The 576,716-nt window shown below is 38.6% G+C and overlaps 4 protein-coding genes, 2 long non-coding RNA genes, 1 other non-coding gene and 1 pseudogene across 26 annotated transcripts; 3 read left to right on the top strand and 5 right to left on the bottom strand.

Moving 5' to 3' along the window:
* Positions 1-121,907: 121,907 nt before the first annotated feature.
* On the bottom strand, positions 121,908-249,226 carry HACE1 (HECT domain and ankyrin repeat containing E3 ubiquitin protein ligase 1). Of its 9 annotated transcripts, XM_005552264.5 has the most exons (24): positions 248,896-249,226; positions 241,006-241,060; positions 239,620-239,709; positions 237,848-237,952; positions 232,427-232,502; positions 221,223-221,354; positions 199,682-199,764; positions 191,554-191,650; positions 191,279-191,380; positions 190,222-190,328; positions 183,778-183,928; positions 177,468-177,802; positions 176,895-176,963; positions 176,566-176,653; positions 169,646-169,757; positions 169,453-169,550; positions 169,184-169,271; positions 164,765-164,914; positions 164,038-164,234; positions 138,211-138,342; positions 132,404-132,502; positions 132,050-132,120; positions 124,093-124,206; positions 121,908-123,554 (listed from the first exon to the last, which is right to left on the bottom strand). In XM_005552264.5, exons 1-24 carry the CDS (start codon positions 248,969-248,971, stop codon positions 123,452-123,454), a joined length of 2,730 nt encoding a protein of 909 aa, XP_005552321.1. In that variant the 5' UTR covers positions 248,972-249,226; the 3' UTR covers positions 121,908-123,451. The 9 variants fall into 9 exon arrangements, with proteins under 9 accessions (XP_005552321.1, XP_045247218.1, XP_005552324.1 ...); XM_045391283.3 differs by lacking the exon at positions 138,211-138,342; XM_005552267.5 differs by lacking the exon at positions 221,223-221,354.
* On the top strand, positions 159,642-159,712 carry LOC123573189 (U6 spliceosomal RNA; annotated as a pseudogene).
* Positions 249,227-321,024: 71,798 nt separating the features above from the next.
* On the bottom strand, positions 321,025-325,300 carry LOC135970568 (uncharacterized). 3 transcript variants are annotated; one of them, XR_012433588.1, is made up of 4 exons: positions 325,047-325,300; positions 324,203-324,438; positions 323,382-323,503; positions 321,025-321,563 (listed from the first exon to the last, which is right to left on the bottom strand). It is a non-coding gene; the product is annotated as an uncharacterized lncRNA (long non-coding RNA). The 3 variants fall into 3 exon arrangements; XR_010586305.1 differs by having other exon boundaries at positions 324,203-325,300; XR_012433587.1 differs by lacking the exon at positions 323,382-323,503 and having other exon boundaries at positions 324,252-325,300.
* Positions 321,891-461,027, top strand: LIN28B (lin-28 homolog B). Of its 7 annotated transcripts, none has more exons than XM_065543662.1 (5): positions 321,891-321,997; positions 335,332-335,380; positions 342,950-343,137; positions 409,239-409,423; positions 456,092-461,027. In XM_065543662.1, the coding sequence occupies exons 1-5, from the start codon at positions 321,980-321,982 to the stop codon at positions 456,453-456,455; spliced, it is 804 nt and encodes a 267-aa protein (XP_065399734.1). In that variant the 5' UTR covers positions 321,891-321,979; the 3' UTR covers positions 456,456-461,027. The 7 variants fall into 7 exon arrangements, with proteins under 7 accessions (XP_065399734.1, XP_015304514.1, XP_015304513.2 ...); XM_015449028.3 differs by lacking the exon at positions 321,891-321,997 and adding an exon at positions 325,518-325,876; XM_015449027.3 differs by lacking the exon at positions 321,891-321,997 and adding an exon at positions 326,179-326,735.
* Positions 429,082-429,190, bottom strand: LOC123573179 (U6 spliceosomal RNA). The gene has a single exon (XR_006697920.1). It is a non-coding gene; the product is annotated as a U6 spliceosomal RNA (small nuclear RNA).
* Positions 461,028-474,663: 13,636 nt separating the features above from the next.
* Positions 474,664-513,933, bottom strand: POPDC1 (popeye domain cAMP effector 1). The gene is made up of 8 exons (XM_005552257.5): positions 513,679-513,933; positions 510,062-510,298; positions 505,869-505,993; positions 502,522-502,709; positions 501,678-501,786; positions 494,057-494,224; positions 493,052-493,193; positions 474,664-478,653 (listed from the first exon to the last, which is right to left on the bottom strand). The coding sequence occupies exons 2-8, from the start codon at positions 510,285-510,287 to the stop codon at positions 478,529-478,531; spliced, it is 1,083 nt and encodes a 360-aa protein (XP_005552314.2). The 5' UTR covers positions 510,288-510,298; positions 513,679-513,933; the 3' UTR covers positions 474,664-478,528.
* Positions 513,934-513,954: 21 nt separating this feature from the next.
* On the top strand, positions 513,955-529,199 carry LOC102130344 (uncharacterized). Its single transcript, XR_010586304.2, has 4 exons — positions 513,955-514,049; positions 514,485-514,641; positions 515,285-515,458; positions 529,032-529,199. It is a non-coding gene; the product is annotated as an uncharacterized lncRNA (long non-coding RNA).
* On the bottom strand, positions 527,407-550,995 carry POPDC3 (popeye domain cAMP effector 3). Of its 4 annotated transcripts, XM_065543661.2 has the most exons (6): positions 550,814-550,995; positions 532,836-532,990; positions 532,428-532,545; positions 530,943-531,684; positions 529,236-529,344; positions 527,407-528,285 (listed from the first exon to the last, which is right to left on the bottom strand). In XM_065543661.2, exons 4-6 carry the CDS (start codon positions 531,425-531,427, stop codon positions 528,004-528,006), a joined length of 876 nt encoding a protein of 291 aa, XP_065399733.1. In that variant the 5' UTR covers positions 531,428-531,684; positions 532,428-532,545; positions 532,836-532,990; positions 550,814-550,995; the 3' UTR covers positions 527,407-528,003. The 4 variants fall into 4 exon arrangements, with proteins under 4 accessions (XP_065399733.1, XP_015304512.1, XP_045247223.1 ...); XM_015449026.4 differs by lacking the exon at positions 532,428-532,545; XM_045391288.3 differs by lacking the exon at positions 532,836-532,990.
* Between the last annotated feature and the right edge of the window lie 25,721 nt (positions 550,996-576,716).

The raw sequence follows: 576,716 nt of genomic DNA, 5'->3' as shown, positions 1-576,716 counted from the left end.
CAATAGCTACTATTACACGGTAGCTGTTCAAGAAATCTTAATAGTAAATTGAATGGAAATATAATACTGTAATGGATGTGGAAGTGTTCAATCGGCCATTTGTAATGAAATATGAAAGTGTTTAAGGAGAGTAAATACATTTGTAATGGCTTTTGATTAGCTATAACTGTATGTGATTCAACCATCCATTATGAACGGTGTACAGACATTATGTTGACTTATAATATTTATAATAAAATTGACAGCCTTGAAGAAGATTTTTAAGAATCCTTGCATGATGATGGATATGTTAATTGGTTTGATTGTGGTAATCATTTTACAATGTATATGCATACCCAAACATCTCGTTGTATACATTAAATATATACCATTTTTATTGGTCAGTTATATCTCAATAAAGCTGGGTAAAGAAGAATCTTTACTGGTATTATTAATTTGCAATAATTAAATCTGTATTATTGCTTTGGCAAAAAATCTCTTCCTCGTTATCAATCTTTCCTAAAAATTTAAACTTGTGTTTCTTTAATAATTAGTCCTTATTTATGATTAGTGGTACTATTCTTCATTTTTGATAAATCATAAATTTGACCTCTGTTTTTGCTCATATAAGACTTTCTGTTTATTGGAAGTAGGCCAAAAACAACAAAGTATCTATATAGATATAGATACGACATATATCTCCACTATGCTATGTATACACACATTATGTTCTACCAGGAAAAAAAATTCTCAAAAATTTAGACAATTGTATAGAATCATCAAAAGTTGCAGTCTCCCTGTGTTGCTTAATACAATTACCATATCTGTAACTCAAACAACCCCTACTCGCTAATTAATTCATTCCTTAACAAACACTTCACACCCCTGCATAACATCCTGCAAAGGCTTTCTTGTTGCCATAGGATACAGACAACAGTCCCTACTCGGTCCACAGAGCCTAACAAAGCTCCTGCCAGCCCTGCATCCTCACTCCTCACCCCTCCATTCCAGTTCTATGAACTCCAGCTGCACCTGCCTGCTTTCTGTGCCTCAAAGAAAGTATATCATGCTCTGTCTCTGGTGCTTTCTATATATTCCCTCTGCCTGAAACACATCTCTGGCCCAGCCATCTCCACTTTTTCTGCAGCAATTAATAATGTGTGTAATTGTCACATGTCTAACTCTTCCACTAGAATATCAGCTCCATGAAGGAAGGAACTGTGTACCTTCTATGCACTATCTCCAGCCTTAGGACAGTGCCTTGCACATAACAATGCTCAATGAATATTAATTGATTCAACAATAAATTAATGAATATATAAACAAAAGACCCATGCACAGACAGTGTCAGGTACCAAGAGGAGATAAACAGGGCAGATCTCCTGACCTGTCATTATCCAAAGGTACCCTAATATTACTTCATTAAATACGAATTTGGTTTGATGGGAACTAATAGTATTGTAATGGTATAATCAGAATAGTATTCACAAGTTCAGGTATTTGGTTTTTAGGTTTGTAGCATGTTCCTACTAGCGGATTGCAGCTCAGAACTGGTGACTTTTTCACCGAGTTTACTAACTACCTTGTTCTCCGCTCTGCTTTGATACCTAAGCCTAAGTCAGGAGCTGGCCTATTTTCTCTATCCTTGATTCTGTTAATACTAAAATTTCACTCTCTAAAGGTAAGTGATCCTAGTACAAGAGAAATATTATTGATTATACTTTGCTTCTGCTTTAAACTGGGCAAACAAACAAAAAAAAAAAGCACACCTAAACTTAAGAGAGTAACCATCAGGGTTCTCCAGAGAAATAGAACCCGAGCGGGGGGGGCGGGGTGGGGAGCTGGCCAGTCCAAAATCTGTAGGCAGGTTGGCAAGCTAGAAATTCAGGCAGGATTTCTATATCACAGTTTTGAGGCAGAATTCTTCTCCAAGAAACCTCAACTTTTGCTCTAAGACCTTCAGTTGATTGGATAAGACCCACCCACATTAACCAGAGCAATCTCCTTTACTTAAAGTCAAATGATTGTAAATATGAATCATACCTACAAAGTACCTTCGCAGCAACACCTACACTAATGTTTAACCAAACAACTGGGCAGCACAGCCTAGCCAGTTTGGAAGATGGTATTATTGAGTGCAAACATTTATTCCTTCCTACACCCAGTAAGATAAATAAACTTTCCTGCTCTGTGATTTGACAACATGACTTGCTTTGACAAATGGGACATGTGCTAATTCTGAGACAATTTTGTCAGTGTCCCCTTGTGGTTTGATTTGGCTCAGTCTGGCTGTTCTCCACTGTTATAAGAATGGGTTCTTATTCCAAACAGGGGCTTCTCCTTTATCTTGGTCCTAAAATTAATACAGTGTGTGGAGCAGATCAATCAAAATCTGACCACCAACCTGGATCAGAGCTGAAGCACAGAGCTAAGACATTGACATACAGCCACTGACATGTAACATGAGGAAAAATAAACCCTTATTTATTCCCAAAACCATTGAGTTTTGAAGAGTGTTTGATACACAGAAAGATTTCCAGCAAAAGCTAATTAATTCAAGACACTTTTGTGAAGCCTGCCACATTTTCATTGGTATATGGCATTGCATCCAATCTATTTATGCTGCCAATGATAAATTCACATTAGTTAAAGTGAGACTGATTCTTATCTGGATAGATACAGAGCATGGTCTCTGTCGTAGAGATCTTATGTTTCACAAAACACTATGTAAGTCGAACTACTTAACACTTATTTAGGACTTTTGGTGTTTCAGACAATCTTCTGCGCCAAGCAGATACAAAAGTAAAATGTGAGATAATTTTTCCCTTTGGAAGCCAACAGACTAGTGGAGAAAGTGTACATGTCAATGTGTAGAATAATAGGAGATTGTAGCTAAATTGTGCCTTGTAAATTCTGGCTATGCCTTTCTGCTATATAAAGCCTTCCTTGCATGCTTCAAGACTTGACTTGTTACTGCTTCCTTCAATTGATTCCTGAAAAAGATCCATTCTCTTAAAACTAACATCTATCTATCCATCTAGTCACCTAAACAGAAAAATAGCTTTGTTAAGAGAACCCAACTGAATGAGTAAAATACAATCACGACTCAGAATGCCACCTTTCTTACTAGTCTATAAGTCCCTCATGAAATCCAAGTCTAAATGGCTCTTTCCCAACATTCTAAATTGTCCACATCTGTCCCAGCCAAGCTCTACAGCCCTATCTCCCACCATGGCTGCACACGAGGCTCCCACCCCAGGCAAGCTCCTCACTGCTGCCCACTATGCTGACTGGGCTGATTATTGAAAACTTTGTCTCTAAGCCTCACCTTCATTCTTCTCAACTTGGCTTTGTAGCACCAGAATTGGGCTCTGCAAATCATATGTCTGCCTTGCCAGGTGGGCTCTACCAATAAAGGGAATTAAGGGAAGGACTGGGAGAGAAAAAGAACCTTGCTTGTTCTTTCCAATTTGCTCCCTATTTCTGCCAGCATTCAGAAGAGTACTTCAACCTGGAAGGGGCAATTCGTTGGTTCTAATTGCAGTAGTAGTTCTCGTTTGCTTTTTTCCCCCAGACTCCCAGAGCTGGCCTTATCGTGTCTAGCTCTGGGAGTGGACTGCAACCTGGAGGACCAGAAAGAGACCTTTACTAGGACTCAGAAAGTCTTGTTCAAGAATGAGCTCTGCTACTCACTAGCCTTGTGAATTTGGTCTTTCTCGGATTTAGATTTCTTAGCTATAAGAAGAGGTATTTGGGTTAACTAATCTCCAACCCCCTTATAATTCCACTCTTCCAGAACACTGAATTCTGAGTTTCCCAATGGTAAATTTTAATCTATCCAAGAATATTTTAACTCCATTAAGGTCAAAACCTTTGACTAAAACTTCCTCTAACCTCTGGTCAGCCTGGCAGTTTTGTGGGCCAAGCATAGAGTGAGTGCTCCCAATCCTTTCTAACTAAAATTTCAGATTTATATTGAAAATCTATGTGAGCCAGAGGTTTCAAATTGGTGGTCTGGAAACCAAATTCTGCCCACAGCATGATTTGTTTAGCCCATGGTGACTTTTTAGTACTTGCCATGATTTTAATACTGAGAGATTTTATATCAAATCCAAAATGCATCCTTCAGATTTCACAGACGAGAAAATTTGTGTCAAGGAGGTAAAGGAAATTGTCCAACATCAAGGACTCAATCAAGGGAAAAATAGCCACTCAAATCTAAAGGCCTCTCTGATTTTGGGGTTCCTGAGCCTCTCTTGCTTCTGTAAAAATGACACCAGGAAGTGCGGATTGGAGGATAGGAAAGTTTAAATCTTAAACTACACTCTCTTTTGTCATTTGCCAAAGCCCCGCATTTGTCATCAGTGTACAGTATGTTTTAATGTTCTAAATGATAAGGTGTCTTAAAACTTTTTCAATGCAATGTTATTTTCAAGTAATTATAAATGATCGACATTTCATTTCATTTGTATTGGCATTCATAATTCATAGAATTCACTGTGATTGATTTTGAAGAAAACTGATACGAGGGATATTTGTTCTCTGTAATGTAAAATTAATAGCAGATGCATGACTGAGGGAAACATTTTCCTGCTGTTTTCATAGTTATTAAAACTACTGGACTCTGTTCTTTTTCTTTCTAACACATATGCTATACTGTCCCCCGTGCCCACCTACTTTCTTGCAGCATTTGAAAGTGGTGGCTACTCTCTTCCTCTTAAAACTCTCTCTTTTGTTGTTTTCTGCTTTGAAGTAATAACAGCAGCCACCATTTACTGAACACTTCCTGTGAGATATAGAACATATTGATAAATGATATCTGTATTAATACTTCAGAGAAGTTTTTAAAATAATATTATCCCCAGTTGCCAGAGGCTGGGAAGAGTAATGGGGAGGTAGAGGGAAGTAAGGATGATTAATTGGTACAAAAAAATATAGTTAGAAAGAATAAGACCTAACATTTGATAGCACAACATGTGTCGATAATAATTTAATTGCACATTTTAAAATAACTAAATGAGTACAATTGGATTGTTGGTAATGCAAAGGATAAATGGTTGAGGGGATGGATACCCAATTTTTCATGATGTGATTATTACACATTGCATGCCTGTATCAAAACATCTCGTGTATCCCATAAAATATACACCCACTATTTAAAACAGGAAAAAAGTAATATTATCCCCATTTTAGAAGGAAAAACACAGAAGGCTCAGACACAATAAACAGATTGCCATCAATGACATAGCTAGTATCTGGTGACAACAGTGTCCCTGAGCACTACATGATACTGTCTCTCTTAGTTTTCTTTCTTCCTATATCTCCTCTATTTCTTAACCTCATTCACAGCCCCCTCTTACTCCAGTGGGTTCCAATATGTTGGTGATTCCTGGGTGTATTAGTCCATTCTCACACTGCTATAAAGATACTACCTGGCTGGGTGCGGTGGCTCATGCTTGTAATCCCGGCATCTTGGGAGGCTAAGGCAGGCAGATCAACTGAGGTTGGGAATTCGAGACCATCCTGGCCAACACAGCGAAACCCCGTCTATACTAAAAATACTAAAAATTAGCCGGGCATGGTGGTATGCATCTGTAGTACCAGCTACACAGGAGGCTGAGACACAAGAATCACTTGAACCCAGGAGGCGGAGGTTGCAATGAGCCGAGATTGTGCCACTGCACTCCAGCCTGGAAGACAGAATGAGACTCCATCTCAAAAAAAAAAAAAAAAAAATACTACCTGAGACTGGGTAATTTATAAAGAAAGGAGGTTTAATTGACTCACGATTCCACATGGCTGGGGAGGCCTCAGGAAACGTACAATCATGTAGAAAGGCAAAGAGGAAGCAAGGCACATCTTACATGACAGCAGGAGAGAGAGAAAGTCCACAGGAAACCGCTATTTTAAAACCGTCAGATCTTGTGAGAATTTCCTCACTATCATGAGAAGAGCATGGGAAAACTACCCCAGTGATCCAATCACTCCCACCAGGTCTCTCCCTCAACATGTGGGGATTGCAATTCGAGATGAGATTTGGGTGGGGACACTGAGTCAAACCATATCACCAGGCTTCCATCTTCATTCATGTCATCAACCAATATAATAGGCCAAATGCACATGTCCATCCCAGACCTCTCTCCTAAACTCAAATCAGTACATGCTTGTAGTTAAAAGTAAGATATAGAGATGATTATGCTGGCTCCACCCTTTGCCAGTTATATGGCCTTGGACAAGGTACTTAAACTTTCCAGCTTCAGTTTTCTTATCTGTAAATGGAATAATAAAGCTAATGCAAGGATTAAATAAGACCATACCTATAAGGCAACTGGCACTTAATATATATTCAATAAATATTAGCTACTATTATTATTATTATTGTTATATTTCAAATTACCTGAGTTAGCCCAACATAAGTAACCTTACAGCCCTTCAAACCTCTAGAATCTATCATCTATACTCATATAAGAGGGTGTCTTGCTAAATTTCAAATCTGCCCACCTCTCCTCACCTCATATAAAATTCTCTGGCGGATCACCATAATCTTTAGAGTGAGATCCAAATATCTCAGCGGAGACAACCCTTCAACATCCAGTCTCTACTGACTCTACAGTCTTATCTCCCACCATCTCCAATCTCTAAAGGAACAAAATTTCTACTTCTGCCATCAATATAAACTAGTTGTTCATATCTCAGCATGCTGGAAAATGCCGTTTCCAGGAGCCAAAAATGTCTTCCTAACTCCTTCCTGCCCTTCTAAATGCTACTCATGTCTCCATCTTCCCATGTCTTCCCTAACTCCTGAAGTCTGAGTTTGGTCCCTCCTTTGGGTGGCCCTTAAAGCCTGCCCTTGCTTTAGTCTTTATCACTGGGAAGCCTCACTGCTGGTTTGCTGCTCAGTCTTACTTAGGAGGGTCAGATTCCTGAATTGAGTCTCTTAACTCTGCAACCCAGCATCAGGCACCCAACAACTAAAACTCCACTAAGAAGGCAACTAGGTTCTAAGATGAAAAGTAGGCATGTTGATGGCACAATTACAAATCTGCTGTACAAACACAAAATGTTAATGCCGAGGACAACACTACAAGTCTAATCAAGCAAATACTTTCCATTTGCACACGAAACCCCTAATACTTAGGGAGGTCAAGTGACTTGTTCAACTTGATACAGTTATTCATGCAGTCCAGGCCCACCCCAGAACAGCAGTTTGGGAAGGGTAAGTAATGTGAACCCAGGCCTCCAACTTGAACACATCCCACTCCAAGTTCATATAAGTCATCTATTTACTTATACCCTATTTTGTTACAGAAAGGGTTTAGGACAGTTTGAATAAATACTTAAAATAAGACATCAGTTTTCTTAAAGCCAATAAAGGAATCATACAATGTTGGAAGATGGAGATTGTGAAGTGGGGCAAAAATAGGAAAGTCAGAAAAAGACAGGCCAAAACCCCCGTGAAGTTAGTATGATAAGCTCCGTAATGAGATCTGGTGTGTTTTCTAGGAGCAGGTTACAAATTTGCTTTTAAACTCACAGAAAACAGGTATAATTTATTCTTGAATTACAGTGTAATATTAAAACAAATGAGTGGTTCAGGAGAAACATTCCTGATGCTGAAATCTGAAAGAAATTTCTCCCATGTCTTTGTGAAGAAAAAAATGAAATAAACAGTATCTTTTAAATAATCCTGAGTTGCATAATGTCATTCTGTATAATATTGTTCAGTGAAGTCCCAAAGCATTAACAAAGTGCAATTCAAGAAAATTGGGGGAATTGAGTGGAGGACAAAATAATACGGACAACATGCATAGTTCTCTACACTGAAGAGGCTATGCACTCCATGAGGGCAAGAAGCCCCTCTCTTGTTCATTGCTGTGTGCCTTAGCACACGGTCTGCCACAGTAGGGAAGCTCAAGAGTTCAAATGTTCAACAGAGAACTACACGAATCTACATAAACAGTTCACTCAGTCAGTCAAGTGAGAAAAGTAAAATGTGAGAAGTTACAGCTTTTCAAGACAGAACCAGGTTATTGACTGGGATCCCTGCAGACATCAGTTCCAGGCGCTACATTGGTATGCAAAGAATTTGAACAACAGTTTCAGAAGAAACATTTCAAGTTTGCAGTTAATACTAAATTGGAAGAGACAGCAAATAATGAGAAACAAAGCAGGCAGATAAAAGGGTTTTAGATATTTCAAGTACCTACCCAGCTAATAAATGCAAATGAAGTTCAGTGCAGATAAGCACAGAATTATGAGTCTGGAAGCAAAGAAGAGAAAGGAGGACTATCTGCTTAATGGAAATGAGCTGCACGGTGCTGACCAGGAATGAGATCTGGGGAATTAATGCAGAAGAAATCCCTCAAGCTTTCAGCCCACTTTGCTGCTATGGAAAAGAAGCATGATGATGAGCTGTATTAAACCACAATACACAACAATCAAGTCACGCTCCACATTGGGTGAAAATGAAACCAAAGCAAGAAAATAATAAGTTGTTGGTTTTTTTTTTTTAAATTGCCATTCTGTTCAGGGCAGGACCATCCTCACTTATTTTTTTTTTAATCTCAATCTTAAGCAATTGTCTTCCACAGATTTATTGAAATGTGTTTTTTTATGATTTGCTTGTATTCTCTGTCATTTTCCATGTTGTCTCACAATTATTCAAGGGTCCCCAGAATACTGTCGTCACACCTGAGAGCCAGAGCCATCACCATACAAACAGAAGACACTTAGATGGCAAAGGTTAAGTGGTTCCTTCTGCCAAAGCTATACATTGCCTTTTTTCCTTTTATTTTCTTTTTGATTGTCCTTTTGTTGTTGGTGATGGTGGTAGTGGCGGCGGTGGTGGTGATGATGGTGGTGGCAGCAGTGGTGGTGGTGGTGGTGGTGATGGTGGTGGTGGTGGTGGTGGTAAAAAAAAAAAAAAATCATAGATTCATAGCCTTTAAAACTGAAAGGTGTTCTAAGTATACCTTTATGAGCCTCCTGATTACAAAGAGAGTAGCTATTATTAGCACCAGGTTGCAGATGACCTTGCCAGACCCAAGGGTCCAGTGATATCAGCCAACTACCTTATTGTCCACTCTTGAACTATTTGAGTCAAACAAACCCAGTACAAGGTTGAAAGAGACAGATGTGATAAGAGTACCTAAAGGCTTTCCTAGCCAAAAATGGTTCTCCCTATTCCTGCTTCAGTTCTTGAAATTCCATATTTATTCACATAACAAATATTTCTTGACTCTCTACTATGGGCTTGGCACTGTTCTAAGCACTGATGATATAATAGAAACAAAAGAGACTATATCCTTACTTTTGTGGAGCTTAAATTATACTGAGCAGAGATAGACAATAGATAAACAGAAATGAACTAGACAATCTCAAATAATAGGAAGCACTAGGAAGTTAATAAACTGAATGATGCAGAGAGAAATGGGAGAGGGATAGGGGAACCACTTGAGGAGGATGGTTAAAAAACACCACTCTGAGGAGGTGACACTGAAGTAATTAAAACTTGAACAATCAGGTACTCATAAGGAAAGTTCATCCCAAATTATAATTATGACCTGGGGAGTGAAGGCATTTTTAAAAATTGTAATTTGCTAAAATCTCATTCCAAATTAATTTCTCAGATTTTTTTCCCAATACCTTATAGAACTGTGTAAAACAAAGAAAAAGAAGAGAAAATAGATTATAAGGGGGAAGGAAGAATACAATGGGTTGGAGACCCAGAATTCAGACTAAAGATCAGGCCCTAGACCTTGGGGAAGGAGAAAACAGGGAAAACTGCTTACTGAAAGGGATAGAAATAGTTCAAGCACAATTATAAGCACATACTCCACTAGAGTTAGCCATATTTTCCCCCAATAACCTTATTTCAGACATGATACTTTCTTAATTAGTGACTTTTACATAACTTATGTAAACTAATAGTTCCATTTTCTTTTGAAATAGGACAAGCTGTAGATTACCTGGGGGTCAGCCTAAGATGACCCCCAGGGATCCCCTCCTCCTGGTATTCCCTTATGTAATTGTCTTTCCTAAGTGTGGGTTAGACCTAGAGACAGATTCAATAAATAAAAGACAGAAAATGTGGCTTCTCTCAGAGAAGTCAGATGCCATGCTATGAGCTGCCATCCAGAGAGGCCCATGTGGCAAGAAATTGAGGAATGACTGTGTATTAGTCTGTTCTCACGCTACTAATAAAGACATACCCAAGACTGGGTAATTTATAAAGGAAAGAGGTTGAACAGACTCACAGTTCCACATGGCTGGGGAGGCCTCACAATCATGGTGAAAGCCAAAGGAGAAGAAAAGACATATCTTACATGGCAGGAGGCAAGAGAGCTTGTGCAAGGGAACTCCCATCTATAAAACCATCAGATCTCGTGAGATTTATTCACTATCACAAGAACAGTATGAGGGAAACCGCCCCCAGGATTCAATTATCTCCACCTGGCCCCGCCCTTGACACACAGGAATTATTACAATTCAAGGTGAGATATGGGTGAGGACACAGCCAAACCACATCAGACTGAATCCCATTAAACAACCACTTAAGTGAGTTTGGAAGTGGATCTTCTCCCAGTTTAACTTTAGACGGCACTGCATTTCCAGTCAGTACTTTGATGGCAGCCTCATGACAGAAACTGAGGCAGGTGTACCTCACTAAGCCACATCTGGATTCCTGACCCATACAGTGAAATAACAGATGTTTGTTGCTTTAAGCTGCTAAGTTTTGGAGTAACATGTTACAGTGCAACAGACAACGAATATATACTTGAAAGTACTTTCAGGTTGTGGTTTCATCCTTTTGGTGTTTTATGCTTTCCCCCAGGTCCTGCTGATAGGGTAAAATTCTGTCTCTCCCATTCTTCCTTGAGGATCTGCTGAAGGTTGGGACCAAGGTGGGACTGGGAACAAGGGTGGCAAGTTACAGAATAATAACAATAGTTGGTCATTAAATTCTATTTCATTCCTAATATAATCCCATAACAATATCACATGGTAAAACCCTAGCAAACTGACTATTGTCTATAATTTTAATTATTTGCTTAACCAGTCAGATCTTGATGATCTTCTTTTCTGGGGTTAGTTTGGGCATCGCTAAGCTCAAGCAACCAAGGGATACCACACCCTCTCCACCTAAAGAAGGGAACCAAATCCCCATCCTGCCACTGCCCCAGAGTGTTACAGCCAATCTCTCCAGCAGCAGCTCTTTCTTGGTGGTCCCCTGAAGTTCCCAACTTGACTTTACCACTCATAGAAGCAAATAAAATATGATAAGCTCCCAACTAATACCAGGAAAGAGAATGAAACCAATTACTATCATTAAGAGTTTGTAATTCAAACTGAATTACTTTTGGATTAAACACCATCATGCTTGTAATATAAATTTAAGTTCAGGTGAACCAAAAAGGAGCTATTCTTGTAAGCACATAAATGAATAACATGCTTGCTGTGGTTTGAACGCCCCCTCTAAAATCCACCTTGAAACTTAATCCCCAGTGTGGCAGTATTGACAGGTTGAGAGGTGGGCCTTTAAGAGGTGAATAGAGCCCTCAAGAATGGATTAGTCCATTCATGGGTTAATGCATTAATGGATTAATGGGTAATTGTGGGAGTGGGACTCGTGGCTTTATAAGAACAGGAAGAGAGACATGAAGAGCACACTCAGCCCCCTCTCCATGCGATGCCCTGCACTGGCTCAGGACTCTGCAGAGAGTCCCCACCAGCAAGAAGGCCCTCACCACACGTACCCACCTCGATCTTGCACTTAGCCACCATATCTGCAAGAAATACATTCCTTCTCTTTATAAATTACCCTGTTTCAGGTATTCTATTATAAGCAACAGAAAATTGACTAAGACAACCCTCCTTGCTTATTGTTGAAAAGCTAAGGAATTTCTCCAGCACCTGTACAAGGTTGCTCCTATCATCCCCAAATAAATACAATACTAATCAAAAGAGACAGCCCCTATATAGCACCTGTCACTGGCTATCAGCAACAAGGCATTACACAGTAGGTCTTCCTGACCACAGCACCACCAGTGATATCAGCCTTTGTAAATTCAAACAGGCAGTTCTGTACTATGGAGAACTTCCAAATATAAAAACGAAAAGTACATTTAAAAGACCTTGGAAAGCATTCCTCCCTTGCCCCGTGGCCTCACTGTGAGGGGAACCAGTCCAACAGAGCCAACCCAAAGGAGAGAAGCCTTGGAGAACTCCCCTGCTTCCAGCTCTTTGTTTAAATCTTTCCACAACACTGGCCTACATAAAAATCAATATATAAGCCAACCTTTCATAATCAACAGTTCTTGTAAATAGGCTTCCATTCCGGGAACAGCTATAGATTTAAGGCCAAACTCTCTGCTGTGAAATCACTGAATGCCAAGTAAGAATACCTAAATTAGAATTTGGCTCTAACAACACCGATCATCCTTGCCATCGTTTAAAATTTACCTTCACAAATGAAACTTTGTGGGAAGCAATGGAAAAACATGCTTTTCCTGTAAACCTCTCCTTGATATATTTCATCTACAAAAGAAGAAATCTAATTTCAATTTTAAAGTTTCCTTTGCCAGATTCAATAAAAGTTCAGGCATTTACTTTTTAATCTATGCTCATTAGATTTGCACTGATAACCCTCACTTTTACCTTGCTGAAAATCCTTTTGAGCATTTACATTTTAAATTTCTCTCTTATTGAAAATCACCATGTTTCTCCTAGGGTTAAAGTTTGGGAAGTATTTTAAATATATGTATATACACACACATATATATATAAATTTCACTTTAGTATCAACATTGCTATATAGCATTTGCTTTGTAGTTAAAAGGTGAGAGCAAAGCCTCAAATTTTACCAGAAGCCCCAAACACTAAACCTCCAACTCCCTCATATATTGAGTCATTAGGAGATTTTTAAAGTTAGAAATTCATTTTTCTTTTTTTTTTTTTTTAAAGCTTCACATAGTTGCTTTATGTTCTACTGAGCCTAGTGCTCAGGTATTTATGAAAACAGAACATTTGAAAAGTCAGTGATCTCAAGGTATCATGCCTGTACCAAGCACAAAGGAGCACCAAAGCGCAAAGTGAGGCAGAGATGGTGATCTTTTTATATGTAATAATGCTACTAAGCAATCAAGTACAATTTTTAAAAAGATGGGTTCCAGGGCTCATATGATGACTTTTTATGAAGAAAATGAAATTAAATAATACATTATTTCCTCCCAGACCTTTGGTTTTTTGGAAGGTTTTTTTGTTTTGTTTTGTTTGAGACAGAGTTTTGCTCTTGTTGCCCAGGCTGGAGTGCAGTGGTGCAATCTTGGTTCACTGCAACCTCTGCTTCCTGGGTTCAAGCGATTCCTAGCCTCCCAAGTAGCTGGGATTACAGGTGCCCACCATGCCCGGCTAAGTTTTTTGTATTTTTAGTACAGATGGGGGTTTCGCCACGTCGGCCAGGCTGGTCTCGAACTCCTGACCTCAGGTGATCTGCCCACCTCAGCCTCCAAAGTGCTGGGATTACAAGTGTGAGCCACCACGCTTGGCCCTCCCAACTACTGAATTTATCTTTTTTTATTCATCAGATTGTTGGTTGTTCCTTTTATGTACTCTTAAAAATAAAAATTATTTCAGCTTTTCTCAAAACTGGCAGTATTTTCCACAATGTGCAAAATTTATTAAGTTTACAAGAAAAAGCTTGTGAGAGTCACTGAATTTAAAGACTGCAGAATGAAAGGAGAAATTGCTATAGAAATTTCCTTGTATCCTCACTGCCAAATTTTTAAGAAAAGCAAAACTGCATTCATTCGAAAAAATATTCATATAAATGATACTGTATTCATTACACTGGTTAGAATAATCAATTCTGTACATCAAAATTAAGATGTCAATATTTTTATATATTTCATCTTATAAAATTATTTAAATGCATCATTAACATTCTCTGAGAAGCTCCTCAAAATTTATGTACATTAGACTGTCCAATCTCTTAAAGGTACAATTTTATTGAATTTTTTAATAAAATGATTCTTTCTATATTCTATCAGTAAAAATGATTTTAAAGCCTGTCCTTTACAGAAGGAAAAACTTGTAAAATCCAAATAAAGTCTGTCATTTAATTAACAGCATTGTACCAATGTTAATTTCTTTGTTTGATAAATACACCGTCGTTATGTAAGATGCTACCATTGGGTGAAGCTGGGTGAAGGGAATACAAAAATTTTGTACTGTATTTGCAAGGCTTCTGTAAATCTAAAATTATTTCAAAATAAAAGTTTTTTAAAAAACTGCTCTTTGAATTTCAATTTAAGATGGGCAATTGGAGGAAAAAATCTAACATTTAATTTAGAGTCTATTCATAAACATGCAATTAACAGAACATGTGTTCTCGATTGACTTCTGACATTAAGCCTATTTTATAGTTCTAGAGACCACATTAAAGCAAAAGAGTCAGGATTCTAACACGAGCACAACATATTTGTATTCTCATTTAGACCACGGCCTTTCAAAGTCTCTGTATATCAACATCTATTTTTGATCACAGAAAGGCAGCAAAAGCAGTTATTTCTTGAACAAAATTCTCCAAAATAGTAAAGCATTTTAAAAACCACACATTGTGAAAAATCTATATTCACGGACAAAGCAAAATATTGAACTTACCTATGTTCACTATTTCCATGGAAATATTATATACAGAATGAATATATGTATCTTGACTCATGAGATTTTTGAAGCTTTTGTGACTGGCAGACATGTTATATAACCCCTTAATAAACAGTGAAACATAATTATGCCAAAGTGTAATGGTATCTATATGTCTGCCCAATGAAGAAACCCATTGTCAGCTCAAACCCAGTGTAGAAATTACCCTTCCTACCAAAACGTCTAAGAATTCATAAACCCCTCTCCACTTTAGCACAAAGGTAAACAAGGGAATGACTCAAATGGAAGTGGAGAAAATGAAGAATTGGGAAAATAGTTAGAAAAGTTATATTAAAATAATAATGGGTACAAACACTTTGTAGTATGTTAGAGGAAGTAACCCATGGAAGCAATACAGATGACGAAGTCACAAGAGATCAAATCTAGACTTAGGGTAACTGCTGATACAGACGATGAAAATTCTTTGCAAATAGTGAAAAGATTTCTAATAACAAGACAATTCTGATTCCAGCACAAATGAATGGAAAAAGAACAGAATGCCACAGAGAGAAGAGAATGCAGAGAAGCTGAACTACCAAACAGGAGAAACTGGAACCAGACCAGAACAGAAACAATTTGCATCATCATTAGAGATACAAAATTATGAGGCATCAATTTCTTATCAGGAAGAATCAGGAATGAATAGCTAAGTGCACTGGTATACCATTTGTTATTTTTGTTTAATATGATTGCACATAAGCCAACAGTAAAATAAAGTCTACGCAACTCATATTCCACATTATACATTCAATCATTCTCAATCAATGGCTTTATTGGCTTAAACCTGAGTTAAAGAAACTCTCCTGGTCTTCAAATCCTTCCTGGTCTCTGGGTGGAATGACCACACTAACAGTGGGGTTCACCCTGTGCCTGGAGGGGCCCAGGTTATTAGCCAACCCATTAACCATCCTTCAACGCAGAATGTTACCCTACCAAGCCTTGTTTCTGGGTGCTACAAGGGAGGTGTCATTCATTTGGCTACATTTAACATTTGCAATAAAGTGGCAAAGTATCATGTCTTTTTCACTCTATAGCCCTTCAAACAGGCAGCTAAAAAGTGTTACATATTATCTGAGTTTTATATATCCAAATATAAAACTCACAAGGCTCTCCGCAGTATCACACAGTCAGTGAAACACAGAATAAAGAACAGCTTTCAAAACATTACAGCAGTTCCACAGTTCATAAAAGTTGTATACTTTATTAAGATTTCAACATAATCGCATATTAGTGAAAACAATTACTTTTTAAATCCATCAAATCATAAATGTCCTACACTTATAGACCACAGTCTATTACACAGGTCCCCAGAAGTTCTAAGCTTGCACAGAAATTAAATGAACATTTCTATCACTTTCTTCTCACATTCATGACTTGAGGTTAATTGTAACCTTCAAAAATAATCTAGGCTTCACTTGAACTAGCTTCAGATGAGAAGTCAGCAAGGAAACAAGCGTTTTTAGCCAGAGGTCTAGTTTCAATGAACAAGTATAAAAACACTCAATTATTTAATTCCTTGAAGCATTTTTAAAAATCACATGATTTACTACAGACATTTGGCCTGCTTTCCTGAAAGGAAAGTAGGTGCTAAGAAAATCAAACCATAGTGGAACTAGGGAATATTTTGGTGAAATGTAAAATCATTAGGCTATTTCAGACAATATCTCAAACTTGCCCAAAATATCTGTACATCTTCCCAGTCCCTTACTGTAGTAAAGGTAAGGCAGCCTTTACAGGAAAGGGAAAGTGGAGGAACAAAACAGAAGGCATCCTGACACCCAGCAGGTAGATTCACGAACTTTCTGAGTTCACTCCACAAATACTTGCTGAATGCCTAGCACGTGCTGGCATTGGGCTGCAAGAAAACAGTTCTGCTAAACAAAATGATGCTGTGCTTCACCTCCTGTAGTTCACACCTAGCAGGCGGGACAGGCAACAAACCACATATTTTATTTATCCTTCTGATACCTGCTAGAAAGAAGAATTTCAGAATGCAGAGCCAGCCTACACAAGAGGTTCACATATATTCAGGGGGGTAAGTAAGGAGAGGAACATTCATTTCCTCAAATAACAGCAAAAATAACTCAAAAAATGCTATTCGATGAGATCATTCTGTGACAGAAGGTATTTCTCGTGCATTGTCCCACATGCTTTTAATTTTCACAATAACCTTTGGGTGATAAGTGGGTTAATATTTAATATCCAAATTATTTAGTCAAGGAAACTAAGGCTCAGAGAGTAAAGGGACTTAACTAAGGTCCCAGCATCTAGGCAATTCATCCCTCTTTGCACAGCCCCACTGAAGGGGGCCCAATGTAGTCATACACCCTCACCCAGGTGACAAGGGTTTGCTGGGCTGCCTAGGTGACGTGGGTGCAGGAGACGCCAATCCAGGGAAACTTCCCCATGACCAGGATAAGCCTCTCCTCCTTCAATAGCCTGGAAAATGTGAGATTAGGCTTCCCTCTGGGGTCCAGATGGAGAAACAGCCCACCCCACAATCCTGACAACCCAAGCAGAGTGGAAGAATATCTTACTAATGCACATTGTCAAAAACAGACCAGGTAAAAAATAAAAATTAAATTTTGAGAGGAAGAAAGGGAGCAGAATAGCTAACACATTCTCTTTTATTAAATATTTTCTTCAAGAAAAATTACCAAATCAATCAGGCCAAAACAGCTTCTCGTATCTACCATCACACATTGAAATGAGAACTTTTCTTTGTCCCACTACCTCTTCCAAAATGCAGCATTGAAAGAGACTGGTAGGTAACTGAATAACCTTTGGGTTTTTCTTTTCTTTTTATAAAACTGTCATGCTGCACACATCTCAGCAATGTGTCTGTATTCTCTTTATCGAAAGCGGCTCTATAAAATCGAAATACAATGTAAAAGATGACCTCCAGCGAGAATCTGTGGTTTGCCTATAAAAGAGGCGGCTGGGCTCGTCGTGCAGTTCCACCCACAGCCTGTGGTTCCGGCTCCCTGAGAGCTCTGCAGGACTGCAATGCAGTAAAGAGTCGCTTTCAAACGAAAGAGGGCGGGGAGGGAGAGAGCGAGGTTGCAATTTCCTTGTGTGCATTGAGCCTGAGCATTTTCTATTTCCACTGAATATGAAGAATCATGGTCTTGTTTTAAGGATTTAAGAAAAAGAAGACAGTTTAAAACCAAATGCCTGCTCTCCGCTATGGCAGTTCTATTGGCAGGCTGTAATTTGTCGAGGGTAGGTAATGGAAATGCAGTGACGTTTGTATAATCCATGAGCTGTTTATCAGCTAGGTGAAGCCCAAAGATACAGATGGCAGCAAATCTCTCTGGGGAAAAAAAAAAAAATTTCACCTCTGAAAAAGAAGGAAAGAAATTCCCACCATTTTCATATAAAATTCAGTTCTATTTCATTTCTTTGTAAATCTGAAACAAAAAGTTGAAGAGGTTAATGGAGGAAAATTAAGAACCTATGGGGCAAATAGGCATGTTTCAAATCACACATGGAACATGAATATGTGTTTCTCAGGAAGAGAATATTTCTATTCATGTCCTGACATATCTTTAGCCCATAATTTAGAGGCAAATTCCACAAATGACAGCTCTGAACAAATCACTCCTTTGATACTAGGTTTGCAACAACCAGAAACCTTCTTTTGAGGAAAAAAGCTATTTGCAATCAATACAGGCAGTCATTTGATGCATTTGTTTGTTTGAGTTTTTTTCTTATTATTCTTTGCTTTTCTGGAAGAATCAAGTCCTCACTAAAACTGCACCTTTATCTGAAGGTATTAAACAAGCATTCACGAGTTTTGTAGTGATAAATAACATACACAGATATAAACATGATACAATCCTTAAGAATCATGTAAAGCAAACTGAAAATTGCTTCTTTATTCACAGATATCAGTATTTACTTCTGAGTTTCCATTTTCTTCCCTGCATGTTTTTACTCTGAGATACAATCTTGCTTCATCTTTTCAATGTCAATATCAGTCTTAGATTGAACCAACAATGATGAATATACAGCTTATTTGGTAATAAGCAGAAGGTACATGCAGAGACTACAAAAATACCATGTAAATGCATCTCAGGATACAGTAGCATTAAATTTCCATTTCAGCATATCTTGCAACCACACTGTATAACACTAAAGAGAATGAAGTAAAATGACATTTCGGACCAGAGTTTGCTTGTGTGGTTTTTATCCTGATCAGCATCTGCCCTTTTTAAATGAAAAGAGGAAAACACATAAATCATAAGATTTTTCTCCTGCTTAAATGTCCCTTACTGCTACATTGCTTTCTAAACCTCAAGTGAGCTTCGAGAGTGTACTCTGCCATCAGCATCCAGCTGTACAAAGAGTAGGCCATTCTAGATTGTTTTTTAATTAATTAATTTTGGGTTTGGGGTTTTTTTGTTGTTGTTGTTGTTTTGGTTTTGTTTTTGTTTTTTTGAGACAGAGTCTCACTCTGTGGCCCAGGCTGGACTGCAGTGGTGCAATTATGGCTCACTGCAACCTCTGCCTCCAGGTTCAAGTGATTCTCGTCCTTCAGCCTCCCAAGTAGCTGGGATTACAGGTATGTGCTACCACACCATGCTAATTTTTGTATTTTTAGTAGAGACAGGGTTTCACCTTGATGGCCAGCTGGTCTCAAACTCCTAGCCTCAAGTGATCCACCCGCCTCAGCCTCCCAAAGTGCTGGGATTACAGGCATAAGCCACCACGCCCAGCCTAATTTTTTATTCTTTGATAGAACACTTGCTCTCTGGACTCATAATGACCAATTTTGCCATGATCCTAGAGGTATAGATGGGGTCCTTCTCCTCCACAAGGTCCCTGTCTGGATTCAATGCAGCAATCTCCATCAAGAACATCACACAGCAGCTAAGCACGTAGCAAGCACCATTAACATATGGGTGATGGTGGATGAGACTAGAGCTGGTGGTAAAGATGGAAATGGTGGACAGAATTTGAGTGAATCTCAGTTTGAGTCTGTTAGAGCATGCTATAATGATTAGTTCCCTTTCCTTTGCCTATCATTGCCTGCAACAGGTTTTCTATACCTACCCCCAGGGCACAACTGTAGGCAGGACATGTATTCTCACGCCATGCAGCAGGGCAGGACCCAAAGACTGTCTGAGTCAGAGAGTATGTGTGGAATGACAGGAACGACCTGTGGCAGGAACTCCTGGGGGAGCATTTTCATGTGGGCTTCCCAGACCAACTCCAGTCCAGCGACAGCAGAGTGCTACCCTGTATTTAGTAGTTCTAGGGACCCCAGGAATTCTGGACATGGGACAAAGCTGCAGCCAATTTCTACTCCAACTGCTGCCTCTTTGCTGTCTTGTGAAGGAACTCAGTCAGTCTCCATGGGAAGAGCAGTCCTGATCCACTCCTAAGCCTGTGTCAGCCTCTTATGTCATTTATACATACTTTTCACCAAAATGCCGCATGACATAATTTGTGGATGTAACCCAGTAGATCTACTTCTTAGTCACAGAGAATAGATCACATGTCAGTTTCAGCCCCCCTCACTGCTGACCATGCCCCTGTGGAATACTCAGTTTCTAAAGCAGACTCTCTGTAATGAGGACTGTTTTCTTTTAAGCTGCTGCCACTACTGACTGGTGGCAAACATCTATTATTTTATATCAACTTTCATAAGTACAGATTCTCAATCAGCAAGAATCAGGCATTTTAGCACTTACTATGTGCCATTCTTATGTCAGGTGCTGGGGACCACAAAATAAGTGGTCCATCTCCAAGGTAAAGGATCAGCAATCTAGTGGGGAAGACAGATATAACTTGATTGACATGATACGAAATTATAACATGATGTGGAAGGGCTAAAAAGAGGGCATGAACAAATTGTGAAAATACAGAGCTGGATATAATTAATTTCTGCCATTTTCTGTCTGAAGTGGTTTATAAAATCTCTACAGAATTTGTTGTAAACATAATAAAAATTAGATAGCCTTTTGATTAACTACATCCTTCTGGCATTTTGTCCTTATCCTTTAACCTCATTTCAGTTGCCTCCCAGTTCCCACACTATATTATTAATGCAAATGTTTCCCGTCATTATCCAGCAAGATTGTCATATGAACATGTCTGTTCTGGAAGATTCTTGAGAACTTCTTTAGCTGATAAAATATTTAACCTTTTAGACTACTATGGCCACTTACTGCTAGGCACAACTCTCAGGGATTCTGACGACAGTACTTAGAAAATACAGAGCATCTGTTTTGCATGTGTATGTAGTATGTATAGCCTAGCAAATAACTACTCATAAAAATAACATTTTCTATAGTTAAAGGATTGAATAATGATCATCTACATAATCATGCATCTGTAACAGTCAAATCTCAATTTTGGGGGCTCCTAAAGAACAGAAATTTTACAAAAAATCATTGGGGGCCAAGGCCAACACTACAGGAACAAAAGAGGCCACCATCTGTATATGATGACTTCAGGACTGTGGAAGAACTATCTGCCCCCCACATTTTTTCCTCAATGACCAGGCCACTTGGTTATTAGCGGAAATGTGAAAACAATGCCCTCCGACATACTGCAACTGAGAAAGAAATGAATCAAATTTAAAAATGCAAGAATCAGGAGACTTGTGAGTATAAACAGATTGGACTCAGACTCTGGGTCCTACGGAAAGATGCCCCTCTTTTCCTTTATTTTTCTCCATACTGTAAAGAACAGAATCCAATGGCTTTGCCCATGCAGTGTCAAGGTCCTCTATCATCTAGTCGCAATCCATATCCCACCTTCCCCATAACAAAGCCTTTACCCCAACCAGACTAGCATAAGCATTGTCCTTAGTTCACGCTTTCCCCTTTCCCCCCAGGTGGAGATAGGGCCCAGCAGAAGTTTTGCTGGAGAATCAGTTCTGCTAGAGAATCAGCTCCATTACTCAAGGGATGTCTCTGCACCATTACAGTGAGTCCCAGAAGCTAAAATCATATTGTAGATAATCAAATTAGCAACTCAGCCTAAGAGTAATCTCAGAAAGAAACATCTAGAAATAGACACCCAACACCAGGTACTGAGCTAAACAATGAATAGCCCATCTGAGGGATATAAATTCTGTGCCCTCAAAGGCATTACAGACTGGCTCAGGCTTTAATCTGAAAATGGTGTGTTTTAACCAAAGATCAGCATAACAAAATTTTCATTACCAAACGAAAGATAAGGGCATCATACAATAATAATAGTTGATATTTATTGTGCACTTACGGAATACCAGGTGCTATTTAAAATCCTTTCCATGTATTAACCTATTTAATCCTCACAGGATCCCTCAGAGGTAGCTAATGGTTGTTATACTTACATTACAGCAAGGAGATAAGGTCAGAGTTTGAGTAACTTGCTCAAATTCACACAATGCCTAGGTGGTAGAACCAGGCTGTCTTATTCTAGAATCCAAGCTTTTACTCAGTAGCCAGTTAAGGAAATGTCAGACTATAGGTAGAACTATATATATGAAATGGATCTTAATGCTTCAGGTATTCCTGGATAAAATATTTGCTGATTATAAGTCAAGAAAATGATACGCTTCTTATTTTCTGTTAATATAATCGCTGAATTATTTGCTTTATGGAAGCAAAAAGCAAAAAATAAAAAGCATTGCTTCCCAATATATCTTAAGAAGCAGAAAAAAATGAGCAATGCCTTGTCCCAAATCACAGTAAAGTTTAAAGAATTGAAAGTCATGGCCAGGCGCAGTGGCTCATACCTGTAATCCCAGCACTTTGGGAGGCCGAGGCAGTTGGATCATGAGGTCAGGAGATCAAGACCATCCTGGCTAACACGGTGAAACCCCGTCTCTACTAAATAATACAAAAAAAATTATCCGGGCGTGGTGGCAGTCACCTGTAGTCCCAGCTACTCGGGAGGCTGAGGCAGGAGAATGGCGTGAACCCGGAAGGCAGAGCATGCAGTGAGCCAAGACCAAGCCACTGCACTCCAGCCTGGGTGACAGAGCGAGACTCCGTTCAAAAAAAAAAAGAATTGAAAGTCAAAATTTTCTCTAAAAACATGGATGAAAGATACACAGCCTGACTGAGGAGGTTTGCTGCAAATTCAACCCATTTGGCAAATGACCTAATCTGAAACAAGTTAATTATTTTTAGAAGCGTTTCACTCAAAGAAAATATTAAATCTAATTATACTTTATATTTCCCTTAATAGTTCTAAACATAAGTCATAAGAATTGATTTATAAAGTATTTCCCATATTTCTAAGTTATACAATGAAACAATATGCACAAATTAAAAGTTATATTTATAAACAGTTTCTGGCAATAGATAAAAAGTCTTATGGTAGTAAGTGAAAGATAATACAAAATTTTACATTTAGTCTCTAATACATCTTTAGAAATATGTATTCAAAGGAAATAGGATAGGATAAAATGTTATCACTTTTTTTAATGGTTATCTTTGACATGTTGAGGTTTTCTTTGTGCACTTGTGTATTTCTAATTTTCTAGAATAAACATTTATAATTGTAATGAAAATAATTTAAGAGGAAATATGAACAAAAAGTCATTAGCAATGTTTCTATGCTCAGCCCTTTGAAGGAACATTTTACCGTCTAGTTAAGAAAATTCTCTTTGAACCACACACCAGATGTAAGTTTACCTTTATGAGACCTTCCAGAATTTTATAGACAGCCACTAATCCCCAAATAATAAAGAAAATCAGGCAGTCTTTCTCCAGGGGGAAAAAATTTTTTTCTTTAATTTAGAAGATATAAAATGGGCTTTGGACTGCATTTGAATTCTAGCTCAAATGTTCAGCAAATTAGTTAATCTCCCTGACCTTTGGTTTTCCCACATGTAAAAAAATGAAGTTGCCATTATAATTAAGTTCAATAACATAAGTAAAGTAGTTAGCTCAGATGACTGCAGCTCCAGCTGACATTTGACTGCAACTACAATACTATTTTCCTTTTCTCTCTCTTGGCCCTTAAACCAGGTAAAGCATCCATAATTGAGAGGCAACACAAGTGAATTTTACATAGGAACTGTATTTTGGATTCACCTAAAGGGTTAGTAGCTACAAAGTGAGGGATAGAGAAAATTATACATTATTTTCCAGTTAACATATGTTTATTGTTCTTGTCAATGTAAAATGATTCCAGTTCTTAATGAGTATTTAACTTTCAGTGGGAGAATTAAAAATGATGTTACTTGATTTAAAACACATTTGTCATAAAATGTTAAATCTACCCATCTTGTTTATTTCTTTCCTTCTGTCTGACTTTCCTTTGTATCTGACTTTCCTTCTTTCTGTTTTTCTTTCTTATATTATTTTAGACATACAGAGAATGCAATAGTTACATTATTAAACACCCAAAATGCTATGTATTTTGTTATAGTGGGATAATATATTAGGTTCAATTTGATCTATAGTGCTAAATTATATTATAATCCACATATGTCAACAAATATATCCAAAAAAATTCATTTGTTTAGTGTAAATAATTGTTTGGAATGGGTTAGAACCCTCACGGGATATCTATAACAGGAAGTTTTTTCTTACAAACATTTATAATCTCTGCCTCATCTCCTGACCTTCAAAGTTTCCTTAACACCACTCTTGTTCTTCATAATTTATTCTAACCAGGTTAAACAGATTTTACAGATCATAAGTCCTTCTCACTTAGTATCAGTGACAGAACAAATATAGGATTAGATAAGCATAACTGAGATTTTATCATAACAATGTAGGTTTTCTAAGCATTCGTTATTCTCACATTTGTGGAGCTGCTAACTCCTCTCTCCGCCTTGCTGTTTCCTACTTATTTTTCAACCCCTAGAGTAAATAATACCCATTCTGGGAAGCTGTTCTGAACACTTCCCACTCTCACTCCTCCCTGCAACTCACCATCTCCAATGAGGTTGGGGCTTCTTATTATATTTTCTCATTATGCACTGGATTTTTAACTTCATACCACTATCACAAGAGTAACTAAATTATTACTAGTATAATCCCCTGCTTCATGTCTATGTGGATAAACTATAACTTCCTTGGGACAAAGATGTACCTATCTAGTTCATCTTTGCCTCATAGGTCCTCCCATGGTATCTGACCAAGAAAAGACACCCCACAAATAAATATTGAATAAATTAATGAATGATATCTTCAGTTGCTGTCAGGTAAAGTATCAGGGTATATGCTTTCAGCTCTGCATTAACCAGCCTGAATCTCAAGGGTCCATGTAGAATCAAACTGTGGTCATTTTGTAGTTTAGCAAACAGGCAACATATGTCAAGAAACCGCTTTTCTGCTTCCAGTAAATATGCACACCAAGGTAAGGAAAGTCTGGCTGCCATTCACAGGAGGTATGTGTATAACAGAAGAATACTTAGAACTACAAAGTTGACGGCAAAAGATGCCCTCTAAACCCAGGTATGTGTAGGCTACTGCTTTCCCAAGTGTTGTTTTTTTTTTTTTTTTCTTATGCAATTTACTGTGAGAATTGATGGAATGTCTGCTTTCAAATATACCCGGGGCTATTTCTGATACTTATCAGAAAGATCAAATCCAATGAAGACAGAGTACAAGGCATGAACAAAATTAAAATCAGAAGAATTTAAGTTAGTGTACTTGGAAAGAATATAAAACAGAAATTTCTCTAGTGAATCAAAGTCAGATCTTCAAAGCTGCCTTAAATCCCATAACAGTAAACAAGCCCAGATAGCCAACAAGATCAGTTTTATGGAGCACAGTGGGTTTTTTGAGCTAATGGAATGTTCATTGTGGAGTAGCCTCTAGGTTTATCTATTACTTTAATAACAGGATAATTTAGGTTACTCTCTGTACCTTCTGAAGTCATGATAAACAGCATCATTCCGGGACAGCAACCAGGCAAAGAGTCAAGTGGGCAGCTTCAACTCCTGCCGGGTGCTAAAAAGGAAATAACAACGACACAAGAGTGGAAAGAAAAGCTTCAAACTCTCATTATGGCAGGCACCACAAAATTAACAAAAAGCAACCCCAAAGATTTTGAAACAATAATACAGGCTTTTTCCTAACTTAGTTCAACAAATAATTATAGACCGTTCTAGTGAATAAGACAGGGATAGTGCATGCCTTTGCTGAATTTATAAAATGCTTTTTGAAATACAAAATAGAATCACTCATTTCTAAAGAGTACTGATAAACGTTCTTTACTCCTTTATAATTAATGATATGCTAGAAATGATATACTGTGTGTATGTCACTTAGAAGCCTTCCCAAGGTTGAACTAAAACTCATGATCACGAATTTCTACAATATAATGACAAGTGAGTGACCCAAAGGATAAAGGTTAGGGAAATCCAAAAATAATGACATGCAGGTTGGCAGGGTGGCAAGGTTATCATTTCAGAGGTCGGACTTGAGTGGGTCTTGAAAAATGGATGAGACTAGAGAAGACGGAAGATGATGTTGAGGATGTGAGGAAAGGCATGAAGAAGACTTTCTGAAAGCAGGAGGGCAGATGGCATCCAAAAAAAAGTCAACAAGTGGATTTCCCTGAAGCAGAGGGCCCCAGTAATGAAGCAACGAGAGATGGCATTAGAAGGGTAGGCAGAACTCCTCAAATACCCCATCCCTTATAGCATAGTAAAGTCCTGAGCATTCAGAAGAGAATATTGGAGGAACCTTGCATTGAAAAAACTAATCTGGTAGTGACTGGCTCCTAAAATCTGGTTTGAAAAATAAAGCCGGCCAGGCACGGTGGCTCACACTTGTAATTCCAGCCCTTTGGGAGGCTGAGGTGGGCAAATCACGAGGTCAGGAGATTGAGACCATCCTGGCTAACATGGTGAAACTCCGTCTCTACTAAAAACACACAAAAAAATTAGCTGGGCATGGTAGTACATGCCTATAGTCCCAGCTACTTGGGAGGCTGAGGCAGGAGAACTGCTTGAACCTGGGAGAGGGAAGTTTCAGTGAGCCAAGATTGTGCCACTATACTCCAGCCTGGTGACACAGCAAGACTCCATCTCAAAAAAAAAGAAAAGAAAAAAGAAAGCCAGCTGGATTAATCAGAATCACCTGGAGCACTGTGGCTAATACAGATCCCAGGTCCCTCTTTCCTAGAAATTCCAATTCACATGCCTAAACAATTAATAATATGCATATTATTTAAATATATAACACATATATATTTATAATACATATTTTTAAAACTGGTACGTTAAGTGACTTTATATGTAATTCTGAGGCATAGCCAAGTTTGGGAAGCACTGATACAGAACAGGAAACAAAGCTTCTGACCATATTGACTTAGGGAAAGTGATGAAGGCCAGACCTAGGGAATTTGGACTGGCCTGACCTGAAAGGTAGGCAGGGAGGCTGCTCAGTTTAAGTCAAAACTATAAGGTACAACCGACATCTGGAAATGTTTGTAGGGACTTTGACCCCTAAAACTACATTACTTTTACATTGCTATGTTCAATGTTTGGGTGGGGTGGCAGGTATGGTTTATTGTGTAAGGACTCTAAATGAATCTAAAAACTACCTTTGCACATCTTGGCTCCATCTGTTTTTTGCTATACCCATCCCATAAGGAGAAGGCAAGTTCCTCAAAGGCAGAGAACTTGCTCCCTGTTGTATTGCAGCCCCTACAGTGGTGTTGGCACAAACTAAGCAAGCAATTTCCTTTTTAATGAGTGAATAAACATCAGTCTTTTCAATCACTGAAAAAAAAGCAGCCACCATTCATGGATCCTTGGGAACCATGTCTAAAGCTTCCATTCCCCAGGTGAAAACTAGAAAGATTCAGTGATGTCCACCATGGATTCTGAATACATTTGTATACTCTGGAGGGTTCCAAAATAGAGAAGTGATCTGGGAGAAACTTAAAGAAAGCAACCCGGCAAAATACGGAGGCAGCAAGAGTAGCAAAATCTTTATGGTGGCCCAATTTCAGCCTGATTATAATGCATCTGCCACCTGCCAACAACATGCCTTTCTGAGGGATTTTACCTCCTAAAGTCTACAAGAGAATTTCTGGGTCATAAAGGAATTCCTTCTCTCCCTGTATTAGTCCCTTCTCATACTGCTAATAAAGACATGCCTGAGACTGGGTAATTTATAAAGGAAAGAGGTTTAATTGACTCACAGTTCAGCATGGCTGGGGAGGCCTCAGGAAACTTACAATCATGGCAGAAGGGGAAGCCAACATGTATTTCTTCGCATGGCCACAGGAAGGTGAAGTGCCAAGCAAAAGGGGGAAAGCCACTTATAACACTATCAGATCTCATGAGAATTAACTCGCTATCATGAGAACAGCATGAGGGTAACTGCCCCCATGATTAAATTACCTCACACCAGGTCCCTCCCATAACAGGTGAGGATTATGGGAAATACAATTCAAAATGAGATTTGGGTGGAGACACAGCCAAACCATATCACTTCCCATTTAAGAGTTTAAGAAATCTGACAGACCATCTTCAAATGCCAAGAGTTTAGTATTCGAGAATTGGTAGGCCTTACATATTTATATTTCTGAAAATGGACAAGGCGGTAATGGCTATATAATCAATTATTCCTTCAATCCAGATATTTAAAAATTACCTTAATTTGGCATAATCAGTTGGATTGACCATGTTGTTAAAGAATCTGGCTATTTCCTTCACTAATGACCTTTAAGTACATCAGCCTAACTTTAAAAGAGGGAAACTAAGACCCAGAGATCTAATGCCATCCCCTGGATCAGTAAGGTCTTTGCATTCAAGAGTAAATCCTACTATATAATGCTGCCTCTTTTATTTTATTTATTTATTTAATTTATATGAGATAGGGTTTCACTCTGTCACCCAGCTGGAGTGCAATGGCACAATCACAACTCCCTGCAGCCTCGAACTCCCAGGCTCAAATGATCCTCCCACTTCAGCCTCCCAAGCAGCTGGGACTACAGGTTCACACCACCACACCCAGCTAATTTTTTTTATTTTTAATTTTTTAACTTTTTGTAGAGAGAGTATTGCCGTGGTACCCAGGCTGGTCTCGAACTCCTGGCTCAAGCAATCCTCCTACCTCAGCCTCCCAAAGTGTTGGGATTACAGAGCTAAGCCACTGTGCCAGCCCTGCCTCTTTGAAAGAAAAAAAAAGCCTAGGATTTAATGAATTTCAAGCCTAGTTTTTTTTTATTACATCAGTTCTTTTTCCTTCAGAAAAGTAATCAAGGAGAGACACAACATGACGACGAACTGGGTTTAGATTTGCGTGGCTAAGATTCCTAATTTTAAATAATTCCATTTTTACCAAGTAAGATAAACTAAATTGTCCTTGACATAGGTAAAGGGAAAGCATAAAATATAAATTATGCTTAATTTCTCCAACACAAGTTTCTAATAGAGAGCCATTTGCGGGGAGGGGGCATCTGCCCCTGCAGGTAGGAATATTTTTATACTGGCATTGTTTAGAATCACTGGAGCATTATGACAATAAAAAGCAGACCAACCTGGTTTCATTATTGTTTTTAAATTTTCTGCAGACAATGCACCCGCTAACTGACTGTACCGGAGGCCAACAGCTCCCACCACTGCCCTTGGTGGGCCACTTTTAGGGGCCAATGTGGGAGATGTACTAAGAAATAATCCTATGACACAAATCACTGCCACAAATAGTGTCACTGGAGGTAGAAATAATACTGGAGAAACATAGGAAAACATTTGAGATCTTAACAAGGGATACAAAAATGGGTAGCAATGAATGAAAAGCAGTTCAAAGTATTTCTGAGTGATATGGTTGGCCGAGGGAGCCCTGAGTAGATGGTCCATGGAAGTCCCACAGAATGAAGAGAAGACTGTTCTGGGGGCAGCTCTTCAACCTCCTCAGACCAAAGAATTGGCCATCAGCTTGTCCATTAGGATCAGGCCCTGGTTTGTGCTCACCATTCTTTCTTTTATGTATTAATCATCATTGATAGATAAATATAAAGAATTGATACAATGTAAATACTACAGAATAAATTGTATGAAACTGAAAGGACAGCTCAAACTGTAACATGGAGGAAGGGTCTCCTTCCACCTCACCCAGCCTCTTCTATTCCTGACTTCGCGCTGTTCGGAATACCCATCTGTATCATCCATGTGTATCATCCTATGTGTAAGGAAAACACTTCGGAGTCCAGCCTAGGGGTGCTGGCTTAATAGGCAGGTGTCCCTTTCCTCACTCACAATTCAGGTTTTACCCTCCTCTGAGGGAGACAAATAGGAAAATTGGTTTTGGGTAATACGTTCCTCCATCCTGCAGTCAAGGATTCCACTGTGCAGAGTTTCATGTTCAAAACACTTAGGGCAATGCTAAGTACCATATCTCCTTCTCAGAGAGTCAAAATGTGCCCCATTCATACTATAGGCTCTAAGAAGTGATATGTTAGAGAAACATGTTTATCTTACCTTAGTTTTTACCAGGTATTTTTGCAAAATCAGTACAGCACAGAACCCTTTTTCCTGTTAGTATCAATATACCTGGGAACCAGAATTCTACATTCAGAATCAAGTGGAATTAGGTAATTCATCCTCCTCTGAAACGTATTTTCTAGAAAAAGAATAGTCTTATACACAGCAGGGTCTCACATTTTATTGTATTAATGAAGGAATTACTTGAAATATAGAATTCCAAAACATAAAGACCAGGCTAAATGATGGCCAAACTTGAAAGTAAAAAATGTTTACTCATGCCTGGTGTTCATGTATATGCTAAATGTAATCACAGTAGGACAATGTCATAATATTTACTTGATTGTATGTACTCAACATTCACATGGATACACAAAGCCTTTGAGTGTTCAGTGGTTCAACTCAACTTTTTATCACCCAAGAATTCTTTTTATTGTCATAAAGTATCAAAAGGTTAAAAAGTGAGTTTTACTTTAATTATCAACTTAAGAATACAGATAAGAATTCTGAACAGCATAAAATCAGGAATGGAGAATTTTTTATTGTATTTGAATTTAGGGTGTCTCCATTTTACAAAAAAGAAAAAAAAAAAAAGGCCAGGCACAGTGGCTCATGCCTGTAATCCCAACACTTTGGAAGGCTGAGGAAGGCAGATCACTTGAGGTCGGGAGTTCAATACCAGCCTAACCAATATGGAGAAGCCCCATCTCTACTATATCAAAATTAGTCGGGCATGGTGGCACATGCCTGTAGTCCCAGCTGCTTAGGAGACTGAGGCAGGAGAATTGCTTGAACCCAAGAGGCAGAGGTTGCAGTGAACCGAGATCACGCCACTGCACTTCAGCCTGGGCGACAGAGCAAAACTCCGTCTCAAAAAAAAAAAAAAAAAAAAAGCCACGCATTTCTTCAAATGTATGCAATCATTCATTTCATAGTAAGTTTTAAATTTTTGAAAATGAATGGGCATCAATTGAAATAGTGTGCTATTTAACACATTTCTAACCACCTGTTATTCTGACACTACATTTAGTGGAAATTACCTCCAAGGCCAATTAGGCTTTTCATCTGAGAAGGGTCTGGGAGGTGATAGATTATTGTTGCCAAGTAAGAGGAAAACTTTACATTCATTACTATCAATTTACAGCCTATTTTTTTTTTGACACCTCTAAATTTTTTTTTGTCATATTCATTCCTTTCCCTTTAAAACAACATCCTTTAGTGGACTTTCTCTCCTTGGGGCTGTTATTTACAAGATGCCCTGAATCAGATTTCATTAGCTGATACAACATTCATCTTCTTTCAGGACTAGAAAAATCACCAAATAATGATTAGAGGCAGCGGTTTTTAAAATATCCTAACCATATATCTCAATTCGATATTGATTTAAGTGATTAATTTTTCTATGAGGGTACAGTATCCTGACCAATCAAATGGAATGTTTACAGGGTGCATTAATCATGGTTTACAGTTTTCTTATAGGTATGATGGATAGTGAACTGTTTATGAATCAATAAACTGGCAAAAAAAAAAAAAAAAGGTATTCAGGACTAGAGATATGGGAGCAGAGACAAGACCAGCTTGATTTTAATGTTTTTAAAATTCCGGCAATCTTTTAATTATGAACTCCATGGTTTAGTTTATATTTAAGGGTTTCTTTTATCAGCTTGTTTTTACCATTATTATGCACTGAAAAATAAGTTCAAAATGTGGAGCTTTTTCTGCACTTTAATGTGATGTTAAACTGCAAACAATAACTAGTAGTGTGATTTATCCAGAGAAAACAGTATTTTAAGTAGAACTGTATAAAATGATCTGTATGTTTCATTTCCTCAGAAAACAGTCAAGATTTAAAGATTAAACCTAAAGTACAGTAGAAAGAAATAGATCAAGATTTTGCTAAGCAGAACAGATACTGTGACAATAAAAATTTTTTCTTCCTTTCCACAATTCTGAATTGTCATATTTCTTTTTGTTGTTTTCACTCTTCAGCCTAATTCACACATATACCATTATCTTATGGCTAATCAATTCATATTTCTTATGTCATTCTGTTTTTTGCCTCTTTCTTCTTGCACACCTTAGATCCATGTTTTAATCCTTTCTATTAGAACCCAGGAATTATACAGTCAGTTTCAGAAGATCTTCCAGACTCCCAGCTTAACCCCGTTTCTCACATAAGAAAATTGCTCCCATAGTTCCAATGGCTGCTCCTTCCCTAAAGAATATTTTCCAAAGGCAGAATTTTGAGGAGCAGTTCTTTCATGTTGGCACGTGCTGGACTGGAGCTTCTAACTATACAGTGTCTGGAAAGAGGGTCTCAAGGTAAACACAAGTTCATGTGTGTTTTCTCACACCCCCTAGATGGCACTGATACAAAAAAAAAAAAAGCATATTATGTGAGAATGAACATCAAGACAAAAAGCGATATATGGCAGGTCTCATATTCATGACAGTGTAGCTGCTGAGTTCCCGAAAGCCCAGGCTGATCTGCTCAGTGGGCAAGGTGGGAAACAACCTCGTCTGCCTGTCTGCAGAGAGTACACATCCTGACGTCTCATCCAGTATCCAAGGACCAACCCTTAGACAGTGTGCTTCATCTTAGGAAACAGACTCTTGGAGATTTATTTGAATTCAAAATATTACTTCTCTGAGTTGTACATTTAATTGGTTTCCTTTCAGTGTTTTAACCAAGAAATACTTCCGTTTAATCAGAAGACAGTCCAGTGTTTGAGAAAGAAGAATCTGAAAATTCTCTGATGCTCCCAGTGATATTCTAAATGTGCAATTCATCTAGGGTACGGGATTAATGTTAGAGACAGTAACTTGAAAACACTATTTGATGACATTCTTTCATTTCTTTATTCAACAGACATGTACCTGTCATGCAACAGGCATTTGCTTTACCCTGGGCATTGATTTTTAAAAAGGATAAGACACAGTTCCTGCTCTCAAGGAGCCCAGAGACCAGTGGTGGTGGGAGTGGGGAGTGATCCAGGTGTAGACAAGAAAACAGATACTTTGAAATAGAAGCAATAAATGCTGTAACTCAAAAAAATTTTTTTTAACTGTAAGTATTTAAGGTCTGAGTAACTATTATGCCTGAGGAAGTCAGAGGAGACCCCAGAAAGGAACTGAATTTGAACTGAGTGCCAGAGAATTGTTAATCTTCCAGGAGATGAGGAAATACGTTCCAAGAAGGAACAGCATGTACAACAGCACAGTCATACAAGAACCCGGTTGTCTTAGGAACAATCAAGAAAGAGTCCCTGAAACAATCATGTGAAATGTTTGAGGATTAAAATACTGGCAGGAAATGAAAGTGAAGGGCAGGAAGGGGTAGATGTAAGGCTCCTTACAGTAAACATATGTTGTCTGCCCATTGTTAACTTTTTTGAGGAAGCACTCCCCTACTCCTCCTAGTTAGGAGGCTGATAACACCCTGCTTTCAGCTCCAGCTGTGGGCAAGTGAGCCAGGCCTGGCCAATCTGAGTGCTCCATATACACTTAGATCAAGTAATAGGATCACGCATAGACGCATGACCCAAACTGGGACAATCAGAATCCCTATCAGTGTTATCAGCAGGTCCAGTTTCATGCATGTGACCTGTTAGTTGCAAAGCCCCCGTGCTTAGAAGAGTCTTCCGCTTGGTTTACTGCTCTGCTGTTGCCATTTTGAAATTCTCAATAATTTCAGCTTTGATCTTATGTTTTGTAAGTGATGTCCAATGGGACAATAGGGAATGCACATGAGCAAGGAAATACACACTTCCCTTGCAATATAGCATTTATGACACCCTGTGAGCACAGCAGAGCAGTAGACTCGCTTTGCATGGAAGTACCACAAGACGCTGAGTGAGTGCAAATAAGTATGTTATATTTAAAACTGAATAAATGGTGGTACAGACAGCCCCAAGAGGGTCATGTCTTCCATTCAAACCAGAACTTGCTTCCAATGCAGAAGACAAGCAATGGTGTTTTAAGAAACAACTACAAATAACTTTATCATATCCTTTTCTCACTTGTGTTAGTTCTCTTTATTAGACAAGCTCACTGAAAATGATGGCATAGAAGAAGAGAGAAAGATAGGGCCACCCATAGTTCCTTTCCCTTTCAGTCCTTCCTTACTCATCAGTAAGCTGAAGAGAACAGGTAGATGTAAGTGCATCGGGAACTGAAATATAAACAGTTAAGTTAGTTTTGCAATCATTTCCACTGTTCTAGTAAGAACAAAATACATATGCCAAATATAAATTGTGTAATTTCAGTGATTCCATATATGAATTAAAGGCTCTTATATTTGCATTGGAAACTGGCACTGCACAATATAAATGGTAAGATTCATGTTCATAATTTAAATTTCTAATTTTTCTTTACATAGACATTCAATGGGAAATTTTTAAAACACCGTGACAAACTAAAAGAACACAGAACAAAAGAAACAACTTTCCAGTTGAGTATATTTAGCACACTTTTTTCCTGCTTTTTGAACATGGGACCCCACAACTTATGTTGCTAAGGCTCTGGCTATCAGGAAAGATCCTTTATTTACTTCTAGGACCCCGAGTTACAAGGACAATGTGAGCTGGAGTTGCATGTGACTATCTTGCCCAGCCAGATGGATTAAGTCATCTATAGTAAGAGAAATCAAAGCCAACATGCAAAGAGAAACATAGCTGAGAGAAAGAAAGAGAGAACTAACATTGTTGTTGAGCTCCTAAGTGCGGCAAGATCCAACATTAACCACACACCTGTCCTTCTTTGTTACGTAAGTCAACAATTTCTCCTTTTTTTCTTTTTCTCTTTGAGTTGGCGGAGAGCTTAAATAATTTGAGTTGGATTTCTGTCACTTGCAACCAGAGTACTGAATGGTACAGCCTCATATGCTAGGCATATGTGGATTAATAAGGAAGTTTTTAAATTCATACTTCCAGAGGCTGGTGAACAGAGGCTTCAGAGAGCCAAGAAGAAAAGCAATCTGGATTATTTCTAAAATCATTTTCATAATTTTAAATTATAAATTTTTTATTTTAAAATATGTATAAAAGATATAAATAATACTTGTGAAATGTAGAAAAGTATCAGTAGAATGAATGTATATACTTAACTATCTAATATAGTTTAGACGTTTGTCCCCTCCAGATCTCATACTGAATTTTAATCTCCAATGTTGGAGGTGGGGCCTGGTGGGAGGGATTTGGATCATGGGAACAGATTCCTCATGAATGGTTTGGGCCATCCCCTTAGTGCAAGTAAAGTTCTCCCTCTGAGTTCACACAAGATCTGGTCATTTAAAGGTATGTGGCACCTCCCCCCACCATCTCTTGCTCCTGATTTTGCCATGTGACATAGAAGCTCCCACCTCACCTTCTGCCACGAGTAAAAGCTTCCTGAAGCCTCACCAGAAGCCATGTTTCCTAGACAGCCTGCAGAACCATGAGTCAATTAAGCGTCTTTTCTTTATAAATTACCCAGTCTCATGTATTTCTTTATAGCAGCCCAAGAACGGCCTAATACACCACCCAATTTTTTAAAAAATCTACCAGTGCCTCTGATGTCCCCATAAGACTTCCCCAAATTCTACAAATGCCCACACTCACTCACCTACCCCAAAGTAACCACTATTCTGAACTTTATGATTGCTTTCCCATATCATTTGGTAGCTTTTCCTGGTGGATTGTGGAAGAAGATTTGAAGGGGGCCAGGGGACCAGCTAGGAAACACAGGATAAGTCTGAGTTTGGCTGATTATCATTAATAAGTGCTTTGTGTAGCCACCAGATCGTGTTTCATTAAATAAAATGTTGGCAACAGATAAGTTGATAAAATGACTTTTTCATCACAGTTTTGTTTTGTTTGTTTTTTCCAGTGTCTTCGCCTCTTTGTTTTATAAAATCATGGGCAACTGTTCAATCAGGGCAAGAATCAAAAGCCTCACCATAACAAGACCCAATAACCAGGTCACAGAAATGAGCTTTGAATTAGGGCTAGGGGACCCAGAAGGTAGTGGATTTGCACCTGCCTCAGCAATACAGCCAGAGGAGCAGTAGAAGAGTGGGAAATAGGAAGGAAAGAAAAGAGCAAACAACCCATATCTCCTGCTACATTATCTTCTCTCAACATGTGAAAAAGCTACCAAACACACAGTATGGTGATTCTCACTCTTATCTGTGACTGCCCTTCTCTCCATTAATTCATGTTAAATGAATCACAGGGATAAAAATGGTAATATTTAGCCCAAAGGTATTCATGTCTAAATGGAAAACTTTGTGCAGTGTGGCACTTAGTTTGGAGGTAAGTAGATGAGTTTCCTAGAATGTAAGGTGAAACTTCCTTTCACATCCTCACATTGCTGCTGCTCAGAAGCTAAGAACTTCTGCTCTAACAGAAAGATTACATGGACACTGCGACTACCTGGGTCCTCCTCACAGGAGGAGCAATTTTTCTGTGTTGTGCTGAGAATCTGACATCCATTGTTTGACTTTTCTCTGTTGGGTGAATTGGGGGCTCATGATGGTTATCCATGAATGGCCTCTCACTTACGTTCTCTGAGCACAATGGGTGTGAGTCAGGCCATAGTCCTTCAAGAAGATGGCTAGAGGAATATCACTCTGCAGATCCAACCCATCTCCCATGAGGATCCCACCAACTAACCTTATGGGGAAGGGGAATAGGAAGCCCATTTTGGCCCCATATCAAAGCCACATTCTTCAGTTTTAGTCATCATAAAATTCCTCTGTCTATTTCTGTGTTCTAGTCTCAGTGTCGATTTCCTACATCTATTTCCTGTGTCAACTGGTTCAGAACTCAGAGGAAAGATGGAATGGACTAATTGGCCCCCCAAAATCCCCAAACCCAACATCCCTTAAATTACTTAATTTAGCTAACTATTTATGAGACTGCCTTATAAATCATAGAAAAATCTCTCTCCTTATGAAGCAAGTTAAATAGTACACTTTGTAACACCATTCTGAGGGGAAGAAAAACGTGGATATGTAAACTTGTACTATGAAAGTCAGTTTTCTCCCTAACTTATAAAGTCTTCGATAAAACAATATAATTTTTGACCATCCTGTTTTTCTATAAACGATAGCCTCCTTGACTACAGACTTAGCATTTGTAATGCTCTCCAGACTCCATGTAACAATCTCCAAATACTTAAATCAGCAAAACAAATTTACCCAGGAGCAACCCAGGCGCTGCCAGCATCAATTAAAAATAAGTGATGTAAAACAAATTGATGAAGGATAATTTTAATGCAACACCATTTCAACTATATATAATGCCTTCCATCTCTAAAAATAAGCAAACCTGAATAACAACAAAAAAAATTCTCTAAGAAACAAACAAACATTTGTTCCATTCAATAAAAACAAATTGCTTTTCTGTTATCTGAAAGGGGTCAGTCAAACATAAATACTGGCATTGAACCACAACACTTGAATACTTTGGCACAAGTGTTTTTAAACCATTCCTTTGCATGATTTAATAAAAATTGTACTACCATTGGAAAAATAATGAAACAGAAAACTTTGCAACATACAATTGAGTGATAATTAAGCTTCATTATACTATGAATGATTTATACAGGATTTATTCCTTAGTGCTCTTGAAATTATATATTTGAAAAAGATTGGTTTTAAAAATAACATAACTCCAAAAGCTAGAAAATTTTCTACTTTAAAATTGTTTTCTCCAAATAAATAAGAAAAATCTGCTTCTAAATAAGTCATCTGAAATCTTTATGTACTCAGTTCTCTTCAGTACTCAGTTCCTTCCACCCCACCAACTGCCCCCAAGTTTTTCTTTTCATTAGTTCCTATTCTGATTGTTCCAAATATTTTTCAGATTGCTCAGACCTCAGTGCTATCTCCCACCTAAATTGCAGTGATTCACTCATTTTACTGCCACTAACAGGCTTTCATTTCCATTCTCTCCTCCCCAAAATCTCTTTATGTCTTCATGCATTCTCTACTTCTTCCCCAGTTGTGGGTCCTTCCTGTTCCAGACTAACCTTGAGAAGCTTTTCCTTTATTCCATCTTCCCTTCTGCCTATTCCCCCCATCATACAAAGGTGATCAGGACTTCTCTTTTCCTTTCTCACAAACCACCTAACAGCTATTTGGATCAAGTCCAAGTCCCAATTTCACTTGCCTACCGAAGCCATGGAGGTCATACAAGTGAGATACGTGAACTGGGTTTAAAGGATAACTTCCGGGCATGGAGATTGTGTGATGAGTGGGGAGAAAGGATGTCATTCCTAAGGTGGACAACCAATTCCTTGGTGCCAAGGAACCAAGTTCTAGTGCCAAGGAATTGGTTGGTGCCAAGACAGAACAAAGTCCTAGTGTTGTCAGATCTCCCAGTTTTTCAAGAGAAATCGGAAGTTGTGGTTTATATAAAACCTCCCAATTTGTAAATGTTGATAACTAATTTTTTAAAAATCTTTGAACACTCTGTGGACCTCAATCAAAGCACATCTGTGAGGCCCGTGGTCACCCAGTCTGTTGCCTCTGCCTAGCCCTGCTACCTTCCTGTCCTCAGAGTCCTACTCCTTACTTGCTTTGCAGTCCAGCTTCCAGTCACACCACCATGCTGAAACTCACTGCAACCATCTCTGGCTCCTTCTCAGTCCTTACCATCCCCAAATTGCCATAGCATTTCACATCAGTGACTGACACTCCTAGAAGTCCCCTCTCTTGGTTTCCATGACATGGTGTTTTCCTGTTTCTCTTCTTCCCTCCTTGACTATTCCTTCACCAGTTCCTCTTCCTCTTCTTTACTTCCTGCACCTTTCTACACTACCTTGGTGATGCAGTCAGCCACACGTGTGGGAGGTTCATATGGAGAGAAGGCCTGGAAAATGAACTCCACGGGGGCACCTTTTCAGAGGACAATGTTGTTTAAGATAAGCACCAACAGTACTTTGCATGCAAAGGAAGAGATGTGGCAGTGTTTCTGATCCTTGAATGCACAAAAAAATCATCTGGGAAAAGGGTCGGATTTTAATTGGTCTGAGCTATATCCTAGCCTCAGGATTATTTAAGAGCCCCTCAGGTGACTTTTTTTTTTTTTTTTTTTTTTTTTTTGAGGTGGAGTCTCACTCTGTCACCCAGGCTGGAGTGCAGTGGCGCCATCTCGGCTCACTGCAAGCTCCGCCTCCCGGGTTCACGCCATTCTCCTGCCTCAGCCTCCCGAGTAGCTGGGACTACAGGCACTCACCACCACGCCTGGCTAATTTTTTTGTATTTTTTTAGTAGAGACGGGGTTTCACCGTGTTAGCCAGGATGGTCTCGATCTCCTGACCTCGTGATCCACCCGCCTCTGCCTCCCAAAGTGCCGGGATTACAGGCGTGAGCCACCGCGCCCGGCTTTAGGTGACTCTTAACATGCAGCAAAGATGAGCACCACTGGTATAGACGGTGGCTAAGTGACTACTCAAAATTGATGGGTTCCACCTAACGCGAATTGCTACTTTCTAGGTCTGCCAGCCAGGGCAGCTCCACTGACTCGTTCAACGAGTATTGTTGAGTGCTCTGATGCAGCCTTGCAGTGGGACTACAGGAAGGAAAGGGAACTGGCTGAGCCAGCACAGGTTGCTGAAGTTGCTCTCTCAGATTGTATCTTGGATCATTTAAATAAACTTTTCCATGAAAGTAAAATGTTTATTTCACTGTAGTATAACGTGAAGAACTTCCTACCACCAAGACTTTTCTTATGGCTTCTAAATGGAAACCTTGCAAATCTGTTTCCTATCTCCCTAACTCTGTATACCCTACGAACTTTACTTCTGTGTGTCCAACTGCCCTCAATTTTCCATTACTGTATAATAATGTTTTCATTCTCCCACCCATTAAAGTGGAAAATCCTGACACAATCCTTGACTCCTCCCTCTAGTTTCTCCTTTATAGATAATAGTGGGTCTTCGTGCTCACACTGTTTCTGCCATCTGCCTGTGTCTTCCTATGTCCACTACCACCTTCCAACTTAAGACATTGCTGCTTCATGCTTGGCCCATGGCAGTGGTTCTCAGCAATCTCCCTGCTCCCAGCCTCCTCCTCAATCAGTGCATTGTGCTCTGGGATTGTGTGTTTTCCTTCTTACAAACTTTCTCGCACCCTACAGGAATAGACTTAGAGACCTACAGCCTGAGTCTGCTGAGGTACCTCACTCTACCACCCAGTGTCTCCATTAAAGAATCAGGGATGTGCTGAGATTGTTTGGCAATAGTTTCTTGCGCCTGCTGAGCAGGTGGGGCTAGAGCCAGAGTCTTCTGAACAGTCAGGCAGGTGGCCAGGAGGCTATAAAATCCCCTGAGAATGCAAGGGTAAGCTTCTATCTCCTGGCCGAATTCTCACCCACAGAAGTGGCTCTGCTGCCGCTGAATCTATTTCTGTGAGTGAGAATTCAGCCAGGAGAATCCAAAGTGTCTTTTGTATGAACTTTGGGAGACCCATGTCTCCACCTGGGGAACACACCAAACAGTCTCCTGCTTTCATAGCTATCATCAGCCCTCTGTACCTAGGATGCAGAACCTACAGATCCAACCAACCATGGATCAAACATAATAATTTTTAAAAATTAAAAAAATACCAATTTTAAACTACAGTATAACAGCTATGTACATAGTATTTACATTGTATTAGGTATTATAAGTAATTTAGAGATGATTTACAGTATATGAAAGAATGTTTGTAGGTTATATGCAAATATTATGCCATTTTATACAAGGGACTTGTACATCTGTGGATTTTGGAGTCTGCAGGGGTCCTAGAACCAATTCTCCATGGATACTGAGGAGAACTATACTTCCAGATGGATATGTTTGTGGATTCTTTGCCTCTGAAGGACTTTTTATCATCTCACCACATCTGCTGTCATCTTTCTATATGCTACAACACTCTCCCAAAGTGACAGCCCCATAGATCTGCAGTACCCAACAATTAAGACCCACACTCCTTTGGGTTGGCATTCCAGACCTTTCTAGTTTGGCTTCATAAGTCCTTCTGGCCTTGTCTCCCTCTATACCTGTACACCTACCTGATATGGTTTGGCTGTGTCCCCACCTAAATCTTATTTTGAATTCTAGCTCCTATAATTCCCACGTGTCATGGGAGGGACCTGGTGGGAGGTAACTGAATCATGGGGACAGGTCTTTCTCATGCTGCTCTCATGATAGTGATTAAGTCTCACAAGATCTGATGGTTTTACAGAGGGAAGTTCCCCTACACAAGCTCTCATGCCTGCTGCCATGTAAGATGTGCCTTAGCTTCTCCTTTGCTTTCCACCATGATTGTGAGACCTCCCCAGCCATGTGGAACTGTGAGTCCATTAAACCTCTTTCCTTTATAAATTGCCCAATCTCCAGTATGTCTTTATAAGCAGTGTGAGAACAGACCAATACATTACCCTATGCTCTAATCCCAATGGGCAGCTTGCAACATTTATTAAGACCAAGAAGAATCTGAATCACTGAGATGCCCCATCCAGAAAAAAAGAGTACGGCCTTTCTTATTCTCCACTTATTGGGTTATAAAAACACAACATTTCTGAAGCTGCAACTCCAGTATGATGTGCAATGTTGGAAGCTTTAACGAAAATTATTCCTGTTGAGTTGAATAAGCCTGCCCATTTCTCACTTTAACATTATGATTATAATATTACATAACACTTCATAGCACTTGACAAAGTACTTTGCTTATATTATCTCTTTAATCCATATAACAATCCTGTGAACATTTGCAAATTAGGAAATCGAAGCCCAAGGATATTATTTTGACTTTCCCAAGGTCACACATATCATACCATAAAAACTAAATCTCTTTCAACTACTTTACACAAATACAGATGGTTTTCACTCCCAGATCTTCTGATTTTAAAATCCCAATAACATTTTACTACCCAGTCATGCTTTATTTACTAATGTAAACCTCCACATTGTTCACCAAAACTCACAATGGAAATTAATAAAATAAACTACCCGTCTTTGAGGATTTCAGCGCAAAAGCTATGCTTCCTTGGTGATATCATTCTCTTTTAGAGCTATAATAAGGAGCATATGCCTCTCTGTAGATCAGTGTTATTATAAACTTGATATACCAAGACTATTTGAAGACGGAGAAATGAAAGCTTGTAAAAGGCACTGGAACTGAACAAAAATGATAGTAATGAAAAGGTAGGAAGACAAACAGCTTTCAGCAATTACAATGTTCTGCACAGAAAGCTGCCCAATATCAAACATTGGCCTCTTTATATTGTCATGCAAAAACCTAACTGCACTATTTACCTTCTATAATGCTGAAGAGAGGACCAAAGAAGCCAAGCGTCATTTCTTTATTATTGTCATGTGCCATGGATTCCAACACTAGAAGGAAGAAGTAGAGATTATAAAATCATAAGTATCTGCTCTGTTCTGATACTGGTAAGGATAAAGTGTGTTCCTGGAAAAATCCTTGGCATACAGATAGAATGTGGGGCTCGGTCAGCTGCAGTGAAGGAAGGAGGCATAGGAGGAACTCTCAGGACCCATCTCATGGCACACTCTTGGGAGGGCTCAAACAGCTCAATTTAAAAGTAGTCAAATTTGAAAACCCTTCACAGAAAATATGTACTCACTTTTAAAAAGGAACACCTCCCAAGGCTTTCGCTCAGCTATAAGAATTTAACCCAAAAAGGAAATACACAGACATAGACACACACACACACCCCCCCACACACACAGACTCACACACATAATAACAATAGTTGAGACTGAGAAGAGCAGCAGAGGGGGCAAATAGTCAAAGAAGGGTTAAAAAGGATATTTAATTTTTACTATATTCTTTTGTACATTCAGGGTTTTTGTCCAATAAATGTGCATTACATATTCAAGAAGTTAAATATAATATGAATTGCAGGTTTTTTAACCTATTCTTCAAATATGCATACCCTGTGACCCAGATATTTCTCTTTCAAATATATGTACAAATAAATGCCAACAAGTCTGTATAAGGATATTTGGTGCAGTAACGTCTGTAATACAAAAGATTAGATGGGATCTAATTTCTCTCCAATAGGAGAATGGTTCAATAAATTCTAGCACATCCACTCAGTGTAAAACTCTGCAACCATGATAAAGAATAATATAGCCACAAACAAAATGCTCTGCAAGATAAACTGTTTTACAAAAAAATTAAAATATATATACAGCATGTTACCACTTTTAGCAAAATGTGTATGTACTTAGATGGATGGATAGATAGATAGATAGATAGATAGATAGATAGATAGATAGATAGCTATAGATAGATAGGCAGGCAGACAGACAAGAAAATGTATATTTCTCTATTTACTTAGAGATATTCTAGAAGACAAAGGAAACTAGTAACAGTGGTTTAGTTGGATTTCTGAGAAATTGGTAATTTTGGGTAAGACAAAAATTTACTTTTTATTATATATCCTTTTTACTTTTAGTTTTCTTATCTTGGTTCACATTAATTTTTTAATTACAGAACGATTTTTTTGGCCAGGTGTGGTGGCTCATATATGTAATCTCAACATTTTGGGAGGTTGAGGCAGGAGGATAACTGGAGGCCAGGCATCTGAGACCAGCCTGGGCAATATAGCAAGACCCCATCTCCACAATAAAGTAAAATAAAAATTAGTCAGACATGGTGGCACATGTCTGTAGCCCCAACTACTTGGAAGGCTGAAACAAGAGGATGCTTGAGCCCAGGAGTCTGAAGTTACAGTGAGCTATGATTGCACCACTGCACTCCAGCCTTGGCAACAGAGCAAATCCTTGTCTCTAAAAAAAAAAATTTTAATTTAAGATTTTTTTAAAATCAGTGTCTCATCACAGTGATAAAGAAAACTCACATCGGCTACCTATACTGATCAACTTTGCTCTTTATCCACAAATCTGAACGATCAAGCATTAACAGTGCCTGTGGAGCCTCAACAATCCAAAAGAGAAGGACCAACGTGAGCAAGGAAAACAATCAACCCAATATGAAAGAAGACTACTTAATATTCCCAGTGATATTTGAGATGATAGATGATAGCACCCCTCCAAAACACTAAGGAAATAGAAAACAAAGTGCTCTTGGAAAGTAAAAATATGTTTAATAAATATATACATATTGCAGAATCAAAACAAAAAGATACCAAAAATATGAAAGAAAAGTTGAAACATAGGAGATAAATCTTCAATAACACACTTTCATCAAATAAAAGTTCTGAGAAGAAAGACCAGAAAAAGAAATGGAGATTAAATAATCAAATAAATAACTGAAGAATATCTCCCAGAACTGAAGAAAGACCTGGGCCCTCATACTGAGAGTCCCAGAGAGAACCACACAGAAGACATGAACAAATCCTTGGGAAATTAAAAATCCCAAAGACAAAGCAAAAGTTCCAAAAGTCCTTCCTCGGGATAAAACGAACCAACAAAAAACAGGTTTCTTACACAGGAATGAGAACCACAATGGCATCAGATCCATTATCTATTGCACTCAACACTCTAAGATAGCCAGCAATAGCCTCAAATTCAGAGGAATTAATTTTAAATCTGAAATCCAATACTAAGGCATCCTACAAAATGTTGGGGGAAGACAGATATTTTCAGACATAAAATAACTGACAAACTTATTTCCCCTGTGCCCTAATATGTACCTAATATGGTTAGCGTACATTAAAGAAATATTGTGATTAAGCAGCTAAACACCCTTAAGATATGATGCCTTTCTCATGTTTAAAAAAAAAAAAAAGAAAAGAAAAAGAATTAGAAATAACAGGAAAAACAAACAAATGTAGAAAAGTTTGTTGACCAAAGAAACAGTGGCATGATTTTGAAAAATTGATAAGATTTTTAAATATTAAAATCAATTTGGGTTTTATACTTAGAATGGTTTCTTTGAACAACACAAGCTTTGCCACATTAAGATTTTGTCTTCTCTATAGGTTCGATCATACAATTTGGTACTGCAGAGAATATTTATATAATCATAACATTATAAAAATTATTTATTGATTTTCCATTTTCAGCATCAACCCACAAAAGAGAGAAGATATAAATAGAATTACCAGACAGAATATAAATCTGACATATCTTGACAATAGAAAAGTAATAACATAGCTGACGATAGTTGGGAGTTGGGTGTAGGGGAAGGGGAATCGGAAAGAAGAACAGAAGTGCTAATTTCCTCTTAGTATAGTGGAGATAGAGGATTTTGCCTAATGTTTGACAGACAAATAAATAGGACTTATGTAAATAATTTAAAGCTACAAAAGTAATCAATTGAAAAGCTAAAATATAATAGCCCTAATGGGTATGGGTGAGGGTAAAGAAGAGTATGTATAAGCAGGTGACATTCACCAATTTTTATGGCATGAAGTCAACTGACAGTAGCCATAAAAACACTTGATGCTTAAAGTTGATAAATCATCTCAATGAATGTTGGCACATACTTTGCATAAAAATTAATCTTAAAACAAGTTTTAGTGGCTTCCTCTGGTTAAGTTTGTAGGGCAACAAAGTCTTTTCATTTTTATTTTATTCACATTCATACTGCCTGAATTTTTACTTCAATGTTCATATGCATTTTTAGAATTTAAAAAGAAATGTGCTCTTTGTATAGGTGGGCTGCTTCATAAATTCTAATCAAGATATTTATGTAAGTATTCTTATTATTAATTATAACAGTAACAACGAATAATGGCTACATTTTACTGCGAGTTTTTTATGTGCTAAAGGCTTATTGAGCACTCCCATTGAATTGTCACAACGATTATGATATAGATACTATTATCTCCTACATTTTATGCATGAGGACATTGAGACTTACAGATTAAGTAATTTCCTAAGGTAACAGAGTTAGCAAGAAGTAGGGACACTAAGGCCCAAAGCTAGGTCTGTCTAACTCCAAAGGTCATGTTCACAACCACTAAACTCTACTGCCTGTTCTATCCTGTGATTTTGAACTTGCATTATGAAGACTCTTGTCTCCATCGACTATGTCAGCTCTGACAGATCTTTATTTGAATTCACAGGTAGCTCCTTTGACCAAAGACAATTTCGAAGACAGACCATATATATTTATATACATATCAGTTGCACTAAATGCTAGAAGATAGCAAAACAATGACCTCAAATTCAGAGAGAAGGCCAGGTGTGGTGGCTCATGTCTGTAATCCCAGCCCTTTGGGAGGCCAAGGTGGGTAGATAACCTGAGCTTAGGAGTTTGAGAACAGCCCGGCCAACATGGTGAAACCCCGTCTCTACTCAAAATACAAAAATGAGCCAGGCATGGTAACATGCACCTGTAATCCAAGCTACTCGGGAGGCTGAGGCAGGAGAATCGCTTGAACTTGGTAGGCTGAGGTTTCAGTGAGCAGAGATCATGCCACTGCACTCCAGCCTGGGCAACAAAGCAAGACTCCATCTCAAAAAAAAATAAAAATAAAAAAATCAGAGAGGAAATTGATTCAAAAAAAAAACAAAACAACAACAACAACAACAAACTGCATGAAGCTTACGCCAGAAAGGGGGGAAATGGGACTGTCTACACAATTGAGTCTCTCAAGTTGAAAAAAAAATCTGTCATTCCTCTTTTAGGAAGTTTACAATTAGGAAAACAAAGATTAGCACTCACTTCTTCATGTAGCAAGTTACTAAGTGTCTACTTTTGGCAAATATGAATGGATTCTGGTAATTCTGTCCTTTGGCAACTGTTTAGAGAATACAGCTGAATCACACTGCTTGGCACTGGGGATAACAAGGCTGACATAGACCCTGCCTTTCAGGAGCTCACCATAAGCTAAGGTGTAGTTTGAGGGGTACTTTAAACCCCAATCTCAGCTAACCCCATACCTACCCTCTCTACCATTATTTTGATTTTTCATAATTATTTTAGCATGGGAAAACAAAACTTCAAGCCTGTACACACCCCTCCCCTTCAAATGGATTGCTGTCCCCAAGCCCATCTATATAAAAATTCAGAAACTATCATTAGAGCTTAGAGTCTAGTAGGGATGGAAAAGCAATTAAGCAAAATTATGTGATTCATTATACATGAATGGGCAGTGAAGTCAAGAGTCCTATCAGATTATTTATGTTACTGTTACATTAAGTGGAAGAACAAGAAGTATGGGCCAAGCCATGCAATATAGTTTCAAATTAAAGGGTAAAAAGCATCAGTCAAATTTCTTGTCTTCAATATGCTTTGATAAGTAATGAGCTATATTTTTACACTTCAGAAGTATTTAAAATTTCCACATTTCTCATATAGGTATATATACCAAAATCTCTTTTGGAAATACATATTTCTATTTACCAACTTCAAACGAGCCTCAGGATAGTATGTATTATTAAGATAAGACCAAACACATCATTTTTTCTGAGTCCTTTTCATAAACTCCATGGCCAGATATTTTGCAGAAGGCTTTGCAGCTTAAAATAGAAAATGTCTTCTAGAGATAACTAAAGAAAGATTTTGAGATGAACAAGGTTAACCACTCTTTTGTGGGTCATAGCACTGATGTGCTTCAGCCTCAGAGCACAGCTGAACTTTTAAAAATCACTGACTGAATCAGTTCCCATTTCTTTCTTTCCATCAATGTCTTTAAGCTGAGTTCATTTGAGAACATTAACCTGTAGGCCCATATATGGCCAATTCATTTGATAGTTCTTCCTAATTCCTTCATATCAAATATTCGTTTTGTTAGAGATGGGAAAAATGAAGTTACCAATAATAGAAGAGACACTAATAACCCAAAAAGTTCTCTCTTCCCTCTTGCTAAGAGTGCCCGTGCTGTTTGGCTGTCCCCACTCTTCCATATATCCTGGTGCTCAGGGATGGGGGGCACACTTCCCATGCCCTGATTTCCTGTTCCTACTGCCAAGGATTTGTTCGGATGTGGGCATGTGATTTAATTCTGGATACTGTATAGGAGATATAGGAAAGGCTCTTCTTATTAACAGAAAAAAAGGGATAATTGAAGATCAATATCCTCTGCTGCTGATGTCATTGTGCCCATATGATTCCCAGAGCTGTGGCAGCCATCTTGCAACCACGTGGGGAAACTAAGTCAACAGGTCTAGCATGGCAAAACAGAAAGATGCAAAGAATTTAGGGGTCTGCTAGTAATGAGCAACTGAATCAATCTGGGGCTGTTCCACATTCAGACTTCCTGTTGTGTTAGATAATAAATCTTCCTCATTGCTGAAGTTATTTTGAGTCAGGGTTTTCTGTCACTAAGCTAAACTCATTCAAACTGGTACATATAGATTAGTTCTCTCTGTTACCCCTTTCTTCTTCCACCCAGCCAACATTTTAAATATTCTTAACATAATTTCATTGTTACTGACTTTTTTTTTATAGGTAGAGGTTAGTTTTCCTCAGTGGTAGATGTAAATTTATCTTCATGTTTTATATTTTACCTTGGGAATCTACTATAAGAAAGTGTCCTTATCAAAGATATGTGATTACTATACCTATAGGGAACAAATTATATTTTTAAGGCCATAGAAAAATCAGTGGTGTTTTTTGATAGCCAAACACATTCATTTTAACCAAAGATCCTTTTCCCCTATTTAAAATAAAGAGAAAGAAAAAAAATGAGTTATAGGTAGAAGCTTTCTAATTCTTATCTCAATTTTTTTTTCATAAACTTTCATTACAGCAACTCCTCGAAGCCTGACTGTTTAGCTTTCACAGTTTAATTTCTTAGCTTTGAGTTAACATTATTCCCTAAATCTCACTAATCCCCTAAGGAAGATGAACCATAATGGTGACCTTCATGTAAAAATATTCTATTAAATTTTGAAATGATTAAATTGTATACATAAAAATAAAAAGGAATGACATTGAATTTATATAACTTCCTACCAAAATTTCTACATTTTCTGCCATCTTTTCATCAATACCACTTCCAAATGTCTCTCTGTGTGAACTTTATCAAGACAAGTGTCAGAATTCATAAAATCAACTAGAGTAATTGAAAGGCCTGTGTTAATTACAAATCATAACACAAGTCAAGGTTAATTGCAATTAGACTTTAAATGTTTTGCTTGAGGACGTTAGACTTATTTAGTCTGGATCATATTAAAATAAAAATGAAATGCTTATGTATGAAATATATAACAGTATAGTATAGTTGCAGGGAGTTTAGGGGACACCACTACCCAACACTATTTAAACATTACATATTCCTGTCAAAAGTAACAAAAATAAGCAGTTTGAATATAAATTATTCTAAGGACTTTTTAGCTCCTAAATGAAAAAGTAAAGGCCATAATCTCTTAAGCATCCCTGGGCAATAGCTATTTTTAAAAATTCGAACTGTGAAAAAACTGAGATGTCAACATTCATTTCTGAAGTTTAGAGCCAATTTTGTCACACAAGTGCCTTACTAATTTTTTTGTCCCTGTGTTATGCTCTAAGGGGAGTTCTCCAGAACAAAACCTTAAGCTTAATCCAAAAGCAAATTATTCAGAACCCACCCTCTCATGTTTTTAGTGTCTTTCTAGCTCCTTGTAATGAAGAATTTGGGAGATGAGATTAGAACTTTTAGAGATAACTATGAAGATATGATAAAGAACAGTCTTACACAGGCTAGAAAGTGGGCATGAGATCTCTAAAGTACAAGATTAGCAGACAGCCTAATATGAAACTGAATGGAGCTATTCCTTAAGTTAAAAAAGAAACTATTTTCTTTAAGGACAATTTGAATGACTTTTGATAAATGTACTTTAGCTATGCAAAATATAAACATCTGGAGGGTCCAGGTGGAGGGTACATAAGCAGTCATAAAAACCAGAAAAAGCCCAGGATCAGATAGATTCACAGCCAAATTCTACCAGTTGTATAAGGAAGAGCTGGTATCATTCCTACTGAAACTATTTCAAAAAACCGAGGAGGAGGCACTCCTTCCTAACTCATGATATGAGGCCAGCATCATCCTGATACCAAAATCTGGCAGAGACACAACAAAACAAGAAAACTTCAGGCCAATATCCTTGATGAACATCAGCGCAAAAATTCTCAACAAAATAGCAAACTGACTAGGCACAGTGGCTCATGCCTATAATCCCAGCCCTTTGGGAGGCCAAGGCAGGAGGATTGCTTGAGCCCAGGATTTTGAGATCAGCCTGGGCAACGTGGCTAAACCCCGTCTCTACAAAAAATAGAAAAATTAGCTGGGTATGATGGTGTGTGCCTGTAGTCCCAGCTACTCAGGAGGCTGAGAGAAAAAGGTTGCCTGAGCCTGGAGTGAGTCATGATCACACCACTGCACTCTAGCCTGGGTGACAGAGTGAGACCCTGTCCCCAAAAAACAAAACAACGACAACAAAAAATATGAGCAAACCAAGTTCAGCAGAACCACTACTTTGCCAGAACATGACCAGACTGCTTCTTTAAGTGGGACCCGGGTTCATTTCTCCTCACTGGGCAGGACCTCCCAGCCCTGACCTCCAGCCACCGCCCCACCAGTATTCTATTGTCAGAGCTCTGATCTCTCCCTGGGACAGAGTGCAGGAGGAGGAGCAGGCTGCCACCTTGGTTGTTTGGAGGACTCAGGCTTTCCAGTCTGCAGGCTTTGGAGAGTCCAAGCCAACAGAGGCAGAGGCAGTTCCCCAGCATGACAGCTGAGGCAGTTCCCCAGCTGTTTTGTTAAGGTGTGGCCAGACTGCTTCTTTGAGTGGGACTCTGATCCACTCCTCCTCACAGGGCAGGTCCTCCCAGTTGGGACCTCCAGCCACCTCCACCCATGTTCTATGGCCAACAGAGGTCTAATTTCTCCCTGGGATGGAATGCCCAGAAAGCAGGGCAGGCCACCACCTTAGCTGTTTGAGCATCTTAGCCAGTCCACCCTGTGGGCCTTGGAGAGCCCAAACTAATCAGGGTCTGAATGGACCCCGAAAACAGCACAGTTGCTCTATAAAAAAGCAGCCAGACTGCATCTTCGGGCAGGTCCCTAATCCAGTTCCTCCTGACTGGGTGAGACCTCCCAACCAGGGTCTCCAGATACCTCCTACAGGTGTGTGTGGGCCAGCAACAGGTCAGTACCCCCCTGGGACAGAGCTTCCAGAGGAAGTGGCAGGCTGCCATATTTGCAGTTTCACAACCTTCGCTGGTGATACCTCCAGGTGTGGGAAAAACCAAAGTGACTACAGTCTGGAACGGACTCCCAGCAAACCACAGCAGCCCTACAGAAGAGTGGCCAGACTGTTAAAAGAAAAGCAAACAAACAGAAAAAAACAACAACAAAACACACACACACACACACACACACACACACCCAAAATAAAAAAAAAAAACTCCATCCAAAGGTCAGCAACTTCAAAGATCAAAGCTAGATGATAAGGCCACAAAAGAATCAACTCAAAAATCTGAAAATTCAAAAAGCCAGACTGCTCCCTTTCCCCTAAATGACTGCAATACCTCTCCAGCAAGGGCTCAGAACTAGGCTGAAATGACAGAAGTAGGCTTCGGAATGTGGATAAAAATGAACTTTCCTGAGCTAAAGGAACACGATGTAACCCAATGCAAAGAAGCTAAGAATTAAGATAAACAATGCAGGAGCTGACAGTCAAATGCCAGTTTAGACAGGAAAAGAACTGACCTGATAGAGCTGAAAAACATACTACAAGAACTTTTCAATGCAATCACAAGTATTAATAGCAGAATAGACCAAGCAGAGGAAAGAACCTCAGAGCTTGAAGACTATCTTTCTGAAATAAGACAGGCAGACAACAATAGGCAAAAAAAGAATGAAAAGAGGCTAGGAGTTGTGGATCATGCCTGTAATCGCAGCACTTTGGGAGGCTGAGGTGGGTGGATCACAAGATCAGGAGATCGAGAGCAAACTGGCTAACATGGTGAAACCCCATCTCTACTAAAAATACGAAAAAAATTAGCCGGGCGTGGTGGCAGGCACCTGTAGTCCCAGCTACTCAGGAGGCTGAGGCAGGAGAATGGTGGGAACCCAGGAGGTGGAGCTTGCAGTGAGCCGAGATCACGCCACTGCATTCCAGCCTGGGTGACAGAGCGAGACTCAAGCTCAGGCGACAGAGCGAGACTCTGTCTCAAAAAAAAAAAAAAAAAGAATGAAAAGAAATGAACAAAACCTGCAAGAAATGTGGGATCACGTAAAGAGACTGAAACTATGACTGATTGGAGTACCTAAAAGAGACAGGGAGAACAGAACCAAGTTGTAAAACATACTTCAGGATATCATCCAGGATAACTTCCCCAACCTAGCAAAACAGGCCAACATTCAAATTTAGGAAATGCAGAGAACCCCAGTAAGATGCACCACAATATCATTCCCAAGACACATAATCATGACATTCTCCAAGGTCAAAATGAAAGAATAACTGTTAAGGGCAGCCACAGAGAAAGGCCAGGTCACCCACAAAGGGGAGTCCATCAGACTAACAGTGGACCTCTTAGCAGAAACCCTACAAGCCAGAAGAGATTGAGGGCCAATATTCAACATTCTTAAAGAAAAGATTTTCCAACCTAGAATTTCATATCTGGCCAAACTAAGCTTCATAAGTGAAGGAGAAATAAGATCCTTTTCAGACAAGCAAATGCTGAGGGAATTCATTACCACTAGACCTGCCTTACAAGAGCTCCTGAAGGAAGCACTAAATATGGAAAGGAAACACCATTCCCAACCACTACAAAAAGACAATGAAGTACACAGACCAGTGATACTATGAAGCAACCACATAAAAAAGTTTGCAAAATAACCAATTAGAATCGTGATGACAGGATCAAATCCACACATAACAATTATAATCTTAAATCTAAATGGGTTTAATCTCCCAATAAAAAGACACAGAATGGAAGAAATCACAGCCAGAAAAATGGCAGATAGGAGACAGGACTAACCTGCAGCTCCCACTTGGACAGATAGAACTGTGGAGGGTCATGTGGAGACGCGCACTGTGAACTTTTGCTCCAAGAAACACTGCAGGAACATACCAGGGGAACGGAAAAAATTCACGGCCCCTTTGAAAGCAGTGACTTGCTGCCGCAAACTCCGTTACGCAAAAAACTGTGAGTTCCCAAAGTATGAGAGGGAAAACGTTTGCTTCCAAACACAGTCCCCACTGGGGAACCTAAAAATCCAGACCACAAGAGAAGAATTTAACCTTACCTAGAGCTGACATGGATTTAGGGAGCCAAGCAAAATATAAAAGTAGAAGAAGCAGTGGCAAGAGCCCTGCAGGCAGTCCTGGTCCCCAGCTCAAACCCAGCGAAGCCATCCCTTGCCTTATCTCACAGGGACCCTCAGGAAAGGCCACCAGTAGAACTGGGGAGGGGCCACAGGGTGAAGGAAGCTTCTAGCTGAACTTTATAATAACTTCAATTAAGCATGAATTTTTCTGAGCAGGACTCAGGAGGCAAACAGGAAGTGCAGATATGAGCACAGAAGCCACAGCCAAAGGTGCAGGCAGGTGGAGAGGGGTGAGGGCTGAGAGCTCTGCTTCCTTTCTCAGCCAGGAGGCTTATAACCTAGGGCAAGATCTCAGCTGTGCTGACCAGCTGCCTGGGTATGAACTTTGTGCTGTTCATAGGGCACAGTGGGACTGAGACGCCTTGCTGGCTTCATGGCAGCTGAGTGAGGCCTCTCACTGCCAGCTTTCCCTTACTTCCCTGGTGACCTGCATGACATAGCAGAGCCAGCCATAATCCCCTGGAAACATAACTCTACTGGCCCGAGAACCACCTCCTATCCCCCACAGTAGCCACAGCAAGCCCCACCCAAGGAGAGTCAGAGCTCAGACCTGCCTAACTCTGCCCCCACTATGGGTTTTTGCTACCAACCCTGGTAGCCAAAGACAAAAGACATAAACTCTTGGGAGCTCTATGGCCCCACCCATCACCTGAGAAACCCAAGTATTTAACCTGGTTAATGAAGGGCAAGAATATATCGCCCTTCAAGTACTGCAGCTGGTGTTGTCCTGAAAGCATCAACTCCTGGCTGGAGGTCAACAAACTCAGGCCATTACAGCAACTCATAACAGAACAATCCTGCTCCAAAGGAGAAAACAACAGCTAATTCCATCATCTGCAACATCCTGACTAACCAGAGGTCCTGAATCTGTCCATGTGACAACTTCACTGCTAGCACAACCAGCATTCAATAAAACCAGTGCACTAAACAAAACTACAACCGAGGACTTCCACAGATTCCACTTCACTCCCTTACAACCTCCACTGGAGCAGATGCTGGTATCCATGGCTGAACAACCTAAAGACAGATCATATCACAGGATTCTTTGCATACATGCCCTGGCACCAGCCTGGAGCCTGGTAGCCCCGATGAATGGCTAGACCCAGAAGGGCAATAGCAAACTCCCTCACTGCAGTCTGGCTCTCAGGAAGCCTTATCTCTGGGGTAAGGGGGAGAGCACCCCATCAAAGGATCACTCTGTAGGACAAAAGAATCTGAACAGCAGCCCTTGAGTTCCATATCTTTCTACTGAAACAGTCTACCCAAATGAGATGGAACCAGAAAAGTAATTCTGGTAATATGAGAAAACAAGATGCTGTAACTCTGCAAAAGATCATATTAGCTCTCCAGCAATGGATCCAAACCAAGAAAAAAATCTCTGAATTGCCAGATAAAAGATTCAGAAGGTTGACTATTAAGCTATTCAAGGAGGTACCAGAGAAAGATGAAAAACAACTTAAAGAAAATTTAAAAACAATACAAGATATGCATTAAAAAGTCTCCAGAGAAATAGATGTCATAAAGAAGACAACTGCAAGTTCTGGAAATGAAAGACAAACTTAGAGAAATGCAAAATACACTGGAAAGTTAATAGAATCAAACAAGAACTTCCTAGCTCAAAGACAAGGCTTTTGAATTAACCCAACCTGACAAAGACAAAGAAAAAAGAATTTTAAAAAATGAACAAAGCCTCCAAGAAATTTGGGATTATGTTAAGTTACCAAACACAAGAATAATTGGTGTTCCTGAGGAAGAAGAGAAATATAAAAGTTTGGAAAAAATATTTGAGGGAATATTCAAGGAAAAATTTTCTGATCTGGCTAGAGATCCAGACATCCAAATACAAAATGCTCAAAGAACACTCAGGAAATTCATTGCAAAAAGATCATCACCTAGGCACATAATCATCGGGTTATCTAAAGTCAAGATGAATAAAAGAATCTTAAGAACTGTGGGGCAAATGCAACAGGTAACCTATAAAGGAAAACCTATCAGATTAACAGCAGATTTCTCAGCAGAAACCCCACAAGCCAGAAGGGATTGGGGTCCTATTTTTAGCCTCCTGAAACAAAATAATTACCAGCCAAGAATTTTCTATCCAATGAAACTAAGCTTCATAAATGAAGGAGAGATAAAAATCTTTTTCAGACAAACGAATGCTGACAGAATTCGTTACTACCAAGCCAGCACTACAAGAAATGCTAAAAGGGGTTTTAAATATCGAAACAAAATCTTGAAATACACCAAATTCAAACCTACTCAAAGCATAAATCTCACAGGGCCTATAAAACAACAACACAAGATTAAAAAAAGACAACAACAACTAGCATGATGAATAGAACAGTACCTCACACCTCAATACTAATATTGAATGTAAATGACCTAAATGCTCCACTTAAAAGATACAGAATGGCAGAATGGATAAAAACCCACCAACCAAGTATCCACATTCTTCAAGAGACTCACCTAACACATAAGGACACACATAAATTTAAGATAAAGGGGTGAAAAAAGATAGAAAAGATAGTCTATGCAAATGTAAACCAAAAGTGAGCAGATGTAGCTATTCTTATGTCAGACTAAACAGTCTTCAAAGCAACAACAGTTTAAAAAGACAAAGAGGGATGTTATATAATGATAAAAGGAGCAGTCCAACAGGAAAATATCACAATCCTAAATATACATATAACTAGTACTGGAGCTCCCAAATTCATAAAACAATTATTATTAGAACTAAGAAATAAGATAGACAGCACAACGATAATAGTGGCGGACCTCAATACTTCACTGACAGCACTTGAGAGGTCATCAAAACAGAAAGTCAACAAAGAAACTATGAATTTAAACTATCCCCTAGAACAAATGGACTTAACAGATATCTATAGAACAATCTATCCAACAATTGCCGAATATACATTCTTTTCATCAGCACATGGGATACTCGCCAAGACAGACCATATGATAGGCCACAAAACAAGGCAATAAATTTTAAAAAATCAAAATTTTATCAAATACTCTCTCAAATCATAGTGGAATAAAATTGGAAATTAACTCCAAAAGGAATCCTAAAAACTATACAAATACACGGAAATTAAATAATCTGCTCCTGAATGAACTGTGGGTCAACAGTGAAATCAAGATGGAAATTTAAAAATTATTTGAGATGAATGCTAATAGTGACACAACCTACCAAAACCACTGGGATACAGTAAAAGCAATACTAAAAGGAAAGCTCATAGCATTAAATGCCTACATCAAAATGTCTTAAAGAGCACAAACAGACAATCTGAGCTCCAACCTCAAGGAACTAGAGAAATAAGAACAAATAAAATCCAAACCCAGCAGAAGAAAAGAAATAACCAAGGCCAGAGCACAACTAAATGAAATTGGAAAAAATACATAGAAGATAAATGAAACAAAAAGCTGATTCTTTGAAAAGATAAACATATCAGCAGACCATTAATAAGATTAACCAAAAAAAAAAAAAAGAAGAGAAAAGGTCCAATTAACCTCAATTAGAAATGAAACAGGAGATATTACAACCAATACCACAGAAATACAAAAGATCATTCAAAGCTACTACAAACACCTTTATGTACACAAACGAGAAAACCTAGAGGAGACAGATAAATTCATGGAAATATACAACCCTTCTAGATTAAACCAGGAAGCAACAGAAACCCTGAACAGACCAATGACAAGCAGCAAGATTGAAGCAGTAATTTTAAAATTGCCAACAAAAAAATATCCAGGACCAGGTGGATTCAAAGCTGAATTCTACCAGACATTCAAAGAAGCATTTGTTCCAATCCTACTGATACTATTCCAAAAGATAGAGAAATAGAGAATCCTCCCTAAATTATTCTATGAAGCCTGTATTACCGTAATACCAAAACGAAGAAAGGACATAACAAATAAAAGAAAATTATAGGCCAATTTCCCTGATGAACATAGACGCAAAAATCCTCAACAAAATACTAGCTAACCAAATCCAAAATCATATCAAAAAGGTAATTCACCATGGTCAAACAGGGACTCAGGGTTGGTTTAACATATCCAAGTCAATAAATGTGATACACCACATAAACAATTAAAAACAAAAATTACATTATCATCTTAATATATGCAGGAAAAGCATTTGACAAAATCCAGCATCTTTATGATTAAAACCCTCAGTTAAATTGGCATAGAAGGGACATACCTTGAAGTAATAAAAGCCATCTATGACAAACACACAGCCAACATTATACTGAAAGGGGAAAAGTTGAAAGCATTCCCCCTGAGAACTGAAACAAGCCAAGGATACCCACTTTCACCACTTCCATTCAACCTAGTACTGGAAGTCCTAGCCAGAGCAGTCAACAACAGAAAGAAACAAAGGCATTAAATCAGTAAAAAGGAAGTCAAACCGTCCTCTGCCACTGGTAATATGATTGTATACCTAGAAAACCCTAAAGACTCATCCAAAAAGCTCCTAGATCTGAAAAATAAATTCAGTAAAGTTTGAAGATACAAAATCAATGTACACAAACCAGTAGTATTGCTATACTCTAACAGTAACCAAGCTGAGAATCAAATCAAGAACTCAACCCCTTTTACAACAGCTGCAAAAAATAATAATAATAAAATACTTAGGAATACACCTAACCAAGGAGGTGAAAGACCTCTACAAGAACTACAAAACACTGCTGAAAGAAATCATAGAAGACACAAACAAATGGAAACACATCCCATGTTCTTGCTCATGGATGGGTAGAATCACTTGGGGAAATGACCACATTGCCAAAAGCAATCTATAATTTCAATGCAATTTTCATCAAAATAACATCATTGTTCTTCACAGAACTAGAAAAATCAACCCTAAAATTCATATAGAACAAAAAAAGAGCCCACATATCCAAAACAAGACTGAGAAAAAAGTACAAATCTGGAGGCATCACATTACCAGACTTCAAACTATACTACAAGGCTATATTTATCAAAACAGCATGGCACTGGTATGAAAACAGGCCCGTAGACCAATGGAATAGATTAGAGAACACAGAAATAGAGCCAAATACAGCCAACTGATCTTTAAGAAAGCAAACAAAAACCATAAAGTGGGAAAAGGGCACCCTACTCAACAAATGGTGCTGGGATAATTGGCAAGCACAGAGAAGAATGAAACTGGATTCTCATCTCTCATCTTATAAAAACATCAACTTGAGATGGATCAAAAACTTACATCTAAGACCTGAAACCATAACAATTCTAGAAGATAACATCAGGAAAACTCTTGTAGACACTGATTTAGGCAGAGTTTATGACCAAGAACCCAAAAGCAAATGCAACAGAAACAAAGATAAATATAATAGATGGGACTTAATTAATCTAAAAAGCTTCTACACAGCAAAAGAAATAATCAGTGGAGTAAACAGACAACCCAAAGAATGCGAGAAAATATTCACAAACTATGCATCCAAACAAGGACTAATATCTAGAATCTCAAGGAATTCAAACAAATCAGCAAGAATAAAAAACAGAAAATCCCATCAAAAAGTGGACTAAGACAAGAACAGACAATTCACAAAAGAAGATATACAAATGGCAAACAAACATATGAAAAAAATATGCAACATCACTAATTATCAGGGAAATGCAAATCAAAACCACAATGTAATACCACCTTACTCTTGCAAGAATGGCCATAATTAGAAAATCAAAAAATAACAACTGTTGGCATGAATGTGGTGAAAAGAGAACACTTTTACACTGCTGGTGGGGATGCAAACTAGTACAACCACTGTGGAAAAGAGTATGGAGGTTCCTTAAAGAATTAAAAGTAGGATCCAGCAATCCCATTTGATCCAGTCATTTGATCCAGCAATCCCACTACTGGGTATCTACCCAGAGGAAAATAAATCATTATATGAAAAAGAAACTTGTACATGCATATTTATAGCAGCACAATTTGCAATTGCAAAACTATGGAACCACCTTTAATGCCCGTCAACCAATGAGTGGATACAGAATGTGGCATATATTCATCATGGAATTCTACTCAGACATAAAAAGGAATTAAATAATGGCATTAACAGCAACCTGGATGGGGGTGGAGACCATTATTCTAACTGAAGTAACTCAAAAGTGGAAAACCAAACATCCTATGTTCTCACTTATAAGTGGAACCTAAGCTATGAGAAAGCAAAGGCATAAGAATAATATAATGGACTCTGGGGACTCAGGAGGAAGTGTGGGAGGGGGTCAGGGATAAAAGACTACACATTAAGTGCAGTGTACCATGCTCAAGTGATAAGAACACCAAAATCTCAAAAATCACCACTAAAAACTTATTCATGTAAAACAAACACCACCTCTTCCTGAGAAACTATTGAAATAATAAAATAAAATATAAAAAAAGACACAGGATGGCAAGCTGGATAAAGAGTCAAGGCCCATTGGTATGTTGTCTTCAAGCAACCCATCTCACATGCAAAGGCACACATGGGCTCAAAATAAAGAAAAGGAGGAAAGTTTACCAAGCAAACCAAAAACAAAAAAAGCAGGGGTTGCAATCCTAGTTTCTGACCAAACAGACTTTAAACCAACGAAGATCAAAAAAGACAAAGGGCATTACAAAGTGATAAAGGGCTCAATTCAATAAGAAGAGCTAACTATCATAAATATGTATTTACCCAACACAGGAGCACCCAGATTCATAAAACAAGGGCTTAGAGACCTACAAAGAGACTTAGACTCCCACACAATGATAGTGGGAGATTTTAACACCCCACTGACAATATTAGACAGATCATTGAGACGGAAAATTAACAAAGATAATCTGGACCTGAACTCAGTGCTGGATCAAGTGGACCTGATAGATATCTACAGAACTCTCTACCCAAATTCAACAGAATATATATTCTTCTCATCACTAAATGTCATTTATTCTAAAATTGATCACATAATCAGAAGTAAAACACACCTCAGCAAATGCAAAAGAACTGAAATCATAACTGTTCTCAGACCACAGCAAGCAAATTAGAACTCAAGATTAAGAAATTCACTCAAAACCATACAACCACATGGAAATTGAACAACCTGCTCCTGAATGACTTTTAGGTAAATAATAAAATTAAGGCAGAAATCAGTAAGTTATTTGAAACTAATGAGAACAAAGATACAATGTACCAGAATCTGGGACACAGCTAAAGCAACATTAAGAGGGAAATTTATAGTACTAAATGCCCACATCAAAAAGTTAGAAAGATCTCAAACGAACAACCTAACATCACAATTAAAGGAACTAGAGAACCAAGAGCAAACAAATGCCAAAGCTAACAGAAGACAAGAAATAGCCAAGATCAGAGCTGAATTGAAGGAGGTAAGGACATGAAAACCCCATCAAAAAGTTAACAAATCCAGGAGCTGGACTTTTGAAAAAAATAATAAAATAGATAGACTGCTAACTAGACCAACAGAAAAGAAAAAAGAAAAGATTCAAACAAACACAATCAAAAATGATAAGGGGGATATCACCACTGACCCCACAAAAATACAAACAACCATCAGAGAATACTATAAGCAACTCTATGCACATAAAGTAGAAAATCTAGAAGAAATTAATAAATTCCTGGACACATACACCCTCTCAAGACTGAAGCAGAAATAAATCATACCCCTCGATAGGCCAACAACAAGTTCTGAAATGAGGCAGCAATAAACAGCCTACCAGCCAAAAAAAAGCCCAGGACCAGATGAATTCACAACTGAATTCTACCAGAGGTACCAAGGAAAGCTGCTACCATTCCTACTGAAACTATTCCAAAAAATCAAGGAGAAGGGACTCCTCATTAACTCATTCTATGAGGCCAGCACCACCCTGATTCTGAAACCTGGCAAAGATACAACGAAAAAAAGAAAACTTCAGGCCAATATCCTTGATGTGCATTGATGCAAAAATCCTCAACAATATGCTGGCAAACCGAATCCAGCAGCACATAAAAAAGCTTATCCACCACGATCAAGTAGGCTTCATCCCTGGAATGCAGGTCTGATTCAACATATGCAAATCAATAAATATGATTCATCACATAAACAGAACTAAAGACAAAAACCACATGATTATCTCAATACATGCAGAAAAGGCCTTTGATAAAATTCAACATCGCTTCATGTTAACAACTCTCAATAAACTAGGTATTGAAGGAACATACCTCAAAATAATAAGAGCCATCTGTGACAACCCATAGCCAATATCATACTGAATGGGCAAAAGCTGGAAGTACTCCCCTTGAAAACCAGCACAAGACAAGGATCCCCTCTCCCACCACTCCTATCCAACATAGTATTGGAAGTTCCAGTCAGGACAATTAGACAAGAGAAAGAAATATGTATGAAATGGAGTTTCTTAAGGAATATTGACTCATATGATCAGAAGGTGAAGTTCCACAGTAAGCTGTCTGCAAGCTGAAGAGCAAGGAAGCCAGTTTGAGTCCAAAAATCTCAAAAGTAGGGAAGCCGACAGTGCAGTCTTCCACCTGTGGCTGAAGGCCTGAGACCCCTGGTGTAGGTCCAAGAGTCCAAAAGCTGAAGACCTGGAGTCCAATGTTCGAGAGCAGGTAGCATCCAATAATGCAGAAAGATGGAGGCCAGAAGACTTAGCCAGTCTAGTCCTTCCATATTCCTCTGAATGATGAGAACACATGGACACATGGCAGGGAAAAACACACACTGGGGACTATCAGAGGGTTGTGTGTGGGAGGAGGGAGAGCATCAGGAAGAATAGTTAATGAATGCTGGGCTTAATACCCGGGTGATGGGATGATCTGTGCAGCAAACCACCATGGCACACATTTACCTATATAACAAATCTGCACATCCTGCACAGGTACCCCTGAACTTAAAAGCTAGACTTTTAAGAAAAAAAGAGAGAGAGAGAGAGAAAATTTTTAGCTAAAAAAATATATATATATTATTATTTTAGCATGAGAAATCAATTCAATTGCCTAAAAAAAATTTTATTTTCTCAACAGGGTCATAATATAGTTAAAATGGTTAGTGTGCTGGAGAAAAAGCTTCCATAAGTGGTCGGTGGCCTCAATTCTCTTCTTGATTCTCTGTAGTCTTTAAAGACATCAATAAATAGATATATTTTTATTTTCATATAGCTGAGTTCCACCTAAAAGAAATATTTAAAAATCCCATGGAGATAAGCCTGAGTTTGGTTATTTGGAATCTTATTTAATACATTGCTCTTTTACTTGGTAGTTTATCAATTCCTGTCAAATTACTGCATAACATTTCAACATCTATGATTCCTTAAAAAATAAATCACAGGCTGGGAGCAGTGACTCTTGCCTGTAATTCTAATACTTCAGGAGGCCGAGGTGGGCAGATCACTTGAGCCTGGGAGTTTAAGACCAGCCTGGCAACATGGTGAGACCCCATCTCTGTGGAAAAAAAAAAAAGTTGCTAGACATGGTGGTATGACCTGTAGTCCCAGCTTCCCGGGAGGCCGAGGCAGGAGGATCACCATCTGAGCCTGAAAACTTGAGGCTGCAGTGAGCCATGATTGTGCCACTGCACTTCAGCCTGGGCAACAGAATGAGATTCTGTCTAAATAAATAAGTAAATAAATAAATCAGGGATTCCCGGGCAAGATGGCCAAATAGGAAGAGCTCCAGTCTGCAGCTCCCAAAGAGACCAATGCAGAAGGCAGGTGATTTCTGCATTTCCAACTGAGGTACCCAGCTCATCTCATTGGGACTGGTTAGACAGTGGGTGCAGCCCACAGAAGGCAAGCAGAAGCAGGGTGCGCATCGCCTCACCCAGGAAGTGCAAGGGGTTGGGGAACTCCCTCCCCAACCCAAGGGAAGCCATGAGGGACTGTGCCATGAGGAATGGTGCAACCCGGCCCAGTTACTATGCTTTTCCCACGATCTTTGAAACCCAAAGACCAGGAGATTCCCTCAGGTACCTACACCACCAGGGTCCTGGGTTTCAAGCACAAAACTGGGTGACAGTTTGGGCAGACACTGAGTTAGCTGCAGTTGTTGTTTTTTTTTTTTTTTTTTTTTTTTTTTTTACATATCCCAGTGGCACCTGGAACACCAGCGAGACAGAGCCATTCACTCCCCTGGAAAGGAGCCTGAAACCAGGGAGCCAAGTGGTCTGACTCAGCAGATCTGACCCCACGGAGCCCAGCAAGTTAAGATCCACTGGCTTGAAATTCTCACTGCCAGCACAGCAGTCTGAAGTCAACCTGGAACACTCAAGATTGGTGGGGAGAGGGAAATTCATCATTACTGAGGCTTGAATAGGCAGTTTTCCCCTCACAGTGTAAACAAAGCCACCAGGAAATTTGGACTGAGCCCACTGCAGCGCCACAAAGTTGCTGTAGCCAGACTGCCTCTCCAGATTCCACCTCTCTGGGCAGGACATCTCTGAAAGAAAGGCAGCAGCCCCAGCCAGGGGCTTATAGATAAAACTCCCATCTCCCTGGGACAGAGCACCTGGGGGAAGGGGTAACTGTGCGTGCAGCTTCAGCAGACTTAAACATTCCTGCCTGCTGGCTCTGAAGAGAGCAGCGAATCTCCCAGCACAGGGCTCGAGCTCTGCTAAGAGACAGACTGCCTCCTCAAGTGGGTCCCTGACCCCTGTGCCTCCTGATGGGGAGACACGTCCCATGGGGGGTCGACAGACATGTCATACAGGAGAGTTCCCACTGGCATCTGGCAGGACCAAGTTTCCAGACAAAGGAGCAGGCAGCAATCTTTGCTGTTCTGCAGGCTCTGCTGGTGATACCCAGGCAAATAGGGTCTGGAGTGGACCTCCAGCAAACTCCAGCAGACCTACAGAAGAGCGGCCTGACTGTTGGAAGGAAAACTAACAAACAGAAAGCAATAGCATCAACATCAACAAAAAGGACGACCACACAAAGACTCCATCCGAATGTCACCAACAGCAAAGACCAAAGGTAAATAAATCCATGAAGATGAGGAAAAACCAGTGCAAAAAGGCTGAAAATACCAAAAACCAGAATGCCTCTTCTCCTCCAAAGGATCACAACTCCTCGCCAGCAAGGGAACAAAACTGGATGGAGAATGAGTTTGATGAATTGATAGAAGTAGGCTTCAGAAGGTGGGTAATAACAAACTGCTCTAAGCTAAAGGAGTATGTTCTCATCCAATGCAAGGAAGCTAAGAACCTTGATAAAAGGCTAGAGTGGTTGCTAACTAGAATAAACAGTTTAGAGAAAAATATAAATGACCTGATGGAGCTGAAAAACACAGCACAAGAACTTCATGAAGCATACACAAGTATCAATAGTCAAATCAATCAAACAGAAGAAGGGATATCAGAGACTGAAGATCAACTTAATGAAATAAACCATGAAGACAAGATTAGAGAAAAAAGAATGAAAAGGAACAAACAAAGCCTCCAAGAAATATAGGACTATGTGAAAAGACTAAACCTATGTTTGACTGGTATACCTGAAAATGATGGGGAGAATGGAACCAAGCTGGAAAACACTCTTCAGGGTATTACCCAGGAGAACTTCCCCAACCTAGCAAGACAGGCCAACATTCAAATTCAGGAAATACAGAGAACACCACAAAGATACTCCTCAAGAGGAGCAACCCCAAGACACATAATTGTCAGATTCACCAAGGTTGAAATGAAGGAAAAAATGTTGAGGTCAACCAGAGAGGAAAATCAGGTTACCCACACAGGGAAGTCCATTAGACTAACAGCGGATCTCTCTGCAGGAACCCTGCAAGCCAGAAAAAAGTGGTGGCCAATATTCAAAATTCTTAAAGAAAAGAATTTTCAAATTTTCAACCCAGAATTTTATATCTAGCCAAATTAAGTTTCATAAGTGAAAGAGAAATAAAATTATTTACAGATAAGCAAATGCTGACTGATTTTGTCACTACCAGGCCTGCCTTACAAGAGCTCCTGAAGGAAGCTCTAAATACGAAAAGGAAAAAGTGGTACCAGCCACTGCAAAACAAACCAAAATGTAAAGACCATTGACACTATGAAAAAAACTGCATCAACTATTGGGCAAAGTCACCAGCTAGCATCATAATGACGGGATCAGATTCACACATAACAATATTAACCTTAAATGTAAATGGGCTAAATGCCCAATTTAAAAGGCACAGACTGGCAAATTGGATAGAGTCAAGACCCATCTGTGTGCTATATTCAGGAGACCCATCTCACGTGCAAAGACACTCATAGAATCAAAATAAAGAGACGGATGAAGATTTACCAAGCAAATGGAAAGCAGAAAAAAAGCAGGGGTTGCAATCCTGCTCTGATAAAACAGACTTTAGACCAACAAAGATCAAAACAGAAAAAGGGCATTACATAATAGTAAAGGGATCAATGCAACAAGAAGAACTAACTACCTTAAATATATATGCACCCAATACAGATTCATAAAACAGATTCATAAAACCACCCAGATTCATAAAACAAGTTCTTAGAGACCTACAAAGAGACATAGACTCCCACACAATAATAGTGGGAGACTTTAACACCCCACTGTCAATATTAGACAGAACAACAAAACAGAAAATTAACAAGGATATTCAGGACTTGAACTCAACTCAAGCCGACCTAATAGACATCTACATCTACAGAACTCTCCACCCCAAATCAACAGAATATACATTCTTCTCAGCACCACATAGCACTTATTCTAAAATCAACCACATAATTGGAAGTAAAACACTCCTCAGCAAATGCAAAAGAATGGAAATCATAACAGTCTCTCAGACTGCAGTGCAACCAAATTAAAACTCAAGATTAAGAAACTCACTCAGAACCACACAACTACATGGAAACTGAACAACGTGCTTCTGAATGACTAGTGGGTAAATAACAAAATTAAGGCAGAATTAAATAAGTTCTTTGAAACCAATAAGAACAAAGACACAGCGTACCAGGATCTCTGGGACACACCTAAGGCAGTGTTTAGAGGAAAATTTATAGCACTAAATGCCCACATCAGAGAGCTGGAAAGATCTAAAATAGACACCCTAACATCACAATTAAAAGAACTAGAGAAGCAAGAGCAAACAAAATCAAAAGCTAGCAGAAGACAAGAAATCAGAGCAGAATTGAAGAAGAGAGGGACATGAAAAACCCTTCAAAAAATCAATGAATCCAGGAGGTGATTTTTTGAAAAGGTTAACAAAATAGATAGACCGCTAGTCAGACTAATAAAGAAGAAAAGATAGAAGAATCAAATAGACATAATAAAAAATAATAGAGGGGATATCACCACTGATCCCACAGAAATACAAACTATCATCAGAGAATACTATAAACACCTCTATGCAAATAAACTAGAAAATCTAGAAGAAATGGATAAATTCCTGGACATATACACCCTCCCCCAAGACTAAACCGGGAAGAAGTCAAATCTCTGAATAGACCAATAATAAGTTCTGAAATTGAGGCAGTAGTTAATAGCCTACCAACCAAAAAACAAACCCCAGGACCAGATGGCTTCACAGCCAATTTCTACCAGAGGTATAAAGAGGAGCTGGTACCATTTCTTCTGAAATTACTACAAATGGTGGAAAAAGAAAGACCCCTCCCTAACTCATTTTATGAGGCCAGCATCATCCTGATACCAAAACCTGGCAAAGATACAACAACAACAACCTTTTAGGCCAATATCCCTGTGAACATCAACGTGAAAATCCTCAATTCAGTTACTGGCAAACTGAATTCAGCAGCCCATTAAAAAGTTTATCCACCATGATCAAATCGGCTTCATCCCTGGGATGCAAGACTAGTTCAACACATGCAAATCAATAAACGTAATCCATCATGTAAACAGAACCAATTAGAAAAACCACATGATTATCTCAATAGATGCAGAAAGGGCCTTTGATAAAATTCAATACCCCTTCATGCTAAAAAACACTCAATAAACTAGGTATTGATAGAACATATCTCAAAATAATAACAGCTATTTATCACAAACCCACAGCTGATATCATATCTAGCCAGGGGATCATATGTGCACCAATCAGCACTCTGTGTCTAGCTCAGGGTTTGTAAATACACCAATCAGCACTCTGTGTCTAGCCCAAGGTTTGTAAATACACCAATTGGTACTCTGTATCTAGCTAACTCTGTATCTAGCTAACTAGCACTCTGTGACTCTGTGTCTAGCTCAAGGATTGTAAATGCACCAATCAGCACTCTGTCAAAACGGACCAATCAGCTCTCTGTAAAATAGACCAATCAGCTCTCTGTAAAATGGACCAATCAGTAGGATGTGGGTGGGGTCAGATAAGGGAATAAAAGCAGGCTGCCCAAGCCAGCAGTGGCAACCCGCTCTGGTCCCTGTCCACACTGTGGAAGCTTTGTTCTTTTGCTCTTTGCAATAAATCTTGCTGCTGCTCACTCTTTGGGTCCACGCTGCCGTTATGAGCTGTAACACTCACCGCGAAGGTCTGCAGCTTCACTCCTGACAGCGAGACCACGAACCCACCAGAAGGAAGAAGCTCCAGACACATCTGAACATCTGAAGGAACAAACTCCGGACACACCATCTTTAAGAACTGTAACACTCACCGCGAGGGTCTGCAGCTTCATTCTTGAAGTCAGTGAGACCAAGAACCCACCAATTCCAGACACATTTTGGTGACCCAGATGGGACTATCGGCTATCGCCACACGGTAAGACTTTCGCCTATCGTCAAGCAGTGGGACATCGACTATCGCTGAGTGGTGAGCACCAATGGACCCCTTTCGCTTGCTATTCTGTCCTATTTTTCCTTAGTAATCGGGGGCTAAATACTGGGCACCTGTCAGCCAGTTAAAAGCGACTAGCGTAGCCACCGGACTTAAGACACGGGTGTCAGGCTTTCTGGGAAAGGGCTCTCTAACAACCCCCGACTCTTTGGAGTTGGGAGTGTTGGTTTGCCTAGAACCAGCTTCCACTTTTCCTGTACTTCTGGGCTGAGCTGAGGGTCGACTGAGAGGAAAGCCATGCAGCTCCAGGGTCCCGATAACAAGTTGGTTGACCCTGTGGCCATGAGCGGAACTCTCAAAGACATGTCGCCCAAACAAGACTCACCCATCTATTCTATCTACCCTGACCCTTGCCACCTGGGTCCTAATAGGCCTGCCAGACAAACTTCTTCTTGCCTCTCTTCTCCGAGGTTAGTCCTGCTTCTAAAAATCGCTCCCTGTCTCTGGTGCTTTTCTAGTTTCTCCTATAAGAATGACTTCTAGTATGAACTCCAGGACTCTGTTACCTTCTTTAGGCACCCAAGCTCACCAATCAGAAAAACATAATTTTTGCCCAAATCCCTGTTGTCGGTAGGACTATCTGGAATTTTAGGGTCCCTCCTCAGACTAACAGGCCTAACAAAAGCTATTCCTGAAGCTAGGATATGGGGAGCCTCAGCAATTGTATCCTTCCTATTCATATAAGTGAGGACAAAAGGTGTCACTCTTCCAACCCTGGAGATCCCTTCCCTCCCTCAGGGTATGGCCCTCCACTTCATTTTTGGGGCATAACATCTTTATAGGATGGGGATAAAGCCCCAATACTAACAGGAGAATGCTTAGGACTCTAACAGGTACAAGTTTTTGGGAATGCGTCAGTAAGGGCCACTAAATCCGATTTTTCTTGGTCCGGTCCACCATGTGGTCTGGGTGGACAGGCAAGGGTGCAGGCTTTCGAGAATGCGTCAGTAAGGGCCACTAAATCCGACCTTCCTCGGTCCTCCATGTGGTCTGGGGGAAAAGCTAGTGTTTCTGCTGCTGCATCGGTGAGCACAACTATTCTGATCAGCAGGGTCCAGGGACCATTGCGGGTTCTTGGCTGGGGGAGAAACAAAACAAACCAAAACCGGGCTTCATTCTTGAAGTCAGTGAGACCAAGAACCCACCAATTCCGGACACAGTACTAGTACCAAAACAGATATATAGACCAATGGAACAGAACAGAGGCATCAGAAATAACACCACACATCTACAACCATCTGATCTTTGACAAACATGAAAAAAACAAGCAATGGGGAAAAGATTCCCTATTTAATAAATGGTGTTGGGAAAACTGGTTAGCATATGCAGAAAACTGAAACTGGACCACTTCCTTACACCTTATACAAAAATTAGCTGAAGATGGATTAAAGATTTAAATGTAAGACCTAAAACCATAAAAAGAAAAACCCTAGAAAAAAACCTAGGCCATAGGCATGGGCAAAGACTTCACGAATAAACATCAAAAGCAATGGCAACAAAAGGCAAAATTGACAAATGGGATCTAATTAAACTAAAGATCTTCTGCACAGCAAAAGAAACTATCATCAGAGTGAACAGACAACCTACAGAATGGGAGAAGATTTTTGCAATCTATCCATCTGACAAAGGGCCAATATCCAGGATCCACAAGGAACTTAAACAAATTCACAAGAAAAAAAAACAAACAACTCAAAAAGTGGACAAAGGATATAAACAGATGTTTTTCAAAAGAAGACATTTATGCAGCCAACAAACATATGGAAAAAAACTCATCATCACTGGTCATTAGAGACATGCAAATCAAAACTACAATGAGATACCATCCCATACCAGTTAGAATGGCGATCATTAAAAAGTCAGGAAATAATAGATGCTGGAGAAGATGTGGAGAAATAGGAACGCTTTTACACTGTTGGTGGGAGTGTAAATTAGTTCAACCATTGTGGAACACAGTGTGGTGATTCCTCAGGGATCTAGAATTAGAAATGCCATTTGACCCAGCAATCCCATTACTGGGTATATACCCAAAGAATTATAAATCATTCTACTATAAAGACATATGCACACATATGTTTACTGCAGTACTATTAGCAGTAGCAAAGACTTGGAACCAACCCAAATGCTCATCAATGTTAGATTGGCTAAAGAAAATGTGGCATGTATACACCATGGAATACTATGCAGCCATGAAAAAGAATAGTTTATGTCCTTTGCAGGGACATGGATGAAGCTGGAAACCATCATTCTCAGCAAACTAACACAGGAACAGAAAATCAAACACTGCATGTTCTCACTTACATGTGGGAATTGAACAATGAGAACATATGGGCACAGGGAGGGGACTATCACACACGGGGGCCTGTCAGGGGTTGGGGGGCAAGGGGAAGGATAGCATTAGGAGAAATACCTAATGTAGATAACCATTTGATGGGTGCAGCAAACCACCATGGCACATGTATACCTATGTAACAAACCTGCACGTTCTACACATCTATCCCAGAACTTAAAGTATAATTTTTAAAAAAAGAAAAGAAAAATTAAAAAAAAAATAAAATAAATCACAAAAGCTGCCACAGTGGCTCCTGCCTGTAATCCCAACACTCTGGGAAGCTGAGGTGGGAGTTTTGCCAGGAGTTTGAGACCAGCCTAGGCAAATATAGCGAGACCTGTTCTCTACAAAACATTTTTTTATATTAACCAGGCATGGTGATCCATGCCGCCTGTAGTCCCAACTACTTGTGAGTCTAAGGCAGGAGGATTCCTTGAGCCCACAAGTTTGAGGTTGCAGTGAGCTCTTATCAAACCATTGCACTTCAGAGCAACGGAGCAAGTTCCTGTCTCTAATAAATAAATAAATAAAATCACAACATTATAGAACTAAAATGGCCTATAATTATAGACTCGCAGACTCTCAGAACTCAAAATAACACTAGAGATCATCTATACTACCAGGGATGTTAAGGGACTTAGGAAAGGTTACACAGCACAACCAACATATCATACCACCTAACACATCACACCACACAACACAACACACCTGCCAACTGCAATGTGGGAATTTAGGATGGATCACAAAAAAATATATTATTGTAACAACTGAAAAAAATTAAATATGGAATGTCTACTACATGATATTACATCATTATGATTAATTTCTTAAGTATAGTAAAGTATTTCCATCATATTTATTCTTAGATGATGCATTTTCAACGATATGGGACTTTACAACTCATTACTAATTTTCCCACGGCACAGCACATGTATATGTATGTATTAATATATTGCAAGGGAGACATGAAAATATGACAAGACATGAGCAATTTTTTTTAGATGGAAGACATATGGATATTCAAATTTTCTATATGTTTGAAGATACACACTAGCACTGTACTTCTCTAAAAGCCACAATAACTCTCACAAAGATTGTACAAGGGGCTTTGTTTTGAACCTAATTGACTCTTTTTAAACATACAGTTCTTAATGAAGTTTTTCTGTTTTTCTAGAGTACAACAGATTAGAAGCAGAAAAATAAGAAGAGATAAACGGATGTTGGAGACAATCACAATTCATTCAACGAACAAGTATAAAATGTCTACTGGACTGGGGAAGCATCAACAGCCAAAATATGATCCTAGCCTTGAAGGAGCCCACAGTGCAGCTGGTGGCAGAGACACCCAAACAACCACAATGATAACTAAACACCTAATTGAGAGACAGAAGAATAAGCAGTAGATACAACTGTATTAACATCTAATGCAATAAAGCTTACAGGGATGATCCTAAGTCATAAGGAAAAGGTCAAGTTTTGTTTCATAAACTTTTGGAAAGTTAAGGAAATAAACATATTTTATAAGTATTAGGTAAAATGTTGTGATATCTAAAAGTTTAAAGCTTACAGAGAAATGTTTTCACATATTAAAAAACGTATCTGGATAGGAATACTCAATATTGTTAAAATGTTAGTTCTTCCTAACATAAATTCAGCACAATCCCAATCAAAATCCCAACAACTGATTTTGTGTATCGACAAACATGTAAACTAAAGTTTAAATGAAAAGACAAAAGACTACAAAAGCCAATACTGAAAAAGAACAAAGTTGGAGGGCTGACATTACCTGACTCTGTGACTTACTGTAAAGCTACAATAATCAAAACAGTGTGGTATTTGTATAAGAACACACAAATAGATCATGGGAACAGAACAGAGACCCCAAAAATAGACCCACCCAAATATAGTCAACTGATATTAAACTAAATAGCAAAAGATAATTCAATGGAGAAAGGATAGTCTTTTCAATAAATGGTGCTGTAACAACTGGACATCCACATGTATAAAAAAAAAATGAAGCCAGACAAAGACCTTACACCCTCACAAAAATTAACTCAGAATGGATCATAGAGCTAAATGTAAAATGCAAAACTATAAAACTCCTAGAAATAAAAATTGGAGAAAATCTAGATGACATTTTGTATGGTAATAATTTTTTAGATACAACACCAAAAGCATAATCAATGAAATAAAAAATTGGTAAGTTGGGCTTCATGAAGATTAAAAACTCTGCTCTACAAAAGAAACTATTGAGAGAATGAAAAGCAAGCCACAGATTGAGAGAAAATATTTGCAAAACATATCCAATAAGAGACTTGTATTCAAAATCCACAAAGAACTCAATACTCAATAAGAAAACAAACAACTTAATTACAAAATGGTCAAAATATCTGAACAGACACCCCACTAAAAAAGACATACAGATGGTAAATAAATATATGCAAAGATATTCAACATATGTTACTAGGGAATTGTAAATTAAAATAATAGTGGGATAGGCCGGGCGCAGTGGCTCACTCCTGTAACCCCAGCACTTTGGGAGGCCGAGATGGGTAGATCATGAGGTCAGGAGTTCAAGAGCAGGCTGGCCAAGATGGTGAAACCCCGTCTCCACAAAAATTAGCTGGGCGCGGTGGCAGGCGCCTGTAATCCCAACTACTCGTGGGGCTGAGGCAGAAGAATCTAGAACTTGGGAGGCGGAGGTTGCAGTGAGCCAAGATCACACCACTGCACTCCAGCCTGGGTGACAAAGTAAGATTCTGTCTCAAAAAGAAAAATAAAAATGTAAAATAAAAAATAACAGTGGGATACTACCACATACCTATTAGAATGGTGAAAACCCAAAAAAAAACTAACAATATCAAATGCTGGCAAGGATGTGGAACAACATCTCATGCATTGATAGTGGGAATGCAAAATGGTACAGCCACTTCGGAAGATAGCTTCGCAGTTTCTTAACAAAGCTTAAACCTCATCTTATCAATACTATTCAGCAATTGCACAACTAGGTATTTACCCAAATAAGTTGAAAACTCAAGTCCACACAAAAACCTGCCCACAAATGTTTATAGTAGCTTTACTCATAATTGTAAAAAAACTGAAATCAACTAAGATGTCCTTCAAAAGGTAAATGGATAAACAAACTGTGGTATATCCATATAATGGAGTATTATTCAGCAGTAAAAGAAATGAGCTATCAAGCCACTTAAAAGACATAAAGCAATCTTAAACTCATGTTGCCTAGTGAAAAGAAACCACCTGAAAAGGCTACCATACTATACATATACTGTACTATATGATTCAACTATAGAAGATGTTGGGTTTCAATCAGGCTGGTGGGAAACATACTAAATATAGTTATAGTAATAGTCAAAAACTCTCAGGCCTTTAAAGATAGTTATAGTAATAGTCAAAAACTCTCAGGCCTTCCAAGAGAGTTTTTGACTATTACTATATCTTTAATATTTTTCCCACCAACCTGATGGAACCCCAACAAGAAGACACTCTGAAATAGCCAAAAGGATAGCGACAATGAAAAGACCAATAGTTGCCAAAAGTTTGGAACGGGGGAGTGAGTAAGAGATGAATAGGTGGAGCACAGGGGATTCTGAGGGCACTGGAACTATTCTGTAGGGCACTGTAATGGTGGATACAGAGCATTATACATTTGTCAAAACCCATAGAATATACAGCACAAAGAGTGAACCCTAAACTCTGAACTTCATTTAATAATAAGGTATCAGTATCAGTTCAAAACTAACAAGTGTTAGTGTACAACAGTAACAAGTGTACCCAGGGAAACTGAGATGTAGGTGAGAGGAAATATGTGGGAACTCTCTGTGCTATCTGCTCAAATTCCTGTAAACCTAAAACTGCTCTAAACAAATAACGTATTAATTTTAAAACATTATCTTATGTATAATGCTCATTTTCCCCCAATGCCAAACAACAAGGTTCTATTGGAATAAGCAGCTGTTGCTCACTGTTAAGTCTTTATCTACACTAAACTGGCATTTTATAAATTGTCAGTCACTTTCAGATACGCTCAAATAATGAGCACATAAATAATGGGTAGGCTCTGGGCAGGGTTTTTTAAAGTGTGGTCCTCAAACCACCTACACCAAAATCATTTGGATGCTTGTTAAAAATCATATCCCTACTAAATCAAAACCTCAAAAGGCGACCAATCTGCATTTTTAACAAGTTCCCTGGGGATCATGATGCACAATGCGTGTGAGAAGCACTGCATTAATAGCATATAAGGATACTTAAGGAATACTCCTTCTATTTTACTGCTTGTAAAAAGCAAACAATTAAAACATACCAGCTGCCCAGTAATTGAGAACAGGTTTTTCTTCATCTCTTTCACACAAAATGACAATCAGTGACTTATTTGGCAATTTCAGGAATCTCAGCCATAAGGACTAAATTCTCCAGAAGCCCTCTATTATCTCACACTATGTTAAAGAAATGCTGTTTTTTCAAGAAAGAAATAACTAGATGGTGAAGATGAGAATAATGCTTATGGGCCTTTTGTATCTTTTTTCATTGAAGTCTTATGAATCATACTTTTAATAAAAGATCAAAGAAGACATTTCTGATGCTTTATCATTTACTATTACCTAAATTGAATAAACATTTTTCAATAAAATTTTCACATGACATTGTCAATTCCTTTTTCCCCCTAAGAAAATTAATTTCTATGAAATCGTTTTGGTCTTGACCTTTTCAAGAAGATATAATTTTCCTGCATTTCTATCAAAGAAGGTCACAGTGTCAGAACACAGGGCAGCCTCACAGCAATGCCCTAGAACAATCACAGAATGGACCTGATCAATCCCAGTTATCATCATTTCTTTCAGACTCTCCACCTTGTCCTTTTGTGATCGTGGCAATTTAACTTTAAGCTATATGGTATTGTTATTAGCTCAATTTATCTCACGGTCAAACTTCAAGCAATCTTTACTATTCAGTACATAGCAGACATGTGTCTTTCAAATTGTTGCCTCATATTCCTGCCTCCTTTCCCTCCAACCATCACATTTATAGGCCTTCCATAGTGAAAATGATCTAGTATTCATCACTTATACTATAATCTAAGGCAGTGCTGTTCACATTTGAGTGTGCATCAGAATCGCCTGGAGGGCTTGTTAAACCGCAGATTGCTAGGCCCACCTCCAGAGTTTCTGATTCAATGGGTCTGGCATGGGGCCTAAGAATTTGCATTTCTAATGTGTTCCCAGATGATGATGATGGTGGTGGTCCAGGGACCACACTTTAAGAACCACTGATATAGGTAATTTGCCACCTTTCTTCTGATACTTGTTCCAGATAATGTTGTGTGTTGTAATTTACATAAATTGCTCCATGACTCATCAGAGTGAAAATCCTAATTATTAATAACAACCTCTAGACAGTATATTATAAACTATGCAAACTGACAACTGATGCAAATTGACAACTCCTTTTGACAGCAGCAGGGCCACCGCACAATTTATTTTCTATTTTCCCAGAGAAGACTATGGAACAAAAATTTCAAGTGAGCATGTGAGAACCCTAGCCTTTTACTAACCAAATCTTAACCAGTTGAGTCACTCATCTGTCTCTGGCTTAAGCACTTCGACTCAATTTCTACTTGCCTGACTTGTCATCTCAGCTGATCTGTTGGACTTGGCCCCAGTCCATGAAGACCTGCCTCTTTCCACCATGAGCCTGCCCTCACTACCACCCTGCAGAAGCTGACCTGCCTTTCTAGGGTCGAGTCATGGGTCGTCTCCATCTTGGCTCCCTGAGGATGAGGCGCTCCTGCCTAACTTCTTCCAGGGCTCCCAGACTTCTCTTCTTCTTGGCTGCCTCCTCTTGTGTGTTCTGGAGAAGAATGTACACTCTCTTTCAAAGGGAATTAAAAGAATGCCAGAGCTGAGGGGGGCAAGGGCCACATTGGGAACTGAGTACTAGAAAGTTCCCCCTCGGCGGATGGCAGGAAAAAGGGAGCGTTCACACACAGGGGTATACTGTCGAAGAAATGCCAAGTCCTGCTTTCTTTGATTGTCTCTGAGTGTTTCTTCAAGTAAGGTGTCCAGCAGAATGGCTTCTTACCTTCGTATAAGAACGGCACACTCTGCTGAAAGATGTTGCGCCAGGAAGATGAAGATAAAAATCCAGAGGAAACCAAGCAACAAGAAAGCCAGGCGGCTTCACCAGCAGAGGGCACCAGACCACCAGCGGCGCCTCACAGGAAGTCCGGGTCTGTTGTAACCACTGGTAACTCTGGGGACAATGAAGGGAAGGGATACTGGATTATTATTATTATTCCCGTGTTATTAAACTTCATGGCCAGAATACTAACAAGCATTATATAAGAAAAGAGCACAGGACTTGGAGTCTGAAAAGCCAGATTCTAGCATTTTGTAGCTTTTTGACTTGGCCAAACACCCAGAGCCTCCATTTATTTTCTTACCTATGAAATGGAAGGAAAAAATAATAATCACAGCAATGGTATGTGGCTTATCAACTTCAAGGTTTGCTATGGAGGCTGATAAATAAAAGGGAAAAAAAAGATCTATAAGCACAAACCTTAGTTATTTCTGGGGATGTGAACTCAAAAGAAAGTATATTAATCTTAAAGAGCAACTCACTCCTCATGCCACAGAATCCGGATGCCCAAGAATTATTTAACCTTATCACCTACTTCGGAAAGATACTTATGTTCCAGCCTGCACAGATAGTGGGGATTTATGGATTAGGGAGTCCATTCAGAGAAGCACCAAATCCCACTGGGTAATTAATGGTACATACCACTCCACCCCAATCTCCGGTACTTAGTGAGACTGGTAACAGAGAAGCCAGGACCCACAGTGTGGAGAATGCAGGGGGAAAGATCTAATAGTAAAACCAAATCCAGGCTGTCCTTCTAAAACAATTACTGGAAAATTGCAGAACCAGTCTGCCCCAGGGAACCTCAGGGAAAATATTACTTTGATTGTGTGATTGCATCTTTCACAGAGCATGCAAGAGCATTGCCAGACACTGCAAGGTAGAAGCTAAGAGCTCCAGTAGTTATATTATGCCTTTGTGGAATTGCTATGCTTAGCTTTTGTTGAAAGCAGCACAAAATTAAAATGCCAAAGTTAAAAATCACAAATTCTGAACTCAACTACAGGACAGAGTTCCAGGTGATTTCATTCTATTTTCATGTGATGGACTATTAATTGCAATCACTGCATAGAATTTTTATTTAGGACAGCTAAGGTTTCTCTTGCCTCCAAGCCCCAACCAACGTAGTCCTCTCTGCTGGGGAAATTTCTCTAACCAATCTTCCTGTCATTTGCCTCATGGGCTCGTTCAAATTGACGCCTGAGAGTTAATTTACACCTTCTTATTTTACAAAAACAACCTAGAAGAAGGTACCTAGCGATCTATCTCATTTGAATTAAAACACTAAATTCCAGTTTTCAGTCTTATATGGGTTATATAAATGGGAACCCTTGGGGAGAAGCCCAGATGAACTAGGAAAATTTTTGTCCTTTCAATTATTTTTGCAACACATCTGTGCTGGTTACTTTTAAATCTACCACTATCTCTTCCTTAAAATCCAGCTAACAAACAAATCGTTATAAATAGTGCCTTTTTAGAGAAGGAAAACATGTCACCTCTCAGTTCTGCTATAAGGAAGTCATTAATGTAGGTTACTGAATTAGAACAATCTCTGGAGCAGTCATGTCTTTTCTGGTCCTTAGGAATGGGTCTAGGGAACTCTTGAAATTGTAACCATTATGTATTGCAATTTTTTAAAGCTACCATGTATTTATTTTAAGATCAATATAGCTTTATTTTGGATATACATAGTAGTGTGCCATTCACTGACATTGCTTGTTCCCTCCCTTCTGGAGATACAGTAGTACCATGCCTGCCCCTGTGAAGTTAGGTGGGGCCAAGTGAAATGCTCTGGACAAGGACATGAGAGAGGAAGTCCATGTGTCACTTCCCGTCAGAAGCCTTGAAGAGCCCATGCCTGATTGACCCTGTTCCCTCACCCTGTCACAGGGTCCAGCAATGTACCATATGTTGGAGGCTCCAACAGCCTGATCCTAGGGAAATCCTGAATCAGAGACACTTCCAAGTTGGACATGTAGTTTGGACACGTGACAGGCAATAAGTCTCTGCTATCTCAAACCACTGAGATAGGAGGGTTGCTTATACCACAGCATAATCCAGCCTACCCTGACTGATATCACATCAGAAAGTCTTGCTCAACAATGCTCCATGACACAGACCTCTGTAACTCGTAGAGGTCAGGGAAGAGGTCAAGGGGCAGAGCTGTAAAGGGATATATGACCTAAATCATAGGTCAAAAGGGATATAGTTTTTGAAATATGATGGGAAATTGTAGAAGGAGACAGGCTTTCAGAGTCAACACAGCCCAGCATTCAAAATTTGGCTCTGAAACCACCCTTAATTACACAGACAAGTTCCTTAAACTCTCTCAATCTCAGTTTCCTTCACCATAGAATAGGAATAATAATACCTTTCTTAAATGAGCACCTACAAGCAAAATACCTTTCACATAATTTCTCAAACTGTAGCTGTTATTTTTATCATCCATTCTTATAGAAGAGAATCTGACAATGGGCAGCGCAAAGCAGAATAAACATTTTCACTCGTTCATCTTTGAAAAATGTTATGGTAAGCCTTGCCACTTATATTTTTTGATTAAACAACAAGCCCTGGCACAGGAAATACAAATTTTATTAATAGCAGTACTGGCATCTTACGAATGCAGAAAGTAATAAATATATAGATGTTAAGTACACAGAAAGTCAATGGTAGAGAGGGATTTATTTATTTACTCAATTTATGAAATCGTGACCTTGAAACTCTTATGCAAAAAAAAAGCCATTAATCCCAATTTGTAAACTACATGAAACTAGCAACAGGAGTGGTAATATAGATAAAAGACAACACAAGAAGAATTAGAATCGCTTTTAAAGCAACATTTGTCTGCTCCTTTCTCATTAAGCCTGTTTCAAAAGGTGAGGCATATTCCTGACCCTAAGAATTAAAATTCCTCACCCCAATCAATCTGGTTTTGCACATTGAGATATATTGCCTTTCTCTACAAGCTTTAAAAGATTGTATAAACCCTGAGGTAAGCAGAGATGAATTTCTTAATAAAAATTCAATTTGTAGGGTTTAGATATTATTTACTTCTTGATTGTAGAGTAATTTGTGAGCCTCACCCAGTGTGGCTACATAACTTCTTCCTCTGGCAATGGGAGTGAAATTGATTGGATCTTTTCACAAAATAACATGAGTTGACCCAAATTTTTTTCTCTCAAGTCACACATATTACCCTGCTATTTACTTTCTGTCAAAATAATCCTAGCATGCCAGCCACCAGGCAAAACATAGATATTTATCTGAGAATTTTCATCTTTGCTTAGTAAATGATTCTGTTGGGTGACAGATTCCTCTGCTCACCAAATCTATTTTTTTTAAAAAAAAAAAAAAAAAGTAACTCAGGCTTGTCCATTTGTTTCACCTTTGTCAAAAATTTCCTGAAACAAGTCCTTGCTTTTCGTTTATGCTAAAGACTCCTTTCTTATTTTGCGCTTCCAGAGCTATTAGTTTTCTGCAGTCATCACCCAGGCCTTAATTATACTCTCAAAGTCATAAAACTTCCATACACCAGCCACACCACGTGCCTGCCTCCTGGTACATGGGCCAGTTGGAGGCCCCAGTTCTTTGGACTCAGCCACATTTCATGGAGCACTGGCAAGGCAAGATGGTCCATATGGACACTGCAGTGCAGGACTTTCAGACCCCAGAGAAAAATAAATCCCATTATGTTCTCCCTGACTTGATCCGCTCAGATCATAAATATATGGACAGAGCCCCTCTTTCCAGGGAGGAAGTCGTTGCTGGAATGGGAAGCTGAACACGTGAGGATCTGCAGTGGAATTCCCAGTGAGTTGTGCCTCCTGAATGACCTCTCTAGCCAACTGTTAATCATTCAGCCGAACTTCAGTTGGGGAAAAAGTAGTAATAAAATTAAACCACTCAAATCACATAGCACATTTTAGGATAATTTCAAGCAGAACCCACAAGCCCAATAACATGCAGAGGATATTTCAAAGTCGAAAAGCATATTTAATTCTCTCTGGGGCCAAGGCAGGGACACAGTAAAGGAGACATCTAACTGAAACTGCACAGAAGCCTCCAGTGCTTCAGGCTGGAAGTCACCAAACACGATATGGAAGCTGGCCGGGGAGTCTGCATTTCCTGTGGGCTACATGCTGGGAGACTGGTTGCAATTATCATTATTATTGATCAGAACTGAACCTCGGTTGATGGTGTATGAAGTAGTATAATGATGTGAGCTTTTGGTGTGCAAACATACACAGTTCATTGACTTTACTCGCAAATCTCCACACGGTGCTCATCAAACAGGATAGAAGCTGCCCCAGAAAGGAGTATCCATCCAAAACAGTCAGTTACAAGATAAACCAAAAAGATTGTAGCCAGAGAAAGGAGTTCCAAAATGACAGATGTTTGTTACAAGTTCAGAAAAGCAGAGAAAATGAGAAACAGAAGCATAAAGCTGAGGTTCAAAAGGCTTCTCTCTCGAAGGCCTTTCCCACAAGGCAGCTGCTCAGAAAGAACAAATTGCCATGAAGGCAGCCTGTAAGAAGACAGCCAACAAGAAGGCTTTACTCAAAATGCTAAAGACCAGAGCCTCAGGCATTCTGGGTCCCAGCCTAGATTATAGGTCAGAGAGACCAGGCTGAGAAGCCTCTGGTAAGAAATAATAAAAGTTTTTGATAACATGCCATCCAGATAAAATCGTGCCTCCTCCTACTTTAGGACCAGCTGCACTCCAGAGCTATTTTTAAAAATAAACAAAAGCCTAACCCTGGATCGTTATTAAAGATTTCCATGAAGTGGGGGCTGGTTGGGCAGCAGCAGAGGTGTAAGTTACAATACACAACACCCAGGAAAACTTTCTGAAATCCTCCTGACTTCTCTCTGCTCCCCCGCCCCTCCCACCCCAGAGTCCTCCCTCTTGGCGCAGCTGCACCTATTCTCATTCTCTGTCTCTGAAAATATTCTAGCATCACTTGGCTGGACGTCTCACTAACCTGTCAGCATCTGCCTTCAGACCTCACGTAGTTTCAGGCTGTTTCTTAAGTGCAATCACCAGTCTTCCGTGGCTTCTTCAGTTTTTGTCTTCAACCATTTCCCTAACTGGATACAGGCATTCTGCGAGGAAGAATCCCCACTCCTGACAAGACGGAAGAAAGGAAAAGTTTATACCAATTGCCCTTTGAATATTACTTTTCCTTTGTACACACACACAGACACACACACACACACACGTGTACACCTACAGACACATACATCACAATAGGCTATATGAAGAAGACAAAGTCATTAAAGTATTCAGTTTGGACTGACACTCCTTGTGACAAGATTTATTCACTCCTGTGCTCTCATCAGAACTTTGGTTACTATTTGACAGTATTAGTTTCACATTGTTGCTGAGACAAATTAGACAAACTTAGTCAGTGGTTTAAGGACACACAAATTTATTCTCTTACAGTTCTGAAGGTCAGAAGTCTGGAAAGAATTCTAGGCCTAAGATGAAGGGATTGGCAGAGTTTGTTCTTTCTGAAAGTTCCAGGAGAAAATCTGTTCCTTGTTTCTTCTAACTTCTAGAGGCTGTGGGCTTTTCCTGGCTGATGGGAAATTCCAGCCTCTTCTGATCTCTCATTTCAATCTCTTGCTTTTATGAACACATCTCCTATTATTCATTCTGATCTCCTGTCCCCCTCTTCTAAGAACCTTTGTGTTACATCAGACCCACCTAGATAATCCAGGATAAGATCCTTAAGATCTCAAGATTATTAATTTAATCGTATCTGCAAAGTCCCCTTTGTCTATAAGGTAACATTCACCAGTTCCAGGAACTAGAACATGGACATGACTGGGGGACAATTATTTCAGTTTACTACACTGGCTCTCACATGCCACAAACTTCATTTTAAAAATCGGTACAAATTCATGCAACACAATTGCAATGTGAAATTGCCAAACTTGCAAAAGGTGAATGAATTCATAAAGTTGACCAAAGTTATGGGTGAGAGCCGCTGGAATTACGAGCAAAGCCATTGACAAATGAGCCTCCTGCAGAGACCGAACTCTTCAATCCAGCAAAGCCAGTGTTACTGAAATTCCTCCTGATGAAGAGAGACCCTTAGGAAAACTAATGAAGTGCTCAACTTTTTCCTTGTGATGCAAAAATGTGATATAAATATATATAATCATACAATTATCTTTGAAACATTTTATACCAAAAATGAATCAATCATGATTCATTCTCTGTTCACTCTAAACGTGTAATTATTGTGTTAATTTTATCCCAAAAAGAGAACTTTTTATAATTTTTAGTTTTATTTTCCAAGATAACCAATAACCAATTTAGACATTTTTCCCTATTTACTATAAAGTTTTGGTCCCTATTCTAAGTGGATTCATTTTAAATGGCTGTTTTCTATTAAAAATTATCCCTAGAGAAATGGTGGGGGAGCAGGGGAAAGCCTCCAATGAAGACCCCCAAAAAGGATCCCAAAGGGGTAGACAAGAGGCCTTAGCACAGCTGCATGGGGAAGCTGTGAAGAGCAAGGCCACGTGCCACCCTAAGCAGAGCCCCTTTCCCTATGTGGCCTAAAGATTATCCCCTTATTATGTAGCCTGAAACTTCATCCGTAAGGGAAAATCACCAGTCTGGTAAGCTTAACATTACAAAGGGATCACTAAGATCAGTGTCACATGGGAAAAGAATTTAACACCTTTCTGAAGGGGTCTGGGGAACATACCATTGATTGAGTGCCTCCAAGTGCCAAGTATTAGGTAGGGCGTAGTCTCCTAATCCTCTGCAAATCAAGTACTGTCTAAAAAAGAGTTTCTGCAAGGTCTCACAGATAGGAAATAACAAAGTCATGAAGGAAACTGGGATCTTGCTAGGCACAAAGCCCGTGCTATTTTGCCACCCCATGCTGGTTTGTCTGACTGCATGCCACAACAGATGTGTCATTGGTTTCCAGGAGCTGCCTCTCCCTGTCATAAGGGCTAGATGAGACTGAGTAGATGGAAGATCAAGCGTATAAGGGAGACCATCTGGGCCTAGGCCCTTTCCAAGGCTTGTCAGTTTTGTGAACTTGAGGAATAAGAAATGTTTTCAACCTCTCAGAAGATTTCTGCTGCCTCTGTAAAATGAGAATAGTATTAATGCTTGTCCTCATATAGTTGTTGACTTCAAGAAAACTCATCTTAAAATTCAGAGGAATAACTAGTAAGACTCAATATTAAATTAAACATGTCCATTCAAAGTTATCTCAATAAAGGCACCAACAGGAATATTTAGAATGAAACCAGCTGATTCTAAGGTTAACATGGAAAAATGAGCTCTAAGGTTAATATGGAAAAATGAACAGTCAAGAACATTCTGAGAAAAGTGAGTAATGAGAAGGTAAGTCCAAGTAGAGAACAAAAGATATTATAAAGCTATACTAATTAAAACAATATGATATTATGCCTGGAAGAACAGAACAATAGAGCACAACAGGGAGTCCTGGAATGGACTCAAATACATGCAGGAATTTAAGATATGATCAAAGTGTCATTTCAAATCAGTAGGTAAAAGATGGATTGTCCAATAACCGTCAGAACAACTGAATAGCCATCTGAGGGAAACACATTTTGACTTTTGACCTTTCACAAAAAATCAATTATTGATGGATAGATAGATTTCAACGTACAAAATGAAGCCATTAAAATTGCTAAAAGGAAACATGGGATAAATTTTTACAACCTCAAAATCAGGTGGTCTTGAAACTATGTAGAATCTGCTGTAATATTAAAAAAATGAATTTGACTATACAATATTTTTAATTTCTACATGTAAAGAAACCACAGCATGGAGAAAAATCACCCTGTGGTTATTTCTTTTCTTCTTGTATGCCTCAAGATATTTTCATTTGCTATTTCTTCTGCCTGAAAATGTTCTTTCTCCAGCTTACATATAACAAACAGCAAAAATTATTTGCAATGTATAAAAATATTCCAACAAATCAATAAGAAAATATCAACAATACAAAAGAAAAAATGGGTAAAGACAGTAACTCACAAAAATGAAATACAAATGGCTTTCCAGCACATTAGAAAGTAGTCAACCTTACTCAAAATAAGTGAAACTCAAAAAACACTATAAGATACCATTTTTAACTATCACATTGGTGAAAAACAAAAATGTGATTACATATTAGAAAAGTGAAACAAGGGCTCTTACACTATGTTGGTGAGAAGGTGATTAGAACAATCTTTATACAAGGAAATTTGGGAGTATCTGTCAAAAATATAAATGTACATATTTTTGACCCACAAATTCTACTTACATCAAAATTAAATATCTGTGAAACCTTTACATATACATATTCTGATCCTAGTATATCTAATAAAAATATTTTCACATGTATACAAAAAAGGGAAATTAATGCAATATTTTTTGATAATATAAAATAATACAAATCAAATATCCTTCAGTTGGAGACTGATTAAGTAAGTGATAGCACATACATGCAATGAAATAATCTTGGTCAGGCATGGTGGCCTGTAATCCCAGAACTTTGGGAGCCTGATGCGGCGTTCAAGACCAGCATGGGCAGAAAAATAAGACCCCATCTCTACAAAATATTTAAAGAGTAGCCAGGCGAGGTGGTGCATGCCTGTAGTCCCAGCACTTTAGGAGGCCAAGGCAGGAGGATCTCTTGAGCACAAGAATTTGAGGGGGCGGTGAGCTATGATCACACCAGTACACTCCATCCTGGGTGACAGAACAAGACCCTGTCTTAAAAGAAAAGAAAGGAAAAGAGAGGTAGGGGAGGGAGGAAGGGAAAGCTGAGGGGTCTATTTAATCTTCATTGTCATATGGCCTTCATTAAGATTTTCCAGATCATTTTCTTCCACTCAGGCCACTGAATTTGTAACTTCTTAAAAATTAGAGGAGGAAGAGGGGAAGGGGGAGAAGGAGGGGAAGGAAGGGAATGAAAGAAAGCAGGAAGCTAGGAAGGGAGGAAGAAAAGGAAGGAAGGAAGGGAGGGAGGGAGGAAAGGAGGTAGGGAAGAGGAAGGGAAAAAAGAAAGAAAAAGATTCTACAGTCATTAACAGGAGTGAGATAGCTCCAGGTGTGCTGAATGAACTCCAAGTTATACCATTATGTGAAACAAATCAAGGTGTAGAACAAAACATATAGTATTCTACAATTTGCATGTGTATTAGGCATATATGTATACAGCTATATATGTACATTTTAGGATCAAGGATGGAGGAAAACTTGTATTTTTTAAATTTTTTATCATGTTCACATATTATCAAAAAATTAAGAAAGAAAAAATGTTAAGCAAGGCCTTGAAATATTCGGGCAGACTATCCATTGTCAGCACCACTGAGCCTTGTTGACACAAATAATGAAGAAGTTTGCACTGAAATTCAGTAGCACTAGCATGATACAGTGTATATGCACAGTAGGTACTTGGAGTTAGAAGACATGCTTTAGTTCCCAGTTCCACATCTTAAAAGCTGTGTGATCTTGAAAAGGGCACTTACACTTTTGAACCTCGAGTTTCTCAACTATCAATAGGGACAAATAAGACAGGGGTTTCTTTTGAGGTTGCAATTGGGTAATATAGCTGAAAGTATTGTATAAACTTAAAGTGACATAAACGTGCTAGTTAACATCTAATTAATTTCTAAGAATTTAATGCCATGCAAACTTAAAGTGATATAAACAAGCTAGTTAATATCTAATTAATTTTTAAGAAGTTAGAAACTCAGTGACCTGGGTGGAAGAAAATAATCTGGAAAATCTTAATGAAGGCCATATGACAATGAAGATTAAATAGACCCCTCAGCTGCAGCAGACAAAGATGCTCAATGTGTCCAAGTGAGAGCACTGTTCACACATCTGTCCAAAGGGTGGTGTGTGTGTGTGGGTGTGGGTGTGTGTGTGTGTGTGTGTTTGCGCGCGCGCTGGGGTGGGGGCAGAACGCATACATTTTTTCTTTTCAGTTTGAACCCCAATAAAGAAGTTATTCTTTCTGTTTGAGTAATTCAATGAATTCAACCTCTCCCTCTATACTGGCAGATGTTAAACACAAAGGGACACAGCCCAGAGGCAGCTGGCCATGGAGCAGAGAGCTCAGTGAAAGGCAGAAAACTCTGACAAGCCTTTTCTAGGTAGGTGGGAAGCATTTTGTCAAGGAAATTAGAAAGTCATATTTCCATAAAGTTGTTAAAGGCTTGCTATTTAATGAATTGAATATGAAAACTGAAAAAAAAAAATGTGCAGATTAGTACTAAGGACGCTAATAAAGTCATCCCTCTGTCTTCTCGAGGGATTGGATCCAGGAACCGCCAAGGATATTGAAATCCACAGATGCTCAAATCCCTGGTATAAAATGGCATAGTGTTTGCATATAATCTATGCACGTTCTCTAAATTACTTATAATACCTGGAACAATGTAAAGGCCATGAAAATAGTTGTTACATTGTATTGTTTTTTATTTGTATTATTTTTATTGTTATATCGGTTTTTTTCTTTCCAAAATACTTTCCATCAGTAGTTGGTTGTTTCAGAGGATGTGGAATCTGAGGATATAGAACCTGCAGATATGGAGGGCCAACTGTATGAGGAAACGATGAGCCACAGGCAGCAAGAATTAATGTAAAACAGAGAATGATCAGCAAAAGACAGAAAAGTAAAAGAGAAGCGGCATCACAGGAAACTGGATGTGAAGATTGTAATACATCTCTGCAAATTATTCGATACTCCTCTCTGCAAAAGGCGAGTTCTCTACATACTCTGTTGGTGGAATTGTGAATTAGCACAAGCACTACAGAGAACAATTTGGAGGTTCCGCAAACTAAAGATAGGGCTACCATCTGATCCAGCAATCCCACTGCTAGCTATATACCCAAAAGAAAGGAAATCAGTATATCAAAGAGATTATCTGCACACCCATGTTTGTAGCAGCTCCGTTTACAATAGCCAAGATTTGGAAGTAACCTAAATGTCCATCAACAAATGAATGGATGGGGAGAAAGTGTTCCATATACACAATGGAGCACTATTCAGCCACAAAAAATGGATAAATAAATAAAAAGAGATTTTGTCATTTGCAACAACATGGATGGAACTGGAGGTCATTATGTTGAGTGGAGTAAGACAAACAGAGAGGCGGGGCGCCGTGGCTCAAGCCTGTAATCCCAGCACTTTGGGAGGCCAAGACGAGCGAATCACAAGGTCAGGAGATAGAGACCATCCTGGCTAACATGCTGAAACCCCGTCTCTACTAAAAAATACGAAAAACTAGCCTGGCGTGGTGGCGGGCGCCTGTAGTCCCAGCTACCCGGGAGGCTGAGGCAGGAGAATGATGTAAACCCGGGAGGCGGAGCTTGCAGTGAGCGAAGATCATGCCACTGCACTCCAGCCTGGGCGACAGAGCGAGACTCCATCTCAAAAAAAAAAAAAGAAAATCAAACAGAGAGAGATGAACTTCACATTTTCTCATTTATTTTTGGGAGCTAAAAAGTAAAATAATTCAATGCATGGAGATAGGGAGTAGAATGATGGTTACCAGAGGCTGGGAAGGGTAATAGGGTGGTGGGAAGAGGGGGAAGTGGGGATGGTTAATGGATTAAAAAAATAGAATAAAAAAGATCTAGTATTTAATAGCACATCAGGGTGACAATAGTAAAAAATAACTTAATTTCACACTTGAAATAAGTAAACAATTGAACTGTTTGTAATACAAAAGATAAATGCTTGAGGTAATGGATACCCCATTTACCCTGATGTGATTATTACACATTGTATATCTGTCTCAAAATATCTCATGTACCCTATAAATGTATATACCCACTATGTATCAACAAAAATTAATTTTTTTTTAATGTAGGTTCTACATCCCTTCCCCCTCGAATCTGACTTTAGTGACTGGCAAACCAATAAAGTATGTTTGGAGTGACACCATGTGACTTTCATAGGCATGAGACCTATGAAATCATAGAAGCCCCATGCTCAGAAGAGCCCCGCACTTGGTTTAATGCTCTGCTGTTACACTCGAGCTTCTTAAGAATTTTTGAACAAGGGGCCCACGTTTTCACCTTGCCTTAGGCCCACGAAGTATATAATCAGTCCTGCTTCTGAGGCTGTGTCATAAACAGCGATGCAGCTTCCTCCTGGGTCTCTGGAACACTCCTGCCGGAGAGCTAAAGCCCCCCTGCGAGCACTCGCATTCAAAGAGCCCAGATGGAGAAGTACTGAGACTCCAGCCACAGTTTGACTGCAAGCACGTGAGAAACCCAGAGCCAGACCTGCCCACCTGAACCCTTCCCAAGTCCTCATCAGCAGGATAATAAATCGGTTGTCAATGTTCTAAGCCTTAAAGTTTTAGGCTGATTTTTTACAAAACAATAGTGATTTGGAACACGGGATTATGTCAGACCAGATTTGATTTTTTAAACCATGAGTTCTTAATCTTTTATGTGCAGTAAACAAGACAGGCGCAAGTAGGGACAGGTGGAAACGCTTCTTTAGACCATTTTTCTCCAGCTATTAGCTATTAAGCAAGAACGCGAGATAGTTTAGGAGAGCACATAGCCCTGGGACCCAGGAAACAAGCACGTCTTGACAAGTCACTCCTGGGGTGGAGCCTGAACCTGAAGCCAGATGAACCAGTGGTGCATCAACGTGAGGAGCCTAATTGAATGAGGTAAAGAGTGAAGAGAGATGGAACTTTATTCACCTAATTCATCTTCATTCAGTTTGTGTGTGTCCTGGGATCAACCTTCAGACTGCTGAATCCTTTTGCATTTCTTTTTTTGAGATGGAGTCTCGCTCTGTTGCCCAGGCTGGACTGCAGTGGTGCAATCTTGGCTCCCTGCAACCTTGCCTCCCAAGTAGCTGGGATTACAGGTGCCCACCACCATGCCTGTCTAATTTTTGTATTTTTAGTAGAGACCGTGTTTCACCGTCTCTAACATAATCTCTAACTACTGACCTCAAGTGATCCACCCGCCTTGGCCTCCCAAAGTGCTGGGATTACAGGCATGCGCCATGGCACCCGGCTTCCTTTTGCATGTCTAATCTCTGATAGGGTTTACAGGGCCAAGGAATAACGACCACCATTCATCAAGGGCTGATTGTGAGCCAGACTCCCCACCTACACTAGCTTGAATCTCACATACAGCTCCATGGTCGGGGGCGGGGGGCTTGTATTATGCCCAGTTTAAAAGTTAGGAAGGGAAGCTTAGAATAATGACGTAGCTTTATAAAGGTAACATCTATTGAGCGCTGACTGTGTGCAGGCTCTGCTGTGTGTTCCATACGCATTACCCCACTGAATACTCACAGTCATGCTCTGAAGGAGGGGATCACATGATCCCCAGTGACAACAGATGATACTCTCCTTCAGAGAGGTTAGGTAATTTGCCCAAGGTCACAGAATAGCAGAGCAGGGATGCTGATCCAAAATTACACACAGAGTCTCTCTACTAAGCCCAGGCTCAGCCCAAGGGACACGCTATTGCCTCCTTGAAAAGCTCCCTCTGCAGAAGAGGAAAGGGAAGGATTTACCCCCACGTTGGGAGTTTGGTCTTTGGAGGGCATAGGGGGACATCTCCCTCAACTCCCATCACTCTGTAATTAGATGATTGCAGTACATTACAGTTCGGGGGATACATGAGGCCTATTTTATAAGAGATGTCATTATAAAAAACAACTTCAGTGCGTTTATTTTGTACCCCATAAGGCCTTCCATCAGAGGACTGTGCCATTCTGATTAGCTACTAGTCTAAGATTTGGCAGTGACATGGCAAAAGCTCTCTGGAAACATACAGGGTCTGCTTGCCCCCTACTCGCATAAAATGTCTTTATGTGTCTCTAGACCTGGATGTCATTTGGTTCCAAGTCTATCAGGCAAGAAAGGTAGACTCGCTTAAAACAAATGCAGTCAACTGCACGTTCCAGGCTGGGCCCTATCTTTTATAAGCGTGATGTGGATCAACACACACCCCAAATTTTTCCATTTCTGTGGCTTATATTCACAAAGTTTCGTGTGTGTTTGTCTTTCTGATAACTGTCAGAGCTGATTTTGCCGGCGGTTTCTAAGGTTAACAACATCACCCCATCAGACACTTCTTTTCCTTTTCCTAGATGGGATCTTACACCATCTAGTCCCAATCATGTTTTCTCGCTTATTGTGTAAATTGCATTCATCACTCTAAAAGGGCTTGAAACACCTTGACTGCTTTCTCTTATGTGGAACTTGAAATGCATTGATTTCTGTTGCTACAGCCCTAGCTATATGTTTATTATCTGTCAGTTCTAGTTTACTTAGAAGTTGCCTGTACAGAACCCAGCAGTCTGAAACTAGCTCACCAAAAAAGGGAATCAAAAGCCATAGTTCATCCACATGTTGACACTTGCCATCCACCCTTGTAGTTCGACTCAGTATCTTTCTCTACTGGGAAGTCCCCTGACATCTGAGGGCTCTGTCTCCTTCAGTGGCCATCAGAAAAGCCCTCTAAATGCCTCCAGCTGCTAGAAGAGAAGAGAACAAAGTTGTCACTTCTTGTGATCAAATTCAGAATATCCTGTTATTGCTGCCACCATCGTGAATGTATGTCACACAGCAAAGTTAAGTGAGCCTCAGTTCCCAGGAATCCGATAAAAGGAATATTCCTAAGTTAGGTCCTAGGGAACTACCTCAGAGGAATAAGGACTGGTCTGGAGGACAGAGAGTGAGCTTTATTTATTTATTTTATTTTTTATGTTTATTTTTTCTTTGAGACAGAGTTTCACTCATGTCGTACAGGCTGGAGCACAACGGCATGATCTCGGCTCGCTGCAACTTCCGTCTCCTGAGTTAAAGCGATTCTCCTGCCTCAGCCTCCAGAGTAGCTGGGATTACAAGCACCTGCCACCACACCCTAGGAGAGACAGGGTTCCACCATGTTGATCAGGCTGGTCTTGAACTCCTGATCTCAGGTGATCCCCCCACCCCCGTCCCTGTGCTTTGACCTCCCAAAGTGCTGAGATTACAGACATGAGCCACCGCACCTGGCCAGAGAGTGAGCTTTACAGCAAGATAGATGTAGTATTAGAAAAGTCATTTAATTTCTCTTAGGGGTAGTTTTTGTCTCTGTAAATGTTGATGATGATAATTCAATTCCAGGGTCATATAAAACTTACAAATAATGTCTCAAAAAAGTTTGTCTCCATGCCTAATAGACAGAAGGTCTTCAGTAAAGAGTAATTATTATTATGAAAAGCAAGCAACTATTAATAGCATTCTTTAAAATGATCTATTGTTAGTGAAGTTATACTGCATATAGTTTAAATGGTCAAATGAGGCTGTCGGTCTTGTTATGATAGCACTATTCCTTATGTTATGCCTACTTTCCACTCCACAGGCAATGAAAAACTGTTTTCCAGATTAGTTGGAGTCCCTTAACACTCCCATGGGTTCATGAGCTCTTGGATTCTGGAAATGCATAACCTTAAATTTAGGGTATTTAAATTTTATTTAAATTATTTTTGGTCTACATTCTGGCTGATTTCTTTAATTTTACCCTCCTTTCTTTGTTGAAACTAAACATGGATATTAATCATGTTATCAGCTAACATTAAACTTGGATTCTCCCCAAAGCTGGCAAAAGACTCATGAATTTGTATTGTATTCAGAGAAAATAATAAAAGGAAAAAATATATGTGAATGTCACAAACAAGTATCCTATGTAATGAAATCAGAATGACTGGATCAGATCAATGGCTTCCTCAGCTTAGAACTGCATCTGATGATGACATCAAGAACCGTGTTGTAGAAGGGAGCGGTTACGCCCTTGACGTCTGTTTCAAAGTTGGAAATGTAACATGCCTCAGTACTACTCTCCCATAGCCTATTACAGAAGAACAATTAATGGACTTATCTAACGTGTTTTTATTTGTTTGTTTTTGTAGAGATGGAGTCTTGCTATGTTGTCCAGGCTGGTCTTGAACTCCTGACCTCAAGCAATTCTCCCACCTTGGCCTCCCAAAGTACTAGGATTACAGGTGTGAGCCACTGCCCCCAGCCTTAACATATTTTTTAAATAATGTTATCTTTTCTCAGTAGATATGAACTCTTGGAAGATATAACCTCCAAAAGTTTGAATTTGAAGTGTATCTTATTTATTTGTCCATAACTACATGTCTTGAATATCAGGAAATGCCCCTAGCAGTATTATTTAGACTTAACTCAACAAACCTTTATCATTCATTTCCTAGACACATAATACTATGTTAATGTTCTTGGAGGGAATACAAAATTTATTTTAATATTTATGGCCTAGAATATAACAAAATACAGATAACTCTAAAGTCTTTTTTCAGTGATTTGGAGGGCACCCTAGGATCTTGCAATATCCCAGAGTTACCATTGTGGAGATCAGTTTCTATTCTATATGGACATGTTAAGGAAATGCTGAATAAAGTCTATAAGATACAAAATGCTGGCCAAAAAACGAGTTGCTTTCTTCTCTGTGCTCTCACAGCACTCTGTTTTGTATGGAACCTGGAGATTGGCAGTACAGTAACCCGCATGCAGAGAGGTTGCCCTGCTGATTATGAAGCATTCAGTGGTCAGGTCTGCATCCTGCCCATTTTTTCATCCTCAGTCCCTACACTCAGGTGAGGCATGTAACATACAGTCAGTAACTGGAGAGTTGAATGGTTGGATGAAGGGATAGATGAATGGATCTCTATCTCAGCCTTTTCCTTTCCATTTATTGCCCTAGAAAAGAGATAGCAATAAAGTTGATATTAAAGACATTCTACTAGCACATGGAAGCTAAGCATTAGCATTGTACATAGTGATGCTACCATTTCTACAGCAGTAGGCGTGAGTATAAATAAAGGGTTAACATCAGGCCTCGGCTAAGGCAGGCCTGCTTGAGAATGACCTCAGCTTGCATGGCCCTGTTTCCTTGGAAACAGTAGAGTTGGGATAAATGAGGGTCTCTCCCTCCTTATTGTGTGAAAAAAAAAAAAAAACCCAAGTCGAGGGATCTGCAAGCTGGCATGCAGACCTCAGGCTTGATGAAAACCATACACAACATTGGTGGGGCAAGGGGGCTGGCCTCTCTGTGACAAGGTTACCCCACACACCTTGGCTGTCACACCTTGGCCATGTGTGGGAGAAAAGACAGAAAAAAAAAAAAGAAAAGAAAGCTGTCACTAATGTAGCTGGTGCACCTCCCCATGATGACAATCCTGAATCTTTTTGCTGTGTCTCCTGCCTTGTTTCCTTCCAGAAAGCTGAATAAAAGTGGTGTTAGGTTAAAGCCTATTGTGTCTCCTGGGCCTGAGTTGCCAACCCAAACTCATAACCACTGCTGAGCTGTTGCAGTTGGTAATCTTCATACTTGGTTCTCTTGTTCCCAAATGTCACTCAGAACAGAGAAGAGGGAGTTAAAAAAGAAAAACAAAAGAGAAAGTAAAATCTTCCATACTGCATTCCCAAGGATGGAAAACACAATGTTTGTAAATATTTGGGGTTACTGTGAACCTCAGGCAAAACCCACACTGGCTCCCAAGAGGGCAGTGCCCTTGATGGTCAGGTCCCAGCCAAGTCAGAGTGGAGGATTAAAGTTAATCCAGGCGGCCATGTCTGAAGTAGGCGCTGCACAATTTAAACCATGCCACCAAAGAAAGGCCATTTGGGAAAGGAAGTGCAAAAGAGAAAAAGCAGGATGAGGGTAATTGCATGACTAGGAAAAGGTCAAAGGGGCATATTCGCTGAGGGTCCGTCTGGATCAGTGAAACAAGAGGAAAGAAAAGCATATGCATGTTCATTGAAATTAAAAACGTTTTTAGGTCGTCCTCTGCTGAATTCTAAGGCTTAGAAATGATTTTAAATTCCTGAAAGCAACTCCTTCCCCTCTGAGTGAATGTTTAGCCACTTTAATGTGCTTTACCTGGGAGTTTGGTATGTGCCTGCAAGCCAGGAAAATAGTTTTAACAGGGCCTAATGTTCCCTGCAGGCTTATGTGTTTTTTCAAGCACCAAACGAAGTGGACAAGCTATTGAAGCCTAAAGAGATCACACAGCTGACATCAGACAGGGCAGCACCCAAAGAATCTGGCCTGGAGTCCTTAGAACTCATGTCCACCAGGCTGGTCATTTTCAGTATTATTCAGTCATACCATTCCTGCTTTCCATGTACTGCGAGCTCACAGCGAGCAAATGAAATGGACGCCACATTTCTCTTATTTCAGTTATTCCACATACTTGGTTCCAAGGAGAAATGCACTACAGGTTATTCTCCAGGTATTTTTAAAAATGTAAGCAACCTTCAGTGGATCAATTCCAATAACTACTAATGGTCTCAGTCACATCAACATAAAATTAAGGTAGATGTCTGTGAAATTATGCATCTTCCCCTAAGAAAATCCCAAATGCAACATATTTAAAGTAGTTTATACATACTAATGATATTTTAGGTAACACTGTTTATATTGCTATAGCCCTTTCTATGTCTAAATATTTTGCAGAAATCATTTCATTTGATATTCTCAATAACTGTGTGATGTGGGAAGGTAAGTATTATTATTACCCTTCAGCTCTCTTAGAAATAGAAAGTGGTTTAAAAATGACCATAAGAACCCAGAAAGTTGTTAAGTGTCCTAGAACAAAATCTAGATATTCTGACTTCTGGCAAAATACTCCATTACAAAACTTAATAAAATTAATGAAAAACATTTTCCGTTCATTTCTACAAAATTTCAAAGTCAGTAAAACCAAGCAGAAGTTGTTAAACATTTCTCTTTCCCTCAGTAATAAGGTAACTAAGCTATGAATTTAAAACTTCTAGCTTAGCTATTAATTTAAAATTTCTAGCTTTTGAAAGACACACGGTCGTTATTGTGAAGCCACTGGGTGACGAACTCCTTCTACGTCTTTTTTATTTTCCAGACAAATATCAAGTTAAAAATTCACATAGCTCAAGTGCAAGTTTGAAAATTTAATTCCAGCAATATAAACGCTTTCATTTCCCGGGAATCAAACTCAAAATTTGGACCCACTTCCTTTAGCACTTATTTCTAACAGTTCTCTAAGCTCCAAATTTTGTTTCAGAACATATATAGTGAGCATTTCAATCTATTAAGGTAATCTTCAGATTTACTTGAGGTTCTTCCGGAAGATTCGTACTTTTCTAGTTGGGAAAGGAAATTAATGACTTCTGTCAAGGATAGAAAAAAAAAATATTTTTAATGGGACTTAGGGGCAGGAGCTTTGCAATTAAAAATACCATTTAAACATTTTACCTAAATCCAACCAAACTGAAGTGTCAGCGCAATTCTATTCGTTAATTTTGACATGATTTACTGAATATAATCCCCTTAAGTCAGAGGCTGACCTCCACAGCATCCAAGCTTCCTGTGGGATCAAAAGGAATAAGAAGAAACATGTTACTACTGTAAAATAAGCAAGACTGGTGTTGTGTGCAGGTTTGTTCCTATGTTGTCAAATGGACAAGCTTGCAGCAAATACTCGGCAATAACAAAATAGATGTCCAGGGACCTTTTTCCAGCCGACAGGCAGACAACTCAGCAACTTCAAAAAGATTTTTTTTTCTTTAGGAGCCAATTCACTTGCAGTGTAGGCTGATAAAGCAGTATTAATCTCCTGCTTTAAATCAAGTTTCTGTCACTGGGCTCCATTAATCTCCCCCCTGTTATCAAGTGTCTCCATGGCAGGAAATTATATTTCTAAATTGAATTTTGTTCTGTTTCGATGTAGTAAGAAATATTTTCCAGACTACTAATAGGACGCATAAAGATTGTGACTCTGACAATACTGTAAGATAAATAAAAGCTATAAATTAAAACCACCTTCATTCACTACCTAGTATAATAGCAAAATAGAAAGCATTGATTACCTGGAAAGAGTAATCAAATAAAAGATTTTAAATGAAAAGTGAGGTAGCAGATGGTTAACTTTTTAATTTACCTTTTTATAGCAATTGCCCATAAAGGTAAAAAGAAAAAAAAAATCAATCCAATGAGTCTCTTGGTGCTAATAAAACACATACTGATTCTTAGTGCATATGCTTACTCTACAAAATGGTCAAACTTGGGTCTACCACAGGTAATGGAGGCAGATACTGTTTACGAGCACTTCTGTGGAGGCAAATTTACAGGAAAGAAATGTCTTTGGGCTAGATTTATTATGAAAGAACAAAAACTTATAACCACAGTAAATACTCGTAAGTATTACTTACTTGTAAGTAAGGAAGAGATTTCATTTTAGGGGCAGAGATTCACTCACAGTGAGGCCAGGGCAATTCAGCCAAATGGCAGCTCAGTCTCTAGAAGAAGCCTTCAGAATACAGTCTACCTTTTTGTTGGTGAACAATACAGTGATTTCAATAAAGTTTAGATATTTTTTTCATTGATATAAATTGCTCTGTCCTCTCTTTTTTAACATAGGGTTGTCTTTGACAGTAGCAATTTGGGGAAAGTCTTTTCAAAGTATAATTGAAAGCACAGCCCCAAATGTCCATTTAAAACTTCCTATATTTAAAGAAACATTGCATGAAAGAAGCTTTTCATTGTGCCTCAAGTGTAAGGAGTTCTAGAATACATAATTAATGCTACCAGTGTATCAAGATGCTTGAAGGACAAGTAGGATTTGACAAACGTACAAAGGGAAAGGGTTAGAAGTTTTCCAGACAGAAGAGAGGTGAAAAAACACCACTACCCCTTTCCCATTCTAACTTCTAACCTACAGACCTTGGACTGAAGAGGTGAGATATATGGATCAAATCATTACATTCTACTTAACTTCACATTCAGAACATCTCAAAGTTAGAATGCATGGTAAACAAGCCATACTAGCTTCACCAATTTAAGTATTTTGATGCTCCAGTAAATTAAACACTTAAAAGATATTTATAATGGGCTGGGCGCAGTGGCTCATGCTTGTAGTCCCAGCACTTTGGGAGGCCCAGGCAGGCAGATCACTCATGGCCAGGAGATCGAGACCAGCCTAGCGAACATGGCAAAGCCCTGTCTCTACGAAAAATACAAAAATTACCTGGGCATGGTGGCGCACACCTGTAATCCCAGCTACTCGGGAGGCTGAGGCACAAGAATCACTTGAACCCGGGAGGCAGAGGTGGCAGTGAGCCAAGATTGCACCACTATCATCCAGCCTGGCGACAGAGCTAGACTGTCTTAAAAAAAAAAAAAAAAAAAAAAGATACTTATAATGGGTAAATGAATAATAATTTGAAGTCACAGATCTCAATGTTTACAAAAATAAAACTAAGACTTCAAAATAATAAATATTAACCAGAACTGGAAAGCAAAATGAAGCAGAGTAAGTGACTTTCAGCAAAGGAGGAAATACAACATGTTCTTTGACATAGATACAAGCAGGTAGTAAAAGAAAGTCAGCATTTGAAAAACATACATCCTCCTCCTTTACCCTTTCAGCAGATCTTACTTATATGTGTGAGAAAGAAAGAAACTGCAGCGTCCAAAAGTAGAGGTCGTAAGTCACATTCCTTAAGAGCAACCAACTGAGAAAGATAAGTTTGGAAAACTATGGAGCATATTTTTTATTTTTACTGTTTAACATAATTCTGACAGGAGAGCAGACAAAAACACAGTCCTGGGAGGAATGGTGGCAAAGAGAATGACAATTATCATTTTTCTATATGCTGCAATGTGACAAACTATTTTGCAAAAACAACCATACCAGATGTCTAGCCTCTGGACTCACTTTTTATTAGGATGGCCAGCCATCTCATCAAGTGCAATGTACACATCGAGGATTTACACCATGCTCCGTTTAATGCCTAAAGGTTTGGTGGCGTTCCACATGGAATTAACTGTTCACGGCAGTCCCAATTTTAAGCTGAGTTCATCTGCCAAAATGTTGCTTCAGATGTGAAATGTACTTGCTAGTGGCTAATTTTCAAAAGCATCTCATAGTCACTTACTGGTATGTAAAATGTACAGCTCAATTGCTATTCATTAAGAGGGAAAAAAATCAACATTGCCTAAATGAATTAAAAACAGAAGTCACAGACAAGGATGTAAAAGCACTTCGGTTTTTCAATAGAGAGATTTTTATACTACACTTAGTGGCGTGCTCCAGCATCAGTCATCTCCCAGGCTGAATGTTCAAGATTTTCATTTTCCCCGTTAAATGGGCCCTGTTTAAATGGATCTCCTTACTTGGCAAAACGTATTTACACGCACAGTTGTGCTGGCTCAAAGGCTTCTAGTTCTAAACGTCTATAGGGAAAAAAGAGAAGTGTTAGGAGGTGACTTCACCTTGCCTTTCCCTGAGATCTGAAAAAAAACTGCTCAGCCACAAGAACAGCAGGATGTGGTCAAAGGCGTCATTCCTCCTCTGTGAGACACAGTTTCCTCAGGAAGGAAATCTTAAGAAAGGTATCAGGAAACTATGGACTATGCCAGTCAGCTGTAAAGGGCTCAAAACTCTTAAGAGAGCAAAATGTTCAACCACGCTCTTTTTCTGAATAGAGAAACCAAATCCTGAGATCAGCCAGTGAGAAAAAGAAAAAGATCAAAAGGGATATTCTATCTCTATCTCCAAAACAAATAGCACTCATTTTCAGTTTTAAAAATGTGAGTGCCTTTAGTCACTTCCCAGGATGGCTTTAAACATGTTGACAGCTTTGCCTTGAATACTGGTGCTGGAATCCTCGTGGGCATGTTTTCCAGGCCATTTTCTTTGAATGTCAAATTGCCCAGGATGCTTCTTTATGGGCACCCCACTTCCAGAAGGCACCAGTCCTTAAAACTTGAGCTGAATAGGAGAACAGATGCTTAATTTTAAAGTATCACTTCAATTTCTAGCTAAGTAGAAGGGACTACTCCCAGGGCTAATATAAACTGTCTTTGAAGATCCAACTTCATAAATGACTGGCTAATCAAGTGTAAAAGTTTAAGGAGGGAAGACAGTTCACTCACATAGCTTCTTAATACCCATCTGGTTCCAAATAGTCTATATTTATATTAAAAGGCTGAAGATAATAACTTTTTTTTTTTGTTTATGTCATTCTTAAGATACAGCAAGACCTATAATCTCCTAGAGTTCCTTCAGCTAAACTCTTCAGGAACATCACCGCTCCACTGCATGCTGAAGACAAAGCAGGATGCAAATAAACTAAAAGAACAGGGTCCTTGACGTTAGCAAAGCAGGATACAAATAAACTAAAAAGAACAGGGTTCTTGACGTTAGCAGACAAAGCAGGATACAAATAAACTAAAAGAACAGGCTCCTTGACGTTAGCAGAGTTTTAAGAGTTTTTAATTCATTGCTTTCACTTAAAAATTTGGAGGTTTCCCACAAATACGCAGATTTATGTTTGTTTGTTTTAATGAGAAGATCTAGTCACAGTGGGTTCTCATTCCCATCTGGCAACAACTGACTGGTACTGAGTGGCTGCTGCTTAATCCTGGATAATCTCTAAAATCCTTCCAGGAACAAAATCCTGAGTGTCTAAATATGATGCAGCAAGTTTGTTGTAAAACTTTGAATTCAAATGGCATGAACAAAATCGACTTCCCAAGCATGAAACGTAGAATACTTCTATGAAGTAAAGTGAATTTCTGAATTGTGATAATTTAAAATAGAAAGACTGGAGTCAGTAGTGTTACACGAGATTCGGCAAAGACACCAAAGAAACACACACAGACAGTGAAATGTACTTCATTGGACCCCTTGGTTTGATTAGATGTTGGAATGTGGGATCAAAATTGTGTCTTGAAGGACAAAGAAAAGGATGGCCATAACTGGGGGATAAAAGGAAGGAGTAAGCAATCCTTATTAGCATGGTAGAGAGAAAAGGGGGAAGTTACATTCTGGGAAGACCAAGAAATCAGAAGAAATGCCTTCAGGAATTTTTGTTTAATTCCTGTATTAAAGCAAACTCTACACATAAAAGTCCTACAGATAAATTACTACTGTAACCTTTGTGTAGACTGACAAAGAAAACAAAGACTCAAATTACCAAAATCAGGAAAAAAAGAAAGATCACTATCAATCTTACAGAAATAAAAAGTTTTACAAAGGAATACTACGAAAAACCATATACCACTAAATTAGACAACTTAGATGAAATGGAAAAATTCCTAGAAAATGCAAACACAAAACAAGACTCAAGAAGAAATAGCAAATCTGAGTAAATCTATAACAGTAAAAAGCTTAAGTCACTAATTTTAATTTTTCCACGAAGAAAATCTCAGGACCAGATAGCTTCTCTTAGTGAATTCTACCATTCATTTAAACAATACCAATTCTTTGCAGTTTTCTAAAAAAATAGAACAAGAGGGAACACTTCCCAACTCATTATATGAGGCCAGTATTATTATGATACCAGAACCAGGCAAAAGCATCACAAAAAGGAAAACTATAAGCCAAGTTTCCTTGTAAATATAAGTTAGAAAATCTACAAAATACTAGCAAACTTACCCAGCAACATATAAAAAGGATCATACACCATGACCAAGTGGGATTTATCCAAGTAATGCAAGTTAACAGAGTTTGTTTGCAAACAAAAATCAGTGTAATAAACCATATAAATAGAATAAATGACAAAGACCTCATGATCATTTCAATAGACACAGTAAAAGTATTGTATCTAACAAAGTCCAACACCCCTTCTGGATAAAACCACTTAGCAAACTGGGAATAGAAGGTGTCTTAGTCCATTTGTGCTGCTATAATAAAGTACCACAGACTGGGCAATTTATAAACAATAAAAATTTATTTCTCACAGTTCTACAGGCTGGGAAGGCTGCATTCGGTGTCTGCTGAAGACCTCCTTGCTGCATCCTGGCATGGTAGAAGAGGTGAACGCTGTATCCTCAAATGGTAGAAGGTAGAAGGGCAAAAAGGTCTGCTGAGCTAGATCCCCTCTACCCTTTTATAAGGCACTAATCCATTGATGAGGGCAAGGGCCTCATGACTTAACCACTTTCCAAAAGGCTTCATCTCTTAATATCATTACAATGGAAATTAAGTTTAAACATGAATTTGGGAGAGGACACATTCAACCCATGGCGGGAGGTATCTCCCTCAACTTAAAAAACAGCATTTATGAAAACCTACAGTTAATATCACACTTAATGATGAAAGACTGAATGCTTTCCCCCTAAGAGCAAGAATCGATGAGGATTTCCATCCAAGAATAGGATGTCCACTCTCACCCCTTCTATTCAACATCATAGTGGAGGTTCTAGCCAGGGCAATTAGGCAAGAAAAATAAATAAGACATTCATATTGGAAAAGAAGAAGTAAACTATCTCTCTTCACAGATAATATGATCTTGTGTAGATAAAATCCTAAGGAATTCATAAAAAGTTATTGGAAATAACAAATGAGTTCAATAAGTTTGCAAGACTTGAGATCAACATACAAAAATCGGTTGTATTTATTTTTATATACTAGCAATAAGCATTCTGAAAGTAAAATTAAGGAAAAATTCCATTTAAAATAGCATCAAAAAGAATAAAGTACTTAAGAATAAACTTAACAAAAGAAATGCAACACTTGTACACTGAAAACCACAAAACATTGTTAAAATAAAGAAGATCTAAATAAATGGAAAGACATCCTGTATTTGTGGGTTTCTAGTTAACATGGCAATAGTCCTCAAATTTATCTACAAATTCAATGCAATCCGTGTCAAATCTCAAGTAGATTTTTGGCAAAAATTGACAAGATAATGCTAAAATTCATATAAAAATGCAAGGGACCTAGAATAGTCAAAACAAACTCCACAAAGAAAAGCAACTTTGATGAACTCACACTTCCTGATTTCAAAATTTTCCACAAGGCTACAGTAATCAAGACAGTACAAGACTGGAATCGGATAAGAATATAGATCAATGGAATAGAATTGAGAGTCCAGAAATAAACTCATACATCTATGGCCAATTGATTTTTCAACAAAGGTGTCAAGATGATTCTATGGGGAAAGAATAGTCTATTCAACAAATGGTCCTGGGACAAGTGGATATCCACATGAAAAGCAAAAGAAGTTGTACTCCTTCCTTAAACCACACACAAAAATTAACTTAAAGTCAATTATAGGCCTAGATGTAGGAGCTAAAACTATAAAATTCAGAAGAACACTTAGATATAAATCTCTGTCCTTGGTTAACAATGTTTTCTTAGATATAATACCAAAAGCATAAGCAACAGAAGAAAATATAGATAAATTGGACTACACCAAATTTTAAAGCTTTTATGCTAAAACCAATATCTTCAAGATAGTGAAAAGACAACCACAGAATGATAGAAAATACTTGCAAATCAGGTATCTGATAAAAGAACTGGTATTGAAGATATATAAAGAGCTCTTTCAACTCAATAATAAAAACGACTCAGCTTTAAAATGGACAAAGGATTTGAATAGAAATTTCTCCAAAAAAAAAGATGTAAAATGGCCACCAAGTATATGAAAAGATGTTCATCCAATGATATAGTTTGGATATTTGTCCCCTCCAAATCTCATGTTGAAATGTGATCCCCAGTGTTGGAGGTGGGGCCTGACGTGTGGTATTGGGTCTTGAGGGTGGATTTGTCATGAATGGCTTGGTATCCTCCTTGCAGTAATGAGTAGTGATGCGTTCACATGAGATCTGGTTGCTTACAAGAGCATGGCACCTTCCCACCCCAAACCCCAACCCCCTGCTTGCTCCGTCTCTTGCCATGTGACACACTGGCTCTCCTTTACCTTCTTCCATGATTGTAAGTTTCCTGAGGCCCTCACCAGAAGTAGATGCCGGCACTATGCTTCATGTACAGCCTGCAGAACCTTGAGCCAAATAAACCTCTTTTCTTTATAAATTATCCAGTCTCAGGTATTTCTTTATAGCAATGCAAATGGACTAACACAACCAACCTCATCAGCCACGAGAGAAATGCAAATCAAATCCACTGTGAGATAACATTTCATGCCCACTAGGATAGCTATAATCAAAAAGACAGATAATAATAAGTGCTGACAAAAATGTGAAGAAATTGGAACCCTCATACATGTAAAATGCTCTAGCCCTTTGGAAAACAGTTGGTCATGGCTCAAAAAAGTTAAATACAGAGTTACTACTAATATATGACCAACAGTTACATTCTTAGGTATATACCCAAGAGAAATGAAAACAAACTTCTACACAAAAACATGTATATGAGTGTTCATTGCACTATTATCCATAGTAGCCAAATAATACAAATTTTTATTAGCTGGTAAGTAGATAAATAAAATGTTCTGTAATTCATACAATTAATGTATAATTATTCAGCAACAGAAATGAAGTACTGCTACATTGCTAAACATGGATGAGTTATAAGAACATTATGCTAAGTAAAAGAGACTTGTATCAAAAGGGCACATCTTATGTTATTCCACTCAAATGAAATGTACACAATAAGCACATCTATGGAGGCAGAAAGTAGATTGGTTGTTGCCTAAGACTGGGGAAAGGGGGATGGGAGTGACTACTAATGGATACCTGGGTTTCTTCCTGATGATTAAAATGTTCTAGACTTAGATAATCATGATGGTTGCATAACTCCATGAATATACTAACAGATGGAAAGGGTAACAATGCTCTTTGTTGTGAGGGTAATGGACACCATATTTACTACAATTAAAATTCTGTATAACCAATGCTTTCTGTAGCCTTGGATGTAAGGATTACACTCTTGGGGGATCTAATACTAAGAGGAGAGGAGCCTAACAAACCCAGCTTCTCATCTTCTCCACTTTGAACATCCCAGTTAGCCTCCACAGTCAAAGAGATCAAGAAACATAAACATAAAAGAAGGCTGTGATGAAAGTGAGGCTATGTATGAAATCTTGCTCAACTAGTTTCAAAACTCTATTTATTTGCTGATCCACCACAGATAAGTTGGATGTCAGCTTAATGTCATCTCAGCTTCCATTTCATCTACAGCTCATGCAGGCTGGGAATGTAATTTCAGGCATTAGGCTTAAATTTCACTTAAACTGGATGTTCCACTCAGCTTTTTAAAAACAGGAATTGGATTTTAGCATACTGCTATTTCATTCCCCTTGATGCTATTGTTTCTTCTATCAACTTCCCGAGTCCATTCAGAAAGAGGAAAGAGGGAGATGGCTAGATTTATACCATCTCCTTTCATTGTTCTTCCCAGAAGACAAATACCTTTCATTGTTCTTCCCAGAAGACAAATCTTTTCTGTCCAGATTCTACTCCTGGTCAATGTTACATGAACGTAGAGCAGAGCGGTACCTCAAACATTGTTATTGATTTAGCAGTACATCGGCACAGATCAAGTTGCTATTAAAAGCAATGTACTCCTGCCTCCTTCACATATGCCTGGGGTCACTTGTGTTTGGCACTTACGCGTCCTTATGTTATTACAAAACCATACCCTGAAGTCTTGCTAACTCAGTTTTTTTCTTCACTACATTCGATGTAATTTTCACATTAAGGTGTTTCTATAGACTAGACAGAGTGAGAGTTCAGCTTCTTCCAGCCAAAGTGTTTAAATTTGACTAGACAGCAGCAATTGCTTTTTAATCTAAGCAAACTGATCTGTCAAAGACAATCAACTCAGGGAAGTTATTCCTGGAGGATCCTAATAATCCCAATGAGTCACGCTGCCCTATGTGAAACTCAGCCACTGAACTCTTGACATAGCGTGTCACAAGTACTTAGTGGAATAAGTACATACAGCTGAACTCTGTGTTGACACACACACTCTGGCCTCTTGCGCGTAAGTTAATGATCACTGCATTTAGTCTGGTGGAGGAGCACACTCTTGTGTGTGGTGATGTCAATTCATGTTTAATGATGTTACAGCAACTAGGCTTCATGTTGCATAACCCACTGTCCTCACAAGCACTGATCAACAGTATGCTTGATTCTTCTAGATGAAAATAAAGGGTTGTGGTGGTTTTTTTTTAATGACCTCCTAGCTTTTTATTTATGTATTCATCTTGAAGCAGGGTCTCACTGTGTTGCCCAGGCTGGAGTGCTGTGGTGCGAGCAGAGTTTACAGCAGCTTCAAACTCCTGGGTTCAAGCAATCCTCCTGAGGCTTCTTGCATAGATAAGATGATTGGCATGGGCCACCACCCCTGGCTAATTTACTTATTTTTTTTGTAGAGACTGGGGACTTGCTATGTTGCTGAGCCTGGTCTCAAACTCCTGACCTCAGGTGATCCTCCTGCCCCATCCTCCCAAAATGCTGAGATTACAGATGTGAACTACCATGCCCAGCCTCACCTCCTATCTTTTAAACATGGTCTCCAACCTCTTAATAATACCTGTATTAATGTAGGGCTTTGCAGTTACCAAGAACTTTAAGAACTTTACCTTGTTTAATTTTCACAGCAACACTGAGAGGTGGGTAGATGGTTACATCATTTACCTTATTAGTAAGTGACAGAATTAAGACTCAAACTTCGATCTGATGGTTTCAGGTTTCAAGGTCTTTCCAATGCTTTAAATCATATTATTAGAGTTTCTGTTCTATTGTTAGTGTTACTGGGTACTACAGTTTGAAGTTTGTCCCCTCTAAAACACGTATTGGAAACTTAATCAGCTATGCAACAGTGTTGAGGGTTGGAGGTCTAATGTTTAAGTCATGAGGGCTCTGCCTTCGTGAGTGAATTAATGCTGCAATAAAAGGGCTTTTGGCTGGGCGCAGTGGCTCACACCTGTAATCCTAGCACTTTGGGAGGCCAAGGCAGGTGGATCATGAGGTCAGGAGTTCAAAACCAGCCTGGCCAAGATGGTGAAATCCTGTCTGTACTAAAAATACAAAAATTAGCTAGGTGCCGTGGCGGGTGCCTGAAATCCCAGCTACTTGGGAGGCTGAGGAAGGAGAATTGCTTGAACCCGGGAGGCAGAGGTTGCAGTGAGCCGAGATCATGCCACTGCACCCTAGCCTGGGCAACACAGCAAGACTCAGTCTCAAGAAAAAAAAAAAAAAAAAAAGGCTTTTGAGGGTGAGTTCATCCCCTTCTGCTCTTCTGCCATGTAAGGAACAGCATTTCTCCACTGGTGGAGAACACAGCATTCAAGGTGTCACCTTGGAAGCTGAGACCAGGACCTTACCAGACATCAAACTTGCCAGCACCTTGATCTTGATCTCCCTGCCGCTGTAACTGTGAGAAATAAATTTATATTCTCTATAAATTATCCAGACTCGGCCGGGCGCGGTGGCTCAAGCCTGTAATCCCAGCACTTTGGGAGGCCGAGACGGGAGGATCACGAGGTCAGGAGATTGAGACCATCCTGGCTAACACAGTGAAACCCCGTCTCTACTAAAAATACAAAAAATTAGCTGGGCGTGGTGGTAGGCACCTGTAGTCCCAGCTATTTGGGAGGCTGAGGTGGGAGAATGGCGTGAACCTGGGAGGCAGAGCTTGAAGTGAGCCGAGATCGTGCCACTGCACTCCGGCCTGGGCGACAGAGCAAGACTGCGTCTCAAAAAAAAAAAAAAAAAAATTATCCAGACTCAGGTATTGTTATAGCAGCACAAAACAGGCTAGGACAATGAGGTGGGGAACGGGTAAAGGGATAGAGTGGGATAGCAGTGTTGAGAGTCCTGTTCCTGACTGGGGTCATGCTGCTGGGGTCCCTCTGCTCCCACAGACAACCCTATCAAACCATTAGATAAGGAAACCAAGACAGCAAATGGGGAAGCAGCTTGCTGAGTGGTGTCTGGTTGGGGGCAGGGTTGAAAATTCTCCCTAAGAGATGGGTTAGGTGTTATTTGAGAATGACCTCCTCTTACTAACACTTGGAGGATTGTTTTAAGAGAAATAATAATACCCACTTAATTCAATCAAAGAGCAATGAAAGAGTAGATTGGCTCAAAGGTAACCTTGAAAGAAGAAGAAGAATTACACTAGCTAATGGCCTGGCGCGGTGGCTCACGCCTGTAATCCCAGCACTTTGGGAGGCCAAGGCGGGTGGATCATGAGGTCAGGAGATCAAGACCATCCTTGCTAACATGGTGAAATCCCATCTCTACTAAAAATACAAAAAATTAGCCGGGCATGGTGGCGGGCGCCTGTAGTCCCAGCTACTCGGGAGGCTGAGGCAGGAGAATGGTGTGAACCTGGGAGGCGGAGCTTGCAGTGAGCTGAGATCCGGCCACTGCACTCCAGCCTGGGCGACAGAGCAAGACTCCATCTCAAAAAATAATAATGATTATTATTATTATAATTATTATTATACTACCTAATATATATTGAGCACTTAATATTTTCCATGAATCTGGGTGCTTTACATATATTAATGTATTAAATGTTCATCACAAGCCTATGAAGTAGGTACTATTTTTCTGCTGAGAAAACCAAGACAATGGGAGACTGATTAACTTACCTGTGACTGCACAGCTAGTAAATATTAGAGCCAAGTTTCCATCCTAGGCAAACTGATTAGCCAACCTGTGCTCTGACGATAGTGTGATGCTAATAATGAATTTGAGATGGCTTTCTGAATTATGAGGAATGTCATTAGTTTTCTGACAATACAATAATGAATATTTTCCTTTCAGGCAGTATTACAACCTACTTTGATTGACCCTTCCACTAAAAACACCCAAAATTGATGCATAAAATTAAAAGAAAAAAACTTTTTAAAATGTGCTGATAAGCTGGCAACAAGGTAAGGAACACTGAGATGCCTAAAATTACATGGAAATGTGGACCCAGAGAGGCATGCTGAACACCAAAGTCAGTTTTCACTCTAATGATATGCACTGATCCTTGATGACCCTGGCTTTTGTTTTTCATAAGGTCATAGGATATGGGGATACAAGGCAAAGTCTAGGGCCTGCCCAAGCCGGGGAGTCTAATAAGAGACCTCAATGTAAAGAATTCATAACAACAAAACAGACTTTCATTTGGGTTTCTAATCCAAACTCCCCCCAGAATTTCAGGTTAAGAATGTGGTTTACAATGGTTCTTTGCTGGAAATGCACTCAGATGTGTGAAAGTTGTCGACATCAAGATGGAATAGCTTGTGTCAAACCCAAATATAATAGGAGGTTAAGGAAAGAGAGGCTCATATACGCGAGCCTATGATACGACTGAGTGAGGGCTGTCATGCACATACGCCTGTGGATTTTCCAAGGACTTTTGCCAAGGACTTTCAAAATGGCAGCTTGCTACTTGTGTCACAAGGACAGATAGTGGGATGCAAAAGAACACTTACCTGACACACTGTCTCCACTAATGAACTGACTTCCACTCCTGAAATAAGCCCCAGTAACCAATGTTCTCTTTGTTTCAAAACAAAAACAAATTACGTGTATTTCTCTCTTCTACCTTTAAAACCTTCCCCTTGCCTTAACCACTTTGGATATGACTCTGGTCCCCATAGTCCACATACCCCAAATTTGGAAATCCTCTGTACATTCCCAAATAAACTCAATTGTCTTTGGAGAATCTCTCTCTGTCCATTATTAGGTTGACAGACACCTGGCAGAATCAAAAAGCAAATTTACTATAAAGGAGTCAAACTTAAAATCAATCATCAAACAATTCCCACAGATAAACTAGCAAAGAATAAAAGCTTAGAGCAGAATAAGCTCTAATAAAAAACACAAATAAACAAAGCACCAGAAGTGTAGAGCCAATAGGAATGATAATCATAAGAATCAAACCCCAAAAGACATCAAGTAGTGCAATTATACAATAGAGAATGACAGGCATAACCTGGTAGTGCTTTGCACTTATTTCTTGCTCTGTCCCTGCACTTCTCTGCTATCAGTTAGGAAGCCTTCAGAAATAATTTGGCACTCATACATGTATTATCTGGAAGCACAAGGACGTTGTCATACCTGGGGCAATCTTTGATTGATGGGATATGAAAGCTAATCCATAAGTCCCATCTTACATTCTTGGTGGACAATTCCGAGATGTCAGCTCTTCAAAAGGTCCTGATGAAATTAAGCTCCACTTGCTCATAGTGGACAACATCTAAGGCACTCTCATGTTGCCTTTCTCTTCTTCCTTGTTTCACTTTCTCCAGTCCCCTACTCCTGTTCCCTGGGATTACTTCAAGAAACTACCTGCTTGAGAATTTAAAATATGAATAAGGAACAAGAGACTATAAAACATGAAGAGAAGTATCTGGAAAAAATAACCAAATAGAACTTCTAGAAATAAAATATAATTTTCATTAAAAATTCAAAGGGTGGTTAAACAAAAGAATAGATACAATATAAGAAAGAATTAATGAACTGGAAGATAAATAAAAATATTTTGCATAATGCAGAACAGAGACATAAGCATATGTAAAATATGAAAAATGTGGTAGAGTGCAAATATCTACAAAAGTCAAATTGAAATTCCTGAAGGACAGAATAGGGAAATTTTGAGGAAACAATATTCAAAGAAGTAATGGATGAATTTTCCAGATTGAATGCCTCAAATCATCAGATTGACAAATCCTAAATTGCTAAAGAAAAAACATACAAAAGTAGAGCAAATTAAAAAACATAAATTAAGATGTGGAAATAAATATAAATGTACAATAAATAAATCCAAATGGGAAAAAAAACCTATTTAAAAGTTAAAATTATCAGATTGAATAAAAAATTTAAATCCACCATTGAGGTATGTTAAAAAGAAGCCTGTGACATAAGGATAACAAATGATTGAAACTAGAAGGATGAAAATAGATACATATTTTAGAGAGAATCAGAAGAAAATAACTATTGGGTACTAGGCTTAGCACCTGGGTAATGAAATAATCTGTACAACAGACCCCTATGCCATGAGTTTATCTATATAACAAACCCACACATGTATCCCTGAACCTAAATTAAAAGTTGTTTAAAAAAATATATATATATATAAAATATGAACAAAGTACAGCTGATATTACTATATTAATATCACACAAAATAGACTTTAAGGCAAAAGACAATGAAACTAAATAATGAAAAAAGTTAAATTCACCATCCAGATATAAAAATTCCAAACTAAGTTCTAAATAATATAGCTTGCAGCTATATAAAGTAAAACTTAAAAGAATTACAAGCAAAAATATATACATACCAGTAAAACTGAAGATTTTAACATGCCTCAGTGGTTCAAAGCTCTCTCAATAAAGCAGAAAAATATCAGTAAGGATATAGAAGATTTGAACAATACAGTTAACAAACTTTACCTGTTGACATATATAGAACATTTTACTCAAAGAGTAGAGAAGCATTTCAAGCTGAAATAGTAATTTATAAAAATTGAACACGTTTGGCTGGGCACAGTGACTTACGCCTGTAATCCCCACACTTTGGGAGGCCAAGGCAGACAGATCACAAGGTCAGGAGTTCGAGACCAGCCTGGCTAACATGGTGAGACCCTGTCTCTACTAAAAATACAAAAGTTAGCTGGTTGTGGTGGTGGCCATCTGTAATCCCAGCTACTCAGGAGGCTGAGACAGGAGAATTGCTGGAACCCGGGAGGCAGATGTTTCAGTGAGCGAAGATCATGCCACTGCACTCCAGCCTGGGCAACAGAGCAAGACTCTGCCTCGAGGGGAAAAAAAAAAAATTGAACACATTCGGGGCCATGAAACGAAATTCAACTAATTTTAAAGGATTGATTCATACAGGTTATATTTTTTGCCACAAAGCACACATAGAATGAAGCACAAATGGCCAGTAAATTATAAAAATGCTGCTTAACTTTTTAGTAATTGGGAAAATTAAAATTAAAATATACAGTGATGCCATTTGACACCAACTGTATTGGCAAGATTTTGTAAATTTGACAGTCTCAAGTGCTGGCAAGAATCTAGCAAAACCACATCTCTTAGACACTGCTAAAGAGTATCACCCCTTTGGAAAACAATTGGAATCAGCTATTAAAGTTAGAGATGTACATTAACTATGACTCAGCAATTCCACCAGAAAAACTCGGGCATGTATACAGATGTACAAGAATATTCAAAGCAATATTTGTGTGTGTGTGTGTGTGTTTGTGTGGTTTGTTTGTTTGTTTGTTTGTTGAGACAGAGTTTCGCTCTTGTTGCCCAGGCTGGAGTGCAATGGCGCGATCTCGGCTCACTGCAACATCCACCTCCCGGGTTCAAGCGATTCTACTGCCTCAGCCTCCCGAGTAGCTGAGACTACAGGCATGCGCCACTACACCTGGCTAATTTTGTATTTTTAGTAGAGATGGGGTTTCTCCATGTTGGTCAGGCTGGTCTTGAACTCCTGACCTCAGGTTATCCACCCACCTCGGCCTCCCAAAGTACTGGGATTACAGGCATGAGCCACTGCGCCCGGCCAGCAATATTGTCTTAATAGTAAAAACTGGAGGCAATCTAAATGTTAACCATAAATAAGGCCACAATAAACAAATAATAGTGTCCGCCTGTGAACATGTGTAAAATTTCTCTGGGAAATATGAAGCATGAGATGCTGGGTCATAGGTACATAGATATTGAATTTCACTAAACTTTTTCAGGATTCTTTTCCGAATGGCCCTACCAGTTAACACTCTAGAAAGCTGGTTCAAGAGTTCTCATTGTGCTATATCCTCACAAAAATTTAGTATTTTCTATTTTCTAATACTGTACGTGCTATTCTGATGTGGAATCTAATTTTTATTTTAAACTTGCCTTTTTTGAGTTGCATCTTTTCGTATACTTGTTAGCCAGTCAGACTTATCTTTCTATAAAATGCCTAGCCATATCCTTTGTCCATTTGCCTATCGAATTTCCTGTCTTATCCCTATGCAAGATTTGTGTATATGTTCTGTATGTTTGGACTTAGACATTATGGATACCTTTCCCAATCTGCCATCTTCTGTTAACTTTGTGATATCCTTCAAGTGAGAAAAAAAAAAAAAAAAACCTCATAATTTTGTAGTAATCAATTTTCACCCTAAGGTTTGTGCTTTTGGAGTCTTATTTATGTTTTTCCCCACTCTCATGTCATAATTCCTTTAAGTAGTTTCAAGGTTTTATCTGTATATATTCTTTTGCATTCTTTGAGAGGTTATTTCTTAGAAGCTTTACAGCTTTTGCCCTTATTTTAGGTAGTATCTAATTTCCAATTACATTTTCTGCTTGGTTACTGCTGATAAAGATGAAAGCTATCATTCTTATCTCCCAACAGTTCTAACTGTCTGCTCATTCCACATATTTCTTATATACATAAAATCATAACATCTGCAAAGAATTTCAATTTCATCCCTTCGTTACCAATCCTGATAACTCTTAATTCTTTTTCTCACATCATAGCATTGGTCAAGCCTTCAGTATTATGTCAATTAGTAACAATCTTAATGAGATCTTAATGAGAAGGGCAGTTTCCCCATTAACATGATATTTGATGAAGAATTTGTGATATATTGTCTTTATAAAATCAAGGAAATGCCTTTACATTTTGAATTTTATTATAGTTTTTATTAACAAGAGGGGCTGAAGTTTTATCAAGTGTTTATTTTTACAGCAACTGATGTAATCATAGGATTTTTCTCCCTATTCCAAAAATGTATTAATAACAGACTACACTGATTCTCCAATGCTGAACCATCATATACTTCTGAACTCAAACCTAATTCATCATTCTTGGATCCAATTAGCCAATATTTCACTAGAATTTTCATATGCATATCCATAAGTATAATAAGCGTGTAGTTTTAAAAAATTATCCTATTGAAATTTGAATCAGAATTGCCCTAGCCTCATAAAATGAGTCAGCACTTTTCTACATCTCCTCTTTTATAGAATACTTGAATTGGCTGTTTGTTAAATGTTTTGTAAGTCTCACTGTAAAAGAGGATCATTTGTAAAATTTTGCAAGCTGATTCTAAAATTTCTATAGAAACGCAAAAAGTCAAGAAGATCCCAAAAAGAAAAAGAAGACAAGAGTATCTGTACTACTAGATGTCTAGACTTACGTATGTAGCTATGGTAATTAAGAGACTGTGCAAGGACAATAGACCAATGCAGCACAATAGAAGCAGCCCCATGCACAGATGGACACTAAATAGATGACAGATCGATCAATCAATAGACAGGAAACATAATCCTACCTCACAAAAGATATAAAAATACCTATTCCAGGTGGATTATAGATCTAAATGGGAAAACCAAAAACGTTTTAGAAGATAATATTGGAAAACATCTTCATGACTAAATGTTTTTTTAAAAAGATTTCTGACATAGGACAAAAAAAGCACTAACACAGGGGTGAGGGGTAGGTGGAAATCATGGTCAAAAGGTACAAAGTTTCAGTTATGCAAGATAAATAAGTTCTGGAGATCTACCAGACAACGTAGTGTCTATAGCTAACAGTATCCTATGTATACTTACATTTGAATAGAGGGTAGAACTTAGGATAAGTGTTCTTACCACAAAAAATAAAAGTACTAATAAAGAGATGGCAGGAAACTTTGGGAGGTAATGAACATGTTTAAAATCAATTGATTATATGTGTGTAGGTCACATTTCTTAAAGAGATTGCTTTACTTAATAATTTCGTTAACAAGGTGTTAATATTTTATGCACAGAAATAACAAACTTTCTTTTCTAGCTTATGGCTCACGTTTTCCCTCTGTATACCTCTGAAACTTCCAGGCCTTTTCTGTGAATTGAGTAGATAGATTTTTCTTTTTCTTTCTTTTTTTTTTTTTTTTTACAGAGTCTCACTCTGTTGCCCAGGCTGGAGTGCAGTGGGGTGATCTGAGCTCACCGCAAGCCCTGCCTCCCTGGTTCACACCATTCTCCTGCCTCAGCCTCCCAAGTAGCTGGGACTACAGGCATGCGCCACCACACTCAGCTAATTTTTTGTATTTTTAGTAGAGACAGGGTTTCACCATGTTAGCCAGGATGGCTTTGATCTCCTGACCTCATGACCCGCCCGCCTCAGCCTCCCAAAGTGCTGAGATTACAGGCGTGAGCCACCGCACCCGGCCAGAAATAAACTTTATCTTTTTTTTTTTTTTTTTTTTGAGACAGAGTCTCACTCTGTCGCCCAGGCTGGAGTGCAATGCGCGATCTCGGCTCACTGCAAACTCCGCCTCCCTGGTTCACACCATTCTCCTGCCTCAGCCTCCCGAGTAGCTGGGACTACAGGCGCCCACCACGACGCCCGAATTTTTTGTATTTTTTTTTAGTAGAGACGGGGTTTCACCGTGTTAGCCCGGATGGTCTTGATCTCCTAACCTCGTGATCTGCCCGCCTCAGCCTCCCAGAGTGTTGGGATTACAGGCGTGAGCCACCGCGCCCGACCACCTTTACCTTTTTAGAGTTTAGTTTGATGTCTTTTTACAAATGCACACAGCCATGTGACCAGTACTACAATCCAGACACAGAACATTTTCATCATTCTAAAAAGTCCCCTGTGTCCTTTTGTAAAGTACTCCCATAATCTTGAGCCCCTGATGACAACTGATCTGGTTTTTGTTCCAGTAATTTGGCCTTTATAAAACGTCATACAGTATGTCGTCTTTTGTGTCTTGCTTTTGAGGTTCTTTTATGTTGTTGCCTGTATGTTTTTATTGCTGAATAGTATTCTGTTACACTCGGTATCTGTAGGGGATTGATTCCAGGACCCCCAAGGATACCAAAATCTGTGAATACTCAAGTTCTGCCGTGGGCCCTGTGGAACCTGCGGATATGGAATTGGTGCACAGCAAATACATTGCAGTCTTTGGAGGGAGCTGCAGTCAAACTCAGAAATTCCTGGGCAGCCACGCTCTTCTCCCCGCTCCCCCTCCCCCGGAGACGGAGTTTCACTCTTGTTGCCCAGGCTGGAGTGCAATGGCGAGATCTCGGCTCACTGCAACCTCCGCCTCCCGGGTTCAAACGATTCTCCTGCCTCAGCCTCCCGAGTAGCTGGGATTACAAGCGCGTGCCACCACGCCCAGCTAATTTTTTTTTTTAGTAGAAATGGGGTTTCACCATGTTAGCCAGACTCGTCTAGAACTCCTGACCTCAGGTGATCCGCCTGCCTCGGCCTCCCAAAGTGCTGGGATTACAGGCGTGAGCCACCGCACCAGGCCCAGCGATGCTCTTATACAAACATATTTGCATTACTAGCCCAGGCACCTTCATTCCTAAGTCTCTTTATCTGAGGCCTTGGGCAAAGATCTTCTCCGTCAAAGCCTTCTTAAGAAGGGGAAATCTTGGGCTGGGCGCGGTGGTTCACGCCTGTAATCCCAGCACTTTGGGAGGCCAATGAGGCAGATCACCGGAGGTCAGGAGTTTGAACCTCGTCTCTACTAAAAATAAAAAATTAGCCAAGTGTGGTGGCACACGCCTGTAATCCCAGCCACTGGAGATGCCAAGGCAGGAGAAACTCTTGAACCCGGGAGGCGGAGCTTTCAGTGAGCTGAGATCGCCCCAATGCACTCCAGCCTGGGCAACAGAGTGGGACTCCGTCTCAAACAAAAGGGGAGGGGAGGGGAGTGAGGGTGGGGGAGGCTTGAAAACACGTTTCCCCACTTTGACTCAGTCCACAGTAGTTTTCAACTCCCAGCTCTCCCCCTTCACCCTCCTACCCAACTTGTCATTCACTGTCCTCAACCCCAGAGTCCATAAAACTACAGGGGCTCCTTCAGCAATGAGATGAGCCCACGTCTGTACTTATCTACCTAACCCTCAACCAGTGCACAGCTCCTTGGGGGAAATGGAAAAGGAAGTCGGTGCCTTCTCCTGTTTTAGCCTCTTGCTTATCCCATCACAGTGATTTAAGACTTCTTTCTTTCATTTTTGGCTTGCCTTAATTGGCTACTGCAACACCTAACAGCTCCTCTCTCTCCCAGCTCAGCTGAGCCCTTGACAACAGCTAATAGTGTCAAAGCTGGAGTTCACATCCAGGGAGTCTAGCCCCTCAGTCTGTGCTCCTAGCGATGCTGCTCCACTGCCCTCTTTAGTGTTAGACTATTGCAGTCTGAGGAACTGAAGGTGGGTGGCCTGGACAAGGGTAATAAAGGTTGGCTAATTTAAAATATATACTAGACAGGTAAGTTCAATAAGACTTGGTGATGGGTTGGACGTACTAGATGAGAGGAAGAGAAGATGTCATGATCTCGGTTTTTGGCTAGAGCAATTAAGTGGTACCCATTTGCTGAGACGGGAAAGATTGGGATGGGGTGACAGACAGCTGACCACATGGAAACAAGAGCTCCTCTCTGGACATGTTTAAAGTTTGAGATTCCTAAAAAACATCCAAGTGAAGATGCAGAGGCCACTGTATATAGAACCTCGGAATTTGAATACCAATTTATTTTTTCTCTATTCCTAGATATTAGGAAAATGGAAATATTATATAAAGGAATACTGTACACACACCATCTTAATTACTCCTCCCCACTCCTACAATAAGCTTCTTTCAAAAAACAAGATTTTTCCCATCTTCTGAGAAAAATGTAGAGCCATCTCCAAATATGATTGCTAATATGAACACATAAGAGTCTCCAAATCATGAAAACCACTAGGATATCGAATTCTCAAGGAATGACCAGAAGCTAGAAGTGAGCAAGCTAATAATTCACCAATAAAAAATTTGAGAACAATTTTATGAATGACTGCCACGCATTAGCCTTATTTTACTATCGTTATCATTTTTTATCCTTTTCAGTTATTTGCTCAATCAACAGGCTGATCAACTTATTTCTCTCTAAAGAATAATGGAGTAATTCATTTAAGCCAGATATCTGAAGCTGCACTGGACACAGTTTACATCAAGCCGTTCTTCCCCTGCACCAATGTTTCTGTAGCTGGATTTTAAACACCTAAACATGTGCTATGCTGCACAGTTTTTAAAACTGTTTCAAATACACTTTTCACCTACCCAAGTGAATTTTATTTCCTTTAAGGGTAGAGACTGGGTCACAGTCCCTAAACCAGGGTTAAGGACATGCGAGGCACTAAATGGAATTTGTTGATTTGAAAAGTTTTCTGCACTAACTATATATCCAGCAACCACTCAGGACCACTTTCCTCCGTTTCAGTCAAACAGACTCGATTCACTCGCACAAGTACTACATATAGTAACAGTCATTAGATTCTCAGTTTATAGTTTAATGGTTTTGCAACATTAGATGCACAATATATTTTGAAGCACCAAGTATGCTTGAAATTGAATTTTTATAAAGATAATAAAAGTTAATGACTACCCATGATCTATGATCTGACAATACATCTGTTCTTTCTCATTTTGCGATGATAAAATACCCACCCTAGCTTGTTGTGGCACAGTGAGAGAGAAGAAATACAGTCCTATTAATCACTCTTAAGTATCAGCTTATTAAGTTATAGTTTTCTCAACAGCTTGTCATACATGACTATTAATAGGCTGCAGGTGTTTCTCTAAAAGTCTTTTTATAATGCAGTTATGTCATTAAAAGACAGCATGGAATAACAGAAACCCTACTGGACTAAGAATCAGAAAGTCTAAGTTTTAAATTCTCATTTGGTTAACAAGTATCCCGGAAACCTTGCACAAGTCACCACCTCTCCGGGTCTCCAATTTTCTCACCTGTAAAATGAAGGGACTAATTATAAATTGAAGAAATAAGAATGTGCCAATTTACACCAGACCAGTAAGCAGGTTACAAAAACTCAGTACCTAAGACTTTTACCAAGGACATTCTAACAGAAATCTGCTCACATTAAAATAGCTTAAAACAAATCATAACATTGGAATTTCTGTTGCTATTGTTAACCTTAAAAGTGAATTTTGTTGCCTAAGAACTGTGGAAGTGCAGGAGAACAGAGAAACATGTTTCACATGAAAAAATCTTGACTACTGATACACACTGATGTACCTTACATTGTGGTAAAAATAACCAAATTTTTATCTATATTTTTTATAGACGGGGGTCTATGTTGCCCAAGCTGGTCTCGAACTCCTGGCCTTCAGCAATCCTCCTCCTTTGGTCTCCCAAAATGCCAGGATTACAGGCGTGAGCCACTGCACCTGGCCTCGTATTTTCATTATTAGCTAAGCGCCTATTCATAAAGAAAGTTATTACACACTCTCCAATTGACAAAAGGGTTGCACCCCAAAAGCTTGTAAGTCTAAGTTTTGGAAACATTATAAGTGAAGCTAAGTTCCTAGTTCAGCTCACAAGAGCATAAATGATCCTTGACATCGCTGAACTATACAATATATTATAATAGCAAGGGCTCAAGTGCTGAGTCCTGTGAATGGGGCTTGTGTCATAAAGAAGATGAGTTTCCTCCCCTGTTCTTGGGTAGGAGACTGGAGGTAGGCAATGATTAAAATAATTTACGTTCATCACACAGCTTTGGCTCCCTTAATAACTTCTTACACTCTGGTAGGGCATTTAGCCCTAACTGTGCTGCTGTCCCACTACCAAAGGGTCCCTCCTTCCAACATCCCTTTCTTGAGCCTTCAAGTAGTAATTCTATGACCACAGAGCAATTGATGGACATTTCAACAAATAACCCAGACAATATTATCCCTCCTAGACTATAAGCAGTTTTTAGAGAGGCTACCTGTTATTTATAAAAGCAACAATATTAGAAATCTAAATGTTAATTTTAGAGACATGGTCAAGTAAATTACAATGCATCCATACAACAGAACATTATGCCACCATTCCACAAAATGTTTACAAACAAGCCAGGCACAGTAGCATGCAGCTGCAGTCCCAACCACTAGGAAGGCTGACGTGGGAGGATCGCTTGAGCCCAGGAGTTCGAGTCCAGTCTGGGCAACATATAGAGAGACCTCCATCTCTAGATAAAGCATTTTTTTAATTAAAAAAGTTTTAATGACATGAAAAATGTTGAAAACAAAATGCTAATAAAGAAGATACTAAGTGGTATATTCTTTATGAACTCAACTGTGTAAAAAATGAATTGCTATAGAAGAAAAATAACACAAGAATTTATTGCTTTTTACCAGTTAGTACACTAATCTGCGCTTTGCAGATGTTCCCGTATTAAGTACCCCTTTTGTTATTTAAAAAAGTTAAGGGAGAGAAATCATAAATCTCTAATTGGTAGAATTATAGAGAGCTAAAAACAGTGCTAATTATCAGGCAATGTGGAAACAACTTTGTGGGCAAGAGAGCATTCCTTTTTTTTTTTTTTTTTTTTTGACTGTTTACAAAGAGTTTTAAACTTGTTTTAAATTAAACACATTAAACAAAATTGTAAGTTTTGTGATTATGAAAATACTGTTTATCACTACATAAAATACTGTTTATGGCACTTTATAGATTCAAAAAACCTATTAATGATACTTCTTTTCTGGATTAAAGATAGTGAATGCTTATATATATATATAAAATACAGAAAATAACACAGGTATATGATTTAGAAAACAGGCGAAAAAAGTTATGAAGTGGGAAAAGTCCATCCCACTATACAACTCATTCCCAGATACAGCAAGCCTCTTATTCACCTCCTGAGAAATTTTTGTTGCCCATAATCCCATATATATTTTATTTCACGTCATTCTCCTATATACTTTATTTCACTCATACCTTAGAAACATTTACATATCAGTATGTATTGATCCATTTCATTCTTTGAACATACTAATTAGTATTCTACTCTATGATTGTGACACATTATTAGTCAGCCCCCTACCAATAGACACTGAAGTTATTCTGTTTTCCTCTATCATAAACAAGGCTTCAGTATTATTGGACAAATATCCTTATATACATGAACAAGTGGATCCCTAAGATATAAATTCTTAGAATTTCTGTGTCAAAGACTCTGCGTACATTGAAAAAATCTGGTGGTGCTACCAAATTGTCTTCCAAACAATCTGTAGCAATTTACAATCCAAGGGAACACTTCTGATAAAGATAGATTCTTTAAAGCAGACTCCAATGCTTTCAATGGCCAGGAAGATAACAGAGAGTTGTGAAGCATGCTGGGCTAAGTAAATGGCAAACTGGTCGGACGTGGTGGCATAATCCCAGCACTTTGGGAGGCTGAGGCGGCGGATCACTTGAGGTCCTTAGGGGTTCAAGACCAGCCGGACCAACAAGCTGAAACCCCGTCTTTACTAAAAAACAAAAATTAGTCGGGTGTGATGGTGCATGCCTAAAATCCCAGCTACTTGGGAGGCTGAGGAGCGAGAATCACTTGAACCTAGGAGGTGGAGGTTGCAGTGAGCCAAAAATCATGTCATTGCACTCCAGCCTGGGCAACAGAGTAAAACAAAACAACAAAACAAACAAACAAACAAACAAAACGGGAGAAAATAGAAGGGAGAGAGAAGAGGAAATGGCAAGCTGGATAGGGCATTTAGTTATTCAAAGTAGCAGCATTTACTCAATTCCAGAGTACTAAAAATGCTTTGTAGGAATACGCACCCATGCACCCAGTATTGTCAAATTGCCTCATTGCTCAAAAGGACCCAAAACTCCTGACTTCTGCATGAAATCTTCAGGTTTTGTAAAATGTTGATAACTCATTCAAAATTTTACAGACAGTATGACAAACAAAACATGCGAGTAGGAATCATCTACTGGGCCTCCAACTTGTGACCTACCCTTTAAAGCTTGCGTTTCCCCAATACGCAGAAGACCGCCTGAACAGTAGAGGCTGTGTTCAGCAGATTATTTCCAAGCTGGGATTTCCTTCTATTACATTTTGTTTTGGGGTTAACTCGAAAATGGATTAACTACGTGGTTAATAACTATCCCCTCAAACTATTTGGATAACTTAATCTACTCCGCCCAGATATTTTCATTAATCAGTTTCCTGTACATTCCCTATATTATGTTCTTTTTGAGTGTTTTATTTCTGTTTTCTTCCTTATATGAAACTACCATGTTTTAAGAATTGAGTCATTTTCCTATTAATATAATCTTGGTTTTCCCAAAGGTAAAAATGTAATCATTTTTCTATACTACCTTGCATTCAACATATCCATCTACATATATAGAAGAAATTGTGAGAATGGAGTAAATTAGAAAGATGCTACCTCCAAATAGTATTTTTAATCTTTGTAAAATCTCTTTATATTAAACTACACTCTCAAAAATGTGAAAAAATAAATCCTGAAATAACCAGATCTATATTTCAAACTATTCAAATTCATGGTTAAAATACTCTTATATATATGTGTGTGTATATATATACACATATATATATATATTTTTTTTTTTTGAGACGAAGTCTCACAGGCTGGAGTGCAGTCACACAATCAGGGCCCATCACAGCCTTGACCTCCTGGGCTCAAGCTATCTCGCACCTAGCCTTCCGACCACAGGCACATGCCACCATGTGCAGCTTATTTTTATTTTTCATAGAGATGGGCCTTCTTATGTTGTCTAGGCTGGTCTTGAACTCCTGGGTTTAAGCAATTCTCCCACCTCAGTCTCTCAAAACGCTGAGATTACAGACATAAGCCACCACACTCAGTTATTTAATATTTTATTATCTATCTCTTTTACATAACTACTTGCAAAAAAACTAATATGACAGAGCCAATGTATTGTATGGTTATAAACAGAAACATATCTGTAAACATTAGTATTATAAGCAATATAGTATTAAAAGTGGTTATCTATTGGAAAACTCAGAAGGCAGTGACTTCTACAATTAAATTTCAAAAAATCAAAACATAAAACATTATTAGCTTCAGTTACTATAAATAAAGCATCTGAATCTTAATTTTAGAGCTAATGGTAATTTTTAAATAATTCCTAAATTCATGTAATCTGTTAAGATATATTTTGTTAACATTTAGAAAAGACAAGAGAACCAAAACCAATGTATTAAAGGAGCTTCATAATTTAGCAAAACTTTCAATTTACATGTCTCTCAAACGTTACTGACAAACATAATGGCTGCTTATGAGAAAATTTGCATATGTCATTCTACAAACAGTAATGTCATTAATATACTATTTTTAGTTTCCAAGGGAAGATCCTAAACATTACAAATCCTTCCGTTAGCATTTCTTCGTGTATGCATGTTCCTACTTCCTGTTCAAACATATGCTGTAACTATTCAAGTCTGTCTTTTCAAAATAAAACTGATTACCCAAAAATTCAAAAACCCAACACCCAAGTGATATTAGGCACATATCACTTGAACTTGACAATTCAATGACGAAAAGCAAATTTAAGAAGTAAAAAAATTAACTATTTAAATTATAATTTGCACATCAGATTACTTTTTCAGATGTGTCAAAGCTCACAGATAAAAGTAATGAAAAGAAATGTAGTAAAATACATTTTAATTTTACCTTCATTATAAATTAAAATGAGGCATAAGAAAAACATTGAGACATAATATGTACATATGGAAAACTGGCCACTGAAAGATGCAAATAATTCATACAATATAGTGTAAGCTTTAATATATAAACTAGATGTCATTTCATCAACTGTTAGTCTAAATTTTACAATGTATATTAAAATATTAAAATGCTAAAAAAATCATTGTAATATAGAATACACTGTGGGAAAATACATATTTGTGGCTTTATAGACAATCTAAATTAATCCATTCTATACAATAGTTTTCTAAAATATAAATGGTACTTTACATGCAAAAGAACATACCAGCTGGATGACCTCATATAATGTATCAGAAATTAGGAGAAAACCTCCTTTTAACAAGACAGTTACACAGCAGAGGTGGAATGTAGAATCAGATTTTGCCTTAATACAATCTTGGATAAAATTAATTACGAAAAAGGACAGTCTCTACTACTTTCAATTAGCATTTTAAAAAATAAAATCTACTGTGATTTTATATTTTCTAATTGTATCACAAACAGAGAAAACATAAAAGGGAAAAGACAGAAACAGAAAACCTGATGATCTTTTATAAATTTGAAGCATCAGCCCTGCCTATGGGTTGCATTTAGGCTGCTTTTTTGTTGACATTTTCCCAAATTACTTCTGCCATTCTGAATTGTGCATCAGTAGTCAGATGAGTTTTCCAGACTTCATTATGCCATTGTGTAACCATAGCTGCCACAATGTAGTGCCACAAGAAGTCTGTCCTTGAGTATTTCCTTACTTGGGTATTCAGGTAACTTGAGCATGTTGATGCTTTAAAAGAAAAATACACCACCATTAAACAGGAAATCTATAAAATTTCTGATTGTTTTGTCTAGAAGTGAAAACACTACTCAAAATTAACATAAAACCATCCTCTCAAATTTGCATTCAAATTGAAAAACCCTAAAGTGGTATTTAAAAAGAAGAAAAAATCTGCTGCATTGCAGTTTCTCTCAGCATGCAAATGCAGTGGAAGAAAATAAGTTCTTTTCAGCTTAAAATAAATAAGCAATAGGGCAATTTAGTTTGAAGTGATGGTGTGTAACTCAGTGCTACTTATGATAGTGTAACTTTGGTGATACTTGAACTATAGTCAATTAAATTGTAGGGAATTAGGGTTTCCTCAAACATTTTCCCTCCCAAAAACAGGGGCACAAAAAACTACATAATTTGTTATCAATGATTCCAAAATCCTGGAGTGAGACCACAGCTGAGGTTTTCCTCTCAATGCAGCAACAGTTAGACCTCTGATCATTCAAAATTAATCAAAACAATTTGTAAAGCATTTAAATAAACCAATTCAACATACCATGTGCTTGAAGTTGGTAAAAGATTTGGAGTATATGGCACAGCAGCGATTGTAAAGTTTTGCAATCCACTTCCACCCATGATATTAGCAAACCCACCATGTGGGACCCTGGAACTAAGAGTTTATATCTTAATACATTGTAATCATGAAAGAAAGATATTTGTGACAGATAAATTTCAAGTTCTAAGTTAGGGTAGAAATATATCCAACTCTAGGACAATGACAACATGACATTTTTTAGTCTACAAAACCCCAACTCATTACTGTAAATTGCTTTGTGATTAGTTAGCAACCTTCCATGGAGACACCCCTCCACATTTCCATAGCTACACTATGCTTGCAACTGGCCACAGCACATACCTCAATATTGCATTTAGCATGCTACATTTACAATTATTTGCTTTCATGTGGCTCTCTATTGAAGTGGGGCTTATTTGAGAGCCCAAACAAGTCATATTTACATCTATATCCCTGGGGCTAGCAAAATGCCTGGAGTAGACATTCATTAAATTGTTAATAGATTAATATTTGATTAATTCAAGCAATAAATGCTCTGACATGTAATCCAAATGATTTCCTTGTTTGTGAAAAATATCTAGGCCCTAAAGGTGTTTTGTTTTGTTTTTCATAGTGGAAAAACTGAAAAATTCTTTATATTCCTCTTTGATTTGATATTCAGAATATCAAACATATTTTTCAAACATCACCAAACATCAAGAGACCACAGGAAGGTTAACATATAATGCATAACACATCAGTAGAAAATTTAATCTTGGGTACATGACTGTAGAGGATGTAATTACAACTTCTCAAGTTATATATACATCGAAAATAAAATTAATATTTCTTCTAAAGTTAGCCTGTGTATGTATCATGATTAAACCGACACTAAAAAACATTCTATTGCTTTTAAAATGAGGTGCTATAGTGCTTTTTGGATAAATAAGAATAATGACAAAGGAACACTTAGTGTATAGATTACTAAATACATACTTGCAAACATCTGAATAAAATTTAAAATACTTTCTTAAAAATATGATTTATAAAATAAAGCACAGTTTAGTTCACTTAAAAAAAAAGTTGAACCTCAAATAGCCTAAACAGTCTAGAAAAAAAACAACAAAGGTGGCAGACTCACATATCCTGATTTCAAAACTTCTTACAAAGCTGTGGTAATCAAAATAGTGTGATACTGCCAAGAAAAGAGACACATGAACCAGTAGAAGAGAATAGAGGCCAGAAATAACCCCTCACATACATAATGAAATGATTTTCAACTAGAGTGCCAACAACATTCAAAGGGGAAAAGAGTCTTTTCAACGAAGTGTGTTGGGAAAACTGAATATTCACTACAACGAAAATGAAGTTGGACCCTTACTTTACACTAAGTAACTTAAAAACTAACTCAAAATGGATTGAAGACCTCAATGTAAGAGCTAATACTACAAAACTCTTAGAAGAAAATATAAGGGAAAAGCTTCATAACACCGGATTTGGCAATGATTTATTGAATATGACACCAAATTGATATTGAGAACATATAAAGAATTCCCATAGCAAAAAAACAAAACAAACAAAAAAAAAAACAAAAAAACCCAAAACAGCCTGATTAAAAATGTGCAAAGAATTGAAATAGACATTTCTCCAAAAAAAGATAAACAAATGCCCAATAAGCACATGAAAAGATGCTCAACATCACTATTTACTAGGGCAACGCCAATCAAAACCACTTCACACTCATTAAGATGACTATCGGCAAAACATCAAAAAAACAAAATACAGAAAGTCACAAGTATTGGCAAGGATGTGGAGAAATTGCTGCTGGGAATGTAAAATGATCAGCCTCTGTGGAAAACAACATGTAGGTTCCTCAACAAAACTAACAGAATTACAATACAGAATTACCATACAATCAGGCAATTCCACTTCTGGGTATATATCCAAAAGAACTGAAAGCACGGACTCAAAGAAGTATCTGCGCATCCATGTTCATAGCAGCATTATTCACAACAGCCAAATGGTAGAAGCAACCCGAGTCTCCATCAACAGATGGCTGGATAAGCAAAGTGTGGTGTATATATACAAGGGGGTTATTTAGCCTTAAAAATGAAGGAAATTTTAACACGTGCTACAAAATAGATGAACCTTGAAGACTTTATGCTAAGTGAAATAAAGCAATCACAAAAAGACAAATATTGTATGATTCCACTTATATGAAGTTCTTAGAGTAGTCAAATTCATAGACATAAAATAGGTGGTTGTTAGAGGTGGGTAGGGAAGGAGGATGGGGAGTTAGTGTTTAATGAGTACAGAGTTTCAATTGGGAAAGATGAAAAAATTCAGGAGATGGACGGTGGTGATAGTCACACATTAATGTGAATACTTAATGCCACAAAAGTGCACACTTAAAAATTGTTTAAATGATTTTATGATATGCATTTACACACACACTCACACACACACACACACACACAAAGTTGAAAAAATGTACCAGGATTGTCTATTTGAAATCACTGATGATATGTATACATCCTCAGGGAAAAAAATGTTTAACAATCCAATATGAAAGAATCCCTAAAAACAGCAATTTTCTCTTCTATCTGGGAAGTCGTCTGGTTTGGTTTACTGATGAAATTCTTGAGCTTACCTTAGTAAACTAAGGCAATATTAAAAGTATGCCTGAATCTTGCTTATAAGACACTAATGCATAAACAATTCCTACTAATAGCAAGAGAATATATAAAGAACATCTGGCTATATCTCTTTGTAAGTTGAAATAAAATTCAACGTTAGTTAATTTATATATTTAACTTTTGCCCCAAAAATTAACAAGGTGACCAAACATAAAAAGGGATAAAAATCAAGCCGTTCTGAATATCCTGTGTTGTAGAATTTCAAATTAAATGTAACTATTTTATCAAGATGAGAAAATAAATGTTGACATTGATTTTTATACAAATTATAGCACAGTATTTCAATATAAGTATGATCAATCTAATGTCCTTCACACAAGTAAATTTTGAACAGTAAGCTAAAAATTCAGAAGATCCTCTAGTTTTAACATCTTAATTAAAATTATTCTACAAGCTGTTATTCATGAGCCATTCCTGACACCTTACTCCTCTTTTCCTACACTATGAATAAATATGGCTGGCCCCCTACTTATATAATTAGATCTGATCATGTTAAGATAATAATTCATCAGGCGTAAGTATGTATGAGAAAAATAAAGTCTTTGGTTGAATATTATGACACTTAGATTATACAGTATAAATTACAGTAAACAAAAATGGCATATTTCTATTTTATTTAAAAAGTAATTGGCCGGGCGCGGTGGCTCACGCCTGTAATCCCACCACTTTGGGAGGTTGAGGCTGGTGGATCACTTGAGATCAGTAGTTAGAGACCAGCCTGGCCTACATGGTGAAACCCTGTCACTACTAAAAATACAAAAATTAGCCAGGCAAAGTGGTGTGTGCACCTGTAATTGGAGGCTAAGGAATGAGAGTCACTTGAACCCAGAAGGTGGAAGTTGCAGTGAGCTGAGATCAAGCTACTACACTCCAGCCTGGGCAATAGAGCAAGACTTCATCTCAAAAAAAAAAAAAAAAAAAAAGAAAGAAAGAAAGAAAGAAAAAAAAGAAAAGAAAAGAAATCAGCCGGACACAGAGGCTCACAGCTGTAATCCCAGCACTTTGGGAGGCCGAGGCAGGTGGATCACTTGAGGTCTGGAGATCGAGACCAGCCTGGCCAACATGGTGAAACTCCATGTCTACTAAAAATACAAAACTAGCCAGGCGTGGTGGCAGGCGCCTATAATCCCAGCTACTCGGGAGGGCTGAGACAGGAGAATCACTTGAACCTGGGAGGCGGGGGTGGCACTGAGCTGAGATTGTGCCACAGCACTCCAGCCTAAGAAACAGAGCAAGACTCTTTCTCAAAAAAAAAAAAAAAAAAGAAATCATCAAGTCTGATTCTTAAGGGATTAAGGGATAATGAAACAGTAAAACATTAAAGATGGCCTTATAGAGCTATGAAATATTAATGTCAATACTATAAAAATATTTAAAAATCACTTTTTGTATTAATTCTTGGTTCAACAATTGGAACACATTTGATCTTTCAGTAAGGTTGCACTAAATTATACTACAGACCTGTAGAAAGATACGTCAGTATCTAAATAAAACTAATACAGAATCAGAATTTTCCAAAAATTAAAAAAGAAAAAAATTTGCACTTTTGGTTTTGAACGACAAGTACTATATCTATACTAACGACTGGGAGTTCGAGGTAAAATTTAAAATTTTAAAAAGCTTAAAACTTTCTCAGTTTGAACTCAAAATACAGAGCTCTAATTAGACTCAATGTTGAAAGGTGGATTCTTCCGTCCAAGGGGTGAAGCTAGCTCCGTGTTGTTTCCCCTCAGCTTCCTTGGCTTCTACTCTTCACCCACATCTTTCACCTCCATTCAAGTGTGGATTTGCCACACTTCATAACTAAATAATGAATAGCACACCTCTTTTCAGCATTGCTAGCAATGACTGTACTATTTAAAGTGGAGAAGCCTTGTATATTACTAATTCTAGTGTTTTACTCTACAGGAGCAGCCACCTAAGAGACAACTTAGTACTAAAAAACTTGAATAACTGATTTCTGCATCTTAAAGACTCATACTGACCAAATCATGGGGAAAATATAATAATTCACTAGATGGTGTTGAAGTATAAACCATTTAGAAAAATATACTTGACAACATAAACCAAAATAAGGTTCAGATGGCTTAAAAATTGGAATGTAAAAACAGAAATTATAAAACTTACATTAAAAATTTTATATAAACATATATATAAAATCTTAGAAGTAGGGAAGGATTTATAAAACCACAAAGGAAAGTAACGATAATCACCTTGGCAATACGGTAATTTAAAACTTACAAGTTCTAAATTTAAATTACATGGAAATCTGTATATTTAACTTTGATAAACCAAGAAAACTATTTGCAGAGTTAATACCCCTAATATATAAACAACACTTAAAACTGAATTTTTAAAGTGATTGTGGAATAACAAAGAATAAAGTCAGGTAATTCATACCACACACAAAAAAATTACATAAAAGAAATTATATGAAAGTAAAAATGGGCCGGGCACGGTGGCTCACACCTGTAATCCCAGCACTTCGAGAGGCCGAGGTGGGTGGACCACGAGGTCAGGAGATTGAGACTATCCTGGCTAACAAGGTGAAAGCCTATCTCTACTAAAAATACAAACATTAGCAGGTGTGGTGGCAGGCACCTGTAGTTCCAGCTACTCAGGAGGTTGAGGCAAGAGAATGGTGTGAACCCAGGAGGTGGAGCTTGCAGTGAGCCGAGATTGTGCCACTGCACTCCAGGCTGGGCGACAGAGCCAGACTCTGTCTTTAAAAAAAAAAAAAAAAAAAGAAAAGAGAGTAAAAATGACTATACCCTGTGCTGATAAAAGAAGTAAGCTCTCTCATTCTCTACTGACATCAATACCCTTCTAGAAGATAAATGAATATGTATCAAGATTATAAAAATTTATATATTCTCATACAAAAAAATTTCCCTTCTAAGAATTTATCTTCTATAATCAGACTGTCCCACTAGGACAGAAGCACAAAAATTCCTTATTTGTACAGCATTATTCCATAAATAGGAAAATTTAGCAATAAAGAATCAATTAAAGGAAGTCCCTAAAAAGAAAACTAGAAAGCCACTAAAAATTACATAGATCTATAAATTGAACAATTTAGTAACATATTGCTAAATTCAAAAAGTTATAAAATAACAATGGTTTTAAAAGTAAAAATTATATATGTGTTAAAAATTCTAGAAGAATAACAAAAATGTTATCAGTGATTATTTTTAGGAATAGATTGGAGGTGGGTTTTTTTCTCCTATCTGAATTGTCAAATTGTCAACTTTCTTACATAAAAAATATAATGATTTTTTCATCCTTAAGTTATTCAAGTCTCTGAGTACTTCTTGGCATTCAGAGGCAAAAAACAAAACCAAAAAAACAAGTTTTTCTTTTATATTTTTAGTCTATAACCTGTTAATTGTTATGTCTTATTTATTTCTTATTTATTTTTTATTATTTTTTTTGAGACAGGGTCTCACTCTGTCACCCTGGCTAGAGTGCAGTGGCGCAATCTCATCTCACTGCAATCTCCACCTCCCAGGCTCAAGTGATCCTCCCACCTCAGACTCCTGAGTAGCTGGGACTACAGGCATGTGCCACCATGCCTGGCTAATTTTTGTATTTTTGTAGAGACAGGGTTTCGCCATGTAGCCTAGGTTGGTCTCAAACGCCTGAGCTCAAGTGACCTGCCCGCCTCAGCCTCTCAAAGTGCTAGGATTACAGGCACTACTATAAATGTCTTATCTTTAATACCAAAATAAATCTTTAATACCTAAAACAGTGGAAAGGGTGGTAAGTTACTGACAATTCAGAGTAATAACTCCTCATTTTAGTTATCTCTAAGCCATAAAAACAGAATGTATCAAATTATTTCCATATTATCATAAAAATACTGCTTACTTGCCAGTAACAAACTAAACTGCAAGAGAAGTACCGTACCCAGACTATTCATTTATTCTTTAAAATTAGATCTATAGTGTGGCTCCAACTATTTTTCTAACTATACAGTTAAGAAGACTAAAAAAAAAAGCAAAATGTTAATTGTAGTTATCTCTGAATAGTGGGATCACTTAACATTAAGGATTTTAATTTTCTCCTATTTTCTCCATTGTCTAAATTTTCTACAATGATTAAACATTACTTTTAAAATAAAAAAATATATAGATTTTAAAAATTATAGGCCAGGCATGATGGCTCACGCCTGTAATCTCAGCACTTTGAGAGGCCAAGATAGGTGGATCATGAGGTCAGGAGTTTAAGACCAGCCTGGCCAAGATGGTGAAACCTCATCTCTACTAAAAATAAAAAAATACAAAAATTAGCCGTGCGTGTTGGCAGGCGCCTGTACTCCCAACTACTTGGGAGGCTGAGGCAGCAGAATCGCTTGAATCCAGGGGGTGGAAGTTGCAGTGAGCCAAGATCAAGCCACTGCACTCCAGCCTGAGGGACAGAGTGAGACTCTGTCTCAAAAAAAAAAAAAAATTACATATATATATTTTATATAGATATATATTCACAATTACGGTTTTTAAATATGCAGAAAAAACAAAGAAGTAAATATATCAAATTGTTTATAGTGGTTATGGCTGATGGACTGTGGTTTTTCTTATTCTAACTTTGTTTTGTAACTTTCCTAGGAGAAATATGTACATTTATAATGAAAAAAACTAAACTACATTTTCATAAATAGAAGATAAAATTCTGTTATCCAAAATGAAAATCAGACTTTTTTTTACATCTTTCAGAAATATAAGCTAAAAGATGGTTAAATCATCTAGTTTTCTAATATCTATTATATTTAACTGGTTTCAAAAGTGAACTTTTCATAGAAGTGTGGTACCACAAATTATTTTTTAGGCCATGAATCTTGACACTTTAAAGTTTACTTTGAATTACAGAAAAACTGTTGTGTATGGGTAACATAGAGTATGTGTATGAGTTACCCAGGATAAACTGAACTGCCGTACTATTAAACCAAACCAGCAATATACAAATATTAAACATTTGGCTACTATCCTTGACCGACCTGCAGAGCAAAAAGATTTCCAAATTATAAAGTGCAATATACTAATAGTCCTAATTGGCGATCCTTTTTAATATATCAAATAAACATGATTGATCACTACTATAAATGTCTTATCTTTAATACCAAAATAAATCTTTAATATCTAAAACAGTGGAAAGGGTGGTAAGTTACTGACAATTCAGAGTAATAACTCCTCATTTTAGTTATCTCTAAGCCATTAAAAGCAGAATACATTAAATTATTTCCATATTATCATAAAAATACTGCTTACCTGCCAGTAACAAACTGCAAGAGAAGAACTCTCTCCTCTTGAGTAATGTCTTCTACAACTTCCCAGAACCACTAACAACAACAACAACAAAAACTTAGCTCATATTTCAGAGCAACTGCAGACTTCTCAATACCAGAGAAATATGTAATATTCATAAAGCACATTTTATTCTATGAAAGTCATTTACCAAAAATGATTTCATGCAAAGCTTTCATATGCACTGTTCCCACAAGAATAATTTGGGGAAACACTTCACTTTGTTAATTAATGTAAGTTTTCATTCAATAGTGCTGAAAAGCTTACAAAATTAAACGGCAAAACTTAACTTCATTCTAAGCTCTAGAGAAATTTTACCTGAATAACTGGATCTTCTCTTTCATAGCCACTTGTGTATTCTGTATTTTTTATCCAATCACTCACATCAATTTCTGGCATGCCAGAAAGCAGCAGCTCCTTGGGGGAAGAAGAAAAATATTTCAATAATTTTCTTTAGGGAAAAAAGTTATTACATTTAAATGGTAAATTTGCCTTAATTAGAAACTAATCTCACATGAAACTGATACATTTTAGTGACAGTTCCTGCATGTCATCAATAACAAGCATTACATGAGATAAAATCCTTGACGCTGATAATCTCAAGTATTGTAAGATGTGGAGATGTTTCCACATTGACAAAACTTCATTAAAACATAAGAGATTATAGTTTATATGTTTATGTGTGAACATATGCAACAACAGTTTATGCGTGCAAAAGTTTTATGAACATTATCTTTGATTTACTTTATATTTTTACAATTCTTTGCAAATTTGTTAACTTCTGTAAGGGGACAGTATTCTCAACATGGAAGTGACAACAAAGACCTGAATAAATACTTGACTAAACAAGGGGAAAAGCATCAAGAAATCCTTATCATGAGGAAAAAGGAGGTAATATAAAAATAGTTATGATTTTTAAAAAATATTTAGGCCTTTTAGGAATTCTATTCTGGAATAATTTGGATCCTTTAAAGTCAATTTTCTCCAAAGTCAAAAAAAAATAAAAAATGCAATTTTCCTAATGACTTGATAAGTTTCTTTCATACAGGAAGATAATCAAAGACACAAAATCTCAATCATGTAAGTAAAAATGAAATTAAGAACAGCAAAGTATTTGCCTTTTTGTTTTCCAAGGAAAAGAGGACATGAAAAGAGCCTGTCCACTTCTCTGAATCAGTCCCTATTTCACAGTTAGATATGCTTACATAGACAGGGGAGGCAATGATTGGCCTACACTTTACACTGATGAGCCAGAACATCCATCAGGATTGCCTTTTTTCTTTTTTTTTTGAGACGGAGTCTTGCTCTGTCGCCCAGGATGGAGTGCAGTGGCACTGCGATCTCGGTTCACTGCTAGCTCCACCTCCCGGGTTCATGCCATTCTCCTGCCTCAGCCTCCCAAGTAGCTGGGACTACAGGTGCCCACCACCACACCCGGCTAATTTTTTTGTATATTTAGTAGAGAAGGGGTTTCACCATGTTAGCCAGGATGGTCTCAATCTCCTGACCTTGTGATCCGCCCACCTCAGCCTCCCAAAAGTGCTGGGACTACAGGTGTGAACCACTGCACCCAGCCAGGATTTCTTATTACAGGGATGTAGATACCGTGTGATTCAAAATCACGTCTCCTATAGTAACTACTCATAACATATAGCTGACCTTGTACCTTAAATAAGATAGATATAAGGCAACATCTGAGAACTCTTGAGGGTTTCCGAGATTTTTCTGTGGGTCCATGAGGTTCTCCCTTTTCCAACTTATCTGTATGAGGTTGGATTTTCTTCATATATTTCAACCAAACAACATATCAAAACAGATTATACACAAAAGCAGTTATAAGGGCCCATTTGTCTTCTATTAAGCTAGACATTAAAGAAATTTGCAAAACTGTAAAACAGTACCAGTCTTCCCATTATTTCTGTTTTGTTCTAGAAAATGCAATTTTAGTTTTTCGAATGTTCTCTATGTTAACATAATAATGGATTATTTTATGTGAATAAAATATTTTACATTTCTGTTTTAATTTCAAGTACAGTAAATATAGATTGACATAACCCACATAAACAAAAACTCTTTTGTTGCAAGGGGTCCTAAGACCGAAAAGTTTTAGAACTGCTAGTATAGGGTGTGTTTTAGTCCTCCTAGTAACAGTATTATAGAATCCTCTTCCTAGATGAAGACAGTCTAGTTAGTCTACATTGACCACCTCCAAATACATTCTCTAGCTTCCTTTGCACTGTAGACTGGCTGCTTTGCCTGCTGGTTCTCTTGCCAGCTGGCTTTGGATTGGGTTTGGAGCCCGGGAAACACAGGCAGTTAGTTTGGAGGTGAGGGTACTCTCTGCTCCCCCACTGTTGCAGCACCTCTTTGCAGTAGCTATGGCTCCTCAAGTATGGCTACCACCAGGTGGGCCCTCCTTGGTAGTTCAGGCTCCCACGGGGCTCTTCACCGTAATTCCTCTACCTGTCTCTTCAGTCCTAGGGATGATAAAGGCTTTCCCTGTTTCCAGTCTGTGTATGTCTCACTAGACCTTGTTTATCCTTAACACTGCCCATACCTCTGTAATAGTCCCTTTGTTAGAGTTTCAATATTTGAACCATCTGGAGAAATTCTGTTCCCTGGCAGGACTCTGATACAGGTTTGCTAAAAGGGAGTGGGATAGGCTTTACGCATGTCTTACAGTTCATGAGTTTAATCCTTTTCCCTTCTAGGCTGAAGATAAGCTTTTAATAATATTATGCTTTCATTATTCATAATTATGAATAAAAATATCACATTGTTACATTTTTTTTTTGAAGACGACAACGAAAGGATCTTTATTATTCCACCTAACAACTGGGCAAAAAAAGTTACTAAATTGACCAAAAACAAATAGATGAAATGAGAATTCCAGAATAAAAAGTACATATAATAAAAATTTTAAGTCCCAATCAATCTTCTTAATACAACAAAATAACTGAATTCATCTGTTGGAACTGTAAGTTATATAACTCATACTAATAGTTAGAAACTGAATCATGCAAGTATTCATAGCCATCAGCTTACCCAGCATCACATGACTCAACGTTTTTATATTCTGGTTCTTTCATGGATAAATTCACAAGCAGCACAGTATGGAAGAACAGCCCATACTCATCTCTTGACTTACAACTGCCTTCTATCTACAATGGATGACTATACCTCCAGTTCAGTACATTGGAGCTATTCGATACCTTCTCCTCACTAAAACTCTAGAATTTAACCTGAATCTTTTAACTCAGATGCACATCTAGCTTAGACGTTTGCACCAAATTTTTTTACAAGTTTCTGTTCTCAGTGTAGCATAGCGCTCCCCTATGAAAGACACAAAGTCACACAAAAGGTGTGAAGCCACCAAGAAGCAGACTGGCAACACTGATGAGATCTGAGGTCAGGGAACATGGGTTCATAGCCTACCACTAACACATGCTCTATGACCATGAACAATTTCCGTATCTTCTTTGGCCTAGTTTTCTCATATGTAAAATGGGGACAATCATACTCACCTCAAGAGATCTTTTGTGGGTTTCTTAAATTAATACATATAAAATACTTGGCAAATACTAAATGCTTAATAATAATTATTATCACTGCATAAATCAAGACCATGCCTACAATGTTGCTCTTCCCAAATGTGAATCAGCTCAACTTAGTAAAGTCAGAGTCCAAGACAAACTAGGAATCCTGATCTAAATTTTAATGTAAGAGCCACAATTAAAAACTTACCAGTAACAGACCTAAATGTGAAAGATAAAGGAATAAAGCTTTTAAAAGAAAACACAGAAAAATATCTTCACAGCCTTGGAGAAAGAAACAGTTTCTTAAACAAGACACAAAAAGTTTCTTCCATTAAAAAAAAAAAAAAAAAAAAACTGATAAACTGAATTATGTTAAACCCCAAAATTTTTATTCACTGAAAAGACCTGAGTAGAAAATATTCATAATACATATATCTGACAAAAGACTCTTATAAAAGAATACATAAAGAGTCCTACAAGTCAGTAAAAAGAAAAAATAAAACAGAAAACACAACAGAAAAATGGACAAATTACTTAAATAGACACTTTGAAAACAGAGTACACAAATGGCTGTAATCATAAAAGGTTTGTAACTTCATTAGCTATCACGTAAACACAAATTAAAATCTCAAGGAAAGACCACTACTGAATTACCAGTAAGGAAATGAAAAAGATGGAAAATTATCAAATGCTAGTGAGAATGCAGAACACCCAGAACTCTCACACCTACTAATGGGAGTGTAAATTGATGCATCACTTGGGAAACTATCTGCTCACATCTACTGAAATGGGATACATGCACAGCCTGTGTCCCAGCAATTCCACTCCAAGGCATATAACCTACAGAATGCATACTTAGGTTTTCCTAAAGGCATGTTTGTAGCAGCAGTACTTGAAAGAGCCTGAAACTGAAAAGTACCCACTAAATGTTCATCAAGAATAGAAAAGACTAAAGGAAACTGAAATGCTATTCAGCAATAAAAATGAACAAATTACCAACTGCATGCAACAATATGTATGATTCCCACACACAAAAAGTTGAGCTAAGAAAGCCAGATAAATTCTATCTACATAGTTCTAAAATAGGCAAATCTCATCTATGATTTCAGAAGTCAAGAGAATGGTTACTGTTAAAGTGGGAGAATGACCGGAGGGGGATGACAGAGTGACATATGGGGGTGCTAGGATTTCTGTTTCTTCATCTGGGTGTTAGTTTCATGGGTATGTTCAGTTTGTTAAAACTTATCAAGCTATACATTTATGATGTGTGTCCTTTTCTGCATGTATATTATAATTCAAAGTTTTATAAACTTACTGATTTCAGTAAATTATAAGGCAAAGTTTTCAACAATTATTTTTGTTGTTGCTATTTGTTTTTTACATACATAAAGGTCCAGCAAACAATTAATTCTCTGTTTTGAATTTCAAAAGGCTAATTTAATCCAAGCACAGTACAGGAAAAGTCAGATTTCAGTCAGGTCTAATAATATAATAGCTCAAATAGTCCTCCATTTTTAAATGCTGAAAATAACTTCTACTGTTACATAAAAACTAGATGAATCTACGCTAACTGAAGCCATTAACTGTACAGCTAAAAAACAATCAAAAAAACCTCAAAACTTACATTTAATGAAACTAAATCACAATGGACTTCAAAATTAATTAGCAAATTTTGTTCACTGTTAACATATACTATGAATGATAAATTTAAAATACTGATACATATGTAAAATTAAAGGTATATATCAGTATCTGTATCCATATACTAAAATGAAAGGTATAAGATAAAACTAATTTTCTGAGACAGAATAAAAACTAAATAAAATATTTCCACTGATCTGGGACTTACTATTCCAAATTATATTTTTTTAGATAAGAAAGCAGCTATATTCTATTTAAAATACTGTGCTTTATTTAGATTTAGACAACTCAAAGAGTTTAAAAATAATTCTCCAAATTACCAAAACTAAAGAGAAAAAGAAAATGGAGAAAAATGCAACATAAATCATATAAAATTAGAAATCCTGTTGGATCACAGTACAATAAAGGCAAATTAAAGTAGCAAAACAAAACATTCATTAGGGACTACAGGACAGCAAAGACGATGGACTCCATAGGTTTCAAATAAAGAATTATAAAATTATATATATGGCAATATAAGAAACTGGAGAAGAAAATACTATACAATAAGAAAAACCTTCTTAATTCTCTTTAGAAGTTTAAGAAGTTAGTGTCAGCGCCCTTTATGTCATGTGATCAAATAAAAAATTCAGAAATAATGTAGAATACTACACATATAGGAAGACTGGCCTTCAACATCTCCCATACAGAAGAAATAGCAATATATTCCATTTTAGTTTGTCACCACCTCACCTCACTTCACATTAAGGAGTTGCTTATCTGGTTATTAAGCTTAAGAGAAGGCACATCCATAAATTTTATATCAAATCTCTAAAAATGGACATTAAACCATTTTTTCTCATTTATACATTATTTCATTCATTATAGTACTCCACAATTATTTCTGAATTACATCACTAGAGTTTTGTGTTGTTATGTTACAACATAAGAACTGATGTTTTTCCTTACCAATTCATATTCATCAAAAAGCTGTATGAGGGAGGGTGGAATGAACATATGAAAGCCCTGTAAAAAGGCATTGATCTGAGGCTGAATGGCTCTTGTCATTCGAAGTTCAGTAACAAGCTGGACGTACTCCGCCTATTGAAAAAGAAGTTTTCATAATGACTTTTAAAAAATATTTTACATACTTAATACATTTCTTATTTAAGAGGTAAAGATTTAAAATAAAACTGACACCAACACTCATACACCTCAGCAAATCAGCAAGCCACCATTCACTAAGCTGTTCAGGCAAAAATTCTAGGGAATCAATCATCCATGACTTCTCTCACACCCTATTTCAGCTGATACTATCAGATTTACCTTTAAAAAACTATTTTCAATCTGACCTTGTCTCACTACCTTCATTTCAGTACCCTGGTCCAAGCTATCATTACTTCTCATCTGAATTACTGCAACATCTTGTGTCCCTGTTTCCATTTTTGCCCCTGTACTGATGCTTCTCCACATCTTAGCCAGAGTGATTTTAAAAATATATATATGTATATATACACACAGATATGTGTGTGTGTGTGTGTATGTATATGTAAATAACTCAGATCAGGCAACTCTCTTGCTTAAAACCCTATAATGACTTCTCATGACATCTGGAGTAACATCTAAATTCCTTTCCTAGTCTCTAAGGCCCTAAATGATCTGGCCTCTGCTTTGCTCTCTGATCTCACTTCTTTCATTCTACCCCTAGTTCATTCATTCACTTAATTCTAGTTTCACCGGCCTTCTGGCTATTTCCAAAACACAAACTTGTCCGGGCCCCAGTGTGTTTATACTTCTAGGTCATTCTCACTGAAATGTCTCATTAGAATGTAATCTCTCTGCACACAGGTGCTTTGTTTTACCCGGATATATACCAACTCCTAAAAAGTGGCTGCCACTTTGAAAGTATTCAAAAAGTATGTCATGAATGAATGCACACCATCATCAAATTCACTTAACACATACTTAGAACTTGATAAAATGGCTCTTTGTAGCATAGCCAATTTAATTCTGAGTTAAGGTAAGCTATGTATTCACTCATTTTATTTTAATACACATCATAACCATAGAAAATATTTTTACTTAAAATTTAACTGGTAATGAGCAGAGGGCATGGTGGCACATGCCTGTATTCCCAGTTACTAGGGGAGGCTGAGGTGGAAACATTGCTTGAGTCCAGGAGTTCAAGTATGCAGTGAACTATGACCGTGCCACCACACTCCAACCCAGGCAACAGGGCAAGATCCTGTCTCTTAAAGAAAAAAAATTAAAAAAATTAACTGGTAATTTAAAAACTGTATTTTGGCTTAGAACAAAATGAATTATATACAGAGAGAAAGAGTATGTGTGTGTATACATATACAAACTATAAGATGTTATCATTTATACAGTTTTTAAATCCGTATAAGTGAAACTTTGTGAGTTAAAAACAATATGCTGTAGCAGGTATATAGCTCCCACCTACCAGGAATTAAGACCCTAACAGGGAAGAAAGTCTGTTTTAGCCCTCTTCCTTTATTCTTTTTTTGGCACTCATCTGACGCTCTGTTCAAAAACAAACAAACAAACAAAAAACCCAATCAAACAAAAAACGGGGAAAAAAGACCAAAAAAAAGGCACTGAGCCAGCAAGTTCTGTATGACTGCTAGCTATGAACTCTCCACAGCCCTCAGAGCTACAAAAGTGTCACAGTAGACTCCTCACAGCTCTCCCGAAACCCTGTGTGGCTCCTTGTACAATTTAACACAAGGAAAGCTACCATCTCTGCTATTCAATCTAGTCTCACCCCAAATCCCACTTCCCACCAACCAAAGGTGCAAGTTTTTCTCTATTACATAGGAATTAATCAGCTACAAGTCACATACAGGCAGTTATTATAGAGAGGGAGATAGAAATGTGTACCCAACAGTCAAACAGAAACATACACTAAATTTCTAGAGTCCAACCCGAGAAATAACATATATAAAATATTTTATAGTGATTACAGCAGTGATATCTGCATTAGCACATGATTATATTTTAGTTTATGTCTACTCTCACTAACATTGTTCACTGGATGTACTAAAAGTTTTCTGCCCCATTCACATAATTAATTATGCATCTGTGTTTTTTAAGATGCCAGGAAAGACCCTACTCTTCCCTAAAAAGACTTTTTCCCAAGAGGTTCTGGCTTTACAATCTTACAGTGCGACTCAATAATCTCTGTGGAAGACCTTAACAAGTCATGAAGCATAAAAATAAAAGATTTATGAATTGCTCATGTGAACGTTACCTATTTTAATTGCATTCCATATCTATCAGAATAATATATATTCTTTTTTTTACCAATTAATTCCTATTATTTCCTTCTACAGTCTATTTTTAAATTAATTTTTACAAATATAATACTTTCATCACACTTTTCCATTTCTTTTAGTATTTGTTATTTTCCACATGTATTTCAGTAACCCAGTTCATAGCTATTGATATCAATTTGTGAAAATCAGTTCCTTCACATCCCAGTCTTCATGCTAATTAAGTAATTTAAATGTGAATGGCAGTTGAACTAAATTATTTTTCAATAAAATAATGAAATCCTAGCTATCATAAACCCTTAATTTTTCAGTAATATAAGAGTTTTTCAAATAGTTGAAAGATAGCTGTGTTTAATGGAAAAATCTAAGTCAAATTGCTTCTAAAATGTTGCCCTGCCTCGCTAAACAGTACATCTTCAAACGGAATAAAACAAATTAATATTATCTTGACAATACGAATATTACTATAAACACCCACTACTGTTACCCATTAACATTTCAAGTGTTCATGTCATATAGAAATACACTGGCTAAGGGTTCTAAGGGCAGAGCTTTGGCATCTCACTAGGACCGAGCTCCGGGGGCGAGGGGTGACCGCCATGTCTGGGGTTCAGTCAACTCAGCTGCTCCAGTCTGCCGGCTTTGGAGAATACAGGCGGTACAGAAAAGGTAGTGTCCCCTTTAATGCAGCACATACGCTCTACCAAAAAGCAGCCAGACTGCTTCTTTCGGCAAGTCCCTGATCCCATTCCTTGTGACTTGTGGAGATCTCCCAACAGGGGTCTCCAGCTACCTCTTATAGGTGCATGCAGGCCAACAACAGGTAAGTACCTACCCCCTGGGACAGAGCTTCCAGAGGAAGGACCTGCCTGCCATCTTTGCTGCTTCATGGCCTTCTCTGCTGATACCTTCAGGTATGGGAGAAACCAAGGCAACTGGGGTCTGGAGAGGACCCCCGGCAAACCACAGCAGCCCGACATACAGTAAAGTGGCCAGACTACTAAAAGAAAAACAAATGAACAGAAAACAACATCATCAACAAAAAGACTCCACAAAAACCTCAGTTAAAGGTCAGCAACCTCAAAGAACAAAGGTAGATTAAGGCCAAAAAGATTAGAAAGAATCAACACAAAAATGCTGAAAACTCAAAAAGCCAGAGTGCCTCTTCTCCTCCAAATGACCGCAACGCCTCTCCAGCAAAAGCACAGAACTGGTCTGAGGCTGAGATGGCTGAATTGACAGAAATAGGCTTCAGAAGGTGGGTAATAATAAACTACACTGAGCTAAAGGAGCATGTTTTAACCCAATGCAAAGAAGCTAAGAATCATGATAAAACAATACAGGAGCTGGTAGCCACAACAGTCAGTTTAGAGAGGAACATAACAGACCTGATGGAGCTGAAAAACACAACTTGAGAACTTCACAACAAAATCACAAGTATCAATAGCAGAACAGACCAAGCAAAGGAAAGAATCTCAGAGCTTGAAGACTATCTTTCCAAAATAAGACAGGCAGACAACAATAGAGAAAAAGGAACAAAAAGGAATGAATAAAACCTCCAAGAAATACGGGATTATGTAAAGAGACCAAACCTACAACTGATTGGGGTATCTGAAAGAGACAAGGAGAATGGAACCAAGTTGGAAAACATACTTCAGAATATCATATAGGAGAACTTCCCCAGATTATCAGGACAGGCCAATATTCAAATTCAGGAAATGCAGAGAACCCCAGTAAGATACTCCACAAAAAGATCAACCTCAAGACATATACTCAGATGTGTCTTCCCATCAGATTCCCCAAGGCCACCAGATCCCCAAGGTCCAAATGAAAGAAAAGCTGTTAAGGGCAGCCAGAGACAAAGGCCAGGTCACCTACAAAGGGAAATCCATCGGACTAACAGCAAACCTCTCAGCAAAAACCCTGCAAGCCAGAAGAGACTGGTGGCCAATATTCAATATTCTTAAAGAAAAGAATTTCCAACTGAGAATTTCATATCTGACCAAACTAAGCTTTATAAACAAAGGAGAAATAAGTTCCTTTTCAGACAAGTGAAAGGTGAGGGAATTTGTTACTACCAGTCCTGCCTTACAAGAGCTCCTGAAAAAAGAACTAAATATGGAAAGGAAAAATAGTTACCAGCCACTACAAAAACACACTGAAGTACACAGACCAGTGACACTATGAAGCAATCACATAAACCAAGCCTGCAAAATAACCAGCTAGCATCATCAAGACAGGATCAAATTCATACATAACAATACTAACGTTAAATGTAAATGGGTTAAATGCCCCAATTAAAAGACCAAGAATGGCAAGCTGGATGAAGAGCCAAGACCCATCAGTATGCTATCCTCAAGTGACACACACAAGCTCTAAACAAAGGGATGGAGGGAAATTTACCAAGCAAATGGAAAACAGAAAAAAGCAGGAGTTGCAACCCTAGATTCTGACAAAAGAGACTTTAAACCAACAAAGATTAAAAAAAAGACAAGGGCATTACATAATGGTAAAAGGTTCAATCAACAAGAAGAGCTATCATAAATATATACACACCCAACACAGAAGCACCCAAATTCATAAAACAAGTGCTTAGAGAACTGCAAAGAGACTTAGACTCCCACACAATAATAGTGAGAGACTTTAACACCCCACTAACAATATTAGATCATCAAAACAGAAATTTAACAAATATATTCTGGACCTGAACTCAGCTCCGTATCAACTGGACCTGATAGATATCTACAGAACTTCCCACCCAAATTCAACAGAATATACATTCTTCTCATCACCACATGACACTTATTCTGAAATCAATCACATAATCAGAAGTAAAACTTTCCTTGGCAAATGCAAAAGAAATGAAATCATAACAAACAGTCTCTCAGACCACAGCACAATCAAATTAGAACTCACGATTAAGAAATTCACTCAAAACCACACAACTACATAGAAATTGAACAACCTGCTCCTGAGTGACTCTTGGGTAAACAACAAAATTATGGGAGAAACCAAGAAGTTATCTGAAACTAATGAGAACAAAGAGACAATGTGCCAGAATCTCTGGGATGCAGCTAAAGCAGTGTTAAGAGGGAAATTTATAGCACTAAATGCCCATATCAAAAAGCTAGAAAGATCTCAAGTTAACTACCTGACATCTCAACTAAAGAACTAGAGAGCCAAGAGCAAACAGACCCCAATGCTGGCAGAAGACAATAACTAAGATCAGAGGTGAACTGACGAAGACAGAGACACAAAACAACCCTTCAAAAAATTCAATGAATCCAGGAGCTGATTTTTTGAAAACATTAATAAAATAAGATAGACCTCTAGCTAAACTAATGAAGAAAAGTGAAAAGAATGAGATAAACACAATTAGAAATTATAAGGTAGATATCACCACTGACCCCAAAGAAATATAAACAACTGGCCAGGCACGGTGGCTCACACCTGTAATCCCAGCACTTTGGGAGGCTAAGGCGGGTGGATCACAAAGTCAGGAGTTCTAGAACAGCCAGGCCAGCATGGTGAAACCTCTTCTTTACTAAAAGCACAAAAAAATTAGCCAGGCATGGTGGTGCATGCCTGTAGTCTCAGCTACTCGGGAGGCTGAGGCAGGAGAATTGTTTGAACCTGGCAGGCAGAGGTTGTCGTGAGCTGAGGTCACGCCACTGCATTCCAGACTGAGCAACAGAGCAAGACTCCATCTCAAAATAAATAAATAAATAAACAAACAACCATCAGAGAATACTGTAAATACCTGTATGCACATAAACCAGAAAATCTAGAAGAAATGGATAAACTCCTGGACACATACACCCTCCCAAGACTGAACCAAGAAGAAACTGAATCTCTGAATAGATCAAAAATAATGAGTTCTGAAATTGAGGCAGTAATAAATAGCCTACCAACTAAAAAAAAGCCCAGGACCAGCTGGATTCACAGCTGAATTCCACCAGATGTACAAAAAAGAGCTGGTACCATTTCTACTGAAATTATTCCAAAAAACTGGGGGAAAAAAAAGGGACTCCTCCCTAACTCATTTTATGAGGCCAGCATCATCCTGATACCAAAACCTGGCAGAGACACAACAAAAAAAGAAAACTTCAGGCCAATATCCCTGATGAACATCAATGCAAAAAATCCTCAATAAAGTACTGGCAAATCAAATCCAGCAGCACATCAAAAAGATTATCCACCATGATCAAGTCTGCTTCATCACCAGAATGCAAGGTTGGTTCAACATATGCAAATCAATAAATGTGATTCATCACATAAACAGAACTAAAGACAAAAATCACATGATTATCTCAATACACACAGAAAAGGCCTTCAATAAAATTCAACATCCTTTCATGTTAGAAACTCTCAATAAACTAGACATTGAAGGAACATACTTCAAAATAGTAAGAGACATCTATGACAAACCCATAATCAACATCATACTGAATGGGTAAAAGCTGAAAGGAGTCTCCTTGAAAACCAGCACTAGACAAGGATGCCCTCTCTCACCACTCCTATCCAACAAAGTATTAAAAATTCTGACCAGAGCAATCAAGCAAGAGAAAGAAATAAAGGTATTCAAATAGGAAGAGGGGAAGTTGAATTATCTTTATTTGCAGATGACATGATCCTATAGCTAGAAAACCTCATCACCTAGGCCAAAAAGCTTCTTAAGCGATAAGTAACTTCAGCAAAGTCTCAGGATATAAAATCAATGTGCAAAAATTGCTAGCATCCCTATACACCAACAACAGGCAAGCAGACAGCCAAATCATGAATGAACTCCCATTCACAACTGCTACCAAAAGAATAAAATACCTAGGAATACAGCTTAACAAGGAAAATGAGGACCTCTTCAAGGAGAACTATAAACCACTACTCAAAAGAAATCACAGAGGACACAAACAAATGGAGAAACATTCCATGTTCACAGATAGGAAGAATCAAGATTGTGAAAATGGCCATACTGCCCAAAGTAATTTACAGATTCAATGCTATTCCCATTAAATTACAATTGGCATTTTTCACAGAATTAGAAATTACTACATTAAAATTCATATGGAACCAAAAAAGAGCCCAAATAGCTAGGGCAATCCTAAGCAAAAAGAACAAAGTTGGAGGCATCACGCTACCAGATTTCAAACTATACAAGGATACAGTCACATAGATCAAGGAACAGAATAGAGAACTCAGAAATAAGATCACACACCTACAACCATGTGATCTTTGACAAACTCAACAAAAGCAATGAGAAAAGACTCCCTGTTTAACAAATGGTGCTGAGTGCTGGCTGAGTGCAGAAAATTGAAACCGAACCCCTTCCTTACACCATATATAAAAATTAACTCAAGATGGATTAAAGACTTAAATGTAAAACCCCAAACTATAAAAACCCTAGAAGTAAATCTAGGCAATTCCATTCAGGACATAGGCACAGGCAAAGATTTCATGATGAATACACTAAAAGCAATTGCAACAAAAGCAAAAATTGACAAATGGCATCTATTTCAACTAAAGAGCTTCTGTACAGCAAAAGTAACTATCAGAGTGAACAGACAACCTACAGAATGGCAGAACATTTTTGCAATCCATCTGACAAAGGTCTAATATCAGAGTCTACAAGGAACTGAAATTTACAAGAAAAAAAAACAACCCCATTAAAAAGTGAGCAGATGACATAAACAGACACTTCTCAAAAGAAGTGGCCATGTGGCCAACAAACATATGGAAAAAAGTTTAACATCATTGATCATTAGAGAAATACAAATCAAAACCACAATGATACCATCTCATGCCAGTCAGAATGGCTACTATTAAAAAGTCAAAAAACAACAGATGCTGGCAAGGTTGCAGAGAAAAGGGAACCCTTTTACACTGTTGGTGAGAATGTAAATTGATTAGTTCAATCACTATGGAAGACAGTATGGGGATTCCTCAAAGACCTAGAGGCAGAAATAGCATTTGACCTAACAATCCCATTACTGGGTATATACGCAAATGAATACAAATCATTCTACTGTGGAGATACATGTTCATGTATGTTCACTCCAGCACTATTCACAATAGCAAAGACATAGAATCAACTTAAAAGCCCATCAATGATAGACTGATTGGATAAAGAAAATGTAGTACATATACACCATGGAATACTACGCAGTCATAAAAAGGAACCAGATCATGTCCTCTGCAGGGACACAGAACTGGAAGCCATTATCCCCAGCAAACTTAATGCAGGAACAGAAAACCAAATACCACATGTTCTCACTTACAGAAGTGGGAGCTTAATGATGAGAACACATGGACACATGGGAGGGAACAACACACAGTGGGGCCTGTCAGAGTGGGAGAATGGGGGTCAGCAGAACATCCAGAAGAATAGCTAATGGATGCTGGGCTTAATACCTAGGTGATGGGTTGATCTGTGCAGCACACCACCATGGAACACGTTTAACTAGGTGACAAACCTGCACATCCTGCACATGTACCCCCTGAACTTAAAATAGAAGTTGAAGAAAATTAAAAAAAAAGAAATACATGAGCTACACTTCCACTGCTTATGAACGTACCCAAGCGACTTTAGGCCTTTGCATAACTATCCCAAGTACTGCATATATGCTTTTAAAAGGAAAGAGTGTGCACATGTAGATGACAATTAGTCCATAAAACACTGGCACAAAGAGTTGCATGATTAAACATTAAATATAAACCAAGCCTATCATCTCACTTCATTCTAAGATAATTAAAAGTTTATATATTCTCAACATCAAAAAACATGATTAATGTCAGCCCTCTGTATCCGTGGGTTCTGCATCTATGGATTCAACCAAATTCAAGACAGGAATATTCAGGGGAAAAAAATGGATGGTTACATTTGTACTGAACATGTACAGACCTTCTGCCTTGTCATTATTCCATAAACGATACATTATAACAACTATTTACACAGCATTTATATTGTATTAGGTATTAGAAGGATGTATGTAGATTACATGCAAATACCACACCACATTCTAAAAGGGACTTGAGCATCCGTGGATTTTGATAAACAGAATTCTGGAACCAAACTCCCAGGGATACCAAGGGTCCACTACAGTTGAGGTGATGAATATGTTAATTAGCTTGATTTAATTAATCCACACTGTACTCCTAAGACACAAAATCACTTTTGCCCCATAAATACAACTATAATTTGTCCATTTACAATTAAAACATTTTTAAAAAGATAAAGAGCTGATAACAGTTGGCGGTAGGGTATCTTTCATCTCTTAACAGATGGCATATCCTAGGAAAATCATATTTGCTCCCACCTGAGTTTTTGAAGGCATAAAATACTAGAATCAAGGCTGGATGTGGTGACTCATGCCTGTAATCGCAGCACTTTGGGAGGCCGAGGCAGGCAGATCACCTGAGGTCAGGAGTTTGAGACCAGCCTGGCCAACACGGTAAAACCCCGTGTCTACTAAAATACAAAAATTAGCTGGGTGTGGTGGCATGCGCCTATAATTCCAGCTACTCAGGAGGCTGAGGCAGGAGAATCACTTGAACCCAGGAGGTGGAGGTTGCAGTGAGCTGAGATCGTGCCACTGCACTCCAGCCTGGGTGACAGAGCGAGACTCCATCTCCAAAAAACAAAAACAAAAATTCCTCCAATGGGAACTCAAAATTATGTCATGTTTCTTTTACATGACATAATTGTACATAGATACAAGAAAAAGGAGAGGCACTTTTTAAAGATGTAGCATTTTTCAACAATTTATTCTTTATCAGTATACACTTATTATTGAAGTCACAAACTAGTTATAAGAATTGATCGTCTGATAAAAATCTGATCACTTCAGTTTCATTAGAACAAATTCAGTCACTGAAAATAGTGATCGAAGAGTCGCTTCCAAGATGGCCGAGTAGGAACAGCTCTGGTCTACAGCTCCCAGCGAGACTGACACAGAAGATGGGTGATGTCTGCATTTCCAATTGAGGTGACTGGTTCAATTCATTGGGACTGGTTGGACAGTGGGTGCAGCCCACGGAGGGCGAGACAAAGCAGGGCAGGGTGTCACCTCATCCAGGAAGCGCAAGGCGTCAGGGGATTTCCCTTTCCTAGCCAAGGGAACTTGTGACTAACTGTACCTGGAGGAATGGTACACTCCTGCCCAAATAATCCGTTTTCCCCACGGTCTTCGCAATCAGCAGACCAGGAGATTCCCTCCTGTGCCTGGCTCAGAGAGTCCCATGCCCATGGAGCCTTGCTTGCTGCCAGCACAGCAGTCTGAGATCGACCTGGGTCACTGGAGCTTGGTGGGGAAAGGGGTGTCCGCCATTGCTGAGGCTTGAGTAGGAGGTTCTATGCTCACAGTATAAACAAAGAGGCAGGGAAGCTCGAACTGGGCGGAGCCCATCACAGCTCAGCAAGGCCTACTGCCTCTCTAGATTCCACTTCTGGGGACAGGACATATCTGAACAAAAAGCAGCAGACAGCTACTCCAGACTTAAGCATCCCTGCCTGACAGCTCTGAAGAGAGCAGTGGTTCCCACAGCATGGCATCTGAGCTCTGCGAATGGACAGACTGCCTCCTCAAGTGGGTCCCTGACTCCTGTGTAGCCTGACTGGACACCTCACACAGGCGGGTGCCCCTCTGTGGCGAAGCTTCCAGAGGAAGGAACAGGCAGCGATATTTGCTGTTCTGCAGTCTCCGCGAGTGATACCCAGGAAAACAGGGTCTGCAGTAGACCTCCAGCAAACTCCGACAGACCTGCAGCTAAGGGGCCTGTCTGTTAGAATGAACACTAACAAACAAGAAGAGCATCAACATCAACAAAAAGGACATCCACACCAAAACCCCATCCATAGGTCACCAACATCAAGGACCAAAGGAAGATAAAACCACAAAGATGGGGAGAAACCAGAGCAGAAAGGCTGAAAATTCCAAAAACCAGAACACCTCCTTGCCTCCAAAGGAACACAACCCCTAGCCAGCAACGGAACAAAACTGGATAGAGAATGAGTTTGATGAACTGGTAGAAGTAGGCTTCAGAAGGTCGGTAATAACAAACTTCTCCAAGTTAAAGGAGCATGTTCTAACCTATTACAAGGAAGCTAAAAACCTTGAAAAAAAGGCTAAATGAATGGCTAACTAGAATAACCAGTGTAGAGAAGAGCTTAAATGACCTGATGGAGCTGAAAACCACAGTATGAGAACTTTGTAAAGCATACACAAGCTTCAATAGCCGATTCGATCAAGTCCAAGAAAAGATATCAGGGATTGAAGATCAAATTAATGAAATAAAGTGAAAAGACAAGATTAGAGAAAAAAAGAAAAGAAACTAACAAAGCCTACAAGAAATACGGGACTATGTGAAAAGACCAAGTATATGTTGGATTGGTGCGCCTGAAAGTGACCAGGAGAATGGAAACAAGTTAGAAAACACTCTTCGTGAACAGGCAACGTATAGAATGGGAGAAAATTTTTGCAATCTACTCATCTGACAAAAGGCTAATATCCAGAACCTACAAAGAACTCAAACAAATTTACAAGAAAAAAACAACCCCATCAAAAACTGGGCAAAGGATATGAACACACACTTCTCATAAGAAGACATTTATGCAGCCAACAGACACATGAAAAAATGCTCATCATCACTTGCTATCAGAGAAATGCAAATCAAAACCATAATGAGATACCATCTCACACCAGTTAGAGTGACAACCATTAAAAAGTCAGGAAACAACAGGTGCTGGAGAGGATATGGAGAAATAGGAACACTTTTATATTGTTGGTGGGACTGTAAACTAGTTCAACCATTGTGGAAGACAGTGTGGTGATTCCTCAAGGATATAGAACTAGAAATACCATTTGACCCAGCCATCCCATTACTGGGTATATACCCAAAGGATTATAAATCATGCTGCTGTAAAGACACATGGACACGTATGTTTATTGCAGTACTATTCACAATAGCAAAGACTTGGAACCAACCCAAATGTCCATCAATGACAGACTGGATTAAGAAAATGTGGCACATATACACCATGGAATACTATGCAGCCATAAAAAAGGATAAGTTTGTGTCCTTTGTAGGGACATGGATGCAGCTGGAAACCATCATTCTCAGCAAACTAAAACCATCATTCTCAGCAAACTATCCCAAGAACAGAAAACCAAACACCGCATGTTCTCACTCACAGGTGGGAACTGAACAATGAGAACACTTGGACACAGGAAGGGGAACATCACACACTGGGGCTTGTCATGGGGTGCAGGGAGAGGAGAGGGATAGCATTAGGAGATATACCTAATGTAAATAACGAGTTAATGGGTGCAGCACAAGTATACATATGTAAACAAACCTGCATGTTGCACACATGTACCCTAGAATTTAAAGTATAATTTAAAAAAAAAAGAAAACACTCTTCAGGATATTATCTAGGAGAACCCCAAGCTAGCAAGGCAGGCCAACATTCAAATTCAGGAAATACAAAGACCACCACAAAGATACTCCTCGAGAAGAGCAACCCCAAATATTAATTGTCAGATCCACCAAGGTTGAAATGAAGGAAAAAATGTTAAGGGCAGCCAGAGAGAAAGGTCAGGTTACCCACAAAGAGAAGCCCATTAGACTAACAGTGGATCTCTCTGCAGAAACCCTACAAACCAGAAGAGAGTGGGGTCCAATATTCAGTATTCTTAAAGAAAAGAATTTTCAACCCAGCATTTCATATCCAGCCAAACTAAGCTTCATAAGTGAAAGAGAAATAAAATCCTTTACAGACAAGCAAATGCTGAGAGACTCCGTCACCACCAGGCCTGACTTGCAAGAGCTCCTGAAGGAAGCACTAAACATGGAAAGTAACAACTGGTACCAGTCGCTGCAAATTGTGAAAACCATCGACGCTATGAAGAATCTGCATCAATTAACAGGTGAAATAACCAGCTAGCTTCATAATGATAGGATCAAATTCACACATAACAATACAACTTAAACGTAAATGGGCTAAATGCCCCAATTAAAAGACACAAACTGGCAAACTGGATAAAGAGTCAAGACACATCAGCGTGCTGTATTCAGGAGACCCATCTCACCTGCAAAGACACAAAGGCTCAAAAAAGAGGGATGGGGGAAGATATACCAAGCAAATAGAAAGCAAAAAAAAAAAAAAAAAAAAAAAAAAAAAGCAGGGGTTGTAATCCTGATCTCTGATAAAACAGACATTAGACCAAAGAAGATCAAAACAGACAAGGAAGGGCATTACATAATGGTAAAGGGATGAATGCAACAAGAAGAGCTAAATATCCTAAATATTTATGTACCCAATACAGGAGCACCCAGATTCATAAAGCAAGTCTTTAGAGACATACAAAGAGACTTAGATTCCCACACAATAATAATGGGAGACTTTAACACCCAACTGTCAATATTAGACAGATCGAGACAGAAGGTTAACAAGGTTATCCAGGACTTGAACTTAGCTCTGTACCAAGCAGACCTAATAGACATCTATAGAACTCTCTACCCTAAATCAACAGAATATACATTCTTCTCAGCACCACACTGCACTTTTTCTAAAACTGACCACATAATTGAAAGTAAAACACTCCTTAGGAAATGTAAAACAACAGAAATCACAATAAACTGTCTTTCAGAGCACCGTGCAATCAAATTAGAACACAGGATTAAGAAACTCACTCAAAACCGCACAAATACATGGAAACTGAACAACCTGCTCCTGAATGACTACGGGGTAAATAATGAAAGTAAGTTAGAAATAAAAATGTTCGTTGAAACCAATGAGAACAAAGACACAACGTCCCAGAATCTCTGGGACACATTTAAAGCAGTGTGTAGAGGGAAATTTATAGCACTAAACGCCCACAAGAGAAAGCAGGCGAGATCTAAAATCAACACCCTAACATCACAATTAAAAGAACTAGAGAAGCAAGAGCAAACAAATTCAAAAGCTAGCAGAATACAAAAAAAAAAACTAAAATCAGAGCAGGATTGAAGGAGATAGGAATACGAAAAACCCTTCAAAAAAATCAATAAATCCAGGAGCTGGTTTTTTGAAAAGATCGACAAAATAAACAGACCACTAGCAACACTAATAAAGAAGAAAAAGAGAAGAATAAAATACATGCAATAAAATTATAAAGGGGATATCACCACCAATCCTACACAAATACAAACTACCATCAGAGAATACTATAAACATCTCTATGCAAATAAACTAGAAAATCTAGAAGAAATGGATAAATTCCTAGACACATACACCCTCCCAAGACTAAACCAGGAAGAAGTTGAATCTCTGAATACATCAATAACAGGTTCTGAAATTGAGACAATAATTAATAGCCTACCAACCAAAAAAAGTCCAGGACCAGACGGATTCACAGCCGAATTCTACCAGAGGTACAAAGAGGAGCTGGTACCATTCCTTCTGAAACTATTCCAATCAATAGAAAAAGAGGGAATCCCCCCTAACTCATTTTATGAGGCCAGCATCATCCTGACACCAAACCTGGCAGAGACACAACAAAAGAGAATTTCAGACCAATATCCCTGATGAAAATCAATGCAAAAATACTCAATAAAATACTGGCAAACCAAATCCAGCAGCACATCAAAAAGTTTATCCACCACGATCAAGTCAGCTTCATCCCTGGGATGCAAGGCTGATTCAACACACGCAAATCAGTAAACGTAATCCACATAAACAGAACCAACGGCAAAAGCCACATGATTATCTCAATAGATGCGGAAAAGGCCTTCGACAAAATTCAACAGCCTTTCATGCTAAAAACTCTCAATAAACTAAGAATTGATGGAATGTATCTCAAAATAATAAGAGCTATTTATGACAAACCCACAGCCAATATCATACCGAATAGGGAAAAACAGGAAGCATTCCCTTTGAAAACTCACACAAGACAAGGATGCCATCAGTCACCACTCCAATTCAACATAGTATTGGAAATTCTGGCCAGGGCAATCAGGCAAGAGAAAGCAATAAAGGGTATTCAAATAGGAAGAGAGGAAATCAAATTGTCTCTGTTTGCAGATGACATGACTGTATATTTAGAAAACCCCATTGTCTCAGCCCAAAATCTCCTTAAGCTGATAAGCAACTTCAGCAAAGTCTCAGGATACAAAATCAATGTGTAAAAATCAGAAGCATTCCTATACACCAGTAACAGACAAACAGAGAGCCAAATCATGAGTGAACTCCCATTCACAATTGCTATTAAGAGAATAAAATACCTAGGAATACAACTTACAAGGGATGTGAAGAACTTCTTCAAGGAGAACTACAAACCGCTGCTTTAAGGAAGTAAGAGAGGACACAAACAAATGGAAAAACATTCCATGCTCATGGATAGGAAGAATCAATATTGTAAAAATGGCCTTACTGCCCAAAGTAATTTATAGATTCAATGCTATCTCCATCAAGCTACCATTCACTTTCTTCACGGAATTGGAAAAAACTACTTTAAACTTCACATGGAACCAAAAAAGAGCCCACATAGCCAAGACAATCCTGGGCAAGAAGAACAAAGCTGGAGGCATCACGCTACTAGACTTTAAATTATACTACAAGGCTACAGTAACCAAAACAGAAAGGTACTGGTACCAAAACACATATATAGACCAATGGAACAGAACAGATGCCTCAGAAGTAACACCACACATCTAATACCATCTGATCTTTGACAAACCTGACACACACAAGCAATGGAAAAGATTCCCTTTTTAATAAATGGTTTGGGGAAAACTGGCTAGCCATATGCAGACAACTGAAACTGGACCCGTTACTTACACCTTATACAAAAATCAACTCAAGATAGATCAAAGACTTAAACGTAAGACCTAGGACCATAAAATCCTACAAGAAAACCTAGTCAATACCATTCAGGACATAGGCATGGGCAAAGACTTCATGTCTAAAACACCAAAAGCAATGGCAACAAAAGCCAAAATTGACAAATGGGATCTAATTAAAGAACTTCTGCACTGCAAAAGAAACTACCATCAGAGTGAACAGGCAACCTACAGAATGGGAGAAAATTTTTGCAATCTTATCCATCTGACAAAGGGTTAATATTCAGACTCTACAAAGAACTTAAACAAATTTACAAGAAAAAAACCCCAATAAAAAATGGGCAAAGGATATGAACAGACACTTCTCAAAAGAAGACATTTACGCAGTCAACAGACATGAAAAAATGCTCATCATCACTGGTCATCAGAGAAATGCAAATCAAAACCACAATGAGATACCATCTCACACCAATTAGAATGGCAAACATTAAAAAGTCAGGAAACAACAGATGCTGGAGACGCTGTGGAGAAACAGGAACACTTTTACACTTTGGTGGGAGTATAAATTAGTTCAACCATTGTGGAAGACAGTGTGGCGATTCCTCAAGGATACAGAACTAGAAATACCATTTGACCCAGCAATCCCATTACTGGGCATACACCCAAAGGATTATAAATCATGCCACTATAAAGACACATACACACTTATGTTTACTGCGACACTGTTCACAATAGCAAATACTCGGAACCAACCCAAATGTCCATCAATGATAGACTGGATCAAGAAAATGTGGCACATATACACCATGGAATAGTATGCAGCCATAAAAAATGAGTTCATGTCCTTTGCAGGGACACGGATGAAGCTGGAAACCATCATTCTCAGCAAACTATCACAAGGACAGAAAATCAAATACCGCATGTTCTCACTCATAAGTGGGAGTTGAACAATGCGAACAAATGGACACAGGAAGGGGAACATCACACACCAAGGCCTGCTGGGGGTGGGGGGCTAGGGGAGAGATAACATTACGAGAAATACCTAAAGTAGGTGAGGGTCTGATGGGTGCAGCAAACCACCATGGCACGTGTATACCTATGTAACAAACCTGCACATTCTGCACCTGTAACCCAGAACTTAAAGTATAATTTTTTTAAAAAGGCCAGGCGTGGTGGCTCATGCCTGTCATCCCAGCACTTTGGGAGGCCGAGGCGGGCGGATCACGAGGTCAGGAGATCAAGACCATCCTGGCTAACACGGTGAAACCTCATCTCTACTAAAAATACAAAAAATTAGCTAGGCGTGGTGGCAGGCACCTGTAGTCCCAGCTACTCAGGAGCCTGAGGCAGGAGAATGGCATGAACCTGGGAGGCGGAGCTTGCAGTGAGCCGAGATCACACCAACGACAGATTCCAGCCTGGGCGACAGAGCAAGACTCCGTCAAAAAAAAAAAAAAAGAATCAGTCAAATAAGAAATAAAAAATTTCCCAGCAAATAAAAAAGAAAATACTGATCAGGTTACCATTTTATAGATTTGGTGATTTTTAAAGTGAATTTCTAGAATATACTATCTAAAATGCAAGGAAAATGTGTTTTCATTGTTGACCGGAGGATACCAAAAAATCATTCAAATCTACCTAATAACACACACGTATACTCAACATGAAAAACCGTAGACTTACACTATCTGTTTTAAAAGTTTTCAGAGTAGTAAAAAAACAAATCTCATAGTACAGATTGAGTATCCCTTATCCAAAATGCTTGGGACCATAAGCATTTCAGATTTCAAAGTGTTTTGGATTTTGGAATATCTGTATATACAAAATGAGTTATCTTGGGAACGACACCCAAGTCTAAATTACATGAATTTGTTTCACTGAACCATCAGAAAGTAAAGGCATCACTATCTCAGCCACCCATGTGGACACAATCTGTAGTTGTTTGACATTACCATCATTCCTGACCGAATTTACCTGCTACCAATAAGCAATCATTTTCTTATACTTACTCACACCTAACTACTTAATGGTTAAAAAAAAAAATAAAAAATAAAAAAGGCATACCATTAATACAGTGAAAAACCTCACATGTTCAGGGTAGCTAAAGCAGCACAGAGGCATCACCAGAATATCTGTGCCAGCTGTTAAACAGAAGCAACAAAAAACAGCAGGCTTTCCGTCTCCACTTGGAATGCTTTGTTTTGATTAGAAGGTACTGTAGGTCAGGCTCAGTGGCTCATGCCTGTAATCCCAGCACTTTGGGAGGCTGAGGTGGGAGGATCACTTGAGGTCAGGATATCGAGACCAGTCTGGCCTAGATGGTGAAAACTCATTCCTACTAAAAACACAAAAATTAGCCAGGTGTGTTGGTGGGCGCCTATAATCCTAGCTACTTGAGAGGCTGAGGCAGAACTGCTTGAACCCAGGAGGCAAAGGTTGCAGTGAGTAGAGATCACACCACCGCACTCCAGCCTGGGTGACACAGCAAGACTTTATCTTGGAGGAAAAAAAAAAGTACTGTACACCGCTTTTTATTTACTTTTTTTTTTTTTTGAGACAGAGTCTCACTGTGTTGCCCAGGCTGGAGTGCAGTGGCACTGTGATCTCGGTTCACTGCAACCTTTGCCTCCTGGGTTCAAGAAATTCTCCTGCCTCAGCCTTCCGAGTAGCTGGGATTACAAGCATGCATTACCATGCCCAGCTAATTTTTGTATTTTTAGTAGAGACGGAGATTCACCATGTTGGTCAGACTGGTCTCAAACTCGACCTCAGGTGATCCACTCACCTCGGCCTCCCAAAGTGCTGGGATTACAGGTGTGAGCCACTGTGCCCGGTCTGTACACTATTTTATGTTTTAAGGTGAGAAGAAGCAATTGAGAGAACAGCAAGTGGGTCTTCTAGGAATGAGGAGTCATTCTGCTGTATGAATTTTTAAATGTTTCCTCTAGGGTTATCTGCCTCATTAACAATGGTGTTTGCCTTAGAAACCTCTCTTTGATTTTATAAACTAACATGATTTCTTGTTGTTGTGAATGCCATATTTTCACCATGTCAACTATAGGCACTTCTTCAGTTTTAACATTATCTTCATCATCACTATTATCACCACCACCTTCATTCAGAACAATTTTGGTTATTTCATCATCAATGAATGAGCAATTGGAGCCTCACAACCAGTGTTACAAACTTGTTCAATATCCACTTCTTTCTGCTCACTAACAAACTCTGAAGGTATATTTTTTTGGATATGTAGGGCAGTCAGACATCGTTTCTTTCACTTGACATATAGAATCCTTCAAAGTCACACCTTTGCTCATCAACATCACTGAACATAGTTGCAGGCCAGAGATTATGCCAGGCATGCACAATTGTGTCTTTACTCACTGTGTTCCAAGCACTGGCAACAGCATATACAACATCCTTCATATTAAACTCCCTTTGAAAACCTTGCATAATTACAATTCTGTTCACTGATGCTAGCAGTCTATGCAATAAAGTGTTATATTTATTTTTCATTGATCTAATGAGACTGATTCAGTCACATGGCTGAATTAATGAAGTCACATTTGAGGGAAAGTACATGGCAAAAACATTATTTTTGATGAGAATTTCAGCTGGATGATGAGCAGAGCAGTTGTTTGGGAATAACAAAGTCTTGCAGTCACCATGCAGTCCAGCTTCCTTGCAGTAAACACAAGCCACTGGTATAAAGTATTTTCCCTGGTGATCCATGCCTTTTTGCTAGCATAATAATGGACTGGTAAGAAATTCATTCCTTGAAGAGATTGAGAACACAAGCTTTTTCCTATCACAGCAAATTTACACTTAAACATTTGCAGGTTGCACTAGCACATCCCTGCACATTTATTCTGTCCTTGGTAGCCTTAATCACCGTAGAGGCTGTCTCATTAGCTGTAGTCAGTGTCCTTCTGAGTCAACAACAACAAAACAGTGATGTTTTAACAGCAATATAGACTTGTTCTGGCATCAGATTTTCATCAGCAATGACCATGGCAAATTCCTCAATGAATTTCACCCGTTTTGTGATCAGCAGCAGCTCTATTGCCACAAATCTTTAAAAAATGAATATCATGTCTTTTCTTAAATTTCTGCAACCAGCCTGTTGAAAAGTCACAGTTCCCTTCAATTTGCACTTCATTATGATAGATCTTTGCTTGTTTTATGATCGGCATACCATTAACTGGCATGTGTTTACTGTTACGCTGACAAATCCACTCTTTAAATACATAATTGAGATCTTCAGTTTTAGCTTTATGCAGTGTTATTCTATTTTTCATTAACTTCTTTTCATCAAGTTTGGCACAAAACTTCAACAGTTTATTCTTTTGTTTCTTCAAGTCATATAGTGTGGTCATTCCAACACCATACTCTTCTGTAGGACATTTCACATTTATGTCGCTGTCCAGTTTCTCCAACAGCTTGACTTTCTGTGCTATGGATAAAGACAAATGCTCCCTCTTTTTCCTGTCACTGTTACCCACAGGGGTATCTGCAGGCCTTTTTGACATTCCCAACAATATCTCTGCACCACAGAACAGAATATAAGCAAAATAAAATAAAATATGTGAGTAATGCACAAATGCACACAGGACTTGGCCCCACATGGGGCACTGTGGGGAACCAGCGCTTGGCATATCCATCCTGCACGTGTGTCATTTTATTACCCTTGTGGGCATGCTTGCATGAGGGAATCTTGGTGTGTTGAAGGAAAAATATATATGCAGCACAAGGGGGCTGGGAGGGTCTTTTTCCCTTTGGGGATGCTGAAACAACTGTATGTTGTATGCTTGTGTTCTGAGTGTCCCCGGTCATATGAGATCAAGTATGGGATTTACCACTTATGGCTTCATGTCAGTACTCAAGAAGTTTCAGACTCTGGGGTACTCTGAATTATGGATGCTCAACCTGTATACTTTTCTAAAGATGCATATAAAGAATCCACTTTAAGTCAATAATCTATGGATAAAAGTCTGTATTTTGTGCTTGTATGTGCATTAAAAGTGTATGTTAAATAAATCATGCAAAGCTAGCATTAAAAATTTAATCATATAAGACTAGCAATAAAACCATATTAAAATGAAATCGACAAAACATACTAAATTTGTATTTGCTACTTTGCTCATATTCACTGCCTTAGTAAATGAGAAACCTAGCAGTTACACTGTCTTACAGACATCCATTTAAAATAAGAAAACATCAGTTACAAGTTTTGTGCCCTTGGGCAGTTATTTAATTTCTAAAGAAAAGCAGTGTTGTAGTTACAAGCAGGCTTGAGTGCTAGCCTCAGCAGCACATATGCTAATATTGGAACCATACAGAGAAGACTAGGATGGCCCCCGCACAAGCAGGCTTGAAATTTACAGACCGCATGGAGAAAGCTACTTAGCTCCTATACGCTTCTGTTTCCTCACATGTAGAAAGGGCTATCTCCACCTCACAGAGTTAAGTATAATACCCATAAGGCACATCAAACAGTCCCTAACACATTATAAAAACCTAATAAATGTCAAATGTTTTAATATTAAGGCTGTTTCCACACTAAATAGAGAGAAATAGCTATCTCAAGAGGCTGTTACAGGAAATGAGAAACACAAAGAACATGGTTCAGATATATGAAACACACAAAGTACTCAATAAGTAGTAATTATTATCACTAAAAAACAGAACTAATGATAATGAAGTTGATGAAGAGTAGGATGACAACACTATCAGACATTAGGTGGCCCAATCCACAACAGTGACAGTTATCCTTGAGTCCTTCCTCTTTCTCATCTTCCCGATTACCAAGTTCTATAAATTCTATTATCCTCAAAAGCTTAAAAGCTATCCCATTTTCTCCATCTTCACTGCCACTTGCCTTACATAATTCCTCATGCATGCTTCCCCAAACCAAAATGCCACAGCCTCCTCTCAGTTGTCCTGACTCCAGGACCACCCCATTTCAACCCATTCTTCACACTCAAAGCTGAGTTTGGTTGTTTCTTTTTTTTTTTTTTAACTGAAATTTGATCATGTCACTTCCCTCTTTAACATCTGCAATCATCTCCACAGACTTCAGAATAATTTTCAAAGTACTACTTGTGGATGCAAAGTCTTTCAGAATTTGGCCACTTTCTCCCTTCCCCACATCATCTTTTTCTACTTGCTTACTTTACAATCTAAGCTAAGCTCCACAGCTCTGATCTACTTGTGGTTTCCCAAACACAGCATGCTCTGTCACCTCTGTGCCTTCCTGTAAGCCCAGAGCATTTCCTTTTTCCCATCCTTACTCCTACTTGACCACTTAATGTTTCACCTCTGTAATTCAACTTCCATACCACTTCATCCATTCCCTGATATCCTGCCCCATTCCATCTTACTCCTATCTTCTTTTTTTTCCTCCCAGCCTGGAAGAACTTTATGACTAATATTATAAAAGTGAAGCTAACATTTAAACCCCTATAGCTTCAATTTTTTTAAACACTAGAATTGAAAATATGAGCAAAAGAGGCCATATTCTAACTAAGAGATTCTATTTCAAATGTGGAACTAATATATATATACATCTGCCTATATTACTTGTATTTATTTAACATACTGCTTTTTAAATTAAAGGTATTTTCATCTATTTAGTTTCACTTTATAATCACCAAAGTCTTTTAATAAAACTTGGGAATAAGTGCCTCCCCCACGTGGAGATCAGTTTACACAGGCCCTCTAACAAGTTTAGCAAGTCATTTAAGGTTCAATAGTTCAAAATTACAAAAGTTGAACTCTAAACATGACGAAAAAACTTTCTACCTATAAAGTAAAAAGCTGACTCTAAAGTAACAGAAAAGTTCATAACAGAATGTATAAGCAAAAAAAAAAAAAAAAAAGAACCAAAAATCAATAGTATTTCTAAGAAACAGGGTTTGAAAATTTTAAAGTAACATTTTGTAAATTGAATATCTTAACAATTTTAAGCAAGGTAAAATGTGATGTGTTTCTAAAGATTTTTAAGAGTTTTATATGAATCAGGTTGCTTATTAAATAAGCACTATATGTTGAAACCTCAATAATTTGATACACAATTACTATACTGGTAACATTAGAAAAAAGAGGCTCAATTTATTGCAAGAAATGTTTATACCAAAAAAAATGAAAGCTGAGAATGTATAACATTAATAATCAAGACCCTGCTATTAACACTCCTAATTATTTTAAAAAGTTAGCCTCTAATCACAAGCAATTAAACAAAATGTAAATATATAAAGTATTAAACTGAGAAACTAAAGTTTCAAGCTCTTTAATATTAAAATGGTATTCCCGCCTCTGGTGAGATGCACAATGAAGGGTATATTGAGGAATGTGAAGGCTCACATTGAGGAATGTGAGCATATTCTTATTCTTATTTAGTCAATATTTTCCTTCTTTCTAGATTTCATTAAAATACACAAATATAAAAAAATTAACAATATTTTAAAAATCTAAACAAAAATCATGTCACGGTAAGAGGGGGTGCTGCTAGGAGATGCAAGTATAAATTTAGATATACCTCATACAAACATTTTTTTTCTTTTTTAAGAGACAGGATCTTGCTCTGTTACTCAGGCTGGAGGGCAGTGGTGTCATCTTGGCTCATTGTAGCCTCGAGCTCCAGGGCTCAAGTGATCCTCCCACCTCAGCCTTCAGAATAGCTAGGACTGTAGTCACATAAAACTAAGCCTGGCTAATTTTTTTTATTTTTTGTAGAGACGAGGTCTCACTATGTTGCCCAGGCTTGTCTGGAACTCCTGGCCCCAAGCAATCCCTCTGCCTCCCAAAGCACTGGAATATCATTGTTACTGGATCTTTCTACTTTGTCATATAAAATATAACTGAAACGAGTGACAAATCTCACCCAGATATAGTATTCACAGATAAGAATCATGTTTATAGTTCTCTTATCAAAGACAATCATTTGCTTAATAAAGATTCTGTGACTTCATTACCCTTAACGGAGGGTAGGTCTCCAGTGTAAAATAAAAAAATAAACATGCTACAAGGTGAACAATCTAAAAAAAGATTCTAAAAATATTTTCATTCACTGGCAAATCATATAGGTTTAAAAATTAATTTAAGTGTTTTACTATTGTAACCTTCTACAGCTTAACATGATTTACATTAAAAATCAAGTAAATTCTTCCTCAACACAACTAATTTTGCATACAGTATGAAGAACATTAGACTTGAAATTAGGAGGCTTGGGTTTTGGCCCCAGTTTTGCCACTAATTCTTTAGGCCTAGTGTCATTTCGTGTAAAATGAGAGAGTAGAATTTAAAATTTCTAAGTATGAATGTGAAAGAACTCAGCTCCTGACTTTATTTCCAAGAATTCAATCTCATTTTTTTTGTATACTATAGTATCTTAAGTTTCAAAAGGTAAAATTACGTAGCTTGCTAATAAGTTTCTAATTCCCTTTATATATCTGAAACTAAGAACCTATTTTTATAGAAAACTACCCAATACAACTAATTTTTGTGCTGTGTTTTTCATTTTACAAAATGCTAATAACAATTCTGTATGGGAGGTACTATTATCCCAACTCTACAGAAAACTGAATTCGAAGAATTGTTAAACATAACCCTTTTTAAAATAATCCACATTTTACTAAATCTATAGTTTTAAAAATGGCTCAGTGAACATTGTTTCTTATAGCTAATTGATTCTGAAGATGTCTTGGAATTATAATTCAGCTTAAAAAAGGGGAGTTCAGCATTGTTTAACCAGAAGTTGCTACTTGTAAGCAACAGAACTAGAAATTATACGATATTTTCTAATTCCAAATATCCCATATAACATATTAAAACATCAAACCGTATTAAATCTTAAAGTCATATTATGACTTTGAACAGTGAAATTTAAAACACATGCAAAGATTTTTAAATAAAACGTATAGAGGAGATGTAATAATAAATAAAAAGAAGGCCAGGCGTGGTGGCTCATACCTGTAATCCCAGCACTTTGAGAGGCTGAGGCGGACAGATCACCTGGGGTCAGGAGTTTGAGACCAGCCTGGCCAACATGGTGAAACCCCGTCTATACTAAAAATACAAAAATTATCTGGGCATGGTGGTGCACCCCCATAATCCCAGCTACTGAGGAGGCCAAGGCAGGAGAATCGCTTGAACCCAGGAGGCAGAGGTTGCAGTGAGCCGAGATCACACCACTGCACTCCAGCCTGGGCGACAGAGTGAGACTTCATCTCAATAAATAAATAATCAAGTTATAAAGTCAAAAAAATATCAAAAGGTCGAACAAAATTACTGGATCCCAAAAGTATGTGGAAAGCTTAAACACTGGCATTTCTTTTCTCTATTAGAATTATTTAATATCACACTTTAAAAACATGAAAGAGCAATTTTTGCAAATATTATCTTCATTTAAGTTTACATTTCTAATCAAATTTCTCAAAATGCATATGCCCAATTTATATTATCAGCTGAAGTGCTCTAGACTTTTTTAGGAACCACCTCAGCACAGCTAGCACAATTATCAAAATAATCCTTTCTAATTCAAAATCTAACATTTGATGGTTTTATTAACTTAAATGTTTTATCTGTTATGATACTGTAGTTTTTCTACAAGCACCAGAAGAATTTAGAGTAAGTAGCAAACTATCAGAGCCAAGTTACAAACAATGGTTAAGGTAAAAACTGAAATACTCACTTTGTTATTTTGTGTCACAAGAATACTCCCACCCCCAGGTTTCAAAGGCACCTCTTCCATTGCTCCAAATACATCAGTCTCAACAGAAAAAGTTAGTTCTAGACCCAGATCACTTATATCATTATCTAAAATCCATTGCAAATTTTTGGCATATTCTGGATCAATGGATGCCACATCTTGGTAATTTACAGGAATACCTAAAAAATGCAAACATACAACAGTTATAGTCTGTTTCTGCCTTCCCTTATCTATTTAATGGTAAAATACTGCCCTCTACAGATATTCTGCGAAACTGCAAAATATAATATAATCCTATTCACAGCATATTTTAAATGGATTCCTGAATTTGAAAGTCTGTTAAATTAAGCCTGTGTTTCTTTCACATTGTTACAATGTAATATTTCTTTGAAATAGCTATTCAGGAAGTTATTATAAACTTCAAAAGTGCCAATTATCTTAAGTATATTCATATTGAAATGTATTCTTAGCATAAACATACACACACTAAAATTGAAAAAAAAAACCTAACTTAGCTGAAAGTGTTTGGAAAAAAAAAAGGTAGGTCATTTTTTTTCTCCTTCAAACCTCAAATGCCTTACATATACAGATGGTCTCCAATCAAAATAAAAATTATCTCATCCAAAATGCTACTGCTTATCTAGTTTTCCTCAAACTGAAAGGAAAACAATATAAATAAATGTCTACAGAAATAATAATAGAGCCATACCAAGAATGTGCTTGTAGAAGGATCGTGTGAAGTAAATATTGACCAGCTGCCTATGGTTCAATGCTAATCCCAAGATCTGCCCAGCAAACCGAAAATAGTTCAAGTGATCAGGATTTACGTAAGAGTTGCTATTAGGCTGAAAAGTTGTTCCTATTGAAATAAATACAAAATAATATATTATTAAGAATCTATATGCAGAAGAAAGATCACTTCAATGCAGATAAACTAATTCACATACAACTTCAGGAAAGCTAAGGTGACATTGTGTACAAACTTCCAGAGAAATGTTCTTTGTGGAATATATAACAGGTGGTAAGTAGAATTTTAAGTATAGATAACCATTAATTCACACATATTTATCACAGTAATCTACACCAGAGAGAAAATTTTAGAGTACTTTTGACTGAAATTAGTTGGATGATCATTAGAGACACTCCGGAAATAATACAGCAGAGGATTGCACACACACACACACACACACACACAAGCACATATACACAGTTTCCTAGGCAGTATGGCAATAGGCTGTTCGCTAGGACAGACATTATCCCATTCATCTGTATGTGCCAGTGCAGTAAGTATTTTTTGCTTCTTCAGGAGTAGAACGCTATGAGAATAACTAAAAATTGTAAATGTACAACTGTTAAGTGACAGGCCTAGTCAACGAACTTGATGCCTGTTAACAATGATTAGAAAATCACCTCAGTCCACAAGGTAACCAAGTCTTTCTAACAATTACCTCTGAGGTGAAAGTAAACATGCGGGGCAATAGTTACCAATTACAATGAAAATCCAATGCAATGGAATATGAATCCACTTTTATAAAACATCTAGAATAGGCAAATTTATAGATAGGTCAAGTAGATTAGTAGTTACCTCAGGCTGAGGAAAGGGGATATGGGAGAGACTGCTTGATGGGTACAGAATTTCTGCTTGGGGTGATGAAAAAGCTCTGAAAATAGATAGTGCCCGATGGTTGCACAACACTAAATGTACTTAAATGCCACTGAATTGTACACTTTCAAACAATATAAATGGTAAACTTTATGTGTATTTCACCACCATAAAAAAAGAAAAGTCTCAAAAAAAAATACTACTAGTTAAAAGTTAAAACCTAATGCCAAAACCTCAACTTTAAATAACTTTCTTTTCCTATTTTTCCGTGATGGCCACTAATTCATATTACAAATTCACTCATTCATTCAACAAAGACATAATGAGCTCATGCTACATACTACTATTGTAAATGCCTGGGCTAAAAGAAGTAACTGATAAACCTAATGAAATAGCATCAAAGAAAAATAAAAGGTAGAAATGTGCTGGAAAGTTAAATGTTTAGTCATTTTGACAATAATTCACTCTGTGTTTCATTGATCTTTGATTTCTCAGTGCTGACACCAGGTTAAACTGCTGACTAGTTTATTTAGATATTAAGGTACAAATTTGGAAGCCTATGGTATTAGTAAGTCATGTGAGTCTCATCATTCACTGTTAAGGACCTTTGGAGAATAATTCCCTGTCATGAAGCAAGACTTGATATTAAAAGCCAAAGCAAAGCTTTGTGAGATAAAGGCAGACTTCAAAGACAAATATAATCATAATCCCAAAAATATAATATTCTGAGAATAACCACAAATATTTTTTACCTGTTAAAACAATGAATGATTAGGGCTACAAAGATTTTTGATGACTCTATTTTCCTCCCCTAGCTCTGTGTTTAATTCCCTCTCTAATTACTTTCTGAGAAATCTAGATACTTAAAAAGGATAAGGAGACTTTTTTTTTAAAAAAAGGAAACATATAGGGAGAAAATCTTCAGAAAAGGAGTAAGAAAATTCTAAATAGAATTAAAAGTTTATGATAAATTTTAAGTTCAAAAAACATATATATAGCTGTTACTCCTCCAACTGTTTTCATGCTCTCAGAAAAATCCTAGTATACAATAATATCATTTTCATGTAATGATAATAATAGCATATAATATTTATACTTTCTATATGCCAGGCACCGACAAAGCATTTTCACATATTAGCTAACTGAATTCTTACCACATTACAAAACACAGGTTATCATCTTTTTTTTTTTTTTTTTTTTTGAGACGGAGTCTCGCCGCGTCACCAGGCTGGAATGCAGTGGCGCAACCTCGGCTCACTACAACCTCCGCCTCCTGGGTTCAAGCAATTCTCCTGCCTCACCCTACCAAGTAGCTGGGACTACAAGCACATGCCACTATGCACAGTTAATTTTTGTATTTTTAGTTAGAGACGGCGTTTTACCATGTTGACCAGGATGGTCTCAATCTCTTGACCTTGTCATCTGCCCACCTCGGCCTCTCAAAGTGCTCGGATTACAAGCGTGAGCCACCGTACCCAGCCAGGTATCACCATTTTTAAATGAGGACACGAAAGTGCAGAAAATTGAGTTTACTGGCCCCAAGATCATATCAAAAGAACAGCAGTCAAGATTCTCACCATGTATAAACCCAAATGACAAATTCATAACAACTATACTATTTCACTACTGTAAGCATCTTAATTTCATTAGAAAACAAGTTTTTAAAAAAATTATTATAGATATCAGGTCTACCCAAACATTTGCCACATTTAGAAATTCTTGATTCCTATATGTAATTCTCTTTGTCAACTAAACCTAAGAGTGTGAAAATATTTCAGCTTGATTTTAATTTATTAATACTATGACCCCAAAGAGGAGACCGATATGGCTTACAAAAGACATAAATCAAAATGTCTGGCCAGACATAGTGGCTTACACCTGTAATCCGAGGCGGGTAGACAGCATGAGCTCAGGAGTTTGAGGCCAGTCTGGGCAGCATCGTGAAACCTCGTCTCCACAAAAAGAATAGAGAAATTACAAAATACAAAAACTAGCTAGGCACCATGACTGGTCTCCCAGCTCAGGTGATCCTCCCACCTTAGCCATACCAGCTACTCGGGAGGCTGAGGTGAGACAGTTCCTTGAGCCCAGGAGGTCAAGGTTGCAGTGATCCAAGATTGCGCCACTGCCCTCCAGCCTGGGTGACAGAGTGAGATTCTGTCTCAAAGGAAAACAACAACAACAACAACAACTTTATGGGTCTATGTACTTCAACATTTGCTCTGCTACAAATCTATAACATTAAGGAAGTACCTCAACTAATGATTCCACACCAAATCTGTTTTTCAGATATTAAGCTAAGTAGACTTAGAATAAAGGATATAAAGAGAAGAAGTCAGTCTAAAATATAATGCTAGATCTAGCTTCAAAGATTAGGCCTAAATAATTAAACTCAGGGGTTCATTGAACTTGTCATTCACAAAGACACCAAATTCACCTCAGAGCAAAGAATCAAAGGTTACCAAGTTAAAGCAGGCAGTTCCATGTTCCTATGCAATTGCAAATACTCAAAGTGTATCCAAGAAGCCCATCACAGGGATGAATGCCTGCAGCAGCCTAGCTCTGTTGCAGCCCGCTCCCACATGCCTCCCTTAAAATCATCCTTCTTATCAAATAGGGATTTGCTGTTAGTTTGGTTGGAAGCAATCAGAAGCTACCATTAATGAAGTATTCTCTCCTGATAAAAGAATGTAAACATTTGGGGAAAGAAAAGATTTTCAGGAAAAACGAGCGACTGTGCAAAGCATTTGAAAACTGAAATCCCACCTTCACTTGGAATATGTCTTTATTAAGTTAGAGAGCTCTCAAATATGCCTCACACAAATGAGATAACTATTTCCATTTAGTCTACAATAGCAAATTAAACTCTATAGGTCACAAGCACCATTTCAACAAGGAGGGTTAATTATCTGTTGTATATGGTTAAATAAGAGCTTTATAGTAGCCAGGTCTTGATCTCTTAAAATGACTGAAAATAAAGTTAGTATATATAAATAGATTAAGAGTTGAAATTTTACATCATGATTTCTAGACTTTGGTTTTCCTAACCAATATATTTTAAAACTTGGAAACTCAAATAGAGTTAGCAAATTTTTATTTTTCCAAATAGGGACTTGTATTTGTTTAAGGCCATCTACAAGCACCATTAATTTTAATGAAATGAAAAATCTAACTCAAAAAAAGTAGACTAAAGGATAATCCTTAAATTGAGCAAATTTAGTTTTATTTTATAAAGGACTGATAAGAAACCTCCTTGGGGCCAACACTAGTCCTTGAGATAAGCATCTGGGAACCAGCTGTTAAGAGGAAAAAAGGTTAGACTGAGTCAGGTTCCACTTATGATTCTACTACTTATTAACTGTGTGAATGCAGATAAAAACTCTGAATTTCAGTTTTCTCATCTATAAAATAAGAATATCCCACCTAGCTCACAGGTCTGCTGTGGAAATCAAAAATAAAATGTACTGAAATAGTGTGAAAAATGTGACAAGTTGCAGAAAAAGTCAACTAGACCATACAACTTACCATCAGCTGACTGGGTAAACAATGCATAATCAGGATTGACTATCTCATTGGACAGAATATCAAACCATTCACGCACAACACCTTGACCCTGAATTCAAGAAATAAAATTAAGCATCAACAGAAATATGTTATACTGGGAAATTTTTTTCTAAATAAAATTTAAATATAAAGTTTCTTCCTTTATCAACTGAACATTAAACTTTATTCAAAAGGCATTTCAATCTTTCTTTACATACAGTGATTTCTACATCATCATCTTTTATACCCACCATGCCTTCTTCTCCATGGAACCGTACAGCAATCCCTTGCTTTAGCTTTGCACAATTTGCTTTTGACACAACTTCACAGCTACTCCTAAAAATAGAATCTAAATATGTAGCATTGGTTAATTTTACATATTAAAACTTACAATAACAAGCACTTTGTGGTTCACACATACATCAGCTTCTTTGTTAAGCATACCTCTGTGAACCAGCAGGATATCATTTTCATTCACTGGCCTATGTACCATGTCTGAATCTGGCTGTCCTGAATGCAGATGTTCATAGAACCATTCACAGCGATCTTTAAAAGGCTAGCTCAAAAAATAAGAGTAAAACATGTTAGCAGTATATCAGTTATCTAATTATCAGATTTACTAGTATGTTAAATGCCTTTTCTACAAATAACCATCCTTAGATCTTTATTTATAATAAGGAGTTACTGAATAATGTGTTTTAACATTAGTAACTATTCACAAAAAGGCAGAACTTAGCTGAAATAGCTTGGCTACCTAGAGAAATGTATTTTTTTTAATTCCTACATTTTCAACACAAAAGACTTGATAAATTTGGTTATGTCGCAGAACGTAATATCAGATATGTAATTGAACATATTTATTCACACCCAGAAAAATTATGTTGCATGTTCCATTTAATTTTTCATGAAAATAATCTCTTACACCTAATCTTATTTATTTATTTTGGTTTATTGCTGCTGTTGTTGTTGTTTTGAGACAAAGTCTCACTCTGTTGCCCAGGCTGGAGTGCAGTGGCGTGATCTCTGCTCACTGCAACCTCTGCCTCCTGAGTTCAAGTGATTCTCCTACCTAAGCCTCCCAAGTAGCTGGGATTACAGGCACTCACCACCATGCCTGGCTAATTTTTGTATTTTTAGTAGAGATGGGGTTTCACCATATTGGCCGGGCCGGTTTCGAACTCCTGACCTCAGGTGATCCACCCATCTCAGCCTCCCAAAGTGCTGGGATTACAGGCATGAGCCACCACTCCCAGTCTCTTACTCCTAACTTTATTCTTATTTCTATCCTTTAGAATATATGCAGAAACTGGAATGGAATTTGTTATCCCTTCCCATTCTCCACAATAAAAATTGAAGAACAAGATCTCTTGAATAGCAAAGAAAATCTCTCCTTTTTGTTCCTCTGCCAGGTAAGCAAACTGTAAGTGATCTATAATTTTTGATTAATCAGAAAGTATCGAGTACGTAGTATGTACCAACACTGCATGTAACATAAGAGCAGTAAAAACTCCATGAACTTGCTAAAAACTGTTTAATACAGTTAAAGAGATGAGACTAACATAGAGTAACACAATATAATATATATATATATAAAAATAAAATATCAAGTTCTAAACAATGAAGCATGAGCTATAGAAGCCCTGGTCGTGGTAGCAAAGAGGAACAATGAAGTCAATCTGAGAGATACTACTCCTTTGAATAAGCATTAAGAGAAGAGGCTGGGTATGCTGGCTCATGCCTGTAATCCCAGCACTTTGAGAGGCCGAGGCAGGAGGATCGCTTGAGCCCAGGAGTTTGAGACCAGCCTGGGCAACAGTGAGACCCTGTCTCTACCAAAAAAAAAAAAGTTTTAATTAGCCAAGCGTGGTGGTATGCGCCTACAGTCCTGGCTACTCAAAAGACTGAGGTGGGAGGATCCTTGAACCCAGGAGTTCAAGGCTGCAGTGAGCTATAATTGTAGTGTGCTCACCTTGTCACTCCAGCCTGAGTGACAAAGTGAGACCTTATCTCTACAAAAACAAACAAACAAACAAAAAAGTAAGGTAAGAGCTCTGCAAGATAGAACTTATTAATAGAAATAACTTAAAGCGGAAAAGCCCTTTCCCCATAACCTACCCCCACACTCCTAGAAGGTGCTGGTGGAAATATAATGAGTAAGATTTTACGTATCGTGAGTTTAAAGATATAGTGGGGTGTAACTATTAGGGATTTAGAAAGAGATACTGGACAGTGATGCAGCTGAGATACTGAAAATAAAGCCATGAACAAAGGTGAAGTTGGAGACAGTATAAGGTTCAAGAGATGAAAGACACAGAGAACAAACACCAAGAATAAAGAAGTTTATGATCACAAGTCACGACTGAGAATTTGCTTAGCAAATGATACAGACAGCGGGAAAAGTCAAAGGAGAACCAAGGTGGTGCAATACCATCACAAAAGCTAAGAGTTTCAAGAGATCAATATGATGAATACCATCCAACACCACAAAAAAGTTATCTTCCAGGTGGCTTTTAGGACACCAATAAATTTCTTCATCTGAGCTAAATTAAATAAGTTTTTTTTTAAAGATTCAAATATCACTTGTTATTAATTCTTAATAAAAACACAGTATGATTGATGAGAGAAGAACTTCTGCCTTTTAATATTTGCTTTCAGTAAGAAAAGGATAAATGCTACCTTTTTAAAGTTAAATGTGTAATTCTGTCCATACTTCTAACAGTCTTCCACATTCTTAATAAAGCACTGGTGTTACATGTTATATGCATTACTATACATATAAATTAAATATTTCATTTTCAGTTAACAAGTTGAAATATAAAGCACTTGAAATTCTAATGCTAACTATTTCTAAAAGTTTGGTTTAAGAGGAAATAAAAAACATTACACAGAAGCAATTATTTAAGTATGGGCTTTGAAGTCAGATAAACATGGTTTGAGAATCCCTCACTCTGTCATTTACTAGACTTATCTTAAGGAAATTATTAATCCTCACAGAACTTTAGTTTTCTCATCTGTAAAACACAGAAAAGAATACACCTACTTCAAGAGCTGTTAGGATTAAATTAAATAATTCAAATAAAGAAAATAATTATGATAATTATAATACTCATAATTATAATAATAAATTAGCAAACATTTATTAAGCACCTATAAGCCGGGTACTTTTTGAAGCACTTTACAATGCATTACCACATACAACCCTCACAACACTATGAGAAAAAGGGACTTTTGTCCCCATTTTACCAAAGATAAAAATAGACTAAAAGCATTTATACTAATGCTCTAATACTCAATACCTGGAATGCTCAATAAATAGATATTGTTCTTATTGTCATTCACAGCAATGTTAAAATTACTGCCAATAACTATTTAAAAGAAAACTTACTGCCCATTATAAAATATTAAACTATATCCTTTATCTATGAAATGTGAACCGAGAAATAAAAACAAATGGACCCTTTTCAAGTAATTCAAGTGTAACATTAAAAGGTACAAACTGCTACCTTCAAAACCTAACACAATATCTATAAGATCAAAACACACACACATATACAAACACCTACACAGCCAAAAGGCACATTTTTGTATGTAAACTTTCTAGAATACCTGCATTTCCATAAATAATTCACAAAACAGGACTGATTATAGAGGCTCCTCTTAATAGCATTTGTATAGCAAGACAAAATGTTTCTCCCTTTAAGTACTGGCCACCTGAAAACCACCAACAGAAGAAGAAGTCTATCCCTCAGCAGAGGTAGTTGCTGTTTTTAACTTTCTAGAGGAGGACAATCTCCAAGTTACAGAAAACTTCTAAGTACAGTAGAGTACAAAGTACTTTTTTTTTCCTCTGCTGTGAGAGAAAGTTGCCAATATAATGTCCAGTCCCCTATAAACACTTAGGTGTTTATTTCCTACAAACAAGGGAAGTTTCCTCTATAACTAGATAACAACCATCAAAACCAGAAATTAACTCATCTGATAACATCACTACGATCAGACCCCACTTCAAGTCTTGCCAATTTTCCAATAATGTCCTTTTATTGCAACATGATTCATGAACTGCCTTTAATTGTCCTGTCCTGTCTCCTTCACTCTGGTATATTTCTTCAATGTTTTCTTAATTTTCATAACCTTGATAGTTTTAAAGATTACAGGCCAGTTAATTCTGTAGAATGTCCCTCAACTGTATTTAGTCTGATGATTTCTCATGATTAGATTTTAGGTGTGTATTCTTGGCAGGAATATCACAGAAGTGATGCCATGTTGTCCTCAGAGCATCCTATCAGCCGGCACACTGCTATGTGTGTTTTGATCACTGTCAAGCTTCTCTCCTGTAAGGCATCCTTTTTCTCTTTGTAATTATTCTGTCAGGAGATAATTTGAGACTGTGTAATCATCCTACCCTTCATCAAACTTTCCATTTATTCATTAATTTTTTCAGTACAGACTCATAGGTTCCTATTTATGTTGCCATCATTCTTTATTTTGATGTTCAAATTCTTCCAAATTTGGTAGTGCGAGTCCATTCAAGCTGTCTTCTGAGTCATGTTAACATAACCCCATCAGTCTTTGAACACTTCCTTACTTTCTTACATAATAAGATGTTGCAGGCTTATTTTATACTTTCCCTGATCTAGCCCTGGAATTAGCCATTTCTCCAAGGAGCCCTGGTTCATTGAGAATGGCACTGAGAGACCAAGAGCTAGGTGCCAGGTTTGCTACATGTATCTATGCAGATTTAAAACTAAATTCAAACTGGTAACTCTAATTCGGCAGAAGGTTCCTTCTAGTTTCCTCCATTTTGTAACTCCTTTCTCCAACAACGAGAAGTTAAGACTCTCATACTTGCTTATTTGATCAACCTGCAACCCCACTCCCTTGGTCTGTTACCAATCTCCAATAGCTGGCATGGTCCCTCCACTGCATAGATGCCCTCTACCCCACTGGGGCTTCATCAGACAGCACTGATCAGCTGCAACCACTCCCATATGGAAATCCTCCTTATGCCACTCTAACCCGCATGACTCACACTGGGACCCTCTTCTACACGGACACCTTCTTAATCACATCCAAACTCCAAAACCCCACACTAGGCCATCACTACACATGTAGACACCCTCCTCACCCTAGTCAGGCAACAAACACCCCGCTCTCTGGGTCAACAGAGTGGATACCTAATACAGATGATTTCTGACTAAACTGTCCAGGAAGGGAAGAAGGAATAGAAAGTAAAATCAGAGACAGTATTAAGTTGGTGCAAAAGTAATTGTGGTTTTTGCCATTTTAATTAATTTGACAATTTTAACTTGGCAATTAAAAGTAATTGCCAAAAACCGCAATTACTTTTGCACCTACCTGTATTAAAAACAGAAGACTCTCTCTCAAAAATAGTGAGATTTTACCTGTTATCTCACCTTCTTTCACCTGTTATCTCATTTGCCCCAGAACAGTATCATACAGTGTAGGTCAAGAAACAACTTGGCCAGGAGTGGTGGCTCATGGCCATAATCCCAACACTTTGGGAGGCTAAGGCAGGTGGATCACTTGAGCTCAGGAGTTCAAGGCCAGCCTGGGCAGCATGGCAAAATCCTGTCTCTAGAAAAAAATACAAAAATTAGCCAGGTGTGTTGGTATGCACCTGTAGTCCCAGCTACTTGAAAGATTGAGCTGGGAGGATCACTTCAGTCCGGGGGGCAGAGGTTACAGTGAGCTGAGATCAACTACACTCCAGCCTAAGTGACAGGTGAAACCCTGTTGTCAAAAAAAAAAAAAGAAAAAAGAAAAGAAAGAAATTGAACTTGAGAACCAGACAGACTTTTAAATTGTGGTTCTCCCATTTAGTAGCAGAATGACTTAAACAAGTTACTTAACTACTTCAGCTTAGAAAAAAAGAGCAGCCATCTTACACAATGGTTAAGAAAACAAAATAATTCATGGAGGCAAATACACAGCACCTGACCTAAAATTAGCATTCAGTAAATGTAAGTTATTATTACTGCCTTCTCTTTCACATTATCATTATTAAACAGATGTCAAAAGATCCCTCTATACACTTGTGCATAATTGTATAAAAATTAGTTCATAGATTAACTTCTGAAAGGACAAGTGTCCCTAAAGATATTAAAAACCACTTATCGTATTTATTATCTTACAACTACTAACCAAACCATTGCCTACAGTCTGTCCTACATATCTGGCAAATTATCTTCTAAAACTTTGCCGGAATTATGCCATTCTCCTAAAGCAAGGGTATCAGTGGCTTCTAACAGCCTAGCAAACCAAGAAAATTATTTGATCTGGAAATCAAGGCTCATCACTGGATGACACCAATCTACCTTTCCAGAACTCTATCGTGCTCCTATCTACACAAAATTTCTGCTGCAATACTACAGTTTTATACACTTTTCTGTCTACATGCTCCAGCCCACAAGCTGGCTAGAAACTTCTCCCTCCTTGTTTACTCCCATCAAAATGTTGCATATTTTTTCAAGCTTTCTCAACGTAACTTAAAATCTGCCTCCTCTGAAATTTCCCTTGACTACAGATGCCAGAGCCAGCTCTTCCTCCCTTAAACTCCTAAAGATCCAGGTAATGTAGTCACTGTTTTATACGTATGTTTATTATCTCCCCAGCCAGACTGAATTAGAATCCTCTTAGAGAAAGGAAGTAAGTTTTCTATCTCCAAAACAACTACCATTTATTGAGCATATATCACAGTCATTCTTGACAATTTATTCTTGACAATAGTTATATGAGGCTGCTGTCATTATCTCTGTTTTGTAGATGAAGAAACCAAGGGCTCAAGGATGTTAGGAAATGTGCCCAAAGTTCACATAGCTGGTAAGCAGCAAAACAAGTTTTCCTCCAGCTAGCTTCATGTAACATGAGATATATGGAATGAACAGATACACATCTGGTAGGGGAAAGGTGGTCAGGTCAAATAAGTTTGGAGGATTAACAAAGCTAAATCACTATTTTTACTAAAGGGCTTCTCAAAGCCTTTTAACATGCTGCCAATGTGATTTATAAATTTTCAAAGGGCATATGTTATGTAATTTCCCAAGTGTATTTGGGGCTAAAATCCTTTTCAAAAGGACAATCAGCCTTATAGGACTAAAGAGTTTCATTAAGCTCCTTTCAGGAAATGTGGCAATGTGTTCTGTTGCTTTTGTACAGACCTCTGCAAATAATAGGCACTCTATACGTATTTCTTGAAGAAAACTTACTTCTCATATTAAAGTAACATGCAATCATTCCTCTTACAATAGAATGTCTGAAGTGTAATAATTATTCCACTAAACAATATTAGAATTTTAGAAATTAATTTCATTAGATAGAATAAAAAGATGAAGAAAAATTTCTACCTGTGCTTTTATGATATGCATGAATCTTGACATCAACTCAGGACATTCAAGGAGAAAGTGAAAGTGGTCAAATATAATTTTGGGATTTCTAAAAGAAAAATATTTTGTTTAAATGGACAAGAAGCATGAGTAGAATTAAGTGAAATGCAAATTCAGATACACTGATACTGAAACAGAAGAAAAATATAATAATCCACATCTATTAAACTTTCATTTGTTATTGAGCATATTTTGAATGGTAAGAGAAATAGTATTTTTTCTGTTTAGATGAAACTCTAAGTAAAGAGAGGAAAGGCTCCAGGGTAGTCCACAAACCCCAGAAAACTTACCTATTAACAAAGCATTTTAAAACTTCATCATGTTTGCAGACAAATTCAATGAAACGAGGTGAAGTCATTCTGTGGGGGGTAAATATCAATCAGAATACACAGGCAAAAGTTTGTGATAAAACAGAGTACTCTTGATAAATATATATTGAACTGGACTGGCTTCTAAACCAAAAAAAAAAAAGAATTTGGTTTTGGATCTTCTTTGTAAGTTTAGGAAACTGAAGTATGCCTAGCCAATTTGTAAAATGATTCTAATTTCTCATCAGCAGACAATATCAACAAGTGACTTTTTAAAAATCTTGAAATTTGGTGCATTTCTGCTCTACACATTTCAAATACATAATTAAGAGATCCTATACAAGGTGACATTCACCACTTTACAAAGTAATAATATATATTGCTTGTTTAAAATTTAAATATTCCCTACTAGATCTAGATTAGTATGAGCATCTTAAAACAAAAAGAAAACTTTAAATCAACAAATTATTATTTGTTGTTTTTGAAATTACAAAAATATCACTGCTTTACATCACATATCAGAGAAAAAATAATAATAAGCCAAACCTTTCTTACCCTGGAGGCATCTGACAAGAACAGCACATGTAAAAAGCTTGAATGACAGCACTTAGCCGGTTGGCTGTCATAGAAATAACATCCTGACAATCTGCACTGGCTTCCTGTCTCCCTGCAAGAGCATCTGGTTTAGATTCCCTTGTGCCACTGGACAGATTTTCATAGCTCCCAGGTCCTGGAGGTTCAAATGGAGGAATGGAAGCAGCATCTTGATCTTGGCCTTTTTGTTTCAGTAAAATAGAAGTGATCTCTGTTGAGTCTCTTTTGTTTTTCATCAATTCTGTGGCTATTAAAACTAGCCATTCATCTAATGAGTGCCAAAGCAATTCCAGAGGCTGAGAGAAAAACAAAAGTGTTTTTTAAACATCATTCTTAACTATAGGATCAAAAAAAAAAAAAAAAAAAAAAACCCACATACCTAGACAAATATTATAAAAGAGAAAATTTACTCTAGATATTTCTATCTTCCCAAGTTAATGTGATGGTAATGCCTAAAGATAAGTAACAAAATTATACAAATGCTATATAAATGACAATTGCTTCATTTATGGTAATAATTTAGTTTGTATGTATGTATTCCTTGGAATAAAAAGGAAAAACTAACAAAAAGTTCACAAGCAATCTTTCTTCTTTTAATTTTCAAATATTTAGTTTTAAAAGCACACATTATTATTATTTATAATCAGTCTTAACATTTTCTGTATTAATATGATCAATGTCAACCACTTTCAATTAAACAAATGTCTTTTCTCATTAAAAAATGAGAATCCCTAAAGAACCTAATGAACAGCTTTTTTACTGTGCTCTTTTTGTTACATATAATTCCTGGAATTTTGATAATTATTGACAAGAAATTATAAAATGTGACACATTTATGTATATATGTATATTTACAGACACAATCCATTTCTAATAATTAGTGTTTTTTAAAACAAGAAATACAATTACCAAACTTCTATTAAAATATTGAATAGCAGACCGAGGATGGTGGCTCGCACCTGTAATCCCAGCACTTTGGGAGGCTGAGGTGGGCAGATCACTTGAGGTCAGGAGTTTGAGACCAGCCTGGCCAACATAGTGAAATCCCATCTCTACTAAAAATACAAAAAATTAGCCAGGCATGGTGGCACACACCTATAATTCCAGCTACTCGTGAGGCTGAGGCAGGAGGATCACTTGAACCCAGGAGGCAGAGGATGCAGTGAGCTGAGATCACACCACTGCACCCCAGTCTGGGTGACAGGGTGAGACCCCATCTCAAAAAAAAAAAAAAACACTGAGCAGCAAATTATTAATTCCAAGTAAAGACTAACAGCTTTCTATTAAAGAAAAAAAAAGATAAGGAGAGAATAAACCATTTCCTATTATTATTCTAGCTGGGTACAAGGGCACGCACTGGTAGTCACAGTTACTTGGGAGGTTGAAATGGGAGGATTGCTTGAGTCTCGGAAGTCAGGGCTACAGTGAGCTGTGATCGTGTCACGGTACTCCAGCCTGGGTGAAAGAGCGAGATACTGTCTCCAATAGTTTACAAGTGCTACAGTGGTTAAACAATCCCTTCATCCTATACTATTTTAAATATTCTCATTGAGAATGACGAGCTATCTTTCTGCAAATAAATATACAAGTTAATCTCACTTTTTGAATCTGACATGATTACAGAATGCTACAAACTAGACCATGTGCTACAGGAAGACTCACCTTTAAAATATTTCAAGGAAAGAAATCATCTTTCTTTTAAAGACTGCTATGGAAGGAGATTATACAAACATATTTGGAACCTTAGAAAATGTTTGAATAACCTATTCTGTCAGGAAATTCTTCCCAATTATTATCTAACAAATACCTTCACTGCCATTTTCAGCCTTTCTTCAGATTTCTGTAACATCCTCCTTTTGAAAATATTTTACTAACTGAATTTGCAAATAATTCAATCACCTCAGGCCTTCATTTACACGTTCAACCAAAAAGCAGAAAAACACAGTAAAACAAACAAAACCACCACTACTACAATCAACAAAAACCTAGTTCACTCACTCAACCTGTACTATGCACTAGGTAGGTGGGTAAGTACAATGTTTCCTTTTTTAAGAGAAATTATACCCTCCTTTGAAGTTAAAGTAAGCACCCCTCTCACTCACAATGAGGGCTCTTCCATACTCACAACTGTTGACAGATTTGGGGTCCCTGAACTGCTTAAAGAAGGGCAAGAAGCACCCAACTGCCATAAATAGTGACAGATACCTTCACTGAAAATTCTAATCATGACCCAAGTTGAAACTATAGTTTCTCTTTATGAGCAAAACATTGAACCTGCTGTAGAAGATGAAAAGAACTTATGTCAGCACAGCTATTTAGCTTTATATCAGAAAATGAACTTCTGAAATGGAAAGAACAGGTGGTGATATAAAACTGCTAGAAACAGAAAGAAAAAAGAATAATTGGCCTCTAAATGAGAAAAGATAAAACCTAGAAAGTCAATACACTGAAAGGAGGTAAGGCCTAAGGCAAGAAATAACACAGGCTGATCATGCAGATGAGCACTGAGTCTAAACCAACAGCAACCCTATTTTCAAATACTGACAGTGTGTAAAAAATGAAAGGGTACAGAAATAACACCAAAGAAAAAAATGGATATGTGCAAAAATGACAATAAAGATACTGAAAAGCCAGAGTTTTAAATAAAGGAACACAGCAAATAATTAGAAGAATGAGAAAAAAAATAAGTAGTAAGCCACACTGGACTTTTCTTTACTTTTCTCTCTTTTCTTACCTTTTATTTCTTCAATCATACATATACTAAAACTAAATCCCAACCCTGAGGTGAGTTTACCTAGGAAGTTTCTCTTTGAAGATCTATTCAGAAAATTCATTCTTCAATCACAAAAAGAATACTATGAAAATAACTTTAATTTCTAACTATGGTAGCAGCCACCAATAAAAAGGATTCAAATAAATTTTAAAATTAAAAATAAACCACTGCATACTGTATCTATGATACTTTCTATATTCATAAATAATCAAATACATTAAATAAGATACACCATACATACCAATTGTTACTGAACAATGAGTCAATTACTACTGAAAATATTAGCAGGTTTCTTGGTACTGTGAAAATACTGCTTCACATTCATTATTATTGAGTGATCCTTACCGAAGAATTATATTCTATATATAGTAACAATGATACGACAATCATACATGATTTATAAGCATGTTAAGTTATATTTCAAAATATACAATCTCGAGCTTACTGAACGATTTTTTAAAATTTCAAGAAGTGCCGAAATGAGGAATAAATTTGGCAGAAAAGTATTATTAATTTAATGTTCATTCATAGTACCTTGATATCCTGTTAGTCTGACTATTCTTAACCTGATAATGTCAAATGCCACAACCCACAAGATAAGATCTTAAAGTTAAAAGTTTCACAATCTTTCTTGGTTACCAAATTTTCCAAATTGTAAGTCACAGCTTACTATTCACAAAAAAAGAACACAGCAAGACTCAGGAAGCCTAAATTGTCTTCCCCATGTTCACTGTGCTTCAAAAATAAAAATGACCTTATCCTTCAAATGCTCCAAAGTTCCCAAGGCACTAGATAAACATCTCTTAATGCTGAAAGAATGGCTATGTGTTAAGACTAACTTAAAGAACTTCTAAAATAAATCAGAAAACTAATAACAGGATGTTAAACAATTTCACCGACTAAAAACACATGGCCTATAAACCCACTCATTCTTAATGGAAAACCCATTAGTTAATTTGAACAATAAAGTAGCATTAGAGTACCTTGTTAATAAAATGGAAATTAGGGATCAATTGCTACCTCAGACAAAATGTGGTAAGAATTAAAATGGTATTTCCAGTCTAACATCACAGCAACTCAGTAACTAGCAAAGATTTTTACAACTTGAAATCACCCCACAATGAACAGGAGACCTCATTCACATGGATGACAATGTACAGTTTCTATTTTTATCCTTGTAAATGGAAGGCAGATCATTTTGTCAATCCCCAAAGATTCCATGTTTCATTCATAAAACTGGATGAAAAGAGACAAATAAATTCTTTAACAGTTAATACTCATTAATGTGTTTAAAAACTAGCTGAGTTTTGCAATTAAGTGTTTTACCAAAATGAAAGTTGAAAATTTAAGAGAAAATAAGTGATGAGAAGAAACAGTAGTTGTCAATGCTGTAGAAAGTATACCTTAAAAAAATGAAACAAAGATACTAACAAAATTCTTGAAATAAGAAAGTATTTATATATTATATACATCACAGATATATGACAAAACATGAAGTCTGGGTTCTATTTTTTAAACATAAGTTGAAAAGGAAAAACAGAGATATCCTTTGCTACTCTATTATTTCTGTATTGACTGATCAGGTAGAAAACTAACATTTAAATCAATATTTAAATCTTTTAAATCACCTATAGAGAGGCTACTTAACACATACTTTCTGATACTAGCTAATAGGTAGCAGATTGAAACTTTAACCAAAGAAATCAGACAAAATTAAATAAATCTAACTCAATTTGAATAATACTGACCACAGCCATACCTGATTTGATTTTATATTCATCATTACAGGTGAGTAGAAAGTATGAGTCAAAGTCAAATCAAGGGTAGATTCCGTCACTAACAAAGTGAGCCAAGTCAGAACACATTAAAAACAACTTTGTGTGATATGAATGTTTGAAGCAGTAAAGCTTGCTCAAAACAGCCCTGACAAAAAGACTAGGTCAATAATGTAGATCAAAATCTTACAAAGACAGTAAGTCGTCACTCCTAACTAGAGTTCAAGGAAGTGGTACATGAAAAGCCACATGAATTACAAAAATGCATAACTTCATTCTTCCAGGAGGTGGCACAATAAGGAAAAAAAAAAAAAAAAACCCAAAAATACACACTCAATGTACAAACATACATACATAGCTGAAAACTTCCCTTCCTAGACTGACTTTTTTTAAAGAGAGTAAAACAGATGGACATTTATACATAACCTTTCTAAAAGATTACCATATCTATTCTAAGTATTAATCTACTAGTGTCAAAGTTCTTGCAAACTTTATTTTTACCTTTCTGCAAAAATTTTCCATGTAAGAAAAGAATCATTTAGTATAGAACACTAATTTAGATTTGAATTTTACAAAGAGCAAAGCTGTCAATCCTAACTAGTTTTCAAGGAAGTGGCACATAAAAACATTTATATCACTTTTTTGATAAATAACCTATATTTTATACTCAAATGATTGTTTAACGAAACATAAGTTGGCTGGGTGCAGTGGCCCATGCCTGTAATCCCAACACTTTGGGAGGCAGAGGCAGACAGAGAGCTTGAGCCCAGGAGTTCGAGACCAGCCTGGGCAACACGGCAAAACCCCACCTCTACTAAAAAATACAAAAATTAGCCAGGTATGGTGGCATGCACCTCTAGTCCCAGTTACTGGGCAGGTTGAGGTGGGATCATCACCTGAGCCCAGGCAGGTCGAGGCTGCAGTCAACCATGATTGTGCCACTGCACTGCAGCCTAGGCAACAGAGTGAGGCTCCATTTCAAAAAATAAATACATGAATAAATAAAAAACATGAAGTTATTAAATTACATATTTTTCTAAAATCTGTTATTTTAAAATGTCACCCAAAAACAATTAACAAGAGCAATTATAGTCATATTTATTTTGTTTACTTCATAAAATTATAATTTAACATGAGTAACAACACTCCCTTGGGTTTTACACGAATCTTCCAAGGACTTCACCCGTATGTGCTCAGAAAGGCAGCTGAAGCAATACAAAATGTTTTAAGAAAATTATCTCAACAACTCTTCCTTGCAGTTATCTCAGGAATTAACTGTTAGCAAATCCAGTAAATGAAAGAACCTTACTATAAAAACACATACAGATACACCTAACACACATATCATATTAAAATCTAAATAAAAACTGTGCATTTTATTTCCTCACTAATAAGAAATAAATTTCTTTCAAAAGCATGCTGGCTGCATATTACATTAAAAACCTATAATTTAATGAAATTAATTTTAAACACTATTTCTACCCTTAGAATAAAACACCAATGGAATAAAACATTTTATTTGTAAGAAAAATACAGAAAGCTCACCAACTTGCTGTTGAGTAGACTAAGTTGAGAGGAGAAAGGTGTGCCTAATTTTAGAAGTGATATGGGTATAAACCAAACTTACAACCTGTTCATGAGGTTTCTGATTAATGAATGCATGCTTTGTCAAATTCATCTCTTCCACGTCTATCTTCCTAACAATGCCATATACTTTTCTCACCTTGAACACCTGGCTTCTTGGAGTTTTATTCCCATTGTAGCCCATATCAATTCCATTACTGGGGGAGGATGGACCAATTCGAAAGACGTGACAAAACATTCTCACGATCCTTAAAAGGCTCTTCATTTGAGCATCATAATTGCTAGATAGGCTGAAAATAAAAATTAAAATATGAGATTAGATGGAGTAAGACAAATTACATCTTAAAATACTTATTTTAAAACACTTTCATCCCACTGACCATCTGTTTCATATTATAATAACTGGAGTAAAATTCCTTTCCTATCATGATAGGAGGCAGAATGGTTTAACAGGAAGTTACATTATTTAAATTGCATATAAATAACTTACTATTTCTTAAGCACCCAGAATATAAGCAATAATCAAAGCATAAAATATGAAGAAAATCACTCCTTTAGAATAGTTTGGTTTCTTGTGGCAACAACTTCAAGGCAACCCCTAAACTTTTTACTTTCAAAAGTATATTTGTAAATTAAATTTATACTTTAGAAGTCTGACTGTATTTTCACAGAGAAGCAAAGGTATAAATCATCATATTCTTAGGCCAACCCACAACTGTTTTAACGAAGAAGCTAAACTGAACTCTCCGCCACTATATCCGTAATCCCATATCCCCTTCCCACCCCAGAATAGTAACCAATTATTCACATATAGAACATTCATAAATTGAATAATTTTAAAGTTGCTATTTGCATTAGGTTTGTTCTCTATATAATAGGCTGCCTTATGACTCTACATAAATATAGGAAATATTCGCCTACCATGAAAAAAGACTAAAATTCAATTAACACTAAATCATATTAAATTAACATAAACTCACTTTTACTAATCAGAAAGCCCTTCAGAATCCCACAGTATTGTGATTGCTCAACATTATGAATACCAATCATTACCTTTCCACAGAAAAACTGTAGGAGGTAGGCTAAATTTGTACTGAATCTAATAATATATCTTTAAACAAAATATTTTTGTTGGTTGATGGTGGTTTTATTTTGAAATCTCTAACATCAGTTATCTTGTATCACAAATGTTGGAGCAAAGCAAAGAGTTGCATGAACTTCCGGGCAGAACGGCAGGATTTATCTTTGTATGTTGGAGGCCGAAAGAGTGAGGATTGTGATCAACTCAGTATACCACTGGAGGCTATATGAGTAAGCAGCAAACTCTTCTCATAAATGCAGGATGTTGGCAAACCGACAAACTGCGTCTGCCACCCAGAAGGAATGCTGAGGGCAGTCACGACCTTCTTGTGATTAGGTACATCTGAAGCCTGTTAAGCAATAATATGAACCTGTGAATCAAGCAGCTGACCAATTATTAGCTCCTCCTCCCTGCTCTTTCTACCCAGTAAGTACCAAGGGCTGTAGAAGCTCAAGGTTGTTGCTGCCTTTGCTCACTAGAAGCAGGGAGCTCTCTTCTTCTTTCCCTGGCCCCTTCCTTTAAAATAGTTTCTTTTGGCTGGGCGCGGTGGCTCACACCTCTAATCCCAGCACTTTGGGAGGCCAAGGCGGACGGATCATGAGGTCAGGAGATTGAGACCATCCTGGCTAGCATGGTGAAACCCCATCTCTACTAAAAATACAGAAAATTAGCTGGGCTTGGTGGTGGGTGCCTGTAGCCCCAGCTACTCGGGAGGCTGAGGCAGGAGAATAGCGAGAACCCAGGAGGCAGAGCTTGCAGTGAGCCAAGATCGCACTACTACACTCCAGCCTGGGCAACAGAATGAGACACCTCTCAAAAAATTAAAATATATATATATTTTATATATGTTATATATATTATATATAATATATATATACAGTTTATTTTGTCTCAAGTTTTGATTTCTGTGTTCATCCTACTTTGTTCAGTCTCATAATGACGGTCTCAAGTAGTAACAGTAGTAACTGTCATAGTGATGGTCTCAAGTAGTAACCATGGCAGTAAGCCACATTTGTATAATTTAATTATCAAAAACTTACTCTCTCTTCCCTTATATATAGTTTACCCAGTTCATTGAAATCTTCATTTATGATATCTGTAGGTATTCTTCAATTTTTTTTTTAAATAGTATTAGTAAGATGGTAATGACAAATGTCCACTTTCAAGTATTTGTTTGATAAGTACCAAATTAGAGGGCATTTTCAACCATGGTTACATGAACCAAAATTTCTTGACATTTTCACTTCATTAGCCATGTTTTTTTCTCATTGTAAGACTCATTAAATTGTTTTAAAAGTCAATAAAAATTAACTTTCAGTTACCAGTGTTCGTAAAACATCAATAGCTATTGCTGTCACTAGAGCTATAGCACATTAGCACAGCCTTTTTTGCCTCAATAATTTTGAATCAAATGTGTATAGAGTGATTAATTTAGCTTGCACTGATTTTTAAATATTTGTCTTTATGAAATAGTGATTCTAATTGCATATCATAAGTCTGTTGACACTAATAAAATAGAAATGTAGTTTGGTTGTAACCATCTCCTTCTTTTACTGTATTCCAGCTCTAGCAAAAGTGTTCCAGACTCTCAAATTCTGTAAGAGAGGTGTGAATTCCATTTTCTCTTTTTTTTTTTTTGAGAGGGAGTCTCACTCTGCCACCCAGGCTGGAGTGCAGTGGCTCAGTCTTGGCTCACTACAAGCTCCACCTCCCGGGTTCACACCATTCTCCTGTCTCAGCCTCCCGAGTAGCTGGCACTACAGGCGCCCGCCACCACGCCCGGCTAATTTTTTGCATTTTTAGTAGAGACAGGGTTTCACCGTGTTACCCAAGATGGTCTCGATCTCCTGACCTCATGATCCGCCCGCCTCAGCCTCCCAAAGAGCTGGGACTATAGGCGTGAGCCACCGCACCCGGCCAAATTTAATTTTCTTCTGCAAAAGTACCACATACACAAATATTTGTTTTAAATATCTTAGGGAATACATCATGAGTTATCTTACTTTAAGGTAAAATATATTTTCTTAAACCATGGAATCTGGTTATTATTAATTATAAATACAGTCTAACAATTTTGTATTACTTTACTCAATTGAAACTTCTTCTAAGATGAATCACTGGTGTAAAAAATATCATTTTCTCACTTTCCCACCGGTGAAGTATCCCTAAACTTCATATACCCTTCTCCAGTTGATCATAAAATGGTCATTTGTTTCAAAGCTGCCATGCCTCAATTTTAAAGTTTAAAAATTAATTTCTGGCCAGAGGCAGTGGCTCATGCCTGTAATCCCAGCACTTCGAGAGGCCAAGGCGGACGGATCACAAGATCACGAGATCGAGACCATCCTGGCTAACACGGTGAAACTCCGTCTCTACTAAAAATACAAAAAATTAGCCAGGTGTGGTGGCAGGTGCATGTAGTCCCAGCTACTTGGGAGGCTGAGGCAGGAGGATGACATGAACCCGGGAGGCGGGGCTCGCAGTGAGCCGAGATCATGCCACTGCACTCCAGCCTGGATGACAGAGCGAGACTTCATCTCAAAAAAAAAAAAAAAAAAAGAAAGAAATTAATTTCCTAACTCAAACCCCTATCATTGTAAAATTCTTGCCTTTGGTTTATATGAGTATATTCTTATTCAGGGTCTTACTTAGCATATAGTTATGATTTTTCTGTTCATTTCCACATCGTTAACTACCTTTACTTTCAATCATAAATACACAGAAAGATAAAATTTCATTTCAATATAAACATAACATTATGTGCAAACGCCTCAGTAAATGTTTATTATCTTTAGCAAATATTCCTGAAATCAGTTAGATAACAGGCTACCAATTTTTCCAAAAGTGTGCTGGATAACACCTGAGTTGTCAATAATTAACATATATTTGAATCAGTTATTTTCTTAAAGAAAATTTCTATTAAAACAAGGGTCAACATTACTTCACATAACGGGTTAAGAAACATAAAATAATTCACAAATAAATGAACACAAATGATATACTCTACAAAAATACCATTAAACATAAATCAGCAGGGGGAAGCAATTTGTATTTGAAATCATCTTAAGAATTACCATTTAACAGTACAATAAATTCTAACTAATAACCAATACTCACTACCAATCCCAACAATGAGATATTTACAGGCCAAAAATGGCCATAAAAATAAGATTCTATAAAGCATTTGGAAGGCAGCACTGTAAAGTGGTGAGACAGCACAGTGTAGCAGAGTAATTTTTTAAAAACTACTATTGTTTTGGCCATGGATTCCTTTTTCCTACCCTGTTTCTCCTGTCCCACTAACCACCCCTGTCATTTTTAGAAGCTAGATTAGAACCTAGAATCTGCTACTTACTACTGAGGATATATATCCAGGTTTATTTATTAGCTTGGCAAATCATTTAACTTCAATTTTTTTACACGTAAAGTGGAGATAACATCTAAATTACAAAGTTACTGTAAGGTTTAAGTGAAATAATATATTTGAATGTTCCTTAGCTTCGTACCTGCTTAATAAGTGATGAAGGTAAACTTAAAAACATAGACACATAAAAACATAAATGCTTTCTAATTACTGTGGAAGTATATACAATCTGACAAATATTTAAGTAGAAAAAACAAGTTTTCTAATGTAGGAAAACAGGTTAAATGGTATTATAGGGGTACTTAAAATAATAACTATCATCACCTCTACTATATACTGGACCCCTTACTTTGCATTTTACAGAATTATCTTATTTCACTCTCACAACTCATTAAGATATTTATTACCAGTTTCCAACAAAATGGAATAAAATCCAGTAAAATCCTGACTAGACTGTAATTTCAACATAGAGATCTTGTCTGTTTTATTCATGATCACCTCACAGATGGCCTAATGGATGGTAGGCCCTCAAAAATACTGGGTGCATTATTTGGCTGGGTGCATTGGCTCACACCAGTAATCCCAGCACTCTGGGAGGCTGAGGCGAGCCAATTGCCTGAGCTCAGGAGTTCAAGACCAGCCTGGGCAACATGGTGAAACCCCATCTCTATTAAAAATACAAAAAATTAGCCGGGCGTGGTGGTGCGTGCCTGTAATCCCAGCTACTTGGGAGGCTGGGGCAGGAGAATTGCTTGAATCTGGGAGGCGGAGGTTGCAGTGAGCCAAGATTGTGCCACTGTACTTCAGCCTGGGCAACAGAGTGAGACTCTGTATAAAAAAATAATAATTATATATGTGTGTGTGTGTATATATACATATACATATATATATGTATATATATATTCGATGGATGGGTGGATGTTGAAGGGAAAAGTTAGTTGCTAAGGTAACACAGTAAATGATGATGTCTGGATGTAAGTCTGAGTCTGGCTGACTCCAAGCCCATGCTTTTAGTTAGTATATCTGAATCTTACAAGGGTTCCATGAAATACACGGATTACTGGGAATAACTAAATAAGAGCATTACGGAAAGCTAGAATTCAATGACTGTTATAGACAGAGTCTATGAGTAGTCTCAATGGTAGAAATAGAATAATTTTTAAAATGAATAAATGGTATATTGAGTAGAATTGCTGAAAAAAGACTAAATGGTTAAAAGAATATATAAGAAGGTGATCTTGGAATCACGAAGTATAAGGAACCTAGCAAAGGGCCTTTTAAGTAAACAGTACAGAATGTGATTCTGATCTGAAATACATGAAAAGTCCCAAAGAAGACTGAAACAAATGGCTAGAATAATAAATTTAATAATACAGCTGATTTAAAGAAGTAGCATGGTGTTGGGTGGAAAAAATTTCAGTTGCAACTACAGAGATGGGAGAAGATCTTGACCTGTCAATCTACTAGGAGTGGAAGTAATTAGTAAAACGAATAATATGAAGGGGAAAGCATCCAAATTAGAAAGGGGTCAAATCTGCAGGCTAAGAAATAATAAGGGAATAATCATTTCTCAGTGGCTGCTTATTCCTAATTGGGGTAGCCAGCCACATAGAAAGAAGTGTAGCTACAGAAAAACACTTCATATATAAATTCAAGTAATATAAGGCATTAACTCCATGAACTTAGTGATGAGCCATTAAAACCACAGGATCTTTTAGAAACAATAAAGAACTTAACTGAGGGGGACAGTTCAGAGAAAAAAACTTTATGAGGGGGTCATGAGAGTACACTGAAAGGTTAAACAGTAGCTTGTACCTACTTTTATTTTATTCATTAGTGGTCAAGATTCCTGAACTTTCTCGATTCTTCTTCATGTACATTTACTTACATGTCTAGGTAAGTAATCATTTCACAAAATTCTAGACACATATGCCCAAATTCACTCTCTTCAGAGAGATTAAAATCTCTTTAGCAATAGTTGATTACCCTGGTCCTTTCAAACAAAACAAACCAGAAGTCAGCAAATTTTTATAACATCGTTATCACTGACAAAAGGCGTCCCACAGAATAAACTACTTAGGAGGTGAAGCCAACAGACACTGCTACCTATTGATTTCCTCTTATTGCGAAACACTTACCTAAGCAGTTTATGACCATTTGTTGTAGCAACTTCAGCAAGGCTTGTTAGAATCTTTAGGTACTGACTTTCACTTTGCTGAGACAAATGCTCCAGAACTTGCCGTAACTAAATTTTTTATAAATAAAAAAAATATGATTACATGGCAATCCATTAAATCTTATTAAACAATTAAGTACTTATTAATTATCTTAAAGCCAATTAGTCTAAATCAAGTCCTTTAGTTATTCTGCCTTGCATACATTTAAAAGCTAATATAGAGATATAATGATACACAATAAAATCTTTGTTGAAAATCACCCAGTTACAAAACAATAGTAAATATAGATAGAATTTTAAAAACACCAAGTATAGTTTTGGAAATTTAATTCTAAACTTCTAAAATAAAAGAGAAATTTAGAGCAATTTTTCTGAGACTTAAACTATCACAAACACATAGCTGAGTAAACTAGTGATTACCAATCATAATGATATTCCTCCACAGTCTTTTCCTCTTGCCATGGGAACATTTTTTTTTTTTTTATTTAAAGACACAGCATCACTGTATCGCCCAGGCTAGAGTGTAGCGGGCAGGGACATGATCTCGGCTCACTGCAGGCTCAACCTCCTAGGCTCAATCCCTCCTCCCAGCTCAGCCTCCCAAGCAGCTCGGACTACAAACGCATGCCACTACATATAGCTAATTTTTGTAATTTTTTTTTAAGAGACTGTGTCTTTGTTGCACAAGCTAGTCTCAAACTCATGGACTCAAGCAATCCACCCACCTCAGCCTCCCAAAATGCTGGAATTACAGGCGTGATACCACACCCAGCCTATTCTAGTTATCTTAAGGAGAGACCAAAGACCCATAGGGCAGAAGATTTATATGGCCAAATATTAGCAAAAACTGTATTAATTATTATCTAACTCATACTTATCCTATAATGCAGATAAGCTAATTATTAAGATATTTGTGACAATAAGGAAAATTACTAAGCTAAGCACATTTGTAAAATGTCATATATGCTAAGCAGAAATAAAGTGTCTTCATTTACAAGCTACTAGCACAAATACATTACCATGTTTTCTCGGAGGTCTTCATTCTGTGTCATTTGAATAATAGTCTGAAAAAGCCTCGGGTGATACTGAATTAACACTTCACAAGTCTCTCCATATCCACCCTAAAAACAAGACTTCAAATTATCCAGGTTTAAAAACAGTTCCTTTTAAAGTTTATATTCTTCACACAATAAAAATCTTTGCACCTACCCTTTCATTGAAAAAAATTATAATTGTTACCACTCCAGTTTCTATTATAAAGATAAGGGGCTCAGAATATAAATTAAAAACATACCTGCACACATAAATCCAGAGGAGTTACTCCATTTTTATCTGGCAGATATTTGGCCCCTCGTAGTAGTAGAATCTGTGCTGTATCTCTCTGACCATGACTGTGTAGAAAGAGAAGCAAGTTAAAAAGACAATCTTTTTAAAAGTCTTTCTCTACGAATTATGGATAGTCATTTATTATGAGTCAATAAAAACTAACAATTTTAAAAATTAAGACAAGAGGATGTGAAACACATGCTCACAATCAGAAAAACTTCTCTCAAAGTTAAGCCATGCTTTCACTATGTAGACCAGAAAGTGGCCTACTAAATTTTAGAATTGAATTTGTGTCACATTTCCTAAAATAGGCATAATATTTTGGGGATAAGTAACTACTACTGAGCCTTCTGCTTTATTTTTTTCTTACATTCACTTCCTAATCTCTCTCTCCACCTTAACTTGACCATTTGCAACTTTAGCCTCACCTTCTTCCTACTACACAAATCCAAGTCTCTAAGCTTCTTAATCCAAAAGAACCTCAAGAGTCAAAACAAGAGTACATTTTATGGCACACTTGTAATACGTTGTCAAAAAAAAAATTAAAACAAAGGAAGGAGAAAAGTAAAACCAATGGAAGAGAATCTGGGGAAAAAGGGAACATGAAGTGGGGTTATTAGCCAAAAATACTATCTAGCTTTTGACCTTCATTTTACCAACCCACTCAGTTTGGCTTCTGCAGATGGGTATTCAATCTGTCCTAGAATGAACTCTCCTATCCACATGCCTCATTCCCTGATTGCTCTCTCTTGTAGAAATAGAATTGGTAACTATCACTCCAGGGAAATTAATGTTAACGGCTGATTCTTAAGAAATGCCCAGGGCCAGGCATGGTGACTCACGCCTGTAATCCCAGCACTTTGGGAGGTCAGGGTAGGTGGATCACCTGAGGTCAGGAGTTCAAGACCAGCCTGGCCAACATGGTGAAACCCCGTCTCTATTAAAAATTCAAAATTAGCTGGGCGTGGTGGCAGGTGCCTGTAATCCCAGCTACTTGGGAGGCTAAGGCAGGAGAATCACTTGAACCCAGGAGGCAGAGATTGCAGTGAGCCAAGAATGCCCCATTGTACTCCAGCCTGGGTAACAAGAGCGAAACCCTGTCAAGAAAAGAAAGAAAAAAAAAGAAAAGGGAAGGGAGGGAGGGGAGGGGGGGATGGGATGGAAGGGGAAGGGAAGGGAAAAGGAAAAGGAAAAGAGAAAGAAAGAAAGGTCCAAATAAGTTGTACAGTTTGGAAGAGCATGAATCCAAAAAGTACTCTGTATATGAGAAAAGCAAGTAATCAAAGCACAGGTGAAACTAGAACTCAGGCACCTGGGCTTCTAGACCAATAGTCTTTCCACAATAACATTACCTAGAGAGGCATGTGATTTCACGAAGAAAAACACTACACAGATTTCTCAGAAACTTAAAATTCTGTTTCACAAAATGGCACTGTATGAAAAATAATTTATAGCCAATTGGAATTAAAGTGTTTTTAAAAAAAACTTAATAGTATCCTACTATGAATCTAGTGCCAGAAAACCCTGCAACAGTTATTATAGGTCTATCACTCTCTTGATACTTTATTATTACACTGATTATCTTCCTTAATACCAATAAGCCAGAACTTAAGAATAATATCTAATTTATTCGAGAAAAATCAAAAAAGTAAATCAGCAATCCCTTTGAAAGGAACAATAATCAGCTTTACCAGCATCAAGCAAGAAGTCTTCATCAAGCATTACTTGTCATTCAGCTCAAAGTGTTGGTCAAGATGTTATAAACAATAGCTAACGGTGATTAATGTTTAATTTACACTGTTCCTTTCTTTCACATACCTAAAAATAGAGGCCAAGTGAAAAGCAACTAACTTGAGCTTAATTTATTTAGGGATATAGTGATACTTTTGCTAGTAGCCAAGGTTCTGAGGAATCCATCTTATAAAACTGCTGAGTTCAATTTTAATGATATCTCTTTTACAGTTCTTTAACATCCATGTGTCCAATTTTTTCCAATTAAATTGTAAACTTCTTGACAGTAGACCTGTTCCATACCACCAAGCATGGCAGTTGTCTTATAACATGTACTCGATACATTCAATGAATTGTATTATAGGCTTTAACTTCAGACACCGTTCATTTGACAAATAAGTATTAAAGACAACACCACACTATAGAAAATAACAAGAGACCTGAAACACAATTTATTTAGGATACACTAGGTAACAAGCATTATGCTCAGTCCTCTGTCCAAAGTCTGACTTAGTGCTGACACTGTTATAAGCCTCCTTAAATTAAGCGAACAGGAGGCCATTAGCCTGAGACAGTCACTATACTTCTGAGTTCCTCTGTAACAAACTTCAGCTTAACTTGGGAGTATGTATTTTGCAACAAAGAGCGGTTTCAAGAAATTAGACAGCCAATTCTTCACACCATGACCAAATTAGGCAAATACATACATAAGGGTAGCCAGTCACGTGATTTCTCTACTTTGCTTCCATATTCAGCCTATAAAAGCTCATTACTTAGAAACTGCTGGGAAGAGCTCTCTCACCCGCTTCTGATTCTGAGTGCTGCCTGATTCATGAATCGTTTTTCATTTAAATAAACTTAAAACTTATTTTTTCTAAGATTTTTATTTTAACAATATTCACCCAATTTTTCAGATGAGAAAACCATGGCTCAAGAATATAATGGAGTTGCTCAAGATGAACAGTTACATGGCAGACCAGAATTTGAATCTGTATCAGTCTGACTCCAAAATCTTTCATCGATATCATGCTGCTCTAGCAAGATAAACAGAGATTGTCCTTTATGTTTTGTGACCTGTAAAAGTAAACAATTTAGTCTCAAGACTCCCGTTCCAAGATGGCCGAATATGAACAGCTCCGGTCTGCAGCTCCCAGAGTGATCGACACAGAAGATAGGTGATTTCTGCATTTCCAAATGAGGTACCTGGTTGATCTCAATGGGACTGGTTGGACAGCAGGTGCAGCCCACGGAGGGTGAGCCGAAGTAGGGTGGGGCGTCGCCTCACCTGGGAAGCCCAAGGGGTCGGGGGATTTCCCTTTCCTAGCCAAGGGAAGCCGTGACAGACTACCTGGAAAAACGGGACACTCCTGCCAAAATACTGCACTTTTCCCAAGGTCTTAGCAAACAACACACCAGGAGATTCCGTCCCATGCCTGGCTCGGCGGGTCCCATGCCCACGGAGCCTTGCTCACTGCTAACGCAGCAGTCTGAGATTGACCTGCCAGGCTGCCAGGGGCATCTGCCATTACTGAGGCTTGAGTAGGTAAACAAAGCTACCAGGAAGCTCGAACTAGGTGGAGCCCACTGCAGCTCAGCAAGGCCTACTGCCTCTATAGACTCCACCTCTGTGGGCAGGGCATAGCTGAATAAAAGGCAGCAGACAACTTCTGCAGACTTAAATGTCGCTGTCTGACAGCTCGGAAGAGAGCAGTGGTTCTCCCAGCATGGCGTCTGAGTTCTGAGAATGGACAGACTGCCTCCTCAAGTGGGTCCCTGACCCCTGTGTAGCCTAACTGGGAGACACCTCCTAGTAGGGGCCGACAGACACCTCATACAGGCGGGTGCCCCTCTGCGACGAAGCTTCCAGAGGAAGGAACAGGCAGCAATATTTGCTATTCTGCAACCTCCGCTGGTGATACCCAGGCAAACAGGGTCTGGAATGGACCTCCAGCAAACTCCGACAGACCTGCAGCTGAGGGGTCTGACTGTCAGAAGGAAAACTAACAAACAGAAAGGAATAGTATCAACAACAACAAAAAGGACATCCACACCAACACTTCATCTGTAGGTCACCAACATCAAAGACCAAAGGTAGACAAAACCACAAAGATGGGGAGAAACCAGAGCAGAAAAGCTGAAAATTCTAAAAACCAGAGTGCCTCTTCTCCTCCAATGGATCGCAGCTCCTCACCAGCAACGGAACAAAGATGGATGGAGAATGACTTTGACGAGTTGACAGAAGTAGGCTTCAGAAGGTTGGTAATAACTACTTCTCCAAGCTAAAGAAAGATGTTCTAACCCATCACAAGGAAACTAAAAACCTTGAAAAAAGGTTACATTAATGGCTAACTAGAATAAACAGTGTAGAGAAGACGTTAAATGACCTGATGGAGCTGAAAACCATGGCTGGAGAACTCTGTAACGCATGCACAAGCTTCAATAGCCAATTTGATCAAGTGTAAGAAAGGATATCAGTGAATGAAGACCAAATTAATGAAATAAAGCGAGAACACAAGATTAGAGAAAAAAAGAGTAAAAAGAAATGAACAAAACCTCCAAGAAATATGGGACTATGTGAAAAGACCAAATCTATGTCTGATTGTTGTACCTGAAAGTGGCGGGGAGAATGAAGCCAAATTGGAAAACACTCTTCAGGATATTATCCAGGAGAACTTCCCCAATCTAGCAAGACAGGCCAACATTCAAATTCAGGAAACACAGAGAACACCACAAAGATACTCCTCGAGAAGAGCAACTCCAAGACACATAATTGTCAGATTCACCAAGGCTGAAATGAAGGAAAAAATATTAAGGGCAGCCAGAGAGAAAGGTCGGGTTACCCACAAAGGCAAGTCCATCAGACTAACAGAGGATCTCTCAGCAGAAACCCTACAAGTCAGAAGAGAGTGGGAGCTAATATTCAACATTCTTAAAGAAAATAATTTTCAACTCAGAATTTCATATCAAGCCAAATTAAGCTTCATAAGTGGAGAAATAAAATCCTTTACAGACATGCAAATGCTGAGAGATTTTGTCACCACCAGACGTGCCTTACAAGAGCTCCTCCTGAAGGAAGCACTAAACATGAAAAGCAACCAGTACCAGCCATGGCAAAAACATGCCAAACTGTAAAGACCATCAATGCTATGAAAAAACTGCATCAATTAATAAGCAAAATAATCAGCTAACATAATGACAGGATCAAATTCACACATAATAATATTAACCTTAAATGTAAATGGGCTAAATGCCCCAATTAAAAGACATACTGGCAAACTGGATAAAGGGTCAAGACACATCAGTGTGCTGTATTCAGGAGACCCATCTCACATGCAGAGACACACATAGGCTCAAAAAAGAGGGATGGAAGAAGATCTACTAAGCAAATGGAAAGCAAAAAAAAAAAAAAAAAAAAAAGCAGGGGTTGCAATCCTGGATAAAACAGACTTTAAACCAACAAAGATCAAAAGAGACAAGGCCATTACATAATGGTAAAGGGATCAATTCAACAAGAAGAGCTAACTATCCTAAATATATAAGCACCCAATACAGGAGCACCCAGATTCATAAACCAAGTCCTTAGAGACATACAAAGAGACTTAGACTCCCACACAATAATAATGGGAGACTTAAACACCTCACTGTAAATAATAGACAGATCAACACAACAGAAGGCTAACAAGGATATCCAGGACTTTAACTATGCACCAAGCACACCTAATAGACATCTACAGAACTTTCCATTCCAAATCAACAGAATATACATTATTCTCAGCACCACATTGCACTTATTCTAAAATTGATCACATAATTGGAAGTAAAGCACTCCTCAGCAAACGTAAAAGAACAGAAATCACACACTGTCTCTCAGAGCACAGTGCAATCAAATTAGAACTCAGGATTAAGAAACTCACTCAAAACCGTACAACTACATGGAAACTGAACAGCCTGTTCCTGAATGACTACTGGGTAAATAACGAAATTAAGGCAGAAATAAAGATGTTCTTTGAAACCAATGAGAACAAAGACACAATGTACCAGAATCTCTGGGACACATTTAAAGCAACATGCAGAGGGAAATTTATAGCACTAAATGCCCACAAGAGAAAGCAGAAAGATCAAAAATCAACACCCTAACATTACAATTAAAAGAACTAGAGAAGCAACAGCAAACAAATTCAAAAGTTAGCAGAGGGCAAGAAATAACTAAGATCAGAGCAGAACTGAAGGAGACAGAGACACAGAAAAACAATGAATCCAGGAGCTGTTTCGAACAGAGCAACAAAATAGCTAGACTGCTAGCAAGACTAATAAAGAAGAGAGAGAAGAATCAAATAGACACAGCAAAAAATGATAAAGGGGGTATCACCACCTATCCTACAGAAATACAAACTACCATCAGAGAATACTATAAACACCCCTACGCAAATAAACTAGAAAATCTAGAAGAAATGAATAAATTCCTGGACGCATATACCTTCCCAAGACTAAACCAGGAAGAAGTTGAATCTCTGAATACACCAATAACAGGCTCTGAAATTGAGGCAATAATTAATAGCCTACCAACCAAGAAAAGTCAGAATAGATGGATTCACAGCCGAATTCTACCAGAGGTACAAAGAGGAGCTGGTACCATTCCTCTGAATGGCTAGTACCATTCCTTCTGAAACTATTCCAATCAATAGACAAAGAGGGAATCCTCCCTAACTCATTTTATGAAGCCAGCATTTTTTTTAAGATCACTTTGCTGAGGAAACAAGAGACTGGAGGGAAACAACATAGGAATCAGGGAGACCAGTGTAGAGATTACTGAAGTACTCTAAGCAAAAGGTAACAACATTAAGGTGGTTTTGGTTGAGTTAGAAGTTGAGATTCCAAACATATTCTGAAGGTAGAATTTACAGAACTTACTAATAAATTCCAAGTTCACAAAGAGAGAGAGAGAAATAAAAAATAACCTAATTATTTCTAATTTAAACAACTGAGAGGATAAGGTTTCTATTGATTAAGATGAGGAAAAACTGGAGGAAAGGTTTGAGGAGGAAAATCTGAAGCTATATTTTGACATGTTAATATCTGAGATTCTGCGGTACTTCTAAGTGATGATGTTAATCAGGGAGATGGACATTCAAATCTGGAGCTTCAAAAAAAGGTCTGATCTAAAGATAACCCTTCAAGATAGGATATGATTACGGGGGATCAAATGATGGTATTATTCATAAATTCAGGACACTATGGAAGGAACTGGTTTTCTAGCCAAGCAACCAAATCATAAATATAATGTTAAGAAAGTGGCTGGAATCAGAAAGATCTGCAAGTCTAGAAACCCAAAAGCCCCTGAATTCTAATACAGGGTTGTTAAACAGATGATCTGAATCGGTCTCATCAAAGGAACATGAGAGACCCCAAAAAAGAAGCTAAACAAGAAAAAATGCAGGTCTTTCAACCTAAAACCAACTTCCAATAAAATGATATAAAACAGAAAAAAAGAAGAAGAGAGGAGCTTTCTGGAGAGCTCTATATCAGGATATAAAGGCCGAAATAAATATTACAATTCATACAATTTAAATCAAAAAGAAGAATCACTATAGTGTTCTGTGAACTGATGCTAACTGCAAACTACATTTACATAATACATAATAGATAGGTGTGTATATATTTTTATATATGTGTGTGGGTGTGACAGCATGTGTATAATTATACTATTAGCTCCTTAGGGACTAGAGTTTATTACTGTTTTACACACCTACAACAATGCATGACACAGTGAGTGCTAACTAAACATTTGATGAATACATGAATGAATAAGTGAACGAAATGCACACGTCAAGAAAATGAACCAATACAGAAATACGAAAATAACTTAATGTATAACAACATCTAACAAGACTGACTCAAGATATTTTTTTGGTTATAGATACAGAGAAATAAAGACATGGCTTTGGATCAAGATATATTCCAACAGCTTATCCCACTGGAAATGACCTGGTTACAGAATACAGTAAACTATGGGAATTACCAGGTTACCAATTTGTCTTTTGTTAATAAGTACTTAGTCTAAAATTGAAGTAATCAAGCAAATCAAAAGCTCCCACATATAACATAAAAGCAATGGCAATTAAATATAACAGAAAATACTTTTCCTCATGCAGTTAAGTAATAGAAACATAACACTTCATCTTAAAAGAGAGATTATACTTAATCTTAAAAGAGAGCACAATATTTGTGGGAAAACGAGAGCTTTAGAAAATACACAGAAATATGTGTGTCTAGAAATAGAGTATACATACATCTGGAAATATATTTCTTTATATACATATATATACACGAGTATACACAGCATCTGGAAATATAAAATATCATACCTGCAAGCAAAGTACAATGGAGTTGCTCCTGATACATTTGGCCTGTTAATATCAGCACCACTGTCTAGCAAGCATTGCACTGTCTGAAGGGGAAAAAAATAATTAAAAGTAAAGCCAGAGGAATGAAACAAAAGATACAATTACCACAATTTTAGTCCATATAAGGAAAGTTCTTTCCACAGCTTGAAGCTTTACATAGGAACTGACTGGACATGTGACAATTCCTAAGGCTGAGCAAATTCAACTTTTTGTAAGCTCTAAGTTTCTCAGGCACAACACAATACATGTGGAATTCTCAGTGTAACAGAAATTGTGCTAATCTGGAAGTCTTTAGAGCAGCACTGTATCAAAAGTAGTCAGTAGTCACATATGGCTACCAAGTACTTGAAATGTGGCTAGTACAGCTAAGAAACTAAAATTTTAATTGTATTTAATTATAGCTCATTTGAATCTAAATAGTCACATGTGGCTAGTGAATTGGACCCTACTGCTTTAGACATTTAAATTTAAATTGCTTTAAATACCAGAATTCTTCACCTCTAAAAAAATAAGTACCAAAGTAAAACTTTCCCAAAGTCAAGAGAATAATTATTAAAATACAAAATTTTAAAAAGCTAAGAAACCCTTTTGCTATTAACAGTAGCATATACAGGCTCAATTTCACTGATTGCCATTAATACATACTTAGTCCCCTAAGTTCTACTCCTCCAATCATTTGACTCATACTAAAAGAGTACGCTAATATAAAATCTTAAAAATACATATCTGTTGATTAAGGACAGGATAGGGCCCAGTTGAAAACCTTTTAAAAAAAAAACTTATATGGTTTTATTCCTAAAATTCTATTGAGTTTTTCCTGCAAAAAGGAAGAAAATGTAAAAACATAAAACATGAGGCAATAGGTGGCTTGAGGCCAGTAGTTTGAGACCAGTTTATTCTATATAGTGAGACCCCATTTTTACAAAAACATTAAAAAATGAGCTAGTCATGGTAGCACATCATAGTAGTAGGCCTAGCTACTCAGGAGGCTGAGGCGGGAGGATCGTTTGAGCCCAGGAGCTCAAGGCTACTATGAACTATATTACACCACTGCATTCCAGCCTGGACAACAGAGCAGGGCTCCTTAATAGTTTGAAATTAGACATTTATTACTTCTGGATTGAACATATCTGTTCATCTTTTTTGCTGCTTTTAAACAAAGCACAATGTCCGTAAAATAATAAAACTAAACACCTAAAGGAAGAAGAACAAGAAAGAAAACAACAGCATACTGGATGAGCCAGTAAGTTTTGGAAATACAGCAAGCAAATGGAGAAATAGTAACTCACTTAGCAGATCAAAGAAAGCTGAAGTCTAACTGCCCACAAACGGAGATTCCAACAATAAGCAACTAAATTCTTACTCCAGAACACACACATTAAGAAAAAAAAAAAAAGGAATAGAGGAAATTGGAAGTACCAGGTACCTTGGAACATAGGAGTGGTTATGTAGAGCTAAAAATAGGAGGAATAGTTGAAAGTCAATAAAAGAAACAGACTCTCCCTTAGGACCTTTCTTCACATCCCATCCAGTTAGTTACTATCCCTCTTTAAATTGTCTCAGAAGATGGGAAGTTTACTCTCTGCACAAAGTGAACAGAGAGTCTCTGGAATGGGAGCCAAGAAACACAGGTGGAGCAAAGATGAGGAGCCATCGTGAAAACAACAAATTAAGTGAAAACCTCCAGCCTCCACGTTCCAACTAGGCTCCCAGAAATCCAGCAGGCAGGCTTAAAAACCTCAGGTAGAAGGAATTAAAAGCTTCCTCTCAATACTGGCATCAGAAAAGAATCTTACAGATACTGGCATTAGACAGTCCCCAGAGAAACAGCTCAGTTCAGACAGACACAGTGGCTCATGCCTGTAATTCTAAGACTTTGGAAAACCAAGGTGGAAAGATCATTTGAGGCCAGGAGTTCAAGACCAGCCTGGGCAATTTAGAGAGATCCCATTTCCACAACAAAATTTTAAAATTAGCCAAGCATGGTGCTGCATGCAAGACACTATCTGTAAAGCAAGACCCTATGTCTAAAAAGAAATAAAAATTAAAAATAAAGAAACAGCCCAATTCGGAACAATGGGTCTATAGCAGTCGTCCCCAACCAAGGTTAAAATTTCCCTCTGAGAACATGAGGCAACTTTTTTATTTTTATGACCGCGGAAGGGAAACTGCTATTGGCAGCTAGTGGGTAGAGGTCAGGGATGCAGCTAAACATCCTAAAACGCAGATGACAGCCCCCACAACAAAGAATTATCAGATCCAAAATACCAATAGTGTTGAGACTGAGAAACCTTGGTATACAGTCAAACCAAGTAGTCAACAAACTCAACTCATGTACACGACGCTTCCAGTCAACATTTGAGTGCCTCACCATTATACACGAATGAACAGACAATATTTAAAATACAACTGAAGCAGGCCTCTAACCTGAAAAACAAAAATTACAACAAATCAAAAAATGGAACTCAGAATAACAAAGACAGTAAAGGGAACCAAAGAAAACAATAAAAATTAGAAAAGTAACTGACAACCTCAAACAGAAAAGAAATTATGCCATGGAATGAGAAAAGGAAGTTGGGTAGAAAATATTCAGGGAATGAGAAATCAAAAATACAATGCAATAAGTAAAAATTCAACAGAAGTTTAAAAAGAAAATGTTCAGGAATTCTACAAAGTAGAATAAAAAGACAAAATAGAAAATAGGAAAGATGAGAAAATTTGTGAATCAATCAAGGGAGACATACTGAAGAAAATGAGAATAAAGAAAAAAAAGGGGGTGAGGGATCAAAAGGGAATAACCAAGAAATAATACAAAAAAGGTTCCCAGAACTGAAAGACATCAGGTACCAGGTTTAAAAGGCTCAACAAATGTCTAGTCTATCAAATTAAAAGACCTTCAACAAGGCATGTCAAAGTGAAATTTCATGATAACATCAGGGATAGAAGATTCCAGAGATAAACAAAAATCATGTGGGCATTAAACTTCTCAACAGCAACACAGAAATCTAAAATGTAAAAGCCTTCAAAATTGTAAGATATATTACTCTATATGCAGAATTCTACAGCCAACTACACTATTATTCAAATAGATGCTTATAAATAAAAATGTTTAACTATTTTATTTTTTAAATTACCTTCAATGCACTTTTTCTCAAGAAGCTACTGAAGTATATCCTCCTCCAAAGAAAGAGAATAAACCAAAATAGAAGACATGGAATCTAGAATATGGAGATCAAACACGGGAGAGACACTAAGATTATTTCTAGGTTTAGAGGGTGATATGGTTTAGATTTGTGTCCCTGCCAAAATCTCCCGTTGAATTGGAGGAAGGGACCTGGTGAGAGGTGACTGGAGCATGGGGACAGATTTCCCCCTTGCTGCTCTCATGAGATCTCATGGTTTAAAAGTGTGTGGTACATCCCCCCTCACACTCTTTCTCTCTCTCTCCTGCCACCATGTGAAGAAGGTGCTTGCTTCCCCCTTTGCCTTCCACCATGATTGTAAGTTTCCTGAGGTCTCATAGTCATGCTTCCTGTTAAGCCAGCAGAACTCTGAGTCAATTAAATGTCTTTTCTTCACAAATTACTCAGTCTCTAGTAGTTCTTTATAGTAGTGTGAAAAACTGACTAATATAGAAAATTGGTACCAGGAGTGGGACACTCCTATAAAGACACTTGAAAATGTGGAATCGACTTTGGAACTGGGTAAGGGGCAGAGGTTGGAACAGTTTGGAGGGCTCTGAAGAAAACAGTAAGATGTGGGAAAGTTTGGAACTTCCTAGAGACTTGTTGAATGGTTTTGATCAAACTGCTGATAGTGATACGGACAATGACGTCCAGGCTGAGGTGATCTCAGACAGAGATAAGGAACTTATGGGCAACTGGAGTAAAGGTCACTCTTGCTATGCTTTAGCAAAAAGGGAGTGGAAGCATTTTGCCCCTGCCCTAGAGATCTGTGAAACTTTAAACTTGAGACAGATGAATTAGGGTATCTGGTGGAAGAAATTTCCCCCCCTTTTTTTTTGAAACGAAGTCTCACTCTGTCTCCCAGGCTGGAGTGTATTGGCATGATCTCGGCTCACTGCAACCTCTCAGGTTCCAGCAATTCTCCCGCCTGCCAAGTAGCTGGGATTATAGGTGTGCACCACCACGCCCCACTAATTTTTTCTGTTTTTAGTAGAGATGGGGTCTCACCCTGTTGGACAGGCTGGTCTTGAAGACCTCACCTCAAGTGATCCACCCACCTTGGCCTCCTAAAGTGCTGGGATTACAGGTGTGACCCAGCATGCCCAGACTCTGGTGGAAGAAATTTCTAACCAGCAAAGCATTCAAGATGTGACCTAGCTTATTCTAAAAGCATTCACTTATACGCATTCACAAAGAGATGGTTTGAAATTGGAATATGTTTAAAAGGGAAACAGAAGGCCAGGCACTGTGGCTCACGCCTGTAATCCCAGCACTTTGGGAGACCGAGGTGGGCGGATCACCTGAAGTCAGGATTTTGAGACCAGCTTGGCCAACATGGTGAAACCCCATCTCTACTCTAAATACAAAAATCAGCCAGGCATGGTGGCAGGTTCCTGTAATCCCAGCTACTCAGGAGGCTGAAGCAGGAGAAATGCTTGAACCCAGGAGGCAGAGACTGCAGTGAGCCAAGATCACCGCATTGCACTCCAGCCTGGGCAACAAGAGCAAAACACAACTCAAAAAAAAAAAAAGAGCATAAAGGTTTGGAAAATGTGCAGCCTGACCAGGCAGTAGAAAAGAAAAACCCATTTTCTGGGGAGAAATTCAAGCCAGGTGCAGAAGTGTACATAAGTAACAAGGAGTTGAAAGTTAATAACCAAGACAACAGGAAAAACATCTCCAGGGCATGTCACAGACCTTCACTGCAGCCCCACACATCAGAGGCCTGGAGGCCTAGGAGGGAAAAATGGCTTCACAGGCCAGACCCAGGGCCCCACTGCTCTGTGCAGCTTCGGGACTTAGTGCTCTGCATCCTAAATGCTCCAGTGCCAGCTCCAGCCATGGCTAAAGGGGGCCAAGGTACAGCTCAGGTCACTGCTTTAGAGGGTGCAAGCCCAAGCCTTAAAGCTTCCATGTGGTATTGGGCCTGCAGGTGTGCACAGAAGGCAAGAGACGATGTTTTGGAACCTCTGCCTAGATTTCACAGGATGTATGGAAATGCCGGGCTGTCCAGGCAAAAGTCTGCTACAGGAGTAGAGCCCTCATGGAGAACCTCTACTAGGGCAGTGCAGACGGGAAATGTGGAGTTAGAACCCCTCACACTGAGTCCCCACCGGAGCACTGCCTAGTAGAGCTGTGAGAAGAGGGCCACCACCCTCCAGACCCAAGAATAGGAGACCCACTGACAGCTTGCACTGTGCACCTGAAAAAGCCACAGGTACTCAACGTCAGCCTGTGAAAGAAATCTAGGGGGCTGTACCCTGCTGAGTCACAGGGGCGGAGCTACCCAAGGCCTCAGGATCCCAACCCATGCATCAGTGTGCCCTGGATATGAGACACGGAATCAAAGGAAATTATTTTGGAGCTTTAACAACAGCCCTGCTAGGTTTCACACTTGCATGGGGCCTATAGCCTCTGTGTTTTGGCCAATTTCTCCCACTTGGAGCATTCACTCAATGCCTCACTGTATCTTGGAAGCAACTAATTTGTTTTTGATTTTACAGGCTTATAGGCAGAAGGGACTTATCTGTCTCAGATGAGACTTTGAACTGTGGACTTCTGACTTAATGCTGAAATAAGTTAAGACTGGAGGACTGTTGAGAAGGGAAATTGTATTTTCCAACGTGAGAAGAACATGAGATTTGGGGTGGAATGATACGGTTTGGATTTGTGTCCCCGCTAAATCTCATGTCAAATTGGAAGAGGGGCCTGGTGGGAGGTGACTGGATCATGGAGGCGGATTTCTCCCTTGCTGCTCTTGTGATAGTGAATGAGTTCTCACAAGATCTGTAGGTTTAAAAGTGTGTGGCACGCCCCCCTCACACCCTCTCTCTCCTGCTGCCATGTCAAGAAGCTGCCTGATTCCCCTTCATCTTCCACCATGATTGTAAGTTTCCTGAGGCCTTCCAGTCATGCTTCCTGTTAAGCCTGCAGAACTGTGAGTCAATTAAAACTCTTTTCTTCTTCAATTACCCAGACTCAGGTACTTCTTTATATCAGGTGAAAATGAACTAATATATGGAGGAGAAAAAAAGATGTTACTGACAAACTATCTAATGAATCTGTCTTTGTAGAAGAGAGTATGAAGAGATATTTTATAGGAGCATATAGATGAAGAAATGCTGATCCATACAAAGAAAATTGAGCAAAGCCAATTGTTCAAGAAGAATAGTCATCCTCAAAAAAGAACGTTATTACAGTATTACTGACTGAGCAGTAAATAATACTTTAACTATATACAACCAATATTGTCTAACCAAAACTTATAAATCATTTACCATAACAAGAAATGATTAAATAATATCTAAAAGTCATAAACTAAGAAAGAGTCACAGAAGCTTATCATTTGGAAATACGTACTAAAGGAAAAGTTTAAAAAGTTGAAAATTGTTGCCTCTGGTGATCATGGCTTGACAAAGAGGAAGGGTGGTTCAAAGGACTAGCATCCTTATTAGAAGATTTTAATACTAATAAAATATTTTTAGGACGTAGTATTAACATGTCTATTTAAATTTACTTCTATCTCAACATTAATTCTATAATCTATGTAATAAAAACAGTTATATAAAACTACATTATTATCTATGTAATTCCTCTAAACTGAACGAGTAGTCAAGTATAGCTTATAAATATAAGAAAAACAAGTATTTCGGTCACTATTTTATAAGAGGACTATGTGGGCCTTCTTATCATGGCTTTCCTCTGATCATTGACCTAGAAGCAGTGTCTGTAAGGTCCCAAAATAGAAGTAAGATGGAGAGTAGCAACAGTGTTCCCTACTGTTATAGAAATTATAGAAAATAAGCCTGCCAACCAAAAAAAACCCCAGGACCAGAAGAATTCACAGCTGATTTCCACCAGATATACAAAGAAAAGCTGCTACCATTCCCATTCAAACTATTCCAAAAAATTGAGAAGGGACTACTCCCTAACTCACTCTATGAAGTCAGCATTATCCTGATACCAAAACCTGGCAGAGATACAACAAAAAAAAGAAAATGTCAGACCAATAGCCTTGATGAAACTGATGCAAAAATCCCTAACAAAAACACTGGCAAGCAGAATCCAGCAGCACATCAAAAAGCTTAAACACCATAATCAAGTAGGCTTCAACCCAAGGATGCAAGGTTGGTTCAACATACACAAATCAATAAATGTGATTCAGCACATAAGCAGAAATAAAGACAAAAACCACGTATCTCAACAGATGCAGAAAAGGCTTTTGATAAAATTGAACATCCATTTGTGTTTTTTTTTTTTAAAAAAAAAAAAAACTTTCAATAAACTAGGTATTTAAGGAACATAGCTCAAAATAACACGAACCATCTATGACAAACTCACAGCCAGTGTCATAATTAATGGGCAAAAGCTGGAAGCATTACCTTGAAAACCAACATAAGACAAGGATGCTGTCTCTCACCACTCCTATTCAATGTAGTATTGGAAGTTCTGGCCAGGGCAATCAGCAAGAGAAAAAAACAAAAGGCCAAACAAATAGGAAGAAAAGAAGTCAAACTATCCCTGTTTGCAGATGACATAACACTAGATTTAAAAAACCCCACAGTCTCAGCCCAAAAGCTACTTAGGCCAATTAACAACCTCAACAAAGCCTCAGAATACAAAATCAATGTGGAAAAATCACTAGCATTCCTATACACTAAGAGTCAAGCTGAGGGCAAGTCAGGAATGAACTCCCATTCACAACTGCCACAAAAAGAATAAAATAACTAGGAATACAACTGACTAGGGAGGTGAAAGATCTCTACAAGGAGAACTACAAACCACTGATCAGAGATGATACAAACAAATGGAAAAACATCCCAGGCTCACGGACAGGAAGAATCATTATCAGTAAAATGGCTGTACTGCCCAAAGCAATTTATATAGATTCAATGCTATTCCTATTAAACCACAATTGATTTACTTCACAGAACTAGAGAAAACTATTTTAAAATTCATATGAAACCAAAAAAGAGCCCAAATAGACAAGGCAATCCTAAGCAGAAAGAAAAGTTGGAGGCATCACACTACCCAACTTTAAACTATACTACAAGGATATATAGTGAGCAAAACAGCATGGTACTGGTACAAAAACAGACACATAAACCAATGAAACAGAACAGAAAACCCACAAATAAGACCGCACCCTGACAACTATCTGATCTTCCACTAAACCTGACAAAAACAAGCAATGGGGAAAGGAATTCCCTATTCAATAAATGGTGTTGGAATAACTGGTTAGCTATAGTTAAACAACTGAAACTGAACCCCTTCCTTACATCATACACAAAAATTAACTCAAGATGGATTAAAGACTTAAATGTAAAACCCAGGCCAGGTACAGTGGCTCACGCCTATAATCCCAGCACTTTGGAAAGCAGAGGCAGGTAGATCATGAAGTCAAAAGTTCGAGACCAGCCTGATCAACATGGTGAAACCCCGTCTCTACTAACACTACAAAAATCAGGCAGGCATGGTGGCACGCACCTGTAATCCCAGCTACTCAGGAGGCTGGGGCAGAAGAATCACTTGAATCCGGGAGGTGGAGGTTGCAGTGAGCCAAGATCGTGCCACTGCACTCCAGTCTGGGCAACAGAGCGAGACTCTGTCTCAAAAAAAAAAAAAAAAGCAAAACTCAAAACCATAAAACCCTGGAAAACAATGTAGGCAATACCATTCAGGACTTAGGCATGGGCAAAGATTTCCTGACAAAGATGCCAAAAGCAATTGGAACAAAAGCAAAAACTGAAAAGTTGGGATCTAATTAAACTAAAGAGTTTCTGCATAGCGAAGAAAACTATCATCAGAATAAACAGAAAACCTACAGAACAAGAGAAAATTTCTGCAAACTATGCATCTGACAAAAGTCTAATATCCAGCATCCACAAGGAATTTAAATTTACAAAAAACAACAACCCCATTAAAAAGTGGGCAAAGGACATGAACAAACACTTCTCAAAAGAAGACATATATGTGGCCAAAAATCACATGAAAGAAAAGCTCAACATCACGGATTAGAGAAATGCAAATCAAAACCACAATGAGATACCATCTCACACCAGTAAGGATGGGTATTATTAAAAAGTCAAAAAACGGCTGAGCGTGGTGGCTCACGCCTGTAATCCCAGCACTTTGGGAGGCCGAGGCTGGCGGATCACGAGGTCAGGAGATCGAGACCATCCCAGCTAACACGGTGAAACCCCATCTCTACCAAAACATACAAAGAAATTAGCCGGGCATGGTGGTGGGCGCCTGTAGTCCCAGCTAATTGGGAGGCTGAGACAGGAGAATGGCGTGAACCTGGGAGGCGGAGCTTGCAGTGAGCCAAGATGGCACCACTGCACTCCAGCCTGGGGGACAGAGCAAGACTCCATCTCAAAAAAAAAAAAAAAAAAAAAAGTCAAAAAACAACAGATGCTGGCAAGGTTGTAGAGAAAAAGGAAGGCTTATACACCGTTGGTGGGAGTAAATTACTTCAGCCATTGTAGAGGACAGTGTGGTGATTCCTCAAAGACCTAAGGACAGAAATACCATTTGACCCAGCAATCCCATTACTGGGTATAAACCCAAAAGAAATATAAATCATTCTTTTATAAAGACATATGCACACATTTGTTCACTGCTGCACTATTCACAATAGCAAAGACATGGAATCAACCTAAATGCCCACTGATGGTAGACTGGATCAAGAAAATGAGGTACACATATACCACAGAATACTATGCAGCCATAAAAAAAGAATGTGACAATGTCCTTTTCAGGGACATGAATGGAGCTGCAGGTCATTATCTTTCACAAACTAACACAGGAACAGAAAACCAAATATCGTATGTTCTCTCTAATAAGTGGGAGCTCAATGATGAGAACACATGGATATAGAGAGGAACAATATACACTGAGGCCTTTCAAAGGGGTAGAGGGTGGGAGGAGGGAAAGGATGAGGCAAAATAACTAATGTATACTAGGCTTAATACCTACGTGATGAAATAATCTCTACAACAAAGCCCCATGACACAACTTTGCCTATGTATCAAACCTGTACTTGTACCCCTGAACTTAAAAGTTAAAAAAAAAAAAAAAAAGAAATTATAGAAAATAAGTCTTCAACTCTCAACTGGCTCAGGAGAGATGAAAGCCAATACACTGAAAATATATATCAATACGCAATTAAAACCTAGCAATCCAGAAACTGTAATAAAGGAATTTTAACAAAATATACTATACATTTATATAAATTATAATGTTAAAAACTATGTAATGATATAATGTAAATAGCACTAATATGTACCCAGACAGTGTGCTAATAAGCATTTATCATTTCATTTAATGCATCTTGTGAGAAAGGTGATATTCTCTTCACTTTTATAAGCACAAAACTGAGTGTCAAAGAGGTCATGTAATCTGTACTCCAACACACAAACAGTGAAGCAGGGATTCAAACCCAAGTCCATGTTCATAATCACTACTCCACTGATCAAAACATAGGCATTATAATTCTTCCGAATTCAGATTACTAAATAGTATTATGCCTAATCTGACGTATCTTCATAAACTACATTAATCACAGATAATCTAGTAACTCCCTACTAAATAACTATTACAGAATAAAGCTTAAGTACCTAGACAGCTACTTGTGTATGGTTTTAAAGTAATGCTATTTTTATGCCTGTAATCACAAGGCTTTGGGAGGCCAAAGTGGGAGGACTGCTTGAGGCCAGGAGTTCAAGACCAATCTGGGCAACATAGTGAGACCACCATCTCTAAAAAAGAAAGTTATAAATTTTTTTAAAAATTATCCAGGCGTGGGCCACGCATGGTGGCTCACGCCTGTAATCCCAGCAGTTTGGGAGGCTGAGGCGGGCGGATCACAAGGTCAGGAGATCAATACCATCCTGGCTAACACGGTGAAACCCCGTCTCTACTAAAAAAAAATACAAAATTTATCCAGGTGTGGTGGCAGGCGCCTCTAGTCCCAGCTACTCGGGAGGCTGAGCCAGGAGAATGGCGTGAAAACAGGAGGCAGAGCTTGAAGTGAGCTGAGATCGCACCACTGCACTCCAGCCTGTCTCAAAAAAAAAAAAAAAAATTAGCCAGGTGTGGTGGTGTGTGCTTATAGCCCTAGCTACCTGGGAGGCTGAGGCAGAAGAATCACTTGAGCCCAGGAGCTCAAGGTTACAGTGAGCTATGATCGTACCACTACACTCCAGTTCAACAGAGTGAAACCCTATCTCTAAATAAATACAAAATAAAAAAGTAGGCCAACCGTGGTGGCTCACACCTGTAATCCTAGCACTTTGGGAAGCTGAGGCAGTCGGATCACTTGAGATCGGAAGTTCAAGACCAGCCTGGCCAACATGGTGAAACCTTGTCTCTACTAAAAACACAAAAATTAGCCTGGCGTGATGGTGCATATCTGTAATCCCAGCTACTTAGGAGGCTGAGGCAGAAGAATTGCTTGAACCCAGGAGGCAGAGGCTGCAATGAGCGGAGATCGCATCACTGCACTCCAGCCTGTACTCTGTCTCCAAAAAAAAAAAAAGTAATGGTATTTTTAACCATATATTTTTTATAGTGCTTCTGTATTTCTATTTATACTGTAGAGCTTACAGTATAAAAACAATTTAGCCATTAGACTAACATATTCCTCTACTGTTCTCAACAAACTGGTGAGATAAATTCGAAGCAAGTCTTAGAAAAAAAGCGTGATTTACAATATAAACCTTGTATGTGGTTGGTGAAAAAAGTAATTGTGGTTCTTGCCATGACTTTTAATACATCCTACAAAGACATTAATTTTTTTTAAGAGAGAGAAACACTTGATTAAAATATTGGAGGCTGGGCGCAATGATTCACACCTACAATCCTAGCACTTTGGGAGGCCAGGTGGATCACCTGAGGTCAGGAGTTCAAGACCAGCCTGGCCAACATAGTGAAACACCGTCGCTATCAAAAATACAAAAATTAGCTGGGCATGGTGGCGGGTGCCTGTGATCCCAGCTACTTCAGAGGCTGACGCAGGAGAATCGCTTGAACCCGGGAGGCAGAGGTTGCAGTGAGCCAAGATCATGCCATTGCTCCAGCCTAGGCAACAGAGAGAGACTCTGTCTCAAAAAAAAAAAATAAAACAAATTGGAAGTTACTTGCTCCAGTATTTTATTTTCCATTCATAAATCTTTCTACTTTTCTATTTTTTTAAAAAAAAAGCCCAATTAAGATCCTCAAAATATGCAACTATTAAAAGAAACATATTTTTAGTAAAGTTTTCAATAGCTGCACTTGCAGATAAAATGTTCCTCCAATCCCCCAATAAAAAATAAAAATCAAAAAACAGAAAAACCTACTTCCCTTAGAATAAGAATAAAAATGTATAAAGGAATTTGAAAGAATAAAAAATTGCCTTGCAGCACTGAAATGAGTGCAAAGTCATCTATCTTTGTGACTTAACAAAAAAAAGATGTTTGCTTGCTGTTTTCTTTTTGAAAAAGCTCTAAACAGGAAGGGAAAGGAAAATGCAAAATTCAGTCAATTATTGATTAAATGGCATAATAAGAAAAGCTGCTAGAAAGTCACAGACAATCTGAATCACAGTTTTAAAAAACTCTCCAGTCATTTATCTGAGGACAGCAAGTAAAGATAATTCAAGTACAGAAGGAACTTAAAATGTACTCACCTCAACAATTAGCAGACTGCACAGTGATGAGTAGTAAGGAGAATAAGGAAGGTCTAATTAGTGTTAGGCGAGGGGACAGAGGCTGTTAACACTTATCTAACCCATCCTATTATTATTCTGGCTGTTTCTACTGAGCCTTGTTCGGAGGGTGAGCCCTCCTGAGTCTCTTACTACTCCTTAATTGGACATACACTAGTGTGCAAAATGGATTCTCATTCTCAAATAATCCAGAGAAACAATATTTCAGTGGTAAAGCAAAAGGTCTAACCACAATAACAAATTATTTTCTTGTTGACAACACACACATACGATATTGAGATATCATGAATGACAAATAGGTATATAGAACTGTAATGAGGTATTTATTGCCTGGTCTTAACAACTGGAATTTAACAACGGAGTTTCAAGACTCCACATACACTCTTCCAAAGTGCTACAAGATAATCAATGTTTTCAACTATGTGAAAACTGTTCATGTGTGCCCAAAGGTTAAAACTTAGGTAGAAGAAAATGTACTCTGAGCATTTATTAAGTTAAAATAAATACATAAAAGTTCTTGAAGAAACAACACTACCTGAGAGTTTTAAATTGTATCAAAGCATAAGGCACAACATAATTCAAGAGAATAAATTCTAGATTAAACTTTTAAAATCCCTAAGGATTCTCAAAAGGAGATATTTAGCAATAGATACAAATGGATACAACCTCTTGTAAGAATCAGCACTATCAATATATACTCCACTTAAAGATATAAAAGGAAAAAAGTGACAAACATTTAGAAATGCAAAGAAAATGGCAGAATATATTGATCAAAATGATACTGCATTTGAGTGGTTTTGAGGCAGAAGAATAGGGTCTGGAGGCAGGGAACCTAAGGCCATTTCACCTTGACTTTCCAGAAATAAATTGAAAGGAAAACCCTAACTTTCCACGCCTAAGTAACAAAAGGACCAGAGACTACTCCCTTTTTCAAACCCCCACCTCTTTTGCGAGGCAGATGGGAAATTGAAAGTACCACTGATAGGTTGCAAAAAGCAACCAATCAGATGTTTGCATAGGAGTGTAACTCTGTAACTTCACTTCAGCCTCTGATTGGTTGCACATAGCAACCAACCTCTGATTGGCTGCACATAGCAACCAGTCAGACTAACTGAAGGTAGCTATGTGCAACCAATCAGACTGAGGGCCAAGTCTTCAATTGCACAGAAGTGCAACTTCCTAACTTCACTTTAGCCTCTGATGAGTTGCTTCCCACAACCAATCAGATGTTTGCATAGGGGTGTGACCTCTGATTGATTGCAGGCCACCATTTCATTTACATGAGGTGAATGCCAAGTGGCCAATGGGAAACGTATATAGGGTATTTAGACCCCAGAAGATTCTGTATCCAAACCCTTGAGCAGCTGCTCGGGCCAATTCCCACCCTGTGGAGTGTACTTGTTTTCAATAAATACCTGCTTTTGATGCTTCATTCTTTACTTGTTTGTGCACTTTGTCCAATTCTTTGTTCAAAATGCCAAGAACCTGGACACTGTCCACCAGTTTCTACCATCTTTCAACAAAAATCTATACCCATTATGTACTATGCCCTCCTCTAGATAGTGTGTTACACACTACTCTAAATCAGGGGTCCCCAATCCCCAGGCTGTTAGGAACCAGGCCACACAGCAGGAGGTGAGTGGCAGGCACGTGAACATCACTGTCTGAGCTCTGCCTCCTGTCTGATCAGCAGTAACATTTGATTCTCATAGGAGCATGAACTCTATTGTGAGCTGCCCATGAAAGATTTAGGTGTAAGTTCCATCTGAAGTAGAACAGTTTCATCCCGAAACCATCCCCCCGACTTCTAACTGTGGAAAACTTGTCTTCCACGAAACTGGTCCCTAGTGCCAAAAAGGTTAGGGACCACTGCTCTAAATTATGTGCTATGCCCTACTCTAGATACTCGAGTTCAAACAATGAACAAAATAGACAAAAAAACCTGCCTTCATGAAGTATATAGTGGAAAGGGAAGATAAAGTGACAAGATATAAATAAACAAAATTTGTAATGTACTAGATGGTGATCAGTGCTATCCAGAAAAATAAATCAGGATTTTCTATGATTTGGATTCAATTCATTTTAGCAAATTTCTTGCCCCTAAAATCCCACAAATACTTTTGTGAAAACTGCACTAATCTATAAGCCATGAAGTCCAAAAAACCTAACAATTGTGATTTACAATGATGGTCACAGCTTCTATTTTTAAAATTATATGGCTTCTCATTTACTTGCTAAAATTAAGTGCAGTAGCTTACAATTTACTAAATGTAAACATGTAAAAGCATGCCAACATAAATATGTGACTGATGGCTGATTACCTATGTATTTTTCAAATTAATATAATTTTAAGAGCTACACTACATTAATATACATAATTTTAAGAACTATATGCCCAAAATTGGATCGACAAAGCACACTTTTTAAAAAATTTAGAATTGCAAATTCCCGGCCCAATTCTGCCCCTTCTCTACCCACCAAAAAAACTATTCTAGTCATTGATTATCTAGAATGGGACTCCCTCCTCCTTACAGGATAAGAAACTATTGTGGAGGAACCGAAAAAGAAAAGCATAGGGGATTTTCATATGGCCTTCAAGAGAGCCTTAAGAAGAAATGACATATTTCAACAGACTTCATAACCTTTCAAGTGATAAAACAATATCCTGAGTAAAACGAACGTACAAACCTAATGTGTAGGTCAATCTCAAGTCATTTAATTGAAGGCAGTGACTAACCAAGACCACCTGTGCCCAATACACTGATAAATTACAAAGCAAGAAATCCAGGGCAGCCCTACTTTATCAATGTCAACTCTCAAAACACTGATCAAAGTAAAAAGGAATAGATATTCAATAATAAAACTCTAAGTAAAAATCAAAGTTGTGGTATTATCACTAGCTAAAAGGAGACCAAACAACAAAGTGTCCTTACTTAATTTTTTAATTAAAAATAATTCTGATGACATGAGTTATGGCAATGCACAAATAGCTTATACACTAAGTAAAACTCCCAACTCACTAATCAGTGACTGGTTTACACACATCTTTTCTAGAAACCTGTCCACTTTCACCTATTAAGAACTTTGAACTCTTACGATGTATCCAGTAAAAATCATTATCATCCAGTTGTGTTATAAAAGTAACAGTGGTAAGAGAACTTTCTACTATTTGCTTCAACTTCTTAGAAAGGATTAAAGGAGAATTCTAGCATTAGAATAAATACAATTACTCTGACCCTAGAAATATACTCTGAAATGTTAGGCTACCTACCTTTATGCCTCAAGGCTGAATCCAATTAATGTCTGGAAAATGTTTTCAATTAAGTTTGCACGGCTGTCCAGTAATGGATGAAAAACTTGGAAGCTGGCTAAAGACACCAAGAGAGCTGACTGAATGTAGGGTTGAGCACTGTTTCTTAACAAATCTATGATTTTAGTTAAAAAATGCAGTCAGTTCTATCTAATATAGTCTATTATACGAAGGGTTCAACTATCATTTTCTATTGTTTGTGAAGCTTTGTATTTAGTTACAAAAACTTAATAAGGTTTATTCTGATAAAAATGAAATTTATTTTTAAATAAATTACAAATTAGTCCCTAACTAATCCTGCCATGTAATCTAACTTACAGAATTTTAGACTGAACTATTTGACAGTTCTCTACGGTTTCTAAATCCACGTTATTCTGAAAAGACTGCAGTTAATCATTTTTGGCAATTCAACACATTTATAAATCTTAAAGAAAAAGTTACCAAAAACTAGGTTTAATTTATGGTCCAAAGAGTATTAATAAATTATACCTACAGGGAACAGTGTTAGGTTTTACTCAACTTTCTAAAACTGAAATTAAAAATCAACAAGGCCCAGCTTCTTGTATAAGCATAAATGAATAAAGGGTCTAGATACTGATCTGTGTACTTTTACAGAATCACATCATGCATATTAATAACAATCATAAGAGCAGTAGTTATTACTGCTGTTAAATGCCTTCCAAAGTGTTCACAACATTTTCCTTAATTATATCACCAGTAAAATTACATCATCTCCAGTTGAATAACCAAACTTTGAAATGATTTTTTGAAATTAGTATCCAAAGACATACCAGAATTCTGATATTATACAGCTAAGAATGGAGTTTAACAGTTGATCTAAGAAAAGTTACATAAAAATAAAATTATTAAGAAGTTGTTATGATTCCTTTCATCTGATCATTATTAAATAGGGATAGAAGTAGTTTAAAATCACGGTGCTATTATGCTACAATGACAAAAAACAGAGTGCACTCTCCAACCGCCCAAACCACTTCCTCCCAACAAGAGGAAAATGAGACCTTTATCATGTTTACCGCTAATGCAAAGCTGCATCTATATGAAATCATAATTAAGATTACTCAATTTCTTAGTTATGACAAAAATGAATCTTTCTTCCAAATCTTTTATTCTTAAAAAATGTAATATAAATTTGAAAAAGCACTTCTTGTCACCGAAGCAAGAATATAGCATTTAGCTATATAATCTACAAAGTTTAAGGGTGCTTAGCTAGTTGCTCAAAATGTTTTCATGCACTCCTCAGATTTACTCTAAAATGAGATGAGAAGGCGAATTTCAGAGGATTTATCACCCATGCCTCTGTGAAAAGAGCTGATGTGCTTTATTTCTTAATGGAGTTTCTTCCCCATTTAAAGTTTTCTATTTTATTCTATAAAATATATATAATCAGAATTATGTAAGCTCCTAAGCTTAAAAATAAAATATTGAAACTTACATGCACTGGTATAGGTCTACATGGACATCAGTTCTGAAGACTTTTTAAAGAATTTATGGAAGAAGTGGCTACTGAGACAACAAAAAGGCCATACTGACTTGCCACTGAGTCACTAGGATACCTGACAAAGAATTATACACTCAGTGTTCAACTTATGGAAAGATATACAAATGGTTTTTAATAAATCAGTAACCCTTATCCTATAATAACATCATATTTCATAGCCCAGTAAATCACATCAAACTCAAGATAAAACAATTAATGCTTATACACTGAGATGTGAATGTGTCCCAGAAATATATGAGTAATTCTGAAATAGGCAGTATTAGCACAACTATGAACACAGATTTGTAGAACTATAGTTCAGCCAGGAGGCAAAGAAATAGACTAATTTTTCAAGATTCCCTTTTGTCCTAATTGAAAAAGGAATAAAGATACATACAATGATTGAGAAAATAATCAGTGCTAAGCATTCCCTTTACATTTATATGATCATCGTAGATAACGATTCAGAAAATAATCAGTCCTAAGCATTCCCTTTACCTGTATATGATCATTGCGGGTAACTATAATTGACCAACTATTATGAATCCCGTTGGCCATTACAACCAACCACAAGTCAACATGACTTTTTCTACCCTTCCTCCTCTACTCTGTCTGCAAAATCTCATTCTGTGAAACTCATCACCACAATGAAGTCAGGCTCCCTATAAATCTTCTCAGAATATAATTGTTCAAAGGCATCTGACTATGAGGAATTCTCCATTACTTTACCACATTTGCTTTAGGTTGTAAACCATATGGAGTATATTATACTTATACCACCTAATTTTCAGTAACTTCAGAAGGCAATTCTAAATTTTTAATGCAGCCTGTAATGCACATGTTTTGAACAAGGTTTTCTTAGTAATTCTTGCTTCTGTACTGGTTCAAAGCAGCTAAAATTAGCTTTTACAGATCTTTTTCTAATCTGAATCCCAGTATTTTCCTATCCAAGTTCCTGGGCAACAGGTAGGGTATGCAAGTCTTAGTAAATGACACTCTGCTCATCCGTTATAGCAAAGGGTGTTTATATTAAAGTAGGTGCTCTTCTGTCCTGTGAGAGCTATTGGCTAGACTCATTCTCTAATACGCAATAGTGCCTTAAAAACCTGGGTCATTCAAGATTAGGACATTTCACGTCTTTTTTTTCCATATAGAATACTTTTTAAATTTAATAATGTTGACTCTAAGTAGTAAAAACTAATGAGAAGAATATACCTGAAAACACTGCATTGGTTTTCAGATGATAAAAGACAAAAAATACAAATGAACAATGCTGTTCAGAAAAAATTCCAGGAAACAGAAAAAGGATCCTATATCCCTCCACTTTTTCAACACCATATTAAACATAAGACCATAAGACAATGTCAACCTTTGTCTACTATCTTGAAGAAGTCCAATATTCTGTGAATTGTGATCATACATCCTGAAATCAGGTTAAGGAAAAAGTGTTTGAAGAGATGAAAGTCCAGATTCCACTAGGAATTCTCCCTTCTCCCAACAAGAGATAAGACTCGGAAAGTTTGCAATAAAAATAAATAAACAAACTTTGTATCCTTGTAGCTACTGGTACAGACTTTGCTTTGAGTTGATTTCATTGTTATTATGGTCAGCAAGAAAATAAATTACATGCTTTTTTTTTTTTTTTTTGAAGAGATGAGGTGCAGTGGCAATTCACTGACATGATCCCACAAACTGACCAGCATGGGGGTTTTGACTTGCTGTTTCTGACCTGGTCTGGTTCACCTCTCTGGCAATCTGGCATCCTGAGAGGTCACCATATTCATGCCAAACTTAGTGTGGACATCCAACCAGCATAGCGCACTATGACCCACAACTCCTGGGCTAAAGGGATCTCTCTACCTAATCTTGACCTCTCCACCTCAGCCTCCCAAGTAGCTGAGACTACTGGCACACACCTGTACATTCTATTACCAATAATGTTAAATGTTAAAAAAAAAAAAAAAAATTAAAAACATAAACAGGGTAGAAAATTATAGCAAAGCAGAAACTCAATCTAAAATCTTAACTTTCAATCTTTATATAAGGCAGTAAACTCTCTTAATGAGAGAGAAATAGCAATTTCAAAAGCCAAATGTCAGGACACAGGAATAACAGGCGAGCACCATCCTAAAACAAATGCATGATTTTAGAAACCTAGAGTAAGAAGGAAAATAGCCAGGCACGGTGGCTCACACCTGTAATCCCAGCATTTTGGGAGGCTGAGGCAGGCAGACCACTTGAGACCAGGAATTCAAGACCAGCCTGGCCACCACGGCAAAACCCCATCTCTACTAAAAATACAAAAAGTTGCTGGGTGTGGTGGCGCACACCTGTAATCCCAGCTACTTGGGAGGCACAAGAATCATTTAAACCTGGGAGGCAGAGGTTGCACTAAGCTGAGATCGTGCCACTGCACTCCAGCCTGGGTGACAGAGTGAGACTCTGTCTCAAAGAAAAAAAAAAAGAAAGAAAGAGGCCAGGCACGGTGGCTGACGCCTGTAATCCCAGCACTTTGGGAGGCCGAGGCAGGTGAATCACGAAGTCAGGAGATTGAGACCATCCTGGCTAACATGATGAAACCCCATCTCTACTAAAAATACAAAAAATTAGCGGGGCGTGGTGGCACATGCCTGTAGTCCCAGCCACTCAGGAGTCTGAAGCAAGAGAATGCCGTGAACCCGGGAGGTGGAGCTTGCAGTGAGCTGAGATCGCACCACTGCACTCCAGCCTGGGTGACAGAGCGAGACACCATCTCAAAAAATAAATAAATAAATAAATAATTTAAAAAAGTAAAAGAAAGAAAGAAAGAAAACAACTGTTACTTGGACCACACACAATCCAAGTAGAAAAATACGATAACCTGACTCATACTATTTAACCAGTGTCATTGCTCACTTTCCTCACTACCTAATCCTCAAAATTGAGGCTTAATGGCAAAAGATAAAATAAAATATGAAGTTTTATTTGCTAAAACTGAGAACAGAATGAACATTATAAATGTTAAAATTAAGTGTGAATACATGACATTAAAAAATTTAGTATATTCGGTTATTAAAACCTATGAATTGGAAATAAAATCAAAATGCAAATTACAAATATTTTGAGCACATATAAAAGCACTATTTTCATAAAAGCACTATTTTCCTGTTTTTGTTGTTGTTGTTGTTTGAGACAGGCTCTCACTCTGTCACCCAGGCTGGAGTATAGTGGCACAGTCTTGGCTCATTGCAACCGCTGACTCCTGCGCTCAAGCAATTCTCCCACTTCAGCCTCTGGAATAGCTGAGACTACTGGTGCATGCCACCATACCCAGCTAAATTTTTTTGTATTTTTAATAGAGATGGGGTTTCGCCACGTTGCCCAGGCTGAACTCCTGAGCTCAAGCGATCCACCCATCTCAGCCTTCCAAAGTGCTGGGATTACAGCTGTGAGCCACGGCTCCCAGCCCGAAAGCACTATTTTCTATTTCTTCTAACCATACACAATATATTTATCAGAAGTCCATATGGGCCAGGTGCAGTGGTTCACACATGTAATCCCAGCTACTCGGGAGGCTGAGGTGGGAGGATCACTTGAGCACAGGAGTTTAAGGCCGCGGTGACCTAGGATACCACCATTGCACTCCAGCCTGGGCAACAAAGTGAGACCCTGTCTCAAAAAAGAAAAAGTCCATAAGATGCAGAAAATAAGATTTTGCTATTATGCTTCATGTTCCCAAACATGCACAGTGAAAAACTTTTCATGAGTTCAATTTTAAAAAACAAACACATGCAGCTTAAAGTCCTCATGGCTGAACTTACCGTCTTGTGACCGTTCTGGCAGGCAACATGCAGTGCTGTCTGCCCCATGGCATCCTCAACATCAACATCACTGACATGCTGCACAAGGTCATGGAGTAGTTCTGTCCGCCCATTCACAGCCAGCCAGTGTATCTGTGAAGCCATTTAGTTACTTAACGTTTGTGTAGTAGTGTTTTATATAAAAACAGCAAAATAATGTTATTTCTTAGCTGAACGTGACTTGCTCATGCAAATCTAAAGGCATTTTAAGTCCATGTAATGGTTTAAAACTAAAGGTATTTTAAGTCCATGTAATTTTTTTCCTTTTTTTAATTTGTTTAAGTTTTATTTATGGGTTTGGGGTTCTTTTTAGAGTTGGGGTCTTGCTATGTTGTTCAGGTTGGACTCAAACTCCTGAGCTCAAGTGATCCTCCTGCCTCAGCCTCCTAAACAGCTGAAACTAGGTTTTATATGAGGAAAATTTCTGTATCAAGATGCAGATTACATTACCACAGATTTCAAAATCAAGAACCCAATGCAGCTGGAAGTGGTGACTCATGTTTGTAATCTCAGCATTTTGGGAAGTTGAGGCAGGAGGATTGCTTGAATAAAATGAGTTCAAGATCAGCTGGGCAACGTAGCAAGAACCTGCTTCTATAAAAAATTTAAAAATCAGCTGGGCAGCCAGGCGCGGTAGCTCACGCCTGTAATCCCGGCACTTTGGGAGGCCGAGGCAGGCAGATCACGAGGTCAGCAAATCACGACCATCTTGGCCAACATGGTGAAACCTTGTCTCTACTAAAATATAAAAAATTAGCTGGGCATGTTGGCGTATGCCTGTAATCCCAGCTATTTGGGAGGCTGAGGCAGGGGAATCGCTTGAACCCAGGAGGCGGCAGTTGCGGTGAGCTGAGATCGTGCCACTGCACTCCAGCCTGGCAACAGAGCAAGACTCCGTCTCAAAAAAAAAAAAAAAAAAATTAGCTGGGCATGGTGGCATATACCTATGGTCCTAGTTTCTCAGGATGCTAAGGTGGGAGGATCCCTTGAGCCCAGGAGTTTGAGGCTACAATGAGCTATGATTGTGCCACTGCACTCCTACCTAGGTAACAGAGTGAGAACCTGTCTCAAAAAAAAAAAAAAAATTGTTTTAAAATAACTCACAATGGTTCAAAATAGTAAGTATACTAAGCTTCCAATCATCAAATACTCTGCTTCTCAGATAATCCTGGACTCTATGCATAGCTTGTCTCTGGAGAAAAGGTATTAGATATTTTTCCTTTCCCAGAAGCAAACGTTAAGTTAAAAAGTAATTAACATTGCAATGCTATCTCCCTTACTTCCTATATTTTACAAGTAACACATGTATCTTGCATAAATAAAAAAAGGAGGATAAAAATATATATAAAACACCTATGAGTCTACCACTCAAAGATAATCAATGTTAAAACTTTGGACTATGCTATCCATTAATTTTTCACATGATTTTTTTTTTCATTAAAAAGAAAATCATGAAATCCCTGTTTTAAAATGGCAGGTTTAATCCATGCATCAGTCTCTACTTCTTCCCTAAACCCCACAGAAATGACAGTAAAGAGTATTTCCTTAAAGACTAGATCCATAAAGATACAGAGAGAACAGCAAGTTTTGGAAGCAAAGAAAATAGATGATGCTTTTTATCTTGTCAGATTATACTTGTTGACTTGTCAGAATGTTACACCAGTATTAGAGAAACCCCCCCAAAAAAATGTGATTCAGATTACAGGACTCCCAAAAGGCTCAAGAATCAATAGTAAGCACCATGCACCTTTTGAAAAGAGGTTGAAAGTTTATCTAACAAGATTTAGAGCCTCATCTCTCTAACCCTCCCCAACTGTGCAAGGCCAGTAATGGCCCCTCCTCAATCAGATAGAATGCAAGAGGCTTGAAAACAGTCTCTAGGTAAGAGACACCAGGCACACTGAACCAGGAATACCACATTAAGAAGGGGAGATTAAGTGCAAGTTTAAATACTGAATATTGATTTTACAAAGCATTCTTCTCTATCCAGCACACAGACTGTTAACATCTTCAGGGCAGTTGGAAGAGTCTTCTCTGAGGAGTATGACCAGCTCAAGAGTAAATGCCTAAAGAGATCGACACTGGAAAGGTCCAAGAGGCAAATGTCCAAGGAGATCATCCTACACTGAAGGCCCTAGTGAACAAACCTCACTCATGCTGACAGTCTTCAAATAGCTTTTTCCATTTCCACCAAACATTTGATAAACGCATCTAATTTGAAAGACAAAATACAAAAATTTTTTAAAGCAAAAAGTAGGGGGAAAAAGGAACCATGAATATTCAAGAAAAAACGATATTTAATACTGTCAGAGAGAGAACATACTGATTGCGTCCTTGAAATGAGAAAAGGATACTATTTTTTGAAAGAAACAAGGAAAAAAAAAACTCTTGGAAATTAATACTATGATAGAGACGTGCAAACTCAAAAGAAGCTTTAGAAGAAAATATTGAGGAAGTCTCCCTAAAAGTAAAAAGATAAAAGAAATGAAGAAATGAGAAAAAGTAGGAATATTAAAGGGCTAGTGTGAATAGGTCTAACGTTTAAATAACAGGAGTTGGGGAAAAAATAAAACTGAGAAAAGACAGAAAAAGAAATCATGAAAGTAATAATTTACGAATATTTCTCATAAGTTCCCATTACATGAGTTTCCAGGCTGACAGGGTCTCAATATTATCCAGCTAAATGGATAAAATAAAGCCAAACCAAGATATAATAATCACAGGATTTTAGAACACCATGGACAAAGTAGATTCTGTAAGTTTCTAGAGAGAAAAATCAAAACAGATTTCATATAAACAATCAAGAATCAAAATAGTACTAAACTTCAAAACAAAGTAAGAAGACAACAAAGCAATGCTTTCAAAATTCTAAGGAAAAATGATGTCTCGTCTAGATTGTCAGCTAAACTGTCAATCACATAATCAGACTCAAAGACTTGAGTCATATCAAACATGCAAGATGGCAACACATCTCCCATGCACACTTTTTCTCAGGAAACTGTCAGGGTTGTGCTCTATCAGAATGACAGAATACTTACCAGAAAAGATGGATATCAGACCCATATAACAGAGAACCCAAAGCAAGAAAAAAGCAAAAGGAATCCCCAGGATGATGATGAGACATTCCAAACAACTGTGCAGCAGACCTAGGTATCAACCAACCCAGCCAAGAGAGCACAGAAGTCTCCTTAAGAGACTCCTTCAAGACATAATCAAGGACATGAAAGGTACTGCATACTATTAAGAGGATATTTATAAAGCTGAGAGAGACTTTGGTAATGAATTAGTAATAAGTTATAAGAAAACTTTAATAAAGCAGTACGGCACAAAACAGATATCAAAGACATACAAACTGGAAAAGAAAGAAATAAAGGCCTGGCGCAGTGGCTCATGCTTGTAATCCCAATACTTTGGGAGGCCGAGGCAGGTGAATCACCTGAGGTCTGGAGATCAAGATCAGCCTGGCCAACATGGTGTAACCCCGTCTCTATTAAAAATACAAAAATCGGCCGGGCGCGGTGGCTCAAGCCTGTAATCCCAGCACTTTGGGAGGCCGAGACGGGTGGATCACAAGGTCAGGAGATCGAGACCATCCTGGCTAACCCGGCGAAACCCCGTCTCTACTAAAAAATACACAAAACTAGCCGGGCGAGGTGGCAGGCACCTGTAATCCCAGCTACTCGGAGGCTGAGGCAGGAGAATGGCGTAAACCCGGGAGGCGGAGCTTGCAGTGAGCTGAGATCCGGCCACTGCACTCCAGCCTGGGCAACAGAGCGAGACTCCGACTCAAAATAAAAAATTAAAAAATTAAAAAAATAAAAATACAAAAATCAGCTGGGCGTGGTGGCGCACACCTGTAATCCTAGCCACTTGGGTGGCTAAGGCAGGAGAACTGCTTGAATCCAGGAGGCAGAGGTTGCAGTGAGCCAAGATTGTGCCACTGGACTGTAGCCTGCGTGACAGAATGAGACTCTGTCTAAATGAATAAACAAACAAAAAACTGTCTCTACATGCCAACAACATGACTGTCTATGTAGAAAATCCCAAGCAATTTGCCCAAAATCGCCTAGAACTAATAAGCGAGTTCAGCAAGATTGCAAGACACATAATTAACACACAAAAACCAATTGCATTTCCATCTGAACATGCATAAACTCAAATTAAAAATACAATGCCATTTACAATTATGCCAAAGAAAATGAAATAGTTATATGCTTATGAAAACATGCACAAAATCCCCAGACTGTGCTGTACAAAATTCTAATGAAAAAAATCAAAGACCTAAGTAAGTGTGGAGACATACTGTGTTTATGGATTAAAAGACTCAATCAACATAGTAAAGATAACAATTCTCCCCAAATTGATCTATCAGTTTAAAGCAACTCCAATCAAAATTCCAGCAAGGTTTTTTTGTTGACGTAGACAAGTTTATTGTAAAATTTATATGGAAAGGCAAAGGAATCAGAATGGCTAACACAATCCTGACAAAGAAAAATAAAGTGAGAGGAATTATTCTACCTGTTATTAAGACTTACAGCTACAGGCTGGGACCAGTGGCTCAAGCCTGTAATCCCAGCACTTTGGGAGGCCGAGGCAGGTGGATCACGAAGTCAGGAGATTGAGACCATCCTGGCTAACACGGTGAAACCCCGTCTCTACTAAAAATACAAAAAATTAGCTGGGCAAGGTGGCGGGCGCCTGCAGTCCCAGCTACTCAGGAGGCTGAGGCAGGAGAATGGCGTGAACCCTGGAGGCAGAGCTTGCAGTGAGCCGATATCGTGCCACCGCACTCCAGCCTGGGCGAAAGAGCGAGACTCCATCTCAAAAAAAAAAAAAAAAAAAGACTTACAGCTACAGTAATCAAGACAGTGTGGTATTAGCAGAGAGATTAGTAGAGACACACAGATCAGTGGAACGAATAGAAAGTCCACAAGTGGATCCACACAAATATGCCCAACTGATTTTTGAGATAGATGCAAAACCACATTCATGCAGAAAGGACAGCCTTTTCAACAAACAGTGCTAGTACTGGACATTCACAGGCGGAAAAAAAAAAAGGAAGCCTTGACCTAAGCCTCATATCTTATGCAAACAGTAACTCGAAAGAGATCATAGACTTAAATGTGAAACACAGAAACATAAAACTTTTAGAAAAAAAGATAGGAGAAAATCTTTAGGATCGAGGGCTAGGCAAAGAGTTCTTGATACCAAAAGCATGACTCATAACGTGAAAAACTGATCAATTTGACTTCAAAATTTAAAACTTTTGCTCTTCAGAAGATTTAACTTTTGCTCTTAACACCATTACTAAAAACAGTACTGGAAGACCTAGCTAGAGCAATCAGGGAAAAGAAAGAAACAAAAGACATTCAAATTAGAAAGAAAGATGTCAAATTATTTTTGTCTGCAGATGATATGATCTTGTATTGGAAAAACTTAGACTCCACCAAAAAACTGTTAGCACTGGTAAACAGGTAAGCTGCAAAATAGGAAACCAACATACAAAAATCAGTAGCATTCCGATGTCAGCGGCAAACAACCTGAAAAAGAAGTAAAGAAAGTAATCCCATTTATGACAGCTACAAATAAAATAAAATATCTAGGAATCAGCTTAACCAAAGAAGTGAAAGACATCTAAAAGAAAACTATAAAAAAAAGATGCAAGAAACTGAAGAAGGCACACACAAAAATGAAAAAATATTCCTAAGGGTTGGAAGAATCAATACTGTCAAAATGTCCATACTACTCAAAGCAATCTATGGATTCAATGTATTCTCTATCAAAATACCAATGACATTCTTCACAGAAACAGAAAAGATAATTCCAAAATTTATATGGAATCACAAAAGATCTAGAACAAAAGCCATTGTGAGTAAAAAGATAAAGACTGGAGGAATATCATTACCTGACTTCAAATTATACTACAGAGCTATAGTAACCAAAACAGCATGGTACTGGTACAAAAACAGACACACAGACCAACGGAACAGAGCAGATAACCCAGAAACAAATCCATGCATCTACAGTGAACTCATTTTCTACAAGGTGCCAAGAACACACACTGGGAGTAGGGACCATCCCTTCAATAAATGGTGCTGGGAAAACTGGATATCCATAAACAAAAAATGAAACTAGCCCCTGTATCTCTTGCCATATACAAAAATCAAATAAAAATGAACTAAAAACTTAAATCTAAGACATGAAACTACTAAAATAAAACACTGGGGAAACTCTCCAGGACATTGGTTTGGGCAAAGCTTTCTTGAGTAATACCCCTTGAGCAAATTTCTGGAGTAAATCTGCTTTTGAGTAAAAGCAAAAGTAACCAAAGCAAAAATGGACAAACGGGATCACTTCAAGTTAAAATGCTTCTGCACAGGAAAGGAAACAACCAACAAAGTAAAGAAACAATCCACAAAATGGGAGAAAATAACTGCAAACTATCCATCTGACAAAGGATTAATAACCAGAATATATAACGAATTCAAACAACTCTATAGTAATAAAAAAAAAAAATTCGATTAAAAAAAGAATGAAAGATCTGAGTAGACACTTCTCAAAAGAAGACATACAAATGGAAAACAGGTATATAAAAAGGTGCTCAACATCACTGATCATCAAAGAAACTACAATAAGGTATCATCTCACTCCTGTTAAAATGGTTTATATCCAAAAGACAGGCAATAAGAAATGTTGGCGACGATGTCAAGAAACAGGAACTGTCATACACTGTTGGTGTGAATGTGAATTTGTATAGCCACTATGGAAAACAACTGCATTCCTGGACATTTATCCCAGAAAAACAAAAACTTATGTCCACACAAAAATGTGTACCCTAATGTTTTTAACAGCTTTACTCATAATAGCCCCAAACCAGAAGTGACCCAAATGTCTTTTAACAAGTAAATAGTCAAACAAATGGTGGTATATCCACTACTAGATGGAATACTATTCAGCATTATAAAGGAACAAACTATTGATAAGTATAACCTAGGTAAGTCTCCAGGGAACATGACAAAAAAAAAAAAAAACAATCCTCAAAGGTTCCACACAATATAATTCCATCTCTGTAACATTCCTGAAATGACTAATGGAAAACAAAGTAATGGTTGCTATAGGTTAGCCATGGGATATGAAGGACAAAGGGAAAGGTATGGTTACAAAAGGGCAACATGACATATCTCTGTGGTGTTAGAAATGTTCAGAATATTGACTATGGTGGTGAAAATATACCATGTACAGGTAATAAAACTACACAGGTAGCCTACACAGGTAATAAAAATGAATAGAACTTAAAATACATAAACATACACACACATACAATTAAAACTGAAGAAGGCCAAGCACGGAGGCTCACACCGGTCATCCCAGCATTTTGGAAGACCAAGGCAGGTAGATCACCTGAGGTCAGGAGCTCAAGACCAACTTGACCAACATGGTGAAACCCCATCTCTAGTAAAAGTGCAAAAATTAGCCGGGCATGGTGACACACGCCTGTGGTCCCAGCTACTTGGGAGACCGAGGCAGGAGAATTGTTTGAACGCAGGAGGCGGAGGTTGCAGCGAGCCGAGATTGCACCACTGCACTCCAGCCTGGGCAACAGAATGAGATTCTGTCTCAAAAAAATAAAATAAAATAAAACTGAGGAAATCTCAATAAGATGGATTGTATCAATGTCCATGTCCTTATTGTAATATTATACTATAATTTTGCAAAATGTTACCACTGGAGGAAACTAAGCAAAAAGTGCAGGGCATCTCTCTCTCTCTCTCTCTATTATTTCTTAGCACTGCATGTGAATCTACAATTATCTTAATTTTTTAAAAAAGACAATCATTAACTACAGGAAAATAAAATGTCATGCAAGAAAGGAAAGCAACTATAACCAACTATTTGGCTTAACTATGAATAGTTTTTGTGTAGTGAAAAATATAAAAACACACAAAAATGATCTAACTAAAATTACAATAATTTTATTGGAGGGATACAAGGGTAAAGTGCTTATACATGACAGGGTGGGAGGAGTGGCTGAAAAAGAGAACAATCGCCTCATCTTCCAGAAAATCAACAGGCGATGCCTAAAACCAAAAAACCAAGAAGTAGCATTTAGCATGCTATTTAAATATACAGAGACAACATTTTAAAATCCATTAAAATAGCTGAGAGAGGCTGGGCGCAGTGGCTCACACCTGTAATCCCAGCACTTCAGGTGGCCAAAAGGGGATGGATCACCTGTCGTTGGGAGTTCAACACTAGCCTGACCAACATGGAGAAAACCTGTCTCTACTAAAAATACAAAATTAGCTGGGCGTGGTGGCTCACACCTGTAATCCCAGCATTTTGGGAGGCTGAAGCAGGCGATCACCTGAGGTCAGGAGTTCAAGACCAGTCTGACCAACATGGAGAAACCCCATCTCTACTAAAAATACAAAATTAGCCAGGCATGGTGGCACATGCCTGTAATCCCAGCTACTCGGGAGGCTGAGGCAGGAGAATCTCTTGAACCTGGTAGGCGGAGGTTGTAGAGAGCCAAGATAGCACCATTGCACTCCAGCCTGGGCAACAAGAGTGAAACTCCGTCTCAAAAAAAAAAAAAAATTAGCTGGGCATGGTAGCGGTGCCTATAATCTCAGCTACTCGGGAGGCTGAGGCAGGAGAATCACTTGAACCCGTGAGGTGGAAGCTGCAGTGAGCCGGGATTGTGCCATTGCACTCCAGCCTGGGAGACAGCGAGACTCTGTTTCAAAAAAAAAAAATAGCTGAGAGAGGTTGTTTAGGGAGTGGGAAGTTTGGAGGTTGGGGAGGAAGGCCAAGAGACTGTTTTCTGCAAGCCATGTAGAATATTTGATTCTTTAAATACATACATGAATAATTTTGTTAAATAAAAATTTTATTTTTACAAATTTTCTATTCCACCTCCCTTAAAGTACAGGAAAGAAGGGAAGAAATTAACAGATAAAATCTTACGCAATTAAAACAGATTATATTAACACTGAACCATCATGCCTAAACTGGTTAGTGTCCTAAGGAAAGATACATGTTATTTCTAGGGTTTCATAACGCTCTGTTGTACCTACCATGTCACTAAGCATCCTACAGATATTCAGAATACAGTCTTTCCTTACAGAATAGGTTGTATTATATTATTAATATATAACAAAATCTGAATTTTTATAGGAATTGTAGACTCCATATAATAATCGTGATTGAGTTTATTCTATAATAAGCCATTCAAAATCTTAGGAAAGTTGTTTTTCTATACCTCATCCCCCAATTTTTAATCATAAAGGCCTTGAAAATCAGCAAGGTAAGTAAACATTCAATATTATTCTCTATTCACAAATTAAAAGATTCAAAATATAAATACTATCAAAGGAATGTATAATAAATAAAACTTAACATTTTCTGCCATGATTTCAAAACAACTGCTCAACAGCAACATAATTCTATGTTATCTCTACTTCTTACTTATTTATTTATTTTTTTGAGACAGAGTCTCGCTCTGTCGCTCAGGCTGGAGTGCAGTGGCACGATCTCGGCTCACTGCAAGCTCCGCCTCCCAGGTTCTCATCATTCTCCTGCCTCAGCTTCCTGAGTAGCTGGGACTACAGGCATGTGCCACCACACCTGGCTAATTTTTTGTATTTTTAGTAGAGACAGAGTTTCGCCGTGTTAGCCAGGATGGTCTGGATCTTCTGACCTCGTGATCCGCCTGCCTTGGCCTCCCAAAGTGCTGGGATTACAGGCACGAGCCACCGCGCCCAGCCTGTTATCTCTACTTCTAAAATTAATAATGCTCCATTAAATAATGACAATTTGGTTAAAACTTTGGGACTTCAACAATCTCTTCAGCAATATCCCATACCACCTCCATGTGATTCAAAAATATATAAACTTATTTTTCCAAAGAAAGTGGTATGGCAAAATGGCCAATACTACTTTATATAAAATATAAGTCTAATAATAGAACAAAATGTTAACAGTGACTTTATCATTGGGATGCAGAAGTGAAAGGATTGCTTGAGGCCAAGAGTTCAAGACCAGCCTGGGCATCAAAGCAGGACCCCAACTCTACAAAAAAATACAAAATATACTAGCCAAGGGCAGTGACACACACTTATAGTCCCAGCTACTTGGAAGGATAATGCTGGATGATTTCTTGAGCCCAAGAGTTTGAGGATGCAGTGAGCTATGATCATGCTGCTACAGTGCAGCCTGGGTGACAGTGAGACCCTGTCTCTAAAAAAAGGTTTTACTGGCTGGGCACAGTGGCTTACGCCTGTAATCCCAGCACTTTGGGAGGCCGGTGGGTGGATCACCTGAGGTCAGGAGTTCAAGACCAGCCTGGCCAACACGGTGAAACCCCGTCTCTACTAAAAATACAAAAGTTTTTTTTTTTTTTTTTTTTTTTAACCGTGATTATCTCAGAACGTAAGGAATATAGGAAGTGCTCATTCCCTCTGTTACCTTTTTTCTTCCTTTCTGACTAGCTATCTAATTCTACAATGACCATATTAAAAGTACTTAAAAGAACATAATGAAAAACAGCTCTCCAATAATGAATACATAACACACCTCAGCAGAGATGCTCCTAAGAAGTCCCTTAAAAGTCAGTAACAAAGGCTAGGGGAATAAACTTCAAAATAAATGAAAGTTATAAACTTAAAAAGGAGAAGAGAGAAATACAGTGAGCCATAACTTATCTTAATATTGCTAAAAACTTTATCTCAAATCATTCTACACCTTCTTAATCCCTATAAAGAAGTAACACAGTCCAGATGTGGTGGCTCACACCTATAATCCCAGCACTTTGGGAGGCCAAGACAGGTGAATCACTTGAGGCCAGAAGTAAGAAACTAGCCTGGCCAACATGGTGAAACCCCATCTCTACTAAAAATATAAAAATTATCTGGGCATGGTGGCGCACACCTGTAATCCCAGATACTTGGGTGGCTGAGGCACAAGAATCGCTTGAACCAGGAGGCGGAGATTGCAGTGAGCAGAGATTACACCACCGCACTCCAGCCTGAGTGACAGAGCAAGACTCTGTCTCAAAAAAAAGTAACTTGCAGAAACACTTGTGCTACACTTTGCCAAACTCTCACATTCAATATCATTTTCTAAAACGTACTTTTAAAGCATCAGATAAAATTGATAGCACTTACTGCTGTAAGGCCTTCATTATTACAAATGTTGACATCAGCACTATATTCTAATAATTTACTCATACATTTCTTCTGCCTGAAAAGGAAAAAGAGTCATGGATAACTGGTACTAAAAAACACATGCAAATGATAATTAATTTACTGAAATATTAACTATAATCAATAACAGCTGAGAACATCATAACATCTTTATCTGTAATATCAAGTGATATCTGCAATATTTAAACAAACACTACTTGAGGCAAAATACAAAACTGCTTCTATGATTCAAAGATTACAGGAGAAAACAATGACACAGTCAGGTTTTCATATCATTGGGACAAATCATCATTCAAACTGTAGAGAAATTTCTAGTATTGACTAAGTTCATAAAACAGTAATACTCATCAGAAACATAACAAAATACAAGTCTAATGGAAGGGGAATGAATAGAGAAAAATGATGTCTCAACATTGTATCCTACATTCTTGTCAGCAAAATATTTAAAAGATAACACTAAGATGTTATAAAATCATACTCAGAGTATCGATGAAATGCATGTCTATGTATCCCTCTACTCACCGGGGGATGAGGAGGGGGATGCAGAGACTCTTTATTTTTTTTTCAGTTATTTGTACTGTGGTAAAATACATATAAAATTTGCCATCATAACTTGTTTTTTTTGAGACAGTGTCTTGCTCTGTCACCAGGCTGAAGTGCAGCGGCGGATCTTGGCTCACCGCAACCTCCGCCTCCCGGCTTCAAGTGATTCTCCTGCCTCAGCCTTCCGAGCAGCTGGGATTTCAGGCATGCGCCACCATGCCCAGCTAATTTTGTATTTTTAGTAGAAACAGGGTTTCACCATGTTGGCCAGGATGGTCTTGATCTCTTGACCTCGTGATCCGCCCCTCTTGGCCTCCCAAAGTGCGGGGATTACAGACATGAGCCACTGTGACTGGCCCATCATAAACATTTTTTTTTTTTTGAGACAGAGTTTCGCTCTGTGTTGCCCAGGCTGGAGTGCAGTGACGCCATCTCGGCTCACTGCAACCTCCGCCTCCCGAGTTCAAGCAATTCTCCTGTCTCAGCTTCCTGAGTAGCTGGGATTACAGGTGCCTGCCACCAAGCCTGACTAATTTTTGTATCTTTTAGTAAAGCCGGGGTTTCACCATGTTGGCCAAGCTGGTCTCGAACTCCTGACATCAGGTGATCCACCCCCTCAGCCTCCCAAAGTGCGAATTACAGGCATGAGCCACTGCACCCAGCCTTCATCACAACCTTTTTTTTTTTTTTTTTTGAGACAGAGTTTCGCTTTTGTTGCCCAAGCTAGAGTGCAATGGCACAATTTCAGCTCACTGCAACCTCCGCCTCCTGGATTCAAGCAATTCTCCTGCCTTAGCCTCCTGAGTAGCTGGGATTACAGGCACCCGCCACCACGCCCAGCTAATTTTTCATATTTTTAGTAGAGACTGGGTTTCACCATGCTGGCCAGGCTGGTCTTGAACTCCTGACCTCAGACGATCCGCCTGCCTCGGCCTCCCAAAGTGCTGGGATTACAGGCGTGAGCCACCACGCCTGGCCCCTATCAAAACCATTTTTAAATGTACAGTTCACTGGTAAATAGTCCAGTGAGTCAACAGTAATATATGCACTATAGTGTGTATATATAACACATATGTATTGTATACATATTATATAATAAATATAGTAGTAACATAATATGAGGTTGGTGCAAAAGTAATGGTGGTTTTTGCCATTACTTTGAATGGCAGAGTATATAGTATATATGAACATATTACCATTTATTCAACTAGATCATAAACATCTTCATACCATGGATTGTATCATATTTCCTTAATCAACTCAGTACTAAGGATAGCCAGCCTCATAGTAGCTCTCAATAAAACTTTGATTATTAATATTCAATCTTGTAAATCAATAGTTAAAATTCTCATTGACTGAATAAAACTTTTAAGAAAAAAGAACTGACAAGTTACTTGCTTTGATTTTTGTACTTGTAATGAAGTTAAATGTCACTTAAAATTAGCATTATAATCAAAGAAACTGAAGAAAATAAAGCTCTGGGTAAACTTTTAAGATCAAACATTTACAAAGTTCCTTTATCTAACACACTGTTAGGAAAACCTTAAGAAATAAATATTCAATACTCATGAGACCACAGACCAGATAGTTCCATTAAAATAAATGCATTGTTTAAATGTGTGTTCGTGTGTCTATACCCATATGGGTAGATTTCTAAAACCTTTCAGAAGCCTATTATGGACCACTGGCCTAAGCCAATAATGCCAAAATAAATCAATAGGTAGGAATGGGCCAGGGAAATAGGCCCAAAAAAGGGTTTATTGTAGGGGTTGTTGAAGAAAAGCAGTAATCTATAACGCTTTTCCTCCCAAAAATGAATTGCAAAAGGTACAGGGAATATAGGAGAGAAATATATCCTATCTTTCTTATTGAACAATCATTATTACTATTTTCCAGGATCTGAATAAGTCAAATCAATCCAATAAATAAGTGCTATTTTGCTAACAGAACTAAAATATTGTGTAACAAATGGGCCCTACCCTTTATGAGCTCATAATCACCTAAAAAATAAAGTCTTCTTTCAAATCTGACTAAAACACAACCTAAGAATACATAATAATTTCAAAGCCTCTCCTTTTAACATTCTCACATAAGCATGAGCAATGCTGAATCCCCCTGTACAAAGAAGCAACTATATTCCTGCTCAGATATTGCACCAATTATAGGGAGCCTATGACAACCAAAATTACACAGGGACCAGTCACCCAAGTGCTCTGTGGAAGCTTAATGGGGCTTCTTTTGGAAAGGAGGACAATCCAATACAGCACTAATGGCAAAGAGAAAAATGCTAAAGCAGGTCAAGAGAAATACAGCAGCCATCTGATGACAGCTGAGGGAACAAAACAAAAAGCTGGCCCCAAAACGCAGATGGACCAACAAAATGGGAAGAACTCTACTACGACTTCTACTTCAGTATGGATAAATGTGAACTCATAAAGAAATTATAGTAAACAGCTATTTCTGAAAACATCAGCTACTACAGGAAGTACTCAAGTCACTTAGCAAACATTGAGCACCTCTAAGTTGTACAAGGCTTCCACTCAATAAATAATAAAAACCAAAATATTTAAGTATCGAATGTCAAGAGTCATCTTTATAGAAACAGAAAGGCATCCAAATTAAAGAGAGGGTCATCAATTCTTTTTATTCCTTTTCTTCTTGCTGAATGGCTGTGAATCATTTAATATCTGCCATATTCCTTCACTTTTAAAATGTAATGGTCTTCAATCACTGTTGACAGAGTGATCAAAACTATATTTTCTCTGTGCCACTTTGTTTCTGAAAAACGGTACGTGAAAATTCTTTTCAGCAGACCAAGAACATCCTGTCTTTCAAGTCTAAGACCTACTTCTTGCTCCTCACACTGAAGTCTTAAGACTCAGTTGCCTACTGAAATGACAGCAGAGTTTTTATCCCTGCTCTGCACTAATCTCTCCTTTCATTAACACGGTTGTTGAAACACAGTACTAAGATATTTTTCTACATGTAACCTTTTCAAGACCTTTATCAATACCCTATCAACACTTGGGATAATGTACCTAGACCTGAGATCAATTCAGCAAGGGAATGAATGATTTACTCTATGACCTTGGGTGCGACACACTACAAGATACCTAACATGGCTAATTATAAAAACAACTGTTTAATCAGCACATTGTTACCTATGAGAACAGTGGACAATTAAACTGGCTCACATGCTAAATCAGGAAATACGGCAGATCAGAAAGGGTCAACAGACTACGCCTTTCCCCTGTCCAACCTAGGCATCACTATAGCTGCCTTTTTTGTTCTATTTTAATCTTTATATGCAAAAATCTGGCCTCAGATTGATGTAATGGACAATTTTAGCTCCCATATCCATCTTATTAGGCAGTCAACTCAAATATCTAGAAGCACAGTTAAGAATAGGAAACAAAAATATCTTCAAGAGTAATTAAAAAAAGAAAAAAAAGACACCATATATTTGTACACCGTGTCCACAGAGAAGTTTTTTTGGGTTTTTTGTTGTTGTTTTGAGACAGAGTTTCCCTTTGTTGTCCAGGCTGGAATGCAATGGTACAATCTCCACTCACTGCAACCTAGTTCTCCCAGGCACTTAAGCGATTCTCATGCCTCAGCCTCCAGGCTCGAGCAATTTTCATGCCTCGGCCTCCTAAGTAGCTAAGATTACAGGCATGCGCCACCAAGCCTGGCTAATTTTGTATTTTTTAGTAGAGACAGGGTTTCACCACTGTCTCAACTCAAAAGTTGGTCAGACTGGTCTCAAACTCCTGACCTCAGATGATCTGCCCGCCCTGGCCTCCCAAAAGGCTGGGATTATACAGGCCTGGACTCCATAAAGAAGTTTTACAGTGTTTGAAAGGGTTTCAGCTGGATGCAGTGGCTCACGCCTGTAATCCCAGCACTTTGGGAGGCCGAAGTGGGCGGATCACCTGAGGTCAGGAGATCAAGACCATCCTGGCCAACATGGTGAAACCCCATCTCTACTAAAAATACAAAAATTAGCTGGGCGTGGTGGCACATGCCTGTAATCCCAGCTACTCAGGAGACTGAGGCAGGAGAATCGCTTGAACCTAGGAGATAGAGGTTGCAGTGAGCCGAGATTGCACCACTGCACTCCAGCCTGGCGACAGAGTGAGACTCCATCTCAAAAAAAAAAAAAAATAAGTAAGTTTATAAAATATAAGTTCTTCAAGTCCTGAATCAAAAACTACTTATTTTTGTTTTAAACATAATTCCAATCATTTTTGTCTGATTTCTCAGACCAAATAAAAACTAATGTTAACACTAAAAGGAGTAAACTACCCTAGTATCTAGGAAGATTACTCTGGTACAGCTTATCCAGAAACAATTACAAATAAACTGTGTACAATATATTAAGTCTGTGTACAATTCCATTAATAAAAGTAACTAAACAAGCAATTTGCAAAATGAGCCACAGAGTTAGGAGTGGCAAAAGATTAGCAGAAAAAAAGCACACTAAAATAGAGGTGAAAATTATGCTTTTCAGAAAATACAATGTCACTATAATACAAGTAATAATGAACTTCCACATATATTTCCAAGAAGAAAATCAGTGAGCAATCTAATGAATTACTAAATATGATAGCTATTTTAAAACTGAATATAATGACCCAAGATCCACTATCAAGAAGAACAGTATCATCAACAATATCTTCGAGAGACAAAAAAAATTATAGAAAATAAAATATACACATCATTATTGCAGTTTTTCCCAAGGTAAATATTGGGGGTGCGGGATGAATCATCAAACCAAGGTAAAGTGACTTGAATAACTGATAATACAACTTAAACCACTTAAGAAAACTAAATAGTTACCCATTTCTTGCTGCCAGATGAAGGGGTGTACAGCCTGAAATATCTTGATAGTTAGGATTTGCTCCTTTCTTTAACAGCAAAACCAAGCATTCCACCGATCCACAACTAAAACAATATTAAAAGACAGTTCAGATACATTCAACATACAGCCATACTTAATATACTTTAATTAAAAAACAAAATATTCTATTACACACAATTTTCTTTTTGTTTTTCAGACAGAGTCTCACTCTGTCGCCCATGCTGAAGTGCAGTGGCGCCATCACAGTTCACTGCAGCCTTGACCTCCTGGGCTCAAGCAATCCTCCCACCTCAGCCTCCCAAGTAACTGGGACTCACAAGCATGAGCCACCACAATTTGGTAATTTTTTTTTTTTCCTTAGAGAAGAGGCCTCATTATGTTGCCCAAGCTAATTTCAAACTGCTGAACTCAAGCAATCCTCCTACCTCGGCCTCCCAAAGTGCTGGGTTCACCGGTGTGAGCCACCATGCCCGGCCTTAAACACATTTTTTTTTCTTTCTTGATACAGAGTCTCGCTCTGTCACCCAGGCTGGAGTGCAGTGGCTCGATCTCGGCTCACTGCAAGCTCCACCTCCCAGGTCCACACCATTTTCCTGCCTCAGCCTCCCGAGTAACGGGGACTACAGGCTCCTAGCTAATTTTTTTTGTATTTTTAGTAGAGACGGGGTTTCACCATGTTAGCCAGGATGGTCTCGATCCCCTGACCTCAAGATCTGCCCGCCTCGGCCTCTCAAAGTGCTGGGATTACAGGCGTGAGCCACCGCGCCCGGCCATTTTTTTTCTTTTCTTTTTTTTTTTTTTGCGACAGAGTCTTGCTGTGTCACCCAGGCTGGAGAGCAATGGCACGATCTCGGCTCACTGCAACCTCAGCCTCCAGGGTTCAAGCAATTCTCTTGCCTCAGCCTCCCAAGTAGCTGGGATGACAGGTGCATGCCAGCACACCTGGCTATGTTTTATATTTTTAGTAGAGATGGGGTTTCACCACGTTGGCCAGGCTGGTCTGGAACTCCTGACCTAAACTGATCTACCCACCTCAGCCTCCCAAAAGTGTGGGATTACAGGTGTGAGCCCCTGTGCATGGCCTTTTAAACACATTATTTTTACCTGTAATTTGTAATTTGATTTAACTTCTGACACGAATAGTAAACATTCTCTATTTTCAAGATGGTCCATTCTACTATGAAAATTATAAAGTATTTGAGAAATTCAAATACTTCAAAGAAACCGTATGGTACTTTCAACTTTCTGGCCTTTCATAAGCCAAATTATTCATGAACAATTAATTTCAACATACCTACCTAAATCCTGAAAAGAGGATAGGTACCAGTTAGTTAACTGATTGATTACATACTAGGAGACTGTAGATAAAAATCATTCTCCCACCTATGTAAAAAATATAAAGCCAATTACTTCATCTGCAGACGCATATAAAATATCATATTGCTGCGATAAAAAGACAATTTTGGTGAACTGCACCATTAAGTATATCCAGGAAAGACAATCTCCATGTCTAACCTACTGTGATCTGGTATAAAACAAGCTAAGGCAAGAAGGACATGAGATTTACATACAATCCCAAAGTTAACAGTTTAGAGAGAGAACAGATAGCACACCACGCCCTCAAATAGGATAAACAACACTCAGCTGTCTGTTCTCATCTCTCTCCACAAATATCATGTGACAACGCTGTTCAAAGCTTACTGATCCTTGCTCTAGATCAGAGTTTAACTCAAAATATCTTTAGTCTTACTTTGCTGCAATGTGAAGCAAGCTTCTTTTCACACGTCCAAACGCATAATTGACATCAAATTTTGAATTTGATAGTAGTTCAGAAACAGACCTGTGCAAAAATAAAAAGAGGAATCAATGTGTAAAAACAGTTTTTAAAAACATAATAAATCAAGTTAACAGCTCTTTAGCTACTCTGTTTGCCTGTGTGTTTTTTGAGACAGAGTCTTGCTGTCACCAGGCTGGAGTACAGTGGCGAGATCTTGGCTCACTGCAACCTCTACCTCCCTGGTTCAACCAATTCTCCTGCCCCAGCCTCCTGAGTAGCCGGGACTACCGGCGCGTGCCACTACGCCTGGCTAATTTTTGTATTTTTAGTAGAGGGGGGGTTTCATCAAGTTGGCCAGGATGGTCTCTATCTCTTGAACTCGTGATCCGCCCGCCTCAGCCTCCCAAAGTGCTGGGATTACAGGCGTGAGCCACCCCGCCCAGCCTAGCTACTCTTACTGATTCTTCAGGTTTTGTCCCACACCTACCACAAAATACTGCACTATTCTCTTAGTATGTTAGCCAGCACAGTATCATCCAAAAACCAAATGCCTTGGCCAATAAGCTGGTGCTGAAGGTTTCCTCATCTGCCACTTGGATAGTCCTATGTTACCTGCTCTTAGGATACACAACAGAGTAAGTTGGCTTTAGCTTTCCTTAGATTCTTGAGAAACAAACGGTGTAGGCCTGGCTCCTCCCCTTGCCAAAAGTTGAGCCTAGCTATATTAATTTTGACCAAATAAAGAAAATCAGACAAAAAACATTTTTTAACTATACCAGGTAGGAAATTTTTAAAAAAATTTTTAACTTGTTTCAAAATAGTTTATCTTTACATTCTTACTATATCAAAAAATCCAGTGGCTAGCCATGGCAGAGCTGACTGGTGTAAGTCTAAAGACCCCCTCACAAACCCAAACAACTGTATTTCATATATAGCCCTGTAAGAGCGTGTCAACGCTACATCAATAAAAGGAACATAAAAGTAAGTAGCACATAAGGGAACTAAGTTGTCCCTCAGCCGTAATCTTTTGCTATAAACATCAGTAGTGACCTCCAAAAGAAATCATCACAATGTATTTTTCTATGTCAGTGACCAACCAAATACTTAATATCTCAATATTCATTAAGAAAATCTCTCACCATAAAATTTTACAGCTCATATAGATCTTGGAAAATCATATTCCTTATTTCACACACACAAAATTATAACAGAAAAGTTAAATAACTTGCCCCAGGATAACATCTATGCCCAAACTCTGTGTGTGTGTGTGTGCGTGCGCGCACGCGCGTGGGAATGCAGTACACATTTAGAACAATGTATGCTTCTTAAAAAGCAAAAATTTTTTAAACAAGCACTCACCTGTGTTGATCAGCCATAACCATTGGCATTAATGTATAAACAGCAGTTTCATTATCTGAGTAAAAAAACCAGAAAGAGTTCATTTATCCCCTACTTTGTCCAAGGTGATACTTAAGATTAGTTTAGAATTTTTCTAACTCTATACAAAAAGCAAAAAGGAGAGGAAGAAGGAGGAAAGAATAATGCAGAATACTACAGGTATTTCAGAATTTATGATAGTGCAGAATCTTTCATCCCCCCCCACTGCTTATCCCTTTTACGTCGTCACAGAAGACCTTAGCTTCTAAGGAAAATTAAAGACTGATTCTTCAGAAGGTTTTGTCCCATTATCCACCAAAACACAATTCTCTAAGTATAGTATGGTAGCCCGTGCATCATCATCCAAAAACCTTTCTGTAGCTTTAACAATTGAAATTTATTTTACTTCCAAAGAGGTATTTACAGGCATCATGTTTTATCATACTTACATGTACTTTGGGGGAAATTTAAATATATATGAATATTAAATATATATGCTAAAATAATTATAAAACCTTAAATATACACAATACTGGCTTCTTGTCAATATTATTACAAAAGAAATTAGTTTAGAAGCTTTTATGAAAGAGCACTGAAGTCTTCATTGTACTTATCACTTTACTTACAACATTTTTACTCGTACGTGCTATGGTTTGAATGCATCTGCCAAAAGTTCATGTGTTGGAAATGTGGTTGCTATTACGGCAGTGTGAAGAGGTGAGGTTTTGGTGAGGCAATTGAGCCATGAGGGCTCCTCTTTCATGAATGGATTAATTCTGTTTAATCCAGGAGTGGGTTAGTTATAGTGAAGTTCAGTCCCCTTCCCTCTAGCCCTTCCTCTCTCACCCTTCTGCCTTCCACCATGGGATGACTCTTACTTGATGCTGGTGCCACGCTGTTGGACTTCCCAGCTTCCAGAACTGTGAGAAATATATTTGTTTTCTTTACAAATTATCCAGTCTGTGGTATTGTTATATCAGCAGAAAACAGACTAAGAGAGACCCTTTACACAATAAGTTCGCAAAAACATGAAACAAAAGAAAAGGTTAAAAATCAACATCTATGATGCCATATTATACTTACGTACATTTTAGCTAGTGTTTTGAATTGATTTTTATATATTACTAAGGGTCATTTCTCAATTCAATGTATTTTGGAGGTTTATGTTTTTTAATAAATTATTTACAAAGACGAAACCCTGATAACCCCCACTCAGTCATTTAAAAGTTAATGCTGATGCTCAGTTAATAGGTTAAAGTTTAAGGAGAAACAGGATATGTACATAGTATCGAGTACCTCTTAAAAATATTGACTAATTACAAAGGAAAAAGAAAATTTATAGTGAAGAACCCAGCAGATACTATCTTAATCAACTGACAAAGGGTAACGTCACCAAAAATAATATGTATTCAATATCATATAGTTCCTGATAGGAGCCACTGAGGACACATCACTTTTGTAGTACAGCAGTCCTCCCTTATCCACAGCGGCTATATTCCAAGACCCGGAGTCAATGCCTAAAACCGTGGATAGTAACAAACCCTATGTATATGATTTTTTTCCTTACATGATAAAGTTTAATTTATAAAGTGGGCACAGTAAGAGATTAACAACAATAAATAATAAAATAGGACAATTATAACACTATACTGTAATGAAAGTTATGTGAATGTGGGCTCTCTCCCTCTCTCTCAAAATATTGTGCTGTGCCTCCCGCAACTGAAACCTCGGAAAGCAACGCTTGCAGATAAGGGTGGACTACTGTTCTTGCCAAAAATGCATAACTTCAATCTAATCATGAGAAAATGTCAGATAAGCCCAAATTAAAGGGAATTCCACAAAACACCTGATCGGTCCTCTTTAAAAGTCTCAGGACCATTAAACACAAAGAAAAACTAAAGTACTATCACAGTTTGGAGGACACTAAAGAAACATAACTAAAGGCAATGTGGTATCCTGAATTGGATCCTTAAACGACATTAGTGGGAAAGCTGGAGAAATTTTAATAAACTCTGTAGTATAGTTAATAGTATATACAAATGTTAATTTCTTATTTTTGACAACTGTACTATGGTTGTACAAGATGTTAACCTTAGGGAAAGGTGAGTGAAAGTTACATGGGAGGAACTCTGTGCTATTCATGCAAGTTTTCTGTAAGTTTAAAATTACTTTAAAAAACACTTTTTTAAAAAGGAGAAACTGTCATAGATTAAGAGCCTTAAGAGACACATCAACCATATGTAATATGTGGCCCTTATCTGGATAGTGATTTTAAAAAAAACAACTGTAAAAGGACATTTTTGAGACAATTTTTGAGACGAGGACAAACTGTATATGGACTTGGTATTTTATTTCAAGATAATACAAAATTACTGTTAATTGTATTGGCTCTAGTAATGGTATTATAATTGTGTTTGAAAAACATAATTCATATGTTTAGAAATATAAACTGAACTGTTTATAGGGGCAATGGAAAAAAGTTATCAATATTCCTTCACATATTTGTTCATTATTTTACTGTGAGTGTACACATGAAAAGCAATTTAGTCCTTGTCAACATTCACAAGTTCAGTATGCAGATGCAACAACTTTTTCACTATAAAAGTAAAATACTAAATCTTATTAATAACTAACATTTAAGAACCATTATCTTAAAGGCACTTTTCTAAACACTTTGCATATATCATTGCTTTTCTCCTCACAACCACCCTATGAAGTAGGTACTATTATCCTCATTTTACAAATAAGAAAACTGAAGTACTAGTTAAGTAACAAGTTGTGTAACAGTGGCATTAAATGGCTGACTCCAGAGCCTCTACAAATAATATGTCCTGGCCGGGCGCAGTGGCTCATGCCTCTAATCCCAGCACTTTGGGAGGCCGAGGTGGGCGGATCATGAGGTCAGGAGATCGAGACCATCCTGGCTAACACAGTGAAACCCCATCTCTAATAAAACTACAAAAATTAGCCAGGCATGGTGGTGGGCACCTGTAGTCCCAGCTACTCGAGAGGCTGAGCCAGGAAAATGGCGTGAACCCAGGAGGCAGAGCTTGGAATGAGCCAAGATCGTGCCACTGCACTCCAGCCTGAGCAACAGAGCAAGACTCCGTCTTGGAAAAAAAATAAAAAATAAAAATAAAAAATAAAAAGATAATATATCCTACAATGCACCCAGTATACACCACATAACCAGAAGGTCCACAATAGAATACTATTCTTTTTTTTTTTTGGAGATGGAGTCTTGCTCTGTCTCCAGGCTGGAGTGCAGTGACGCAATCTCAGCTCACTGCAACCTCCACCTCCTGGGTTCAAGGGATTCTCCTGCCTCAGCCTCCCAAGTAGCTGGAATTACAGGCTCATGCCACTACGCCCAGCTAATTTTTATTTTTATTTTTTATTTTTGTATTTTTAGTAGAGACAGCGTTTCACCACGTTGGCCAGGATTGTCTTGATCTCTTGACCTCATGATCTACCCATCTAGGCCTCCCAAAGTGCTGGGATTACAGGCGTGAGCCACTGCGCCTGGCTAGAATACTATTCTTAATATGTAAAATAGACTCTGTTTTATCATCTTATATTTCTTTTTTTAAATGCTGACTACAACCCACTAATTGCTCTCAGAAACTACCAATGAGTCACCACCAGGAGTTGAAAATACTACACTAAGCCTCCCTTGGCATGACAACATTCTTTATCGTTCATATAATAATACATGTCCCAATAAAAATCTGAATTTCTAAACCATGAGAATTTCCATTAAGTTACTCCATAATAAAGTCACAAAAAACACTGTTATTTGTGGGTTTAAACTTAAATCAAGATAAATTTTAAATCAAGATAGTGCCTAATTTTAAGTGAGCATTAGTGAGCATAATAAGGTTCACAATGGTTGTATTTGTAAGGTTTTTATTTTTTAGATAAAAATTAGATTTACATCTTATTTAAGTCACATCTAACCCAAAGAAAAAAATAGGTCACATACATTAACAGGTAAGTATGAAGAAATAAATCTAACCACAACTGTGGTGCTAGAAGGAGACTATCCAAGAAATACTATACTAAGAAAGGACAGAATAAAATTTGTTGCCAGATATTTCCTTCTCTATTCTTGAAGGCACCTTCAGGATTAGGTATATAATTAAAGTCTTCAGGGTGACAAGAAAACTTTAATCTTAGACATGTTTGCCATTTTTATCACTACAGTTTCAAAACCCAACTGTTACCAAAAAAAGTGCTCAGAGCAATTAATTATATACAATTTCTCTTCAAACCATCACATGGGAGTAATTTTTTTAAACACAATTATCCTAACCACATATGCTAAAATGGGCTCAAATTGTATTATTTTATTAAACAAACTGCATTCACTATATAGTAGTTTAAACTTTACATACACTAACAACATACACCTTCCTTTTATTTATTTTTATTTATTTATTTATTTTATTTTTATTTTTATTTTTTTTTTTTGAGGCTCAGTTTCACTCCTGATGTCTAGGCTGGAGTGCAGTGGTGCGATCTCAGCTCACTGCAACCTCCACCTCCCAGGTTCAAGCAATTCTGCCTCAGCCTCCCGAGTAGCTGGGATTACAGTCACCCGCCACCACGTCCAGCTAATTTTTTATATTTTTAGCAGAGCCGAGGTTTCACCATGTTAGCCATCTGGTCTCACACTCCTGACCTCAGGTGATCCACCCACCTCGGCCTCCCAAAGTGCTGGGATTACAGGTGTGAGCCACTGCACCCGGCCTCCACCTTTTAAACACTACTAAGAATCCATATCCCTAAAGTAATTTCTTACTCTTCACCTCTTTTTCTCTCAAGAATATTCCTGTGTTAGGCCTGCCTAGAGTGACTCAACTACCTGTACTCCATTACTTAGGGTAATACTCAGGTTTTTATCAAGGAAACATAGCATCCAACTCAGTTTATCAAACATCTATAGTTTCGACCTTTGCAACAAAGTTAATTTTAGAGTACAAGCTGACTAAAAAGTTTACAAGCTTAATAGTTTGTTATAGCCGGGCGCGGTGGCTCAAGCCTGTAATCCCAGCACTTTGGGAGGCCGAGACGGGCGGATCACGAGGTCAGGAGATCGAGACCATCCTGGCTAACACAGTGAAACCCCGTCTCTACTAAAAAATACAAAAACTTAGCCGGGCGAGGTGGCAGGCGCCTGTAGTCCCAGCTACTCGGGAGGCTGAGGCAGGAGAATGGCGTGAACCCGGGAGGCGGAGCTTGCAGTGAGCTGAGATCCGGCCACTGCACTCCAGCCTGGGTGACAGAGCGAGACTCCGTCTCAAAAAAAAAAAAAAAAAAGTTTGTTATAATTAGATGCTTATTGATTATTGAATTCTAACAAAACAAAACAAAACTGAAATTTTTTAAATTTAGAGACATCTCAGAGTTTCTTTTCCATTCAGTCCTTAAAATGTAAGCACAAAAATGTAAGCACAAATGTGGATTTGTATCAGTAGAAATGATATATATATCTCATATATATATTCCTATATGTATGATATACTTGAAAGAGCCAAGCTCAGAGAATTCAAATACTCATCAGAACTTAGAGACAAAGATAAATTAAATTCAAGTAACAAAATGAACAAATTCATTATAATCAAAGAAAAGCAAATGCAAACAAGATGCCATTTTTGCCTATATGTGGGGAAGTTTTACTTTTACTTATCAAACTCTAGTTTCTGGGCACTCTCAGACTGCTGGTGGAACTTTCCAAGAAGTAAGTTGAGAAAATAATACGTTGAGCTTTAGAAATGTATTGTAGACATTCTTCTTGAGAGAATTAACCCTAAGGAAGTATTTAGAGACAGACTATGTCTTAAATATAAAGCTGTTTCTCATAAAATCAGTTTAAAAACAGTATTTAGATTCAACATTTGTTACGTGCGTCTTAGGAAATTCCGAAGTCATTAAGCATATTGAAGAATATTAAAAAAAAAAAAAAAATTGGGGGCCAGTCACGGAGGCTTACGCCTGTAATCCCAGCACTTTGGGAGGCTGAGGCAGGCTGATCACGAGGTCAGGAGATGGAGACCATCCTAGCCAACACGCTGAAACCCCCGCCTCTACTAAAAATACAAAAAATTAGCCGCGCGTGGTGATGGGCGCCTGTAGTCCCAGCTACTCGGAAGGCTGAGGCGGAAGAATAGCGTGAACCCCGAAGGCGGAGCCTGTTGCAGTGAGTCGAGATTGGGCCACTGCACTCCAGCCTGGGCAACAGAGCGAGACTCTGTCTCAAAAAAAAAAAAAAAAAAAAAAAAAAACATTTGGGATGTTTTCTAAACACAAAATAAAAGGCTATATGCAATATGACGTTAACTTGTTAGGGAGAGAAAGAGAAAGAAGTAACAATGGTAACACTGCTTATAACTGGGTGGTGGAATGACATTTCTTTTTCTATTTTTATTTTCCAAATTTTCTACAATGAAACTACGTTACTTTTAAAACCAAGTAACATTATCAGAGTCTTCTAAATCACATTTATGTAAAAAATATCGAGATTCAAACTATACAATATAAATTATACATGTAGTCTTCATCAACCTATACCAATAATTTGACTACGAAAAATAAGCAAGAGTAGCACTGAAGAAATGGATTCAAATGTGGAATTTGGAAAGGAAATAAAGAAAAAATTGAAGCTTGAATCTAGTTATCAAAATCTGAATTCTAAATAGAAACTAGAGACCATTTTCTCAAGAAGATTATCCCCAGGCCAGGCGCGGTGGCTCACATCTGTAATCCCAACACTTTGTGGGGGGGCGGAGCAGGGTGCGGATTGCTCGAGCCCAGGAGTTCAAGACCAGCCTGGGGAACATAGTGAGGCCTCATCTCTATAAAAGAAAGAAACTTATCGCCGAAGTACCCAATCCCACATTTCTTTCATGACCGTTGCCAAGGTCCCCTTCCCTATCCTACAAATCACCCAGCAGCAATTCAAAGAGAGTTTTGAAAAAATAAGATAAACTACTACAATTAAGAAAAAAGCTATTCACCAGCTATAACCTCCTCCCAACCCTTCTCTCACTTGGGCATAAAGAGCCAAAAGCTTCTTAGAAGCAGCACTGCTATCTCCCATCACCATTAAAACGTCTGAATTCCTGACGCTGTAAACAAAACTGTTTATTTTCTCTCGTTATTAGTAGAGTTTTACCTGTTCTGAAGGAACCCTGGAATGCTGAACTAAAAGTCCTGAACTTCAGGCACCATGCCTTATCCCTATTTGCAGATGCGTCCTAGTTCCCAGCTAGCCCACTCAATACTAGTCTGATGAATAAATGAAGTCAGGCATGCATATTAAAGAAAAATGTATTGTGTTTACACACACAGTACTTTTAAGAGTACCTGTTTGATGGTTGACAACCCTTTGTCTTACTGTTATCAAAACAAGGCTGTGCCCCACATTTTTAAAAATAACAAAAATAAAAGCCCGCCTGGCCCCCCGATGCAGCTTAAACACTATCTTTGGATCATCTCTATCTCCGGCGACAGTGAAATGACCCGCAATTATGATGTTTTCTGACTCCGGGTCTCGGGTCTTTGGCTGGTATTCCTGCCTCTTTGCCAAGACCCCTAATCGACAGACGTTGAGAGACCTTTGTCTCGCTCCTCCCGGCAGCGGAACCCCCACCAACCCAGTTTCCTCCCGCAAACTCCCACCTGCCGGGGTGGGAGCGGCGGGCCAAGGGAGTCAAGGGCCCGGGGCCGCCTCTCAGCTCTGGAAAGTAAAAGTGGGCGTTTTCTCAGCTTTCGGTTAGTTTTTCCACCCAACCTTGACGCGTCCGGAGCTCCTGCCCCCTCCCCCGGCCGCCCCCAGCCCCGCGGACAGCCCGGCCCCACGACCCCGCTCACCCTCGGGCAACTCCACGGTGCGCGCGCGGCGCAGAGAGCGCGTAAGGCGGTTGAGTTGCTCCATCGCTCTCTCCATCCTCGGCGCGCCCTCCGCGATCCCCCGCCGCACCGGCGGCCTCCGCGCCCAGCGCCCTACATCTCGCCCGGGCCACTCCAGCAGGCGGAGGCGCGGGCTTGCCCTGGCTACAGCACTGAGCTGCAAGGGCTACCTGGGGCCACGTCCTGCGTCCGGGGGCCCGGCTGCTGCGGGGCCGACCACCTAGGGGACACCAGCCGCCGCCTCCGCTCGCGCCTTTCCTGCTGCCACCGCCGCCGCGTCCCTCCCGGGCTCGCGCGGCCTTCTGGGAACTGTAGTTTCCAGCTCGCGGAACCGAGCGCCCTGGGCGGAGTCACGCTGGGGGCGCCCCGGCCACGCCCACGCGGGCGCGCGGCTGAGTGTGCTGGAAGCCACGCAGCGACTGGGCGTATTCCTAAGTCCCTGGAAAGGCATTGTCACGCCCTGCTCCTCCTACCCTCCAAAGTTGTACAGGAGTAGCTTCCTCCAATTCTGTAACTTTACTGTAAAACAGATTGTAAATTGGCATAATTGTTCTTAAATCCGTCACCACCTCTCTAGTACTGTATTAGTGCCTTTGTTCCAGGTACATGAACTGTTTAAGTATGGTATTTTCGTATGTCAAATTTAAAGAGTAATAAAATCAAACAAATCCAAAAGCACAATATGCTTTTGTCGTCATTGTAAATAACTTGACAATAGCTTAATTAGTTGTTTTTCCTGCCTGGCGACTTTACGAGGGCAGGGACATTTAATTTGGAACTGTGTTGATCCCTGTACTTAACAAGGCACCTGGCACAAAGTTAAAGCTCTGGGGAAGATGTGGATGATGACAACCTGAAAAAATTTTTTCATTTATTTGGTACAATGCTAAAATGTCAATGTGATGACAGAGCCTAGTGGGAAATCCAAAGGATGTGACTTTGTAAGTTACAAAAAACTTGGATACCTACATTGTGTAAGAAATGAACTCAGTGGCGAAAAATCATATTCATAAGCTGTGCACAGAAGTTGAACACTTGATAATTGAAACAACAGAAGTTGGAACTTGAAAAAATATTAACCCAATCAAAGCGGTAAATATGAGCCTGGCTAACGCCACTGACTATGAATATCTTGGATATATTACCAGTGCCAAGATGATGCTGGAGTGAGGGAGAAGCAAAAGGCTTGTCTTTTTCAGCTCCTCTTTCCTCAAAGAGGCAAAGCTGTTCCTGTAATGAATGGGCACATGTACGTCGATGATGTATGTTGGCTGGCCAAGAGAAAGAGAGTCTCACCTGCCCCTTCAGGATATGAAGGGGCAGGTGGTGGTTGGCTTGTGTTTTCCTTGCCAGTGCCGTCCTAAATCAGTTCCAGCTAGTGACCATTTGTGCCAGTGGTGCCACAGGCTCGGGAAAGACCTCTGTAGTCTTCACCTAATCAGATGACACCTAAATCAGTCTGGCAACAAGGTGGTAGAGGTCAAAGTTTCAAAAGAATACCAGAGGCTGGACACGGTGGCTGATGCCTATAATCCCAGCACTTTGTGAGGCCAAGGCAGGCGGAACACTTGAGGTCAGGAATTTGAGACCAGCCTGGTCTTCATGGTGAAACCTCGTCTCTACTAAAATATATATATATATATAAAATTTAGCCAGGTGTGGTGGAGCACCTCTGTAATCCCAGCTACTCGGGAGGCTTAGGCAGGAGAATCGCTTGAACCCGAGAGGTGGAGGCTGCAGTGAGCTGAGATCCTGCCATTTTACTCCAGCCTGGCTGACAGAGCAAGACCCTGTTTCAAAAAAAAAAGGAAAGGAAGAAAGAAATACCAGTCTAGCCCAGGCTCAACCGTTTGCAACCTGGCTTCAACTAAAAATGTTCCAGTCTTGCTTGGCCTCTTACACTATTCAGAAAGTCAGGATTCCCACTGCTGTACAGAAGTCAGCCCCTCAGCTGCTGTTATCACCATTGCTGTCTAGGCTGTTGCTCTATATAAACCTCCACTGTCCTGTGAGGACCAAGCCTGGAGTTTGTGGGCAGGGGCAGGAGCCCCCAGCAGCCTCCATGGTGGGCATTGCACCTCATGCTGGTCACTCTTCACCACAGGAGCAGAAGATAATGGAAGAACATCACAGAATGCTGATGTAAATTGTCAGTTCCAAATTCTGTAATATGATGCAGTCTCCCAAATAGCTCTGCTTCAAAATGTATAAAGCTGCAGCACTACTATCAGCTTATCACCTCCTGTCCGATAGAACTTTCTACAATGATAGAAATACTCTGTAATCTACAATGTCCAAAATAGCATCCACTAACCAAATGGGGTTAGAGGGTGCTTGAAATGTGGCTGGTGCAACTGAATTTTAAATTTGTATTAAAGTACAATTAATGAAATTAATTAAGTTAAATAGCTGTATGTGCCTCGTGGTTACCGTGTTAGACAGGGCAACTTATCACATCAAGAAGAAAGCTGCCCAGAAGAACATCAAAACAGCTAAACAACTTCTTATAGATGATTATTAGCTAAAGAGTAGAAGATTTTGTCGCCTGTCACCAACACCAAAAACATCAAGCAGAGATTTCAAAAGGACACTTTGTATCGTAAGTTCCATTAACAAAAACGTAGAGTTTTTCACTAATGATAATACAGGTTATTCTGTGGTCCAGACAGTTTTAACTTTCTTTTTTGTATATCTGGTATTTTTTTCTTCCTGGAAATTGGTTTTATTGAAGATTCCCAAGCTTTAAGGGAAGGAGAAGAGAAAAACAATCTGTTCAACAAAAGGCAGGAAATGGGTGGGAAGCAAAGAAAAATAGTCATAAAAACAAAACATGAAGTAACGGTAGAAATAAATCTAAATATACCCATGGTCACAGAAAATATAAACAGAGTAAGCTCAACGTTTACTCTAAAACACAGAGGTCTTAGATAGTGTATTAAAGAAAAATAAAAATGGAGGCCACAGTTTAGATATACCCAAGTCCAACTGTGTATAACCACAAACCAAAACTCATCATCCTCATTTCCCCAAAATACCATCTGTAATGATAAACACAAAACACAAGGTTTACATCCTTGTGAGCATGAGTCAGTGAAACTAAGCCAATCAGCTATAGACAAATTAGCTTAAATAGTTGCCCCCAAAAAATTAATGTATAACAGCCAATCATGAAAAAAGATCAAAGTACTTCATCTTTATGCTTTATAAGCTGTACTGGAACTGCAGTAAGGCAAGCTTCTCACCACTGATTCAAAATCTCCTGGATCACAATTTGTACTTGATCTGATTTATTTCCTACATCTGAAAAGATCAAACAAAACAGCTGTTTGCTGTTTCTAAGGGACCACCATTTCCAAAAGGAAATGGAAAAAAGGATACCATAGAAAATATTAGCCAAATAAATGTGATATAACAATATATCAGGGTTCTCTAGAGAAACAGAACCAGTAGAATGTGTGTGTGTGTATATATATATATAGAGAGAGAGAGAGAGAAAAAGAGATCTGTTATCAGGAATTGACTCACATGATTATGGAAGCTAGCAAATCCAAAATCTACAGTTTGGACCAGCGGGCTCAATACCCAAGAGACCTGATGATGCAGTTCCAGTCAAAGGCCAGGGCAGCTAGTAAGGCAGATGAAGTCTGGAGGCAGTCTGCTAAAAAATTCCCTCTTGCTGTTTCTTCTATTCAGGCCTTCAGCTGATTGGATGAAGCCCACCCATATTATGGAGAGCAATCTGCTTTAACCAAAGTTTACCAATTTAAATGTACATCTCTTCCAAAAACACCCTCCAAGTTGATGCAGAAAGTTAACTATCATGAAAATATTAATATCAGCAAAATAAATTTTAAAGGTAAAAACATTATTAGAGTCAAAGAGATTCACCAGAAAGTTTATACTAGTCCTGAACCTATACCTAAAAACACAGACTAAAAAAAAGCTACACTTGACAGAATTACAAGCCTAAGTTCCACACCATGGTGCTAGATTTTTCACACCCTTCGCTCTGAAATGAATAAAGCTAGCAGGAAAAGATAAAGATACAGAAGATTCAAAAACTTCGACTACAAGTCTCATTAAAGGGCATGGGTGAACATTCATTTCACTACTAATGAAGGGGGAATACACATCCTTTTAAAGCACATATTTTACAGTTACAAAAATACAATGCATCCGAGTGCCCTTCTTCACAGTAGTGTTAATGAGGTGGCAACTAGGAAGACTATGGCCAAAGCCAGGGTAGGGTAGGATGAAAATCCCAAGAAATGGAGTGGACAAACGAAGCTATCAAAGAAAAACAAAGCAGACTGTAGGTCTGGAAGTAGAGGCAGGAAATGCAGGGGACACATAAGCCAGTAGAAGGGACTTTGGACTTAGCAATGAGAGGCAGCCACGGGTCTCACTAAACTACACTCTTGTCCAGTACTCATGCTACAGAATTTCTTAATCAAAGTGAAGGATCCTACATTTGTCCTGCTGGATTTCATCTTAATTAGGTTTTGTTGTTGTTGTTGTTGTTGTTGTTGTTGTTGTTGTTGTTGTTGTTGTTGTTTTGAGATTGAGTCTTGCTCTGTTGCCCAGGCTGGAGCACAGTGGTGTGATCTCCACTCACTACAACCCCCGCTGCGACCTCCACCTCCCAGGTTCAAGCAATTCTTGTGTCTCAGCCTCCAAGTAGCTGGGACTACAGGTGAGCACCACCATGCCCGGCTATTTTTTGTATTTTTAGTAGAGACGGGGTTTCACGGTGTTGGCCAGGCTGGTCTCAAACTCCTGGCCTCTGGTGATCCACCCACCTCAGCCTCCCAAAGTGCTGGGATTACAGGCGTGAGCCACCATACCCGGCCTGAGGTCACTAGTATAACCTGAAAAGATATTGTTGGGTCCTGCATCTATTAATCACTTGTCTGGTATCTTCTGTGCTGTATATCATGTGCAGACTTGACAAGCTCCTTCTCTATATAGAGATTCAAGTCACAGATCAAAATGCTGAAACAAAAGAAGGTGAAAAAAAAAAACTCCCTGAAATTACAACCTAAAACTTTCCCAGATTATCTTTGATTCATTAATGGGTTATTTAGGGGAGAACACATCATTGACTATCAACACATCTAACTGTCTATGTACTAAAAGCCATTAGAAATGTGTGCAGGCTGATTACGGTGGCTCATGCCCGTAATCCCAACATTTTGGGAGGCCAAGGCGGGTGGATCACGAGGTCAGGAGTTGGAGACCGGCCTGACCAACATGGTGAAACCCCATCTCTACCAAAAATTGGCCGGCACATGCCTGTAATCCCAGCTACTCAGGAGCCTGAGGCAGGAGAATTGCTTGAACTTGGGAGGTAGAGGTTGCAGTGAGCTGAGATCGCGCCACTGCACTCCAGTCTGGGGGACAGACCCAGACACTCTGTCTCAAAAAAAAATAATAATAATTGTTGTGTACCTTTTGATTCATTCATTTCACCTCTGGGCATATAGTCCAAAGAAACAACCTGAAAAAAACAAAGATGTATAGATAAATATAGTATTTATTTATACAGAACTATTATTAAATTCCTAGTACACAAAAAAACATACTGTCTGTAGGAGGGGAATAGAGATATTTTTTAAATAATGTTTTTCATATAATTATGCTCATGGATATATAATTATAAATAGAGATAAGTGTTCTGAAAGGCTGGAAAAAACATGCTGTGAAAGACTAAGAACATCTAGAAAGGATTTCAAAAAAACAGACACTTCACCTAAGAATCAAAAGATTAATAGAAGGTATCCAGGCAAAGGAGATAGGGTGATAAAGAATATTCTTGGTGGGGCGCAGTAGCTCACGTCTGTAACCCCAGCACTTTGGGAGGCTGAGGCAAGAGGATCGCTTGAGTCTGGAAGTTTAATACCAGCCTGAGCAACAGAGCGAGACCCTGTCTCCACAAAAAAATTTAAAAATTAGCCAGGCATAGTAGCATGCCCCTGTAGTCCCAGCTACTCCAGAGGCTGAGGCAGGAGGATCACTCAAGCCTAAGAGAATGAGATTGCAGTGAGCCATGTTTGTGCCACTGCACTCCAGCATGGGTGACAGAGTGAGACCCTGTCTTAAAAAAAAAAAAAGAAGCCAGGTGCAGTGGCTCGTGCCTATAATCCCAGCACGTTGGGAGCCTGAGGCAGGTGGATCACTTCAGATCAACAGTTCAAGACCAGCCTAGCTAACATAGTGAAATCCTGTCTCTACTAAAAATACAAAAATTCGCCGGACATGGTTGCACGTGCCTATAACTCCAGCTACTCAGGAGGCTGGGGCAGGAGAATTGCTTGAACCTAGGAGGCAGAGGTTGGAGTGAGCCAAGATTGCACCACTGCACTACAGCCTGGGTGACAGAGCGAGACTCTGTCTCAAAAAAAAAAAAAAAAGGTCAATGGAGAGAAGGGAATTTGCAAAGATTCTATGGTGCATGAAATGTTCAAGAAACGTAAAGAAAGTTGTATTTTGGTTACGTCATTGAAAGTCAAGGAGTAAAAGGGAGTACACTATGAAATGGTGAGAGAGGAAGCAGTCCAAGCAGGGCTTCGCTGGCCGTGATAGGGCCTTTAGCATAAGAACAGTGGAAAGGTATTAAAGGATCTTAAGCAAGTGGAAATAATATGATCAGATTTGTGTTGGGAAGGAAAACGTTTACTCCACCTGAAGGATGAAGAATGAATTAGATTGACAGTTGAATAGATAAGGAAAAAATAGTTTGTGGGCTACTTACTATTTAGTCCAAAAGATGATTGTCTTTTGGATAGCATAGTGGTTATGTCAGTAGAGAGAAATGTTTTCGTAATAACATTGAGAAATGTTTTTGTAATAAAATCAATAACACCTAATGATGGATTGCATATGGGAAATGGGAAACAGAAAATGGCTTATGCAATTGTATGTAGGACAGCACCATTCCTGGGAAAAGAGAACACTGAATAGAACGAGGTTTGGAAAAGGAGATTGTGTCATGGAGAGTTTGAGGTGCCTTTGAGGTACTGAAGTGGAGATATCAAGTAGATGACTTGACATACATGGCTATTCTGGGCTTACAATATACATTTGGAGCTATAACTCTACAGATAGTGATTGGAAACTAAAGAGAAAATATAAAGTAGAAAAGAAGCATCAACTTGTTCAAGACTAATCCCTGCAGGTTGACCTCCCAAAGGGAGTTCGCTTCCTGAACGACTCAATGATTCAGGTAGTCTGTCCTGCTAAAATATTGATATGTTGGACCAGGCTGTGGAGTAAAAAGAGCAATAGAAAGGTAGCTGGAGTGGGACTGGGGTTGAAAGTTTTGGGGTTTTTTTTTCAAGTTACCAAGTAATTGAGGAATTTTTTTTTTTTTTTTTTTTTTTGAGACAGAGTCTCGCCCTGTCGCCCAGGCTGGAGTGCAGTGGCGCAATCTCGGCTCACTGCAAGCTCTGCCTCCCAGGTTCACGCCATTCTCCTGCCGCAGCCTCCTGAGCAGCTGGGAGTACAAGCGTGTGCCACTACGCCCAGCTAATTTTGGTATGTTCAGTAGAGACGAGGTTTCACCATGTTGGCCCAGGGTCATCTCCAACTCCTGACCTCAGGTAATCTGCCCACCTTGGACTCCCAAAGTGCTAGGATTACAGGCGTGAGTCACCTCGCCCAGCCAAGGATATTTTAATCAATTGAATATTTCCGAGAAGGAGAAATTATTGATAGTGTAAGATCTAAAATACAGAAAGCTCTCTAAATAAGAACAACATAAAAGTTTAACAATAAGAAAATTGCTTAATAAGTTGTGGTATGTTTATATATGCAATATTTTGCAGCAACTAAAAATGGTGTATATGATAAAAGGATAGCACTGATTACAAGGGAAATGGAGAGCGCAGCTATGGGGACGGAAAATGAAGTAACAAGGGCCCAGCATGAGAGGGAGACTTCTTCTGTGTATCTTTTGAGATCTTTATAATTTTTACCTCTGTAAATTCATTGCTTATTTGAATATGTAAAAATAAATAAAATAATTTTAAATAATCAGAAACAGTGATATAAAAGGATTAATAGAGTGGGAATTGCTGTTGCCTCCAAAACATCGTCTCCCTATTTTTGGTGACAATCCCTATTTTTCATTTTTTTAAGTAGGGGCTTTTAAATCTTATTAAGGAATTTTCTAAGTAAAAGTAAACGAGGCCCGGCGCGGTGGCTCACACCTGTAATCCCAGCACTTTGGGAGGCTGAGGTGGGCGAACCACGAGGTCAGGAGATCGAGACCATCCTGGCTAACATGGTGAAACCCTGTCTCTACTAAAAATACAAAAAATTAGCTGGACGTGATAGTGGGCACCTGTAGTCCCAGCTACTCTGGAGGCTGAGGCAGGAGAATGGCATGAACCCGGGAGGCGGAGCTTGCAGTTAGCCAAGAACGTGCCACTGCACTCCAGCCTGGGCAACAGAGCAAGACTCCTTCTCAAAAAAAAAAAAGAAGTAAACAAAATAGCAAAAATGAAATCTGATATATTCATCACCCAACCAATCTTATTTTGCCCATATCCCAATACTCTCACACTGGGTTACTTTAATGTAATTCCCAAACATCATAGCATTTCATTTATTACCATTTCTTATGTATCTCTGTAAGATGAGTCCAAAAAATAACTATAATACTATCATTACACATAAAATACTTAAAAAGACATAATGATATTGTCAGATATCCAGAGAATGTTCAAATTTTCCCAATTGTCTTAGACATTTTTAACAACTGGTTTATTTGAATCAGAATCCAAATAACACTCACATATCACATTTTGTTGTTATGATTGTAAAGCCTCTTTTATTCTATAAAATAACTCTCCTCTTCCCTAACTCTCTTTACATATGTTTATAAGTCCTAGTTTCATTCAGGTGTCTACACTTCTGCACTGCCCATATGCTGACTCTAACCCTGACTGTAGGGGCACGTGGCTAAGATGTAATCTCATCCCAGGCCACTATAGTTCAGAATTCAGATCAATGAGAAATGGGGAGAAGTTGCTGAGAACCTTCTGGAAAAAAGCTTTCTTACTCTTCTGAGGACCAGAACCTCAATCTCCCTCTCTCTTTCTCTCTCTCTCTCTCTCTCTCAATCCCCTGTCTCTCTGTGCATTGTATTTATGGTAAAATATCGATTGCTTTCCTTCTAAAACCAGGAATAAGGCAACAATATCTGTTTTCATTACTTCTATACAACGTTGTACGGGAAGACCTACCGAGAGAAAATGATTCCAGAGTAGTCGTATATTCATTTGGGAGAAGAAAACACCTCAATTCCTACATCACATCACACACAAATTAATTCAAAAAGGATCATAAATCGGAACATAAGACCTAACTATAAAGCTTCTAGAATAAAGCATAGGATGCTATTTTCATGATCTGGGAGAAGTCAAAGACTTCTTACAGGACACAGAAAGTAAAAAAGCAAAAAAGCAAAAACTTTATATTCATCTTAAAAACTTCTTAGCAAAATATACCATTATGAAAATTAATAGGTAAATTCTCTAGGGGAGAAAATATTCAGAAAACACGTATCTCATAAAGAATTTGCAAAAAAAGGATTCCTGTCACTCAAAAACAACCTAGTAAATGGAAGATTTTCATGCTACAGTACTCAGTAAATATAGTCTCTGAACAGAAAGACATCTGAATACCTCTCATGACATGCAAAGTTAATAAGTGCATATTTTATCAATGCAAAAGTTTCTTCTCTGAGACCATGATGAAATAATATACAGGGATAGAATGGAAGATGTTCACCCTTGCAGAATTCACATATTGCTTAATATGTAGGAGAGATTTCATACTGGAGAAATCTCACTGCACTAAAATGTTCCGTTTTCTCGAGTCCTGAGAAAACATGCTACAAATACTGAGGACAAATAAATTGAAAATCCATATCTAACTCTATGTATTTAGAGCATGATAGATGTCAATCTTCTTCCCTGTATATCAACAATGGGAGCCGGGCGTGGTGGCTCACACCTGTAATCCCAGCACTTTGGGAGGCGGAGGCGGAAGGATCACGACATCAGGAAATCGAGACCATCTTGGATAACACAGTGAAACTCCATCTCTGCTAAAAAAATAAAAAGCAAGGCATGGTGGCAGGCGCCTGTAGTCCCAGCTACTCGAGAGGCTGAGGCAGGAGAATGGCGTGAACCGGGGAGGCGGAGCTTGCAGTGAGCTGAGACCATGCCACTGCACTCCAGCCTGGGCAATGGAGCGAGACTCCATCTCAAAAAACAGACAAACAAACAAACAAAAACAATGGGAAGACGGCAGCTGGTCCTCATGGCTATAAATTGCAAGCCACCAGAACTTTCTCAGGAGTAGATTATTGCAAGCCTACATGCATCTTATGTTAGGATTTAAAGTGTATTAGTTCTCGGGGGGGGGGGGGGGGAGGGGAGAGGGATTGCATTGGGAGTTATACCTGATGTAAATGACGAGTTGTTGGGTGCTGACGAGTTGATGGGTGCAGCACAGCAACATGGCACAAGTATACATATGTAACAAACCTGCACGTTATGCACATGTACCCTAGAACTTAAAGTATAATAATAATAAAAAAAGAAGAAAAAATAAATAAATAAATAAATAAATAAATAAATAAATAAATAAAGTGTATTAGTTCTCAGGAGAAATGTAAATTTTGGAATTTCCATGAATCAAAAGTCATAAATTGTGATTGCATAAAGTAGAAGCTTTTGGCTATGCCTAAATAAGTTTGATCTTTCAAATTTTCATATACCTATTGCAAAAGTTTCATGTTTTATGCTAATATTAAAAGTAGCCCTATGTTTCCCAAAGTGAGGCATTAGGGTATCAATAGACAGACAACATCCAAAATGCAACTCATACTGAGACGTTAAACATTTTAAACCATTAAAACATTTGTAGAAGTCTGTGACTTCATAATAAATGAAACGAAATCAGTAATTAGTCCTATGAAAGTGTTTTCTGAATTTTGTAGTAAGTTCAATGACCTTAGTAATCATTTCAGAGAACAGCGTGAAAGATCATGTTTCCTACAAAAACAGTAATAGTGTCAAGAAAAACAGTATGGGCAGGGCGCAGTGGCTCATGCCTGTAATCCTAGCACTTTGGGAGGCCATAGCGGGTGGATCACTTGAGGTCAGGAGTTTGAGACCAGCCTGGCCAACATGGTGAAACCCCGTCTCTACTAAAAATACAAAAATTAGCCAGGCATGTAGCATGCGCCTGTGATCCCAGCTCCTCAAGGGCTGAGGCAGGATAATCACTTGAACCCAGGAGGCAGAGATTGCAGCGAGCTGAGATTGTGCCACTGCACTCCGGCGTGGGGGACAAAGACAGACTCAGTTGAAAGAAAGAGAAAAATAAGGAAGGAAGGAAGGAAGGAAGGAAGGAAGGAAGGAAGGAAGGAAGGAAGGAAGGAAGGAAGGATGGATCATTTTAGCTTGTGTATTTAAAAATATTTTAATTTGTATCAAGTTTTTTTTTCATTTCAGTGAAATGCTGCCTTCTTTAAACATTCCGTTTAAATTAGATAAAAGGTGTTAGTGAGTTCATTCCATCATCAGTAACTTAGTTTCAAATTCAATACATACATTTATGTGCAAAATGCAAGGTAGAAGTACACTAAAGAATAAAAACCTGCACATGCACCCCCAGAATAAAGACTTTTTTTTTATGCTCAAGAAGTTCAACTTCTAAAACGAGAGTTAAGACATAGACAAATATGACAATAATACACAGCAAACTGTGCAGAGTCCTTCAAGTTGTACCAAAATCCCTGAGGAGGTGAGAAAGAGAATCATCACTTCAGTGTAGTGAGGGAGTAGAATCAGGGAGATTTCATGCCTGAAAGAGGTCACATTTATACATGGGGAATAGAAACAAGCAGGACAATCTGATTAACAACAAATAATAACAGAGGATACTTGTTGAGCATTAATAGCTGATTTAGCTGAGGCTTATGGGTAATTGGGGAATTAAGGCTAACATATTAGTCAGATTTCAGTTAGCCTTGAATGACATGCTTAGCAGCTTGAAGCCAGTTCTATAAGCAGTGAGGAGCAACATAATTAGGTGGCAGTGGGAGAGAGTGGCAACAGCTGGATGAGTTAAGAGGCTATTGCAATTATACAAGTGAGTGGATACAAGACACCGTATTAAGGTGAGGGTGAAAAAGAAAGACGTATATGAGGATACTGTAGATTGGCAGGATGCAGAATCTGGAATCCAGATGATCAATGGGATAAATGGGTTAGAGTGATTTAGGATGACTCCAAAGTCAGTAACAGAGTACAGTGGTTCTTTTGAGGGAGAAAGGTTAGTTCAAAAGTTGTTAAGACACTTTTTAACAGATTTTTATGGAGAAAGACAATTATTTTAACTTGAAGTCATCCATTTCTCATAAGCTAGGTTATAGGCATTGAAATTAGTATTATATATGTTTGATTCTGTCTTTCCTCTACTTTGGTGCAGTAGACTTATTCATGAACGTGTGTTACTGTGTATTTCACTATTTATGTGAACATGTTATGTTTCTTTTTTTTGAGATGGAGTCTTGCTCTGTCGCCCAGGCTGGAGTGCAGTGGTGCGATCTCGGCTCACTGCAAGCTCCGCCTCCCGAGTTCACACCATTCTCCTGCCTCAGCCTCCTGAGTAGCTGGGACTACAGGCGCCCACCACCACTTCCGGCTAATTTTTTGTATTTTCAGTAGAGACGGGGTTTCACCTTGTTAGCCAGGATGGTCTCGATCTCCTGACCTCGTGATCTGCCCGTCTCAGCCTCCCAAAGTCTTGGTATTATAGGCATGAGCCACCGCACCTGGCCAACATGCTAGGTTTCTAACTCCAAATCATTAGGTAGCAGAATTCTGAGGAGCCTTGTCAAGTCTGATCTGAAGCATGGGATGGTTCTATACTAGATTCATTTAATAAATGCATCTGTCATCTGAGTACTGGTTTTCCACATCTATTAGTATGGAATTAATTTACATAAAATCATCACTTTCAATTGCCCATGAAGAATTGATTTGTTCACTTTTTCTTCAAGACAAAGAGTGCAGTGAAAAAGTGAAAGGTCTGACTGCCCAGGGTACAGCGGTTTAGGGGAGTGGGGACATGGACAGTCTAGTGCTGACCTTGACACCAAAAAACTGAGTTTCATTTATACTCTCTGGTTTTAAGTTTCCTCCTCTGCAAACTGAGATTGATTAAGCAGGATTTTTTTCAGCTTTAACTGACAGGAATGCAATTTCAGCTAGCTCATGTTAAATAAGGAATTTATTACTATAGTAAGATGGCTCACGAATGCCAAGGGCAGGGGTAACCTTCACAACTCTCTGGTCTCTGTCAGAGTCATCTTCCTACAGAACAACTTGACACACTTCATTTCCCACCTCAGAATCTCTGCGGCTGTCCCCTTTTCTCCAACATTTAAAAATCTAAACTCCTGAGAATGCTCTTCAAAGTCTGGCATTGTCTATTTTCAACAAACCTTTTCAGTCTTATAATTGCCAATTAATCGAACCCTTCTGGTTTCAGAGGAAAACAACCTGGGTTAGAATTCCTGGTTCTGCCCCTACTAACCTTGTGCTATGGAAAAACTTCCTTAATACCTGGAAGCTTCCATTTTTGTCATTTGCTAAATGGGAATAATAACATAATCTGTCTTATTTCCCTTATTTCATTTTTTATTTCATGGTGACACACACAGTCTCTCATTGTAGATCTTTTCTTTTCCTTCCTTCCTTTCTTCCCCCCCCCCTCCCTGCTCTCTTTCTCTTTCTTTCTTTCTTTCTTTCTTTCTTTCTTTCCTTCTTTCCTTCTTTCCTTCTTTCCTTCTTTCCTTCCTTCCTTCCTTCCTTCCTTCCTTCCTTCCTTCCTTCCTTCCTTCCTTCCTTCCTCTCTCTCTCTTTCTCTCTTTCTTTCTTTCTTGACAGAGTCTTGCTCTGTTCCCCAGGGTGGAGTGCAGTGGCACGATCTCAGCTCACTGCAACCTCTGACTGTTGGGTTAAGTGATTCTCCTGCCTCAGCCTCCCAAGTAGCTGGGACTACATGCGCGCACCACCACGCTTGGCTAATTTTTTGTATTTTAGTACAGACAAGGTTTCACCATGTTGGCCAAGATGGTCTCGATCTCTTGACCTGGTGTTCTGCCTGCCTTGGCCTCCCAAAGTTCTGGGATTATAGGTATGAGACACTGTGCCCGGCCCAGAATAAATAATTATTTCACAATAGTTTTATTTTATTTTACCTGAGACAGGGTCTTCTCTGTAGCCCAGACTGGAGTGCAGTGTCATGATCTTGGCTCACAGCAACCTCAACCTCCCCGTGTTTAGGTGGTCCTACCTGTCCCTCCCAAGTACCTGAGACTACAGGGACGCACCACCATGCCTGGGTAATTTTTGTATTTTTTGTAGACACAGGGTTTCACCATGTTGCAGGCCGGTCTCGAACTCCTGGGCCCTAATAATCTGCCTGCTGTGGCCTCCCAAAGTGCTGGATTACAGGCATGAGCAACCGTGCCCAATCCAATTAGTTTTATTTTAAAAGGGACTAGAGAAATGGGGATAGCAGGTAGGCTCAGTGTGGGGAGGAGGCAGTGGCAGGTAGTTTTTTTTAAGTTGGATAATATTAAAACATGTTTGTATACTGATAGAAATAATAAATTTAGAGGAAAAAAAGTGGATAATACCAGAGAAAGGACAGTTACCCTTTGTGAATAGGGAAGTGAGGATGGAACCCAGTGCTTAAAAGAGGCCTCAGTTAGGAACATGAACATATACCATATGTAACAGGAGGGAGGGGGTGCAAAATTCATCAGTATAGGAGCAGACAGTTAGTAGATGTGATGTTGGGAACAGGCAGCTACTTTCTTCTTATTACTTCTATTATATCATTGAATAAATAGCAAGCTGAAAGTAGAACACAGTAAACAGCAGCTAGTAGATGTGATAATGGGAACATGCAGATATTCTCTTATTACTTCTATTATATCATTAAATAAATAGCAAGCTGAAATTGGAGCGCAGTAAACAGATGTTGGGGTTAGTAGAAAGAGAAGACAGTATGGAGATAGTTGCTTAGGAGAATAAGAGCAGGAATAAACTAAGGAAGTGTACTAGTTCTGTTAGGACATACATTTAATGTGAGACTAGTCAGCATAGGGTTGTATTTTTATCAAATTCAGCTGCTTGGGTATAATTTCAGAGCGGGTGGAAAGTTGTATTTAATCAAGCCTCAGGTATTGCTGGTGAGAATGGTGAGGGAGGAGAGGGGCAAAGAAGTTCAAAAATAGGTGCAAGGGAGTATCTACAGTGATGAATCAAAGAGTCAAAACCAAGTAAGGAGCTTGGCTGTCTAGCTCCCACCAAACCAACACTCCTACAGAAAATGCTGGAAAATATGTATAAAAAAAGAGCTACCTAAAGGCACTAGAAAGGGAATAAACCAGGAAGAAATTGAAAGGGAGTCAACATTTGGAAGAAGATATCAAAAAGTGAGTTTCCTGCTCTTGAAGGAACTGAAGCAGGTTCCAATCGGCAACGAGAGCTAAAATTAAAGTAGAAAATCACTGCCTTACCAGCTTGAAGAACCAGAAAACAGATTACAGACAAGCTCAGCTGCTAGAAAGTTAGTAGGGATACTCTGGAAAGGATGAGCCAGTGCAGGAGAGCCCCAATTTGTGTTTAAATTCTGCTCATATCTCTGGTTGGTCCATGAGCCACATACAAGGGTCAGAACCCAAGCAAGGCTAAGGTTAAAGGAGCTGAACTGAACTGGTCACTTGTGTTGCTTCACATTCTTTGGAAGCATGAGGCTCCTTCTGAAGTTGTTTGGTTGCTGAATGTTTGGACTGTCTTCAGTGGAAAGCATACTCGGTGAGAAACAGGACTTGGTGCAATTTTTAGTAGTCATATTGACCCAAACGGAATCACAAAATTCACGTGTCAGCCAGGCACAATGGCTCACACCTGTAATCCCAGCACTTTGGGAGGCCGAGGTGGGCGGATCATGAGGTCAGGAGTTCGAAACCAGCCTGGCCAACATAGTGAAACCCTGTCTCTACTAAAAATACAAAAATTAGCCAGGCATGGTAGCGCACACCTGTAGTCCCAGCTACTCGGGAGGCTGAGGCAGGAGAATCACTTGACCCCAGGAGGCAGAGGTTGCAGTGAGCTGAGATTGCCCCACTGCACTCCAGCTTGGGTGACAGAGCAAGACTTTGTCTCAAGAAAACAAAACAAAACAAAATACACGTGTCTGCTGGTTAACTTGGGTATTCCTTTCTGTTAATGGTGTAATCCTCTTCCTTTTTTCTCCACCATCTCCCCCATATTTACGCATACAACATTGAATGTAAGTATTGTGGCTCGTGTACTACAAAAAAAGCAGCCAACATATGTTAAATGTGTTCATTGTCCCCAGCACAAACAGCCCTGAGACTCCTGACTAGGAAACAAAATAAGATTAAGGTCAAAGATACATTAACTTTGCATTCTTCAAGGTGTCCTCTCAGCTCTCATATACCTGAGTTTACTGTTTGCCTTAGCAGCCCAGGCTACAAGAGCACATATGTGTGCTGAGTAAGAAAGAGAATCCCATCAGCAGCCAGCCTGGGTGATGAGCACAGATCCCAGAAAACAGACTCATTCTCTTCTCTTATCAGACTTTAAATGGCAGATAAGTTTCTTTTCTGTCCTGCACGCAGAGAGGATGTCTCCCAGCACAGACAAAAGAATGATGACATTGGAGGAACTCAAATCACACCCCTGATGTTTAATTGGAACAGAGGTATCAAAAAAGTTGTGAACAAGTGTTTTTTTTTTCATTTTTCTGAAGCTTTCAGTTGGGGTTCACTCTATGCTCCCAAACGGTGCTGAGAGCTACTATTATCCTGTCAATCTCTTCTTGCTTTGCCCCAGATGTTCATACAGCTTATTTTCTCACTTCCCTCAGGCTTCTGCTCAGATATCTCCTTATCAGAGAGATCTTTCTTTCTCTCTTTTTAAAAAATTGTGTCAAAATTTACATAACATAAAACTGACCACCTTAACCATTTTAAGTGTGCAGATAAGTGGTATTAAGCACATACACACTTGTTGTACAACCATCACCACCATTCATCTCCAGAGTTTCTTTCATCCTGCAAAATTGAAATTTACCTATTACGTACTAACTCCTTCACTTCCTCCTACCTCTAGCCCCTGGCAACTTCCATTCTACCTTTTTTTTTTTTTGAGATGGAGTCTCACTCTGTTGCCCAGGCTGGAGTGCAGAGGTGTAATCTCGGCTCACTGCAAGCTCCGCCTCCTAGGTTCATGCCATTCTCCTGCCTCAGCCTCTCGAGTAGCTGGGACGACAGGCGTCCACCACCATACCCAGCTAATTTTTTGTGTTTTTAGTGGAGACAGAGTTTCACCATGTTAGCCAGGATGATCTCGATCTCCTGACCTTGTGATACACCCGCCTTGGCCTCCCAAAGTGCTGTGATTACAGGCGTGAGCCACTGCACCCAGCCTTTTATTAATATTATTATTTTTTTGAGATGGAGACTCCCTCTGTTGCCCAGGCTGGAGTGCTGTGGCATAATCTCGGTTCACGGCAACCTCCCGCTCCTGGGTTCAAGCGACTCTCCTCCCTTGGTCTCCCAAGCTGGGATTACAGGCGCCCGCCATGATGCCTGGCTACGTTTTTTTCATATTTTTAGTAGAGACAGGGTTTCACCACGTTGGCCAGGCTGACCTTGAACTCCTGACCTCAAGTGATCCTCCTGCCTCAGCCTTCCAAAGTGCTGGGATTACAAGCGTGAGCTACCGCACCTGGGCTACTTTCTGTCTCAATGATAGATGTTTCTGGACCACTATCCTATATAAATTAATAGTACTCTTTCTTCCATCTGACTCCTCCTGTCATTTTCTGGACCTTTCATCCTGTTTTATTTTTTCCAATTATATTTATCTCTACTTGACACATATAGTTGTATATGTCACCTCCCACTGAAATGTATGATTTTTGAGAGCAGGACATTTGTTTATTTTTGTTCACGGCTATGTCTTCAAAATGTAACATAGTACCTGGCAACTGCAGGAACACAAGTATTTGTTGGTGTGAATGAGGTTCAAGAGGAAAAGTGTTCATTGTCTAATTTCCTGGTTACTGGATTAGAACCTGTCCTTAAGGATACGTATTCCCCAGCTGTTGAACTCTCAGTTCTTTGCTCCCGTTTCTCCCCAACTATCAGTCCTCAACCAGTACAACTTTTTTCTTAGCACAACTTTGATCTTATTTCTTCTAGTTTATTACCACCCCAAATTCTTAATCTCAGTTTTAGTCCATTTTGTGTTGCTATAACAGAATACTGCAGACTGGGTGATTTACAAAGAAAAGAAATGTATGGCCTGCACGAGGATGTCATCCGCACCAGCCAGGACTGCCCCATCTTCTACATGCGCAAGAAGGTGTGGAACGACCTGGAGGACCAGGAGCAGCTCCTGTGGCACTTCGGACCCTGGCCCCGAGGCCTGGTAACCTTGCTAGCATCCCATGGGGTGGGGGCGGGCCCAGGGAGAATTAATAAAATTCTGGACTTTTGCTAAAAAAAAAAAGAGAAAAGAAATGTATTTCTCACAGTTCTGAAGGCTGGAAAGTCCAACATCAAGATACTAGCATCCAGTGTCATTCTTACTGTGTCATCCCACGGAATTCTCTATTTAATTAGCCATAAATTACTTTTCAAGTTTGTTAGAACCAAGCTTCAGTGATATTTGCTGTGCCCTCATTGTGCAAAAACAAACATATTTTCTCTGCAGCCCCATATCATTTACTCTCCAAGTTTTCTAGTATCTGTTAACGACTTCATTGCATGCAATGGAAACTTACTCTGACTTAAGCTGAAGAAGAGTTACAGGGAAGCCTAGACAGCCAGGCAGGAGAACTAGGCATGTCCCAGGAAACTTGGACAGCAGCTAGGGTTACAATGAGGATTACTCCACAGCAAGTGTCTGATGGGACTGACAACGAATGCCAGCTACCAGAGCCACAAGGCAGCTATTAGCTATTACCTGCTGGCAGCAATCCTGGGTGCTATAGCAGAACTTCTACTACTGCTACTGCCACCACAAGAAGGGATTAGATAACCCATCCTTTATATCATTGGTTTTCAGTGTAAACTCTGAGACTAGAGCATTTGATTGGTTAGGCCTAGGACACATGCTTGTGCCCTACCTGCATAGGAGGCCAGGAGAGTGAGACTGTCTTTTTAGTTTCTACAGTGGGAAATGAATTCTGACTATAGCTAAGACTTATATATACTATGGAGAGCAGGCCAAAAACAAAAAGAAAAAAAAAAAAGGAGGGATTTAAGATGCCGAGTAGCCACAAAAATAACAAATATTCCTTTTGTTATTTTTGCTACTCTATCTGTATTCCTTATCTCAGTCTTTATCTACATCCATCCAAATGCATAAGCCAGAAATCATGGCATCAGCATTGCATTGTTCACCCCTACATACAATAGGTCTCACAGTTCTCTTGCTTCCATTGGCCCCCCTAAGCATTTATTTTATCTATTTTTTATCTCTGTCCCCATTACTATGACCACAATTGGCCTTTATCATTTTCTCCTTGGATAATTGCTATTGTATCCTACTTTGTTCCCCTGAGCCAGCCCTCATCCCCTGCAATCAATCTTCCACACTGCTCTCACACAGATGTCTTTCTAATATTTGATCTTATTGTTTTCCTACTTTGTTAGTAATTGTCTTCAGATCATATTGTTCTCCTACTTTGTGAGTAATGGTCTTCATCACATTAAGAACAGAATTCAGATGATTGGAATGGCACACAACATGATTTTGATCCACTCTTCTTTCAGCTTCATCTTCTTCCAATATTCTACTATATGAGCCCATCATTCTCATAGTGAAACAAATACTTGTTCTCTAAATTTATAATCCTCTCTCACACATCACATCTATGCATGTGCTGTTATTGCCTCTCCCTGGAATGTCCCTGCACCCTCACATATGTGCACAACTCCTACTCTTTTTTCAAGACTCAACTCATGCTACTCCCGGAGGATTTAGGGGGTGTAGCCTATTCTGATGGCAGCAGCGGCCCATTTGGAGTTGCTGCTGCAAAGACGCCGGCTACAGCGGGGAAGGCGTGCCCCGGGCTGCACACTTTATGGAGCTGCACGCTTTATGGAGCCGGCAGGAGCCGGGAACAGATGGGAGACCCTACCCATTCCGAGTTGGTGGGGCAGGAGCCCCATGCTCCTGGGCACAGTTGCAACCAACCAGCTGCAGCTGTGGACCCAAGTATCCCTGCTGCCCCCGCAGGTTCCACAGTGGCTGCTCCCGCTGCCTGGCCTAGCCCCACTCCCAGTGCCTGCTCCGATTTTGGAGCAAGGTTGTGGCTGAGCCCCGGTGCTGTCACGACCCGGCTGGGTGTGCTGCCTTCCGAGTGGCAGTGACACACCAGCCACCTGCTGCCTCAGAGCCCTTCAGATTTTGGGCACCTACACGCAGAAGAGGGAGGCCAAGGTGGGGCTGAGGGCAGCTCAACACAGGTCTGCAGGTGCCCGTCAGCACAAACAGCCTGGGACCATAAACGGCAGCAGGAGGCAGGTGCGAGTCCCGGTGAAACCCCACCTTCAAGCCAGGGATGGCCTGAGGCCTGGGGGCCAGGCTGCTAGTTCTGCAGACCAGAGTGGGAACTTAGGATGCTTTTACCAGGCCTGCCCATGGCCGCCCAGGGACCAATCAGCACGCACTTCCTCCCATCTGAAGACCGTAAAAACCCCTGAACTCAGCCAGACTCAGGCAGACGATGGAATGACCTGCCTGAGGAGAAGAGCTACCCCACTCTAGGTCTCCTATCCTCTGAGAGCTGTGCACTCGTTGGGACAACCTTCCTGCAGGTAGGAGCTCCCCACCTCAGGTCTTCTCTCCACTGAGGCTCTTAGTGGTAGAAGTCGACTCAGCTCCTCAGGAAAAATTGTCCAGGTTTTCTATTGATACACACAGGCTGGAAGCAGTGGCTCGCGCCTGTAGTCCCAGCACTTTGGGAGGCTGAGACAGGTGGATCACCTGAAGTCAGGAGTTTGAGACCACCCTGGCCAACATGAGGATACTCCATCTCTACTTAAAATGCAAAAAATTTAGCTGGATGTGGTGGCAGGTGCCTGTAATCCCAGCTACTCGGGAGGCTGAAGCAGGGGAATCGCTTGAACCTGGGAGGTGGAGGTTGCAGTAAGCTGAGATCGTGCCATTGCATTCCAGTCGGGGCCACAAGAATGAAACTCTGTCTCAAAAAAAAAAAGAAAGAAAGAAAGAAAGAAAAAGAGAGAAAAGAAGAAAATTCTCCTTCCATTAATAACGGGGTTATTTACCAGGCTTTTTCAATCATCTGTGGCAAACTTATTTAAAATCCAAGTCTCCTAAGATTTCCTCTGTCCCTGTAACAATGCAAAAATATAAAATTCCTGGGCAAAGAATTACAATGATAGTCATATATATAAAGCTGTCAGGGTGCATTGACAGATAGTTAAATAATTGAATAAAATAGATAGGATCAGAAAATAAAATTTGGAAAAAAGACTTAAAAGTTGTGTCCACACTTAAAATTTTTATTTGCGTTCTAAGCATCTTTTGGTGAAATGAAAATAACTCAAGTGGCAGGTGCAGGCCCAGTTCACTATTACAGTGTGTTCACATAGTATCTTCCTGAAGTGCTTTACAACTTAAAATAGTGTTCTTGCTCAGTGTGTGGCACAGTAGAACTCAGAGGCCAGGAACATGAACCAGCCTGAAAAACAAGATGATTGGAGTGTAGGCAGATCAGAAAAGCCAACACCACTGCAGTGTTATAGCAAATTCAGGACCATGGACAGTAATGCACGGCCCTCACCTCTCTTATCACTCCCCCGTGCGTAATTTGCTCAGAGTCTGTTACTGTGTATCTGGAGTGTCTGTGAAACTCATTCAATAGACACATTGAAAATTATTTATTTATTTCTTTATTTTTTTTGAGACAGAGTCTGGCGCTGCACGATCTCGGCTCACTGCAACCTGTCTCTCCCGGGTTCAAGTGATTCTCCTGCCTCAGCCTCCCGAGTGGCTGGGGCTACAGGCACGTGCCACCACACCCAGCTAATTTTTGTATTTTTAGTAGAGATGGGGTTTCACCATGTTGGCAAGATGAACTCTGGACCTGGTGATCCGCCGGACTTGGCCTCTCAAAGTACTGGAATTACAGGCATGCACCACCTCACTGGCCTAAAAATTATTTTAAAGAAACAGAACTTGACCCTTCTGATATTAAAGCTTGAAACTTACATTTGTTTATCTGAGTTGCTTCCTCAGAAAGGACCCCCAGACCTCTCAAAAAGTACTGGAGAACTGAAACTGACCAGATCACAGCAACTAGACAATGAGATGCCAGACTGCTCATTTTGTTTCCTTACCCCTCCCTAGTTCCTGTTTTCCAACACATTGTTACATTTCTTCCCTGCTACATAAACCCCTAATTTTAGTTGGTCAGGGAGATGGATTTGAGACTGATCTCCAATATCACTGGCTGCAGCACCCGATTAAAGCCTTCTTCCCTGGCAATACTTACTGTCTCAGTCATTGGTTCTCTGTGTGATAAGCAGCAGGACCCAGGCCGAACCCCTAGCATTCTGGTAACAACTTGAGCAAGACACAGGCAAGGTTCAGAGGCCAATTGTAGAGGCCAGTATTGCATCCACAAAACTCAGGCAGAGGCATGATAAAGCTCATAAAATCCAAAAATTGATATCCAGGGTCACACTCGAGGAAAAGAAAAATCAAATCTGAGAACAAAAGGAAGGACTGGGATAGAAGCTAAGGCTGAATAAAACAAAAAGGAAGGCAGTCAGACTTAAAGACTAGAAACAGCACTTTCAAGTGCAGCAGCAGGCAAGCAGGTCCACACAACAGTGCAACCAGAGTAAGGTCTTCCTGCCCTTTGATCTGAATTTAATTCCATTTAAAGTGATTCAAATCCACAAGCACTCAATGCATGTCAATAATAGGGAGATCATGATGTTAAGCAGTAATCCCGGTGTGGACAGATAAGAGCTAACAGATTTGCAGTGCTCACAGGCATAACAGGATTGAATAGATGCTATTGATTATACTTGTGGCCTATGTCCTCTGGAGCCCTCATGATATTGACATTTGGAAGCAGATATCTTAATTCACTACCAATTCTTTTGCACTAACCCAGAGACAATAAAGAAAACTGAATGAGAATAAGAGTGAGGTGGTTGGGAAAGGGAAAATTGATGAGTGCTGACATGATTATTGTCACCCTCATCTTAGTTCTTTCCCTTTAACATTTAAAAAAATCTCTCAAGACCAAAAAATGGCTTTATATGAACCTAGTTTAGGGAGAAAACTACAAATATGTATGTGTGTGTGCGTGTGTGTGTGTGTATACATGTGCATATATGTTGAGAGAAACTTTTGTCTTGATTTTATCCAAAATGGATAAAGGGGTGCCAACACAGTTGGAAGAAAGAACAAGTAAGCATGGTGTATAGAGAAAAGTTTTTCTATTCAAGAATAAAATTACTTAGGGTAAGAAGAGAATCTTTGCACCTTCTTTCTAAATATTTTACAGAAAGGACAGTCTTCTTAGTAGAAACAAACCAAAAGTACTGTAGATAAGATTCTTAACATCAGAGAATCCTTTCTCAGAGATTAACAATGCTGCCAATCTAGTGGGAAGAGATGGTAAACAGAAGTATAAGAGTCTGGCAAATTAGCAAGCAGAAGTAGCCAAGGACCATATACCCACTTCATTTTGCTGCATAACTGGCACAATTATCATGGATGCAAATATCTTCTGGTACTAGCATAAGTCTCTTTATCTACCTCTATGATGGAATTGGTATGACATAACTATGTGGATGTCCTCAAACTTCTTTGATGCTCCATGTGTTCCTCAAATTTGTGTTTTGTTGGTTATAGAATATCTTCCTGGATAAGAGTATCATTTGCTGGTTAGTGATATACTGAAAAATATACTTCTTCTAAAATCATATTCAGGTCTTGCCTAATTTCTAGGAATAATAGGAGGCAAGCCTAGACCATTTTTCTTCTGTAGATGCTATGATTAGGGGCTTTGAGTCAACTCCTAGAATAGAGATCAGCAAACTTTTCCTGTAAAGGGCCAGATACTAAATAGGCTTTGTGGGCTACATATTCTTCTCTGTCACATATTATCCTTTTAAAAATTCTTTTAAACAACTATTTTAAAATGTAAAAAAGCATTCTCAGTTTATGGTCTGTCGAAAAACAGACCACAAACCAGATTTGATCCACAGGGCATAGTTTGCCAGCCCTTGCAAGGAAAAAGATTAGGGGAAGATTAAAGTAGCTTGGCCCAAAGGAAGTACTGGGGTGAGGATACATCACTGAATTCAGGGAAATAGAAATAACCTTCTAAAGAAGATATGATACTCCTTTTCTCGAAGGAATGGTATGGCCACACCATCTGTATATTGGTTTATTTGACAACTAAAATTATTTTGTCCCTTAGAAGCGTATATGATTTGTCCTTTCCATATAGGCAATGATGTTTGTAGGGGTAAGCTAATAGACTGCTGACAAAATGGAGTATTCACCATCCTTCTTGATCTTATTTCCTGACATGAGAGCTATGTAAGCAACAATCCAAGAGAAGAAAACTTTCCTTCTATATTATGTTGTAAAATACACGAGTTTTTATATATGTGAAATATATAAAATATATGTGTTTGTATATGTTAATGATATAGAAAATATGTGTGTATATATAATCATATATAAACACATATATTTCCTGTAGATTATACAGCTACAGGCCTGTGTCACTATGCCTGGTTTTTTTTTTTTTTTTTTTTTTTTTTTGTAGAGACAGAGTTTCACCATGTTGTCCAAGCTGGTCTCAAACTCCTGGGCTCAAGTTATCCACACACCTCGGCCCCTCAAAGTGCTGGGATTATAGGCGCATGAGCCGCCATGCCTTGTCTCATATATAATTTCAAAAGATATATAAGGGTGCTAATATAGTATAATAGGTAAGTGGGAACAGCCATCTGGGTACACCTCCATAAAGTACTGGACATACCCGGTGATGTAACCAAAAGGTCACTTACAGAGCAGTACTCATGTCTGGAGTGAAAGGGGCTCTGCATTTGTCTGACCATCATCACCAAGGTATACCTTACCCGTTGCCTGTAATCAATCAGCTATTCCTTTTGGGGAAGGAAGTTTTTTTTTAATGAATGTATATATTTGGATTAAACTTATTGTCAAGGAAGTAACACTGCCTGCTATGAATGGATCCCATATGTGCTAATTACATTACAGAACACAGAAGCTATAGAGAGATTAGGGTAATGACTTGGATGGATGAACAAATAGGTCAGCTAGAGATGAGTGAACTGATTTGTCTAATATTAGAAGTGAGCCCTATAAAACCCCTGACTGGACTAAATTATTCAGTTGCTTCTGTAGCTTTAGAAATTCAAGTATGTTTTAAATCTTCAGCGTTTTAAATTTTCATATTTTTGCCAGTTTTCTGTCTCTAGAGAACTACAAGAGATGCAAAAACATACTCTTTCACAAAACTACATTTCTAGAAGTTTATGATTTGTCAAAAGATTCTCTATCATCTTGTAAGGCTTTCATAATTTCCCTAATAATACCTTTTGTAAAAAGGCTCCGAACATGAAAATCTCCATCAACTGCACGGACTGCAGTCATGAATAAATGCCAAAAGTAACATAAATATGTTCTTCCAGCTGTCTCAGTGCTGACGCCTGTAATCCCAGTACTTTGGGAGGCTAAGGTCGGAGGATCGCTTGAGCCCTGGAGGTCTAGACTGCAGTGAGCTGAGATTGTGTCACTGTACTCCAGCCTAGGCAACAGAATGAGACCCTGTCTCAAAAAAAAAAAAAAAAAAAAAAGAAAAAAGAAAAAAAAGTTCATCCATAACATTTATCAAGAGATTGGATTTTGTGATTCGAATGGATAATGCAAGGTCATAAATTAAGCAGTCAAGATAGAGGGTTTGTTGATCCAGGAATCGAAGGACACAGACTCAGTTCATTTTTGTCTTAAGGGGCTGTGTGAAGACATTTAACCCCTAAGCACCTCATTTTTCTCCTTTTATAAAATTGATTTCAGATGCTAGTATCTGTATCTTAGTTAACACTGAAGTTATCTAAAACAAGGAAAAGAGGGTTCTTCATGTTGCATTCTCCCTTCCTTTCTTTCTTTCCCTCCTTCCCTCACTCCCTCCCTTCCTTCCTTCCTCTCTCTCTTCCTCTCTCCCATCCTCCCTTTCTCTCTTTCTACTCTTATTCCCCAAACTGGAATGCAATGGCGCCATCTCAGCCCACTGCAACCTCCACCTCCCGGGTTCAAGCAATTCTCTGTTCTCAGCCTCTGGAGTAGAGGGATTAACAGGCATGCGCCACCAGGCCCAGCTAATTTTTTTGTCTTTTTAGTAGAGATGGGGTTTCACCATGTTGGTCAGGCTGGTCTTGAACTCCTGACTCCATATGCTCCGCCCCCCTCTGCCTCCCAAAGTGCTGGGATTACAGGCATGAGCCACCACGCCTGGCCTTCTCCCTGCCTTTCAAATGTACCATCTCAATCTTTTTTTTTTTTTTTTTTTGAGATGGAGTCTCACTCTGTTGCCCAGGCTGAAGTGTAGTGGTGCCATCTTGGCTCACTGCAAGCTCTGCCTCCTGGGATCACGCCACTCTCCTGCCTCAGCCTCCCCAGTAGCTGGGACTACAGGCGCCTGCCACCACGCCCAGCTAATTTTTTGTATTTTTTTTAGTAGAGATGGAGTTTCACCGTGTTAGCCAGGATAGTCTCGATCTCCTAACCTCGTGATTCTCTGACCTCGTGATCCTCCTGCCTCGGCCTCCCAAAGTGCTGGGATTACAGGACTGAGCCACTGCACCGGGCCTACCCATATCAATCTTTACCTGAGACCCACAAAAATAGAAATACTAGATTTAGTTCCATTATCAGAAAGAATATGAACTAAACACATTGGTATACTATTTAATAGTTTAATGGAATTTAAAACTTATATATAATTAATTTTATATTTTATCATTGGTCAAACAAATAAGATATATACCCATCTACACCCATGGAAATAATTTGATAATTTGTTTACCCATCCATCTATTGATAGATATTTGGGCTGTTACAATCCCAAAGTTCACCGATGTTCTTTCCATAAAAAAACAAAATCCAGGCCAGGCACAGTGGCTCACACCCTATAATCGCAGCTCTTTGGGAGGCCGAGGTGGGAGGATCGCTTAAGGCCAGGAATTTGAAACTAGCCTGGGCAACATAGCCAGACCCCTGTCTCTACAAAAATTTTAAAAATTATCCTGATGTGGTCGTGTGCACCTGCAATCCCAGCCATCTGGGAGGCTGAGGCAGGAGGATCACTTGAGTCCAGGAGTTTGAAGATGCAGCGAGCTGTGCTCACGCTGCCATACTCCAGCCTGTGTGACAAAGTGAGAACCTGTCACAAAAAAGAAAAAAAAAACTTCTTTTACTCTTTGGGTTTCATTGTCGATAGTTTCTATTGCTACATTGTCAAGTTCATCAGTCTTTTCTTCTTCAATGTCTAATTAATTATTAATCCAATCTAGTGTATTTTTTTCATCTCAGACACTGCAGTTCTCATATCTAGAAATTCTATTTGGGTATTTTTATACCTTCTATGTTGGTGCTTAACATGGGATATAGTTAAAATAACTGTTTTTGTTTGTTTGTTTTGGAGACAGAGCTTTGCTCTTATTGCCCAGGCTGGAGTGCAATGGTGCGGTATCAGCCCACCACAACCTCCGTCTCATGGGTTCAAGCATGAGGCAGGCGCGATATCAGCCTGCCTCAACCTCCTGAGTAGCTGGGGTTTCAGGCATGCACCACCATGCCCAACTAATTTTGTATTTTTAGTAGAGATGGGGTTTCTCCATGTTGGTCAGGCTGGTCTTGAACTCCCAACCTCAGGTGATGCGCCTGCCTCGGCCTCCCAAAGTGCTGGGATTACAGGCGTGAGCCACCACGCCTGGCCTAAAATAACTGTTTTCCTATCTTTTTCTGCTAGTTGTAAACTCTATATGTGTTCTGAGTTAGTTTTAATTGACTGATTTTTCTTATTTGTCTGCTTTATATTCCTCATAGTCTTAGACTGAATACTATATATTTTACCTTGTTGAATGTTGCGTTTGTTTTCATTCCTATAAACTTTCTTGAGCTTTTTCTGAGACATAGTTTACTTGAAAACAGTTTGTTCTTTTGGGTCTCCATTTTAAGATTTTTTAACGGTGGGGCCAAAGCAGCATTTAGTTTAGGGTTAATTATTCTCCACTACTGAGGCAAGACCCTTCTGAAAATTCTACCCAAATTATGAATTTTTTCCTGTCTGGCTGGTGATGACTGGCACTATTTCAGTCCCTGTGGGTATAGAATACTATTCCCTCTAATCCTTTCAGATAGTTATTTTGCCAGCCTCAAGTAATTTCTTTATATGTATATGCTGATCAGTGCCCTGCTAAATACTCCAGAGCAGCTTTTTGCAGAGCTTGGAGGTTCTTTCTCAGCGCAAATCTTTCCTCTGTGGTGCTTTGTCCTGAGAACTCTTGTGTTGGTCTTCATGGGCTCTCAGCTTTATCTCCTCAGTTCTCAGGGTTCTGGACTCTGTCTGGGTTCTCCCTCTTTGCTCCATGGCCTGAAACCCTTCTCAAGGCATTAAGCTTGGGCAGTTACCGGGCTTGTCTCATTTATTTCTCATCTCTTAGGGATCACTGTCTTTTGTTATCAGATATCCAGGGTCTAGAAAACTGTTCTTTCTTATGTTTTATCTGAGTTTCTGATTTTTTGGAGGTGGGCAAGTAAATCCATTTCTGTTATTGGAAGCAGAAGCAATTATTTTTAGTTTTAATAGAACTTATTTCATCATAAATTTATGTAACTGAATTTTTAATGATGGCTGTGCAAATCAACTGGCTCATAAGACTCCTGAAATTTAACAATTGGCACTCACAAGCCAATATGAGCCACCTCTAGCAGGCCTCTGCTAGAGCTTCACTTTTTACATTTGTAAGACAAAGAAATTGGTTTATGTGATTTAGGTTTATGTTTAGTTTATCAAGTCTAAATTTGTGGCCTTAGGAAGAACTGTTCTGATCAGATACATTCAATAATTTTAAAACACAAAGCAAATAAAATAAAACCAATAAATCCTTAAGGATTCAGACCCAAAACTTTATTGTATTGCTATCTCTTCTTTTTTATTTTTATTTTCATTTATTTATTTTTACGTTTTATTTTTTGAGATGGAGTTTCGCTCTTTCACACAGGCTGGAGTGAAGTGGCATGATCTCGGCTCACTGCAACCCCTGCCTTGTGGGTTCAAGTGATTCTCCTGCCTCAGCCTCCTGAGTAGCTGGGATTATGGACACTCACCACCATGCTCAGCTAATTTTTGTATTTTTAGTAGAGATGGGGTTTCATCATGTTGACCAGGCTGGTCTGGAATTCCTGACCTCAGGTGATCCACCCACCTCAGCCTCCCAAAATGCTAGGAGTACAGGCATAAGCCACCACGCCCAGGCCATCTCCTCTTTTTTTAATAGAGTCTCCTGCATCTATGCATATATGGTGGGCAGGGGACATTTCCAGTTCAGACTTTTGTCATCTATAGACTAATAAATTACTGCAACTGATCTTTTTGCTTCTAGTCTCTTTCCCTGTCAATTCTGCCTTTCATGGTATCAGGAGAACCAGCTTTCTAAAATCACAGATTTGGTCAGGTCTTTCCCCATTGCCTATGGAATGAAGTCCAAGCTCCTTAGGATGATACATAAAGCTGTTGTGATAAAAGACACATTACAAAATAAATCATTCCAAAATCTCATTCCCCTTGGTAGCACTGTATAAGTCTACACCATGTGATGGCTCTAGGGAGGCACAGAGCGCCTCCTGGCCCTTTGACTTTGAACTCAATCGATCATGTGGTTCCTTTGACCAATGGGATGTTAGGGATGTGACATGAGCGAAAACTTGAAAGGAACTTGCATGATTAGACCTTTTGCTTCTGCCATTACCATGAGAAAAACATACCCTGGTAGTCTCTGTCCCTATAGTCTGAGCCCAGAATGAGATAAGTGGGCTAGACCCACAACCTAAAGCAGAATCCTCTAGCCTAGCCAACCCTAGCCTAGCTCTGCAGTTGGCCTGCAAATCAATGAGCAAGAAAATCATACCACAAATATTTTTGTGGTTGTTTATCAAGTAGCAAAAGCTGATGGATACAACTAACATTTTAGTCTTCAATCCACACAAGGAACTTTAACATATATTAGCTCATTTAACTTTCACAATAACTTGTGAAACAGTCTTGCATTGTACAAATGGGGTAAACAATATTTTGTAAGCCTATGTTACTTTCTTAAGTTATATAGCAAGTAAGTGTGGTAGATACTAGATTTGATATCAGATTTGTCTTTCTCCACTGCATAGCTTCACTTCCTACTGCTCCCCCAATTTCTTCTATTTGCCGCTCTAGCGATAATATGCTCTAAAATATCATTTATATCTCTAGCCTTTGCACATTCTGTACCCCATTAGGCACATGGTAGGTGCTCAATACATACTTATTGAGTGGCTAATGAATAAGTGACTGTCTAGAATGCCTATCTTTTGTCACCTTGGTAATTCATGATCTTCAAGACCTGGTTTAGAGATCGCTCCTATGTGAAGTTTTTTCTTCATCCCTCTAATTTCTTCCTATATGTTTTACATTTCCTTACCATAGTTCACCTATTCTGCCTGTCATAATAAATTGCAATTATTTCATGACATTTGTTTTTCTTACCTTAAAATTGGTCAACAATAAGGTGTACACGAATTCATCTTGTGTCCCTAGGGCAAGGCTAGGAATGGCACATGCCTATAAGTATGTTTTCATTCTTTTTTGGGTTCTTGCTCTGTCACTCAGGCTGGAATGCAATGGCACAACCTTGGCTCATGGTTTACTGCAGCCTCAACCTCTTCAGATCAAGTGATACTCTTGACAGCCTCCCATGTAGCTGGGATCACAGGCACACACACCACCACACTTGGCTAATTCTTTTCTCTTTTCTTTTGTTTTTTTTTTCTTTTTTCTCAGAGACAGGGCTTCACTTCACTTTGTTGCCCAGGCTGGTCTCAAACTTCAGGGCTCAAGCAATCCTCCCTCGGCATCCCAAGGTATTGGGGTTACAGGTGTGAGGCACTATGCCCGGCCTGTATCTTTTCATTCTAAATGCTCTTTGTGATTATCAAATTGTACCAAAGCTAAGCTTCCAGGAAATCCCAATGAATTTAAGCATCATGACTATCCAGTGATTCTATCTGCCTTCCTAAGCAGACACAAAAGAAAAACTTAAAAATAGTAAGTTTCAAGGGGTTTGGAAAACTTCTTACTCATCTCTTAGGAATTCTCATCTCTCTTCCAGGCCCTTGTTGAAAACCATTGCATGCAGCAGGATGTGATCATGGAAAAGTACTGTACTTGTGAATGGCATACTTGCAGGGGAAAAAAGTTTGAAAACTGTGTTTAATTCCAGGGTTTCAGAATGATTCTTCTTAACCAAAGTATTTCAAATGCATCAGTTTTATAAAGAGAAATAGTATGACCTAAATTTTGAAGTAAATACTTTTAAATCAAGTATTATGATGTAGCCAGCATCATAATATGTACTACCTAAATAGTACTTTATCAAAGATAGTAACAACCAGTAGATGTCAGCACTTATGAATTGTAATCCAGCCAAATACTCCGATGGTTTAATTTTTTCCTTATTTTTAAGATTATGATTTATAATAAAAGATCATTAGAAAATAAGTACAAGGCCAGGCACAGTGGCTCATGTCTGTAATCCCAGCACTTTGGGAGGCCAAGGCGGGCAGATCACTAGGTCAAGAGATTGAGACCATCCTGACCAACATGGTGAAACCCCGTCTCTACTAAAAATACAAAAAATTAGCCAGGCGTGGTGGTGGGTGCCTGTAGACCCAGCTACTTGGGAGGCTGAGACAGGAGAATGGCGTGAACCCAGGAAGCAGAGGTTGCAGTAAGCCAAGATCGCGCCACTGCAGTCCAGCCTGGTGACAGAGCAAGACTCGGTCTCAAAATAATAATAATAATAAATAAAGAAATAATACAAAATGTTTGCTTGAAATACATAATATATTTAAAAAATAATAAACTCAGTTAAAATCTCATTTAAAATGACCATTTTGCAAGCCCTGGAGCTCCACAAATTGGTACTTTGACAACACAGGACCAAAGCAAAATTCTACATACAAGGATTTTCCATAGGTAATACCCTATCATCTCAAGAGCTGAATAAGTGGACTTGAATCTATGTATTCAGGATTTTCTTCAGGTCATGAGAGCAAGATACTCCTCTTCACAAAAGAGCCACATGTTATAGTTCCGAAGTATGCTCTCTAGGTACCTCCTTGCCACCTACCCAACAATTGACTTGAGTTTCTCCTTTTAAGTTTAAGCTATGGAATCACTAAATTCCCTGGCACTACTCTCTTGAACATATTCAACAAAACAAATCAAAATCAGTGCATGGACAAGGCTGCTTAAAATACTTTTTTTTTTTTCTAGGACACAAAAATCTCTCTTGAGCTGCCTCTGAATAGCAAAATGAAGTGAGATGCACCATGAGCAAGGATCATGCCAAAGGTGTGTCCATTGGGTGGGATCTGTGAGCCTGTGACTGAGAGTAATACAAGTCTAATTAGCTGCTTAATGAACCATTATGAAGCTGTCTGGGGCTGAGTGAGGAATGTATACACTTGGCTCAGCTGACTGGCATTATTTTGATCAGTCTGAAATGAAACAATAGAATGTGTTAATCCATTAAATATTTTCACAGATAGCCTCAGAGATTTCTTCCATAGCTGAGGTTCTGTAACACCCTGAAGCTAAGAAGCCCCACTTTCTAGTACCACCTGAACTTAGTTTTAGAAAATGAAAGTGGTTTTGTTCATATTTTACTCATATTTAAAAATAAAATTATAGTAAAATCACATCACTGAATTAGTATTTCTATTCTATTCTATTGTGTGTTTTATGACAGGGAATATGGCTCCCAGCTTTCCAACTTGCAATTTTTGTTTGCATGCTCTGAGAATTTTGTCCTAGATTATTACAGTTAAATGATTGTCATTATACACTAAGATTCTTCTTTAATAGTTACAGGATTTACATTCTTCTCTCTTACCATTTACCAGTTATGTAAGTTTAATTCTGTGTTTAAAAAGATTCAATATATATCACTAGTCCTTTCCTACATAGGATGAACGTTTATTTTTATTTATCCCTGAAAGATGATGAAAAAAATTATTAAAGTGCATTTTTTGTTCATTTGTTTTAGTAAAGGTTATGTGGATAATTAGAGATAGAGTTAGGGTTATTGGACATTTTTTTCCTGTTTTTGTAGAGCCCATGTGTTCTTTAATCTACTTGAGAATCAAAGCAATTATGTAAAATTTTCTTCTTCCCAAGAGTGCGCTTCACCTGCAAATTGCATCCTTTATTCCATTCTGGTTTTGTTTCAGCATTTCTGTATAAGTCCTATGTGGGTGTTTCTTGGTTTTTGTCAAAAAATATCAAGATATAATTATCTTTCTATTTTTATTTTTTATTTTTTAATTTTTTTATTTTTTTGAGATGGAGTCTCACTCTGTCGCCCAGGCTGGAGTGCAGTGGCATAATCTCGGCTCACTGCAACCTCCACCTCCCGGGTTCAAGCAATTATCCTGCCTCAGCCTCCTAAGTAGCTGGGATTACAGGCTCCCGCCACCACGCCTGGCTAATTTTTGTAGTTTTAGTAGAGATGGGGTTTCACTATCTTGGCCAGGCTAGTCTTGAACTCCTGACCTCGTGATCCACCCACCTTGGCCTCCCAGAGTGCTGGGATTACAGGCATGAACCACCGCACTCAGCCGTATCTCGCTATTTTTCCACAGAATCATCTTGACGGTTTTTTTTTTTTTTTTTTTTTGGGGGGGGGACCATTTTAATTCTTACCTTATAATATGAGCTAGAGGTTTCATTTTAATGCTTTTTATTCTTTAGTCCCCTCATTACCTAAGAGGATTAGGTAACATGTCTGGGGTTATAGGTAATCATGGTATTAGGACTTTATGTTAAAAACATCTACCACTGCCCAGTTATGCCAAATTATGAAAAGTATCATTTGTATCTTTCCTATTCAGTGGGATGTCCTTAGATGTTGGTTTATTCTTTAGCTTCAGAATGAGTTATACAGTTTTGTGAAAAATCAGGTTAGTGTGACATCCCATGATTTATTAGCCACTTTCTTTTTCTAAACCTTTAGCTTTCCCTTTTTTTTCTTTCTTTTTCATTGAGTGGGCCAACTTATCTTTTCTCCATCTAATCATTTTTGCTCCTTTGCAGCAAATGTGGATCCTAATATAGAATCCCTTGTCTTTTCCCCTCTAGAGCTCTCATTGTGATTAAGGAGTCAGATTAGAGAATGTTTAATACGGTAGCTAGTCATCACAAAGTCTATTACAACTGACCAGCTGCACTGGGGGCAATGGGCTCCAAGTGGCTTGTCTTTGCCTTTCTTGTTGCCTCTCCAGGCTTTCAGCCTTTCATCTTCAAAATAGGGGATCACAGAGGGTGCCTTATTACCTTGTAGTCCTACAACACTACAAAATGACTTCAGGTAGGGTAATGCTTTGGAAAAAGCACATACCAAAACAAACCCTTAACCCTGTGAATTCTACTTATTACTTTATATACTCCATCATGTTCTAATGTTTTTCGGTAAACTTATTTCATTTTAATAGTTTTAAGATCAAAGGTTAAAAATTTTTTTTTTTTAAGAAATGAGCTCTTGCTATATTGTCCAGGCTGGCTTTGAAATCCTGGATTCAAGGGATCCACCCACCTCAGCCTCTTCAGTAGTTGGGGCTACATGCACACATCACTGTACCTGGCTTAAGATTCAAGTTTTTAAAAAATCAACTTTAATATTACTGCAAATAAAAATTTAGTACACTGGAAATTTAAATGTAGAATAGCTATGGCAATACTTTGCAAAAAAAATTGGATAGAATTACGATTGAAGAAGTAGCAGTAATGAACATTATCCCAAATGAAGATAAATACACTACAGCAAGTACATAGAGGACAGGCACTAATTGTATTGAAATGTACTGAAAATTGGATTCAATATCAATATAAAATTGAAAAATACTGAAGGAAAGGGAGGCTAGAGGTTATTATTGAGTTAATTGATTTACTTTAGAAATTTTCAAACATTTGAGGATGCTGGAGGTATTTTTGCTTTATGAGCATGCTCTGATTTTCCCAATTATCAATGAAAACTATTTCAGCCCAGTAGATCACAGGCATCCATCATAAGCACTTGAAACAAACTGACAGGTATTTCAATGAAATGATGGTTACATTATTGACACTCACACACACGGATACTGTAATTTGAACCAGGCAGTTTCCTCATAATGCACTAATTATTATCTAAACCCCTTCCATGTCACAATTCAACTAAGTGTGGCTGTGTTTCAAGCCCTTAGGGAAACCTGCAGAAATCTGAGAGTAGGAAACTTGAGTGTCTCCACACCACTCTGAATAAACTATTTATCGTATGGCTAAGTGCCCCACAGGTTTACTTTGAAGACAGACTATCACTATAGCAGAGTGAATTGTTTAAAAAAAAATACTGTTCTGCTGGGCGCAGTGGCTCATGCCTGTGGTCCCAGCTACTTGGGAGGCTGAGGCAGGCAAATCACTTGAGTCAAGGAGATAGAAGCTTCACTGAGCCATGATTGCACCACTGCACTCCAGTCTGGGCAACAGAGATCCTGTCTCTAAAAAAAAGAAAAAAGAAAAAAAAAACCCCACTGTTCTATGAACCAATATCATAGATAATATATTTTTAAATTTCTTGCCATCTTTTTAAAAAATACTATTTTTAGAGCACTTTTGGTTTCACAACAAAATTAAGATGAAGGTATAGGCCCAGTGCGGTGGCTCACACCTGTAATCCCAGCACTTTGGGAGGCTGAGGTGGGTGGATCACCTGAGGTCAGGAGTTCAAGACCAGCCTGACCAACATAGTAAAACCTTGTCTCTATCAAAAATACAATGTTTTAATATGGGCATGATGGCAGGTGCCTGTAATCCCAGCTACTTGGGAGGCTGAGGCAGGAAAATCACTTGAATCCGAGAGGCAGAGGATGCAGTAACCAGAGACTGCGTCATTGCACTCCAGCCTGGGTAACTGAGGGAAACTCCATCTCAAAAAAAAAAAAAAAGAGAGAAAAATAAAAAAGATGAAGGTATAGAGATTTCCCATATATCCCCTCACCCTACAAATGCATAGACTCCTCCATTATCAATATCCACCACAGAGTGACATATTTGTCACAACTGATGAAACTGTGTTGACACATGATAATCAACCAAAGTCCATAGTTTACATCAGCTTAGCTCTTGTATTTTACATTCTATGCCTTGGAAAAATGCTTAATGTCATGTATCCATCATTTGTATCAAACACAGTATTTTCACGGTCCTAAAATTTTCTGTGCTCCACCTATTCAACCTTTCCTCCCTCATTAAACCCTGCCAACCACTGATCTTTTTAGTGTCTCGAGTTTTGCCTTTTCTAGAATGCCCTATAGTTGGAATCATCCATCCATTCATTCATCCATATAGACATACATACATCATACATTCTATGATGTATAGTTGGAATTATATATCAACATTTTCAGATTGACTTCTTTCACTTAGTAATATGCATTTAAAGACCCTCCATGTCTTTTCATGGCTTGGTAACTCGTTTAATTTTAGTGTTTAGTAATATTCCATTGTCTACAAAACTACAGTTTATTTATCCATTCACCTACTAAAGAATATGTTGGTTGCTTCCAAGTTTTGGCAATTATGAATAAAAAATGCGGTAAATGTGGGTGCATATAAGTTTTCAACTCCTTTAGGTAAATGCCAAGGAGCATGATTTCTGGACAATATGGTAAGAATATGTTTAGTTTTGTAAGAAACAGCCAAATAGTCTTCTAAAGTGACTGTACCATTTTGCATTCCCACCAGCAATGAATGAGAATTCCTGTTGCTCCACATCCTCACTAGCATTTGGTGGTGTCAGTGTTCCAGATTTTGGTCATTATAATAGGAGTATGGTAGTATCTCTTATTGTTGTTTTATTTTTCATTTCTCAGATGGCATGTGATGTGGAGCATCTTTTCATATGCTTATTTGCCGTCTATATGTATGTTTTGGTGAAGTCTCTCTTCAGGTCTTTGGCTTTTTTTTTTTTTTTTTTTTGAGACGGAGTCTCCCTCTGTCACCCAGGCTGGAGTGCAGTGGCGCGATCTTGGCTCATGGCAAGCTCTGCCTCCTGGGTTTATGCCATTCTCCTACAGGTGGTGGGTGCCTGTAGCTGGGCCTCCTGCCTCGGCCTCCCAAAGTGATGGGATTACAGGCATGAGCCACCGCGCCCAGCCCATTTTTTATTTTTTTATTTTTTATTTTTTTATTTTTTATTTTATTTTATTTATTTTTTTATTTTTTTATTATTATTATACTTTGAGATCTAGGGTACATGTGCATAACGTGCAGGTTTGTCTTACTCTGTTACCCAGGCTAGAGTGCAGTGGCGTAACCTCGGCTCACTGCAACCTCTGCCTCCTGGGTTCAAGCGATTCTCCTGCCTCAGCCTCCCAAGTAGCTGGGATTACAGGCATGCGCCACCATGCCTGGATAATTTTTCTGTTTTTAGTAGAGACGGGGTTTCACTATCTTGGCCAAGCTGATCTTGAACTCCTGACCTCAAGTGATCTGTCTGCCTCAGCCTCCCAACGTGCTGGGATTATAGGCATGAGCCACCACCCCCGGCCACCCAATTTTTAAAATTGGATTATTTTTTCTCTTACTGTTGAGTTTTAAGAAGTGTTTGTATATTTTGGATAGCAGCCCTTTGTCAGATGTGTCTATGCAAATATTTTCTCCCCATCTATGGCTTATCTTCTCAATCTCTTGACATTGTATTTTTGGGGCAGAAGTTTTGATTGTTAACTAAGTCCAGCTAATCAATTAGTTCTTTCATGGATCATGTCTTCAGTGTTGTCCCTAAAAAGTCATCGCCATATCCTAGTTCATCTAGATTTTCTCTTACGCTATCTTCTAGGAGTTTAAAAAATTTGCCTTTTATATTTAGGTCTATGATCCATTATGATCCTTTTTCTTTTTAGATGGAGTTTCTCTGTTGTCACCGTGGCTGGAGTGCAATGGCGTGATCACAGCTCACTGCAACCTCCACCTCCCAGGTTCAAGCAGTTCTCCTGCCTCAGCCCCCCAAGTAGCTGGAATTACAGGTGCCCACCACCATGCCCAGCTAGTTTTTATACTTTTAGTAGAGACAGGATTTCACCATATTGGTCAGGCTGGTCTCAAACTCTTGACCTCAGGTGATCCGCCCACCTCAGCCTCCCAAAGTGCTGGGATTACAGGCATGAGCCACTGTGTCTAGCCTCTGTGATCCATTTTTAGTTAAATTTTGTAGGCCGGGCGCGGTGGCTCAAGCCTGTAATCCCAGCACTTTGGGAGGCCGAGACGGGCGGATCACGAGGTCAGGAGATCGAGACCATCCTGGGTAACACAGTGAAACCCCGTCTCTACTAAAAATACAAAAACTTAGCCGGGCGAGGTGGCAGGCGCCTGTAGTCCCAGCTACTCGGGAGGCTGAGGCAGGAGAATGGCGTGAACCCGGGAGGCGGAGCTTGCAGTGAGCTGAGATCCGGCCACTGCACTCCAGCCTGGGTGACAGAGCGAGACTCCGTCTCAAAAAAAAAAAAAAAAAAAAAAAAAAAAAAAAAAATTTTGTAAAGGGTGGAAGATCTGTGTCTGGATTCATGTTTTTGCTCATGGATCATCTATTTCTCTATTTTTTTCACCAGTACCACACTGTCTTGATAACAGTGGCTTTATGGAAAGTCTTGAAGTCAGGTAGTTTCAATCCTCCAACTTTGTTCTTCTTTAATATTGTGTTGGTTATTCTGGTTCTTTTGCCTTTCTGTATAAAATTTAAAATCAACTGGGTATGGTGGCTAATGCCTGTAATCCCAGCACTTTGGGAGGCCAAGGTAGGCAGATTGCTTGAGTCTAGGAGTTCGAACCCAATCTGTGCAACACAGCTAAACCCTATCTCTACACAAAATAAAAAACTTAGCCAGGCATGGTTGCATGTGCCTGTAGACCCAGCTATGTGGGAGGGTGAGGTGGAGGGATCGCTTGAACCTGGGAGGTCAAGGCAGCAGTGAGCCATGATTGCACCACTTCACTCCAGCCTAGTGAGACCCTGTCTCAAATAAGCAAATAAACAAATAAATAAATAAAATTTAAAATAACTTTGTCAATATACACAAAATAACTTGCTATGATTTTGATTGGGATTGTATTGAATCTATAAATTTAGTTGGGGGAAACTGGGATATTGAAAATATTGTGTCTTCCTAACCATGGACATCGGATATTTCTCCATTTATTTAGTTCTTTGATTTCATTCTTCAGAATTTTGTAGTTTTCCTAATAAAGATCTTTTACATATTTTGTTAGATTTATACCTAAGTATTTAATTTCACCATGCTAATAATGTACATTAATGCTAATATAAACGGTATTTGTGTTTAATTTTGTATTCCACTTGTTCACTGTTGGCATGTAGAAAAGTGGTTGACTTTTGATATTAACTTTGAATCCTGCAAACTTGCTGTAATTGCTTGTTAGTTCAAGGAGATTTTTTGGTCTATTCTTTTGAATTTTCTACATAGATGATCATATCAACTGCAAACAAAGACAGTTTTACTTATTTCTTCCCGATCTGCATACCTTTTACTTAATTTTCTTGTTGTATTGAATTAACTAGTACTTCCAGTAAAATACTGCAAAATATTGAAAAGGAGTGGTGAGAGAGGACATCCTCATCTTGTTTATGATCTTAATGGGAAAGCTTTGAGTTTCTCGCTATTCGGTATGATGTTAGCTGTAGATTTTATAGATATTCTTTATCAAGTTAAGGACACTCACTTGTATTCCTATTTACTGAGACGTGTTTTTTTTTTTTTTTTTTTGAGACAGAGTTTCGTTCTTGTTGCCCAGGCTGGAATGTGCAATGACACCATCGCGGCTCACTGCAACCTCCGCCTCCTGGGTTCAAGTCATTCTCCTGCCTCAGCCTCCCGAGTAGCTGGGATTACAGGCGCCCACCACCATGCCCTGCTAATTTTTGTATTTTTAGTAGAGACAGGGTTTCATTATGTTGGCCAGGCTGATCTCGAACTCCTGACCTCAGTTGATCCACCCGCCTTGGTCTCCGAAAGTGCTGGGATTACAGGTGTGAGCCACTGTGCCCGGCCAAGAGTTTTTATTATCAGTGGTTGCTGAATTTGTCAAATGCTTTCTACATCTATTTATATAATCATATAATGTTTCTCTTTTTTTTTCCTTTTTTTTTTGAGATGGGGACTCGCTCTGTCACCGAGGCTGGAGTGCAATGGTGCAATCTCAGCTCACCGCAACCTACCCCTCCCGGGTTTAAGTGATTCTCCTGCCTCAGCCTCCCGAATAGCTGGGATTACAGGCACCTGCCACCATGCCCAGCTGACTTTTGTATTCTTAGTAGAGATGGGGTTTTACCAGGTTAGCCAGGCTGGTCTGGAACTCCTGACCTCAGGTGATCCACCCACCTTGGCCTCCCAAAGTGCTGGGATTACAGATGTGAACCTCCGTACCTGGTATAATTTTTCTTTTTAAAAGTCTTTTGATGTGATGTATTACATTAATGCATTCTGAAAATGTTGAATCAGCCTTAACACCTGGAATAAATCACAGTTGGTCATGTGTATAACTCTTATACATTGCTGGATTCCATTTGCTAATATTTTGTTAAGGGTTTTTGCATTTATACTTATGAGAGGATATTGGTCTGTAGTTTTCTTGTAATACCTTTGTCTGGTGCTTGTAATGGTTCTTTGTCTGGTTCTTGTAATACCTTTGTCTGGTATTACAAGAAAATCCTTGTGTAATCCTGGATTCACAGAATGAGTGAGACAGTATTCCCTCTGTTTCTATCCTCTGAAAGAGACTGAAGATAATTGGCATAATATCTTCCTTAAATGTTTGGTAAAATTCATAGGTGAACCCATCTGGGCCTAGTGCTTTCTGTTTTGAAAGGCTATTATTGATTCAATTTCTTTTTCTTGAGACAGAGTCTCGCTCTGTCACCCAGGCTGGAGTGCAGTGGCATGATCTCAGCTCACTGCAAGCTCCGCCTCCTGGGTTCATGCCATTCTCCTGACTCAGCCTCCCGAGTAGCTGGGACTACAGGCGCCCGCCACCACACCTGGCTAATTTTTTGTACTTTCAGTAGAGATGGGGTTTCACCATGTTAGCCAGGATGGTCTCGATCTCCTGACCTCATGATCCGCCTGCCTCGGCCTCCCAAAGTGCTGGGATTACAGGCGTGAGCCACCGTGCCTGGCCATTGATTCAATTTGTTTAACAGATATAGACTTATTCAAATTGTCCATTTTTTTCTTGTGTGAGTTTTGGCAGATTGTATCTTTCAAGGAATTGGTCTGTTTCATCTAAATTAGTGGCATAGAGTTGTTTATAATAATCCTTTATTATCTTTTAACATCCATGGGATCTGTGGTGATGCCCTTTTTTCATTTCTGACATTACTAATGTGTGTCCTCTTTCTTTTTTCCTCTTTCTCACTTTTTTTTTTTTTTTTTTTTTTTTAAGATTTGTTGACTTTATTGATCTTTTAAAAGAAAAATCCTGGCCAGGCACGGTGGCTCACACCTGTAATCCCAGCACTTTGGGAGGCCAAGGGAGGTGGATTACTTGAACCGGGGAGTCAGAGGTTGTAGAGAGCAGAGATCTTGGCACTGCACTCCAGCCTGGCGACAGAGTGAGACTCCATCTCAAAAAAAGTAAAATAAAAATTAAAAATAAATAAATAAATAAAAGAAACATATTTTGGTTTTGCTGATTTTCTCTGTTTCCTATTTTCAATTTCTGTGATTTCTGCTCTAAATTTTTTCACTGCTTACTTTGGATATCATTTGCTTTTATTTTTCTAGTGTCCTAAGATGGAAAGTTCGATGGTTAATTTTAATCTTCTTTTTAATATATATGCTATAAATTTTTCTGTAAGCACTGCTTTCACTGCATATCACCATAGATACTTTACTATCAACCTTATTTTTAAATTATTATTATTTTTAACAGGTAGATAATATATTTATAATTGAGCTGGGGGAGAAAAAAAAGAACATGAAGCTTTTAGTAATAGAAACATGGAAAGGCAGAGCAAGATGACTGAATAGAAGCCTCCACTGATTATCCTCCCTGCAGGAACACCAAATTAAACAACTATCCACACACACAAAAAAACCATATTCATAAGAACCAAAAATTAGATGAGCATTCACAGTACCTGGTTTAACTTTATATCACTGAAGGAGGCATTGAAGAGGGTAGGAAAGACAGTTTTAAACTGCTGACACCACCTCTCCCCCATTCTCCAGTAGCAGTTGCATGGCATGAAGAGAGAATCTGTGCATTTGGGAGAAGGAAAGCACAGTGATTGTGGGATTTTGCATTGAAACTTAGAGTTGCCCTGGCACAGCAGAAAGCAACACTGGGCAGAACTCAAGCAGTGCCCATGAAGGGAGCATTTAGACCAATTTTAACTAGAGGGGAACTGCCCATCCCAGCAATCAGAACCTGAGTTCTGGCAAGCCTCACCAATGTGGGCTAAAGTGCTCTAAGATCCTAAATAAACTTGAAAGGCAGTCTAGGCTACAAGGACTGCAATTTCTAAGCATGTCCTGGTGCTGTTGTGGGCTGGGAGCCATTGAACATGTGGGGTACATGGCTCAGTGAGATACTAGTCAGGGCAGCCAAACAAGTGCTTGAGCCATACCTCCCCAAACCTCAGGCAGGACAGCTCACAGCACTGGGAGAGACTCCTTCTTCTACTTGAGGAAAAAGAGGGAAGAGTAAAGAGGACTTTGTTTTGCAACTTGAATACCAGCTCAGCCACAGTAGGATAGGGACACTGGTAGGATAGGGACACCGGGTAGAATCCTGAGGCCCCCATCCAGGCCTTAGAGCCCAGGTGACATTTCTAAACCTATCCTGGGGCAGGAGGGAACCTGCTGGCTTTAATTTAGTACTGGCAGGATTCATCACCTGCTGACTACAGAGCCCTTAGGCCCTGAATAATATAGCCAGGCAGTACTTGCTGTGGGCATTGGGTGAGACTCAGAGACATGCTAGCTTCAAGTGTGACCCAGCAAATGCCTAGCTGGGGTGGTTAAAGGAAGAAGCTCTGTCTGCTTAAGAAAAGAAGAGGGAAGAGTAAAGGAGACTTTGTCTTGCAACCTAGGTACTAGCTCAGCCACAGTGGGGTAGACCACCAAGTAGGCTCTTGGGCTCCCTGCTTCCAGGCCTTGGTTCTTGAACAGCATTTCCGGACCTGTCTTGGGCCAGAGGGGAGTTCACAGTCCCTGGTCTGACAGCATTTACCACAAGCTGACTGAAGAGCCTTTGAGTGAACATTGACAATAATCAGGCAAATGGCCCTTGGGAGTGGTGGTCATAGGGAGGGACTTCTCTGCTTGTGGAAAGGGGAGAGAAGAGTGGGAAGGACTTTGTATTACGCATTAGATGCCAGCTAAGTCAGAGTAGTGGAGCATATGGTAGATTCCTAAAGTTTCTAACTCCAAGCCCTGGCTCCTCAATGGCATCTCTAGATCCTCCCAGGGCAGGGGGACCTCACTACCCTGAAGGGAAGGAAACAAGCCTAGCTGGTTTTGCCACCCACTAATTGTATGGCCCTAGGGTCTTCAGTGAACTCGGGTGGCAGATGAGAGTGGTTACTGTGGGCCTTGGGCAAGACTCTGTGCTGGCTTCAGGTCTGACCCAGCATAGTCCCAGTGGTGGCAGCCACAGGGGTGTTTGTCACCTCTCCTTGAGCTCTGGGCAGCTCAGGACAGAGAAAGAGACTCTGGGAGAAAGTAAGGGAAGAGCACAAAAGTCTATACCTGGTAATCCAGGGAATTCTACTGGATCGTATCAAAAACCAGCAAGGCAGTAGCTCTACAAGTGTGCAAGAGCCACAGTATTACTGAGATTGGGGTGCCCCATAATGCAGATATGACTGCAGTGAGCAAAAACTTAGATCACAAAACTCAAGTAACTTCAAATACCTGGAAAGCCTTCCCAAGGACAGGTACAAACAAGCCCAGACTGTGAAGACTAAAATGACTACCTAACTTGAACGAAATAAAGCAACAGTGACCAATCACAGAGTGACAGAAATATGTAACCTTTCAGACAGATAAGGCAAAATAGTTGTTTTGAGGAAACTCAGTGAAGTGCCGATAGAAATTCCGAAGATAACACAGAGAAGCAATTCAGAATTCTATCAGATAAATTTAACAAAGAAATTGAAACGACTACAAAGAAGCTGAATTTCTGGAGTTGAAAATGTAATTGATATACTGTAGAATGCAACGGAGTCTTTTAAAAACAGACAAAAGAAAAAAGAATAAAAAAGAATGAAGCACACCTACAAGACCTAGAAAATAGCCTCAAAAGGGCAAATCTGAGAGTTATTGGCCTTAAAGAGGAGGTGGAGAGATAGGGGTAGAAAGTTTACTCAAAGAAATAACAGGGAACTTCTCAAACCTAGAGAATGAGATCAGTATACAAATATTAGAAGAATATAGAACATCAAGCAGATTTAACCCAAAGAAGACTACCTCGAGGCATTTAATCAACAAATTCCCCAAGGTCAAGGATAAAGAAAGGATCTTAAAAACAGCAAGAGAAAAGAAACAAAGAACATACAATGGAGCTCCAATACATCTGGCAGCAAACTTTTCAGTGGAAACTTTACAGGCCAGGAGACAGTGTCATGCCGTATTTAAAGTGTTGAAGGAAAAACTTTTATCCTAGAATAGCATATCTGGTGAAAATATCCTTCAAACATAAAGGAGAAATAAAGACTTTCCCAGACAAACAAAAGCTGAGGGGTTACAACACCAGACCTATTCTTCTACAAATCTCTACAAGAAATGCTATAGGGAGTTCTTCAGTCTGAAAGGAAAGGATATTTAATGAGTAATAAGAAATCATCTGAAGGTACAGAATATTATAACACTGTAATTGTCGTGTGTAAACAACTCATATCTTAAGTAGAAAAGACTAAAAGATGTACTGACCAAAAATAATAAATATGACAACTTCTCAAGACATAGATAGTACAACAAGATATAAATAGAAACAACAAAAAGTTTAAAAGTGGGGAGACAAAGTTAAAGTGCAGAGTCTTTATTAGTTTTCTTTTTGCTTGTTAGTTTATGCGATTAGAATTGTCATCAGTTTAAAATAATGGTTTATATTATTTGCAAGTCTCATGGTAACCTCAAATCTAAAATCATATAATGAATGTATAAAAAATATAAAGCAAGAAATTAGTGTATATACATATATATGCTATATACACACACATATATGTACACACAATGGAATATTATTCAACCATAAAAAAGATGAAAATCCTGCCTTTTGCAACAACATGGATAAAACTGGAGGACATTATGCTAAGTGAAATAAACTAGACACAGCAAGACATATACTATATGATCTCACTTCCATGTGGAATCTTATAAAAGATGAATTCATAGAAGCACAGAACAGAACAGTAATTGCCAGGGGCTGGGGGGCAGGGAAATGAAGTGATGTTGGTCAAAGGGTACAAACTTTCAGTTATAAAATGAATAAGTTCTGGGGGTCTAACATATGGCATGGTGACTATAGTTACTAATAATGTATTGTATACTTGAATTTGCTAAGAGAGTAGATCTTAAGTGTCCTCATTGCTGCCTACCCGCCCCGAAAACATGGTAAGTATGATGATAGATGTGTTCACTTGACTGTGGCAATCATTTCACAATGTATATGTATATCAAATAATCATGTTGTACACCTTGAATATATACAATTTTTTTTTTTGAGATGGAGTTTCGGTCTTATCGCCCACGCTGGAGTGCAATGGCGTGATCTCAGCTCACTGTAACTTCCGCCTCCCAGGTTCAAGTGATTCTCCTACCTCAGCCTCCCAAGTAGCTGGGATTAGAGGCATGCACCACCACACCCAGCTAATTTTTGTATGTTTAGTAGAGACGGGGTTTCACCAAGTTGGCAAGGCTGGTCTCAACTCCGGACCTCAAGTGATCTGCCCACCTCAGCCTCCCAAAGTGCTGGGATTACAGCTGTGAGCCACCGTGCTCGGCCGAATATATACAATTTTTATTTGTCGAATATACCTCAATAAAACTGTAAAAAAAATAAGACATTAAAACATACAACCAGGCCGGGCGCAGTGGCTCACGCCTATAATCCTAGCACCTTGAGGTCAGGGGTTGGAGACCAGCCTGGCCAACATGGTGAAACTCAGTCTCTACTATAAATACACAAAAAAAGTAGCCAGGCAATGTGGTGCATGCCTGTGGTCCCAGCTACGTGGGAGACTGAGGCAGGAGAATTGCTTGAACTCAGGAGGCGGAGGTTGCAGTGAGCTGAGATTGTACCACTGCACTCCAGCCTGGGTGACACAGCGAGACTCTTTCTCAACAACAACAAAAACAAACAAACAAAACAACAAGAAAAAAACATATAACCAGAGAAAATCACCTTCACTAAAAGGAAAACAGGAAGGAAGGAAAGAAGGAAGAGGAGACCACAAAGCAGCCAGAAAACAAATCACAAAATGGCAGGAGTAAGTCCTTACTTATCAACAATAACATTGAATGTAAATGAGCTAAACTCTCCAATCAAAAGACACAGAGTGGCCAAATGGATGAAAAAACAAGACTCAATTATCTACTGCCTATAAGAAACACAGTTCCACCTATAAAGACACATATAGACTAAAAATTAAGGGATAGAAAAAGATATTCCATGCAAATGGAAACCTAAAAAGAGCAGGAGTAGCTACACTTACATCAGACAAAATAGATTTCAAGACAAAAACTATAAAAACAGACAAAGAGGGTCATTACATGATGATAAAGGGGTCAATTAAGCAATAATTTTAAATATATATGCACCCAAAACTGGAGCACTCAGATATATAAAGTAAATATTAGAGAGAAAGAATGAGCTAGACCCCAATACAATAATAGCTGGAGATTTCGACACCCCACTTTCAGCATTGGACAGATCATCCAGACAGAAAGTCAACACAGAATTATTGGATTTAATCTTCACTATAGACCAAATGGACCTAGTAGATATTTACAGAACATCTCATCCAGTGGCTGTAGAATACACATTCTTCTCCTGAACACACGGATCATTCTCAAGCTTAGACCACATGTTAGATCCAAAAACGGGTCTTAAAACATTGAAAAAAAAAATTGAAATAATATCAAACATCTTCTCTGACCGCAATGGAATAAAACTAGAAATTAAAAACAAGAGGAATTTTGGAAATGATACAAACACATGGAATTTAAATAATACGCTCCTGAATGAGCAGTGGGCCAATGAAGAGATTAAAAAGAAAATTGAAAACTTTCTCGAAACAAATGATAATGGAAACATAACATACAAAAACCTATGGGATACAGCAAAAGCAGTATTAAGAGAGAAGTTTATGGCTATAAGTGCCTACGTTAAAAAAGAAGAGGCCAGGTGTGGTGGCTCACGCCTGTAGTCCCAGCACTTTGGGAGACCGAGGTGGGTGGATCACTTGAGGTCAGAAGTTTGAGACCAGCCTGGCCTACATGGTGAAACCCCATCTCAATTAAAAATACAAAAAATAGGCTGGGTGCGGTGGCTCAAGCCTGTAATCCCAGCACTTTGGGAGGCCGAGACGGGCAGATCACGAGGTCGGGAGATCAAGACCATCCTGGCTAACATGGTGAAACCCCGTCTCTACTAAAAAAATACAAAAATCTAGCCGGGCGAGGTGGCGAGCGCCTGTAGTCCCAGCTACTCGGGAGGCTGAGGCAGGAGAATGGCATAAACCTGGGACGCAGAGCTTGCAGTGAGCAGAGATCCGGCCACCGTACTCCAGCCTGGGTGACAGAGCGAGACTCCGTCTCAAAAAAAAAAAAAGAAAAAAAATACAAAAAATAGCTGGGCATGGTGGCAGGTGCCTGTAATCCCTCCTACTCAGGAGGCTGAGGCAGGAGAATTGCTTAAACCCAGGAGGCGGAGGTTGCAGTGAGCCAATATTGCACAATTGCACTCCAGCCTGGGCGATAAGAGTGAAACTCTGTCTCAAAAAAAAAAAAAAAAAAAAAATCAAAAAAAAAAAAAAAAGAAGAGGAAGAAAAATTTCAAATAACCTAATGATGTATCTTAAAGGCCTAGAAAAGCAAGAGCAGACCAAACCCAAAGTTAGTAGAAGGAAACAAATAATAAAGATCAGAGCAGAAATAAATCAAAAAACACAGAAAAGAGTAATGAAATAAAAAGTTCATTTTTTGAAAAGATAAACAAAATTAGTGAGATTATGTAAGAAAAAGAGAGTAAAAACCCAAATAAATAAAACCAGAGATGAAAAAGACGTTATAACCAATACTGCAGAAATTCAAATGAACATTAGAGGCTATGATGAGCAACTATATGCCAATAAATTGGAAAACCTAGAGGAAATGGATACATTCCTAGACATATACCACCTACTAAGATTGAACTATGAAGAAATCCTAAACCTGAACAAACCTGTGACAAATAGTGAGATCAAAGCTGTAATAAAAGTCTCCCAGCAAAGAAAAGCCTGGGACCTGATGGCTTCCCTGCTGAATTTTACCAAACATTTAAAGAAGAACTAAGACCAATCCTTCGAATACTTTCAAACTCATTCTATGAGACCAATATCACCCTGATAGCAAACCAAAGATGCATCAATAAAAGAAAACTACAGGCCAATATCCCTGATGAACATTGATTCAAAAATCCTCAACAAAATACTAGCAAACCAAATTCAATAAGATCATTCATCATAATGAAGTGGGATTTATTCCAGGGATGCAAGGATGGTTCGACATATGCAAATCAATCAATGTGATACATTATATCAACAGACTGAAGGACAAAAACCATGTGATCATTTCAATTGATGCTGAAAAAGCATTTGATAAAATTAAACACCTTTAATATAAAAACCCTAAAAAAACTGGGGCCAGAAGGAACATACCTCAACATAATAAAAGCCATATATGACAGGCCTGCAGATAATATCATACTGAATGGGGAAAAACTGAGAGACTTTCCTCTAAGATCTGGAGCATGACAAGGATGCCCACTTTCACCACTGTTATTTAACATAGTACTGGAAGTCCTAGCTAGAGAAATCAGGCAAGAGACAGAAATAAAGGGCATCAAAACTGGAAAGGAAGAAGTCCACTTATCCTTGATTGCAAATGATATAATCTTATATTTGGAAAAACCTGAAGACTCCACCAAAAAAAAAAAAAAAAAAAAAAAACCAATATACAAATTTAGCAAAATTGCAGGATACAAAAGTCAACATACAAAAATCAGTAGCATTTCTATGTGCTAACAGCAAACAAATGGTAAAAAAAAAATTAAGAAAGTAATCCCATTTACAGTAGCTACAAATGAAATTAAATATCTACAAATTGGCCAGGCGCAGTGGCTCAAGCCTGTAATCCCAGCACTTTGGGAGGCCGAGACGAGCGGATCAAAAGGTCAGGAGATCGAGACCATCCTGGCTAACATGCTGAAACCCCGTCTCTACTAAAAAATACAAAAAACTAGCCGGGTGAGGTAGCGGACGCCTGTAGTCCCAGCTACCCGGGAGGCTGAGGCAGGAGAATGGCATAAACCCAGGAAGTGGAGCTTGCAGTGAGCCGAGAGCGCGCCACTGCACTCCAGCCTGGGTGACAGAGCGAGACTCCGTCTCTAAATAAATAAATAAATAAATATCTACAAATTAACCAAATATGTGAAAGATCTCTACAATGATAACTATACAACATTGATTTAAAAAAATTACAGAGGACATAAAAAATGGAAAAAATATTCCATGTTCATGGATTGGAAGAATCAATATTGTTAAAATGTCCATACTACCCAAAGCAATTTACAGATTCAATGTAATCCCTATCAAAATACCAATGACATTCTACACACACACACACACACACACACATACACACACACACCCTAAAATTTATATAGAACCACAAAAGACCCAGAATAGCCAAAGTTAATCTTAAGGAAAAAGAACAAAACTGGAGGAATAACATTAGCTAATTTTCTTTTCTTTCTTTTCTTTTCTTTTCTTTTTTTTTTTTTTTGTTTGTTTGTTTGAGACGGAATCTTGCTCTGTTGCCAGTCTGGAGTGCAGTGGCGCGATCTTGGCTCACTGCAACCTCTGCCTCCCGGGTTCAAGCAATTCTCCCGCCTCAGCCTCCCAAGTAGCTGGGACTACAGGTGTGCGCTACCACGGCCAGCTAATTTTTGTATGTTTAGTAGAGATGGGGTTTCACCATGTGGGCCAGGATGGTCTCTATCTCCTGACCTCGTGATCCATTCCCCTAGGCCTCCCAAAGTGCTGGGATTACAGGTGTGAGACACCGCGCCTGGCCCCTAATTTCAAATTATACTACAGAGCCATAGTAACCAAAACAGCCTGGTACTGGCATGAAAACAGATACATAGACCCATGGAACAGCAGAGAGAACCCAGAAATAAATCCATACATCTACAGTGAACTCATTTTCTACAAAAGTGCCAAAAACATACATTGGGGCAAGGATGATCTCTTAAATAAATGGTGCTGGTAAAACTGAATATCCATATACAGAAGAATGAAGTTAGACCCCTATCTCTTGCCACATACAAAATCAAATCAAAATGGATTAAATATTTAATTATAAGACTTCAAACTATGAAACTATTAAAATAAAACATTGGGGAAACCTCCAGGACACTAGATGTGGAACGTTTCTTGAGGAATATCCCACAAGCACAAGCTATCCAAGCAAAAAAGGACAGACAGGATCATATCAAGTTAAAAGCTTCTGCACAGCAAAGAAAACAATCAACAAAGTGAAGAGACAACCCACAGAATGGGAGAAAATATTTGCAAACTATCTATCTGACAAGGGATTTATAACCAGAATGCATAAGGAGCTCCAACAACTCTATAGGAAAAAAATCTAATAATCTGATTTAAAAATGGGCAAACGATCTGAGTAGACACTTCTCAAAAACAAGACATACACATGGAAAACAGGTATATGAAAAGGTGCTCAGTATCACTGATCAGAGAAATGCAAATCAAAACTACAATGAGCTATCATCTCACCCTTGTTAAAATGACTTATATCCAAAAAACAGGCAGCAATAAATGCTGACGAGGATGAGGAGAAAAGGAAACCCTTGCACATTGTTGGTGGGAATGTAAATTAGTATAACCACCATGGACAACAGTTTGGAGGTTCCTCAAAAAACTAAAAATAGAACTACCACATCATCCAGCAATTCCACTGCTAGGTATATATTCAAAAGAAAATAAATCAGTATATAGAAGAGACATCTGAACTCCCATGTTTATTGCAGCACTATTCACAATAGTCAAGATTTGGAAGCACCCCAAGTATCCATCAACAGATGAATGGATAAAGAATATGTGGTACATGTACACAATGGAGTACTATTCAGCCATAAAAAAGAATGAGGTCTTGTCATTGGCAACAATATGAAAAGAACTGCAGGTCATTATCTAACGTGAAATAAGCCAGGCAAAGAAAGACAAGCATCACATATTCTTACTCATTTGTGGGAGCTAAAAATTAAAAGAACTGAACTCATGGAAAGAGAGAGCAGAATGATGGTTACCAGAGGCTGGGAAGGGTAGTGGGGTGGGAGAAGTGGGGACAGTTAATGGGTACAAAAACATACATAGAATGAATGAGATCTAGTATTTGAAAACACAATGGGGTGACTGCAGTCAACAGTAATTTATTGTACATTTAAATATAACTAAGAGTATAATTGGATCGTCTCTAACACAAAGAAAGGATGTGATTGAGGTTATGGATACATCATTCACCCTGACATGATTACTATGCATTGTATTTATATCAAACTGTTTCCTGTACCCCATAAATACATATATTTACTATGTACCCATAAAAATTAAAAATTAAAAAATAATAGAAATGACCATGCATGCTTGTTCATTTATAAATAGATGAATGAGTTATCAATGAAAATACATCATCAGGTCTTTTGCACACTGATTATCATAAAACCATAAATATGAAACCATCATTGAATTTCATGCTAAGAGAACATCTATCTCTTACCTCTCATTGTCTGTTGAATGTCTGTTTCTTTTTAATTGTTTTTTTAATTTTAACTTTTATTTTTGATGCGGGGGGTACATGTGCAGGTTTGTTACATGGGTATATTGCATGATTCTGAGGTTTGGGGTATGAATGATCCCATCACCCAGGTAGTGGGCAAAGTACCCAAATAGGTAGTTTTTCAACCCTTGCACCCCTCCCTCTTTCCCTGCTTTAGTAGTCTCCAGTGTCTATTCCAATCTGTATGTCCATGAGTACTCAATGGTGAGCTCCTACTTATAAGTGAGAACATGTGGTATTTGGTTTTCTGTTCCTGTTAATTCACATAAGATAACGACCTCTAGCTGCATCCATGTTGTTTCAATGGACGTGATTTTGTTCTTTTTACGGCTGCATAGTATTCCATGGTTTATATGTATCACATTTTCTGTATGAGCACCTAGGTTGAGGCCACATCTTTCCTATTGTGAATAGCACTGCAATTAACATATGCGTGCATGTGTCTTTTTGGTAGAATGGCTTATTTTCCTTTGTGTATACACCCAGTAATGGGATTACTGGGGTGAATGGTCATTGTTTTAAGTTCTTTGAGAAATCTCCAAACTGCTTTCCACAATGGCTGAACTAATTTACATTCCCACCACCAGTATATAAGCATTACCTTTCCTTCAGCCTTGCCACATCTGTTATTTTAAAAAAATTTTAATAATAGCTAATCTGACTGGTGTGAGATGGTATCTCATTGTGGTTTTGATTTGTATTTTTCTGATGACTAGTGATGTTGAACATTTTTCCTATGGTTGGCAGCTTGTATATCTTCTTTCAAGAAGTGTCTGTTCATATCTTTTGCCTATTTCTTAATGGGGTTATTTATTATTTGCTTGTTGAATTGTTTTAGTTCCTTATAGATTCTGGATATTAGAACTTTGTTGGATGCATAGCTTGGGGAATATTTTCTTCCATTCTATAAGTTGTTTGTTTACTATGTTGACAGAGGGTAGGTTTTTCTTTTTTTTCTGTGCAGAAGCTCTTTAGTTTAATTAGGTCCCACTTGTCATTTTTTAAAAGATTGTTGTTGCTATTGCTTTAGAGGACTTATTCATAAATTCTTTCCCAAAGCTGATGTCCAGAATGTTATTTCCTAGGTTTTCTTAGCGGACTTTTATAGTTTGAGGTCTTACATTTAAATCTTTAATCTGTGCAGTGGCTCATGCCTGTAATCTCAGGGCTTTGGGAGGCCAAAACGGGAGGATCACTTGAACCCTGAGTTCAAGACCAGCCTGGGCAACAAAGTAAAACCCCATCTCTACAAAAAATTACAAAAATTCGAGAGGTGTGGTGGCGTGCATCTGTAGTCTCAGCTCCTCAAAAGGCTAAGGTAGGGGGTTGGCTCGAACCTGGGAGGCAAAGGTTGCAGTGAGCTGAGATTGCGCCACTGCACTCCAGCCTGGGTGACAGAGCAAGACCTGTCTCAAAAATAAAGTGAAATCTTTAATCCATCTTGAGTTAATTTTTGTATATGGTGAAAGCTAGGCATCCAATTTCGTTCTTTCACATATGGCTAACCAGCAATTCTAGCACCATTTGTTGAATAGGGAGTCCTTTCCCTATTGTTTATTTTTGTCGACTACGTCAAAGTTTTGTAGTGATGGCTGTAGGTGTGCAGCTTTACTTCTGGGTTCTCCATTCTGTTTCATTGGTCTATGTGTCTGTTTTTTGTACTTGCACCATGCTGTTTTGGTTACTGTAGCCTTATAGTATAGTTTGAGGTTGGGTAATGTGATGCCACCAGCTTTGTTCTTTTTAACCTTGGTTTTCATTAGTTGTGTGAAATGCAGCCCTAGTTATCTTGTGTTCATGTTTCCTATTATTGTCCAAATAATCCTTGTGATAGTCATACCATTTCCTACATCTCTGTTCAATGTGGTTCTGGGAGGCAATGACAATTGGCCTGAGCCTCTACCCACTATCAGTTCCCTTGACTGGTCAATGTGGCTCATGTTCTTCACTGGAACACATCACAGCATTCTATTTTTTAATAGTGCTTTCTGTTCTACTGCTTTCACTATCATCACGGTGTTGGCATATTTCTTTATATGTCCAGTCATAGTGTGCTTCTGGTCTCTGCTGTATTGCCACCACCGTGGAAGGCTGAGAAATGATAAGGTGTTCTTTTCTGTGATACCCTTTTGGCCTCCAAATATAATTCTTCCTACTAATAATAATTCCACATTCTACTGATCTCTCCGCCTGTCCCCCTCAAAATGAGGGCAGAAACCATATCCATCTTGTTTATTTCCATATCTCTGGCACACTATCTGCCACCTAGTAAGTGTTCAATAATATCTGTTCAATCATTTCAAGTCCCTCAAAGATTGGTTAGAGTGTATTTAAATGACAACACTGTATTACCTTTAAAAATATTCTTTCTGAGCTGTGCCAGTGGCTTGCATCTATAACCCCAGCTACTCAGGAGGCTGAGGCAGGTGGAATTGCTTAAGCCCAGGAGTTCAAGGTTGCAGTGAGCTATTATTATGCCAATGCACTCCAGCCTGGGCAACAGAGCAAAATCCCTTATGTGGCAAAAATAAATAAATAAAATAAAATAAAAATCCTTCTAGTAGTCTTCCTTTCCAGATAAGATGGCATAGACTTGTACCTCTTTGTTGCTGCCAAGTACAACTATAAACCCTGGAAATAATGCATGAGGCAACCACAGGAGCACTCCGAAGTTAAAAATGGAAGGCAGGATGGCTAGGAATATCAGAGTGGAGGAGCGGCACAGTGGCCAGGTATCTTATGATTCTCCCCACTCAGCAGCAGAAGACAGCCCAGTCTCTGTACTCTAATCTAGTAGCAGTAGATGGCCCAGGTAGGGTTATTCCTCCCCTGGATTTAAAAGGACTTCGATTGACAAGAGGAATAGAGTAGAAGCTCTTTTGACAAGTCACCCTGGGAAACTACTTTTCCTTCCAGGGTGCTGGAGACTTCCTTCTCCCATGTAGAGGCACAGGTGGCCTGGACTGGGGAAGTGCCTTTTGTCTCCACATGAGGTAACTGCAGGGATCAGTGGGAACCCTGGTGTCATCAGAGGAATGAAGCAGATCAAAATAGCACAGCAAAGGCCCTGAAAACTAAATTAAATTGTCATTGGAACTGCAGTCTGCAATTAGACCAGGACCTGCAAGCTGAACATGTGCAAAGTGACTGCTTGCTAAAATAGAAGATTTACATAGGACCCAGAATTTCCTAACACAACAGCCCAAATGTCCACGATACAATAGAAAGTTGCCTATCATACTAGTAGCCAGGACAATCATAACTTAGATGAGACAAGACAATTACATTACACCAACAGTGAAATGAATCAGATGTTGGAATTATCTGACATGGATTTTATAGCAGCCATTATAAAAATGCATCAACAAGCAATTATGATTTCACTTGAAATGAATAAAAGTATAGAAAATCTCAGCAAAGATTAGAAGTTAAAAAAATCAAACGGAAAATAGAAAACTGAAAACTACAATAACCAAAATTAAAAACCCACTGGAGGTGGGGTGCAGTGGCTCACGCCTGTAATCCCAGCACTTTGGGAGGCTCAGGTGGTTGGATCGCTCGAGCTCAGGAGTTCGAGACCAGTCTGGGCAACATGGTGAAACTCTGTTTCTACAAAAATTAGCTGGGTGTAGTGGCACATGCCACCAACTACTGGGGGCCGGTGGTGGCAGGTAGGGGTGGTGGTGGTTAAGGCAGGAGAATCGGTTGAGCCCAGCAGGTTGAGTCTGCAGTGAGATGTGACTGTACTGTGTCACTGCACTCCAGCCTGGGTGACAGAGCGAGACCTTGTCTCAAACAACACAACACAACACAAAACTAGATCAGCTCATAGAATCTCCAATCATAGAGTGGAGATGACAAGATAAAAGCAGTGAACTCGAGGACAGATAAGTATATTATTCATCCCATCTGAACAACTGAAAAAAATCCTTTCTCTGTTAACCAATAAGAATCTTTTACTACATGGTAAATTGTTTCCTTTCCTGATGTATTAACCCCCAGCCCCATCCTGCATAGAAGTTGGGTGGATTTTGTCTCCCCTCTTTGTCCCAGTTTCAATATCACTGTCAGTCCCAAAGCTTTCTCCAAGGGATCCTGGGACTCTAAGCAAAAAGGAAGTTTTGTAACCTGCTTTTGAGCTTTGAATTGGGTATATTAATAACCAATGCCATGCTCTCCATCCTTCCATCTTCCATCCATCAGATATTTCTTTTTTCTTTTTTTCTTTTGTTTTTGAGATGGAGTCTTGCTCTGTCACCCAGGCTGGAGTGCAGTGGCACCATCTTCGGCTCACTGCAACCTCCACCTCCCGAGTTCAAGTGATTCTGCTGCCTCAGCCTCCCGAGTAGCTGGGACTATAGGCACGCACCACCACGCCTGGCTAATTTTTGTATTTTTAGTAGAGACGGGGTTTCACCATGTTGACCAGGATGGTCTCGATCTTCTGACCTCATGATCTGGCCACCTTGGCCTCCTGAAGTGCTGGGATTACAGGCGTGAGCCACAATGCCTGGCCCCCTTCGTATACTTCTTATGGTTTCTTATATAAGACAACATTGAGCTGCCCTATCAGGACCCAGAAGCATAGCTTCCTAGCTTGAGTCTGTTTACGGCAGTCCTTGGAGCTCTATAAGTTAGCTCTGTTGAGAAGTAAATGGTTAAATCTAAATATGTAACCCTTTATTAAAATAATACTATAAATTATTCATTATACAAGTAAAAAATATACAAAAAGTGTTATAAAAGAAACTTATCTTTTAGGTACAAATCCCATTCCTGTCAGAATAAATCTTAACATTTATTAACAACTCTTTCATCTTTGGTTTTCTTTGCTACCTTTAAGAAAATTTGAAATCTTCCACTTCTGATATTTTAGACCTATTCAAAATTACATTTGCTGCCTCAATTTGTATGTTCTACTCTAGGAATAGTTTTGACACCTAAAACCTTACTTTAGCTGTTTCAGCTGCTTTGCAACTTTAGGTTTTCAGAGCTTAAACCAGAAGTCTGTTGTTAACTAATTAGCTCTGGCTGATTACTTGCATATTCTAATTGCCCCAGCTATCTATGCCCGAATCCACCATAATCTCTAGGACCTGAATTCTTGGCACGTCCCTCACTTGGCAGATTTGGCTTCCCTCTGTTCTTAAACCTGGCTGCTAAAGCCTCTCCCTCCTGTCTCTCTTCAAACCAAGAGAAAAATAGAGGAAAACATAGATTCCAACACAAAGTATGATTCTTGCCACTTCCTTCCCCTAAACACGTAAGTTCATTATGACTATTCACACACAAAAATGTTAAAAAGTACTTAACAGTATTTTAGGTAAGCTGCTAATCTATTTAGAAAATGGCCTTAACAGCAACTTCCCTTAGGCATCTCCCCAAGTCTTTCTTCTCACCTGACCTATGGGTTTTGTGTTCACAATGTCTTACACATTTTTCCCTGAGTTTAAAGTCTAACTTAAGGATCTACTTCCTGCACATTCATGAGCAAACTGCTTAATACCCACACTCCACCCAAGTCTCAGTTTCTCCATCTATAAAATAAGATTTTTTTTTTTTTTTTGAGCAAGACAGGGTCCTGTGCTGTCACTCAGGCTGGAGTGCAGGGGTGTGATAATGGCTCATTGCTGCCTTGACCTTCTGGGCTCAAGCAATCCTCCCACCTCAGCCTCCTGAGTAGCTGGCACTACAGGGGAGTGCCACCATGCCCACTAATCTTTAAATTTTTTGTAGAGATGGTGTCTCATCATGTTGTCCAGGCTTAAAATAATAATTATATTAATACCTATATCATGATTCTATAGCAAGGATCAACTGTGTAACACAGCGCCTGGAATATAATAGGGACTCAGTAAAGGTTAGCTGTTGTCACTCTTATTTATATTATTGAAATAAGTTTGTTTCTATCTTCTCTATCTGCCAAAGTATAAATTGTGTGAGGATAGGGCAATCTTATTCATCTGTGTATATCATTTTAGGAAGCTTCACCTGAAGCTAATTGACTCTGGGTCCTGGCTGCTATTGTCACCACTATCATCCCCATTGCTGTACACTTGTTATACTCCTCCAATTGGGTCTCCTTGCTACATGGTGTATTAAAATCAGTAACAATAGCCTTCTAACTTTGGGAAAACCCCATACTTGTCACAGAGAATTGACATTGGGGCCTGGTCATCTTCATTTCTACAGCCAACATGTAACTTACTGAACCATATCTTAATTCCCACCGGATGATTTCACATAATTAATTCACATAATTAGTCATGATCCTACAATTCTACATGATTTACTGAATCTGTTTAAGCAAGGTGAACTTGTAAGCAAGGTGGACATGATAGGGAATCTGCTATGGCATCATTTTATCTCTGTTCCTGTATATTATTGTTGGGAGGGAGGGCGTGGTCTTAAGGCAGTTGTCAGAGGCACATGCTTCTTCCACATTTACATATTCTGCCAGGCCAACACTCTGCCCCTGAAACTGAGATTGACTGATTTTAATTTAGGTTTGCATTTTGTAGAAATATTTACCTTTTCATATAATATTAATATATATGAATAAATGTATTCATTATACATATACAAATACATATGCATTAATATCAATGCCCAACTTAAAACTGTCTTCTAGAAACATGGCTGGAGGCTGCTTGTCCCTGTTACTACTCTCTGGGCTTGATAGGTTTGAAGCAGTGATTTCAGATAAGTGGGTCATCCTAAGGTCTACATTTAGTGAGAAGTATTAGGAAGCTTGATTAGTTGTTGATCTAAGCCCTAGTTTTCAATCTAGCTTTTTGGTTTTAATCTCCATCTGTCTTCATTTTCTGTATACAGGATATTAATTAGTTCAGAACTGGGAAAGGGGAGTATTATTTAACACCTCACCAAATATCACCAGAAACTAGTGACAAACCCAAGGCTAGCTAGTAAGGGAAGAAGAAAAATTGGTGTAGAATAAGAAAGTAGTAAAAAAAGAGAGACTGAAATAAGGATAACAAAATAAATAGAAAAGAAGGATATATATATTTTTTAAAACTACAAGTGATAAAAACAGTACTAACAATTGTTTTTGGTGCCATCTCAGACAAGATACTGAGGAAGAGACTGGATAGACACTAATGTCTAAAATGTTGATCTTTCTTCCTTATGCTGCTTTTATTTGCAGATAAAAATGATTGACCTTTTGTAACATAGAAATGTAATTATAGATATAGATCATTAAGAAACCGTCATGAACAGAGGTGGATTAACTAATGACTTTAACATCCACCCACCAAAACTAAAAACTTTCATGGATTTTATAACTTTTTTTTTTTTGTTTTGAGACAGAGTCTTGATCTTTCGCCCAGGCTGGGATGCAGTGGTACAGTCTTGGTTCACTGCAACCTTCTACCTCCAGGTTCAAATGATTCTCGTGCCTCAGCCTCCCGAGTAGTTGCGGCGGCACATGCTTGGCTAATTTTTTGTATTTTTAGTAGAGATAGGTTTTACCATGTTGGCCAGGCTCGTCTGGAACTCCTGGCCTCAAGGGATCTGCCTGCCTTGGCCTTCCAATGTGCTGAGATAACAGGCGTGAGCTACTGTGCCAGCTGTATTTTGTAAATTTTTGGTGTGTGTGTGTGTGTATATATATATATATATATATATATTTTTTTTTTTTTTTTTTTTTTTTTTTTTTTTGAGACAGTCTTGCTGTTTCGCCAGGTTGGAGTGCAGTGGCCCGATCTCAGCTCACTGCAACCTCCGCCTCCCGGGTTCAAGCGATTCTCCTGCTTCAGCCTCCTGAGTAGCTGTGGCTACAGGCGTGCGCCACGATGCCTGGTTAATTTTTGTATTTTTAGTAGAGACAGGGTTTCACCATGTTGGCCAGGATGGTCTCGATCTCTTGACCTCGTGATCTGCCCACCTCGGTCTCCCAAAGTGCTGGGATTACAGGCGTGAGCCACTGTGCCCAGCCGCGTTTGTATAATTTAATATATTGGTTTTCTTAAAAGTGCCCCTTAAAAGAGTCAGGGAAATCTGACTTGAGGACAAGAAAGATAAACTTCTATCAAGTTCCCTAGGTTATGTGGTGTGAGTGGTCTGTGGAATACACTTTGAGAAACATACAGTGAGTAGTCTTAGACTCCTCCTTTGTAAATGGAAATGACTGTGCTCAATTTATAGGTTTATTATGAGATATAAATGAGATCATGTACATAGATGCTAAGAATAGAATCTGCCACCTGGTAAGGATTCAACATATGTTAATTCTTCACCCTATACCTCTTCCTATTTTAGGAGATATTTTTTAGTATCCAAGAAAGAAAACTGCTGAATTACTTTTTATTTATTAATTTATTTTTAGAGCCAAAATCTAGTTCTGTTGCCCAGGCTGGATTGCAGTGGTGGGATTATGGCTCACTGCAGCCTTGAATTCCTGGGCTCAAGCTATTCTCTGCTTCAGTTACCCTACCCCCCAAGTAGCTGGGACTACAATACAGTCTGATATGCAGCTAGATTTACTTATGAAAAGCTTTGCCAACTGCTCAAAATTCATTTGCCACTTGCCCCAGGTCCATTATACTGTGTCCTAATACATGGAAATCAAGATTACTATCATATTTTAATTCTGTCCCATAATTTGAGCTAACTCATTCATGCCTTATGTATCATGTATCTAAAATACCAAACACCCTTTGTACTTCAACACTTACCTCCCATGACTTAATCTTTAGGTCTGAAAGCACAGCAATTTCAGTTAAGTACTAAGGGAGGACTAATGGAAGAAATGACCCTGGGCAGATAATCACTTAAGAATTCTTCACTAATTAACTGTACAATGATTTTTAAAAATCAAGAGTTTAATTTATGTTAATGCTAAAAATAAAGAAAAGCTGTGTGAATTTGGCAATGTTTTGAGGTCATCTTCCTTTTTCCTTGACATTTCAAAATATGGTACAATGAAGTACATCCAATGCCTTTCTTGAGCGATATATTCTTATGGGCAATCCTTGAAACTTCCATGCATTTTTGTTAGGGAGAATCTAGTATCTAAAACTTGAAAATGGGCTCTAAAAGCACAGACATCTTCATGTCCAACATCAGCTACAAACCTGAGGGGGGTTTCGATAGTTTAAAAAAACATTTTTGGTTGGGTGCGGTGGCTCACGCCTGTAATCCCAACACTTTGGGAGGACGAGGTGGGTAGATCACCCGAGGTTAGAGTTCAAGACCAGCCTGGCCAACATGGTGAAACCCTGGCTCTGCAAAAAATACAAAAATTAGCCAGGCATGGTGGCAGATGCCTATAATCCCAGCTACTCAGAAGGCTGAGGCAGGAGAATTGCTTGAACCTGGGAGGCGGAGGTTGCAGTGAGCTGAGATCTTGCCATTGTACTCCAGCCTGGGTGACAGAGTGAGACTCCATCTCAAAACCAAAACAAAACAAAACAAAATTTTTAAAAATGTTTTGAAATATGTTATCTCATATGTTGTGTTTATGACAAAAGTTAAAAGCAGATGACTCCAAGTGATTCTTTCCAGATTAAACATGATTATACAACAGAACCATCAACCATATTGCCTCTGTACCTCTTAAAATTTAAAACCTCAAACATTTATTATTTCACATACATCTTTCAGTTTGTCAGGTGATTCTTCTGGTCTGGACTGGCTCATCTTATAGCTGGATGCTCTTGGACGGCTTTATTCACTTTTGTGGCAGTTGGCAAGCTGATTGGTCTAGGGGAATCTCAGCTGGGATGCTTCATCTTTGCTGCACGTGTTCTCTCATCCTCTAGTACTTCGGACTTCTTCACGTGGTAGTCTCAGGTTCCACACAGCAGCCAGCAAGCAAGCCCCAGTGCCCATGTAATTCTCAAGCCTGCACTTATATCTCATTTGCTAATGTCCTATTGTCCAAAACAAGCCACAGAGAAACTCAGAGTTGGTGTGGGAAGAGGTTACCCAAGAGCCTGGAAACAAGCAGAGGAATTATCGCAACCAATTTTGCATAGAATCTACCCTAGACTCGGGAGATAAATTTACTTTCATTACACTTGTATCTAGGATTGGCTCTAGTTATCAGGTTTGTCATTTTCTTGTACACTGTTTCTTCAACTTTCAAATTGTATTAAAGTTGTAAGATTACTGAAAAGTTAAGTCTTCTCTTAGAGGTAAGTATTTTAATTTTTTATATTCCTGTTAATTTCAGGAACAGAGCATCTTGTTTGAATCTAAGAGCTATTAAGATACACTGCACATATTTCAGGTAGGAATCATTAATGAACATATTGGCATAATCAATTACCATATTCAACACTGTAGCAGTCACCAGTAAATGAGGTTGTGCTGTAGTAATAATATATAATAATAAATACATCAGTAGCATGAACAACAAATTTTAAATCTCATTTTTTTTTTTTTTGAGATGGAGTCTCACTCTGTCACCCAGGCTGGAGTGCAGTGGCGTAACCTCGGCTCACTGCAACCTCTGCCTCCCAGGTTCAAGCAATTCTCCTGCCTCAGCCTCCCGAGTAGCTGGGACTACAGGTGCACACTACTACACCTGGCTAATTTTTGTATTTTTAGTAGAGCCAGGATTTCACCATGTTAGCCAGGCTGGTCTTGAACTCCTGACCTCAGGTGATCTGCCCGCCTTGGCCTCTCAAAGTGTTGGGATTGCAGATATGAGCCACTGTGCCTGGCCAAATCTTGTTCTTATCACATGTCAATTTTATGTTGACCGGGGACTCTCTATAGTCCTCAAGACTCAGGCTGATGGAGGCCACCATCTGGAAAGTTGCTGGTCACTGCATCAGGGAAGATACTGAGGGTTCTTACACTGGAAATATGTTCTGGCCCACAAGAAGCATGTGCCACTTCCATCTATAACCCATTGCATAGAACTGGTACATGGCCCTGCCCAACTGCACATGAGATTTCTGTTTATCAGAAGAGATGTGGATGTGAGTATCAGAAGTATCTTCTATAGTCCACCATTCTTGTCACCACAAGCCCATGTCTCTTCTTCTCAGATGTAGAATCAATAACCACTTCCCCAAAAAAGATAATCTAAAAATCTCAACTAGCTATGGCATGCAGCTCAAAATTCTGGATTTCTTAGTGATTCACAGTGATCCTCTCATCAGGCCCAAATGTGAATTCCCTTGATTCCACTACGTATCGCCCAAAGGGATGAAATATCTGCTTCCCACTTCCTGAACCACATCCAATATATAACTGCAGAACTGGGACTGTAATCAACTCTCCCATTCTGAAAGGGAGAAAAATGGGAGACACACAGTAGTCACTGGTCTAAAGCAATTCTGGAATCCTGCTAGATAGATGTTGTGAGGCCCTCCTGACCAAGGTGTGGGAAATCTTCCATGATTAGGTCATGACTTTGCTCTTTAAGAGGAGCTCCTTTGTTTGTTGTTCTCCACAGCCTTTGCTCCTCCCCATTCCCAACTCAACCGCCCCAGATTCTTCCTTTTCTGTTACCTCTTTAGTGACGCCTGAAGTGGTTGTTGGAAAATATGCCTTCCTTGGAAGCTGCACATGTTTCTCAAGCCTTTTCCTGCCCAAAGACTCTTATGAGCCTAAGAGTAGTTCTAAGTCTAGAGCAGCTTCATACAATTTTAGACCAACTAGTAATTTCTCTGGCAGTATTAACTCTCCCCAAATATAGGTTTTGTTTTTTTTTTCCTATATGATAACAAACTAGTTACTGGCTTCATGTGCCATTAATAACATCCATAGTTTATTTTGGTTTTGATTAGTTCCCCTCCCCATAAATCTCCCTGGCTCCTAGCTCTGTCTTAGCTCTGCCTGGCCACCTCTCCAAATCCCTTAGTCTCTCCGTCAGAGAGAACATATTGGCATAATCAATTACCATATTCAACACTGTAGCAGTCACCAGTAAATGAGGTTGTGCTGTAGTAATAATATATAATAATAAATACATCAGTAGCATGAACAACAAATTTTAAATCTCATTTTTTTTTGAGATGGAGTCTCACTCTGTCACCCAGTCTCACTCTGTCACCCACCTCTATGTCAGACAGGTGCTGACATATGTATAGACTCCTAACCAATCAGTTATCACAGCCCTACTCGGAGAATTCTTAGACATTGACTCCAGAGTACTGACAGAAGTAGATGAGGAAAAGCATGGACATAAGAGAAATTGAACCTAGGAGAGACAGATAAATGAAATGCAGATAAGAGGGAATATCCTGTAACTGCAAAGCAGTATGACAGGTTTCTTAGGATGCAAAGGCAGCTCTGAAAGCTAGTCCAAAAAAGGAGTGTCAGAGATATTCAAAGCAGATAGTGCTGGAATAAATGTATTAAGAAGTAGATCACATTTATTCTGATCAACAAATTCAGGTATTTTGTGGAAAAGAGCCATCTGATTATCTGTAGCACTTTATATTAAAATGCTAAAATCTTAAGATGACTGGTCAGGCGTGGTGGCTCATGTCTGTAATCCCAGCACTTTGGGAGACTGAGGTGGGTGGATCACCTGAGGTCGGGAGTTTGAGACCAGTCTGACCAACATAGAGAAACCCCATCTCTACTAAAAATACAAAAATTAGTTGGGTGTGATAGAGCATGCCTGTAATCCCAGCTACTCGGGAGGCTGAGGCAGGAGAATCACTTGAACCCGGGAGGTGGAGGTTGCGGTGAGCCGAGATGGCACCATTGCACTCCAGCCTGGGCCACAAGTGCAAAACTCATCTCCAAAAACAAAAGAAAAAAAAAAAAGATGACTGGTAAAGGGAACACAGGAACACTAGCACAGGGCTGACTGCAAGCCACAATGATGATGCAGAACTTAAGTTTGACTCTTGGATTTAGAATCTGTCTGAGCACTATGTGCATTGCATGTCTTCACCCTGAAATAAAAACAGCAACCAATGTGTATTGAGAGCTTACTATTAATATATGCCAAGCATCTGCCCATTTTATACATGTGAATGTTGAGATTTGAAGAGGTAAAATGATTTGCTAAAGGTCACTGGCCATATTACATAAACAAGCCAAGACTCAAATATAAGTCTGTCTGTGAAATCAGGGATCTTTATACTATATTCTGCAGCATTTCAAAGTCTCTAAGGCTTTTTGACATAACCAGGCAATAATGTGGTGAAGAGCCAACATATCCAATTCAGTGCAAGTAACAATTGGTTAATGCACTGTTATGACCAGTCCAAGTCAGAGTTAAAAAAAAAAAAAAAATCTGTTATGTTATTGAGATGACAACTTGAGAAAGTGAAGAAACTTGGTGGCTTTTAAATACAGATACCAGTCACCTTATTTCTACATTTTAAGTTTAGCACAGGAACATTTACATTAAAATGCAGAGTGGCCAAATAGAGCCCTTGGGTCAGTTTCTAGAATAAACATTAGAATAGTGTGAAGGGCTGCTACAAAGTGTCTTTAAAGAGACCTACTGGTAGTAGGTTTGGTGGCTTAGGCCTGTAGACCCTGCTACTTGGGAGATGAAGGCAGGAGGATTGCTTGAGGCCAGGAGTTCCATACTAGCCCAACTCTAGAATAACTTTCATTGATTGTTGTGTTGCTGCTTTAAAGAAAGTTCTGAATATTTTTTCATAGCTATTGTCTTCTCCAGATTGCTCTACCCCTGATTTCTACAGCAATCAATCAATCTCAAGTAGGAAGGCCACGAAGGCCAAGCCATTCATAATCACACAATTCTCTCTGCCTCTTTTTTTAGAAGTACAGTTTACCATTGATGTGAGCACTGGCACTCCTAGAGGAGAGTTGTTACCTGATCTTCACACATTCTTTAAGTCAGTGGTTCTTAACCTCCTGTGGGTTATGGATATCTTTGAGAGTGTGATGAAGGTTGTGAACTCTCATCCCAGTAAAAGTGTACACTCAAACACACTTACAACATTTGGAGTAAGAAGTCCCTTGAAGACCATTTCTAAACTTGGTATCTTTGGATCTAGTTAAAAACTTTTGTGCATGTCATCTTCCCTTCATGGAATCTTAAAAGAGGAAGATCAGACAGAAGATATATTCAGAGACAGAAGGAAACCAAAATATGCCACCCCAAAATATACTTCTATGGCATATTTTAAGACGGCTATTCAGAGGGGCTACAGACCACAGAAATAGCTCCCTAAAAGCTGTCATTCTGTGGGGAAATCTACATTAGTGAAATAAACAGCAGCTACAGTCTTTCTCAGGGGTCCCCTTATCCAGACCTAGGAAAGACTGACTCCAGGAAAAGGAGACCAAATGTCCTAACACTTTTAAATGCCTAACAGAAATTTTTTTTTACCACAGATTACCATTTTTTTCTTTCTAAAGGCTGCTACCTTTGAGGCTTCATCTGCAAAACAAGACAGCCTTTGCTCACCATGCCTTTCCTCCCCTCTCCCTCCCATAAGCTGTTGCCATACTCCAAGCCTCTATTCCTTTCTGTATGCTACACAGACTTTAATCATCTGGCTCTTCTGTGAGTCTCAAACTTCATGTGGTTCCTGTGCCTATGCACGTAATACATTTAGATTGGTTTTTCTCCTGTTAATCTGTCTTTTGTCAATTCATTTCAGCAGACTTAGACCTGAATCTTCAGAGGGAAAGTCTCAACTTCCCTACCAGACCAAAAGCCAGCATTTGGTGCACTCTTAAATTTGTAATTCCTGGGAATCAAGCCTCAAGAATTTCAGCATTGAGTAGACGCAATAAATCAAGAAGTACAACCTGAGATCATGATCATCCCTTGCTGCTTTTCTGCCTCTTAACAGCTGCATAATTTGGAAAAGCCTCACCTGTAGAAGAGTTTAGCAGTCACACTAAGATGTTTGTTGTGATCATTAAATAAAAGAACACATGTGAAGCACTTGTATCAGACTTCAGATAGGAATTATATAAATGTTAGATATTATTAGTGACATTATTTAATTATTTTTGAGACAGAGTCTCACTCTGTTGCCAGGCTGGAGTGCAGTGGCATGATCTTGGCTCACTGCAACCTCTGCCTCCCAGGTTCAAGTGATTTTCCCGCCTCAGCCTCCCGAGTAGATGGGACTACAGGCATGTGCCACCACGCCCAGCTATTTGTTGTATTTTTAGTAGAGACAGGGTTTCACAATGTTGGCCAGGATGGTCTCACTCTCTTGACCTCGTGATCCACCCACCTTGGCCTCCCAAAGTGCTGGGATTACAGGCGTGAGCTACCATGCCTGGCCCGACATTATTATTTTAATTCTATTTCTATTGAATTATTGTTTATGGCAGCAGAATGCTTGTATCAATATAATTTTACCCTGTACTCTTTCTGTTCTTATTATGCTCATAAGCAATAGCAAAGGAGGATTAAGGCTGCTCACTGTCCCTGGCATCCAGTATGTCTGTGGCCATACTGATAGGAGGCTCAAAGCAAGAAGCCTCCAAGAAGTGGGATGAGTGCAGAAGACAATCCAATGAGAAAAGGGAAACATATAATTACAATTTTATTTTTAAAATCTCATTTTTTAATTGCATGTCAATGACTGATGATGGAATAAATTTTTTCTTTTTTTAAGAGAAAGAGTTTTGCTCTGTTGCTGAGGCTGGAGGGCAGTGGCACATGCCTAGCTCACTGCAGCCTTGAACTCCTGGGCTCAAGCAATCCTCCTGCCTCAGCCTCCCAAGTAACTAGGGATGTATGTGTGCACCACCTCACCCAGCTAATTAAATTTTTTTTGTTTTGTAAACATAGAGTCTCACTATGTTGCCCAGGCTGATCTCAATCTCCTGGCCTCAATTGATCTTCCTGCCTTGGCCTCCCAGAGTGCTGGGATTACATGTGTGAACCACTGCACCTGGCCAGGATGAAATGTTTTTAAAATAGAAAAGGGCCATGAGAGCACTAATTTAAATAAACCATTTAATAAGTGTTAGAATTATTTAATTATGAAATTAATGAAAAGTTTGAATAACAGTATACTTTTTTAAACTTCAAAATTTTAGCAAAATATAGGAATAAAGGAAGAGATATAAGCAAAGTTAAGATTAAAATCTGAGGATTTAAGAGATCTGTGGAATGGAGGAAGAATATGTAAGAGTAAGAATACATATACATATGAATATATATATAAGAACATATATGTATACTTTTATATATATATATATTTTTAGATGGAGTTTCCCCCTTGTCGCCCAGGCTGGAGTGCAATGGCATGATCTTGGCCCACTGCAACCTCTGTCTCCTGGGTTCAAGCAATTCTTCTGCCTCAGTCTCCAAGTAGCTGGGATTACAGGCACCAGCCACCATGCCCGGCTAATTTTATTTGTATTTATTTATTTTTTTTAGTAGAGACGGGGTTTCACCATGTTGGCCAGGCTGGTCTTGAACTCCGGACCCCAGGTGATCTACCCGCCTCAGCCTCCCAAAGTGCTAGGTATGAGCTGCTGCGCCCGGCTGTAAGAATATGTAAATTTTTTATAGGTATAAATGAAAAAATGGTTGTTGAGGTGTTCCCTTACTTGTGAATTAAAAACCTGAAACAAAAATATGTCAGACTGAAGAAGCCCTAGAGCACAGAGAATACTGCGTTGAGCATCAGGTGATTTGAATTTGAACACTAGTTCTTTTACTTAAAAGCCCACTTATCTCACTTAAGATTACCAGTTTTCACATCTATAAAATGGGGCTAATAAATCATTTTATGCCTTGAAGGCTTGAGATAATTTGATGAAAGCCATGCAAATATTTAATCTATTCTACAACTATTTATTGTTGCCAGAGAAAATAAGGAAAACAACTTATTATATTGTAATATACAAAAATGATACTAATGTACCTACATTAAGTCTTGGATCTTAATTGTCCAGAAGTGGGGATAAACATCCTATGAATTTGTACTTTTTCTGTTCTGATTATGCCTTAAGCAATAGCAGAGCAGGATTAGGGCTGCTCACTGTCCCTGACCTCCAGCCTATGTTTGTGGCCACAGTGATAGGATGGCCAAAGCCTCCAAATGGGATAAACATAGAAGATAATCCAATGAAGAATGGGAGACACATAATTACAATTTAAAAAATCTCATTCTTTTAAATTTCTACTTGTACATGTTTGTATACAATCTATAAATAAATATACATAATTGAAGGTGATGGGGTTCACAGCATTCTACCCTAAAGTATGGTGCGTTGGTGCAACTGAATATTTTAAGCTGAAGGAATTTGAGAAATGCAGATGTTAGAACTGTCTGACCTTGCCCTGCTTCCCTGAGGCGGGTCATAAGACCCTCACATGAGAGGTGCCCTTCCTATACACGGAGGAAGGGGGCATCTTTATCTCTGAAGATGGAGGCACCCTGAGGGGAATCCAAACAAACAGAACACACGAAATTTCTCCCAGTTTACCACTGTTAGCTCAGATCTTTTTGTCCTATCACATTTTCCCAAGACTCTCCACCCCTCAACAAACCTACTATAAAAATGCTTAGGTGGAATTATTTCTCCAGTTCTTCATTATCTTATAAAGGCTCCTGCATCATTTGTTAGTCTAATTTACAGGGCTCTGGCTAATGAACCTAAGAAGGATGGAAGGATAAGATATTTTATCTCCTCGACAGAAGTGTGGGCATAACACTTTTTAAAAAAAAAACTGATAGTGGTGTGAGATAAAAACCTTTACACCATGGCTCTAATAATTTAAAATACAGCTTTAAAAATTTTAAATAAAAATTAAAAAATTAAAATAAATAAAAAATAAATAAATAAAATAAATAAAAATTAAAAAATAAAATAAAAAAATTTTAAATAAAAATTAAAAAATTAAAAAATTAAAAAATGAACAATGATTTTTTTCAGAAGTTGGAGGTGGATAAAGAAGTTTGATTTTAAAAAGCTGGGTTTTGTAGATTCATGTATGACTGAACTGTAATAATAAATAGTCTTTCTGCCAAGGATTCTTTTTTTCCAGTCCACATACTTGGCAAGACCATCTATTCAAAGGAGGCTTTACTGACTGTTTCTAGCACCTACCTTAAAGCTCTGAATTACATAGATTCTCCCCAGAGCCTAGAATATTTAGTCATTAACAACTTAAAAATAACACTTTAAGGATACCTCTTATGAAATTTCATAAATTTTGATTATTGAGAGAACATTTAAATGTGAAAATGTGCAAACATAGATAAAACTAGAGAGACTAGTACAATGCCAGATATCCATTACCCAGATAACAGTTATCAAGATTTTGCCACATTTGCTTCATCTATCCATTTTTTTTGAGGTTATCTATTCTAGCAATTGAGTTTTCAAAATACAGGTTTTTAAAGGCACTGTTCCTAGAAGTAGCATCAATAGTTTTTCATAACCTTATTGTTCTTACTAAATTTTTAAAAATAAGTTGTACATTCACATGGCTGAAAAATCAGAACTATGTAACATACTGTTCCCACACCTACTTCCATCCATTCTGATCTCCCTATCTGCCCACAATAGGCAATCGTTTAGTTTCTTATATATCTTTCTGAATGTTTCTGTATATAAATATATTACATAATTATTATAAGTATATAAATAAGTATAACATATATTCTGATTATCCCCTTCCTTTCTCATACAAAAGCAGCATATGTGATGTTTGGCATGCAGCTTCCTGTACTTAACAATGTATTGTGGAGCTCTTCCCATATAAATACACAGAAAGATTTTACATCTCGATGTACCATTGTTTATTTATTCAGCCCTTGTAGGTGGACACGTAGGTTATTTCCATTCTTTTGCTATTATAAAAATCAATCCAGGTATACACATCATTTGCTATTATGTGTATAAGATGCGCTTATATCTGTAGGATAATTTCCCAGGAAAGGGATTGCTAAGTCGTAGAGTATATTTTAAATTCTGAGAGATTTCGACTTCACCAAATTTTCCTCTCTAAATGTTGTGCCCCCTTGGTACTCCCACCAGCAATGTATCCAAGTATGGGTTTACCTAGAGCCTCACCAAAAAATTATTTTAAAACTTTAAATCTGTATTTTAACACAGTGTGTCGTCAAACTTTAGGATTTTTGCCAGTTCAATAGGCAAACACAAGTGTGTCACAATTTTTATTATTATTTTTCTTGAGATGGAGTCTTGCTCTGTCACCGGGCTGGAATGCAGTGGCGCAATCTCAGCTCACTGCAGTCTCTGCCTCCCGGGTTCAAGCGATTTTCCCGCCTCAGCCCCTGGAGTAGCTGGGACTACAGAAGCCCGCCACCATGCCGGGCTAATGTTTGTATTTTTAGTAGACATGGGGTTTCACCGTGTTGGCCAGCTGGTATCGAACTCCTGACCTCAGGTCATCCACCCACCTTGGTCTCCCAAAGTGCTGGGATTACAGGAGTGAGCCACCGCACGTAGCCAACAATTTTTATGAATGTGAAACTTCCCGTTCATTTTTAATTTTCCTCTTCTGTACACAAGGGAATGCTCAATAGATATCATATAATTTGGGTGACAGTGCTTGCTTTATTAACTTTTAATGTTGAAAATAATTTATATTTGTGATAGGTATGTAGCAGTCTAAAACAAGCTTTCGTGACTGATTTCTTTTACTATGATAAATGCAAAAAATCTGTGCCATGCGCAGCAAGTCAGTTCTCTGCAGAATGATACTAATTTTTCAGTGAAGAAGCAAACTCATCCACTTCTAACAATGATTCTTGTTATGGGTTGAACTGCGTCCCTCCAAAAAGATGTCGAAGTCCTACCCCCCAGTCTCTGTAAATGTGGACTTACTTAAAAAATCATTAGGGTGGGTCCTAATCTGACTGGCGCCTGAAAAGGAAAAATTGGGGCATGGGGACAGATAAGTAGAGAGGGAAGACAATGTGATGACACAAGCAGCAGCCATTTACAAGCTAAGGAATGCCCGAGTCTACCAGAAGCCAGGAGAGACGCATGGCACAGATTCTCATCACAGTCCAGAATCGACACGGAAGCCTTCAGATCTGTGAGACGTTAATTTTTGTTGTTTCAGCTATCCTAGAAAGCAAATACAATGCTATTCACCGTGTTGCCCAGGCTGGTCTGGAACTTCTGTGCTCAAGCGATCTGCCCATCTCGGTCTCCTTAAGTGCTGGGATTACAGGCGTGCGTCACGGCACCCGGCCAACCTTTTTAAATCTCTCTTTTTCTTTCTTCCATTTTAGGACGGGATCGCACTGTTGCCCAGGCTGAAGTGCAGTGGCGCAATCTTGGCTCACTGCAACCTCCGCCCCCGTGCTGGAGCGATCCTCCCACCTCAGCCTCCCCAATAGCTGGGACCACAGGCGTGCGGACCACGCCCAGCGAATATTTTGTAGCGAGCCAGGTCGCCATTTTCCGCAGGCTGGTCTTGAACTCCTGGGCTCAAGCGATTCGCCACGTCAGCCTCTGAAGAAGGTGCTGGGATTACGAGCATGAGCCACCGCCGCCAGGTCAGTTTATTTTTAAACTCTCTATTTCTTTCTTACTTTACTTTTTTTTTAAGATAGGATCTCACTCTGTCGCCCAGGCTGGAGTTCAGAGGCGCGATCTTAGCTTTCTGGAACCTCTGCCTACGGGTCGGACGGGCGACCTCATCCTCTCCAATAGCCACAACCGCCGGCGCGCGCCACCACGCCCAGCTAATATTTTGTAGAGAAGCGGTGACCATTTTGCCCAGGCTGGGGTGCAGGGCCGCAGTGTCTGCTCGCTGCGGCCTCCGCCTCCCGGCTGTCTCCTGAGTACCAGCAGCTGGGACTACAGGCGCCCGCCACCAAGCCTGCCTGATTTTTTGTAGAGACAGTTTCACCATGCTGGTCAGTCTGGTCTCCAACTCCTGGGCTCAAGTGATCCGCTCGCCTCGACCTCCCAAAGTGCTGGGATTACAGGCGTGAGCCACCGCGCCCGGCCAACTCTATTTTTCAAATTGTTTTAACGTAGTATAATAAACATATAAGCCTAGTTTTTCAACATTATAACACTCAATAGTTGTAATTCATAAGTAAAATGACACGATGCCTGGGGCTTGCTTCCATATACTCCAGTTGTAAAAAAAAATAGAGGGTAAGAGAAATATGAAACACTGCATTTTATGTTTTCTAAAGGTCTTGCTAAGTATTTCCTTGAAACTATAATCAGGGTGCGTTCAGACACTACCATATTCTAGGAACCGTTGTAGGCATTGGAGATACTAAGAGTAAGAGCCTGTTCTCTTTGGGAATAATTATTAGATATATTCTAAAAGTAAAGCAGGCCAAGCACAGTGGTTCATGCCTGTAATCCCAGTGCTTTGGGAGGCCAAGGCCACAGGATATCTTGCCACCACAAGTTTGAGAATAGCCTGGGCAACAGAGCAAGAACCTGTCTCTACAAAAAAAAAAAAAAAAAAAAAATTAGGCATACAAAAACAAACAAAAAAAACCCCAAAAAACTTAGGCGCTCGTAGTCCCCGCCACTCAGGAGGTTGAAGACGATTCTCACTTGTGCCCAGGAGGTCGAAGCCGCAGTCAGCTAGGAAGGTGTTACTGTACACCAGCCTTCGCAACAGAGTGAGACCGGGTCTCTAAAAAAGGGGAGGTTGGAAATAAAGTAAAATAAATTATCACCATGGTCCCAGGTAGAAGGATTCACTTTTAGAAAGAAATTCCCAAGTTTCACTTTTAGAAGGAAATTGCCCCTGTCAGGCATGGTGGCTCACACCTGTAATCCCAGCACTTTGAAGGGCCAGGTGAGCAGACTGCTTGAGGCCAGAAGTTTCAGACCAGCGTGGGCAACATGGCGAAACTCCGTGTCTACTAAAAATATAAAAATTAGCTGGGCGTGGTAGCGCAGGCCTACCAGTAATTCCAGCTACTCAGGAGACTTAGGCATGAGAATCCCTTGAACCCAGAAGGTGGAGGCTGCAGTGAGCCAAGATTGCACTACTGCACTCAAGCCTGGGGGACATAGTGAGACCCTGTCTAAAGAAAAAAAAAAACACGCGAAAAGAAAAAGAAATCGCCAAGAGCCATACATAAACGATAAATTCCTTTGTTCTTATGGCTTTTCATTCATTTCTAATCATGCTAACATACTCCTTAATAAATGCTTAGCCTATCAATGTTCATCATCACCCCTTTCAGGTACCTTACATAAAGTAATACATTAAATATTATGATGTCCCATTTTTTTACTTGTGTCACAGCAGCATGATGGCATGATGGCAACTAGTTTGAAATCGAAAAGAAGGACGACCTCTTGAGTGCTGGGATACTAACCCTGGGTGGTGTTTTAATTTTTTATTTTCTGTTTACAATTCTTCTCAGGACTTTAAATAGGTACTGCATAAATATGCATCACACTTAAATGCTGAAAGGCTTACAAAATACCTAAAAACATAGCTATTAAAAAAAAACAGAGTTCATTCTGTAAGTGCATTTGTAAGCTCTACTCATAAGTAAAAAACTACTATAATGCTTTAAAGTCAAAGCATATCACATTTCAGATGGTGATAATTAATTGCTGTTTTTCATTTCCAGTAATCTATGTCCACATCTTTTTCCTCTAAATTATATTTGGAATCATAGTGTAAATTGATACAATGATTATAACTAAGGAATTGTATCTGAAAGAATCCTCTGTACTACTTAGCAAAGTAATGTAAGAGATACTTTACATACTTGCCAGTGAAAAAGCATCTTTAAAGTAAGTGGTATTCACTCCACTAACCCAATGGAAAGTTGAGCAGCCATCCAGGGAATTTGCTGAAGGTGGTAGCCAATGTGGAAAATTCTTAGGAGGGGTCACAACAGGATTTTGCTTCTGATCAGTCTGTCTGCATTGATCTCACTCCCAGGCCAGAGATGCTTTTTTCTAGACTGTGGTTACCCTTGATAGATAAATTGGTTTCTTAATCCTAATCCAGAAATTGGAAGGGAGAAATGCATCATCACACATCAACAGTTTGCAGATTTGCCTTTTAGTTATACAATAGTAGCCAGTGAACTGGCCTTTATTAGTTATTTTCAAATGAAAGTGTTTTCATTTGAAAAGTTTTCCACTTTTGTTTTTATGTTCTATATTTTAAATTTTTGAACACATTTTTAGTTTGCTGAAATATTTAATCCCTTTAATCAGTTCCACAGAACAGTCCACATTACAAGGCTATACTCGATTTTTGTAGCTGGTCAGATAATGATTGACTAGTACTGTTTAGTTCTGAAAGTCTGATGAGAAACTACCCAAAGTATAAAAGAGAACTATAAAATTATCAGGTGGAAAATTATAGGAGAGAAAGCAGATACTTTGTGAACATATACCAAAATATCAATACTGTGTGTATATCACAGTATTTTGGGCCCCAGATCTTGTGGCTCTTTGAGTGATGATTATTAAGTTTGTATCATCCAATTTGACGTTGAGTATCTTATTGTTTAGGAAAAGGAACAGCTGACAGTAGGTTCCCCAAACTTCTGGCATTGTCTACGATGCTCACTGGATTCTGAAATACATGACTATTATTACCTTGAATTGTGCTGTTCGGAATGATGTCCAGGGCATCTGTAGTAAAAGAAAAGACCTGGGCTTCAGATATGATTTTGTTACCTTCTTACAGTTTTACCGCACCAAGGTGTCAGGTTGGGGAGCAAGGAGTAGCACCGTCTCGCCTCCCTCCAGTCACACCCCAGGGACGGCCATGTGAGCTTCCCTCCGGGACCGACGCTGCGCGCGGAGAGCCGGGAGTCACAGGCCCAGGCACTCGCAGCCTCCACTAGAACAAACGGCGGCGCGGCCGTGCGCGCCCGAGCCTGCGCGGGAACGCGCCTCGGGGGTTCGGGGGAGCCCGCGGTAAAGCTCCACCACGGCCGCGCGCGCCCGCCCGGCCCTGGAATGAATGGAAGGTTCAATCTCGCGCGCTCGGCGCCGGCAGCCAATGACGCGGCCGGGAGCGGCGGCGGGCAGGTGTGCGCGTGCCGCCGGCTGACGCAGGGCTCCAGTCGAACCGCCTGGTGCCGCCGCCGCGCCCCGCGCTCCCCCACCCGGCTCAGCCCCCTCCTCCCCGCGCCCCGCCACTCGCCGGGCTGCGGCGGCGGAGCGGTGGCGACAGCGGATTCTCCGCCCGGTGGCCGCGCGCGGCCCGGCTGTTCCGCGTCCCCTTGCCGGCTCACAATGTGCTGACCCTCCCGGCCACGCCGCGCGCCTCACAGGTCTCTCGACCTCCGCGCTCCCTCAGGAAGTGACAGACTCCAGGCCCCTTCCTCCGCCCAGTCCTCCGGGACTGAACGCCACACACGTCCTCACACCCTCTCCCCCTTTCACACCCAGGCTAGCGACGCGACCATGAGGCCCCGGAGGTAAGCAGCCGGTCCCGCGGCCGCGCGAGTGCGAGCGTGGCCGGGTGTGCGTGCGGGTGCGGACGCCGCTCGCGGTCCCGAGTCTGGCACGTGAGCAACGTCGAGGGGAGCTCCGTGCTGAGGAGCAGGAAGAAAAGAGGAGGCGCGAGCGCCTGGGAGGGGCGAGGACTGGGCACCGCGGGGAAGTGACAGGTCTCGCAGCAAGTTGCGGTTCGGGAGCCGGCGCGCAGCGTCTTTCCTTCGCCGGCCCTGATTTATTGCCCCGGTGCTGCCACTAAGACGCGGGCAGTCGATGTACTTCCGGGTTCACACCTTTCTCTCCCCGCTCCGTGCTGCTGGGTCGGCGCCCGGTATGGGCACCGCGTTGCCAGAGCGGCCGCCCGGGCTCGCCGCTGCGGTTGCTGCCGGGCGGCCAAAGCCGGCTTGGAGCAGGAGGGCGGGGCGGGGCAGGGCAGGGCGGGGGCGCAGGCCACTCGGGCGCGAGGGTGCGGCGCAGGCTGGGGTCCCGGCGGCGGGTCCTCGCGGCCGGTGCGGGCTCCTCTGGGACGCACGGGGCCGTGCCGCCAGGGGGCGTGCGCACCTCCCTTTCGCGCTCCGCAAACCGAGCTGCTTTGTACCGGGCAGGCGTCGGGGATCGTTTTTGCTTCGGTATCGGTGATGTAAATTCATGAATTAAAATTAAGGATTTTGAAAAGAACGGGGAAGAACGCACTTGGATTTAGGTTGTTTTTGGAAAGGAAAAACCAAAGAAGAAATGATACGTTTGCAGGAGCATTAACTGACTACTGACTGGAACATTGGATGCGGGTGCTTTATGAGGATTTGTACTCCAAAAACTTTTTTTAAAAATTGCACGTTGGTAAATATTGAGTGTTTTTGAGTAAAATCTAACAGTATGTATTTAGTGCCCTTATTGCGGAAATTTCTTAAATGTAAGTAATAGTAAGTCCGCCATTTTGAATTGTTTCATGTAACACAGAATGAAATCTTAGGTGCCTGTGTTTTCTTGAGTTCCCTCCAGTTCTTTGTGGATTTGTTTTCATCCGTAGGTTTTTAAGATTGCCAAGTATTACTGTTCATGGACCTAAATTCTCCACTGAAGATTTTTATACGTATTATTGTTAATGCAAGGGAAAAATAAATTATGCTCCTATTCTATTGTAGTTTTTTATTTCTCTATCACAAGTACTATGGAAGTGAAAATTACACCTGACAACTAGTGTTAGAATGAATTTAAAACGTTCTACAACGTTGCTGGAAAAAATACGACGTAAAGTGATTTTTACTCTAATCAAGAAAATCTTAATGTTTCATTTTTTGGGTGCTAGTTATTACCATATTTACTTAGATGATAATGCAAAAGTGCTTTTTTAAAAAGCACATTTTTACGTCCAACAATAAGTACAAAACATCGCAGTTTTATGAAAGCTTTCAGGGAAATTTTAAAAGTAAGGGTGAATTCTTGGAAATATATGCCAATTCGTATGATTTTAAAAATATAAAATTTGCTATGAAATTTATGCCATTTTTTTCTTCTGCTGTGAATTTGCATAGATTTTATAGAGGAGTCATATGATAAATTAACAAAAGTGAATGTAATAATCAGTATTCCATTTTCAATAATAATTACACCCTTGTCCATCTTAGGGAAAGTTCTTGCTTCCCAAATTATTTGTCTTTGCAGTGTGCCTAATTTCCTACAGAGCTTTAGAAATGAAACTGATACAAGGCCTCTTCTAGCACTTAGTGGGAAAGGAGCTATACTATCAATGAATAAAAAAGTTTTATTTGACTTTTCCATCTTACAAGTAAGATCAGCTAATCTTTGCTTGACAATATGGGGTCATAAAAATTTAAGGAATTGGATCGGGTTGTAATGCATATTGGTTCTTGGTAACTTTATAGCTGCTTCTCAATTAATAGATCTGGAACCAAATGATTCAATAATTATATTCTCATTAATCCTTGTCAGACTGTATGGTGTCTTATTATTATATTCTCTGCTAGACTTCTTTCAGAAACAATAAAAAGTTTGTTGTGAAATTAGTCAGGATTTAAATTTAAAAATCGCTAGGTTGTGAGGCGAGATATGTCAATCTTATACTTTGTAAGGGAAACAAATCGATATTTAAAATAGTAGTGCTCAAAGTCAGTAGTGCTCACAGTCAGAATAATTTTTAAGTGTGTTGCACATGTAAATCCCAAAATACAGTGAATTTAAGTTTGGCTTTTTTTTTCTTTCCGGTTTACTCTGAAGAAAGAGAAGACTAAACAGATCTTAACTGCCTAAAAGTTTGATAATGCTTGGTATCTCATCTGGTAACATTATTAGGGATTTGTGACACACTGCTGTCATAATTTACAAATCATGATTAAAGGAAAAAAGTAAGTTATTAAATAAAACATGTATGAATAACAGTCTTCAGGTGTGAGACTGATGTCTCTTTAAAAATAATTGAAGCGCCAGGCACAGCTACTAAATTTGGGGACTAAATTAGCAAGTTCAGGTCAGGAAATGATCTATAAACATTTATCTTAATCCAAAGTTGAATTGATTTAAGAAATGAAACATGGGCATACAGAGATGAATCAATTTAGAAGTAATTAAATTATTGATTATGAAAGTGGCGTTAAAAATTTTTGGACAACTAAAGGGTTTTCTTATTAAGTATTTTTTAATAGAATTTAATTTTCTTTTAAAATTCTCAAATACTCAGTTTTCTTGTTTAAATGCTTTTGAATCTGTACCTTATTTTCTTGCCTTTTAAAGGGACTATATTTTCTTTACAAATAGCTACTGTTTTTGATGAACCACAAAGTAAGGAATTTCTAGCTTGCCAAGAACAATGGAAATTCTTTACATTCAAATACTTAAGGTTGATTTATATGAATAAGTCTTGGAATATATGAAATACAGAATCTTATTGTTTTGAGGAACTTTGCCCACCATGTACTTGTATACATGTACATTATTGTGTTGGATTTCTCTGACACAATGATGCTCGACAAAGTCGCTGGCCACAGTGCTGAATCAAGACAGCCATATTGGTCCCTGCTAAATCTGACTGAAAACTGTACAGTACACAGAAATTGTGTAGGGATTCAAGTAGCATCGTGACTACAGGAAATATATGCATATATAGTTCATAACTACTTTTATTTTTTGCTTTTCACCTAGTTGAATTGGAATCATCAGAAATTGTGATAGAGAAATGTTATCCCTGAAGTATATTAATTTACTGTGTAACATTGATTTTGAATAATGTCAGTAAAATCAATAGAATCAATGCTAGAGGTTTTCTCTTTCTTTGAAAGCTGCCACTTGGAGATGATGCCAAGATTTTTAAAACCTGTTTAAGCAACTAGTTATTTAACTCAAACACTGTACAGTTTTAATTGACACTACCCGTAAGGTAGAGTATGAACTTGATATTTGCAGTTTTTGATTTAGGTTCATATTCTGGCACTATCAAAACCAACATCAAAATATGTGATATCAAACTTAATCAAATTAGAAATCATTCATGAAAAAAATTCCACTTAAAAACATTAAATAATTTTTAAAATAAGAATATAAAATTTGAAATTATAGTGATATTGACCTGTCATTTGGGGGAAATTTTCTATTGTTTGAAACAGGACAAACACCAGGCTTTCACTGCTTACAATATTACTGTGTTCTACGTTATATAAAATGAGTACTAGTATGAAACCATTGTATAAATTACCTGAAAGGAATGTTGTAATACATTTAATATATCAGTAAAAAGTACTATTTTAAGCATAGAACATTGACATGATTCTTCTAAAAATAGAATGGGTTGATATGCAGGATCATCAAATTAAGGGTCAAAGGTGACAAATCAGGACAAAGGGCATGCAGCTCATTTTCAAGCAATCAGTTTCTAGTTTTTTCTTAGCAGAACAAAAGCTTAATTATATGGAGAAAAAGACTTGATGTTGAATGGCCAGTTCTAATGGTGGAAAAACATGTTTACAATTTTCTAGATATTTTCAAATCAGTATTTTACAGACTTGTTTGGAAAGGCAAGAGCTGAAATGCTACTTTTATGTTTTTCAGACATTTTTCTGTGTATCATTTGTTCAGACTTTACAAAAACATTTTAACTAAAATACTCTAGACTGTATAGGTTAAAAATAGATATTTTGTGGATTTAACATTTTAGAAAAAATCTGTAAATTATGTTTTATCTTTTGTATTAGTCTGTTATAATCTCCTCTGTTAGTTAAAATCCTTTTTTATTTGATATTACATTTATTACATCAGTAGGTCACCCAGTGTTGTAAGGATGAATACTTGTAAAGTGTCTCTTTATCTTTATTAAAATGTTTATTGAAAATATTAGAATACACTAAAAGTTCTCATTTAGTTGTTAATCTCTGGTGATGATATAAATTTTGAACCATTAATAATGTTGTATATTAAAACTTAAAATATATGTCAATAAAATTTTCTTATTATTTTAATTAAAAGAAGTGTTCAGTTTTACCTAAAATCATTTTTGTTTACTATATCAAAAAGCCACTTTAAAGTTTTGTCTTAAAGTTATGGTGGGCCTTTAAAGTATATGTGATTACCTTTTTTAAGGCAGGAATTTTGCCATTATTTTGATCTTTTTGATCTGAAACCACTAGAGCTTTCTTTTACTTTTCTTTAATGTGATCTAATAATGACTGGGCTGTGAGCTTGATTACATAAAGCTATTATTTCATATTGGGAAATACAAACACATTAGCAAAACTAACTGTGCTGTGGCTCAACTGTATTGTAGCTTATATTTAAGCTAAAGAATTGTGTTTACCAGCTGCTATCTGTGCCATAATATTGCCTTTAAACAATTTTGAAAATATGCCAGTCGTCTCAAATTATTATTCATTTGTTTTTATTTTCCAAAATAATTCTTTTTATTACAGTATTTGAAGAGAATGATAGAGCTGTCCATATCTTATATGAAACCAATAAAATTTATAATTGTAATATGGTTGAGAAAATTAAGTTTATCTCCATGATTCAGCAGTGCCAAAATACTACCCTACAATTTAAGGTTGAGTGTTTCATATGATATATTATAAATTAAGTCATATACTTTATAAATACAAGAAATAATGCAACTTTGAGCTTTTTTTCCTAATATAAAATTTTCTCTTCTCTTGGTAATTTTAAAAATATTTAACCGAATGTGAAGCTTGTTTTCAAACTCCAATAGACTAATATTTTTAAACTGTACAAAGTCATGTGTAACTATTTCTCTTACTTTTAAGTAGATTATTTTGTTTAGCTTTTCTGTTCCTGTGTATGATTGAGGGTACATTAGCAACATTTCCAGCTACATCTATGATTAAAGTAGGATGTTCAGTTAAATTGCAAAATAATTTATCCTGATTTTACTGAGGCAGCATTTGAATTTAGTCTGTTGACTAATTGCAAATAATTACAGTAAGGTTTTTAATAGATATTAAATGTTTGTTTAAAGGACAATGTAAGGAAACACTTTCATAAAGCACCGGCATTCACTTCAGTGTTGAACTTTCATGTTTAATATTTTATCTGATGTGTATGTTATATTTTAAGTTATAGTCAATTTAAATCAGTATTGTACTTTGGGTTTTATTCTGGTGTTACTGTAATATTAATATGTTTGCTATATGATTTTAAGTAGTGTTATTTTAAAACGTTTTCTCTTGCTAGGAAAGAAAAATCTATGTTGCCTTCTAAAGAATGTAGTTCAGTGATAGTTGAGACATACTGTAGATTAATTTTTCTTTGAACCATAAAGTGAATATTTATTATAGTAAGTTATAATCTAATTTACACTTATGTTATTTTAGAAAATACCATAACAGATACTAAAAATTATCTTAAGTATTTTTTAAAATGTTGAAAAATTCTGGGGATGAGAATAAGTAATGAAATAATTTTTCTTATTATGGTGAATACTATTCCTGATTGTTAAATCATTTTTGCAACTTTAACTTTTGCATTTGTTAGTATTAGAAGTAAAAGTTAGCGTGATGTGAATTGAAATAAAATTGTGAGTAATGTGAAATGTAGTAGTATTTTATTTTTATTCATCATTTCATTTCTCTGAACTTAACAGCTTGGCAATTTTTATTTTTATTTTTTGAGACAGAGTCTTGCTGTGTCACCCAGGCTGGAGTGGAGTGGCAGGATCTTGGCTCACTGCAACCCCCGTCTCCCGGGTTCAGGCAGTTCTCCTGCTTCAGCCTTCTGAGTAGCTAGGATTACAGGCATGCATGACCATGCCTGGCTAATTCATGTATTTTTAGTAGAGATGGGCTTCACCATGTTGGCCAGGCTGGTCTCGAACTCTGGACCTCAAGTGATCTACCTGCCTTGGCCTCCCAAAGTGCTGGGATTACAGGCATGAGCCACCGCACCAACTGGCAATTTTTGAATGAATTACAATATATAATTCATAATAGCAATCATTTTCCTTTATATTTAGTTACAACAGTGGATTTTAATAATGAACAATGTATAATTGTGAGGAATATTGTTATATATTTTAATAGGAAGAAGTGTGAAATCTAAGAATGTTTGTGATGGATACTCCTTATAAGTTAGGCACTCTTATAGCAGTAAGTCATATATTTAAAATAAAATAATTGGAATTATTTTGTATATATGTATTTTATATTTATAATATATGTATTTTATATTTATAAGAGATGAATTGCCTATCCAATTATTTTTTATGAAAAGATAGTTTAACAAAACATTTTGTGTACAAGTCCATATTTTTTTTTTTTGTAAAAGCCAACCTAGGAATAATCAACCCAGGTACAGGAATTCATTGTCATTGGTTCAAAAAATATAATGAACACAAAATAATGCCAGAATTATGATAACGAGCTAAATATACATAGTCTCTCTAATCACAGAGCATAGAGTTCAGTGGGGAGAGAGAACATTTTGATGGACTGTTAAAATAAACCACAGTACACTATTACATGGTGGAGACATTGTATTCAGTATGGAACAGTACGAAAAAGAGCTCTAAGTAGAGATCTAAATGATGAACGGAGATTATTCTAGTATAGGAGCAGAGAAGTGTATTTTGGGATTTCACAGGTTTAGGTTTTTGTTTTCTAAGAAAATGTAATTAACTCTATTAAATAAAATATTTTACCAAAATGTATTAAATACAAGGCCGGGCATGGTGGCTCATGCCTGTAATCCCAGCACTTTGGGAGGCCGAGGTGGGTGGATCACAAGGTCAGGAGTTTGAGGCCAGCCTGGCCAACATGGTGAAATCCCGTCTCAACTAAAAATACAAAAATTAGCCAGGCGTGGTGGCATATGCCTGTAATCCCACCTACTCGGGAGGCTGAGGCAGGAGAATCACTTAAATCTGGGAGGCAAAGGTTGCAGTGAGCGGAGATCACGTCATTGCACTCCAGCCTGGGCAACAGGAGCAAAACTCTGTCTAAAAAAAAAAAATTAAATATAAATACTCATGTATAAAATGTGAGTGGCTGTTTTTGGAGTATTCATGCATTTGAAGAGTTATTTTAACTCCTGATATTTCATTTCAAAAAACAGTCACCTAGAATAAGAATATGAACGTTTAAAATTATAAATATTTTACAGGTTATACCTGTCTCATTCCTGTCATAGTTGTTCAGTCAATATTGGATGGATACATAATAATATCTCTATTTAAACTTAATTCTGTTTTTTCTACTCTTGTTTTTGAACGATTTTAAACCATTAATAGTGAAAAACATTAACTGTGAAATAATTTCATGTTACTTTTCCTTTGAAGTGGACATTACTGTTAAAACTAGTATAACCAAGGACATCATATGTAAGTTTGAATAGTGAAAAATCTGAATGTTATTATCAGTCAAATTGGCTTTTTTAAGAAAACTCCAAAAGCTAATAGTTAGAGCTCTTGAATTAAACAGCATTATTTAGCCAACTTTCTTGCATTATTTGATTTTGACTTTATTAAACCTACTATGTGTGGTAATTTGTTCAAATTATTTGCAAAGATTTTATGTATTTTTTTTTTTACTAACCCTATCTATTGTATTTACACATCTTTAAAATATGTTGGCTTGAATTCTTCTCTAAATATAAGCAGATAGCATTAAGAATAGGCTGTGGACTATTAGAACAGAAAGGCATAAGCTACAGTTGTGCTGAAATATTTATGTACAATAATTAAATATACTCACATAAGCCAGATGTGCAAAATAAAACTTGATACAGGATCAATGTAAAGGAAAGCTCTATTTCATTAAGTGTCTGTAAAGAATTTTGTTAAAGTTAGGATCTGTCATTATCTTGTGTCTTTTGGTTGAAAACACAGGATAACTGAAGGATTTAATATACAGAGGTTCACGTGCCTTTTGTTCACATTCTTCCTCTATTCTTTTCAAATCTGACTCAGTGGGATTGTCATCCTTTGTAAAAAGAACCTTGGGTCAACATTCAGTAGAACCCTGCACTTGGAAAATTCTCCATTTCCTTTTGAGAAGAGAGATTGCAACTTAAAGAATTTTCACAGAATGGTTTTACTTTTTTTTTGTGAGTTGATATAGTAGGTATAGTGTGTAAAACTTAGTTAAGGAAAGACAACTCTTGGTGTATCAGGTGAGTGCATGCATGTTCACATCAATCTGTTTTGCAAACCTTAATAACTGACCCAAGGATAAAAACAATAATTTAGTAGTCACCAGGAGTTCCTCTTCCAATCACTATACTTCATTACTATGTGGCCTCTTTATCGCAAGTTTTATTGTGTTGTGGCATCTGCCACTGGATATATTAGAAACATCAGTATTTACTCATATTTAAAAAATGAGAACTGTTTGCTTTTTAAAAAATATTAACCCACTTAAAAATGAGTTAAAATGTGTATTAGATATTTTAAAATATACTTAATGATTAAATGTATTACCATTAATGTAATTTTTCATTCACTTGACTGCAACAGCCCCAATATCAATTTTATAGTATCATTAGATTCTCATGATTTATCTTCTAAAATATATCTGAAAAAAGTCAAATAAGTTAGTCCTTCAAGAAACATGATATTCTAGGTTAAGTAGATTTTAACTGTGCTTGGAAAAAAATACTAGTATTTTAAAATTACAGTGTAAAATTAAATATTAAAAATTTAAACTGCATTGTTCGTGAAATTGGGATCTTTTGACTGCATCTTAATGGTCTTAAATGTTTTAAATGTTCTTTAAATTAGTGTCCTCTACTAGATATAAAAGGCAAGTATATGCCAATTGGTTATCTCATTTTGCTAGGTGAGTCTTAAACTGTAAAAAGAAGTTTACAGGTCTCTTCACAGAGTCTAAACCTGGGCATTTTATTGCTTTCTAATGGCCATTAGGATGAAGAAGAGGCAATTAAATAGGCAATTAATGTAGTACTGACTTGAGCTCTCTGATTTTAGGTTCTTCAGAAGAGGATGAGGTCATTCAACCAGGTTTCATCAGCCCCAGGTTAGTCTTTTTTTTTTTTTTTTAAATATTTTGTTTAATTAATGTTTTAAAAGATCAAGATCACTAGAGGCATATGAGAACTTGACAGCCCTCAGGAATTCTCCATCCTTTCTACTTTGGCAAGATGGGTACCAAGTCCTCTTATACTCCAACTCCATCCTGATCACTCCATCTAAAAAACTGGTATTCCCATAAGAATTACGTGGACAACCTCTTCTAATTAACCACTTTCCCCCACCCCCACTTTTAGCAGTACTGTATTTTGTGATTCCTTTTGCTGTAACTCAAGCAACATAGATAATAGATATTTAAATGCTTATGGAGATGAATGAAAAGTATTCATGGCTTGGTCATTTTTGTAACTCCCAAAGTAAAATAGGCACTAACAAATATTTGCTGAATTAAATTAAAAATGGAGACATGGTGCTGTTTTAAAATAATTTATCATAACAGAAATAGCACAATATAATATATTAGACATTTTGAGGAAATTTTTCTTATCCAGGAAGCTCTATCTTGCTTTTCATGAACATATATCAGAATTTGCTCCTCGTTTTCATGCTGCAAAACTGAGTCATTTAAACTTTAATATTTTAAACCCAGACTTTTGACATGCTTTCTTATATTATTAAAATTAACTTAAAAGTTATAGCACCATTTTTTAGTAACAATCTTATTTTGATAATAATTTATTACTCTGGCTGGACCAGTACCACTTTGAAGGCATGCATAGGAGCTGTGATATTGCAAAGTATATGAATATTAATAATAACTACAAGTAAAATGTTATTCTGTTATTAAACTTTTCAAATATAGGATTGTGAGTAGCAAGAGGAAAGCAGTAAGGATCAAAAAGTTTAACGAGGAAACCATGATAGGATTTCCATTTGAGACACTGCTTTTTTTTAGAGTGAATCTTGACATAGAGATGATACTCCAGTGTCATGAAAAAGAAGATTCTCAAAAGTTGCTACAAATGTTTTAGTATACCAGCTAGTTTCCTCTTATTATTGTTTTCTTTTCATTTATTTATGTTTTATTTTTTTCCCCTTATTATCGACTGCGGGTTTTTCGCTGGGGCCAGTTCAGAGACCTTTTTCTTTTCTGTTGGGAAATAATGTTAACACCAATGTGTTAAGTGACTGCAATAAAGTTTCATGTCTGTATTTCCTTGTGATTAAAAAGGATTGGAGGGGAAAGGTACCACTTTCACCAGAAGAATGGTTATTTCTAGAGATTACATTTCAACTTAAGAGACTTTGAATATTCGCTGGTCCAGTTTACTCACTTTACAGATGAAGAAACTGAGTCCCAGAGAAGTTTAGTGATTAGCCCAAGGCCACAGATTAGTAAATAGGACCATAATTCTGGCCTCCATTTTCTAGCTGATGCTTTTTCTCCACAGATTTGCTTCTCACACATGCTGGTTTGCTTCAGGCATCTTTAAAGCCTGAAGATTTCTTTTAACTTGTCTCATCTTTTACCCTGCCACTCTTCTTTCCTTTTTCATTTTTGGTATACTTGCCGTCGCCCTCCAAATAAACCCAAAGGGTAAATATTGAAATAAATACCTGGGAGACAGTCCACATTCTTATTTCAGTTGATTATTTCTTTTGATGAAATAGAACTTTTTAAAAGAATATTTTTATTAATTGCTTGAGGGAGGAAGAAAGAATAGTACATTAACATTATTTAGTGTTTGCTCCACAGACTCATGGTATTTATTGCAAAAAGGACCTTTAAATTAGGAAACATACATGTTCAAGTAGTACAGTTGAAAAATACTTTCATTTTGCAGCTAAAACATGAAGCTTCCTTTTGTGCCATTCTGGGCAGAGTAATGTAAAACTTAGTACTAAATGCTTTTTCTAACCTGTTACTATTCTAATTAAAGTCATTTAAGAAAGTATTTGTTGAGCACAGTTTGGAAAATATTTTTCCTGCTTATTGGGAGAGAAGTATGTTAATGTAATAGGATTTTTGCTATTCCAAGTTTTTAAAAAGATACTTTCTACAGCTATTATGTATAATTTTTAAAAATAGAGTTAAAAATACTTTTTCTACAGAATGTCAGTCTTAAAATAATGCTCCTTTTCTGGATTTTGTTCTAAATATTTTGCTGAAACTAACTGACCAAAGAGAAGGAAGCATTTGCAAATTTTGAAATGTAAAGAGTAATTTTGAAATATAAAGGCAAATTTTGAAATATAAAGGCAATTTGTCTGGGAAACTTAAAATTTATGCTAATCCGTTTCTGTATTTCCATAATTTTACTTTATTATTCTGGGGAAAGTGTGTTAAGGTATTTAAGGAAAGTCTCAATTTCTAACATTGGACCAATAGTGTGAAGCCAGAGCATTTTGCCTCCAGACAAGGAAATTAAATGAGAATAGAATTTTGCATTTTGGAAACAAAAGCAAAGCGACCCAACTATATTCTGAAGTGCCTCTGCTGCAAGACCCACGCACCCAGTCAGGCGCGCCTTGCATTTGACTCCATGTCGTAGGAATGTCAAGAAAGTTACCGCCAAGTGGTTTACCGAAACGGGGTGGAAAGAATCAGGACAGTTTGCCCGACGGGCAGGTCGGCGGCTTTCAGGCAGGAGAGATCTTGCCAGGGGCAGAGAGAGATCCCGAAAATCGCCCCCAGCCGCGCGTCCAGCCCCTTCCCGCCGACGTTTTTTCTTGATCCTCCGAAGGCCCAGGGCGACGTTTGCCATCGCAGCTTCCCGAAAGGACGGTGCCGGGTTTGCTGGAAGACAGTTTTAGGCATGGCCCGGTGGGGGTGGGGCTGGTCATTTTCTTGGGTTCGGATTCCCTCTCTTTGACTGCAGTTATGTTAGCTTTAGGAGATTCTGGCATCTCATAGGAAAAGGGATCAAATTATAAATGATACACGTCTGGAAATTCAGTCAAAATAGTAGGCTGTGCATAGTGTTTTTGCCATAGTGGTGAAGGCAGGGGTTTCTTTTGTTTGGTGTTCTTGGGGACAAGATGACAAATGTAAAAGTCCCTTAGTGAGAAATCACCAGCCTTCTTTGGATCTACACCGCTTAGGGAGAGGAGATGGTAAAGTGAGGAATAAAGGGAAAAGTGACTGGGGAGAGAAAGGTGAGAGGAAGCTTCAGAAGGTGGAGGGAAAGCTTAGATCTGCTGGCGCGGGGTCTGGGGTCTCAGGTCTGGGCCGCCTGGGGAGCGACCTGCCTAGAGAGGCGGGTTGCGATGGCAGCGCTGGGCTACAGACCCCGCCTTATTTGCGGGGAGGAGAGGACGGGTGGAGTCACTTGCCGCATTGCCACAGCCCCTCCTCCTAGTTTTAAGAAGAACCGAAGCATTGTTTCTGCTTTAACAGAAGTCACTCATTCCTTATAGTTGAAAACAACGACGGTGGGCTCTGGCACCTCTTTCGGCTTCTTGTACTGTTGGGGGAAAAAAGTCTGGGAAAACGTGTACCTTGTTTTTTAAATGGGGAAGATTGTGATAGCCAACAGGCATGTGATAGGTTATTTCCTTGCTTTTTCCCCCCAGTACATTGACGATTCTTTGTGGCTACTTGAACTCATTTTAAAGACATTTTGAAAGAACTATAAGTCAAGCTATAAAGTATTTGGCTTTTGCAGGAATAAAACACGCCTTTTGAGTCAAACACAGGTCTTTCAGGGACTAAAAACAAGTAGGAAATGAGAAAAAAATTAAAACCAGAAGACTTCAGGAAAGTGACAAATTGGAAAGCATTCTAGGAGACTCATAGGACGACTTTATGTGAAAGAAGCACTCTAGGAGCTTTAAGAGCTTATGGGCAATTTATATTTTAAAAGGATCTTAGGCTCAAAAGTTTGGGGGGAAGGCGCAGAAAAGACAGTGCCATATTCTTAAATTGCTGAGTGATTATTTTGTGTTTCTCAATGTGTCTCCTTCCTTTACTTCTCTCCTTTTCCAACTTCTTTGCTTTCTTATTCCTTTTCCCCTCTACCCTTCCCTCGCCTCTTCTCTTCCCCTTTCTTTTACCCTCCCCCAAGGTATGTAAATGCATTTGTCTTAAATTCTTCATGAACGAATTTTAGAGGATTTTTCAGGGTTCCCAGTTGGAAAAAGCCTTCTACACAACTTGAAAGGCTGATGTCCCTCTCAGGAAATGAATGAGTCGATAACCTCTGACACCAGTGACCACTCCAGTGAACCTTACCTTAATTCCACTAATACTGGAGGCCCCCAATCAGGCAAGACTGTGAATCTCATAACTCTACTGTACAGTGTAGTTCAGTTGTGGTATTCCACACTTTGCATCCACATTCAAAATAAATTTGAATTTCATCAAATTTAACAATAAACAGATTCTGGATCTACCTACATATTATGATTCTGGTTTTATAATGACTAAACTGTTTTCTAATTAAAAGCAAACTTAAATGAATATTTTACAAAGCTAAACTATACTGGCCTGTGAATTTTGTGATCATTACTTTTATGTAAATAATAGCACTTCACCTCAATTTACATGAATACTTTCTGAGATTTTTTTTCCCCTGATACCGGATGTTGATTTTTTAAAGTGATTATTAAAATATGAAAGACATATAAATTACTTTCTCGATTTCATATTATGTCACAAGCTTAGCCTGTAATGCTATCATTGAGATTACTTTTTTGTCAGTGTAATCAGTATGATAGAAGTAATTTCTACCATCAAAATAATGCCTAGTAAATGTTTTGTTAGTAAATAATTTTTTCATAGCCTTGCGCTTTTGTTAAACTTTCAAAGTCATTGGATTTTTGCACCTTTTCTTTTCTCCCTAACAGCTGGCACACGGTTATTCCTTCCAAAATAAATAAAATGAGAAAGTAGCCCTGTTTCCTAAAGAGAAATAAAAGGAGTAACATACAAAAAAAATCTTTCCAAATTGATTAGTTTTGATTAAACCTTTTATCACAAACAGCTGAAAATAACTTCTATTTTTTATACATCCATTTTCCAATCTGAACCAATTAAATTTATATTTAGTTGTTTAATATGGGGAGGGAGTATAAAAGGTGGATACAGCTTTTTCCATAGCTCTTCGATTCATAATCCCTACATTTTAGCTTGTGTGAAACTGTGCTGGAGTGTGGACGTGTTTGAAGAGACTGGGAGGGGGATTGCTGGCATGATGGGGGAGGGTCAACTCAGTAGCTTTGTCGAAGGAAGTGGTATCTGAACAGTTAGTTTCTTGGTAAACTGCTTGTTTAAGAAAATGGGGGGTGGGGTAGGCAAGTCTGGTGGTGCGTTTTAAGGTTTTAAAACAGGTAATATTTTATTTTTTAAAATAAATAAAGCATTTTTAGTTAATCTATAATATTTATTGTTGTATTCAATAAGGGCGGTAATACTGTTGCCAGCATCTTGTAATCATCGTTTGAACCAGTTTGAAAGGTAAAGGGGTAGGCATTTTGAAGCTGGGGGTCAGTCGAGGAAGGACAGTAGGAGCTTCCTCCGTTATTACATTTTCGTTTATTCAACTCTTCTGGCCACTGGTAGTGGACTTTTAAAATGTCAGGGTACAAGTCAATATGATATGAATTTACCTTTTTTCTCCCACTTGTCCTTCTTTCTCCACCCCACCCCCTGCCTGTGCCGGCTTTTTTTCTCTCCCACCTCTTTCTCTGACTCTGCTGCCGCCTATCCTGGCGGCTCCTCTTCACCTCCCCTGCCTGGAGATCCCCTCCCCCTCCTGCCCTATGTCCTCCGGCTCTTGGGGAACAATCGCCACTGATTGAGGTTCACTCTATGTTAGGCTGGAAAACTGGGCTGTTATTTAGGAAGTCATTAATCACATCTCCTCCCCCGGAAAGAGATGGCAGAGAAACCTGTGAAGTACAATTCCTTACCAACCCCCTCTAAAATTTTCCAAAATGGTTTACTTAAACACAATTTGACTATATGAAGGTGATAACGATTTTTCTAGTAGGATTTTATTTTAAATTTGAAAATATTTCGGGCATAATCAGGTAACTTATGTGCCTCTGCCTTTTCCTAGGTGTATGTTTTCATAATCTAAAGTTTCATGGGGATGTAATTAGGTTTAATTAGATCTTTTATAAATTATATATTTTCCTCTAAGAATTGAATTAAATATGAAATTAGCGTTCCAAGCAGGTTTACTGCCATGGAATAGCTGAATTCTTAAGGGGGAAAAAAAGCGTTAACATCGGTTGTTTTATTTAAACGACCCCCTCCCATGATTTTATTTATTCGGGCTTGTGTGTAAGGCACGCGTGTGCACATATATGACTGTGCCTTTTTTCCTAAATCTATGATTCACAAGGACCCTCCATTGTGTTTAAGTAGAAGCACAAAATCAGCATTCTGATTTACCCTAAAGAAGCGTTCCAAATTGTCTTTAAGATAACATGTTTGAGTTTTTCGTGTTCATTCATAAATTATTTTGATGTCAGCATAGATGAAATGGCGATTGGTTATCTCTTCCTCTTGCCAGCCCCTTAAGGATACGAGGTGAAATTAGTAGCAAGAAAGCATGTAATTGACAAAGTCACGTGTGCTCAGGGGGCCAGAAACTGGAGAGAGGAGAGAAAAAAATCAAAAGAAGGAAAGCACATTAGACCATGCGAGCTAAATTTGTGATCGCACAAAATCAAGATGTTAGATTGATGCAGAAGATCACTCCGTTCCAAAGGGAAAGTTTTCATCTCACGAGTTTGGAGCTGAGGGCCCGTGGGGCAACATGGCCGAAGGTTAATTTTCTTTTCTATTGTTTTACTGTGAATTTCTTTCTTCTTTTCTCCTCCCCCTCCCCCTCTCCCACCCTTCTTTGACCGTCCCCCCTTCCCCTTTTACCCCAATACTGGGCATTACCTCCCAACCCCCCATCACGCAGTGGGGCTTTCTGCAAACCTATTGTTATAGATCTCCAAAAATGTTTTGTACCGCCCACACTGATTCACAACTTGAAAAGCTTTCAGGGGGCTATTGTTTGAATTGTGTGAGTGTGATTAAGCGCAGTTTCAGTTAGTGAGCCCAAGAAAACTTTTATACACCTGCCCCCTCCCCCATTCCACCCCAACTTTAATTGAAAGTTATGGGGGGGAGGGGAATGCACATTGCAAATAACGCTGGATTCACTGCTGCCCCATGTGCCTTAACTAGTAGCTCTAAACCATCTTCACGATTTCTCTTTCCTCCTCGTGCCCGCCGGAGAGAATAGTTTTGCTGAAAATTTCTCTTTGTCAATGGGATCAGTATTAAATCAGCAATATACAAGTAAAGTATCGCATGTTGTAATGTAAAATGTGGCTGAAAAATGGAGTTAAATGAAAAAGAACACGTATGTATAGAAACGTGGAAGTTGGTGTGATCGATAGAACAGTGTGGCTTCCCCCTCCCCCGCTTTCCTTTTAACCCTTTATATTTTAAATATTTTCTGTAGGAGAAAAGAAATCAAACCATTTTAAAAAAATGTTTTTTTGTTACCCTTCCCCTACACTCCCAGGCAGGCAACTTTTTTTTTTTTTCCAAATCTTTGAATGCACATTGAATGGGAATACAGACTGACTTTTTTGTCCTGTTCCTTCTCAGGCGGGGCGAGCAAAGGTGGTGGAGAAGAGCCCGGGAAGCTGCCGGAGCCGGCAGAGGAGGAATCCCAGGTTTTGCGCGGAACTGGCCACTGTAAGTGGTTCAATGTGCGCATGGGATTTGGATTCATCTCCATGATAAACCGAGAGGGAAGCCCCTTGGATATTCCAGTCGATGTATTTGTACACCAAGTAAGCCAAGCTTTTTTTTCCCCCTCTTCATCTTTTTCCATGTGGAGGAGCTGATCAGTAGTTATGCCAATAGACGTACAAGAAGATGCCCTTCGGTATATTGAAAGACAAAATTTTCCCTGAAATTACTAGGTAGTGCAGCGTTTAGGGTACGTGTATGGGCCTTTTCCTGGGTTTTCTGTCAAAAGAGAAAAGAAAATATTTGAAATTTCACTATATATCTTCAGGTTGATGTTATTAGCATTTCCCCCTGCTTCATTCTACAGCGAACTAGTGTTCATGTAGCTTCCGGTATTATCTATACAATATACTCTGTCGCCTGTATCTGGTGAATGGGTAGAAAAATGAAGAAACATGATCATTTTAAGGTTGAAAAAACAAAGTGAAACAGTTTGCTGTGGAAAGAAATGTATAGATTGCCTTATTTTAGACACCTCTAGTCACAGTAGCTCCCTTTATTATTTCATTGCTGCCTGTCCAGTAGTCATTTTGTAGACTCAGATAAAAATAATTTGACTTCATAGTAAAATAAAATAGAACACTGTTGACTTAGTATGACTATAAAGAAATGCGTGCAATAGAGGGATGCTTGACAAACATTTTAGAAATGTGCTCCGTGTAGTCAGTGGTCTAAGTATACTGTCTCTTTAAGAGACTGAACTCAAAAAAACATGTGGCCAGAGGCGGCTCTAGTTTGTGTTTTTAAAATGTGCTGGTCTGCTACTTGGGGTAAATTTCAACCTTTGCTTATATTGTGTTGTAATTTTTAAAGATGTTTTAATACCAAACAGAATTTCATTGCTTCCCATTTTCAAAATTTTATCCAGGAAATAATGAATTAATACTTCTGCCTTTACTCTACTGCTTAATCCCTTTATAATAAAAAAGATACTTTTATGGAAGCCTGATTGTTTCCTCAAAAAAAGGTAAATATAAATTTTCTGTAGCGAATTCATAGTTAGAAATAAAGAGGTTTAGGACTAAAGAGGTTTATTTTGGCATTATATCTTAAGTTAAAAAGAATTGAATGAATGACTGTTAATACTGCAGATTGACTGACAGATACATGCATGAAATACTTGGTATATTTGCTTGAAAAGTATGTATTTGGTACTGTGTTGCATGTTCCTAGTAATATTTATACCCCCTTCCCTAAGGAATATCATCTTCAAATTAAATATATAAACAATAGAAACATATGAAACCATTCTGTTTTGATCTGTTGTCCTTTGGTGCTTGGTAGCTTCCTGACCTTGCTGTGTGGTGTGTGTTTTCCTTTCCTGAAGGCCTGGCCATCATTATTGGCTGTTTATATGTGGAAGGATCAGCATAATCTGTGAATTGAAACAGGGTTTAAATACACAAATACGAGTCCACATACAGACTACTGGATTTTATGCTTCCTATTTTATAGTGCAAAATGAAGCTACATTTTCTGTTTTTTCCCTTCTAAGACTGGATGACAAAAATCATTGACAAATCCATTTTCTCTCAGGCTCTTTCTTCCCCCTTTGAACCTTCTTTAGGTTGTTAAATTGTTTTTTACGATCTCATAAATTTGTTTTATAGATGAATGAAAAAAATAGCCCTTTTCTTCTTTGTCTGGTCACACCTTTTTATAATTTGATTTTCTGTGTTTACCTTCTAAAATATTCAAATGTTAAGATATTTTATTAACCAACGTTAATGTTTAGATCCATGAGACATTTGTGTTTACACTATTTAATGATTATATATTGGTAAACATTCCTCTATTCACTGAATTAAAACATATAGCTGTTAAAGTTTTTTTAATATATAGCTGTTTCTAGACTATAAACATTGATTTTTAAATAGTTGACTTAATCTTCAGTTACATACAGTATATATGTACAGTTCATGTATATATTAAAAGGACAGTATTAAATGATGCCTAGTTAAAGAGGTTTCTTATATTGTAATTTACATACATTGTATATAAATTGTATGAATAATTGTTTTGAAGAAGGCAGGAATCCTACTGATGTTAGCCAAGCAACTACAAGTAACAGTTAGATGGTTGTAAATGATATAGGTATTATGTGTGCATCCCTTGTGGAATAAGGTTGCAATTCAAGACTATTTCATAGAATTAAAAAAAATTTTATTACTATTTGAGAGGCCATTTTAGTTCTATAAGCAGTTTTGAAAACATTCCAGGTTTTATATCTATGTACTATTTTGTTGTGAAAGGATATGTATCATAGACGATTAAGAATTTTAAATGTTCAACTGTACCTGTATCTACTCAAAATATTTTAAATATATGACATAGTTTTTTTTGGAGTGTTTGGAAGCACATGTGTCATTGGATTTTTTTTTTTTTTTAAGTATTCTGAAGCATTTTTAATATGTATTTGGGGAAATAAAAAACAAATTATTTGTGTCTTTAATAAATATATAAAAATTTATGCTAAGGCACCTGGGATACTTTTTCTCTTAAAAATAGTGATTGCAAGTAACCATATATCAAAACGTATTCAGTTGCTTCAAAATAGAGAATGTATACATGTGTGTTTTAAAATTGAGCTGTGTATTTGTAGTTATGTATATTTATAGTTACATAATTCTACTTAAAATTTATTGGCAGTAATACAGTCAAACTTTCTTGTAGTTCCTGTGATGTCACCAAATCCTCAAAAAGAAACAAATGCCTAGGTGCTGTACTTTATCTCTCTTTAGACATGTTGATAAATGCTGTGAGATTCTGCTGTTTGAGGATGGTATGTAACCATTGATGGTTTAAAATGACAGTATTCATTTGATTTTCTAATGTTAACTTGTAATTTAACTAGTTCCTATTTTTATTAATGTGAAAATATATATTCTGACCCATGTTAATTGTGAAACATTGATGCAGTTTAGTAATGAATATTTTATTTTTAAATATTTAACAAAATATATAAGTATTGTATTTGTGAATTTTGTCATATCTCACTGTTGAGGTTTTTAAAAAATATTTAATAAAATAGGAAATTTTTGATTATTTTATTTTTAAATATAAATTTTTAAGAATTTCTTAAGTATCCAATGCAAACACAGATTTGTTTCAAATGAAGTAAGGATATATGTGGTTAATACAGATTTGTTAAGTCTAGATTCTTTTTTTTTTTTTGAGATGGAGTCTTGCACTGTCACCCAGGCTGGAGTGCAGTGGTAAGATCTTGGCTCACTGCAACCCCTGCCTCGCGGGTTCAAGCAATTCTGCTGCCTCAGCTCCCGAGTAACTGGGATTACAGGTGCCCGCCACCACGCCTGGCTAATTTTTTGTATTTTTAGTAGAGATGGGGTTTCACTGTGTTGGCCAGGCTGGTCTCGAACTCCTAACCTCGTGATCCGCCTGCCTTCGCCTCCCAAAGTGCTGGGATTACAGGCGTGAGCCACTGTGCCCGGCTGTAAGTATAGGTTCTTACTAAGGTGATTTCATAAATTAGAATATGATTATTTAGTAAGTGCCAGTAATTAATACTCCTACCAGTTTCTTACATTTTTTAAAATCACGGTTAGATTTAGGATAACATTTACATTACCTGGAGAATGTTACTGGCAGTTTTTTGAAATGTTAAAAGTTCTTAGTAAGACTTAAATGTTTGATGGTACTTTAGAAGAATAGAATGGTAATTAAATATTAGATCTCTTTTGGAGAAGGGCAGTGTTAACTTAATAACTACCTATTGATGTTTGTTATATAGGTTTTTTTATAGATTTTAATATTTATTTCCAAAGTCGTTATCTTACCTAATAAGATAAAATGATCATTTGAATTTGATTTTGTTCTAGGGAGGTGTAGAATACATTCTCCTTATTGCTCTCTCCTCAGCTTATGTGCATAATAATACTTTCTTCACATATAGGGTTTATATATACTTGGAATTCCTTGCCATCAAATATGATACAATTGTTTACGTAAATGTATTTCATTTATTTCATAATGTATGCATAATGTTTGTATCTCTTTTTTTCTCAAAGAAAAAGTAATTTCAAAATGACTGCAATTTAGCTACCATTACTCAGTAGGCCTAAATATTAATAATTTATCTTTATTCATCTTCATTTACCTTACAGATATTGGTGTTTTCTTATGGTCTTTATTTTGGAATTAGATTTTGATGTTTATGGATAATTCAAATGCCCACATTAGAAAGGCTTTATATATTTTATGTTCCTTTGCTTCAAAAATATCTCAAGGAGTAAGGGAAATAGAAAAAATAAGAATTGTTATTGTTACTGAGTTAAAGCATTAACAGTAAGAGATATGAAAACATTTAGAGATGACTAATACTTAAATATATGAAAAATTTCTTACAGTTCAATTGATCTAATATAGAGTTCTTATACATTTAATTAATTATACAATGTAGGAAAACAAATTTATTTCTGTATGTTCATTAAGGTCTTTTCATAATATTTCATTGCTGATTAACTAGCCGTGTTTAGTTTTGTTATAGTTAAGCATAAAATCATTTTTCACATGAAGAATATGTGTGATTATTATTATTCTCTGGACTGCTTAATATACCAGTTTAAAAAAAGACATCTTGGAAACAAAAATGTGATCATAAACAGTTACAGCTCATTTGTATAGTGAGTTATACATTTTAATATTTTTAAAATAGTTTATAACCTACCAGATTTTTAAGATGATTTGCCCAGTTCACCAATTTCAGAGAATCCCAAGCTAAGTGCTTTAAGGTCGTTTAATCGTAATATCACGTTTAAAGGCATTTATTATAAAACAAAATTTTATAAGATTTATTAATGTAGCCCTAAAGATACTTTTGATTTTCAAGTGGTGGTGCATTTTTCATACTTTTTTCATGTATTTAAGTTCTACAGAGATACTCTGATTCAATTTAAATGTGAAATGTGAATTAGGTACATATTGAAAATGTAGTCCTTTCTCCTATTTTAAAGATTATTGGTGTACTTCTTAAATATTTTTCTCCTACCTTTTTATTTTTTATTTTTTTTATTTTTTTTTTTATTTTTATTTTATTTTTTTTTTTTTTTGAGACAGAGTCTTGCTCTGTCGCCCAGGCTGCGGTGCAGTGGCCGGATCTCAGCTCACTGCAAGCTCCGCCTCCCGGGTTTAGACCATTCTCCTGCCTCAGCCTCCCGAGTAGCTGGGACTACAGGCGCCCGCCACCTCGCCCGGCTAGTTTTTTGTATTTTTTAGTAGAGACGGGGTTTCACCGTGTTAGCCAGAATGGTCTCGATCTCCTGACCTCGTGATCCGCCCGTCTCGGCCTCCCAAAGTGCTGGGATTACAGGCTTGAGCCACCGCGCCCGGCCTCTCCTACCTTTTTAAAGAGCAGTTTTAGGTTCACAGCAAAATTAAGAGGAAAATACATAGATTTTTCCATGTACCCTTGCCCTTTCAAATGCATAGCATCCTCCATTATCAACATCCCCTACCAAGAGTGGCACATTTGTTTCAAATATGAATGTACATTGACACATCATAATCACACAGAGTCCATAGCTTACATTAGTGTTAGCCTTTGGTGTTGCATGTTCTCGCTAATTTTTGATTCCTCTTTTATTTTAAAAGACTATTCACAACAAATGAACGCAGTAAATCAAATAATTATTTTTTAAATAAAAATGTGAGTGTCAAATCACAAGTATTCAGTGTAACCTTTTAAAACATGTCTTTAACTTGTCTCAGAGTTCTTAGGTTTCATGAGAAATTAAAAGTTTATTTGTTACCTGCGTTCAACCTGGTAGATTAAAAATTGAGTCCTTCACTGTAATTTTTGTTGCTTTCAGGCAGCAACAAAATATTATTTGGATTTGGTTGAATTCTTCCTCTTCAGAGATAGTTAGAAATATTACAGATAGTTATGTCTACTTTAACTGACCAGCTCTTTTGGTGTTGTGATTAACTTAAAAGTTGCTAGTTAGAAATAAGATGCACTGTATTGTTTTTGTTTCTTTGAGACTTAAGTTGTCCAGGCTAACCTGGAACTCCTAGCTAGTCTCAAGAGATACTCGCTCCTCAGCCTCCGTAATAGCTGGGACTACAGGCATGCACCACCATGCCTAGCTTGATGTATTGTATTTTTACGCCTAAACTGAGAATAACCTAAACAAAGTGAAGATACTTCTGATGAATTAAACTGGAAAGTTATCTTAAATGTTATACTTGATTTGGAATGAAATATGGAATATTTTATCATTATCAAAGACTATCGTTCTTTATACCTTGAGATATTTCCCCTGAGTTTTGAGTAACAAGAGATTCAGCTTATTTAATATATAGTTACAATAGATGGCATTGTACCATTTACAGTGCATAAGAAACTTAACTGATTTATATTCCTCCCTAAAATAATTTGATTATAGCATCTTCTAATATCATAAAAGTTGATAACAGTAATGTGTTTAAGAAAGTACATTGCAGGTAAGTGGGGTACATTTAAAAATGATCTTTTAATGAGTAGCTTATCAAACAAGTAATGAAAGTACCATGTTGCATTTTGATACATCAGGATACATCTAATCGTTTATCTCAAATTGGAGGACAGTCTGATTATTGCTTCTTCCTTTTCAATATCTAAATATTTGACAATTTGGAAATATTTTCTAAATAAGATTTACAAATAATTGATAGATTTAGTCCTGTATTTTTTTCTATAATTTTCTGTTAGTTGGAGTAATAATATCTAACTTTTTAAGTTGTTTTGAAGAGTAGAGGTAATGTTATATAAACTGCCTACTAAGTATCTGTTGAGAAAATAAACTAATGTAAACTGGTCTTTGCCAAAAGAATCATGGTTAAGTTATTTTCAGTGGTGTATACTCATGGTGGATAATTAAGCTGGTCTTTTATGTGTTTTTTTAAAAATTGGGCAAAATGTGTTGTATATTAATAGTTTAATTTCCATTACAGTTGACGCTAAGGCTTTTTATTATAGTTTTCTGGTATAGAATATTGTTTTTGTTATTTAAAATAATTCTTTTGGCTGAACATGGTGGCTCATGCCTATAATCCCAGCTCTTTGGGAGGCTGAGGCTGGCAGATTGAGCCCAGGAGTTTTAGACCAGCCTGGGTAACATGGCAAAACTCCGTACCTACCAAAAAAATTAGCTAGGCGTGATGGCATGCACCTGTGGTCCCAGCTGTCATGGAGGCTGAGGTAAGAGGATCACTTCTTGAGCCCAGGAGGCAGAGGCCACAATGAGCTGAGATCGCTCCACTGCACTCCAGTCTGGATGACAGAGCAATACGGTCTCTAAAATTATTTTTTTTGAGATGGGGTCTCACTCGGTTGCCTAGGCTAGAGTGCAGTGGCGGGATCATAGCTCACTGAAGCCTTTACTTCCTGGGCTCAAGTGATCCTCCTGCCTTGGCCTTCTAACATCCTGGGATTACAGGCATGAGCAACTGCGCCAGGCCTAGAATATTGTTTAAAATATCAGGATATAAACTACAGCTTGGAAATATTTTTGTTATACAGATATTTTGGTTTTAATAATTGTTGTAACATAAGATTTTACCTGTGTAAGATTTTACCTGTGTACGTATGTATTTTGTGTATTCATTATAAGCTAAAGAAAAATACTGTTTTAAATAGGCCTGCTGTGATAATTTAATACCTTTTTTGATTAATAATTATTTAATCTTTGTAAGATAGTGTAGAATGATAAAGATTCTGCTCAAATCAGTATTCAAATCCCAGTTTATTAGATACCTGTGAGGGAAATAAGTTACCTTGTCAGTGTCTCAATGGCCTATAAATGGAAGGACAAAAATAGTACCCACTTTGTATAGGGCTGTTAGGAGGATTACATGTTATTACATATGTAAAGCACCTAACACAAACTTGGCAGATAGTAGGGATTCAATGTGTATTGTACATAATTATTATTATAAAGGAGAAGTAGTGTGGTATTGTGAGAGAAAAAACCATGGGAATGAGTATTTGACTTCGGCTCTGCCACTTGGTTGGTTTGTAACTTTTGGCTGGTCACTTCCTGGGAGCTTCAGTGTTCTCATGGGTAAAATGTGATAAATAATATTTTCCTATTAATTTTAGAGGGTTATGGCAAGGGTCAATTGAAATAATACACATGAAAATAATTTAAAAACCCTAACGATCTCAGGTTTTAGTTTTAATCTTTTTTTCAAGAGCTATGTTTTTATTAATCATTTTAATTATGAATTTTTCTGGTTTTTGTTTTGAGACAGTGTATTGCTCTTGCCCAGGCTGGAGTGCAGTGGTGGGATCATGGCTCACTGCAACCTCAAACTCCTGACTCAAGCAATTATCCCACCTGAGCCTTCTGAGATGCTGGGACTATAGGTGTGCATCACCATTCCTGGCTGATATTTTTTATTATATTTGTAGAGATGGGGTCTCCCTATGTTGCCCAGGCTGGTCTCTAACTCCTGGGCTTAAGGGATCCTCCCACCTCAGCCTGCCAAAGTTGCAGAGATTTACAGCGTGAGTCACCACGCCTGACCTCACTTTGGTTTTCTCTAGTTTTTTTCTGCCTGAAAATTAACCTTTATTCTAGGAGTTTCTGTGCTTGTGAATGAGATTAATTCATATGCATTTTACTGATCTTCAGTATAATATTAATTACATTTATCATTATGGTATTTTTTCATGTGCTGTAATCTTACTTAAAGTGCATAATTAGGCTTATTGATGTTCATGTTTCTTGTCAGAAATTTATTGAATTGGTCAGGTGTGGTGGCTCATGCCTGTAGTCCCAGCACTTTGGGAGGCTGAGGCGGGTGGATCACTTGAGGTCAGGAATTCGAGACCAGCCTGGCTAACATGGTAAAACCCTGTCTCTACTAAAAATACAAAAAATTAGGCCTGGTGGCACATGCTTGTAATCCCAGCTATTTGGAAAGCTGAGGCAGGAGAATCGCTTCAACCCTGGAGGTGGAGGTTGCAGTGAATCGAGATCATGCCATTGCACTCCAGGCAACGAGCAAAACTCCCTCTCAAAAAGAAAAGAAAAGAAATTTATTGAATTTCGATCCCGACTCGGTTTTTGTATAAACATTTTAAAAATTTTTATTTAATTAATTATTATTGTTATTATTATTATTATCATTTTTTAGAAACAGGATCTTCCTCAGTCACCCAGGCTGGCGTGCAGTGGTGGTATTATAGCCTACTGCCACTTCAAATTCCTGGCTCCAGCAGTTATCCAACCTGAGCCTTCTGAGTAGCTGGGACAACAGGCGTGCACCAGCATGCTGAGCTGATATTTTTTATTATATTTGTAGCGATGTGGTATCCGTGTTTCACAGCCTGGTCTCGAGCTTCTGGGCTCAAGGGATCCTCCCACCTCAGCCTTTAGAGTAGCTGGGACGACAGGTGTGCACCACCATGCCTGGCACATGCCACTGTGCCTGGCGAATTTGTAAAATTTTTTGTAGAGACAGGAGCTTGCCTTGTTGACCAGGCTGGTTTAGAACTCCTGGCTTCAGGTGATCCTGCTGCCTCTGCCTCCTTAAGTGCTGGGATTACAGATGTGAGCCACTTTGCTCAGCTTGTATAAACATTTTTAGAAATGTAAATCAACAAGATGGCTTAACGTCATAGAAAAGTATTAACTTTTAAAAAATGATTATAAAAATTGTGGTTCAGTAAAGTTAACTAATTTTTATTGATCACTTACTAAGTGAAACACTGTTGGTTTGGTATTTCCATTTTAGCAAACTAAGTTTTTTCCAGTTAATTCTCATTATTTGCATATAAGGCATAAAAGCAAAGGATCATTTTTCCTGTGTTCTATTCATTTCCTGTTATGAAGTCTAACTATACAGCCTCTACCAATTTAATTTTGGGATAGCTAAGATAAAAAGCAAATATTAGTTTTAAAATTTTCAGCTAAATGCAATGATTTTCCAATAGTATTAAAATAATGTTTTTCACATTTCATGTGGAGACACTGTTTTTGCCAGTGCTTAGAATCATTAATTTATTGTGCTATTAATAATACTTAATTTCTACCAGCTGCTTTAAATCTTTTGTCATAACAGCCCACTTTAAAAAATCAAAACCCACTTTAATTTATTACTTTTGTTAAAGTTAGACTATTTTTAAATCTTGTAAGTTTAATTTGGTAATAACTCTTAAGTTTGCTATTTCATTTTATGGTGTTATAGGATACAAAGACTCCATATAAATTTCAAATTACTTTTACTTTGGCCAAGATTTGTTAATGATCATTTTTTTTTAAGCTTTTGTAAACAATTTCCTAGGCTGTTAGATATAGTGACTAGAATGTTCCCAGATCCTATAATGCTTAAATTATTTTATCTTAGCTTTTTTTTTTTTCCCATTCAAATGAATTGTCTTTATCCTTAGTTCAGTCTGTAACAAAAGTCTGGCAACATAGGTTATAGCTATCACTTTAAATATTTAATAGAACATTAATATATTGTAAAGCTTGGAATGAATTATATCAACTTTTCTTCCTGTGTGATTTTAATAATACATGATTTTTTATGATATATAAGCACTGATCCTTCCAAATTTGTCACACTTTTCAACAGCTCCTTTAAATAGATTAAATGATACTAGAGACATATACATAACACAGCTCAGTGTAAGCCATAAATTTTTTTTTAAAGTGCATCTTTTTCAGTTTTCACAAGAAAAAAAGCTTCTCTTTTCAGGGATTGATTAAACTGAGCATTAGAAGTTTAGTCGCAGTATTGGCCTCATGTTTTAGCTCTCTAATTAAAAATTTTCGTTGAATACTCAATCTAAGAACACTTGGATTTGCATGTTTGCCCCTTTCACTGTTTCCTCCCCCATGCCATTGAAGAATTTTGAATGGTGAGGAATTTGTGCCCTTTGGCTCAGGTTGCAGGCCCACTTGATCAAGCCACAGAAGCCAGGGTCAGAACTATTCATTGCTTATCTTTTCCTTGGGCCACTTGTAAAGCCTGCTTTCTGCTCTGGGAAATAAAATAAAACAACAACAAAAAGCCCCACAAACAACTCTTTATATTGGACATATATAAAGCCTGCAGCATAAAAATGGGCATAATAGTTGATTCTTTATTGGGACTCTCCATGGGTTAATTTCATTATCTTAAGAAGTTTTTCATTGCATTGCAGCTTATTTGATGTATATACTTTAAATGCATGTTATTTTATATGGTATGGTATCCTGTTGGTAGTGAAAGTGCGGTCCTGTGATGTTTTTCTCTTAGGTTGAGATTTACCACTTTTGAAATGTAATGATTACTTTTAAGTAAATTGAATTAATTTGAATGAGAGCTATAAAAAGCCTTAAAGTATTTTATTTTGATATACTTAATTTCTAGCATTTATGCAGACATTTAAAGCTTCCCTGAATTAATAACAGCACAAGTTTATGAGCTGTTCCAATAATGGTGCAAAGACTACATCTAGACCCAGGTTTAAACAAACACAAAACACTTTGTTCTTATCTTAGCATCCCTTAAAAGTATACAGCTCTGGTTCAGGACCTCAGGACCACCCATCACCCTGGACATTGGATACTCCTATTTATTCAAGAGGCTTGTGAAGTATCTGTGTGCCAGTGGGGGATGGTGTGTGTATCTGATATAAGGAATCACAGTTAGGTGATTTTACCCCAATAAAAGCTTCAACATTGTTTGTAAACTGAATTTTGTCCCTGAAGAATTTTCTAGTTGTAAAACCTAATTTGTATTAAATGCTTGTTATTTTATTTAAGTGCTGGCTGCAATCTTCGCATTTTTGATGTTTTCAGAAGGTTAAAGTGGGCCTCTATTAAGATTAATCTTAATTCAGTATAATTTTTTGGTTTTCAGGCCCCACCCTTTGGCTTTGGATAGCTAATACCAAGGTTTTGTTTCTTCCTGTAGAAAGGAAAGGAAAGAAAACTTTCTCTTTCATTGCTTAAGTCATGTGACTTCCCTTTTAGTTGGTCACAGATAGGATTGAAGTGAATCTCAGAATGAAGCATAAAACTTCGAGAAAATATTTATTGATACGTGTCTTGTTTAATTTCATATGCTTTATCTTACATTACCTCCATGCTGTTGTTTTTTAGGAAGCTGAAAAAAATTACTACTACATAGATTTTTAAAATAATATGGACCTTCTAATCTATACCGTGGTAGTTTCTTAGTTACTTATTTTTCTGTCAGTTATCTTTTAGTATCATTTGAGATTTCTAAACTGTAGCTTGTTTCCCAGAACTCATAGTGTAGAGAAAGTAGAGGTGGTGGTTGGGAGACGTTAGCAGGAAATAATTGCTGGCAGAGCAAAAGAAAGAAATACATTATAGGACTGCATGTAAAATACAAGAGGGAATTAATTAGATGTATTTCTTCTTGCTCTTCTGACCCACCTCCGAACAGTTAGCATAGTGTAGCTAGCTGTTTGGAAGAAAATCCAATCCACCTCCTATGATATTTACATAATTTTTTATAAAGTTAAATGAGGATACATGTTTGATGCTTATTCCTAATTTGGTGACTTAGTCTTGATGTTCTAGTTTATTGTGAACCATTAAATATTCGATCTTTAAAGTTATTTTAATTTGTTGTTAAGCTACTTGTATTTAAATGTTTAAATTCTATTTTAGTAAACAGTATAGCTGTCTCCAAATAATAACTAAAATATTTGAAACAACAGTAGTTTCAAAAAAGTACCCTCTCTGCCATTGATTTTTAAAATATGTAATTTATTGGCATATTTTTATGCAAATAAGTATTTTTAAAAGACTTCTAAGAATACTGTATAGACCACCCTTGACATAAGTAATTATATTTTAAAATCTAATAGGCATTTTTGTTTAAAATATTTTATTTCAATGAGTATTTATTGTTTATGTAAAAAATTCTTCCTTAAATTTTCATGGTCTTGTAGATCTTAAAAGACAATGATATTTGGTCATATGATCTTCCTATCAATCCAAGATAACTTTTAAGTTAACCAGATTTATAAATACAATCTTTTGGTCCGCTTTTAGGATGAATAATGAGAGAAACAAAGTCATCTTTTAATTTTTAGTAGTGTTTTGTGGTAAGTTTATTTTACCTTTAAAAGTTAAATACAAGATTTGTTGAGGTACGTAGAAAGGCTACTTAAGTTTCTGTTGGTAACAGTGGGTTATCAGCCTTTCAAGAACTAGGATCAGGTATGAAGTCTGTAATTAATGTATTGGTCTGTGCTTTCATTGACATTAGAATTTACAGCAATTGATTTATTTTTTATGTCGTCTACAATTGAATGTGTCAACTTCTGTTTACTTAATTAAATTTAAATTTTTATTGATATTTTAATTAATGCTTAAGTTGTCACTTAAATTTTGCTTTTTGGAAAGGTTTAGAATACTAAATCTTTCAAATCCATGATCCTCCCTCATATGTTATTTTGATTAGCAAGGTATCCAGAAAACACTAACAACTATTATTAAGCATTTAAATCTAGTACTAACGTTTATTGTTGAAATTATTTGTATCCTAGAATTAGTGTTATTTATTTATTTGTTTGTTTGTGATAGGGTCTCGCTCTGTCTCCCAGTCTGTAGTGCAGTGGCGCAGTCTCTCACTGCAACCTCCGCCTCCCGGGTTCAAGTGATTCTCATGCTTCAACCTCCTGAGCATCTGGGACTACAGGCGTGCGCCCCCACACCTGGCTAATTTTTGTATTTTTTAATAGACAATGGGGTTTCGTTGGCCAGGCTGGTCTTGAACTCCTGACCTCAGGTAATCCACCTTGACCTCCCAAAGTGCCAGGATTATAGGTGTGAGCCACTATGCCTGGCCTACTGTGAGTTTTAAAATAAAAAGGTAAACAAAAGCCTGTTTTTAAAGAAACCTTGGTTTTTTTGTGTGACACAGGCTTTAAAAAAAAAAAAACTAACAAAATTTGGTACTAATTAATAACAAAACTTAGAACCAAAAGGTGAAAAGTTGAGGGTTTTCCCCTTTACACCTGTTTTCTTCCTTCCGAATTTTTGTTTAACTTCTGTGGAGAAAAGTAGTTTTTAAAATGAATGTATTTGGGTTTTAATTGTCTTCATGTTTTGTCAAAAATACAAGGTTAGTTTGCTAGGGGGGTAACACCATTAGATGTGTTGCTACTTGTTTTCATGTGGGTTACTGTAAGTTTAAGTTTAATGAATTATTTGATTTCTGGATTTTGTTTCTTCTAAAATAAAATTAATACTAAATAAATAAATTTTCAAATAGTTGAAATATGTGAACAGCCAAATAGATGCAGATATCCGTTTCAGTACATATTTTTTAGAGTTCAGTGTTTATTTTTTAAGGATATGATATTTAAAAATCTTAACAAATGAGGCCAGGTGTGGTGGCTCATGCCTGTAATCCCAGCACTTTAGGAGGCTGAGGTGAGCAGATCACGTGAGGTCAGGAGTTCGACACCTGCCTGGCCAACATGGCAAAACTCCGTCTCTACTAAAAATACAAAAATTAGCCAGGTGTAGTGGCAGGTGCCTGTAATCCCAGCTACTCAAGAGGCTGAGGTGTGAGAATCACTTGAACTCGGGAGTCAGAGGTTGCAGCGAGCCGTGATCATGCCACTGTACTCCAGCCTGGGGGATAGAGTGAGACTCTGTCTCAAAAAAAAAAAAAAAAAAAAAAAAGAGTCTTAACAAATGATGTTTGGGAAATTGTCTTGTTAGACAGTGACCACTTTTCCATCCTCTCTGTCTTTAGTTTTAAAAATGCCTGGTCACTGTTAAGCCATTAATATTCCTAATAGTAATTCAGAATTTCCTTTGATATTTAGTGTTGAATATATATTCCAAAATCTCTTAAAACATGGGATAATGTTTTCAGAGTGAGAATTTAATAGAATAGCGTTCATTATTTTGATTTATATTGTTCAATTTTCAGTGTAAATTGAAAAATGAAATTACCCAAATTATTGGTGCTTTATGCTGTCCCCAAATTATTCCCTGCCCTATCATTATAATTTGATCTGCCACCAGGAATTATTATAGCCCTAAGTGGTCTCTTTCTTTATAGTCTCCTTCTCCTCTCTTTTTTCCTCCTACCCCCACTCCCCTTTGGGAAGGAAGCCTGAGGCCCTGGCTTTGGAGATACCAGGGAAAAGCAATCACTCAGCAGAACGTGTCTGTCTATAGCAGAAGTGTCATTCCTTGACGAAGAGTGTAGTTTAGAAGAAGTTAATAACAGATAATAGAGTTTTAGAATTTATCCTAAATTACTTTAGAATTTATTTTTGATACAGCTGGCTATTGCTGTCATGAAAAAAGATGTCTGTTCTGTCTGTTCAGGTATTAGCAAGGTCAAATCCAGTTCTTTACCACATTTCTGTCTTTACTGAGGTTTGGTTAATTCTTTTATACCTTTTCTAAAGGCTAATGATTTTTCCAACATGGAAGAAGAGAGAGTTCTCAACAAGAGCATTGGATGATTAAGTATTTTTAACATTTCTACACACTTACTGATATTACCCGAATTTCCAAAGAAAGTATATATGAAATATTTTACCGTATATCATTTGTCATCTAAAGACAGTGTTTGTGTTTCTAGCATATTTTTACCTAGAAGAAAGCTTTTAAAACCACAGACTGACTTATAAAATAGGCTAATAATGAAAATAAATTGGTATCAATAGATCTAGAAATGTTTTAATTGCTTACTTCCTTAAAGAGACTGTGAAGTTGGTTGTTTTCCAAGATGAGTAAGAAAATGCAGATTCAGGCCAGGCGCAGTGCTCATGCCTGTAATCCCAGCACTTTGGGAGGCCAGGCGGGCAGATCACAAGGTCAGGAGTTCGAGACGAGCCTGGCCAATATGGTGAAACCCCGTCTCTGCTAAAAATACAAAATTTAGCCTGGTGTGGTGGCATGTGCCTATAGTCCCTGCTACTCTGGAGGCTGAGGCAGAAGAATCGCTTGAACCCGGGAGGCAGAGGTTGCAGTGAGCCCGGGAGGCAGAGGTTACAGTGAGCCAATATCGCGCCACTCCACTCCAGCCTGGGCGACAGAGCGAGACTCCATCTCAAAAAAACAAAGAAAAAGAAAATGCAGATTCAGTGGAATAAACACTATAAACTGTAGTGTAAGCTCCCTGACGGGCCCAAGTTTCTTCCATTGTGGTATAGGTATTGCTGTTGGCTTTTCTTCATCTTAAAGGGTAATCTCTTTACTTAGCTCCACATGGATTTAAGGCTCTTATACTTGTTGACTAGTTTGAAAACCTTACACAGTGTGGTTATAAATCTCACAATTAGCTCAAACAGGATTTTAGAAGTCACAATCTATATTTGAAATATAATAAAAATAAATATTGCATAAAACCTATGTTTTATGGAAAGAATCAAGGATATTTTGAAATTTTTTTTTTTTTTTTTTTTTTGAGATGGAGTCTCACTCTTGCCCAGGTTGGAGTGCACTGGCATGATCTCTGTTCACTGTAACCTCTGCCTCCCGAATTCAAGTGGTTCTCCTGCCTCAGCCTCCTAAGCTGGGATTACAGGCAACTGCCACCACACCCAGATAATTTTTGTATTTTTAGTAGACATGGGGTTTCACCATGTTGGCCAGGCTGGTCTTGAACTCCTGACCTCAGGTGATCTGCCCACTTTGGCCTCCCAAAGTACTGGGATTGCAGGAGTGAGCCACTGTGCCCAGCCCTGGATATTTTGAAATTTTTGAATATTGTTTGTTTCAAGGATAAATACAAACATGTAATAGCTAAGTAGATTCAAGGTAATATAAAAATAGGTTATTCTATCAAAAGATAGAGTAATGTCTTTGATTATTCTATCAAATAGATATAATAATATCTAATATTTAATATCTAAAAATACAGTTAGATTATAATCATTTGTTCCTCCCTATATTAATTCCTCTGCAGATTAACGTTTATAGTTATATAGTTTTATAGATTAACATTGATATTTTGTTTTAAATGCTTGCTAACAGTAAATCCCCACTGTTACCAATCCCTAGGCATAGACCCCGATTTGCCTCCATTTCTTCTTAACTGATTATCCAAAGCCACTGGTTTAACTTCTCTCTACCAAGCCTTCTGTTCTGCCACCTGAGAGAACTGTTAAACTGTAGACAGTATTATAGTAATTATGAAAATTATGATATAAATAGTGATAACACAGTGATGATAGTGTAAGTTTTACAGAGTGCTTGCATGTGCCAAGTACTGTGCTTTTTTTTTTTTTTTTTTGGACACAAGACCTTGCTCTGTCTCCCAGGCTAGAGTACAGTGGTGTGGTGTGATCACAGCTCATTGCAGCCTCATCCTCCCCAGGCTCAGGTGAACCTCCCACCTCAGCCTCTTTTGCATAGCTGGGACTACAGGTGTGTGCCACCATGCTCAGCTAATTGTTTCCTTCTTCTTCTTCTTTTTTTTTTTTTTTTTTTTTTGTAGATTCAGGGTTTCACCGCGTTGTCCGGGCTGGTCTCAAGTTCCTAAGCTCAAGCAATCCAATTACCCCACCTTGGCCTCCCAAAGTGCTGAGATTACAGGCATGAACCACTGTGCCTAGCCTATTGTGCTATGTCCTGATGAAGAAAATGATCATAAAATGGCTAATTGCCTAATTTCACACAGTTGAGCCAGCAGTATCACCCCAGAATAGAGCTGTCAAATCTCTGGGTTCTGCCACATGTAGCTGTTTTAATTTTATATTAATTACTTACTTTGTGCTAGGTGCTAGAGATTCAGGTATGAGCAAAAAGCAGAGGGTTTCTGACCTCGTGGAGCTTAAAGACCAGTTAAGGGATCAGACAATTTCATCACACAAATGAAAGTAAAATTAGTGTGATGAAGAAAAGGTACATGGTGCTTTGAGTGTAGAATGGTGAGGGGCCTGGCCTAGTCTCTGGGTAAGAAAGGCTGCTTTGGGGCAGTAGATTTGTGATGAGGAATGAAGAATGAGTAGACAAAAAAACAAGGAAAAGAGCATTTTAACAGAAGAAGGAGTTGTGTGCAGAGGATTTGTGGCAGGAAGGATGATGGAACTTTATTGAACATTAGCTTTACAAAGTGTTAAGATGACAAAGATCAGTAATATCCAGTCTCTCCCTTTAAGAGCTTATAGTCATGTGTATGCCCATGTGACCAACAGTTCCCACAGAGTGTTAAGTGCCAAGATAAGAGCATTATGGTAGCAATTGCCAGTGCTTTTAGTAGCAGGGAAGGCTTTTACAAAGGAAGAGTCCATTTGAGATGGGCCTTGAAAATACCTAGGAAATTGTCAGCCTGAGAAGGCATTTCATATTGTAAGTGAGCAAAGATGTGGAGAGGTTAAAGAGCCTCTTGGAAAGGCCCATGTCTGGTTAGAGCATGAGGACTCGATGGGTGAAGGGCAAAGGGGAAGGAGGTGGAAGATGAAGCTCAAGCCAAGGTTGGGACCAGCTTGTGATGGGCAGGCTTATACTTTTTATTAGCCCTTACGCTGAACATTGCTATTGGAAAATTTATTTAAAATATTCACTCTCCGTAAAGTTTCATTGCCTATTTGTTTTCTGAATAAAATTTAGACATCTTAGCCAGATATTTAAGCTCTTGATGATCTGATTGAATATACTTTTTATTCTTTTTTGAGGCAGGGTCTTTCTCTGTCTTTCAGGTTGAAGTACAGTGACATGATTGTAGCTCACTTTGTATAATCTTGTACTCCGAAACTCAAGTGATCCTCTGACCTCTGCCTCCTGAGTGAATCCACTTTTAAAATCTTTGTTCTCATATTTCTTATTTAAATTGTTTGCTTTGTCAAATAGGGCCTGCCATTTTGTAAACATACCCTTCACTTTGCCACTTTTCCTTTGCATAAACAGTATTTTCTCCCAAATTCCTTCCTACATTCACTTTTGGAAATCATTGCCATCCTTCAGAACCTCGCCCCAAAGTCAGAACCTTCTTTCTCCAAGGGCTTTCTAGCCAGAATTGCTTACTTCCTTCTTATAAACTTTAAAACCCTTTGTAAATAATGGGTCATTTGTCATAGACTGTCTTCTATTATTATTATTATTTTGTTTCCTTTTTTCTCCTGAATTGTAAACTCTACGTGGAAATTGTTTTATTAAATTTGGTATTCTAGCAGTACGTAGGTGTATGCCTTTCTTTTTGTTGTTGTTGTTGTTGTTGTTGAGACAGACTATCACTCTGTCAGCCAGGCTGGAGTGCAATGATGTGATCTTGGCTCACTGCAACCTCCACCTCCCAGGTTCAAGTGATTCTCCTGCCTCAGCCTCCTGAGTGGCTGGGAGTACAGGCATGTGCCACCATGCCTGGCTAATCTTTGTATTTTTAGTACAGATGGGGTTTTCCTATGTTAGCCAGGCTGATCTTGAACTCCTGACCTCGTGATCCCCCTGCCTTGGCCTCCCAAGGTGCTGGGATTACTGCAGAACATTTCTTGAACAATGAAAAAAAGCATAATACGTTAGGAATTTTTTTCCTATCTTCCATTGGGTAAAAAGATGGTGTTTCTAGAACATAAACTGGATTCAGTGTCCAAGAGTATATGTATTCTTCTTGTTTAAGAAAACGAAGTGTTTAACCTATATTCCATCCCCTTTTAATACCACTCTTACATGTTCATTATGCATTGAGTTATATATGGTAAACTCTAGAAATCCAAGATACTTTTAGGCTACTGCCCCCCACCTTCTTTTTTTAAGTGGAAAACATGGTGGCTTCTGTGTCCTATTCGTCACTATAGTTTACCGCTAAGTCTAAAGTATCTGCAGTTCGTTGGAGGGGAAGGAGCTATCTGTCTGATTCTCTTTTTAAGTCCAAAAAACATTGAACTGGATGTCCAATAAATATTTTGAAGTGGCAGTCTCATTGGGAAGATGAGATGATATAAAATGTAACTAGTAGAGGCCTTGAAATGGGAGAGATCTGTGTTTGAATCCCAACTCTCATGCTTATCAGCTGCTTGAATTTTGCCAAATTACTTTAACTCAGATTTCTTATTTATAGAAATCAGTAATACTAATTTTATAGGATTGTGAGAATTAGTGTTCATGTATTTTAAGTATCTGGTCCAGTATCTGAAAGGAGAATAAGGGTATCCTGTTTTTTTTTTTTTTTAATTAAAAAAATGTAGATATGCTACAATTGCTGTAATGCAGAGTGAATCTGATATAAGAGATGACAGAGCCAAATCTTAATCCCTGTAGCAGATAAGTGGGACTAACCACACAAGGTGAAATTTAATAGAATAAAAGAAATTGGCACCAAAGACTTTTGTAGTGAACACTGTTGGTTGCATATCCAACATCCATTTCTTCCCTTCCTCCTTCTGATCAAAACCCTGGGTTATTTTATTCATGTATTTACCTGTATCCCCATATGCCACTGGGAAAAGTGGCTCTACCCCCAGTATAAGGGGCATAGTCTTTTTAGTGTAAGCATGGCATTATTTTGGCAACTATTGTAAGTCTGGGAGAGTGAGACATAAGTTGGCCTATTCAGTCTGAAGGGAGCAGTTATTAGTTTTTAGTTACTAGTTTTTAGAGGGTCTAAACATTAGACATAAGAAACTACCAGTAAGCTATTTAAGATTTAAGTAATGATACGGACTAAACATGAAACATTTTAGCATTTTTATTTTTAGGGTGTTATATATTGTATTGTGCTGATTATAAGTGTAGTACATGTGATTATAGGATATTTGGAGAAAAAGAATATAAAGATGATTTTTATTTTTATTTTTAAATTTAATTTATTATTATTATTTTTTGATACAGAATCTCACTCTGTTGCCCAGGCTGGAATGCAGTGGTTCTATCTTGGCTCACTGCAACCTGCACCTCCCAGGCTCAAGCCTCCCAAGTAGCTGATGACAGGTGTGCGCCACCACGCCCAGCTAATTTTTCTGTTTTTAGTAGAGACGGGGTTGCACCGTGTTGGCCAGGCTAGTCTCGAACTCCTGACCTCAAGTCATCCACCTGCCTCGGCCTCCCAAAATGCTGGATTACAAGCATGAGACACCGTGCCCAGCCAAAAATGATTTTTAAAATCATGCGTTATTCTATCACTCAGAGATAACCACTGCTTACCCTTTGGTATATTTTCTTTTTCTTCTTAAAAAAAAAAAAAGCTGTTTCTGAATCAGGTATTTATGCTGTTAGCTTAAGACTTTTTATACAAATAGGGAAATTAACTTTCAATTTACTTTGTCATATTATAAATTATGAGTTTAAAATTAATCAGATTATATAGAAAAACAGATACATAAATTTGGAAATTGAAAAAAGAAAATGTAGAGAAACATACATTATGCATTTGAGTGACAGATTCTAAATTATATTTATTGATGAAGTATACATCTTTAAAAATGAGTAAACCTGATATTCTATATTATTTCTTACTTTGGTCCAGTTGTAATTTCATTAGTCTGAACATGTGAGCCATTTATTATTTTTAAAAATTTAAGTGCTTTGGGAAATTTTGTCACCTGGTTAGAGAAGAAAAACAACAAAATTATAGTAATATGTCTTTATCTTAACATGAGAAACATAGAAAGGATTGTGATGTGCTTTTGCATAAAAATTTATTAATAGGTCCTCTTTAATAGGCAAGTTAATATTTTTACTCCTAGCTAATATGGAATTCAATTCTGTTAACTATACTTAGAGATCAGTTTCACTCCTAAAATGTATTTAAAATTCCATAATGATGTTTTCCTAAATTTAATAAAATGCATGAAGTAATTACGTTATTAAAATATATAGCTTTATACAAGTTCTGATGAATCTGTGTGTGTAACTGTAATATATAAAGTACCTTTGGAGTGTCATTTGCAGTTGAGAGAGATGAGTTTTTATTTCTTTGAGAAAGGAAGATGTTTTGTCTGACCACAGAGCAATGAGGAAAAGCATTCTGGTAGCAAAAATGATGCAGGTGTTAAAACATAGGTGTTAACAGTCTTTTGATCTTGAAATTTTGTGTGATGTAGGGGAGTTCCCAGGAGCCTTTCTCAACTTTATCATCCCAGATTGGTTTCAGAGATGCACAAATGTATATATTCCTTTTATGATTAGAAGGTCATATGCTGACCTGAATTTAAATGGCAAATGTACTTCAGGTTCTGTCCTGCATCACAGATATTTAAAACTGATGTTAAAGGAAGAATTTTCATTCAATATGAAAGGAAACAGCCTTTATGCTTTTTGTAAATGTTCCTTTTTCTACAGTGTTGGATTCATTATCTGCTTATCCACATATTTATTGGAGGTCACTCGTGTATCTTCTCTACGCACTAGGATACTTCCTCTGCACACAAACTGAATTAACCTTTTCATATCATGTCCGTATAAATTGTTGGCTGTTCTTCTCATTTTATCAGCAGAGCCACTAGAAACAGCCCATTTCTAATCTGTTACTAATTTTATTCCTACTATATATTAAAATATATGCCAAATGTTATCATATTCTGCTGTATATTTCATGCTATATATTTTCTCTCTTGTCTTCTGGGTGTTTAGCCCATTCTTAAGATACTGCCAAGTAGAACTAAGGTTGGACACCACAACAGGTTCTGGAACATTTTATTTTAGCTGGTAAAAATACAGTGTCATAAAGGATGCAGGACATAGCTTTTCACATTATAATTCACCTTAGCCTTTTTTGTGTGTGTGCGCTATTATTTCCCATCCTTCTGAAAACACTGCTATTTTAAAATCATTCTACCCATATTTGCTCCTCTCACCACTTGGGTTTTTTTCCTCCCCTTTTTCCTCAACTTCTACCCCCATTTACTCTTTTCTGGTGTTAAAAGTTTCTGTAGGGAATTGATAATCCATGTCTTTCTGCTTCAAAGTCTTTAACACATGGAGCTGGCTGCTAACAGAAATTGACCAGGTTCCTGTGATCCTTGTCAGTTCTCTGATTAATCAATTGTTCTTTACAGGAGAAACTGCTCTTAACAAAAGAAAACTAACCGGAAATTTTACTCATTTGCCCATGGCTGCTTACATCTGCTCTTCTTCTGTTCCTTTCACTTTGCCCTTTTATTATAAACTTTTAATTCTTGGTTTTCAGTTATGTCATTTGTACTAGAGAGTAAAGAGCTAATTTCTTGTAATTCATATATCCTCAGCAATTCCAGATGATGTGTATGCTTGTACAGGGCGATTTATAAAGCCGCTTCCAATTCAAAAGACAGTGACTGCAAATCAAAATGAGTGTATCTATTTCCTAGCTCTTACTGACTTTCCAGCAAAAGGAAGAGAAAGCAATTTTAATATCAATCCCAAGATACCCAGAAAAACAAGGGACAGTTACTTGTTGCTCTTTTTATAGGTACATTTATTTAAACATGGCAGGCATCTTAGAATTAAACAGAGTTAAAAGAACTAGTCATTAGGTCATGAACAAGTTTGAGCAGCCAAGTTAGCCTACAAATAAGGTTATGTGATAAGACTATTTACAAACTGGTCAGATGGATTTATTTAGAATATCCTTTAGACTTTACATAAAGGTGTTTGTACATAGTGATAATGGATATAGTAGGATTATCATAAGAAGGAATTAGGGCCTGGGCGAAGTGGCTCATGCCTGTAATCCCAACACTTTGGGAGGCCGAGGTGGGCGGATCACGAAGTCAAGAGATAGAGACCATCCTGGCTAACAAGGCAAAACCCTGTCTCTACTAAAAATACGAAAAACTAGCTGGGTGTGATGGCACATGCCTGTAGTCCCAGCTACTCAGGAGGCTGAGACAGGAGAATCGCTTGAACCCGGGACGCTGGAGGTTGCGGTGAGCTGAGATTGCACCATTGCACTCCAGCTTGGGTGATACAGCAAGACTCTATCTCAAAAAAAAAAAAAAGAAGGAGGAATTAATTACTAATTTGAATGGCCTCCAGTTCAGTGATGAGACTGAATGACAGTTAATGCCCCAAAAGCATGTTTTACAAATAAATAGTTCTGTGGTACATTAGTTATTGTAAATTCCTGAAAGAAAAGCAAAAGTTGTTAAGTTTGAGAAATTCTTGGCAATACAAAATTCAATCCTTTTATTTAATATATGACATATCAGTGCTTTATCATACTATAGTATGCTGTCAGTCTCCATAACAGGAAGATAGGATGTAGTATTTTCCATACTTGTTGAACATTGACCACCCCTCTCATTTTGAAAAATCATCTCATGGGCCGTATGTGGTTGCATGGAGACAAGTACTGGGAAATTCTTGGCTGACAGTAATCTTTATATTAATCAATATTAACACCTTGACTGTTTATCTTATAATTAATTATTAAGTTAAAAAATTTAAAGGTCTTTAAAACATCTTCTAAACATTTTTATTTATTTATTTTAGAGACAGGGTCTCGCTCTGCTGTCCAGGTCGAAGTACAGTGTTGTGATCATAGCTTGCTGTAACTTCAAGCTTCTGAGCTCAAGTGATCTTCCCACCTTCAGCCTTTCATGTAGCTAGGACTACAGGTGTACACTACCATGCCTAGCTAATTTTTTTCTTTTCTTTTTTTTTTTTGTAGAGACAGGGTCTTATTATGTTTCCCAGGCTGGTTTTGAACTGCTGACCTCAAGTGATCATCCTTCTTTGACCTCCCAAAGTGCTGGCCATAACACCTGGTCTTTCTAAACATTTTCAATTATATGTTTTTATTTTACAAAGCCAGACACATAAGTAATATTCAAGGTATCCAGAAAAGCTGGCAAGGAGATGGTTCATCATATAAAAATAGCATAACAGATGAGCTAACATCAGGTGAATATTTAGAAAGCATCAACCATGCATCTGGGTATCTTAAAAGGGCAGTGAAGATAGCTCAAAATTGGTAGATGGTGGTAGTGGTGATGGTGTAGGGAAGCTGAAATTTGGTTGGGGTAGGTTCGGTGAGGAAAAAAAGAAAGAAAAACAAAGATAAATGATACACATTCCTCTTTCACTAGTAGCTTCTGGGAATGGCCTTTGCCCAGTAGCAGCTGGCTGCCTTTCCTTGAGTAGCAGCAAAATTTGCTTAAAGGCAGCTATCTTAGTTACTTAACAGATTATTGTCAGTTTTACTGTCAAATCTTGGACAAATCTTGGTGTGCTAGCACAGTGATTCTCCCAAGTTTTTTTTTTTTTTTTTCTTTCTTTTTTTGGAGATGGAGTTTTGCTCTTATTGCCCAGGCTGGAGTGCAATGGTGCTATCTCAGCTCACCGCAACCTCCACCTCCCAGTTTCAAGCAATTCCCCTGCCTCAGCCTCCCAAGTTGCTGGGATTATAGGCACGTACTACCACTGCCAGCTAATTTTGTATTTTTAGTAGAGATGGGGTTTCACCATGTTGGCCAGGCTGGTCTCAAACTCCTGACCTCAAGTGATCCACTCACCTTGGCCTCCCGAAGTGGTTGGATCACAGGTGTGAGCCACCATGCCTGGCCGATTCTCCAGGTGTTTTTAAAATTTTTTCTGATCGACTACACAGCAAATACTTGTATACAAATGCTTATTTTCAATTTATGTATTTATGGACCATGACAAGTAAATCACGAACAGCTTACTTGCTGGCACCAATCCTCATAACACACTACTGTTGTACTAGAGTATCCAGCTGCCAAATTGAAAATGTGACTATAGTAACAGCTGCCTAAAATTATTCCTACTGTAGACTACACCTTTCATTCTACAAGTAGAAAGAAAAGTGATTTAGATATGTAAGAACTTTCTCTGAATAAGTGATTTTAATTTTTCTTTGTAGCCGAGTATGCATTTAAAAAAAATAGGTGATTTGGTAAATGTTTAATAATTAGCTTTTTCTCCAGAGGAATAATTGTGTGTATGTGTTACACATTTTACTGGTTAAAAAATAGCACACAATTTGTAAATAATAAACATACAGTACCCATTATAAATCCTGTGTAGTCAATCGATTCTCTTGGAATGCTTTTGTTAGCTTTACCTCAACTCTTGTATCTCTAGCCAGACTATGCTTGCAGTTGATGAATGAGTATATTTCTTTCTTTTTTTTTTTTTCTTTTTGAAACAGGGTCTCACTCTGTCACCCAGGCCGAGGTGCAGTGGCTCACTGCGGTCTCCAACTCCTGGGCCCAAGCGATCCTCCCACCTGAGCCTCCCAAGTAGCTAGGACTCTGCCTGTGCACCACCATGCCCAGCTAATTATTTTTTAGTTTTTGTAGAGTCAGGGTCTCATGATGTTGACCAGGGTGGTCTTGAACACCTGGCCTCAAATAATCCTCCCACCTTGGCCTCCCAAAGTAGTATAATTTTTAAATGTATGTGAAATAATATTTTTTGATACTAGTTAGTAACACAAAAGTAAAACAACAAAGACAAAGATGTATGTCAGAACTTTATTCATTGAGAATGTTATGAGTGACTTCTTTGCTGAATTAGATAACAGTTTTTGAATACTGTAGGAATGTTTCCTAAATTTTTGTGCTATTTACAATGTAACTGCTATAGACATGACACACTGTTAAATTTTATCTGCATTATTAACATTTTCTCAATCACTTTCCTAAGTGTCTAGACAATTAAGAAAACAGATCAAGTCCTGATTTGTAGCATTTCCTAATTTCCATGGTATAAGTACTTCCACCATGGCCAATTTTAAGGTACCAGTGTGAAATCACTGAATGTGGATTTGAGAAATCCACATTTGAGAAAAAATGCACAGTGACAAACTGTAGGGGAGGGAAAAAAAGTATTTTTGTCTTACTCTTCTAGGTTCTCAGGCTAGAGCTTGTAAATTGGACTAACAAATGAGAGATTAACAAAGAAAAGCATATACATTTATTTAATATAAGCTTTATGTGACACAGAAGCATTCATAGTTAAATTTAAGACCTGAAGCAACTGTTAAGCCTGAGTGTTTTTAATACTAGGTTTGATGAGGAGTAGAAAGTCATTGAAAAACATGACAGGACAAAGGGATATGAGCTAAATATAGTAAACTGGAGGAACTTAAGGTGTGTTTGTTCGAATTCCTGTTTAAGTGTGTTTTGCCTATACTCTAATTGATTGTTCTTTTTTATTGATTTGTATGAGTTCTTTATATATTCTTGATAGTACATATCTTGATATGATACAGTTTTTTATATACTTGTTCAGCACATATCTTCTCAATATGTGGCTTGCCTTTTTTACCTTCTTGATAGTTTCTTTGGATGAATAGAATAGTTTTAAATTTTGATTAAGTCCAATTTGTTATATTTTATATTATATATCATATTATATATTTTCTTTTACAGATAGTGTTCTTATGTCCTGTTTAAGACATCTTTGTCTACCCCATGGTCATGAAGACATTTTCCTATGTTTTCTTCCACACATTTTACAGGTTTAGCTTTACATTTACATCTATGATCCATATACAGTTAATTTTTGAGCAGCTAGTCAAGTAGCTGTCAAGGCTTATTTGTTTTGTCTTATGAGTATTCAGTTGACCCAACACCCTAGATTTAAAATATGATCCTCTCTCCAGTGAATTACACTGGAACCTTTGTCATAAATCAGGTGATTGCATATGTGTGGGTGATATGGTTTGGATTTGTGTCCCTGCCCAAATCTCACGTTTGAATTGTAATCTGCAATGTTGGGGGAGGGGCCTAGTGGATAGGATTATGGGGGCAGATTTTCTACTTGCTGTTCTTGTGATAGTGGGTGAGTTCTCACGAGATCTGGTTGTTTAAAAGTGTGTAGCACTTCCCCCTTTGCTCTCTTCCCCCTACTTTGGCCATGTAAGATGTACCTGCTTCCCCTTTGCCTTCTGCCATGATTGTAAGTTTCCTGAGGCCTCCCCAGCTATGCTTCCTGTACAACTTGAGGAACCGTGAGCCAATTAAACCTCTTTTCTATATAAATTACCCAGTTTCAGGTTATTTCTTTATAGCAGTGCAAGAACAGGCTAATAGAGTGGGTCTGCTAATTCATTGGCCTTTTTATCTATCCTTGCTCTGGCATTATACTCCCAATTATTGTTACTTTATAGTAAGACAGCATCTGGTAGTTTTAAGTTCTCCAATCTCATTTTTCCCCATATTGTCTCTTTATTTTAGGTCTTTTTCTTCTTCTTACAAATTAGATAGTCAACTTGTTCATTTCTGCCCCCCCAAAAAAAAAAAAATCTCTGTGGGGGTTTTGACTGTGAATGCTTTACATCTGTGGTTTGTTTTAGGGGAGAAATGACATCTTCATATTGAGGTGCTCAAACTGTGAAAGGTAGTTATAAGAATTGGTCATTCTTGTCATACTCAACTGAAATAGAGTTGAGAAACCAGGGGAAAACGCTCTCAGAATACAAAACGTTGCTCCAAGAATGTAATTCTCTGCAAGCCTGACAGTTGAAACTGCTGGTTGCAATCCGAAACCAGTTTTACCTTTAGATTCTGAAATAATTTGCTGCAACTCTGGGACTAATTTGGCCCACTACCCTGGCTCACCACTCACCAATTCGAGCTTGCCAGCTCCCCACACACTTACTAGTGTCAACAAACTTTCTCAAAGAGCAATACCTAACTTTTCTTTTTTTAAAAATCATCTCACCTTCTCTTTGTTCTTCAGACAAAGAGATGTATACCCTGAATTGCAAAGCATGTATACACTGAATTGCAGTTCTTTTTTCCCAAGTGAAACATTAAATTTAGAGACTCATCATTTTTACATTTTTATTTTGACTTTAACAAATCCATGAACATGTTTGTCCTTTTATTTATTTAAAGCTTCATTAATTTCTCTGAGAGATGTTTTCGGTTTTTAGTACAGAAGTCTTGTAAGTCTTTAATTAGATTATTCCTGTATATTTGATTTTTTGATGCTCTTGTTAAATAGTTTTTTTTTCACATTTTATTTTCCACTTGTTTTTTACTCTACATAAGAATAATTGATTTTTTAATATCGCCCTTGCATCTTGCAACCTTGCTAAATTTTCTTATTGATTCATGTAGTTTTTACACTTGTTTTTGGTGGGGATGGGGAGACAGAGTCTTGCTCAATCACTCAGGCTGGAATGCAGTGGTGCAACCTCAAACTCTTGGGCTCAAGGGATCCTCCCGCCTCAGCCTCCTTAGTAGCTGGGACTACAGGCTCACACCACTATGCCAAGCCAAATTTTTTTTATTTCTCTTTGTTCCCAGGCTGGCATTGTTGAACTCCTGGGCTCAAGCAGTTCTCCTGCCTTGGCCTCGCAAAGTACTGGGATTATAGGTGTGAGCCACTGCACCCAATCATTTTATAAATTATTATAAATACTTTATATACCTCTTTTTCCTGTAGATTTAAAATTTATCTGTGTATACAGTCATGTCATTTTCAAATAATAATAATTTTATTTCTTGTTTTCCCATCTCAAGACTCATCTTTTTTTTTTTTTTTAAGATGGAGTCTTGCTCTGTTCCTCCGGGTGGAGTGCAGTGGTGCCATCTTGGCTCACTGCCACCTCCGCCTCCTGGTTCAAGTGATCTCCTGCTCCAGCCTTCTGAATAGCTGGGATTACAGGTGCCTACCACCATGTTTGGCTAACTTTTGTATTTTTAGTAGAGACAGGGTTTCACCATGTTGGCCAGGCTGGTCTCGATCTCCTGACCTCAAGTGATCCACCCACCTCGGCTTCCCAAAGTGCTGGGATTACAGGCATGAGCCACCATTCCTGGCCATTAATATTCTTCTGTTTTTTAAATTTTTTCATTCACTAGGTTATTAACTAGAAGTGATGATAGTGGGCATCTTTCTCTTGTTCACAACTCAGGGGGATATGTTTAATAACTCATCATTAAGCATGATATTAGCTATAGAGTTTTTATAAATATGTCAAATTATGGCCTTTCATTCCTAGTTTGCTGATAGTTTTTATTATGAACAAATGTTTTATCAGATGCCTTTTCTGCATCGATGGAGATGACCTTATGGTATTTGGCTTTATTCTGTTAATGTGGTAAATTGTTTTGATATCCAGATATAAAGCCTAATTTATAAGATTTGTTGAGAAGCCTTTCATCTTTTTTCTATTCCTTGGAAGAGTTTTCTTAAGACTTGTATTTTTTTTTTTACCTTGTATGTTTGGAAGAGTCTACCAGTGCAGCCACGTGGCCTTAGTTTTCTTTGTAGAAAGTTTAATTGATTTGATTTTTAAACTACATATGGGAGGACTACCTAGATTTTTTTTTTTTTTTTCTGAGACAGAGTCTACTCTGTTACCCAGGTTGAAGTACAACGGCAGGATCTCAACTCACTGCAACCTCCACCTCCCAGGTTCAAGGGATTCTCCTGCCTCAGCCTCGCGAGTAGCTGAGCTTACAGGTGCCTGCCACCATGCCCGGCTAACTTTTTTGTATTTTTAGTAGAGATGGGGTTTCCCCATGTTGGCCAGGCTGGTCTCAAACTTCTGACCTCAGGTGATCCAGTTGCCTTGGCCTCCCGAAGTGCTGGGATTATAGTCATGATCCACTGTGCCCAGCCACTACCTAGATTTTCTTTTCTTCCCATGTCAACCTTTGCAAGTTGTGTTTTTCAGGGAATTTGTGTATTTCATATAAATTTTCAAGTCTGTCACCATCAAAGAGTCCATAATGGCCTCACATTTTCTTCATACTTTCTATATGATCTGCAGTCATGTTCCTGCCTTCTTTCCTTATATTGGAAATTTGTGTTTTCTCTGTTTTGATTAATCTTGCTAGGGATATATTTATTTTATTTTTGACTTTGTTGATTTTTTTTTTTGTATTTTATTTCTGCTTTCTATTTCTTGATTTCTGCTCTTGAATATTTCCTTCCATCCAATTTCCTGGTGATTAATTTGTTCTTTTTTTATTTTTATTTTTGTGAGCCAGCATGTCTCTGTCGGAGTAGTGCAGTGGTACAGTCTCAGCTTACTGCAACCTCCACCTCTTGGTTTAAGTGATTCTCCTGCCTCAGCTTCCTGAGAAGCTGGGATTGATTACAGGTGTGCACCACCATGGCTGGCTAATTTTTGTAATTTTAGTAGAGCCAGGGTTGTGCCATGTTGACCAGGCTTGTCTCAATCTCTTGACCTCAAGCAATCCGCCTGCCTTGGCCTCCCAAAGTGCTGGGATTACAGGCCTGAGCCACCATGCCTAGTCCCACTACTTTGTGCTTTCTTAGCTGTCTGAAATTTTATTTTATTTTTATTTTACTTGTTTTTTTTTTTTTTTTTGAGACAGAGTCTCTTGCCCAGGGTAGAGTGCAGTGGCACGATCTAGGCTTGCTGCAGCCTCCGCCTCCCAGTCTCAGGCAGTTCTCATGCCTCAGCCTGAGTAGCTGGGATTACAGGCCCTGCGCCACCATGTCTGGCTAATTTTTGTATTTTTAGTAGAGATGGAATTTCACCATGTTGGCCCAGCTGGTCACGAATTCCTGGCTTCAAGTGATCCACCTGCCTCGGCCTCCCAAAGTGCTAGGATTACAGGCATGAGCCACCATGCCCAGCCAGTGAAATGAAATTTTAGGTTATTGATTTTAAACCCTTCTTTTCTGTAAATGTATTTGAAGCTATTCATTTCCATCTGAGACTACTTTAACCACATTTCTCATAGTTTGGTATGTTGTGTTTTCATTACCGTTCAGTGAAAAATACATTTTAATTTTCATTGTAATTTCTTCTTTGGCTCATGGGCCATTTTGAAAGTATGTTGCTGAGTTTCTAAATATTTGGAGTTTTGGTAGTCACTTTTCTGTAAATGAGCCACATTTAATTCCATAATGATTAGATAATATATTCTGTATTATTTTAATCCATTCAGGATTTGTTGAGATCTGGTATGTGGCTCAGAATGTGGTCATAGTATGTGCATTTGAAAATAATGTATATTCTGCAGTTTGCAGGCATAGCATTTTACATATATTTATTAGGTTAAGCTAATTAGTCATATTCAAATCTATATCCTTACTAATTTTTTTGTTTGCTTTTTCTGTCTATTTCTAAGAGAAATGTGTTTAAAATTCTCAACAATGATTATGTATCTTTAGTTCCATCAACATCCGCTTATCTGTTTTTAAGCTATGTTATTAGGTGCATCCATATTAGGATTGTTATATTTTCCTGTTTAATACTTCATTGTTAAATGTCCTATATTCTCTTAATATTCTTGCTTTAAGTCCATTTCATCTGATAATAATATGGTTATACTGGCTGTCTTTGGATGAGTGTTTCACCTGGTATAATTTTATTATCCTTTTGAATTTAACTTTTCTGTTACCTTATGTTTAGTGTGCCTCTTGTAAACGTTGTATATATGAGATTTCATTATTTATTTTGAAAATTTTAGTCTTTTAATTGGAGTCTTTAATTCGTTCACATCTTTTTTTTTTTTTTTTTTTTTTTTGAGACGGAGTTTCGCTCTTTTTTTTGAGATGGAGTTGCCCAGGCTGGAGTTCAGTGGTGCGATCTCAGCTCACTGTAACCTCTGCCTTCGGGTTCAAGTGATTCTCCTGCCTCAGCCTCCCGAGTAGCTGGGATTACAGGCATGCATCACCACACCCGGCTAATTTTGTATTTTTAATAGTGACAGGGTTTCTCCATGTTGGTCAGGCTGGTCTTGAACTCCTGACCTCAGGTGATCTGCCCCCATCGGCCTCCCAAAGTGCTGGGATTACAGGCGTGAGCCACTGTGCCTGACCTCGTTTACATCTTATATAACAATTAATATTACTTGGTTTAGGTCTGCAACCTTGCTATTTGTTTTCGAGTTGTTTTTTCTGTTCTTTGTCATTATTCCTTCTTGCTTGCTTTTGGATTAAGTTTTTGTTGTGTGTGTGTTTTTTTTTGTTTGTTTTTGTTTTTGTTTTTAACAGGGTCTCACTCTGTCACCCAGGCTGGAATGCAGTGGCATGATCATGGCTCATTTCAGCCTTAACTTCCCAGGCTCAAGTGATCCTTCCACCTCAGCCTCCTGAGTAGCTGTGATCACAGGCATGCACCACCACATCTGGATAATTAAAAAAAATTTTGTTGGTAGAGACGGGATCTCCCTATGGTGCCTAGGCTGGTTTTGAACTCCTTTGCTCAAGTGGTCCTCCCACCTTGGCCTCCCAAAGTTGTGGGATTATAGGCACAAGCCATTGTGTCTGGCCTGATCAAGTATTTTTTACTACTATGTTTTTCTTCTCTATTAGTTTTATACTTTTACTTTTTTCAAATTTTTTTTTAGTGGTGACACTGGAGGTTACACTGTGCGTCCTCAATTTATTTCAGACAACTTTGAATTATTACTTTTTTATTCTCCCAAGAATCTCATGGTGTCTCTTGAGTTGTTTATTTTAATATAGTTGAATTTATCAGCCTTCGCACATGATTTTTGCCTTTTGTATTTTGTTTTAGCATTATTTTCTTATTCTGAGATTATTAAACTGTTTTCTTTCATCTTATTTTTAAAGCTTTAAAATATTTTCTTTAACTTTTAAAAGTCCCTGAAATGATGTGTTTTTATTAGTATTATTAAGATTAGTTTTACTGTTGGGGCCTGGCATGGTGACTCATGTAATCCCAGCACTTAGGGAGATTGAGGTGGGAAGATCACATGAGGCGAGTTCAGGACCAGCCTGTGCAACATAGCAAGACCCTGTTTCTACCAAAATAAAAAATAAAAATTAGCTGGACATGGTGGAGTGGACCTGTAGTCTGAGCTACTTGGGAGGCTGAGGCAGGAGATCACTTTAGCTCAGGAGTTCAAGACTGCAGTGAGCTATGATCGCACCACTGCATTCCAGCCTTGGTGGCAGAACAAGACCCTTTCTCAAAAAAACAAAACAAAATTTTATTGTTGAATAAAAGGCCACTGTTTAATTTGTTTGTTTCAGGATTTTAAAGTTAAGAGCTTTGGCTGGGGGCAGTGGCTCAAGCCTTTAATCCCAACACTTTGGGAGGCCGAGGTGAGTGAATTGCTTGAGGCCAGGAGTTCAAGACCAGCCTGGCCAAGATGGTGAAACCCTGTCTCTACAAAAATACAAAAACTAGCCAGGTGTGGTGGCATGCACCTGTAGTCCCAGCTACTCGGGAGGCTGAGGCACAAGAATCCCTTTAACCTGGGAGGCGGAGGTTGCGGTGAGCTGAGATTGTATCATTGCACTCCATCCTGGAAGACAGAGTGAGACTGTCTCCAAAAAAAAAAAAAAAAGTTAAGAGCCTTAATTTTGTGAGCGTCAGTACAAATAATAATTCCAAAAGCCATAAACCGATCATCTTGAAAAGTTACTTTTTCTTTTTTTTTTTCTTTTTTCTTTGAGACGGAGTCTCGCTGTGTCACCCAGGCTGGAGTGCAGTGGCGCGATCTCGGCTCACTGCAAGCTCCGCCTCCCGGGTTTACGCCATTCTCCTGCCTCAGCCTGCGAGTAGCTGGGACTACAGGCACCCGCCACCGCGCCCGGCTAGTTTTTTGTATTTTTAGTAGAGACGGGGTTTCATGGTGTTAGCCAGGATGGTCTCGATGTCCTGACCTCTTGATCCACCCGCCTCGGCCTCCCAAAGTGCTGGGATTACAGGCTTGAGCCACCGCGCCCGGCCTACTTTTTCTTATAGCATTGAGCAGAGAATATTTATCTCTAAAGGTATCATTAAACTATACCAGTTCTTGATAAAAACTTTCTTTTTTTTTTTTTTTTTTTGAGACAGAGTCTCGCTCTGTCACCCAAGCTGGAGTGCAGTGGCCGCAATCTTGGCTCACTGTAAGCTCCGCCTCCTGGGTTCACGCCATTCTCCTGCCTCTCAGCCTCCCAAGTAGCTGGGACTACAGGCGCCCGCCACCATGCCCGGCTATTTTTTTGTATTTTTAGTAGAGACAGGGATTTCACTGTGTTAGCCAAAATGGTCTCAATCTCCTGACCTTGTGATCTGCCCACCTCGGCCTCCCAAAGTGCTGGGATTATAGGCGTGAGCCACTGCGCCCAGCCGATAAAAACATTTTTTAACTTTTAACCGTACTCTTAAGTGAAGATTTGTGGCAAAATAAAATTGTTTTACTAAGAATTAGCAAATCAGTTATTTAACTTACCCGTTCCATTTTGTTTTGTGTCAGGCATTGTGTTAGAAATTTAGGATATAAAAATGAATTCAGTCATGGTCTCTGTCTTCAAGGACCTTGTGGTTTGGAATAGGAGAGAAAGCTACAAATCGTTCATAAAAGTGACGTAGATCCTGTTGGGAAAATTTGTATATTGGAATCCCAAAAGGGAAGGTTTTTCATTCATCAGGGTGTTAAAAATTTTATATAAGAGATGATTATTAAGTTGAGCCTTGTAAGAGAAGGGTCTTTGTCAGGCAGTAACTCTCAACAGAGACAGCATTACATTCAGAGCCTGGCATTTTTAGAACATTTTAAATAGTTGAGTATGGGCAAAGGATGAGAGGACGGTGTGAAACAGTTGGTTGAAGAGGTAAGAGGGATGGAAAGGTTGGCCTTTAACTTATTGAAAGGTTGGGTTTAAACTGATTGACACTAGGAGCCTTTGAAGGATTTTAAGCGGGCAACTAGTTTGAACAGATTCTCACTATAAGTGGTTCTTGCTGTATTGCAGACTGAGTTATCCCTAACTGGAAAATCTCAAATCCAAAATCTTCCAAGACCCAAAAGTGTTTGAGCACCAACTTAGTGTCCAAAGGAAATACTCACTGGAGCATTTTGGATTTTGGGGATTAGGGATGCTCAACTGGTAAGTATAATGCAAATATTTCAAAATCCCAGAAATATCCAAAAGCTGAAACACTTCTGGTTCCAAGCATTTTGGATAAGGGATACTCAGCCTGTATATTGAGGATGCATTGAAGGAAGGTAAGAGAACTGCATTTCTAGGAAAAGGGTGAAGGAGACCTTAACCAAAGCAGTAACACTGGACACAAACAGGAACATTAGAGATTTAAGGAGAAAATACTTAGGATTTGGTAAACTATTGGTTGTAGAGGGTGAGAGAGGAGGCAAGCATATGAATGACTTATTACATTTCTAGCTTGAGTTGACTGAGTGGAATGGAGAGACAGAAGCATGAAAATTATAGTGAAGGAGAGGGATCCTCAGATTTGAGGGGGCCAGATATGAAATCTGTTTTAGAAATGTAAGTATGCAGGCCCTGTGGCCATCCAGTTGGATATATTCATGTGGGTCTGAGAAGTCAAGATCTGGGTTCTAGTTATAGATATGGGAATCATCAGATTTAAGTGGTAGTGAAATAGAAAATTTAGAGAAAAGGATCCAAAGGATCCTTTTCTTCCCACTCTAAACTTTGCAGAACAGAACTTTGCAAAGTACCAGTAAATAAGAGGGATTAGTGACATACTTTCTTCATAGTGATAGAAAGATATAAATGTTTGGATCCACAAAAAGCTTATCTTCTGTTTTGGAAGTAGAGGGCAAATATATATGTGCATTTAATGGAAACATTTTTCTCAACAGCATATAAATAAATACATGTAATAAGAACTGTAAAAACATGAAAAACTAAAGATGAACTAAACTAAAAATAAAAAATAGCTAAAGCCAAACTAAAAATAGCTTGGGCTTATATAATGAAGGGAAGCTTCTTTGATACCATGTCTTTTGAGTAAGGTTTAAAAAATATTTAAAAATTATTATATATTATATCTATACACACACACACACGCATACCCCACTAGAAACACATGTGAATCAAACAAAATCAGGTTTGTAACTTGCAGCAATGAGAGACATGGCACATCATGTGGAATCTTATAGCATCTCAATAGGAGGTTGTTAGAAAGGACTTATGGGACTTGAGTTTATGTTAGGGGATTTGCAGAGGGTTAAGGAAGCAGGGATTTGCTTTGGATTGGATGTTCATCAGAAAGCAGGAGTCATTCTGTGGTTGGGTATCTTAATAATTCTTATCTAGAAAGAGGAATATAGCAGGGCCAAAACTAGAAATTGTTGAACAACTTTATTAGCCAGGAGAGGGGAGCGTTTGATCACTTCTGGTTTGGACAGTGTTCTTGTTTTTTGTCTCTGTTCAGATAAGGTCACAGAATGTTCTTGTCTGATGTTAGTGTTCTCTGAAATTGTTTATGTTCAACAGAACACTCTTGGCCTAACAGATAGTGCCAAGACAGCTCCTGACTGTGAAGGGCTGCTTTTATCTTTCTCAGTATATAACAGTGATAAGTGAAGAGAAGAATTTAGCAAAGGCTTGGCGGCAGAGACAAATATTTGGTGTTGTTAGGAAGTGCTCTAGTAAGTCTCTATTGGGAATACACTAAGGACAGTGATTAAGAAGGTGTAGAGGGGTAGTAAAGTAAGGAAAAACCAGGTAGTATATGATTTTAATTGATAAACTTTGGAATATCCTTCATGTAGATTCCTTAACCAGGTATGACGAAAATAGTGTTTGTGGACAAAACTCCCCCTTAATCGTTTAATGAGCATTTTACCTTGCCTGTAATTCTATTTCAGATAACTTGCTTTTTCTTTTTCTTTTTTTTTTTTAAGACGGTGTCTCGCTCTGTCGCCCAGGCTGGAGTGCAGTGGTGTGATCTCGGCTCACTACAAGCTCCGTCGCCCGGGTTCACACTATTCTGCCTCAGCCTCCCGAGTAGCTGGGACTACAGGCGCCCGCCACCACGACCCGGCTAATTTTTTGTATTTTAAGTAGAGACAGGGTTTCACCATATTAGCAAGGATGGTCTCGATCTCCTGACCTCGTGATCCGCCCGCCTCAGCCTCTCAAAGTGCTGGGATTACAGGCGTGAGTCACCGCGCCCGGCCAACTTTATTTTTCTTAAAAATGTTTGTCCAAGCCAGGTAAGGGGGCATGCACCTGCGGTCCCAGCTACCTGAGGGAAGCTAAGGTAGGAAGTTCACTTCACCCCAGGAGTTTGAGGCTGCATGAGCTACAAATGAGCCACTGCACTCCAACCTGGGTGACAGAGTGAAACTTTGTTTCTTAAAAAGAAAAGAAAGACCGGGCGCAGTGGTTCATGCCTGTAATCCCAGCACTTTGGGAGGCCGAGGTGGGTGGATCATAAGGTCAGGAGATTGAGACCATCCTGGCTAACACCGTGAAACCCCGTCTCTATTAAAAATACAAAAAATTAGCCAGGCGTGGTGGCAGGCGCCTGTAGTCCCAGCTACTTGGGAGGCTGAGGCAGGAGAATGGCGTGAACCTGGGAGGCAGAGCTTGCAGTGAGCCGAGATCGCGCCACTGCACTCCAGCCTGGGCAACAGAACCAGACTCCGTCTCAAAAAAAAAAAAGGAAAAAGTTTGTCCATAGAACATTTTTACATGGTTATAATTTTAATTTTATTGTTCTGATATATAAATATTGTGATTTATATATATTGTATTTTATATATATAGATAAAATGGAGTGAAAGGAAGAATAAAAAAAATTGAACCTTGATGATGACAAAATTGAACTGTATCTATATGTATAGTTTCTCGGTTGACCAATATAATACAGTACCAACAAAAATATGTAACACCTCCGCACTTCCACACGTTATTTCTATGAGATAGCCTGAAAGTTGAAATATAGACCGGACTTCTAAAATGATAAAATGTTTTTAGGTTGAGAGGTTTGACATTTGGTGATGATGATAGAGAATAATGATGGTAGAATTTCTAATGGTAAGAAGCTCATACTTGTACTGAAATCAGAATTGATAATCTGCACATGGCCGGGTTCATATCCCGCAAAAATTAGTCTTAGCACATTAGCTAAGGCTGACCCTTCTGGGTTTATATGCCTAGCATCCCCATTAGTGTTGGTGGCATTCATCGGAAGCAGCAGTAGTCTTTTGTCCTTAATTTATTCCCTTGTGCCTTTTTGATGAGCTTGTCTTCTTTTACACGCTTTTGAAAAGACTGTCTTATTTATATACAATAATAAACTGAGGAAAAAAAGGTTTTATTATTGGAAAAGCCTTATTGTTGAAATATTGTTTTAAACTCTTTTATGCTGTAAAATTAAGTCCTTTTGTTATCCATTTAACTTGTTTTAGTTATAATTAGAATAGTTTTAGCTAAAATGTATAATACTGATCAAACCATATAATAACAGAATATTAAAATAAACACCTAATTCAAGACCCATGTTTTTAAGATGTGTTTCATGTTATAAGACCCCACAATGTTAAAACCCAGAAATAATTGAAGTTCATTGCAGTAAAATTTAACCTATTATGTAATTGAAGTCCTGTGACTACATTTTATTCATAAAGCATGAAGTTCAACTAAAAGAGGGATGTAAATCTGTTAACATTTTATTATCATTTTGTTTAGATTTTTCAGTGTTAAATAGAACATACTTAACAATGAGCATATTCCAAAATAATTTAGGATTAGCTGGTTCAATTTTATTATTTATATAATAGTTTATTATTAAAATATAGATAATAATAATTATTTGTGATTTTAAAATTTGTTTACCTTCACTATTTATTTTTAACTACTTTTTCTCTCCATACTTGCCAGCTGTGTCGTGTTACAACTGCCTGTATAAAAAATTAATTTCTTCTTGCCATTCATTTCCTCTTAGAATCCAATATCATTTATCATTCACTGATGTTGACATTTAAAGTCATTTTTATATTTAGATAACCTATTATTTATAAAAGTAATGATGGCCATTTAATGAGTGAAATATTTTATTCAAAATATATTTTAATGTCATAAAGACAGATTACTTACACGTTGGGATCTAAAATATTTAACTAAAGTGAGTAAATTATGTATAAATTAAATGTGTGTATGGTAAACCAGGTAATTTTTTGGATACTGTGCATGACTAAGGATCTTTGTCATTTTAACTGTATTTTTATTATTAGACTTAAATAGCTTGTAGAAACTTCTTAGGTAATTGAAAGGCCAATTGCAAAGTAAGAAAATGATTTATAATGCACAGACAAAAGAGTAAAATCCTTGCAGTGTACAGAACTCTTGAGAATTAGTAAGAAAAAACAGGCATCCTTATCGAAAATGGGCAAAGGACAGGAATATGGACATTCATGAAGATATAAATATAGAAATTAAAGAATTGAAATTTGAAAATGACATTTAGTAGATGAAAGTTTGGCAATGTTATTATCTGATTTATTTATTTATTTTTTGAGGTGGGGGCTAGAGTTCAGTGGCATACTCATAGCTCATTGCAGCCTTGGACTCTGGGACTCAAGAGATCCTCCTGCCTCACCCTCCAGAGCAGCTGGGGCTACAGGCCTGTGACACCACTTCCAACTGATTTTGTGTTTTTTGTAGAGATGGGATCTTGCTGTGATTCCCAGTCTGGTCTTGAACTCCTGGCCTCAGGCAGTCATCCCACCTCAGCCTCCTAAGATGTTGCATAACCCACGTAACCCGGCCTGTTTTAATGATAATACCTAATACTAGCAAGGTTGAAGAGAAATGGACAGAAATTTATATACTGATACAAATTTCTAGGTAATAATTTGTAATCTATATCAAAAGCATGTAAATTAGAATGGATATGCACAAATATATTTATTATAGCACTTACAGAATTAGAAAGAAATGTTCATCATTAGGTGATTAGATTATGAACATCAGTGTAATGGCGTGTATACTGTGTAGCAAATTTAAGCAAAGGAAGTTTTTTATTGTTTGTTTTACCCTGTCTTATGGTGCTGAACAAAGGAAGTTCTTTTTTTTTTTTTTTTGAGACAGAGTTTGTTCTTTTTGCCCAGGCTGGAGTGCATTGGCACGATCTTGGGTCAATGCAACTTCCGCCTCCTGGGTTCAAGCGATTCTCCTGTCTCAGCCCCCAAGTAGCTGGGATTGCAGGCATGCACCACCATACCTGGCTAATTTTGTATTTTTAGTAGAGACGGAGTTTCTCCATGTTGGTCAAGCAGGTCTCGAACTCTTAACCTTAGGTGATCCGCCCGCCTCAGCCTCCCAAAGTGCTGGGATTACATTGTTAACTGTATTCAGAAGTTCCTTTGATTTCCTTGGCACTCCTTTTGAGGACCACCAGGGAAGGGGAAAGCTGAGCACATTCTTCAACCAGAATGTTTTGTCTCTATTCTTTTAATACAGAAGTTTCAAATAAGAGTTTATGTGCAAAAACGGTGGGGGGAGGGGGTACATTTGACTGCTAAAACCATGGTCTTAAAATGTTCAATTCCATGCATGTTACCTTCCTAAATGAAAAAAGTATAGTATGAAGCATTGGGTATAGAAGGAGCCGTGTTTAAAAAAACAGTTATATCTCCATCTCTCTGTGTGTATGAAAAAATGCAAGTTTGGGGTATATAGTGGTAACAGAGTGTTAAAAAATAAAATGGTCACAGTAGTGTGGTGAGATTTCAAGGTGTGTTTTACTTTCTGTTTTTCTTATCTATATTTTCTAAAATGAATGGGTAGTATTTGTGATGATTAGAAAACAAAGCAATAGCAGTCACTTATAAATACCTTTAAAATGTTAGCACATTTGCATGCAAAATTCTATTTTAATGCTGGTCTGGTCAGAACTAGTTTTGCCCTTCAAGGCTAATTGTTCAAGAGACCTTTTATATATAAAAGAGCTATGTTTTATGTTTTAACTGGATTTCTGTTGCCCTAGTGTTTTAATTTAATAGGTAAAATAATTTAAATAATAGAGAATAAAAATTTTAAATATTTATTAAATAAAAAAATAGAAAATCCTTTCTTAACCTAGAATAATAATCACTAAGTATAAGATTTACTATATGCCAGTTGTTCTAAGCAGTTGACATATATTAACTCGTCTAATTCTTACAACAACCCTAATTCAGAACTACTGTTATGTACAGAAAGCTGAAGTAGTATGACTAAGGTCACACTACTGATTCAAACTACCTTGATTTGTTACTTTTGTATTCCGAGTGTCACCTTGTTGAACTCCAATTCAGATAACTAATTCTTTTAAATTTTAAAAATAGTTTATCGATGGCAGATGTGAAAATATATATATTGACATATATGTATATATTTTATTTGTATTTTCAGTTTTTAAAAATCATCTTGTTAGAAGACTTTGACCAACTGCTGTTGTTGCTTCAGTCATTGCTACCATCATATGCAGATAGTAAACAAGCAGATCTTCTAGGTTGATCAGATGCGCTTTCTTCTTAAAATATTTTTGAAGTTTTGTCTGTGGTAGCTTTGACCCTGAGTTACTATGTATATTTTTAAGCAAGCTGACTACCACAGTTGTGTGGGTATGAACAGTGTCTACATGCTCTGCCTGTGGAACACATATAAATCATTTGGCCTTGGGATATACATAAATCACACTTTTTTATACTGAAGATGGCTGTCAGTGATGTTTATGCCTGACTTATTTATGATGGTAACTAACTGCATTGGACCATCTATCTACATATTTTCTTATCTACGACCTTGTGGGTCTTCTCAGAGCTAAGTGAGAAAGCTGGGAGAAATCAGAGTGCATTTGGAGACTAATAATTGCTATGTATATGCTTTTTTCCTACAGCAGATAGTGCATTTCCAAAATACTGTTTAGGTTTGATAAGTATCAGGAATAAAAATGTTACCAGGATTCTAAAGGAAAAGGGACATGTGTAAGAGAACGGAAGAATTATTAGCAAGGTCAATGAACTGCGATGAACAAATCAGTAGGGAAGACAAGGAGAAAGAAGTTACGGGGAAATGTGCTAATGAAAATGTCGTAGAAATGAAATCAGTATTACTGAAAGATGATGAGCTAATTAAGAAGATGTTATGATATCCTTAAGAATAAAATGAACTCTTCAAGTTTTTCTTTATATTACAAAAAAACTCGATCTCTAGCTGGAAGAGAATTTATTTTTAGACAAGTATTCAAATATTAGAAAGTGGGGAGGGGAGAAAGTACATAGCATAATTATAAATTAATGCAGCCCTTGTCTAAAATTGCATATTTTTCTTTTGTGTCTGGTTATTTGGAACAGTTTGTAGTAATGTAAAAACTGCATTATGATGAAGCTGGGCTCTTGACTTACATGTATCCAGCGACTTTAGTGAAAGAATTAGAGCAGAGTTGTTGAACTTGTTTTATGCCTGGAAAGATCCCCCGGGGCTTTCTGACCCTTCTGTGATCATTGAAGCAGGCTGAGCACTTGAAGAGATTCTCTGGAATTTTTTTTTTTTTTTACAGGAGAAGGGTTGGTTCATTTTTTACCCAACTTTGCATTAGCCATAAAGGTTTTCTCCCGTGATATATAAGATCCTACTCTCTGATACATAAATTGGAAGATGAAGGTGTTCAGGATTAAGAAAATACATTTTAAAATAATATGATATCTCATAATCACTATCTATGATAATTCTTTTACATTAATAGGGTTGAACAGGGTAGAGATGGAATCTATTTTCAGTCCTCCTTTGCAGACTACCTCAGATTGTGATATAACTCTAGGACTACATTATTCAAAGTGGTAATTCCTACCCATCTACGACTATTTAAACTGAAATTAATAAAAATTAAATAAAATATTTGACTCCATAGTTGCACTAACAGTATTTTAAGTGTGCAGTAGTCACATGACTAGTTAGTATCTACCATCCTGGATGGAGCAAATATAGACCATATCCATGATTGTGTAAAGTTTTGTTGGTCAGCACTCCCCGGTTTGAGTGATTCTCCTGCCTCAGCTTCCCAAGTAGCTGGGGCTACAGGGGTGCGCCACCTACGCCCAGCTAAGTTTTGTATTTTTAGTAGGGACGGGGTTTCACTATATGTTAGCCAGGCTGGTCTCAAACTCCTGACCTCAAGATCCACCCACCTCGGCCTCCCAAAGTGCAGGTATTATAGGCATGAACCACTGCACCCAGCCTGACTTTGTTTTTTCAATTTAATTTTACAAAGCAATAATTTAAAAAAATCAATTGTGTTCTACAAGTCTAACATATTTGTCAGGGTTCTCTAAAGGGCCAGCACTAAATAGGATAGATCTAAATATACAGATATATAAAGGGGAGTTTATTAAGTATTAACTCACACAATCACAAGGTCCCACAATAGGCAGTCTGCATGCTGAGGAGCAAGGAAAGCCAGTCCGAGTCCCAAAACTGAAGAACATGGAGTCTGATGTTCAAAGGTAGGAAGCATCCAGCACAGGAGAAAGATGTAGGCTGGGAGGCTAGGCCAGTCTAGTCTTTTCATGTTTTTCTGCCTGCTTTATATTCTAGCCTCACTGGCAGCTGATCAGATGGTGCCCACCCAGATTAAGGGTGGGTCTGCCTTTCCCAGCCCTCAAATGTTAATCTCCTTTGGCAACACCCTCACAGACACACCCAGGATCAATACTTTGCATCCTTGAATCCAGTCAAGTTGACATTCAGTATTAACTATCACAGCTAAGAAGGAAAAAGGAAAAGCAATTTTATGCCCCTTTCCTCTCCACTCCCTCTTTCTTTTTTGTACAGACAACCACGTTTAAATTGGGTAGCTGTCTCTTTTGGTATATGGTATTCATACTGCTGTATCTTTTTTTTCCCCTCAGATATTATCCATGAACTTCTTACTGCAGAAAATGAGAATTTAGCTGTTTCAAACCACTTCTTTCACCACTCTTCCAAAAATAAAGTTTAGCCCATATTTTGGTTAGATAAATATTGAATGTTTATTTTGTTATAGATACATAAATATTGTTTGCGGCAGAATCACAGCATATAGTGATTTTTTTTTTGTAAAAAACAACTTTTAGGGTTATAATTGCTTTTTGCTTTTGCTTAATTTCCCATGTAAATATCATTAATATGTCTCTAAAATCTTAACAGAACTAGAAATCTACTCAGCTTCAAACATATCAGGGCATCTGCCAATTTTTTTTGTTGTTGTTCCTTGAAAAATCATTCCTATAGTTTACCATACTCCTGCTCCAATCCAGACTCTGTTGTTTTATATAGGCCTGCTTGATAGCTGTTGTCTCATGCTTTCCTTTAGTTTCATCTTGGGGAATTTCCTTTCTTTACTATTTTTAGATCACATGTCTTCATCATATTTATTCTCCCAGGTTTTGATTGAACATATCTTTAAACTCCTTCATAGAAAGGGAAATAAAGAGGCAAACTTTTAAAGACTCTATTTGTCTGATAGTTTGGCCAGGTATAGAATTAATATGGAAATATTTTTCCCTCCACATTCTCAAAGTATTGTTTTATTTATCTTCTGGTGTTCGCTGTTACTGTTGACAACTCAGGTGCCCTTCTGATTCTTGTTTCTTTTTATGAGACCCCTCTACCTTTTTTGTTCTCTTCCTAGAAGCTTTTAGGGATTTTCTTTTTTTCTCCTCCCTGGGTTATTCCGAGGTTTCACAGGGATTTTGCAGGGTTTTTAATTAATTTTTTTATGACTTGATCCTTTAATTGTGAAAACTCATATCCTTCTGTTCATAGAACTACTCTCAATAAAGTGTTCTCCTTTCTTAGTTCTCTTTTTCTGTAACTCCTACTGGTGGATGCTTTACTTTAACCTTTTTTGCTCTTTGATACGGTTTCAATTTGTGTCCCTGCTCAAGTCTCACGTCAAATTGATTTCTCCCTTGCTGTTCTCATGATAGTGAGTTCTCACGAGATATGATGGTTTATTGAATAAAAGTGGGTGGCACTTGTCCCTTGGCGCTCTCTCTGTCTCTCCTGCTGCCATGTGAAGAAAGTGCTTGCTTCGCCTTTGCCATCTGCCATGACTGTAAGTTTCCTAAGGCCTCCCAGTCATGCTTCCTGTGAAGCCTGTGCAACTGTGAGTCAATTAAACATCTTTTCTTCATGAATTACCCAGTCTCAGGTACTTCTTTATAGCAGTGTGAGAATGGACTAATACACTCTTGTTGTTCATCATTTTTTCTGTGTTCTTTTTGGAGGATTTAATCAATTTGCTAACAGTTGTGTTGATTCTTTAAATTTCTCTAATAATAGTTTAATTTTCAAGAGCTCTTTCTTGATTTCAGGAGACTTCTGTCTCATTTCATAGATGCATTATAATCTTTCATCCAGCTGAGCAATATTAATTGCAGTTGTTAAAGATTTATTCTCCTGACTTTGTGTCTGTTTCCTTTACATTCCTTTTTTCTGTTTGCTTGTTTGAGCTCCTTTCTCTCATGTTGAAGTGACTGGTAATTCTTGGCTGTCCGTTTTTAAGAGTGACCTAGCTTTTTGATGTATGACATTTTTACTAAACACTAACACTACATAGCATGGATTGCTAACCAGTGTATTTTTTACTTACCAGCCCTAAGATAACACCAAGTAGCCATAATTCACTTTTAGGTTCCAATTTTTGTTCAACTCAGCATAGTCTAGATTATGTTGTTTGTTTGTTTTGTTTTTGTTTTTGTTTTTTTTTGAGACAGACTCTCGCTCTGTTGCCCAGGCTGGAGTGTTGTGGCACAATCTCAGCTCACTGCAACCTCTGCCTCCCAGGTTCAAGCAATTCTCCTGTCTCAGCCTCCTGAGTAGCTGGGACTACAGGCACCCGCCACCACGCCAGGCTAATTTTGTATTTTTAGTAGAGATGGGGTTTCACCATGTTGGTCAGGCTGGTCTTGAACTCCTGACCTCAGATGATCCACCCGCCTCGGCCTCCCAAAGTGTTGGGAATACAGGCATGAGCCACCGTGCCTGGCCTAGATTATGTTTTGGTAACATATGACCCCACATTTTCAGTGCCGTAACACAATAAAGGTTTTACCTCTCTTGCACTACATGTTTAGTGTGGTCTGCAGGGTCCTCTAGTCATGGTCCTTTCACTTCAGGACCCAGATGATGGATCTTAGAACTTGCTTCCATAAATTTTGAAGCAGGAAAGGGGATACAGCAGAGTTTGCACTAGCTAGCTCTTACAGTTTCTGCCCAAAAGTACCTAAGCTATTTCTACTCACATTTCATTAGCCAAAGTAAGTTACATGGCCATGCCTACCGTAAAAGACAGTAGAGAAATGCAAGCCTGCCTTTTGTCCTGAAGACAAGGGCGACCAGAATATTTGTAACAACTGTAATGGCATTCTACTTACACATGTTCTATAATTCATATATGCTCTTGCCATTTTAATGGATTTTATAATATACATATCTTCCAAGAGTGGGATGTCTAAGGTCTCTTTCAGCTTCAAATTATATGGCTGTAATACTTGAGAATTGCCATTCACCCTAACAACTTGTTAAAAATTACTATGTTAAGTAAATGTACAGTTAATGAAAACATTTGGAAGCTATTTTCCCCAATAGTAGTTTAAGATAAATAATTTAGAGGTGGTATGCTTTATTGAAACAGAGTCAGATGCTTGAAAGAATCGTGGGACATTTTTGTTTCTGTGTTGCATCATTGGCAATATTTAATAACTGCTTGCATTCTTGAATTACAAATGTCCAATTTGGAGATTTTAAACGACGAGGTTCCTCAGCTAATTTAAATGTTCTTTCTTTGTTGAAAATAAACCGTGTATATTTTTACATATACCTCTTTTTTTTTTTTTAAGAGTGTCTCACTCCGTTGCCCAGGCTGGAGTGCAGTAATGTGATCATAGCTCACTACAACCTTTAATTTCTGGGCTCAAGAGAGCCTCCCACCTTAGCCTCCTGAGTAACTGGGACTACAGATACACACTACCACACCTGGCAAATTTTTGTTTGTTTTGTAGAGATGGGGTCGCACAATGTGGCCCAGGCTGGTAAGAAGTGCTGGGATCATGGGCATGAGCCAGGATACCTGCCCCCTAAAAAAAATTTTGTGGACAGAAGGGTCTCTCTGTGTTGCCCACACTGGTCTCTAACGCCTGGCCTCAGGCAATCCTTTTGCCTTGGCCTTACAGGCATGAGCCACCACACCCAGCCCCTTTAAAAATCATAAATTGTTCTATGTTGTCATTAAAACACACCTCAAGTATGTTAGTGCCCTCTGTCAGATAAAATTTCAGTCATGTTTAATTTCGTGCCTTGTGTCCAAACTTTAATTTTATTGCTGACATAGTAACATTATATCACCACATTGCTAAATCTGTGAGCTTCTTCCTTGTCTATGCCTGTTTTCCCCTCATATTCAATATAGTAGGTTATTTTAAGCAATAAAATTGCTTTCCAAATAACTAAATTATTAAATGTACACTAAAAATAAATTAATGGAATTATTTTCATTCTGTGTTTGAAAATGACATTGTATCTTGAGAGTGACCATACAAACTCTTCACTAAATTTCATTATTTGAAACTCATGTATGTTTGGACCATTTTTATTTTCATAAAAGAGCATGCCAGGCCGGGTGCGGTGGCTCACGCCTGTAATCCCAGCACTTTGGGAGGCCGAGGTGGGTGTATCATGAGGTCAGGAGATCGAGACCATCCTGGCTAACAGTGAAACCCCGTCTCTACTAAAACTACAAAAAGTTAGCCGGGCGTGGTGGTGGGCGCATGTGGTCCCACCTACTCTGAAGGCTGAGGCAGGAGAATGGTGTGAACCCAGGAAGTGGAGCTTGTGGTGAGCTAAGATTGCACCACTGCACTCCAGCCTGGGTGACAGAGTGAGACTCTGTCTCAGGAAAAAAAAAAAAAAAAAAAAAAAAAAAGCATGCCAATATCAGGTAACATAGTGTTTTCTTGCTGTTGAATAACAACTTTATTTTTGTTATTTTGTGTATTATCTACATAGTGGAAGCAGTTGAAGAATGCAATGTTGCTAATTTAATGGAATTTGTTTTACTTTGAGTCCGAAGACTTGACACATTTCTTTTTTTTTTTTTTTTTTTTTTTTTTTTTTTTTTTTTTTGAGACGGAGTCTGGCTCTGTCGCCCGGGCTGGAGTGCAGTGGCCGGATCTCAGCTCACTGCAAGCTCTGCCTCGCGGATTTACGCCATTCTCCTGCCTCAGCCTCCCGAGTAGCTGGGACTACAGGCGCCCGCCACCTCGCCCGGCTAAGTTTTTGTATTTTTTAGTAGAGACGGGGTTTCACCGGGTTAGCCAGGATGGTCTCGATCTCCTGACCTCGTGATCCGCCCGTCTCGGCCTCCCAAAGTGCTGGGATTACAGGCTTGAGCCACCGCGCCCGGCGGACACATTTCTTTTTAAATGTCCGGATTTTGGTTAAAAAAAAAAAAAAGAAACCACTTCTAGCTCTAAGGGTAGTTATTTTTACTTCACACACACAGTGACATTCAACTACGAGGAACTAACACATTATTATAATAAGGCATGTTTTATGTTTACTTGTTTATCAACAACCAAGGATTACATTCGGTGCCTGGGACTTACCACAGCATTTAATATCACAAGTACTTTAGAACTAACTACTCTTTCATGTTTTTTTGTGTGTGTGTGAATGGCTATACACAAGCCAGGGACTTTAATGAATGAGAAATACAGAGCTGTAATATTCTAAAACAAAACATATGCACTGAAAGCTACCAGTAGAAACTATTCTGAAATCTGCACCAAAAAAATGTATGAACCTGGTGGTACCAAGTTATGTGTTAGGGATTCCGTTGACTTAGTTTTGAGTATGTAATAGTGCATGTTATATGTTACAGATTTTAAGATACTTTAAAAATATATTTAAAAATATAAGTTCAAATAAATTGTTTTAGAATCTTTGAAGCATTTCCCTGATCTCCAGAGTTTTAAAGATAGAACAGTTTCAAAATCACTGTTTCATATGATGGTGGGGAGATGGTGGAAAGCCAAAGTTTTAGCGTTTTTGGGGGAGAGGCGTGTTATTATTTTTACATTAAGTAAAGCCAAAGATAAGTTTGAATTTTTCTATTACCTGTACAGCTGTATTGAGTACAGCTAATTTTTCTGAGCTCTAAAAGAAAAGTAGACACACTTCCTGTTGTTCATTTTCTATACTACCTGTCCCATCAACCATCATTGCAACAAAGGGTGAATAGTGCATGTTCTCAAAGCCAGATCAGCTCCATGAGGATGGCTGAAACTGCCTTGGAGGAAAGAATCAAATATAACTCCTCAGAAAATATGCTAAAAAGGAAAGCAGTTTCTCTATGTCAATTGTTCTTAGTTTCATGATCTATATTCTCATTTGTTGACGTCTAAATCACTTTCCTGCTGCCTTTCAAATTCATTCATCAGCTCAGCAGCCAAGACTCTAGTCTGAAAATAATTCCGCAGGTTCACTTCAAAGTTCTTATACTCATTTATTCTGTTTAATTCATATTCATATTCATTTCTTCTTATTCATCTCTCTGTCTCTTCATCTGCCTTCTCCCATTTTCCAATTACGTGAACAATATAAAATGTCAGATTGTCAGTCACTTGAATATTGTCTAAAATCTGTTGGTAGCATCCAATATAAGTTCCATGCACATGCCATTCTTAGTGAATACTTTATAGTAGTAAGAATAGGCCAGGCAGACAGATCGCTTGAACCCAGGAGTTTGAGACCAGCCTGGGCAACATGATGAAACCCCATCTCTACAAAAAAATTTACAGAAATTAGCAGGACATGGTGCTGTGTACCTGTAGTCCCAGCTACTCATGAGGCTGTGGTGGGTGGATCACTTGAGCCTGGGAGGTGGAGGTTGCAGTGAGCTGAGACTGTGCTATTACACTCCAGCCTGGGCAACAGAGCCAGACCCTGACTAAAAAAAAAAAACAAAACAAAAAAAACAAACTTAGAATGATAACAGTTTCATTGTCAACTTACTACTTTCTCATTTTTAAATTTAAGCAAAGCAACATATCTCTCACCCATAAAGTATCTGTATCAAAGATATTTTTTCTAATATTTTTAAACAAATTTTTGAAACATAGGAGGTTGAAAGAATTTTAACAAGGAGCGCAATACTATCTAGATTGTGTAATTATCATTTTTGTATACTTTATATAACTCCACATCTATTATCCGTATATGGGTCCATCTGTTTATCTTTTTGCTGTATTTGAAAAGAAGCTGCAGACATCAATATAATCTCTAAATTTTCCAGCATGCATGTCATTAACTAGAGTTCACTATCTTTTTTGAGGTAAAATGGATACACATTCAATAACTGTGACACATGTCTACCCTTTTGTAACTCAAACCCATCTCAAGACATGGAATATTATCTCATTCCAGAAAGATCCTTCACGTCCCTCTTTAGTCAGTTCACATATCCACCCACAGGCAACAATTGTTTTCATTTTTTTCCTACTATAAGTTAATTTTGTCTGTTCTAGAACTTCAAATAAATGGAATTACAGTGTACCCATTTTTTTGTAAAGCTGTTTTTACTTCCTATTGTTGGGAGATAACTTTCCCTGCATCTCTCAGATTGCTGCATCTCTTGTGAGTGAGGCCGACTCTCCTTTGTTCCAGACTATCTTTTCCCAAATGTTTATAATATGCTAACAGCCTTGGAACACAGAGATTGTGTTTCCTTCCAAAATAAAGGGCCAGTATGCTTACTGCCTATTATAAAAAATTCAGGTTCCCTAACTAACATCAGTGTTCCTTCTTCTTTGCATTTTTTTTTTTTTTTTTTTTTTTTTGAGATGGAGTCTTGCTCTGTCACCCAGGCTGGAGTGCAGTGGCGTGATCTCGGCTCACTGCAAGCTCCGCCTCCCGGGTTCATGCCATTCTCCTGCCTCAGCCTCCCGAGTAGCTGGGACTACAGGCGCCCACACCATGCCTGGCTGATTTTTTGTATTTTTAGTAGAGACGGGGTTTCACCATGTTAGCCAGGATGGTCTCGATCTCCTGACCTCGTTATCTGCCCGCCTCAGCCTCCCAAAGTGCTGGGATTACAAGCATGAGCCACCGCGCCCAGCTACTTTTTTTTTTTTTTTTTTTTTTTTAAGATAGAGTCTCACTCTATTGCCCAAGCTGTAGTGCAGGGGCATGATCATGGCTCACTGCAGCTTCTGTCTCCCTAGGCTCTGGTGATCCTCACACTTCAGCCTCTAGAGTAGCTGGGACTACAGACACATGTCACAATGCCCGGGTAATTTTTGTATTTTTTTGTAGAGATGGGATTTCACCATATTGCCAGGTTGGTGTTGAATTCCTGGGCCCAAGCGATCTGCCTACCTCAGCTTCCCAAAGTGCTAGGAGTATAGGCGTGAGCCACTGTGCCTGCCCGGCAGTGTTCCTCTTGTTAATGCAACTCTCTGTCTCATCTGACCTTTACATCACCCTGTGGGAATTGAAGCAACTGCTCTTGTTAAAAATAAACTGTCCTTTGGGAGGCCGAGGCAGGCAGATCACCTTAGGTCAGGAGTTCAAAACCAGCCTTGCCAACATGGAGAAACCCCATCTCTGCTAAAAATACAAAAATTAGCCGGGCCCAGTGGCACGCACCTGTAATCCCAGCTGGAAGCTGAGGCAGGAGAATCGCTTGAACCTGGGAGGTGGAGGTTGCAGTTAGCTGAGATTGTGCCATTGCACTCTAGTCTGGGTGAAAGAGCAAGACTCCATCTCTCCAAAAAAAAAAATAATAATAATTAATAAATAAATAAACTGTCGGCCAGGTGTGGTGGCTCATGCCTGTAATCCTAGCACTTTAGGAAGCCGAGGCAGGTGGATTACGAGGTCAGGAGAGACCAGCCTGGCCAACATGGTGAAACCCCATCTGTACTAAAAATACAAAAATTAGCTGGGTGTGGTGGCAGGTGCCTGTATTCCCAGCTACTCGGGAGGCTAAGGCAGGAGAATTGCTTGAACCCAGGAGGCAGAGATTGCAGTGAGCCGAGATTGTGCCATTGCACTTTAGCCTGGGTGACAGCCTAGCCTCCGTCTCAAACAAAAAATAAAATAAACTGACCTTGGGATGGGTGCGGTGGCTCACACCTGTAATCCTAGCACTTTGGGAGGCCGAGGCGTGTGGATCACCTGAGGTCAGGAGTTCGAGACCAGGCTGACCAACATGGTGAAACCCTGTCTCTACTAAAAAATACAAAAATTAGCTGGGCATGGTGCCAGGTGCCTGTAATCCCAGCTACTCAGGAGGCTGAGGGAGGAGAATCGCTTGAACCCGGGAGGTGGAGGTTGTAGTGAGCCGAGATCACACCATTGCACTCCAGCTTGGGCGACAGAGCAAGACTCCATCTCCAAAAAAAAAAAGCCTATCCTTTGTTTCTGACCTTGTAGTATCTCATGCATTCTACCACCTTCTGTGAAATTTTGGCAGGCTAAATTTATTTGCTAGCCTGTACTTGAGGTAAAACCAAACACCCTTCACAGTTTTTGACCACTATTAAGATGTATATCCCAGTGATTCATTCCTTTTTATTGCTCAGTAATATTGTACATAGCAAAATTTGTTTATTCTATCATTGAAGGATATCTACACTGTTTTCAGTTTTGGGCTATTATGGATAAACCCCTAATATACATTTGCACACAAGTCTTTGTGTGAACACGTGTTTTAATTTGTCTTGCATAAAAGCCTAACTGTGGAAACTGGGGTCATAGGGTAGGTATATGTTTAATTCTATAGGAGATTGCAGAACTTTTTCCAAAGTAGATCTACCATTTTATATTCCTACCAGCAATATATAGAATTTTAGTTGTTCCACATCCTCACCAACTTTTAAGCCATTTTAGTGGCTGTGTATTGCATGGTAGTTTGTTGTTGTTGTTGTTTGTTTGTTTTGAGACGGAGTTTTGCTCTTATTGCCTAGGCTGGGGTGCAGTGGCGTGATCTCAGCTCACTGCAACCTCTGCTTCCCAGGTTTGATTATCCTGTCTCCCACCTCAGCCTCCCGAGTAGCTGGGATTACAGGCGTACACCACCATGCCCGGCCAATTTTGTATTTTTAGTAGAGACGGGGTTTCTCCATGTTGGTCAGGCTGATCGTGAATTCCTGACCTCAGGTGATCTGCCCACCTCCGCCTCCCAAACTACTGGGATTACAGGCATGAGCCACTGCACCCGGCTGCGTTGTGGTTTTAATTCCCTTTTTTTTTTTTTTTTTTGAAGCCTAACGATGTTGATTACCCATGTGCTTATTTTTTATTTATGTATCTTTTTTTAGTAGGCATATCAATTCAAGTCTTTTGCTTACTTTTAAAAATCAAGTTACATTCTGGCCAAGTGCAGTGGCTCTATATACCTATAATCCCAGCACCTTGGGAGGTTGAGGTGGGAGGATTGCTTGAGCCTAGGATTTCGAGACCAACCTGGACAACATGGTGAAACCCTGTGTCTACAAAAAATAAGCCCAGTGTGGTGGCGTGTGCCTATCGTCCCAGCTACTCGAGAGACTGAGGTGGGAGGATTACCAGGAAGTTGAGGCTGCAGTGAGTGGGGTCACACCACTGCATTTCAGCCTAGGCCATGGCAGTGAGACCCTGTCTCAAAAAAAAAAAAGAAATTTACATTTTGTTAGCTTTAATAAAAAAGAATTTAAGTGACGTTTTGTTCCTAGAGATGATCTAAGTTATCAATTTTATTGCAATCATTTATTTGTAATATTTCTTTGCTCTTTTTTTAATGTCTGTGGGATTGGTGGTGAAAGACCCTCTTTGATTCCTGATTTTGATAATTTGTGTTCTTTATTTTTTTCTCGTCCTTATACCTAAGGGTTTATCAGTTTTGTTGAAAACACTGACTTTTAGCTGTCTTTACTTTTCTCTATTGTTTTTTACCCTATTTTATTAATTTATGTTCCTATTATTTTCTTCTACAAACTTTGAGTTTCCTTTGCACTTTCTGTAGCTTCTTTATGTGAAACCCTATGATGTTCTTTGGAACCTCTCTATTTTTATTTTATTTTTTAAGACAGGATCTCACTCTGTTACCCAGGCTGGAATACAATGGCACAGTCACGTCTCACTATAGCCTTAACCTCTTAGGCTCAAGTGATCCTCCCACTTCAGCCTCCCAGCTTATCTGGGAATACAGGCATGTGCCACTATGCCTAGCCAATTTAAAATATATATATATTTTTTGAGACAGAGTTTTTCACTCTTGTTGCCCAGACTGGAGTGCATTGGCGCGATCTCGGCTCACTGTAACCTCCGTTTCCCGGGTGCAAGCAATTCTCCTGCCTCAGCCTCCTGCATAGCTGGGATTACAGGCATGCACCACCATGCCTGGCTAATTTTTGTTGTATTTTTAGTGGAGATTGGGGTTTCACCATGTTGTCCAGGCTTGTCTTGAACTCCTGACCTCAGGTGATCTGCCTACCTCAGCTTCCCAAATGCTGGAATTACAGGTGTGCGCCCCTGTGCCCGGCCTTAAAATTTTTTTTATAGAAATAGGGTTTTACTAAGTTTCCCAGGCGGTCATAAACACCTGGCCTCAAGCAGTCCTCCTGCCTGGGCTTCCCAGAGTGTTGGATTATAGATGTGAGCCACTGTACCTGGCCTTTTTATAAATAAATAAATAAATCTAAATTTTCCTTCATGAATGGTTTTAGCTGCATCCCACAAATTTTGATATGTTGTATTTTTTATTATCAGTTTAAAAATTTTTAAATTTCCTGTGATTTTTTTTTGCATTATCAGATCAATTAAAAGTATACTGTGTAATTACAAATATTTATAATTATTTATCTTTTTATTTATCATGATGGTTTCTGTTTTACTTCTCTTTTGATCAGAGAACAAATGAATCTCAAATAGGTTAAATTGCTTGTTGATATTTTTTAATAGCTAATGTGTCTTTAAATGAATTTTTCCCCCAGTTGTTCTGTTAACTGTAGAGGGTGGCTGATAAAAAAATCTCCAGCTATGCTTGGAATTTGTCTCATTCTCTTTATAATTCTGTCAATTCTTGGTTTGTGCATCTCAAAGCTCTGTTACTGGGCACATACACATTAATAATTGTTATGCCTTCTTAATGAGTTTTTAAAACTTCCATTATGAAATGTCCTTCTTTATTTTTGATAATACTCTTTATCTTAAAGTCTGCTTTTAGTAATATAACACAGCTGTAGCCTTATTATTTATTGTTTACATGGTTGTCTTTTTCTGTGCTCTGATTTTTAATTTTTTTATATCTTTATAGTTAAAGTGGCTCTTTTATAGATGTAGACAGCAAATAGTCGGGTCTTGCTTTTTATCAATTTGATAAATCTCTGCATTTAATTTAACACCTAATGTAACTGTTCATATGGTTGGACTTAGATCTACGACTTTGATATTCTTCTGTTTATCTCATTTCTTTGGTAACTTTTTTATGTCTTTCTGCTGCTGTCTGTGTTAATATGATATTTTTAAAATTCCATTTTAATTTATCCACTGGCTTTTCAGTTACACATTTTTGCATTTTTAAGTGGTTGAGGACATGCATTCTCAGAGCATGATATCACAACAAAGAAATGAAAATTGGTTCTCGTAGAGGCAGTACCATCCCAGATACTGTAGTGGTTTGTAGTCTTCCAAAGAGCTACAGTACGTAAGTAAATATTCAGTATATCTGTGGTATTATAATTTCACATGAAGAGGAAATAGGAAACAAAGCTCACTATGGGGAGTATAATGAAAAACAGTGTTCTAGGCTTATAGTATACATCCTTAAATTAGATAGTGTACGTAGATGTACTGTTCTGCCACTCCATGTAAAATCAGAGATATTTTTGTAAGTAAGATCTTACTTGAAATATAGTATTATTTCAACAGTGCAACATTAATACCATAAAAGTATAGATTTGATAGGGATTTAAAAAGTTTCTTTAGCCATCATCTATTTAATACCTCTTATTTTCAAAAAGGAGCAATAAAACAAAATACTCTATCATAAAAGCATCCATTTCTTATGATTCATTGTGTCAGCTAAGAAGTTTTATAGTAAATTTTTAAAAGTTCAGAAAATTAAAGGATAAAAGGTGAGCATGGGTTGAGTAGGGTGGCCTACCTGTGGCATGTAGTTTCAAGATTCTAAACTTTAATATTGTGATTATGTTGTTGAGGGACATTTGAAATATTCCAGAGAATGTTATATTAAGCATCATGATAAACAAGGGCTTTTTATGTGAAATGATCTGGCTTTGAGTCCTGGTTCTGCCTCTCATAAGATAGGACCTTGGGACTCTTGATTTCCTCATCTAAGTGAGAAAAAGTCACAGCTACTTCTTCTGCCTCCTTCCTTCTTTCCCTTGTTCCCCACCATCCTGATTCTTCCTCTCTGCTTCAAATATATACTGAACACTTGCTATGTTTCAGGGATGGTTTTAGACATGTAAATGAAAAATTATGATATTTCCTTTCAAGAAGTTAGTAGCTTTATAAGAAAACAGACACATTGGCCGAGCGCGGTGGCTCATGCCTATAATCCCAGCCCTTTGTGAGTCCAAGTTGGGTGGATCGCCTGAGCTCAGTAGTTCAAGACCAGCCTGAGCAACTTGGCGAGACCCCATCTGTAATGAAAATAAAAAAACAAAAAACCAAAAAAACCCAGCTGGGTGTGGTGGTACACACCTGCGGTCCCAGCAACTCAGGAGCCTGAAGTGGGAGGAGCCCTTGCGCTGAGTGATGGAGGTTGGAGTGAGCCAAGATTGCACTGTTATACTCCAGTATGAGTGACAGAGCAAGACCCTGTCTCAAAAAAAAAAAAGAAAAGGAAAAGAAAACAGACACATTATAATGTAGTATGATGTGTTATAATGGTGATATATACCACATATAATTGGAGCACTGGAAAAGGAGTACCCATATTTGCTTAAGAATATCATAAAGGCTTTCAAGATGAGGTAGTGTTTAAACTGAAACTCAGTAACATACAGATATTTGCCAAGTGTGGGTGAGCGATAAGGTGGGTTGAGCATATGAGATAGCAGGTGAAAGCATTCAGCACAGTACCTGTTACTGAATAGATTCTCCATACATGTTTGTCTTCTCCCACCTCTTCCATCCCTGTGTCAGCAGATAGGGAAGCAGACTGGATACTTATAAAAATAGTTTAAAGTGTTTATTGAACTACTAGTCAATGTACTGAGCATTGTTCTAGGCATTGTACAATTATTTGGGATCCAGTAATAACCTTATGAGATATTTTGCATATTATCCCTAGTTTACAGACAAGGAAACTGGGGCTCTGGGTATTTTTTCAGTTTTTGCAGCTGGAGGCCATTATTCTAAGCAAATTAATGAGGGAGCAGAAAACCAAATATTGCATGTTCTCTCTTATAAGTGGGAGCTAAACATGGGTTCTCATGGACATAAATATGGCAACAATAGACACTGGGGACTACTAGAGAAGGAGGGGAGGAAGGGGGGCCAGGGCTGAAAAACGGTTGGGTACTATGCTCATTACCTGGGTGATGGGATCAATCATACCCCAAACCTCAGCATCGTGCAGTATACCCATGTGACAGACCTGCACATGTACCCTGTAAATCTCAAATAAGTTGAAATTTGAAAATAGAGAAATAATTTTAGAAAGAAATATTTGTGTTAGACATAATAAAGTGCTTAATGTAAATCAAAAATTTCCATGGCTGAGTATGCTAGCTCATGCCTGTAATCCCAACACTTTTGGGTGGCTGAGGCAGGAGGATTGCTTGAGGCCAGAGTTCAAGACTAGCCTAGTGAAACTGGTCTTGGCAACATAGTGAGACTCCATCTCTACAGAAAAATTTTCAAAGTAGCCAAGCATGGTAGGGTGCACTTGTGGTCCTAACTACTTGGGAGGCGGAGGCAGGATGATTGCTTGATTGAGTCCAGGAGGTCAAGACTACAGTGAACTGTGATTACACTACTGCACTACAGCCTGGGCAAAGAGTGAGACCCTGCCTCTTAAAAAAAATAAAATTGCATGATATGACTCTAGCTTGCATTTTTCAGCCTCATTTTTGGTCTCTACCTTCACAGTGATACACTTAAACTACTCTCCTTGCCATCCTCAAACATTATATTAACTATTCCTGCTGCACAAGTTTATGGTACCATTAGCTCAATTTGGACTACTGTCTTCAGTCTCCATTAGAATGTTACTCTCTCTCCATGCACTCAAAAATACACCTCATGTGTAAAGATTCTATAATGCTTCTACATGGTATACACCCCTCCTTTGTATTATTCACTTCATAATTTTTGTTTCTCTTTTTTATGTATTCTCTTTCCCTGGAAATCAAGTTAAAGTTAAATATTTGTCTTTTTGAATTCATCCTCTGTATTTCTCATTTCTCTTGTTGCTCAGGCTGGAGTGCAGTGGTGTGATCTCGGCTCACTGCAACCTCTGCCTCACGTGTTCAAGTGATTCTCCTGCCTCACCTTCCCTAGTAGCTGGGATTACAAGCACCCACCACAACACCCAGCTAATTTTTTTGTATTTTTAGTAGAGATGAGGTTTCACTATGTTGGCCAGGCTGGTCTCAAACTCCTGACCTTAGGCAGTCCACCCACCTCAGCCTCCCAAAATGCTGGGATTACAGGTGTGAGCCACCACTCCCATCTGGTCTTTCTTAATTATGCTGTATGTTTTGTGATTCTTGGTTGACCCTTCAGATACATGAAAGAGGGATAGGAATGATTTAAGGTCCAGTGAATAGAGAGCCAGTTTTTACACCAGTGGTCTTCTTATTGTCAGAATGAATAGGGGTGTATGCACAGGATCCAATATTTTACTACTTGCCTGGATATTTCCTTCAGTCTCTTTAGAGAAGGGCCTCATATTATTTGCCTTAAGGCCATGTTTGCCTGTTTTCACATGTGTAGGTAGGAATGGTATGTGAGGATGAAATGGGAATCTGGTCCTTACAGAACTGCTCATTAACCTCCCTGTTTTCAAGGCCATTGCTCGTTCTTGCCCTTCATCATATATGTGTGTAAGCAGAGTTTCTCAGTGTTCTGTTAGGAATCTTGGTTTCTACTTCTGCTGCAGCTCCTTTTGTTAATTTTCTTGGGTGTGGCTCCTTCAACTCAGTTATCAGTCAGCACTCAAACTTCTAGAAATTTATCGAATTTGGTTTTCTGCTGATGCATCTCTCTCATTCCCTTCTTTATTGTGAATATTTCTTTCTACTAGTTTGTCATTTTAATGGCTTTTAAACAGTAACATGAGGTACCTCAGTTGTCCAGCATGCCGTCTTGAACTGGAAGTCAGTTTATGCCTCCTAGAGAAAAAAAAATTACTCTTATTTCTAAGGAGAATCAGTTATTAAACTGTAGCCACATCCCAATCTAGTTGGAGAGAAAAAGCCTGTGTCAAGAGAGATAAGTAACCCATTACTATCTGGAGCCCTGGGTAAAAATACTTGGCAAATAAATGATAGCATTTGGACTATTTTCAGTTGACTCCTTATTCATGTTATTCTTTTTTTTTTTTCCTTTTAAGTTTTTTTGAGAATGGGTCTTGTTCTGTTGCCCAAGCTGGAGTGCAGTGTTGTAATCATGGGTAGCTGCAACCTCGACCACGGTTCAAGCAATTCTCCCACCTTAGCCTTCCAAAGTGTTGGGATTATAGGCATTAGCCACTGCACCTGTCCCCTGTTAATATTCTTTAAAAGTAATTTTGAAATGGTTGGTTGGGAGGCGGAAAGCAAATATAGCAAGGATTTTTTCCCCCCACCGAGTTAGGTCTCTGTCACCCAGGCTGGAGTGCAGTATTGCGACCTCAGCTCACTGCAGCCTCCCTAGTAGCTGGGACCTCAAATGTGTGCCACCGTGCCCAGCTAATTTTTTGTGTTTTTTGTAGAGATGGGGTTTTGCCATGTTGCACAGGCTGGCCTGGAACTCCTGAGCTCAAGCAGTCCACCTGCCTTGGCCTCCCGAAGTGTTGGGATTACAGGCATGAGCCACTGCACCCAGGCTGAAAGCCAATATTTATATAATTCTTAAATAAATATGTGCCAGAATGAATTTTAAAAATTGGATTCTCATCATCTACCTCCCTCCCAACCCCTTACGCCTCTGAGTCTCTATTGTCTATCATTCCACTCTTTTTTTTTTTTTTTGAGACGAAGTCTTGCTCTGTCGCCCAGGCTGGTGTGCAGTGGCGCGATCTCGGCTCACTGCAAGCTCCGCCTGCTGGGTTCACACTGTTCTCTTGCCTCAGCCTCCCAAGTAGCTGGGACTGCAGATGCCTGCCACCCTGTCTGGCTAATTTTTTTTTTTGTATTTTTAGTAGAAACGGAGTTTCACTGTGTTAGCGAGGATGGTCTTGATTTCCTGACCTCGTGATCCACCCACCTCAGCCTCCCAAAGTGCTGGGATTACAGGCGTGAGCCACCGCGCCTGGCCTATCATTGCACTCTGTACATCCATGTGTACAAATTTTTTAGCATTCACTTATGAGTGAGAGCATATGATATTTGACTTTCTGTGCCTGGCTTTTTTCACTTAAGATAATGACCTCCAGTCCATTAACGTTGCTGCAGAAGACATGATTTTGTTCTTTTTCACGGTGGAATAATATACATTGTGTATATATATACCACATTCTCTTTATCCACTTATCCATTGATAGATAGTTAGGTTGATTCCATGTCTGCTATTGTGAATAGTGCTGCACAAAACATACAAGTGTGGTTATCTTTGATATATTGATTTCTTTCCCTTTGGGTCGATACCCGGTAGTGGGATTGCTAAATCAAATAGTAATTCCATTTTTAGTTCTTTGGTAAATCTTCATGCTGTTTTCTATAAAGGTTGTACTAATTTGCATTCCTACTAACAGTGTATAAGAGTTCTCTTTTTCCCACATCCTTGCTAACATCTTTTTAATAATAGCCATTCTGACTGCAGTAAGATGATATTTCATTGTGGTTTTCTGATGATTAGTGATGTGATGTTGAGTATTTTTCCTACACCTGTTGGCCTTTTGTATGTCTTATTTGAAAAATGTCTATTCATGTTCTTTGCTCACTATATTTTGTTAAGTTGTTTGAGTTCCTTGTATGTTTTGGATATTAATCACCTGTCAGACAACTAATTTGCAAATATTTTCTCCCATTCCACAGGGTGTCTATTCACTCTGTTCATTATTTCTTTCGCTGTGAAGAAGGAGACTTTTTAGTTTAAGTCTTTTTTGTCTATTTTTGCCTTGCTGTTGAGGTCTTACCAAGTAAGATTTTAATAGACAGCCATAACTAGGAGAGTACATCCCCTACCAGAATAAGATAGAATACTGAAATGAGAAAATATTCAGAGAAATATGTTATCCAGTTTTACTAATGGAGGGACTGTGTTTTAGAGTAATGGGAAAGGAAGTGGAAAATGTAAGTAAGGTAAGATTATGACGGATCTCACCTACAACCTAAGCAGAATTGTAGATTTTTGAGACAAGGGACTAACAGGCTAAGATTTATTGAGAGAGAATGTGCAGGTATGGAAGATGATGTAGAGTAACAAGCAGTTTTGATGCTGAGATGCCACTGAAGAAACTATTACACTTACCTTAGTAGAAGATAATGTAAACTTTGCCTTTGCCTTCTGAAGATTCACTAAAAATTACTGACAAGAGGCAGATTAATCGGAGAAAAGACTTACAAGTTTATTTCATCATAGTTTTACTGTGACACAGGAGCCTTCAGAATGAGGATCCAAAAATACAGGGGAAATTGTACATTTTTAGGCATATGTCTAACACAGTATGGACAGCTGTAAAGAAATATAATTGGACAAAAACATTATGTGTGATCTAATGCTAATAGACTGAGTAGGGAAGCCCAGCAAGGTCTGCCTGTCTAGATTTTTCTTGGCCTCTCTGAGCATGCATTCCTGCCTTCTGGGTATGAGCAGGACCTTCTCTGATTGGAGGTCTTATTGACCTAGAGTCAAACAAGGTAGTCAGTTTTTGCACAGAAAGGTCAGGGTGGGGATGGAATTAGAGTAATATTTTTAGGTTTTATGGCGGCTTTGGGGAAAAGGGGTTCTGGTTTCTAACCTACCTTGGGGAAGAGGGATTCCAGTTTCTATGACTAGCCTTGCGGGGAGATAAGACTGACAAACAGGAAGACTGGAGAAGGTCAGAGAAAAACTTCAGCTTCTAAAGTTTTCTTTTTTGTTGTATTGTTTTCTGAATCCCAGCAATAGTTAAGACCTGAAGTAGGGTCATAGCAATCCAATGAATTAGATGGGGCAGATGAAAGAGGAGAGATAGGAAGCAAAAATAAACAAGATTCCATAAATGGTTTGGGTAAAAGTAAGCATTGGAACCAGTGTAATTGGAAAAATGGAGAAACCTTTAATAAAAATTGGCAAGTTAAGGGGATAAGTTGATTTTTGGGGGAACAAATATAGTGAGCTAATTCCTTACCTTTCAACAATCTTTCCCATCTATGTAGCAGCTATTTTGGTATAATAGCAAAGACAGAATATTCTCTGTGAATCCTTGTCTTTTTCTTGCAAAACCATTATAGTTTCTTATGAATATGTGTGTATGTGTATATATATATATATTTTTGTGTGTGTGTGTGTGTGAAGTATTATGAAACTAAATTGCCTTATGTACTAATTTGGGGAGGGGGACATATATGACAGAACTTTTTAAAGTATTCTTTCAGAATATCATGAAGAACAGCTAGAATTTATTGGTTTGTAAGAGCTGGAATTTTACTTTAGATTTGGAAAAGCAGTTCACTTATGCCTATCAAAAATCTTAATAATGGAAAATTAAATTAAGTGAAAGTATACCAGCTTAATTGGGTTTACTAGGAACTATGCACCAACTCCTAGGAAAGTGCACTAAGAGCTTTGAGGAGATAAGTGATAGAGTTTTGTTTGTTTGGTTGATTTTTTTTGAGACGGGGTCTTGCTCGTTGCCCAGGCTGGAGTGCAGTGACACGATATTGATCTTCGCTCGCTGCAACCTCCATCTCCCGGGTTCAACCGATTCTTCTGCCTCAGCATCCCAAGTAGCTGGGATTAAGGCAGGTGCCACCACAACCAGCTAATTTTTTGTATTTTTTAGTAGAGACAGGGTTTCGCCACGTTGGCCAGGTTTGTCTCAAACTCCTGACCTCAGGCAATCTGCCTGCCTCGGCCTCCCAACATGCTGGAATTACAGGTGTGAGCTACCGTGCTTAGCCCAGTGATAGTTTTTGTTACCGAAACAAAACATATGAACATATGATAGCTCTAATAAAAAATGCTGTTTCTTTGTTCTTGTAATTTCAGTAGTTGAACGATGCTCCATTTCATTCATAAAAGAGAAATAATCTGTACTTTCTTGAGTGAAGAGGGAGAAAGGAAATGAAAGCAAAATAGCTATTTATAATTAGTGAAGAGAAAGCTTAGGAAAAAAATGAGAAGATGCTTTAGAAATGTTAAAATAGCTTTAATAATAATACTTCGTCATTTTAAAGAATGTAGGCAGTTGTGATTTTTTTCCCCCCCAACATTTCATCAGAGAGCAGAAAAGGTGCTGCCAAATTGCAGACTTCCACATGAAAGATTTCATTCTGTCAGGTGACCTGCACTAGAAGCAGGTTAATAACCCTGTTTTCTTTTTTCTTTTTTTTTTTTTTTGAGATGGAGTCTCACGCTGTTGCCCAGGCTGGAGTGCAGTGGCGCGATCTCGGCTCACTGCAAGCTCCGCCTCCCGGGTTCCCGCCATTCTCCTGCCTCAGCCTCCTGAGTAGCTGGGACTACAGGCGCCCGCCACCGCGCCCGGCTAATTTTTTGTATTTTTAGTAGAGACGGGGTTTCACTGTGGTCTCGATCTCCTGACCTTGTGATCCGCCCGCCTCGGCCTCCCAAAGTGCTGGGATTACAGGCTTGAGCCACCGCGCCCGGCCAATAACCCTGTTTTCATGGGCTGTCTTGCTTTCACAATGAATGGTCTCGTTTTGCAATGAATTTTTTAAGTTTTGTTTTTATTTGTTCTATGTAATAATTTGGTTACATGTAATTATTTAGTTGCCTTTAGAGTCATGAACTTGGAGAAGTGAAGATTTTCTGGTTCAGTATTTTTCTAAGTATGTTCATCATCTGTACGTAAAGAAGGGGCTCTGGGATCAATTAGGTCAAGAAACTGCTGAGTTAAACAAGATTCTTAGTTTCGTGGGAGTTGGGGAGGTGAGAACATTTCTGAGACTTTAATGTGCTAACATGAGTCTCACAGAGAAACAACATACAGTGTTTTACAAACTTACTTGACCACGAAACCTTTTTCTCATGGTCTTGTTGTTACTCAGAACTCAAATCTTTTGAACTTACAAATAAACAAAAAAGGTAGCAAATGGCTTATTCAAAGCAATATAGCAGTTTATTTAAAGAACTGGACTTGAACTAAGGACTTCTACCATCATATGTTTTATTTCTGTTGCCCCAGCAATTCAGAAGAGTCTTTAAAAACTACATGATATTCTCAATTATTCCTGTAAAATGTACACAGAGGGATTTGAAAAAATAAAACTACTAATTGAATTATTTTTAGTGTATTTTGAATTGGCACATTGACTTTGATGAAAAGAGGATTGAAAGAGCCAAATAATATTTGAAACCAAAGTTAACAATTTTGTAATTGGTGAACATTGTTATTTTTACAAAAAATCAACTATCTTTCAAATATGAAATCTGGTTTCCGTTCAAATTATAAAAAGCTCAAACAATGCAGTAATGTATATACCAGAAAACTTTTCTACCGTTCTAGAACAGGATTGGAGAAAACGACTCTTTAGTGTCTGTTGTTTCAGACCACATCTCTATATAATAAACATATATCTTTTAAAAACTTTAGCTGGACTCTGCATGTGCCTGTTATCTCAGTTACTTAGAAGGCTGAGGCTAGAAAATCTCAGAAGTTCAAGACCAGCTTGGGCAACATAGTGAATCCCATATCAAAAATAAACAAACAAAATTAAAATTTTACATAGATAGCTTTGTGGTGGACACAGTTCTTTAACTCTTTTTTTTTTTTTTTACTCAACAGTATTACATGCTTATCTTTCTACATTAGAACATGTAGAACTAATAAAACGTCTCTTAATGGCTTAATAATGTTATATGGTGCTATTATATTAATAATTTATTTAATCAGTTTCCCATTGATAGACATTCAGATAGATGTAATTTTTTACCAGTCAGTGCTGTGGTGTCTTTTTGAGCCTTTGTGTATGTCTGTAGTAGAATTGTTAATTGTGGAATTGCTGGGACAAAGAATATGCACATTTAAATTTTTCTAAGTATTGCCAAATTGCCTTAAAAATTTTTTTCTCCCACTGCCAGCATTGCAAAAAGAAACTTTAAAGTGGTATGTGTTTCACTGAACTTAAGACTGTATACTTCTGTAATGTATAACAGAGTATCTTTTTTTGTTAAAATTATAGAGATAATTTATAAAGCAATAATAATTTTGATCTCTCTTTCTCTCCCCTACTCTTTTCTGCTCTTTACAGAGCAAACTATTCATGGAAGGATTTAGAAGCCTAAAAGAAGGAGAACCAGTGGAATTCACATTTAAAAAATCTTCCAAAGGCCTTGAATCAATACGGGTAACAGGACCTGGTGGGATCCCCTGTTTAGGAAGTGAAAGAAGACCCAAAGGGAAGACACTACAGAAAAGAAAACCAAAGGGAGATAGGTAATCATTTTTACTTTGTTAATTTATCAGTTTATTGTATTTGGAAAGGATTTCTGAAAATGTTTTCATCTTACTGCATTTTATATCGTCTAGCCAAAGGAAACCACCATCATGTAGAATATATTAAATATCAGAAATATAGACTGTCTTGCGATTTGAATTATCTACAGAATGTACTGAACTGAGCCTTCAGCCTTAAGCACTGAATAGTCCCTTGACCACCTTTTCCACCAGACTGTTCTGAGACAACAGTTGAGGAGTTGAAGTTCCCAGGAGACAGAGGTGTCCCTTTTTACACCCAGAATTTGCCAACACCTCACCGCTTTTTTCAATGAAAATGTACCTATTGTTTTGTCTGTTTTTAAAAGACAGCTCACATATAGAAAGTCCAAGTAATATAAAAAAACCATAAAGAGGAAAAAAATCACTTGAAATCCTAATTAGAGTAGGAATTATATATCGTATTTTGAAACTTGTAATTTTTTCACCCAATAGTATATTATAGAATATTTCATGTCAATTGTTATCACTTCACAAATTTTACTATATGAATGTAGCAAAATATAAAGAATAATATATTAATGGATATTTAGGCTACCTCTTGTATTTTGAATTGATCAATAATACCACTGTGGGAACTCTTAGATGTACATTTTTGAAAAGTTGTCTGATTGTATCTTTAGGGTAAATACTTAATAGTGAAAAGTCTGGATCAAAAAAATATGTATTTTAAAAATTTCGATACCTATTTCTAAACTGCTCTCCAGAAATGATTAGTGGGCCAGTATGTAACACCTCTGAAAGTCAGACAGCTCATTGAATGTTGTCGTTTTTTAAACCTTTTCCAGTTACATAGGTTAGAGATGCAGCTCATTATTTGTTTGTTTTTACATAATTTGATTACTTTGGAGGTTGAATATATTTTATATGTTTTCATTTTTGTTTTTTCTTCCAAGAATTGTACATTGCTTGTCCATTGACCATTTTCTGTTGAGATGTTCATTTGTTAATAGATTTCTAAGTTCTCTTGATATATTTAGGATATGAATCTTTTTTCTCAAATACAAAATAAGAATTTTTTTAGCTTGTAAAATATATTTTAGCTTTAATGATAGTAGTTTTTTAAAAAAGTATTTTGAAGTTTTGAATTTTTTACAGACAAGTCTGTGACTCTCTCCTTGATGTTATCTGACTTTGATTGCTATCTCATTTTCCGAACTACAAAATTAAAAATATACTACATTCATTTATATTTTTAATATTATTTTAGTTAATTTATATTTTACACTTAAGTGTCTCTTCTCTTTGTAATCTAATTTGCTCTTGAAAAAAGGACTGTAAATTTCTAGCTTTTCTTTTCTCTCCAAATTGGTAACCAGTTATCTCTGTAGCACTTGTTGCCTATTTCATATTTTCCTATTGGTTTGAAAATCAGTGAGACAATAAATTCCATTTTCATTGACATTTTAGGAGCTCATTTTGTACAAAAGGAAGTCCATGAATATGTGTGAAAGTTTAATGATACACTTAGCTATTAAAGTGGTTTTCTGCTCCCATGGAGATAATACCTGTATACATACTTAAATATGTACAAGTAAAGCAAAGTAAAATAAAACAGTCCTTTATTTTTCGATGTCTTTTAGATAAAATCTTTAACAAAGTAGTTCTAGAATGCTTTACTTTCCAATTCTGGGTTAGAATCAGTATGAGAGGGAGAATAGTGGAGGTTGAGATTTGAAGCATAAGATAGCAGGACATTTTTTCATATTGGATCTTGTCAACCATTGTAAGGACTTTGATCCTAGAGAAAATAGGAAGTCATTGGGAAATTTTAAGTCGAAAAGTAACATGATCTGATTTACTCTAGAGTATCATTCTGGCAACTGTGATGACAACACAGTGTGGAGAGGCAAGGATAGAAGCTGAAAGACCAGTAAAGAAGCAGTTCCAATAATACAGAAAAGAGATAGTGGTGGTTTGGACAAGTAGTAGCAGTAGAAGTGGTGAATGAAAATTCCAATGTGTTTTGAAGGAAGAGACCATGTAGTTTACTGATGGATTGATTAGATGTGGACTATCAGAGGAGAAGAGTCCAGGGTGACTCCAAGGTTTTTTGACTTATACAACAGGAAAGATGGAGATTTATCAAGACGGGAAACCTATAAAAGGAGCAGGAAATCAAAAGTATAGTTTCAGACATTTAATTAGGGATACATAATGCGCATCCAAGTGAAAATGTATATTAGGCAGATGGATGCACTATATAGAGTTCCAGCACTGGCGTTAAACAATTGACAACATTTAGCAAAAAGATGATATTTACAGCTGCAAGAGGAAATAAGATCACCATCACAGTGAGTATACACAGGCAAGAAGAGGACTAAGCCCTGGGGCACTCCAGCATTTAAGAGTCAAGAAGAGGGAGGAACAGCAAAGGGCACTAAGTAAGAAGGTGGGAAATAGGAGGGAAATCAAGATAGAATATTGTCCCAGAAGTCAGGGAAAGAAAATATTTCAAGAAAGTGTATCAGGTGCGTTAAATGGTGCTGATGGTGAAATGATCAACTAAGAAGATAACCATTGAAACTTGACCACTTGGCAACATGAAAGTCATTACTGAGGTCTGAAGTTGACAAGAACGGGCTCAATGGACTGGTGGGGGTGAAAGCCTTCGTGGGTTGTATTCAATACAGAGAATGAAAACAGGAAGCAGAGACAGCAAGTACATACAATCTTTTGAGAAGTGTTTCTTTAATAAATGGGAGGAGAGAAACAAAGCAGTAGCTAAATGGAAGAACTTATAACATGTTTATATGTTCATAGGAATGGTCTAGTGCAAAGGAAAGATTGAACATGCAGGAGAGAGGAGAACAATTACTGGAGTGATTTCCTTGAGTGGGTGACAGTATTAGGATTTAAAGCACAACTGGAGGAGCTGGTCATGTGATAACAGAAAGTTCATTCTTACAAACCTGGAGGAAAGGCATAGCTTATGGACACAGATGCAGGTGGTAGATAGATATGAAGGTAGGATAAGGCGAGATTTCTCTTTTTTATGCTGTTTTTTTTTTTTGAATTTGAAGCACAGTCATCAACTGAGAGTAATGGTAGAAGAGTAGGTTTGGAAATTTAACGAGAAAGACGTGTAAAATAGAAGAATGAACATATTATAGAAAAGAGGTAGAATTTCAGGCTGTGCCAAAGACCCACATAAGAATAGTGGGCATGAAGATTGTGTTCTTTCTCCAGCCATTGTTGACTTCATGGCTATAGCTGTGAAATAGTCATTAAAATGATTTAACTAGAGTTGGGGTTTTTCCTAGTTGAGAATGACAAAGGGCACTGGAGATGTATGCAGAGCAGCAAATGTAATGATGGATGATAGAATGTAAACGATATAAAGAGTGAAGACATTGAAAAGGTGATAAGTAAGCACAAGGGGTGTGGGTTGCAGTAGAGTCAAAGAATTGTAGTTGAGTTACTGATCTGGCAAGGTACGAGGTGATGGTGGTCAGAAGTGAATAACTGCTCCAACCGCTTACTCTTACTGTGTGTCTTATTGTGATTAAAGCTTTGACACACTTAATATCTAATAATTTCCAACTTTCTGTTAAGCTAAGGGTGTCCATAATTTTTGTCAATAGGATTAGCAATTCCAATTTTCCATGTGCTGCTTGTTTTTAAAAAATGATGTAGAGGCAACGTACAATATAATATTCCGTAAACATAGAGACTCCTGCATAGAAACTGACACCATGAAAAAACAAGATTTAACAGTGTGGTAGCAAGAAATGGATCTTTGTCAGTTGATGGCTGGAACAGTTACCAAAGCATGATTTGCTCCCCAAATGTTTAAAAAACTTCGAAGATCTTTGATAACTTTTTTGATTTATTTCATGGTTATTTCCTGAGACAATTTTAGTAATAAGAATAAAATTGTGCTTTGATCCAGATTTTATGTTTATTGGTACAATTACGTGAAGCAGCCTTAAAAATCTTATGAAATATTCTGATTTTCTAGTTACTTCCTATTGCTATTTTTTCTTGATAAGATAATGTATTATATTTCAAAGAACAGGCTCTTGAATTAATTTCTTCTTTCTTTCTTTTTTTTTTTTTTTTTTTTTGAGACAGAGTTTTGCTCTTGTCGCCCAGTCTGGAGTGCAGTGGCGTGATCTAGGCTCACTGCAACCTCTGCCTCCGGGGTTCAAGCAATTCTCCTGCCTCAGCCTCCCGAGTAGCTGGGACTAGAGGTGTGCACCACTATGCCTGGCTAATTTTGTGTTTTTAATAGAGATGGGTTTTCACCATGTTGGCCAGGCTGGTCTCGAATCCCTGACCTCAGGTGATTTGCCCGCCTCAACCTCCCAAAGCACTTGGATTGCAGGTGTGAACTACTGCACCCTGCCTCTTGGATTAACTTCTGTTACACTGTTTTTTCCCTAACACTTCCTGTGATTATTTTTATTTCCTTCTATTTTATTTTATTTTTGACTTTTATTATGAAAATTTTTAGAATACAAAAAGGTAGGAAAAATGGTATGGCCACCAAACATGTATGCCCACCTTACATATTTAAAGTGGCTTCTTTTCCCTTTTTTAATAAGCATTTTGTGGGGAGATATTTTAAGACTATGTAAATATCCCATTCACCATCAAACTGAAATTTTTATTATTAGTCTGAACCATGGATTTCTGCACATCATTATTTATTCTACTGCTCAAATTTCCCAGATTTGACCAGTAGGAGCCCCTTCAGGCTGGTTTCTGTGTCCTTTTGATGGGTCCTCATCATTTTTTGGGTACTTTGTTACTGGTATAAGATACTTTCATACTGACCTTATAGCTACAAAATATTTAAAATAATGAATTAAATAATTGCTTTGGTCTGCTGATGTACCAGAAAGCTAGAATTCCAGTTAATTTATATTAAATTTGGAAGTAAGCATTGGTATATTTCTGTATATGAATATATACATAATATTAAATTGTCATATAGTAAAATTGACTTTTTTCTGTTTTTGTTGTTGTTGTTTTTTGTTTTTTTGTTTTTTTTTGTTTTGAGACAGAGTCTGGCTCTGTCACCCAGACTGGAGTGCAGTGGTGCGATTCTCAGCTCACTGCAAGCTCTGCCTCCCGGGTTCATGCCATTCTCCTGCCTCAGCCTCCTGAGTAGCCAGGACCACAGGCACCCGCTACCATGCTCGGCTAATTTTTTGTGTTTTTTTAGTGGAGACTGGGTTTCCCCATGTTAGCCAGGATGGTCTCGATCTCCTGACCTCATAATCCACCCACCTCAGCCTCCCAAAGAGAAAATTGACTTTTTTTCTTTTGGTATTCAGTTAAATGAATTTTAACATACATATACATCCCTGTAGTCAGTACCATAATCCAGATTCAGAAAGTTTATTGCCCCAAAAAGACTCCCTCTAATCTGTAATGGTTACCCCTTCCCCACCTATAACCCCTGGCAGCCACTGACCTATTCTTTCACTGTAGTTTTGTGTTTTTTTGAATGACATGTAAGTGGAGTCATACAGTGTGTAACCTTTTGAAATTGCATTTTTTCACTCAGCATAGTATCTTTGAAATTCATCCAAGCTGCTTAGTGTATCAGTAGTTCACTTTTTTACTGAATAGTATTCCGTTTTATAGCTATAACACTGTTTACTAATTCATCTATTGAAGGACATTTGAGTGGTGTCCAGTTGTGACCATTTTGAATAGAACAGCCATAAACATTTATGCACACGTGTGAAGATTTGTTTTCAGTTTTGGAGTGGGATTGCTGCATAATAAGGTCATATATGTATGTTTAACTTAATAAAAAACTGCCAAATTGTTTTCCAGAATAATTATTTTCTTTTGCATTCCCACCACCGGTATGTGAGCGTTCCAGCTGCCTCCCATGTTTGCCAGCAGTTGGTATTGCCAGTTTTTACAAATTTTGACCCCGTGTGGTGGCTCACGCCTTTTAACACCAGCACTTTGGGAGGCCAAGGCCAGTGAATTGCTTGAACCCAGAAGTTTGAACCCAGCCTGGGCAAAATGGAGAAACCCTGTCACTGCAAAAAGTAAAAAAATTAGCTGGACATGGTGGTGCACCCCTGTAGTCCCAGCTACTTGCACTGAGATGGGAGGATCACTTGAGCCTGAGAGGTCAAAGATGCAGCGGGCCATGATCAGGCACTGCACTCTAGCCAGGGTGAAAGCAAGACCCTGTCTCAAAAAAAAAAAAAATTTTTTTTAAACATTCTGTTAGGCGCGTGGTGATACCTCATCATGGTTTTAATTTTCATTTCCCTGATAGCTACTGATATTAAGCATCTTTATATTTATTTTTGTGTCATCCTCATATACTCTCTGACAAACTGTTTCTTCGTATCTTTTGCCCATTTTTTAGTGGGTTGTGTGTTCTCTTATTGTACTTTAAGAACTCTTTGTATGTATTGTGGATACAAAGTTTTTTGCCAGATACATGATTTGCAGATATTTTCACCCCGTCTGTGGCTTGTCGTTTCAATCTCTTATATATCTTTTATAGAACAAAAGTTTTTGAAGACGATTTATCAATCTTTACATTTTCTGTTTACATCAATGATCCATTTAGAGTTAGTTTTTATATAAAGTGTAAGGCCTAGGTAGAGGTTCATTTCTGCCATGTGTAATATGAATTGTTCACGCATCATTTATTGAAAAGAATATCCTTTTTCTTGAAATATTTTTAGATTAGAAAGTTCAGTTTCTGTCATTTTTGGTTAAAAATTGAAATTTTGAAGTTTTGATTACATGGAATTAATACGTTTAACAAATTCCAAATATGATTTCATCACTTGAGAAATTATTTGTTCAATTCTGGATATTTGTATATAAGGTAGAATCATGTTTTGTGAAGACTTACTCCCTGTGACAAAAAAAAGTAAAATAATTTTGAAGATTCCACTTTAATTATTAGTAGACTGTTTATAAACGAAAATGGGATTATTTTATTCTCTCTTAAAATTCTGCTTAATTTAGTGTCCACTTACTACTGTCTAGTTACACAAGGTAGTAAATATTGCGTTATTTTAAATCCTCCACATTTGAAAAGTTTTCTTAACATTTCAAATGAAATAATTTAAGATTTATTTTTTCTATTTAGTTTTTCTTATGTTCATTACAAAAAGAGTAAAGAAACTTAACGAACTCTATACAGCTGTCTTTATGATAAAGTGAAGATCGTTAATAAAACATTAAGAAACATTATATTTCTTCTATAAAACTAGCCTATACTTGGGACCTTTTGTTCTCTTTACAAATACAATTTACTATGAAGAAAAAGAAGTGAGTGACTTCCAACATAATGAAATTGTGGGTGAGGGTGGTAGAATTATTTTCTTTGCCACAGTTGATTTCTATTATTTATATGAAATAATCATGTCAGCCTGTAGTATAGAATTAAGTATACAATTTTAGTTTATATTAACAGATATGTTAAATATGTAAAAAGGATTTAGACTAAAATGACTGGTCTGGAAATTTTTTTTATATATAGTTTAAATGTTTATACTCAATACTTGGTGAATAAAAATGTGTATAATTTTAAAGAACACAAAGTGCATGGATATGTAGTGTGTATATTGGGTGTATACATATAGCTTTATTTTTTAACTGTGTATGGTTTCTTTTTTTACCTCCTTTTTTAATTCCAATTTTTTTAGTGTAATGACTGTCTTTTGTGTTCTTCTTAACCTTCCATATATTTTGACCCAACCACATATTCCAAGAAGTGTTATTCGTAATGATGTTGACTTGAGTTTTTAAAAATAACTTAGAAAATAATACAAACATTCTACTGCTTTTATTTCATTTTGTTCAATATTTAGTTTTTATAACTACATTAGTATGAGTAAGCTTTTTGACTTTCTACATGAGTTAAAGTGGTAATATATTTTGTTTAGAAAGAAGGCTAATAGACTGTTAAAAGAAAAAGATGTTTGACTACTTTTGGCTTGGAAGCATGGAGAATTTCTTTACTTTGATCATATTAGAAGAATTCATTAATTTATCATTTTTAAGATGCTCCTTATTTAGATTTAAAAATTGATTGTGAAATTTAACATTCCTTGTAATCAGTACTAAAATGGTACATCATAGTGTATTTATCATTTATGATCAGAAAGACCAAGGTGAACAGAAACAGAAACCAATTATGTCTGATTCATTCTTAGCTCACGAGTTAACTTGCCTTTTTTTAAAAAAAAGTGGAGATGTATGATAGTAAAGTTATTTTTGCAGAGCCATAATTTTGTGGCCTCAAATTCTTTAAATTTGCAAGAAAGTTTTAGTAGCCATGAAGTTTTTGTTTTGGGATTAATAGGCTTCCTTATTGAGGTGCTGTAAATTCACATTTGTTTATTAAACAGAAAAATATTTATTTATTGTCCTCATTCAGTTTTAGGGCAAATAAGCTGAAAACTTAACTAGTGGTAATTCTGCCCTACTCCCACCCACCTCTACAGCAATATAACCTCTTCCAGTCATTATCTCAGTGGTATAATTTGACATTTTTCCAGGTACTTTATGCTTGGGAAATCTAGTATTATATTTTTGAAATCTCCATAGCATTCCTAAAAACAAAAAAACCCATGTTTAGGTTTATGGTGTCATTTTATTAAAGAATATCTGTTTTACTTTAAAAATCATGTCAATGATTTTACATTTTATATGTATTATATCCCAGATTCTGTTCCCAAAATAAAAATAAAAATGCTTTTTAGATGATAGAGATGTTTGAAATGTAGATCAACGAATTCCAATAAATAACTGTTTCACCCTGATACTTGTGTGATTAGATTTAGGAATTTGCTGTTTAGTAGGTTCCTATTGTGGCAGAGAAATCTTTCAGGCATGAATTGATAGTCCAGATCCTTTGAGGTCTGTCTATTCTAACCTATGACCCCTATTCTTACAAGGTCAACATCTGAGGGCAGGAGATTAAGGCAGTTTAAAGACTGGAATGGCAAATGGAATGGAAAAATTAGCCAGCACATTTTGGGTGCAAAACATCAAAGTCATCAAATAGTTTGCTTATTTTAAACCTGGCTTATAGTTATAACAAGCTAATTTTATTGTGTTTGTTGGAATCAGAAAAGTTTAATAACTATAATTTACTTCAAGGTACTATTTATATAGTAATAAATTTTAGCTGCATAATACAAATTAAGTTCACATAGCTTACCTTCAAAATATTGGGAAATGTAAAAATAGTTTGTCACAATATCAGTACATTTTAGTCTTGTGTGTGTTTGTATACTTAATTTAAATATAAATTGGGAAAATATTTACTTCAGCTTTTACTATGAAATATTTAATTTATCAACACTGTTTCATAAAATATATACATATGATAATATGAAGTGACTGAGGATTTAGTTGTAATTGTACAATGTTGACTTTTGGGGAAAAAGTAGTTGTAAAAGATGGAGGTGGAAAGTCAAAGAAGGTAAATTGATTAGGCAGAGACAATTTATTCATTTTTCTCCTTTGCCTTTTTGAGACTGCTCTTTTAAATTTTGTCTTTCCCCTTTAAAATGTTCCTTATGTCTTTTAGTTGTGTGATTTTTTTCGTTGTAATTCCGAACTGTAGATCAGTAGATATCCCTTCTTAGTTTCTCTATTTTGATCCCCGTAAGAAATTCCCCACAACTCTTTATTTTACATTTGTTTGTATCCTGGACAGCTGTGAATTTGCATCTTGTGTTTCCTACTAATGACTGGCAAAGGCTCGAGTTGAATAACTGAACTATTGCATCCAAATTTTCAGTTATCCATATGGTGACTAAGGAAATTAGCAAAACCGATAGAATACCCAAGTCTTCTTAATTCTTCTGTATTTTTAATTCTATCCCAAGTTTCTTTATTATAGCCTAATTTTAGGATGGTTATCCAAGTCCTTTCTTCTTGTGATTATTTGGCCAGGGATCTCTTAATGAGGCAATTATAGTTGTTTCCTTCATTCACATTATCTTAGCAGATGCTCTCCCTGCTGTGACCTCTGTTCAGACCGGGCAGACAATGTGCCATTCTCATCACCCTCTGCCAGACATTGTGTGGAGCTGAGCTTCATTTGGCGCTGCATAGGTCTCCCAAGATGCCTTATTGGAATGGTCAGAAGCCAAGTGGCAAATAATCAGAATTTTAGGTTGGTTTTCTAATTGCTGTTGTAGTCTCAGCATAATAAATAATAAAATAATGCCTACAGAAAAAAAGTTCCAGAAGCAACTCTAATAATAGTTCAAGTAGAAATTATGGATTTAAGAAGTAACTTAGCTTTCTTCCTTTAGACTGTGGCCTTGGTGAAGTTAGATTATTTATTTATTGTATGATTTCAGTACAAGGGTATTGTGATAATTTGGTAGTACTTTAGAAATTTGATCATCTGTTCTAAAAAGGAAATTAATTTAGCCTCTAATATTGATGTTTAAATGAACATTATGACATTGTTCAGAGTATCACTTGTGAATTTTAATGTCACTTAAATTTTAAAAATTATGCTTAAATGTCTTAAATGTAAACATCAATTATCATGATTTATATCTGCTAACTATGACATCCAATCTGTTCCTGTGTGAACAGAATAAGAGCTGATCAAGATGAAGACTATTAACAGAAAATTTTGTTACTTGCACTGCTGAATCCTTCCACTGAAATACTAGTTCTGCATCCCAAACCCAAGTAACAATCTAGGGGAATCACAAAGTTTTCAGCAGTCTCCAGCTAGACTTTCTAAATTCTACGTAATAAGGATATGCAAGTCAGATTCTGTTCAAATAAATTTGAAGAGCTTATGTAAAGATTCTTCCAAATTCACATTGGAATTTAAATTTTTGAAATTTGGTTAAAATAACAGATTAAGAGGTACAACTGTTCTTTCCTTCCCTCCCCTCCCCTTTTTTCCCCTCCCCTCCACTTCTCTCCCCTCTCCTCCCCTCCCCTCCCCTTCTCTCCCCTTCCCTCTCTTTTCTTTTTTTTTGAGGCAGGGTCTCACTCTGTTACCCAGGCTGGAGTGCGGTGGTGCAATCTCTGCTCACTGCAACCTCCACCTCTCAAGTTCAAGTGATCCTTTCACCTCAGCTTCCCAAGTAGCTGGGACTACACGTGTGCACCACCATGCCCTAATTTTTTAATCTTTTTTTAGAGACTGGGTTTTGCCATGTTGCCCAGGCTGGTCTCAAACTCCTGACCTCAAGTGATACGCCTGCCTCGGCCTCCCAAAGTGCTGGGATTACAGACGTGAGCTACTGCACCCCACTAAGAGCTACAACTTGAACTGTTCACATAAAGAGATGTTTCTTTTTGTTGGAATAATAGGATTACCTTATTTATATTAAATTCATTATATATATATAAATGGTCCTGGGAAAATTGTCTATCTGTAGAGAAAGAGTAAGATTGGACCCTACCTTATACCATTTTTTTTTTTTTTTTTTTTTTTTTTTTTTTTTTTTTTTGGAGACGGAGTCTCGCTCTGCTGCCCAGGCTGGAGTGCAGTGGCCGGATCTCAGCTCACTGCAAGCTCCGCCTCCCGGGTTTACGCCATTCTCCTGCCTCAGCCTCCCCAGTAGCTGGGACTACAGGCGCCCGCCACCTCGCCCGGCTAGTTTTTTGTATTTTTTAGTAGAGACGGGGTTTCACCATGTTAGCCAGGATGGTCTCGATCTCCCGACCTCGTGATCCGCCCGTCTCGGCCTCCCAAAGTGCTGGGATTACAGGCTTGAGCCACCATGCCCGGCCCCTTATACCATTTTTAAAGACATAAGGCAAAACTTTACAATATTAGAAGGAAATACAGGAGAATATATTCCTGTGATGTTAGGTTTGGGAAAGATCTTTTTAAAAGAAGGTACAAACAGTACAAACCATAAGGGATAAGATTAATAAAATTGGCTGCTCTAAAATTTAATCTTCTACCAGGCAAAGGTTTCAGTCAGACAGATAAAACCACTCAAAGTATCTATAGAAATTAGGGATGTATGCATTATACGTAATGTGGGAGTTGCAGGGGAATGGAAGAGTCAGTGGATTAGAGAAATAGTCATTAACCAGTCTTCAGAAGCACTGTGCTGGGGTTACAAATCAGAGCTTGCAGGGAATTCCAAAAGCCAGGCACATCTGACTATGAAAAGGGAACTGGAAGAGGGAGTTTCTGGAGAGGCCTATGGAAGCTGCTGCCTCCGAGTGGACCAGTGGCAGGCTGCTGTTGGTCAGCAGGGCCAACAGTTGGGAAGACATGCTGAGCACAGGGCACCAGAGATAACAGCTGGGACCTGCTGGGCAGGTCTGTGTCTGTTACGAAGTCTGACCAGGTCCAAGAATAATGACTTCTTCACTTCCAAATCTTGTACAAGTTTCTCTTTTGGTTGATTCTACCTCAGAAACATCCAGAGAAGGAGATTCTCTGAAATACAGGTGCTAGCCATAACCAAACTGACATTAAACAATGTAGCATCAATAATGTAAATAAACTTAGAGTGGGAAAAGATATTTGCAATGCATGTAATTGATAAAGAATTAATATCCAAAAAGCACTGCAAATCAAAAAGAAAAAAAGCCTGATAGAAATGAACAAGTAAACAGTAATTCATAAAGAAAAGTATTCACCGAAAAAATGTGTGGCATTACTAACCTAATGAGACATCATTTCACTCATGTTGGACGAGCAGAAATTTCAGAGTCTGACAATACCAGCATTGTGAAGAATGTTCCACAATACTGGTGGGATTCTTGACACTACCACTTCATAGAGCAATTTGGCAATATCTGGTGGAAGATTATTCATATCATTTTACTCCACTTCTGGGTAGACTTTTCCATGGCAGTGTTTTTCAAACTGTGGGTTGGGACCCACTGGTGGCTTTGAGATCTATTTGATGGGTTATGACCAGAGTTATTAATTTTAAAAAATGAAATAGAATAAAAATCATCAGCGTACATTGCATGTAGTAAGAGTAACTTGTTTCATAAACTTATGAGTTGTGGTGTGTGTATTTGTGTGAGTACTGAATCAAGATTCCAAATGTTTTCTCAATGTGGGTCATGGTCATTTTCACACAAAGAGAATTATACAAAAATGTTACTTATAGCATTGTTTGTAGTAACAAAAAACTAAAAACAACCTAAATGTCTAAATGAGAATTTTTAAATTATAGTATATTCTTAGGATGATATGGCAGTTAAAGTGAACATATTAGAGCTACATCTCAAGGATAACTCCTTTTTTAAAAACCCCACTGTATTGTTGAATAAAAATGTAAGTTGCACAGAGTGTGTGAAATATTACTCCATCTATATTTTTTAAAACCATCAAATGATATTCTGTATTATGTATGGATACTTACATGTGTGGCAAAAATGTGAAAACATGATAAACCCTAAATTCATGCTAGTACTTACTCTTAAAGAGGCAGAGAAGAGAATGGGATTGTGGGAGTATACAGATTATATTTAACCATTTGTTCAAATTATTTTGAATCCTTCAGTAGGATATTCATATATAATAGATTCCATACCTTATTATATTTATTTTTAGGTATTGTAGTTTTTGATGCTATTTTGAATGAATTTTTTTTCTTCAGTTTTAAATGGTTCTTGCATACTGTAGAGAAAAGCTGTGTAAAAATTTAGGGGAAAGTTTTGTCTCTTCTCCAAGAATTATACCTATTACTTTCTTTTCTTTTCTTTGGAATACACTTGAACTTCCTAAGCAGTGTTGAATGATGCTGATGACAGCAAGCATTCTGTCTTCCAATTTAATAAAAATGGCTTTAATATTTCAAGTTTAGTTTGATGTTTGCTATTATTTTTCAGTAAATAATCATGTTTAAATTGCTTTCTTTTTCTTCTCGTTTACTCAGAGTTTTTAACCGTGGATGGCTGCTAAATTATTATATCAAAAATGTTTTCAGCATCTCTTGACAAATTTTGTAATTTTCTAGTGTATTGATAAAGTGAGTTACATCTATAGATTTTGTGAAGTTAAAGCATTCTTAAATTTCTGTGGGGAAGTGAGACCCTTTTTAGTCATTATTTGCTTATTCAGTTTCATAATATTTATCAGTCATACATGAACTAGGACTTTTTGTGTACTTTCCTCTTCAAGTTTTAGTAAGTTTGTTAAGATTATTCTAGTCTCATGAATTAGTGAGTTTTCTGTCTCTGTGTTGCTATATAGTTTAACATAATAAGAATTTAAGTAGTAGTCTCCTCTCAAGTGATGAATAATTTCTTTCATGGGAAAAACATCACAACTTGTGTTTATATTTATTTACTTTATACCTTTTATTTTTATGTTTTGTAATGTATACTATTACGTACTGATATATAAATACAAATATACATATAGTGGGATAGGTATTCAAAAAAAATTCTTACTAATAAGTGTGCATGATCAAAATAATTTAAAGCCCACAACTTTAAAAGGTAATAGAACTAAGCTATAAACACCAAAGCCCTTCACATTTTGTAGTTAAAAAAAATTGTCCAGAGCTTTCTCATATCTATTAGAGTTTTCTGTTTCCTTTTAGATCAGATTTGGTATATTTTACTAATAAGTTATTTACTTCCATTGGATTTTCTAATTTGTGCAAAAATTTGAAATAAGATTTTCTTATTTAAATTTCCTCCTTATATGCAATTGGATTTTTTTTTTTTTTTTTTTTTTTTTTTTGAGAGAGATACTCACTCTGGTTGCCCAGGCTGGAGCACAGTGGTGGAATCTTGGCTCACTGCAGCCTTGATCTCCTGGGCTCAGGTGATTCTCCCACCTCAGCCTCCTGAGCAGCTTGGATTACAGGCACACACCGACACAACCAATAATTTTTTTTTTTTTAGTAGAGACAGGGTTTCACCATGTTGCCCAGGCTGTTCTTGAACTCCTGTGCTCAAGCAATCCTCCCGCCTCAGCCTCCCAGAGTGCTGGGATTACAGGTGTGAGCCACCACACCTGGCCTACAATTGGATTTTAATAATTCCTAATGTTCTATGTTTTTATTTTTTTCTCATTTAGGCATCTCATGAGTTTACCTTTTCAAATAATTACCTTTTATTCTATCTACAATTTTGTGTGTTTTTTGTTTCTTTCAGATCTCACTTGTATGTCTTGTTAATTTTGTTTTTTTTTTCTATTTTCATAAGTTGGATGCTTAATTTATCTTCAATGTTTATTTTTATAGGTAATAAGGATTTCAGACCATAAATGTTCTTTTAGGAAAAACTTAATTGATTTGCACAGGTTTCAGTATGAAGTTCTAGGTGTTTTTGTTATTTTCTAGATAATTTGATACTTAGTTTTGATTTTCACTGTGCTGGCTACTCTGAAATCCAGTGCTGTTAAAGGGTTGTTGTTTATCATCTAACTGGAGGTATATTGGTCATAAGTCTTTCAGGTGCAAGTTACACAAATGAACTCATCGTGGCTGAAGGTAGTTGTTCTCAGTGTCATTTTTGGACCAGCATTAGCATCACATGGGATCTTGTTTAAAATGCACACTCGAAGGCCTGACCCTAGACTTAACCTGGGGTGTTGAGCTCAACTATTGTTTTTTTTTTTTCTTCTTTTTTCCAACAAACCTCTGGGTAATTTTGATATACTCTAAGTTTGAGATCCCTTGGCTTGGCGTAGGAGGGTGATGTGGGAAGAAATTTGTTGAATCACATAGTTTATAATTCCAGGAATTAAAATAGTTCAGATATATCTGGATTTGAGTGCTCAATCCTACTGCCAAGAGGGATAGAATTCCTAGCAATTCTTTCAGAAGTTCAGAATTAATTTTGTTGATCGAGCCTAGAATGTGATAATCTGATTTGCTAGACATGAATCATTTGCCCACTGTATGCTGGGGAGTCAGGTGAACTCCCACCCCCATCTAAACCACAAGGATTAAAAGTAGGGGAAAAAGGATTCTCCAGTAGAAAAAGTGCCATTATGAGTAGAGGCACTGAATGAGGGGGTAGACAAAAATAACTGATAGACGTAAAATAGCACTGGATTACAGAGGAGCCGGTCTGTAAACTGTTACTGGTTTTCAAGAAGACAATGAGCTTGTACTATAATCTAAGTTAATATACCACTTCCTTCACTGGAAGGCCTTGCTACAAAAACAGTGTCACCTGTACTAAATATTCCTTTCTTCATGTGTTTAGAATTTTCCTGTGTTATTTGTTTATATGTTTCTTTATTTTCTTCCTTTTCTCCTGGAAATCTGGTTATATAGCTATTAGTGCTCCTAAAGTTTCATGTCTTTTCTCAGCATTTTCATCTATTGTCTTGCTTTCTTTTGTAAGATCATTATTTTGAACATTTGAGTTCTTCTAGAACATCGACTGACTTCTCAGATGTGACTGTCTTCTTTCACTGTTTTTTTTTATTTTTTTCTAGTTAGTTTCAAAATTTGAGATCATGTTTTTAGTTCCAGAGAGCCTTCTTTTCTGTCCTAAACTGGTTTATGTTAAAAATTCTCTTCAGATGTCAGTGGGAGCCAGGTTTTCTAAAAATGCAGTTCTCTCGCTCAGGTTACTTTGTCCCTATGAAATACTGGAGTTTTTCTCCCCTCTCGTTGTGGTTTTTCTTCCCTTAACATGAGTACAGAGGTGACTTTTAGCCTCTTTTAAACAGAGACAAACCTCTGATTTATGGAAGTGGTTTGTGATTTCTGCTCTTGTGAGCTGACAGTAAGCAAACTATCAAAGCCCAGCCCCTCTACTATGGGAGATGGGGGCTCAAGGATGGATAACCAAGGAAAGAACCTCTGAACTGTCCTCTGCTCACTGGAAGAATATATTCCATTTGCCAAAGGAACAAAAGAGTGAAAATACCTAGGAATAAAGTTTAATGAGAGATACACAGAATCTAAATGAAGAAAACTGAAACTGGCCAGGTGCGATGGCTCACGCCTATAATCCCAGCACTTTGGGAGGCTGAGGCAGGTGGATCCCTTGAGGTCAGGAGTTTGAGACCAGCCTGGCAAACATGGTGAAACCCCATCTTTACTAAAATTACAAAAATTAGCCGGACATGGTGGCGCACGCCTGTAGTCCCAGCTACTCGAGAGCAACAGAGTGAGACACTCTGTCTCGGAAGAAAAACAAAAAACAAACAAACAAAAAACCTAAAACTATACAGAGTTAGTATAAAAGAAAACATGAGTAAAACTAAGCTCAGTATGAAGCCTATCCTGGGATATGTTTGTCTGTGTGTGTGTGTATATACTATTAAAAATGAAATCTTTCCTCCTTTTAGTTTTATAAACTTAATAAGATTGATAATTTTTAACCAGTTACTTTAAAAACTTCTTTTGTTGGTTTTTTTTTGTTTTGTTTTTTAGAGACAGGGTCTCACTCTGTCACCCAAGCTGGAGTGCAGTGGCAGGATCTCAGCTTACTGCCGCCTCCCCTCCTGGGTTCAAGCAATTATCCTGCCCGAGCCACTTATGTAGCTGGGATTACAGGTGTGCACCACCATGCCCTGCTAATTTTTGTATTTTTGGTAGAGATGGGGTTTCACCATGTTGCCTAGGCTAGTCTCAAACTCCTGAGTTCAAGCAATCTGCCCTCCTCAGCCTCCCAAAGTGCTGGGATTACAGCCTCCCAAAGTGCTGCACCTGGCTCTTTAGTTGATTTTTAATAGTTTTTCAATATATTCATGGTTTTCAAGGTATGAAATATTTTTACCCACAAATAATAATAACTGTATCCTCTATGATAATTTGTGGTATATCCATTTTATTGTTTTTCCATTTTGTTTCTGCCTTTGTGTTTTACCTATTCAGTGATCAAATAATTACATTTTTCCTGTTTTCCTTGTATTAATTTTTAAATCCATCAAAAATTTTATTTGTTACTTTATAGAAAGATTAAGAAGCTCTGTTTTAAATTCCCCCTTACTCAGCATCTCTTGTTGAACTCTGTTGATTAGTGAAAGTTCTTCTGTTATTTGATGATTTCTTCCTTGTGTTACTGCTAATATGTATGTTTCAGGGCTCTCTACTTTTACAGCTTGTCCTACTCTTTCTCCCACTAGTTTTAATTTCTGTATTTTTGTAATACCTTTTAATTCCTCCAGAAGTAAATAAATCTCCCTTTATTACTGTTCTGAGGTATTATTATAGCCATTTTCATTTATTTTTAAAGATGAAGTTGAAAATCACTTTCTTCCCATCATTATCAACTCTCATTGGTATGTTGATAGGAATTCAAATTGTTTTATTCACGAAATACTTGTAGTACAGGAATCCCAGTTTTGCAGTTTGTAAATCCAAAGTATAGTACTATAAATAGAAATTTCAATTCCCACAGTGAAGATACAAATCTAATGATAGCTGATAAACTATTTCATATGACTTGATCTAATTTTTTTCATGCTCTAAAAATTGATTTAATATAGTCATTGGAAATTACTATTTTAGTTTTAAAAATATTTTCATTTCAGTAGTTTCAGGGGTACAAGTGGCTTTTGGTTACATGGTATAGTAGTGAAGCCTGACTACATGGTATAGTAGTGAAGCCTGACTACATTCAGGCAATGTACCTGTTGCCCGAATAGTGTACGTTACACCCAGTGGAAATTATCTTAATGGTAACATTTTAAAGTTGTATTTCTAGTTGTTGGAATTTTTGGATCAAGTGCAATGACTCACATATGTAATCTCAGCTACTTGGCAAGCTGAGATGGGAGGAACACTTGAGCCCAGGAGTTCGAGACCAGCTCAGGCAATGTAGTGTGACCCTATCTCTTTGTTGTTGTTGTTGTTGTTGTTGTTTTGTTTGTTTTTGAGACAGTCTTACTCTGTCACCCAGGCTGGGGTGCAGTGGCGCGATCTTGGCTCACTGCAAGCTCCGCCTCCCGGGTTCACACCATTCTCCTGCCTCAGTCTCCCGAGTAGCTGGGACTACAGGCGCCCACTACCACGCCCAGCTAATTTTTTGTATTTTTAGTAGAGATGGGATTTCACCATGTTAACCAGGATGGTTTCGATCTCCTGACCTCATGATCTGCCTGCGTCGGCCTCCCAAAGTGCTGGGATTACAGGCGTGAGCCACCACGCCTGGCCGACCCTATCTCTTAAAAAAAAATGCATATGACATTTATAGCTACAAGTATATGTGCTATGAATAGTCTAACACTAAACTGTTAGGAGCAGTAATAGAAGCAGCAGGTAAATAATCACATCATAGATTAAGAAAAGTTTCAGAAATACCTGAAGGCACTATTTTCTTTTTATTCTATGTATATTTTATGTAGGTAAGCCTGTTTAAATCCTGAGTATTCCTAAATCCACTCACTTTATTTATTTAATAATAATAATTGTTATTATTTAATATGGAATACTTCATAAATTTGTATGTCATTTTTTTTTTTTTTTTTGAGATGGAGTCTCGCTCTTGTCACCCAGACTGGAGTGCAGGGACACAATATTGGCTTACTGCAACCTTTGCCTCCTGGGTTCAAGTGATTCTCCTCCCTCAGCCTCCCGAGTAGCTGGGATAAAGACATGCACCACCTTGCCCCGCTAGTTTTTGTATTTTTAGTAGAGACGGGGTTTCACCATGTTGGCCAGGCTGGTGTCGAACTCCTGACCTCAAGTGATCCACCTGCCTCAGCCTCCCAAACTGCTGGGATTATAGGTGTGAGCCACCATGCCCAGCCCTGTATGTCATTCTTGTATAGGGGCCATACTAATCTTGTCTGTATTGTTCCAACTTTAGTATATGTGCTGGCAAAGCAAGCACCCACTCACTGTACATTAAAGAAGTTAACCATATCTGTACACACTTGGACAATGCTAAACCAGTTACTCATTTTTTGCCTTAGGAAGGAAGTCTGGGTGTGCTGTAGTGCATGGTTAGGCTGCTTTTCAAAGTCCAGTTGGTAGGATGCTGAGCAAAACCTTGCCAGAACTCAGAACTGTGAACTTTACCATGACTCTCCAAGTGATCAGTACATAATGTGCTTATCTAATAACACCTTTTAAAAAATTAAAACCCATCTTCTTTCATCACTATATGGTTTTTGTTCTATTTTTTCATGTGGCATTTTTATAGTTAGTAATTGTAACTAATACTAAATGATTTTACAATGTTTTTAAATCACTGTATATTTTTATATTATCAGGACAATGAATGGCCTCATAAATTTTCTTTAAAATTCTTTTTCTTTTAGACAGATCACCAAAATCTCTGAGAAATGTTGATTTCGGTACTTGGTTTTATTAGGAAGTTCAAGACATGATATAAAATGTAAGACTGTGTTTTACAAATGATGCTTTAAAAGGTATATAGGGCTAGGAGTGGTGGCTCGTGGCTGTAATCCCAGCACTTTGGGAAGCTGAGGTGGGAGGATCGCTTGAGACCAGGAGTTTGAGACCAGCCTAGACAACAAAGCAAGACCTTAGATTAAAAAAAAGAAAGAAAAGAAATGGTATATAGGATTCATGTAGACTAATAAGTAAATATATCTAAAAGGAAAAAAAAGTAGTTAATAATGAGTAAAAGAAAAAGCTGAGGGCTGGGCACAGTGGCTCATGCCTGTAATCCCAGCACTTTGGAAGGCCCAGTCGGGTGGATCACAAGGTCAGGAGATCAAGACCAGCCTGGCCAACATGGTGAAACCCTATCTCTACTAAAAATACAAAAATTAACCAGGCATGGTGGCACGCACCTGTAATCCCAGTTACTCAGGAGGGTGAGGCAGGAGACTCATTTGAACCTGGGATGTGGAGGTTGCATTGAGCTGAGATCACGCCATTGCACTCCAGCCTGGGCGACAGAGTGAGACTCCATCTCAAAAAAAAAAAGAAAAGAAAAGACAGAAAAAGAAAAAGCTGGGACAACTGGTTGTAATTGAATTGCTGAGGAATGTTGTATATTAGCTTGCTTTCCTTCTCCGGGGATTTTTTTTTTTTTTTTTAAGTTTCAAAGAAATGTCTGCAATAGAAAGACCTATAATCTGAGTTCTTTTGAAGTGTAATCTCCATGAGAACAAGGACCTGATCTGCCTTATTCACTACTGTGTCATGAGTACTAAGTAACTACTTAGTTAATATTTATTAAAGTAGTTGTAATAACCCTGGGCAGTTATCTTTTCCTCTATCTAGTTTCTCATCTGTAAATTCTTTCATTTTACCAATTTTTGTTGAGTACCTGCCATGGACCAGGTACTGTTCTAGGCAATGAAGTTGGAGCAGAGAATGGGACATACAAGGGTCTTGCTGTCCTGGAGCACAGATTTTAGAATGTGAGGCAAATAAGTAAAAACAGATTTATTAATAAATGTACATAATGTGATGTCAGGTAGTGATAAATGCTGTGAAGAAAATTATAGCAGGGTAAGAGGACAGAGTAATAGTTGGAATGTTTTAGATTAAGTGATCAGGAAATGCCTGAAGAGGTGACAGCTGAGCAGAGACATGAATGAAGTAAGGGAACAAGCCTTGTAAAGTTCTGGGGGAAGTGATTTTTATTCAAAAGGAAAACCTGTGCAAAGATTCTGAGGCATTAATGAATTGAGCATGTTTGAGGAGTGGCAGGCCAGCCAGTATGACTGAGTGAATTGATTGATGAGAAGAGAGGTCCAAGATTAGGGCTGAGAAATTGGCAGGGTCATGTAGACCATGGTTTATGAAGTTTGATTTTATTCTTGGTGAGATGGTGTCTTAGTCTATTTTGTGCTACTATAAAAGAATACCACTGATTAGGTAATTTATAATGAAAAAAATTTTATTGGCTCACAGTTTTGGAGGCTGGCAGGCATGTGGCAAGTGCCCTCTTGCTGTATCATGATGGGAGAGCAAAGGGAGAAAAGGATACCAAACTTGTCCTTTTACAGGGAACCCATTCCTATAAGAACGAACCCATTTCCAGGATAATAACGTTAATCCATTCATAAGGACAGTGCCCCCATGACCCAAATACTTCCTATTAGGCCCTGCTTTCCAATACTGCTGCATTGAAGATCAGTTTTCTTATGTTTTGTTTCTTTAAGGAACGAGTCCTTTTTATGTAAGCTGTGGAATGCTTTGGCATAAAATTGTTTATAATATTCCTTTATGTCCTCTTAATGACTACAAGACACATACCAATATTCCCTTTTTCATTGCTTATAATGGCAATTGATTTCTTCTCTCTTGTTTCTTGATCATTCTAACTAGGAGTTTATTCATTTTTATTAATCCTTTCCAGCCAATTTTTGGCTTTGTTAATTTTTTTATATTGTTTTCTATTTCATTGGTTTCTGCTCTTAATTACTTAATTTACTTTATTTACTTTTGGTTTATTTTTCTCTTTTTCTAGCTTCTTTAGGTAAAAACTTAGACCATTGATTTTTAAACCTTCTTTTCTAACATAAACAGATAAACTTTTAAATTTTCCCCTAAACACTGCTTTAGCTGCATTTCGCAAATTTTATTTTGTTTTCATTTTTATTTTCCTTGTGATTTCTTCTTTGATCTAAGTGTTATTTAAAAGTATATTGTATTATTAAAATATTTTGGAATTTCTATATATCTTATTTATTTCTAACTTAATTCTGTTGTGGTCAGAAAATGTGTGTATTCTGTAAGATTTTCACGTTGTGAAATTTACTGACTTTTTTGTCCCAAGGTATGTTCTATCCTAGACAGTGGCTCATGTGCACCTGCAAAGAATGAATATTCTGCCGATGTTGAGTGCATGGTTCTATAGTGTTAATTAGATAATGGTGGTTGATAGTGTAGCCCAAATCGATGTCTTTATGGCGCGCGTGTGTGTGTGCACTCATAAACTTACTTGTTACTGGAAAGGAATGTTAAATTTCAACTATGATTGTGGATTTCTCTGTTTCTTCTATGAGTGCTAACAGTGTTTGCTTCATGTGCTTTGAAACTGCATTAACAGCAGATTCATTGCATTCATGTTGGGAATATTATGTCTTCCTGATGAATTGACCCTTTATGTTTATGAAATGTCCCACCTCCCCTGTAATATCCTTTTCTGACACTGATACAGCCACACCAACTTTTTATGGTTGTATGGTGTGTATGTGTGTGTGTGTGTGTGTGTGTGTGTGTGTGTATTTTGAGATGGTGTTTCGCTCCTGTCGCCCAGGCTGGAGTGCGGTGGCACAATCTTGGCCCACTGCAACCTCTGCCTCCTAGGTTCAAGTAATTCTGCCTCAGCTTACCATACTCGGGATTACAGGCTGGGATTACAGGCACCTGCCACCATGCCTGGCTAATTTCTATATTTTTAGTAGAGACAGGGTTTCACCATGTTGACCACACTGGTCTCAAACACCTGATCTCAGGTGATCCACCTGCCGCGGCCTCCCAAAGTACTGGGATTATAGGTGTGAGACACTGCACCCGGCCTACTGTTTGTTTCCTTTTAATTTCAACATATCTGTGACTTATATTTAAAATATGTCTCTTGCAGTCAAGATATAATTAGTGTGTGTGTTTTTAAATCAAACCTGATGATCTGTACCTTTTAATTGGGATTTGAGACCATTTGTACTTAATGTAATTATTGATATGGTTAGATGCAGGTCTGCCATTTTGCTCTGTTTTCTCTTTTTCTCATTTGGTTTTGTTTGTATTTGTTTTCTGCCATCTTTTTGGTCAGTATTGTTTCATTTGCTATAAAATGTAAAAAGGTAATACAATGTAACAATGCTCTAATTGTTTTTGTTTGTATTTGTTTTCTGCAATCTTTTTGGTTAATATTGTTTCATTTGCTATAAAATGTAACAATGCTACCAAAATTTAATTCCATTCACCACCACCCTGGTGTCATTCTTGGTGCTATTATGTCATACATTTTTTATTTTGACATAATGTGTAAGTCCCACAATTCAGTATTATTACTTTTACTTTAAATAGATAGCATTTCCTGTACACATCTCTCATTTCTAGTTTTATTTATTAGTTTCTGTAGACCTGTCTTTATCCCCATTTCACCTTGCTTTTATGGACAAAATGTCTTGGAGACAGTAGGGGATGATGAAAAAAAGGTGAACCCACAGGTACCGGAATGGGACTGACTGATTCTGTGGAGGGAGTGGGAGAGTGACAACCTGAAACCTGGAGAGCAATCAACTTAGGTCCTAGGAACTCTGAGGAATGGAGGGACATTGATCACCTTTTGTCCTATCCCCGTGCCCCAGGGGACTTCTTGCCACTTTGGGGTGCCCCCCGTTGGGGAGTCATACACCCGAGGTGCAAACCAGTGAGTTTCCATGAGTTTACATTTTTCTTGAATGTGAACATCTTTTTTTAAAATTTTATTTATTGATTTATTTATTTTAGCATTTCTTCTTGTGAAGTCTGCTGGCCAAAAATTCACTCAGATATCTTTATTTTGCCCTCATTTTTAAAAGGTATTTTTAATAGATTTAGAATTCTCAATTGAAAGGTTTTTTTTTTTTTTAACTACTTTTAAGATGTCCCCTTGTCAACTGGTCTTCATTATTTCTGAGAGGATGTTATATATTATTCATTTATTTGTTCCATAGTATAAAATGTATCTTTTTTCTTACTCCTTTATTTGGGCTTTAAGTAGCTGAATTATGATGTGCCAAAGTGTGGGGTTTTGGGGCATTTATTTGTATTTATTATGTTTTGGGTTCTCTGAGCTTTTTGGATTTGTTGATCCACAATGTTTTTCATAAAACTGGGGAAATGTTTGGCCATCATTTCTTCGTGTGTTTTTTATTCTGCTCCATTCTTCTTCGTCTGAGATTCTAATTACATATATGTATATATCAGACCATTTCATATTGTCCCTCATGTCACTATGAATAACAGTATCTTAAAAAGAAAATAAAGAACTGTAAAATATGAATAGATTCATATTTAGAACTGTAAAATTCAACTCAGGGTTTCTAAAGCAGTTGGAATTCATGGGACAGGATGCTGGGGAGAAGAGATCTGTGCAAAGGAGAACTCCTGTACCTCTCCCTCCTTAGTCTTGATTAAGGGCCAGGTTGCATGTGCACAGGTTGAGGCCCTTCAAAGCACAGCAGCAGGCTTTGTTGTCTGGCAGAGAGATAAGCAAAAATATCTTCATATTTATTATATTCAAATTTCTTTATTTTCTTTGATTCAGTTTGTGCTATTTCTTTATAATCTGCTTTTTAAGTTCACTACATTTTTCTTCAGTTTCTAAGTTACTGTTATTCAATCCATGGATATTTTCATTTTAGATACTGTAGTTTTCAGTTCTAATATTCCTGGTGGTTGTTGTTTTAATAGTCTGTCTTTCTTCCTTCCCTCTTTCCTTCAGACAGGGTCTTCCTTCCAGCCCCAGCCGGAGTGCAGTGGCATGATCATGGCTCACTGCAGTCTCAACCTCCCAGGTTCAAGCAGTCCTCCCATCTCAGCCTCCTGAGTATGTGCACGCCACCATGCCTGGCTTTTTTTTTTTTTTTTTTTTTTTTTTGGTAGAGACAGGATTTCGCCATGTTGCCCAGGCTGGTCTGAACTCCTGGGCTCAAGCAGTCCTCCCAAGGTGCTGGAATTACAAGCATGAGCCACTGTGCCCAGCCTCTGTTCTTATTATTTTTCTACTACTATTCCTCATTTGTTCATTCATTATGTCCATCTTTTCTTTTAAGTTGTTGAGCATATTTATGATAGCTATTTTGAGTTATTTCCTGCTGTTTCTCACATTTGGGTCTTTTTAAGATCTTGACTACTTTTTTCCTTAAATATGAGTCACTTTTTCCTGCTGCTCTTCATGCCTAGTAATTTTTTTATTGTATGTAGAATGTTGGGCTGATAGATTGTAGGGAGTCCGAGTCATTTGTCTTCTCTACAAGATGTTGACTTTTGTTCTGGTAGACAGTTTTTGCTCTACCAGTTTTGTTTTTATTCTAGATAATGGTAGATCTATTTTCATGTTTTGCTTAGTCCTAGAATGCAGTCATAAGGTACATAGAGTATAATCCTTATTCCTAAGTCATGAGTTTACTAGGATCTCAAGTGAAATGCCTGTGTTTCTTGATTTAAAATCCAGTGTGGTTTCTTTACTTCTTGCTAGGCCAGAACTCCAGTATCTCCCAGCATTTTGTGGCCTTGGATATTTTTGCTTATCTCTCTGCCAAATAACAAAGTCTGCTGCTGTGTTTTGAAGGGTCTCAAGCTGTACTCATGCAACCTGGTCTTTAATTAAGAATGAGGGAAAGGTACAGGATTTGTACAGATCTCTTCTCTCCAGTATCCTGTCCCATGAATTCCAACTGCTTTAGAAGCTCTGAGCTGAAATTTATGCCTTTATGGCTCACTGAGATCACTGCTGTGCTTGCGTTTCATTGTCTTCTTGCCCCTTAGTCCCAAAAGTCTACCCAGGCAGAAAGCTAGGGCAAACATCTGGGCTTACTTTGAGTGTTTCCCTTCTATCAAGCACTACAGTTTTTTTACTACCTATTGTCCTGTCCAGTGACAATAAACAGTTGCCTCACATCTTTCCCAGTGTTAAAGCTGTAGACTGCAGAAGAGTAAGTCTAAGTCTATCATATTCAGAAGCCCACTGAACCTATACACAGTATTCATAACTTTTTTGTAATACAGAGATAAAATATCTGTACTGTAAAAACTACATGTAGAAATTTATTTTTGGGTTGCAAGTTGTTTTACAGCCTGACTGTGGTACCATTTCCAGAGATAATTTATTTATTACCTCTTGTATTAGTTTTTGTTTTCCAGTCCATCAGCTATTCCCCATCACCTATTAAAGGATCTGGTCTCTAAAGTCTTTTTATATGCGTGACACTGAATTTATGTCTCAGCATGAGGTTGAATTAAAATAGATGTGGTATGTTTTCTGCTACACATCATCACTATCATCTGCCATCTGACAGCATAGGAAATTATTTGGCTCCTACACTTATACCTAACATGTAGCTCATTTGAAGAGTGTTATATTTCTCATTTTTGCAGTGTTGAGTGTTTAATTTGCCGTGACATGTTATGCTGCTTCAATCAAGGTGATTTTTCTTCCTCTTTCTATATATGTATATTACTCAGGATAATTTTTATCTTGGTATACCCATGTACCTCTTCTTTCATTTTCTTTTACTTGTATAGAATGGCTTAAAGTCAATTTATTTATCATAGATAAGTACAAGCATTGTTATTTTACTGTATTCTTGTGTAGTTTTACCACTACATTTTAAAATTGAAGTATGTATTGGTTTACTATAAATTACTTTTTTCTATATATTATGGTTAAGGAATATAGATAGTTTAAATTATATGTATATAGAGATCACTTTAAATTTATTTCAGTATAAGAATAGGGGCATTACAAAAATATTTATTATAAAAAGGAAATATTGACCTAGTAGTGTTAAGAAGTGTTGCTTTAAACAAATTAAAACATACTTATTTTATAGTCTGAATCTGAGCAATTCAATATCTGAACACTTTGGATCTAATTGTACTGGCTGTAGCTCATGGTCCCTTATTTATTTAATTATTTTGTCTTCTATGATTTTTTTAACCAGAAATTCATATTTCTTGAACTTGTGTCTACAGGAATTTTTTGACTCCTGGCTTGAAAGTGCATTTTCTCTGAGGCGGGTATGTGTTTATTTTATCATGTGCCTAGAGGTACTTGTACCAACTGGGAACCATTTAAAAAGAAATTCTCAGCTTGAGTTGTAGCCCCACATGAGCTGCAACACCGTATAGCATCTGGCTGGTGATATCAGTTCTCAAGGGGGAGATCGTTTTCTCTTCCTCCCACCACATAGTTGGGAGCAGAAAAGTTATCTTGCCTTTTCCCGTCTTTGAGGTAACTACTTTTCATTGATCTTTACATTTGAGTATAATATTGGGTGGAGGTTCCAGCTTTCTATGGGACAGGATCTCCTGTTAGACTCCTAATTCTGGACAGATCTTAGGCTTTGTTTTCTAACTCCTCTGCTGCATCATCCAATTTACAAGGTGAAAGCTTCAGATTGTTGCTAGTGTTTTGTAGATGTCTCCAGAATGAGAGGCTATTTCAGTGCTCCACTTACCTCCCTAGTTTTCTGCTTTCACTTTGTTTTTGGCTTCTGAGCATCACTGACTTTTCAGTGCCATCAGCAAAGCAGTTCAAAGGATGCTTTAGAAATGTTTTTTCCAGCATTTAGTTGTTTTTAAGTGGTATGGTTGTTCAGAGTATTTTATATGCTACTTTGAAGGAAATGAAGTGTATTTTTGTATGTAATGTAATTATGTTACATATAATGTAATTTTAATGTGTGGCTGTTGCTTTTTAAAATTTGCGCTTTTCCTCCTGTGGATATTTTAAAAGTATTTGTGCCATTTTTCTTTCTCTTTTTGTGAATTGCCTGTTCATGTCCATTGTCTGTTTTTCTGTTGGACTCTGGTGATTTTCAAAAGAATATATAGTACATGGTTTTGGAAAGGGCTGCTTTTCTGAGGAAATGAGTCCCCTAGGAAGATCTGTTTCCTAAGATATGCTTGTCTGACTTTGAGGAAGTTTGATACTGGCGCTATGGTTTAATTTTAGTTCCTTAATTCTTTTGTATTCATTTTATGTTCTATCTGTGGCCTCTTACTATCTCCTACTTGCTAAATCCAGCAGCCTATTTTAATACCTCATCTTGTTTGATCTATTAGCTACTTTCTCGAATGCGAAACTGTGTATATATATATTTTTTTAACTAGGGAAGTATCTCTTTTCTTGTCTTCCTTCTACTTTTCTGACTGTTCCTTCTTAGAACTTCTAACTGGTTGCTCCACCTGAAAGTTATTAAATAGTGGATTTCCTGAAAGCTTTGGCTGCAGTTATTGTTTCCTCTTCACATTTTGCTAGGTGATCTCTGAGCTTTAGCTACTGTGTGTTCTTTCAGTGATGTCTCCCAAGTCTGTGACTTCAACCTTAGCATCTCTCTTCAAGTTTCAGACTCGCTGTGTCTCCAGAGATGCACATCCACATGTGGTTAACTTGTAGTTTTTCCATTACTATTTTATTGAAAAATCCTTATAGTGGTAATTGAAGCTAAGTAAGACTTGACAAAAAAATTGATTAGATGAAGGGAGATTGAACTGTGTGGTAGTTTTGCCCAGAAGATGAAGCTTCTGCCATAGAGTTAGTTACATTATAGCTCAGTGGGTGCCTGTTACAATGAAATATTACTAAAATGTATGACAATACTATTTGGCCCAAAAAGTATGGCAGATAGGAATTCATGTTTTTATTGCATTTGACACTAATTATTTTGCATTTCTTCCACTTTAATGATGCTGCCCTTTAGTACTAAATATTATTTTTTCATCCTTACATTCCAGCATCTTATAATATTTTCCCTTTTCATTCTCTGTATTCTAATGTTACTCTATTTCTTTTTGCCCAGGCTGGGGTGCGATGGCGCAATCTCAGCTCACCGCAACCTCTACCTCCCCAGTTCAAGTGATTCTCCTGCCTCAGCCTCCTGAGTAGCTGGGATCACAGACATGCGCCACTACAGCTGGCTAATTTTGTATTTTTAGTAGAGACAGGGCTTCTCCATGTTAGTCAGGCTGGTCTCCAACTCCCGACCTCAGGTGATCCACCTGCCTCGGCCTCCCAGAGTGCTGGGATTACAGACGTGAGCCACTGTGCCTGGCCTTTTACTCTTATTTTTTAATAATACAAGGTGAAGATGACTGATTTGCTAATTCGTTTTTTTTGTTTCTTTGTTGAGATAGGGTCTCGCTTTTTTGCCCAGGCTGGAGTGCAGTGGCGTGATCATGGCTCACTGCAGCCTCAACCTACTGGGCTCAAGCGATCTGCCCACCTCTGCCTCCCAAAGTTGTTGAGATTATAAGAGTGAGCCACTGTGCTTGACCTATAATTAAGTTTTTGTTTGTTCGTTTCATTTATATTGTCCACAGTAATATAAATATGGTCACAGTGGTTGGTGACTGAGTGGTACAAGTAGACTGATAGATGCACCTGGAGTATCAGTTACCGTGACTGATCTGTGACATGCCTTGAAGGCTAGAGATCAAGAATCTACTCCCAAATAGACAGAAAGCTGAGATGACTTCATGGTTTAGGAGAGTTAACTTCCAGTAAGCATGATGTTTTAAAGTCCAGAATATAGTGACTTTTTCAATAGTGCCTTTTCCATTTCTTTGAACCAACCAGGCATTATACCAGTAAACACTGTGAATGCAGTGATAAATGTAGAACTTATTGGAAGAGATTTGGAAACTAGGAGTGGGTCTAAATAAACTGGAAGAGATGAGCTGAGTTTGAGATTACAAGGAAACATAAAAGTGGGAATAATTTGTGAGTGATCAGACTAAAGAAAGTAGTTTGTATATAGGAAGTTGATTAATTTTTCAAAAGGGAGTTGGTAGACAAATGTAAGTCTAGATTTTGGTGACTCTCGAAAGGTACTGAGAACAAGATAGGAAAATAGTATCAGTAAGGTAGAAAGAAAACTAATTTAATGTTCTGAAAACCAGATGAAAGAATAGTCCCTAGAATATAGGAATAGTCGGCAAATTCCCAGTACTTAAAACTGTACTATACAAAGATAGTCTATCATTTTCTTTATCTGCAACTTTTGTGATAGAATTTATATAAACTAAGTTGCCCTGCAATTTGATTTTTAGGGACTCCAAGGGATAAAGCAGAAAAATATTAAATATTTAGACATTGAACTACATAGAGGAAGAAATGCATGGCATCTGCAACAAAGCAAATTAATTTACTAATATCTCATCAAAATGGAAGAGTAGGAGATGGTCAAGAAAATCCCAGTAGACAAGCAATGGAAAATAGAAATTAATTATAGAGCATTCATAAGATATACATATATAGTATCATTGTTGGGCTATTTAGTTTGATCTCTGTAGGATTCTTGTAAAGAGAAAAATATTTTAAGCTGCTTCTGTTATTTTTGCTCTCGCTCCCCCCACCCCACCCCCCAGTTCATGAGGGCTTCAATTCGTCTACCATGAATTGTCTTACCACTAGTAGAGAAATTTCACCTACCATTTATATACGAAGCGTTATAGTTGACAAAACATTTTAAAATATGTATCTCATTTAAGACCAACAGCAACCAAATGAAGTAAGTGGAAATTATGTTCATCTTTAAAAATGAATTCTTGAAGTATGAAGCTTACTTATAGATGAGGAAACCCAGAGAGATTAGGTGATTTTATCATGGACCACCACCTGAGTTACAGGCTGAAATCCTGGATTCCCTTTTATATTAGATTTGAGGTCATGAACAATGTGTACATAAACTTTGAAACTTAGGGTTTTTTTCCTACTGTAAGATCAAAGTTTAAAAAATGTTAAATTGTAAAATATATTTAATATTCTGCTTAGTAGTCTTTGTTTCCATTTTCTTTTCCAAGCCAGCCAACTTGCCTTCCTAAACATGTCCTCTGCTTTTCTACCTTGGTGTCATACTCAGGCCATTTATTTGCCTGGCATATTTTCTTTCCCATCTCTGCATCTGTTTAAACCTTACTTGTTTTAATTTTTATTTTAATGTAATTATTTATTTTAGACAGGAATCTTTTCTTAAATGGTACTGCTCCTTGCGAAGCAGGGCTGACTCCCAGGCAGGGCTCTCAGAGTCAGCCTAAACCTTACTCATTTTAAAGTAACTTTTAAGTACTATGTTGCAGCCAGGCCAACTCTTTTACAAAGTCATCCCTCTCACTCTCAGTAATTATACTTTTGTTATTGTTCTGTTCTGTTTTGTTTTGTTTTTGATTATGTCATTTTTGGAAAAGACGTAACACTTTCTATCTTACAGCATTTAACAAAGTCTACATTTATTAGCTATTGCTATACAGGAAGAACAGTCATCAGCAACAGTTACCATTTGAACCAATGGACTGTTTAAAATATATTTTTAAGTGATATTACAAATAATTTACAAATATGTAAATCAAAGCCTGCTTTAAAAACTGCATTGGAAATTAGCAAGAATTTAACAAACTCAAATTTTTCTTGCATGTGTTTCTGGTATGAAGATACTCATTTTCATAATGGGTGATTTCCGTTGAATGCAAGTAATTGTGCATGGATGACCCTGGAACATACCTATTTTGTAAATACTGATTCAGTTTTCAAATACATTTCTAAGAGGTTCCAGCTTATTGCTCCTGGTGGTTCTTGCATTTACATCCTCAAAATGAAATACTTTTGAAAGTTTTCATGGCTCGTAATTTTGTTAGAAGGTGGTCATTTTCTTTAGCCAATGATAGCAAAACATTTTCATTTTTAGACATTGATTAGAATGATATATTCAATTGATTTTTTCATTTCTATGCTATTTCCTTTCAGTCAGTGCCTTAAGCATTTGTCCACTTATGAGCCATATTTCTTATGTACAGTTTCTTATGTAAATTTCTTAGTACAAACCTCATAAAAGATAAAATACTGTCACGTGTTCTTTTAGTAAAAATTTTTGTCCAAAAATATTGCATGATGACATCCTGTGGAATGACTGACTGGGTAGCAGATTTCCTTTTTGTCCTTAGAAATAATATTGTTTACTCATTGATTTAGTGAATATTTATTTGTTTGTCTTATAGAAAGGCTCATACTCTGAGATTTAATTTATACAATTTTATCATTATCATTAGAGTCTAGAGTACTGCTAGCTATCTTTTTGTATTTATGTTCTTATTCATCTTCTCTCTGCTATTATGGACAGAAATGAAAATTTCTGAATTCTCAGCTGCGTTCAATGTAAGGTTAAAAAGAAAAAGATTATAAAAAACACTGTCCCAATGTCTTTGGTACATTCTTGGAACATCAGGCAATACTTTAAGCAAAGCTGAGAAGGGTGGATCACTTGAGGTCAGGAGTTACAAGACCAGCCTGGCCAACATGGTAAAACCCCATCTCTACTAAAAATACAACAATTAGCTGGGCATGGTGGCGCATGCCTGTAATCTCAGCTACTCGAGAAGCTGAGGCATGAGGATTGCTTGAACCCGGGAGGCGGATGTTGCAGTGAGCCGAGATCGCACCACTGCACTCCCGCCTGGGCGACAGAGCAAGACTCCATCTCAAAATAAAAGTAAGAAAAGTAAAGTAAAGGATAGTAAAATAGCGATGATTTATTTCTCTATTGTATCATCACTTGCCGGGCACAGTGGCACATGTCTACTTGAAAGGATCATTTGAGGCCAGGTGTTTGAGGCCGCACTGTGCTACAGTCACGCCTATGAATAACCCCTGCAATCCAACCTGGGCAACATAGTCAGACTCAGTCTTTAAAAAAATTTTTTTTCCAAATAATATTTTCCAATATGTCTTATTAAATATAATAGTTATAATAATAATTATATTCTAATTATTTTATCTTTTTGTGTAGTTGGAAATAAGTCCCAATACTATAAAAGGTCAAAATGTTTCAGGATATAGGAAAAACAAAATCACTGAGAAGAAACAAAAAAACTAAAATTGGGTCCAGTAACTCAGTGTTAAAGCTAGTTGGTGATCTAGAAGTCTTTGTGTCTAAAAGTGCTTGTAAATGTTTATTGCATCTCATGTAGTGGCTCTGTGGTGCATATTTACTGTATGTTAAAGGATAATTTTTTTTAAATGCAGCATTATGATTTTTATGCAAATATCAGATGAACAAGTGTTAAAGAATTTATTTAACTCAGTTCAGTAAGAGAACCAAATGTTGTAACTTGTTCAAAGGAGAATCAAAGAACAGACATATTTGTAGATCAGGTATTGACATGAATATGCAAATGAAACCCAAACTGGCTTCTTCCACAGTGGGCAAGGGAAATCAATTGACTCTCCACCCTCCAGGATAGAATTTGCCCCTCTGTAGAGAAAAATGATGTTGTATTTCTGTCAGTCATGGAAAGAGCTGTAAAATAACCCTCTTAGAATCTGAATCAGATAATCCAGAAGCTGGGTTCCAGATGTTTTCCACTGAAGCACAGCTTTCCCCCACACATATATTGCATTCATTCAAATTACATGTCAAACACATAAAGAGAACTTTACATTCAGAGTGATAAATAACACTGCCATTTGTAGCTATCGTATTTTCAAATGTTTATTTTCTGAAATAAATATATTTTTTGAATAAAAGGCTCAAGTATTGCCCAAGCAAATTTACCTCCTTTTTATCACACCAGTCAGGATATCATTCAATATTTTTTAAAGAAAAATCTAGAAAAAAAAAACTCAGTGGCTTTGTTTCTCTTGTTCCACTAAGAGAATAAGCCAAGTTCTTCATGAAAAGTTCCTCCAGCCAAATCTAGAGGGTGACCAAAGGAGATGAAAACTCATCATTCAAATACTTAAGGAACTGTACTCATAACAAAGCTATTTTTTGGCTTACAGAATATGTGCAAATAAATCTGTTAACATGTAGAATCTAGCCCTAATGATTAGAAGTTATTAAGAGTATTTGGACTTTTATAAACAATCTGTTCTATCCGGGAATTCAACTGCTCTTCCCATACTTACCTTCAAATTTTACCTCCACCAGTGGCTATGTATTCACAGGGTCACAGCCTTGAAATGTTCAAATAGGAAGATAAGATCCCTTAAGGGATCTGTGATCAGAGAAAAGATCTGTAGGGCTGTCTTAGCAGCTTGACCATCAGGCTTTAGTCATAGAAAGATTATGACATGAAGGGCACCCTCAATCAGCAAGGAGGAGGAAAGGAAGTAGCCATGAAGCAAAGAACATTGTCTTGAGCTCTAATTTTTAAAGTAAGACCTACACAAGATAATATCACAGTTTACAGAGGTTATCTGAACATGGTAGCAATTTTCCTTGTTTAATTTTTACTTACGTACGTGGTAAACAATTGAAGAACTGCTGATTCTTGACAAAAGACAATATGTAGTCTGTCACTAGAAGACCAATTGGACTGGAGGCAGAAATGGACAGAGGTCGTTTACTTCTCATTTATACTTCATCATTTTCCTCAGCGGTAGCTGGTGCTGGAATGGGAGATCAAACTTATCGATCATTAGAAGCCTTTCCTTTCTGACTTGAGCAAAATGGTTTTAACTCCTTCTGATTGCTGTGTAGCTGTAGAGACAGGTGATGGCTTGGGACAGTCTTCTTTTGACTCTCGCACATGAATTCGTACTGAGAACACATTTTGGTTAAATCATACCAGGCACTGTGTTCTAAGACCACTGGCCCTCTATAAATACTTTTAATGCTATTAATATAAACATTGTCAAAATGGACAGATTATTAATATTTCTTACTAATTCAATAATGTAGTAATAATTCAGGGGGCTGGGGGTATTCTGCCTCACAGCTGTAATCCCAGCACTTTGGAAGGCCAAGGTAGGTGGATCACTTGAGCTGAGCCTAGAAGTTCGAGACCAGCCTAGTCAACATAGTGAGACCTCGTCTCTACTAAAAATACAAAAATTAGCCAAGGCATGGTGGCACACACCTCTAGTCCCAGCTACTTGGGAGGCTGAGGCAAGAGGATCACTTGAGCCGAGGAGCTCTAGGCTGTAGTGAGCTGTGATGGTGCCATTGCACTCCAGTCTGGGTGATAGAGCAAGACCCTGTCTCAAAAAATAATTAGGTAGTAAGTAGGAAGTGCTAGTAGTTAGTAGTAAGTGCTAGTAATTCAGTAGTAAGTCAGTCATACAGCAACAGAGAGGTGTTTTAACATTCTGTCTTCATAAAAACTGAGATTCTACCAGCATTATTAGTTGCATCAAAGGTAACTCAGTCATAGATAACTTCAAAGTTTTGAGTAACCCAGAAGATATTTACTTTGCTAAAATTAGGGTAACATCTTTTAATCTAGCGCCCTTTTGCCCCTGGCTTGCAAACAACCAGTATAAATTTGAAGCTGTTATCTAATCTTCTATGTACAGTACATCAGTCATGCCAACAAAATTGATTCTTAACTTCTATACGTCTTTCTTTCCTTTGGAATTTCTCATGTTCTCTGTTCCTTCTGTGTTTTAATGGAGAAGTGTATGTGATAAAATGTGTGCTAGCCACTATTTTGTAGTCCTTATTTTGTATACCTAAGGTATTTTTAATATGGTATTAAAATTCTTGTATATATTGTTCGGACATTTACATCTACTTCTCTAGATAACAAATTATTGCCTCACTTATCAGGTAACCATGATGAAATTCTTCTTTTAAAATTTCTTGTGCTCTGGTCAAATGGCCTAATAGTAAAGACATTTTATATATATATATGAATAAAATAATATTCATATATATATGAATAAAAGGCTCAACATATATATACACACACATACACACACACGAAAGATACAACTTTAGAATGACTTACAAAATAATGTTATATTAATAGATAAAAAGAATGCTGGCTACAGAACCAAAGCCTAAAAGAAATCATGCAATGAGAAGAAAAAACGTTTATGGCCGGGCGCGGTGGCTCAAGCCTGTAATCCCAGCACTTTGGGAGGCCGAGATGGGCGGATCACGAGGTCAGGAGATCGAGACCATCCTGGCTAATATGGTGAAACCCCATCTCTACTAAAAATACAAAAAACTAGCCGGGCGAGGTGGTGGGCGCCTGTAGTCCCAGCTACTCGGGAGGCTGAGGCAGGAGAATGGCGTAAACCCGGGAGGCGGAGCTTGCAGTGAGCTGAGATCCGGCCACTGCACTCCAGCCTGGGCGACAAAGCGAGACTCCGTCTCAAAAAAAAAAAAAAAAAATAAAAATAAATAAATAAATAAATAAATAAAAAGAAAAAACGTTTATAAGAGTTGACACAAAGCTCTAGTGGAATTGTATTTCTTCAGGCTGAGCTGATGCTTATTTACAGCAGATGTCACACCTCTGACACTGTGAATTTGAAATAGTCTGGTGAAAAAAGCAAGCAGCCCTGGTGGTTTTAAGTTTTCGGCAAGGCTGCTATAATAAATGAACAGACATTTCCAGACTGCATATTATAATCTGATTCTTCCATCTAAGCAAGCAGCTAATTTTAACCATTTCAAGATAAGTTAAACATTGAACGTCTTCCCTTCCTTTCATAATTGATAGTAGTACTAACCTTTTAAAACACTTTAACTTAAAGGTCAGTAAGACCAAATAGAGTCGATAAACTGACCTTGCTTCCAACAAGGATGAATGTAAACCTGCAGTTAGGATAGTTACAACACTACAGCAGCAAAAATGCATGTGGCTTTTATTTATTTGTGTATATGTGTGTGTGTTACTCCTGAACTGGACACTCCTTCTTAGTTATCTTGGGTTCTGAAAGCAGCACTGGCCGAGTGCCCACTGCGTATGAGATTGGGTCCTATTTCGTAACAAACTGCTTTTACTCCCAGGAAATTGGAAAGCATGAAGTTATCTGTGTTTGAGTACATCTTTCTCTCTCTCTCTTTTTTCTAAACTTTTCCATTAGCCAGAACAGATTATCTGTCTGAGATGTTGTTTGTCATGTAAGAGAGAGATAACATTTCTATTTGAAATAAAGTTTTAACTTATGACCTAGAATTCATTATTATGCTCCTTCTCAAGTTATAGTGCAAAGTAGAAAACTTTCAACAAATGAATATTGTTTCATTGATTTGACACAGAATCTACCAAGTACTTTTAAACATAATGGAATGATATATAAAAATGTCTGGTTTATAACTATGCCTGATTGAAGTGCCCTTATATGAAAAATGCTGCCCTTTGCCCCCATGCCTCCAGTGATTTCTCTCCCCTTCCATGTCTTGTTTGCTTTTAAAACTGCTACATGTTTCATCCCCATTTCTCAGTGACCTGCACCACCACTCATTACATACCCATTCCCCACATTTTTCATCTTATCTTCATGTTTTTATAAGATGATGAAAGGTTTGTGAATAGAGCTCTTACTGTATTTTAGCTGGTTTTCAGTATACTTCGGTGCATTTTCACTGATGTTATGAGATAGTTGATGGCATTAATCAGAGAAAGTGTCCAAAAGCTAATAAACCTAAGGCAATCCAAAAACCAGTCAGGAGAAGATATTAAATGAGATAAAATGTGTAAATCTTAACCATCCAGCTAACTATTCACATACCTTTCATTGGCATCTAATACAAAGTTGTGCACATAGTAGATATTCTTCAGGTTTTTTTTTGTCCATTTGGTTTTCATTTGATTCTATGAAAATGATTAAATGAATATTATAAGCAGTTGAATCCACTAGCAGACAATGTATCTAGTTAATTTCTCATCATATAATCAGGTGATAAAAGAGGTTAGAACACTAGTTGATAAATTTTTTAAAAAATTAGTTTAGTTGATCTGCAATCTGAGCTTTAGGGGAGACATAGAATATTCATTTCTACTGCCAGCAGTTCAGAGTTTGAATTTACTTTGGTTCCATGTCACCACAGGCTGATCCCTGCTTGTTACGCTGAACAGTACTAGACAATACAGAGCCATCCAAACACACATGATTTGTTATGCAACAGAAAGAACCAAATGGCAATTATACTAACTGAATTTTGCTTTTTGTTTAATAATATTGAGCACCTACCCATAGGGTGGTCTGATTAAACAGGTTTAAATACTATCTTTTATGGACTTCCTTTTCTTTGGGTATAGAAAACAGAGTGAGCAGTAGTTATCTTATTAATGGCATTCTTTTAAGCACAATGTAGTTTAGACATTAGATAGGGTTTTAAAAAATTACATACCTAATCATTTTTATAAAAAACAGAGATCTTGTTATTATATTTATACTGACAAGAAAGTAATTTTCTATTTAAATGCCAACAGAGGCCGAACACAGTGGCTCACACCTGTAATCCCAGCACTTTGGGAGGCCGAGGCAGGCAGATCACTTGAGGCCAGGAGTTTGAGACCAGCCTGGCCAACATAGTGAAACCCTGACTCTACTAAAAATACAAAAAATTAGCTGGGTGTGGTGGTGCACACCTGTAATCCCAGCTACCCAGGAGGCTGAGGCATGAGAATCATTTGAACCTGGGAGGTGGAGGTTGCAGTGAGCCAAGATCGTGCCACTGCACTCCAGCCTGGGCAACAGAGTGAGACCGTATCTCAAAAAACAAAACAAACAAACAAAAAATCAGAATTTGGCCATGAGGAGAAATGTTTGCAAGAGCATGTCCATACTAAACAAATTTATATGCTGGTCAAAATTATTTTAGATGTAGGCAATAGAAGATGGAGAATTAAAAGAGTTATTGTGGGAAATTAGTAATTGTTAATTGGTAATGATGGTGAAATTTAGGGAAAGTAGCTATTGATTAAGGAGCTGTAAATTGGCTAGGTGCAGTGGCTCGTGCCTCTAATCCCAGCACTTTGGAGAACCAAGGTGGGAGGATTACTTGGGCCCAGGAGTTCAAGACCAGACTGGGTAACAAAGTGACAGCCCGTCTCTACAAAAAGAATTAAAAAAAAAAATTAGCCAAGCATGTTGGCACGCACCTGTAGTCCCAGCTGCTGAGGGATGCTGAGCCCTGATTGTGGCACTGCAGTCCAGCCTGGGTAACAGAGCAAGACCCTGTCTCAAAAAAAAAAAAAAAAAGAAAAAGCTGTAAGTTATCCATTTTGATGACACGAGTATACATCGAACCTGTTCTTGATTGATAAATTATAAATTGAACAGAGAAACTATATCTGAAGTTAAACTCAGTGGGTTTTTGCAGTGTGTACCTTCCAGGCATCAGTGATGGTAAAAGGTTGAGGAGCTTTTCTGCCATCACAACCAGAAATTTCAATGATCCATTCTCAATAAGGAAATAAGAGATATATACACACACTTCTTCCCTCCCTCACTTACTCCCTTCTTTCCTTCTCTTTCCCTTCCTCCTTCCCTCCTTCCATTCCTCCCCTCTTTTCCTTTCTGAGGCATGAGTGAGTAACCTGTTGAAAACTGTTTTGAGAGATGTATTCTCTTTTGAACCACATTCCTTGTAGTGGGAAATGTAGTGGTAAGATTGTCAGTGCAACACTTGTGTTTGTTAATAGCTGTAGTTCTCAAGTAGCTGCACATCACCATCTCCTGGGAAACTTAAAAAGTAGTTATGCTTAGGGCATCATCCTCAAAGATTCTGATTTAATTTGTCTAGAGTAGGACCCAGGCATTAGTATTTTTTGAAAGCTTCCAAAATGATTTTGAGTCACTGGTAGACAGACTCACTGTCAGATGACTAGCAATAATAATGAAGGTCAATTACAAAATGGCAATGGAGTTTTGTAATTATAATTGCTCTTTTTCTTTTTTAATTACATAAGTAATATAAGTTCTTTCTTGTTATTTAAAAAAGAAATTATACAAAAATTTACAGAGAAAAAGTGAAATGCCAGCAAGGCATGGTGGCTAATGCCTGTAATCCTAGCACATTGGGAGGCCAAAATGGGAGGGACTGCTTGAGCCCAGGAGTTAAGACACCAGCTCGGGCAACATGGCAAAACTCTCTCTCTACCAATAAAACCACACACAGACACACACACACAGGTGGTGTACACCTGTAGTCTCAGCTGCTAGGGAGTCTGAGGTAGAGGATGATGGAGTCTGGGAGGTCCGGGCTGCAGTGAGCCGTTACCACACCACTGCATTCCAGCCTGGGCAACAGCTAGACCTTGTCTCAAAAAAAAAAATGAAATGCCCTTTCACTGTACTATTTTCCCTGGATGTAGCCACTCTTTGTCAGTTCACTGTCTTCCCTCCCAATGGTTTTTTCATTCATTCATTCATTCATTCATTTGATGGAGTCTTGCCTTGTCACCCAGGCTGGAGTGCAGTGGTGTAATCTCGGCTCACTGCAACCTCCGCCTCCTGGGTTTAAGTGATTCTCCTGCCTCAGCTTCCCGAGTAGCTGGAATTATAGGCATGCACTACCATGCCTGGCTAAGTTTTGTGTTGTTAGTAGAGACGGAGTTTCACTGTGTTGGCCAGACTGGTCTCAATCTCCTGACCTTGTGATCAGGAATGCCCGCCTAGGCCTTCCAAAGTGCTGAGATTACAGGCATGAGCCACTGCACCTGGCCGGTTTTTACATGTGTTTGAAAATGCACACAATTACTTATAATCATGTCTAATGTCTTTGAAACAAATGTGATCATACTGTATTTACGTATTATGCCATGGTTCGCTTTTTTTACTTAACAGTTTGTCTTGGAGATCTTTCCATGTCAATACATATAAATTTACCTCAATTTTTAAAAAATTATTTCATTATTCTACTATCTGCAAATGTTTTTTGGTATTATGTGGCTTTGTTTTTTATTTTAACAAGTTTATAGCTTAATAATAACAATTGGTTATTGTTAGCATTGTTATTATAATTTAATTTTTCTAACTTTTTACCAGTATGGACAATGCTCTTATTAATATCTTAGTACCTGAATCACTGTGTTTATCAGTGAATATTCCTGTAGAGCAAATTCCTGGAGTGAGAGTTACTAGGTCAGATAGTATATGTATTAATATTTTCAAATATGCTGTCAAATTGTCCTCCAAGGGAGGCAGTCTCAATTTACATTCACTCCAACCAATAGAATCTGATTGCAATATTTCAGAGCCTAAGTAAATCATTCATACTGCAGTATGATTTAATGGGCTAACTAAAATTTCCATCTTCTCTCTTTTGACTGGAATTTTATTGAGTCAGTTTGATAGCACTGATCATATAGCATGTCAGCTTGAAATTCCAATTTACAATCTTAAACATATGATTAAAGAGAATAGAAAAAGTATTCACACATTTTTTAGACCAAGTTTTTCAACATGTAAAGTGTAGGAGAGATGAAAAGAAAATCCAGCCTTGGCAGTGAAAAAAATCTGGACTGGACTACTCCCAGTCTTTTGTTTTATAGATGGGATGCTCAAAGAAAGACGCTGACCTCCCCAGTAACAAAGTCTCAAGAAAAATCTACAATTCTGTGTGTGTGTGTGTGTGTGTGTGTGTATTAGTATTTTAAATTCCAGATCCTAGATATTTTAGACTTACATATAATAAAATTACATCAGTATTCTTGGGTATAGCATTTTTATATAATCAAAATGGAAGTGAAATTTAATTGTTTTCAATTAAAATTCCCTTCTAGGTAATCCCTAAATTTCTTCATCCATACAATTTAGATATTGTAGTTCCCAATTCATAAAGTTTGGGGGAGGATTAAATTATATAACACATTAAAAACCTTTAGCACAGTGTCTGGAATTTAGTAAGCTCTCAGTGAATTGAACCTGTTTATTATTTCTGTTATTACCATTTTAGTTACCTTAAAAGTATGTTAAAGTATGTTTATATAGAATATTTTGTTTTTAGCATGAATTAAGGTAAAAGAGGGGCATGATGCTGGCTTCTATATTCCTGAAGATCCAAATGAAAACTTTTCTGATGTTAAATGTGATCCAAATGAAAACTTTTCTGATGTTAAATGTGTATTTATTATCTAGGAAACGTTTTTTTCTTTTTTTGAGACGGAGTCTCGCTCTGTCGCCTGGGCTGGAGTGCAGTGGCTGGATCTCAGCTCACTGCAAGCTCCGCCTCCCAGGTTTACACCATTCTCCTGCCTCAGCCTCCCGTGTAGCTGGGACTACAGGCGCCCGCCACCTCGCCCAGCTAGTTTTTTGTATTTTTTTAATAGAGACAGGGTTTCACCATGTTAGCCAGGATAGTCTCGATCTCCTGACCTCGTGATCTGCCCGCTTTGGCCTCCCAAAGTGCTGTGATTACAGACGTGAGCCACCGCACCCGGTCTTAAAATCTTAAATTTTAAATCTTATTTTGATAGTGTCTCAAAAAAGTTGGCTTTGATTTGATTGTTATTTATCTTCTATCTTTAAATGTTCCTTAAATAAGAAATAATACTTGTAGAATGTGCTAGCTCATTAGAATATCAGTATTTATAAAATGATTTTATGAAGAACTTGATAACTTTCTAAGATTAAACTGAACATTTTTGTTTATTTTATCTTTGTTTGTTTGTTAAAACAGAGTCTAGCCCTGTTGCCCAGGCTGGAGTGCAGTGGAGCAATCTTGGCTCACTGCAACCTCTGCCTCTCTGGTTCAAGCAATTCTCCTGCCTCAGCCTCCTGAGTAGCTGGAACTACAGGTGTGCCCCGCCACGCCTGGCTAATTTTTTGTATTTTTAGTAGAGATGGGGTTTTGCCATGTGTGTGACCAGGCTGGTCTCAAACTCCTGACCTTAAGTGATCTGCCCGCCTCAGCCTCCCAAAAGTGCTGGGGTTACAGGTGTGAGCCACTGCGCCTGGCCTATTTTATCTTTACTTGTAATGCATGAGAAAATACCCTTTGTGCCATTGGTTCAGCATTTAATAAAGTACTTAACATGAATAATTTTATTTTTTATGTTGGACTATGGAAATATATAATAAAGTATGAGTATAATTTTCTTTGTATGGTCTTTTGCTTGTGTGAGACTGTGTCCTTACATTTCTTAAGCATGTAGCTGAACATGGACACACATGCTATTTTTATGCTAACATCACAATGTAAAATTCATTCAGACTACAAAGGCAAACTGATGTGGAAAAGTATGGAGGGTGAACAAAGGGGACTAAAATCATGTATAGCTTGTATGGAAATCATGTATAGCTTGTATGGAGTATATAGTTGTGGTATGATTTGTGAGCTGCAACATAGCTGAACATTTCTATTTTGGTGTCAGTCCCTTGGGAAGGAAGGGGTTTCATAATGGAGAGTGATCTCTACTCTTAGTAAGAGTGATTGACATGGAATGATTAAATAGAAGAGAATATAAATACCACTCCTCCCCTTTTAAGGCTAAGCACATAGACACTAAATGCAAATCTTTTCAGTGTGGAAGACAGTCTGGCCTAATGATAGCACATATCAGAAAAGCCAAGGGGATGAATTAACTATGCAGATCAAAATGTAAGGAAACCAAAATTATATAGCATCCTTAAAAATAACTTTTATAGCCCATATCTAATGGTGAATGCACAGATAGAGGGTAATTGAAGATCGCAGTTGTGAAAGCAGAGTACTGACATCAGGCTCCTGGTCAGTGAGCAGGCAGAATGGCTCCCTGAATTGGATAGCGCAGTGCCCACCATGGTGACTGATAAAACCGATGTGTCCGCTGGAGAGCCAGCCTATTACTGAAGCCTTTAACCTCTTTTTTCTCTCTTTGAAAATGAGCTCCTGAGTGGAAGGTATCCTCAAGGAAGTGAATTTAATTCAAAAGAAGATACTTTATAGATGGGCAAATTTAATTTAAGAATTCACTTCTCTATTGTAGAGGAGAACTGTGTGGGAAAATATATTATTATAAGTAATGTGGTTATATCTTTCAAATATGTCATTTTTGAGTTGTTATTTTGAAAACCTGAATTTTAAGCATTAGCGAGTAATCTTGATTATTTAATCTTACACTCTCATAGAACATATGGCTGAAACTATTAAATCTGCTGTATTATATTAAGATATGTAATTGTACAATGAATAATTTAACTACAACATGTGATTTCTTGTTTTTTTTCCCCCTTTTTGAAAATATGATTCAGTCTCTCCTAAGATAAATACTTGTTAATTGTTGCAAAGAATAAAAGCCCATCTTATCAATTCATTATTCTAAATTACATAAGGTAACATTGCTAACTGGAGAAGCAGGCAATAGTTACCCTAAGTTTTGCCAATTAAAAAATTCACCGTTTAATTTATCCCAGAAGATAAAATACTAAATATTCTATATATACTGCTTAGTAGGTTGTTAGTACATTAGTAGTTTGTCTTTTAAATATAAGGTAGTATAAATTATTGTTTGATGTTCTCACACACATATAAATATAAGTCATTATAATTCATTTTTTGTTGTCAGTCTGGACTTAAACCAATTTCCTCAGTTAACCCTTTTATTTTTTGTTTGTTTGTTTTTTGTTTTTCTTTTTTTTTATTTGGAGAGGGAGTCTCACTCTGTCACCAGGCTGGAGTGCAGTGGCACAATCTCGGCTCACTGCAACCTCCGCCTCCCAGGTTCAAGCAATTCTCCTGCCTCAGCCTCCCGAGTAGCTTGGGACTACAAGCGTGCGCCACCACGCCCAGCTAATTTTTGTATTTTTAGTAGAGTCAGGGTTTCACCATGTTGGCGAGAATGGTCTGGATCTCCTGACCTCGTAATCTGCCTCCCAATCTCGGTCTCCCAAAGTGCTGGGATTACAAGCGTGACCCACCGCCGCCCAGCCAGTTAACACATTTTATTATTTTTTAAAAACGTTATAACTTGTCCGGGTGCGGTGGCTCACACCTGTAATCCCAGCACTTTGGGAGGTAGAGGCAGGCGGATCACTTGAGGTCAGGAGTTCGAGACCAGCCTGGCTAAACATGGTGAAACCCTGTCTCTACCAAAAATACAAAAACTAGCCGGGCATGGTGGCACATGCCTGCAATCCTAGCTACTCCTGAGGCTGAGGCAGGAGAGTCACCCAAACCCAGGAGGCGGATGTTGCAGTGAACCAAGATCACTACACTCCAGCCTGGGCAACAGAATGAGATTGTATCTCAAAAAAAAAAAAAAAATTATAACCTGTTGTTCTTTGTGCTTCATAAATGAAATTTATGGAGTCATAAATGTATTTGGAAAATAAAATAGCTCTTAAAATATTTCATTTGGAGACAAGTCATTAAACAAATTCTATGTTTAACAATCAGATTTAAAACCTTTAGTAAATATAAATTTTTCTTAGTTTCTTCCACTTATGGTCTTTTGTTATTTTTAATATAAAATTTTAGAAGAAAATCTGATTGAAATTGAACAAATATACCTCTGAATAAATTTTCTTGCTTAGCTTTTCCTTGCCAAACTAAAAGCTGAACTTTCAGACATCTAATACAAAGCCATGTCTTCAATGTGCATTCACATATTATGGATGGATTTCCATTTATTTTAACTTAAAAGAGATCACCCTGAAAGAAAGCTAATTTCTTACAAAAGGAAAAGAAAGTAAACTTTTCTCATCATTGAACTAGCATGAACTTTTATTAATTCAATCTAAGTATTTAGAAACTTTCTTTTTTTAGCACTGTTCTGATTCAGACATTTACTCTATTGCTCTAAAATTGCTTGGTAATTTGCCAGATATCATCCTGACTTTCTGACTAAACTCTGACTTTCTTATATATCAAATTTCACTGCACTACTTAATTTTATACAAAGGAAAACATTTTTTTTCCAGTTTAGCTGGTTTCTGCAGTCAAAATAATTAACATTCGAAGAAGTGTTAAACTCTTAAAATTTAATTTGGTCTAAAATTTTCCCAATTTCTGAGTGAATTGCCACTTTGTATCATGCCAACAGCTGTATTTCTACACTCTTGTTTTTAAAACTGGCTGGTTGTTTTTTGTTGAATATTTGCTGCCCTCTAGTGGGCTAAAATGGTTCTTTTAAAATGACCAGATAGTGTCAAATTTAAAGGAATCATTTCTATATGGAAGTGATTAAATATTCTTTCATGTTTTAATACTCTTGTTTTTCACTGTGTTTAGTTATGTCTCACACAACTAAGTTTTTAACCTCGCGAGAACATTTTGGAGATAGTCTTTGAACCAACAGTGTAAACAATGATAAATACTTTTAAGAAGGCACATTAAAATAAGCTTGTCTCATTGATAGTTTGTGTGTCTTCACATTTTAAAATGTGTTTTTGGATACATGCTGCCTACTTCTAAGATGTTTTCATCTTTTTGCCTTGCAGATGCTACAACTGTGGTGGCCTTGATCATCATGCTAAGGAATGTAGTCTACCTCCTCAGCCAAAGAAGTGCCATTACTGTCAGAGCATCATGCACATGGTGGCAAACTGCCCACATAAAAATGTTGCACAGCCACCCGTGAGTTCTCAGGGAAGACAGGAAGCAGAATCCCAGCCATGCACTTCAACTCTCCCTCGAGAAGTGGGAGGCGGGCATGGCTGTACATCACCACCTCAGGAGGCTAGGGCAGAGATCTCAGAACGGTCAGGCAGGTCACCTCAAGAAGCTTCCTCCACAAAGTCATCTACAGCACCAGAAGAGCAAAGCAAAAAGGGGCCTTCAGTTCAAAAAAGGAAAAAGACATAACAGGTCTTCTTCATATGTTCTTTCCTTTTACCCTGTTGCAAAGTCTACCTCATGCAAGTATAGGGGAACAGTATTTCACAAGCAGTAGCTGACCTGGGATTTTAACCACTATTGGGGAACTGTGAATTTTTTAAACAGACAAATCACTCTAAGCAAATTACATTTGAGCAGGGTGTCATGTTTTATGTTAATTCAGAGAGTAAGATACTATGTCTGTCAATATGTGCATGTGTGAGAGGGAGAGAGCCTGAGTCTGTGTGTGTACATGAGAATTTTATATAGAAATGTACACATATATATAAAGAGCCTTTGTCTTTATATATTTGTGTATAGATCAAAGCACACACCCTCCCTCATGTAATTGGATATTTCCAAGAATTGAAAACCCATGTGAAGCATTATAGATAGTTTTAAATTTAACCCACTGGAGTTTTCTTGAAATACCACTTCTTTTATATTATATAAAAATAAAAACATGACTGTTACTTTTTGTGTGAACCAAAGGATACTTCAGATCTCAGAGCTGCCAACTATGGGGTACTATAGGTTTTTAAGACATCCAGTTCTCCCGAATTTGGGATTGCCTCTTTTTCTTGAAATTTCTGGAGTGGTATTTTTTCCCCCCTCTTTGAAGGCAGTACCTTAACTTCGTATGCCTCTGACTGCCATAAGCTTTTTTGATTCTGGGATACATAACTCCACAAAAGACAATGAATGTGTAATTTGTGCCGATATTTCACTGTTTTAAATTCTATGTTTGATTGTAAAATTAGAGCCTAGTAAGAGAAATGAAGGGGAGGATCATCTTAGTGACTTGTTTTCAGTAGTATTTTCATACCAGCTTCTTGTAACCTTTTCCATGATGTGAGGGTTGTAAGGGATTGTGTGGCAACAGCAGCTTCCCTTGGCTAAGTCAATCTTCTACCCATTGCTTAGAGCAGGTAGCCCTCCTTATTTACTGCTGAAGACCTTAGAGAACTCCAATTGTTTGACGTATATTTTTGGTGGCTGTTTTTTTTGTTCCTCCTGGAGAGTTATCTAACTTGTTTCTAAAACAAACAAGCAGCACAGAAATGAATGAAATACCAGGGTTGAGAATTAAAATTAAATGGATGTTCACAATTGCCCAATATATATGACCTGTGAATGATATGAAGAAAGGCAGTGTTCAGTGGCAGTTAACAAGAGTGACAAGCCTGGGGCAGAGGTACCAAACCTCTCCCACCAGAGAGCTGGAAGTATTTTATACAGTAACTTTGAACCTCTGGAAGTTACCTCCAATGCTTATTCTGAAGTAACCTATATGGTGGATGCAGGATGAACATTCAGTGCTAGGGAGAATCTTCTCAGGTTGGTTCTCAGAGTGATAAACTGGCTAGGGACCAGTTATAGTATTGGTCCCATTAGGTTTCGGTCATGGAAAAAAAAATTATTTTGGGGTCATCCTGGCTCTAGATGTTATGGGCAAATTTCTGAAACATCTGCAAGAAGGTACCAGTTAATTATAGTGCTTAATATTGGGAATAATATTAAGCATTATAATTATAATGTATGGGCCTGTTGGTGTAAGCTCAGATAATTAAATAAAAATAGCATGACTCAAATGAGACATATTCTGCTGAACAGTTTCTACTTCCTCTCCCTCCTGTCCTGTCATGGGAGACGTATATAGTTACTGCTGTTTCAGCAAGCCACCATAAGAAGAAAAATGCCTCAGGTTGGGTTGCCAGTCCTTTACAACTCAGCTTGAATTTCACAACAGTGATTGTGAGAATCTGCGTGGTATACACTGAAATATCGGTGTGCTGTGATGCAAAGCTTACCTTTGACGATATTGAATGTGATATAGCTGTAGAGAAGTACTTCCTTGCCTTATGTGAGGATTTCAAGCTTATTTAAATTATGTAGACAAATCAAAGTGGCATTGCTTAATTTTTAGCAGGCATAATAAGCAAGTTAACAATAAAATGCAAAACATGATAAGCATTGCTCAATTTTTAGCAGGTATAATAAGCAGGTTAACAGTAAAAATGCAAAACATGATAGATAAGTCACTTTGAAAATTCAAACCAAAGTTCCTTCACCTTATGGAAATAGGAAATTATGGACTTGAAAATTGGACATTTCCTGTTTACAAAAAGAAATTTAGAGCTAAAATCATGGTAAAAAAATAGAAACACTTGAGAACTATGGTCTTTATGGGTGCAATTTGAAATCCTTTTCATCATCTTACCAGACTGAACTAAGAGCACATACCAAACCTATCTTATGGTTGAAAGTTGGGGTTTATTTTTTATATGAGAATATTATCACTATTACATAACATACTCAGGACAAAGAACTTTGCTCAGGGAACATACCATATAATATTTTTGGTGTTTCTTTACAGACTAGTCTACAGTCCTGCTTACTCAAAACAAACCAAATAACTTATACCTTTATATAAGTATTATGTACTGATGATAGTAACTACCTCTGAGTTTGACATAGATCAAAATTTTTGAATATCAGATATCAGTTATCCTATTTTTATTTCATTTGAAAACTCCTCTAAAGCAGATTCCCTCAACTCCGTGCATATGTGAATATCACTGATGTGAACACATTGTTCATTTACATAGGTAAAATATTCTGTTTACAGCAAAAGGCTACCTCATAGTTGATGCATAGCACACCTGTATGTATGCTGTTCCAGCCTGACAGGTGGCTGATAATTCTCTGGTACAGAACCTGTTTATCTGTATTATAAATAGCAATCCACAACTGCATGTTTCTGACAAACACTTGTGAATAATGAAGCATCTCGTTTTAGTTAGCAAAGTCTCCAAACATCTCCTTAAAATAATCATGTATTTAGTTTAAAGAATTATGGGCACTGTTCAACTTAAGAACTTAAGCAAAACAGAACACGGAAGCAGTCTTAGAAGCATCTCTTTGCCCAGAGGCGGAGGTCGGAAGGAGTAGCAGGGAGAGGGGTTGGTTTATGCAGGTATTTGTGCTAGGCAAAGAGTTTAAAAGATGCCAATGTCCTTCATTTACTGTCTGTGCTGCCCTGAAGCCAAGCGTCTTGCAGCATTATAGCCCCAGGCACATAACTAACTAGCACTGGCTTGCCAAGGAATGAACATGCAATGCCATTACTAGCTATTGAGGGTAAAGGGTCTGTGTGAAGCATCACTTTGCGGGGATTACTAATGGTGGGGCAGCAGGTCTGTGAATTCAGTTATCTCTTGACCTCACCCTTATGTCAACACAAATGTAATTCCTAAACAAGATGCAATTCCTAAACAAGATGCATTGCCAGTCTCTTAGCCCTGTAAGCTAATCATTTGTACATGGCAGACTATAATGAAAACATTTTTATACTTGGATTTCTAGTCTTCACTAGAAGACCTTGGACGTATTTTTGCAGTTGAAAGATTTAGAAAGATTTTTACCTGCTTATAACTTGGAAGTTTAGCGTGCAATGTAAGAAAAAAGATCAAGAAATGTCATGTTATTAGCATCAGTCCACCTCCAATATTGCCAATATTATTTTTATTCTGGCTCAGTTTTATTTTGCACCAGGGCAGCCCCAAGTTACTGCTGGTTGTATTTAGTTTGTGAATAGGAGCCCATAAGTGTTAATAGACTTTGTAACATTCACTGTAAGATGAATTATACAGGACATGGGAAATCTCATTAAGTCTTAAAGTTAATTTAAATTAATTTATCTGTTTTCTCTAAGAAATGTTTATCATAAAATATATATGTGTATTTCCCCTTTGGTTATAAAATTTGGGAAAGTATGTACAAGTGCAGCTGCACTGACTTTAATTTTCTAGATGTCTTAATGAGATTTATTTGTTTTAGAGAAGAACATCTGTTAAAAGCATCAAACTCTGTCTTACATAGCTGTCAACAGCCTCTTTAAGATGTGGTGGTTGTATGATCTGTGTCATAATTGTTCAGTTAGAGTGAGAAGTTGACCTATGATTCATTTTTAAATTTTATATTTGGAACAAAGCTGCAAGTTATGGTAAAGTACTGTACTGTGAGAAAGTATTATGATATTTAATGCATCTGTGGCTTAACACTTGTGAGAGTTACCAGCTTGAAAATGATGGTGTTGACTACCTCTTGAATCACTTCCATCTATCAACCACTGGCACCTACCACCAAGCTGGCTTCAATTAGTATGTGTTTCTTTTTGGTATTAACAACTCTAACCATACTAGAGACCAAAGTGAACCCTGATTTTTATATGTCTTTAATAATGGTGTTTTATCTAGTGTTTTTAAATTATCCTGTGTAGTATTTAGATTACCTCATTGTCCATTTTGATTCATGCTGTTTACAAGTGAAAATAAAAACACTTGAACTGTATGTTTTTAAAAGATAAGGGGTAGATGTTTGGAATGCATTTCACTTGCGTGCAGTCATCTGGAGGGACTGAAGCACTGTTTGCCTTTCTGTACACTCTGGGTTTTATATTCTCATTTCATGCCTAATGTCGTATTCTGTCAATTATGGATATGCTGGCGTTTAAAAAAATTACTTGATTAAAAATAAAACATATAACATTGGCATTTATGATGGGTTTTGGAGATTTTTTATGATGTGTGTTCTTACTAAGTGAAAGGATAAAAGGCCATTTAGGCAGTGTTTTACATCAGTTGGAGCATAAGTTAAATGATATTAACATATCCTCAGTGGTGAGTATTAACATGGAACTTACTCCAACAATACAGATGCTGAATAAATGTAGTCTAAGTGAAGGAAGAAGGAAAGGTGGAAGCTGCCATCACTCAGAATTGTCCAGCAGAGATTGTGCAAGCTTGTGAATGAATAAAGGCACATACTTTACATGGTCAGGAAGAGTGGTTTGAAGCAAAATATTCAAAGCCTATTGAAGAAATCATTTTAGAATTTTTCTACAGGTTTTTTTCTAATAAAGAATTTGAAAAGAAAAAGGCAAATTATATCAGTACCAAATATCTAAAATGCGAATGTAGATTTATCAAACCATGAATGCAGTATTGATGTACTATAACAAACCATTTGGTAAAACTATTGAGTTCTATAAATTGGCCAGTTCCACAATCAAACTTATTTTCCTCTCTACACCTGGATGATTTCTTCTTTTGATGATCTGTTATAACTCTTATTTTATTTTAAAATCTGGTAAAATCACATAACATAAAATTTACTGTCTTTACCTTTTTTTTTTTTTTTTTTTTTTTTAAGATGAGGTCTCATTCTGTTGCCCAGGCTGGAGTGCAGTGGTGCAATCGTAGCTTAGTGCAGGCTCAAATTCCTAGATTTGAGCGATCCTCCCACTTCAGCCTCTTGAGTAGCTGGACTACAGATGCGCACCATGCCCAGCTAATTTTTTTTTTTTTTTTTAGAGAGATGGAGTCTTGCTTTGCTGCCCAGGCTGGTCTTGAACTCCTGGCTTCAAGCAGTCCTCCCTCCTCAGCCTCCCAAAGGACTGGGATTACAAGTGAGCCACCATGCCTAGCCTTAACCATTTTTGATTGCTAAGTATATTCACATTCTTGTACAACCATGTATGATTCACTTTTCTTTGAATGTGAAGGGCTTTTTGTACTTTCGAGAATATGGAAAACCTTTAAACCTTAAAAATATACGTAATCCCATCATCTGAAAGTAACCAATAGCAGCTTTTATTAATTTATATTTAGTATATGGAAAAAAATTTTTTTTCTTTTTGTGAGACAGGGTCTTGCTTTGTCACCCAAGCTGGAGTGCAGCGGCACAACCACGGCTCACTGCAGCCTCAACCTCCCCAGGTTCAAGTGATTCTTCCAGCTCAGCCTCCCAAGTAGCTGGGACTATAGGCCTACACCACCACGCCTGGCTACTTTTTTGCATTTTTTGTAGAGATGGTAAAATCACAAAACAAAAATTTACTATCTTGTGGCCCAGGCTGGTCTTGAACTCCTGGGCTCAATTGATCCTTCTGCCTTGGCCTCCCAAAGTGCTGGAATTACAGGTATGAACCACCCCCACCCCCCCGGCTGATTTGTAAATTTTTTGTAGGGACAGTTTCCCTATGTTAGCCAGGCTAATCTTTAACTCCTGGCTTCAAGGATCCCACCTCAGCCTCACAAAGTGTTGGGATTACAGGCATGAGCCACCACACCTGGCTGAAAAGCTTAAAAAAAAAATTTATATATATAGAGATACATATATATGTGTGTATATAAAATAGACTATATATGTGTGTATATATACATATATAGACATATATATACACACACACATAATCCCATTGCCTAGAAATAACCATTGGCATTTTTAATTTTCTTCTGCTTATATATATACACACACACACACACACGAGAGTGTGTTATTTTTGAGACATAGTCTCGCTCTGTCACCAGGCTGGAGACCAGTGGCACAATCTCGGCACACTGCAACCTCCACCTTCCAGGTTCAAGCGATTCTCCAGCTGGGACTGTAGACGCGTGCTACTGCGTCCGGCTGATTTTGTGTTTTTAGTAGAGGATTTCACCATGTTAGCCAGGCTGGGTCTCGAACTCCTGACCTCGGGTGATCCATCTGTTTTGGCCTCCAAAAGTGCTGGGATTACACGCGTGAACCACCACGCCCTACCGGAGTTTATACATAGAAGAATTTGATCATTAAAACAAATAGTCCAATATGCTTACGTAATTAATGTTGCTTTTTTTTTTTTTTTTCGAATAAAGAAGAGCTGTAAGGCACATTCAGGATAACAGGAAGACCCAGCCAGAATCCCAGGCGCCCTTCTCTGTACAGAGTACTACGTTTCCTGCCCCTGTCTGTGTCTCCCGTGTAAGCTTTTTGTAAGGGCCTTTGTATGAAGCTTTTGCTTGCTAGGCTACTAAATCAAAGCAGTGCTGTGTGATAGCCACCATTTTGTGATCGATTCTGCTCCTGATTGCCTGTTAGTTTTGTAAAATATTCCTCAAAAACTCTGTGGGGTTTCTTGTTTGCTTTGCTTTCTAGAAATAATTGAAAATTCTTAAAACTTTCACAGTTGCTCAAATGTAATTTCTGTCATCCTCAATTTAGAAATCAGTATGTTGCCCTTTCTCATCCTCTCCTGTCTCTCTCTCTCTCTCTCTCTCTCTCTCTCACACACACACACACACACACACACACACACACACACTCTTTCTGAATTAGTTTGGACTGCCTGGGAAATGGTAAATGTTTCTGTGGCTGCATAGCAGGCATGTTTCTTAACACAATACAGGATAGTTTATTATATTTATAGTGTGTTTTGTTTCTAAAATTACTCAAAATTCCTGGAAGATGTGGGCTGTTTTCTGAAGGTCAAGGGCTTCCATTTCTAGTTAATTTCTGAGCTGCTCAGCATCTGTAGCTATATACGCCTGCTCCAGTTTGTAAAAGTTATTTAAAACACAAACTCCAACCTTGGAGGTTTTGCTTACATCCCAAATCATATGATTTGTTTTCTTTTGTCAAGAAGAAGGAAGAGGCCTGTTAAAGTAAGGACAATGCCCAAAGTCAAAGTCCAGGGAAAGACTATTTCACACTTAAGAATCAAACCACATTTCTATGTGACTTGGTGCCAGTAGACATACTGTTGACCTGTCCTTTCATAATGCTTTTCCACCTTCACTTCTAGAAGTGCAGCCTCTCCCCCACTGCCAGTATGTCAGATATTTCAAGTGTTATTTATCACTTTCTTTCTTCTTTCTTACTCTGTTTTTCTTTTCTTTTTCTTTCTTTCTCTTTCTTTCTTCCTTTCTTCTTTCTTTTTCTTTCTTTCTTTCTTTCTTTTTTTTTTTTTTTTGATGCAGTCTCGCTCTCTTCCCCAGGCTGGAGTGCAGTGGTACGATCTCAGCTCACTGCAACCTCTGCCTCCCGGGTTCAAGCTATTCTTGTGTCTCAGCCTCCCAAGTAACTGGGATTCCAGGTGCGCACCACTGCTCTCAGCTAATGTTTTGTGTTTTTAGTAGAGACAGGGATTTGCTACGTTGCCCAGGCTGGTCTCGAACTCCTGGGCTCAGGCAATCCACCCACCTCAGCCTCCCCAAGTGCTAGGATTAGGGATGTGAGCCACTGTGCCTGGTCATTTATCACTCTTTCATTGAGATCATCAGGCCACATATTAAGCCCTTATAGTTATCAATCTCCACATCGGCTCTTAAGTTCTCTCATTTCTTCATGAATTAATTCTCCACAACTTTCATTAACTAGTTCAGATATTAGTTTCGCTAGTCCCATGTTAAACTGCTTCTGCCCAAAAGCAATCAAACTCGTCCAAAAAAATCCATTTAAAACAATATTAATAAAAATCTAATTTCGATAATAATTTCCTCACAGTAAAAATCTTGGAAAATGCAGGGGAGGGGCTGCCACGTGAGAAGCTCCTGTAGCGGTGTTCTGACGACATGCCCGGCCCACGCTCTGTTTCCTTAGGTGGCTTTTGTTTGCTGAGACTGCACAGCACTAAAGGGGAAACTTACTGCTGGGAAAAATGTAACATAAAACCAAACAGTGGGAAGGGACCTTGGACTGGCATCTGGTTCAGTAGTCTGTCTCTGTCTAGGATCATACCTGACCATCCTAGATGGTAATTTCCAAAATCTGCTGGAGAAGATTCCACGAGTTTCTTTAGAAGGGAATCAGTAAACAACAACAGCAAAAATAAGTAATAACAGACTATGCGCCAATGTCAGATTATATAAGAGATCCCATTTAGATGGATACTCAATTTTCCATGATGTGGTTATTACGCATTGCATGGCTGTACCAAAATATCTCATGTACCCTGTAAATATATACGCCTACTACATACCCACAGAAACTAAAAAATAATTTAAAAAGATGCCATTTAAAGGGACCATATCGACAGCCTGCAGTGTTTCTTTTTAGTAAGACATTTCTTAATGGAACACTATCCCTACTAAAATTTTCTTCAAGGCTTATGTAAAAGATGTCCTAAGTAACACAATCTAGAAAGCATGTCATAATGTACTCCAATGTGCAGTGGGCCTTTAGAAGTGTAAAAATTCCTTATGGTTAAGGTGAAAGTCTGACTTTTAAGAAACTGTAGAACTGGAATTGACTGATTCTGAAGAAAGATTGAACATGATGCACGTCAGTTGTTGCTTAACACCACCAGAGGGCACTCTTCACTTGCTCTCTGAAACAATTTTATTTTACATCCCCTCATAGCTATAATACTCTTTTGAGTATCTGAATATCCATATGATTGATAAACTTACCTAGGAAATTTTCTGACTGAAAAAAAATGTGTAATTATAAGTAATGCCTTTTGAGCTCTTATGCAGAAGACAGGGGCTGTCAACACAGTTCACAATACTGAAGAGATAATCAGATACTGGTAACTCGTCTAGAAAAAAGTGTTTCTGAAAGTCTTCTTGTAATAAGAAACCACAGGACTGTAAACATTCAGTTACATTAAATAATCATACTGCATTATTATCCCATACATTTCTCCCCCACCTTTCAAGCTATGAGCAATATAAAGCTTCTCCCAAGCATGGTGGCTCACACCTGAAATCCCAGTGCTTTGGAGGCCAACCTGGAGGGATCACTTGAGGCCAGGAGTTCAAGACCAGCCTGATGAACATAGTGAGACCCTGTGATATGGTTTGGCTGTTCCCCACCCAAATCTCATCTTGAATTGTAGCTCTTATAATTCCCAGGTGTTGTGGGAGGGACCCCGTGGGAGATAATCGAATCGTGGAGCTGGGTCTTTCCCATGCTATTCTCGTGATAGTGAATAATTCTCACGAAAGCTGATCATTTCATAAAGGGGAGTTTCCATGCACGAGCTCCCTTCTCTTGTCTGCCACCATATGAGACATGCCTTTCACCTTCCACCACGATCGTGAGGCCTCCCCAACCATGTGGAACTGAGAGTCCATTAAACCTCTCTCTTGTGTAAAATTGTCCAGTCTTAGGTATGTCTTTATCAACAGCATGAAAACGGACTAATACAGCCTGATTCTACAAAACCTCAGCTGGGCGTGGTAGTTTGTGTCAGTAATTCCAGCTGCTTGGAAGGCTGAGGCAGGAGGATTGCTTGAGACCAGGAGTTTGATGCTGTAGTGGCTATGATCACACCACTGCACTCCAGCCTGGGAGACACAGTGAGACTGTCCAAAAAAAAAGAAAAAGAAAGAAAGAAATGCAAGACTTCTTCACTGGGATTTTATTACTGAAAACTTTGATGTTCCTCTTCTCACTCAGACATCTTAATAGGGCTGTCCATACTTCCATTATTTGAGAAGAAACAGTATCTTGTCAAAATGCTGATATCACACCCAGGTATTCTAAGTATTGGATTTAAATGTGTGCCTCTAGAAACAAGGAAAAATTAGATACAAGTTCTGAAAGAATTTTCAGGTATAATTTAATGAAGAAATATGTCTTTTACCTTCGGCTTCCATTTATGTGTCACTGATTAATGTAATAATAGCTTTTACTTTTATAGTGCTTTATAGGTGACATGGTGTTTTAAAATTTAATTCTCACAAAACCCTCCTAAGGTTAAGATGGCAGATGTCAATATTCCTATATTACCGCTGGGTTTAGGGAAATTACATTAACTACTTGGGCACAACCAGGCTTGGAGCTAGCTAGACAAGACACCTCAGAATTCTGATTTGAATCATTCTCTTCTTCTAGTCACCAGAACCAGGCAGCAAGCTTCCTTCTGACTCTTTAGAAAGATCCAGGAAGACAAGGAAGTGAGTAGGAGAGTTGAAAGGATCAAAATCACACACCAATGCGATTGCCCACATTTGCTTCTGTCTGAATGTTTCCATCCATGCCACCCATTTCTACTAGTCATTCTCTAAAGCCACTCTCATCTCATCCTGCTACCCTGTGTTTCTCTGGTTTTGTTTGTTGGTTTTTTGGTTTTTGTTTCGAGACAGAATCTCACTCTGTCGCCGGGCTGGAGTGCGGTGGCGTGATCTTGGCTCACTGCAACCTCTGCCTCCCGGGTTCAAGCGATTCTCCTGCCTCAGCCTCCCAAATAGCTGGGATTACAGACACATGCCACCACGCCCAGCTAATTTTTGTATTTCTAGTAGAGACGGGGTTTCACCATGTTGCCCAGGATGGTCTCGGTCTCCTGACCTCAGGTGATCCACCTGCCTTGGCCTCCCAAAGTGCTGGGATTACAGGAGTGAGCCACCGCACCTGGCCTTTTTTTTTTTTGAGACAGAGTTTTGCTTTTGTTTCCCAGGCTGGAGTGCAATGGCACAATCTTAGCTCACTGCTGCAACCTCCGCCTCCCGGGTTTGAGCGATTTTTCTGCCTCAGTCTCCTGAGTACCCGGGATTACAGGCGCGCACCATGCCTGGCTAATTTTTGTATTTTTAGTACAGGCGGGGTTTCACCATGTTGACCAGGCTGGTCTGGAACTCCTGATTCAAGTGATCCACCTGCTGCGGCCTCCCAAAGTGCTGGGATTACAGGCGTGAGCCACTGCGCCCGGCCGTGTTTCTTACAGCGGGAAGCAAGGTTATGAATGCACTAGCCTGCAAAGTCTGGACCTGCCAGGAGTTCCACCCAATCTTGGCATGCTTGTGCAAGGAAGTTCCTGGACCTCACCCCAGACCAGTTTCTCAAAGTTCCCATCCATATGAAGCACCTGGGGAGCTTTTAAGACTCCCGATACCCAGATGAATGGCATTTGAATCTTTTATCCCAATGTGCAGCCCGGGCTAAACCCACTGTCCTGGGTATATTGCGTCAGTATCTGTGAGGGTGGGCTCTTGGAGCTAGACTTTTAACTGGTTCCCTGAGTGACTCTTTTATAAAAAGTCTGAAAGCTGGCCAGGAGCCAATAAATACAAGCTGCTTTTCATTGGACTGTGAACAAGAATACTTGGGTTCTAGTTTTTCTTGGGTTCCATTTTCCTGGCTGTGTTTTTCATCTGCCCAGTGGGTGCAGGAGGTAGACTCAAATGATCAGACCTCAAAGCGGTCAAGAGGATCTCAAAATGCGGTTCCCTTAACAGCGGCATCAGCATCCTGCCCTGGCAACACGGCAAAACTTCGTCTCTACAAAAAATACAAAAATTAGCGAGGCGTGGTGGTGCGTGCCTGTAGTTCCAGCTTCTTGGGAGGCTGAGGCGGTAGGATCACTTGAAGCCAGGAGATCAAGGCTGCAGTGAGCTGTGATAGTGCCACCACACTCCAGCCTGGACAACAGAGGGAGGCTGTCTCAAAAAAAAAAAAAAAAAAAAAAGACAGTTATCCTCAACATAACTTTTTTGGATCAAGAGGTGACCAATAATCGCAGACATCTGAGTGCCAGCAAGGGTCCGAGGGGGTTCAGAACTTCCTGGTCCTTGGTCAGGTCATAATGCTCCTGTAAACCTTTACCAGAGTAGTTGGTTTGTTTTTTTAAAAGTATATATATACTTCCCCTTTAATCCCAGAGCTGGTTTCAAAAGCTACATGATTGCTGTTTTTGTGTTTTATCTCAGTTCTCTAAAATTATCCTAGGCTGCATGCAGGAATGGGTACAGGCCCTTTAAACAAATGGAGTTGTGTTAGTTCTTTCCCTGCTTCACTGTTACACCAGTGCTATCCATCCACTGGCTGCCTCAGAGAGGTCTCTGCAGCGCCCTCTCTCTGCCTAGTGCTTTCTGGAGCCACTGGTCTAAGTTGGAGTTGGCTCTTCTCCCTGCCCCAGGCAAACAGGTCCAGGGAGATTGCAGCCGTGAGTGTGGGCCGCTCAGGCCTCCAGCCATTTCTGCTATAAGCAGAAGGAGCCCTGGTAATAATCCCCTGCCCTGTCTGTCCTGTGGGTCCTGGCACTGACCTTTACAAGGCTCTTTACAAGGACTGTGGCTGCCAAGATTCCAGAAGGCTTAAGGATTCGATTTGACAAAGGAAAAAGGGAAAGAGGAGGACAAACATGTACTGGGTGCGAGCTATGTGTTAGGAAAGGTTCGAGTGCATATGTGAGGACACAGTGGCTCTGAACGCTTCACAGCGTTGCCTAAGATCACACTGTCAGAGCCAGTGCTCAGAACTGCTTCTGTCCAACCTCCAAGCCACATCCAGGGCAGGACTCTGCCTCCTTTTTCAGGCCTGTGCTTTTCAGCTGCTTCCATCTATGAGGGAAGTGGAGGCAAACAATGTCGATAAGAAATCAGTTTGGGACAAAATATGCTAGGACCCCATTTTTTCACAGGAATTGGTAGCTAATTTTAAAGGCCAATGTCAGATTTTAATTTTTCTTTTTTTCTAAGAAAATGCCCATCTATATAAATACATGTACAAAAAATAGAAAGTCTTACATTTTTCTATTTTAGTATGAAAACTCCTTGATAACCTAAGGAAAGGAGCTGGGAACCAGATATGCTGGTGTCCGCACACTCAACCTCCAGGAGCACTGGAGAGAAAGAGGGCCGCAGACGGGCGGGGCCTCAGTCTCAGAGGTCTGGGAGGAAGTCCCGGCTTTGTGACTTGCTGAATTGTCTTGGTAAATTCAATCTATTTGAGCTTCAGTTTCCTCCTCTGCAAAGTGGTGATCATAACTACCTTGCACAATCGTTGTGAAAATACTAAATCATATATTTTAAATGCAGTCTCTGGTAGATAATAGGCACTCAATACATGCTGGTCTCACTATCTCCCATTACACCTAATTGTTCTTACTAACAAAACATATCAGCCCTAATACGAAAAGTTAGAAGGGATCAGGTGAGAACAACAAAAGTAGTGCGAAGCATATTAAAAAAAAAAATTGGTCCCCAAGACAACAGAAGTGGTTCTTTTTTTCTTTTTATGAGATAGGGTCTCATTCCATTGCCCAGAGAGCACTGGACTACAGTGACATGATCTCAACTCACTGCAAGCTCCGCCTCCCAGGCTCAAGTAATCCTCCCACCCCAGCCTCCCAAGTAGCTGGGATTATAGGCATGCACTACCATGCTTGGTTCATTTTTGTATTTTTTTGTAGAGACAGAGTTTCGCCATGTTGGCCAGGCTGGTCTTGAACTCCTGGGCTCGAGGGATCTCCCTGCCTCAGCCTCCCAAAGTGCTGGGATTACAGGCATGAGCCACCGCGCCCGGCCTACAGAAGCAATTTTAAGAGACGTAATGTCATAGCAGATGAGTGAATTATAGTTCTGTTTTCAGCACAGTGTAGCTGGCCCCCTGGGAGGTTGAACCTGAGGTTTGTTCCCTGAGATCCTTCTGAGGTCTTGCCTCAGCCAGTCTCTACACAAATGAAATAATTATAATGTAGTCACCAACAGTTGTGAACAGCTCAGTATGCTTTCCTCATTTGCAGATAAATATCAAGAATTAAATGGCTATCATCACTTCCCCATCCAAGGTCCCTTCTTATAAGAGCTGTTTTACAGTCGTGGGACCTCCACAGACTTGGACGTGAGATAGTTTAGCCCAGTTCAAACCACTTTTGGTTCTGTTGGCCTGCCAATCAAGGAGTCAGAAGGTAAAATCCCGAGTCAAAGTGCTATGTCCTCCTGGGAGCAGGCCCCGTGCACTGGCCCAGCAATGATAAGCACCGTGGCATTTAACAGGCAGCTGGGACGAGCGAATAGACGAAGAAAATCAGAAAGACATAACTAAAAGTGGGAAAGGTGTGAATTTTCTCATGACAGGATGAAGAAGAAAGCTGGGAGAACTTGGAAGTTAGTGGAATATATTTGTCCTCAGTGAATAGCAAGAAAATATTAACATAGTGTTTAACATCCAGGATCCAGCTGGGCACGGTGGCTCACACCTGTAATCTTAGTACTTTGGGAGGCCAAGGTGGGCAGATTGCTTGAGTTCAGGAGTTCGAGACCAGCCTGGGGAACACGGTGAGACCCCATCTCAACAAAAATTACAAAAATTAGCCAGGCATAGTGGCACACGCCTCTAGTCCCAGCTTCTCGGGAGGCCGAGGTGGGAGGATCACTGGACCCTGGCAGGTGGAGGCTACAGTGAGCTTAGATTGCACCACTGCACTCCAGCCTGGGCAACAGAGCAAGAACCTGTCTCAAAAACAAGCAAACAAACCAAATACAAAAAACACAAAACAAAATCCAAGACCCAGTGGTACAGCAACCAAGAGGACGCTGCTATGGATGACACTGGAACTGTGAACATGGCCCAAAACTGGAATGAGAACAAGGCCTAAGCATAGAGTAGGAGTAAATAGAAAATAAGTCGGTTTCTCAGAGTTGAAGACACAGCCTGAGAAGCATAGTGAGATCCTATCTCTACCAAAAAAAAAAAAAAGAAAAAAAAAAGTTAGCCAGGCATGCTGGTGTGCACTTGTGGTCCCAGCTATTGGAGAAGCTGATCTGGGAGGATCACTTGAATCCAGGAGTTCAAAGCTGCAGTGAGCTGTGATCACGCCACTGCACTCCAGTCTGGACAACAGAGCAAGAACCTGTCTCCAAAAAAAAAAAAAAAAGAACCAGAGTTGTAAGCAGAACTAGGAAAGTGAACAGACCACATATGTTTGGGACCTGCCAACGTGACCTTGGGTTAATCACTTACCACCTTCTCTGTACCCACCTTCTCTCCCTTCTAAAAAGGGGACACAGGGCCTGCCCTCCCACATTGACAGTACTGTTGAGGGTTCAAATAGGTAAGTGAAACAGCGTTGCTAGATTCAACAATGATATGAAGAGACACTGAGACCTGAGCAAACGTCCCTGCTGTGGCTGCCATACAACCACCCATACTGTGTGCATAAGCCACAGAGAGCAGCAAAGGAAGGAAGAGCAGATCCACAGAGGTGTGGGAGTTTACCCTGGGGGCACCGCTGGATGAGAAATGCGGGCATTTCCGGTAGAGGTGGGCTCGTGTGTGATGAGTTCAGGGGATGGAGAAGTCCCCGCCTTGGCTGGGTGCAGGTGATCGGGTATGGGAAGGGCCTTGGTGGCATGCAGAGAGTGTGGCCTTTTCTCTGCAGGAAAGGAAGCTCCATTGGAAGGTTTTCAATTCTGTTGGCAAATTTTCCGATTATTCCGATAGCAGCACAAAGGTCGACTGGAAAATGCAAGGCCAGAGGTGGAGAAACAAGGTGGGGTTCTATTGCAGGAACCAGGGGAGAGCCACAGGGGCTAGAAACAGAGGCGCTTAGAGAATGACGACATTCGTCATTCTGCTTGAAAATAATAAATAACTCATTACATGTTAACATGAAGAACACTTTTCTATTTATAAAATTTATAAAATTACTATTTTATAAAACAAAAAAAGTATACGGTGGCATTGTTTTATGCTTTTGCAATTCTTTTAGAGGTGTGGCTCCATAGAAGAGCTGGATTTTCACTTCTGCCCTGCATTCAGTGGATTGTAGCCTATTGTTTTGGTTGAAGTATATGAAGAAAATCTAGTCACACAGATTTTGGAAAAGGTAAGAGGACAGATTAAGTACTTTAATAATCTTGAGATAATTGTGGATTTTTTTTTTTTTTTTTTTTTTTGAGACAGAGTCTTGCTCTGTCACCCAGGCTGGAGTTCTGTGGCATGATCTCTGCTCACTGCAGCTTCCACCTCCTGGGTTCCAGCAATTCTCCTGAGTAGCTGGGATTGTAGGTGCGCACCACTACACCTGGCTAATTTTTGTTCTTTTAGTAGAGATGTGGTTTTGCCATGTTGCCCGTGCTGGTCTTGAATTCCTGGCCTTAAGTGATCCACCCACCTTGGCCTCCCCAAAGTGTTGGGATTACAGGCATGAGCCACCACGCCCAGCCAACTGAGGCTATTCTTGATGCTACAAGAAACTCTATACTTAATAGTTTCTTTTTTCTTTTTTTTAAGGTCAAGTGAAGCAGTGGGAGTGGAAAAGGAACAATCTTTCATAAAGGTTGTTTGCAGTGTGGAGTCTGAAACCCTATTAATGGCAGTTTTGTGCTGCTGCACTGGTCTAGCTTGTGCTTGGAATAGATCTTATATCCATGTGTGTGACTTTATAACATCATGTGTTGATCACTTAAAAAATACTGGCTCACTGATGCAGATCTTTCAAATGTTAACACGTTTCAGAATAAAAGATCCAAAATTCACTCATTTATTATCATTCATTCATTCATTCATTCATGGGGGGTGCAAGGAACGAGGAAAAGAAAAAACCTTAACTAGAAAAATCTTTATGTATTAGGAAGCTGGTAAACTCACAGTGACGTCTTCAACTTGGAAATCTGTATCTTCAGCCCAGATCCCTTCACTGAGTTCCAGGCTGACTTACCCAAATGCCTGCTTGACATCTCTTCATTATTCTCAAGGCCCCTCAAACTTACCATGAAGAAAACATACTCAGGCTTTGCATTCAAACCTGGTGCTCTGCCATGTTCCTGGCCAGAGAATCGCCAGCAGTAACTTAAGCCAGAAATCTCTGACACACCTCCCTCACTCACCACCACTTCTGTTCCCACGAATAGCCAAGTCCTGTCAGCTTTATCTTCTGGTGGGCTGTAGCCATGTCTGTCCACAGAAAACCCCCAAGTGGACATCAGTGGAGACTCCCCAGCTCTTACAGCACAGTCTTAGGTAAGGGGAAGCTGGTCAAAAGCTGGCTCAGCACAAAGTTCAGGGCTGGAAACCTGGACATCAGGCCTCAATGCCATGGCCCGTTGAGTGACAGAATTAATTTCTTTCATGGTATAAGACGCTCCTTCCATTTGGGCCTATCCTTGAGGCCAACTAGGGTGAGTGTGTTAGATGCCAAGGGCTTGCTACTCAGGGTCAAAAGATGGGCTGTCAAGTTTCCATTCCAGTACCTAGGACAGCTTATGGGAGAAAACGTGGGTTTCTTAAGACTGTCCCCCTCGTCCACCACAGAACAGACCCAGGGAGGTTTTCTGACTCCTTCATGTGACTCCTCTTATTGTCGAATCTTAGGAAGCTAGAAGGGAGTGAATGTTCAGACGCAGTGGATAAAAAACTGAAGTCCACCAAGTCCCGTCAGTAAAACTCTGAAGGCTTCTTCATCGCTGCATCTAGTCAACACTGTCTGCGCTGCCTTCTGGCCATTTTTCTTTGTTCACAGTCAAAGCAGCCAGGATGGCAGGACCTTTGAAGTAAGGCATGACCGACCCGTGAGCACTGCCCCTGCTGGTCCGCTCAGAATACAGTGGCCTGCACCAGGGCAGTCGCCACAGCCTCGGCCTTCGGGCACAGCATTCGAACAAGCTAGATACATGGAAGAGGGATGAAATAAAAAATACACACATTTTCTAAGTAAGAAATTTATTTGATCAAGTGGCAATATATGAAGATATTTTAAACTATAAGGCTGTATCCAGACAAAAAGCATCTTTATTATAAAGTAAGTGTTATCAATTTAAATGGCACCTAAAATCAAAGAATGAGTTTCCTATAAAGGTCTGTATAAAGCTTTCATAAAATCCTCATGTATTTTAAAACTAGGTTGCAAGTGTAACAGAAAAACCTATAAACAGTACTTAAAAGCAGATTTCTTAAAATTTATGATACCTACAGTGTGTCACTATAGACAGTATTCGGGGGGCTCTGTGACAATCAAACATGGCTGCCGTGAGTAAGGGAGCGTGTCCCCTGAGGAGCAGAACTGAAGTGGTGAATACGCCTCAGCCTCGAGCTCCCCACACAGCATCCTACCATTCCAAATTCTTGGGACTTTGAATTGAGAATTACTAAAACAGGTGGTGGGAAACCAGGATTGGAAAGAGGGAAGGGAGAGGAAACCAAGGCATGCCAGGATCAAAGATATCTATAAAGCAGCTTTATAAATGACCAAGAAAATGGGTTTCTAAAACCCACAAAATGGTGAGACCTTGGGGCTGCAACATGGCATCTGAGAAGAAGATGATACCACGCCCTGCTGGGAGGGGCTGACCTGCATGCCAGGTGCTTGGCTTGGAGCCACCACACGCAACAGCATGAAACTTCCTCTGCAGTGCCAAGTCATTACCTGGAAACACTGGGGACAGGTCAGTGTGTAGGTTATACCAGCTTTCCCCAAAGATTTTTCCAGCAACCAAGTGACTCTGTCTTTGGGGCTGTGATGGGAGCTGACATGGAGGAATCTGCAGCTCCAGGTTCTAAGATCAAGAGAGCTTCAGACAAGTGGGAACACCAGATATAAAGAGGGTGACATACACACACTGTTCGCAGCAAAACGCAAAGGTGTCCAATGATTAAAATGAAATTGAGTGATAGGGAGAAATGGAGAAGATTCCAGAGAGCCAGGGATGATAACTAAAAATAATTATATAGCACCCATTATTACTAATTTATTTTAGCATCACTGTAGATTTATATAGTGTCTATGCTATTAGTTTAGTAAATATAAATATTTATGAGGGATTTCAAAATATTTTAAATGACATATACATTCTAATATAAATATTACACTCCAGATTCATACAACTGAGTTGATGTTACATTTAAAAGTAGTAGATACGGGGTTGTATATGGAGTAACTTTTGCAGACCATTTTCTGAACTTTGATCATTCAGCTAAGTAAAGGCCAAAAAACACAGGAAGCATCTTACTGGGAACTTTGGCAGCAAACATGTTTTTATCTATGTATTTATGCATTATACAAAGATATACTTATTCATTTGTATAAATGAATTTAAAGTACTCCATAGGAGATCTTACATTTAAAACACTTTTCTGTCTTCTTATCTGCTTCTTTGCAATCAAGTCTATATGGGAGGGCTTCTCAATGCCTTATACCTTTTTTCAGAGTCTCACTGTCTTCCTTAGAGGTGTGTATTTAAAAATAGTTTCATGTTTCCCATTCAGGCTAAGTGGCTCTTTTAAGAGTCCTAACCTTGAGATTACAATCTTCACATTGAGACACTATACACACACACACTTTAATAAAAACAGTAAATGGTCTTATGTCACCTACTTTTAGCAGTGTGCTTTTAAAACAGGTTTGTTCCCAGCATTACAGAAAATAATCTCCAAACACATTCATTACTCCATTATTTTCTACTCAGGGAAGGATGTTACATCTAACGACTGTATAGAGTGATTCTGTAAATTAGTCTTATGCATGTGTAAACTAAATGGGTTGCCTAACTTTACCCCAGTGGTTACAGGAAAGTAGTATCGGCTATGATGTCACAGTCACACCTGTGCTCTCAGGTACAGGGAGACAGTGAGAGCGTGAGAGAGAGTTCAACCTGAGAGAGCTTTATCATTTCAAAGCCTAGGCTGTCACTCACCTTTGCTTCATTTCTCCAAAACAAGTTCCTAATTTAGCTACCTGAAGAAACTGCTGCAGCAGTACAGTGAAAGCAGCCTTTTTTTTGAAATAGGGTCTCACTCTGTTGCCCAGGCTAGAGTGCAGTGGTGTGATCTGGGCTCACTGCAACCTCAACCTCCCAGGTTCAAGCGAACCTCCTACCTTAGCCTTCTGAGTATCTGGGACTACAGGCGTGCACCACCACGCCCAGCTAATTTTGTTTGTAGAGATGGGGTTTAGCCATGTTGCCCAGGCTGGTCTTGCCCAGGCTGGTCTTGAACTCCTGGGCTTAAGTAATCCATCCACCTTGGCCTCCCAAAGTGCTGTGATTACAGGTGTGAGCCACCATGTCCAGTCGACAATAGCCTTTTTACTGTGACGTCAATAAACCAACATCTGATGAAGATGTCAGGAACTGGATCCAGAGTCTGCATAAATTTTCTCAATGAGTGACCGAGCATGTAAATTTAACTCAAATGAAATTACTAAAATAATTGCTTTAAAAATATATTTAGGAAAATGAGGTGACCCTAGATGAGCTTATTTATATGCCTCCTCTAACAGAATTACCTCATGGGAAGAGTTGCTGCTTTTGGCTCAGTTCACCTGAAAACAATTTCATTTGGAACTTTTCTTAGCCGTTTAACCTAACAGGGGACTGACTCAAAGTTGGTTCTAGTGGATGAAGCAAAAGAGACATGACCAGCATGGCCAATCAACGAGCTTCACTCAACGGAGTGTCCTGGCCAAGTGCCACAGCCACGCTGACCAGACACACTGACCAGTTATGCATTTCCCACCAGCCAAACGCCACTGTTTACTAAACCATGATTTCAGTAGAAAAGAGAGCTCTGGAATGAAGGCCCTCACTGCAGTATCTGGGTTGGGTGTCCACAGCCTGGCCTGTGGTAAACCCTCTGCCCTCCACTGTGTTCACGTTCACGGCTCTGGCACTGGGGCATCTGGCACTTTTTCAAAAGCGACGTCTCTGCCTCTAGATGAACAATCTGGAACTTCAGAATACAGACCAAAGAATGAAGCGGATCTTTCAGTCACCACACCCTGTGGCACCTGCCCAGCCATTTAACCCCCCTGTCCTCCCAACCTACATAAAGTGTTTCCCACACCCGTGTGTGCAGGACAAGGTGACTCCAAATCCCAAGGAAGTTGAGTTTGGCTGGAGGTTAACCCCATGCTCAGAAACCCATCTGTTATCTTTCCAGCTTCAGGTTTCAGAGCAGTTTATAAATGGCATAATACAAGGGTAATGTGAGTCAAGTCTGAGAGTTGTGTTCATTATCAAGTTATCAACACAGAGCTCCGGCCTGGGAGAAAAATAAAACCAGTCAAATCACACCTTTCTCTAAAACGTCCCGTTACAAAATAAGGAATAAAGTTTGAGATTCCATGCTTTTTCACGTTACCTTAGCCTCAAATTTAAACTTACATTGTTTGTTAAAATTATCAAACGGACAACCCCATTGCCATGGAACAAAAAAGACCGTGAGGAAAAAGAATCACAACTTGGAAAAAAGTAAGTGAAAAGGCATTGAGAGAGTGCTAAGATTTGTTAAGTTAAAACAACAATATATCTAGAAAAGACTGTGAAAATATATATCTCAAAAGAGAACAAGGCATAGTCAGAAGGCTCAGTAAAACAATTACTTTAAAAGCTGACTAATCAAAAGGGTAAGTGAAAGAACCCTTCCATCCTTAACCCTTCCTCACTTCCTCCCTCAGACGCTACCAGTCTGGATGCACTAAAGCAGAAGAACCTAAAAGCCACGAAAAAGTGCTGGTATTTTTCAGGATCTCTTCAAGACATGTTCTGTCTTGGTAACCCGAATTCTTTCTCTGATCAAGGCAGCTGATGGACTTTCAATGTATTTGGAGATGCCGGTTCAAAGACCTCATCGTCATCTTCTGCTCCTTCTTCTATCGGTTTCATCTTGGCAGAGGCTCGCTGGTGTGGGGATGACACATCTGTGGAAAGATACAGGAGGGAAAACCACTGAAGGCACAGTCTGCCCAGACACCGGTGTGATGTATCAATTATAAATTCCAACTGGAAAACAAAGCTGTAGGAACCTGTCACTAGTACCAAGAACACAATTTCCAGAAACCATTCTATTTCAATCCAGCATGTCAGGAAAACCACCAAGTCAAGAACAGACTCTCAGTCAGGAGCACAGACGAGGGACAGATTCCACCGCACGTGCTTGGATGATCTGAGCTGCTCAAATATATTCAGTTCCCAGGGATTGGCCCCACAGTCTGTTTAGGACTCAAAATGCATGTTCCTACATTAATATCATACGTGGGCGCTTGGGTTTCATATTAGCCCTTGAAAGTTGATTTAACTCCTAATTTCCCCAAAGAATACTTCTATTCTAAAATTATGGAACCTATCGCCATCTGTAATATCACCTAAAACACATTTCTTGCCTCCACCATGGAGTCCAGCCACTCCCTGGGCTGATACGCAAAGGAGACAGGGAAGAGGAAGAAAGGCCAGGCATTCAGGAGGGAAGAGCCGAGTGGAGGAAACACAATCCCAGGTAGCAGCAGGAGAAAACGTATCCCCAGGGCCTTTTAGGATGCCATTTAATCAAAGGAACCAGGCAACAATTCATTCATTCAGTCACTCACTGGCTCCTGCATTCACCAAATGCTTATGGAGCATCTACCATGGATACCATGCTTGGTGTAGAAGAAAATACTATCTAAAAGTAAGAGTAGAAGTCATTATCAATAGGCCTCTCAAGGTGCCTAATGAGCAGCTAACGTGACTGCATGAACTCCCCTCCTTACAGTCGCCACCATCACTGTCAGGATCCATGTCGTCTGGGTTTCCACCTGCTCCGCCCACACCCATCTCCCTGCTGCCCAGTCACAGGGTGGAGTGGCATTCAGGCAGCCCACAAATGCTGAACTCAGCTGGGGAGAAGGCTGATGGTGGAGGGACACGGGGTGAAACCTGGCTCTTTCAATACGTGCTAACAGCAAAAGCGAGTGGAGGATCTATTAAGACATGAAGCAGATCTGCCACAAGATGACCACAGAAGTTTGTCAAGATCAGCTGTCATTCACTGGCAGGAGTCAGGAGCAGACAGCCGGGTTGGCCAGCACAGGGAGAATGCCAAACCAGCAAGGAGGGCCATGGGCCATGAGCATGCCACACGGCCGCTTCTGGAGGGAGGCTGAGACAGCAGCAAAGGCTTTGCCCTGGCACTCAGTCATGAATGAGTGGTCATTCCTGGCCCCTGGTATGGCAAGGGGGAGGGAGCATGCAGAGTGGTCAAGACCAGAGGCTCAGGAAACAGTTCCAGGGTTCAAATCCCTACTCTGCAACCTGCGCTCAATTACAATACCTTTCTAGGCCTCTGTTTCCATATCTATAAAAAGGGGATATTCTTAGGATCTGCTCCATGGGATTGTTGGAAGGATTAAACTGAATAATGCATATGATGTGCTTAGCAGGGTGTTGGGCCTATAGAACATACGACTAAATGTCATTTCTTATTAACTGTCCAGTCACTGCCGTACATCTGGGGAAATGCTACTACCAGTCACATCTTCTAACATAAGAAAATATGCAGGGCTAGACTGTGGTACAGCTAATGCATACTTGCTGTACATATATGGAAACTGTTCACTTACAGACATTCACAGCAAAAATACTGAGTTTCTTGAATGACAACTACTGACATAAACTGTAGAAAAGAAGCGTCTAATAAAATGGTCCAAGAACCCAATTCTGCATAGGGCACAGCATGGGAAGTTCTCAGGCGAGTTCTTCCCCTTTCCCAGTGACATCAAACACACCAAACACAACCTTTACTTCACGTCTACCCAAATGGCAGTGAATACTATCCGTGTGACCTTGGACAAGTTACTTTACTTCTTTGTGCCTTAATTTCCTTGTCTGTAAAATAGGAATAATAACAGCACCTATTTCATATGGTTGTTATAAGGATAAAACAGCTTGATATTTGTAAAGTTCTTAGATCAGTGCCTGGGATGTAATAATCACTTTGTAAATATTTGTAAGAATGTAAAAATCGATTACTATGGTCTTTGGAAGGCTATGGACTTAATAATGAGAAAATTTGTTACAATTCATCATTACTCATCAGAACGGTCAATAAAGGAAGCGGGCCTTGTGCCCAAATGGGGGTTTGTGTTTCTCAATCTTAGCTCTTTTGAGTGTAGCAAAATTGCCTTTACAAACAAAAAAATAGCCCTGGCTTTTATCATATTTTTAGCCTTAAGTTATCACTGGGTCTCATAAAATATTAACTTAGGCTGAGTATCTACAATGAGACAAAACTCTCAGAACAAACAATAAGATGGCATGTCTAAGAGCATTAAACCAAATCAATAATAAATCGTATTTAGACATAATTGTATAATAGCTTAACAGAAACAAACCCAGTTTATTTCGTCTGAGGAAGTAGGACTAAGTGGTTTCTAGTTTTTAAGCTCACCTATCAAACCAGGAGGGACATCCTACAGTTATATTGAGGCAGCTATCTATACTCTGGAGCCACAGTGCTATCTGACCCTCCCAACTCTCTCACCTATCCTTGCATTTTTTTTCACTGAGAGAAAATGAAGGGAGGACTCAACACAAAAGGAAATGGTTAAGTAACAACTTCCCAAGAGTTTTCAGCTTTTCTGTGAACGAATTTATTCTACTCCCACCATGTTTGCTGGGGAAGAAGAGCTGTGGAACTTACTATATAACATTAAAGGGATAATGAGAGTCATTCACAATCCTTGGGGTGACATCCAGGGTCCTCCAAGTTGGGCCTCCCTCCCTCTTCCAGTCCAAGCTCTTGCAAACTCACTGCTCTTCAAATCCAGCCCATCCTCCTCTTTTCATCTTGCTTTTTTTCCTCTACTTGGAATGGTTCCTTCGCTCCCATCCCTAACCACCAAACTCTTATTGTTTCCTCAGGCAGGGTTCAAACTCCACCTCCTTCATGGGTAACCCTCCCTGACTCCAGTGGGAAGATTCCACCCTCTTCATCTCAATAGCTTCAGCCCTTACATGTTCTGTGTCACATTGTGGTTAGAGTACTTGTATCTCTTCCTTATTAGAAAACAGGATCTTGAATGCTGTAACCAAGGCCTCTTTTCTCCTGCAGCCTCACAGAAGTACCCCACACATAGCCAGGACCTTGATAATGTCCTTAAGTACACAGTGATGAAAAAAATCTCTCCTCTGAAAGGCCACATAGGGAACCTCAGAAAGGATCCTGAGGATGAGGGAAAAAGACATGGGTATCACCTTTAATCTCTGCCGGGTCTCCCAGTGGGGCATCGCCAGCATTCCTCAAGCACGGGCAGGCTTCAGGGTCCCGTAAATCTCATTAGGAAAAGGGACTGTCATCACTCCACTCTGTAGTGTGTCCCCTGAAGGAAATCACTTTGGTAGAATTGATTCGACACTGCTTAGCGCATGGACTAGAACACTGTTCTCTCAAGGGAGTATCAATAGGCTTAATAGCACCATCACCTGCTACAATGTTTTCATCCAATCAGTAAAAGGAATCAGGGAGTGACCACAAGGTGCTAGACAATGGGTTAAATGTTGGGGAAATAAAAAGGAATCACACCTGATCTTTCATGCTGTCTTATTTTATTTCTCCGAAACTCAAAGCACTTTTCAGAGCAATTCACCCAAACCACATCTGTACTATTATTTCTACTGTATATTCAGAAGCTAAAGCAAAGACATCCGTGAAAAAAAACAGAGAGGGGTGGATGCCATGAATGAGCTTATTTCTCACCAGGGCGTGAACCACTTAGAACACATCCTAGAAGGAGCAGAGGTGTCCTGTTAGCTATAACCAGGGAGCCCTAACAGCCTGGAAAGATGGAATTCTTCTACAAAAGTTCTTGACTCACTTTCATTTCAAGCTTTGTGGCTGAGAATCTGCAATCCCCCTGGCAAGTCCCTGTACTTACAACAACATTGCCTTGTTGCTTTTTCTACCATGGTACACACACTGGCAGAGAGGAGCACAGCCCAACCTGTCACTTCCAGGGACTACCCGGTGCCGGCTGGCTGCCGACCCCTCACTTGGAATCAGAATCACAGACAGTGTCCACTCTTTGTACCAACCCGTTAGCCTGGCCTTCTGTACCACTGAGGGCCAAGTATAACATTCACATCCAGGAAGACAAAAGGATCACCTGCCCTGCCTCGGAATCTGCAACTGTCATGGCCACCAGAAAGGCAGGCTTTGAGGAGTGAGGGGCTCACCTGGCCCCTAGACATGGGGCTCTCTGGCCTCATCAGGAGACTTACTGGTTCAATGGAAAGACCCAGAGTCCATCCCTATATAGCTGGAAATTATTTCTTTGAAGCCCTAATACATCCAAAACCAATTTGTAGTATGAACAAAAAAAAAAAAAAAAAAATGAGGGAATATTATATTTCAAAGGAATGCTCTTACATTTCACAAGTTGAACATTAATAAATAACTTCTACAGGTGTGCCTGGTTTTTCACTAATTTTATGTACTCATGGGTCATCAGAAATTTGCCCAGAGGCCCAACTATCTTCTAGAGATGTGAGAACATGAGAGGAGAGAGGAAAAAATAGAGCTTATTTTTAGTTAAGTGCTTTTTCAAATCACTTTTGTCCTTCAAGGATGTTACTGTAAGGTTCATGATCTCTGTAGAATGCTTTACTTTTCATTTATTCCCAATTGTAGAGGGGCAAATAATTCCATATCCATAAATTTCCCAGAAAATCGATTCTTAGTTTTCTATTAAAACTATTTTTACAGTTGGGAGGCAGAGTGGTTAACTCCATCCTGTTGTATTTACTGTGATCAGGAAAAGACTTTGGTAGTAATTTTTTTTCTGTTAGCTATAATCACCTTCTACCTACCAGTTAATACATTTTATTATGAAAGCATATAAACAGTATCATACTGAACTGCAATCCAGACTTAACAGGTGTGAAACTGTTAAACAGTTATGTCAAGAGTTACTGTTGCTGGAGGGATGTTTCATATTAGACCAAGCGGCAAAAAAATCCTCTGCTCAAAGGACTTCCACAAGGACCAAGGCATCGAGAAGGTGCAGCCAGTGGAGCAGAATTGTGCTCTGGGCTGTCTGCCACAGTCGCAGTATGTTCAGGTGGGAAACAGAACTGTGGCACCAGGCAGCGGTGCTGAGGGTGAGAAAGAAAAACTCCAAGTCAAGGCCACTGAGCACATGTGGAAGACTGAGACAGCAGTGAGAGCCCTGAGCTAAACAGTGGACACCTCTGCTTCTGCCGGGTGGCAGGGGGTGACCAAACCATGGGCTCTCACAAGGGGATTCAGATACGGCCAGCAGAGTCTCTCCTGGGCAGAACCGTTCAGACAGCAGCTAGGGCTGGGTGCTGGTTAGGAAGGAGGGAAACCCATCGTTAAGACCCACTCCATGTCCCTGAGGGTCACCGGCTACAAGGGCAGACAAAACATGGACCTCGGTGGAGGGCAGGCTGGGGCTGCCCTGCAGATCCTTCTCTGTCTTCCCGAGTCTTAAGTTAAAGAACCATAGAAGGTCTCACAAAAACTTTTTTTTAGTTTAAAATGTGTGTGGGTACATAGTGGATATATATATTTATGAGTCACATGAGATATTTTGATACAGGAATGCAATGTGAAATAATCACATCAGGGTAAATAGGCTATCCATCACCTCAAGCATTTATCCTTTGTGTTACGAACAATCCAACTTACTCTCTTAGTTATTTTAAAAAGGTATCTTATTTTTAACTATAGTCATCCTGTTGTGCTAGCAAATACCAGGTCTTATTCATTCTTTCTACCTATTTTTTTGTATCCATTAACCATCTCCACTTCCCCTCTACCTCCCCCCACCCCCATTACCTTTTCCAGCCTCTGTAACCATCCTTCTACTCTCTCTGTCCTAGAGTTCAGTTCTTTTAGTTTTTAGCTTCTCCAAATATGTGAGAACATGTGAAGTTTGTCTTTCTGTGCCTGGTTTATTTCACTTAACATAATGAGAGCAGGCCTTTTTACACATGAACCAGGGAGCTCTTACATGACAGTCAAATCTCTGGCATACAGGGTAAGAAAAAATGAGGTAAGATTCTGTCCCTATTAATCTTATTTCTATTTCAGTGTGCTTCTAATTACAGGAGGGCCTGAGGGCCTCTCCTAGGAAGTAAAAGTAAACATTTGCTGTTCTTAAATCCAGAGTGAAGGTCATGCCTGTTCCAGAGGATGAACAAACTATCTCAAATTTGAGCTTCAAATAAGTAGAGTACCATGATGTGAAATTTGTCAGGTGACTTTTATCCTTGCTTAAGAAACACACTTTTTTAAAAGGAGCAACATTTCTGTAAGCTAATATAATGTGCTAAGATTTTCTTTTCTCCCCTGTTAACTTCAATGACGTTTGCTCCATTTCTTTCAAAACGTTATTATTTTTATTATGTTTAACCATCTGGCCAACTGCTTTAGCAAGTAATTAAAAACCTACAGGAGTTTAGAATTTTAATTAGATTGTACAATTTCTGAAGAATGGGAATGGGGAAGGCTTTAATGGCTTTTTTTTTTTTTTTTCCTGGAAAGAATTATTTCTTTTCCTGTCTTTGCTTATTATATCCTAAGATTTTTTTTAATTGAGGAAACTGAGTTTGAATTGAAGCTTTCTGAACAATACTGAAGGGTAGCTTTGGCCTGTGCACCAAATGTTTCCTCTAATACACTCAGCACCAGCACTGAGGAACTCAAGCAAAGCATAAAAATTAGGGCAAATGCGGAGGTTGGAGTAGCTTAGTGGGTCTCGGCCCCAAGAGCACATTCTCATATCAGTCCCTAACTACCCGGATGCACCATCAGGGCCTTGAGCTGCAGAGCACAAGGTGTGGTGTGAGCAACCAAGGAGGAGCAAAAGTGCTGCGGCCCCTTCCTGCTCACAAAGAAGACACAGGGTAGAGGAGAAGGTGAATGAACCCAGGAGAAAAGTGAGGGCAGGATCCAGGCTGGCAGCCATGCAACAGCCCAGAGAACAATCCGTCCAGGATGAGGCTGGAGGACGATAGCCTCTGTAAGGAAAGTCTCTAGGAAAAATGGGCCACAGAACCAGGAGAAAGGATATAAGGACAGAAAAGGCAAGGATAAGGAAAAAGGAAGGCAACTAGAAATGCCTGTAGAAACAGTAAGCAGTATGAAAAGGCAGGGTTCAAACAAAGGACAACCACTCAGAGACTTGAAGAAAAAATGAAATGGGCTTCACCTAAAAGAGAGAATGAGGAAGAAGCCTGAAGACCCCAGGTATATGGTGAATAAGATGTGTCCCACAACAGCAAGGCAATGAAACAACTTTAGGGGAAAAAAGAGAGTCAAGGCATAAAGTAAACCGTGGCATGATTGTCATGTTGTATATGAAAGAAGAATCCACTTGAACTTGATTTTTAGGAACAGTCTCCTTTGAACAGAACAAGAGTCATGACATTGGAAACAGAAATAAATGTAAGCATTGCCCACTACTTGGTTCTACATAAAGCACAATAATCTCAACATTGTTTATTTGTCTTAGACTTTGTGGAACAATTCATAGACAAAGGCTATTTGCAGTTATAAAAGAGAACATATAACAACTCGACCATTTCAAAGTAAAAGAAGAGACCCAGAACAGTTAGAAGGTAGAAGGGGGAAGAATAAGAAAGTAGGGATGCTAATGTCCTCACGTTTTTTAAAAAATTATTTTTTTTGAGCAGGGTCTCACTCTGTGCCCAGGCTGGAATGCAGTGGCGCAATCTTGGCTCACTGCAACTTCAAGCTCCTCAGGCTCAGGTGGTCCTCAGTCTCCTGAGTAGCTGGGATTACAGGCACAGGCAGGCCACCATGCCCAGTTATTTTTTGTATGTTTTGTAGAGACAGGGTTTCGCCATGTTGACCAGGCTGGTCTTGAACTCCTGGGCTCAACTGATCTGCCCGCCTTGGCCTCCAAAAGTGTGGGGACTACAGGAGTGAGCCATTGGGCCCAGCCCTAATGTCCCTCACCTTTAAAATTAGTCCAGCAAGAAGAAGAAACAGAGATTTAAGTGCATTGTTTAATGTTACAAAGTTAAACAATAAAAGAACAAAAACTAGTGACCTCGCCATGTTGAGCAGAAAGTGGAGGGGAAGTTAGAAGTGAGCTAAGTAGGTCAGTAGATGAAAGTTACTAAGCCCACCTAGAGTTGGTGAGAAGGTAGTCACTTGCCTAGAATCCCAGTACTTTGGGAGGCCAAGACGGACAGATCACTTGAGCCCAGGAATTTGAGACCAGCCTGGGCAACATAGCAAGACCTGGTCTCTACAAAAAAAATACAAAAATCAGCCGGGCATGGTGGCACGCACCTGTAGTTGCAGCCACTCGGAAGGCTGAGGCGGGAGGACACCTTGAGCCTGGGAGGTGGAGGATGCAGTGAGCTGTGATGGTGCCACTGCACTCTAGCCTGGAAGACAGAGTGAGACCCTGTCTCAAAAAAAAAGAAAAAAAAAAAAAAGATTAGCACTGTGGGTACAAGTGTTTCAAAGTGATTGTTTCTTGGGAGTAGGACTAAGATCAGCTTGGAGGGGAGTCAGTTCTTTTCATTATAAGGTTTTTTTAACCACATGATATCTATGTATATTAACTTGATAATTAAAAAAAAATTTGACAGACTAAAAATGTACAACTGTATAAAATACCTTCAGATAAGATTTTACAGGTAAGAAAATGCTGTGTGAGGATAGAAGCCCCCTCCTGCGGCGAGGAGGGAGGCACTGGCATGAGAGAGCATAGCCTCTACTGGCTGGGGGAGACAGGGTCACATTCCTAAGCCTAAAAACGGAAAATGAAACACCCACCTCATAGGGTGGTTGTGAGGATTAAATGAAAACCTGGATGGAAGTGGTCAGGATGTGTCAGCTGCTACAGCAGTAGGTGAATATCCCCAAACAAGTTTATGCTCACATTGATCTCCCTAAACTGCACTTTACTCACTACAAAATGAGGGTATTGCTTTTCTCTAGCCATCTTGGTATGTCTGAGAATTGTTCAGGCTCATCTCCCAGAAACCTGCTGCCTAATCACATCTTTCTACCTCTCTGCAGAATTCATGTAAAGCTTATTGTTTGTAAGTTTATGGTTGCTCACAACAGGAATGAAATACAAATTGAGCTGAACAGATTATTTCATGAAACCAGCCTCGAAACTAAGAAAGCTGTATGGCTTTTTGCATCTTTCCAGGTAAATAAACACAGAAGAGAACCAAGAGAAACCCATTAGTTTCTCTCAGACATATTGCTCGCCTTTTCAGACTGCAAGCTAACTAAATATTTGTACAACTAGGGTCATATGACATTAGCAGACTGTCCACAGCAGCATCTTTTTTTTTTCCTTTGAGACAGGGTCTCACTCTTTCACCCAGGCTGGAGTGCAGTGGCAAGACCATGGCTTACTGCAGCCTAGATCTCCCAGGCTAAAGTGGTCCTCTTAGCTCAGTCTCCTAAGTAGCTGGGACCACAGGCGCATGCCACCACCTCCAGATAATTAAAACATTTTTTGTAGGGGGGGGTCTCGCTATGTTGCCCATGCTCGTCTTGAACTCCTGGGGTCAAGAGATCCTCCTGCCTTGGCCTCCCAAAGTGCTGGGATTATGGGCATAAGCCAGTGTGCCTGGCCAATGTAGTACTGTCTTGACACTAATAACAAACAAAATACTTACAAAGATCTTAATAAGAAACATCTCTCTAAACATCTCACAGCATCTTTAAAAACAACATAATTTTTATTTCATGAAAAAAGACATGGTTTAAACTAACAAGCTTTTTCAAAGATGAGTTCCAACTGATTGCATTGCCTATATTGTCTTGTGATTAAAAAAAAATCCAAATGATAAGTTATTTAACCCCAATTAACTAAAATACAGTTCTGTAACATTCAAGGAAACATATGTCTTCCTGTTACCATAGCAATGCCTGAGCTGGGCAGCACTTACTACTGATGGAATTGCCAATACAATCCATCTGTGTGAATGTGTGTGTTTTATACATGAAGGGAGCTAAGGAGGAGAGAAAATGACAAGAAGATGACAACAAGGTATGCTGACGAGCAACACCTTGGTCCAGGAGCCAAGAGAAGAAAGCTTTCCTACATACACTGGCACTAAAGATTCTCACACATCTCATACAGCTTGTCTCTTCCTCTCTTCCTATCTCACTATGACCCATGTTTGCAAACATGAAACCCAGTAAACGAAGCAATGAGAAAGTGAAAGAGTTAAATGAATTCTGAACTACTGAAAAAACAGAGAGAAAAATGACTTTTTCTCAGGCTATCTCATGACTTCACTTTCTTCCCTTTAAATGACAATGTGGAGTAGGAATACAGAATCTGTGTGGAAAGGAGTAGAGACCTTGCTGCGGATTTAGCGTTGTGTGGCATGTATAAAAGCAGAGTACAACATGAGAAATGGGAGCAGCAGCAATTTCATTAAAACAGGTCACTTAGTTTTCCTCCACCTTTTTCTGATCCGTATTTCTGTTTCACTGAACATTTGCTGTGTAAAGTTATGAAGTATATTTGTCGTATTACTGATTGAGATCTTTAAAGTAGCCTTTACCAGAAGTTATGCAAGCTTCTAGACCCAACTACCAGGCAGATGAGAAAGACAAGAACACCATAATCACCACCATAGGGATGAACTCAGCAAAATTCCAGAAGGTGGAAAATTCTACAGCCTCCCTACTCAAAGCGTAGTTCATAGAACAGCCACACTGGTATCACCTGGGCACTGGTTAAACCTGTGGACTCCCAAACCCCCACCCCAGCCTGCTACATCAGGATCTTTAATAAGATCTCCAGGTGATTCATATGCACATTTAAGAATCTGTTGTTCTACAGGACAAATCAAAATACCCAAATAAAAACATACGCAGAAACACACACACACAGACAGAGACTGACTGGAAAGGGAGCCCCGAGGTGTGGCGGCTGAATGCAATGTGCCCATGCTATTCAGATCATGATTCGAAAAATAATTATAAATATTCATATGCATGTTAATGTTTAAATCGACCTAGGTTTGGGTTAATGAATAGGTGGAACAATGTAAAAAGGTTTAAGGAAATACATAAGGTATATTTAATTTTGTATGGAGTGACACTGCTTATAATTCTGTAAGTACTCTAACTAAAAGCTAAATGACACTGGAGATCATCATTGGATAATTTCACATGTTCCTAAGTAGGATCCTGGTACTCCAGTGCTAAGAATAAGGCAAAAATGTTCACTGAAGTGGATTACATTAACCCATCTACGAAAACCTATCTGCAGCACTACTTGATCACAAGGAAGGATTCAGGGGATGACAGGTTACCCCAGAAAAGTAGGTGGGAGTTGACAAAAAGTGGTTTGGGATAAGTCACTACCTTCACCAACTCTAGGTGGACTCATCTGCAAGGAGGCAAATAATAACAGCTCCTGTGCCTAGCTCACATAGCTGTCAGGTTCAAATGCAAGAACAGATGTGAAGGTGACCCGTACATCTAAAAACACAAGTCAACTGTTACGTGCATTTAAAAAAACCACAGAGGTAATCTGGTCTACAAGCATGAGCTTCTGTTTTTCTTTTTCTTTTTTCTTTTTGATACAGGGTCTCACTCTGTCACCCAGGCTTCGGTGCAGTGGCTCAATTATGGCTCACTGCAACCTTAACTTCCTTGGCTCAAGCAATCCTCTCACTTCAGCCTCCCAAGAAGATGAAATCACAGACGTGTATCACCATGCCTGGATAATTCTTTAATTTTTTTGTAGAGAAGGGGTCTTATTATGTTGCCCAGGCTAGTCTTGAACTCTTGGGCTCAAGCGATCCTCCAGCCTCAACCTCCCAAAGTGCTGAGACTACAGGTGTGAGGCACTGTGCCTGGCCAAACACGAGCTTTGGCATCAGACGGGATCCCCAGGTTTGTATTGCAGAACCAGTCACTATGGAAGAGGACCAAGTGAATAACATCTCATATTCCCAATTTCCTCATCTGTAAAATGACATAACACCTGCTATAGTAGACTGTGTTATAGTCCAGCTTTCCACCTGCTTTGTTTCTCATTAGCCCCTTCACAGCCCTGCAGGAGGGTTAAATGATCTATCCATTGATGTTGGTTCTGGCAAGTGACTTCTGTGGCCCAAGGAACATGCACGGAAGAGCTACTTGCTCCTTTGGAGCAAGAGCTTTAACAGCCATCTTGTAAATCTGCCACCACCGTCTTCCCTCTGCAGTTACAATGGCAATGACCCAGATGGCAGCTGGTCCTTTGGCTGAGTCCCAAGAGCAGGGAAGTGCAGCTCCCGACCTTCATGTAAGCTTTAGTTAATACCTTCCAAAAGTTACTATGCAGGCCAGGTGCAGTGGCCCACGCCTGAAATCCCAGCACTTTGGGAGGCTGAGGCAGGTGGGATCCTCCTGCCTCAGCCTGTTGAGTAGTTAGGACTACAGGCCTGCACCACGACGCCCAGCAATTTTTTTTTATTTTTATAGAGACAAAGTTCCCTTGAGCCCAGGAGTTCAAGGCTGCAGTGACCTGTAATTGTGCCACTGCACTCCAACCTGGGTGACAAAAAGCGACCCTGCCTCAAAAACAAAAACAAACACAAAAAACAAAAAACAAACAAACAAAACAATCCCCCAACCCCACCAAAAAACAAAAAAAAAACAGGAGATGAAATTCTTGTATGAAAGGTGACCTCCAAAAATATTAGAAGGAAAACATTCTTATCATCAAGATGTTGAGGCAGAGAGAATTCTGTACAAGCCTTTATTAAAATAACTCTTTTGTCTTCAAGTCTTCCAGCATAATTTAGTTGCTTTTTCACAACTTACTATTCTTTGTCCAATTCACTATAAACTGTTTAATTGCTTTTTCAGGTCTTCATTTCCTTATGAAAGCTTTTGTGCCATGTAAAACCTGTATGAGCTTTTAACACAAACTCACACAACTTGTATCAAATGTGTATCCTTTTCTCTTGTTAATCTGTCTTATGTCAATTTAATTCTCAGGTCCAGCCCAAAAACAACCCTAAAAGGGAAGAGGTAAAGTTTTTTCTTTCCTACACACCAATTATATGGCCTTGTAAATTCCAGCCTCTCCTGACTATGTAATACTTAAAATCCCCAATCTAACTTATCTAAGGCATACAAAGTTACAAGATCCATTTACATAAAGAATTATTTAATGTGTTTGCATTTTTTAAAAGTTAATTTGGTTTAAAATACAATTGGAAATACAAATAGTTTTTAATTCATGCAATGGAAGAATGTCTGCCTTTTTGCTATTTCATATGAATTTGTTCCAAGTTTTTATACTATCATTCTTAGACTAATTCTTAATATTAAGCATTTAATGCTTAATTTAGTTTTTCTCATTTTACTTACTAATTTTCAACATCTGGGTTGTTTGTGCTACTTAAAATGTTTTGAAACAATCTAAACTATGGAAGAATCCTGGAAAATGTGCCTCTGGGCAGGTGTGTGAATGAGGTAACTCACAAGGGTGTTTAGTGATCTCCTTCATCTTTGGGAATATTCCAGTTCCCAATCACTTTTTAACTCATGGCACTCATACTGAGATAACCAGCCAGCAGCAGAACATCCAGCATTTATTTGTCTACCATTTTTCAAAACATTTCTGGGTCTAGACCTTCACTCTAACTAAAGTCATGAAAGTAACAAAACCAAATAGCAACAAAACCAAACAAAACGAAAGCAACAAAATCAAACCATGTGAACTCTTTCAGAGTATTCTGGTGAGCCACTATTTTTTTTTTTTTTTTTTGAGACAGAATCTCGCTCTGTTGCCCAGGCTGGCGTGCAGTGGCGTGATCTCGGCTCACTGCAGGCTCCACCTCCCGGGTTCACGCCATTCTCCTGCCTCAGCCTCCCTAGTAGCTGGGACTACAGGTGCCCAGACCATGCTCAGCTATTTTTTTTTTTTTGTATTTTTAGTAGAGATGGGGTTTCAACGTATTAGTCAGGATGGTCTCGATCTCCTGACCTTGTGATTTGCCCACCTCAGCCTCCCAAAGTGCTGGGATTACAGGCATAAGCCACCAAGCCCAGCTGGTGAGCCACTATTTAAGCAAAGTATATGGCAAAACCAGTGAACAATTTCTGAAACAGAAATAAGAGTTCTAAAGCTGGCTTTTAGCTCATACGCAATATGGGGGAAATGCTAAACAAAATTTGATTGTTTTTATTGTTACCTTTAGGTTGCCAAATAGTTACCTGCAAAGTTACTTTTCTAATCAAAGTTGTCATTTGTCTATGTCCAGAGATATCCATCAGAACTCTGGAGTAGTATCAGTTTTGGGATAACTTACGAAGAGAGGACATGCTGGAGGTACCCCGAAGAAACTGGTGCAAGCCGTCGTCACTGTCACTGGAGCTGGCTATACTGTTCCTCATTTCCAACATGGAGATCTGTGTGCAGAGGCTGAGCTGATGTTCCAGCTTTTTGGCTTTCTACAAAGCAAAGTTTTAAGCTTTCTGAGATTTACGGGAGTTGAATCATATATTCCATTTAAGCAGCATGTACTTTTCTGAGAAATATGCCAGGGCATTAAAAAAGAATACCGGTACATATTAGGTGACCAATAAACATAAGCTATGATTTTTATTATTAGTTATTACTATAAATATATTATAAAAAATCAAATATACTTAGTAGCCTATTTATAATAAGCTAAATCATTAATTGAAATAAGCATCAGCTTAATTTGATAAACAGCCCAGACAAGATGATTTTGAAAGGGCACATATACTCAATTGTCACTAGGTAACAGTACTTATCAGAGAAATGACGTTTTAAAAATTCTCTCTTCTAATCATTTTCTTTCCAAAAAGATACGGGAAAATTAAGATCAAATTGCAAACTGTTGACGATCTGTGCAGCTCTACACCTCTCTTTTCACCTTCTGGCCTGACCTGAAGATATGCAAGACTGGAAGACAGCAGGGTTCAAAGGCCAACTTCCTGATCGCTGGGGTCTGTCAGCCTTTCTCTGTCTGCAAACCTCCAGCTGCCCTGTCCTCCCTAATCTACTCCATCCTCTACCCCCTCTTACTCCTTTACCATCTTCCTTAACATGCTCTTGATGAAGAGGGTGCCTTATCACCATAAACACTAGTCCCTGACAGTTATAGACTCCTTACTAAGTAACAGCAAATCTAATCATTACAAAATACTTTCTCCTCTCAAGATTACAAGTATCCCCAGTGCATTTAACATATGACTAGTTACTAAAAATTCAGGAAAACATATTTCATAAAGTGAAATATACCTCATATACATATTTATTTAACAAAATAAACTCAGAAAACACTTACTTTATCATTTAAGGTGGGATCATTCAATGAGTAGAGCTTATTTGTAATGTCTTTTCCAATAAGATACCTAAAGATTTCATACAAGAAAGGTTCTGATTCCAGAAAGTATGTTAATCTTTCTCTTGACCAGCATAAAAATCTGCAGTTATCGTCTGCAATAATGGTGACCTGCCAAAGAAACAAGCATGCAAAGAATAAAGTACTTCTATGTATATGAATTATGACTATAGTGATTTAGAAGAGAAAAGTAGGAATGATTTAGTGGACATTATCATAGCAATGATTTGTCAAATTAAATTAAGACTTAATGCACACAAGCTTCTATATGTATAAAATTATGTTTTTACAAAAGCAATCTGCAGACTAAATAAAAGCAAATTCTCTGGGTTTCATTGTTGTTTTGTTTTGTGAGGTCTGGTGACAGAAGAATGGCCATTGTATTGTTACCGCTGCCAGAGCATGTATTCAACTGAGGATGCCACTGGACATATGACTTACATGAAATATTTCTTTACACCCTGTACATTACAATGAAGTTCAAAAATACAGCTTCAAGCAGATGAACTGAGGTAAGATTCATGAGGCAAGTTATAGATGGAAGACCTTCTGCCCATCCAACTCTGCAAATATACACTAAAGACTGAGAAAACTTCAAGGGCCCCCGGCTGTTGCTGATGAATATGGTTGGTGAGGGTCCTTCTGTCATAGGTGTTTCTCAAGTGTCACATTTCAAGGTTAGATCCAGGGTAGCCCATTCGAGATATTCACAGACAACCCTGAATTAGCTCAGAACTGGAAATCATACCCCCTTTCCTTCAGTATTGTACATAGGAAAGCAGAAAGGTACTATAACTGCACAACACAGAGCTCAAGCATCCCTCAAATAAATCCCTCTGCCAGAGTGAGGGGCCATGTCCTCACAACTCAGTGTCAGGAAGCCCTTCCTCCCATGTAGTCCTCTTCTATCAGTTAACACTCCTGTAAGCTTCATTATGGCTTAAATCCTATCATTAAATCCAAGCTCATCAGTTGACAAATCTGCCTGTTCTAAGCACTGTGAAGCCAGGGATTGTCTATCTTCATGTCTGTCTGAATGCCTGACTTCCAACATGGAGTGGTACTCAATGCATGACTATTGTATGAAGGACTTAAGCAAATGAACACACGACATGGCAAAACCCTGGCTCTACAAAACATACACAAATTAGCTGGACATGGTGGCATGTGCCTGTAGTCCCAGTTACTTGGGAGGCTGAGGTGGGAGGATCACCTGAGCCCAGGAAGGTCAAGGCTGTAGTGAACCATGATCACACAACTACACTCGATCAAACAGTGGCAGCAGGAGATCCCTGGGTGACAGCACGAGACCTCATCTCAAAAACAAAAACAAAACAAATGAACACAAATACTGTAGAAGGCAAAAACCAATGTCTGTACTAATAAAAGGTTTGTTAAACTGACATCCAGTCGTAGCTGAGCCTCAGAGCAAATGTTTCCAAAGAAGCTCTGTCCCTTTTGTCACAAAAGTAAACACATTTCAGAGGACAAGGGGGTATGTACATCTACCAAGACAGAAAACGAAAAACCCAGCTTGTCTCCTTACTTCAACAAGCTGAAATCTGATCGTTGGCAAATTAAGAATGTCTGGCTACTTTAAAAAGTGGTGTCAAGGTTCCTAGGAAAAAAAGCTTGTGTTTTTTTACTATATCAAAAGTAGAAATTTCCAAAACCAAACGGATTTGTTTTTAAGAAATGCATCAGTGTCTGAGACTTGATGAAACACTAAATTTCATTCATTCTTTCGATATACATTACTATGCATGTACTTTATGCTAGATACTCTTCAAGGTATGAAGTTACAATGGTGAACAAGAAAGACAAGACGCTTGCCCCATGAAGCTTACATTCTAGTGGAGAAGGATGATAATTAATAAAGAAATATGACCATTTCAGGTGGCAGTAAGTGTTCTGACAACTATAGAACAGGGGAAAGTGGTCGAGAATGACTAGGGGGTGACAGTCGCACATAATGCCACTCTCTTTGTATATGTACTTTTAAACTTTAAGGTGCTTTCATATCTATCATGTAAGTGGATCCTCAAAAGTCTGTTTAAAATAAGACAAGTAATATTATTCTCCATTTTTCAGATGCCAAATGCGAAGGACCAAAAACCTCACAAACACATATTAATTAGTGGTAGAGTGGCTCTACAAAACATACAAAAATTAGCCGGGCCTGCTGGCATGTGCCTATAGTCCCAGCTAACTTGGGAGGCTGAGATGGGCAGATCACTTGAGGCCAGGAGCTCGAGATCAGCCTGGGCCAACATGGTGAAATCCCGTCTCTACTAAAAGTACAAAAAATTAGCCAGGCGTGGTGGCAGGCGCCTGTAATCCCAGCTATTCAAGAGGCTGAGGCACAATAATCCCTTGAACCGGGAGGCGGAGCTTGCAGTGAGCCGAGATGGCGCCGCTGCACTCCAGCCTGGGGGACAGAGTGAGACTCCATCTCAAAAAAAAAAAAAAAAATTAGTGGTACTGTGAGCACTTTTGACTTTCAGCCCAAATGTATTTTCCCACCAGGTCAAAATCTGCCCAATATACCCAATACTCATCAATACCATTTCATAGAAAGTATTTCTGCCTAGTGACTACAAGGTTGGCTGTGCAGTCCCCAAGAGCCCCTCATGCAAAGAACGGCTGAACACATGCCACGAAGCCTGTATTCTAGTGGAGGAGGCTGCTAATAAAGAAACAGGATCAAAAACATGGCACGATTTATAGGAAGAGGAGTAGAAGCCAACTGCCCCTGGGGAATTCCCACAAATGGTATGAGGCGGGTGCATAAATGGAAGGCAGCTGAAAAATACTCCTGGCGTAATAACAGAAGAGTGAGCATGGGGTCCTCATGAGGCCCCAGCCAAGCACCCAAGCGCTAAAGACAGTTGGGACTGACGTCCCTTCGTTGGGCAAAGATGTCACCCCGGACTCTGGAAAACAGCGGGAGAAGCAGTTAAAAGATGAGATGCAAATCATCTAGAAGATGAAGAAATTATATTTAGATGATACATAAGGCCGTTAACTTTTTCTTCAGCCATCTGAATTACCTCAAGTTTCCACCGAGGCAATGAAACTTTTACGATGACACTATAATTTCCTTAGCAAATTCACTTTTTATTGATGGTTAAAAAATTACTTTGGCCTGTTTAAGTTATTATTGAATATAAAATAACAGTATTCAAATAATAAGCTGTACTTAGTTCATATGAGTAACTTACAGGCCCACAAAAACATGGATTTAGTTGGAAGCCAGCAGTTAAGTGCTAACTGAGGTCATTTTACTTGATACCTAATGCTTCATTTCTACCAAATAGACAGTTTTATTTAATGATTTCCTGTCACAACAGTCAAGCAAAGTGTATTTTTTATGAGAATATCTTATAAAGCAATACAAGAATTTTAAAAGTTTCCATAAAATAAATTTACTTCTTATTAGGCATTTCAGCAGTGCTATGCTTATGTCCTTGTGAAGAATTTTACTGAAGAAATAAAAGCAAATATGGCAACAGCAGACATAAAAGGACATCTTTCAGGTCGAGAATTAGACTAAGCATTTGCAAACAGGTTTGCCATGATTACCACAAGATATTGGATCAGTTCCTCCCTTTGGATTCCAAACCAATTCTACAGCCTGTCGTAAAGAGAAGACACTGGGCTCCACTGCTGGAAACAAAGGTCTCTGAGGGATCTGCCACCTGTGCTAGAATCAGAAACCGCAGTGTGGCAATAGGACTGGCTGACTGTCCTGAGGAAATCATTTAATACTTTTTGCATGCATCATACTGCATTTCATACACCAAACACTAAAATATCCTAGAAGTGGTCTATTCCACTGATGCTGACTGAGTTCTCCTAAGCACTAAAATAACACAGATTCAAAAGTGGCAGAGGAAATCGCTTCACAGCTCCACCAAAATATTTAGTTAATATTAAGATAATGTTTTCTTTCAATACCATTAAAACTTAGTGTTCATTTCTTTTACAAGAGCATGGACATATACCTGCAAGACATTCCTCTCTCCTTAAAGTCAGTAAAACTTTGATTTTTGGGCTTTGCAACACCAGGACATGCTATTGGCTATAGGAAGGCAGCAGCATGAGATAGAATACAAAAGAAAAGCTTGTAAACAGTAAAGCTCACTTAATATAAAACATCTACATAAAGAAGAAGAAACCAAATAAAACACTACTTTTATCTTTTTTTTTTTTTCCGAGATGGAGTCTCACTCTGTCGCCCAGGCTGGAGTGCGGTGGCGTTATCTTGGTCTCCTGGGTTCAAGCGATTCTCCTGCCTCAGTATCTGCCTCCCGGGTTCAAGCGATTCTCCTGCCTCAGCCTCCTGAGTAGCTGGGATTACAGGCACCTGCCACCATGCCCGGCCAATTTTTGTATTTTTAGTAGACATGAGGTTTCACCATGTTGGCCAGGCTGGTCTCAAACACCTGACCTCAGGTGATCCACCCACCCCACCTTGGCCTCCCAAAGTGCCAGGATTACAGGCGTGGGCCGCCACACCCAGCCTACTTTTTTCTTTTGTAATAATAATACTCAAGATTCTATCAATACTTATAAACAGCAACTCTGGGCTATAAGTACCAAAATCACTTTAAGTTCCTAGGGATAACAAACTGTAAGTTCAGAATCTGTTGTCTCAGCTCTATCGCTATGCTTATTGTCATGATAATTACTACATATTTACCTGAGCAACACCTGTTGTGCAATCTCAAGGGACAGTCATTGAGTCCACTTGCGTTCTCTTTCCTCCTTTTCATCCTATTGTACAATTCATGAGCACCCTGACCACAGAACGAATTTAAAGAAAGAGAAATTCAAAGGAAGTAGCTCCTCATCTAACACGTTTAACTGGTCAGAGTTAGGGAAGGATGAGCTTGGCAGCTAAAAAGTGTGAGGGTGAAGAAGTCTGATCGCTGATGATTTCAAGCGTCCTCTGCCATCGGCACAGGTAGTGAGAAGTTGGCTCTGGGAGAATGTGACATTTTTCATTTGGGAACTTGCATGGGTAAGTGGCAATATACATACTCCTACACAGATGTGTAACAGCTATTTATTACTCTCGAGGATCTGCCAACAGGAACATTTTGTAAACAATCAAAGTACAGTCTCTCTCAAGGGCTTACTCTGATGGCTCCAGCTATACAGGACACAGGCTTGATGATGCTAGTTTTAATCTACTGGCCAATCAGGAAATGCCACACGAGACTCTATGCAGAGAAAAGCTGACTGGCATTAGGAAAAGCTGAATACATTTTCTTCACCAAGCTATGGTACTATAAAATTTTGGTCATGGTTTTGGAATCTTTATTATAATTACTGGGAACAACTCTCAACTACCAAAATCCAATTCCTAGTCCCCAAGAAGAAAGAGAACTGTAGCTAGTGGTAGGAATTCCTTTTTGTTGACTTAATTATAAACATAATCTGAAGTCCAGTGGAAAAGATAGTATAATAGTATTTCTGGCCTCTTGGGGACCACTTTGATTTTGGAAACAAAGCAGGTTCAATTCCCACCCCATCCTCAAATCCCAGTCTCTTCAGGATTATATGAGATAGTTATCACACAAAACGACCTGCTACTATATACAGAGTTATCACACAAAACAACCTCCTACTATACACAGGCAAAAGAAATACAGGCAATAAATGTTGGACTTTGGAAGAAGAAAGTATAAAAAGGTCACAGGAAAGAAGGAGAGAAAAAAGATGTGGTCCTGCACCAGTCTGTAGATGGTGGTGATTAAAGATAAAATAAGAACATAAATCTCACAGCAAAGCTGACCCTCACAACAAGGTGAGAGTGTAGAGAGGACGAGGACACAGCATTAGCTGTCTCCTTCTGTATTGTAAGCCCAGCCAGCTTGGGAAGAACGTTTCATAACAGTGAATCTATATGCAACCTTTTAGTAAATGCACATAACGAACAAGCTCCATGATTACTCAGGCCAGTTATTCAGGAAGGGCGGGAGCAGGGCAGGGCTGAAACCATCGTAAATGATATAAACTAAACTGTATGTCTGTAAATGTTCTTTTATCTCCACTTTTGTTGCATCCCAAATTGTAGAGCATCTCAAAATGAGATTCTAAAATAAGACTGTCATCAAGAAACACTAACATTTCATCCTCCCTCAGGTAGTAATAGCCTCTTTATTTCCATTTCTTACCTAAATAGATTTACCTTCTTGCCCATAAACAATTCCATTCTCAAGATATTTCCTTACTGCTGTTAATCCAGAGGCTGAGACTAAAGAAAACCCTCACCCATTTATTTTCTTGGTTAATTTCCTTCCAATAACAAGGTGAATGAATATAATAGGAGGGCTGGACACTTACAGAAAGAATCAGAACAAAGTGCCATGTAATGGAGCAATTTGTGTTTTTTTGTTTGTTTGTTTATTTTTGAGACAGAGTCTCGCTCTGTTGCCTAGGCTGGAGTGCAGTGGCGCGATCTTGGCTCACTGCAGCTCTGCCTCCCGGGTTCACGCCATTCTCCTGCCCCAGCCTCCGGAGTAGCTGGGATTGCAGGCGCCTGCTAGCATGCCTGGCTAATTTTTTGTATTTTTAGTAGAGACGGAGTTTCGCCATGTTAGCCAGGATGGTCTCGATCTCCTGACCTCGTGATCCGCCCGCCTCGGCCTCCCAAAGGGCTAGGATTACAGGCGTGAGCCACCGTGCCCAGCCAGAGTAATTTGTTTTAACACAAAAGGAATCACACTAAGTAGTCCACGTTCAAATTACTGCCATCATGAAGAACTTCATTCTTTACCCTTAAACATATTCATTAAGTACAAAAGAGTTTAGTGATTAGATTTCTTTCATAAGAATTAACAAAATAAATTCCCTAAGGCGAAGCCAGTTTTCTGGTTTTCCCCAATAAATGTCAATTACATAGTTTAAGAACACTGACTATCTACAACTCACATTTTCCTTTTTGCTAATAAAGCATAAGATGTTTTCTATAGAAAAACTTCTAAAAATTCAAATAAGAAAAAAAAGTTTAAAAAAGCAATCAAACACAGTCTATAAATAACATTATGACAAAATTAGAATATATCTTTTTAGAACATTTTCTGTACATATAATATATACAGTATTTTTTAGGCCAGATGTGGTGGCTCACGCCTGTAATCCCAGCACTTTGGGAAGCTGAGGCGGGCAGATCACGAGGTCAGGAGAGTGAGACCATCCTAGCTAACACAGTGAAACCCCCTCTCTACTAAAAATACAAAAAATTAGCCAGGCATGGTGGTGGGTGCCTGTACTTTCAGCTACTCAGGAGGCTGAGGCAGGACGACGGCATGAACCCGGGAGGCGGAGCTTGCAGTTAGCTGAGATTGCACCACTGCACTCCAGCCTGGGCAACAGTGCGAGACTCCGTCTCAAAAAAAAAAAAAAAAAAAAAAAGAGTGACAATACTATACACGCCCTATGGTAAACTTATTTCTTTTCCCCAATAACTCATAGCTGTGTTTCTATTAATATCCTCTGGATTCTGAATGAGATGCAAACTAGCTTCAATCTCCTTAAAAATCATGTGAAAACGTACCTGGAATTTTTCACCTTTGTGCATCTGAGTTGATCTAAATTCAGGAGAATCTATAAAGGCACAGGGGTAAATGTTATGCAGAAAATGTCCTCGATAGGAGACCTTCATTCTGATAACAGAAATTAATGTTAATAAAAGCAATATTTCACAAATACCATCATGATCCTTAAAACTGCTATAATCTTATGCGATTTTATTTTGTAGTACAGTTTTTAAAATTCCACAGATGATGGACAGAACTAAAAGCACTTCTTGAGGCACAAGTATTTCAAAAAATAACATTGGAAAAAGAAAAAAACAGTGTCCAATATTGAGTTAGATGTATGCCATCTAGTGGTAACTATTGCTCGTCTAATGGAAGTGACCATATAATCTGTTACTCTAGCTGGGACACTTCTGAGAGGGAAAGAGGTGTCATTAATAACAGTCCAGCACAACAGAGACTGACTCTCTCCCCGAAAGGCTGATATTCCTAGAAGTTGCATTTTTGTGATATTCAAGACAAATTAACTCTGAAGCATGCATAGGCTTTTTGAATTTCAATGTCTAATTTAAATCCACTTCAATTTTGACTCATTCATTTTTAATAAAAGGTCAAAAATGGTTAAAATACTTGCAATTGAAAATCCTGACATCAAGATTCAGAGCAGTACATTCAACCTGGCTTTAACATGTTGCTCTGCAGCGTCGTAAAGTGTAGTTGTAGCATAAAATTCCACCAACAACAAATTCTGTGACTGCTTCCTCCATTCATTGGCGACATTTCCTTCCATTCATTTCCTTCCCAGAGGCCATGAAAAGATTAAAGGTAAACTAGGAATTGTGATTTCCACAGAACACTTACTTTCCCTTTAAGAGAATGCTCAGACGGTCATCAACTGAGGTTTTATCCTCTGCAGCATAAGTCTGGCCCTTTTTCAAGGTTTGGATCATGCAAAACTGTCCAGTTAGTCTTCTGAACAAATCTGGAGGCACACGGAGTGGTTCAAACAACCGCCGGTAGATGCCACTGAGTTCCTTTTCAATCTTCACCTGAAATGCAGCAATGACTAGATGCTGTACCAAAGCAGCAGCAACCCCAAAACACTGACCTCTGTGGTCCAAATATGGTTTTGAGAATAAACAAATCTTTGATATATACCATCACCCTTCTGTATTGAGGCCAACAGAATCTTACACAGCAAGTGAAATGGTGATAGTTTATACTTTAGATCCTAAAAGGGTACGGTTAGGTCATGTGAGGTGGTTCATGCCTGTAGTTCTGGCACTTTGGGAGGCTGAGGTGGGAGGATCACTTGAGTCCAAGAGTTTGAGAGCAGCCTGTTTAGGTTTTGCAACTGTTTAGGTTTTGAATGTTGTCACAACATTCACCTTCCTAACCTTAGCACCTTCTATAAATAACAGAAAACCTTTTCTGTGAAACCTTTTGTTTCACATACACAAAAAATTTACTAACTTTTAAATATGGCAGCAAGAAAATAAACACACAAAATAGGAATCAATGAGGAAACAAATTTACAAAAGTAACACATACATTAAGCATTTTATCTCCATGTAATTACTTAATGCACCAATATAGAAAAACAAAAATGTACAGCTGCAATCACTGCTTCACATTTATGTACTCTCAAGCAAAGCGAAGGATAAATAAAAGGGTGTAAGAGTCTTAGTGTAGAAGTTTCATCCCAAGCTAAAATGAACTCTGTAAAATGGAGAACCCACTGGCAAATAAGGCTGGCTACTGGAGGAAGAGAAAAACAAAACGGCTTAATCATTGTTGTTGTCAGATTCTCCAAAGCCCAGGTCATGCCCCATCTTTGGGCCCAGCATTAGTCTCTGGAAGTCACACTAATTAGGTGGATGGAAAACCATACTGCACTGTATCTCTGGCAGGCACGATATGAAGCCTATAGACTCGGATCATGACAGCTGCTTCAACCTGATGTCACTGTAGCATTTGCAATGCTCCTACTTGTCCTGCTGTTTCATTGTGAGGAAAATCCAGCATTTATATTTTTCAAAAAAGTAGATTTATAGTATGAGAAGAAACAAAAGCACAGATACTAAGTGATTTACCTATTTGGTGCTATGATCACATTAGCAACTTCTGAATCTTAAATTTTGGGGTTCCAGCAAGTTCTGACATTCAGAAAATGCAATCATTATCCACCTCTTCCACTCCAAACCTCTAGTAATGAGCATTTAATATGATTTATTCATAATCTGCTCATCCCGTAACTCTCAGATCAAGCCCTTTTTATGTATTTATTTTTTGGAGACGGAGTCTCATTCTGTTGCCTGTGCTGGAGTGCAGTGGTGTGATCATAGCTCACCGCAGTCTCAAACTCCTGGGATCCAGTGATCTTCCCGAGAAGCTGGGACAACAGTGTGTGCTACTGCATCCACCTGATTTTTAAATTTTTTGGTAGAAACAGGGTCTTGTTATGTTGCACAGGCTGGTCTCGAACTCCTGGGCTCAAGTGATCTTCCAACCTAGGCCTCCCAAAGTGCTGGAATTACAGGCATGAGCCACAGCGCCCAGCCGCATGAAGCCCTCTTATTAATCATTTTCCTCTTTTTTTTTTTTTAGACAAGAGTGTCGCTCTGTCACCCAGGCTGGAGTGTGGTGGCACAATCTCGGCTCACTGCAACCTCAGCCTCCTGGGTTCAAGTGATTCTTGTGCCTCAGCCTCTGAGTAGCTGGGACTCCAGGCGTGCACCACCATGCCGGCTAATTTTTGTATTTTTCAGTAGAGACACGGTTTTGCTATGTTGGCCAGGCTGGTCTTGAACTCCTGACCTCAGGTGATCCACCCACCTACGCTTCCCAAAGTGTTGGGATTACAGGCATGAGCCACTTCACTTGGCCTAATTCTTTTCCTCTTTGAAAGCATTTACTCATTAAAGGTTTTTTTGAGCACCTACTGTGTGCCAATCATGTTCGACAAGAAAAGTGGATATAACAGTAAGTGTGTTAGATTACTGTTCCCAATTATTCACTGCTCCCAACCTCTGTAAGAGGACTGTACATCCCCTTACTCCACCCCATGCCCCATATTATCAAACTTGGCCATGTCACTCGTTTTTGCCAATGAAATGTGAACAGAAACAATATATGTCCCTTCTGAGCAAAAGTTTTAAGAGACATTGGGTGTTTCTCTTTTGCTCTCTAGTACTTTTCCCTCTGCCATGACAATGCATGGTCCAAAGAGAACCTGCTGCTTCAGCACAGACCCTGAAATGAATGAGATGCATAGAACAGAATCACAGCTGACACATAGCTGCCAGAGTCAAGATACAAGGTGGGTGAGAAAAAAAGCCCATTTGCTGTTACATATCATTGAGATTTATTACATAGTATAACCTAGAGAAAACTGAGTAATACAGCAAAACAACACAGACTGAGTCACTGTGTCTGGACGAGGTTACAATCTAGTTGAATGCCTATTATATATCATCTGTATCATTCAAATTAGAATCTTCTATGAATCGTCTTGTTTTCTGATAGTTTTCTACATGCAAATCTGGCCCCAAACATAAGATTAAGGCAAGCATTATATCTTTTACTTTACTGAATGTTTGCTATGCTTAGGAAAGTCGGTAAATACATATGGGATGATTTCTAGGACCCTGCTGTTTTCCTACTCTATTTTTATTCTTGGTATGATCAAGGAATACAACAAGATAAATCAGAGTTGAAAAGAAAAAATTAAAGACTGGTGTTTTGGTAGCAACCCACCAAATTTGGTGACTTCCTTAAATGAATATTTTGGGCATTAGAAAAATATATAGTTATTACACTAAAAACTAGTATGACCTATTTGTAAATCATTAGAATGTTTACAGAAGTTGCCTATTAGTAAGTAACTTTGTAACTGGGCAGTGATATTTCCAGGTAACATGTGAATATCAATACAAAAAACTCAAGTAATATGACTTAAAAAGGAGAATATTATTCATGTTCTCTCATATGCTATTGATTTTTAAAGTTTTAAAAACTCATTTGTAGAACAAATTTCATGGTACTAAAATGTTTCACTTTCAGGCATATGTAAACCGAAAGCCTAAACTTCAGAGAAATGACATTAAAGTGACTAAACATGCTAGATGCTTACTTTTAAGTCTGAACAAAGTACCTTTCAAAGTTTTAGCTTTAAAATCACTTCCTTATTAATTAATTTTAGTAATTACCGGTCTCTTCTTGTATAAAAGATACGACAGATGCAAAATGTTGACACCCAAGAACACAGAGTTCCAGATCATTATATCCAAGGCACATCGGTAGAGAGTGGCCCAGACAATATAAAGAGTACATCCTGTTGAAGAGCAAAGTTAACCTGTTAGATAATCTAGAAGAGCCTAAGCAGGGAGCTTAATAAATTTGATACCCTCTATATATACAGTAGTCCTCCCTTTCCTGAAGGTGATACTTTCTAAGACCCCCAGTGGATGCCTGAAACCATGGGTAGTACACAACTCTATAAACACTATGTTTTATCGATCTGATACCCAAGACAGCTAATAAGCGACTACTGGGTGGGTAACACTGATAGTGTGGATAAGTTGGACTAAGGGATGATTCACATCCCAGGCAGGATAGAGCACAACACTGCAAGATTTCATTGCACTATTCAGAATGTCTTGCATTTAAAACTTATGAATTGTTTATTCTTGGTATTTTCCATTTAATATTATTGGACTGTTGTTGACCACAGAAAGTGAATCCCCCACTGGATGTGGGGGCTACTGTAAATCAAACACATTTCAGAACTACCTAAGCCAAGTATCACATTGTTTCATTTTGTCTTTTGTCCAGTGACCAAAAAAACCCCAAATATATGCTTTGTTGAATAAAAGCTGTATTAAAAATATACAGGAAATACAAAGTATAAAAAATATTTTTAAAGAGGAAAAATCCATAATTCTACTACTTTAAAAAGGCCATTAAATATCAAATAATTTAATTCTGCCTTACAGAATTAGTTTTCATACAGTTTTACCTGACGGCAAACCTAGCACAGATACAATTTTAAAATCTCCTTTTTCACTTATTCTAGTGATTTTCCCATTTCATTAAACTCTTTGCAAGCATAGTTTTAAATGACTGCAACTGATTAAACCATAATTTATTTAACCTTCCCCCTACTGCTGGAAAGACAAGATTTTGAGGGTATAATTTTTGACAAGTGGAAAAAAAATTTTATACATACAAATTTTTCTGTATTTGTGATTGTTTACTTAGTCTGGATTACCTGAAGGTGAATCTAGGGAATGAACTTTATAGTTTTTTACAATATTGAAGAATTGTTTTCCAAAACGTTTTTACAAATTTGCAATCCTACTAGCTAGAAATACCAATATCAAGTTGTCAGTATAGTCATGTGTCGTTCAATGACAGGGATATATTCTGAGAAATATTTCATTAGATGATTTTGTTGCTGTGTGAACATCATAGAGTATACGTACATAAACCCAGATGGCACAGTCTACTACACTATAGGGTGTAAACCAATACAGTACAGCTTGTTATTGTACTGAATATTGAATACTGCAGGCAACTATAGCACAATGGTAAGTATTTATATATCTAAATATATCTAAACATGGAAAAGGTGAACATGTGGTACTATACTATGGGACCACTTTCGTTATACGATGCATGACTGTATTATAAAATGTGAAAACTCCTAACTTGATAGTGAGGAATTATGTATACTTTATTTTGCATTTCCATGATTACTGGTGAGCCTGCATATTTTACCAAAATGTTTTAGCCATCTGAATTTTCCCCTGGTGATTATCCATGTAACTCTGAGAATCTTCCTATGTTTTCTTATTGATTCTCTTACCTTATATAAAATATTCCCAGTTTCTTTTGATCAATTTTATGGTAGGAGAGTTAATACAGTGTATACATTTAAAATAAAACTATCATTAAGATATAAATCATTGACTCACGCATACTCACAAAAGCTAACCTCCCACTTTAAAAGTTACTCACTTGCAATTTTTTATTTCCTAAGAATGATTTGAGGCACCTAAATAAAGCCCCAAATGTAAAAATTTAAATATTCTTTAAGTAATATTTCATAGCAAATAGTGAAGCAATTTAAAATATTTTAATTTAAAGGAGACAAGGTATACAATGGGAGGATAGAGAAAAACTGGAGGACCTGAATTATAGTCCTGGTTTGGCTGTTTTTTCTCCATCTTAATTTTGGATGGGTCATTTTATTTTTCTAGGTTTCACTTTTTTTAATTTTTTTTTTTTTTTTTTGAGACAGGGTCTTGCTCTGTCACCCAGGCTGGAGTGCAGTAGCCTCGACATCCCAGGCTCAAGCCATCCTCCCATGCAGCCTCCCAAATAGCTGGGACCACAGGTGTGTGCCACCATGCCCAGCTACTTTTTAAATTTTTTGTAGACATAGGGTCTCACTACATTGCCCAGGCTGGTTCTGAACTCCTGGCTTCAAGAGATACTCTCACTTCAGCCTCCAAAAGTGCTGGGACTACAGGCGTTAGCCACTATGCCTAGCCTAGGTTTCTCTTTCTGCATTTACAGAATAAAGTGTTAGATTTGATAATATCTTTGGTTCACTCCACCTCCGAAACTCTGTCTTAAAATTCATAATTGATGTTTGCTTTTTTATAGGGTATAGTATTTTTTTTCCCATTCATCTCCCTGTTCCTACTGCTGCAGTCCTCACCTTACTCACAGGTCACACAGCCACTGAGGTCCCACAAGCTTCTACTAACCTTCCAGCCTCTTTTTCCTTGTCATTTATCACTTTTTTTTTTTTGAGGTGGAGTCTAGTTCTGTCACCAGGTTGGACAGAGTAATCTGTCACCAGTTTACTTATACATATTAAAATCCATAGCAAGTACATTTAAAAAATATACATTTTACACATACTTATATAAAACCATTTCCTATGTTACCTGTCTTCGGTCTCTGGTCCTTAAAAAAAACTCTTATTAACTGCACAAATTTGGTCCTTGCCAAACCCTATGTAGTTTTACAGAATATATGAATTATTCTGCTTCAGGAAAATTCCAAGTGGCACAATCTTGGCCCACTGCAACCTCTGTCTCCTGAGTTCAAGTGATTCTTTTGCCTCAGCCTCTCGAGTAGCTGGGATTACAAGCTCCTGCCACCATGTCCAGCTAGTTTTTGTACTTTCAGTAGAGATAAGGTTTCACCATGTTGGCCAAGCTGGTCTCGAACTCCCAACCTCAGGTAATCCGCCCACCTTGGCCTCCCACAGTGCTGGGATTACAGGCATGAGCCACTGTGTCCAGCCGATTTATCATATATTTTTAAGCACAATGCACTACTCTATGTTCATCCCAATATGCTCAATTTCCTTCTCTTCTGTGCTCTTCGCTCGGATACTGCACACATTCACTCAGAGAAATCCTGCTCATCTTCCAAAATCCAGGTCCCATGTCACCTCCTCAGTGGGATCCTGCTCTGCCCTCCTACTAAGCCTATCACCTTCTCCGTGTACCCCTGGATAATGGGTGCACACCTGCATCCCAGCATCTGATACGCCATACTGGGATTGCCCATCTGTTTCTCTACTGGCCCCCACAAGAGTGTCTTTCTCAAGGATGAAAACGGCCTTCCTCAATCTTTGTCTGACGCATCACAGGTGCTAAAAAAATGCACCTGAATAAATGGGCCATTAGGGAAGTAATCACATAGAGAGTAATTTGTCAAGAATCACTGGCTAAAGTAACAGATTCAATTGTTTTAATATTCTGATGTGAATCAATTTAACTTGCTTCATTAGGGTTACTGGGGCCAAAAAAAATTTGTTTTAGTTGAACTACTGTATCTGGGTAATTGTTTTTGTTCCCAGTGATTCTTTACTGCCCACAGCAAATATCTTTTCAAGTAATAATAGTTAAAACTATACAGTATTTACTATGTGCAGGCAATATTCCAAGTTAAATACATATATGACACACATTTAATTCATAACAACTTTGGGAGGTGGTATTATTTTTACCCTTATCTGATACATGAGGAAACTGAGGCAGTAGAAAGCTTGCCCAAGTTACAGTTAACAAGATGTAGAACCAGGATTTGAATCACACAATTTGGCTCTAAAGTCCACACTCTTACACATGAATGAATTTTCTGGTATCTGGAAAACCTAAACAACACATGAAAGAACATATAAACAAAGTAAGTAAGGGAGAGATACGGCATGTGAAGGCCTATGCCCTAAGCTAATTGATATACTGCTAATTCATTAACGAAGACTTACATTTTTTGGCTTGCTATGGGCCTGACAAAGAATACTCTGAAGATCTCAATGCAAAGCCCATCTTATGTCAGTTACAGAAAAGTTACATAAAATATTAGTTAGGTATCTTACCTAGAGTTAACATCCCCCTAAGAAATATCATATGAAGGTGAAGAGTAGTTGGAATAACCAACCCAACTGCAAAACAAATATTTGCTACATGAAAAACCAGATGATGTATCTCTCTCCAATTTTCACAAGCGGTCTCATTGGAAGGCACAGGTATGATGCTTTCTAACTCAGGTGTAAAACCTATGGCAGTTGATTCTCTCAATAGGCTGGACTCTGTATAATTCATTTTGAAAATTCCTGTAAAAACAAGTAAACAAAAGTAAAATCATAAAAATGGCAATTGTATCTTTTTACCTCCATAGGTATTATACCAAAATTATTTCTGTGAATTAAATAGACTTCTCTAGTGCTTATGAATTAGACAGACCCAGATTCAAATCCCAACTCTGTCACATATTAAATGTACTCAGTTCCTTACCTGTTAAAGGATGATAATAATACCTCATATGCCTTATGATTAAATGAAATGATACATACTTATCATTATACTTAGCATAGCACACAACTATTCCCTCATAGGCACATATATACATATACAGACTTGTAGGGAAGGGAGGATTGAGGGAATTAGTCTTTAAGACAATCACCAATGCTCATAAACCATGGTAATTACAAAGTTATTTAGTCTAGTCTTCCACCAAATTCCCACTGGTGACTGAATCCAAACACAGGAAAAATAACTAGAAAACTAATTATCTGAATACTTAAAAAAATATGAATACCCTCACATCTATTTGAAGGCTTAGGATATTCAGAAGGCTCGATTTGTATACCGCCATTAAATCACTGTACCATACACAATACATTATCATATATGCAAATAATATACAGCCATATAAACATTTATATATACACAGAGAGATACAACATGAAACTTTTATTGTCTAATTTAAATCTCTACTTTATTTCCCATAATAATTCTAGTTGGTAGCATATCACAAATTAAAAAGTAGTAAACTTCCAGTTTACTTATCCATATTAAAGTCTATAGCAAGTACATTTAAAAAATATACATTTTACACATGCTTATATAAAACCATTTCCTATGGTACCTGTCTTCGGTCTCTGGTCCTTAAAAGAAACTCTATTATTAATTGCACAAATCTGGTCCTTGCCAAATACTATGTAGGTTTACAGAATATATGAATTATTCTGCTTCAGGAAAATTCCAAATGGGGACCCTAAATACATCTAAATTTAGAAATACGTATTTCTTTCAAAATAAGGTCATGCAATTAATCTTACTTTTCTGCTTGTTCTCAACATACTAAAGTAAAGTTTTTAGGGAGTAGAATAATTAATTGGTACAAAATGGGTATTTTGAAAGGATGTTAACAGACAGATGTGAAAGAATTCCACAGCTTAAAGCTGATAAAAAACAAACACACCAATTTACAAACTGTGAATGAAATGATCAAGTCAACTGAAGATCTTTTTACATAATATTGAAATAGCTCGTAAATAATAATAGTTGACTTAGATATTGATTTGCTACAAAAACGGAAGAAACAAAAATTCACCTATTTTCCAAATGTCTGAAATCAGCAAATATATAAGCCTATCAGGATAGCGGGGAGATCATTATTTTAGTAAGTCCATTTATACAAAGTTTGCTTTTCAAGGCCAAACGAAAATGAATCTCATAACTTCTGCATGAGAGAGAATGATATGACATGTCCTCTATCACTCATAACCTAACATCACCTACCCTAGCATTACATAGCTTAATAATAACTACCATTTCGACAGCACTGTAGAATGTACCTACACTCTCATTGTCCTGTTTGTCCTCTATGAGGCAGGGACAATATTTATCTATCTATGTACTCCCAAGGCCTAGCCTCTGTAGAGAAGGCCACTGAGGCAGGGAAGAAAGCCACTCTGAAGGAACCTCAACCTGACAAATACTTTTAGAAATCACTGTTCAGTCTCCCCACATCTCAGTAATAAAGCCAGGAGAGTGCCTAGCCTTCCTGAGGTTGAGTCAGGTTCTATACCACAAGCCACCAGGGAGCCACATAAGCCAGGGAAAGCCATTTCTGCTCCTCTGGTCTGTTTCTTCCTTGGAATAGGGAAAATTTGAATAGCCTATGGTTCTAACACATATTTACATAATCAGTCAATCAATACATATTCCCCTCGAGTTCACCCAATTTCACCTATGTTGCCTATTAATCTACTATAATTCAATATGAGGCTTTTATAAGTTCTTAAAGTGACATTAAAAGTACCAATTTCTGGTCCAAGAAAAATGACAGGAAAACTACAATTATGACCCAGGAACCAAAAAATATTAGCAATTTTTAGAAGGCAGGGTCATCCTAAGCATGTTTTGATGCACCACACCTTATTAAAGAGATATGTATATACAGAGATACATGCAAAGGCATACAGATGTATCTATATATCTATATAATTGTCTATTGTGAAATGTCAGTTACCTATTGTTGAAAATATTGATCAGATCAGTTTACTTTGATTACCACTTAATCGTTTAGTGGATTACACTGAACAATTCTTATACAGAGAATAGGTGGAAAGAGAAAGGTTAGACTGCTAAATTGGTAAACTTTTCTGATTAATTTTGACTAAATCAAGAGAAATTATCTTTCCCTCACCAGATCACCAAAGTTGAAGTCCTTAAGTTACCCATACTTGTAAAGTTCCGTTGATCGGTTTTCAAATAGGTGATTGTAGGGCTAAATAGCTAAATGCTGAAACTAACATTAAACCTTTACCAAACTAAAAAACGGAAAAAGGTAACTGCAACGAGCAAGTCTTGCTAGTAGAGTTAATTCATTCTTTAATTCTAACTGAATCTTCACACATCTTCCGAATGGCAAATGGCATTACATTGCTAAGTCTTTTCGCACTTATTCATGCTTCAAAGCAGGCAGTTTCTGGGACTTGTCTGGCCAACAACCCGTTCCCAAAGGCTCGGGGAAGGAGGCTGCGGGTGGGTGGCGTGGACCTCGGGTCACCAGCCATCGGCGCTCTCCCGGGGTCCTCTGACCTCGCTCCTTAAAGGAGGGTCCGCCGCAACGGTCCTCCTCGGCCAGGCGGTCTCGGGACGCGGGGGTGAGGAGTGAGCGCCGTGGCCCACTCTACTCTCGGAGCGGGGACAGAGTGGGCGACACTGCGCGCCCGGCTGCACGCAGGCTCTGCGCGGCACGCGGTGGCCCTACAGAGGGCGACGAGGAACCCCGGGGATCCGGCGGGGAGAGCATAAGTGGAGCTCACCAAGGGGCATGCCCGCCGCAGAGCGCGGGAGCCAGCGCTCGGTGGGGACGAAGACCCGGGGACGCTGGGGCTGCCTGACCCGAGCGGCGGCCGCTGACCCTTGAGGGTCTCTGTGGCCGCAGGGCCCAGACCCGGGGAGAAGGGCGGCCTCCAAGGGCCGGGAGCCCCTCGAGGGCGCGGCCAGCGAGGAGGGACAGAGGGCGGCGCCCCCGGCTGCCCGGGCGCGGAGAACAAGCAACAGCCCCCTGGGCAGACAAAGTTGGTTTCCGAGGGGCTGAGATCCAACTTTCGCTTCCCGATTTAGCCAGGGGAGCGCGAGGCCGCACACAGCCCGGTGCGGGGGGACAGCAGGCTGCAGCTGCGCCTCCCATCCTTACCTGGCTGGTCCCTGGCGGGGAGCCTGGGCAGCGCCGACCAAAGTTCGGAGCAGCAGCTTCGGGGCGCGGGACGCGGGGAACGCGGGCTCAGCTGCTCGACGGGAGCCCGACGCACGCTCCTCGGCGGGTCGGCGAGTCCGGAAGCGCCGCTGCCCGGGCCGGGTCCCCAAGCCCGCAGCCGCTTTGACTAAAATAGGCATCGCGACGGCGGCGGCGGCGGCGGCGGGCGGCGGCGGCCAGGGCCGGGGCCGTACCGCGCACGCGCACGCGCCCGCCGCCCCGCGCCCCCCGGCGGGCGGAGCCCCGCGCCGCTGCCAGGACTGCCCGCCCAGCTTGGGACTCCGCGGCGGGTCTGCACACCCGAGGACTCGGTTTGAAACGCCCGCTTATTTATTTTTTTGTTCCCTCGCTAGAAGATTCTATCCTTGTTTGGGCATGAGTGGGGGGCGGCAGTTTGGTGGGACCGGCGGCATTTGTCTTTCCTCCCCACGGGGATAATTCGAGAAGTGCGGTCCGGTTAGGGAGAGAAATCAGGAGAGAAAATGAGAAAGGGAATCCTCGTTTCCCTTCAAAGCTGGACGACCCACTCGCATATCTCCTTTTTGGGAGATTCGCGTGTAACTCAGCACAAACAGAGAATACCCCGGAGTGCGCGCGAGTTCCCGTCCGAGTCTGGAGGGGGAGGCTGAACGTCTGGTCCAGACGGGTGCAGGACGCGGGGGCCAGGCCTCCTGCTGCGGAAGAAGAGGGGGAAGAGGCCGCGCGGGAGGGACTTCTGACACGTGCCACTGTTTTTGTTTTCAAAGAAGGGTACTTAATCGAAACTAGCAATCCCAGGCGGTACAGGGCCCTCCATTGTAGGCAAAGCACCACCTGAATGTAGATTTGGGGCCATACATTGGAAAATAAGACATGAGAGTATGCTCCAATCCACCTTTACTGTTTACTGGACAGCTATTTTGGGTAAGAAAAACAGGGAAAGTTAATGAAGAATTGGCATTGGTGCGGGGGTGTCTTGTAGGACAATAGAGGAAGGTTAGATGGGTACCTAGTTTCCACCAAAAGTGTACCATTATGGGTTAAAATTGGCACCAGTTATTAGAGTATGAGGTCGTTCATGCATGTGAAATGTGATCTCACTATAAAAAAAGACCACCACCGATTGTGTGAAGGCACATTATAAAGAGTACCTGGAGGTGCGTACTGGGCAAGTGCAGCCTGGTATGAAAGAGAGTAGGCCTTGATGTCACACAAGCTGGGTTTGAATCCTCCCTCTCCTACCAGTTTACTGTGTGACCTTGGAGAAGTTACCTAGCCCTTCTGTGCCTCAGTTTCCTTTTAGGAACATGGGGATAATGATGATGATGATAGTGATAATTATACCTGCACTTCATAGTATTGTTTTGAGGACTAAATGGTGTAATTATATATAAAGGTCTTAAAATGGTGTTTGGGACGTAAGTTCTATGTATATATATGGTATTTATAAAACTCCTTTTCTAGTATGTCTGAACTTGTAACCATAAAAGATTACTTTTTGAGATTACTTCTTTAGAGTCTGTTTCTTTACATGCTCTGTCAACCTTTTTTTTTTTTTTGGAGACAGAGTTTCACTCTTGTTGCCCAAGTTGGAGTGCAATGGCGCGATCTGGGCTCACTGCAAACTCCGCCCCCCGGGTTCAAGCGATTCTCCTGCCTCAGCCTCCGGAGTAGCTGGGATTACAGGCGCGCGCACACCCCTGCCAGCCGTTTTGATAGCTACCACTAAATACATTTTAAGGTATGGGTATAATACTATGTGCATGTAAAAACTTAACTACACAGATGTTCACTGGAGGGTGAGTTGTAATAATGAATATTGGAAATAGCCTACATTCTTACCACAGGGGACTAAGTAAATTATAGAACATCCAGACAATCTTGTTTATGAAAGAGCATGGGCCTTGATGTCACACAAGCTGGGTTTGAATCCTCCCTCTCCTACCAGTTTAAGCAGCCATTAAAAATAAAAAACATAGAAACAGACTCTATGTTTAAGCAACCATTAAAAATAATGTCTAGAAAGATATTATAGACATCATAATAATGTCTACTAATTATATAAAGCAAACTGTGCCCCAAAACCCCAGCCCACTGCCTGTTTTTACATCCATTTTTACATTTTTTATGGTTGAAAAAATCAGAAAAATATTTCATGATATGTGAACATTATATAAAATTCGAATTTAGTGTCCATAAAGTTTTATTGGCACCTGGTCACGTTCATTTTTATGGCTGCTTTCATGCTGCCAACGCAGCTTTGATTAGTTACAACAGAAACCTTACAGCCAGCAAAGCCTAAACTGTTTACTGTCTGGCTCTACAGAAGAAGCTTACTGGCCCCTCACATAGAGTATACTTTGTGTCAGGCAGTGTTATAAGTGACTCAGATATATTGTCACCGATTACACACCCACTGCTTACCTTCAGGATAGGACACCTGTAAGGCATGTAGATCATATAAAGACAGCACGTTTTTATGAAAAGAGCACTGAATTATCGTAAGATTTGAGTTCTAGCCTTTGACAGAGTCTGTGTTTTCTTTGAGTCTGTGTTCTATAGAAAGTGAAGATTGGAAAACTAATCCCCTCACTATAACCCATCTAGGGTTAAAACCATTATTTATAATGAGTATCTTACTGTATTTGAATTTCTTATCTCAGATGTATGAATAGTAGCTTTATAAAATTCAAAGCAAGAATTCTAGACACAGAAACCAGGATATGGGAATGCGTTAAGCTCCCTGGTCTCCTCCTGCTGGCCACAGAAAGGTCAGATGGAAAGCTTCCGAGTGCTATTTGAAAGTTAATATGAAGCAAGGAGCTAATTTGCACATAGATGTAGAATGAAAGGGTAAGAAGCATAAATAACGAAATACAGGGCAGTCTGTCTCCTCTGTAAAAACTCTGGCTAGTGTTAGATTGACATCGTGATTTTTACCTTTATTTCTCCATAGGCATCCTAGTCTACTTTTACCAGTTGGATAAAACCTTAATGAGACTTCAAGGTTCAGATACAATAAGTTTTGTGAAAATAAAACAAGATCTGAGGGAGTCACTTGTTTTAAAAGTACTCATATATTGGGAGGCCGAAGAGGGCAGATCACCTGAGGTCAGGAGTTCTAGCCAACATAGTGAAACCCCATTTCTACCAAAAACTACAAAAATTAGCCTGGCATGGTGGTGCATGCCGGTAATCCAGCTACTCTGGAGGCTGAGGGTCAGGAATCGCTTGAACCTGGGAGGCAGAGGTTGCAATCAGCCGAGATCACACCGCTGCACTCCATCCTGGGCAACAGAGTGAGACTCTGTCTCAAATAAAAAACAAAAAACAAGTACTCACATAAGTATCATTATCTTCCTTATCTATAAATCTGCCCATGGTATACATCAGTGTAGATGTTATTTCAACTGTTATTACTAATTGCATGGAGACTATAGCTACTTCTGATAGTCTCATAGCAGACAGTTCTGGTCATGACTGGTTTCTGAACCTACATTCCTCTCATTAATTGTTGCATTAACCTTTTCAGTGACCAGTTTGAAAACCAACCTCACTGATTGTTTTTACATTTCTTTTGATTTTTAAAAAATTAATGGACTTTTTAAAAGAGCAGTTTAAGTTTACAGATGACTGAGCAGATAGCTTCCCCCATTATTAACACCTTGCATTAGTGTGATATGTGTGTCACAAAGGGAGAACTCAAATTGATCCACCATTATTAGCAAAGGTCTGTAGTTTCCTTTATGGTTCACTCTTCATGCTGTAGATTCTGCAGGTTTTGCCAAATGTATAATGTCATGTATCTACCATTACAGTATCATACAGAACAATCTCAATCTACTGTGCTCCAGTTCTTCATCCCTCTGTCTATCCTCCTCCCACACCTCTGGCAACCACTGATCTTTTTACTGTCTTCATAGTTTTGCCTTTTCCAAAATATCCTATTGTTGGCGTTATATGATATATTGCCTTTTCAGATTGGCTTCTTTCACTAAGCAGTATGCATTTAAGTTTCCTCCATGCCTTTTTTTTTTTAATGTGATATATCTATATATTGTGAAATGATTAGCACAATCAAATTAGTTGACACATCCATCACCTCAGTTACCATTTTTATGTGTGTAGTGAGAATATGTAAGATCTACTCTCTTAGCAAATTCAGTTATGAAATATAATATGGCTAACTAGAGTCACTACTCCATACATTGAATCCCCAGAGCTTATTCATCTTATAACTGGAAGTTTGTACCCTTTGACCACGTTCTCCCCCAATTTCCCCACTCTTCAGCCCCTGGTAACTGTATTCTCTGTTTCTATGAGTTCAACTTTTTTAGATTCCATGCATGAGTGAGATCATACAACATTTGTCTGTCTCTATCTGACTTATTTCACTTAGTGTAAGCCCTCCATTTTTATTCATGTTACAAATGAAATAATTTCCTTTTATGGCTGGATAATATTTCATTGTGTACATATGCCACATTTTCTTTATCTATTCCTTCCTCAGCGGACACTTACATTGTTTCCCTGTCTTGGCTGTTGTTAATACTGCTGCAATGAACATGGGAGTGCAGACATCTCTTTGAGATACTGATTTTATTTCCTTCAATATATACCTAGAAGGGGGCTTGCTGGATCATATGGTAATTATATTTTTAATTTTTCGAGGAACCTCCATACTGTTTTCCATAATGGCTATACCCAATTTACACTCTCACCAACAATGCACGAGGGCTCCTTTTTCTTCACATTCTGGCCAATACTTGTTATCTCTTGTCTTTTTGATAATAGCCATTCTGACAGGTGTGAGGCGATTATCTCATTGTAGTTTTGATTTGCATTTCTCTGATGATAGTAATGGTGAACACCTTTTCGTGTATCTGTTAGCCATTTGTATGTCTTTGGAAAAATGTCTATTGAAGTCCTTTACCTACTATTTATTTATCTATTTATTGCTATAAATTTCTTACATATTTTGGATATTAACCCCTTATCAGAGGTATGGTTTGCAAATATTTTCTCCCATTCCATAAGTTGCCTTTTCATTTTGTTGAGTGTTTCCTTTGCTGTGCAGAAGCCTTTAAGTTTGATGGAATCCCACTCGTTTGTTTTTGCTTTCGGTATCATATCCAAAAGGTCATGGCCAAGACCAATGTCAAGAATACTTTTTCTTACATTTTCTTTTTTATTTTTTTTATTACATTTTCTTCTAGTAGTTTTATGGTTTCATTTAAGTCTTTTTTTTTTTTTTTTTTTTTTTTAGACGGAGTCTCGCTCTGTCGCCCGGGCTGGAGTGCAGTGGCGCGATCTCGGCTCACTGCAAGCTCCGCCTCCCGGGTTCACGCCATTCTCCTGCCTCAGCCTCCCGAGTAGCTGGGACTACAGGCGCCCGCCGCCTCGCCCGGCTAATTTTTTTTTTTTGCATTTTTAGTAGAGACGGGGTTTCACCGTGTTAGCCAGGATGGTCTCAATCTCCTGACCTCGTGATCCGCCCGCCTCGGCCTCCCAAAGTGCTGGGATTACAGGCGTGAGCCACCGCGCCCGGCCTATTTATTTCTTTTAGGTTACCCAATTTGTGGGCATATAATTATTCATAGTAGTGTCTTATGATCTTTTCTGTTTCTGTGGTATCAGTTGTAACCTTCATGTCTTTTTGAGTTTTAATAGCCCATATCTTTTTATTACTGGATGTATCACAGTTCATATATTCATTTACCATTTTAAGGACATCTTGTTTTCTTCCAGTTTTGGCAAATTAGGTCTAAACATATATAAACATTTGTGTGGAGTTTTTTGTGTGCATATATTTTTGACTCATTTGGGTAAATACCTAGGATGATATGGTAAGACTATGTTTAGGTTTGTAAGAAACCTTCCAAACTGTCTTCCAAAGTGGCTGCACCATTTTGCAATCTCACTAGCAATGAATGACAGTTCCTGTTGCTTCACATCTGTACTAACATTTAATACTATCATTTTTTTGTAGGGTGGGGTGGGGAATTCTAGCCATTCTAATAGGTGTGTTTTTTACTTTATAAATTGATTCAATTACTTACTTTGTTCAAAATAACCAAGCAGGTTATGCATTCAACAGATCTATATTTTTGTTAGATAGAAAACTAGAAACAACATCTCAAAGCAAAGGGCCTTAACTTTCGTATTGTTTCACAAGTCCCACCGTCTAAATATTGCAGTGTCCAAATATTGTCCATGTTAAATGCAGGGAGAAACTCCCTAAATAAGTCATGTAACAATTTAATCATTGGATAATAAACTTTTACCAAAAGGCTTCACAGCTCCTAAAAGAAGTGACACACAGGCTGGGTATGGTGGCTTATGCCTGTGACCCCAGCACTTTAGGAGGCTGAGGCAGGCCGTTTGCTTGAGCCCAAAAGTTTGAGACCAGCTTGGGTAACATGGCAAAACCCTATCTCTACAAATGGGCCAGCATGGCGACTTGGCGCCTGTAGTCTCAGTCTGAGCTCCTCACCTCAGCTGAGGGGAGGATCCCTTGAGCCTGGCAAGCTGAGGCTGTAGTGAGCTGTGATCACATAACTGCACTCCAGCAAGGGTGGCAGAGCAAGACCCTGTCTCAAAAAACAAACAAAACACAATGGAAAAAAAAACACACGCGGCCGGGCACGGTGGCTCACACCTGTAATCCCAGCACTGTTGGAGGCTGAGGCGGGCGGATCACGAAGTCAAGAGATCGATACCATCCTGGCCAACACAGTGAAACCCTGTCTCTACTAAAAATACAAAAATTAGCTGGGCATGGTGGTGCACGCCTGTAGTCCCAGCTACTCGGGAGGCTGAGGCAGGAGAATTGCTTGAACCCAGGAGGTGGAGGTTGCAGTGAGCTGAGATCGCGCCACTATACTCCAACCTGGCAACAGAGCAAGACTCAGTCTCAAAAAAAAAAAAAAAAAAAAAACCCACACACACAACCAAAATTTTAAAAAGTGACCCCAAACTTTGAGAAGATAGTGAATTATGAAGGCAGTTCAAAGAGTGGTAGCTTTGGAATTAGCAGCTGGATTTGAACAATAGTTTTGTATTTAATAAGCTGTATGTATATTCAGATAATTACCTCTTCTGAGACTCAGTTTACTTGTCTATAAAACTGAGAAAATAACTCATAGTTACCAAGATGATTTTGACTTTTAGAGATTGTTTTTTAAAATGCCTGGCATCTAGTTCTTGGTAGCATAATTGTGTATCTCTTGTATCCCCCAATAGTGCCCTGCACATGGTTCAAATTCATAAAAATTATTTGAATTCTAGTTTAATTGTTTAATGGAAATGAATTTGAATCATCAAAATTCCCTAGTCTGAAGAAATAGTTAAACTATCCTGTGAACACATGAAGTAGCTAAAATGTAGTTTCATTTTTCTATGTATTTGCCTGTTTTAAATAGATGGAATACAGAATATGCAAGGTATTTTAAATGAAACTTGCTTATACATTATAAGACTTTAATGCATGCTAAAATTTCCAGTAGTTTGGGATTTCCCTGGAATAGCCAGCAGATCATGAGATCAGGAGATCTAGACCATCCTGGCTAACATGGTGAAACCCCGTCTCTACTAAAAATACAAAAAATTAGCTGGGCATGGTGGTGGGCGCCTGTAGTCCCAGCTACTTGGGAGGCTGAGGCAGGAGAATGGCGTGAACCCAGGAGGCAGAGCTTGCAGTGAGCTGACATTGTGCCACTGCACGCCAGCCTAGGCAACAGAGCGAGACTCCGTCTCAAAAAAAAAAAAAAAAAAAAAAAGATATTGGCTTCAAAAGCAAACTCATGAAATATGCAACAGTCTAGATTGTAGAAACTGGACAGTTGGCAGAGCTAAGTTACAGTAATTCACCATCTTGGGGTTGGCAGAAATGTGTATACAGTAACTATATTGTCAGAAACCAGAGCCCTGATCTCCCCTCTGTCTATTCTTTTTCACATAGCTTTTCTTCTAAAACAGAAGAATTACATTTGTTAATATTTGTTTTAAATATTAATAATAACAAACAAAGGCCATAGATGAAGCATTTCATAGGATTTCCTAATCCTTTTGGAAATTGTTTCAAAGAGAAGGAAATTATTATAAGTAACCAGGCATAACAAAATCATGTTTTAAATACAAAAGGTAAGTATGAAAAGAGGATCAGAGAAGTGACCCTGAATTCCACTCAATTCCCGAAGAAGCTTCAACCTGTAACCAGAAGGATTCAATCTCTGGGCCAGATTGGATCCTCAAAACAAAACTGGATCAGGGGCCTAGGCAGATACCCCTAATGTCTGGCACCAGCTGTAGTGACAACCTCGCTTGTCTTTTGTTCTTTCCCTGTTGGGAACTTCTAGGAATTTACAGACCTATAAAGCCCAGCTATAAATCTCAAGCATGTCCACTTTCAGAGAAGAAAAATGCCAACAACCACCATTTAGTCTCTGAGGACAACACTTTTAAAGGTACCATTTTATTTAGTGTGTAAGCAGCTGCTTTATATGAGGTATTTAGTGGTTAGAAAGGAAAACTTCTTAATGGTAGAAAAATAACTTTTGGCAATTTTTAATAGTATGTAATTTAGTGGTATAGATAAGATTTTGATTGGTTGGAAATGAAGCTATAGGCTGGGCACAGTGGCTCACACCTGTAATCCCAGCACTTTGGGAGGCCAAGGTGGGTGGATCACCTGAGGTCAGGAGGTTGAGACCAGCCTGGCCAACATGGTGAAACCTAGTCTCTACTAAAAATACAAAACTTAGCCAGGTGCGGTGGCAGGCACCTATAATCCCAGCTACTCAGGAAGCTGAGGCAGAAGAATTGCTGAATCCAGGAGGCAGAGGTTGCAGTAAGCTGAGATCTTATCACTGCACTCCAGCCATGGTGACAAAGTGAGACTAGTCTCAAAAAAAAAAAAAAAAAAAAAAAAAAGAAAGTGAGGCCATGTAAGGACTTTTAATCTATATCTGGTGAAAACAGAACTTTCAATTATCATAGAGTTTCTACTATGTGACATAGAGTTCTGTATCATTCTTTTATACAATTAATCCTCCAAAAAGGCTGGTTTGGGAGGCAAATGTGAGGCCTGATAATAGCCAGCCAAGTAATTTGACATAAGGCTAGAAACAAAAACCCAAAGCAGCACATCATAAAGATGAAATAATAAAATAAAGTTGGGAATAATGACGCTGCCATCCAGCGTTAATTGATGTGCAAAAACACTCAGTTCCCAGGAGAAAAGAATTACTTAAATGCAAATTTTTATTATTCTACTACTTAAATTGTAATAAATTCATGAAAATAAGACACCTCTCTAGTTTAATACATATATAACATCTAATAAAATATTTATGAGCCACATCCAGCAGTTTTATCATTTTGCATAAAAAATTGGTAAACATGATGAAACATTTCTCTAGTCCAAGGTCAAACATATTTGATATAATTTAGAACCACACAAAGTGATTGCAAATGCTATTTAGTTTGAAAACGATAGGCACCCTCACTCCTATGAAAGAACAAAAAGATCATACTTTGAAAAAGATTTTAGAGCCACTGAATCTCTTTTTAGAGTATGGGAAGAATAGAAATACTTTTGATGGAGCAGTTTCTGACAGAAGATGATTTGGGTTTACATGAGATATACAGGACTATTATGCAGTTTTACTGCATGCCACAACATAGGATTTCTTAATATCTTTTACATCAGCCATACTAAGTCATCTGAGTAGAAGTGTATGAATATATTATAAGCTCAGAAAATGGCATCTAAAAGCAATAGAGCATTACAGTGTGAATCAGGAAATTTTTCATGTTTTAAAGGTTTCAAATGACTTGGTTTAATAAATAAATAAAACATAATACCCAGAAAATTGATGTTGAATGGGAAAAATAAAACAGGAAATATTGCTATTAATGACTTGGCATTCAGTACTTACATTATTGATGACTTAACATGCTGGCATGTGATTCCCAGTTGTTTTAAGGTGACACTACAGATGTGTGATTCCCTAGAGCCATTTTTCTCTATCTCTGTTATGGCCTTTATCACTTGCTACCTTTTACATATTTATGTAAAAGTCTTTTTCTCCCTCTAGGTCGGAAGTTTCTGGAGGATAAGAAGTATATCTGATTTATCTTTCATATCTCCATGGTGCTTAGCACGTGATTTACATATATTTGGAACTCTGTAAATTCTCCAATAGAAGAAACAGTAAACCTTTTTTAAAATTGTGTTTTACAAGTTAAATTATTATGAATGGGGAAAACAGTAGAAGAAATGTATACCAATATGTTAATAGAAATTGGGTTACGATAGTGGAATGATTGTCTTTTCTTTTTTCTATTCTAACTTGTTTATAATACATTATTTTTCTTTTTTTTTTTTTTTTGATGGAGTCTCGCTCTGTCACCCAGGCTGGACTGCAGTGGTGCAATCTCAGCTCACTGCAAGCTCTGCCTCCCGGGTTCATGCCATTCTCCTGCCTCAGTCTCCCGAGTAGCTGGGACTACAGGCGCCTGCCACTGTGCCCAGCTAATTTTTTGTATTTTTAGTAGAGACGGGGTTTCACCATGGTCTCGATCTCCTGACTTTGTGATCCACCCACCTCGGCTTCCCAAAGGGCTGGGATTACAGGCGTGAGCCACCGCGTCTGGCCATTATTTTTCTAATAGAGAGAATAAATAACAAAGTGACACTTAATATTCTACCAGGTTATATTACTTTATTAGAATTATGGTGACCCCTCACCATGACAATGACACCCCACCCCACTGCCCACCCTCACACTCCCCATCACCAACGTCCGCTTCTCCCCTGTCCTGTCTAGCTGATTAATGATGGAACAGGAACAACTCGGAAAAGATCGGTTTGGAAGGAGTGGAAAGAGACGGTGGAGCAGAGGGAAGGTTTAACCCTGAGATTCATTCAGAATTCATTCATTCATTCAGAAGCACGGAGTGGTCTAATGGGTGGGAAATGCTTCGGGTCAGACCATAGCAGTAGGGGAAGAATGCAGAGGCCTCCAAGTCAGAGGCAGCAGCAGAGCCAACTACACTCTAGGGGCCATCAGCCCAGATACCCAGAGACCAACTACCCAAGCAACATTGCGTTCGATCCAGGGAGGAATTAGGAGTTCAAGATCACCCTGGGCAACATAGCAAGACCCCATCTCTTAAAAAAATATTAGCAGGGCGTAGTGGCACATACCATGGTAGTCGCAGCTACTTGGGACGCTGAGGTGGGAGGGTCACTTGAGCCTGGGAGTTCTAGGCTGCAGTGAGCCGTGGTCATGCCACTGCACTCCATCCTGGGTGATGGAGTGAGACCTCTTTGCAAAAATAAATTAATTAATTAATTTAATTAAGAAGAATAAACTATAACTGCCTAAAATGGCAAGAAACATCTTTTTAAAACATTTAACAATTGTTATGGGTACATAATAGTTGTATATATTTCTGGGGTACATGTGGTATTTGATACAGGTATACAGTGTGTAATGATTGAGTCAGGGTAATTGGAATACCTGTCACCTCAAGCATTTATCATTTTTTTGCATTGGGAACATTATAATTCTACTCTTTTGGTTATTAAAAATATGCAATAATTTGTTAACTATAGTCACCCTATTTATTGTGCTACTGAATACTAGATCTTATTCATTCTATCTAATGGTATTTTTGTATCCATTAACGATTCCACTTCATACCCCCTTTATCCACTACCCTTCTCAGTATCTAGTCACCATCATTCTACTTTCTATTTCCATGAATTCAGTTTCTTTTTTTTCAGCTCCCACAAATGAGTGAGAACATGCAATATTTGTCTCTCTGTACCTGGCTTATTTCACTTAAAATATTGTCCTCCAGTTCCATCCATGTCGTTGGAAATGACAGTATTTCATTATTTTCTGTGGCTGAAAATTGTGTTTGTATACCACAACCTCTCACCACATCTCCCACTTGCCAGCAACTACTCTCCCAGATACTCTTCTCTTTTTATTAATGAAGAATTGTCCACATTTCTGTTTAAGGCCACTGGATCCCATCACCTGCTCAAGGTCATCACTCCCGCAGTTCACTCCTCACTTCTGGATCATTTCCATCTGCATGCAAATGTGCCATGTTATCTGAAAATCAGTAACAATCCCCTCTCTTGACCCCACTTTCTGCCCAGGCTGTTGACCATTTCTGCTTCGGTTCACATCAAAACTCCTTGAAAACCTTACCTACCCTTACTGTTCCAACTTCGTGCCTCTCATTCTCCTTCAGCCTGCTTTAGTCAAGTTTTCATTCCTGCTCACTCCACCAAAACTGCTCTTGTTAAGTTCCCCCATGACTTCCATGTTGCTTAACCCAGTGGTTCATTCTCAGGCCTCTCAGCCACATCTGAGACAGTTCCATCACTCCCTTCTCCCAGAAATTCTCTTTGCTTGGCTTCCAGGATCCCAGGCTCTCCTGATTTTCTTTCCACCTCATTGGCTGCTCCTCCTCAAATCCTTTGCTGACTCTTCCCCATCTCTTTGTTCCCTTAAAAATGGAGTGCTCCAAGGCAAGCCTTCAGACCATTTTTCTTCTGAATCTACACTCACTCTTGGCCATCTCATGGAGACTAATGGCTTTAAACACCATGTATATGCTAAATACTCCCAAAGCTGTCTAGAGCCCAGACTTTTCTTTGGAACTCCAGGCTCTTATCTCCAGCTATCTACTCTATTTCAGTGTCTAGCAGGCATCTCACTCTTAATCCTCATTTTACTTTCCAAGTTCACTCTTTTTTCTCCTCCCCCTAGTCTATTCTCAGCAGGCTAGCCATAGTGATCCTATTAAAACATGGGGCAGATCATATCACTATTCTACTTCAGACCCTACAATGGCTTCTGGTCACTCTTAGAAAAAAATCAAAATCCTTACCATGACTTATTTAGGCCTTACCCAGTCCGCCCACAGTTAGTTTCTGTTCATTCTGTGCCAGCCACGCTCGCCTTCCAGCTGCTCCTGGAACAGGCCAGTCATGCTCATGCCTAAGGGCCTGCTCAGTTGCTATCCCCTTTGCCCAAATTGCTCTTCCCCCGGATATCTGCGTGGATTCTTCCATTGCCTCTTTCAGGTCTTCATTCAAACATTCCTTCTTGTGGAGGCTTTCCTTGACCACCTGATGAAAATTGCAATGCCCTTTCTTACCCATCTTCTCTAATTTATCACTCCCCTTGGTACTATCACCTTCTAAATATAGGTTTTTTCTGATTTACTTTATTATGTCTCCCACATCCCCAGAATGTAAGCTCTATGAGGGGTGGGATCTCCATCTGTTACCTGATGTATCCCCATGCCCAGGTCAGCACCTAGAGCCATAGAAGGTGCTCAATATACACTTGTTAAATATCTGATAATGTATCAAGAGAATATAGGCTGCATGTGATCTTCAGAAAACCAGTTTTCCAGAGGAAGGGATCAGATCTGCAACTAGGGTTCTTTCTTAAATTCACAAAGCTGAAGCACTTGCTGTGAGGCAGACCCTTGTGTTTGTGTGATGGGCTGTGCAGTCCCGGTGAACCCTCGCTGCCCATTCACACCACTGAAAGCTCTTTCCGCTGAACACCTGAAACTGAAACACCATGCAACATTTTTACTATTGGTTTAGGAGTACTCTTTTAGTAATGATCAGGCAGCTTTGTTTTCCACGAAATGTTTCTTTTTAAATGTTATTTTATTTTGTAGCAATAAAATAGGCTTCAAGATTCACATATTATCTCTTGCATTTATTCTACTTTTTAGTCATATCAAGTAACTGCACATTTAAAATAAATAATTGCTGCCCACCACAGTAATACATCTTGCTTTCACTGGAGGTTGTAGCAAAAAAGTGAATTCTGGAAATGCTTATGTGGACAGTAGCAACCCACCCTGAAGCTGAGAATACTTGCTGGCTGCTTCTTGAGAAGCAACCGCTGAGTCTATAGGGCAAGACAATGCATTTGAGTAAATGTGAGAAAAGAATTGAGAATGTGGAATTTCATTCTCCCAGTTTTGATGCAGAAAAGGGCAAACTGCCCATAGTTATCCACCCCCTCCTCGATTATAACAATAAGAAATACAAGAAAAATTTGTAAAATTTATTTACAATGCAGTTGTTGAAAGGAATAAAACAGTTAGCAATGGTATCTGACTTCTGAATTTGATTTATAAAAATATTAGGGAGCTCTTTTTTTTTGTATTTTCCTATTTCATTTGGGGAATGATGAAGAGAGAGTCTTTTTTTATACTTATAAATTTCAGACTTTGATGTCATTTATCACAGTATCGTCTGGAATTCCGAAAATGTTGTGTCAGGGGTGATCTGCGTATTTCTGGACTTGACATTTGATAGAAGTTGGGTAGCCGAATATCATAGTGATATCTTTTTCCTATATATACCCTGTCATTCAAGGCATAGAGTTTATCTGCAATGTCACTGCCAATTAGCACTGAAAACAAGCGGGAGATATAACGATGCTGAGCAAAGAGCAGATACAATTTCTTTCTCCTCCAAGACACATACCGACAATCAGTTTCTGCAGTGAGGGTTACCTAGAAAACATAAGACCACACATAAACAGATGTGGAAGCAAGAAAACTTCTGCCACATTTTTTCTACCCCAAATGTTAAATTAATTTCACCTGCTGCCTTTTTTAGGTTGAAAAAGCCCACTGACCTACTATATTGCAAAAATCGAAACTATAAAATTTGTTACTACATATATAATTTATAATATGAATAATCAAAATGTTCTAGCCATCTTCAATCTATCTGTTTTTCTAAGTTCCAGTATCTATATTTCTTTTATTGAAGGGAGAACTACTTGATATTTTTTTTAAAAAGTTGGCTAATGTTACAGAAATATTTCCAAGTCAATTCTGAAGACTGCGGACATTTAACCCTAATGCAGTTTCTGTAGTAGAAAATAGAATGTATATACCTAATTTGCATACATACTTGAGTTTGCTGCATACACACATATATTTATAAGAAAACTGTGTAACGAAATAAATGAAACCTGCTGAAATGATTATCTTTCAAAACTGCCAGATGTGGCAGCAGAGTAATGACAGTTAGTTTAGCATTCTGTTGCTGGAAAACAAGTGAAATCCACTGGCATTTTAAATTTTAAAAATCATTTATTTTTTAATAAGAGCAGTTTTTGTTCTTGATGTTTTCTAGACTGTCGCATTAGCAGTGTTTAGTCAAATCTCAATTATATTTCAATTCCTAAATATGCAGTTATGCAAAGTATAGCTTAAAGTATTGATCACAGCCTCCTTTCTGTCATATGTAGCACCTGCTCTTCTCATCACTGGACCTATAAAGTGGCATTAATCATCAGGAGTCCACCAGAATTGGGAAGTCATGTATGCTGCAAAGTGCATTCCAAAGTCTTAAAATATTCTTGCCTTATCCACTGTTCTGTTTGGTTACCTATTATTAAACAAACATCTGTTTGAAAGAGGGAGTGCTAACTGTGTGGTCTGGTATCCCTTACCTGAAAAATGCCTTCCTCTGTGGGTCTCAGTGAATCCCACTCAGGAGAATCCAGGAACTGAAGGGGGAAAATGTAATGCAGAAATTCGCCATCAACTGTCACTCTGATCCTATCAAAACACAGGAACAACTTTTATAAGGGAAAGAGAAAGACAGCACATAATTGGGGAGGGGTAGGGGGTAGAGGAAGTGTATTTCAGATCCCTGATGACTCTTTTGCCCCTTACGATTTTGAAAGGCAAATATTAAATTCATACATTATAATAAGTGACATAATATCCTGTGAGATTAATGTTCTCATGTTCCTTACACAGTCAGGATTCTGGAATATTGAGTGAAATTCAGAAAACGCATCAAGTTGTACATTTATGATATATATCTATTTATGCATGCATATTATGCTTCAATAAAACGTTTTAATGGACTCTGTCAGATTTTACATTAAGTAGGGAAACATTTAAGAACATAGAGGAGTTCTGCAAGTACCTCTGTCAACCAAATTTTTATTTATTTTTTGAGACGGAGTCTCACTCTGTTGCCCAGCGTGGAGTGCAGTGGCATGATCTTGGCTCCCTGCAACCTCCTCCTCCCAGGTTGAAGCGATTCTCATGCCTCAGCCTCCTGAGTAGCTGGGATTACAAGCGTGTACCACGATGTCCAGCTAAGTTTTTTGTATTTTTAGTAGAGATGGGGTTTCACCATGTTGGCCAGGCTGGTCTCGAACTCCTGACCTCAAGTGATCCACTAGCCTTGGCCTCCCAAAGTCCTGGGATTACAGGTATGAGCCACGACGCTTGGCCTGTAAGCCAAAGTTTCAACTTTTTGAAAACCATGAGTAATCCCACTATTGTTTCCTCACCCAAACTTTGTTTTCAAAGTTTATTTTATTTTTGAGATAGTGTCTCGTTCTGTTGCTTAGGCTGGAGTGTAGTGGCGCGATCTCAGCTCACTGCAACCTCCGCCTCCCACCCAGGCTCAAGCAATTATCCTGCCTCACCCTCCCGAGTAGCTGGGACTACAGGCACATAACACCATGCCTGGATAATTTTGTTTTTGTATTTTTAGTAGAGATGGGAGTTTCACAATGTTGGCCAGGGTGGTCTTGAACCGCTGACCTCAGGTGATTATCCTGCCTCGGCCTCCCAAAGTGCTGGGATTATAGGTGTGAGCCACCACACCTGGCCTGTTTTCAAAGTTTAGATTTCTATGTATGTGCCTGAAGTGTCCCCCTAGCCTGTTTCTTATGGGCAATTGCTAGAATTTACTGAAGAAAAAAAGATAATAATAAAATTTAAGTGTTCTCTGTTACTTAAAAGAATGCCCTATCAAAGAGTCTTTAAAATACTTTGCACGCCAATATAAGCATTCTATTAATTCAAGCTGACATCATCCTCTTCTTGACTTTCAGTAATTATCTAGGAAACAAATACCATATCCAGATAAACAAATTCATACTTTAATTTTAAGATTCATGTAATTTGATGTCTAAGATGAAATATTAAGGCTCTTGATTATTTTCTGCTTCAAGTAAATAATGCCGTATACTCTAAACGGCTATGTCTGTGACTCATGTATCAAAGACTTCCTCAAGCCTCAGGGTGCTAAATGCCACCCAAGACTATGCAATACTGAGATGGAAAAATATAGTGGAAAGAAATACAAACAACTAATACTTGAGGAAAGACATGCAAGCACCAAAGGTACAAACCTTCCTGAAACAAGCAAGGAGAGTTTATCAATGGAAGTTTTCCCCTGCATGGCATAACAGTGTTCCTTTTCCAAAGTAACCACTTCAGAGCTCAAAGCAATCGTTCTGAAGACAGGCAAAGAGATCCCCAGGGGCTGGAAAAGGGAGCTGTACAGCACTTGGAATTCTCGGGCAAAGGTTATGCTGCGAACTTGATATGCAATATGAACAAATTGCATGAAGCAGATGACAAACAGTACAAAATTCCAGGAAAATATGTCAGCTGCACAGACATCTACCCAAGCCCAGACAGCAGAACAGAGAAAACCCAACCCCAGCAAACTGAAGACATAAAGGAGCCCGAAGAATCCACTGCCACCCATGAAACCTACTACAAACAAAATACTGGCAAGATGATAAATGGCTCCTTCGGCCTCTTGTTTCCAGGTTGTGCAGACTGGGTGTTCATCTATTAGGTTCTTCCATAAAGTTGAATTTCTTTCCATGGCTATATTACTGCCTGCTTCACTTTTCAGTTGACTTTAGATGACACTGAAACAGGTAACTAAGTCCTTTGGTTTTCTTTCCATCATGAGAGTTTTGCTCAGTCTTCACAAAACCAGAAAAAACCTGGACACTGGAGTTGGTGCTGATTAAAGGCTTCGTGTGTATGGATCTTGAAAAACTAAGAATCCCAGGCTCGCTTCTTTAAGTTCATCTGAGCTCCTGATTTGGATCCAGTCTGCAAATATTTTGCTATTTCCTATGCAAGGGAAAAAAAGGTAAAGGATCTAATTAAACAAAAAGAAGAATTGTGAGGTATACTTAATGATCAGCAGCATTACTTAGCAAGCTGACCTCCTATTTTCTATGAACTCAAGAGTATTTTTTTTTTTTCTTTTTTTTTTGAGACCAGTCTGGCTCTGTCGCCCAGGCTGGAGTGCAGTGGCCGGATCTCAACTCACTGCAAGCTCCGCCTCCCGGGTTTACGCCATTCTCCTGCCTCAGCCTCCCGAGTAGCTGGGACTACAGGCGCCCGCCACCTCGCCCGGCTAGTTTTTTGTATTTTTTAGTAGAGACGGGGTTTCACCGTGTTAGCCAGGATGGTCTCGATCTCCTGACCTCGTGATCCACCCGTCTCGGCCTCCCAAAGTGCTGGGATTACAGGCGTGAGCCACTGCGCCCGGCCGAACTCAGAGTATTTTAAGCACAAGTGCTGTTGGGTGTTAAATTTCTATGGTCTAAAAAGTATATTTATTAAAATTAGCTACATATTTTTCAAGGTAGCTAAGTGCTCTATATTAATCTCGTCTCTATGGGAGTGATTCAGTATACCTCAGAATCACTTGGGACAGTGACTAAAAATGTGGGCTGGGCGAGGTGGCGTGTGCCTGGAATCCTGTCCCTTTGGGAGGCTGAGGCGGGTGGATCACTTGAGTCCGGACGTTTGAGACCATCCTGGCCAACATGGCGAAACCCCGTCTCTACTAAAAATATAAAAATTACCCGGGCGTGGTGGCGTGCGCCTGGGATCCCAGCTACTCAAGATGCTGAGGCACAAGAATCACTTGGACTTGGGAGACAGAGGCTTCAGTGAGCCGAGATTGCACCACTGCACTTCAGCCTAGGTGAAAGAGTAAGACTCTGTATTAAAAAATATATATATATTTACACACACACACGTATATGTATGTGTGTATGTGTGTGTGTATGTGTGTGTCTGTGTGTGTGTGTATATATATAAAAATTGCAGATTCATGGGCTGCTCCCAGATATATGAATCAGAATCATTGCAGGCGGGGCCCAGATGTTTGTATTTTAAGCTCCCCATGTGATTCTGATGTGTTAATCCATGGTTCTCCATGGCCCACCCTTTGAGGGATACTATCTGATAATAGGTTATTCACCACTTACACATGAATTTGAGGCTTAGAGAGGTCAGGTAATTTATCCCAGGCCACACAGTGGTCACTGGCAGAGCAGAACTTTGGCACTCATGTCCATGTGCTGGGTCCAATCATGTGGCCTCTCATGAAAGATTTTTAAATTTGGCATGATAAGGAACCCTACTGTATCAATAAACATAAGAAACATAATTAGAAGTCACATTCTAAGAGCATTAATTGACTATGAAAATATTTAATAAATTAGATTGAAATTATTTGAGAAACATAAATGTAGTACTACTTTGTTGTAGTAGTAGTTATTTCAGGTTAAAGTTTGCATCATATGACTAAATAAATATTAATATTCCTGTTACTTACGTATTTATTTACCAGATGGTCAAAAATATTACCAGCTCTGTTCCTCTGCACATATATTCTCTAGCCTTTCAGCCATATGGTGGAAATGCTAATATGTAATCTGAGTCAGGAGAGCATTAGCCATGATGACAGAGCTACAGGATATATGTATCATTTGCCACCCGGTTTCCTAACAATAAATGATTTCAGTGTAAAGCATTCATGACATTGATTTTTTTAAAACCATGGTAACATTCAAAAGCCTTGTGTGCTATATTTAGTGTTTTATTTTTGAAATAGATTATTTCCAGTACACCTGTTAATAAACTATCAGATATCACAGATCTTGCCCCATCGGGGAAAAAATACACAGAGGTGAAAATGACTTAGCTGGAGTAAACAAAGATGGAACAGTGTAATCACCAACAGAAGTAGAAATGGAAATAAAGGAGCTGTTGTTGAAGTTCCTGATTTTTCATCTTATATAGTGATTCTTTTCTCAGTAAGTAATGACTTTAAGAACACTGCCAGGTGAATCATTTAAAAAAAAAGAAAAAAAACTTAGACTTACAACTTATAGTCATATTGTTGTTTTTACTTGTTTTCAATTACATTTCAAACATCCTGCATATCCCTAATTATTCTCCCCACCAATCAATCTATGAGATGATGGTGATGAAATTCAAGACAGGCCAGCATCCTGAACATGTTCAGTTTCTCCTCTTTTAAACAAAGCACAAAATTCTATTCTACTGGTTATGACAACAAAGAAAAAATTATTTTAAAAATACAATGAGTAGTGAGAACTGCAAAATACCAGGCTGCAAATGTCAGTCTCCCTGCTGTTTCAAAAGTAGGGCATTTTAAATCAATCAATTCTTCAGGATACCAAACACACCCACGAAACCCAGTATTAAAAAGATTTGCTAGTGGAGCTCTGAACTTTGGTTTGAACTTCCTTAAAAATTTATATTCCTCAGCGAAATGTTAAATGATGCTAATAGAGAAAGGCCATGTAAAATGTTCGTGGCAATTCAGAAGGGAACTTTTGGGAATCCTGTCTCCTTAAAAATCTTGATTTGTAGGATATATTGGGGCTCCTACATTCCAGGGTCATGACCCATTATGATTATAAGGGGAACTGTGCTTCCGCCTTTTCTAATCTACTTCGTTTCATTCAGCTGTTACCAACCCATCTTTTTATCCTTGATACTGTACCGCTCAATGCAGTGTGCTGACTTGCCCTGATTAAATTACTCCACACCCAGCCCTTCTCCACTTGGTGTGTTTTTATTTGGTCACCAAAACAGATATGCTTTATTAGAAGTGGAAGAACTGACAGGGGCAGGTGATGAGCAGGAGTGTCCTTCTGACATGTGCCAGCAGCACTATATGAATGTTCAACATGATTCATCAACCAGCTGTCTGCCTTAAAGGCCTGTAGGCCTGAGGTTATGTTTTGCGTAAATAAATGTTCACATGCCAAAGTGGCACAATGCATTTCTTTCCTAAGCACTAAAGTTGATCTTCACTGCAAAAGAAGTTAGCACACTGAGCTACAAATGATGAAGACAAACTCAAGTGCAAATAAACACAGTTGTTCCAAGCTCATCTGTTTTTTTTTCTCTTTAAATTGTTAAGATTATGAGTTATACAGGAATAGGAAATGTAAATGAAGATACAAGGGTGCTCAATGACATGCAATGTAAACCTGCTGGCAAATTAGCTAGAAACTGCATTTATTGCAATAGAACTTATGCATTTATTATCTCATTGCATCACACTCATTGCCACAAGGGAGGCAGAATCTAAATCATTACGCCCAGCTTACAAATGAGAAAAGAAGGGCACAGATTGGTTGAGTCTCTGGCTTCAGGTAAAAGAGGTGGTGGCATGGAGTTACAGTTCCCCTCCGCCCCTCTTTAGACCCTCTGCAACATTCAGTGCCAGCTCTCAAGACTGTGAATCAAATATTAATGTTTTGGGGGCCGGGCGCGGTGGCTCAAGCCTGTAATCCCAGCACTTTGGGAGGCCGAGACGAGCGGATCATGAGGTCAGGAGATCGAGACCATCCTGGCTAATACGGTGAAACCCCGTCTCTACTAAAAAAATACAAAAAACTAGCCGGGCAAAGTGGCGGGTGCCTGTAGTCCCAGCTACTCGGGAGGCTGAGGCAGGAGAATGGCGTGAACCCGAGAGGAGGAGCTTGCAGTGAGCTGAGATCCGGCCACTGCACTCCAGCCTGGGTGACAGAGCAAGACTCCGTCTCAAAAAAAAAAAAAAAAAAAAAATGTTTTGGGGAACCTAACTGGGATATTCTTCCAGGGCTGCTTTGCCAAGAAAATAAAAATCCTGACCATGGATATTTCAGACTTACCCTAATATGTTCTTGTACTGTTCAGTTTGTAACTCTTAGAATATTGCTGGGGACACAGAGAGCTGCTCATGAATAATTTGCTGTATTATTCAATATTGACTGGTTTCCTCTCCTAGACTGAAATTCTAAAGGGCAGCAGGGGCAAAGACAAATGCTTTTGTATTTCTGAGCCCTAGCATTCCATAAGTTTGGCTTAATACATTGGTATAGAAGTACAAGCACTCTGCCTTCTCCCTTCTCACTCTATCCAATGTAACAGATGCTGTAACATCTTCTGTCATCTATGGGCACAGAACTGGGGAGATCCAAATGTCCAAGATGTTTAAGTGCAAAAACACAGAGGAGCTGGGGCATCACTTTTTCAAAATGCCTGGCACAACCCCAAATGCATAAGGGAATCCTTTTGTCTGTTCACAACCTTGAACTCCTTAAGAACAGTTTAGTGCTTTGATTAAAAACAACAACCCGGGCAGTCAGTGGTATTGAGTGAGTTTTGGTTGCTAAGCAACCCACAAACTCAAAATTCCATCAATATTCTACTCATTAATTGGGATCAGCTCTCAAATTTGGCATGTGCTCCCTAAGCTAAATTCTCATTTCTTAAGCTGTTTTTTTCGACTTGTCCTTGAGGTGGTATATTTACCCAGCAACTATGTGCCAGGCATATTTTTAAAATTATCTCATTTAACAACCCCAGGAGGAAAGTACTATTATCTCCATTTTACAGATAAGAAAATTTAAATTCAGAGAAAAAGTAAGTTGTTCAAGGCCACATTGCTTATAATGGAACTAAGATTGCACCCAGGTCTGCCTGATTCCAAAGCTCATAGTCTACACCACATTATTTTCCTTCCACTACAAAAAGATTTAGAAAATGTAGCTTTAGCCTCCTCTCTGCCACATAGGTGAGCTCTGGCATGTTAATTCATCAGTAAAGCAGAGGAAATATCATCCTATTCTATCTACCTAAAGAGTACTGGAGGTTGAAACAGAAATCTATATTAAATATGATTTGCACATTTGAAAACAATATGAAATAGCATCACTATACTTGTTGGTTTTGTGTTACAGAGTTGGGCCATTAGGAGAGTATAGTTTTGTTGGTGGTGGTTTGTGTTTTTTTTTTTTTTTGAGACAGAGTCTCGCTCTGTCATCCAGGCTGGAGTGCAGTGGTGCAATCTCGGCTCACTGCAATCTCCGCCTCCCGGGTCCAAGTGATTCTCCTGCCTCAGCCTCCTAAGTAGCTGGGATTACAGGCATGCGCCACCACGCCAGCTAATTTTTGTATTTTTAGTAGAGATGGGGTTTCACCATGTTGGCCAGGCTGGTCATGAACTCAACCTCAAGTGATCCGCCCGCCTCGGCCTCCCAAAGTGTTGGGATTGCAGGCATGAGCCACTGCACCCGGCCGAGAGTATAGTTTTCAAAAACCTTCTTTCCCCCAGATGATTACAACTGAAGACAGAAATACTGATGAGTCACTTTTGGCTGCTATCAATCTTTAAATTATAAATTCTAAACTTAACTCATTTCTGCAGGGGTGATCTCTTATTCTCCCCTATCTTGTGTGTTCTGACTTCCTACTGGTGGTAGATACAGACCAGTAACCATGCTACTCCTAAGTCTTCATTGTCTAGTGGTCAAAGAGCCTGTTTCTGGGAAGCCATCATCAATCTTCTACCTCAATGTTTAGTGCTTCCTAAACTGCAAGGGTGTCCTCAGATCACCTGCATCAGAATCACCTGGGTAACCTGTTAAACATGCCCCTTCTCTGGCCCAACCCAAGAAAACTGAGCCAGACTCACTGGAGTAGGACCCAGGAAGATAATTTCTAATAAGCTCTCAGTTGATTCTTGTGCACACTAAAGTTTGACAGGCATTGTTTTATGCTATCCCTGAATGACGTCTAATTACCCTTGCCAAACATGTTTGTAGGACTTCAGCTTTGTCCATTTTTGCCTGACAGCTGGCTGTCCTTCCATGCTGATTACTCAACGTCATGTGCTTCCGTCCTGTTTTCTGTTGGTGGGATGTAGTGCTGGTGTTGGCTCACCATTCTCTTATCTAGTCTATCCAGCTTGATTGCTACTCAAGAGAAGGGTTCTAGTCTTAGCTGTATCCCTAGATAGCTATGTGATTTTAATCTCCTTAGACTGGTTTCTTCATTGGTAAAATGAAAGAATTGGACATCATAAGAGCTCTAAAATGACATGACTCCATATGATGTGGAGTAGAAGATGATTCCAAACATAGGTCAAAATATAGAGCCGAGTGGCAGAACTGCAGGTCTTTTTTTTTTTTTTAATTTATTTATTATTATTATACTTTAAGTTGTAGGGTACATGTGCATAACGTGCAGGTTTGTTACATATGTATACTTGTGCCTTGTTGGTGTGCTGCACCCATCAACTCGTCATTTACATCAGGTATAACTCCCAATGCAATCCCTCCCATAGAACTGCAGGTCTTAACACCAGGTGTTTGGGGCCCAACTCCAGAGACTGTTACTTAATTGGCCTGTTTTGTCAGCGGGCTACTAAATTTTTTCACAAACTTCCCAGGGATTTTGATGTTCAACCAGGGTTAAGAACTGTTGAACAAATCTAAGAGATAGGAAGGAGGTGACAGGTGGGGGTGGGGGAGGGAAAAGAGACACCAGAACATTCCACATAATAAAGGATCTGGATTTTAATCCTTGTTTTTAAGGAGCTGGAAAGGTACATTTTCTCTTCATGTGTTCTCACTTCCATCCTTTGCCCTGGTGAAAAGATGTTTTCCTTCCGTACACTCATCAGTCCAAGAGGGATGAAGGCTCGTGGACATTTTGCAGCAGCCTTTCCTGACCATGGTAGCTTGAAGTGCATCTTGTAAGCTGAGTTTTTAATGGCCTTTATTATCTGTCTACATAGCCTCCATCATAGATTGTGTCATATTGACCATTATGTATTTTTCCTTTTTAAAGCATCACAATTTTTTAATTTTTTTCAGTTGGTTTACATATTCAAGCATTAAAAAAATGAGCTTAGGTGGGGGTGTGTGTGTGTGTGTGTGTAGAATAACAGCTTTAATGATCATTGTGTGTGTGTATATATATATTTAAATATATTTGAAATATTCCTCTGTCTAGCACAAAGTGGTCTTTAGTAAATTGCACAAGTAGAAAAACCGTGTTTGAAATAAGCTTGGGAATAAGGGTTAGTAAGTCAGAAAGCTCCTGAATCAACAGTTTAGTTGTTGAATTAAAAAGAAAAAAAAAAAGGAAGCCTGTATTAGACTATGAAGAGGAAGTGAAAGGATCTATTGAGACAGAGGAACAAAGAAGGGTTGAAGACATTTTAGAGTTATGCAAGATCTTGAAGTTAGGGAATAAGTCAGAGGAAAAAGGAACGCAGTTTTAGCCATGTTTAATCTGATTCTCTGAGTCTAGCAGAATTTACAGCAGAGGATAAAGGGTAGGATAAAGGGAGAGTTAGCAGTTACTATCACACATCACACAGGTCAATGCTAAATAAAAACTGGGGTTGTTAAGGTTATTGAAAAAGAGCACAGGGAGAAATGAAAGTCTTCACAATAGATTGTGAAGACTGTATAAAAGTAAAGAATAGGCTGGGCGTGGTGGCTCACGCCTGTAATCCCAGCACTTTGGGAGGCTGAGGAGGATGGATCACTTGAGGCCAGGAGTTCAAGACCAGCCTGGTCAACATGGTGAGACCCCCATCTCTACTAAAAATACAAAAATGAGCCAGGTGTGATGGTGAGCACCTATAATCCCAGCTACTTGGGAGGCTGAGGCAGGAGAATTGCTTGAACCTGGGAGGCAGAGGTTGCAATAAGCTGCAGAGTGAGACTCAGCCTCAAAAAAAAAGTAAAGAATAAGTCATTAATGTTTATATTGATTACATATTGAAATGATAGGTTTAGAAATAGTGGGTTAAGTAAAACCTATTATTAAAGCTGTCTTCACTTGTTCTTACTTTAAAAACATGTTGCTTATGTGACTTACATTATATTTCTTTTTTTTTTTTTTTTTTTTTTTTTTTTTTTGAGACAGAGTCTCGCTCTGTCGCCCAGGCTGGAGTGTAGTGGCCGGATCTCAGCTCACTGCAAGCTCTGCCTCCCGGGTTCACGCCATTCTCCTGCCTCAGCCTCCTGAGTAGCTGGGACTACAGGCGCCCGCCACCTCGCCCGGCTACTTTTTTTGTATTTTTAGTAGAGACGGGGTTTCACCGTGTTAGCCAGGATGGTCGCGATCTCCTGACCTCGTGATCCACCCGTCTCGGCCTCCCAAAGTGCTGGGATTACAGGCTTGAGCCACCGCGCCCGGCCTTGTGACTTACATTATATTTCTATTGGACGATGCTGGTCTAGAGTCTCTCAAGTAACAGAAGAAATGAGAAGACTTGGCATAATGCTATGCAAACATTGCATATGTATAATGCATAAGTGTATAAATGTGGAAGAATTATCCAAGATTCAGAACAGAGTGTTGACGGAAATGTAAGTGGTATTGGTTACAATATTCATATGCTGCCATCAGTCAGATGTTACCCAAAGCATAGATGTCACCATCTGGTTTCTGCCTACAGGGGTGGCCAACCCCAGTATAGCACTTGGCTCCTTTATCCTACCAAGGGAAGTATCACTTTTTTCCTTTTGCCTGAGGAGAGTTCCCCCTTCCCAAGCAATTATATTACACGGTTTAATTTTCTCATTTCATCTTCTGATGTGGATTCCAGAGTATCCATGCCAGCCTTTGCTTTCACACAATACTTGGAGACTCTTCATGTACCACCAGTCTCTTAGGCTGCAGCATGCCTTTGATCCTCCTTATCAATGAGATCTTGGAGTCTCCTTGAGACTTGAGGAAATCAAAGACCATGCGGACAGGCTACGCTGGACATTTTTCTGTTCTCATGTCTCAGCTAACATCACATTAATCTCTACCCATGATTTATCTCTCATTTTATCACATACTGTGGCAGGCAGAGTTCTAAGATGCTCTCAACATTCCTGCCCTCCTGGTATACATGCCCTGTGTCATTCCCTCTCCTTGAGTGTGGGCAGAACCTGTGAATGGAATGGGATAGATGCTCCCTTGATTAGGTAACATTATACGGCAAATGGTGGTGGAATAGTCACTCTCATGATTATGTTAAGTTATATAGGACTCCATCATAGGACTGGAGAGAGATTGGATGTCAGAGTGATCGATGTGCTCCTACTGGAAGAAGGCGAACATCCATACGTGAACTGCTTGTGGGGTTTACAAGGAAAGGAACAGCAGGCAGCCTCTATGAGCCTGAAGAAGTCCCAGCCAACAGTTAGCAAGATAACTGGGACTTTAGTACTACAACCAGAAGGAACTGTATTCTGTGAACCATCTGAGAAGCGTGGAAGAGGACCCTAAACTCCAAAGAAGAAGCTCAGAGTGTCTGACAGCTTGATTGCAGGCTTGGGAGGTCCTGAGCAGAAGATCCAGCTCAACAGTGCCTGGACTCTCAACCCACAAAAACTGATAACAAATGTTTATTGTTTTAAGATGTTAAGTTTGTAGTCATTTTTTATACAGCAACAGAAAACTGAACACACACATAAACAGTTATAAGTACTCACTGTATATGAGGCTTTTCATTAATCTAATAATCTATATTTTACAATGGAATTAGAATATAGATCTGTGAAGCTGAAGACACTCAATCCTTCCTAGATTTAAATCAGGAAACTCAGGTGAGAATCGTTCCTTGATAGAACCTGGAAAACAAGACCCTATGAGAGACGCTGGGAATTACATTAAATTCACTGTGGTTCCCAGTGTCACTGAAGAGGTTTTCCTTTCATAGAGTCAGGTAGTCACCATACCGTTAAGCATTTGAACACATGGTAACTTCCAGAAAAGTTATGACATTCATATACCAATCTCCAAAATTCCTGGAATAACATGGTTTTCATGGTTGATCAGTCAGTTCTTTGTAACACTGAGCCCTAAAGATAGGGCAAATACTTAACTGTTTCAGATATATTCAGAGATTGACACTCAAAATACAGCCCAGAGAAACTCAAAATAATTAACCTCTGTATTTCTTCAAATTGTGTGACGCCACCAAGGCCAGATGACTTCAGCATTGGGAAGGCAATATCCAGCTCTCATCTTCTTCATCCTCATGTGCTACTACTAGCATCTAGCATTTACTGAGCAGATAGTTTTATTGTCCAGTTTTTAAAGACGAGAAAATTGAGGTATTAGGAAAGTTAAGTTGGTTGCCTAACAAAACGCGAATGATAGAGCCCAGATTCACTCCCAGGCAGGCAGATGCCAGTGTCTGCTCTCTTCACCACCAAAATATCCTGCTACATGTATAATTTCAACAAATATCTGGATTTACTGGAACAAAACAAATCAACAACACTCTTATTTTCTTTCTTCAGTTTAGATTCAATAATTTAAATGTCTTCTTAAGAAACTACAGTTTTTTGAGGCTCAGAGGGCTAGGAGGGTGTGTCCTACAAGTTGAGTCACTCAGCCCTATAGTTGCAAAAATCCTTAATTTGAAGAAGCAGCAGTAAATCTCTACTTCTCAAGCTTGCCATTAGACTGTTTTAAATAATTGACAGGCTCTGCTCAAGTTCTTCTCCATATCCTGGAAATGGTTAAAGGCATAAGCAGGAAGCCACTCCCTTTTGATGAGCTGCTATGACATCATGCAGTAAGTTTACTAAAGAGAGATTCCTGATGAAAGATGCAAGAGAAACTAGATACATTAAGCAGTCGTTTCTTTATATGAATCAATGGTAGACACCTGTGCTTTCCTGTACTCCAAGTGACCTATATGCAGAAAATGAACTCACTTTTTCTATGTTTAGATCAAGTCCTCAAGTTCCTTCCTGGCAAACAGCCCTAACAAGATCATGTATGATAGCTAATTGGCCATAATCTCTGCCTTTTCTTTTTTTCTGGCTAAATAACCAGGTGGACTCTTTTAGTAGAGAGAATGCCAGATGTAGATGTCACCCTTATTGTCTCGACAGCATGACACTTAATAGCACTCCTACGCTACTTTAATCAAGTAGAGTCAATTCTACTGTAACACAACAACATATGTGATTCTGAACAGTCACTGCACTATACTAAACTGTGCAGTAACAACCACAGGGCTCACAAGAAAATGGGGTTAGGGATATAACACTTTAAATCTTCATCAGTGGCACATTCTTTAAATGATAGGAATTTAATAAAAACAATAGCATAGTTCTATCTATCTATCTATCTATCTATCTATCTATCTATCTATGTTAAATGGTTTAACATACACAAATATGGCACTTGATCTTAAAAAAAAAAAAGGCCAAAATTTTGCTAGGGAAGTGGTATGGGAATGGTTGCAATTTGTGAGTTACGATGAAGTGGTGGAAGAAGGAATAAAAAACTGCACTCTTTCTCAGCCCTTAAATCCTAGAATGAGCATGTTTTTATATAGCAAAGTTCATAAGTGTGAAAGGACAGCAAAGTATAAATTTTCGGAATAATACATGGCAAACCAAGAGAGCTGGTAGATGTCTGAGAAGTATGTGTTTGCATTTTGCATTTTGTGTATCCCTACATAGCTTAGGTCAGCTAGTTGCAATTTAATGCATTCACCCAGTGTTTCTTCTGGGTAAAACATGCATAAGCAAACACGAAAGTTGTATTATGCCCAAATCATTCCCTAATATATGTCAATTTTGTTGGAATAATGCTTACTTTCAAAACATGCATTATAACATAATTAACTGTATCATTAGCTCTCAAATGGCCATAAAAATATTGTCAATTAATATATGCAATAATTCAGGGCCAGGTATAGTGGCTCGTGCCTATAATCCCAGCACTTTGGGAGGCCGAGGTGGGAGGAGTGCTTGAGCACAGGAGTTTAAGACCAGCCTGAGCAACAAAGTGAGACCCCAGCTCTACAAAAAATAAAAAAAATTTGGTGGGCATGCTGGCATGCACTTGTATTCCCAGCTACTCAGGAGGCTGAGGCAGGAGAACCACTTAAGCCCAGGAGGTCAAGGTTGCAGAAAGCTGTGATCATGCCACTGCACTCCAGCCTGGGTGACAGAGAAAGACCCTGTCTCAAATAATAATAATAACTATTATTATTATTCATTAAAATCCTGTCCTCATGGAGCCTGTATTTTAGTGAAATTCAAATGTTAACACCATTTAAGTCATTTTCAAAACTGAGATCTATTTTAAATATTACTAAACATACACTTTATCTACAAATAAACTACCTAACACTTATTTTATTTATTTTATTAAATTAGAGATGGAGTCTCCCTGTGTTGCCCAGCCTGGTCTTAAACTCCCAGACTCAAGTAATCCTCCCACCTTGGCCTCCCAAAGTGCTGGGATTACAGGCGTGAGCCACTGTGCCCAGCCATTAAAACTCATTTAAAGTCAGTTGTTGCATACTAAATTTTAAATAAATGCTACATTTTAAAGCAGTCTAAAGTCTTAATGAGATTAGAATCATTATCTTAAATTTCCTTTCATATCTGACCAAGTATTGATCAAGGATGGTCCACTAGTTGGTGGGTTTCCATGCATTACCAAGATTTAATATAAACTTGAAAATGAATACCAACAACAGAAAATAAGCTGAGATTCCACAAAATACATTCCAAACAGAATGTTTTAAAGTGCTTCTGTTTATCTCTTTTTCTCATGAAGGTTAAATTTCCTTTTATAACAGAGGGAAAAAGGTACTATCTATCCTTCATGCATTGTGACTTCCAGAACAATTATAATGTAAAATGTATATCGAACTTGAATTCTAACACCACCCCTTCTCCATCTTGAATGGAGGAATAAGTAATAACTACCAGCATCTTTTGAGTAGCAACCCTGTGTCAGAACCCGCGTGGACTACTACATGTATATTATTTCATAGCTCCAAAAATACTGGGGGCAGGAGGGAGGGATAGTTGTTTTCCTATTTTTCAAGCAAGAAAACCTCTTTAAGAAAGACTTGGCCAAGTTAGAATCCAAATATCCTCATACCTAACATGCTTCTGTTTATACCATGCTACACTTTCATTTATAAATCAGTTACATTTTAATCATTTAGACAAGTACGTGAATGAAGAAAACAGAGGAGAAATTAAAACAAGATAATATAATCATTATGGAGAACAAAGATGAGACAGTGTAAGAATAATTGGTGTCTTTGAAGTAGAGAATTACAAAATGGGAAAGAAAAAGCATTTATAATGGGAAAAAAAAAACCCTGAAATTAAGAACAACAGATTATTCCAATAGAAAGGATAGAAACAGAAGGAATGCACCAGGTTCCATGAAAAATTGATACAGAGCTTAACAATGATATAGCCTGAATTATTACACTTCAGGAATAGAAAGGATACTTTAGGACTCCAGGCAGAAAAAGCAAATCAATTGCAAGGAAGAAATTTTTTTTTAGATGGAGTTTCCCTCTTGTTGCCCCAGGCTGGAGTGCAAAGGCACAATCTCGGCTCACTGCAACCTCCACCTCTGGGGTTTAAGTGATTCACCTGCCTCACCCTCGCAAGTAACTGGGATTAAAGGTGCATGATACCACATCTGGCTAATTTTTTGTCTTTTTAGTAGAGATGGGGTTTTACAATGTTGGCCAGCCTGGTCTTGAACTCCTGACCTCAAGTGATCTGCCCACCTTGGCCTCCCAAAGTGCTGGAATTACAGGCGTGAGCCACCGCACCCAGCCAGAAATTTTGAAACCAACCTTAGACTTCTCTACAGCCACATTAGATGCTAGCAGTGAATGGCGCAAGGGCTATATAATCCGGAGGTAAGGAAACTGGCTCAAAAATGGTATAGCCAGCCAAATGGTCATTCAAGTACAGATGCTCCCCAATGTACAATGAACTCATGGTAAGTTGCAAATATCATAAGCTGAAAACACATGTTGGACTTATGATATTTTCAATTTATGTTGATGATGTGTTTACTTGGGTGTAACCACACCAAAAGTTGAGCATACTGAATGTGTATTGTCTCTGCACCATTATAAAGTTAAAAAAATGGTTAAGTCAAACCATTGTGAGTCAGGGACTGTCTGGAAAGAAACACGGACATTTCAAACATAAAAAGACAACGGAAATGAGCCCTTCTTGGAAACAAACACACACATTGACAAAATCTAGCCAATCAAAGGATGAATCAAAAGTTGATACTTGAGATGCCATGGTAAAAGAACCAGTGATTCATCATGATTTCATTTAGTTATAAAACTGAGAGTAAATTATATCTGAAATGGCCAGGTGTGGTGTCTCACACCTGTAATCCCAGCACTTTGGGAGGCTGAGGCGGGTGGATCACGAGGTCAGGAGTTGGAGACCAGCCTGACCAACATGGTGAAACCTGTCTCTACTAAAAATACAAAAATTAGCTGGGCGTGGTGGTACACGCCTGTAATCCCAGCTACTAAGGAGGCTGAGGCAGAAGAATTGCTTGAACCTGGGAGGCTGAGGTTGCAGTGAGCCAACATTGCACCACTGCACTCTAGCCTGGGCAATAGAGCAAGACTCCATCTCAAAAAAAAAAAAAAATTGTATCGGAAATGAAGTTTACAAAACCCAATGCAAATGTTATAGATCCTCACAATATAAACATATTTTTAAAATTGGGGCTGGGTATAGTGGCTTCTGCCTGTAATCCCAGCACTTTGGGAGGCTGAGGTGGGAGGATGCCTTGAGCCTAGGAGTTTGAGATCAGCCTGGGTAACATAGTGAGACCCTAACTCTACCCAAAAAAAAAAAAAAAAAAAAAAAGCTGGGTGGTGCGTGCTTGTAGTCCCAGCTACACGGGAGGCTGAGGTGGAAGGACTGCTTGAGCCTGGGAGGCTGAGGTTGCAGTGAGCTTGATCATACCACTACACTCCAGCCTGTGTGACAGAGTATGACCCTGTCTCCAAAATTAAAAAAAAATAATAAAAAATAGGCCGGGTGCAGTGGTTCATGCCTGTAATCCCAGCACTTTGGGAGGACAAGGTGGGAGGATCACCTGAGGTCAGGAGTTTGAGACTAGGTTGGGCAATATGGTGAAACCCCATCTCTACTAAAAATACAAAAATTAGCCGGGTGGCATGGTGCATGCCTGTAATCCCAGCTACTCGGGAGGCTGAGGCAGGGGAATCGCTTGAACCCAGGAGGCAGAGGTTGCAGTGAGCTGAGATCGCATCACTGCACTCCAGCCTGGAATGACAGAGCAAGACTGTCTCAATAAATAAATAAATAATAAACAAATAATAAAAATTGGGATATGAGGAGAAGTGAAACTATAGGTAATGTAAAAGTGCCCAGTGCGCCATCCTTTATAATAGGGAGCCTCTGTCTAAATTAATGTATGCTTTAAAAAATCTTGATCTCAAGATGTATTCAGAATCTTTTCTCTTAGTTTGGAAGACTTGTTTAGAACCTGTTATCTCTCAGGACGAAGAAATACTGATGTCAAGTTCAGCAATTCCTTCACTTTCACTACAGTTTCTTCTGTTAAAAAATCGTAATTTTTTTATTTTAAAAAGCATATATAGTATCATCCTGTTAAAACTTTAGATAAATTTAACAGTTTACCTGAACAACAAACAACTCACGAATCAGGCAGCACTCAGAACCAGAAGAGGTTCACAGAGCTCTATCCAGCAGCATGAGCTGCAGTTTTTATAAACTGATCACAGAAGTAAAAAACCAAAATCACTCGATTGGTTACAGCTCTGCATCTGCTTTATTTGGGCATGGTGTGATGAGCTGGCTGCCTGTGATTGGCTGAAACTTGGCTATTACAAAAAATATACTCGAGTTAGATTTGTTTGTTTATGTACAAAGTTAGTTTTCCACATAGGAACTCAAAGTAGGGAGAAAGCCTCAGGCCAATGGCGTCCTGCTTATTTAACAATTCTATTTTTTATAAAAGCATTTCTTTTTAATCGATTGACATTCTTTTTTTTTTTTTTTTTTTTTTTTTAGACAGAGCCTTGCTCTGTCACCTAGGCTGGAGTGCAGTGGTGCAATCTTGGCTCACTGCAACCTCCACCTCCCAGGTTCGAATGATTCTCCTGACTCAGCCTCCCAAGTAGCTGGGACTACAGGTGCGCACAACCACGCCTGGCTAATTTTTATACTTTTAGTAGAGACAGGGTTTCACCACGTTGTCCAGGCTGGTCTCAAACTCCTGACCTCAGGTGATCCGCCCGCCTCAGCCTCCCAAAGTGCTGGGATTACAGGCGTGAGCCACCAAGCCTGGCCAATATATCCTATTTGTATAAAAATAGACAGATATATGCAATGATTTTCACTTCATGTTAAAGATGAATATGTCTTGATGGTGGTATAGAAACTATTTTTACCTTTTTAAAAATAGCTGCATTATTTGTATTATAATTATTTTGGGAAACAATATGGTGACTGTATATCAATGTAAAAAAATTTTAAATATAAAAACTTCAAAAAATCCATGAACCCAACAAACAGAATTAACAAACATCAACACTGTCATATTTTCTTTAGATTGTTTCATAATAAAGAAAAATTCCACACAAAAATTTGAAGACTGCCATGGATTGTTCTCCAGGACCAGTGGCTACCCATCCACTCCCTATATAGTACATAATTTATATTTCTTTAAATATTCACTAATTTAAAAATACAATGTAAAATGAAACATACAATATAAAATGAAATTCTGGACTAGAAATAACGCAAAGTGTTGGGTTTTTTTCAGATTCGCACTTAAATTTTTTTTCTGATAAATAATTTTGAACACACAAATAGCGAAAATAGTATACAATAAATTCCCATATACTTGTTACCCAGATTCAACAATTATCAAGATTTTGCCACACAGAATTTTTGAAATTAAAAGCAAAAGCTGTTATCTACAATTCAGCTGCAACTTGTTCAGCTAGGAAACAAACACCTTCCAAGAAGACAGGAAGAACCAAGATTAGCTGTGCTCTTTTCTCTGTGCAGGTACTAGTTCCTACAAACACAGATCCATTCAGGAGTCACAGCAACTCTGAAACCTACATATTATTGTCAGCATTGTTCAGGGTGGAAAATGAAGCTCAGAGAGATGGAGATTCTTCTATAAGCATAGCCAGTTGCTTGTCCTTCCAATACTACTACCCCACAACCCCTTCCTTCATGATCCCATCCTAGCCAATTTCAGTGTGCCAGAGTCACTGGAGGTTATTACTCTGTTGAAGAACACAAAATAAGAAAGTATTGCTGTAAGTCTGTGTGAAGTAATCCCTGGATTTTCTGGTTTGGAGGAGGACCCTGCATTTTTACAGGTAATTTCAGTCAGGAACTTTTGGTTATTTATTTATTTAATTTAGAAAACACATAATATAATTTTACCTGTAAGACTTTTTCTTATAACTACTTAGATAAAAGGGAGAAACATTTTCTCTCTTCCTTTAAAACAATCTAATCAGTGATTCAATATACTCTTCTGTTAATTGGAGGGAAATTCATTCTCTCGAGAGAGCTCATAATCCCAGCTGACCAATGATCATAATTACCAAATGTGATCTCAACTGCAGTTTATAGACTTTCAGATCTATCATGGATATTTCCAAAGCAGTTTTGAAATTTCTTGTCTGCCATGTTGCTTATGTGTTATGCTCACATACTGTAGCAAATGCTTCATAACATTCTTAATTTTTCCTGGAGACTGTTTCAAAATAAGCAGGCATCAGTGCTCTAGTGTGTCAACCCTATCTACTGTGTCAATCCTATCTAGTGTGTCAGTCTTGTGGTGAAAAGTATGGGATTTTTGTTTCCCATGACACATTTTTATTTAATAGCATAGAATGTAACCATTTAGAGGCAGAGGATGCACCATGATTCAGCTATTTTGAGGGACTGATATGATTAAAGAAACTCAACTATCAAATATTTCCCATTTAAATGTATAAAATTTTGAGGACAGAGAATATCTTAGATTTCAATTAATATTTGTATCCCAAACTCCTGAACACACACACACACACACACACACACACACAATTTTTCAGGACAGAAAAGAACCTAAGAGATATCTGGAATCTGGGATCAGTCAGAGCTCTTCAATTTGCAAATACGGAAACTGAGATCCAATTTTTTGTTTATATTTTCTGCCTCACGTAGTTCTTGTTTGGCTTTCTATTGTCACAAAGAACAATGCCAAGTTATTGTACTCTCACAAGAGGATATTTTCACGCAACAGTTTGTAGAATTAAAAACAAGAAGAAAAAAATAGCCACCTTAGTATGAACAGGCAACAATAATTTTTTAAGGCTGCTATAAAACTCAATTGCAGTTTGTTGGCTTGCAAATTCAAAATATCTAACTACCGGTATTAGAGTGAAAAGTCAGGAAGCAACGAAGTTTAGTAAATCAAATTGCGTTCAAAAGTGGGCTTTTTAATTCTACTTTTCCATTTATTATTTACAAACAGAATTTTTCACTGTCTGCAAATGTCTTCTGACTAAATTTTTGGCACTGCCCCTTACTGTATTTTGATTGTGTCTTTCATCTTTGCCTAAAATACAGACCATCAAAACTATACCACTGTAACCGACATGGTGATAAGACAACTTAGTAATTGGCAAATTTCTTTTTTGGCAGGGGATCCCCAAATAGAGAAAACAGGTCAGCGCGACCTTTGATGAGGCACCTTTTTCGTACCCCCAACTCTGTGACAACAGTGTGAGAGCAATGACACCAGTCAGGCCCTCTGCTTACAGCCAGGGGAAAGGAAACTCCCGGCGGTGGCATGACTTCCCCAGGAAACCCAAGACTGACAAGGGCCCCTAGGAACGGCTTTTCTTCCTTGCAAACCTGGCCTGTTTATTTGGACTCCAGGGTGCCTGGGGCCAGAGTAGGACCTGCGGGAGAAGATCTGGGAGGAATATTCGCCCAGAAGCCTCTAGGGCAGACGACTCGCGTTCTCCAGGGGTCGGCGCGGATAGGAACCGCAGCAGAGGACACCCCTAGACTTCCGAGCTGCGAGCGGCTGCGCAGACGGGACCCCAGACCCCGGACCCTAGGGCGCGGAGTTGACGGGAGCCGGGAAGGGAGCGGCACGGGCGGCGCGGGCAGCGCGGGAACGCGGAGCAGCTAGACGCAAGCGCTCGCAGGGGTCGCCGGCCCAGCAGAAGTCGCGCCCGCTAAGTTGCCCGAAGCGGCCGCGAGGTGTGAGGGTGCGGACAGCTCGGAAGCCGGCGGCCGCAGCGGCCCCGGGCTCACCTTCTTACCTTTCCTTCCCGTTCCTGCGTGGAGCTCCAGCCCGGCGCCCGCAGAAGTTTACCGGCGGAGCGCGCTGGACGCGGGTGGCCCGCGCGGACGCCCTCAGCACCCGCTTCGCGAGTGCCTCGCCGCCCACCCCGCGGCGCCGGGTGCAGCGTGACCGCAGCGGGCTCCGGAGCGGCGCGGCGGCGCGGGCGGGGGCCGGGCACGGGCGCGCGCCCCGGGGCGCAGCCGGGTGGGCGGGCGCGGCGGCAGTGTCTGGGCCGGGGCAGGCGGTTCGGCCACCGGGGTGCGGGGCTGCGGAGAATCCTAGCGGCTGCTACAGACCAAAGTTTCCAAAGATGCGCTTCCCCGAGTGTACACCGCTCCCGGTTGTAACATACACCTAGTATTCACAGTCACGCTAGGCAGGAGCGATGGGCTGGCTGCTGAACCAAGGCAACTGCACGCTGGCTCTCTCACCCCCGCTCCACACACACCGTAAACAAAATGAACAGGTAAATCACCATAGTGGGGACGGGAATATCTGGATGTATTGGACAGAGAGAAAGAGAGGGGTAAATATAGTATTTTTTTTCTTCTTAGGGATGGGGTCTCGCTCTGTCTCCCAGGCTGGAGTGCAGTGGCGATCACGGCTCACTTCTATCTCAACCTCCTGGGCCCAAGTATCCTCCTGACTCAGCCTCCAAAGCTTAGGATTGCAGGTGTGAGCCACCACACCCAACCAATAAAATACCTATATTCAAATCAGTGAACATCTCCAAAAGCAAACGAGTAAAGGGCATAGACAATCATAAAAGGAAAAAATTTAAAAACAAATGACAAACTCATATCAGTAACAACCAAATGCATACATTTTTAAAGCAATCAGATGCATTTTTTCCTTCCTTTGCAATTAGCAAAGTTTTGTTTTGTTTTTGTGATGGAACAAATGTGAGGGTTGGTGACGACCAGTAAAACACGCCACTAATTTAAGAATTTCCTTTCTTCTAGCTCACTTTCATTTTATATAACCATATTGGTAATAGTAACTCCAGGAACAAGCATTTATTGAGCAATCGGTGTCTTTTTTGAGCCCCAGGGTAACCACAAAAACAATGAATATAGATGGTAAAATTAACTCCCTTTAATTGATGCTGGAACTGAGGATCAAGAAATACACATATTCTTACACCCCAGAAATGGATAGAAACCAGGTGACTCCTAGGCCTTCACTTATACTCTTCATTCCAGGGATGTGCTGAAATGTTGGAAATCCAGTTTGAACTGGTTGTAGTCCATGGTGTGTGTGTGTGTGTGTGTATATATATATATACACCTTTAAACTATGGCCAGGGAAGTGAGAAGGCCATGAACTTTGAGGTCAGATGTACTCTGGATTTAGGTTTTACTTTAGTTTAGTGCCCTACATTTTAAAAATTCAAGGATTATATTACAGTTATTTTTAATTAAAAATACTCAGAAGCTGTTACTGTTGCCCTGGGTTCTTATGATCTCCCATGATAGAGATTAAAAGAGATCACCAAACATGGTAGCAAAGGAAAGTGTATTCAGCTTGTGCGCAAGAGAGTCAGCACCAAGAAAGGCAAAGGAATGGACTGCTCTGAGGCTAGTGTGTGGGTGAGTTTTATAGGGTCTTTCTATAGGGGAGGGTTACATCAAGGCACCTATAGGAGGAGTTTTTCTAGTGCTTGCACAGTGGCCCAATATGCTTTTTCATACATCATATGTAGCATTAGCATTTTAAATCTCCACCCCAGGAGTAATTTTTAGCATTAAAGTGAGGAAGGGGTAACTGTAGGTTGGAGTCTAACTGTACACGTGGGGATCTGGGGAAGTCCCTAGCCCTCTGAAATAGGAGCTTGCAGTTAACAGCTTCTTAGGTCTTTTGTTACCAATTGACTGAGAGTAGGGTAAGTTAGAGCCTGAGTAAGGAGCTTTTATCCTTTTTCACCACACCATCTTAAAATAGCTTCCCTGTCTCAATGCAACAAATATATGCCTGTGTGACAGATTCTTCAGTGGCCACAATGGTTTCTGATTCCCAGTACCTCTTCATGTTCATACTTGTATTGGATCCCCTCTTCCTAAGAGGGTTTGGGACCTGTGACTTGCTTCTGAAAATAAATATAACAAAGGTGATGGATATCACTCCCATGACTACTACATTACATTATAAAAGACTCTCTCTTATGAACAGACTCTCTCTAGAGACTGTCCTGTCTGGCCTGATGAAGGCAGTGGCCATGCTTGCGAAGTCCACATGGTGAGGAACCATGGGCAGCCTCTAGGCGCTATAAAGCAGCTTCTGGCCCATAGCCAACCAGCAAGAAGTCCTACAAACTCCAGGAAATGAATTCTGTCAACAGTCTAAGTGAACCTGGAAGTAAATCTTTCCCCAATCATCCACATGAGAACACAGACCAATGACACCAAAATTGCAGTTTTGTGAAACCCTAAGCAGGGGATCCACTTAATCCATGCCTGTACTCCTAAATGCACCCACTGCCCCAAATTTTGAGAGTATATTATATAGAGTGCAACCCCTCTTTGAAAATTTTGTGTTAAATACTGCTGCCCTGCTGCGTTCTGATTTTTCTCTTTCTTACTCCTTCACATACATTTTCTTACCTTGATCATGGCAGAGTTCTCTTTTTCTGTATCCCTCCATTTTTTGTTATTATACATTTTATTATATAAGTAATACATGAATATAATGTGATATACTAAGTTATATTGCTTGGCATCATACTGTATCTGCCAACTATCTTTTCCAGACAACAAAATACCTTGAAGTTCATTTATCTTTTCACATATATAGTATATATAAAATTCTTCTTTTAAATGACTATATACTACCATATTATTAGTACGTCTACCTGAAATAATGGAAAGGATCAGAATCCAGTTTAAAAGCATTTATTCACCTGAAAAGCTGAGAATGCCGTTCAGATAACACAGACTCCAAAGGAAGGGAGTCAGTGCTCCAGAGTTAAGATCTTGCGTATACAGGCAGAAAACAAAGAAACTTTGTGGGATTATAATATTTTCTATACAAGGCTGGCTTATGAGTTACAACAATTTAATTAGTTACAAGTTGTTTTCTTTTCCATAAGTTTATTTTCTTTTCCTATTTGAAAGAGTGTATTTAACATTCCATCTTAGACAATGTGCTAGTCATGAAGTCTGTGAAAGAGGAAAGAGGGAAGTTACTCTGTAATGAAGATCAACAGTTAAGAGAGAAGGGGTCTTCCCTGGTGCCCGTTAGTCATAACATTTTACAAAACAACATAGGTAAGGAAAAAGGCTAGTCTATCATCAGAGAAACGAAGGTCACAGCTGCCTACTTTATAAAGCTGCCTGTTTACATGTGACTGAGATCCCATAATCAGATTCCCTTAAGGCTCAAAATGTTTTAAAGTTCCAGCAGCTTAGATTTCTACTTACTTTCACAAACATATAACAGTGCATCCATCCTCTTAACTATTTAGGTTGTTTGTAGGGTTTTTTTTTTTTTTTTTTTTGAGACACAGTCTCATTGTGCCGCCCAGGCTGGAGTAGCGCAGTGGTACCATCTTGGCTCACTGCAACTGCAATCTCTGCCTCCTGGGTTTAAGCAATTCTCTTGCTTCAGCCTCCCAAGTAACTGGGATTATAGGCACCTGCCACCACACCCAGCTCATTTTTGTGTTTTTTAATAGAGGTGGAGTTTCACCATGTTGGTCAGGCTGGTCTTGAACTCCTGACCTCAAGTGATCCACCTGCCTTGGCCTCCCAAAGTGCTGGGATTACAGGCATGAGCCACATCACTCAGCCTGTTTCTAGTATTTGATGTAGCAAACAAATGTTGTGTGCGTGTTCCTTGGACACATATGTGATTATTTCTCCAGAATATATGCTCAGAAGTAGGGCTCTGAGTATGTTCATTTTCATTTTATTTGCTACTGACAAATCGTTCTCCAGAGTGTCTATGTCCATTTATATCCCTACCAGGTATGTAGGAGAGTGCTCTTGCCTGCACTCTCCTTTCCTCACACTCCCCACGGAGCCCTGATATTACCCAACTTTAAAATGTTTGCTCTCACTCTCTTTCATATTCCTATTCTCCTCTCTTTTTTTGCATTTTCCTTTTCTTCCTCCTCCTTCTCTCTCTCCTCCCTCATGTTTCCTGCCTCTGTTCCCTCTCTTTCTCAGTTTCTTCTGTTCTTTTGTTTGCTCGTCTGCTTTGCAAAAATTTATGATTTGTTTTAATGTAAAATTTATAATCTTTAAAATTTAATTTATAATTTAATTTGTAACCTGATTCATAATGAAGATTATAAAAATATCTGTCAGCAAATGTACATTTACAAAATAACTGCCAATGTCATTGCCAATGACAATATAGTGGGTTGTACGTTAGTGGCCAACCATGTTTTAAAAAAAATCGATGTAAAATAGCCGTAACATAAAAGTAACCATCTCAAAATGTACAAGTTAGTAACATTTAGTACATTAAGTGTTGTGCAATCAACACCTCTCTCTAGCTTCAAAACATTTAATCTCTCCAAAGGAAAACTCCATACACATAAAGCCTTCACTTTCCAATTCCCCTCTCTCCCCTGGCAACCGCTGACCTGCTTTTTGTCTCTATGGATTCTCCTATTCTAGATGTTTCATATAAATGGAATCATACAATATATGACATTATATGTCTGGTTTCTTTCGCTTGGCATAATGTTTTTGAGATTAATCCACATTGTAGCATGTAGGAACGTCTTCCTTTTTATGGCTAAATAATATTCTATTGTTTATTATGCCATATTTTGTTAATCCATTATCTGATGATGAACATTTGGGCATTTCCACCATTTGAGTATTCCGAATAGTGCTGCTATTAACATTTGTGTGTAAGTTTTTGTTTGAATACTTTTGGCTATACACCTAGGGGAAGAATTGCTGGGTCATATGGTAATTATATGTTTATTTTTTTAAGGAACTACCACACTGTCTTCTATAACAACTGTATCATTTTACAGTCCTACTAACAATGTATGAGTGTTCTTATTTCTCCACATTCTTGGCAACACTTATTATTTTCTTTTTTTTTTAATATAGCTATTTTAGTGGGTGTGAAGTAGTATCTCATTGTTTTGATTTGCATCTCTAATGACTCATGATGTTGAATGTCATTTCATGTGGTCGTTGGGCATTTCCATATCTTTAGAGGAATGCCTGTTTAAGTCCTTTGCCAATTTTTCAGTTGGGTTGCCTGTCTTTTTGTTGTTGAGTTGTAAGAGTTCTTTATATATTTTGGATACCAGACAACCTCTATCAGATATATGACTTCCAGCTGGGCGTGGTGGCTCACACCTCCAATATCAGCACTTTGGGAGGCCGAGTTAGGCGAATCACCCAAGGTCAGGATTTCAAGACCAGCCTGGCCAACATGGTGAACCCCATCTCTACTAAAACTACAAAAATTAGCTGGGCATGGTGGTGGGCACCTGTAATCCCAGCTACTCAGGAGACTGAGGGAAGAGAATCACTTGAACCCAGGAAGCGGAGATTGCAGTGAGCTGAGATCATACCATTTCACTCCAGCCTGGGCAACAAAGTGAGATTCTGTCTCAAAAAAAAAAAAAGTATACAGCTTTCAAGTGTTTTCTCTTTCTGCGGGTGCTCTTCTCATTATCTTGATAATGTCCTTTGATGCCCAAAAGTTTTTTATTTTGTTTGCTTTGTTTTTTGAGACAGAGTTTCACTTTGTCACCCAGGCTAGAGTGCAGTGGCATGATCTCAGCTCACTGCAACCTCCGTCTCCCAGGTTCAAGCAGTTCTCCTGCTTCAGCCTCCTGATTAGCTGGAACTACAGTTGCACGCCACCACACCGGCTGATTTTTTGTATTTTAGTAAAGACGGGGTTTCACCATGTTGCCCAGGCTGGTCTTGAACTCCCGAACTGAGGCAATCCCCCCATCTTGGCCTCCCAAAGTGCTATGATTACAGGCGTGAGACACTGCGCCTGGCCATAATGCCCAAAAGGTTTTTAATCTTGTTGATTTCTAATGTATTTATTTTTTCTTTTGTTGCTTATACTTTCTTTTGAGGTCATATGTAATAATTCATCGCCAAATCCAAGGTCATGAAGATTTATCCCTATGTTTTCTTGTAAGAGTTTTAGAAGTTTATGGTTTAAAATCTTATATTTAGTCTATTGATTCATTTTGAGTTAGTCTGTGTATATCTTGTGGATATATTTTGTATCTGTATTTATATATTTATATATACCCAACTTCATTGTTTTGCATGTAGATATCCAGTTGTCTCAGCAATATTTGTTGAAAAGTCTATTCTTTTCCTATGGAGTGATATTGGCACCTTTATTGAAATCAATTGACTGTAGATATATGGGTTATTTCTGGACTGTCAATTTTAATTTTATTTCGTATATTGATCTATATGTCTATTTTGGGGGGGTGAGGCGGGGGACACAGTCTCACTCTGTCACCCAGGCTGGAGTGCAGTGGCGTGATCTTGGCTCACTGCAACCTCTGCCTCCTGGGTCCAAGCGATTGTCCTGCCTCAGCCTCCTGAGTAGCTGGGATTACAGGCACATGCCACCACACCTGGCTAATTTTTGTATTTTTAGTAGAGACGGGGTTTCACTGTGTTGGTCAGGCTGGTCTCAAACTCCTAACATCAGGTGATCCATACGCCTGAGGCTCCCAGAGTGCTGGGATTAGCACTGGCATTGCCCAGCCTATATGTCTTTTCTTAATGCCAGTACCACACTGTTTTAATTACTTAGTAATTTTTTTTCTAGTAAGTTTTGAAATCAGGAATTATGAGTCTTCCAACCTTTTTTTTTTTTCTTTTTTCAAGATTGTTTTGGCTATTTGTGGTCCCCTGCAATCTATATGAATGTTATGATTTGTTCCATGTCTTAAAAAGGGTCATTCGTATCTTAATAGGAATTATAAAGATCTGTAAAACACTTTGGGTAATATTAATATCTTAAGTCTTCCAATACATGAACATTTATTTAGGTCTTCTGTAATTTCTTTCTGCGATGTTTTTCATATTCAGTGTACCAGTCCGTGTCTTCCTGACTAAATTTATTTCTAACCCTTTTGCTTTTGTTTTCAATGTCCATCTATCTGTCTCCTTCCTTTTTTGGTCTCAGAAGCTGACTCTTTCCCTCATTAAAATATCAAGTCCATTTCATAGCTGTAGATCAAAGCACTTCTTGTTGTTGTAAAGACTCCATCCACCTCCTTACTCTTCCTGCAATCTTGCTCATAGAAAGTCCTTGAGTTTCTCTCCTCTTCACACATGTCAGAGGCAAGGCTGTCAGAGCTGCTCCCAGAACTGAGAGTGACAATTGTTTTTTAGGTAGGTAGGAGCCCAGCAGGCCTTAGGGCAGCAGGACCTGAGCTGGAGATTTGGTCAGGGGAACAGAAAACCTTTAAGATGCAGTTCAGCAAAACACACTACTATCTGAAGTCACTCTGATACAGAAGTTGCTTTAATATGTGGGAATGGCGAATGGAATATGTCTAATTTTCTACCAACTATTACTATAAGTAATAGTTGGAATTGAAACACAGTGCAAAGAGAAAAAAATAGTATGCAAAAAGTGTCTCACAATAGTAAGGCATCTATTAGGTCTTGTTGCTAAGATTTTAATTAAGAAAGCACATTTTGAAATTCAGTAGCCTGGCCAGTCAACAGTGGCTCATGTCTGCAATCCTAGCACTCTGGGACGTTGAGGTGGGCAGTTTGCTTGAACTCAGAAGTTTGAGACCAGCCTAGGCAACATGGCAAAACCCTGTCGCTACAAAACACACAAAAATTAGTTGGGTGCAGTGGTGTGCGCCTGTAGTCCCAGTTACTAGGGTGGCTGAGACAAGAGGCTTGAGCCTGGGAGGTTGAGGCTGCAGTGAGCTGTGATCGTGTCATTGTAGTTCAGCTTAGGCAACAGAGCGAGATCCTGTCTCAAAATATATTAAATAATAAAATAAATAAAAAATAGTAATTCAGTAGCCTAAAGGGATTTTTAAATCACAAATTATATATGAGTTCTAGAGGGGAGAATTAATGTTCAGAATTAGTACAGAAAAAGGAAGTCATTGAAAAATAGAAATACAAACCAACAAAAGTGAAGAGAAAGTAAGAAGATGAAAAGCTGGATTCCTCTGTAAGGACTTTAAGATTTTTATTGATTATTTTTCCATATTATAGTATGCTTCAAACCCAATTCTATTGAGAAATTGTAGTTGAAAACATTTTTGTTTAGACATGTTGGCGTTTTTAAAATTATACCTTTCACAAATGTTAGTAGAATGTTTGTACCAGTATCATCTTTAACAGGTACAAGACAAAAACCCTCAACAGTTACAAGACTAAAAATTGCAGAACTAAAAAGAACAGTAGATCTTACAGAAGATCGTCAAAACGAAATGCAGCTGAAGCACAAGCTCCAGAAACAGTTCTCAGATCAGGCTGCTAATTTTACCACTGGCCTGGTGGTTAAGTGGGGTGGGCAATTGTTGAATTTTCATTTTCTTAGAGCCCAAAGGGGCCTTACTGATCAGAAGCTTATCATTCATGTTAATTTTCATTGGTTCTTCTTAGGTTTTAATATTAGCCACAACCTTGGAGGCTATAATTAAGATGGTAAGATGATTTCAATGTTAAGCATCATTAGATATTTAGCTTTTTTTTTTTTTTTTTTTTTTTTTTTCCCAAGGAAAGCAAAAAGAAAGTATCTGACCCCTGAAAGGTGCCATACTGGATTGGACCTGGAGGAAGTGTCAGACTTTTCCTCTCTAGGTTGGCTTTTATAAGCAAGATGATGCAAATTAAGCACTGGCACAGCAACTGGCACCTGGTTTATTTCATCGTTATTGTTATTACCATTATCTGTATGACAGATTATTATATATATGAGTTTCTTAAGAATATATATATATTAAATATATGATCTTTGATATTAGAAGTGATATTTATCTTTTTATGCCTTCTGTTTTTTTCCTTTTTAAATCTTGAACTATATGTATAATTTGATAAAAGCAATTGAAAGACAAAGAACTCTTCAGAGAGAGCAAGGCCACAGGGATCCTGACTTTATTATGGACCAGGCGATTTGAGTAATTGGTCTCCTTCACAGGCCTATTTCTGTAGAGGAGGTGGGCTTGTCCGGGGGTCACAGGTAGCTGGCACCAGCCATCAGGAACATCTGACAAACCCCCTCATCACACCAACCCCCTGATTCGGGTAACTAAGTACCCTCCTTGCACTTCCTCCAGGCCAGGAGAGGAGGCCTGGACACTTGGCACGTAGGTAGTGGCATCCTCTCTCACTCAGTAGTGTCCTTGGAACCCTGCACAAGTGAAGCAGCTCCTCTGGGGCTGCCTGGCCCGGAAAAAGTCCTGTTGAACAGTCACTTTTCCTGTGAATTTTTTCTCTGGGTCTCATTTCCTCATCGTTCAACGAGAGGAAGACAGTAACGTGTGTTCCCCCTTTATACAGGCGTTCCAGGAACCAGCTGAGTGTATCTGATCTCTCTCACTTTGCCACATTTATTAGTGATGTCTGGGGGTGGATTCCTAGAATCGCCAGATAGAAAGATGTCTTTGGAGGGCGCCCATCCAGCCCATCTTTAAGGAGGGTTGCAACCAAACAGTGAAGACTGCCAGCGCCGAGTCTTCCTCAGCTTCCTTGCATCACTTATTTATGGACCTAAAACCCAGTAATGCCTTCCATTCCACTCTAAATCTTTCCACTCTTAAACAGACTCCCTCTTGGGACTTCTTTCAGAAAAATCAGTTCCTTAGTCTTCTCTGGACTGTCTCCAGTTTCTTTGTATTGTATTGAATTGAAGTTGAGTAGCTCTGAACTCAGTGTTTCCTGCAATAGATACTAAGCAGTCTTGAGCAGAGGAAAAGGCAACTTGTATCCCTCAATGCCACGTAGCAGTAATGCTAGGCCGCGGGAGCACCCCGTAGAGGGAAAGTAGGGGCTTCAATGGCTAAGAGAACTGAAAACAAGATTCTGCTCCACAGTTCGCCTGCTGGTGATCACTGGCAAGGGGTTTACTTTGCCTCAGTTCTTCAAAGGGAAAAGAGGAATAATAATAATACTTCATGGCCAGGCACAGTGGCTCACACCAGTAATCCCAGCACTTTGGGAGGCTGAGGCAGGTGGATCACAAGGTCAGGAGATTGAGACCATCCTGGCCAACATGGTGAAACCCTGTCTCTATTAAAAATACAAAAATTAGCTGGGCATGGTGGTCTGTGCCTGTTATCCCAGCTACTCGGGAGGCTGAGGCGGGAGAATCGCTTGAACCCAGGAGGCGGAGGTTGCAGTGGGCCAAGATCGTGCTACTACACTCCAGCCTGGCGACAGAGGGAGACTCTGTCTCCAAAATAATAATAATAATACTTCATAAGGTCATTATGAGGAGTGAGGTAGTATATAGAAAATGCTTGGTTTATGTTGTATATATTTCATACAAAAGATGCTTACATACAAGACAATCACATCGTCAAGTGTTCAATGGAAGAAATGTGATCTTTTCCAATGCTGAAGAAAAAAGTGACTATAGTGAACTTACTGAAAAACAGAACTGTCCTGTATTCTAAGGGATTTTCAGGGGTAATTTTAACTGTCTTTAATTTTTGCCTGAAATGCTGAACCTAGCTCCATGATAAACTGCAATTCCCCTGGGTAAGAGTTTGCCTTACTATTTTATAGTTCTCTGCCGCTTACAAAGCAGTGCCTGTGATCTTTTTTCTTTTTTTAAGTTTAGTGATTTTGGAACCATTGCCCCAAAGATAAATAACGTTTATAGGCCTCAAGGAAAGAGAACTTGATTTAGAAATATCTCTTTCAGGCCGGGCGCGGTGGCTCAAGCCTGTAATCCCAGCACTTTGGGAGGCCGAGACGGGCGAATCACGAGGTCAGGAGATCGAGACCATCCTGGCTAACATGGTGAAACCCCATCTCTACTAAAAAATACAAAAAACTAGCTGGGCGTGGTGGCAGGTGCCTGTAATCCCAGCTACTCGGGAGGCTGAGGCAGGAGAATGGCGTGAACCCGGGAGGCGGAGCTTGCAGTGAGCTGAGATCCAGCCATTGCACTCCAGCCTGGGCGACAGAGCGAGACTCCGTCTCAAAAAAAAAAAAAAAAAAAAGAAAAAAAGAAATATCTCTTTCAATCACTGGAAATCCCTGTGAAATAGAAAAAAAAAAAAAAACATATATGAGCAGTGTTTGAAGTAGTCAATGTTTGAGATAAAAGGTGCATCCCCAGATTTTAAGACAAACAAACAAAAAATATGTTGCAAATGAAGCAAGTTTCTTTAGATCTAATAACAAACAGATGAAGAAAAACCCCTAAAACCTTAGGATATTTTCCATATGCTCAATGAGGTAGATAATAACCACTTATAATCAGGCATCGTTCTAAGCAGGTTACATGTAGTAAGGCATTTAATCCTCCTGTGAACTTATAAGCAGGTATTGTTTCCATTCTCCTTTTCTGGATAAGGAAGCTCAGGCATAGAAAGGTTAATTTTCCCACGATTTCACAGCAGCACATGTGGCAGAGCTGGATTCCTACTCAGGCAGCAGGCTCTGAGAAGCCACACCTTTCACCACTGTACCATGTTGCTTTTCTGGAGTTTTGCTGGCTGGGGACTTCTAGCACAGGCCTGCCTTTATCCTAACGTGGGAAGCAGTATAGCACAGTAGTTAAATGCACATTTGGGGGTTATCAATCAAGTTGTGGCAAAAGTACTCGCAGTTTTTTTGACGTTAAAAGTAATGCTAAAAACCGGGATTACTTTTTCCCAACCTAAATCAATAATTTGTCCTTTTACCCCTGGCTCCACCACTTGATGGAGAATCAGGGAAGGGCAATTGATGAGTTTCCTTGCTCCTTCCATCTCAAATCCTGGCTGGTAGAGAAGCTGAAGTCTAAAGGATTAAGATATTTAAAATAGAAATCATGTTCTGTACCCAAACACTGAGTTGTTTTGCCACCTTCTGAGTCAGCTTGATTCAGAAAGCTTCCTGTACATCAGCTGTTTCAGATCACTAAGTGGTGTTTTTTAGAAAAATGCAATCTACTAAGTATACATGAATAAGACAGTGTGAATTATGGAGAAAATTAATCTGTGTATTAACATTTTGAATTAACATTAACTTAAATAAGATAAATTCTCACTATTTCCTCTGATTTAGTGCAAAATCTTTACTATCACCGAAGGTATAATTATTATATTCATTTAATAGTTAAGCAGCTAGTAGGAGTAGCTACCATTTGTTGAGCACTTACTTTGAATTAGGAACTTTACTTAAAACCTTTTCCCCTTTACCCCGAGAATACTTGCCAGCAGTGCTAGCAGCAGCAGCGTTTACCCCAAGATAACTTGGCCACTAAATGCCTTGCTTTTATTATTATTTTCACGTCACTCTAGTATATCACCTTTGGAAACAAAACATATCATTCTATTTATAGCATTCTGGTTTTTGTTTGTTTGTTTGTTTTTTTGTTTTGAGACAGAGTCTTACTCTGTTGCCCAGTGGCACAATCTTGGCTCACTGCAACCTTTGTATCCTGGGTTCAAGCGATTCTCGTGCCTCAGCCTCCAGAGTAGCTGGGATTGCAGGCGCCCGCCACCAAGGCCAGCTAATTTTTTGTATTTTTAGTAGAGACAGGGTTTCACTATGTTGGCCAGGCTGGTCTCGAACTCCTGACCTCAAATGATCTGCCCGCCTTGGCCTCCCAAAGTGCTGGGATTACAGGTGTGAGCCACTGCACTTGGCTAATGTTTGTATTTTCAGTAGAGATGAGGTTTCACCATGTTGGCCAGGCTGGTCTTGAACTCCTGACCTTAAGTGATCTGCCCACCTTGGCCTCTCAAAGTGCTGAGATTACAGCTATAGCATTCTGTTTTTAGTAGTGGTATTTCCATTTACAAAATACAGTGATTCTTGATTGCTAAAAATGTCAAATCCTAGAAAACAACATTCCTACACAGGATGTTAGCATCATTCTCAAATAGTTGTTGGCCAAAGATTCATTTGATGAATCTGATTTTTCCAAAATAGACAATTCTGATGTTAGTTCTGTTTAGAAATAACTCCAAGAACAGTTTTTATATTTTATTTTCACATTGAAAACCAGTCAGATGTGCTTCAGCCTCAAAGAGCATGTTTATGTAAAATTAAATGAGTGCTAGCAGCAAGCCGCACTTTTTTCTTTTTCCTAAACAGGAAAAGGGTTAAACTATCTTGTTCAATTTCTTAGCCAGGTTGGTTGATGAGAAATTGACACATAGAGCAGTCTCCAGCATCTAGCTTCAGTTCCAAGTAGAATCTAAAGTGATGGAGGCAGTGTTAAAACTTTGAGTCATCCTGATGCCCATGTGTGAGTATTTAACCACAATCCTCTACTGATTCTCAAAATATAAAGACAAGGCTATGTTTAAGGCTTCTGACTTGCCACAGCACAGCTTTGAAAGTCAGTATCTGTCTCATAGCTATTTTGTTACAAAATGTGCATTGTTGTTGATCTCTGAGTACCCTGCATCCCTAGGTTACTCTCCCATGTGGCAGATTCTATACTCTGATGCTCACTAAAAAATCTTCAAACTGAAAAAATAAGAGGCTTATTTATGTCTCTCTCAAAAACTAGTATCCAAAGTGATATGGCTTGGATATTAATGCCTTCCAATTCTCACGTTGAACTGGAATGAAATGTGATCACCAGTGTTGGAGGTGGGGCCTGGTGTTTGGGTCATGGGGATAGATCCTTCATGAATGACTTTGTGCCCTCCCCTTGGTGATGAGCAAGTTCTCACTCTGCTAGTTCACATGAGAGCTGGTTGTTTAAAAAGTCTGGGACTTCTCTCCCTCCCTCTCTATTGCTCCATCTCTCATTATGTGAAATGCCTGCTCCTCCTTCGCCTTCTGCGGTGATTGTAAGCATGAACTTTGTGCTTCTATATACATTATGCTTCTTGTACAATCTGCAGAACTGTGAGCCAAAATAAACCTCTTTTCTGCATAAATTACCCAATCTTCAGGTATTTCTTTATAGCAATGCAAAACAGACTAATACACAAAGGAAGGAAAATTGATGGGTACACTTCTTCAAATGTAGACAGAAGATTAGCCCTTATGAACTCAATCTCTGACTCTGAGTTATTTCACAGTAGCAAGGGCAAAAAAAAATCTTGGTTGTGTTAATCACATTTGAATGAAACACCAAGTTTTATAGAAATCATCCCCAGATTGTTATTTTGTTTCTGGCACATTAATACAACTAATTCATCAGCAGAATGAGCAAGCCATTCTTGCAACAGAACCAACCTTCCTCTAATGAAACAGAGCTACCACAAGCTGTTCTCTGGAATCTGGGAAGGGACTATATTAGCCTATGCTATGCATATTTTGCTTTTAAATTCAGTTGGCCACTGGCAAGTTATGTGATTGTAGTCAATGTTTAATGCAACAGGAAAACAAGTTATAGGACATCAGTTTCAGGTTCTTACTGGTTTATCTTTCAAGTATGCTTTTTCTAAGTTACCTAAACAACACATATAATATACACATGTGTGCATAGACACATACCATTTCAGGACATATGAATTTCTTCATTGTGTGACCTTCTGTTCATTAACTAAAATGGGTGATTGAGAGAAGAAAACAAAAATGAACCAATTTACAGTGGAAATGGTAACCAAAGCAACTAATCTTAAGTTTGAACAGCTCCTAGTTCCTCTCCATCTCAGAGGCACAGAAACAAATGGGTCAGATCTGGTTGCCATGTGTGTAGACAGCCAGTAGCAATTCTCTGCCAGCACTGAACTGACAAAGTAGACCTAGAGAACAGAGATGGATGGAAAGGGGCGGGAAGAGAGGTTGTTTCTCTCTCCAGTTTTTCAGAAAACACTAATGACCTACTGAACAAAGAAAACAGAGCTTGTCAACATGTATGTGGTCCTATGACACATTTCTAGTAAGACATATCTGATAGCCAGGTACATTTTATAAAGTGTATCTGGTGCATGATTCTCCTGATGAACTGAGATTTTTGGCTTAAAGAGTAAATTGATCTTGGGGCTAACGTGGGGTTGGGGAGGTCCTCTGTGGAAGCTATCATAAAATTTCTGAGCTACAAGGATAGATGATTAGCTCCTATGATCTAGAATTGGCAAAATTGTCCATTTGTATTCAGGGTGAGATGAGAGAATGTGGCCAGAATCACAAAAAGAGGATGGGAAAAGTAGAGCTGTCACAGTGGTGGGAAGGAAAGAAGTGGCCCTAAGGACATCGATATATTCTGATGTAAAATTATCCTTTAGCTGTTCTTGGGTGTGAAACTCTTTAATTAATCTACTTTATACCACACGGAAAAACAAATATCTACCAGACAAAGGAGAAGTCATAAAAATTCATCTGAACAGCTCAAAAACAGTATGTATAGACTATTTCTTACTTGGTGCTTTAAAAAATCTGCCCAGTATGGCTGGTCATTGAACTCCATTGGAATTCATTCCAAAACATTCTTTTGTTTCTTGATCTGCACAGAGAAATCAATTTAAATTACAAAGTGGAATGTTAAATACCAACCTCAAATTTAACTGCAATAATTCCATATCCCTGTGAAATATAATATTCACTCTTTTATTTTGTCTTGAAGATGGAAGGGCAAAAGAAGGAGAAATAAAAAATAATGTCTCAAGTTTCTCTTCTCTCATCAGGAGCAAAAGGCCTTTGGGAGGCAGTGGCTCACAGCTGTGATCCTAGCTCTTTGGGAGGCCAAGAAGGGAGGATCTCTTGAAGCTAGGAGTTCAAGACCAGCCTGCGCAACATAGCGAGAAACTGTCTCTACAAAAAATAAAAAAAAATTAGCCAGGTGTGGTGGTACATGCTTGTGGTCCCTACTTGGGAGGCTAAGGTGGGAGGATTGCTTGAGCCTGGGAGATCGAGGCTGCAGTGAGCCATGATCATGCCACTGCACTCTAGCCCGGGTGACAGAAAGAGACCCTGTCCAAAAAAAAAAAAAAAAAAAGGATCAGAGAGATTGAGATTTGGAGATTTGTAGTATTTCTACGTAAAGATTGAACATGGGAGAAGATACAGGCATTGCTTGCTTAACTGTATTTCACTTTATTGCATTTCACAGATGCTGCTTTATTTATTTATTTATTTAATTATTATTATTATTTTTTTTTGGCGGGGGACAGAGTCTCGCTTTATCGCCTAGGCTGAAGTACAGTGGTGCAATCTCAGCTCACTACAGCCTCTGCCTCTGGGGTTCAAGCGATTCTCCTGCCTCAGCCTCCTGAGTAACTGGGACTACAGGTATGCGCCACCACACCTGGCTAATTTTTGTATTTTTAATAGAGACGGGGTTTCACCATGTTGGCCAGGTTGGTCTTAAACTCCTGACCTCAAGAGATCCACCTGCACTGGCCTCCCGAAGTGCTGGGATTACAGGTGTGAGCCACTGCACCTGACCATTTTTTTTTTTTTTTTGAGTTAATGTTTGTAGCAATCCTACATGAAGCAAGTCTATTGACACCATTTTCCAACAGCATGTATTCATTTCTTGTCTGTTTCACATTTGGTAATTCTCGCAATATTTCAAACTTTTTCATTATTATTATGTCTGTTATGGTGGCCTGTGATCAGTGATTTTTTATGTTATTATTACAATTGTTTTGGGGTACCACAAGCCACACCCACATAAGATGGCAAACTTAATGTGTTGTGTGTTTTCTGACTGCCCCATCAACCGGCCTTTCCCCTGACTCCCTCTCTCCCCTCCAGTTTCCTCATTCCCTGAGATACAACAATGATGGAATTAGGCCAATTAATAATCCTACAATAGCCTTTAAGTTTTCAGGTTAAAGGGAGAGTCACATATCTCACTTCAAATCAAAACTGGATATAATTAAGCTTAGTGAGGAAGGCATGTCAAAATTTGTGATAGGCAGTGGTGACTCACACCTGTAATTCCAGCACTTTGGGAGGCCGAGGCAGGCAGATCACAAGGTCAGGAGATTGAGACCGTCTTGGCCAACATGGTGAAACCCCATTTCTACTAAAATACAAAAAATTAGCTGGACATAGTGGCGCGTGCCTGTAACCCCAGCTACTTGGGAGACTGAGGCAGGGGAATCACTTGAACCCGGGATGCGGAGGTTGCAGCGAGTTGAGATGGCGCCACTGTACTCCAGCCTGGTGACAGAGTAAGGCTCCGTCTCAAAAAAATTTGTGATAGGCTGACAGCCAGGCCTTTTGCACCAAAGAGTTAGCCAAGTTGTGAATGCAAAGAAAGTTCTTGAAAGAAATCAAAAGTGCTACTCCAGTGAATACACAAATGATTAGAAAGTGAAACAGCCTTATTGCTGATATGGAGAAAGTTTGAGTGGTCTGGATGAAAGATCAAAACGGCCACAACATTCTCTTAAGCCACAGCCTAATCCAGAGCTGGTCCTAACTCTCTTCAATTCTATGAAAGCTGAGAGAGGTGAGGAAGCTGCAGAAGAAAAGTGTGAAGCTAGCAGAAGATCGTTCAAGAGGTTTAAGGAAAGAAGCCATAACATAAAAGTGCAAGCTGCAGCAGGAAGTGCTGATGTAGAAGCTGCAGCAAATTCTCCAGAAGATCTAGCTAAGGTCATTTTTGAAGCTGGCTACACTAAACAACAGATTTTCAATGTAGATAGAATAATAGTCTTCTATTGGAAGAAGATGCCATCTAGAGAAGAGAAGTCAATGCCTGGCTTCAAAGCTTGACTCTCTTGTTAGAGGCTAATCCTTATTCATCATTCCAAAAATCCTAGGGACCGTAAGAATTATGCTAAATCTGCTCTGCCTGTCCTCTATAAACAGAACAACAAAGCCTGGAAGATAGCACATCTGTTTGCAGCATGCTTTACCGAATATTTTAAGCCCATAGTTGAGACCCACTGCTTAGCAAAAAAGATCTTTCTCAAAAGATGACTTCTTATTGACAATGCACCCATTCATCTGAGAGCTCTGACAGAGATATATAAGGATATAAATGTTTTCATGCCTGCTGACAGAACCAATGGATGAAGGAGTAATTTTGACTTTCAAGTCTTATTTAAGAAATACATTTCGAGACTATCCTGGCCAACATGGTGAAACCCTGTCTCTACTAAAAGTGCAAAAATTAGCTGGGTATGGTGGCATTCACCTGTAGTCCCAACTACTTGGGAGGTTGAGGCAGGAGAATTGCTTGAATCTGGGAGGCGGAGGTTGCAGTGAGCCGAGATTGTGAGATTGTGCCACTGCACTCCAGCCTGGTAACACAGCAAGAACCTGTATCAAAAAAAAAAAAAAAAAAAAAAAAAAAAAAAAAAAAAAAAGAAAAAGAAAGAAAGAAAGAAAAGGAAAAGAAAAACATTTAACAAGGATATAGCTCCCATAGGTAGTGATTCTTCTGATGGATCTGGCAAAGTAAATTGAAAACCTTCTGGAAAGCATTCACCATTCTAAATGCCATTAAGAACATTCATGATTCCACTGGGTGCAGTGACTCATGCCTCTAATCCCAGCGTTTTGGGAGGCTGAGGCGAGCAGTTCACTTGAGGTCAGGAGATCAAGACCAGCCTCGCCAACATGGTGAAACCTCGTCTCTACTAAAAATACAAAAAATAAAAAATAAAAAATAAAATAGCTGGGGTTGGTAGTGGACGCCTGTAATCCCAGCTACTTGGGAGGCTGATGCAAGAAAATCACTTGAACTCAGGAGGCAGAGGTTGCAGTGAGACAAGATCATGCCATTGCACTCCAGCTGGGGCAATGAAGTGAGACTCCATCTCAACAAAAAAAAAAAAAAAAAAAAAAAAAAAAAAAAAAAAAAAAGAACACTCATGATTCATAGGAAGAGGTCAAAAAATCCACAATCCACATTAACAGGAGTTTGGAAGAAGTTGATTCCAACCCTCATGGATGACTCTGAAGGGTTCAAGATTTCAGAGTCTTGGGGGCAGTCCCTGCAGATGGGGTAGAAATAGCAATAGAACTAGAATTAGAAGTGGAAACTGTAGATATGATTGAATTGTTGCACTCTCATGGTAAAACTTGAATGGATGGCGAGTTGCGTTTTAGAGATGAATAAATAAAGTGGTTTCTTGGGATGGAATCTACTCCTGGTGAAGATGCTATGAACATTGTTAAAATGATAACAAAGGCTTTAGAATATTCCATAAACTTAATTGATAAAGCAGTGGCCAGTTTGAGGGGATGAGGGGATTGACTCCAATTTTTTTTTTTTTTTTTTAAAGATGGAATCTCGCTCTGTCGCCCAGGCTGGAGTGCAGTGGCGCGATCTTGGCTCACTGCAACCTCCACCTCCCAGGTTCAAGCGATTCTCCTGCCTCAGCCTCCTGAGTAGCTGGCATTACAGGTGACTGCCACCAACCCTGGCTAATTTTTGTATTTTTAGTAGAGATGGGGTTTCACCATGTTGGCCAGGCTGGTCTTGAACCCCTGACCTCAAGTGATCTGCCGCCTCGGCCTCCCAAAGTGCTGAGATGACAGGCATGAGCCACTGCCCTCGGCCAATTTTGAAAGAAGTTCTGCTGTGGGTAAAATGCCATCAAACAGCATTAGCTGGTAAGAGAAATCTTTGAAAGGAAGAGTCAATAGATGCAGCAAACTTCATTGTTGTCTTATTTTAAGAAATTGCACAGCCACTACAAGCTTCAGCAGTCACCATCTCCATCAGTCAGCAGCCATCAACATCAATGCAAGACCCTCCATCAGCAAAACAATACAACTCGATGAAGGCTCAGATGATCTGTAACATTTCTTGGCAATAAGGTATTTGATAATTAAGGTGTATACCTTGCTTTTTAAAAATATAATGTTATTGCACACTTAGACTACAGTATAGTATAAACATAGCTTTTATATGCTTGGGAAACCAAATAATTGGTGTGACTCACTTTATTGCAGTATTCTCTTCATTGTGGTGGTCTGGAACCAAACCCACAATATCTTCAAGGGATAGCTGTACCTTAAACTGAATAAGGCCACAGAGAATAACCCCCATTATTTTGTGCCCTTTAGTGATGATATAGCACCTGCCCATGCGTTCCCACCATGCTCCTCATGGTGACAGTTTATGCCAAAATACTCTGAGTAACATGTCCCTGCAGAGACAGCCGTGGCATAAGTGGCAGCAAGCCAGGGCTTTTCCTGTGCTCTTTTGACTTCAGCCTCTTTATTCCATTCTGGGCAGACCCAGCTAGCCGAGAGTGAAGAGACAGAAAGAAAGCAGAGAGCCTCTCCGTCGGCCCGTGGTGGTGGACTGCGTGAGGGAAGGAGCCTCCTCCTCCACTCAAAGAAGCTTCTTTCTAAAGATAAGAACTTCAGCACCACAGGAAAGGTTAAAAAAAGAAAAAGAAAAATCAAAAGAAGAGAACTGCCTGCTTTCTACCTGGGGCAGAGACGTAAGCACAATTAGACATCCAATTTACAAGGCTTTTACTTTCATCATCTCCTTTGAGCCTCGCCATAAGCCAGTGAAGAAGGTGGGAGCTGGCATAATGTCATACTTAACCTTTCCATTTATGGAGAGTGAGCTGTGGGTCAGGTCCTCTAGCAGGATCACCAATATAAAGGTACATACAGTGAGGTGCCGGTTCTGAAGGGAGTGACATGCATTGTAGCGGGTATGGAGCAGGGAAATTGAGACAGGAAATTGTACATGAAATTGCTGTGAGTGTTGGTGTCTGTTTTCAGAAGCGGCCGAGTTTGCATAAATGGACTTAAGAATTTAGTCTTGGCAAGAAGATGGGAGATTCTGACATTTTTCTTGCTGTTAAAATTCTTTGCTATATGATGTTTTAGCAATTGGCATAAATAATTTCTTTTTTCATATTCACTTCATTCTAAAAAGTATTTGAAATTTCTTCAAAGGTAAAATTGCCAACTATTTCCCTGGAAACATAGATATGGGAAGTATCCAAATTATCTAAGAAGTTGTATCAAGTTTATACTGGCAATGCTGAGTTTGTTTGTTTGTTTATTTATTTATCATTTGAGACAGAATCATGCTGTATTGCCCAGGCTGGGGTGCAGTCATTGAGCATGATCATAGTTCAATACAGCCTTGAACTCCTGGGGTGATCCTCCTGCCTAATCCTCCCAAGTAGCTAGGACTACAGGCATGTGATTTTTGTATTTCTGTAGAGACAGGGTCTTGCTATATTGCCCAGGCTGGTCTCGAACTCCTGGCCTCAAGTGATCCTCCTGCCCAAAGTGCTAGGATTTCAGGTATGAGCCCCACCTCCCTGGCTCCTGAATTCACTTAATTCACTTTTTAATCCTTTTTTTCTTTTTTAAGACAGTCTCACTCTGTTGCCGAGGCTGGAGTGCAGTGGCATGATCTTGGCTCACTGTAACTTCCTCCTCCCAGGTTCAAGCAATCCTCCTGCCTCAGCCTCCTGAGTAACTGGGACCACAGGTGCGTACCACCACACCTGGCTAATACTTGTATTTTTAGTAGAGATGGGGTTTCACCGTGTTGGCCAGGATGGTCTCAAACTCCTGACCTCAAGTGATCTGCTGACCTTGGCCTCCCAAAGTGCTGGGATTACAGGCATGAGCCACCATGCCCAGCCCACTTTTTAATTTTTAAAATTAACTATTAAGTAGATCAAAAGTATGCTTATAAAATATATGTGAGTCATGGTTCTCATTGCTGGGAACTTTAAAAAATTCTGTGATGAAAAATTTCAAACTTATACAAAAATGAAGAGGGTGAAATAATGAACACCTATACCTATCACTCAGATCCATCAATTATGGCCAGCCTTGTCATAATTACGATTATAATTTCCTAGGAGTGTGTCTATAACTTGACAAAACTGACTCAAAAACAAGTGAAATACCTAAACGCTACTAAATAAACTGAATTCATGATTAAAAAAACCTTTCTACATTGTTGATCAGAGTATATATTAATAATTACACTCCTAATACTATGCAGCCATAAAAAGGAATAAGACCATGTTCTTTGCATGGACATGGATCAAGCTGGGCGCAAACTAACACAGGAACAGAAAGTCAAACACCACGTGTTCTCACTTTTAAGTAGGAGCTGAAAAAGGAGATCACATGAACACAAGGAGGGGAACAACACACACTGGGGCCTGTTGGGGTGGTCGAGTCGGGGGAGGGAGTATATTAGGAAAAATAGCTAATGCTAGGTGATGGGTTGATTGGGGCAGCAAATCACCACGGCACATGTTTACCTGTGCAACAAACCTACACATCCTGCACATGTACCCCAGAACTCAAAATTAAAATTAAAAAATAATAATTCCACTCCTAGATTTATCATTTGACCATGTGCAAGATATATTGTCTAGGTACATAACACAAGAGGAATGCACATTGAAAAGAGAGATTGTATGCTTTTAAGTTCCATTCAGAGTCCTCAAAAGTATAGCCAATAAGTCCGAATGATTACAAAATGACTCCCACATATCTGCCAAAAAGACACAGAAGTATTCATAGCAGCATTTTTCCCGTCAAAATTTGAAAACAACACCACATATCTATTATGGTAGGATAGATAAATTGTGGAATACCATACAACAATGAACAAACTATAACCATATCCAACTATATGAATGATCCTCATCAATACAGAGATCATCGAATGAGAGAAGCTCAATATAATATGTGAATCTGTGCAACTGCACTTACATGAGGTTCACAGTAACAGACACAACTAATTTATTGTCACTTTGGTTTAAATGTGTTCACCAAAGGTTGATGTGTTGGAAAGTTAATCCCTTTGCCCTCATGAATGGATTAACGGATTATTGAGGGTTCTGCCTTCATGAATGGATTAATGTCACTGTCACAGGAGTGAGTTTGTTAGTGTGGGAGTGGCTTTGTTATAAAGGTGAGCTCTCTTTGGCTCTCTTGTTCTTGCCCTCCTGTCATGGGCTGACCCTCGCCAGATGCTGATGCCATACTCTTGGACTTCCCAGCCTCCAAAAACTGTAAGAAATACATTTCTTTTCTTTATAAGTTATCCTGTCTGTTGTATTATGTTATAGAAACAGAAAACAGACTAAGACAATTGTGTTAGGAATCAAGATGACTGTTACCCTTGAGAGGTTAGTGACAGCGAATGGGCACAAGGGAACTTCTGGGGATCTGGTCGTGTTCTATTTTATTTTTTAATCTGAAAGCTTATACATACGTGTGTTCATTTCGTGAAAATTCATTGGACTGTATCCTTTTATGTGTGTACTTTCTGTATATATACTTCAATAAAATTTTATATTACAAAAAATTAAAGTGAAATATAATAGCCACAAAATTTAAGTAAATAAAGAAAATATCTACCTGATGCTGCTCTTGTTTGTTTGTTTTTTTAAAAAAGTTTGTGCTAACAAAAAGGGTTAACATAATGAAACTAGCTTTTTAATAACTTTTTCCAGAAAGCTCATGGTCTTAATCTTGAGAAATGGGAATAGGAAAACGAAGATACTTATTCTTCTAAGGGTAGGAAAACACTCCTTCCCTTTAAGATATACTGTAGGATTATGAAGCACACTGTGCCCTTTAGGCCATCAGAAGTCTGACCCATATAGTAATTAATCCTATTCTCTGACAGTTGTCTTCATCGACTGTCCACTCTAAGCCTGTTTCTCCATCTGTAGAAAGGAAAGTCATACCTACCACCCTGCTGGCAGCTGGTAGGTGACCTGTTTGTTTGTTTGTTTGAGACAGGGTCTCAATTTGTTGCCCAGGCTGGAGCGCAGTGATGCAGTCTCGGCTCACTGCAACCTCCGCCTCCCAAGTTCAGATGACTCTTGTGCCTCAGCCTCCCAAGTAGCTGGGATTACAGGCATGCAAGACCACACTTGGCTAATTTTTGTGGGGTTTTTTTGTTTTTGTTTTTTGTTTGTTTTTTTAGATGGAGTCTCACTCTGTCACCAGGCTGGAGTGCAGTGGGGCAATCTCAGCTCACTGCAGCCTCCACCTCCCAGGTTCAAGTGATTCTCCTGCCTCAACCTCCTGAGTTGCTGGGACTACAGGTGCTTGCCACCACGCCCAGCTAATTTTTGTATTTTTAGTAGAGACTACAAATACACCATGTTGGCCAGGATGGTCTCTATCGCTTGACCTTGTGATCCACCCACCTCGGCCTCCCAAAGTGCTGGGATTAGAGGCGTGAGCCACTGTGCCCGACCAATTTTTGTCTTTTTTAGTAGAGATGGGTTTCACTATTTTGGCCAGGCTGGTCTCGAACTCCTGACCTTAAGTGATTCGCTCACCTAGCCTCCTAAAGTTCTGGGATTACAGGCGTGAGCCACCGCGCCCGGCCGGTGATCTGATTATTAATAATGTTATTAGAATATTATCAAACAGTAAGTTTAGTTCTAGTTTGTTTTTAATTTCTGCAAATAATTTCACCTGAGCACAACTATTTTCCTGGGAACTCTAAATTATTCTTCTGCATCTACCACAAAGAAAAATCTAGGCGGCTTCCATTCCTTGCCCTTGCTCTCTCTATACATTTTTGTTGTTGCTGTTTCTAGTAAAGCATCGTCATCTTACTAAGAAATGCAGTGGGTCATTTCATTCTAGAGCTATGGTTTGTCTTGTGCTAGAGAAAAATTCCAAGTTCTCTAAGGAAGCATTCCACGTCTGCTTACTCACCAAGACTTGTCTGTAGATTCTTGAATTCCTTAAAAAGAAGAGTTCAGTTCTACGTTTTAATTTATGTCCTTACTTTAAACACAGATTATCCATTATTCTGTTGTTTGTCAGGATTCCTTCATTTTTCATTTTAACCTCATTTTCTGCATCGTAGGTTTTCATTCTGAGATGGAGATCAATCATGCTGTCCCAACCTGTTTGTAGAGTATTAATCATCCGGTTCTCTCCAATGGGCTTTTCATATGGTTGCATTTTACATCTGTTCATTCCTTTCTCATACAAGATGCACAGCCTACTCCTATTTTCTATTAAAAATCTCATGTAAAATAGTGTGTTTTTCCCCATGACATTTTCATTGGCTGAAGACTTCTCAGAAACTATTTGGATTAGGGAGGCGCTATCATTTTTATTTACGTTATGTCTTTGTATTTCATGGTATCTCCTCCCACTGCTTAAGGCAAGCAGAGCCTGCAATGACCTCTTGAACTGATTCCCACAAGCCTTCTTTCTCAGAGAGTAGGCAGGTCTCACATTTCCACAGGGCAGAGATCACCTGATTTCATTTATCAGCTAATCCATAGACAAAGCTAGTGATTCTTCTGTTATATAGGATATAGAGAGGAATTTATCTGTGAGGCAAATAAAAAACACTGAACAAAAGTTTTATACTTTTAAGACAGCAGAGTGGAAGAAACTTATTCCTCAAAAATATTGTTTTCTGAAGACTCGTCATTCCTGAAGTGAACATAAAATCTTTTATTTTAAAATCAGAGTTGAGATAGCAACTATTAATAATTTATATAGACATTCTGCCACTGCCAGTTACTTTAGTCATATCATAACAACCATAGTATCATTGGCATAATCTAATATTCCTTTATATTTGAGGTTATGTTAATGACAGTGGCCTTTTCTGTGTTTTTGAAGATAGATAGGAGATAGCTGAATTTTTTTCCCCAGACAAGCATTTGAAGGCTATTATTGGTAGATTTCAAGACTATAGTTTCTGCTTTCATTCAGTAGACAATGGAATGGAATAAAATATACTTGCAAGTACTCCCAAACAGCATATCTGCGATTCTTTTTTTTTTTTTTTTTTTGAGACAGAGTCTCACTCTTGTTGCCCAGGTGCAGTGGCACAATCTCAGCTCACTGCAACTTCTGCCTCTCGGGTTCAAGGGATTCTCCTGC

This window comes from Macaca fascicularis, chromosome 4, assembly GCF_037993035.2.
Source record: "Macaca fascicularis isolate 582-1 chromosome 4, T2T-MFA8v1.1".
NCBI lineage: Eukaryota > Metazoa > Chordata > Mammalia > Primates > Cercopithecidae > Macaca > Macaca fascicularis.
The sequence above is the reverse complement of the archived record's forward strand: the minus strand, read 5'-3'. Positions and strand labels throughout refer to the sequence as shown.

Coding starts and splice junctions, on each gene's coding strand:
- POPDC3 (XM_065543661.2), bottom strand. CDS start 531,427: ATGGAAAGAAATTCAACTTTATGGAAGAACCTAATAGATGAACACCCA. Junction 529,345..530,942: donor TCCTTGCTTGTTTCAGGAAG/GTTTGTACCTTT, acceptor GTGTTTTGATAG/GATCAGAGTGACAGTTGATG. Junction 528,286..529,235: donor CAGAGGAAGGCATTTTTCAG/GTAAGGGATACC, acceptor TATGTTTTCTAG/GTAACCCTCACTGCAGAAAC.
- POPDC1 (XM_005552257.5), bottom strand. CDS start 510,287: ATGAATTATACAGAGTCCAGCCTATTGAGAGAATCAACTGCCATAGGT. Junction 505,994..510,061: donor TAGGGGGATGTTAACTCTAG/GTAAGATACCTA, acceptor GCTCTTCAACAG/GATGTACTCTTTATATTGTC. Junction 501,787..502,521: donor AGCATTCTCTTAAAGGGAAA/GTAAGTGTTCTG, acceptor TTCTGTTATCAG/AATGAAGGTCTCCTATCGAG.
- LIN28B (XM_015449027.3), top strand. CDS start 326,691: ATGAGGATTTGTACTCCAAAAACTTTTTTTAAAAATTGCACGTTG. Junction 326,736..335,331: donor TTTTTAAAAATTGCACGTTG/GTAAATATTGAG, acceptor CTCTGATTTTAG/GTTCTTCAGAAGAGGATGAG. Junction 409,424..456,091: donor AGAAAACCAAAGGGAGATAG/GTAATCATTTTT, acceptor TTTGCCTTGCAG/ATGCTACAACTGTGGTGGCC.
- HACE1 (XM_005552264.5), bottom strand. CDS start 248,971: ATGGAGAGAGCGATGGAGCAACTCAACCGCCTTACGCGCTCTCTGCGC. Junction 177,803..183,777: donor CAAGAAGCCAGGTGTTCAAG/GTGAGAAAAGTA, acceptor TTTTTCTCTCAG/CCTCTGGAATTGCTTTGGCA. Junction 169,758..176,565: donor TGCATATCATAAAAGCACAG/GTAGAAATTTTT, acceptor TTTTTGAGCTAG/CCTTTTAAAGATCGCTGTGA.